General features: G+C 48.1%; 9 protein-coding genes across 15 annotated transcripts; 4 read left to right on the forward strand and 5 right to left on the reverse strand.

Moving 5' to 3' along the window:
- Positions 1 to 22385: 22385 nt before the first annotated feature.
- Positions 22386 to 31514, reverse strand: KCNK18 (potassium two pore domain channel subfamily K member 18). Its single transcript, XM_037059573.1, has 3 exons — positions 31295 to 31514; positions 28987 to 29115; positions 22386 to 23164 (listed from the first exon to the last, which is right to left on the reverse strand). The coding sequence occupies exons 1-3, from the start codon at positions 31512 to 31514 to the stop codon at positions 22386 to 22388; spliced, it is 1128 nt and encodes a 375-aa protein (XP_036915468.1).
- Positions 31515 to 76820: 45306 nt separating this feature from the next.
- VAX1 (ventral anterior homeobox 1) lies at positions 76821 to 81493 on the forward strand. Its single transcript, XM_037059574.1, has 3 exons — positions 76821 to 77439; positions 78532 to 78719; positions 80487 to 81493. The coding sequence occupies exons 1-3, from the start codon at positions 77199 to 77201 to the stop codon at positions 81066 to 81068; spliced, it is 1011 nt and encodes a 336-aa protein (XP_036915469.1). The 5' UTR covers positions 76821 to 77198; the 3' UTR covers positions 81069 to 81493.
- Positions 81494 to 155055: 73562 nt separating this feature from the next.
- Positions 155056 to 250348, forward strand: SHTN1 (shootin 1). Of its 3 annotated transcripts, none has more exons than XM_037059675.1 (17): positions 155056 to 155256; positions 170009 to 170061; positions 180755 to 180815; positions 187177 to 187271; positions 193066 to 193234; positions 195505 to 195602; positions 197792 to 197873; positions 201253 to 201347; positions 205105 to 205251; positions 207682 to 207835; positions 209764 to 209860; positions 214805 to 214887; positions 221545 to 221654; positions 224820 to 224873; positions 229861 to 229984; positions 233984 to 234176; positions 248633 to 250348. In XM_037059675.1, exons 1-17 carry the CDS (start codon positions 155199 to 155201, stop codon positions 248853 to 248855), a joined length of 1896 nt encoding a protein of 631 aa, XP_036915570.1. In that variant the 5' UTR covers positions 155056 to 155198; the 3' UTR covers positions 248856 to 250348. The 3 variants fall into 3 exon arrangements, with proteins under 3 accessions (XP_036915570.1, XP_036915571.1, XP_036915572.1); XM_037059676.1 differs by having other exon boundaries at positions 229861 to 229981; XM_037059677.1 differs by lacking the exons at positions 229861 to 229984; positions 233984 to 234176 and having other exon boundaries at positions 248633 to 248742.
- A 2450-nt stretch (positions 250349 to 252798) lies between these two features.
- ENO4 (enolase 4) lies at positions 252799 to 275074 on the reverse strand. Of its 2 annotated transcripts, XM_037059681.1 has the most exons (14): positions 274774 to 275071; positions 271396 to 271524; positions 270413 to 270603; positions 268820 to 268974; positions 266720 to 266889; positions 266501 to 266632; positions 265511 to 265564; positions 261998 to 262054; positions 260378 to 260545; positions 259180 to 259305; positions 257695 to 257890; positions 256049 to 256116; positions 255447 to 255564; positions 252799 to 253605 (listed from the first exon to the last, which is right to left on the reverse strand). In XM_037059681.1, exons 1-14 carry the CDS (start codon positions 274936 to 274938, stop codon positions 253559 to 253561), a joined length of 1776 nt encoding a protein of 591 aa, XP_036915576.1. In that variant the 5' UTR covers positions 274939 to 275071; the 3' UTR covers positions 252799 to 253558. The 2 variants fall into 2 exon arrangements, with proteins under 2 accessions (XP_036915576.1, XP_036915577.1); XM_037059682.1 differs by lacking the exon at positions 255447 to 255564 and having other exon boundaries at positions 274774 to 275074.
- HSPA12A (heat shock protein family A (Hsp70) member 12A) lies at positions 274863 to 425292 on the forward strand. 4 transcript variants are annotated; one of them, XR_005068464.1, is made up of 15 exons: positions 274863 to 274939; positions 288784 to 288871; positions 385151 to 385236; positions 386700 to 386827; positions 387902 to 388088; positions 390205 to 390309; positions 394643 to 394759; positions 402228 to 402399; positions 406160 to 406246; positions 406821 to 406925; positions 407630 to 407888; positions 409647 to 409750; positions 410624 to 412570; positions 416491 to 416493; positions 425281 to 425292. XR_005068464.1 is itself a non-coding variant. In XM_037059678.1 (13 exons), exons 1-13 carry the CDS (start codon positions 274937 to 274939, stop codon positions 411259 to 411261), a joined length of 2079 nt encoding a protein of 692 aa, XP_036915573.1. In that variant the 5' UTR covers positions 274863 to 274936; the 3' UTR covers positions 411262 to 414754. The 4 variants fall into 4 exon arrangements, 2 of the variants coding, with proteins under 2 accessions (XP_036915573.1, XP_036915574.1); XR_005068465.1 differs by lacking the exon at positions 406160 to 406246; XM_037059678.1 differs by lacking the exons at positions 416491 to 416493; positions 425281 to 425292 and having other exon boundaries at positions 410624 to 414754.
- Positions 417468 to 422899, forward strand: SPMIP5 (sperm microtubule inner protein 5). The gene is made up of 5 exons (XM_037059683.1): positions 417468 to 417578; positions 419796 to 420014; positions 421702 to 421888; positions 422332 to 422432; positions 422554 to 422899. The coding sequence occupies exons 1-5, from the start codon at positions 417524 to 417526 to the stop codon at positions 422691 to 422693; spliced, it is 702 nt and encodes a 233-aa protein (XP_036915578.1). The 5' UTR covers positions 417468 to 417523; the 3' UTR covers positions 422694 to 422899.
- Positions 425293 to 434629: 9337 nt separating the features above from the next.
- On the reverse strand, positions 434630 to 452690 carry LOC118996277 (pancreatic lipase-related protein 2-like). The gene is made up of 12 exons (XM_037059575.1): positions 452627 to 452690; positions 450685 to 450839; positions 449366 to 449491; positions 447214 to 447348; positions 446464 to 446575; positions 445440 to 445559; positions 444032 to 444151; positions 440855 to 440973; positions 440251 to 440380; positions 438522 to 438633; positions 437292 to 437459; positions 434630 to 434767 (listed from the first exon to the last, which is right to left on the reverse strand). Exons 1-12 carry the CDS (start codon positions 452673 to 452675, stop codon positions 434704 to 434706), a joined length of 1410 nt encoding a protein of 469 aa, XP_036915470.1. The 5' UTR covers positions 452676 to 452690; the 3' UTR covers positions 434630 to 434703.
- An 8478-nt stretch (positions 452691 to 461168) lies between these two features.
- Positions 461169 to 475007, reverse strand: LOC118996278 (inactive pancreatic lipase-related protein 1-like). Its single transcript, XM_037059576.1, is given in 14 exon segments — positions 461169 to 461204; positions 462765 to 462930; positions 463727 to 463838; positions 465893 to 466022; positions 466969 to 467087; positions 467338 to 467342; positions 468625 to 468739; positions 468839 to 468958; positions 470472 to 470580; positions 471894 to 472028; positions 473650 to 473775; positions 474252 to 474355; positions 474358 to 474390; positions 474959 to 475007. Coding segments are annotated over 14 exon segments (1359 nt in total).
- Positions 475008 to 481615: 6608 nt separating this feature from the next.
- LOC118996283 (pancreatic triacylglycerol lipase-like) lies at positions 481616 to 490965 on the reverse strand. The gene is made up of 8 exons (XM_037059581.1): positions 490773 to 490965; positions 490537 to 490656; positions 489855 to 489973; positions 486927 to 487059; positions 485760 to 485868; positions 485020 to 485187; positions 484350 to 484352; positions 481616 to 481712 (listed from the first exon to the last, which is right to left on the reverse strand). The coding sequence occupies exons 1-8, from the start codon at positions 490963 to 490965 to the stop codon at positions 481649 to 481651; spliced, it is 909 nt and encodes a 302-aa protein (XP_036915476.1). The 3' UTR covers positions 481616 to 481648.
- Between the last annotated feature and the right edge of the window lie 681 nt (positions 490966 to 491646).

The following is a 491646-nucleotide window of genomic DNA, read 5'->3' on the forward strand; positions in this document are numbered from 1 at the left end:
TTTCCCGGGGAAGCCACTCTGCACCCCCCACCCCACCCCCTTTGGAGCCTGAGGCAGGTGCCACTTGATGTCCCGGAGCCTCTGGGGTTTGGGTGCCCTCAGGCTGGGGGTGTGGAGACGGGAAAGGGCCGGGCAGTTAGTGCAAGAAGATGTGATGCATACTTAAAATGGATACTGCTCAGGACGTGGAAATGATGAAATGTTGCCATTCGTGACAACACGGGCGGATCTCGAGAGTATCATGCTAAGTGAAGTCAGACAGAAAAGGACAAGAGCCAGATGATTTCACGCATATGTGGGATATTCAACCAAAAGCAACAAATGGACAGATTTTTTTTTTAAGAAAATGCAAAATGCACAAACAGAATGGTGGCTACCGGGGGGAAGGGGGTGGGGAGAGGATGAAGAGGGTAGAGGGGGTCAAACACAAGGTTACAGAAGGAGACTAGACTTCAGGTGCTGAGCACACAATGGGATATGCAGGTGATGTATTATAAAGCTGTACGCCTGAAACGTATATGATGCTATTAACCAGCATCACCCCAATAGATTTAATTTTTTTTTAAAGAAAAAGACACAGAAAAACGGTTGGCAGGAAGAATGTTGGGCTTGCCTGGGGCTGACGTGGAGCTGGAATCCTCACTACCAAGAGGTGAGGGTCCACCTTTCACCTCCAAGTCCCTCCACTTTATAAACAGAAGAGAAAGAGACGTCTTCCTGGCGTAGCTGGAGCTTTGGAGGCCCTTCCAGGGGGGGCGGAGGAACAGAAGCTATTTTCTTGGAAAGCCACTTAGAATAAATGTCATCCCGCCGCTGTCTCTTAGCAGTGGAGTCCATGTTTGTTTTACTCGTGCCTGCTGCTGCCAGCTGCAGACTGGCTCCCGTCACCCGGGCGGCAGGACAAGGGGAGCCGCCTCCTCTCCACCGCCTTCCTTCCTTCCAGGCGCCCCTTGTGCTTCCCTTCGCCCCCCCCCACGTGTGAAGGAGATGGTTGGATAAACAAGTAGGTCAGTAACATGGGGCCTCTGGCACGTTCCAGGATGTGTGTAACTTAAACATTAAACAGGGAGGAGAGAGGGAAACCCACTTTGGAGGAAACAGCAGACGGCGGGAGTTGTTTGAGATGGCTGTGAAGGGTATTATGATCCTGGAGTGCCCCAAAGTGCCCGGAGTTCCAGAGCCCAAAGATGCAGGCCCCTGCTCCNCAGGGGGGGCGGAGGAACAGAAGCTATTTTCTTGGAAAGCCACTTAGAATAAATGTCATCCCGCCGCTGTCTCTTAGCAGTGGAGTCCATGTTTGTTTTACTCGTGCCTGCTGCTGCCAGCTGCAGACTGGCTCCCGTCACCCGGGCGGCAGGACAAGGGGAGCCGCCTCCTCTCCACCGCCTTCCTTCCTTCCAGGCGCCCCTTGTGCTTCCCTTCGCCCCCCCTCACGTGTGAAGGAGATGGTTGGATAAACAAGTAGGTCAGTAACATGGGGCCTCTGGCACGTTCCAGGATGTGTGTAACTTAAACATTAAGCAGGGAGGAGAGAGGGAAACCCACTTTGGAGGAAACAGCAGATGGCGGGAGTTGTTTGAGATGGCTGTGAAGGGTATTATGATCCTGGAGTGCCCCAAAGTGCCCGGAGTTCCAGAGCCCAAAGACGCAGGCCCCTGCTCCCATGTCCCTGGGGTGCAGAGGCATCACAGTGAAGGCATCACCCTCCGGTGAGGGTGCCTGGGTCCCAGCCAGCTACTTCCTTGATCAGTGACCTTGAGCAGGTTACGTATCTCCTCCATGCCTTAGTTTCCCCATCTGTGAAGCAGGGTTATCGATCGGACCTATTGTGGTGTTGCAATAGGATTCAATGGGAATGCACAGACACCCCTTAGAGAGTGAGGGCTCTGTGAGTGTCTGCCATTCATTCATTCAGCAAACATCTGCTGAGGACTTACGAGATGCCAGGCACTATTGATTCTGGGGAGACAATAATGGCCCAAAGAGACAAAATCCCGGTCCTCCAGTTGCTCACACGTTCTGGGAGCAACACCATCGAGGTGAACATGAGAAGCCACACCAACGCCAGGCCAGCCAGCTGGAGGAGAAGGGCCCCACCTCCTGACCTCCTGACCTCTGCCACTCGCCCTAGAACACTGAGGTCTGTTACAGGGTCTCAGACGTCTTTGTCCACACGCCTCTAAAAGAATTTTAAAAAACATGTACTCCTCAAACCAACCAAAGGGGAGAACATGTTTGTAAACAACAGCTCCGACAAGGGTTTAATATCCAAAACATTTAAAGAACTCACACAGCTCAACACCATTTAAAAAGTGGGTGGGGGAACCTAAACAGGCACTTCTCCCAAGAACACATACGAATGACCAACGCATATATGAAAAGATGCTCAACTTCACTAGCTCCGAGGGAAATGCAAATCAAAACTCCAATGAGGTGCCACCTCACGCTGGCTAGAGTGGCTGTCATCAACAGGACAGGTAACGACATGAGTTGGAGAGGTTGTGGAGAGAAAGGAGCCCCATTCACTGTTGAGAATGTAAGCCGGTACGGCCACTATGGAAGACAGGATGGAGGTTCCTCAAAGCATTAAGAATAGAGTTACCATCTGACCCAGCAACCCCTCTTCTGGGTATCTGCCCCAAATTTTTAAAAACACTTATTTGCAAAGATATATGCACCCCTCTTCATTACAGCATTATTCATAGTGGCCATGACATGGGAGCCACCAAACTGTCCTTGGATACGTGATCAGACACAGGAAGTGCGGCTGGTACACACACACAATGGAATACTACTCAGCCAAGAAAAGAGGAGACACTGCCATCAGTGACACACGCATGGACCTTGAAAATATCATGCTAAGTAAATTAAGTCAGACAGAAAAAAATCATGAACCAGATGATTTCATCCATATGTGGAAGATAAAACAAACTCACAGGCACAGCGGTGTGGGAGTTACCCGAGGGAAGGGGGGGGCGGGCCAGTAGTTAAGGGGAGAGAGGGCCAAATATATGGCGATGAAAAACGATTTGACGTTAAACTGATCAGTATCGTAGAATTGTACATTTGAAACCTGTATAACCTTGTTAACCAATGTCACCCCAATAAATTTAATTTAAAATAAAATAACATATAAATAAATATGTATGCCTCACACATTTTTAAGTTTGCATCTAAAATAGTTTGTTAATCACAAATTAAAATCATTTGGGGCATATTGTATGTATTGACCTAATATAACCTAACACTTTAAACAAACATGAATTTAAGCGATAGCATCCTGGCTGGGTCCCTTCTACAAGGTATATGACTGTGGGCATGTTGCCAGACTTTCACATGCCTCGGCTTCTCATCTGTCACTCAAGCATGGTGAGAGGCCCCCCCTCTCAGAGTTAAGGGGGTGGAAGGAGGGTGATCCTTCCACAGTGCCTGGCGCATAGCAGATGCTCACACTCATTAGTGTTCTCTGGCACTGGGAAAGTGAAAGTGCCAAGTGTGCGGAAGGTGTAGGTGGTTCACGGGGAATATCTTCAGATGCCCCTCCCCGAGCAGAGAACTTCGATGTAAGGAAAACAGATGTATCCTCTGGGCATGGAAGTGTGAGATGCAAATGATGGGTCGTAGCAGAAATGAACAAAGGCATCCCAAAGAGACACAGCGGTTGCTAGACCAACACAACCTGGCCCACTAGCACGGGGGTAGGGCAAGGAGGTGGGCTGCCCAGTGGAGAGCTGAACACCGAGGACGTATGCTGTTAAGGGGCATGTAGGAGATCGTGGCCACTTAATTCTGAGGTTTGGATTCGAAGACAATAAAAGCCCCAAGTCAAAGATGAATGTTTAAGCCCTTTATTAATCGAGAGCAAAGATAAAAGCAAGAATCAAGATCATACATCGCCAGATGGGAGTTCACCGACACCCGGACACAGACGCTGGGAATCCTGGAGACAGAAGCATTCGGGGTTCGCCTGGGAAAGTTCCGAGTGAAGTGTTCTTCCCTCAGGTGAGATTCCAAAGGCCCACCTTGGGGCTCTGCTTAAATATGTTTTAGACAAAAGTGGCTATGTGCCCAGGGCCTTGTGTGACTTAGCTAACCAACAGGTTCCTGTGGGAGAAGGGCCAGCTCTCCCCAAAGGAAGAGTTAAATATTAAAAGTACTAATCTCCCAGGAAGAAGGGTCAGTTCTCCCTGGGAGACAGCATGCCTATATTTCATTCTTACACCGAAGGTCACAGCTCGGGCATAAACAGGAAGGATTCTCAATGTCCCTTTAACCCGTCAATACGGCCCTAGAATCAGATATGTGTATGGTCCAGCTAGTTCACATCTTGGGGGTCATGGTCAAATACATTTTCCTTATTCAACAATACATGAAAATATTATATACATAGAGCAAAACTGTTATAATAATGCACATTAAAATATTGCATTCCGATACCCAGATACAGATACAGACTTAAACAGGAAATCATACCAACGATGATTAGTATCAGTTACAATAAGGTGGGAAGCTTCAGTCAACTTATTAGCAATCATATGCATTTGTATTCTGTGTTGATTAAGTTCATTCTGATTTTCATCTAATAATTCTTGCATTTGTGTGGAATTCTTGATTAGTTCCATCGAGGGGTGTAAATACATATACACAGATGGAAGAGACGAAGACTTGGGTACTCAGGTGAGAAACACACCATCTACTCAGACATGGGGAAGGTAAAACGCATCACTCTGCCGATGGAGAACCTCTAGTTGCTACAGACACCCAGGGCATGGGGCCTCTGCCCCCAGCATGGCCATCTCTGTCTCCTTATTACTAACCAAGCACATATGTTGTGCTTCTATTTCATGCAATGCTGAATAATTGTTCACGGGAACTAAAGTAGGAATACATAGGTTAGAGCAAGGTTCCATTTGTCTAATGAAGCCATCGCACACCACACCTCGATGGGTAGGAATGCAGTCTTGGAGACTGGACATCACACTTTGCAAATCCATATACGTCCCAGTTCACCGGGGCACAGCAAAAATGTTTCTTAACAGTCAGGGGTGTCACACTCATTCTCACCAGGGACCACATCAGCCTCAAGGTTGCCTTCAAGGGTCTGAATGTAACTTTAGGACTATGTCAATGTAACTACGCCTTAACAGTTAAGCGAGAGCTCGGCGCTGCCGTTGGTAGACACAAGGTGCCGGGCTGGATGAAACAGGGTGGAGGCCAGATGTGGCCCTCGGGCCTTGTGTTTGCCACCTGTGCGGTAGATGATATTGGCAGAATGTTTTAGCATGCTGGGGGTCATAATAGATTATTTCCCCTAGACAGTAGTTTTCAGCAACCGTTGTTGGTCGGGTACATGAAATCGTCTTATTGGCGGGGTTGACTGTGATTTACTCAGAAGAGTCACAGTTTCGATTTAGAACCGGCAAGAAGGATTCTGGGTGTCCAGGCTTCAACCATCCACATCATGCACCATCCAAGGAGAAGCCCCCAAAGACACTGTTATTCCCGTAGGACCAACTGATTAGTGGGTAGAATTTCAATACTGTCCTGCCCTGTGTGGGTGACTGCTAGGGCATGTTAGCTCCTTCAGCAACAGCTTCTGTGGCCCTGGGCTTGTCGTGGGGATGTTTCTTCACCCATGCCTCAGCTCCGGTCTTCGTGTTGGTAGGTCCAAAGCCTCCCACTCCAGTGGTGGCATCAGGGGTCTGGGGAAGTTGTTTCCATTCCCCCTTGTGATAGAGGATAATGACTATTGGGCCTCCCGTTCCTGGGCTTGCAGTGGTGCAGGTTGTGGGATGCATTATGCAGCATTGCTTGTACTTCTCCCACACAGTCTGACTCAGTAACTCCAGCCATAATTTGCAATCCCTTTAAAGCTAGGCCGGATCACTGGAGAGTACGTCCAAAATGTCCTTTTGGGATTTGGACACCTAATCCTGTTGGGACAGTCTGAGTAGGGTTAGGGTTGATCCAGATCTTCCGCAGTGTGCATAGGTCACCTCCTGCTGATCCGAAAGTGCCCGTAAATGGGGGCCTGGGCATGAGGATTGATCACCCACCATTTTAAGGTAGTAGGGCATTGCTGGCTACAAATCTGCAAAGCGGGGAGCCAGCATTCCTGCCAAAGGCATAGAATTGCCTAAAGGCCAATTATTCCATTGTTGCAACGCAAGGAATAAGTGATCTTTCCAGTTTTTATGAGAATTGTTTCCTAACTCCCTCAACTTTTCTTTGAGGAGACCCTTCATTCTTTCAGTCAGGCCCCGCAGCCTGTGGATAACAAGGAATGCGATATACCCATTCTAGATTATACCCATTCTAGGTTATGCCCATTCTAGGTTATACCCACTCTAGATTATACCCATTCTAGATTATGTTGCTGGCAACAAGTCTCCATTTCCTTTCCCTTAAAATGAGAACCACTATCATTCTGAATTTGGAAAGGAGAACCATAATAAATAATGGGCATAACCCATAATAAGGGTTTTGCTTGTATTTTGGGGGGTAGCACGTTGGTATGCACAGGTGACCAACACCCCGAAACAGGTGTCTACACAAGTACAAATAAATTGGCATCCCCGGCTTACCGGAAATGGTCCAATAGAATCTATTTGCCAAATGTGAGCAGGGAGTGTTCCTGTAGCCAATTCCCCCCTCACTATCTTGGGGATGGAGCGTAGAGCATCCTCCTGACAGATTCCACACTCATCCTTTATTTACCTCGAAATGGAGAAAGGGACATCTGTTCCTCGGGCCTGTGCCCACCTGTGCATAGCTCGCGCTCCTCAATGTCCTGTTTCATAGCGTATCCGTCGGGCAAGGGGGTAGTCATCTTCAGAGGTGGTGACCACAGCAACTAGCTTTGCCAGAGCGTCCACAGAGGCATTATATTCACACCAGGTGAATCCTTCCATGTATGTGTGTCTACATGGAAAACAGAGACATTAGCACGCTGAACAGTATCCCAAATCTCTTCCCATAGGGGGTTCCCCCAAGTTCCCATCCGTGAATTTCCCAATTATTACATTTCCAAGTGAGCGTCCGTGTAGTTAATCCATGGCTACTGCCCAGGAGTCAGCAAATACATGATGTTCTCCCCCCTTCTCCCGCACAAGGGCTTGGTGAACCGCTTTCAGCCCAGCCAGTTGGCTGCTGATCTGCATTCTGGTGGTTTCGAGAGTGACTCGAGAATGGGGATTACAGGCACTAGCCTTCCCGTGCCTTTCTTGACCAATGTATGTAGCTGTGCCATCTGTAAACCAAGCATGCTGTTTTGGGGCAGGGGTTAGGGACGTACATCCTGCTCCCCAACAGACGGAGGAACTGAGCTTTTCCTTAGTACGGGGGAGTATAGTTGTCTCCTCTTCCAGTTGTCCTCCACCCATTACCAGTTTGTGGAGACACGCCACCCCTCATTTGCCAGCCCTCACCCTGTTGTGAATATATCATTTCCATGTAATTATACTAGTTTCTTGGGCGTGTCCAATTTAATGGGATGCTGGGGCACTCAAAACCCAATTCATAGTGGGGATTCCAGGTCGTAGTAGGACATCATGCCCCACAGTTAACTGCTCCGTTTCCGTCAAAACCCAGTAGGCAGCATGAAGTTGCTGTTCAAAGGCAGTGTATGACTCCCCGACATTGGGCAATTTTCTGGACCAGAACCCTAGAGGCTCCCGCTTTCCCTCGTGCTGCTGAATGGGACGCGCTCCTAACTGAGGGGGACATTTTGCCCCCCCCTCCAATTCTCTCATCCCAGATGTCTGGGTCCCACTTATCAGGGTCCCAATCAAGTGGGGCAGAAGCAATCGCCGCATGCACTTTCTTTTTGTTCGTCTTCCCCCCGCGCTTCTTACGTTTATGCTGAGTACACGGTACTGCAGCCTTTTCAGCCACTGCCTGGTGGTTTCTGGCTTGATCCCCCCGCATGAAGTTTTGACATTGTAACGTGGAAAGTTTCCCCTGCAATGCCACAAGCTCTCCCTTGAGCTGAAGTTTTTCCTTCAGGATGGGCTCTTCTTTCCTTTCTTGGCACTTTCTACACGCAGTTAGGATAGCCCCCCCACCCCCGGGCGGCAGACGGCGACCATTTCTTTTCCCTTCTCCATGGGCACTCCCCAGGGGCATTCTGCCCACTGCAAAGGTTCCCCAGTCCTCACCTGGCCTCCCCAGTCCTCACAGGGGCCAATTCCCCTGGCCCATTCTTGCACGACCTGGGAGAACGGCAAGTCCTCCCAGCCCTGCACTTCGCAAACCACACATTTCACTTCAGGCTTCCTGAAAAGGGACCTCTTGTCCTCAAATCCGGTTCGTGACACCAATTTATGTGCCATTAAGGGGCAGGTATGAGATTGTGGCNTCCCAATCAAGTGGGGCAGAAGCAATCGCCGCATGCACTTTCTTTTTGTTCGTCTTCCCCCCCGCGCTTCTTACGTTTATGCTGAGTACACGGTACTGCAGCCTTTTCAGCCACTGCCTGGTGGTTTCTGGCTTGATCCCCCCCGCATGAAGTTTTGACATTGTAACGTGGAAAGTTTCCCCTGCAATGCCACAAGCTCTCCCTTGAGCTGAAGTTTTTCCTTCAGGATGGGCTCTTCTTTCCTTTCTTGGCACTTTCTAAACGCAGTTAGGATAGCCCCCCCCCCCGCCCCCGGGCGGCAGACGGCGACCATTTCTTTTCCCTTCTCCATGGGCACTCCCCGGGGGCATTCTGCCCACTGCAATGGTTCCCCAGTCCTCACCTGGCCTCCCCAGTCCTCACAGGGGCCAATTCCCTTGGCCCATTCTTGCACGACCTGGGAGAACGGCAAGTCCTCCCAGCCCTGCACTTCGCAAACCACACATTTCACTTCAGGCTTACTGAAAAGGGACCTCTTGTCCTCAAATCCAGTTCGTGACACCAATTTATGTGCCGTTAAGGGGCAGGTATGAGATGGTGGCCATTCAGTTTGGAGGTTCAGATTCGCAGACAATGAAAACCCCAAGCCAAAGGTAAACAGTTAAGCCCTTTATTAAGCAACAGCAAAGATAAAAGCGAGAACCATGAACATACATCGCCAGATGGGAGTTCACCAACACCCGGACACAGACGCTGGGACTCCTGGAGACAGCAGCATTCAGGGTTGGACTGGGAAAGTTCCAAGTGAAGTGTCCTTCCCTCAGGTGAGATTCCAAAGTCCCACCTTGGGGCTCTGCTTAAATATGTTTTAGACAAAAGTGGATGCGCACCAAGAGCCTTGTGTGGCTTAGCTAACCAACAGGTCCTTCTGGGAGAAGGGCTAGTTGTCCCTGAAAGAACAGTTAAATATTAAAAGTACTAATCTCCCGGGGAGAAGGACCAGGTGCCCCTGGGAGACAGCACGCCCACATTTCATTCTTACACTAAAGGACACAACTCGGGCATAAACAGGGAGGATTCTCAGTGTCCCTCTAACCTGTCAGTGCAATGGGCAGTTCTAGGAGGGGAAGCCCTGGTGCCCACCAAGCCCATGAAGACAGAGACACTCTACCATCCAAATAAAATGAGAGCAGGCTAACGGCACTACATTACGGCAGCAGTAAGGAAGCTGGGTCAATGCCACGTGAAGAGGTAAGGAAGTGGGACCCCTCCCTTGGGGTGGAGCAGGGCCTGTGCAGCCTTTCTGGGAGCGTGGGGAGTACTTGGTGGAACTGAGGGCAGCACGCACCCTCTGGTCCAGCAATCTCTCTCCACATCTAGTCTCAGGGAAAGCCCTGCTCAGGTCCTAAGGGGGCGAGGACAAGGGTAGTCTTTGCGTGGTTGTCTGGGGCAGAGGGGAGCTGGAGGCACCTGGGTTTCCATTACCAGGGAATAAACCAGTGATGTGTGAAGGAGCACCCTGTGGCCGTTAGAAGGAAACACCGATACCCTGATACTGTGTGCAGACTTGACAAAGTCTTGAGCAGGAAAGCAGGAGGGGGAGGGGAGCCAGTTCTGCTGGCCGAGCCCATACTGGGGCATTGGAAGCACAGAGAACCACTCCGTCTTTCAGAGGCTTCACTCCCATTTCAGGGTATGTGTTCACCACAAGGGTGCCCTTGTTGGGGAGGATCCCAGCAGAGGGGATGGGGGACATGGTGGGGAAGTAGAAAGAGTGGAGATAAACCAAGAAACGGGCCTCGTAAGGACCAGTGACGACAGTGTGCTCAGAACTGAGACAGATAATCAGTTCAACCCTCTGTACCTGAGGTGCCCCCCAAAGGGGCTGGGGCTGTGGACAGCAAAGTCTTTGGGGACAGAACTGGCTGTGCCCAGCACAGAGGCCGCACACGGGCGGCGTCTGCCAGGGGCTGGCGGGCTGTGCTCTGTCTGCGCAGATTGACCGGGAATGAGAGCAGAAGGAAACCCAGATCCTCAGAAGAGGGTGGCAAGTGTCCCCAAAGGTAAATGTTGGGCTCGATGCAAAAGACTTGAGGTTTTTGTGTCTGATTTTGGTTTTGGTTTTTTGCCATTTCACCTTTATTTTCTTTATAAAGCTTTAACTATTTAAAACCATGACACTGTCTTGAGGGATTTGTGGCAGGTGTAGATGTGTGACCCAAGACAACTGTACCTTAGAGGATGAGGGTGGTTACAGGGCTGTACTGTGGCCAGGTTTCTATATTCTGTGTGGAGTGTTATGTGGTTATTGTAACTAAGAGCTGGAGTGTGAAAAGTCAGGGATGTGTACTGTAATCTCTCAGGCAATCCCTGCAAAAACAATGCAAGGAAGAATAGGTAAACAGCTAACAGGAAAAATTAAAAGCAAATTTTATAAAGTGGTCTATAAAGTATTTAAATAATTTCAAAAGGCAGGAAAGGAGGAAGCTGTGAGCAAAAAAAGTTTACAGGAATTGAGCAGAGAACAAGAAATAAAATGATAGGTGAAATACATTAAGCATTAATGAATACTACAATTAAAGGAAATTGGATGAATTTCTTTAAATAGTCTAGACTCCGTGCTGTCTATAAAAGACACTCTTTAAAAATAAGTACACAGGTAGGTTGAAAGTAAACAGATGGAAAAAACATACCATGCAAACTGTAAACATGAGAAACCTGAAGTGACTACATTAATATCAGGTAGAATAGATTTACATACAAACTTTAAACAGAGATATACAGAAGGAAGTTTTCACAATGATAAAAAGTGATCAATTCAAAAGGAAGACATAACAATTATAATGTATACGTACCCAATAACAGAGCTTCAAAACAGTGTCTGGCACAAATAATGCCCCCCTTTTTATTACAGACTCTTATACTATAAAATCAGCAGCATGTAACTCTGTAACATAGCAACATCCCACTCAAACACACCATAGGACGCACGCTTGAATTAAAACTATAAATTATTACACCCATGTTATTACCCTCCCAACCACGCTCAAGCAGGCCTTACTTCTGCCGGACCCTGGATATAAAAGAAAGAGAAAAAAAGACAATTTCCCAACCCAAACTTAACACCTCTTTCTCAATGACTGAAAGAACAGCTAGACCAAAAAAAAAGCAGACACAGAAAATCAGAACGATTCCATCAGCTGCATTGGCCTCACTGATATTTATTTCCCCCGAAAGTGGACAGACGTTCACTCTTTTCCAGAGCTCAGCCAGGTCTCAGCCAGGGTCTGCCTCAGCCAAGGGGTGTTTTTCCCCCGAAGCCAGCTCTCTCGGTGGTTTAGCACAAATTTTAAAAAAGGAGCTACAATGAGAGAAAGTACATTTCATTTTCATTCCTGTCGCAGTTCTGCGTACTGTAAAAGAACATTTTCTGTACAGAATGTAACCAAATATACTGTACTGGTTTTAACAGGGACCGGCGAAGCAAAGGTCAATTGGCCTGAAGGATGCGTTACTGGCTGCCAATGAAATTAAGTCATAGATGCTCTAGCCTAGTAATTGAATCACTGCATTAACTGGCTTCATGCGGCATTATCTGGAAAATGCAGGTCTCCAGGTCCGGCCACTATAATAGAATCACTGACCTGTCTGGGGACATCTGCTGTCATTGGAGGCTGCTGTAAGAGGGGCCAGCCCGTGGTGAAGAGCACGTTTCCCCCGTGCTCCACTCTCACCTGGACCAGCGCAGTCGCCGCCCACAGCCTCCAATCGCCAGTGACTCGGTGGGTCTCTGTGGGCTGTTGCTTCCAACGAGGCCCTCTCCAGCTCAAGAGCCTAAGGTGGCTCCCTAGTGCTCCCATCCGAAGCCTTCTGCCTGGCTTTTAGGGTGGTCCTCCACCCCCCTCCCCAGCTCTCGCCCTCTGCTCTGATCCGATGGTCGCTCAGTACCCCAAAAGCAGAGGTTATTGACATTTTCCTCAACCTCCAACTTCCCAAATCCTATTCCTAGCCCCAGACCCCTCCTCAAACTGTCCTTGCACATGGAAGTCAAGCCCGGGATAACCATGGCAGCCCTCCGCGGTTTCTGCCTTCCAGAGCACACAGGTCCCAGGAGCCTGTTCCCCACAGAGGCCTTTAACAGCTCGTACTGCTCCCCAGCAGCTCCATCAGGGCTCATTCTTCCCACCCCGCCCCCAACGGGACCTTCACCTCCTTGACAGCAAAGGAAGAAATTCCTTCCTCGTCTCTCTCCCTGAGTGGCTCGCATGGTGCCACTCACAGAACAGGTCCATAGAACTAGCATCTGTAGGGACCCTGGGGCCAGAGCCGATTCTTCCCCAGCCAGCCGAGCCTCGGTTTCCCCATCTGTACAGACCGTGGGTGGTCAGGTAGACCGCACTGTGTAATCCAGTGGCCACGCCGTGTGAGGCTGTGGAGCGCTTAAAATGCAACTGGGCTGAATTGAGATAGGCTTTAAATAGGAAACACACACTAAAAGTCAAAGGCTTAGTATGAAAAAGGCAAAACATTCCGTTAGTAAGTTTCATATTGTTTGCGAGCTGAAACAATAGTATTTGAGATACATTGGATTAAATAAAATACGTTATTAAAAGTAATTTTGCCAGGCCTGATCCATTCAGCTCAGTGGGTTGGGCCTCGTTCCGTAAAGCGAAGGGTCCCCAGTTGGATTCCAGGTCGGGGCACGTGTCTGGGTTGTGGGTTGGGTCCCCAGTGGGGGCGCGTGCAGAGCCAGTGATCACTGTTTCTCACATCGATGTTTCTATCCTTCCCTGCTCCTCTCTCTAAAAATAAATAAACACAATATTTTAAAAATAATAAGTCTTGCCAGTTTGTTTTTTTACTTTTTTCTTTTAACATGGCTGCCAGAAATTTTTAAATGTCCTGTGTGGCTCACATTTGTGGCTCACGTTTTATTTCTGTGGGACAGTCCTGGGGCAGCATGTCTGTGCTGGAAGGAGCCCCGGAGGTTATTGAGTCTAAGGGCTGCCTTTTCCACAGACAGAAGTGACCTGGACAGGGACAGAGCCTTGCCGGAGGTCACACAGGGGCGAGGTCAGGGCAATGAGGACTGGAACTCCGCCTCCTGGGCAGCGGATGGTCGACACTAAGGGTCCAACTAAGGTACCGGTGGGTGCCCACAGGTGGCCCCCAGCCGCTGAGAGCTCTCAGGACACAGCTCCATGGGAGCTCCCTGCTCCCCTGCTCATGGCCATCTTCACCCACTTGCTATGCCAACCGCACACCCAGACATCTGCTGGGAGGGGGATTCTAGAGGATAATCAATAGTCCAATAGGGTAGGCAGCAAAGGCCCAAACCTAATTATTTTGTTCAGAAACTTGTCTGTAACTAAAAGGCATCTGAAAAATCACTGCCACCACCTGTGAGTCGGGGGGAGAAACCCAGTCATTATGTCCAATTGGATTTCTATCGACTGTTGTCTTGTAGAAGATGCTGTTTCTCTGCAAAGCCCACAGTGTGTGGGTGCCTCAGGGAAACATGCACACACACACACACACACACACACACACACATGAGAGAGAGAGAGAGAGAGAGAGCTCCCTTTCCTAGGAGCCTAGGGAGGATATTCCAGCTGCCCCTTTTCCCACAAGCAGCCTGAGCTGCTGCTGCTCCCGGGACGACCCTCGGGGGACTTATTTGTGAAGTTTCAGGTTTTGCCACCCTAATTCCTCCGAGGAAAGCAGAGGATGAAGACCTTTCGAATGGCAGCACAGAGAGACCGAATGTCTCCTACAACCCCAGGCAGTCGCCACACTCCCCACAGGACAGGAAATACTTAAGGAGGAGAAATCTTTAGAAAAGTAGTTAAGACATTGGAGGTCAAGTCGCTTGCATGACTTCAGAATTGCAGCAGGAAAAATCTGGAAACCTCCTGCGTGTCCGCACGTGGGGGCCTCCTGAAGTCAGGGGTGGTCAGCCTTGCAGTGAGTGACCACGTGCCCACTTCAGAAAATCAGGCAGCGTGCTGTTTGCGGTAGAAACACATCCAAGACGTACAGGGGCCGGCGGACATGAGGCTCGACTGAGTGCAGTTGGTGGGGAACTTGAGTGTCTCAAATGTGATGGACAACGATTTGAACATTTCACCTAAAATGTCACACGGGGTGCTCAAGTGTGATATTGTCACATTACAGAATCACATGCTTTTGATTCTGTAACAAATAAAGAGGCATGATTTGTGCTGGACGCAGTATGATTCTTAAGTGAAACTTAAGCTCACAGGACAGCGTGTCTGCTGTAATCTGATGTAGGAAAACAAGCACGTCATTTAAAAGGCTGTACGGGCACCGGCAAGTGCAAAATGCAAACACATCAGTTCTCGGTGGGTGTTGTCGGGGGACGGGAGTGTGGCGGGGGGAGAGTTTTACTTTCCACTGGTCACTGTATGCCCTTCCATAGTTTTGAAGCGTTCTCTATCTATCACAAGCTTCCATTGCTTCTTTCTCATATTTTAATTATAAGATATAGCACACATATAGAAGAGGTAAAAATATGTGCTTGCAGTGTAAAGAACAATTGTTCAGTGAGTCCCAGGGTGACCCCCACCCAGGCCAAGGTGTAAGCCCCGGCGGAGCCCCTGGGTGCCTCTCCTTGGTCACAGTGACCTCCCTTTCCTTACAAGTGACTGCTCTTGATCATCTTCTCATGGTCTCCTTTGTAACTGTAGCACCTATGGTGTTTCTCTAAATATATCATTGAGGTTTGTCTATTTTTTAAATCTTTTTATAAATGGAATCATTCGGTAGATACTTTTTCTCTCTCTGGTTCCTTTTGTACAATATCACTGGAAAGCTTCATCCATATCACGTATTGCTGAAGTTTGTTCATGTTCTCTGCTGTGTAATATTCCACTCTGTGGCCATATCACAGTTTCTGTGTTCATCCTTTGGATGGACATTGGGGCACCTACCAATTGGAGTTCTCGTTAGCAATACTGCTCTCCCACCACCCAAGGACTTGAACCGAAATCAGTCTGAACCCGTGGCCTTCCCCAGCAGGCTATTCTGCCTCTCCCAGGTAACCTCATGGACTGACGCAGAGACCCGCCTCAATGTCCCTCTTCGTAAAGCCCAAGAGGACAAGGCCAAGTGCCATTAAATGTCATGGCACAAGGTTTGTGCCACCCCCACCCCCCGCCAGAGTTCAGCACAAGGTTTTCTGCACACTGAGTCACACACAATCATTGCCCAGTGGGTTTAATTTGGGTAACAAAGTTCTTTGGTGGCAAACCATCCCAATCACTTTTTTAAAAGGTTTTTATAGTGCTTTTGCCTTACTACAAAAGCAATGTATGTTGACTGCAACCAGGTTCACTTCCAGGGTCCAAGGGCATCCATTGTGTGAACACACAGGCACTGACCTTCGAGCTCTCACTCGAAGGGCGTTTGCACTGTTGGCCCGTGATAAGTAACACCACGGCAAGCAATCCCGACGGCCACACCTTGCCACACCCGTGTAACCACCACCTTCAGGAAGACCCCCAGTTCTGGCATAGCGGGGCCAAACAGCAGGGCGTTTTCCCTTGTGGGTAGATCCCATTTCAAAACCCATTTCCCTGCCTCCCGTGGGTGGGAACTACTCCCTCCTTCGGGGCATCTCCCTGGGCTGTGCGCAGTCGGATGAGAAGGTACAAGGGTGTAAAATGTTTGACAGCCAACCAGCTGGCTTCGGACCTTGACCCCGCCCTTCCCCTCTGTTCCCCACAGCTACATCTCCCTGGAAGAGGAGGACAGGCTGGGGGAGCCCTGGAATCCTAGTGACACTCAACACACATCGCTGGAAGGAAGGGGTCCCCGGGAGCTGCCTGTGACCCTCCACACCCGGCAGCAGACACTCCATCCTCCGGCCTTGACTGCAGGCCCACTGTGCGCACGGACCGTGCACAGCCAAGTCGGAGGCGTGGCCTCAGTGACCCAGGAGTCCCTGGGCTCTGGGAGGACCCATGATGATGAGGCGAGAGAGCGAATTCCAACAGCCTGCTTGGGTGGGCTGTTTTGATCGAAGCCGTCCTGCAATCCAGAACCTCTCTTTCTCTGCGCATCAGCGTGGCCCTCAGGGAGGAAGGTAACGGGCCTGCTAAAGAAGTAAACAGGAGAAGGCTCAGCCTAGGGGTAAAAATATCCGCTTGAACCTCTTGTGCTGTCTGGTTTTGCTGTGTTAATCAAGCTTTCCCGCGGCTCCTCAAGGCAAGAGACAGTCAATCAAATGCCCTGTCCCAGACCGGCTTCCTGCTTTCCTGCCCAGACAGTGTAAATGGCTTTGGGGAAAAACTCAAGTGGCCTTTGTAATCGGGCCTCCCGTCACTCAGTCACCTGCTGAGAAGGAAGAGGGGAGGAGCTTCAAAGGGAGGAGAGGAAGGTGTCAGGCAGAGGACTCTGCTTACCAGGATCTCAGAGCTTGGAGTGGGGACCGGCTGGGGAGGACCTGGGAAGGGCACAGGGTAAGGGGTGGGTCCCTGAAAACTGCAGCGTCAACAGGGACCTGGCACCTCTCCTAAGAACACTTCAACAAACGTCACACTCTGAGACTATTAGCTGGGGGGACAGGACGTTCCCCCTGACATCTATGTGGGGGCCAGAGCTGGCAGAGGTCTCAGAGGAAGGTGCCGTTGTCCTCGAAGACTGTGAGGCTGGGGCTGCGAGAGCGGGTGGACCCAGAGCCTGGGAAGGGCGGAAATCTCAGAAATGATGCCCTGGGTGTGCTCAGTGAGACCTGCAGGACTGCCTCTTCCCATCCCTGGCTGAGCGAAGTTCCTCACTTCACTTAAAATGAAGGTAGGACGTAGGCATGCAGGCCGGGGCACACCCTCCGGCAACGCACCTCCCTCTGCGAATCCGTCTCCATCCAGTCGGCGGAACAGCCCGGAGAATCTGGGGTCGCCCCAGCCACCAGCATCACAGCACACCCCATTTGGAAAAGGCCTTGGGGAGCCCTTGGCCAGCAGTTTTCATTCCCATCTCTCTCTCTCTGTCTCTCTCTCTCATGAAGCTATGGACTTCTTTCTTCAAACAAAATGTTGTAGAATAGCAGACTATGTAAAACAGAGCAAAGTGAATCAACTCAGGCCAAAGTAGGGGCCAGTGACTGGGATCTCTGCCTGGGCATCAGAAAGCACCCCGTGGAGACCCCCGAGCTACCTCAGCCCGATTGTTGTACATTGTGGAAACTGAGGCCTGGACTGGTACTCCTGACCATAAGCTCTGGGAGCCCAGAGACCTGGTCCAACTTGTACCACTCTGAATCCCCTGGGTCCTGGCACGTAGTGGGTCCTGAGGAAATACAGGTGTGGGCAAAAGTAGGTTTACGGTTATTCCTGTAGAAGAAGACATGCAGATCATGATTCCTGCAATAGCTTTAATAACTGTTTCGTGTACACACAACTAGAAACCTACTTTTGCCCACCGCTGTGTTTGTCGGATGGGGACATACAGGGGATGCTGGCCACCTTTGTGCGGTCATGTCTTTTTTCTACACTTGCCATTGCTTTTTGAAGACTCTAAAGGGGAGCTTGAACCTCCAAGAGGCCCCTTAATGGCCTATGCTTTGAATTGATGGCATTTGAAAGGGTTTTGTTCTCTGATCTAAATGGCAAGAACAAAAGCAGAGCAGTAAAGGGCTGAGGGGGATGAAAAGAAGTCACAATTTGTATCTGAGATGGAGGTGCCCTTTGTTGTTATGCGTCCAGGTCGACTTCAAAGTCGCTACACAGATGCACAATGGTCACCCCAGCAACAGCGAGCCACCCAGGCTCTCCGACCCCAGACTGTCCCCTGCCNGGGCCGGGGCCGCGCCCGGGGGGGGGGGGGGGGGGGGGGGGGGGGGGGGGGGGGACAATGACCCCCCTCAGCCTGGCTCCCTCATCACCCGCTGTCTTCTTGGTTCTCTGCCAGGGGGAGAGAGGCCTCTGGATGCCCCTTCACCCGGTAAACATGCGTGAACATCAGCCACGCACCTGCACCTCAGAAGCACCTTCCTTCAGGGCCACACTGCTCATGCCCAGAACACGGTGCTCATTCAGCTGGGGCTTGTGTGTGAGTACGTGAATGAGTAAGCAACAAGAGTCACCTGGGAGCTTCTAAAGTCTACACTCCCCAGGCCCCACCTGAAGCCCGAGAAATCAAACCCTCTGGGAGGCACGCTCAAGACTGGGGGAACTCTTAAAAGCCTCGCAGGGGCTTCTCCAATTCAGAGCAGGAGAGAGAAGAAAGCCCAGTCATGGCAGCCACCCAGGTTGGAAGGATGGGTGGGGGTGAGGCCACCGAACAAGAGTAAAGCCCAGCCTTGGGCAAGCCAGTCGGAGGCACTGGGGCAGCAGTTCTCAGTGTGGAGTCCTGGGAGTGATGTTAATATCCACCAGGGTGGATGAGGCTGGAGGGAGGGAGTGGGGACACGGAAGACATGAAGGGCCACAGGCGGAAGCCCTGGAGACAGAGACAGAAAGAGTCAGGCAAAGCACTGTGTTGGAAGCCAAGGAAGGTGACAAACGGAGGCTGGGGAAGAAGGGTAGAGTCGAGCCATGGAACGCCAGGCCACGAAGTGGGGAGCTGAGGACGAATGCTTCCCCCGGCCCCACCCCACGCGTTCTGGAGTGTTGGCTGTGGAAGGTGCCCTGCCCAGGAGAGAACTGCCCTCACTGCCTGGGCCCACACTATTGAGACCCCCCAGAATCCATGGGGGCTCATTGAGAGGGCTCTGCAAGCTGATGCTGAGTACCCCGTGATCTTGCCTCATCATACCTACCCCCTTTCTCCCAATCGCAGGCAGTGGGAGGCGCCATGTTTGACTCCAAATCACAGTAACGGGGACGGCTGGGACTTTTTCAGGAGCTCCCAAAGCTGGGCGCCGGGCTACAGCCGTTCCTGTGGGTTGTCCTCCTGGATCCGCACAACAACCCTTTGGGGTAGGTGCTGTTTTCATGTTGATTTGACAGGGAAAGAAAACTGCCAAGGCTCCAGGCAGCCTGCCTCCACAGGCGGAGGCCTTCACCACGAAGCCACACGGCCCTTCCCGGTTGGTACTGAGAGGCCCAGGTCAGAGCCATGCAGCCGGCAGCCCACGGGCCAGCGCCCCAGTGGACCAGGCCACTCAGCTCCCCACCCATAGAAACTGCAAACTCCCTTTTCAGAACAAGGCAGCTGGGGAGGTCGGCAGGACCACGGGGGCCTGCCCGAGCCAAGCCTCTCCTCTCTGCAGAGACCTAGAGCAGGACTTCACCGGTCTGGGTCATTCAGCAGGGCAGGACCACAGCAGGGCAGGTGTCCAGCCAGGTCTGTCCCGCAGCCCGCCCAGGGAGCAGGAGGCCCCCAAACCCCTCCCTGTGACAGCCTGTCTGGCCCTGGTCCTCCCAGAAGGCAGCAGTTCTCAGCGCCAACAGGTGAGAGTCACCTGGCAGCTGCAGAAAAAGCAAAACCACAGCCCCATCACCTCAGCCATTCTTGGGGCCACTCTGCCGTGGGGGCTCTGCCATGACAGAGCCTCCCGCCCAGCAGATCTCAGGCGGGACAGGGCATCAGTACTTTGTAGAAGCTTCTGGGTGTCTTTCTCACGAGCTTCAGCGGGTCTACCCACAGGAGTGAGGCTGGTTTATCAGAGAAGGAAGTGACCCATGTGAGGGGAGACTAAGGACCAGACACCATCTAGTGGCTGGGACTCAAGCAGTAACATTCCCGGACCTTAGCTTGGCAGGACATGTAATTTGAAGGACAGGGGACAGCCATGGCGAGGACATGCGTTGGAAGTGCCCCTTCTGAGAGCTGCTGGAGGAGCATGGATGGGGGGCTACTTCCCCCAGTGTCTGCACCCGAGAAGCCTCCTCCTCTGGGACTGGGATGAGGACAGAAGCCGGGGTGTCTCCTCTTAGAGGGCCACAGCCCGAGATACAGCCGCTCCCAGAGGCCGCTTGCTGGAGGCACCGGGTGGTGGCAGAGCCGCTGGGTGGAAACAAGCAGACACGCCACCTGCTGGCCCAGGAGCGCGGGGCCGCATGGTCTGGCGGCTCCACCTGGTGGCCACTCAGGGAAGCGCGGTCTGGTCAGGCCACTTAGGACAGTCCGGCTGCCCTGACACCTTCTCAGTGTTGGGTCAGGAGTGGTTTCTCCCTCAGTTTGCCCACCCCATGAACTTCGAGTCCCGAGACCAAGAGATGCAGGGCCCAGCTGCCCTTCCCTTGACAGTGACCATTATCGAAGCCCCCGTGGTCCCCAGAGATTGGGCCTCCCCGACTTCATTCTCCACCTCCCCACTACCTCTTTAGTGCTCATCTTGAGTTGAACGCCCAAGAACTTCAGTTTCCTCTGTCAAAGATAGTGGAGGAGCTGCTTGCCGGGCTGGCAGGCAACTGGACAGGGCGACCTCCACCAAAGGCTCTGATCTAGGTCCTGGAAGAGCTGCCCTTGGGGTTGGAGACCGGGGGACGGCACTTCTGTGCCCAATGGCACATGTATTCTTAAAGCCATCGGGTGTCCAGGAAAGGCTGAGAACAAATGAATTCACCTTGCCACACTGGAGTGAGAAGTAAACAGGGGGCCGGAATCCGGGGTGCCTGGGACAGAGGGGTGTGAGGGAGGAGCAGGAAGGCCTGCTGAGCCATGTCCTCAGAAGGGCAGAAGATGACCTACCCACTAGCGAGGGATTGTGAGCTGTAATTTGGTAGAGGTCCCTGACAAACTCCATGAGTGCGCTCGAGCGGGACTTCCCGCTGCCTCCAGGAGAGACTGGCCGGGGGATTCGCGTCGCCTGTGACTACCTCCACTCTCTGAGCCCGCAAAGCAGCAAGCACAGCCCTCGGTGTCCGTGTAACTGAACTTTGAAAAGCCTCGGGCTTCCTTTATTTTCAGACTGGGATCTCCTGGAATTTTTCGTTGGTCCTTGCCATTTTTGTGCTATATCCTGAAGCAGGAGTCATCATTTACCTAGGGACTGATTTTGCTGATTCCTGGACACAGGTCAATTCCCATCCCCCCGCCCAGATTCTCTTGAAAAAAACTTTGATTCTCTCCAATCAGACATTTCTCATAACTGACCAGGGAAATAGTAAGACCAGTCACTCTGACTGGTTCCATCCTCTCCCAGGCCGGGGTCCCAGGAGTGACTCTGAGGCCAGGATTTTTGTATGTGTGGGTTATTTAGGGGTGATCTCACAACGAGACAGAGGGGATGAATACAGGCTGTGCTCAGGAGCAGCTGAGGCTCCACTCAGTTGGGGAGGTTGGGAGACTGTGGTGAACATGACCCAGAGTTGTCCTGTGACAGAGGCAAGCGGCTGGATGCCCTCACTCGGCGGCTGAGGGATGTTCCCCAAGAGCCGGGCCCCTTGGATTCCGAGCCTTCCCTGTGAAGGTCCACACCCCAGCGGCCATAGAAAGTTCTCAGGCAAAGGGAGCTGGCGTCCCAGAGCATCTGAGAAGGGCACCTACATCATCTGCCACACAGACCAGCCCATTCCCATGCCACCTCGTTCAGGAGGTGCCCATCACATGCCTCTGAGTAGGACACTGGTCTGCACAGGCTCTGGCAATCAGGAAATCTCCCAGGCCCCTGCAAACACGGGTAGCAGTTCCACTCAGCGGCTGGAATCGGGCTGATCTCGCCCACATTCACGTTGTTGTTTAAGACCAGACGGCTGCCAGAGTAGCTGTGTTTCATCAAGGGGACGCGGGGAGCGGCTCGGGAGGATTTCAATTTAGTGCAAAAGTCCAAACTGCAAAAACAAAGGTCACTTTTTCCTCGTGTTGCGAGACCTGGGTGACTTCCATGAGGTGGTTTCATCTACGTAAGGTGACAGTTTTTAAAAATGAAGACAGGGAAATAAATTGGACTTTGGGGAAGGGTGACCATTTTTGCCTATGTCCTGACCCTCATGCAGGGTCTGTCTCCACGCTGCCAGGTGTCTGATGGCAGGCCCCGATGCCACGTTTTAACAACACTGCCCCAGACGCCAAGGCGAGGAAACCAGCTCCGTGAGCGTGCGTCTCGTGAGAGACGGTGGAGCCTGCGTGTGTTCGCAGCGTCCTAAAACTTCCCTCTGGTGAAGAACAGCATGAGATTCTTGTACATGCGAATCAGCCTGTTCTGCACCAGCTTGAAAGCGATGCACACGATCTCCATCCCGATAATGATGTAAAGCGAGAAAAACAGGAAGAAGTGGGGGTGCTGTAAAGCGATATCGCCGAACCCGATGGTGGTCAGTGTGACGAAGCAGAAGTAGAAGGCGTCCTCGAAGTCCAGGTGCTCCTCCCAGGTGGGGAGGATGGCGGCCGCGCAGGAGATGTAGGCGAAAACGACGAGGGCGATGACGGGCAGGGGCACGTCCAGCTTCTCCACCTGTCGGCCCACCTCATCCAGGTTGCTGATGACGGAGAAGGAGAGTCCCCCCGATGCCAGCTCGGGGCAGGAGGCGCTCCTCTCCACAGCCCGAGAGGGCAGTTGCAGCGTGTTCCGCTTCTCTCCAGCAAGAAGCCTCTGCAGCAGCTCCACGTTGCTGCTCGAGGCTGAGGGACACCTGGGATTGGGGTCCTGGGGCTCTGGGCCATCGATGATGATCCTGGGGACGGTTTGGTCCACGGGCTTGGCGTCACGCCTTCTCCTGGAGAGCAGTCGGGGGCACCATTTGGAAAGGGGAGGGCAGAGGCACGGGAGTCTTCGGAACCGGCTGTAAGACGTGGATAGGATGGTTGCCAGGATGTCACCCGTGTCCGAGAGGACCAGGACCATCAGGGGGATGCCAAAGAGAGCGTAGAGCATGCACACGTACTTGCCGAGCCTGGTGGCAGGGAAGATGTGGCTGTAACCTGAAAGAGAGGACACAGTCGGGGACTGTCTTCTGCTCTTCCCGCCGACCCCCCAAAAGCTTTAAAGAGATCTTCTGCCGTTTCCCCTCTTTGGCATAGCATCTGATACAACACATTGGCAAAGATTCATCTTGAAACATTTGTGCACTTGTCTAACATTAGGCCTGCTTTGGTGGGGGGGGGGCAGGGTAGAGGGTGATACCCAGCGTCTCTTTACGGTATAGAGCAACCCCGTCCAGATCATTGACCTGGAACATCCTCGACAGGGGACAGGCACGTGTTTGGGAGTGAGCAAACTGCCTTTCATTCCGCCATGGCCACCCCTGAGTGTCTGCGTGAGGAAGAGCCAGTCACGTAGAAGGACAGCGTGAGCACAGGTGAGAGGGTGCAGGTGGCTTTGCAATCTTGCCCACCACCTCCCTCATCCTCCAGAAGCCGCCTTCATCCTCCCTGGGATGCCTGGGCCTCTTGATTTGTTTCTACACAGTAGGCAGTTCTTACGTGCCAACGATGTTACACCAGTGTGCGCAGTATTCGGGACAGTGGGAAGTTGGAAAGTGAGTCCAGTACAGTCACTGCCCTCAGAGCCTCTTGTGGTTTAGTGGACCAGACAAACGTGTTGACAAACAACAGGAATCCAGAGTCTTAGCAACCTCAGTTCAAATCCCAGCTCCGCCACTTAGTAGAAAGTTACTTGACTACTCACATCTTCAAGTTTCTTATCTGTAACATGGGGGTGACAGTCCCTACTTTGTCTACTGACTAGCAGGAAGGATTGCATGGGACCAGTGGGCAACTGATGGGTGTTGGTGTCCTCACCCTCAGGAGCGAATAAGTGCTGCCTGCTGAGCACCCATGGGGGGCTGGTGTCAGCCAGCCTTCACGGGTGGGTGGTGTTGTCACCCTTCGTAGATGAGGAAACCGAGGTTCAGAGACACAAAGCAACCTGGCCAAGAGCGCCCGTGTGATGAAGAGTGAAGCTGGGTCCCAAACTCCCAGAGATGCCGGGTCCCAAACCAGGGCCCAGTGTCCAACTGGGTCAGGAGCACTGATGAAGCGGAAACTTCCAACCAGGGAGAACAGGTCATCCAAGCAAAGGGACCAGTGGGCCGAAGCCTCCCTGCTCTCCAGGAGCCCCGCACCTCACCGGGATGGGGCAGGCAGTGGGGCCAGAGCAGGGGGCGGGGCAGGGGGGATGGGGGGGCAGGGGGCGGGGCAGGGGTGGAGCAGGGGCATCACCTCCACAGGACGAGTCATAGGATCTTCTGAATGGGTGCGCCCAATGACTTCAACAGAGGGAGGAAAGCTTTGCATTTAATGCCTGTGTTTAATTTTTGATGTCATGAAGGATGACATGATACAGAAAACTCAGCCCAACTATTTAAATTAACTTTAAGGTAAGCGCTAGGCTGGCTGAGCCCCAGCTCCTCCAGGGCCGCAGCTCGCATGGCGAACCCTCAGGCTCTGCCCTCCGGGAGTGGGACGATGCTCAGGTGGCCATTTCGGCAGGGTTCTGGGAGAAGGCAGTGGCCCCCAATGGGTCTCATCAGTTTGCGCCCATTCCAGGGCCCGCCGTGCCACCGTAACTGATTGCAGAGGTACCATGTGATTGATGGCAGGGCAGTGAACTCTGTATGTCTGGTCGTATTGTGCGTGCATACTGGGTGCTGACTGCACATGCTGGGGCCACCGTGGCCGCCATGGTGAGCAAAGTAAATATGGGGCCGGACCCCACAGAGCTTCTGATTTAGTGGGAGCCAGATAGGAGCCAAACTCCACTTAGTGAGGATGGAATCACAGATGGTGACCGAGGACAGGACATAAAAGAGCAGACTGTTGGGTGAGCAATTAGAGCAAAGGCACCCAGCCTGAATTTCACACTTATTGAGCACCTACTATATGCCAGGCTCTTGTGTACAGGGTTGGGGGTACACAAGGAACAGGCAGAGGTCACGCCCTCTGGGAGCTCCTACTTGAGAGGGAAGGTTGGCCTTGAGCTCAGCTCCCCTCCATTCTAGCAGGATGAGGCAGGGATGCAACAGGCGTATGCTCCAGGGTCAAGAGTGGGGACCACATTAGCTAGGCCTCCAGTCAGCATCCCAGGTTTGTGCCACTGGCGGGACTTGCTGAGAGTGTGCCAACAGTTTCCATGGCCTCTTCCCTTCTCCACCCCCAGCGCCCTCCCCGCCCCCCCCCCACTCCCTGAAGGTCTCCAGCAGCTCCCTCCCCCCGCTCAGGGACAGGAGATCACAGAAGTGGCTCAGGACAGCCTCTCATCCAGGCTTGGAGGCAGGATCTAAGGAAGAAGGTGGATGGGGACTGAGGTGCCTCATGGAGAGAATGGTCAGGTGCCCAGTCTGCTCAGGACCGAAGGGTTTTCCAAAATGCAGTTCTTCTGGTGCTAAAACCAGGGACATCGGGGCAAAAGAGGCAGCTGACCCACTGGCTGTGGAGGAGGGTGTGGAGAGGAGCGAGGAGGGGGCGGAGCCTCTCCCATCTGCATCCTCATCTGGGCAGGAGCTCAGAGGCCCAGCCCTGGGTGTCAGCGATGATCGCTGTGCCCCAGCGTGTCATGGGCCTCATAGAGCCATCAGCCCTTAAGGATGTCAATAGCAGCCATGAAGGTCCCAAAACAGAGGCCGCCCTGTTTCCCAGACAGGGCATAACCCCCCAGTTCTCATGCACCCCTGGGAAAGTCAGGAGACACTTTCCAGTAGGAATCTTCGGTCTCAAGTACGGGGACCCAGGGTCACACCGTTTTGTTTGTTTTCTAAGGAAAGAAGGTCACATTTCTTACAGGATTTATAGAGTAAACTGCCTTTTGGAGTCAAAACTCCTTGCATAGCAAAACCCCTGATGCCAGCAACCCCCATTATTACCACACTTCATGGGCAAGGAAGAGGGAAGTCAGGTGACCTGCCCAGGGGCCCGCAGCCCACCGCCAACGGGGGTGTGCACTCTCCCCCGAAGACCCCCCCAGTGCGCATGCCCAACCCAGTGCTCCCCTCAGGAGAGGCAGGCTTAGGAAATTATAAGCGAAGTCTCTGTGGCTGCCTTCGGGTGGGTTATGTTTACAATCCAGAATATACGCCACATTGCGGAAAATGCATTAAGGAAGCGAGCCTCAGAGAGCACCCAGCCCCAACAAAGGGGCTGCATTAGCTATCCCAATTACCGAATGCTGAAATGCATAATGGCAAATCATACCATTTCTTCTAATGCATTTGTACATTCCACCATGACCAGTCCACTCCATTCCACTTAGGCTGTGAGTATGTAATTGCCCAGGCACTTAACTTTCTAATCCAAGGGGCCAGACCCATCTGGAAATGACTGGTGATTGACCCAGCTCACACCTGTCAGGTGTTCTTTCCCAGCATCCAGGCCAGGTGCATTCCAGGCGACCCAGAGCCACAGGGCAGGAAGCAGCAACGCCAGCACGGCCTCCGAACACCGTTATTGATTACAGGCAGTGCAGAACTTCCCCCACCATCCCCTTCCAGCTGTAATTACTGGACGGCTTGATGTCCTCCTAATGGACTTGGGCCAGGAGTGGTAGCATCACTTTCTCAGGATCGGAACCAAACTAATGCATTTTTTAGGTCAGTGGTTTGCAGCCGGGCTCCCATTGGCACCACCTGGGGGGCCCTCGTGAAAGGCTGATGCCCAGGCCGTCCCTGGAGATCCCAGCTGGAGAGGCAGCGGGTAGGGTCCAGTCAGGGGAGCTAGTGAAAGACATCCGGGCGATTCTAACGTGTAGCTGGGGCTGAGAACACTGGCATCAGGTCCGTGTCTCTCACGTGTCAGCGTGTGTCCCAATTGCCTGGAGAACTTGTTCAAACATACACCGCAGGGCCCCATGTCCACAGTTTCCAACTCAGAAGGCCTAGGATGGGGCCTGAGAATGAGCTTGACCTTCTAACCCATTCTTGGGCGATACACACGCTGCTGGTCCAGGATCCACCCTTCGCTAACCATCACATTAGGTCAGTGGGCCTCAGTGGAAGCAGTCGTGCCCCCCAAAGACATTTGTCAATGCCGGAGACCTTTTTGGCTGTAGTGACTGGTGGTTACAGTGGGGCAAAATGAGTGCATCTGTTGGATACAGGCCAGGGACAGTCCCCCACGGCAAAGAGTCAGTGAGTCCCAGATGCCAATAGGACTGAGGCTTAGAAATGCCGCCTTGGATCAAGTGCCGGAAGTTCTTGAGGAAAAGCAGACACCAAACCCCATACTCTCAGCCCCCTTGCTCATCTCTGGTATCTTCCTTGTAGGTGCTCTTACCCATAACTGCCATTTCCTCGAAGTGTCCCCTCGAGCTGGAGGTTCCCTGAAAAGGCCAGCTGTGGCCAGCCTCTGCCCCACAGGCAATGGCTGCCCTGCCTGAGCCGTAGCCCCCTGCTAAATGGGACAGGAGCGCCGTCTAGCTCAGAGGGTTGCCATGAGAAATGAGTAAGAGAATGCACGTAAAGCACCTTGACGCCATGCCTGGCCCTGGTGAGTGCTCACTAGTGTAATGATTACTGTATTCTTTCTGCCCATGACCGTGACGGGAACGACATTCAGGAGAATGGGGCCAGTGCTGAAAGAAACCACCTGGGGGTGCTGGTCACCCTAAAATCCACCTCCCCACCCTGCCCCTCGCTGGGCACCCCAGTGCTGAGTGTCTCCCCCAGGAGGCACCCCTGGAAGGCCTCAGCCTCCGTGTCCTCAACTATCACCTCCATCCCCAGGCCCAGCATCCTTACCACCAACCCCCAAGGCCACAGAGCCCATCCATCCACCCAACCTAGAGACCTGGGTATCCCCCTCCTCCTCCTCACCCTCCTGTCCACCCACTGCAAACTTTCCTTCGAGTCCTCCTTCGGTCCACCCCTCTTTCCACCCTCATGACCGTTGTCCTAAATCAGGCTACTATCATCATTTGTGGCAGAAACCTCCCTCCTGGTCTCCCTGCTGCTAGCCTTGCTCTCTCTGTCCACCTCCAGGCTGCCGCTGGAGTGGTCTTGCTGGAACGCTGAGCCACCGTGTCCTTACCTTGCTTAAAACTCTCTGGACAGAGCCCCCACTGTCCTGGCATTGAACCCGACCACCTCAGCCCAGGGGCAGGGCCTTCCCCTGGTCCGAGCCTCCCCCCTTACCTCTCTTCATGCCTGACTTCGCCTCCTTACAGTGCCCCTGGGTTTTTGTGCTTTGGGGCCTCTGGCCATGCCATTCTCTCAGCCTGGAGTGCCCTCTTCACGCCCCACCTTCCCCCACCAGATAACTCCCACTCCCCCTCTCTGACTCCTCCTGGCTGTCATCCCCTCCAGGGGGCCCTTAACACGTGCTCCCCACTGACATCCTGCCGCCTGGGCCTTCCCCACCCTGGGGCACCTGCCCCAGCTCTGTGTTCCCACCAAACCCCGATCACATTGCATGCTGACCAAGTGTGGTTGTCCCGAGTCCTTCTGTCTTGCCCCAGAGCCTGGGCTGGCAGGCACTGTTGGCAAACAGGATTTTGTACAAGAGCACCCAGCCAAGGGCCAAGAAGGCGCTAAGTTCTAGCCCACACCTTGCTCACTGAGGTCTACACCCAGGCATGGGCTGCATCCACCTGAACGAAAGGTCGTCTTTCCTAATTTCCACAAAGGCACCTCATGGGCCAGGGGCAGGGACCGCTGTGTCCCTGACCTGGGAGCCATGGCCCCCCCCCCCATGCATAGCGAGCCTAGCACAGGGTAGGCCCTCCACACTGGAAGTGAACCGAACACCCCGGCATCCCCTCCCCAACCCCCTCCCCCAGGTCTTTCTGCCAGGCCCAACCTTGCCCTTGAACTCACCCACGGTGCTAATCACTGTGCAGCAGAAAAAGAGCGAGCTCAGGAAGGACCATTCTGCGGACCTGTCGAACCACTGGCGCTTCACCTTGGGCAGCAGCCTCCTGAGGTCCAGCTCCCTGTCTTCCATAACTCAGGAAAGAGATGACCAGCGTGAGGCACGGGGCTCTGCTCTCCAAGGCAGGTCCCACCCGGGGGAAGGGGGGTCTTCCCCAAGGACCCGCAGGCCCCCTGTCTTGTGGCCCCATCAACACCAAAACTTGGCTCTCGGAGCCCTGCTATTAAATGTCTCTGCAGTTAGGTCCTGCTCCAGCACCCAAGGGAGAAGCCTGGTGGGGGCGGGGGTCAGCCTGACTCAGCCATGAGATCTCTGGGTGGCCTTAGAGGGCTTTCTGGACTTGCTGAGCCTCCGTTTCTCCCACCTTGCCAAGGGCCATATGTACAAACTTCTGCCCTGTCTCTCTCACAGGGTTCTTGTAAACTGACAGCTGCAGCCCACACCCCCTCCTGAAGGTAGTTAAGCCTGGTGGGTTTGCTCATTATCCAGCAATCTGTGGGCACCAGCCACCTGAGGATGCCTGGGACGCATGGCAGAAGCAGGTCTGGGAGCCCTGGCTTTTCAGATGGTTCTTCTGGCTTGGCAGCCAGCGGTTTTGGAGATCCTAGAAGCCACCTGCCAGCCTCTGGCATCGTGGTGAGAGGATGTCACAGAGCAGGAAGTCACTACTCCTTTGAGTGGGCACCAGCCTGGGAACCCAGATACCTGCGTGCTAGACCCAGCTCTGACCCGGACTAGTCCCTATAGCTGCAGGTAGGAAGCCTACTTCTCAGCCTCAGTTTCCCCATTAGGGAGGCAGTATGACATGGTGGTGACTAGCCTTGGCTCTGGAGTCCAAATGCTGGGGGTCAGATCCCTGGACCCATTCCCCAGTGTGTGACCTTGGGCACGCTGCTTAACTCCCAGCACCTCAGCTGCTTAATCTGTCCGAGGGGGACATTCCAAATGCTCCTCGTGGGGTCAGTGTAAGGGCGAGGTGTGCTGATGTGTAAAGAGCATTTGACCCGGGGCCTGCACTCGGCCAGTGCCTACTGGACATTTTAACCTCCACTGACCATCTGCACAAAATGGGGTTGGACCTGCTCTGTGTTTCCATTCCATTCGGTGCCTCAGAAGCACCCGGGAAACTTTTTAAAGATTAGATTCCAACCCAGCCCCAGAAAGCATGATTCAGTCAGTTTGGGGGAGGAGCCTGGGAATGTGCATTGTAGACAAGCTTCCTGGGTGACGCAGACGCCTGGCCAGGTTTGGGAAGCCCTGAACTTGTGGACGGTCTGGACCCAGTGATGCCTCAGAGTGTCGAGGCAGGGGCAGTGGCAGAAGTCATCTCCCAGGCTGGCTGAGCAGGCGTGTGTCTGTCTGGTAGAGACACAGAGAGGAGTAGGGTGGGGGGCGGGGGGGCTCCACAGAAGGGAGACTCTGCCTCCGGTGACCAGCATCTAGTCAGCCCCAGCTGAAAGGACCTGCCTCTCGTAGAAATAATGGACTGAATACAAACGCAATCCGATGGGGACGTATCTAAAAGGCCTTGTGCCTTCCAAGAGGCTTCATGTGTATTATCTCATCTGCTTCCCACAGGGTCCGGTGACTGTGGGCCCCTTTCTGTCCAGCACACTAGGCCCAGACAGGCCAACAGCTCTGCCTGGAACCGCACAGCAAGCTGGGAGAGCAAAGAGACTAGAAGCAGGCCCCAAGGTCTTCTGACAATTCCTCCCCAACCCCGACATTCAGCCACAGAAAATGCTGTTTGAAGTAGAAAGTGGGAGAGTAGAAGGTCAGCCTGCTACCTTGGGGGGCAGGTCCAAGCCCCATTTGGATGGTTCCTTGATCCCCGTAAATTCTGATCCCTGTATAGTGAATCGTGGGGTGAGGCAGGCACAGCTCTGAGGACCAGCCTTGGAACTCCTAGCCCCAGATTCGGTCACCCATGCGCCCGCCCCAGAGCCTGCTGGTCTGTGTGGGGCTGGGAGCTGAGGCGAAGGGAAGGGAGCTGGCTCTCCAGAGCAGCTCCTGGGTGCTCAGTGCTTTTTTCCACTCTTCACAGCAACCCACCTAGGCCATTATTCTCTCTATTCACAAAGGAGAGAACTGAGGCTCAGAGAGGAGAATCCACTGGCCTAAGGTGGCCTAGGAAAGGGAGGCTACATGCAGAGGGCTCCCAGACCCAGCCTTCCTGCAGGAGAGCCCTTGGCTCTCTGGGGTCTGCCCGCACCCATGGAGAAAAGGCCAGCCCGGCCCAGGGGAGCCACCTACCAGTTTTGTTGCATTGCAAGAGGAAGCAGAGTTCCTCCAAGAACTTCTCCAACTCCCCATCACCTGCCCCCAGGTCCTGGCGGCCCTCGATGGCTGAGAACAGCAGGGCCCCCACCAGCGCATAGGTCACCAGGGAACAGAGAAAGCAGAGGCGTGGGAAGAGTTTCTCCAAAGCCTCTTGGTAGCAGCTCCTGGCCAGGGCCGATCCTGCAGCCTCCATCCTCCCAGTAGCTCGCAGGAGATGAAGCGCTGGTGGGAGAAGTAGGAGAACCCAGGCCCCGCCAAGAGGAGACGAGGGGAGAGGTAGGAGGGCCTGGGATTGGCCAGGCTCTGAGCTAAGTGGATGGTGCATGCGTTTCCCCCAAGGACTCAGGAAGAAGCTGACGCTCATGTTCAGTTCATCTGAGATACTCAGGCTGTTTCCTGCCCCCAGTGCCCTGAATTACTATCGATCCACCAGGCAGACGTGCGCCCAGCAGCCTGGCCAGCCCTGGAGCTGCCTGCCCTGCAGGGGCTCTAGGAAGAGGAAGAAGGTGTGGTGGTTGCTTGTGCTCTGGCCTTTCCCATCCTGAAGCTGCAGTTTTGGCTTCCAGGTACTGATCTGGCTTCCGGTTTTTAGTCAAGTGATTGCCCTTCCTGAGAGTTGTCTCTGGTACCCGGTCTCCTGGACAGGTAGTAATAATAGTAATCAGTGTGGCCTTTATCCTTTATGGACCTAATTATTGGTTGCAATTCTTCACTCCCTTGTAGCCTACCCACCTTCGTCGTGGCCTCACTGTGGACAGAGCGGGCTTCCTTGTCCCTTAATGTGGAACTAGCCCAGGTGACTTGCTCCAGCCAATCGGGTTGGTAGCAGACATAACCTAAGTGGGGCCTTGCAATGTGCTTGTGCCCTTGTACTTGCTCCCCTGTGCCCTGCCCCAGCCACAGGCAAAGCGTGCCCCAGAGGGCAGATGTGAAGATGTGTGCGACTTCAGACCGCCTTCAGGAAAGGGCTGTATGGGCAGCTTTGAGGAGCGCAGCTGTCACTGCCCCCAGCTGTGCGTTCTTTCTGGATTTGCCTCAGCTCCACACTCTCTTCTGGGGATGCTCCTGCCAGGCGACTGAGCAAGGCGAGGGTGCTGTTTGGGTGCAGGGTGTTGATGGGGGGTGGGGGGAGGCTGTGCACCTATAGGGCAGGGGGTGTAAGGAACCTCTCTGTACTTCCTGCTCAATTTTTCTGTGAGTCAAAAGCTGCTCTTAAAGTATTGTCTATTTATTTCAAAAAAACAATGTACCTGATGGGTTTAGCTGAAGACTGGGCCCACCAGAAGACAGAATTAGTAAACTCATGTACAGACAATAATCCGTTCAAGAGGAAAAGCCATAAATGTTATTTACCCTCTCTCCAGAAAAGACAAAAAAAGACATGTGGAAAAATGTTTAAAAAAAATAAGAAACTTCCCTGGCTGGTGTGGCTCAGTGTATTGGACACTGGACTGTGAAGCACAGGGTCGCCGGTTCAATTCCCAGTCAGGGCACATGCCTGGGTTGCAGGCCAGGCCCCAGTATGAAGCAGGCGAGGAGCAACCACACGCTGATGTTTCTTTCCTTCTCTTCCCCTCTCTCTAAAAATAAATAAGTAAAATCTTTAAAAGTATATACAAATAAATAAAAGAAAGAAACTGGGTGCCAGGCAACAAAGGACAGTGATCTATAAGGGAGGAGAAACCAAAGAGCGGACGCCTAGGGTTGCTCCAGCTTACCGCCTTCGTGTAGTTTCCAGGCTGTGGCAGAGGGATGCGGGGTCACGGTGGGGCTGTGTGGGTTCTCTGAGCTGAGCAGAATGATCTGAGAGTCTGGGGATGCCAATGCACTTAGAATTACTAGGACAGAGAATACAGGAAGACAGAGAGCTTCACAAGGCGAGGGCCCTGAAGACCCACAAAGGGTGCCCCCCACCCCAAAAGTGTTCAGCAAAGGACTGATCAACACAGGCATGCAAGGAAACGAGCAAAGCCCAGGAAAAGAGCTGTCCGAAGTCCAAGAGGGCGGCACAGAATAATGCCTCGTAATCACATAGGGCTGGAAATAGTGCCTGTTCTCACCAGTCAAAATTTAAAAACTCATTTTTTAAAAGCCTAAAAACTCACAACTCCTAGGGCATTGGGTGGGGCACTCAGAAAGGTCATTCCTTAACAGAGAGAAATGAGGTGCTCCTGAGCACTATTCTGAGTCACCAACACCAGAAAGCAGTGACCTGACAGGGTCAAACCGTGTGCAGGAGACCTAACCGTGTCCTAGAACAAAGCTCAAGAAGACTTACAGGAATGTAAAAATGTCCGGCACCCAGAAAGGTGACCATCACAATCAAAGGTTACCAGGAATGAAAAAAAAAAGCAGAAAAACATGATCTGTAAGAGGAATAGAATCAATCAATCAAATCCAGCCCAGAATAAACATAAATTTTAGCATCCATAGAAAGGCACATTACAACGGTTATTATTATTGTGTGTCATATATGCAAAAGTTAAGTAGGAAAAAGTTGAGATATGGAAGATATTTTGAAAGACCCAAATAAAACTTCTAGAGATGGAAGCTACAATATATAAGATAAAAAATACAATAAATGGGATTAACAGAAAGATAGTACAGAAGAAAATATTAGTGAATCTGAAGACACAGCAATAGAAACTACCTATAAAATGAAATAAGAGTAAAAAAAGTAGAGTCCCAAAAAGGAGAAGGAGACAAAAAATATTTAAAGAAACAATAACTAAATACTTTCTAATCCTGATGAAGCTATAAATCCACAGATCTAAGAAGCTCAATGAACTCCAAGTACAAAAAGAAGAAAAAAACACTAAAAAAACTACACTAAGGTGTTCAAAACCAGCAATAAAGGGAAAATCTCAAAAGCAGCTGGAAAAAAAAAGACACGTTATGTGTATTGCTGCTGTAACAAACCACCACAAGCTTTGAGGCTCAGGAGTCCAAATGAGTCTCGCTGGGTTGAACTAAAGGTGTAGGGGGGGCCTGTGCTCCTTTCTGGAGGTCCAAGGGGGAGGATCCATTTCCCTGCCCTTTCCAGACTCTAGAGCCCCCCCCCCCGGTTCCTGGGGTTACACACACTTCCTCCAACACTAAAAGCATCTCTCTGTGCCTTTCTTCCATTGTAACATCTTCCTCCGACCAACTCTTTTCTTCTTCCTCCTCCCACTTTTAAGGACACTTCCAATTACATTGGGCCCACCCTGATGATCCAGGATAATCTCAAATTTCGGAACTTAATTCCACCTGCAATCTTCATTCTCCTTTGTCATGTATTCTAAGATATGCACAAGTTCTAGGAATTGGGATGCAAATATTTTTGAGGGGCCATTTTTCTGCCTATTGCTTTAGGTAAAGAGGAACTAAAATAAGAATGATGGCAACTTTCTCATCAGAAACAATGCAAGTCAGAGGACAATGGAACAGCATCTTGCACTGAAAGAAAAAATATCAACCTCAAATTCAATATCTAGCAAAAATATCTTATAAAAATGAAATCAAAATAAAGTCTTTTCAGACATATAAAATCTGAAAGAATTCATCACCACCAAGTCTTCATTATAGGAACGTTAGCCCAGGCTGGATGGCTCACTCAGTCGGTTGGAGCATTGCCCTGTACACTAAAAGGTTGAGGGTGCGATCCCCCACTGGGGAGCAAGCAGGAGGTAACTGATCAACGTTGATGTTTCTCTCTCACATTGATGTTTCTCTTTCTCTCTCTCAATCAAATCAATAAACATATCTTTAGGTGAGAGTTAAAAAAAAAGAAAAGAAAGGTTAAAGGAAGTCCTTCAGAAAGAGGGAAAATTGTAGCAGATGGCAATCTGGATCTACACAAAGGCATGAAATGGTCAAGAAATGGCAATTGTGTGGGTAAATATATTATTCTTATCCTCATTATTTAAATGTCTTTAAAGATACTGTATTTTGTTGTGTATAATGTACAGTTTTCCCCCCAAAATTTTTAGGAAAAAATAGGATGTGCATTATACATGGGTTATACTGGCACATAAAATTTCTTGTACCACAGTATGTTAAAAAATAAANTAAAAAAAAAAGAAAAGAAAGGTTAAAGGAAGTCCTTCAGAAAGAGGGAAAATTGTAGCAGATGGCAATCTGGATCTACACAAAGGCATGAAATGGTCAAGAAATGGCAATTGTGTGGGTAAATATATTATTCTTATCCTCATTATTTAAATGTCTTTAAAGATACTGTATTTTATTGTGTATAATGTACAGTTTTTCCCCCCAAAATTTTTAGGAAAAAATAGGATGTGCATTATACATGGGTGGTACTGGCACATAAAATTTCTTGTACCTTGTATCAGTTCTTGTATTTTCTAATTATTTGTCACATAAAATTTCTTGTACCACAGTATGTTAAAAAATAAAAGCTAAAAATCCTTTCTAATACAAAAAAGTATCTAAATATAAACAAATAATTAATTAAAATTTTTAAATGAGAGATTTTTTTTTGAATATTTGGGCCAAAAATGTGGGTGTATATTATTCATGGTGAAATACAGTAATTGACAGTTTAAATAAAACAATACTGCCCTTGCTGGAGTAGCTCAGTGGATTGAGCTAGGGCCTGCGAACCACAGGATCACGGTTCGATTCCCGGTCAGGGCACATGCCTGGGTTGCAGGCCAGTTTCCAGCGGGGGACACACAAGAGGGAACCATGCATTGATGTTTCTCTCCCTCTCTCCTTCCCTTCCCCTCTAAAACTAAATGAATAAAATCTTAAAAAAAAATACCATTGTATATTATGGAGATGTATAACATTGAAATGACTGACATTTGTAACTTCTAAATGTTACAACTTCTAAATGTTATGACAAAAAGTGAAATACAGGACAATAATAGCATAAAGGCCAAGGGGGAAATGGAGACAGGCTGCTTTGATGTTCTTACACCACTTGTGAAGCTGTGTAAGATCACTTGAAGGAACAGTCTAATAAGTTAGAGATGTAGATTATGAGCCTTAAGTCAGCCACTCACATAACAAAAGACTTATGTCTAATAAGCCAACAAAGAGATAAAAAATAATAAAATATTCAATTAATCTAAAATAAAGCATAAAAAGCAGAAAGAGGGAACAAAGAACAGACGAGGCAACTAAAGAATAGATAGCATGATGATCAACTTAAACCTAACCAGAACAATAACCACACGATTAAACATCCCAATTAAATGACATAGATTGTTAGGAGGGAGAAAAAAGCAAGATGCAACCAAATGCCGCCAACTAGAAACACACTTTAAACATAAAGACACAAATAGGCTAGGAGAATGGAGACATGGTCAGTGTTCACGTGGGTCAAAAGGATTACTATTGAAGATCAAATAAAGTAGGTTTCAGAGCAAAGAAGATTACAGGGATAATGAAGGTCATTTCATAATTTTAAGTGCATCAAGTAAACACTAAGACATAAATGGTTTTCCTCCTAAGAACAGAGCTTCAACATATATGAGATAAAAACTAGTAACATTCAAAGGGAAATGAAGAAATCCACAATTATGTTGGAAATGTCCATACATCTCTCTAAATACTTGATACAAGTAGGCAAAAAGTCAATGAGGATATAGTAGATTTAACCCACACTATCGAAAAAGTTGGCTAATTGACATTCGTAGAATGACCCTCCCAACCACTGCGGAATGCAACCTCTCCCCGGGTGCACACGGAATGTTCATGGAGAGCAGTCACAGTCCGGGTCGGAAAACAAGACCCAGTGAATGTGTAAGGAGCCCAGCAATACAAAGAATGTTCTTTGGTCACCACGGTACTAAATCAAAAAAATCAGTAACAGAGAGATATCTGAATAATCCCCAAAGATGAGGAAACTAAATATCATGCTTCCAAAACCCACAAGTCAGGGAAGAAATCACAAGGGAAATTAGGAAGCATCTTGAATGGACTGAAATGAACATACGACAGATCAGTGTTGTTGCGGTGATGCTAAAGTGTTAAGTGTGGCAATGAGCCATTATGGGTTTTAAGCAGAGGAGTGACACACTCGGATTTTTATTTCTAGAAGATCGGTCTAGCAGTGGAGCTTAGGAGGAGACGTGAAGTACTAAAGAGAAAGTAGGAAGCAGGACATGACACCAGGCAAATATTTCATCAATACACATGGAAGGCCGGCTCTGCGCTAAGCACTAAACCGCTGAGGCGGTAACAGTGAACAAGACAGAGTTCCTGCCCTCAAGGAGCTAACACTGGTGAGGGGAGAAAGAGGAATAAATGCACAAGTCAGTATTAAATGTGGCAGAACACTGGCGGGAGGTGAAGGATGGTCAGAGAGGTGGAGAGGCAGCTCTAGCTGGTCTGGAAAAGGCCTCTTGAGGTGACATGTAAGCCAGACCCTAACTGAGGAGAAGGAGCTGACTATGCAAAGATCCAGGATAAGAGCTTTTTAAAAAAAAATTAAGTTGGGTTTTTTAAAATTTATTTTTTATCCTCATATAGACATTCTTTCCATTGCTTTTTAGAGGGGAAGGGTTAGAGAGAGAGCAAGAGAAACGCCAATTGGCTGCCTTCTGAACGCACCTCGACCAGCGATCAGACCCACAACCTAGGTGCATACCCTGACCTGGGATGGAACCCGTAAGCTTTGGTTTACAGATGATGCGCCAACGAACAGAGCCACACTGACCGGGGCCAGAATAAGAGCTTTTGAAACAAACAGAATGGCACATGCAAAAGCTCGAAGTTAGGAATGAGCCTGACGTGGCAGAGAAACATGCCCAGGTTTCTGGGGCACAGCGAACAAGGTGAGACGTGGCGAACAATGAGAATGGAGCATGGGAGGGGCAACCGGGGCCTTGCTGGCTGTCAAATGTATTCCAGGCATAACTGGAAATGTTTGGGGGACTTGCGGAAGTCAGCTGATGTGGTTGGCTTGCTCTCTAGAAAGATCCCTCTGGCTTGCTGGAGGAGGCAAGGAGACCAGGTGTCCAGGCAAGAGAAGGTGGGGCCTGAACTAGGGTCATACTAGGGTTGTAGCAGGGAAGGTACTGAGACGTCATTAGAATCCAGATGCCTTTTGGAGGCAACCTTACCCGTGAATGTGGGCAAGCAGAAGCCTCGGGGAGGAGTAAACGTGAGGTCTGAGGAAGTCCGGGTGGAAGGAGACCTGTGCTAGAAGAATGGTGACAAAGATCGAAATAGATGGATTTAAGATTCTCTATTTCGCTGACCCCACGATTCATATTTTGTCACACTTTTACTTCCATAAAACCAAGGTGTGTTCTTCAATCGGGAACATCTGATCAGTGCTGTCAACCATGAAACAACTGTGAGCTGGTTGCGTGGCAAAAACATTCCATTGACACTTTCTGCCAAGATGAAGAAAGTACCAGCAGCGACACATTTGAGATCGGATAGAATGTGGCTATAATAACGTGTGGATATAATAATGTGTGGGTATGTCTGCAGGCAGAGTTGACAGGAATCAGCGATGGGTTGGGTGAGGAGCAAGACAGAAGGGATCAAATCACAATTCAGGAGACAAAGGTCCCCCGTTCTGTGATGGAAGAGGAGCAGACTTGGAAAGAGAGAGGTCAGCACCCCACTTCTGTTCAAAGTCAGTTTGGGATTCCTGTGAGCCATGCAAATGGAAGTGTCAGGGGGCAGTTTGGTGTTGAGGTTGGCGCTGAGAAGGGAGAAGGAGGCTGGTGGTGCAGGGTTTGGGCGCGTGGTACGTGTGTGATGGAAAGAAGACTTCCTAACGCATATAAAGTGAGCGGAGAAAATGGTCCCTGGCCAAGTTCTGAGAAACTCCGACATACCGGGGCAAGCAGAGGAGACAGCTGCAGGAGTCTCTCAGGTGGGTCAGCCAGAGCAAGAGGTGGAAAACCGTGCGGCTGCTCTCTCAGAAGCCAGGACACCCCAGAGCAGCCGACTCAGTCAGATGGGGCTGATGGGCCAAGTAAGACGCAAACGTGCCTGGGATTGTCCACCACGCAATTATCCCCGATGGCCGGAGTGCAAGGGACTCTTCCTTTCCCTTTTACCTTCTCATGTTATAGAGTTCTGTGATCTAGTGATTCTTTAAAAGGAAAAATAATGGAGCAATTCTGCAGAGCGTATCTACCGTGTTAGTGAAATGTATCCGTGCAATATGAGTTTAGTAAATGTTAGCCTTCCTCGCCCTGAGGTTTTGTGTTCCCACAGGAGTCTTCCACGGAGGCAACGCTCTCGGAAGGGTTTTAGGGGTGGAATGAATTTCTGGTGGCTCAAATGACAGGGAAAACCCTTCTGAACAAAGGACAGGCCCCCTCTCACGCAGAGTCAGGCTGCATCCATGTGCTCACGGCCCCTGACTCTGCAGAAGAAAAGGAAACTCGGGGTCTCCTTGGAATCTCCGCCCGACATGGATTCATTCTTCCCTGAAATCTGAATTTTCAACAGTCAGCAATGCCTGTCCACTCGAAGGCGAGCGGAGGTCCAGACCCTGAAGAGAATGAGCATTCTGTCGGCAATTTCTCCAGCCTGTTGCTCATTTCTGAGACTGTTCCTTAAGGTGAATAATTTAGGCCACTTACCGATTCGCATTCCTTAATGGGCCTGGGTGAAAGGAGCCTGAAGATCTCCACTCAGTGCGAACCCAGCTTCCCCAGAGGCGTTTCCAGCAGACAGGCAGTTTGGCTGCCCTGGCACTGTGGTCTGAGAGTTCCCCAACTACAGACGTTTCACCATGCAAACCCATGTTCATCGAGACCGGTATATCTTTGATAGAACATAAATATGACATAGGAAAAGCAAATTAGGTATTGAAGCCTAGCCCCTTACAAAGACCTAGCAAGACTCATTGGGGATGTTTCCTTACTCGTTGCCTAGGATACCCTGAAACATCCCCAGCCTGTCACGTGACTTTGCAGTGCCTCCCAGTGGAGCTGGTGAGTATTACACCCCCCCTCCATTAAAGCTGAGCTTACCCTGTGACTTTGGCCAATGAAATGGTACTAGATGTGATGCCAGAGGAGGCTTTAAATTTTTTTTAATTTATTGATTTGAGAGAGAGACAGACATCAATCTGGTGTCCCACTTGTGTATGCCTTCGTTGTTTAATTATTGTATGTGCCCTAACCAGGGACTGAACCCATAACCTTGGCATAGAATGATACACTTTAACCAACTGAGCTCCCCAGCCTGGGCCTTTTTAACGTGTTCACCTGGATTGGTTTGGCCTCCTGGGCTGCTGCTATGCACCAAACGAAGGCATACTCTGGGGAGTTGGTCCCACAACCTCCCACCCCGACCCCAAGCAAAGTCACACCAGCCAGCCCACAAATGTGTGGCAGATCCAGAGAAATAAGCAAGGCAATGGTAGGAATTGTTAGATCCTGAAGCCTGTCATCCCCTCCCCACCCCCTCCTAATGACACATCATTCTAAAGACTCGGCTCAGCAAAAAGTTAGATACAGCCCTGGCCGGTGACTCAGGTGAAGTGTTCATTGTCCCCTACACCAAGAGTTTGCAGGTTTGATCCCCAGTCCAGGTGCATATGGAAGGCAACCAACCAATGTTTTTCCTTCTCTTTCTCTACCTTCCTGTCTCCCTCAAGCACTACGTCATACCAGCACTGTTCACAACAGCCAAAAGGTGGGAACAACCCAAACACCCATCAGTGAACAAGCAGATAAACAAAGGGTTGTGCGTATGCTATGGAACATTACTCCGCTGTGAGGAGGAATGGAGTACTGCTTCACGCTGCAGGTGTATGAACCTCAAAAACCTTAGACTGAGTGAAAGAAGCCACACACAAAAGGAAGGCTATTGTGTGGCTCCACTTTTATGGGATATCCCGAATAAGTAAGTCCATAAAGATGGAAAGCAAATTGGTGGTCTCCAGGGGCCAGAGGGGATGAGGACTAAGTACGGGGGTTTGGGGACTTCCTTCCGAGGTGATGGAAGCACTGGGGAGCTGCATGGTTACGTAACGCTGTGAATGCACTAGGGGCTGCAAAACTGTTCACTTTAAAAATAGTCAACTTCCTCTGTTCCCACAGTGCGGTGGTTGTCACGCTCACCTGAAACGGTTGACTTAGGTTACGTACTCGTACATCTTTCCTCGGTACAAAGAAAAGATTGTGTACATACATACCAACAGGATGTTTAGTACTCACGAGTACCAGTGGGCAGAGTGCCCCCTTTAAATTTTGCACCCTGAAATAGGGGCATGCCAGGTCTCAGAAGCTTGCAAGTTGCAGTGAGTCCATTTGTGGTGGATTTAGGTCATCTGGTTGTAAATCTGCTTGAAGATTGCCCCCACATTGCTGCCTTGACATAGCAGCAAGGCATTATGGGGGTGAATGACAAGGCATCTTGTCTAGTTCCAGACATCTGTTCTTCCCAGGGATGAGTAAGGCTTTGGGGACATTACCCACCCACTTTTAAATCCAAGTTTATAAAGCCTTAGCAACTGTAGAATTCCTCACCACTAGCCTTCAAAATTAGATTAGCTGCCACAAGGGGGCAGTGGTGTCCGGGCCAAGGCCTCACCAGTTAGAAGAACACAAAGTAGAAATCTTGTATGTATCTTTGGAGAATATCTCCAGACAGGTTATGTTACACATAGAGATACCGGGCTCAGACTGGTTCAGTGACCAGACCAGAACCCCAGAGGCAGCTCTGGAACCCCGGTTATATTTGGTGCCTTTGCTGCCACAGCCTCCTGCTCTCCGGAGCTTTTCTAGAATGTTAGGCACAAGTCGTGTCTGCATGTTGACATGAGCACTACCCCCTGTTATTTCTCTGGCCCATCGCCCTTACAACCCCACTGCTGCCTCCTAACGCCTACCCCAGCCCTAGTGGAAGAACCCGGAATCCGGGCTGGCGGTCAGAGAGCTGTGACTAGGGACGAGAGTCTATGAGGGGCTGATGAGCTGCCAAAGCCGCGGCCATCTGTCGAGACCTGTAAGAACGCACAGCACAGGCCAGGCGAAGCAGGGGATGTGGTCAGTCACCGGGCACCAGCTTCGGAGGTGCCCTGCAGTTCACCTGGGGACCTGCCCCAGGTCCCCAGTTCCTCCAGGATGCGCTCCAGTCAGCAAAGCCGGCACTACATACCGGAGAGAAGGAGGCATCCTCCAAAGACGGTTACGGTGCCATCTCAGCCCTGGAGAACCTGCCAACTGGGCTGAGAAACTGAGATAAATCTAGGGGAGTGTATAAAACGGCACAGAGCGGACTTCCAAGTCCTTTGCACAAATCATGCATTCCATGACACTCGCATCCATCAGCAAGGCCAGGCATCTGCGGGAAATCCAGCTTTTAAGAATCCGAAAGGATGGCAGCCACCTTGCAGAGGGTGACAGCGGATCCTTTGCCACGCCACTGAGAGGGTACAGTGTCCTTCCGGTGCCTTCCTCCTGAGCACTCAGAAGAGGCCTCTGGGCCACAGACCCCCAGCAAAACCCACAGAGCTGGATCATGTCTGATAATGACCACCAGAGGGAGCTCGAAGAACAAGTCTGACTTGCTTCCTTGGAACTTAATGAAGGAAAGGGGTGATTCTGCTTCCAGCAAGTCCAAAGATCAGTTTCAAAACCCTTTTGTAAAGAACTAATTTTGTAAAGAACTAATTTTTAAAGAGGGGGAATGGAGAGAGGAAGAGAGAGAGAGAGAGAAATATCGATGTGAGAGAAAGAGAAAGAGAGAAAGATGCATAGATCTGGGGACCTGGCCGGCGACCCAGACTTGTGCTCTGACCCGAGAAGAACCCGTGAATTTTTGGTTTTCAGGCTGGCGCTCAATCTACTGAGCCACACTAGCCAGCGCCCAAACCCCTTAAAAATTTTAACTTCACTACTGATTTGTGAAAAAATTCACATGGCAGAATGATGCTGGGCCTGCCCATTTGCAGAATAACTGCCCTCTGTTGTGGTTTCCTGTGACTATTTCAGGCTCAAATGTCCCCAAAGCAGGAGCCCTGCCTTTATACTCTACATGCAGGGCTCGCTCACGAAGATGGGATCCCAGAATTCCCCCTGCCTGGATTCACTCACTGCCTGGGAACTGCTCTGTCAGCCGGAACGAAAGCCAGACTCGGCCTGCAACAACTGCAGCAGAAACAGCCCCACCCCTCGGGCTCCCTCCTCTTCTCCAGGCTGCCAGTGAACATGTGAGAACACAGATGTGACAGGCGGTTAAGCAGGCATTGCAATGAACGTGTAAATGACTTCTGGCCATTAGGTCCCATGTGCCCCCTTTATACTGCGGACCCTCACCTCATTCATGGTTCTGCTGCCCGAACAAGTGACCAGTTTCTTCAGGGAGAAGCAGCAGCCGGCCCCAAGAGTGGACAAATCCCACCTGAGACCCCTGTTGATCACAATAGTTGAAATTCACAAGTTTTGTGTCCTTATTACCCTGTGAGGATGTCACAAACACTTTTCTCCTCTTCTTTGGATTATTTTGCACCTGGAAAACTTTCCTTTTTTATAATGTTTAGAGAAGGAGCTATGAAGAGGATGCTCCCTGGGACAGAACCCCAGGGGGAACCCAACAGGGGAGGCAGAGGGAAATGGGCCTGACCCTGAGGTATTGGGGTTCAGCATAGATCGCTGCTGTGGGCCCCAGACTTGAAGGAGGCCTGCAGGCCAATGGGGAAGTGGCCTCGTCAACATGGCCGTGTGCTCTATTCCTCCACTCAGGGAACATCAGAGGACAGCCTGGCCTCTCAGTAACAGCAGCTGCTCCTGGAGAGGTCTGGAACGGCTTCTGAAGACAGACGTCCCCCAGGCCTCTCCTGGAGGCCTGCTAGGTGACTGAGGCCACCACTCTGAGCTCACCCCTCAGCCACCGATGTGGCCTGCACTGGTCCCTGAGTGACACCTTCCGAGTGCTCGCCAAGTCAGGTGACAGCACCAACAGAGAGCTGCTGCCGCCCTGCCTCCAGTCTCTGGTGCCCAGGCCTCCTGGGATGCTCCAGTCTCCCCCCTGAGGTGGGTGGTGACACCCTCTGGGGTGTCAGGGTTCTAGCTTCACCAATGAACTTGCGTTCCCTTTCTTCTTATGCATGGTCCCAAACTCCGACTCCCTCTGGGGTGGCACACACATGGGACTTGGGGTCAGAGGTGAGCAGCCCCCCTCGACCGTGGTCCTCACCCACAGCAGCTGGTGCTTCACTGGGAATGGCCTAGAGTCTCCGTGCCATTGGCTCTGTGGCCACGAACCCAGCCCCCAGCTTTGCCAGCCACCCTGATAGCCTCAGACTGGTATTTTAGGTTTTGCCAAGAGCTTTCACTTTCATTGTATTATCCCCATTAGACAGATGAAGAAACTAAGAAACTCTCGCCAGCCTCTGAGAGTTTCTGGTAAAGTGGCAACCAGAGTACAAACGGCAGAATCCATAGTCCCCAAACGGAAACTACTCATTTTCCAAGCCTCGCTCATGGAGGAGAGTGTGCTAATCCCAGCACTTCACATTGAGTAAGTAGCTGTGGCTGAACTTGGGGAATCTCCGGAGAACCACCTGGGTCCCAGAACCCACACGACCTGGGGCTGCCACTGCAAAGCGGATGCTCTAAGTAATATCTTGTGGCCAGTTTTGGACCTATGGCAGTCGTCTTGTTTTTGCCACCCGGCACCCACTCCACTTTCTCCTGTCACCGCAGTTTTCCACCAAGGGACCACCCTCCTCACATTCAGTGTGCATGTCTCACCTGCATCAGGGGTGGACATGTGACTCAGTCTTGACCATTCGGAGCATTGCTTTCTCCTGGCCATGGTGATTGCTTGAGGCATGAGCACGTGGCCCAGTCAGAAGCATTGAGATTCCTGCTGTGATCATTAAGAGATGAGCCTTCTCTCTCACAGCATTTGAACCTGGGAGGATGCAGGTCCGGAGTGTCTGGCAGCAATCTTGTCACCATGAGGAACCCAAGAGGCAGGGAGGGGCTATCTGGTACCTCTGGCCTCTGTACATAGCAATGCCTCAATTCAATATCACCCTGAACTTTTCTGTTATGTGACCAAAAAGGCCACAGTTATGAGTCGGCTGTTCAGTGTAACACTCCCCTCCTCTACCACAAACACCAGTTGTCCAGTTATGAAAGCATTCATTCCGTTTCTAGAGAGTGAGCTGTTCCTTGCCTCTGTTCTTCTTGCCAAGCCACGTGAAAGCTCGCTGAGGACACTGGCTACTCATCCATTGGTCAGACATGTCGATTCAGGGAATGAGGGCAGATTACAGCGCCCAGAAGAAAGCAGCCAGGCGCCTTGCTCGATACCTGCGTCTGTCTCCTTCACTCGTTTGTGTAAGGGTGTGTCGTACTGTCGTACTGTCGTACTTTCTTCACAGCAAGGCTTTCGGGTCTCTAGGCTGCAACTGGAGCTTGTTTCCTCATCTAAAGAATGAAGGGGAAGAGCCAGGAGACCTCTAAAAACGCACTCCAAGGCTAGCATTCTGTCATCCATGAATACATCCTTCAGGGAAATAAGAACGGCTTTATCGAGGAAGCCTGGCCCCTGTGGTCAGAGGACTTTGGCCTCTGGGAAAAGCCTGAGATTTCAGGAAAATGTTGATGGAGATGTGCTTGCAGACCCCTCTATCTATGGTAACCAGTGACCTTGGAAATGTCTTGATTTTGGAGAAAATGAGGAGGAACGAGTGGGTATGAGGCGGTTCAGTGTGGAGCATTTTCTTCTTTGTCTAAGGCTTCCAATCTGTGAGCTCACGCCATCCAAAAGGCAGCAGAGGCGGGTCCCTTGCAGGAAAAACATTCTAATCGAACCGAGGTTCCCAGAAAATTGCGTACGGAGAGCTAAGAGGCTTGGCCGCGAGTAATTTGTTTTTTAAATAGCTCTGTTAGTTGGTCCACATTGTGTTTTTCATTCCACCAGAGCCAAAGGTGGTGTTTCTTTTGTTTATAGTATTAGTGTTACATTATTGGTGATCTCATTGTTCTTGTTTGTGACATGTTTACCTCGGTAGGACAGTTATTGTAGGAAGCACGTCGGGGGCCAATCTGCCCACCAAACCTGCAGAACTAAAGAAAAACACGCCAATCTGTCGTGCAGCGCACATATAACTCCTCTCTTGGATTGTTAAAGTCTAATTATAGGCTGTTGGTCCCAGTTAGAACCGTTTTATAAGCCTAAATACTATTCTGGAGTGTCTTTTGCCAACAGATGTTTTTCGTTCTTAGTTTTGTGTAAAACATAACATTTGTGCATTTGGGGGACGAGAGCATGTTAGTGCTCCCTGCGAAAGTCAGACGGAAAAGAAGCCAAATACGACTCACATTGGAATAGGGGAGCGACTGACCTTGGTGTTTATTTATTAGGGATGCCTGAAACCCCAGGATTATGAAGCCCTCCTTACAGATCTCAGCTCAAATGCCACTTCCTCTGGGATGCCCTCCCTGACTGCCACTCTTGGGATGGCAGGTTCTCCCCTTCCTGGCATTTTTCATGTGTCACCTGACTGTAAAGATTACTTTTTGTGTCTCTCCACTACATGGAAGGTGGCCTCGCATGACGCTTAGCACATAGTGGGCTTTTACTATGTGTTGTGTGTAATTTGTGTGTGCTATATCATTTGAGGATATTCAGCCATGCTACAGAAGACAAGGGAAACAAATAGGATAGATTAGACTCAGAAGAAGTGGAGATATACACGGTAAGCAAATCAGTAGACTATGAAATATAAGCAAAAATCATTGGATGTATTTAGTACAAATGATGAGCCACAAGTGCCTTGCAACACACAGGCAGAATTCACATGGATAGCAAGTTGGTGATCCACGTGGCATGTTAAAAATGAATAGAATAAGTGGGATACACGATCAAACAAACCAGAATGCTAGGTAGAGGTAGAAAAAGAAACAGAGACCAAGTCATAAGGCATGATCACGTCACCTTAGGGCTGGCAGCTTTGTCACCCCTAACTCAGACACCCATTAGTGACACCCTTTATGGTCCCAACTGCATTCTGCCCAAGGGCACAGAATAATGGATGAGCTGCTGGGGTCAGGTGAAGTCGAAAGTGTGTTTCATCGACTCTGATCCAGCACCTTCTGTCCGTCTATCGGGTCTCATAACTCACCTGCAGTTCTGGTCCGTATAAGTGCATCATTGAGGGGGAAGTCATATATAAATTCCCCTTAAATATATATACATGTGTGTGTGTGTGCACATACACATGCATACACAGAGAGAGAGAGAATGAGAGCGACGAACACTGAACATCACATAAACCGGGATTCAGGGGGCAGTTCCCCCCCACCTGCTTATACCTTACTATGTTCGTGCTAACCTGCCCCCAATCTCTCTTCCTTCTCACTGTGAGTTTTAAATGTAATCATGAGATTACATTTAAAGATGTAAGATGTAATCTCATGTAACCCACGAGATTCAGGCGTCTGAACTTAGTCTGAGAGCCTTTCTATTCTGTCACTTTACGACCAGCTTGCCTGGGAGTGAGTGCATTGGGAGGAAAATTTTCTTTACAAACATATTAAATGGTGCCTTTTGAATTACCTACTATGACTGCTAATTAGGGTGAGGGTTGAGGCTAAACTCATTCCTGACACTAGATACAAAAAAAAAAAGAGCCATTTGTGGCCATTCACCAACTGTCCCTGGTGTTAAGGGCTGAGGACACTGTGACTAGAAAACACTTGCGACCTGCCCTCCTGGAGCTCACAGCAAAAGACAGACCACCCGATGATCACGAGAACAGACGTGAAGTTTTAACAGTGAGAAGTCCTTGTGGGGAGAAGGCACACGGTCCCCTAACAGCCTACAACAGGGGAATGTGACCCCCTCAGAGAGGGCAGGAGCTAATGAAGCACAAGGAGAAGGTACAAACATCCCAGCAGAGGGCACAACCTGTGTGAGGCCAGAGGATGGGGTGATCAAATCGACCCTTCATCCACTAGGCAGCACTGACCTTCTCTGCAAGAGCGTGGAGGAGAAAGACCAACCCTGACCCGGGACAGGGACAAGGAAACTGGCAGGCCGGTGGAGGGTCCCTGGAAACCCCCGGTGTTCCTACCCCCAGCCCCTTGCTTATTCTCACAGGCGTAGGCTTCTGCCACACCTAAAGCTGACCTTACAACAACAGCTCTGGCTCCAGTCTCATCCTTGAGCTGTTCTGAAACCTTTGATACTCCAGCTCGAACCCAGTTTTCAAACCTGCATTAGCTAAGGTCTCACTGAATTCCAGCCTTAGTTGAAAGAATCAACATATCATATACTGCACCCCAAAAGGGGCCCTTGAGAAAGGGAGCCCAGGGGTGCACATGGATAGGACTGCTGGGGGCCAGACGGACAATACTGGCTTCCCATTTGCACGCTGGGTTCGTGAAGGGTGCTCCCGGGCATTTACCGCCTGATTCTGGTTCCAAGGAGCCCTTTCTCTCCGTCGGGCCTGCCTGGCAGGGTTTCCGAGGGAGAGTAGCTGCTTCGCACAGAGACGTGGGCAGATGGCATCAGGTGACACACGTGTGACTGCAGAGAAGGCTGGGGTAATTTGCCCTTCCAGGTGATAAGACGGGGCGAGGGACGGTGGACACGAGTGAGTACTCATGGTGGTTGGGTGGGGGAATTGCTTTTATAACACCAGATATGTATGGTTGTCTTTTACCTCTGAGCTTGGGTGGGTGTTGTTTGTTTTCTCAACTGCAGCAGAAGGGCCTGGGGCAGCACTGAAGGGCAGAGGGAGGGGGTTTGTCTGGCCCTGGTGGTCTCTACTCAGGGAAGACCAGGCCCCCAGAGCCTAGAGACCATGAGGGCCCTGCGTGTGCTTGGTTGCCTGCCTCCAGGGGGCGCCTCGCCCGGCATGGCCTGAGGCCTGGGGGCAGATGGGGAGCCAGGGCCAGGTCGGCTGTAGTTGAGTGAAGCATGGTCACTGGTGTGACCCAACTAGGTCTGGACAGAGCCGAGCCCAACCCGAATTCTCACCCCTGCCAGCGCCGGGCAGGGGAAGCCCTTAGTTCTGCCCCAGAAGAGGGCCGGGTTAGGACAGAAAGTAGCAGACCTGGGGTAAGGGCCTGGCACCCAGTAGGCGCTCATTGAATATTTGCTGACTGGGGAGCACAGGGACGGCTCTGGGTGCAGCAGCGGGAATCCCAAGGCCAAGTCCACTCGCAGCCTTCTGGGTAGCCATTGGCCTCTTAGTGATGGTGCCTTGTGCCAGGAACCTGCAAGTTACACGCAGTAGCCTTGGTTCCTGTCCTTGCGAGCTTCCGTTTAGGGTGGGGAATGAGGGAGGCCCTGCACTCAGCGTGGACAGCCTGAGGGATCCCACAGTTTACCGGCCCCAGCACTGCTGCCCATCTCCCATCGCCCTCTCACCGGGAGGCCTCAGCTGCAATCTGGAAGGGTAGCTGAGCCTCCAGGGAGGGGACAGCTCTGTTCCCAGGACCTTTGTCCCAGCACCTTGTAGGTAGTGCCCCAGTGAGACAGCCGAGGGACCAGGGACTGAAAGGGGTTCAACCGAAAGGTCTCAGGATTCCCCTGGAACTAGGTTCACTAGTGGAAATGCCTCCAGGGCTTCCACCTCTGCCAGCGCTGACTCGGGGAAGAGAAAAGTGCAGTATAGGGAATGGCGGTGAGTGGGGAACGTTGTGCTTTCTAAGGCCACACAACTCAGTGGTTCCGAGCTCGGCTCTGAAGGAAGACGGGGCTCACATCCATGCTCCATCACTTACCAGCTCTGCTCTAGGGCAAGTTACTTAATCTCTCGGAGCCTGTTTCTTGCTCCATAAACTGGAGGTTTAAAAACTTAACGAACTCCACCCAAACCTGCGTCGTGAAGATGAAACAGGATGGTGACCACACAGCTCCTAGTCCTGGGTCTGGCCCAGGCTGCGGCTGGGTGTGTGACGGCTATTAGGCCCAGTGTCCCCACCACTGTCCCCGCCAGACACAATCAGAATGAGGATGACTAGCTTCCCAGCACTGGGAGCAATGTGCAAAGTGTGCCCAGAGTATAAAGTGCATGTAGAGTGTCGAGTCTGGGTCCTGGCAGAAGAGACCCAGGAACATTCATGGCCACCACAGGCAGCCCTCAGGGATGACTCTGCCTGCATCTTCGCCACCTCAGAGGACCGGAAATCACGATGCCTGGGATTGGGCTGCAGGTGTCCGCTCCAGAGTGCATGGGACTCTCCTGCAGCAAACACCTGCAATCATCAAGGGTAACCTTGACTGAGTACGTGCCTGCATGGCGGTAAGGACATCACCTCAATTAGTTTTCAGAACATCCCTGAGAATCAAACAAGGAAAACGCTGCACAGAGGCCAAGTAACTCATTCAAGGTCAACAGCCAGCAGTGGCCAAGCTAGAACCCCAGTACGATCTGGTCCAGAGCCTGAACTCCTTCTCTATATCCATTGGTCTAAACACCTCCCTCTCCAACAAGGCGAGCCCCCCAATTGTGGGACCAATCGTCCAGTTGGGGTGTGAAGGGCCAGCTGTGTCCTGGTACCGCCCTGCTGCCGGCACCAGGCACTAGACGCCAGGTGCCTGTTGGAGAAGGGGACGGTCTTCCTCAGCACCTTCAGAAGGTCGGACAGAGCCAGCCTCTCTGGTGAGAAGGCGTCCGCTGGGCCAGGGCTCTGAGCCTGCTGGGGCCATACCCCCAAGGATCGCCTTCAGATACTCGCAGTTGGACACCAGGTACCTTGCCCACCTCTCACACTTCGGATGCAAAGAGGAGCCAGGCCCTGCCACTTGCTTCCTTTCATCCCTGGAAAGCCCAGGTGCCAAAGAATAAAGTCCTGGGAGCGGGTGTTTTTTAACGAATAATGCTCCCGGCTCCAAATGAGCCTCTGTGTACAGAAGACTTCCTCATCGCCGCCACCCCGCCCTTCCCCCACCGCACGGGCTTGTAGTGGAGGCCTCCTTGGGCACCCGTATCTCCAGTTCCCTCCTGGTGGAGGTCAGCCCGGACTTGGGTGATGGAGTGGATGCAGGCCACATTGGATGACTGGTTTAGGCGACCGCGCATGCCCTGGGACCTCTCTGGGGAAGGTGAGTGCACGATGAGGTGGAGGAAGGCTTTGAGCTTGGCATCAGGGCTTTCTGGAGGCCCCGGGATCGCTCAGTCCGACTTGTAGCCTGGAAAGAAAAGGTTTTTCCTGGCTGCCGCGGAGCCGGGCAGTTTCGGTGCCAGCTACCAGGGGGCAGTGCTGCGCAGCAAATGCTGCCGGGCCTCCGCATGGCTCCCAGGCCTGCGCAGTGGCCGCTCCCCTCCGGTCTTTCCNATCTCCAGTTCCCTCCTGGTGGAGGTCAGCCCGGACTTGGGTGATGGAGTGGATGCAGGCCACATTGGATGACTGGTTTAGGCGACCGCGCATGCCCTGGGACCTCTCTGGGGAAGGTGAGTGCACGATGAGGTGGAGGAAGGCTTTGAGCTTGGCATCAGGGCTTTCTGGAGGCCCCGGGATCGCTCAGTCCGGACTTGTAGCCTGGAAAGAAAAGGTTTTTCCCGGCTCCCGCGGAGCCGGGCAGTTTCGGTGCCAGCTACCAGGGGGCAGTGCTGCGCAGCAAATGCTGCCGGGCCTCCGCATGGCTCCCAGGCCTGCGCAGTGGCTGCTCCCCTCCGGTCTTTCCATGCACCGCGAAGTTGCTCCTAGAGCTCTCCTGACCCCAACAGGCCCCTTGCCCCCGTAACTCACTAAAGGGGACCCGCTCCTCTCCTTCCACGCACTGAGATCAGCGCAGGCGTCCTGACTGTCTTCGATGAGTAGAGAGCCGCCACTCGATGGGTTTTCCAGGCCAGATTTGGCCTAAAGAATTGCGAGCTGGGGCAGGCCCTGCGCGCAAAGGTGGGGTACCTGGAAAATGGGTTTTGAGGGTACTTAGCCTCTGAAGAGACAGGTGCGGTCTTTGATAGCAGAATACAGCACGAGGTGGGCCGCCGGCTTTCGATCGCCTTCCGGATTTACCTAGAAATCCCTCTGAAGACAGGCCTGATGTAAGGAGTCGGCTTATCTTCCGCCAGATCGCAGCCACCCCAGAAGGGCCGGAGTGGGAGGGCTGACCTTTCCTGCCAGCACCCAGCCCCAGGCCTACCCCCAGTCTCAGTCTGTGTTTGGGAAATGCCTTTCCATTTAGTCTGGAGGAGGCTCGTCTGGGTTCCAAATCCACAAAAGCACTGAGCAGGCAGGACCCGGCTGACCAGCGCGCAGGGCTCTTCCCACCCGGGGAAGCTATGAACCCACAGCCTGTTCCACCCCAGAGGTCAAACCCTCCGGGCACCGGGGCCAAGTGTGAGGCCAGAGCTTGGTGAAATACAAACCGGAGATGGCTCTCTTTGGGCACCGCCTGCTTGAACAGCGATTTTTGTTTTCGTTTTCTCTCTCTCTCTCTCTCTCTTTTTTTTTTTTTGTTGTTTTTACTAATAGCCACTTTGCAATAAATAAAATAAAAAGGCAGCTGCATGTCGGTGTTTGAATGCTTGCGGCTATTTCTTCTTTGAGGAATTCACATTTAGAAATTGCTTTCTGGGAGCCCAGGGGAAGAACGTACAAACCACCGTTACGTAATGTGAAACCATCAGTAACCCCTCTTTCAAGGCCGTCTTCAGTGCAGGACGTCAAAGTGACGGTTCTGTCGCGGTCTGATCCCATCCCCATGCCCAGCGCCCCTTCCCTAGCCTTTCGGAGGTAAGTGAAAGGCATCCATCTGGGACACGTTTTGTGGCCGGTGAACAGTTCAAACTGGTTTTCTAACCCTGTCACAACTACGAAGCTGATAAACAGGACTTCTGGGAAGGAATGAGCAAGTCTGTAAATAGATCATTTGAAGAAGAATGAAAAAAAAAAAACCCGAGCAATTCTGCGTTCCTCTGACAAAAATAAAACACAGGCCCACAGGGCAGTGTGTGTGTGTTGTCACTGCAAAGAAGAGTTACGGAGGACTTGCCGAGAGCTGTTTGTGTCCTGGTTGTCATCATCATCGTCATCATCTCCGGAGAAAGCAAACAAGCTGGGGACCCTCGGATGGAAATCAGTGGCTTGTAGGCCTATACGCTCTGCCTTAGGGTAGGAAATGTCTGCTCTGATCACGGGCAAAGCCGGGCAAAGCCGGGCTCGCGCTGCTCACCTCTTTTGGTGTAAGTGGCACCATCCCAAAACGAAAGTCTGGTTTGATGGCAAGAGTTCTACAGAGGAAAGGATTTCGTTGGGACACTGCAGAGACAACTGGGGGCCGGGAATGAAGGAAGCGAAGGCAAACTGGACACCAACCTGGGGCGACCCAACCACCGTCTCCTGTTCCTCGGTACCACTGAGAAACAGTTACTGGTATTTTTTTATTGAAGCAAAAAGGCAAACTGGACAACTTGAGTGAGACCTTTTAAAATTTTTTAAATTAAGTCTAGGCCCAGTCCTACTGGAAGTTTATTCTCTTTGATGCCGGGGAGTTTCGCTGATGCAACAGAAGCCTCTTACTCCGGGCCTGGCCTGGGGTCGCACACCAGTGCCCACTGCCCCACCCTCCGGGGCCCTGGCGGGTTACCTCTGGGCGCTGGCGCGGCCTCTTAGGCCGAGGGAAGAAGGCAGATACCCTTGAGAAAAGCGAAGGAGAATTTTTAAGTAGGCGTGACACTGTCAAGAGGCCCAGCCTGGCACTTACCCCCTAGAGGCAACAGGGGAGGCGACACCCCCCAGTCCTGGCCAGCCACCGAGGTGCTCCTCTGGCGCGGTGCGCAGGGAAGCTCTGACTGTTGGGTCTCTCCCACCCCTGCCGAGCTCGGGGTTCCGGGAGTAGAGGGTCCCGTGGTGGCGGGGCGGGGGCGGGGGGGTGGGGATGAGAAGGCGCTTCTGGGCTCGGTGAGGGTGAGGCCGGCCGCAGCGGAGCCGGCCCCTGGCCTTTACCCTCGCAGTCCACTGCGGGGCGGGATGCGGAGGTGAGGTCGCGGGCAGGAGGGCCACCAGTCCCGGGCGGGGGCCTCTGCGCTTCCAGCCGTCCACGCGCGGAAAGCCCACACGTGGATCCGCCCCCGGGACCTCGAGGGCGCGCCACTCCAGGCGACTCAGACCCGGGGGTGGGGTGAGGTATCTCCCCTGAGCCAAGGACAGACTGCCGAGGCGGAGGGGACAGGCGAGCCCGCGGATTGCGTTCCGCACTCGGCTGCTGGCAGCGGGAAGCTCACCCTAACCCGGCCCGGCCCGGCCTGGCCCGCGACGCCCGGGGAGTCTGGAACGGCGCCGTCCCCTCCCCTCCTGTGGACGCCACCCGCAGTAAAGCGCGCCCGCCCCATCCAGTCCGTCCAGCCACGCGGCCTGGGGCTTACCCCGCCGCGGCTCCCTCTCTCCTCGGGAGGGTCCCAGGCCGAGGGAGGCGGTGCCTCGGCTCCCGGAGGCGGCCACGCGGGATGGGGTGTAGGGGACAGTGGCCGGCCGCCGGGCGAAAGGGCCAGCTCGGCTGCGGAGCGCACGGCCCAGGGCTCCGAGGGTCTCTCCAACTTAGCCCAGCACAGACGCAGCCCGGGTCCCGCCTACCTCTCCCCATCCCACACCAGGCTGAGCTCTCCGCCTTCGGCTTCTCCTTCCCCTCTTGGGGCTTCCACCCCCCTGCTTGTCTCTCTGAGTCCCCACTCCTTCGCCGACTCCTTTCCGCCCCACCTTGTCTCCCGCCCCCTACTCTTCTGCAGCTTATAGCAGGGAGAGCCCCACACAACCCTTACAAAGCCAATAAACTAAAAACGTGAGCGCTGCCCAGATCCATGTACGTTTCCTGCGGCTTTTAGGAGGCAAATTGACACGGGGTGGATTTGGACCGGCTTCCCCGGAGAGGCCAGGAAGCTTTCAAATACTCTAAGTCAGCAGACAGCTGTCCTCTGAGCAGCTCTGCCGCATCTGAGGACTTCTTCCTTCACCCTCAGACCTCCCAGCCCAGGGGCATCAGCCCATTGCACAGATGCAGAACCGAGGAGCAGGGAGGTAACCCCCACTATTACCAACGCAGTGCCTCTCCTGTGGCGGATTTCAGTCCTCTGCATATGATCTCTACCTCCTGTTTTCCCTCCCCCCTACTTATTTCTTGACGTTTTTTCTTACATGGTGTAAGCAACAGGAGGGAGGAAGACGGGGGAAAGATAGTCCATACCTTTCAACGGAGCGAAACAACGGCCTGGAATTACAGCCTCGTGAAGATCACCAATGACCCTGTGTTTGTGAAAATGCGTAACTCTAGCTATGTGATTTGGAAACAGTCATGAAAAGGGGTATTGCCCCGGGGCGAAAGTGATTTTACAATTGCTTCCATATTTTTAAATATTTTTCAAGATTGTTCAGAGGGGTTTTTTTCCCCCCCTGACTGACAAGGATGAATGTTTCCACTTGGAAACCTCAGTGTGGCCTTAGCCATCAGGAGAGCTACAGTTACCATAAATTGCCTTTGAAGTGTTTATTAAGGTGATTGAAATTTGTTCCCTGTTAAAAAATAGTCTCTGAGGTTGAAAACCTGCCACCCTGACCACGGAGACTTTGCCAAAACTTTCAAATAATCCCCCCCCACGGATTCTGAGAGAAATTTTGCATTAAACATACTGTTTCTGGGACCCTGAAAAAACCAGGAGTTGGAACACCCCCGTCACAACCGTGAATTTCCTCACCAGATTTTTTTAGCTGAGCCTTCCCCTGGTGCATGACCTTCATCTTCCTGAAGCAGAGTCGGTTCTCCAGATGGGAAGTTTGCAGCCCTGAGAGCCCTACGTTCCGGCAAGCCCTGGGGTGATGCAGGTCAGGGCAGCCCACGTCTGCCAGGTCGGTCGGGATTTGGGGTGTGGGATCAGTGGACACGCAGCAGATATTCCAGGCGTGCTGACAAGATGAGGGAAAGGTGAAAATTCCTGGCCAGATTCATGGAGGATGGAGACAAGGTTCCAAAGAGTCCCTCGTTTTCCAGGAGGCACTCCCATATTGAAGAAGAGGAGGCACAGAAATGGGAGTTGTCCAGCGTGTCTGTGGACCTTCATACGGGTTACTCAGGATCCTGCCTTGTCTGTAGCTCGTTCCGTTTGCCCAGCCCTGAGTGCCCAGGGACGAACAGGAAAACTGTTTGCTTCCGTTTCTTCCCCATGTTTGACCCCAGCCTCCCTGACCCAAGTTCTTAGACTTTAATGGTGCTCGTTAGCAACTAAACCTTAAAATTAAAGGTTTCCCCCCATGCCCCGACACAATTTTTACTTTTCCCCCTTTCAAACTGGCTCTCCTTGCTTTTTGCCCTCCCTATTCTTTCTCTTGATCACTGGAAGTTTCTGTGATGGTAATTTGCATTCCTGACCAAATTTCCAAAGCACCTTCAAAATTAACTGATGCTTTTTACCCCCCACTGGAATATCAATTAATCAAGGTGCCCCCACAACTTAAGAAAGATGAGAGAGAAAAACGAAATAATCACACACAGGTAACTAACGGCGTTACATCATGAAGGTGCTGGGGTTTTTTTGTTTTAAAAGTCTTTAAATTAGAAAATCAGAACAGTTACTGTATTACAAATATAAATTGTCACCCTCCAATGGGTACTTGGTCAGCATCCTTTCCTGCTACTGACTTGATGAAACATACATAGGGATCATAAAAAAACATCAAAAAGTTGTGTGTCCAAACCCCCAAAGCCTAATGCCTATTACTAACCATCTGGCCTCCTCCTTTACAGACAAATTTTATCTTAGAGGGAAAAGAAAACGGTGGAGGGGACACCCTGACAGCTGATCCGAAATAATTCTCTTGCTGAGAAGAGTGAAGAGAACCCCAGCGGCACACACCAGTATTCCCATGTCCTTCCGTCAGCCCCAAGGAGAGGGAACTTGGAATGGGAGAGGAAACGAAACTATCCAGCTATCAGGAAATGAGACGCTTGCCCAGAGAATTCTAAGCAAGTCAATCACCAGGTCCAAGCAGGAGTACTTTTTTTTTTTTTAAATATCCACTTCCCATTTGTTTTACCCAATTCAGAAATTATTCCCAAGGGAAAAAAATACGCCTGTAAAATGTCTCATTAACGGCGAAGATGAATTGGGCCTCAAGTTTTGAATGCCAGGCCGCTCTAGGGGGATGACAGAAGTTTGCGGAATGAAAGAACGCCGACTGCCCGCCTACACCCTCGGGCTCGGTTTCATCTGCGTGGGCGTCCGAGCTGCCTGCTCCACAAAAGCCGGGCTCGGCTGGGAGACGGCGCCTGCCCTGCATTTTCATTTATTTTCGTTTCACATATGAAGGGACATGTATTACTTTCTAAGATTTTGAATCCCGTCTCAATGTGGAGCTGGCTTCAATTATGTTTTGAAATGCACAGACAATAGGGGCCCCCTACGTTCCATATCATTTTACGAGGAAGAGGAAAAATTTGGACGGTCCTGACTCTCCGCATCCAGTGAATGGGTTGTTGGTGTTACCCTTCAGGTAGCCCTGGTTAATACTGATAAAATAAAAGTTTTCTCTTTAACCTCAAGGCGGAACCTGACTGATACAAAGTTTGTCAGTGTGCTCAGCAGTTACGCAATTGGGTGGGGCCGGGGCGGGATGTGGAGACAGGCTCTTGTAGGGACTCACTGCAGTGAGGGCGTGTTTTTGGAGAGCCTGTGTTGTCCAGAGGCTGGTCAAATTCAACATGGCCCCCAACGCCCATCTCCAGCAGTTTTTGCAACGGTAGAACCAGGAGCTCAGTGAGCCTCTGTACCCCACCCCGAGTCCAGAGAACTCCCAAATGCAAGATTTTTGTAACAGAATGAAAGTTGCTGGGAGGGGCTCAGTTTTAGGATCCACAGTTTTTGCTTTTCAAAAGGGGTAGCAAGCAGCTCAGCCCCTTGTTTGTTTTTGCTGAATGCCTCGGCTTTGCCTCTGCATTTCCCCACCAGCAGGAAACCGTTGCCCGGGACAATGTTCTATCCCATTGTCATTATCTCCTACGGAACTAAAACAATACTCTGTTTGGCCTCCTAGGCGAGGGGAATTGGTTCTGCTCTTCCTTAAGCGGAGTTTCCGACTGAGTTTCTGACCCAGTCACTCGATATCCAGCAGGGATACCTGGCGACGATTTTTTTGTGTGTTTTGTGTGTTTTGTTTTTAAATCTGCTATCTTGTGTTTTGTAATTTCATTTTCTGAGAAATAGCCCAGAAACTCTATTTTCAATCAAGAAGAATCACACCATGGCTAAAGAGAGAGGGTTTGCTCAAGCTTCATGAGCTTCATTATGTAATCAGCCGGATAGGATTTATTTATAGTTGTCCTATTTTTGTGTGTGTGTTGTATTATTGAATACCAAACCCTAAAAGGTTTTGTAATATTGGGATGTGAAACCCCAAAAGGTTAGAGTCCACAGGATGTCAGGTGTTTTTCACTGGGCCATGGCATTTCTTTTCTATTTACTTCTTTTTAAATACAGAAGTAAATATATACATGTATATATAATATTATGACATGTCAAGATTTTTACCATTCATGAGCAACACAATGAGCATTAACTCTTTGGAGGTTCCATCTTTCTCTTTATACTACACAGGCCGGCTGCCCTAAGTGTTTCCACCTGGAGAATGTTACCTAGCTTAAGGCAGTGCTAATGGCATAAAGACTTGTTTGCTTTGGAGCTAAGGAGTCAGTGGGACACTTAAAACTGTTTTGCCCTTGGACTTGAGGCATGCTAATTGTCAGTCAGCATCACTCCAGTAGCTGCTATCACTTTATCACTCATGTTTAGCTATGAGTAACCTGGGAAGCACAAATGTAACAGCTGCTTATAATAAAAGTGTAATTGGCCAAGACTGGCTACCTGAGGAGATTAAGCCTCATGCTAATGAGGCCAAGGTCACATGCTGATTTGCTTTGCTCTGCGACAGTAATGAGTAGTCCCTGTCTCTAGCAGTCCCAGAGGCCGGATCTGCTCAAACCTAGTAGAGAAACCTCTAGGGCGTCCAAGTGTCATTGAGAACAAGAGGGCACCATCGAGGGCGACGAGGTGGCAGAATGCCTAGTGGCGGGGCATCAGGAGACCCACAGACCTGGGTTTGAATCCTGGCTTCCCTATCTTCTCCCTTGGTGACTGGGCGAGTTACTAGCCCCTCTGCGCTTGTGTCTCCCTATCTGTAAGAATAAAGGAAATAAAAGCGATGGTGCTCTTACTGACAAGGTGTATGTAGAACATTCAGCATTCAACAGGAGTGGTCGTCATGGTTACCTGTGTCTACAATGAGTAGCACCGCCCATCTAAGACCCAATCCTGTGGCTCTTCCTTGCTCTGTCCCCATGACCAGAAAGATGGTTGACTCCGTGAACGTCTCAGTCCAGTGTTTTATTCCCAGGTCACAGGACACTTGTCATCACACACCAGGGAAACTTCATTTAACTGCTCTGCTTGGAAGACACATTTATGGGCACATTCTGCGGATCACAGCGGTCTTCCCAGTCACGATCACTCTTTCCCTATGAAAGCCCGTTGAGAAAGTTTTAAGTCTTAGTTTTGCAGGTAGGAACCCAGAGGCAGGAGTAAGTTGGAGTATCCAAGTGCTCCAGGCAAGACTGCCCGAGAGGCTGAGATGACAGAAGCAATAGATTGGGTTCTTAAAGAAAAGAGACACATGATAAAATCGGTCCAGACTTCATAGGGCCTCCCTGAAACCTGGGAGAACTTTTTTTTTTCAAGTCAGCTCCTCTGTTTCAGGCAACTGGTGGCATGTGAGACGTGCTCATTTCCTTACTGATGTGTCGAGACTCTGAGAAACATATGAACAAAGGAGGTACCCTCGAGTTTGTGGGAGATGATTTTTTAAGTTTATGGTTTTCTTTAATACCCTTTCCTTGAAGTTCCCTAGCCCTTAATTTACTAATTGTTGTGCTTACAGGCCCATGCTTTTTCTGGTTGGTTTGTAATCTGATCCTGTTGCATTTTACTAGACACCTGTTACATTTGCAGGAAATCCAGGATTATGCCAAGTGAACTGGATAACCACTACAGTTACAACTATTCCGAAAACTTCCTAATTTTGCTTTTTATTTTTTTAATTTGTTTTTTAATCCTCCCCCGAGGATATGTTTATTGATACTAGAGAGAGGAAGGGAGAGAGAGAGAAAGAAACATTGATGTGAGAGACATCACTCCGCTGCCTCCAGGACTCACCCCAACCAGGGATTGAACCCGCGACTTTTTGGTTCATGGAACAATACTCCAACCAACTGAGACACCCAGCCAGGGCCCTATTTTTACTTTTTAAATACCAGGGTCTTGGGGTGTAGAAGCAAAATCATGCCTAGTATGCTCTGGCATGAGTTGTGATCGATTAAACACTTTCTTTTTCCTTTTTTTTTTTTTAAGCTTTCTTGATTGCTCTGTCGGGCACCACTTGTCCTGTTCCTCTACTATACTTACTCCTTGTCATGTGTCCCTAGATGTGGGCTGGTCTCCCCTCATCTCCGTTTCTTTGATTGAAGCCTGAGCCTTGAAATCTTACCACTTGGGCACAGGCCCAGGGGCAAGACCCCCGCTCTCGGGAACTTACAGTCCAGTTCGGGGTACACATGTGCATGAAAAGAAAACCAGCAGCAGAAAGCCAGGCAGGAGATGTGATGAACATGGCCCAGATAATACCACTGCAGCGCATCCGCTCTGGGCCTCTCCTTGCTCATCTGAAATCGGGGCTGGTGCGCCAAGGGCAGCCGCTCTCCTAGGGCATCTCGTGAGATGGTCTGCATGGAAGTCTGGTGTCAATCACAAACTTACTGTGCAAAGAAAAGTGAGAAGCATTGTTAAATCAGAAGATGCAGGAAGAATAACAATTATTATTAAACCTTGAAAAGGCACTAGAGATGACAAATGCACCATCAAATAGCCTGGCTCCATCTGGGGTAGGGGGTCGGGGAGAACAGAGGGATCCACGGGGACGGGTGCCCAGAGAGCCCTCCGTGACACTGGTGCGTCCTGTGTCGTGTTGAGGAGGGGGTCAGATGAGTGTTCACGATCTCATTTTTATAAATGTTGGTATATATTAAATACATACAAGTATACATGCATAAAGGACTTTAGTTATTGGGTCTCCACGATTTCATTTAACTGATGAGAAAACTGATGCTTGCCCAGAGTCAAATTGCCACTTAGTAGTTGAACAAGGGTGGCATCTTGCTTCCCAACCTAAAGTGTCGTTTTTCTTTGGTCTGCAAACCTTACTGTCACCCTCGATTCCTCTCTTTCCCTCAACCCCATACGCCATCAACAGCAGGTCCTCAAGGTCCCACCTTCTGACTCTGTCCTGGTGTCCTGAGTCTGTCCACGTCCCTCCGTTACCATTGCCACCGCCTGGCAGCTCTGCATGGATGGTGGAGCAGGGAAGGGCTGGCATGGCTGTGGTCCCGGGCCTCCTGGTGGGGTCCCACCCCAGAGAGTGCCGCGTGTATTCACACGGAAGATGCAAGTCACCATCACACCCATTATGCACACTCCATGAGGCACTCGTGTGGGCTGATACTCTGGGAGTGTGAAGTATTCTTTGTGTTTGCCTAAACAGATAGGGAGGGGGTGTGCAGGCTTCTACGGCGATTGCTGTTTGTAGCAAACAGAGACACTCCCCTGTGTCTCAGCATTTTCTCCAAGTCTGTAATGGAGCGCTCACATCCTGCGGTGTGATCGGTCCTTATGGACCTGCCTCATCCTCCCTGCTAGATGAACATCTCCGGACTGTAAGGGGCAGGTGGCAGTTGTCCCTACATCCGCCAGGGTGCCTGGGGCCCCACAGGGACAAAGCCTGTGCTCCGCTCAATAGTGTTGAACGCACCTTTGGACAGAACTAGCCCACGTCGTTGCTGCGGCTGTTTCCGCCCCACCTTCGTGCCTTTTCTCATATCCCAGGGTGGAGGGCACCCCTTGTCTGTAAGTCCATCCTCTAGTGCCCGTTTGAGTCCCACACTCCCGCTCTCCTCGCCCAGCCCTTCCTTCCTTCCGACTCCTCCCCCACTTGCAGCCTGGGCCACAAAGTCCAGCCCTCGGGAGATGCCTCTACTTATTCAACATTTTAATGGAACACTGGAAGTACCCTGAGCTGGGACCCCCTGTCTCCGTGTCCCCTCCTACAACATAGGAGGCTGTGAGCTGCCTCAGGGTGGGTACCAGCACACTGCCTGGCAGGTAGATGCTCAGTAAATATTTGCTGGGTGAACAAATGAACAGCCNGCCACCGCCTGGCAGCTCTGCATGGATGGTGGAGCAGGGAAGGGCTGGCATGGCTGTGGTCCCAGGCCTCCTGGTGGGGTCCCACCCCAGAGAGTGCCGCGTGTATTCACACGGAAGATGCAAGTCACCATCACACCCGTTATGCACACTCCATGAGGCACTCGTGTGGGCAGATACTCTGGGAGTGTGAAGTATTCTTTGTGTTTGCCTAAACAGATAGGGAGGGGGTGTGCAGGCTTCTACGGCGATTGCTGTTTGTAGCAAACAGAGACACTCCCCTGTGTCTCAGCATTTTCTCCAAGTCTGTAATGGAGCGCTCACATCCTGCGGTGTGATCGGTCCTTATGGACCTGCCTCATCCTCCCTGCTAGATGAACATCTCCGGACTGTAAGGGGCAGGTGGCAGTTGTCCCTACATCCGCCAGGGTGCCTGGGGCCCCACAGGGACAAAGCCTGTGCTCCGCTCAATAGTGTTGAACGCACCTTTGGACAGAACTAACCCACGTCGTTGCTGCGGCTGTTTCCGCCCCACCTTCGTGCCTTTTCTCATATCCCAGGGTGGAGGGCACCCCTTGTCTGTAAGTCCATCCTCCAGTGCCCGTTTGAGTCCCACACTCCCGCTCTCCTCGCCCAGCCCTTCCTTCCTTCCGACTCCTCCCCCACTTGCAGCCTGGGCCACAAAGTTCAGTTCCCAGGGATTTCTTGACTCATGACATTTTAATGGGAGATTGGAAGTCCCCTGAGCTGGGACCCCCTGTCTCCGTGTCCCCTCCTACAACACAGGAGGCTGTGAGCTGCCTCAGGGTGGGTACCAGCACATTGCCTGGCAGGTAGATGCTCAGTAAATATTTGCTGGGTGAACAAATGAACAGCCTCCTTGTGGGGGTCCTGCTCCCGCTCTTAAAGACCCTCACATGACTGGCTGCCCGTTGCTCTTAGGGTAAACATGGAACTCTCTCCCACAGCCTCGGAAGCCTTCTATAGGAAGTCCCCATCCTCCTTGTCCACCCACTCTCCTTCTACGCTCTCCCTGACTGAGCCAGACTAGCCTTCCTCCTGCAGCTGTAGTACATTACACATTCCTGCCTCAGGACCTTTGCACTTGTCTTTCCTCTGCCTGGGAAACCCTTTCCCTGGTTCTGTCCATGCTTGCCCAGAACAGTCCCAGTAACACACCCTATATTGCTCTTTTGTCAGAGCCCTCACCACTGCCTGAAATTATCTAGTTGATTCATGAGGTCGCAGGTCCCCTGACCGATGCCTCTTCTCCCACTGGATTATGGGAGGAAGCTTGCGGCCTAACAGGAAAGGCCCCCATTGCCCGTGTGATCTCTGTGCATAGCCACTCACCAGAGTGCCTGGCAATTAGGTGCTCAATAAATGAGTGAGTTTTTAAAAATCAGATAACACGGCCATGGGCTAGCTGTGCACCGCCCCCCCCCCCATTCATATGTTGAAGGCCTAGCCCCAGTTAGCCTTTAGGGAAGTAATTAGGGTTAAATGAGGTGATTAGTGTGGGGCTCTAATCTAACAGGAGCGATGTCCTTGTAAGAAGAGGAAGAGACGCCAGAATACTCTCTCTCCCTCTCTCTCTGCACAGAGGAAAGGCCATGTCAGGCCACAGAGAAAGAGTGACTGTCTATGGCCAGAAAGAAAGGCTCCACCAGATGCCAACCTTGACTTCACCTTGATCTTGCACTTGTAGCCTCCAGAATTGTGGGAAAGTAGCTTTCTGTTGTCTAAGCCACCCAGCCTGTGACAGTTTGTTACAGCAGCCTGAGCTGACCAACATCCACACTTGTCCCAAGGCTGGCCTTGGGCGAGTCACTTAGCCTTTGAGTGCCTTAGTTGCCTCACCTATAAAATGGGCTGATAACAGTCACCTTCGGGCAGACCTGGGGATTAAATGAGCTAACGTATGCAAGGCTCCTGGGATAGTTTATTAGTGTGAGCTAGCTGTATTAGTAATAACAGGCGCTGTCAATTTAGTGAATGACAGCAATCCTGAAACATTTTAGAACTCCCAAGAAGGACATTGGGAAAGAAAATGCCACTGGAGAAAGAGGTGACTTGAAGAGGCCCGAGGGAAACAGGCAGATGCAAAGCAGCAGAGGAGGTCCAGAAGGTATTTGGGGGAAGGAGGGACAGGCTGGGAGGAGGGGCTCTGTGATGTGTTCCGGGACAACGCACAGGGTAGTGGGGTTTGGGCCGAGAGTCTGGAGGAGAGAGCCCCATTTTTATTTGCACAGGAACACCAGTGTTTTCAAGCCAAGAGAGGAGCCAGCAGACCTTCTGAGCATGGTTTGGATCACCGGTGATTCCGTTCCCTTTCCCAGCCTTCTAGAGCTTGTCAACGGGTCCTGCTTGCCTGCCCAGCATCAGCTGTCTCGCCTCTCCCCCTTGGCGACATGTGCTTTCCATCTCTCCTTACACTGCCCCTCCTGTTCTCCTCCAAACACCACCACCCCCCCGCCCTGAAGGTCCTGATGCAGCAGGGCGTCCCCTCCATTTTCCAGCCGCTGGGCTAGACCGTCCACAGTCCGATATCCTGCCCCTCCCTGCCTTCCTGGCATGCAAAGATTTTGCTCTGTTCATGGAATTTTAACTAGAATATTCAATTTACTCTCCAGTACAGAGATCTGTGTGGACAGCCAGAATCATTTTTTGTTTGGGTTTTATTGTTTTCAATCCTCCTCTCCCACAGAGCTGGAGCAGGGCCAGGGGCTGAACCTTCGGGTCACTCATTGCTTTTATCTTTCTTCTTGGCTCGTCTCGAAGAGCTGAAGCACTGACCTTCGAATCCATGGATACAACCCCCTGTCCTCTCTTTGCTCCCCTTCAGATGGGGAGATCATCATCAGGCTACCGTCTCAGGCACAGACTCACTGGGAGCAGGAACGTTAGGCTGGTCTCCTGCCTCCGTTTCTGCTCCCTAGAGCCTTGTCACTCTGGGGACCCCGAGCCTCAGTTTCCCCATCTGTGTGATGGCTCAAGAGTGGGGAGGACCGGTGGGAGTGCTCCTGCTGACCCATGAGGATGAACGTGGCTGTTCTCATTATCGTCACCAGCTGCCTGCCATTCGCTCTCTGCCGTTCCTCGGCCTCATGGTGGTGGCAGCACGTCTGAATCAGGGAGACAGAAGGGAGGGGCTCAGTCTCCATCAGGGCCCTTCCCCCAACCGAGGAGTTCCCTGCATGACTGTGGTGACTCTGGTGACTCTGGTTCCAAGTGCCCCATTGATGGCACAGACCACAAAGGGCAGTTTTGTGAGATGTTTTTTAGGAACAACAAGCGAGGAGCATGTGAGGCCAACACTGAGGGTGTCCCACTTTGCTAGCTCCTGGTGCCTGGCAGCCAGCCCCCCACCCACTCACTTCCCAGTTTCGTTTCCTTTTTTTTTTTTAAGATTTTATTTAATTATCTTTAGAGGGGAAGGGAAGGAGAGAAGGAGAGAAATATCAATGTATGGTTGCCTCTCGGGAGTCCCCTGCTGGGAACTGGCCTGCAACCCAGGCATGTGCCCTGACTGGGAATCGAACCGCAATCGTGTGGTTCGTAGGCCCAAGCTCAATCCACTGAGCACAAGGTGGGCTCACTCAAATAAGCGTCGCACAGAAAGAATCGTAAGGAGAGGAGACCACAGCCAGCCACAGACGACCAGCTGCTTGTATACAGAGAGCCTCGGAGGTGTCTGCCGCTCGGTCTTCACTCGGTGGTGTCCCGGCGATGGCACAGGTTGCCGTGAACACTTCCTGAGGCTATCAGATGCCATCGCCACACTTTGATATTTAATCTCTCACAAAAGCTGCTTATGGTTCTGGGTGCTCTTCTTCATGAGCCTTGGACCTTACTATTATTGGCTTTTTTTCAGAGAATTCAGAGTCCGGCAGCTCAGTTTTCTGTTCCAGAAGTCACACCGGTTTAATTAGCTAAAGCTTGTAAAGTGCTTTTGAAAATGGAAAGTGCCCTGGAAGTACAGGAGTTATGCAACACACTTTATTAGACCATCTCGGCTTGCAAATGTCAGCTCTTCTATCTCATTGGGCGTGTGTTAGTTCTGACCATTAATTTGTTCCGTGAGGACTGTGTGGCCTCCGCTCCGGATTAGGTTGGCTCCAGGGCCAGGTACAGCCATCTGTGGCCCTGTGACCACAACTCCCTGCCTCTGCTGAGGCGGAAAGTCTTACACAATCTTGAACAAGTATTTCTCACTAATAGTCTTCCCATTTTCTTCCCTCCTTTTGCAGGTACCAATGACTGGCTGCCAGGCCCCAGGCTTAGGCATTCCCTTCCTCTTGGAACCCTTTGCTTGCCTGGGCTAAAGGTTTTGCTGAGTGACCTTGGATGAGTCATTTCATCTGTTTTTATTGATCCCTTTGCCTGTCTTACAAGGGATCTGATACAAAACATCCACGGATATACATGTGCTCACACACAGGTCTGTAAATCTGTGTTAAGTGTCTCGCCTTGGCCAGGAGTGAATCCGGGGAAGTTCACGGTGCTCACTCTGCTCACCTGGGTGTGGTTCTGCCTTTCAACATGGCAGTGACTTCCCCCTCATTGTAAAGGAATAAGGTGTGACACATATGTAATTTTTCTAAGTTTATTTTACATTAAAATGTTTTGCAAAGTTTTACGTGCTTCCCGGCCTTTCTAAACTAAGTGCAATTTAATCTTCCCAGGGTCGTTTCCCTGAATTGCCACCGTCACACGGCATTCGGCTGCTTTCACGACCTCAAGAGCACTGGAGGATGTAGTTACTTGTGTCCAAGCGAACTCACTCCAGGTTGCAATATTTTTTTGAGCGACTCAGTTTGTTTTCTATCTCCCTCTGAGAGTTTTCATTAGCGGACATTCTCACTGTCCTCGGCGTCCCCACCTCCAGCAATGCTTTCTCTTCCCCCTTTGCTGCCTCTAATCTTCTGAAGAGTAGGAAATGGGAATGTTAGGCTTGTTAGAATTGAGTGTAAAATAAGAGTAAATGGGCTTTGAATGAGGGACTGTGAAGGTCTCCTCTGAGCAGAGAAGCCAGGTAGTGATTCACAGACTGTGTTACGCCCACTTTAACTGCTCAGTGGTCTTGTCTCTGCCCTTTGCAGTTCTGGCTCTGCAGATGGGGTGAGGTTTATAGAAGAAGTGACTTCCGGACAAGCGTTCCTGCACATTGAAATGAAAAACACTTTACAGTTCTGCTCAGAGTAGGTATCAGTACCTGCTTGTCGACTAAATGGCTCCAGCAGCTTTTCAGGCAGTCAGAAATTTTAGAAAATGATGGGTTTAAAGATGCTTTGAAACACAAATGTACTCGTGTTAGAAAGACACCAATTTATACACCAGGTTTCCTGGAAAACTTCAAAGTTCTCTGAGACTGGGAAAATGTCGCCGTAAAAGCAACCTTGTTCTTCCTTCTCCCAGAATGCTTCACCCGGAGAATTTCCAAGCAAAACAATCACCTGTTGCGAATTTCTATTCACCACGTTAAGTGTTAACTAACGTGTCTCTCATCGCCTAAAGATGAGAACAGAAAGTGTTCATTCGCATCTTTGTTTTTAAAAGAGAAAGCAATTCAGGGCTCTGTACCCACCTGCCAGTGAGGTGGCCCCATTTGTTTTTCAAGAAATGATGAAAATTTTGGCAAAGATCACCCCTGTTCCATTTCTAGCCCTAACACTTTTTTATTCTCTATGGTTTTATGAGTAACGTGCTGTCTTTTATTAGTCCAGCCTACACTGTATAATGTCTAAAAAAAGACAAAAATACACTTATGAATTAATTTTTAGAACATGGGTATTCTATAGGTTATTCTATATAGTTCATTGGTTAAGATCATGGATTTAGGTATGGGCTGGTTCTGGGTGTCGATCTATGTTGTACCACTTCCTAGCTATGAGGCCAAGGGCAAGTTCAGCCCTGACCAGTGTGGCTCAGTTGGTTGGGTGTTGACCCAAAAAGCAAAAGGTTGCCAGTTTGATTCTTGGTCAGGTCACGTGCCTGGCTGGGTTGCAGGTTTGGTCCCCTGTCTGGGCACATGCAATAGGCTGATCAGTGTTTCTCACGTCCATGTTCCTCGCCTTCTCTTTCTCCCTCTCTCTGTCTCTAAAAAACAAACAAACAAACAAACAAACAAACCCAATTCAGCACAGGGGAAGTAGACTGCATGTCCTAGCCGGAGGAATGGCAAAGAATTTATGGCCATTTATGGCCATCTAACACAATGGGTATACATAATTGTTCTTTTCTCAGAGGGTTGTTATGAGAATTAAATAAGATCATAGGGGTCCCTAATAAACACTTAATAAATACTAGTTTCAATCAATACTAGTTGTTTACTACTGTTATATGGTATTGAGTCAGTATGAAGCCAATCAGCTTTGCCATCCGCTATCTGGACTTGCCAGTTACTCTGTCTGACTCTTGGTTCCTTCTCGATATCTTAGCTTCTAATCCACTGCAAGCCACATGGGAGATGCTTCAAGAAAGGTCCTAACAGTAAATATCTATTGACAGTGTTGACCACATGTCAAGCACTGTTCTAAGCACTTGATTTGTGTTGCATAATAACTGCATAGGTATGAGGACTGACCTCATTTTGCGGACAGACTACCGAGTCCCAGAGAAGCGAAGCAGCCGACCTACAGCCACACGCGAAGTAAGTGCGGAGCTGGGATAGAGACGTATGGATCAGGCAGCCTGGCTGCCTCCAGAACCCTGTCGGTTCATGACGTCACTCTGAGGCCCCTTCCAATTCAAAAGTTGTATGTTGCTTTTATGTACAAGATAGACACAGCGAAGGAAAGACCTTAGCTTCTTGGTACAAAATGCAAAGTTGAGAAATGTTTGCCTGAAATGCAGTCAAAATAATTCAGAGCTCAGTTCTCTGCACACTGGCCAACACTTTCTTTAGCTAAAATGGGGAAGAGGTATTTGGATGGATGGCTGCATTTTCCACATCAGATATTCAGCATCAGTTCCTAAACCGCGTGCTTCTCGGGTGCCCTGACTACCGCCTGTGAAATGGGAACAGTGATAACTGGATGAGATTGAACTCACCACCACACGCAGCTTTGATCGTGATGAAAATCTCTGTGCAAATGCCAGATACTCTGTTTTTAATTAGTCACTATGATTCATCCTTACAGAAACTTAATTTCTGGTTGTATCATTTCCTCTGATGCAGTTTTTTTCTTGTTTCCACTGATAAGGACTTTTTTGCTTTTTTAAATTGTTGTTCAGTTACAGTTGTCCTGCTGTTTTCCCTCTTGCTCACCCAACCCCATCACCCCCACTCCCATCGTCAATCGCCCCCATTGTTCATGCCCATTGATGTTCTTTGCTTGCCCCTTTGCCTTCTTTCTCCCATTCCCCCCCTTCCCCTCCCCTCTGGTCACTGTCAGTCTGTTCTTTATTTCCAAGTCTCTGGTTCTATTTTTCTCATTTGTTTGTTTTGCTGATTAGGTTCCACTTATAGGTAAGATCATGTGGTATTTGTCTTTCACCGCCTACCTTATTTCACTTAGCATAATGTTCTCTAGTTCCACCCATGCTGTCTTTCTTTCAGCTGCGTAGTATTCCATTGTGTAAATGTAACATTTTTTTTGATCCATTCATTTACCGATGGACACTAAAGCTGTTTCCAGCACTTGGCTATTGTAAATAATGCTGCTATGAACGTTGGGTATATATGATCTTTTGAATTAGTGATTCAGGATTCTTAGGGTATAATCCCAGCAGTGGAATTGCTGGGTCAAAAGGCAGGTCCATTTTTAGTTTTCTGAGGAAATCCCATACTGTTTTCCATAGTGGTTGTACCAGTCTGCATTCCCACCAACAGTGCACTAGCGTCCCCCTTTCCCCACAGCCTCTCCAACACTTGTTGTTTGTTGCTTTGTTTATGGTGGCCATTCTGACCGGTGGAAAGTGGCATCTCATTGTGGTTTTAATTTGCATCTCTCTAATGGCTAGTGATATTGAGCATTTTTTCATATTATCTCAGGCCCTCTGTATGTCCTCCTTGGAGAAGTATCTGTTCAGGTCCTTTGCTCATCTTTTAATTGGATTTTTCGTCTTCCCACTGTTGAGTCATATGAGTTCTTTATGTCTTTTGGATATCAAATCCTTGTCCAAGGTACACCATTGGTAGAAATATTTTCCCACGTGGTTGGATTCCTTTTCATTTTGATGATGTTTTCTTTAGCCATTCTGGAGCTTTTTAATTTGATGTGGTCTCATTTGTTTATTTTTTTCTTTATCTCCCTTGCCCTAGGAGATATATTGGTGAAAATATTGTTGTGCGTGATGTCTGAAATTTTACTACCTACGTTTTCTTCTAGGACTTTCATGGTGTCACAACTTATATTTAAGATTTTTATCCATTTTGAGTTTACTCCGGTGTATGGTGTAAGTTAGTTGTCTAGTTTCATTTTTTTGCCTGTACCTGTCTAGATCTCCCAACATCATTTATTGAAGAGGCTATTTTTACTTCATTTTATGCTTCTGCCCCCTTTGTCAAATATTAATTGACCATAGAGACATGGGTTTATTTCTGGGCTCTCTGTTCTGTTCCATTGATCCAAGTGTCTGTTCTGTGTACCTGTACCCGGGTGTTTTGATTATAGTGGCCTTGTACAGTTTGATATTAGGTATTGTAATCTCTCTTGCTTTGTTATTTTTTATCAAGCTTTCTGAGGCTATTCAGGGTTGTTTTTTGTTCCATATAAATTTTTGAAATATTTGTTCTGAGTCCGTGAAATATGCCATTGGTATTTTAATAGGGATTGCATTGAATCTGTAAATTGCTTTGGGTAGTATGGACATTTTAGTGATGTTAATTCTTCCAATCCATGAACACGGTATATGCTTCCATTTATTTGCATCTTCCTTAATTTCTTTTTTCAGTGGTCTGTAGTTCTCCAATATTTCTGAATATTGACTTTGTATCCTGCTATTTTGCCAAATTCACTTATTGTTTGAATAGTTTTTTGGTGGAGACTATAGAATTTTCTGTGTACACTATCATGTCATCTGTGAATAATGACACTTACTTCCTCCTTTCCAATTTGGATGCCTTTTATTTCTTTTTCTTGTCTGATTGTTGTGGCTAGAACTTCCAGTACTATATTGAACAAAAGGGGTGAAAGCCTTGTCTTGTTCCTGATCTTAAGGGGAAAGCTTTTAGTTTCTGCCTGTTGAGTAGGATGTTGGCTGTAGGTTTCTAATATATGACCCTTATTATGTTGAGGTATATTCCCTCTATTCCCAGTTTTCTGAGTGTTTTCCCGATAAAGATGCTGTACTTTATCAAATGCTTTTCAGCATCTATTTATGTTATCATGTGATTTTTGTCTTTCATTTTTCTTTATGTGGTATATTACATTTATTGATTTGCAAATATTGTACCATCCTTGCACCCCTGGAATGAACCCCACTTGATCGTGGTGTATGATCTTTTCAATGTATTGCTGCATCTGAATTGCCAATATTTTGTTGAGGATTTTATCATCTGTGTTCATCAGAGATATTGGTCTATAGTTTTCTTTCTTCGTTGTGTCTTTACCTGGTTTTGGAATTAGGATAATACTGGCCTTGAAAAAAAAGTTTGTGAGTCTTCCCCCTTCTTGGATTTTTTGGAATAGTTTGAGAAGAGTTGGATTTCTTTGAATATTTGGTAAAATTCACGTATGAAACCATCTGGTCCAGGGCTTTTGTGTGCCAGGAGTTTTTTGATTACTGCTTCAATTTCACTAGTTGTTATTGCTCTATTCAGGCTTTCTGCTTCTTTTTGATTCAGTTTTGGAAGCTTGTACGTTTCTGTGATGCAATTCTTTTTAAAATGATGTCTCAGACATGAAGTTACACTGTCCCCCCAGCACTCATAATCTAAGAGCATCTCAGATTTTCTGCCAGCAGGTTCTCCCCTCCTACACCTTTCTGATATTTTTTTTTAAGTGCAGATAGAAAAGGAAAGCACTGTATACTGTCTCAGATCCTGCTTTCTGTTGCAGTGACAGGATGAAGGCAGGAATAAGAAAAACACCCCCAAGGCTCTGACTGTGCTTTAGTTCATTTAGATGACATCACTTCACCCGGCCCCAGAGAAAGCATTCATCTTGTTCAGGTTCTGGGAAGTATGGGTGTTGGTGGGAGGGGGGCTTTAAGTCAGGAGACCAGGGCTGTAGCACAGAACCTCCCCCCCCCCTCCAGCTAGTTGTCTAATCCTTAACAAGTTGCTTTGTCTTTCCAGGCTCATTTTCCTCATCTGTCAAGTCAAATGAAGGTTATGGAATAGATGATCTCTAAAAATCCTTCCAGCTCTCCAGTTCTATTCTGGGTCTGGCTGCACCTGCAGACAGTGACGTGAGGGCCTGGGGAGGGCGGAAGATTTTGTCAAGACTATTAGACGCGTTTACCTGGAGCAGGCCTGTGTCCTCGCGCGCTGTGCAGTGCGGGTTTGTCTCAGATCCGCCAAATAACTGGCCGGGTTCTCCCCTTGCTCCGCCCGCGGACACACGGCTTTTTAGCTTCTCTGGGAACAGCAGCTTCTTTTCTGAAATTTCCAGCCCTGAGTTTCCGTCCTCCACTTTGTCCTCAGAAACCTGGCATGGTTTTTCTGGATGGATGCCCACAGAATTTTAATCCAGTCACCAGGGGGGAAAAAGTACTATGCATAACAAAAAGCAAAACCAGGTTATGGGGCGGCTCTCTCTTGATCGAATCTGGTTACTTCAAGGGCTTGGAACACGGAGGGGCCTTGGTCGGCAGCACCAACCCCGAGCCATGCCGAAGGCGGTGAGTTCGCTGCGTGGAGGGTCCTCGCAGCTGTAGAAAGAAGGCCCATGCGCTTCAGCAGCCACCCTGGGTCCTGGCCCAGGTCCTGATACCTTCGGACTCCTGATAAATGGCTGTTTAATTAAACTGGATGTTTTTTAGTAATATCCCATTTTCTTCCTTTCCCCAATAAGCATTTGTGTTTCCAGTAAGTAGATAAAAAACAAACAAACAAAAAAATGTCCTCTGCCTTCAGGAAGCCTACCCAAGTCCCCTAACAAACCCAGTTTTTAAAGGTGCAGTCCTTCAACTTCTGCGGAAAGGTGGGGGAGGGGCGGGGGGGTGAGTCTGGGAAGGCACGCCCCGCTCCGACATTCACTCAGTAGGTCTGCACCTAGGAAACCGCACTTCCTTCGTTTCGGGCTGATGTAGGAGGGCCATAGACTCCTGGGAAATGCTCGTGGCTGATAATAAACAGCCTTATCAGAAATAAAAATTCTCATTTCCCCTTGCGCTTCATGTTGGTTGGATAAAATTCATGAAAGTCCATGCCTAATAGTCAGGATTTCTCCCATGAACATTGGGGTCATGGCTCTGCGTCTATAATGCACACTGTTGTCACTGGAGATGAGGAAAACTCAGAGCAGGGACAGATTTGGAACTAAAAAACTGGGCAGCATCCTGGGGTGGGGGGCTGAAGAAGGCGAGGGGAGGTTTGAAGTCGGGCAGAACTGGGTTCAAGTTCTGCACGTGCAGCTGTGTGACTCCGGCAAGTTACTGAGTGCCTCTGAACCCCTGTCTTTTCATCTCCAAAGCTGGGATATTACTACCTTCCTGGCAGAGGGCTAAGAAAGTTAAAGGAGATTTGCACCTGGAAGCGCCAGCCCAGTAACAGCTCCCAGTTATAACGAGAGGGTCCCTGACCCACCCTGACCCAACTTCAATTCAGGTTTGGGGGATTCAGTCACAGGTTGGTGTTTCCTGTGACAGGGGCTGGGTGGGAGATGTGGCCCTGGACAGCCTTCGGCCACGACTGCCCACTGCCGGGTCCTTTGTAAAGGCGGTAGTTCAGTCCCTGCAGGGTTCCCCTCACCGACCTAAAAGAAGAGGTGGTAGGTTGGGCATTTTTATTTTGAAAGACTTTCCTCTGGGCCTTTCACCTGGCGCTGCAGGTGTCGGGGTGGGTTTCCGGGGCCAGGTGCTCTGAGCAGAAAGAGGCCATGGAGCAGGGATGCAGCCAGAGACCAAGAGGCACTCCGAGGTGGCCTGGTTCTGGACTGAGGCTACCGTCTGGGACTCTCGGCCCCTGGCAGGTCTCTTGAGGGTGTAAGCGCCCCACCCCCAACACTCCTGTACTGGGGGACCCTGAGCAGCAGGACTGAGGGGGCGGGGCGGGCCAGAGGCAGCATTCCTAGGATAAGACCCTCCCCGACAGGTGGCAAGAAAGGGCCACTGGGCTGGGATTTGGGGCCCCATCGACTCCCTGCGCGTGGACGTCTTAGGAACTGCCTCTGGCAGCTCTGCGGAGAAAGGAGGGCCCCACCCACCACCGGGATCCGCTTCGGGAGGATCGGAATCCCTGGGACCGGCCTAGTTACGTGGTCAGGGGTACCAAGGCCCAGCGGAGGCGCCTCCCGACAGCTCCGCCGGCGTGGGAGCGGAGCCCTCGGGCCTCAGGGCGTCCACCCGAGGGGTTGAGCGTGGCGGAAAGTAACTGGGGAGCTGGCTGGGTTTTCTCTAACCCCCCCTGTAAGTCTTCAGAACAGGGCAGCCGCAAGGCCCCTCCCTGCCTCCACGCCCCCCACCCCGCCACCAACCCACCGGGAGAGCGCGAATAAAAGACATTTTCCACCCGGAGACCCAATTGGCGTCGGGCTTCGAGGGCAGCGTTCACGGCCAATAAGACTGAGGGGCCACCCGTCTGCTCCTGACCCGCTCAGGACAATCACTCTCTCGCGCGCGCTCTCTCTCTCTCTCTCTCTCTCTCTCACACACACACACACACACACACACGCCGATGAATTAAAGCGCTGGCCCAAGGTCTGCTTCCAAGGCCGGAGGCGCCCTCCGGGACCGGACCCAGAGTGGGCTCGCCTTGGGGCCAGGGCCCTGGGGGCGAGGAACAGGCACGGAGAGTGCGGTGGTTCCTCCAGCCCTGGCAGGTTCTCTGGGGTCCGCCGGGGCCGGCAAGAGCGCCGGGCTGTGAACGGGAGCCACTTGGCGCCCCCCCCCCTCCCGCCGGTTTTCTCTCTCTCTCTCTCTCTCTCTCTCTCTCTCATCCCCTCCCTCTCTCCCAACTGCGCTCGCCGCGACCCCCGCCCAGCCCCCTCCCCTCCTCGCCCGCCTCCGCCCCCATTCTCGGGATTGTGTAAAAAAATTCTCTGCCAAACCTCCCACCTACTCCCCCCCCCCGCCACCCCCGCGCCAACTCCCTTTAAAAAACCCCTTTCCTCCCCGGCCCTTGCACTCTTTGTGAATGAGGGCAGGGAGCTCGGCCCTTCCCCCGCCCAGGAGCCACGCCAGACCGCCGCACTCAGAGGACTGTTTGTTAATAGTCCAATTAGATAATTGCCATCTTTCACTCCTTTTGCTCTGCATTTCCCATAAAGGAATGAATGGGGAGAGCGGCGTGGAGAGGGCTTCTGCCCCGGCAAGGTGACGAGAAGGGCTGGAGCATGCTCCTTGCACAAGGCCATGCGCTTGAATTGAATCATTGTAGCCTAATCAATGCTCTTATTGGATTACTGGCTGTTGCTTTTCTCAAAGATATTGTAGCAGAGACAATGAAATAGCTAGGGGAAAACTTTTTTTTTTTTTTGAAGCAGATCTCACAGTTGAGATTTTCTCCGCTCTCTCCCGCTCTCCCCCTCTCTCTCCCGCTGGACGCCGAGCACAAAGCTGCCCTTTGAAAGGGCTGCCTCGGGGCTGCTGGAGGTGCCGGCAGAAAGAACCCACCGGGAGCCCGGCGCCGAGAGGTGGCGGTTTAAGATGGCCGGCAGCGCCGAGGTGTGTTAAGAAGGAGCTGTTTGGGATGAAAGCTTGGCTTTTTAGAGTGCGGGGAGATACTTTTCGGGAAAACTTTTCCTCCTCCCTCCCTTCTTTCCTCCCCACCTCTCTAGAGGCCACTGCTTTCCGCTGCTGCAGGGTGTGTAACGTTTTTTGGTGGGGTCTTTTTTTGTTTTTTTGTTTTTTTTTTGTTTTGGTTTGTTTTGTTTGGCTCCCCCCTCCACGCCTCATTCAACTCTTATCTGTCGAGTGTGGAGAAACCCCCTGTAGCCAGCATGTGAGCAGGAGAGTCCAAGGCAAAGGGAAAGTTTAAAATGCCTGCTAATGGTACTAGCCATTCAGGATGAATCTTGCCAAAAGTTTTTCTGGAAGTGTGGGTCTTTGATTGTGTGTTTCCTGAAAGCAAGACCAATCATTTCCGTTTATTCACTCGCTAAACCCCTACTTGATTGGGGACAAGGACAGAAACCATCCATTACGATCTGATATATTATCCAAACAATTTAGTGTATTCATGAGGTAACCGAAACGTGGGGGCCGCGAAATTACCCGTAATCAATTGCAACAGCGAGCGTGCGTCCCCCCGGGTGTCGGACAACTACAACTCGCCGTCTCAGTACCAGGCGGGAGCCTCGGCGTCTGGGAGCTGCGCGGCTCGCTACCTGATCTCCAGGCTGGGGACACTGGACGTGCTCACGAAGACGCGGGTGCTGACGAGGCGGCCTCGCCGCTGCTCCACCGGGATCTTGGACCAGACCCGCCGCCTCTCGGCGAGCGCGCCACTCGCCGGTCGCCACTGATCCTCCTGCGGCAGCCTCAGCCACCCTCCCGGGACATTCATTCTTGCCTCTTGCCTCTCTCCGGGCCGGGCGTAGGGGCTGTACCGTAGGGGTTTTGTCCCCCACCCTGCCTCTTCTTCTTCTTCTTCTTCTTCTTCTTTCCTTTCCCTTTTTTTTTCTTGCTCTTGCTTCTCCCATGTTCGGGAAACCAGACAAAATGGACGTTCGGTGCCACACGGACGCAGAGGCTGCCCGGGTCTCCAAGAACGCGCACAAGGAGAGCCGGGAGAGCAAGGGCGCGGAGGGGAATCTCCCTGCCGCCTTCCTCAAGGAGCCGCAGGGCGCGTTCTCTGCGTCGGGCGCCACGGAGGATTGCAACAAAAGTAAATCCAATTCCTCGGCAGATCCGGATTACTGCCGCCGGATCCTGGTCCGAGGTAGGAGTGGGCAGGGCTGCGGGGCGCATTCTTTGGGGCTACTACGGGGCCGAGCCGCGCGCCGACCCCGACCGTGGCAGGCGGAAAGGAGGTGCAGGTTGGGACTTCGGAGAAAGTTGCTGGCCTCCTCTCCCCCAGGTCCGGCCGGACGATGGGCACTTGAATCTGGGGCCCGCACTCTCCAGGGATCTTGACTCTCCAAGCCCCGAGGGCCCCGTGGCTGGGCTGCTGGGGAAGCTTAGGGGTTGTACGGGCGGGCCCAAGCTCTAGGCGGCGGCCTTCGACCCGGGAAAGGGGCAGAAAACTCTGGAGAATGTGCGCGCGCTACGGCCCGGAGGACTTGCCAAGAACCCGTTCGAGGACTCTCGCGCCCTGGCGAGTTGAGCTCACCCAAGGGGAGCGGGCATGCAGGAGAGCAGCCACCCATCCGCTCGCTACTGCCCAGCCAGTGGGCGCGCTGGGCCGAGGGACCCGGAGCCGCGCTCTGGGCTGGCCGCCGCCGCCTGGGAAAGCGGCCGGGCTCAGTTGCCGGGCTGCGAAAGATGCCTCGGTGCGTGGCTCGGCCCCGCTCCACTGCGCGGTGCGCGCTCGTCTTGGGCGGCCGCGGTGGTGAGGCCCGGCGCCAACCGGCCAGCGGAGCGCCAGGCCCTGCTGGCCCAGACTCGGTCCCTCCTCCTTCCGCCTCCCGGGCTCCGTAGGGAGAGACCCCGGGGCGGGGGTGGGGACCACCGTAGCGCGGTCTGGTCAAAGCTCTCTAGAGCCGGGGTTTCCACGAACCGGGTCACTGCGGGGACCCTCAGACTACCAGGGACCCACAGCGGGTAGTCAAGGCCCCAAAGCCAGAAGGACCATCAGTCCTCCTCCCCTGTTCGGAGGGCTATACCAAGGCACAGTCCGGTTCTCCCTCTGGTCAACGTGTGGCCGTAGCCCCCTGGGCTCCATACACCCAGTTTTTGCTCCCCGGTTGCGGCCGCCCCCTCACCCCCCACCTCTGAACTTTGGTCTGGGGGCGACTGTTCCCGAAGCCAGCTCCTGCCAGAAAGGTGGAGGGACACAAGAAGGCTCTGGCGGCTGACGTTTCCCCTTCCCTAGATGCCAAGGGGTCCATCCGAGAGATCATCCTGCCCAAGGGCTTGGACCTGGACCGGCCCAAGAGGACGCGCACGTCCTTCACGGCGGAGCAGCTCTACCGGCTGGAGATGGAGTTCCAGCGTTGCCAGTACGTGGTGGGCCGAGAGAGGACCGAGCTTGCCCGGCAGCTCAACCTCTCCGAGACCCAGGTACCCAGCGGCCAGGGCACTCGCAGCTCTGCACCAGCCTCCGTCCCCACCAGCCCCAGCCAAGTCTTCTAAACCACCTAATCTGGCTCTGGACAGAGCCTCCCTGGGGAGGCGGAGGAGATAGGGAGGATGGTGAAGAAAGATCTTTCATAAGCCACCCTTTGACCTTTATACCCTCAGGTATTCCAGGGCCCATGCTCTGCTCTATTGGCCTCGCCCAGGAGGCCACAAATCCTGTCTTTTTGGCTTTCCTTTTGGACCCCAGTCTTGTGGATGCCCTGCTTATCTCTGCTTTGTAAGAAATTGATATGCACCATGTTTTGGCCACCTCATTTTGGCCAGATCCCCAGGCACCCCCCGCTTTGGGGACTCAGACCTTATACAACACCCAGGCCCATTTTGCAATGGGCCAAAAGCCTAAGGCCAGAGCCCCCTGCTCCAGCGCCGTAGGTGACAGCTAGGATTTAGAAAGGTGCCCATTCCTAAGGTCTGCCTCTGCGGACTAGGCTGCCCTGACCTTAAGGCTCCTTCTGCCCCTAAGCTGCCCAATTTCATTCTCAGCCCTGGGCACCCACTCCAGACACCCAGGAGGCCCTGTCTCCTGAGCCAGTGACGTGTGAGGTATGGGATGAGAGGCAAATCTGGGAGCCAGTGTGGCCAACTGTGCTTTATCATGTCTTTGGCTTTACGTGAAATCCATATGATGCTATATGGACTTAACCCAGAGGCATTTCAGGGCCTGGGAGGTTTACCTTGTGGAGGCCCTCTGGGGCCTGGCCAGGGCGAGACACCAGCCTGGCCTAGGTAAGGCAGACATTTTTTTCTGAGGATCAGTGCCTTTGCCTCTGCCCAGCCCCAAAGTAGGTGGGGAGCCTTGTAGGTCTGGAATCTGGGCAGAAAGCTAAGAACTAAGGGCAGAACGTATCTGATGTTCTTTCTGAGTCTGAGTTGGCGTGGTAGCCTTTCCCTAGGCTCTCTGCTAGTTTAGTTTACAAAATCTAGCCAGGATAACCTTTCCTTATATCTGCTCAACTCCATTCTGGGCCACCAGCTGGGCCTGAAGAGGGACAGAGAGAAGAGAGAGAGTGAGAGGGGAGGATGGTGGAGAGAATTAAGTCCAGTGCAGCCTCCTGGCTTTCTCCTGCAATCCCAAAGTTCATGAGGAAGACTGGTGGAGTAAACTGAGTATCACTCAGCCCCTTCAGTCCAGCTGGTAGTGAAAAGTTTGGGGAGAGCTTGGGATAAGGTCCGCTTGCACGAAGCCTTCTGCAGCCAGCTTCCTTGCTTGCTGGTAGTTGATGGTCAAGCCTTAATAAGCAAGAAACAGCTGCCTGTAGCTTTCAATGGTAGTGCTGCTGGGGCTAAATTTGAGCCCCTTTGGCCAGGGGCCTGGGTCCAGAAAGATAGGGTGACACTCTTCCGGGAACAGCATCCTCAGGCCTCAACAGATCAGTGGTCCAGCTGTGGGTATGCGACCACCCAGTGGAATCCCTTGTGGGCTTGCTTTCGAGTTAAGCTCATGGACATTTTATTACTTCATCGGTAATCTTGCCCAGCCCGGCCTGCTTCCATGACCCGGAAGCTCAGCCTAGCAGAGCCGTGTCCTCCACCTGGCCGTCCTGACTTCTATGTCAGCTCCTGGTCTGGGATGGGGCTGGGGCTAGGGCTGGGGCTGCTGGAGGGATCCCCCATCTCTGCCAGCCTGCTCCCGTTGACACCCATCTTCCCCTGCTTTTTTTTCCCGCTTTCTCTGCGCCTGGCACACAGGTGAAGGTCTGGTTCCAGAACCGGCGCACGAAACAGAAGAAGGACCAGGGCAAGGACTCGGAGCTGCGCTCGGTCGTGTCGGAGACGGCGGCCACGTGCAGCGTGCTGCGGCTGCTGGAGCAGGGCCGCCTGCTTTCGCCCCCAGGTTTGCCTGCTTTGCTGCCGCCGTGCGCCACCGGTGCACTGGGCTCCGCGCTACGAGGGCCCAGCCTGCCCGCCCTGGGCGCGGGGGCAGGCGCCGCCTCGGGCTCGGCCGCGGCCGCGGCCGCCGCCACCGCCCCGGGACCGGTCAGCGCAGCGTCCCCACACCCGCCGGCAGTGGGCGGTGCCCCGGGGCCCGGGCCTGCCGGGCCAGGGGGACTGCACGGAGGCGCGCCGGCGGCAGGCCACGGCCTCTTCAGCCTACCCGTGCCCTCGCTGCTCGGCTCGGTTGCTAGCCGCCTATCCACCCCGTTGACAATGGCTGGTTCGCTGGCCGGGAACTTGCAAGAACTCTCCGCCAGGTACCTGAGCTCCTCGGCCTTCGAGCCCTACTCCCGGACCAACAATAAAGAAGGGGCCGAGAAAAAAGCGCTGGACTGATTTTAAGTATTTCCCTGTATTTATATTTATAGTATCTATTGTGGTGATATTTATGGACTCACGGGCGTTAGGGGCCCGGGGCTGCTGCGCTGGGCTCCCCGCGCCCACGAGGCCTGTGACAGCTCTCCTTCCCCACCGGACTCTGCTACCAATTTTATCTCATTTGGGCTATTTTTTTTCTTCCTTCCCTACGCGTTCTCCCTTCCCCCAAACTCCCTCTGAATCCAGGAGAATCCAAAGAATTGGGGCAAAGGCCCTAGTTAGCCAACCTGATGCCCCGACCAATGCCGGGCCCTGGTAGGGAAAAGACAGGTCGGTCCTAAGTCCAGCGCACAGGACACCTGCTCTCCGTCGCCGCTGTCGCCGTGGATTAATCTGACGAATATTTGAAAGAGGAAAGCTGCACACAGACCCCAGGGGCTGAAAAAGCTGGCACGTATTTTTTAAGACAAAAAGGGAGTACCTTCAGGACTTTGGGGAGCCCCTGGTCCCCACTTGGCGGCCCTGTGCGGTGAGCCGGTGCACAGGCAGCTTCCGGGCTGGACAAATTCTACCTTTTTCTTCCCTTTAGAGAAGAAACTCCAATCACAGGCGCCTCCTGGGTTTATTGACCCCAGGAGACAATAAACCACACATCCTGGTAGGCAACGGTGGTAATAAATTTGATCTAATCAGCAATAAAACAAGAGTGATAGCAGCCACATTAAATCAGATGAAGTGGAACCAGTTTTTAAATACCCATAAAAGAGTTTTGGAAGGCCTAAGAAAATTCAGCGTAGAGAATGCGCCACAGGGCAATACACAGAGTTCTGGGTGTTACCATTTTAAAACAGAAATTTGAAAGGGAAAAGCGAAAGGAAAGCCAAGGCAGCGAATGAAAGCAGATTCAGCATCTTCTCCGAGGCTGTTCCGAGTGGCCTTCACGTTCCTTCTGGCAAGAGATTGGCGTGGCTGCGGCGGCTCCCGAACGCCGGCGCTCCTACCCACGGTCTCTCCGATGCGCGGCTTCGGGCGGAATTGGCTGGGTTTAGAAACAAGTCGGCGCCCAGAGCCTCTCCCGCCCCTCACTCCCGGAGTCACAAAACCCTCCCGACACGGAGGAGGCGCCGGGATCCCAGAGCAGTGTTTCTCGAACCGGGAGGCAGGGACGCAGCTGGGGACCGCGAGGCTGCCGGGCCTCCTGTGTCAGGAGTCTGCGCTTCCACACCGGCTCCCTGCGTGGAGAGCAAAGGGCCCCTTCCCTAAAAAAAAAACAAAAACAAAAACAAAAAACCCAGGGTTTCCATGGTCCCAAGTCATAAACCTGGACCTCACCGGCGCGACAATGACAGTCCCCACAGCCACGGCTACCCGCATTTTAACCAAAACCACAGACCCAGGCGGCGAGGCGCCGCAGTGTCTAGAATGTATTCCTCCATCCGAAGCGAGTGTAGAGCATTTTTAAAATAGTAATTTTATTGTAAATTATTTACGTCGGAAACCTTTTTTTTCCTTTTTATTTTTTAGGCAAATTATTTTTAGTGAAGAAAATAATGAACGATTCAAACGCGGGTAGGTGTCTCTGAATCCTGGCTACTAACTTTGTTTCGAATGTTTTGGATATTTGGATGTTTTGTATTTATGTGGTGAGAGTGAAATATATATATCTATGATGATAAATGAGGTGTGTTTTTGTCTTGTATTTGAAGGAGACAAAAAAAAAAACCCAAAAAAACAAAAGAAGAAAGACTCAGCAAATGATGAGCCTCAGCATGGGGACTCTGCAGGCCGAGGGTGACAGCTGTGGCATTCGGGGTGGGGGCTCTGAAGCTGGTACTGTAAGCTTCAGAGATGAGGTCTTTTGGGGGGGGGATGGATTTCAATCAGGGAGACAGAGACTCCAGCTGCCATGGTCCTTGCACTTGTCTGTTCCAGTGGTGTTAGCCCTCAGGACTTACCCCCTCGATATCACACTTCATGTTTCTTGGTTTATTTAGGGACTTGTCTCTGACACCCTTCATTTCCTGCCTCCTAATGCTCCTGGTTTCTAGGGTTTTCCAGCCACGTCTCCACACGGGTGATATTTTGGATTTTGTGCAATCAATCACAGAGTCCTGAACGGGCAGGATTTTCCTTTCTTCTGACTCAAAATAAGTCTCTCTGCTGTCAGAGAGAAACTTTGGAGGCGCAAGAGAACGAAGGAGATAGTTCCTGCAGAGTGGATCCCTGCCAGCTGCCCCAGTGCATAAGCTGCGGTGGCGGGTGTGGGTGTTGCAGACAGAAATCTTGGGGAGCTAGGAGGGCCGGAGAGACTGCTTCAGGGCACCCTCTCCCAACACTTGCTTGTGCCGTCCAGGGTGCACTGTGGGCACCGCGGCTGCAGCCCCATCGTGATGCAAGGAGGGGGTGCCCACACAAACCAGACCCCTCGACCCCCCCCAGGCGTGTACCCCCCCAGGCACAAGTGTTTGGCATCCGAAATGGGATGGCTGCAGAGTGCGGATGGGGGAGTTTCTGACTTGGGTGTGGGTTGGGACGCCACCGGGTTCGGGACCTTGGCCGTAAACTCCGAGTTTGCTGGGAGCAGCCCCCAGACAGTTCACTTTTGTTTCTCGAAGTCACTGCACACCCCTTAGCTTTACTACCTCTGGGCCAGTCCCCTCTTTGCCCTCCCCTTCTTTCTCCTCTTTCACCCCTTTCTTTTCTTCCATCCCCCTGACCCCTGAGCTTGCTCTACGGGTCTCTCTCCCCTGGTGGGCTCTCCATCTCTCCCCACCCCATCTCACCCCTCCTTCTTGGCTCCTTCCCAATTTGCCTCTCTCCTCTCTCATATTCTCCCTCTCCTTCTCTCTCCTCTTTTTCCTTCTCCCTCCCTCACTCCCTTTCTCCCTTTGGATTCCTCTGCCTGCCCGGGTGGCCCCAAGGCCAAGGTGTGGGTGGCTCTGGCTGCAGTTTCAGGGCTGGTGGCCAGCAAGGGGGAGAAGGGACTGAGAAAGGGGCCTAATTTTGTGGAACAAAAGAAAAAATCCCAGCTTCAGGGTCCCCAACAAGCTCAGCCCCCTCCTCCAGGAGCCTCAGCCTGGGGAGTCACCAAGCAGATCCCTTAAGGGCTGCCTCCCCCATCCTTGCCCTTTTTCTCCATTTTGTTTTTTTATCCCTAAAAGGGGAAGGAACCCGTTATTCCATCTCTTCTCTGCTCTGACCACCCTTCCCTCCCTGACTTTGGGAAGAGCTGCTGAGCCCTTCACCTGCCACTCAGGGAGTGTCATTGTTCTTAAAGAGACACTTCTGCATAGAAAAAGAACCACAATTTTAATTTTAAAACTTTTATAGACAACTCATCTAATGTTAGTGCTTGTCTTCTTTTCCCTCCATCCCCAAGGGCCTCCAGCAAACTGCTCTGTTCCCTGGAGGCCTCTGGTGAGGCCTCTGGCTTCCAACTAGTGATTCAGGCCAGGCAGGAGGCAGGTGGCCTCTGTGACAACAGCTGGCCTTGCCTGGGAGAAGGTGGAAGGGGCTCTTGGGGGTCAAGGAGAACAGCTGGAGGTGGGGGACTGCTGGAAGGAAGCTCATGCTCAGGCCTGTACAAAGCAACATCCAACTTAGCTCAGAGCAGAAAAGAAAAAGAAAGAAAACCTTTTTTACCAAATTGCTGTGAATTTGGCGGTCAGGTGTAGGGAAGATGTGGAAAATCACTTAGGGAGCTAAACCGGTACACGTGAGTGCTCACACTCACTCCTGCTGTTGGCCTAACCCTGAGCTGATATAGAGTCATAATAAGTAGCATTTAGCAGCCCTCTAGAGTTTACAAATAGCCTTTCACATACACCGTCTCCATCACCCCTCACTTTCAGAGGTCCAGCCTCATTTTGAAGAGACACACACAGGCTTGCAGCTCTCAGAGGACTTGCCTAAGGCCACACAGCTGCCAGTCAGCGCCACCTGACTGTGTGCGCCCCTCAGGTCAGTGCTCTCTTCTTTCTCCTCTCCCTCCCCTTCCTCTTTCCTTCCCTCCCTCCGCTCCCCCCTTTTCCTTCTTTCCTGCCCTTTGGGTTCAAAGTGCCTGGCTCTGGGTACCTGAACACTTTAGCCCCTTTGCACCCACATCTGCCCACTCCCATTTCCGGCCCTCTTTCTGCTACGCCAGCTGCTGAGAATTTACGTGGTGCCTCATCAAGAGGTCTGCATTGCTTCCCTTCTCCTGGTTTCTTTCCTGCCAGAACCCAACTCCTACCCCCTCCTACCCTCTAGAATGACATCTTTAAAACCTTTAACCTTTTTGCCTTATACTTCCTTAAGATTTTTTAAAATTGAGGCATAGCATTTATATGACAAACACCTATAGAGTAAGGCACAAAAAGCTTAGGTAGATGGTTAATGAGGTTTTTATGCACACCTTGAATTATTCCAGTGAAACACCTTCGACCTCTAACCTTAGGCCACATGATCACACAATGTCTTTCTCCTGCTTGAAAAGAAGCAGTGGCATCTTGGTGTGCTGCCCTGGCACAGAAACCCTTTTTAGGAAGTCTTTTTAAGGCTTCTTAAAGCCATTAGAAATCCTGTATCCCTTCCAAACCCCTGCAGCCCTGAGTTGAACGGACTTAAGCTGACCAGAACTTAAAGTCTCCTAGGTCAGGGTTTCTCAAGATACAATTGAACTGCCACCTGGGGACTGGTTAAAATACAGATTCCTAAACCCCAGTCCTGCCTGACGCATCAGATGCTCTGGGGATGGGGTTCAGGCATGTGCATTATTAACAAGTTTCCCGAGTGATGCTCACCCACGCGAACGTTGGAAAAATACTCCGCTAAATGGCAAACTCCCAACACATTGCAACCTCCGGCATCTGGCCCAGGGCCTGGCGTTTGGTGGGAATACAATGAATGTTTGTTAAACAAATTAATCCACATTTTCTGACACAGTTTAGAGTTTCTTGGATCCCATCATGGTATTGTAATTTAACACCATTTCTACACTGAAAAATCTTTACATTTCAGAGTCGTGTTATGCGAGTAGGTTTTATTCTGATGAAGCAGGAGAGGAAAAGAAACCACTTTTGGTGGTTTCTCAGGTCTCAGGAAGGTCTTTTATAAACCCGACTGGAACCGCCTTGCTGGGCAGCCTGCTCCCCTTCAGACGTGGGAGTTTGGAGAGGGTAGACCTGCTGAAAGACGCACAGATGCACAACTTTCCTGGTTGGGACCGAAGGCTTCTGTTGAGACATCAGAGCTGTAGAAGGAGCAGGGCCACCAGGTCCAGAGGAACCGGCGTCGAATGGGCACGGAAGCTGAAAATTGCTTTGGCATTCTCTGACTGATAGTGGATGGGAAACATTTTCTACAGAGAAGCAGTTTGCTAATCCTCTTACCATGAAAACAGCAAATAAATGTGGTGCTTTATGTGGTAATGCCATATCCATTCTTAGAATTAATAGCAACATGCATACATTCCTCAGTATCTCACAAGGCCTAGGGTGACAGCCTGATTCCCTGTGAAAGAGCGATTCATTTTACTGGTTACCAGTTATGGGGTCTGGAGTCAGAGTGACCCAGGTTCAAATCCTAGATCCACCACTTAATAGCTGTGTAATCTCAGACCAGTTACTCAACTGGCTGCTCTAAGACTGTTTCCATCTATGTAAAATGAGAATAATAATGGCAGCTACCGCACAAAACTTTCATGAGTAATTAATTAGATAAGGCCCATAAAGCATCTGGTGCTATCTAGTATAAACATTCAAATGCTAGTTACTTATCAGAAGACTGTGTCTCTATGGTTAGATGATGATTCGAGACTCTCTCTGGGCCTCAGTTTCCCTGTCGGTGCGGAGAGAGGGGTGGCCTGAAGTCCTTTCCCGAGGAAGGTCATGGAACCGCAGCAGCGCCAAATCCACAGGAGGATTTACTCTTTGGCCTTTAGGTTGCATGCCACAGTTGTTACACAGCACAGCGCTTTTATCAAAAATGATTACCAGTAGCCGTAATAAATGACTGTTTGAATGGCTTGGCAGACAGCCTACAGCGGTGTGTTGTCAGGGAGCCCTCAGCTGAAGAGAGCCACCTTGCCCAAGGTCATGCCCCATGTGTGGCTTCCAGTGACTAATAGTTCAGGTGATGAGCCTGACCTTGCACCCTGACTTGGGATAGCTCCCAAGGGCCATTCCGTCTTCCAGACTTCCCGAGATGCTGGCCGAGGTTGTCAAGACTCCCCTGCAGCTCGACTTCTCCTTCTGTCCGACATTCCTTCCTTCCCATCTCTCCCATGGGTGTCGAACTCAGAGCACTCCCTCACAAACCTCCCACGTGCTGCTCTCCCTGCTCCTGGGGAACCCCGTTGCTTTGAATGTTATGGGAAAGAGCGTGCTGAGTGCTAGAAATGGAGACGAAGTGACGAGGAGCCGAAACACAGGATGACTGGGGCGAGTGATGGGAGAAGAGGCAGAAATGCAGGCGGTATCTGGTATACCATGTTCATGACCTTTGGCCTTGACTGTCCAGTTGACAGCGACCACAGGCAGGTCCTCCCGAGGAGATCGTGAAATCATTGCAGGTCTGCATTTTGAGAAATGTCTTGGGCAGGTTGGGGAGACTCTCAGGGGAGGTGGTGTGCCAATAGGAGCGCAGGGATTGTGAGGCTGAGACCAGCTGGTGAGCTCACTACAATAGGGACCGGAGAGGATGACGGTGGTGGTGGTGGTGTCAGTTGGGACAGTGGCAGCAGAAATGGAGAAGAGTGGATGGAATTAAGACAGTTTCTGAGATAAAATCAACACATCTCAGTAACTGATTGGAGGTGACTGGTGGAGGAATTGACTTCAAGATTGGGTCCAAGTGGAAATTTGAAAACATTTTCCTTAGGCCAAAGAGGGAACGTTGAGGAGTGAGGGGAATTGGGCCAAGTAGGCTCCAAGGCTGGGGAGGCAGCCGTGAGTTCCGGTGTGGACCAGAAGGGCCTAAGCAGGTAACACCACGGAGCATGCGCCTTAAGTGCCCTGTCTCTGAGGCATAAAGGCTGGAAGGGCCGCTGAAGTTTGGCTCTTGCAATGACTGGCCAGGCTGCCTGAGGATGGGGCCGTGTGCCTCGCACCGTGCAGGACTCCTTTCCTGGGACACCTTTGCGGGAGGTGCCTGCTGTGCCTGCCACCAGGAAAACAGAAAGCTGGGCCGTGTTTGAGAGGGCCGCCATGGCGCCCTGGGGCTCAGTGCCAGCGAAGTGGGTTTGTGGAACATGCCCTCTTGGAAGGAAGGCCGGGCTCTGAAGAGGCCAGCGGTGACCCAGGGTGATGGAGCAGGAGAACCACTGCAGAAGATGGAGCCACGGCCACTGGAGGCCCCTGTCCTCAGCCCAGCTTGCTCTATGGAGTTCTCATCCCAGCTGCTCACTCAGCTGGCGAATAAGGAGAGGCAGGCAGCCCAGCCACCTCTTCTCTGTCCTCCAGACCAGCATGGTGGGCCCTGGCCCAGTGACACATGCTGAGCCTGAGTCTTGGGCCCATACAACCCTTGGGAGAAGAGAAGCAGGGATGTGCAGTATGAGGGGCTTGGTAAGGATGCCCAACAGAGAGCGGCCGGGGTTTGTTTTGTTTTCTTCTCATTTGTTAGATGAGATGGCCATCTGTTAGGACAGGGGCTCCATAAGCAATTCAGCCAGTGTATTTTCCTGAGGGTCAGACTTAGTCATTCCAGGGGAGAGCTAAATGAGAGTTTAATTTCCTATCCCAGATGCCAGTTGATGGGACAGAGAGCTGGCCCAGAGGCGTGAGCAGGTACACCTGGCAGGGCTGGGCAGAGACTCTGTAGGGAAGGAGGGTGGGATTCTGAGCCATGGGGGGAAGGTAGTTCAGGCCTCAGCAAGAACAGCCCAGGGAGGAATGAAAGGGGAGAGAGAGGGGCAGGAGATGGGGGTGACACAGTGAGTGGGGGTGAAAGACGAGGACAGAAAAGTAGCCTGATCCAAAAGGTCTTGAATAGAGGCTGAAGATCTTTATTCTGTACGCAGATGCGAGGTTTATGGTGGGGTGGTGATGGGAGAGAAACTTAGTTATTGGATCAGATAGGTGCAGACAGGGGAGAAAGATTAGTCACCCTGGAGGTTAGGTGTTGGAGCCTAGAATTAGGCTAGGGGGTGCGGCGGGCAATGGAAAATAGGGAAGGAGTAGATGGCTTTGATCTCTTCAGTGGTGGGGGCTCAGGGAAATGAAGTTAACACGTGAATACCAACATCCCTTTCTAAACATAGGCGTTATTCCTGTTTAAGATTCTCTTCCTGAGCTTCCTATGAACAGCTCTGTTCAGAGACAGTGAACTCTGTTTAGAGGCAAGAGGAAGGGTGGAAAATAAATTTCAACTGTGGTGCTAAATTGGATTGATTAGTGGTGGAGGCCTGGGGGGCTCAGTCGCAGTGGATTCTGAGGCCTGCCCAGGGATGGAACCCGCAACGTTGGAGGATTAGATGATGCTGTAACCGAGTGAGCTGGCCGGCGAGGGCGGGCCTACTGATAAACTCCGTGTATCTCATTGTATGGATGTATCATAATTTACTCAGCCATTCACTTAACGATGGAAATTTGAAATCCTTCTTGTTTTTTTGCCTTTGCAGACATATTTCTGAGAATGTTCTTGTGCTTTTCTGCACCTACACTAACATCCCTAAAAGTGGAATGACTGCCTCAACCCATAGGTATATTTTTAATTTGTATAGGTTGTGCCAGAGAGTGAATGGCTCTGGATTCCCACCAACAGGTTTTGCAAGTTCGGCTGGGCAGTTTGGTGTCTGCTGCTGCATGTGCTCTGTCTGAGGCTCGTGTGTGAGCCACCCAGTCAGCTGGGTGGTGTTGACACGCATGCAACACAAATCCGCAGAAGTCGCTGCAGAACCACAGTGCTTTCCTTCTCACCTCTGGATTGCTCACTGCTCTTGAGATAATTTAGGACCTCCTTGAAAATTAAACACTTACTCTCAAAGTGATCTAAAGCATCAACATTTCGAGGCTTCGTGCATAAAAGAGCATTTCCTTGCCCTTAGTCAAGAAAAAGCAGCCCAGAACTCATTGCAAATGGGGCGATAGTCAGTCTTACAATTTACCTTCTACATCTCTTAGGAGAAAATAGTCACTTCTTGCTTCCGTTATTTTGACTCTAGTCCAGGCCACCAGTGTCTCAGTGTCTAGACTCCTGTAAAAGTCTCCTAATTTATCCCGAGTTTTTCTTTTTTTTTTAAGTTTTTTTTTTAAAGATTTTATTCATTTATTTATCTTTAGATGGGAAGGAGAGAGGGAGAGAAACATCAATGTATGGTTGCCTTTCGTGCATCCCCTGCTGGGAGTTGGCCTGCAGGGAACCGGCCTGCAACCCAGGCATGTGCCCTGGCTGGGAATCGAACCTCGATCCTCTGGTTCGCAGGCCCGTGCTCAATCCACTGAGCTACACCAGCCAGGGCCTATCCCGAGTTTTTCTTCCCTGCAACGTAGTCTCCGTACCGCAGCCCTAGTGATGGTTCTCAAATACAGAGCTACTCCAAGGTCTTCTGCTGCTTAAATCTCTTCAGTGGCTTCCGTGAATTGGGCAAGAGGATCAAATTCAATTTACTCCGCGTGGCTTACGAGGTCATTCATGACCAGATCTTGCCTTTTCTCACTGTTTCTGTCCTTTTATACCTAATTGTTCAGTCTTACTAGACTTAAACAATTTCTCAGGTTATGTACAAGTTGTCCCCCCCCCATGCCTTGGAGCATGTTTCACTGCCGCCTCCCTCCTCTGTGACTCATCCGCACCCTGTCCATCTGGCTGTATGTGTGTATATGGGAGGAAAAGGAGAAAGATTCAACGAGGAAAAGACAAAGTATGGCCCATTTGAAAGACGTGGGACTTGAGGCATGGAGAATCGGTGTGTCAGCGAAAGGACTGTAAGTCAAACCTTATTCTTCTGAACCTTGAACTTCCGCCTTGAATATCATGTTTAACTCCTGAGTTTGCTTCACTGTGCTCGACCCTCAAGCTTTCTCCCTCAGTTGGGGTCCTTTTCTTTCATTGTCCAAGGCTTGGAGCCAGGACCATAACTGCTGCCTCAGAAGCTCAGCCATCCTTTCTTTCATTTTTTTAAAAAAAAAGATTTCATTTATTTTTGTTTTTAGAAAGGGGAAGGGAGGGAGAAAGAAAGGGAGAGAAACATCGATGTGGGAGAGAAACATCCGTCGGTTCCCTCTCGTCGTACAAGCCCAGACGGAGGACAAACCCACAGTCCAGGCCTGTGCCCTGACCAGGACCCCAGCAGGTGACCTTTCGCTTTGAGATGATGCCCACCCCACTGAGCCACTCTGATCAGGGCAGCAATTCTTTGAAGTCAGTGCTCTGGTGGTACATTCAGAACAGCAGTCAGCCATGAAGAATTTGGTAGAGGTAATTTAGGGTGCAGGAAGATGCTGAACGGCCCCAAACTCAGAGCTCATTTATGTCATTACAGGAGGTTACGGGACACTAATCACTTACTACTCTTTCCTTCTTGTTGAATCAGCTGAACGAGGTGCCAGCTAGGGTCCCAAGTTTAAGTGGCAGCAAGTGACTCCCAAGGTTGTCTCCTGTTTCTCCCCTGGAATTGAACCTGCCCATCCAGGCACGGGAAGAGAAAGGGAGAAAAGGGTGGAAAGTGGACAGTGAGCGCCACCCTTTACAGCACTCGTGCTGGTCCGTGACTGCTGGTGCTTACCGCTCAGGTTAACTTGTCACTTTTCTGTTGGGTTTTGAGAGTGAGAGGGCCAGATACCTGCCCCAGCACTTCCCTGAGTGAGGAGAAACATTGACCGAACTGCCTTTTGAAAAAGTGGGATGAAGTGCTTTAATTATTATTGTTTTAAATGTGATAGCAATCGCCCTGGCTGGTGTAGCTCAGTGGATTGAGCAAGGGCCTGCGAACCACACGATCGCAGTTGGATTCCCAGTCAGGGCACATGCCTGGGTTGCAGGCCAGTTCCCGGTTCCCGGCAGGGGACGCACGAGAGGCAACCATACATTGATATTTCTCTCTCTCTCTCTCCTTCCCTTCCCCTCTAAGATAAATAAATAAATTCTTTAAAAAAATGTGATAGCAATCTTTTGACTGAGAGTTCTCATTGTTTTTTTAATTTAAATATGTTTTCTTTTTTTTAAGATTTTATTTATTTATCTTTAGAAGGGAAGGGAAGGAGAGAGGGAGAGAAATATCGATGTATGGTTGCCTCTCATGAGTCCCCTGCTGGGAACTGGCCTGCAACCCAGGCATGTGCCCTGACTGGGAATCCAACCACGATCGTGTGGTTCGCAGGCCCGCGCTCAATCCACTGAGCTACGCCAGCCAGGGCCCTCATTGTTTTTTTTTTTTTTTAATTTGTTTTAACTGTTAGGATCGCTCTTTCTATGTCTGACACATAGTAGGCACTTTAATATTTGTTGACTGACTGGACTCACAAAGTTAGTTCATTAAGACAGCAGTGTATTTGCGTTCTTGGATTTCATAATTCAGCTCATCAAAATCTTTCCAAAGAAGAACTTTCCAAAAAAGTTCTTTATTGAATGCATTGGGGTGACATTGATTAACAAAATTATATAGATTTCAAGCTTATAATTTTATAATACATTGTGTGTATATTGTATTGTGTATTTATCAACCCAAGGCAAGTCTCTTTCCATGACCATTTACTCCCCCTGTACCCTCGTCTATCTCCATCCACCCTCCTTTCCCTCTGGTAATCACCACACTGTTGTCTGTGTCTATGAGGGTTTTTTTCTTAATCCTTTCACCTTTAAAATAACCTTTTCAGTCCTGGCTGGTGGATCATGGGCTGTGTGAACTAAGGGGTTGCTGGTTCGATTCCCAGTCAGGGCGCATGCCTGGGTTGCGGGCCAGGTCCCCAGTGGAGGCCACGTGAGAGGCAACCACACATGGATGTTTCTGTCCCTCCCTTCCTTCTCTCTAAAAATAAATACATAAAATCTTTAAAAACAAACAAAAACCCGTTTCTTACGTGTTTTATTGCTTTCCCGTTCTCTGTTTCACCACCCATCTGCCTTCCTCTGAGCCATCTGAGAAGAGGTTGCTGCCATCGTGACACTTTTCCCCTGCACACTTCAGAGTGTGTCTCCTGAGAACCTTCTCCCACACAACTACAGGAAAGGAATAATAATTCCAAAATATTATCTCCTATCCACTCTGGATCAAAATTCCCCCTGTTGTCCCAATAGTGTCTGATCATGTTGTTTGTTTGTTTGAATCTCGAGTTCAGTCTGGGTTTATGTATTACATTTGATTATTATGTCATCTTTGAAAGAAATCTAGAACAGTTTTCTGATTTCTTTTTTCTTCCGAGATACTAATGTTTGGGCAGTTCAGGCCAGCTGTTTTGGAGCATGACGTGCATTGTGGATTTGTCTGTTTCCTCATGATGTCTTGTAAGTTGTTTCTCTGCCCCTCATACTCCCTGTGCACTAGGAATAAGACATGTTTGTCCAGCACACTTCACAGGGGCTGTTGCATTGCGACTGCTTCTCGTGGGGTCTGAGGAGGAAAAGACTCCCAGTCTGTGATCATCACACACCTATTGAGCTCCTAGTAGGTAGCGTGTCCTGTGTTGGAGAAAGTGGGAGAATGTAAATAGTGTCTAACACAGTGCCTGGCACGTGACAGATGCTTCGTCAATATTTGTTGACTGCTGAAGTGTAAATATATAAAAAGATACTTGAATTGTAAGGCAATGAATGGCAAGAGTTGAATGAGTTTCTGCATTGAACTATAATTGAATTTAACGACTATTTTGATTTTGACAGACAGAGCTGCTTGTGTGTGCTCCGAGCCAGGTGCTGTAGGCACTGCTGGGTGTTGGAAGTACCCTGCCAAGCCCAGGCTCTGCCTTCGAGGAGTGAATGTCCCAGCATTTAGAAGTAGGAGAGTAAATTAGGTGTGCAGGCAGAATTTGTATGTACTTGTATATATACTTGTCTGTAATTATTTCTCATTCCGACAGCAATATTGCAAAGTAGGTGTTATTCGTGCCACTTTTCCATTTGAAGCTCAAAGGCAGGAGACTTGCCCATGGGGTGGGGGGAGAGAGCTTGAGGGTTCAATCCCAGACCTGTCTGACTTCAAGCCCACACTGGACTGAGGCTGTTTGTTAGTTTAAGCTTTAGCAGTTCCACGAATTTTCTGAAATTGTAGGTGCAATTTTGTGGAGAGGTGGTCACTTAGCAGATTTTTAAGAGAATCTATGACCCCCAAAGAGAAGAACAGTTATCTTAGATGCTCCGAGTTGGAAGGATCCTTAGACGTTAAAGTCCCCTGGCTCTCATTTCAAAGTCGGGCAGACTGAGGCACAGAGTGGGGAGAGAATTTCTTACAGTGACTCAAGTGGCAGAGCCAGCCCTGGAACCTGGTCCCTTTGCCTTTCAGGCTGCTGCTTTTGATATCTCCCTGGAGGGCAGCAGAGGCCTGGTGCAGCTTGGAAGAGCTGTAATGCACTGGGCGGGGTCTCTTTTTCATACCATCTCAGCGGGGGGTCACTTAGACACCTCTGGAGGGAGGTGTGCTGACTCTTCAAGGACCAGGTTCTAATTCAGTGCTAATTGGTAAATTGCCGCTTTATAGGGTACCATTAGTGAGTGACTGCTCTAAAGTGAGCTCTGTAGCATAGAAGAGCAACTCAGCTCTCCAAGGGCCCGCTTCTTGCCTAGTGCATAGTTTTCTCCCTGCGTGCAGGAAACCTTGCCCCCTGGGCTACAGCAGATCAGGCCTCCTTCGAGGAGATCAGAGCAGAAAGGGGAATAGCAGGACAAGCTGCTTTCTGCACCAGCAGAAACCTGGTCTGCGTGCAGAAGCAGCTTTAGTGTAAAGAAGTGCAGTCGGTATTCATATTCCCACCGTATTCTGTCTTCTGGGAGGTCTTGCAGACGGCCTCATCTTCCGCTGAGCCTGAGATCACAGTCCCCTTTTCACTTGCTCTCTATCCTTTTAAGGCTCGTTTTATTCTGCCTATCACCTGGCTTGGTGCCTGGCACTGAGACAGTTTAAGTATTTATTGTGTTAGTATTTATTGACTACATAAATGAAAGAGATTCAACTTGAGCTCAAATCTTGATTCCACCACTTATGAGCTGTGTTATTCTGACAAGTAAGTTAACTTCTCTGGGCAGTAATGCTCAGGGTCACCTGGTAGAGTAGAAGACAGAAGCGATCTCATTGGTGGTCAAGACAGGCCCTCCTGAGACCTGGGGGAGGTGGCAGGAGCCTGGCCTTCTCGGGGACTTGGAGACAGACAGGCAGTACCCTTCCAGCCTGTTTCAGAGGTTGGTCAGAACCCAATTCTGACTCAGAGCCCTGGCCTTGCTTTCGTGAACATCTGGCTCATTCCTCATTCTCAGCCTGTCTCATAACACAGAGGAGCTTGGATGTTTTTTTGCTCCTTTAGCTGCATGGCCTTTCAGCTGTTCTCTCTCTCGGGCAAACCCAGATTTGTGCCAGACTCATTCAAGATGGGTGGTATTTGGTGGAGATTCCTGCCCAAAGAGAGTTAGGAATGGAAGGTTTAGGGTTTTTCCCCCTTAAAAGAAAAAAAATTATTCATATATTTTTAGAGAGGGGGAAGGGAGGGAGAAAGAGAGGGAGAGAAACCAATTGGACCGGTCACCTCTTGTGCATGAACCCCATCTGGGGTCAAACCTGCAACCCCGGCATGTGCGGTGACCAGGAATTGAACTGGCGACCCTTCACTTTGCAGGATGACACCCAACCCACCGAGCCACACCAGTCAGGGCAAGTTTAGGGTTTCTTAAAGAATGGCCCCTTGCAGTCCAGACAAGTTTCTGTTACTTAGCCTTGGCCAGAAAATGGCTGTTGTTTCTAGATAAAGCCTCTGTAGTTTCAGGCGTAATCGTGATGAATATACCAGGAATAAAGTGCCTGTCTGATGTTAGACTAATTGCCTAGAAATCATGACACTTACAAATAGTCATCTCCTTATTTGAATGAAAACAAAGCATTTCAGGGCAGATTAAAAAATATATTATTTTAATTTTTAGAGGAAAAGAAATCTTTCAAAAGAATCGTCAATGATCAAAACTGGTTGGTAAATCACGTATGTAATATGTAATTAAACTTCTCCATTTTCAGAGACCTGCAATTAAGAGTTCTTCGTCTAGTTACCCATAATGACTCATTCTTGTTAGCATGCTGAGGACGAAGGGAGCCTGGAAGAGAAATTTCAATTTGAACTTTTCCCAAATTTGGATGAAGAGACAGTGGAAGCACGCCTAGGCTGGGAGGCGGAAAGCTGGGTTCTAGTCCCATTTCCATTTCTCATTAACTGGGGCTTTAGCTAAATCACTAAGCCTATCTGAGCTTTTGTTTCCTTGGCTATAAAACAGAATAATAATACCAACCTCAGAGTATTGTTATGAAGCCTTAATGAAACTATGGGGGTGATAATGCCTTGTAAATTTTAAAACGCTGTAAGGTCCTAATACATTTAATACTGTGCTTTATTCTCTTACCGTAGCAGGCCCAGGCCCTCTGTCGGCGGTGGGAGGAAAAGGCTTTAATGTGCAACACCAGCCTTTGTGTAGTGAGAAAAGACAGACATTAATGAATGGCTAGGGTGCTTTGTTGAGAGTGTCTGTGATTGACTGGCGGCTCTGCTTCTGGTGATCAGGAATTTGTTATTAGGAAAATTGCTATGTGCTCGGAGAGTGGGGACTCGGTCTGTGCCTCCCCAGCAGCAGAGGGTCACCACACTTGCCCCGGCTGCTGTTGCATTGGTTTTGCCGGGTTCACAGTGGAAGGGAAAAACCTCTCATTCGGACCAAGCGGAAGTCATGGGGGACTGTGACAAGGACATGGAGAATTTTCAGGGTTCAATCCTAAGTCTCAGCGTGGAGCTGTACGCTAAGAATTGGGGTGAGAGTTCAGACGGCTTCTCGGACTTGGACGGTGCCCTACAGACAATTTGCTCTGGTGCTCCTGGCAGTAGCTTCAGTGCCACCAGGGGATGTGTTAGTTAGCAATGCGGTCCTCGGGGCGCCCCCCCAGACTGTTGGAGCAGAAAGCCCGGGGCTGGACTTTGCGGTCTCTGTGTTTAACAGCCTCCAGGTGATTTCGATGCACTCTAAGTTTTGAGAACCAAAGTTCTCATCTAGGCCCACGTTGTAAATGCTGATAAAGTGCTCACCTTAGTTCCTGGGACACAGTAAACAGGGTGAGCCACAAAGACTGAAAAATAATCCCCTGCATAATCATCCTCACCTGCTTTAGGATGGGCTGTGAGGAGGGATGGGCATCTGAAGTGAGCAGAGAGGGATGTGATCACAGGTGGTGGCAGTGCGGCTGGGAGAGGACAGGTTGGAGGAGCAGGGATAGTCCCACCCACACAGTTCCCGGGGACAGCCGGACATGCAGGACTCTCACTGTGGAAGCTCTTTTTTCTTCTTCCCTTTTTTTTTTTAGATTTTATTTATTTATTTACCTTTAGAGGGGAAGGAGATGGGGAAAGAAACATCAATGTAACATGGTTGCCTTTTGTGTGTCCCCTGCTGGGAGTTGGCCTGCAGGGAACTGGCCTGCAACCAAGGCATGTGCCCTGACTGGGAATCGAACCTTGATCCTCTGGTTCACAGGCCCGTGCTCAATCCACTGAGCTACGCCAGCCAGGGCTCTCACTGTGGAAGCTCTTAATGCTGACTAATTTGGAGGATGCTGAGGCCTTCAGTAAATTCCACAGCTGCCTCATTTACTTATCTCAACGACCTGATGAGCTAGGTGTTCTTAGTCCCACCTTATTGATGGGGAAACTGACGCTGGTCAGAACCAGGGGTCAAACCCAGCTTTATCCGGCACCAACAATCTTTACCATTGTTTTGTGCCTTTTCACTTGTTTAGGGGTTTCCTGGGTTTATCTCGGCCCTAAGGTTGGGGTAGGCATTGTTTTACTGCTCTGTAAGGCCCAGTTTAGATACCACCTCTTTCATAGCATCTTCCCTTGGTCCTCCATAGGCACTTTTCTGTCTCAGTGTGCTTAGTCTGTGTCCTCACAACAGCACCCCCGCTGCCTGCACCATGTCTTTCGTCATCTGGGGGAAGAGTGTCTTTCCCCATGCGGCTGTTCCTCCTCCCCATGCAGAGCCAGCCGAGCACTGTTTCTCAGCATAGATGTTGCTGGTAATCGCATTCCAGGCCGGAAGCAGCAGCTCCCAAACCCACAAGCACCAAGGAAAAACCTGGGTGGTGTATTAGCTTCTGTTCCCATCAGGTGAAATATGAACAAGGAAAGAAAACAAAGACCTCCGTTTTTATCATCGTTCTGCCAAAATGGTTCTGAAGAGGCAGGTGAATAAATCCAGTGGCGTGAGGCTTCACCAGGTTCTGGTTTGCAGAGCACCCGTCTCTTTGCCTTTTAAGCAAATAATAGAAATGACTGAAAGGGTAAAGGTGCCGGGCCAATGGCTGTACTGAGTCCATTCTTCCCATTGATGCTTAAAGGATTTATGGAGGGAAGTCCCATTAATGTTAATGGAAGTTACATGTGTAATTCCCCTTTTTCATCACTGAGAGAATAGAGCTTTATATTCCTCGGGTAATTATGGTATTGGCACTGTTAGTTTTTTCAGTTAACTTTTTCACCTGCCTTTCCTGCTTGGATTCTTAAGAAAGGAACCGAATTCTTCTGTTCAAAAAGGAAAACTGCCAAAATATCTGAGGGGTGAAACAAATGTAACTAGATCCACTTGTCTGAGGGGGGGAAGAAAGCAAGCCAACACCAGGACAGGAAGCTGGACGGTGAGCTCCTGCTAATTTTCCGAGCCCAGGAAGCGCAGCGTGGTTCGGATTTTCTAACAATGCAGGGCTTTTCACAGCAGCCCATTTCCTCAGGTATTTGAAGTGAGAGGAACAGAAGTCGCTGAACATTTTGGCTGAATTAATTTTAGCACGTGTAAGATGGGAGTAGCATTGCCTCAGTCTTCGTAGAGACAAATCAAGAGTTCATCTTGACGTCTGTCTAAGACTTACTAAAAGCATTCGAAAGACCTTGGTATCTGAGATCCGGTTTACAGAAATCGAGAGGAAATGTCAGTCCCCTGGCTGATCTGCGGTCACGCTTGGTACTCTGATTGGTGTTCGCAGACAGGTCAACCTGCTCCTTGGGGACCCAGTGGTGCTCGGGGCTTAGCCGGACTCGGGACAAGTCGTCATTCTCGTCTTGCTACATGGACAGGTCATTTTTCAGAAAAGGGTTTCACAGTGAAAAGGGACAAAAAAGTTCAGGCTTTCTACCAAATTTGATTTTTCTTTTTGTAATTGGGAGTGGAAGAAAGGTCTACTCATGCTTGAGTACAACACCACGTTTAGGTTTTGTGGCAACTATGCAATTTCACGTAGGAAGAGACTCTTACAGTCACCTAACTCGGCCAAGTAGCCCCAAAGCATCCAGCAATAGGGAGCCTACTCGAGCACCTAGTATGGCGTCTGCAGTGCCCTTGAGTAAGGGCTTTGAATCAAATTGTCTGGAGCAGGCTATTGTCACTGTGGGCAACTTTATGCTAGAAAGTTCTGCCTAGTTTCCCTTTACCCTTTGGGACCCTATTTTATTTTTTTCACCCCCTTGGCCCCTGTTCTGTCCTCTAGGGCAGGGGTGTCAAACTCATTGTCACCAGGGGCCACATCAGCCGTGGGTTGTCCTCGAAGGGCTGAATGTAACTTGAGGACTGTATACATGTAACTACTCCTTAACAGTTAAGCGAGAGCTCAGTGTTCCTGCTGGGTAGAAACAAGGTGTCAGGCCAGATAAAACAAGGCGGAGGCTGGACTCAGCCCAAGGGTCTTGTGTCTGCCACCTGTGATCCAGGGAGTACAGAAAATTAGTTAGCTTTTTCTGACACCTGAAAATTCCTCACGATGTCTCAGAATTTTGCTGGCCGTTTGTTGGCCTGCCTTTTTATCCTAACTACAATCACATTTCAGGCCACGTTTCTGACTGTTCGTTCTCCAGCTGTTCTCTTATTCCTGGGACAGCTGAACACTGTTTCTCCAAGTTGGCTCATTCCTGAGACTTGTGACCGAAGACCTTTTGTTCATCACCTTGTCCTTTATGTCCTCACATCCAGACTACTGGTCCACACAGCTGCCTATCCCAGGTGTCCCTGCCAGATGGTCTAATCAGAGCTTGAAGAAGGAGATCCAGAGGCAATGTCATGTGAGTTCCTTTCTCCCAAATGGTGTCATGTGGCGAGAGGAAAATTAACTGGGAATTAGGAGACCTGGATTTTAGCCTTTTCTCAGTCATGGAGGCTCCCTATTTCAACTCTTCCCTGTCTATTTATGTAATCAGTATGCAACAGCCAAAGTGATCTTAAAATATAAATTGGATTATGTCACTTAAGATCTTTCAGTGGTTCTTCAACCCACTTGGGTCTTAGCCTCAATTTGAAAATCTTCACTGAGGCCTAAGAGGCCCTCTGTGACGACTCCAGCCTACTCTCCGGCCTCATTTTTGCCATTTTCTGTGTTGCTTCAGCCACCCTGGTCATTCCGCAAGCTTTGTCCTACCTTGGCATCTTGGCATAAGCTGTTTCAACTTCTTCAAGTGCTTATTCCTGCAGTTTTGGCCTAGCTAACGCTTATTCTCTAGATTCCAGCCCAAATGATCATTTCTTCAGGAATCTCTTCCACAACCTGGAAAGAAATGCCCCAGTCCAATTAATGGCGGCCCAGTTGCGTGCCCTGCCCAGAGAAAAGCATCATTCAGCCCTGGAGCAGATTCCTTTGAGTGCGCCCAGCTTTTCTTGCGACTTTTTCCACAGGACAATACAGAGTATATGCAGGTCCTGCCACACGCAGCCTGCATGTGTAGGGTAGGTGTTAACAGTGCGGTGCCTGGGTCTTAAAAGCATTGAAAAAATGTGGTTCACTACAAACTCAGTGAAGGAAAGGAACAGCAAGGAAACATGCATTTATCGATTGCCAAGTTCAGGCTTTGGTAAAGTTTTTTTTTAAAGGGCCAGATAGTAAAATTTTAGGCTTTGTGGGTTATTCAGTCTCTGATGGGCTGAACTCTGCTGTCATTGTCTGAAAGTGACCATAAACAAATACATAAGCAAGTGAGTGTGGCAATGCCTCAATAAAGCTTAAGTTACAAAAACAGGTGGTGGTAGACTCTGGCCGTTGTTTCCCAGGTGCTGACCTGGTGTGTGCCAGATGCTCTACCTCCATTTCCTCTCTAGGACAATCTGTTGGGCACTTATTCATTCATTCCATGGGCTCACAGGAATGCCGTGTTGTCTAAAGCCACCCAGCTTAATATGGGAAGGAATCAGGATTCTAACGTAGGCTTCAAAGATGAGAGAGAGGAAGTGGTCAGTAAAGTTTAATTCCACAAATAGTTATTGACCACCTACCATATTTTTATGGTCGTGCTAGACGTTTAGAAAGACCAGCATCTTTATGTTGCACTTCTCTCTGGCTACCTTGTCAAAGTTTAAAATGATCTGGGGAAGCATTATGATGTGAAGGAAAAGAAAGCGAGTTTTGGAATCTGACGGGACTCAAATTTTAACCTTACTGTTCAACAACTCCGTGAACTGGGGGAAGTTTATTTAAGTTCTGGCCTAAATATTCTGAGACCAAAAACAAGCAAAGTGATGGTGGATGGTAGGCCTCCATGAAACATGTTTTAAATGAGAATTATTGAAAGGGACATTATACCTCTTATTTATACCTCTAATTTGAATTTTTCTGTATTGGGTATATACATTTAAAACCTTTAAAAATAGGGGTGTAAGCCTGGCTGGTGTACCTCGGTGGATTGCGCGCAGGCCTGCAAAACAGGATTGTGGTTCTATTCCCAGTCAGGGCACATGCCTGAGTTGCAGGCCAGTTCCCAGCAGGGGACACACAAGAGGCAACCATACGTTGTTATTTCTCTCCCTCTCTCTTTCCCTTCCCCTCTAAAGATAAATAAATACATTCTTTTAAACAAATTAAAATAGGGGTATAAAGGAGGTGGCCATTCTTTGTCTCCTTGAGGGCTGGTCTTTCTAAGGAGCTGTTCTATGTGATGGAACATCACCTGACTGCCTCCACCAGCAGGAAGAAGCATTTGGAGGAGGTTCAGGAAGGCTGGACACTGAGTTTGAAAGTGAATAACTTTCCAAGTCCTGCATTCTTTCTCCTTTATTTGCTAAGTGACAAGGAATCCTTGGGGGCAGTGACTTGTAAGGTCTCCATCATGGTCGTGCTTGACACATTCAGAATGGACTTTGGTGTGGTTGAGGTTCATTCCGGTTGGGGACCCTTTCAAAGTGGTACAGTGGGAAGAGGTAAGTGGCTTATAGGAGAGGTGTTTATGGCCATGATAGAGCTGCTGTTACCTTGAGGATGGTCTTTAGTGTCCGCTTCCATTATGCAAGCTCCATCTTGATGATTCAGACCTCTCATTCCTTAGGCTAGCTAATCTTGAACTTCAGACTTTTAAAAGTACACCGGATGCCTTCTTCTACTCCTGGGATGACCACGGACTATTTGACAAGCTTTCCATTCCCTTTCTGTGTCCCTTCCATGTCTTTGAGAACATTCTACTCCATTTTACATGGTGACCTTTGCAAATGTTCGCACTGGGGGCAGCCCTCGGCCTCTCTTGTCTGTGTCTGATGTGCTAATGGTAAAAAAAAAAAAACCTTCAAAAGTCAGTGTAGGAGATGAAATGATAAACTAAGTCACGGTTGAGGATTTGGCGTTTGGTGCAATTGTAGTAATTCATAATTTTGATACGTTTCTGCTTTTTTTCAGATGAAAGGCAAACTCCTTTGACCCATGAAGTTGATCTGTGAACTCTGTCAAAAAATTCAAAACCCCACAGTAGTAGATTGTGCATTCCATTAGCATAATTTACCACCCAGGGTGTAAATGTATATTTTCTAAATTGGTACAGAGGGTAGACAGCATTTTACAGTGTGTTAAAGGAAATTGTTTATTCCACACTTAGCAGGGCGAGCTCAAAGTTTGCCATAAGGATTAGCACTTCTTTTCTCTTCACTTTTCGTTCCAGAAATGGCGGGTTGTAATGTGAATTTCAGTGGGGTCACTGAGATGGCTACTACACTTCAACCGAATAGTACATCCCGGCAGAATCTTTGGGTTGCTCGAAAAGAGGGGGAACGATACGATTTCCATGAGCACACCAGTTTGGTAAATTAGGCTGGGAAAAATGATTGCCTCAATTAGATGGGCTCGGTCTTTGAATTTCAGAAAACCAGTTTACAAGCTGAAGGAAACAACGTGGAGAATTTGAGAATCTGAATTTCTTTTTGCCTTCACTCTGGGGCTTCCTACTCTGTGTGTGTGTGTGTGTTGTGTGTGTGTGTGTGTGTTGTGTGTGTGTTGTGTGTGTGTGTGTGTGTGTTGTGTGTGTGTGTAGCTTGGGTGTCTGTAGGACTTACTTCACTGTTATTAAGGCTTTGTGAGATTTCTCTAGGATCTCCATGAGGATGTTCCTCTTTTTTGATTCCTGAAATTAAAATGTGTTGGAATGCTTGACTGCCTTTCACTCCCTCCTCAATGGGCCCTTTAGTTTTTCACACCAAGGTGTCCTTCTTCAGGGTGCCAGGTCAGGCTACCAAAACAGCTTCTAGGAGGGGATTAGGGCCAATTAACATCTTTGCACACAAAAGCTGCTGGCAGCTGAACAGGCAGCCTGGTGGCGGCTCCGGGGCTGCATTTTAAATAGGGGCCTTCTGTACTTGAGTTCAAGTAGGAAGAGGTGGAGAAAGTTTTTATTTATAATTGAAAATGCTGTTTTTGGGGTAAAGTCTAATGAAAAGAGAAGTAGCGTTCAGAAGTATCTCACAAATACCATTTGAACGTTGGTCTATATTGTATGTGAGTCTATCAAGGATGCTCTCACAATGTAGTCTGTTCCTTGGCCCATATTGAGATGAAGTGATGTTTCTCCACATCCCAATTTTGTCCTTGCCTTTCTCTTGTTCTCTGTTTGAAAAAAGTTCAGCTGGATCCCCAGGCACACACAGGAGCTGCTCCAAAGGATATATATCTGTTCCTGCAACTTGAGAGGGGCCCCGTTATTTTTGTTTCGTCATAATCCCAGTAACCAAATGGTTACTTTTCTTATTTTTCACCGTTACATGTTTTCAGTTCAGAAATCTTAGACTTAATAAAGATATTAGAATTAAAGCAATCTTGTGCTGCAGGCAATTGGGAAGCGTCTTAAACAGAGATTCCACTGGCATCTATTAAGAAATACGTTGTTAAAGGTGTCATGGAACCAGTTTCTGCACTTGCGTGATAAAAGTGTTCAAATACATTTTCAAGCTCAAGGGCAAAGAAGGAGTGTTTTCAATCCATTTAACATTGTACCTTCCTGGGTTTCTCAACTGCAAGGCATGTGGCATTCACCGTGATTGAAAATACTAGAAAACAAAATGCTGTTTTCAGAATTGACGGTGGGAACCCATGAGAATTAAGAGACCTGAAAAGGCAATTAACTAGTATATGATAGGTCAAAGGATGGTGCTGATGGGAAATGGACTGAGTCAGGGTGGAAAGTATAAGGGAAAACCTGAGAACCTGAAACTCTATTTCCTGTCCGGTGGTGTATTCAGTTTCCTCCACAAGGAAAGAAACCACGAGGCATTTAATAGGCATTTCTCTTTCCATGGCTCGAAGGGAAAATGTTTCTTAACAACTCAGCCTTTCGGTCCCTCATGAAAATCATGGCCATTTTCAGTTCCCTGGGTTTTACCTATAACTCTAGATTTTCCTTAGCATGAGATTTGCGAAGCCAACCTGCGTATAGTCTCAATGTGCGGCTTTCCCCCCCGGGTTTTGGTTTCAGATGCTGTATTGTGAGTCCCCAGACGTGTCGAGTCCCCCTAACGTTAAATGGTAATTGCCAGAAGTGTAGCCGGGGATGGAAACATTGTTATATTTTGTTCATTTTTCACACTTCAGCAGTTCTCCCTTTTTCTCTCTTGCCCGTATGCTTATTAGGGTATGCAATGCAGGTGTGTGGGAAATGGCTAGCGGACATTGACAGGTTATTTTGTTGGTCACTGCCTAATTAGTGGCATAGTGGATGCACCCTGCTAAGCTTTAGTGTGGGGCCGCAGAGCTGGTCTGTTCTAATTTCCTCACGGCTTTGATATGCGCCAAAAGATTGACGGTCTACACAATAAGCCGAGGCCCGGAGGAGGCCCGTGGAAACAATGAGGCTTCTCGCGTGTAGACACCACAGATGTGAGAGAAAGCTGGCTCCAAACAATCGGCTGACACTGTCTAATTGTCTCCGATGTCAGCGTCATTAATGTTTTCCCATGTAAAACGGAGAAGGCCAAGGTTGTAGCCTCCCTTTGTTTTGAGTCCCATGATTGTGTAACTTACCGAGATTCAGATTAAGTGCTCATTGTATTTGTGCAGTTCAGAAACTGAAGCTACCTTGGGTTGAATGAATATGTGCTTAATTAATGTTGACAGCTTTTATCTTTATTACCTTCAGAATAATCCCTATCAGAATTAACAACATTTTCTTCCGTAATTAAAATCACGACCCATCGAACGAATGTGTCTACGCTTAGGTTTTTGAGTTGAAACCAGCGCAATGGTGACGAACATTGGCTTACCTTCTGGGAAGCTTCCTGTGACTGGGTTAAGCAGTAATTAGAACAAATACTTTGGGACGTCAGCAGAGTTTTCAAATTAGAAAACCGACCCAGCCGATCCGAGGAAACACACGCAAACAGCCAGGGAGCACAGAATGCCAGGGTGAGCCCTGTGAAGCTCCGACCTTGTTTTTACTTATGAGATGGTTTTAAAGATTTTTTCCTAAGGAGGAGAAAACTGGGGAAAGTGAAACCCCTAGGAAGAACTGACAGATTGGACTGAAATTAAACATTTTTTTGCAAGGTAAGGCCTGTAGTTTCCAACAGCGCTGCTGGGGCGCCAACCCAAACTGCACTGTCTCACTGGCCGTCGTAATCAGCAGAGGCTGTCATGCAGTTTGCCCTGTGCAGCACCATCTGTGACCCCAATGTAAGTCAAGGCAGATACTGCAGTGTCTGAGCCTTTTGATATTTTCTAGGTCCTTCTCTGGGCAGTAAGCACCTTGCTTCCCTCTGAGCCTCGGAGCAGTGGCAGTGGAACCGGGTGGGCCCGGGAGACGAGATGTTCCGCCATTCGTTTATCGTCTGTGAAGCTTTCGAACCAAGGGAAACCCACAGAGGAGGGCTCCACGTTGAGTTAGAATTGTATCAGGCGTGATTCCCCAAACAGTGTCTTTGGAAAGTTAGCTTCCCCCCAGAATCCTTTTTCCAGGGCAGCCCCATGTCTTCAGCTGAACCTTGTGTTGTCCAGGTTTGTTTCTGGGGTGCTCAACTGCCATTGCCAGGAAACTTGGAGTCACGTGTGGAAAATTCTATCGCAGAGTTATCTGGCTTCCCTCTGCCCTCTTCACAACAACACCTTGAAGGGCGGTCCACACAGTCGGGGCCCGGGACAGGGGATAGGTCATAGCGCCACTTCCAACCACAGACAGCCTAGTTTGCAAAAAGTGTCATGGCCCCTGGCTGGCGTGGCTCAGTGGATTGCACATGGGCTGTGAACCAAAGGGTGGCCAGTTCGATTCCCAGTCAGGTCACACATCTGGGTTGCAGGCCAGGTCCCCAGTAGGGGCCCGTGAGAGGCAACCACACATTGATGTTTCTCTCCTTCTCTTCCTCCCTCTCTTCCCCTCTCTCTAAAAATAAAGAAATAAAATCTTAAAAAAAAAACCAACAGTGTCTTGGGAAAGCACATAGCCTTTGGGGTCAGGTAGCTCTGAGTTTAAATCTGGACCCTGCGACTTATTCGCTGTGAGACTTGGGCATGAGCTTTCTCAGCCTCGATCTCCTCGTATTTAAAAGGGGTGAAAGTGCCCCTTTGGGTGGGCGTGAAGTGCTTAGCACAGGGTCCCTTGCGGTAGCTGTGCTGTCAGAGGTGGCTGCTGTTATTACTGCAGTAGCACCTTCTGTTCCTAGGGCTCGTCTGCCTCGGGCTCCGTTCCCTCCACCTTCTAACCATGCACACCTGAACGTGTTACCTTACCAGTCTGCACTTAGCGCCTCCCGTGTGACATGGGACAGTGACAGTACCTCCCCGATGGCGTTATTGTGAGGAACGAGAGAGCAGATGGTGTGAGTGCTAATCGTAGCAGACATAATGACCACTTCCAGCATGCATTGAAGGGAGGCTCGGTGTCAGGCGTCGAGCTGCGTTTTTTGTTTTGTTTGTTTCATATCTTATTTAATGCGAATCACAGAGAGCCTGGGACATGGTAGACACTTTATAAATATTAGCGACCGCTGCAGTGTTTATTGCGAAGCTCTCAGAGATGTTGAGTTTCAGCTCCGCTAGACTCTTCACATCTTGTTTTGGGGGGTCCTGGTGCTATAGTTCCTGTGTCAGCCATTTCTTACCCACGAGGTTAAGAAAGTGTGGCACAGGAATCCATCCCCCTTTCTTCTCAGTCCTGTAGTGTCCATCTCTCCCTTACTTAAAAAAAAACAACTCTCTTTTTAAAAGACAGCAACGGTGTGCAGTAAGTTTAAGCTGCTCCAGAATGCGGTATTTGCTGATCTTGACTCATTCTGGTATGTAAGCTGTGAGTTTGCAGCTTTGCTCTCAGCCAGCGGGTGCCGTTGCCCTGAGCCCCGCAGACCCTGGAGTCCTGGTGAGTGTGGTCACACAGGCCTAGAAAGGACCCTCTCCACGTGCCTCCTCCTTTTCTGACTTAGTTTGCTACTAAAGGGGAGAAAGTTTCACAATTTTTAAATACATTGCCTTCACTTGTGTGTGTTGGTTTCTCTATTTGTCATTTAACCCAGTGAGTAGCTTCGCATCAGGTCAGCAAACACTCCCTCAACACCAGTCGTCTGCCAGCTACTGCGCTGCGTGTGGGGAACGCTGATGTGAGTCTGCGGAGTGCTGTGCACTCCAGTGGTCACACGCACTGGCTTTGCTGTGGCCTCTGGGTTTTCTCTTCTTTCTGTTCCTTATTAGCTCAGAGAAGGTACCTGCTCTAAGATTTTTTCCTTCTTGGCAAAGAAGGGTTTGAGAATATCCATATCATAGGGTTGTTTAGGATCAAATGAGATAACGTACGTATGGAAGGCAGCGATTACTCAATAAGTGATAGTCATTAATAAGACACAGCCTCTTCCCTAGCTGGGGGAGACACACGCCAAAAAGAGATGGCATCCATGTAACGCGCTGAGTGTACCGAGGCTCCTGCGGGCAGCATGGGAAGAAGGCGGTCAGGGAAGGCTCCCGGAGAGGACTGCCTTTGACTGAGTCTTGATGGGTGAGGCAGAGCCATCCAGGGAAAGCAGGACATGGGACTGTGTTTTCCCAGGGGGAGGGACATTGTGAGCAATTGCACAGTGAAGAAAGCTTAGTGTAGGCTAGAAACGGCAAGAAATTCAGTGTTGCTAGCGACACAAAGTGCTCAGGTTGGACTTGCCTGCAGGAGAGGCCCCTGGGAAGTGGGCCGGCCCTGTGAAACCTCCCCTTTGTTTCTCTCCCCTCTGGCTAACTTAGCAGGTAACAGCCCCCTTTAGAAAGTGATGTGCTCTGAAGAATTCCAGCTCTTATTTAATTTGGTTCTTATTTAATTTGGTTCTGAAAGAAAAGGTTACTTATGGGGAAAGGTCATGTCTATCATTGAAGAAAAAGTCAAACACGGATTTCCAGAGCTTTCCTTGCAAACTGTGTGACCCTGTGCTATTATTTCACCTGTGTCTCAGATCCCTCATCTATAAAATTAAAATTTGGTGTAATGACAGTATTTACCTCATCTGGGATATTTCAGGAGGAAGTGATATAATACATGTGAAGGGCTTGGAATGGTCTCTGGCACAAAGAAAGAAGCTCAGTCAATGTTAATGTGGGTGTGGCCTCCTCCAGAGCATCTCCATTCAGAAGAAGGGGGTGTTTCACTGAGAGAAACCGTGGACTTGGTCACGTTGCCGTTTGCTGGAAGCAGAGGTCAGTGCAAGAGTTAGAAGAAGGCAACCCAGTTCCCTCACTCTCACCTGCCAGAGGAAAACTGAGTGCCATTGTGTGAAAGGGAAACCCAGATCCTGAACGGTGGTGCCGAGCCACTCAGGGCTGTCCTAGGTCAGTGTTGTTCACGATCACTACTCATCAGGGACATGCGATCAGAACCACAGGGAGATGGCACCTCACACTGGTTAGAATGGATGTTGTAAAAGAGACAAGAAATAACAAGTGTTGCAGAGGCTGTGGAGAAAAGGGGACTCTCATACACTGTGGGTGGGAATTGTGAATTGGTGAGGCTGCTATAGAAAACAGTATGGAGATTCCTCAAAAAATTAAACATAGAACTACCATATGATCCAGCTCTTGTGCTTCTGGGTATGTATCCAAAGAATAGGAAACCACTAATTTGGAAACATACGTGCCCCCCTATGTTTACTGCAGCGCTGTTTACAATGGCCAAGATACATAAGCCACCTAAGTATATGTATATTTTTAAAGATTTTATTTATTTACTTTTAGAAAGAGGGGAAGGGAGGGAGAAAGAGAGGGAGAGAAACAGCAACATGTGGTTGCCTCTCAACATGCCCTGCTACGGGGGGACCTGGCCTGCAACCCAGGCATGTGCCCTGACTGGGATTTGAACCGGCAACCCTTTGGTTTGTAGGCCCATGTTCAATCCACTGAGCTACACCAGCCAGGGCAACCTAAATATCTATTGCTAGTCAAATGAATAAGGAAGATGTGATATAGATACACACACATATGTATGTAGCAAGAAGAAATCTTGCTATTCATGACAAAATAGATGGACCTTGTGAGTATTATGCTCAGTGAAATAAAACCAAAGATGTATGTGGAATCTTAAAAACAACAACAACAACAAAAAGAACAAACAAAAACCTCATAAGGAGAAAGAACAGATTGGTAGTTACCAGAGGAGAAGGGGGTTAGGTGAAATGGGTGAAGGGATCCGTCTGGTGATGGGTGGTAACTGGACGTGTGGTGCTTACTTGCAGCATATACAAATGTCGAATTACAATGTCGTACACCTGAAATCTATGGTATGTCCTGGGAACAAGCTTATCCCGCTGAGCAGAGCCTTTCCCTCCTTTCCCCTCCCTCTCCCCCAGCTCTACTGGCTGCCCTTTCTTACTTCCTCTCTTCCTCCCTCCCTCCCTTATTCTCCTCCTCCCCTTCACCCTTCCTTCTTTACAAATTAGGTATCTTGGCTTGCACAAAAGCGTGGGGTGGATTTCAAAGCTGTGGCTAGGTGCCCCTGTACAAGACAGTTTGTACAGCCATATCCCTTTCTGAATTCTTAACTTTTATTTGAGTCCCGTCGGTAGAGATTGTTCTGTTTTGTTTTGTTTTATTTTTAATTGTGGTACCATACACAGAATAAAATTTATAACCTTAACCATTTTAAGTGTACAATTCAGTCATGTTAAATATATTCATGTTATCGTGCATCCAATTTCCAGAACTTTTTCATCTTGCAAAGCTGAAGCTACACCTGTTAAACAACAATGCTCTGTTTCCCCAGCTCGGCCACTGGCAGCTGTTTTCTGAGTTTTACTGCTCTGGGCTCTGCATGTGAGTGGAGTCACGCAACATTTGTTTTTCTGTGACTGATTTCTTTTACTTGGCATAATGTCATCAGGAAGTGTGAATCCTCCAGTGTTATTCTTTTTCAAGATTCTTTTGGCTGTTTGAGGTACTTTGGTATTCATATGAAATTTATGATTGGTTTTTCTATTTCTGCACAAAAATATGTCGTTGGGATCTTGATAGCGTTGCACTGAATCTGTAGATCACTTTGGGCAGTATTGCTATCTGAACAATATTGTCTGTTTTCCAGTCCATGAAAATGGGATGTGCCTTCTTCCTAGGTCTTATCTGATTTCAGTGCTCTTTCATCGTTGTTGTTGTGATCTTCTTGGTTAACTAAATTCTCCTACGTATTTTATTCTTTTGATACTATTATAAATAACATTGTTTTTGTCATTTCCTTTTCAGATTGTTCACACAGTCTTGCAATGCCACTGATTTGTGGGTCAACTTTGAATTTTGCTACTGCGCCGCATTCATTAGCATTAACTTAAAAAATCTTTAGTGTTCTCTACTCATGAAATTGTATCTGCCAACAGTGATCATTTTACTTCTTTCTGATTTGGATTTATTTTATTTCTTTTTATTTCGTAATTGCTCCGGCTATAACTTTGAGCATGATGCTTACTAGAAAGTGGGCATCCTTGCCTTGTTCTGGCTCTTCGGTGGAAAACTTTCAGCCTGTCACAATTGACTATAATGTTCACTGTGGAATTTTTGTATATGGCTTGCATTACGTTGAGGTGATTTCCTTGTATTCCTAGTTTTTAAAATGTTTTTATCATGATAAGCTGTTGAATTTCATCAAATGGCTTTTTCTATAGCAATTGAGATGGTCACGTGTTTTTCTTCCTTCATTCTGTGAGAGTGGTACATACCACATTGATGAATTTTTGTCTGTTGAACCATCCCTGCACTGCAAGAATAAATCTCTGTGCCGAGAGTCGGGCTGTGTGCACACGGCTGCTTGACATGTGACTAGGGGTGAGAGATGGGTCACTGCTACCCTGCTAGAAGATGAAACTGACTGAAATTAACTTCAATTTACCATCCAGTCTCTCTGCTGGAAGTTCCCTGCCTTCAATAAACACCAGAGCCCCTAAACAGTTATGTTGGATGGATCCTGCCACTGTGATTGTTGTCTGGGTGGAGAAGCAGGTTCTGGGCGCTTCCTAATCCTCCACCTTCCCAGAATCCTCCTCATGTTCTTGGCAGTGTCATTTGAAGAAGAACCTCTTAAAATTTTGATAAAGGCCAATCTATCCATTTTTTTCTCTTACAGCTTGTGGGTTTTGTATTCTATCTAACATTATTGCCCTTCCTAAGATCACATAAATTCTGTGATGTTTTCTTTTAGGAGTCATGTAAATTTAGCTTTTGCGTTTAGATCCATTGTCCATTTTGAGTTATTTTTGTTATATGGCATGAAGGATTGAGAAGTTCTTTTATTTTATTTGTGTAGTTCTTTTTCATATGACTGTCCGATACTCCTGCAACATTTCTTGAAAAGATTTGATCCACTTAATTATCTTTGTATTTTTGTTGAAAATCTGTTTGTGTGTATATGGTCTTTTTCTACACACCCACCCATTTCATTAGTCTGTGTCTGTCCATCCCTAAGCCAGTGCTACACTGTTCTGGTGATTAGCTGTGTATGAAGTTTGAAGTCAGGTAACATAAGCCTTCTCCTTTTGTTTTCTTTTCAGAATTGTACTGGCTCTTCTAGATCCTTTGCATTTCCATGTAAATTTGGGGAGTCTGAGCTCTTTGGATACAGGATGCATATCCAGTCTTTAGTGTTACCCAGCAGTGTCTCCTAAGTAAGGTACTTTGCCATATTTGTTGACTGATTAGTTCATGGGAATTGATGGAATAAGTGGGAATCAAGTCACCGAATCACAGAATTTGGGAGCTGAAAGGGGGTTTACATGGGCACTACGATGAAGATTAAGCCCAATAACCTCATTGAAAAATGGTCAAACTGAGGCCCAGAGAGGTTGCATGACTTGCTTAAGGTCACACTGTGAGTCAGAGCCACTTGGGGCCAGAACTCAGGTTTTTGACTTGCCTACTCCTAATTCAGGCACTGGGCTTGTCTGGGTTGGTGGGCCTGTGAAGCCCTGTTTTGTGCCAGAGGTCGGACTTCGTTTGCCTTTACCACCAGGGCTCACCAACAATGTGCTAGGGATATAGAGAGGAAAGGGACATGGTGCTTACATGTGAAACATTCATGGTCTTTTGGGAGCTACTTTCGGATGTCTCACCGAAGGTGCCCCGAGACTAGGTCCCTGATGCGTGTGTGGTCTAGGAAATGTGCCTAAAAGCAGACCTTAGACATCTGTGTTTTAGTAGCAGACGTACGGCATGTCAGAACCTGACAGAATTTGATCAAAGACTCCTTCCAGAGGCCCAAGCAGCAATGCCAAGGACAAAATTTTTGTAAACAGCCTACAGATTACAGGTCCTGCCATCCGCACACCTGTATTGGAATACTTGCTGAGTGCAGGCATTTTGATTTCTTAATGGATGGCCGTGAAATTGGCAAATTAGGGGGAAGGAAATTACATCTCTGAAAGCTTGTGGTTCATCATTTTGCTGAGAATGACTCAGCTCCTTCCTCCCTTCAAGCTATAATTTTAGTTTCTTTTTCTAATACACACATTGATATTTTTGTGCTTATTTCTAACTCGGTGGCCTACTGAAAATGTCCTTAAAAGGAAATAGAGAAGTTAGAAGTTGTAATTTGAAAAGTTACTTTTATGTGAAGCAACTCCATCAACATTGAGATTTAGTCAATGCCTTATAAAAGAACATTTCTAAACTTTAATCAGCTATGAATAAGTGCTATCGTTTTGCTATGATAAAGGAAAATTTTTATTCCTAAGTGCTTTTATCCATAATTATTAAACAAAAAAACAAATGTTAATTATGTTGGAAACTATTAAAACATGCTATGTTTCCTTTATTGAATAAAATGGTTTTCTAAAGTTTTGTATTTAGACCTTAAGTAAGCAAAATTAGATTAATAATATAATGAATATCTATAAAATTAGGTCAACAACTAGAAATTACTAGGAACATATTTATCACTGTCTATGTGTTATTCCTTATCCCATCTTTCTGCCTTTTATTTGTAGGTAAACACTATCCTAAATTTCGTTTTTATCATTACCTCACTTTTAAGTTGCATCAGACACACGTACAAAGGTCTGTCCAGAAAACATCCAACCATTGTTAATACGATGAGAATGGTTTGCAAGGCATCCATGTAACCTGGCAGCCAAGGAAAGTAGACTGGAATGTGCATGTGTGAACAATGATGACTTCACTGTACTAGTCAGTGGGGGCAGGAGACACAGTTGAGTGGGCATGTGTACTGTGTGGCTGTCACATTCAAGATGACTGAGTGAGTAGAGCAATGAATCTGTGTCAAATTTTGTGCTAAGCTTGAATATTCCTCTGCAGAAACCATTCAGATGATTGAGTAGGCCACAGCTACGAGGAACTGGTGACTGGCAGCTTCATCATGACAAAGTGCCAGCCCATGTGTCATATCTCATGAAGAGGTTTTTTTGTGAAACATCAAATCACCCAGGTGACTCAGCTTCCCTATAGCCCAGATTTGGTGCCCTGCAACTTCTGGCTTCTCCAAAAACTAAAATCATCTTTGAAAGGGAAGAGACTTCAGACCATTGGTGAGATTCAGGAAAATGTGATGGAACAGCTGATGGCAATTGGGAAAATGTGTGAGGTCCCAAGGTATCTACTTTGAAGGGGACTGAGGTGTCATTGTCCTATGTACAGTGTTTCTTGTATCTCATATCTTCTTCAATAAATGTCTTTATTTTTATATTACATGGCTGGATACTTTATGGATAGACCATATATATATGTCACTTTTATGTCACGTCCATAGTCATTTGTGTTGTTTCCAAATTTTACTTCTTACAATATTGATGCTATGCGTATTATGAACATGTTTCCTGGTATTCGGGCTCAGTGCTTTGTTTCAGCTGTACATGCAGGAGTACAATTGTTGAATTATAAGGTATGTCGATGGTCAGCTTGCAAGCGACTGTCACATTATTTTCCAAAGTGATTATGCCAATTTAGAATTATGTTAGCCACATATCATGACTCCATTACCCGTCCATTGGTAATTCTATGACATAACAATGTGTCCTAGGAGTCACTGTGCTGTACAGAATCACCCAACAAAAACCATAGGGCTTATGGGGAAAAATGGGGTGAGGGGGAAAATGCTCAAAAACTTTTTCAGTGGCACATAAAAATGGTGGCGTAATTTTGCACATGAAAAGGTTTAGAAGTGCATGTTACAGATGTGCACCTGTGTACTCTGCGTGTGGATATGTCGTCTCCAGGAGTGGTTCTGACGTAGTTGCTAAAACAGGTCCAAGTGCTTCCCTCTCTGACACGTGTCCAGGGCACTCTTCCTAGTGCCCTGGCCCAGAGGAGAGAGATCAACAGCCACGGTCTTATTTGGGCAGCTTGTTTCAGTAATACTTCTCACTATTCTGCCTCTTAAATGGACTCAATTCATATATATTTCCTGTGGGGCAACCCCTGTTTCTCCCTTAACCCACCACTTGGGTGAGAACATTTGCTTCTAATTTCCAAAGTTTCTTCATAATCCTGAACTCAGACCATAGTGTCCTTGTTTGTTCTCTTCCCGAAATTCTTTGTCTATCTTGACACCCTGCTAACTGCTCCCATTTTGTCAAGGAAGGACCTCAGCCTTGCCCCAATGTTACAGATGCCAAAAATAGATGATAAGATTTAATGGATTCAAGAAAGACAGTTCGTTACGCACAGCAGAACAAACAGCAAGGTACATCAGTCTCCCTCGCCTGTCAGGGGCAACTTAGTGCGTCCCGGTGGCGGCTGTGCATACAGTGGGTTGGGCTGCAGTTGAAGAACTGAAAGCCAAAGGCTCCATGTCTTTTGTATTAAACAGTAAACCAATCGCAGGACGCAATGTGTTGCCTAGTAGTCATGCTGTGGGCCGGTGACCTATTTAATTGCCTATGTGACTGGCTGCAGAAATAGGACTAGACGACCTTGCATTTTGGCACTCAGCGAAGATGTGCAGAGGTGTTCAGGACCCACGGCAGACTGCTTTTACCAACATTTTGTTTGTCTGACAATGTCTTTTTTTCAGGTTTGTTTTTGAAGAGTATTTTTACTGGGTATAGAATTGTGGGGTGGCAGTTATTTTCTCTCCGCACTTTACACATATCATCCGTGGCCTCCCGGTTCCCATTGTTTTGGTTGTGCATCGGCAGTTCCTCAGCAGTGGCTCTCCGCTCAGGCAAAGCCTCCTGCACTGTGGATTCACACCTTCCTTCCACGCCCCCAGCTATGACAAATACCTCACGGGGGAAAGAAGCTGCAGAACGTGAGGTGGCTTCTGCGCAGTTCCCTCCCCTCTGGAATCTTACTGCCTTGGTCCTTGTTTCTAACCTTTGCCTTTTCAGACCTAGGGGTGGTAATGATTTCCCCCATTGCTAGTCCCGGGATGATTCCTGGTACCATATTGCTTGCCTGAACTCTGCCTAAACTTTGTAAACAGTCCTTCATTAAATTTTCTTTAGGTAACCATTTCGGGTGTGACATGTGTTTCCTGATGGAACACATATCAACAGTGTATTTAATATGGGACTTGTGATGTCTTTAAAAAAACTAATGTGGTTTGCAAGTTTTTCAGAAGGACCTTCGACTGTGTATCTCTTTGAGCTTTTCCAGACTGCGTTTCACAGCGCCTTAGAAACAGTGTGACGTGAGTGCGGGCCTGCTGTGAAAGGGCTGGGAGACTTCTTGGAGTCTGTAAACAGAGGTCTAATGAGGGACCCAATGCCTGAGTCTTTTTGTCTGTCTTGCCAGGTTTTCCTCAGAGACATTGCTTTTGTTAGGATTTCAAAGTATAGATTCACGGCCATAGAAGGCCATATAAGAACATGGGCCTTGGTGGGGGGCCTCTTTGTTCTGCTAGTTACTAGCTGTATCACTTCGGTAAATTACATAATGTTTCTGAGCTTGTTTCCTCATCTGTAAAATGGATGTATTTGTATACTTGCTTCTCTCATAGGTCTTTCAGAGGAATTAAAGGAATGAATGCATTTTTCATTTCAGGGGACATAGTAGATACAAAAGAAGTATTGGCTTTTTTCTCTTCCTTCCTATTTTGTTCCCTCCCAAGGATAATCAGCTTAATTTATTTCAGGAACATGTAGTTATAAATTCCCTCTTGCCTTCTTAAGTAGAACTTTAAAGAAAATATGAAATTGTAAAATTACGGATTCATATCTTTTAAGGCTCAATTTTGTGTTTAAAATTTGCTCTTAAAAATCCTGGTTTGGGGTTCATATTGTGCGCTATACTTCTTCCATGTATAACTTATTACATTAACTTTTAAAAAAAATTTATTTATTTACTTATCTTTAGAGGGGAAGGAGAGAGGGAGAGAAACATCAATGTATGGTTGCCTTTCGTGAGTCCCCTGCTGGGAGTTGGCCTGCAGGGAACCCGCTTGCAACCCAGGCATGTGCCCTGACTGGGAATCAAACCGCGATCCTCTGGTTCGCAGGCCTGCGCTCAATCCACTGAGCTACACCAGCCAGGTACATTAACTTTTATTTAGTTAAAAATTAATTTCTAGCTCTGGCTGGTGTTGGCTCTGTGGGTTGATCTCTGAACTGCGAAGCAAAAGGTCAGCGATTTGATTCCTGGTTGGGCACCTGCCTGGGTTGCGGGCCAGGCCCCCTTGGCTGGGGGGTGTGTGAGAAGCAGCCTATAGATCGATGGTTCTCTCCCTCTGTCCCTTCCTCCCACTCCCTCTAAAAATAAGTACATACATACATAGATACATAAAAGCTTTCAAAAGTTAATTTCTATAGCACCAATATTATTTTAGCATATTAGTTTTTTAAAAGTGTTTTAAGTTTAGGGAGAAAATGATTTGAAACTTTATTCTTTTGCAACTTGTTCTTTTCTTCTTGTGGTTCGGTGGTGGTAGCGATCAAAATAAATACAGCTGATAATTCCTCCAAAGAGGAGCCTTGTCCGCCTAAACCATAATTTCAGAGATTTTCACGATTGCTCCACAGTGTCTGGTTGCTCAGAAATTTAGCTGTCCTCCCCGTGAGGGCAGACTTTCTGGTGAAACCCCTGTGTCCCCAGGTGCCCAGAGAGAGTTCTCCACACACACACACCATTGACGGAGTCAGAAATTACACGCCATTCTGAATCTTTTCATTTTAGCTGCCTTGTCTATCGGAATGCAAACTCTTCAGAATCTATATTCTTTAATATCTCTTTCTGATCAGCTATTGGGAAATGCTTAACATACTGCCATGCTTTCTGTTCGGGGAAAATGCTTATGAAACTCGTGAATCATTTTGCCAGTTGAGGAATTCTGTTCTGAGAGGCAACACGTTTTTATCTTTGTAACTGTAAGGACATTTTTATCTTCTTAACCTGTAAGGACTTTTGCACCGGAGGAGCCTTCAAATCTGTCATGAAAAAAGTGAAGTGAGAGGCACTGAGGTGTGAGTATATTTATGAAAGCCCTTAGGAAGTTTCTTCCACTAAAAGTAAAGGAAAAAAGTCAGCACTGAACACAACACCAATGAAATTTTAGACATCTGAAATGAATAATAGTAGATACTACATATTTGCTATTCTTTTCTGTAGAAACTTGTAAATCAGCTCCACTTTCATGCAGATAACATGGAAACTCGGGTTTCTATATGACCTTGGATAAATTAGCAAGAGGCCTTTTTTTTTCTAGCCTCTTTCCAAAAGTTATATGTTTTTCAGACTTTATGATGCAGCATTAACTCTTTTTCCTGGAAGCCCCAACTTTGAGTCAGAGATTCAGAATGACTTTGGATGCTTGAAATGATGAAGTGTCCAGGTGACTTTCAGCTGTCCTACCTAATGCCGCGAAGCACGCTTGGTAGTTTGTCACCCTGTATGGAAATATGGTATTATATATTCTGCACACGTTGGGGGGGCAAGCTTCAGAATTTGTTTCAGTATATTTAACGTGTGTTGGCATTCGCAGATCATGGGTTTGGAAGTGGAATAGGGAGATAAACAAGTGATGGAGGGGATGAGGAGGTTCTTCCTAGAAACTGTTAGGAAAGAGAGAGAGAGAGTTACAGGAAAGAAAACCTGGGCTGTAGATGAGCACTCTGGTGGATGGCAGTAAGGATGTAACTATGTCGAAGAGTAATTCACTTCTCTCTATCCCAGCTGCCGCTTCTCAAAGGAGCATCATTTCCCCTTGTGACTGGTTTCCCTTCCTTCAGTCGTGGCCACCGCCCGCCACGCGGAGTTTAGGCTCCCTTTCAGTGTGCCCCCCGCTAGGACACGCCCATCACACCGGGCATCACGACGTGTGATCAATGCCTCTAATTGTTAGTCCCCCACTAGGCTGGAAATTCCATGAGAGCTAAGGTCAGGCCACGCTTGTCTTGGTTACTATTGTATCCTCAATGCCTAACAGAATGCCTGGCGTGAAGAAGATGCCCATACTTATTTGCCGAATAATTGCATGAATGAAGGAGCTGGGATTTATGTTTTGGACTGACCTGGAGCCTTTACTGCCTCCAATGCACAAGTTGGTCTGTGGTTTGTAACTGGGATCACAGTGGGACCCGGGAGATGGAATGCAGGACAGGAATGGGCAGCTCTGACCCAGTGAATCTGAAACCTGGGGAACCTGCATGCGCTCGGATAAGTGATGACTCGGGATGCAGAATATCCACAGCAAAGCAGAGTTTTAAAACACTGCGTTGAAACTCCGAGGAAAGGAGATCCTAGAACATTTCNTTATGTTTTGGACTGACCTGGAGCCTTTACTGCCTCCAATGCACAAGTTGGTCTGTGGTTTGTAACTGGGATCACAGTGGGACCCGGGAGATGGAATGCAGGACAGGAATGGGCAGCTCTGACCCAGTGAATCTGAAACCTGGGGAACCTCCATGCGCTCGGATAAGTGATGACTCGGTATGCAGAATATCCACAGCAAAGCAAAGCAGAGTTTTAAAACACTGCGTTGAAACTCCGAGGAAAGGAGATCCTAGAACATTTCTACCAAATAAGGAAAAGGTACATGGAAAAAAATGAAACAGTTTCCACTTCTGCTAATTTATTTAAGATGCACAATATTCAGTTAATTATATCTATATTGTGTTATACAAAAGAGTTTTTTGTCTTGATAAGATCTTAATTTTTTTTCAACCCAAATTTCTTGGAGACGTTGAAGAACTGAACCCATGGAGGATATCTTTATTTTTCTTAACTTTATTAAATTTATTGAGGTAACATTGGTTAATAGGGTAACACAGGTTTCGGTGCACATTTCTGTGATACATTGATTTGTACATTGCGTTGTGGGCCCAACTTCTGTATTTCATAATTTGTCCCCTGAGAGCCTTAGCTTTGGCCAGGGTGTCTGGGCTGTCGCCACACTGTTTGCCTGTCCACCCTGCAGATATGAGCGGCAGAGGTGGGGGTGGGGTGGGGTGGGGTGCGGTGGGGGTGTGGGGGGTGGGGGGGTGCCCAAGCAGGCTTATTTTCCCTGGACTTCTTTATCTCTCCTGAGATGTCATGAAAACTCCTGTTCCTGCCCTGCTGACGGCTGCATTTCCTGTTCCTAGTCTCAGTTCCCTATTCTTCTCATTATTCCCAAAAGAAATAGCACAAGTTACTAAAATGGAAAGAACTTACAGTTCTCCAAAACAATACAGAAATAAATTTACACATATCAAAATTGAAGAAGAGAGGAAACTAAGATTTGTGGTAGTACCACTGACATGCAGTAGTCCTTAACCTCTTGAGAATTGCAGATTTTTTTTTGGAGACTCTGGGGAAAGTTGTGGGTCCTTCCCCAGAAAGAGGAACACGCACCCTCACGATTTTGCCTCCAGTTTCAGGGCGTTCATCACCTAAGGTCAAGGACCTCTGCTGGAATGTGTTTACTGAAGAACTCTCCTGCATTCTAGGATTTGGGTACTAGGGGATGAGAAGTATTAGAGGTGCCTACCCCTATAAATTTGTCATTAAAAATGAAACATGCTTCCAAAATGCACATCCAGTCACAGAGTTGTACATGCTTTAATATGTACATTATTAATTTATGGCTATTACAGGTTGCAAAACAGGATCACTAATCAGGGTCCTGTCTTGGTTGTTAGGTGAAATCCTCTGTGTATTTGAACTAAAGCTTTCTTCATTCATTGCCTGGAATTAGGAAATACTGGCTTGGTAGTCACAGGAAATGCACACTGTAGACTTCCCATCAGGAGAAAGGTCTCAGATGTTCATTTCACACAATGACAGTTCCTGGAAAGGCTCTGCATCTTGTTTAAACTAACAGAGCATTGCCTTTCACAGGAAAACCCCCAGGGATGTGAATTTATGTGGGTCTACCAGGTGCTCTCTGCCAGCTCACATATGTTCACAGTAGGACTTACCACAGGGTTGTGTCAGTCTCAGGACAATTCCAAGAGTTTTCTGCAGAATCATGCACAGAGTAGGCAGCTGCCCATGCATATTATATTCCTGCAGGCCCCCAAAGCCTGGCTCCCAGGGCTGACCAGGAGCCAGAACCTCGTGATTTACGTCACTTCAGTTCATCAACGCATGTGGAAGGGTTATGGACGTCAGTGATGCATGGAACAGGGGTCAGTCCTGCCTCTATCACGTATGAGCCAGGTGACCTTGGACCGATTTTTAACTTTCACTTTGCTCCAGTTTCCTCAACTGTATGATGAGATAATAACAGCCGCGGAGGGCGACTACCGTTAGAGGGCCTGGCACAGTTTCTGGCGAACGGTGAGCTTCGTTCCACTCCCTTAGTTCTACAGGAAGTGGAACTATTCTGATGAATAAATCTGATTAGCAAAGTATTTCACCAGTGCAAGGTGTCAAGCATGAACAACCTTCATGATAATTCACAGCAGCAGAACATAGCAAATGACTTTTAAAAGATAATTCCAAGCATTCATTTTGCTTATGTCTGTATAAAATGCCACTTGATTAAATTGCCTTTTTATTCATGGAAGGTAATTGCTGTTTGATTGTTAAAGAAGGCAGGAAGTATAAATACACTATTTTAAAAAGAAACCAAAATTATGTTTTTGTTTGGATTTCTTCAAACTTTGTTCTGGAGAAAAAAATACACCCAAGCTGATTGTGAATCTTGGGTAAACCAACATCTATGAAAACGCTTTTGGTCCCTTTGTCCACGGGCTGGTGAAGACCACACGCTCTTCTCTCCCGAGCTCAGGGCCTCAAGTGGCATCCTCTACTCCACGCTCCTGAAAGCCTGCTCTTACGAAAAGGAGGAGATCTGACATTCACTTCAGTAAACGTGGGGCAGTGAGCTGAGACCCCAGAGGGGCGCCCTGCCTCCGGACGGATCTCCGCCTCCACTCCAGGTGCGACAGCCCATGGGGTCCCAAGGACCTGAGCCGCCTGCTCCCAGCCCAGAGAGAATGTGCCTTCTGCCTGTCAGAAGGTGGAAATCCCCTGTGGGGTTGGGGGTAGCTTTGAAAATACAAATGCCTGTGTTTCTGAGTCTTTGTTGGTTTGTTTGCCCATTTATTGCTTTCAGTTTTATATCTCACATGTGAAGGAAGTCATATGGTTCTTGGCTTTTTCTGTCTGACTTATTTTGCTTAGCATGGTGTTCTCACGGTCCATCCATGTTGTCATGAGTGCCAGTATTTTATATTTCCTTATGGTCGAGTAGTATTCAGTTTTATATATGTACCACTTCTTAATCCAATCATCTGTCAAGGAAAACTGCTTGCTTCCATGGCTTGGCCACTGTGAATTATGCTGCAGTGAACAGAGAGGTGCATATAACTTTGCAAATAAATGTTTTCAAATTTTGGGGGCAGATACCCAGAAGGGGGATTGCTGGATCATATGGTAACTCTGGTCTTAATTTTTTGGAGAGTGTCCATACTGTTTTCCAAGCAATTGTACCAGTTTACATTCCCATAAGCAGTGAATGAGAGTTCCTTTTTCTCCTCTTACTTGTCCTGTTGATAATGGCCATTCCAGCAGGTGTGAAGTGGTATCTCATTTCGTGTTGTTTTGGTTTGCTTTTCTCTAATAGCTAGTGAGGTTGAGCATCTTTTCATGTGTATGTTGGCCATTTGTATGTCTTCTTGGGAGGAGTGTCTGTGCAGGTCCCCTGCCCATCTTGTAATGGATTGTTTGTTTTCAGAGAGAAAGGGGAGTGAAGGAATAGTAAAGGGTAAAGGGGGTCCATTATATGGTGACAGAAGATTTGACTTTGGGTGGGAAACAAACGCAATATATAGATAATGTGCCATAAAATTGTGCCCTTGAAACCTATATAATTTTATTAACCAATGTCATCACAATAAATTTAATTAAAAAAAGAAAATACAAGTGCTTCTTGGAAAAGCAATTCATACTCATGATAAAAAGTTAAGTGACAGAAATTAGTTAACTTCTTGGCAGTGACATTGCTGGGAATACACAAGACGAACGAAAAGGGGATAGAAAATGCAGAGCAAGGTGTGCGGAGAAGGAGAAGCACGTAGAGCAAAAGCAACAGGCAGTTCGCAAGGGTTACTCGGGGGGCTGTGGTTTGAAATGAGAATCTGCAGTTTGGAAATTCTTCAGATCTGACAATAGGCTCTGATTTAAACGAGAAACACAACACACCCGCCAGAAAAGATACAGAAAATGTACCTCCCACATCCATTTAGTGAGGTTTGCAGCCATTTGACCAGCATGTTTGATACTGACCTCAGGGTCCGTTATGGGCATTAACACAGCAGCCTGGGTTTTTTTCTTTTCTTTCTTTTTTTTTTTTGATCGTTAGATTTTCAAGATTTTTCCATGGCTCTTAGTATTATTTTTTTTTTTGGACTCTATTAAGGACTTTAAAAGCAGAGGTCTTTGCTTACATTGAAAGTACTACTTTTTCTAGCATTATGGTTCCATGCTAATGGATTTCTGAATACCGTTTTCATCATTTAATTTTTATAGGACTCTACTTCCTCTGTTATTACATTTGCCTTTGTAATATGTACAATATGTTGGCTACATATTGCTGTGCTTTAAGTAGTTTTTGTTGTTTACCATTAATAAGAAAAAGGCCGTGGATTCATTTGCTTTGAAGAACAAATCACTAACTGCGTCCATACCCAACAGAAAAATGGCGTGTGTTAGCTCCCGATTACCCTCGTTGGCTAGTTTGCTCTACCTGATCTCTCTCTTTCCCTCTACACTAGCGAAGATATAAGGTTGTTTGTGAAGAGGAAACAAGTATCATGGTAAGGCTGCTTGGATTTTATAAATTTAATAGTAATTATTTACCTACTATTGTTAAATAGTAGCATACGTACTACTTGACTGTTTACTGAAGACCTTCACTAATATTATCTTGTTTGAGTCCTAAAAACTTGTCCTATCCTAATTATTACCCAATTTTTGCGATTTTGACCTACACAGGTTCATGACTAGTAAGTCACTGAGGCTACTTCTTTTTCCTTTTGATTTTTTCATTTCTTTTTATTTTAAATATTTTATCTATTGATTTTTACAAAGAGGGACAGAGAAAGAGAGGGAAGGAAACATCGATGTGTGAGAGAAACATCAATCGGTTGTTTCTTGCATGCCCCTGACTAGGGACCTGGCCCACAACCCAGGCATGTGCCCTGACTGGGAATTGAACCGGCAACCTTTCGGTCTGCAGTATGACGCCCAGCCCACTGAGCCACACCACTCAGAGCACCCCTTTCCTTCAAGCTGGGTCAAGTCTTTTCTATCCTAAGACGACAGATCCCTTTCTCAGTCCACATTCTCTTCTAACTACAACTCTCTCCTCCTTCAAGGCTGAGCCACTTTTTCTGCTTCCTCAGGTCCCATTCATCCTTCAGGTCACTGGACCCCAGGTTGCTGTCTGCACTGTACTGGTCCAACCTAGAAAAGGTCATTGCAGTCTTCTGATTGCTAAGTGCAACAAATCCTTTTCAGCCCTCCTTTCCCCCGAGTTCTTGGCTTCCCGGTCATCATCCCCTTGAGTTTTCTTCTTCCTCCTCAGCCATCTTCAGGTCTCATCAGCGACTTCTCTTCCTGTGCATTTTTCTTAAATCATGAGGATCCTCAAAATGCCAGCCCCGGCTCACTTTATGCTGCTTTTCCTTCCCTTTTAGTATTCTCATCCTAGAGCAGTGTCCATTCTTCACAGATTCCTCTATAGGTTGATGACTTTTTAAAAACTATTACAGGTGTTTTTAAACATAAGCAAAACCAGAGATAAGTTTAATTAATGCCCAGGGACCCATCTCTGAGCTGCAACAATTACTGAAATTTCACACATGTTGTCATTTCTCTTGTGAATACTTCAATATACACCTCACAAGGGCTTTTGAAAATCATAACCAACATGCCACTTTTATACCTAAGCAGAAGTAACCATATTTCTCCTTATACTTTTATACCCAGGCAGAAATAACCATAACTACTTAATGACATCTAATACTTCCTAAATTTCTGATTGTCTCCAAGATATCTTTTTATAGGTGCTTTGTTTGAATCCACATTCATACACATTGCTGACCTTTAAGTGGTCGCCCATTTCTAGTCCTGCTAAGCAAGGCCTTTCTTTTGGGCTCCAAACCCAAGTATCCAGCTGACCTTTAGTAGCTTCATTTGAAAGCCTTAAATGTATTTCAGACTCTTTATGTCTCTGACTAAACTTCCTTTGTCCCTAAAGCTGAGCCTCATCTTGACCTTCCTCATTCAGTAAACGGCACTGCTTGCCCCGCTAAGTGTTTATGCCAGAACCCTGGGGTTCCCTTTTGGTGTCTCCATCATATTTACTTCCCCTAGACAGGACCTTATCAAATACTGTCAATTCTTTCTCATAACTATCTTTTCAGTTCATTTTTTCATCCTGCCTGTCACTGTCTTAGTCTAGGCCATGATTTTTTTTCTGGATTCCTGCAACAGCCTCCTAAACGATCCCCTATTTCTATTCTGTCACCCCCAAATATTCTTTGCCTTATAGCCAGGGATCTTTCTAAAGTGAAAATCTTGTCGTATCACTCCTCTCCTGAAAGCTCTTCAGTAGTTCTCCATGGTTTCGGGGTACATTTTAACGTCATAGCAGGCCTTCCAAACCCAGTGTTTGCCAACCGCTCCGGCCGCATTTGCCCCTTTCTCTCCAGGGGCTTCTGCTCTCGCCACACATTCCTCTGTTCTGTGTCCTTTCTACGCTGGGCCTGTGCGTGTTATGTTCCTTCCACCTAGACGCCCCTTTCTGTCTCCTCCTGACTCTTCCTTCGTGATATGAATCTGCCTTGTCATCTCATGGCTGCTTAACACTTTGGGGGAGCCTGTCCTCACTCCCAGGCAGAGTGGGCTGCCGGCTCTCTGGCTGCTTAGGGCATCTGGAGGTACTCAGTTCTGACTCCTTTTGGTACGTTTCTTTGACAGATTTGTGTTGCTCGTTTGATATCTTCTGTCTTATTTATGGTAGTGGTCTAAGTGTCAGGAATAGCATCTGTTATGAGACAAGTGATCAGTAAATATATTTCTAGTACACCACGGTTCCTTAGCGTCGTAGGCATTGTGTGTGATAGGCATTGCTCCGGTGTCTAGGCCTTAGCAAATTCCGTTGAATTTTCAGAAAAATCATTGAAACATGGAAACAGAGTAGAGTAGGGTAAAGTTTGTAAGCTGGTTCCTGTCTTAGGGCCTCTGTATTGATTATTTACTCTCCTTGGGATATTTTCCCCATCTTCACCTACACGGTTCCTTACTGCTGTCAAGATCACCTCCTCAGAAAGGCACTTCCAACCACACAGTCTCATGCAATCACACCGCTGTCATTACTCATCCAGTTTTCATTCTCTGCACTGCACTTGTTGTGTGTCTTTGTTGTTCTTTCGTTCCTGCTTCTCTCCTCAAGGAGTGCAGGGGACCTTGTCCATCCCACCCCTTGCTGTGTAGTAGGTTCTCTACTGAAATGTGTTGAATTAACGAAAAATGAATGGGTGAATGAATGATACAGAAGTTAGGGTAACACACATGTGGGACCGAGGAGGGAAAACGACAAGCTTGTTTCCCAAGGTGGAATGTTTTTCAAAAGTAACAACCCTCTGTAGGTCCTGTTATTAATTAGATATGTGATCTTATATGTACCCTTTTTCTTTTTTTTGTATTTAATTTTTCTTTCTCGTTTTTCTTTTCTTAAGGATATGTGGAGAGCTGTTTGATGGACACTCTCCATTGGACCACCTTGCTTTAGAGAGGTGATAAGCATGTGCCAATATTAGCAGAATCAGAAGAGGAGCAAGCTCTGGGAGAGGTGTAAATGAGTAAGAAAAGTAATTAAGGTGCCTTTTGAAAGGGACTTTTTTAACAAAAGAGAGAGGCAACAGTTTGTCTATGTCAGCTTCAGAAAACCTGTTTCAGAGGCTCATTACAAGGCTAACTGATTTTGCCTGAAGAACAACTAGTAAGGTTCCGTTTAGATCCCTGGCTTTCTTAATACTGCGCAGCTGTGTGGGACTTGGAGCAATAACGGTGGGAGGGGGAGGAGGGAGTATTGTTGGAAAGCCAGTGGGTTGCCTCAAAGTACAATATATTTCTAGTGAAGGCTCTACCCCCAGAGGCAAGACAGAACTGGGTCTCTGAGAGTGGGTGTGAAGAATTGGAGTCAGCTACTTTTACGGGTTCTGTGTTTGAGAATATAGTCCAAAGATGGTCTCGCTCTCTCAGCACCTACTTGGTGGCCACAAGAAACCTACCCGTAAGGCCAACCTTGAACCCAGCCTTGAACCTTCCATAGCTGTCTGAAAATCACCTAAGAGTACATGACTCTTTACCTCCTAGTTTCATGGTTCCTTAATGCCAGCGGTCAGTGCAGGAGGCCTGGGAGCAGGGAGGTGGGTATAGTTTGGGACATTTGAGATTGAGATGTCAGTGATACTGACAAAGAGCTCAGCGATCTGGGATGGAAATGGGTGATTTCTCAGGATAGGTCTCAGGGGACTACCAGATCAAAGGGATCCGGGAGGACACAGAAGTCTTTGAGGAAGACCTGATACCTCTTCAAGGAGCTCCCCATCTCCTGAGGGTCTCCTACTGTTGGTCATCCTTTCTGAATTCCTGTAGCACTTCCTGTTGCACTGTATCTAAACTCCTCAGCCTTTTTTAGCAGAATGCTGAACAATGGAAACACAATGGAAGCCGCAACTGTGAGCCACACATACAGTTTAAACTTTTCTACTAGCAACATTTAAAAAGTAAGAATATTATATATCGACTGTACTTAATAAACAAGTAGAACAAAATTGTAAGTGAACATTATTTCAAAAATATTTTTACTTAATCCAATCAATGAAAGATTACCATTTCAGCATGTAATCAATATACAACTTATTCACGAGCTACTTTGTAATCCCTTTTTTGTCCCAAGTCTTCAAAATCAGTTGCGCATTTTACACTTAATTCACATCTAAACTCCCATCCATATTCAGCCTAGCTCCATTCAGGGGCCCAACCAGAAGTCTGTCTGCTCCAATACGGTGAGATTTGATTTGGATCATTGCAGGCTGAGCGGGCTACAAATTGGCCTCTATCTTCTGGAAACTAGAGCTCATCTTTTTCTCGTACCTGCCTGTTTTATTTCACAAAGCTATTACAAAAATCAAAGGAAGTAATGCTATGAAAGTGTTTTATTTACCATTTTCTAAGGATGCTTGTTATTATTTAACAAATACTTATCGAACATGTATTTTTATTTCATGCACACTAGGCATGGAGCAGAGAACAGACCTGGTTTCTGTTCTTGCGTCCCTTAAAGTGGAGTAAGGCAGGACAAATACTGAGCTAGTAAGTACACGGAGACTGGAGGGATACAATTGCAATAAGTATTATGAAGGAAAAGAAAGTGTGCTTCAAGAATGTAAAATGTGACTTGATTTGTGGCTCTCAAGAAAGACCTTTTTGAGAAAGGGGTGTTTAAATTGAGACCTGAAGGATGAATAAAAGGTGCCGAAGTGAATGGTGTGAGGGATAACGCTTCTGGAAGAAGGAACCCTCTGTGTGAAGACAATGGAGCAAGATGGCGATCAGAATATTTGAGGAAGTAAAAAGGCCCTGGAGTGTCAGGGATGGAGGGTCACTAGATGAGGCTTGGGAAGTGGGTAGGGACAAGGTCTTACAGGTCTTGAGGTCACATTTAAAGTTTTGGACTTTTACTGAAACCTCTCTACAGGTTGTACTTCAAAAGAAGGAATTTAACACCGGAAATTGGTTACACGTGTATCAGAGGGACGAGAGAGCAATGGGTGTCCACTGAGATGACCCGGTATTATTACTGCAGTTGGCAGCTCCCACCCACCAGGCCTGGTGGTGTTAGTAGAACCAGGAGTGCTCAAAGGGACCCTCGTGACAAGTTGTGGGACTGTGGAGTAGGAGGGAGGAGGGGTCTTGGTGTTGGGGCTCAGATCACCAAAGGACAGGGCCTCTTATAAACTTGCTGTCAGAGTAGAGAAAGGGGTAGGGGAGAGGGGGAGAGAGAGCTCCTTTCCCCTTCCTTCTGCCTTCTGTTCTCCTGCCAATGCCTCCTTTTATTAAAGCTAATAGGAAAATGTAATTTACAGACTCTTAGCCACTGGAGCAGAGTAGAAAAGGGTGGGTTAGAGACAATAACAGAATGAGGAAAGAGATAAGAATCCCTGAATTGCAGAAGGACTGACATTGTGTTAGGGACAACTCCCCTGCCCCAGCTTCAGTAAGCCATCTCCCTTCGTGGGCACTATTGCCTAGGGAACTCCCTGGTTGCTTCACTTAAAGCCTGTTGGTCTTACATTCTCTTTTCAGTAGGTACTTGTGTACAGAAGGATCTGGCAATCCATAGTATATATATCATTTACTGAGTAACTGCTATGTTTATGGTACATTACAGTGTCTCATATAATCCACATTAAACCCCTCTAAACTGGGTACTGTTGTCTCCATTTTATTGTAAAGGGGACTGAGACTGAGGGAGGTAAGCCAGTAAGTGGCAGGGAGGATGTGTGGCCTTGGGCTCTCTGACCCCAACCTCGTGCCCCTACTGTGAGAGCACAGCATCTAGCCTAGAATTTAAGAGGAGTGCCCCAATATTAACCTCCTGTGCTAGTTAATTCGTTGACATCCAATTTCTTCTTACTTGTGAGGAGATTTCGAGGGGGAATTCTGTGCTAGCTGAGAGGAGACACAGCACTTTAGTGTCTGCAGCCTTTTTACTAACAATGCTTAAACTTTATGGCAAAGAAAGGGTGGTTTTTTTTTTTTTTACTGTATGGTANAAGGGGACTGAGACTGAGGGAGGTAAGCCAGTAAGTGGCAGGGAGGATGTGTGGCCTTGGGCTCTCTGACCCCAACCTCGTGCCCCTACTGTGAGAGCACAGCATCTAGCCTAGAATTTAAGAGGAGTGCCCCAATATTAACCTTCTGTGCTAGTTAATTCTTTGACGTCCAATTTCTTCTTACTTGTGAGGAGATTTCGAGCGGGAATTCTGTGCTAGCTGAGAGGAGACACAGCACTTTGGTGTCTGCAGCCTTTTTACTAACAATGCTTAAACTTTATGGCAAAGAAAGGGTGTGTTTTTTTTTTTTTTTACTGTATGGTAAATATTGCCACTTTCACCAATAAGTCATATAGCTCTCTTCATAGCAGAGACAGTATAAGCTTTATTATCCCATCCCCCCACCCTATAGGTTTGTTGTAAGGATTAAATAAGGCCTTGGAATGTGCCATAATGTAGCAGGAATTTGACAACTGATACCCAACAAGTGTTGCACTTGTAATCAGCTTGTTTTTGTGAAGAGTACAAAGTTCAGTGAAGAGATAGACCGGTGTGAAACGTTATGCAGGTAATTTGATGAGGCCACAGTGACTGCATGGGAAAGAGTTCTGTAGGGAGAGCTGAAATTCTTAGTCAGGAACTCCCTGACCCTGTTTCTGAGGTTAGTAGCAATGCAAAAGCTAAATAGTGTTTGGAGATCATTTAAACCTGAAGAAAGCCCATAAAATACCATGATACTATATGTTAACATGCATTACATTTTTAAATCAAAAATAGGTATGTATTTTTAAATTACACTTCTTATTTTGAGATAATTATATTGGGTTGGCCCAAAAGCCCATATGGTTTTTCCCATAATATAAAAGACACATTTTTTATTTTCACCAATAACGTCATTGATTTGGCTATTTTGAGTATGTTGGCTATCTCCCACTATTGGCTTCTAGTGGGTAGAGGCCAGGGGTGCTGCTAAACATTTTTCAATGCATAAGATAGCCCCACAGCAAAGAATTATTTGGCCAAAATGTCAACAGTACCAGGGAACTTCACAAACCACTTTTGACATGTTTGATCAGTCATAGCACCTTCTCCATACACTACACAAACCTTTTCTTTTTGCATTCCAGCTGCATTTTTACCTTTCTTGAAATAATAAAGCCTAATACACTGAGAATGTATATTTTCTTCCATTTTCAATATTAAAATGGCTGCACAAAAATTCACCAATTTTGATAAGTTATTTTTAAATGCACGCTGACATGACATATGTCACAGTGCAATATAACAAAGTTATTTTAAATGAAGTTAAAGACAGCTAAGCACTACTAGAGCCATAGTATGAAAAAAAACTAAACAGACTTTTTGGCCAACCCAATAGATTCACATGCAGCTGCAACAAGTAATACTAAGAGAGATCCCATGTACAGTTTACCCAGTTTCCCTCAATGGTACCATTTTGCTCATAAATCATAGTATACTATCACAACTGGATATCGACATGTGTGCAGTGAAGCTACAGAACAGTTCTAGGACCACAGGGATGGCTTCTGTTGCCCTTTTATGTCTGTGTCCCTTTTGCCTTCTGTTGCCCTTTTATGTCTGTGTCCCTCCTCTGCCAACCACCAGTCCCTTGCATCTATTAATCTTTCCATTTCTGTAATTTCGTTTTACAGAAAAATTTCTGTAAAATGACTTCCATTTCCGTAATTTCATCATTTTAAATATGTTATGCAAGTGGAATCATCTGTATGTAACCTTTTAGGATTGGCTGTTCTCAGCATAATTCCCTGCAGATTCACCCAAGTTGTGTGTTATCGAGAGCTGGTTTCCATTGCCGAGCAGCATTCGTGGCATGAATGTACCATCTTATATTGAACCATTCACTTGCTGAAGGACATGCAGATCGTTTCCAGTTTTTAACTATTATGTATGTGGCTGCCATGGACATTTGTGTAAATACATTTTCAGTTCTCTGATAGAAAAATATCAACGAGTATGGTTCCTGGATTGCATGTTCAGTTTTATAAAAAACTGCCAAACTGTTTTCCGGAGTCACTGTGCCATTTTACATTCCCATCATCAATGTATGAGTAATCAGACTTCTCTGCATCCTTGCCAGCACTTAGTGTTGTCACTTTTATTATTATTTTTACTTTTGCATGTGTGGGAGGGAATTTTACCCCAAAGTTGTATTATGTAAAAATACACATGACACAAAACTTACCATTTTAACAGTTTTTAGTGTGCAGTTCAGTGGTATAAATACTGTTATACAACCATCACCATCATCTGTTTCCAGTGTTTGGGATTTTGGTTATTGTAATAGATGTGTAGAGGTATCTCATTGTTTGCATAGCCCTCAGGACATATGACTGATATGATTTAGGAGTTTTATAGATGCTCTTTACCAAGGTTATAAAGTTCCCACTCTGCTTCTAGTTTGCTCAGTTTTTACCACCTGTGGGTATTGGCTTTTTTCCAAGTACTTTTTTCACATCCATTGATGTGATCACATATTTTTTTCTTTAGCCTGTTGATAGGACAATTACATCAAGTGATTTTTGAATGTTAAGCCAGTCTTACACATTTGGGATAAATCCCACTTGGTTGTGGTGTGTAAATCTTCTTATATATTGCTTGATTTAATTTGCTAAAATATTGTTGTGTTGTTGTGGATTTTCACACCTATGTTCATGAGAGATATTGGCATACAGTTTTCTTTTTTTTATATTGTCCTTGTCTGGTCCTGGTATCAGAGTAATACTAACTATAAAATGAGTTAGTGTCCCCCTCTCTTGTGCTCCCCGGAGGACATTGTATATATTTGCGTTCATTCTTCTTGATGTGTTTGGTAGGATTGTTCAGTGCAACTACCTGGGCCTGGAGTCCCTTTTTCAAAACTTTTCAACTACAAATTTCATTTCTTTGATGGCAGTAGGACTATTCAAATCATCAGTTTCATTGTCACTGAATTTTGGTAGCTTGTGGTATTTCGGGAATTGGTCCCTTTCTTCTAAATCATCATATTTGTGAACATAAATTTGTTCACAATAAGAAGGGGACCTAAATATACATTTAACAGCTATGGATAGATCACCCAATCAGAAAATCCATAAGGACACATTGGCCTTAAATAACACTATGGACATAGTTGACACAGTCTTTCACCAATCACAGAACACCAGACTATACATTCTTCTCCAGTGTACATGGAACATTCTGAAGAGTAGACACAGAAAACTGTATTAAACAGCAAGTAAAATAAAAAAAATTAAAAAAGAGTAGTCATATGTTAGGATATGAAACGAGCCTAAACAAATTTAAGAAGATTGAAATCATACCAAGCATATTCTCTGACCACAATGCTTTGAAATTAGAAATCAACTGCAAAAACGAAGGAACCCCTACAAAAAATGGTAATGTTATGTCTGTGTTATGTCCTAAAAAACCCCCAAAACCCCACAAATATGGGACATAAAGCAACATGCTACTAAAAAATGGGTCAAAGAAGAAATAAAAGATGACATCAAAAGCTATATAGAAATAAATGAAAATGATAATATGACATATCAAAACTTTTGGGATATAGCAAAAGCAGTAATAAGAAGGAAGTTTCTATCAATACAGGCTTATCTTAGGAAGAAAAGAAAAATCCCATGTAAACAACCTAACATTACATTTTAAAAAACTAGAAAGAAACCCCAAAACAGTCCAAAGTCAGAAGAAAGGAAATAATAAAAATTAGAGCGGAATGAAATGAAATGGAGAACAAAAAGGCAATACAAAAAATTAATGCAACAAAGAGCTGGTTTTCTGAAAAGATTAATAAAATTGACAAACCTCTGGCTAGATTCACTAAGGAAAACAGAGAAAAGACTCGAACAAAATCTGAAATGAAAGAAATTACCACTAAAACCAAAGGTTCACACAAAAATGCTATGAAGGACTATGTGACACCAACTTCAATAACCTAGACGACATGAACAAGTTCTTAGAAACACATAACCTTCCTAGACTAAAGCACAAAGAACTTCAACAGCGAGGAAACTGAAATAACCATCAAAAATCTCCCAGAAAGTAAAAGTCCAGGACGAGATGACTTCACAAGTAAATTCTACCAAACACTCAAAAGAAGATTTAATTACCTCTCCTTCTCAAGTTCTTCCAAAAAATTGGAGAGAAGGCAATACTTCTAACACATTTTATGAGGCCAACATAACCTTGATGCCCAAACTGGCAAGGATAACACACAAAAAAACCCAACAGACCAATATCTCTGATGAATATTGAGGCAAAAATCCTAAACAAAATGCTGGGAAATTGAATAAAACAATACATTATAAAGATAATACATCATGATCAAGGGGGTTCCTTCCAGGGCACAAGGATGGTTCATTATATGCAAATTGATCAATGTGATATAACACATTAATAAAAAAGGATAAAAACCATTTGTCATATCAATAGATGCAGAAAAAGCATCTGACAAGATACAATATCCATTTATGATTAAAACGCTATATAAAATAGATTATATAAGGAAAACACCTCAACATAATAAAGGCGATATATGACAAACCCTCAGCTAATAACATACTCAATAATGAAAAATTGCAAGCTTTTCCTTTCAGACTAGGAACAAGACAAGGGTGCCCACTCATACCATTGTTATTCAATGTAGTACTGGAAGTCCTAGCTGACCGAGCAATTAGGCAAGGTAAAGAAATAAAAGGCATCCCAACTGGGAATAAAAAGTAATGTCACTTTGTACAGATGACATGATTCTTTATAGGTAGAAAACCCTAAAAACTCCACCAAAAAATTTTAGAAACAATAAACTGATACAATAAAGTTGCAGGATAGAAAACCAATGTTCAAAAATCCACTGCATTCCCATATGCTAACAATTACATTTCAGAAAAAGAAATGAAAAATTCTCCTTGCAATTGCGACAAAAAGAACAAAATATCCAGGAACAAACTTAACAAAGGATATGAAAACTACAAAATACTACTAAAAGAAATTGAAGAAAACACAAAGAAATGGAAAGATAATTCTGTGTTCATGGATTGAAGAATCGACATAGTTAAAATGGGCATACCACCCACAGTTAAATGGGCATACCCAAAGTAATATGCAGATCAAAATCCCAATGGCATTTTTTATTCATTTTTGTTGAGAGAGAGAGAGAGGAAGGGAGGGAGGGAGGTTGTTCTGCTTATATATGCACTCATTGATTGATTCTTGTATGTACCCTGCCTGGGGGGTTGAACCTTCGACCTCGATATACTTGAACGGTGCTCTAACCAACTGAGCTACTCAGCCTGGGCCCCCAATGGCATTTTTTGAAAAAAAACCAGCACAAATATTATCAGATTTGTATAGAATCACAAAAGACCCCCAAATAACCAAACCAATCCTGAGGAAAAAAAAACAAAAGGAGGAAAAACAAAAAAGCCAGATTTCAAATTAAACTGCAAAGTAACAATAATACAAATAGTTTGAAAATAATGAGAATAGGTAGAAAAACAGACACACAGACTGGTAGAAAAGAATTGAGAACCCAGAAATAAGTGTGCATGTACATGAGCAAATAATTTTTTAAAAAGGAGCCAGGAAGATGGAGTGGAGAAAATAAAGCTTCTTCAATAATTGGTGCTGGAAAAATCAGAAAGCCACAGGCAAAATAATGAAACTAGGCTCCTTTTTGTCACCATACACAAAATGTAACTCAAAATGGACCAAAGACTTAAATATAAGACCTGAAACAATAAATTCCATAGAAGAAAAAATAGGTACTAAGCTTATGGACCTCAGTCTTAGAGAGGACTTTCAAATTTGACCTCGAAGGCAAGGAAGGTAAAAGCAAAAAGGAAAAAAAAGTATGAGACTTTATCAAACGAAAAAGCTTCTGCACAGCAACAGAAACCATTCAACAAAATAAAATGGCAACCAACCAAATGGGATAAGATATTTGCAAACTGCACCTCTGATAGGGGGCTAATGTCCAACATATATTAAGAACTCATACAACTTAACAATAAAAACAAATAATTCAGCTGAAAAATGGGCATAGGTCCTGGACAGATACTTCTCTGAAGAAGACTTACAAATGTCCAACAGATATTATGAAAAGATGCTCAGTTTCACTAGCTATTAGAGAAATGCAAATCAAAACCAGATTAAGCTACGACCTCACACCTGTTAAAACGACTGTTATCAACAAGACAAGTAATGGTAAGTGTTAGAGAAAAAGGAACCCTCCTTCACTGCTGGTGGGGATGTACACTGGTAGTCATCATGGAGAACAGTATGGAGGGTCCTCAACATTTAAGAATAAATTACCACACGCCTGTGCAAGGGTAGATACCCTTATTCTGGGTATCTACCTCAAAGTCTGAAAATATTTAATCATAAAGATCTATGCACCCCTATGTTCACTACCACATTATTTATAGAAGCCAAAACATGGCTTCTATAAAGAATTGAAGTGTCCCTTCATACTTTGGATAAAAAAGTGGTATGTACATACAATGGAACACTACTAATCCATAAGAAAAGATGAAGTATTGCCATTTGAGGATCTTGACAATATCATGCTAAGCATAATAAGCCAGATGGAAAAAGTCAAGAACCACATGATTTCACTCATATGTGGAATATAAAACTGAAAGCAACAATTAAAACAAACAAACAATCCAAAGCTCATAGACACAGACCACACAGCGGTGAGCGGTGACCAGAGAGAAAGTGGGAGTTGAGGGGAGGTGGTAGAAAGTAAACACTTTCACTTTTACTTTTTACTACCTCCTGGGCAGTAAAAGTGACCTTCTGGGTCAAACACGTGGTGACGGGAGATTTGACTTTGGGCAGTAAAAACAATGCAATACACAGATGATGCATCACAGAATTGTACACTTGCCCCTTTATAATTTTATTGACCAATGTCACCCCAATGCATTTCATGAAAAAATAAGATTTTAGAACTATGTATGCTAATGAATGTTAAGTAGACTTATTGTGATGATTGTTTTGCAGTATATACAAATGTCAAATTATTATGTTGGATGCCTGAAACTAATATAATGCATATATGTTGTATATTATAACTAATATGATGACATATATATGTCAATTTTATCTCAATAAAAAATCCAGGGCAGTGAACGATCCTGAATAATACCATAATGATGGACATGTAAATATACATTCATCCAAACCTATATAATATATAACACTAAGAGTGAAACATACTGTAAATTAGGGATTTTGGGTGATTATATGTCCATGTATATTGATTAGCTATAACAAATGTACCACTTTGATGGGAGATGTTGCTATCAGGGGAGGCTATGCATAGATAGGGGCAGAGGGTATATGGAAAATCTCTGTACCTTGCTCTCGATTTTGCTGTAAACCTAAAAATGCTCAAAAAAAGTCTTTAAATTTGGAAAAAATTTTAAAGGAATAATCAATATCACTGAACAGTGAGACATTATTAAACACCCACTATGCACCAGGCCTGGTTAGATTTGGGTGATAAGAGAGGAAAATACAATATAGCCTTCACTCTCAATCCAATCTGTTAATGAAAGCGAAGGTAGCAAAAGATAACTGTAATGCAGTATGATGTTGCTGTGGTGGTATTAATGTTCAGATACAACAATGAGATAAAAGAGGCAATCATTAACTCTCTGGTAGAATTAAGACACGCTTCCTTGAGGAATGGAATTTGAAGCCATGTCTTGAAGGGTAAATTGTAGTTTGCAGGGAGGTACAGAGAAAGGAAACTCCAGAAACCGAAAAAGCATGTGCAAATATACGAAGGCAGAAGAGAACTACTAAAAGTCAGCTCTGTAGTGTAACCTTCACCAACCTTCTGAAATCAAATTGAGTTTCCGTCCTTGAATTGGAGGTCATTAAATCAGTGTCAACAAGCTACTGCAGATCAGATTTTTAAGTGTAGAGATCACTTTTGCAGCTTTAAAAGGGGCACAGTCCAGTGAGAGTGAGGGGAACCATACAATCACCCATGCATAAACAAATCCTAATAGTAAACATCATAAATAAGTGCATGACAGTAACTCTTGGAGTATATAATTAACATTATGAACAAGATTGAGTGGATCTGTGCGTTGAGGTGATGCAAATATCCCCATCAACTCAATCAGGCTCAAATAATGACACCAGCACAACTTATCTGGGTAAATAAAGGCTTTTATTGTTTTCATTTTCTGACAACTAACTAATCAACAGTCATTCGTAAAGAGAACATAGCTATGATTAAACATAAATTCCAGATAGAAAAGATTCATTTTACAACTTTCCAAGTTGATTAGACACATCAGCACAGTCTTGTTGCCTACCCCCTTCTCTGAGGCAGACTTTGTCGATCTGGAAAATGAAGGCAGGCCACTGATTGGAAGGCAGACCTGAAAAGGATTAAACACTTAGCATGGCATTCTAAAATACTGTAATTACAGTGCAATTAACCATACTGCATATTAAACGTGCAACTCTGAAATGTGTTCAGACTCCCCAATTATAACTAGTTATTCTTCAAAGAATTTTGCCGCCCACATTGAATCACTCTAGTGCTTCTTTGTTAAAATTCAGGTGTGACAGTCACTAATATATCTGAAAGGACAGTTAATAAGAAGTAGGCATTCTTTACTGTAAACCCAACACATGCATGCCAGGCAATACCCAACCATTACCATTAATAATCCTGTTTCAGACAGGCAGGTCTATTATACAATTGGGCTTTGTCTTCTTTAACACATAGTTAATGGTCAGCTATGAAGAGGCAGTGAGATTGAGGCAAGAGTAAAAGCTTAATTGGAAGTCTAGAAATATGTGTTAGGTCTGTCCAGAAGGTATCCAGCCATGTAATATGAAAAATAGAGACATACATTGAAGAAGACATAAGAAGCATTGTACATAGGACAAAGATGCCTCAGTCCCCTTCCTAGTAGGCACCTTGGGACCTCACACAGTTCTCTCAATCGCCATCAGCTGCCCTGTCATATTTTCCTGAATCTCATCGATGGTCTGAAATTTCTTCCCTTTCAAGGGTGACTTTAGTTTTGGGGAAAGTCAGAAGTTGCAAGATGCCAAAGGTATCATTATTCATGCATGTGCATTTCAGTCCACTCCCCTTGGCTCCCAGGTTACATTGATGTCACACAAAACCATTCTCATTATATTAACAATGGCTGGACAGACAGATTTTGACTTTCTCAGCTAGGCAAGTCTCTTAGCATCTCTGAGTCTCAATTTCCTCATCTGTCAGCTGAGTCTTATATCTGCTCAGGATTTTGACAAAGGTCAAACTGACAGGAGAAATCTTAAAAAGTTGCCTATTTGAAGGCATAGGTAGATACACTTCACCTCCTTGCACAACCAAAAGAAGGATGACAACAAATCTAGAAACTAAAATAACCAGAACTGCCAGAAAATCAAACTGTATGGAAGTCTGACAACCAAGGAGTAAAAAAAGAAACATTCATACAGACTGGTGTGCCGAGATGAAGAAATATGGCCCAAATGACAGAACAGATCAAAGCTCCCAAAAAAGAACTAAGTGATGAAGAGATAGCCAATCTGTCAGATGCAGTGTTTGAAACACTGGGAATCAGGATGCTCACAGAAATGCTTGAGTATGGTCACAAAATAGAGAAAGAAGTAAAAGCTATGCAGAGTGAAATAAAGGAAAATGTACAGGGAACCAACAGTAATGGGAAGGAAACCAGGATTCAAATCAACGATTTGGAGCAGAAGGAAAAAATAAACATTCAACCAGAGTGGAATAAAGAAACAAGAACTCAAAAAAAAAAAAATGAGGAGAGGCTTAGGAACCTCTGGGACAACTTTAAATGCTCCAACATCTGAATCATAGGAATGCCAGAAGAAGAGGAAGAGCAAGATATTGAAAATGTATTTGAAAAAATAATGGAGAACTTCCCTAATCTGGCAAAGGAAATAGACTTCCAGAAAGTCCAGGAAGCTCAGAGAGTTGCAAAGAAGATAGACCCAAGGAAGAACACACCAAGGCACATTGTAATCACACTCCCCAAGATTAAAGATAAGGAGAGAAAAGTAGCGAAAGAAAAGAAGAGAATGACCTACAAAGAAGTTCCCATAAAACTGTCAGCTGATTCCTCAAAAGAAATCTTACAGGCAAGAAGGGGCTGGAAAGAAGTATTACAAGTCATGAAAGGCAAGGACCTACATCCAAGATTGCTCTATCCAACAAATCTTTTATTTAGAATGGAAGGGAAGGTAAAGTGCTTCCATGATAAGGTAAAGCTAAAGGATTTCATCATCACCAAGCCCTTATTATATGAAATGTTAAAGAGACTTAGCTAAGAAAAAGAAGATAACAAATATGAACAGAAGATAACGAAAATGACAACAAACTCACAGCTATCAACAACTGGACCTAAAAACAAAAACAAATAAGCAAACAACTAGAACAGGAACAGAATCACAGAAATGGAGATCACAAGGAGGGTTATTAGTGGGAAGTGTGGGGAGGATAACAGGGGAAAAGGTACAGGGAATAAGAATAAATGGTAGATATGAAATAAACAGGGGAGGTTAAGAATAGTATGGGAAATGGAGAAGCTAAAGAACCTATATGTATGACCCATGGACATGAACTAAGGTGGGGGAATGCTGGTGGGGGCAGTGGTGCAGGGCAGAGGAGAATAAAGGGGACAAAAAATGGGACAACTGTAATAGCATAATCAATAAAGTATATTTAGAAAATTAATTTAAAAGTTGATCATTCCACCTAAATCTGTCTAGGTTGCCACTTTATTACAGGCTCAGATTGCATTCTAAAAAAATAGTCAATGGCGAGAGAGAGACAGAGATGTCTTCAGTCATAGTTCAGGCCAGGGATGATATTTAAAATACTCAGCGCCAGTCCTAACCCATCGGAAAGATCTCGGCTTTAAGCAATTGGTATTACCTCTAGGATGTAGACCAGTTTTAGATCATTCTACTTTAAAACAAGCAGAGAGTTTAGTTTTGAAAATAGGGTGGAAAATGGCAGAACTTATCAGAAAACAAACAAACAAACAGTCCTAACTGGTATGGCTCAGTTAATTGGGTGTCATTCCACATAATGACACAATTTCCAGTTAGGGTACATACCTAGTTTGGGGATTCATCCCAGGTTGGGGTGCATACAAGAGGCAACCAACTGATGTTTTTCTCCCTCTCTTTCTCCCTCCCTTCCCATCTCTCTAAATACATATTTAAAAGCAAAAAAAAATGGCATTTTAACCTACCTTTGTGTTAGTGGCAGTAGAGTTTCTACAGTATAGGAGATAGTAGTCACCCATGAAATTATTTGCTGAATTATTTGTCTTCTCTGCCAGGCAGAACCATGAGAAGAAGCAATATGTCTGTCTTAATCATCTCTATACTCCTAACCAGCACAATGCCCACTGTAGGAATTCAGTAAATGTTTGCTGAATGATTAAACAAAGAAATGAATGAATAAACAAAGGAATGAACAGACATTCCTGCTTTATTTTTCAATGGCCAGACCAATCCAGAATTTAATATTATAGGTACCATAATTTGAGACAGTTATGGATAAAGGCGGGAGGCCACCATTGAGGAATCTAGGGGTCATGAGCCTAAATACTGATCCGTGATATAATAGTTACCTTATAATTTTTTGTATAAAAATACAACTTATCAAACTATGTGGGACACAGCTAAAATAGTACTGACAGGGACATTTATAATGTCAAATGATTACATCAGAAAAAATGTCTCAAATCTAAGTAGCTATCGCAAGAAACTACAGAAATAAGAGGAAGATACATCCAAAGCAAGCAGAAGGAAAAGAGTAATTTCATTAGGAACATAAATAAAGGAAACAGAAAACAAAAACTATAGAGAATATCCCTAAAACAAAAAACCGCTTCACATTAAAATAATCCACTGGATTGTTAAGCCTCTAGCAAGACTGAGAACGATAAAAAAAGAGGAAAAGCATAAATTACCAGCATCGGGAATAAAACAGGATATTACTGCAGCCACTAAAAATGGAATATGAGGTTAAAAACCAATAAGTCAAAAAAGAAATCACAATTGGAACTACTTTGAGATGAATGAAAATACAGTATCACAGAAAGCAAAAGCAGCATTCGGAGGGAACCTTCTAGTTCTCAGGGCCTGCCTTAGAAAAGATCTGAAGTCAGTAACCTACCTGTGCATCTAAAAGAAGTAGAATAAGAAGAGCAAATTAAACGCACAGCTAGCAAAAGCAAGGAAACCATGAAGACTGTAGCAAAGACAGAATACTTTAACATATGATAAAAAGAAATAATAAAACCAAAGTTAATTCTTTGAAAAGAGCACAAAAATTAGCAAACACTAGTTAGAATGACTAAGAAGAGAGAATACTCAATTTCTAAAATCAGAAATTAAAGTGGAGACATTATTATTGAACTTACAGAAATAAAAAGAATTCTACGATGAACTCTATTCTATACCAAAAAAATTAGGTAACCGGAATAAAATGAAAAAATTCCTATAAACACACTAACTCCCAAAACTAACTGAAGAAGAAATAGAAAATCTGAATAAACCTATGCTAACAGATCAAATCAGTAATCACAAATAACAAATAAATGCCCAGGATTGGATGACTTTACTGGTAAACTCTACAAAACTTTTAAAGACAAATCAACACTAATTTTCCTCAAACTCTTAGAAGAAATATAGTATAGTAGACACCTCCTGACTCATTCCATGAAGATGGTATTAGTTCGATACCAAGCTAGACAAAGACATCACAAGAAAAGAAAACTATAGACCAATTTCTGTTATGAATATGGAAGCAAAAATTCCCAACAAAATAGCAGGCTACCAAATACAGCAACATATTAAAATGATTATACACAGTGATGGAATGGGATTTATCTCAGGAATGCAAGAGTGATTCAGCATGAAAATCAAACAGTAATAAGACACCATATTACGGGAATGAGGGGAGAAGGACACAGTAATCACAACAAATAGAGAAAAAATGATTTGAAAAAAATCCAACATCTCTTCGAAATAAGAATAGTTAATACACGAGGAATAGAGGGGAACTTCTTCAACGTGTCAGAAGGCACTGATGAAAAACCTACAACTGACATCATACACAGGGGCCGAAACTTCCCTCTTAGGATCAGAACGCGACAGAGATGAGAGCTTTCACTGCTTCCATTGAACATGACACAGAAAGTCCTGGCCAGAGTAATTAGGCAGAAGAAGAAATAAAATATACCCCAAATGGAAAGAAAAAAGCAAAACTATTCCCAAATGACGTGATCATATATGTGTTGGCACAAAAGGCTTTTTGGGTTGAGGGCTTTTGTCCAACAGCCAAGACATTCTTTTCCCCACGAACAACTTGTTTGGGGCCCAAACTGCTCACCACAGGGGGCGCTGGAGAGCCGAGGTTTGACTGCAATTGTGTTTTTGTCCGTTTCTCCCTTTACTTCTGTTAGTAGTTGCTTTATGTGTTTCGGTGCTCCCTGATTGGGTGCTTGTATGTTTAATTGTCATGCCTTCTTGATATTTTCCCCCTTTTTCATTTAACAATGTCCATCTTCATCTCATTATTTTTTTTAATATCTTGCTATCTATTTTGTCAGACATAAGTATGGCTACACCTGCTTTACTCTGGATGCCATTTGCATGGGAAATAATTTTCTACCCTTAAACTTGAGTCTATGTTTGTCTGTATAGCTGAGATGCTTCCTGAAGGCGGCGTATAAGTGGGTTTTGTTTTTCATCCAGCTCCTGTTTTGTGACTTTAAAAAAAAACNAGAATTTAATATTATAGGTACCATAATTTGAGACAGTTATGGATAAAGGCGGGAGGCCACCATTGAGGAATCTAGGGGTCATGAGCCTAAATACTGATCCGTGATATAATAGTTACCTTATAATTTTTTGTATAAAAATACAACTTATCAAACTATGTGGGACACAGCTAAAATAGTACTGACAGGGACATTTATAATGTCAAATGATTACATTAGAAAAAATGTCTCAAATCTAAGTAGCTATCACAAGAAACAACAGAAATAAGAGGAAGATACATCCAAAGCAAGCAGAAGGAAAAGAGTAGCTGAGATGCTTCCTGAAGGTGGCGTATAAGTGGGTTTTGTTTTTCATCCAGCTCCTTTTTTGTGACTTTAAAAAAAAAACATATTTTATTTATTTATTTTTAGAGAGAGGGGATGGGAAGGAGAAAGAGTGGGAGAGAAACATCAATGTGTGGTTGCCTCTCATGTGTCCGCTACTAGGGACCTGGACTGCAACCCAGGCATGTGCCCTGACTGGGAATCAAACCAGCGACCCTTTGCTTCACAGGCCTGTGCTCAATCCACTGAGTACACCAGCCAGGGCTTTTTTTGTGACTTTTTATTGGTGAGTTTCAGTCCATTTATTTACATTTATGGTGATTATTGATGTATGAGGATTTCCAGTAGCTATTTTTTATTATGTTAGTTCTGTGTCTCCACGCCTCCTTTTCCCTTGTGTTTCTGTCTGTTGTTTCAGTTTGGTGGTATTCTATGATTTTTTTGGTTTCTTCTTTTTTTAATGTTATGTCTCAGTTCTAAACTTTTTTTGTGTGGTTGCCATTAGGTTTATGCAAAAGAAACTTTCACATATGTTGTAGCTTTTTTCCTTCTGGATGCTTCTTAAATCCTTTCTCCTTCGCAAATGTAGACCTTTAATCTTCCCCTTTTGTGTTTTTTTGTCACAAATTATCCATATTTATTCTGTGAATTCATTTCCAAACTGCAGTAGCTATTGTCTGCTTTCCTTTTTAAAAATGGCTTACCTCCTTTAATCTTCCTTTATATTTAGGTGTATAATGCCCTGCTCTAGAAAAGCGTTGTGATACCCTGCTTCTGTCTGTCATCTTACTTATAGTTTTGAATCCTTTTGTCTTTTGTTTCAGGTAGAATAACCCCCTTCAGTGTTTCCCGTATTTCAGAAGTCTTCGGTATTTGAGGGATCTTGTGGTTGTAAGTTCCCTCAGCTTCTATATGTCTGGAAAAGTCTTTATTTTTCTTTCATGTCTAAAGGATAACTTTTCTGGGTATATTACTCTTGGCTGGTAATTTCTTTTAATAGTTTGAATATATGATTCCACTCTTTCCTAGCTTGTAGGGTTTCTGCTGAGAAATCCAATGATAGTCTAGTGGGATTTCTTTTTTAGGTTACTGTCTTCTTATCCCTGGCTGCCTTGAGAATTATGTCTTTGTCATTCATTTTTGACAGTTTTAATATAATATGCCCTGGGGAAGGCCTTTATGGATTGAGATAATTAGGTTTTTTCTTCTTCTTGAGTTTGAGGATGTAGCTCTTTCCATAGGTTTGGGAAGTTCTCATCAATTATTTATTTAAATAGTCTCTCTGTTTTTCTCTCCCTCTTGTGTCCTTTGGTATACCCATTATTCTTATATTGCCCTTTCTTTTGGAATCATACAGTTCTCTTAGAGTTATTTCATATATTTATTTTTTACTCTCAGGTCTTTCTTGTCTTTCATCTGGGTCATTTCCAAATTTCTATCTTCAATATCACAAATTCTTCCCTCCATCTGGTTAGCTTATTTCCGAAGCTCACTAGTTCATTCTCCATCTCTTTTATTGAGTCCTCCAGAATTTTATTTTTTTAAAGTTGTGCTATCTTTGGTGATGTACTCCTTTTGTTTGTTGCTTTTATTTCAGAGTTCATTAAACTACCTATCTGTGTTTTCTTGTTTCTCACTGACTTTATCAGAACTGTAATCTTGAATTCTCTGTCATTTAAACCATATATTTCCATGTCTTTATTTCCTGGAGATTTTAAATTTTCTGAGTTGCCTTGTTGCCTTGGTTATTTGTGACATTTGATGGATTACTTCTCTGCCTAGGTATCTATGGGAATGAAATCAGTTCTTTTGAAGAGTGGCACATGTGTATTTAGTAAATTAAGAAGGAGTCTTTCTTTTTTCCAATAGGTGGCACTGAAGTGCAAGTTTCCACGTTTTTCTTGCTTCTAGGAACTCTGAGGGGTGGTAACAAATGCCCCATATTCTCTGGGGAGGTGGGCATTTCCTCTGTGACCAGATGACCTCGGTCTTAGGGTACCGTCACCATGGGGAAATGTGGGATTTCTAGCGCATGGAATTCCAGTGCTGCCCTCTGTACCAGACCCTGCCTGCACTTCAGCTGCCAAGGGTTGGGGCAGGGTGAGCTTGGAGAGTCTGTCTTGTGCATTTGTAGCTTCGTTCTCCTCCGAGTAATAAGGACTGCCAGACCTCAGTTGCCTCACCTCTGCATCTCCATGCCTCTCACTGGGCTTAGCTTAAGCAAGAGCTTGCCTCTTAGGGAAGAATGCTTCTGTCTCCCCAGTTCTCAGGGCTGCAGGTAATGTACTCTGTAGCCTGACACTCACTGCTACAGATTCTCCTGGGGCTTGCTGCTGGCTCTGGGGGGTGGGGGATCGTGTGGCCAAACACATCACCTCTGTGATTTGTTTGTTTGGGGATTTTTTTTTTGCCTGGCAGTGGTGGTCGCCAGGTAACTGTGGCTGCACCTCTGCACTGTATCTCTGCCCAGGTCCCTGGGTTCAGCCACAGGCTGTACCGACCAGTCAGGCAGGAACACTCACTGTCTCTTTGTGGGTCTCACTGTATCCCGAGACCCACCGCGAGCTTATGCTTCACTTCCGGCACCTGTCTCCGCTCTTCTCCCTTTCCTCCTCCCGCACTCGCCTCAACAGGCCCACCTTCAGGTGTGTTAATGCGTGGATCTCTCAGATGTGTTTGTGTGGTCAGCAGGGAAACTTTGTCGAATCATAGCTGTTCAAATTGTGGCAACTTCGAGGGGAGATGCCAGGGGAACCTCTCATGCTGCCAATTCCTCCGACATCCCATAAAATCTTATTTTTAAAAACGTTCTTTCAGATATAATGTATACATAGCCTAAATCCACTCTTTCAAAGTGCACAATTAAGTGGTTTCTAATACATTCAAAAAGTTGTGCACACGTCACCACTGTCTAATTTCTGTGTATTCTTATCCCCACAGAAAGAAACCTTCTACTCTGTCCTCATTTCCTCCTTTCTGCAGCCCTCGGCAACTGCTGATCTGATTTCTCTCTCTATGGTTTGCCATTTCTGGACATGTCATATACAGGGAATAGGTGTGTGGTATGGCCTCTTTGCATGCATACAGCATGTACCCTACCTTAGTCTGAATAATGACTCCATCGTATGTATATATCACATTTTGTTTGTTTACTTACCAACTGATGGGCACTGGGTTGTTGTCGCTTTTTAACAATATAAATAATGCTGCTACGAACATTCATGTAAAAGTTTTATGTGAACATGTTTTCAGTTATCTTGGGTATATATGAGGTCCAGAAAGAGTCCAGCCATCGTTAATATAACAAGAGCAGTTTATGGGACATTGATGTAACCTGGCAGCCAAGAAGAGTGGACTGGAACGCAGATGTGTGAACAATGACAACTTCACTGTACCAGTCAGTGGGGGCGGTAGACACTGTTGAGTGGGCGTGTGTACGGTGTGGCTGTCACATTCAAAATGACTGAAAGGGTAGAGCAACGAATCTGCATCAGATTTTGCATTAAGTTTGAAGATTCCTCCATGGAAACTACTGGGATGATTTGGAAGGCCACAGCTATGGGCAACTGGTGACTGGCAGGTTTCTCATGGCAAAGTGCTTGCTCATGCATCGAGTCTCATGCAGAGGCCTTTTGGCGAAACATCAAATCACCCAGCTGACTCAGCCCCCCCCTATAGCCCAGATTTGGTGTACTGTGATTTTTGGCTTTTCCCAAAACTAAAATCACCTTTGAAAGGGAAGAGATTTCAGACGGTCGATGAGACTCAGGAAAACACAACGGGGCAGCTGTGGGTGATTAGAACTGTGTGAGGTCCCAAGGTGCCTATTCCGAAGGGGACTGAGGCATCATTGTCCTAGGTTTCTTTTATCTTGTATCTTGTTCAATAAATGTCTCTATTTTTCATATTACATGGCTGGAGACTTTTGGTCAGACCTCATACGTATGAGTGGAATTTCTGGATCAAATAATAACTCCGTGTTTAACTCTTTTAGGAGTTGCCAAATTGTTTTCCCAAACGACTATACCATTGTACATTTCCACTGGCAATGTGTGAGAGTTCCAATTTCCTCTCATTTTCCCCAACACTTGTTATGTCTGTGTAATTGATCTAGCCATCTTAATGGGTGTGAAGTGATACCTCACTGTGGTTTTGATTTGCATTTATCCAATGATTAATGACTAATTAGGAAAGATCAAGAGCAAAGATATATTACTACAGACCAAGGCTAAGTTCATCTGCACCCTCATAGCCCTGATTACCATGTAATGACTTTTATATTTGCCCTTTACCAGAGATGTTTATTTCTTTTTATAGGCTTGAGATACTGTCCAATTCCTTTTGATTTATACCCGAAGGACGCCCTTTAGCATTTCTTGAAGGACCGGGATAGTGGTAACAACTACCTTAAACTTTTGTCTATTTGGAAGTGTCTTCACATCACTACCACCATTACAGGACAGTTTTGCTGGATATAGAATTCATGATTGACAGTTTTTGACTTTCAGGACTTTACCATCCCACTGCCTCATGGTTTCTGATGTGAAACCTGCTGTTATCTCATTGAGGATCTTCATTGGATTTAAATGTGTAAATTCATCTTTAAATCAAATTGGGATCATTTTAGCCATTATTTTATCACTTAATTTTTAAAATTTACCATTGCTTTGTCTTTTTCTGGGTGACCAATTTCATGTGTGTTGAACTTGCTGGTACTGTATTTCATGTCTGCGATGGTAGGTTACCTTTTCAAATTTTTTCCTTGGTATTTCATTTTGAATTGTTTCTATTGCTGTGCTTCAAAATCACTGATTTTTTCCTCCTACATTGTCTAATTGCTGTAAATCCTATAGGTGTGGGTGGGTCTTTTTTCTTTTTTTCTTATCTGACATTGTTTTATCTCTTACAGTACCACTGAAGTATTTTTAAAATAATTCCTGTTTTTCCCCTCTTCTTTTCTATGTTACTCTTTGCATCTTTTACATATACCTTTAGTCATATTTACAAGTCTTACAATGTTGCTTATAAAGTCTTAGTCTGCTAATTTCATTATCTCTGTCATTTCTTATTTCTGTTGAATTATTTTTCTCTTCATATGGTGCCATTTTTCTGCTTCTTTGCTTACTGTAATTTCTGAATGCTGGATATTGTGAATTTTACATTGTTTAATGTTGAATGATGTTGTAATCCTGTAATGATTTCAAGTATTAGGAAGTCTCTTATCACTTTTATTGTTGTTTTTCTGTGCATAATGAGTATTTTTCTTGGGCTGATTTTAAGAGCCAAATGTTATGCTTACTTTTAGCAGATTAACTATGATATGCTTATGCATGGTACTTGTATTCCTGGTGCATTATTTACACAGAGACAAATATTAATAACTCAAATATTAAGGACTTGAGAATGGCTAAATATTCATCAATATAATAGAATAGCATTGAATAAATATGTAGATTATGTTGGTACAAGATAAATTGTATACAGAATGATGTTTAGTAAAAGAACAAACTATTAACTATCCAAATATTTGAAAAATGAAAAAAATGTTTGTATTAGAAACATATATTTAAGTTATATAAGTAGTATATTAAAAGTTTTCTTCTGAAATCTGTTTTTAATACAGTTTTATTGAGATATAATTAACATACCATAAAATTCTCCTATGCAAAGCATACACTTAAAGTGTACAACTCTATGGTTTTTAATATATTTACAGAGTTGTACAATCATCACTGCAATCAATTTTAGAAAAATTGTATCCATCAAGAAATCCCACATCTATTAACAGCCACTGCCCTCCTCCCCCAGTGCCCTCAGTCCTAGATAATCAACCACTAACTTCCTCTCTTTATGGATTTGCCTGCTCTGGGCATTCTACAAAAATGGAATCATACAATATCTGGTGTCTTTTGACTGGCCTTTTTTTTACTTAGCATGTTTTCAAAGTTCATCCATGTTGTAGCATGTATCAATACTTTATTTCTTTTTATTATTAAATTATATTCCAATGTTATAATTTGATTTTATTTTTAAGTATATTTTATTGATTATGCTGTAACAGTTGTCCCAATATTTTCCCCTTTGCCCCCGTCCACCTGGTACCCCCCCTTCCCTCCAGCATTCTCCACTCCCTTAGTTCATGTTCATGGGTTGTGCATGTAAGTTCTTTGGCTTCTCCATTTCCCATACTATTCTTAACCTCCCCTTGTCTATTTTGTACCTACCATTTATGCTGCTTATTCCCTGTACCTTTTCCCCCACTCTCCCCCACCCCTACCCCACTTGAGAACCCTCCAGGTGATCTACATCTCTGTGATTCTGTTCCTGTTCTAATTGTTTGCTTAGTTTGTTTTTGTTTTAGGTTCAGTTGTTAATAGTTGTGAGTCTGTTACTGCTTATATTTTTGGTCATCTTCTTTTTCTTACCTAAGTTCCTTTAACATTTCATGTAATAAGGGCTTGATGATGATGAACTCCTTTAACTTTTAACCTCTGGCATTTTAATTATGATGTGTCTTGGCGTGGTCCTCTTTGAGTCCAACTTGTTTGGGACTTGCTGTACTTCTAGGGCTTGTATGTCTATTTCCTTGATCAAATTAGGGAAACTTTCTTTTATTACTTTTTCAAATAAGTTTTCAATGCCTTGCTCTTCTTCTTCCTATAGCATCCCTGTGATTCAGATGTTGGCACTTTGGGAGATGTCCCAGAGTCTTCTTATTGTCTCCTCATTTTTTTGTATTGTTTCTTCATTTTGGTCTGGTTAACTGCTTATTTCTTCCTTATGTTCCAATTCATTGATTTGAATCCCAGCTTCCTTCCCTTCACTGATCTTTCCCTGTGGATTTTTCTTTATTTCACTTGCTGTAGCTTACGTTCATTCCCTTATGCTTTTGCTGTACTCAGTGAGTTTTCTGAGCATCCTTATCACCAGTGTCTTGAGCTCTGCATCTGATAGGTTGGCCATCTTCATTTCACTCAGTTCTTTCTCTGGGGTTTTGTTCTGTTCTTTCTTTCGAGCCATATTTCTTTGTCTCTTCCATTTGGCAGCCTCGCTATTTGTTTCTGTATATTAGGTAGAGCTGCTTTGATTCCCTGTCTTGGTGCATTTGTTATGTGGTATGGGGTGAAGCTCTACATAATTGCCAGGGTGAGGCAACCTGCTTCACATCTTTGTGGCTCTGTATGTGGGGGAGGGGTAGGAGAGGGACAGTGCCACTGCCTGGCACTTGCCCGGTTTCCAGTCACTTCACCCACTTTCTGTATGTGACTGGCACCCCTGTAGCTGTTGCCCTGGTGATGGTTCCCAGAGTGGGTGGGTTTGCACACATTCTAGGACCTTGAGGACTCTTTGAACTGACTCTCCCGAGAGATGGGCAGTTTCTTCCACCGTCCCACTGGTTCTTGCAGCCAGAAGTTATGAGGCTTTATTTTCCCGGCACTGGGACCCTGGGCTGCACTGTCTGGCCTGTGGCTGGGATCCCTCACTCCCCAGGTGTCCTTCCTGATTTTTATCCACTACACTTGAATGTGGGACCACCGATTTCACTGGCTGCTGCCACCTTCCCCTACCTTGCCACACTGCACGCATCCTCTTCTCCCCAGCTCCCCAGCTCTGCCCCCCGTACCTGCTTGGATGGATGCCTTCTTTAAATCCTTGGTTGTTGGGCTTCCATACAGTTCTATTTCCTGGCAATTCTGGGTGTTTTTTGTTGTGAGGTTAGTTGTGATCCTTATTATGGTTGTGCAAGGGGGTGAAGTGTGTCTGTGTACGCTCCATCTTGACTCCAGGTCTCACCGATGTTACCATTTTATACGTGATTAACATTATAACAAATAGCTCTATACATAAAGCCTTTTAGGATAGATTTCCTAATATGGAATTACTATTATGGAGTCAAAGAAAATGAATTTTTCCTATTGTATTTTGATCATATTAATCTATATACCTCAAAAGATCACAAACATTGATTTTACTTTAATTTCCCGAAAACACAAAGAAATATGACAGATAAAATTTTCCTGACCACTGCTCTTTCCCACTCCAATGCTTGCCTCTCAGGCTTACCTTCTACCCCTAACGGCAGGCAGCCATTACCCCAAGTTTGGTTCGCAGACTTGCAACCATTTTTAAAAAGTCTCTCCTTCCCCTTGCTCTGTATATGTACAAATACATACATCTTTAATGGTTTTTAATTACATGTTATTTGTAGGTTTATAAATCCAGTGTGATGCCTGCAACATAAATCCCTGTGTGCATTATTAAACAGAACAAAAACTAATTATATTGCTACTATCCTTTCCATCAATATTAATATCATAAATAAACCATAGTGTAATGGGAGCTCTGAATCCTAATAATTGACTGTAATAGCCATCCTAATCATTCACTCCATGCCCTCAAGATAATGCCGTATTGTATTTCAGGAGGCTATTTTAATTTCAAGGACAGTAAACAGGATTCATTTCAGTGGGCAGCAGATTCAGTGTGGGGCCAAAGCACTCAGTTCGATTATATATTTGATAATTAATTAACTCATTCTTAAACTCCAAAAATGCTACCTAATTACTATATAATTGAAGTAGACAATTAAATCAGTCATTTAAAATTAGAACTTTGTGAATTAACCCAAAGGGTACTCTGCTCATATTTGGTTGAGTATGAGAGACTATTTTGGATGCTGGGTTTGGAGGAGGCCTCTGGTCATTGATACTCAGGGTGACTGATCAGGTTTAACAGGTTTCCTGGCTGCAGGGCAAAACCTAGGCAACCACAATGTGTTGCTCAAGTCTCTTCATTTTTTTTCTAGAGAGATATTATTTTTCCTAGTACAAAAATTCCTGGTGCTTGAGCATATCATTCATATTTTCATGTAGCTGAGTTGGAATTGCTTCATGTTTGGGGGTCTTTTTAAACTCTGAGGATGAAGAAGTCATCTCAGGGCAAAGGCCATTTGGTTCTTGCCCCTGGATGGTCCCAACTGCCGAGCCACACCTGTCCTAAACCAGCTGGTGAAAAACTAGGGGAAGAATTGAATAGTAAGACCTCCTACAAATTTATTTTCAAAGTTTCAAAATTTTACTTCACTCTAAAAATGCTATACTGCCCCTACCCCCCCTTTTTAAAAAAAAGGACTTTATTTATTTTTAGAGAGAGGGAGAAAGAGGGATAGAGAAATATCAATGGGTGGTTGCCTCTTCTGTGCCTCATACTGGGGACCTGGCTGGCAACTTGGGCATGTGCCCCAACTGGGAATGGAACTGGGTTTGCAGACGGGCACTCAGCCCACTGAGCCACACCAGCCAGGGCTACGCTGCCCTTTTAAATCACTCTCCCACTGAATCACCTATGCTAAATTATATCACCTTTGTCAGAGACAGCAGTGCTATCTTTTTTTCAAGTGTCTTTGAGTTAGAATTTCGTAGGAGTATCAGACACTAGTTACAGCATTTACCTACGTGTCAGCCTCTACCCCATCCATCACTCAGTAAATGAAGCTGGGTATTTGCATAAAATAGCGAGTGAGGAGTGAGCAGAAGCACTGTGCTGATGTAGTACCCACGCTGGGTTCCCAGACAGATGTTCAGTAAGTGTAATTTAAATGGGTTTATTTTGGATGCTTAATGATGAGTGTAAAATGACTCTGCCCATTTTAGCTCATAATTAGCACCGACAACCCCCTTTTCACAGAACTGTACCCTTAAAAAAACCCACCAATTGTATGTCAAATTCTGGATTTGATGATTTTTTGTATATCTTCCTCTTCCTGTTCAATCCTTTCGACTCTTTCTGGAGAGTAGTTATTAAAATTATTCCCATTCTTTCAAGAACTTTCCAAGGGGTCAGTAGGCTGACGAAAGACTAACGATCAGCAGTTGTCACTTGGGGAGCACGCTTGTGAAATCTGCCAAGCCTGCCGCCTCTCTTCCCCGGAGCTGGGTTTAATCAGTGCGGGGGGAGGGGGCGGGGGGGCCGTAGAGTGGGGACACACGGGGGGCTCCACTCCGCCAGGCTGTGCTGCTGGGCACCTGGGTGGCCTTGGACGTTCGTTCTGCAGTGGCAGCCTCGCTGAAGAAGAGAAGGCCCTCCCGTCATGACCCAGGTGATCCCCGAGGACCCGCGAGGACATGTGCTGCGGGGCCCGCGTCCCGAACATTTCTCAACCCCGAGGGGAGGCTGGAGAAAGCTGGCCCTGGCCCTGGGAACTTTGAACTGCCCACCACGCCTCCCTTGCCCACTGCGTGTCCACGGGCCGGCCTGTGTCAGTACCCGTCTGCTTTGCAAGGTGCAAGACGTGCCCCGGTGAGCCTGCCCGGCAGCACCTCGGTTTTCCCACGACGTCCCCAGAGCCCATTGTGTGAGAACCGGGAAGGGGCCCGTTAGGTCCCGGGCGGCTCCCGGGGACCGGCCCTCGGGCAGCGTTCGAAGTGGGGTTCCCACAGACGCTGCAGATGCAAGGCCGCTTTGGTCCTGAATCCACCCCTTGGGCTCCGGGGAGACTGGGGGTGGGGTGGGCGGAGAAAGGTGCTCCGGAGCGAGCCAGGGCGAACACGGACCGGTCCGCGGGTGGCTCGCCCTCCCGCCAGCGCCACCTGCGGCGCGGGCCTCGGCGGAGCGAGCGGCGCCCGGCGGCCTCGGCAGGTCCCTCCCCCACCCACCTCGGGCCCCGGGCGGCCGGAGCGTCCCCGCCCCCTGCGGCGCCCGCCCGCCGCCCGCAGGTGTAGCGGGTCGGGCCGCGGTAGGTGCGCGGGGATGATCTCACCCGTGCGCTCCGCGCCGGGGGGAGGAGGAGGAGGAGGAGGAGGAGGAGGAGGAGGAGGAGGAGCGGGAGCGAATCCCACTTCCGGGTAGTGCAGCCGCACGCCACCGGCATCTTGCTTTTCCTCCCTCCTCCCCCTAGTCTCCCGCGCCTCTCCCTCCTTTCCTTTTCTTCCCGACCCCACCTGCCAACATGAACAGCTCCGACGAGGAGAAGCAGCTGCAGCTCATCACCAACCTAAAGGAGCAAGGTAGGCGGGCGCGCAGCCGCCAGGTGCGGGCCGCCGCGGCCCGTGGGCGGGGACGGCGCCGGGCGCCGCGTTCGGGCTGCGGGAAGCTGGGCTGCAGGCTTTGCGGCCGCGTGGCCACGCGGGCAGCGCCGTCACCGTGGAGAAGCATCCTTCGCGCCCCGCGCGCACTGGGAAGCCCAAGGCCGAGGGTGCGGGTGCCGGGGAGTGTCGGCCCAGCGGTGTGGGAAGTGCTGCGGGCCGGTGGTTCCAGCTGGGGATCTGGAGTGTTGGGGGAAGGGACACGGATTCGGCGCTGACTTGGCCCCTCCGCCTTACCTTCCTGGAGGGATGAGCGGGTGGGGCTGGGTATCTTGGGAGGGGGTGGGGTGGGCGGCTCTGCTGGCCCTGCTCCCTTACTTGGCCCCACCCTTGCCCTTTCGCGCTGGGAGGCCTGCTGCGCTCCACTACTGGCTTCCCAGCTTTTCATTTTGTCTGGTTTGCTCTAGTTCCTCTTTCTTTCCCCAGCTAGGATTTTCAGGACGCGAAGTGTTTTATCACTTCTCATTTTTAGCAAATTATTAGTCATCGAGTCAAAGCGCTGCCTTGTCTCAGGCTTCCTGAATTAAGACTTGGCTGTTTTCCACGGGAAAGCCAGGCCGTGTAGGTGCGTTTCTGCACCGCCTGGTCACGCGAGATTATCCCTTGATAAAGAATTTTTAATCCATCATTGCCATCACTTAACCACACTTGTTAAACAAAGCCAAATTAATGTGAACCAAACACTTTTTAAGTGTATGATGATTGTTACCCTGACCAAAGGTGGCCTGAAAATATGGGTCAAAATAGAGAGGAACCATACAAATTTAGGAAGTAAAAACATGTAGGAAGGAACATGGGCTTTTCTGACTCACTTGCTGACAGAACCACTATGTAGACGGGACACATAGCGCCCTTTCTCCCTGGCTAATCCTCGGCGTTTACCCCCAGCTCTTTCGCTTTTCTTTGATCAACTCACCAACTCTGTGAGTTGGGAAGAGTCGGTATCCACCTGTTCCAGGGTCTTGTGGATTAAGCCTTACCTGACTAAAGGCATAGGCTAGACCAGATCATGTCATGAGGTTCTGCCCAGTGCTGTGAGCCGTTGCCCTTTCAAGATGCGGGCGTGCCATTTGCAAGGGTCTGTGGGTCCCTCTGGAATGCATACTCCAGGAAAGAAATCTGTGTACTGTGTACTATGTGAGCTTGTTTACTGTATGACCATGGGGAGTTCTTTGACCTCACTCAGATGGTCAGACACATTCCTCTGTAATATCTTCTGTCTAGAAAGCACTAGAAAATGTTAATGGATGTTGCCTTCCCAGTGCCCTCAGCTCCCACTGTAATTAGCCCAAGGTCATGAAGTCACAAGCATCAGTGACTCTAGTGGGCACGTAAAATGCCTTTATCTGTAGTTTCTCAAGTGTTTATAGTGAAGGGCTGGATTCTATTGGTATTTTAAAAATTTCTTATAATACTCCCTTAACATAAAGCCTTTTAAATTTAAGTATAGTTGACATGTAACATATTGGTTTCAGGTGTACAGCATAGTGATTTTACGTATATACACCTTATGATGTAATCACAACAGTAAGTCTGATAACTATGTGTCATTCTACAAAGTTACTGTTGACTCCATTTTCCTGTGCTATACATTATATTTCCATGACTTACTTATAATGGAAGTTTGTACCTCTTATTACCCTTAACCTCTTTCATCCATCCCTAAATACTCTTAATTCATATTCTAGACGTTGGAGATTTCATTATTGGTAATATATGCCAATGGATACTAGATCTTTTGATAGGTTATCAGTTTTCAAATAGCGATGATACAAAATTTCATTTCCTTTCGTTCTGTGTATAATTTCAAGGGTAGATTAAGAGTACAGATAATCCACAAGTTTCTATTTGCTTTTGGAATACATTTTCTGTCTCTGTTGGGTTTAAGAGCTGAGAAAAAGGGTTCTCAAGTTTCTGGTTCTTTCTTGTATTACATCAGAAAACAAACAAATCTATGTTATTGGTATTTTTAGAGGATATATTTTCTGGATTACGGACATACCAAATGCAATAGACTAGTTAGAGTTTGAAATTGTGTTTCCTAAAAGTTAATTTTTTAAGGCTATTGGGTCTGGTTACACAGGTGTTGGGGTGTTCTTCGGGCCACAGTCTGGTTTCTACACGTCTCAGAACTGGGGCATTTGTTTGTCTTTGGATCGGAGGGCATGTTAACAAATTCAGGAGTACTTATTGCTGTGTGGCCCATGGAACTAACTGGTAAAAATAGGGATTTGAGGTGGAAAAACAGGCAACTAGGTATTTAGCCTCTTACCAATATTATGATCAATTTGGTAAGATGATGGTGTGTATAATTTATTTTTGAAAATAGACAATTCTTTTTACTACCTGTTCATAACATTTTGAATGACTCCACTACCCCTGTTTAAGGTGAACAGGAACTAAGAATTCACTTAATACCCTGTTTTCCTTTTTAACGGCAAGTAAACATACTCATTTATTCTTTTCACCAATATTTACCAGGTGTCTCCTACCATATCATGTATAAGGCCCAGGTGCTAGGCATGGTGGGGTTGAGATGGTGAACCAGTCTTTGCTCTCATCGAGTTTATTGTCTGGTCGACAGCCATGCATGAAATACTCATATGCATAAGTTTGTATAATTACAAATGTTTTTCTAGGACAGAGTCTTAGCCATGGAATTGTCGGGTTAGAGGGCGTGTACACACCCAGTTGTGCGAGACATCGCAGAAGTACCCCCCAAACAGCTGAGCCAGCCCACATGCCCTAGGCTTGCCCGTGAAACCAACCACACACCCGTGGACTCAGACCAGCAGTGGTCTTTATTAATTTTGGCAGCCTGGCAAGTTTCTTAATTTTGCCAATCTGATGAACAAAACTGGTACCTTAAAGAATTGGCATTACCTGGTTATTAGCGGGGTTTGAAATCTTTCTACATGTTCACTGACCATGGAGGTTTCATGGCATTGTTCCTTCCTTGGTGAGTTTGCAGTCTGAAATTTGAACCCGTTCCCCAGGAGGGAGCTGGGAGAGAAGGCTCCTATCTGCTCTGAATGGCAGGGCCGACAGCAGCCCTGCCCAACGTGAAGCCTCCGTGGCGTGGCCAATGAGGTTGCTTTTGACACAAGTTGTGAAATGTAATGACGGAGTCTGTCATAATATGAACAATCTCTAATTTATACTTACCATTCCCTAAGCTCTATGTCTTATAAATCACACCCACTTCTGAATTACTTCAAAACATTGTATGTTCCCTTCTAGTGAATGGTATAATTAGCTATATTATGTCTTTCTAGAAAGTTATATTATGTCCCTTTAAAAAAAATTAGCCACTGTGCGATTGCTTATGTTCCAGCAGATGTTGAGGTAATGAGGTAATTCTCCTTTTGTCTTTTCGGGGGCTTTATTTTATTGGACTGATTGACATCTCTAATGCGCTGAGAAATGGCAACTTGGGATACTATTTCCAATGCATATTTCCTAGCTACTAAAGTGGACATTTCCCTTACAAAACATCATACAATTTGCTCCCCCTCCAGAATTCTGTTGGGAAATGATAGACTTAGCTTAGCATTTGTTTAAGGTACATGATTTTCATTGTAATTTATTCACCCGCAGGCACTGAATATTCATAGCCAGGCACTGTGCTAGGCATCAGAGATGCACAGATGAACAAAACCCTGTCCCTGCTGGGGAGGAGTTCCTGCTCCAGAGATGGGGCTAGGCGTGCAAATTCCGGGAAGCGTGTTCCTTGGCCCAGATGGGGTCCTGTGGTGAAATCCTTTGGCCAGGGTGGGGCAGGGCACCTTGATTGGCACTCCTACAGAGACCGATGGGCTGGAGCAGTTGTCCGAAAGAGAACGCTGGTCTCTTTCTGGTCGAGTGCCACTGCCAGGAGCGGGATGCAGGCCGTGCAGACACAGAGAAATGTGTCCACTGAGCTGGTCACCACAGTAGTGTCGTGTCCTTTGGAAATCATGGAGGAGGTTTTGAAGAGAGTGATGGTCACTTAACCATAAGGCTGTTCTAACCAAACAACCACACGTGACCCAGAAGTTAATGGCTGTTCTTGAGCTAACACCATTGAACATGGATATCCTGTGGTAAGATAATTGGTTTTAAAGAGAGGCAACTTCCTTTTGCCTTTAATTACTAGTATTTTCCTTCAGATCATTGAGGTGGTGCTTAAGGTTCAAATGGAAATTTAGTCAAGCTTCTTCTTAGAGCTGAGTAAGTAATTACAGGTGTCCAGTGCTCCCATGGCGTCAAGGTTAGGAAGTAGCCGGAGCATTATTTTGACAGAAGGGACTGCAACTGTTGCCTACCACAATGACTGTTTCAGTCTGGAAAGGCTGAGGCATTGTCAGTATCAGATCCATGCAAAGTCGGGAACAGACATTTTCTGTAAGTGACTAGGTAAGGATTTTAGGCCTTGTGGGTTGTATGGTTTTTGGTGCAAACCAGTGTACTTATTAAAAATGCAATTTCCTCCTAAAGTTGGTTAGCCACTGCTGAAGAGACATCAGTTGGGTAATGTGGCTTCTTCTGTCATTCTCCAATGAAAGGAACGAGACTCTGGGGAGAAATGGCTGATTCTAGGGCTGGGGTGACAGGCAGGAAATACACAAGACGAGCCTGGAGCATCTTGTACCAGCAAGGAGGAAGTGCTCCGAGAAAGAAGCCCACAGTAATGGGGATGTGTCAGAGATATACAGGAACCAGCTGAACTTGCAGCAGCCCACAATGGAATGAACCCAAAGTACAAAACAGATATTCACGTGTCCATACTGATCAAAAAAAATGGTTGAATAAACAGGGAGAAGAGACAACTCTTTTAGACGAACAATTTCAGATAGTGTGTATAGATACTCCTGGTCGAAGTGGCAAATGCCCTGTTCCTTCAGGGTGGGCTGCACACAGTGATGTCTTTCCAAAGAAACCTGAACAGAAAGGGAGAGCGAGAGAGCATATTTTCAGAGGGGAAACTTGACAGACGTCACCTCAGCTGGGTGGTCAAGGTCAATGCCAATGGTGATGGAAGTCACGTCGATAGTACGGACCTTTAAAAATTTTTTTTCCCCAGGAGACTAGATCTTTATTTTGTCTCCAGCCTCACTGGGGACGGTCTGCACCTTTGGTAAGAGGTGGTGAAAATGGCACTTTGCCTCAGTGTCTTCCCCCGAAAACCTGGAGCCCCAGTTTGATCATGAGGAAAACATCAGACAAATCACAGTGGAGGGACATTCGGCAGAACACCTGGCCAGTATTCCGCAACACTGTCAGAGTCATCGAAAACAAGGACAATCTGAGAACCTGCCACAGCCAAGAGGTGTCTGAGGAGACGTGACAGCTAAACACATGGTATCTGAATGACGTCCTGGAACAAAAATGGAGCATTGTGTAAAAACTAAGGAAATGTGAATAGAGTATGGACTTCATTCGTAGTAATGGGTCATCGTCGGCCAACTCATTGTGATAAGTGTCCCATACTAATGGGGGATGTTGATAATAGTAGAAACTGGGTAGGGGGTGTGTGGGAACTCTGTGCTATCTTTGCAATTTTGCTGCAAATCTAAAGCTTATAAAATTAAAGTTTTATTGAAGATAATAGTGCTGCTTACATTCTTGTACATATATATATATGTGAAAGGGCAGCTGTAGGAAAAATTNACTCATTGTGATAAGTGTCCCATACTAATGGGGGATATTGATAATAGTAGAAACTGGGTAGGGGGTGTGTGGGAACTCTGTGCTATCTTTGCAATTTTGCTGCAAATCTAAAGCTTATAAAATTAAAGTTTTATTGAAGATAATAGTGCTGCTTACATTCTTGTACATATATATATGTGAAAGGGCAGCTGTAGGAAAAATTCTCAAAAGTGGAAATGTTGGATCCAAAAAATATGTGTGTTTTAAACTTTGCTGTGCTGTGGATGTTCACCCATGAGCTGTAACATGCCAGGCTCTGCTTTAAAATGTAGACAGAACATGGCTTTTATTTTTCTCTGCTTACCATCCACAGTAGCTAAGCATTTTAAGCATTAAAACTCGAGTTCTGCCCTGGCTGGTGTAGCTCAGTGGATTGAGCGGGGGTCTGCGAACCACAGGATTGCAGTTCGATTCCCAGTCAGGGCACATGCCTGGGTTGCAGGCTAGTTCCCAGCAGGGGACGCACCAGAGGCAACCATACACCGATATTTCTCTCCCTCTCTCCTTCCCTTCCCTTCTAAAAGATAAATAAACAAAATCTTAAAAAAAAACACCCTCGAGTTCTGAAATTTCTATAGGGTACAATGAGCAGTAATATATTAGGATCCTTCTAGTTAAAATTCTTTGTGGCACATATCACTGTATGGTTATGATCTATATGTTTGCCTTAAGTAAGACTTTTTAGGCACAGTTTGAGGTTTACAGGAAAATTGAGTGGAACGTCGAGAATGACTACATAGTTCCTTCCTCCCCCTCCACATCTCCCCTATTATCATATTTTGTATCAGTGTGGCACATTCTGTTTTCGACAAATGGATGACCTCACCCTCTATTACATTGTTATGCCACACCATTTCACTGCTCCAAAAATTGCCTCTGTTGTACCTGTTCATCACTTCCTCCTTATGCCTGACATCCTGGCAACCACTGGTCCTTTTATTAGCTCCATAGTTTTGCCTTTTCCAGAATGTCATATAGTTGGGATTGTACAGTATAGAGCCTTTTTAGATGGGCTTTTCCCCCTTAGCGCTATGCCTTTAAGATTCCTCCATGTCTTTTTGCAGCTTGATAGCACATGTATTTTTCTCTTTCCTTGGATAATGCCCCATTGTATGGACGTACCCTAGTTTATCCACGCACCTATTGGTGAACATCGTGGGTGCTTCCAGGTTTTGGCAATTGTGAATGAAGCTGCCACAGACATTCATGTGGTGGTAAGATGGAGGGAGGGGAGTGTGGTACAGTCCTACATCAAGGTCTTGGTCTCACAGCCACCCTGTGTCCCTGGGCTGAGACTTTCACAAGGGCTTCCCGGCTTTGTCTTCTCTTCAGCTGAGATGGGAGTGCTTGAGGGGGTTGGAGTTGGGTTATTACCTTCCCCCAAGTCTGTTAAGCTCTGGTAAAATAGTTTCTCTTGAGGGCAGGCTTGTTAAGAAGGACAGAGAGCTCTGAGTCTATTTCAGAGTAATTACTTCGTCCTCCCTGGCCTGCAGCAGTAGACAAATTTTCTCTGATATTCGCTGTGGGAACCTGCTAGCTCTCCTAGAGGTCAGACTCACAAAAGCGTCGGGGTGGGGGTGGTGGGGGGCGGAGGCTGAGACTGGTCCATCCTCTGAGGCTTTTAACTCTCACACCTGTTAGAACTGAGCTTCCAGCAGTTTGCCAATTACAGTTTAGGTTTTCCTGCCTTGGTGCTGGTTCCTGGGAGGTCGTGCACCTGCTGTTGGTAATGGTTAGAGCAGCCTGGCTTCTGCTCTAATTGAAGTCCTGATCCTTTGTATCTGCTCCATTGTCTCCAATTGGGGGAGTAGCGATTTCCCTGTGACCTCAACTCTGATAGATCTAAGAGTTGTTGACTTTGGGTTTGTTCAGCTTATTTGTTGTTGTGAACATGGCAGTGTCAGTTTCCAAGTGTCTTACATACCGGATGGAAAACCAGGCTTACATATGTGTCTTCAAGTTACTCAGTTTCTTTCCTTTCTGTTGGTTCATTTGAATCATTAATATAGTTTGTTATGAATACTTCTTAAGCATCATTAGTTCATTAACACTGAGCTGTGTGTTCTACCAAGTAATGGGTGGATTTCAGGCTTGGCATAATTTTTTTCAGATGTGAAATCTGGCATCTTTGGTTTTTGGTCAGTTTTTTCCAGCACTGTTTTCCCTGAATTTTTTTTAAACTACTTTAATTAATAAGTGAGGTATAAATGACTTCTCTCCCCCCCCCCCCCCCCCCCGGCTCTGAGAGCAGGACCCACTGGGATGGGTGCAGAAAGGAGCAGGGTCCTAAGTGCACATTATCTGTTAGGACTCACGTCCTCACTCCCCATTAGCAAGAGGTGTTTCAAGGCTCCATGAGCCTCAAAGATGCGGACTCAATGGATGAAGGTCTACATTAGAAGAGCTCATGAGGCAGTGTTTTCTGGTTACATTTGATGGCTATTTAAAGCTTCACTTTTATTAAGTATCCTATTGTAACATAGGGTGTTAACGGACTCTTTCAATATGGGGAAGAGAGTACGTGCTCTTTCATGGCTCGTTCATGTGAGGACTTAGATCCATTCTTATTCCCTCCGTAGTTTAACACACATTTATCAAGTGCCTGCTGGACGTCGGGCACTGTGCCAGATGTGGACATCTGGATGCATAAAGACACAGGCCTCACCCTTGAGGGCCGTTCCTGGTCTGGTGCTGTAGTGCAGTGAGCCTAGTAGTGCTCACTCACGTGTTTTACACGCGTGATGGGGAGTCAGGAGGCTGGTTCTGCCTCCACCGTTCTCACTGTGTGATCCGCCTTCTCAATTCGTCTGTGTCTTCATCTTTAAAATGGGGCTGTTAATATTTTGCTTAATTGCTTGACATCACAGATTGATGTGAACCAGCTGCTCGTTCAACACAGGCAACAGTCCTGCGCTTGGTATTCTGCTGGGTTTAAGTAATGAATCAAGGCGAGAAAAGACAAGAAAGCAGACCTGTACTCAGATAATTTAGAATGTTGTATGTCGGCGCTCTGTCCAGTAGAGACACAAGAACAGCGTGCTCTGGTAACACATTAGAAATACAAGTGCTGACTTTTGCCTAAGGTATGTGAAGAGGGCTTCTTAGAAGAAATGACCGTTGAATTGCTTTCCAAATGAGGAGGTAGGGAAAATGAGGAGAGGAAGACCTTTCAGGAAGAGGGGGAAATACTTCTTTTTTTTTTTTTTTGGCTGGGTACAGTGAACTCTATTGATGGTGCCCGACAAGGGAGGGCCCTGAGATGAGACCTCTTCACAGGGTCTGGGATGGAAACAGGGGGTTAGGGGATGCTCAGTGTGTTGGAAGGTCGACTTGGGGCAAGGACTCCCCCGCACCTGAGGAGTTGCTGCCCCTCTTGCTGTTGCTGGGGCTGGTGATCCAGGGACTTCTTCCTCCTTGGAGGCCACGTGGACCGTAAGGCCCGCCACCCTATTGCTGTAGCCAAATTCATTGCCATACCAGGAAATGAGCTTGACAAAGCAGTCACTGAGGGCAGCGCCAGCCCCAGCATCAAGGGTGGAGGACTGGGTGTCACTGTAAGATCACAGGAGACAACCTGGTCCTCAGTGTAGCCCAGGATGCCCTTGAGGGGGCCCTCTGGCAGCTGCTTCACCACCTGCTTGATGGCATCAATACGTGGCAGCTTTCTCCAGGAGGCAGGTCAGATCCACAACCGACACATTGGGGGAAAATATTTTAAAGGCACCTGGGCATTCGAGCTCTTGGACGGTTCAGGGAAGCCTGGGACTTTAGGAGAGATGGAGTGAATTGTGGTCTCCCAGGCTAAACGGTGGGGGATTGGGGGAAGGAGAGGAGGGTCCTAACATCTTTGGGAGCTTTTAAGTAAGAGTGAAATGACCAGGTTGCATTGTTGCTATGCTGACTTCCTACCTTGTAAAGAATGAACTGGGGATAGAGGGAGGCTGGAGGCTGGGCAAGAAGGTTTTGCCATTATTAAATGTCCAAATTAGAGCAGAGGTACTGGCTGTAGAGGAAGGGCAGACTGGAGAGTCATTTGAAGAGTTCTGATCCTTTGGAGATGGGGGGGGGTCGGGAATCGAGGGTGATCCTGAGGAACCAGCTGGAGGACCAGGTGGGGGATGGCGCCAGGGGAAGGAGACCCTGCGCACAGGAATAGGAGGTCCGATGATGGGAGCTGATGAGCTTGTACTCCAGTGTGCTGAGTTTGAGGACCGAAGTGTCCAGAACAGTGGTGTCTAGTAGCACCTTTTCCTGTGATAGGAATGTTCTAGTTTCCACTATGGTAGCCACTTGTATTGGGTTGGCCAAAAAGTCCTTATGGTTTTTCCCATAAAATAAAAGACACATATTTCATTTTCACCAATAACTTTATTGATTTGGATATTTTGAGTGTACCAGCTATCTCCTGCTATTGGCTTCTAGTGGGTAGAGGCCAGAGGTGCTGCTAAACACCTTCCAATGCACAAGACAGCCTCACAGCAGAGAATCATTTGGCCAAAATGTCAGTGGTGCCAAGAAACTCTGCAAACCGCTTTTGACATGTTCAGTCAGTCACAGCACCTCCTCCATACACTGCACAGATCCATTTTTGCATTTCAGTTGCGTTTTTACCTTTCTTGAAAAAATAAGGCATTACACACTGAAAATGGTGCTTATCTTCTCCCTTCTTCAATACTAAAATGGCTGCACAAAAATTCAGTATTTTGATTAGCTATTTTTAAAATGCACCTTGATATGACAGCTGTCAAAATACAACGTGACAAAATTCTTTTGAATGAAGTTCAAGACAACTGAGCACTCCTAGAGCCATCGTATGGAAAAACTAAACGAACTTTATGGCCAGTCCAGTAGCTGTCGAGCACTTGTGGGCCTGATGCTGCTGAAGGACTGCATTCTCAATTTTATTTATTTTGAAATGATTTGACTGTAAGTAGCGCGTGTGGCGAGTGGCCACCATCCTCCGTGGTGTGGATCTAGAAAGCATTGGCTGGAAGTGCTGACCTAGAGCTAATGCTAGAGGTGGGGTGACTCACCCGCCTGGGACGGAGGTCTCCGGGGACCCTGAGCTCTTCGGAGCTAACGCTGGGAAGGTCCCAGGCGAACTGATTGTCTGTCCCCCTCGCCAGAGGTGTGTTCGGTCTGTAGTCATCAACTTTCGTTGTCTGAAACAACTAAGTGCACTCTGCTGCTTCCTGGCCTGGATCCCTCGTGATTTTCCCGCCTGGAAAGAACTCCCTTTCTTGGAATTCAGGAGTTAGAAAATGGAAAACCAGCGTGATTCTTGAAGCACATGCTCTGCCTGATAGTCTCCTCGTTTTCTCCACATCTTTCTTTTTCTTCCATTCTGTACTCTCAGGTGGTGAGTCCTTGGCTGCACATTGCAACCACCTGGGGTGCTTACTTCTAAGAAAATATGGGTGCCCAAGCGCTACCCTAGACTAGTCAAACTGTGTGGAGAGGGGGCTAGACTTGCGTGTGATTGAAAAGCTCCCCAGGTGAGTCAGATGTGCAGCCCGGATTGAAAAGCGCAGCGGTGGGGCCTCCACTTACTCGCCACACTGCAGTTGATCTGCAGCTCCCTTTCTCCTTTACTGAGGGAGGGACACTCTCTGGGGTTGCAGAGATTTTTCTACTGCGCCATCCTTCGGATCACATGTGACCAAAGCAAGCCCCGGACTGAGGACATGAGAGAGCAGCCTAATCTCGGCATGTGCACGGGACTTGATATGCTTTGCTGTATCAGCGATAATACCCATGGCTAACCTGTACTGAACCCTTCATATGCCTAAGCACTCTTACATGTTAGCTCACTCACTCTTAGGGGCAACACTATGAGATGTGTATAATTATTGTTCCGATTTTCCAGATGAGAAAAATGAGACTCAGATGAGTCAGTTTGCCCAAAGTCTCCTGGCTACCGTGTGCTCGGGCTGGGCTTAGACTGTGCTTTTTTTTTTTTTAAAGATTTTATTTATTTATCTTTAGAGGGGAAGGGAAGGAGAGAAATATCAATGTATGGTTGCCTCTCGTGAGTCCCCCGCTAGGAACTGGCCTGCAACCCAGGCATGTGCCCTGACTGGGAATCAAACCATGATCGTGTGGTTCGCAGGCCCGCGCTCAACGTGCTTAGACTGTGCTTTTTAACTGCTGTGCTGTGTGACCTTGTGGTACAGTGACGTGAACTACACCTGTAAACTAGAGCTCATCTTTTTCTGTGGCAGAGAATTGGTCACATGCACCTTTTGCGTTAGTGAGTTCAAGATCTGGAGGGTCTCTCTCATAGGTCTCTTGGGCTCTGCAACTGATTTAAACTTTCAAATGGCGAGCCAGTTCTAGGACAATAGAATGTGGGGGTCCACCAGGCCGTAGGGGACCAAGGACAGAGTCCCCCACTGTGAAAATGGTGGAGGAACTTAGTTTCTGGTCCCTGGAGCCGGCGGGTATCTTGACATCTTCCGGACCTTCTCGTTCTCAGCCTTGAAGGAAAGAACAAGATCTTGGCATATGCGTCATGTTCCAAGGAAGTGATAGTAATGAGGACACTATTATCTTCGGGCTAATGTTCTCAGGATATGAGAACATCTTGCCCTCTTGATAACTTTCGGGAGTGTACGAACTTTTGTAAAACAACATTGTTCCCATTTCCTCGCGGCCTTGCTTCAGGCCACTGCAGTCTTGTATATAAGACAGTAGCTCCTTGAATAAAGTTGCCATTTGCCAGCAGAGCTTATGGTCGTCTCCATTCTTTTAAGTCCCTCGCCTCACCTCGCGACCACCCTTGCTGCTGCGGGCAGCGGCAATAGAAGGCTTTTCTTGGTGACCCTTTAGTTTTGATTTAAAAAAAGTAGCTGAATAATAAAGGGCACTTCAGTTTTTGCCAGTTTTACTGAGGGTGGTTACGTATGTAATCACTGTGGTGTGTCTGTGTGCGTGAATATTATTGAAAGCAGTGAGCTTGGTGTCTGACTTCAAAGAAGTGAAAACATGAGTAACTGTGTTTCATTCCTTTTGTGTCCTATTCCCCAGGTGCTCCCTTCCCACCACCAAGAGGTTGGATTTCTACCTACCCTTTTCCTTTCCCTGTACTTGACTTTATTATTATTTTTTAACTCGGGAATAATAATCACAATAAATCATCTGTTCTTTGTTCTTCTCCACAAAGATCGATAGGTGAAGGGTTCTTAATAAGCACTGTCTAGAGCAACCCAGTAACTGGGGGTCCACCGTGTTCATCGGGATCCTGTCGGCAATACAAGGGAAGGGTAGTATTGGTATTTTAAAAATGGCTGCAGATAGAAAAAATTTTCTTAATGTCAATATGAGACCATGGTTTTATAAGCCTTTCTTGTTTGTTTTGTACATCTATAGAATTAGGTCATCAAGAAGAGAGAGGCAAATCCCTTTTGGTCTTCAACCTCATCTGTAGATACTTTTAAATGTCAAGTAAGCTAATGCAAAGTCTCTCGATAAAGTATATATTTATTTTTCAAAGCACTATTAGGGGTTCGTGTGGTGGAGGCTGGTGAGGAGCTGGTGTGCAGAGAGCTGCGTTCTGTGGTGAATCAAATCTTTTCTGTTGAAAATGTAATTATTTTTTGAAGAGCTGTATTATGACATGTATACATTCAGCTGTTTTTAGGGCTAATTTTTTCTTTTTTTTTCTTTTAGGGCTAATTTTCAAGGATTCTTTTCGGGGGGTTGGCTTCAGTAAAATTGCCCATTAGTTCTCATGTAGATGGTCATGGAGTGCTAACAAAACTTCTGGGCACCGGTGGTATAATCCTGTAAATATTTGTTCACTTGAACTGGATTTTAAGATATGGGTCCTGCCATCTCAGTATCAGTTCTAACCTCTTTGGGTCCCGATTGGAGGAAATAGAACACGCACTTGGCCGTGTAAATTGTCTGTTTCTGGGGTACCCTTCGATCAGTGGTCAGAATCCTGCGTCCCTGGAACTAGTGACCGGCTGTCTGGGATGTTCTTGAAGCCTCTGGCTTCAGATTTTTTGTTTCTATCTTTAGGTTATTCATAGAACTAGGAAGTTCAATTTGTCTTTTTTTTTTTTTTTTTAGGAAAAACTTTTTGTAGATAAATCCAATTACAGTTTTGGAAAGTAAAAGTTTCAAATTCCCATCTGGTGGAGTTCTGGTGTCTGGCGGCGGTCACGGCGCTGCCGTGGAAGTGGGCCGCGGCTGTGCAAGGCCCACCCTCATTACTGTGCTGATTGTCAGCCCCGGCCGTTCTCTCCCTCCCATCCGTCATGCGCGCTAAATGTAACATTCTCAACTGTAAGGGTATCTAAAAATGGTGCTTTGGCTAAAAGATGAATGTGGAGGTTCAGCTTACTTTTTTTCCAGCAGTAGAGGGTTTTAAGTTAAAAACTGCTGTTTTCCCCAAATAGTTGGAAGTATTTCCAAATAATTCCCATATTTTTCCAGCCTAGTGGAATGAACCTGGCTGGTATCTGCCCAGGGCTTGGTGAACGATGATCTTGCAGTGCCTGAAAGCAGTTGTTCTGAGCTGATTGCTCATACTGTGAACTTTTTGCCTTGTAGATAAAGCAGAGGTATGACCGTGAGTTGAGTGTGTGAACTTCATGTTCTGGCAGCTGATTTGTGAAATAATCCTCCGATTACAGCACCACAGACTCATAGTGCTGGAAGGAACTTCAGGGAACACCTACCTGCCAGGACCAAGTCCTGAGTATCAAAGAGAAGTGACTTGTCATAGGTCATTTTTGACTCATAGGTCTTCCTAATGACCCAGGGAGAACCGAAATTTGGCTTGGTGGACTCACATCTGCTGTGGTCTCTTTTCCTTCCTTCCTCTTAAGAGTAGAGGCCTCCTCCTGTGGCCTCTTCTGCACCCACCCCCAACCTAGAAAATGGGCAGTAGGGTTTAGTTGAGGTCCCAGGTTTTTCTACAGTAAACTGTTGATTGTGTTATAACGTTGCTTTCTTCCTTTCTTTTTTTTTTCTCTTTTAGCAATAGGCGAATATGAAGACCTTAGAGCAGAGAACCAGAAAACAAAGGAGAAGGTTTGTACTTGACTCTTTCTTTCCTTTCTTGTGTAAAAAGCCTAGATGGTGTGGTGCATTGTTCTGCCACCAATTGCAGTTAAATGAATGAGAGTTTGGGGGGTGTTTTTTTCTTCTGTTTGTGTGGTTCAAACTTATATCAACTCCAGGCTCCAGATGGTAAAGAATCGCAGGCAGGCCACGGTGGGCACTGCCCTGGGAGATTAACTACACAGCTAAATGTGCTGCGAGGCACCAGGCCAAGCAGCTCAAGCCACCAAGAATTGTACTTTTCCCCAAGAGTCTGACCTGGGATCTTAGTGATGGCGTGGAAGGCCTAAGACATTTACTTGGGGGTTTAGACACACTGGGTTCTGGAGAGGACTGTTTGGAAGCGATCATTGCTGGTTAGCCCAAACGCCTCCATAGACCTTTCGTGTGTTTACTTCCTCTAAACATATAAATAATATGCTGGAAGTTTAAAAATAACCAGTGTGAATTGAAGATGGGGAAGCCTGGTGAATGTTTTCAGGGACTCTGGATGTTTTATTTTTAAACTGTTAAGTAATTGAAATCTACTTGCATTGACCCAGCACTTACTTTTTTGTCTCTGAACGTGTTTATCTAAGATCTGTGAATATTTGTGTGTGTATATGTATGTACACACACGAATGGAAGGGGAAGGCTAAATTTAAAAAAGTAGAGGGAGTGAATAGAAAATGACAAGTAAGAGAGAGAGCTGAACTATTCACTATTGTTTTTAGGCATAAACAAAATTTACTTTTAGAAATTACTTTGATAGACCAAGTATTTCAAAACAATATCTGTGGTAGAAAATTAATAAAACAGGTCCTTTGTGATTATTAAAGAAGGTGGCCATCATTTTTGTAAATGATGAGACCTCATCTTTACAACTTTGTAATAAGAACTATAAGGAAAATTAGTACTGAGCTAAATTTTTGTAAAACTTGTGGCATATTTGGGAGCATTTGTTGGGCCCTCAGGAATCATATTAAGCTCTTTCACTTATATTAATTCACCACCTATACAGCTATATATAGTATGCTTCGTGATTTCAGTATCATTTTAGTTGAAAGCAGATTATAATGGATTTTTAAATTATTTTTTAAGATTTTATTTATTTATTTTTAGAGAGAGGGGAAGGGAGGGAGAAAGAGAGGAAGAGAAACATCAGTGTGTGGGTTGCCTCTCGCACCCCTTGCCACTGGAGACCTGGCCCGCAACCCAGGCATGTGCCCTAACTGGGAATTGAACTGGCGACCCTTTAGTTTGTAGGCCAGCACTCAATCCACTGAGCCACACCAACCAGGGCAGATTATGATGGATTTTTAGATCATTATTTTCCACCCGGTTTTGAGGCTTCTTTGCTCATTTGTAAATAACTCTTTGGTCCTGTGAAATCTTAAGTTTCTTCTCTTTTATCAGGCGATGCTGGGAATGGTAGGTGGGGGTGATGAATATTTCCATGATGGAATGTGGCTGGTGTATGCATCTCTAATACAGTAAGAAGGTGCCCTGGCTGGTGTGGCTCAGTGGATTGAACTCGGGTTGTGAACCAGGGAGTCGCCAGTTTGATACCCAGCTAGGGCACATGCCTGGGTTGCAGGCCAGGTCCCCAGTGGGGGCCACATGACAGGCAACTACACATTGATGTTTCTCTCCCTCTCTTTTCTCCCTCCTTTCTCCTATCTCTAAAAATAGATGAATAAAATCTTTATAATATGGTAAGAAGGTAACAGAAAATAGTTTGACAAAATTTTTAATTCTATTGCCATAACTGCCAAAAATCACGGGAGTCCTGAAGATGCCAACAGGTGAGGAGTTTGTGCTGAGATCCCGAGTCTCCAGTGCCCTGTAACTTCAAACTGAAGCTAGTGGGCGACAGAGCCAAATAGCTTGAACCTCTTTTTCTAAGATACCCAACTATCTTCCAGCTCTAGGAGGAGAAGCCCAGAAGTTATCAGCCAACTGAATCTCTGTTCATTGGGTGTTCCTGGCCCAAGAAGGGAGGAGCAAAACCAGTGGGAAGGGTTAATGCAGGAGAACTCTGACTTAGCCTCGAAGAGATGAGGAGAGAAAGCAAACAAGTGCTTTCATATGGCAGAGAAGGAAGGACGCAGAAGAAAGTGAACAGCGTAAGAGGAAGAAGAAACTTTGGTTCTTTTTCTTTAATTCTTGCTTGTTAGTAGACCTGGCGTTGCCCTAAACATAGCAGGTGTTTTGCAAACACCTGTTGGTGGTGGTGGTTTTACTGAAAGCAGCGAGGTTTTAAGTGAACCGTCTGTTATGTGGGTGGAATTGCAGGTGAAATGCATTTGGTAAAAGAAGGGTTATAAATTGTCCTAGCCCATTAACTGTTTACAGGTTTCTTTTGTACAGAGTATGGCCTAATACATTCGTAACATCTGTGTGCATTATTGCTCTGCTTCTGTTCTAATTCTTTACAAATAACTATTAACAGATGTGGGGGGAAAGGAAATGAAAGCAATGCGGAGTGCCATGTGGTTGCGTAAAACAAACTAGAGTGGTTTTAAGTTCAGCGCCCTTGGTTTATCTTCTGTTAAAAGACTGGCGGGCTTATTACTGAAGATTTTTCCCCCCAAAGGAGGGCTTTGCTACAAAGGAGGGCGACATATAATAAAAGCCTTGGTAGATAGCAGAGAAGGAGTAAAAGCAGCTTTAGTTTGGGAGGGGGTAAGTGGAGAACACCATTTACTCTGGCAAAGCCCTTCCTGTGCCTGGCTGGGTGAGCTTTCTCTACGCCCCATCAGCAAACACAGGTACATGGCCATTCTTGCCCCATGGCCCTACACCAGCGCACAGCTAAGTCGATCAAGGATAGGAATCTAAAGTAAGACTCCATTTGCCATAGTTAACTTGACGGGAGATTTTGCACGAGTGGAAGGGACCGAAGTCCACGTGAAGTCTAACTATCTTGGTTGCCAGGCCACCAGCCTTATCAGTGGGAGCGATTCCTTTGGGTAAGATCATTTTAAGCCCTGTTTGGAGTCTCCTCTGTTGAGACCTGTGGTAGGACAGGCATCACTGCAGAGCAGACAGTTGCTTAACAGGTGGCGTTCATTTGGAAGTTACTGCAAGTCACGTTCATCCACTTCTCTCCCTTCCTTGTCTGGTGCTTTGCACAGCCCTGGGTCCACGTCCTTTCCCAGAGAACAGGACTCCAGGGTAGCAGACTCCAGGTTTGGACATGGGTCTTCTAACCATAGGTGGTCTCTTTGAAGCAGGTAAACTTAGGGGAGCTAATGAACTCTTTTTCCATGAAGGTCTTGCTTTTATTCACATTCTTTGTTGTTAGCTCATGGATTGTCCACATAAGTTTAATTGCACAGACTCTGTACGGAGTGCACATGTGTGTGGGGATAGTTTCCGACCTACTGCATTCCTGACATACTGCATTCCGCAGGGAAGAGTAGGCGGCGGGGGGCGGGTGGGGTGGGGTGGGGGGGCAAGGTTGTCCTGATCTTTCCCTTTGCATTTTTCCTTTTCAAGAAAAATATAATGTTGGTCATTGTGTGTGTGTGTGTGTGATCAATGACCAGAATTTTTTTGAGGTTAAAGGAAAGCTTTTTGGAGGGAAAACTTTTTGTCAAATGCCCTCTGAGTACGGGGCATAAGAAATACACATGAAGGTCCCACTCTTGAGTAAAACCACTGTAATGAGGGACATAAGTAAGTTGATAAATAACTGTAGTAAATTGTGATGATATAAGTGATTACCTAGAATTTGGGGTGGGATGGGAAAAGCACAAAAAGACAAAGTTCCTAGTCCATTCCATGTGACAAACTCTTGGTACACAGGTGGCAAACACAAGGCTCTCAGGCTGAATCCAGTCTCCACCTTGTTTTTTTTTTTTAAAATAGTTTATTTATTTTTAGAGAGAGGGGATGGGAAGGAGAAAGAGTGGGAGAGAAACATCAGTGTGTGGTTGCCTGTCACGTGTCCCCTACCAGGGACTCGGCCCGCAACCCAGGCATGTGCCCTGACCAGGAACCGAACCAGGGACCTTCTGCTTCACAGGCCCGTGCTCAATCCACTGAGCTACACCAGCCAGGGCCGGTCTCCACCTTGTTTTATCCAGCTTTGCACCTTGTTTCTAACCAGCGGCAGCACTGAGCTCTCACTTAACTGTTAAAGAGTAGTTACATTTACACAGTCCTAAAGTTATATTCGGCCCTTTGAAGGCAACTGTGAGGCTGATGTGGCCCCCAGTGAAAATGAGTTTGACATCCTTGTTAGTAGTAGCTCTTAGTGCTTGGTTTAAATGTCACTTAATGCAGAATTAATTGTTTGCTTCTTTGTAATAAAAATATCTATATATTTCTTAGGCACTTACCACATTTTATCAACAAAAGTTCATTATTATCAAAATATATAGGGTTCAAGTTGTGTGGGTGGATTACAATGTAAAAACTTCAGTTTTCTTTTAAACATCAAGATAAGTGGAGATTATGGAAAGGTGATACTTTTGGGGGTTTTTCTTTGCCAATTTCTAAATAACATTATCAACAGTGTGTTAAGAAAGTAAGAAAGTCTAGCACATTGAAGTCAGCAACCCATCCCCATCTGTGTTTTGGGGAGCGTGAAAAAATGGAGGACTGTTTATTTTGGAGTCAACAAAATAAAACCTCTTGCCTGTGAAGCAGTCATCATATTCGAATGTTAGTGTTGCTTCTGCAGTTGAAGGGCATTCTCCGGTGACTCATTCAGGATCTTGGTCATAATTGGGGGGCAAAGCCTCGCTGAGGTTTTAATGGATTAGTTTTCAACTTTCTGAGGGTGGAGGGGATGTGTGCAGAGTGTGAAAAGAAGGAAATCTGTGTAATGAAAGAAGGTCTGCTTGTAAACAGGCAGTATGTGTGTGTAATATTATGAACTGAGATCAAGTTTTGAAATGAATAAATGTTTAAGTGGCTGATTAGACATCGTTGGGGTGAGCCGCTGTCCCCGTGCGCCGGGCTGCCTGTCAGCGCGCCAGGAACAATGAATGAAAAGGGAATGAGGCGGACTTATGTTTCAAGAAGCAGGGTATATGATACGGTTTGCATCTTGGCTCGGTTGTCTATTGTTAAAATTTCTTCCTCTTGTGTAAATCTCAGAGGTGAAGGTCCCCAAGTATTTTATTTAAAAAAAATCAATAAAGAAGCCATTTTCAAGACCAAGCTATGCACCCATTATGCTAACTGTTCATGCATAATACATCCACATACACGCGGTTTCTTTACAACAGAGTGGCAAGTGGTTGTGCCAGAGAAAAAGTAATTACTTAGCAGTTTGAAAGTGAAAATGAGTCTCTTATTAGCAGCAATCTATCCAGAAACAAAGAGCAAGGGTCTCTGTTCTGATGACATGTGCTTCCTTGAAACACACAACACCTAGAAGTTGGAGAAGGCTGTGAGGCAGCTTCAGAGGCAGCTACTGTTTCATTGCCTGTGAAAATTGGAGGGAAAGAACTTTGCGTTGGAAGAAAAACATGCCACCAAAAGGGAGCGAAAGGAATCCCATCCTGGTGGGAGTGGTGTTAACTTGTGTTCTTCAAGGGGTGAGCACAGCCGAGTTCTGGCCAAACTTAACATAGGTGGGACAATCTGGCTGTTAGTTATTATTAAAAGTGATTTGATGGTCCTTCAGGTACATCGCCAAAGATTGTAAAAGAGGTAAAAATGCACAGTTTTGGTACTTTGCATGCGTAACATTTTAAATTTTGTAACGACATAAAAAGATGGAACTCCAAGGGAAATAAGTAAGAATTGTGTGAGGCCGTGGCCTCCCTAGGCTCGTCACAGCCTCTGCCGTGTGTCCCCACAATGCAGCGTTTCTCCCTTGGAAACTGCTTGTTTCGTTTGTCGATCCTTTTCGTAAATCACGTGTTTTGTGAGAGCAGGTCGTTTATCACGTTTCCTGGTGTATTTCCCCCAGTGCGTAGTGCAGTGCCTTAGCACGTGTCAGTGCTGTGCAAATAATTTGTTCAGGGCTCCAGGGAGGAGATAGAGGCGGTCGGTGAATATAGTAGTAATCTGCTTAGAAGCCTAATTCAGACTGTTGTGTGTGTGCGGTACATGTGCGCTCTGCTTGGGCCCGAGACTGGCCTTTCTGCAGGCTGGCGAGCTGCCCCCCTGCCTTTGCACACCACAGAGGTACCCATGAATGTTGGTGTTAGTAGGAGTTAGACACAATTCAGAACACTGGGATAAAATAGACACACAGCAAAATATAAAGATCTCTTAGGATCTTCATGAGTTATCTGTAGTTTCTGCTGAGCCCTGTTAAGCAGACGCTTTTGTATGAACAGTAAGTCAGATGATACATGTGGGAGAAAGATCAGAACTGTTCGTGTTGGTGGGGGAGGGGGTGATACTGGTTTGCAGTGGAAAGACTTTCGTTTGAGAATCAGTTTGTCAATCAGTCTGTCGGTGCTTTGAAATGCTGATTTAGTTTCAGAAGCCAGGCATCTGCCTGGGTGAGGCTCAAGGAAGAGATCTGGAGAGTAGCCAGGGTTACTAATATTAAGTAAGAGCTTTCAAAACCAGCAAGGCCAACCTCTGCTCAACTCAACACTTCATAAAGAGCCAAAACAGAGGCGCTAGAACAGACACGATGTTATCAAGCTTGCAGAAACCAGCCAGTGCGGGTGCTGCTGCAGGGTTCTACCCCAGCCTTGAGCTACAGAGAATCATGGGGCCTTGTAATTAAGTGATGTGGGCCCACGAACATCTGTTGCTATTGCAGAGTCTTCATGAGCAATTCTCAGACAAAAAGAAGCCATTGCTACAAATAGTGCAGCTGCATGAGCAGGGTAGGGGAAGGGGTAGGGTGGGTGAGGGGCTTCTGTGGGACCTCAAAGTGAAACATTCTTCCAAAAAGGCCCAGAACCCTTGCTGAATTCTCTCTGCGGGTAGAATGAAAGAAAGATAACAAGATATTTTTTTTGTAAGTTCACTTGAATTGATGACATAAGTGGATGTTTGGATTTTTGCTTAGTAAATGCGTCCATCCTTCATATTTTGTTCAGCTCTGGGTGAGAATGAGCTGCCTTTGCCGCCTGTGAGATCCCTCCCCCCAGGCACACACCCCTTTCAGTAATCATAGCAGATGGTGAATTCTATGGCTGCCAGTTCTACCATAATGTGGTTGCAGAAAATAGCAAGCCAGGCACCATGAAGACCCCTGACAGAACACAGCTGGGGTTGGGAGACAGCTTCTCAATCGGCGGGCGATGACTCCGGGCGGTGGAAAGGTACACAGCCAGACTGCAGACACTGGTGCTTGCCTGTTAGAATAACACTGTGATGTGGAGACCTGTTATTAACCAAAGCCTGTCTCCCAGCATCTTAAGAGCAGAGAACGTGGGTATAAAATCTTTGTTTGTGGGGATTGGTGTAAATCTACCTAAAGTTTTCGTGTGTGGTGGACCAGTAAATGGTAGCTGCGTTGTGGCTTATGGGTGATGTCAGTTGCTGTGGCCTTTTTCGGGTCTAAGTAGATAGAGTACCATCCTGTTTAAGAATGCTTATTTCCCTTCTTTGTCAGCCAAAGTCTTGGAAAACTCTGGCCATTTGATTTAAGGGAAAGTGAAATTAACCTTTAATTCTTTCAGGTGAAGCTTCTGGTTTATAGAAGAATCCAAGTGACATTAAGTAAGGAGCAACACTCCCCAGCACCCAGCTCTTAGATAAAGACAGTTTTTCACAGGGCATCTTGTACTTTTCAGAAATGCCACAGTGGAAACATGAAGTTAATCTGAAAGAAAACACCAGATACATTTTGTTGGGCAACCATAACTCAGGAGTCTAATCACAAATAATGTTTCTTTTTGTGCTTTACTGTGCATTGTTGGAGGTGGGGTGGGCAGACTGGCAGGCTGGTGGGGTGTTACAGAGCAGATAGAAGCCATGTTCTAGAAAACAAGGGGAACATTCCTGAGACAACTGGCTGGCAGCGTCATAAAATCAAGTTTCGAACTTAAGTGTACTGCATGCACACTGCAGGATGTAACGAAGCTTATTCGAGAATCCAGATGGATTTTAGAATTTTAGAATTTTAAACACCCCCCCCAAAATACATGCAGTTAATTTGTTAAGTTGAAACTAGAAACTATATTAGACAAACTTTTTTTTTTACAGAGGATCGATTTTCACAAGAAAGCTTCAATAAAAAAATACAGTGCTCCCCCTTACATGCAGGTTTAGTTACCCACAGTCAACCAAGGCCTGCAAATAATAAATGGAAAATTTCAGAAGCAAACAAGTCCTAGCTTTTAAATTGCGTGCCATGCTGAGCAGCGCAGTGCAGTCTTCCCGTGTCCTGCTCCATCCTGCCTGGAGTGTTAGTCAGCCCTTTGTCCAGCATGTGTGCCCCGGGTATGCTACCCACACATTAGTTACTTAGTGGTTTTCTCATCCATCAGATGGGTCATCAGAGATTGTGAGATGGGGAAGTTGGGGGAAGTGCATACTACATTAATACAACTTTTATTACAGTATGTTATTATAGTTCTATATTATTGCTATTGTTGATCTCTTACGGTGCCTAATTTTTAAATTAAACGTTATCACAGGTATCAATGTATAGGAAAAAACACAATTTATATAGGGTTCATTACTATCAGCAGTTTGAGGCATCCCCTGGGGGTCTTGGTGTGTGTCCTCCATGGGTAAGGGGGGACTGCTGGGTGCCTTCTGCTTTGTGATATGGCCCCGCCTGACCCCTCTCATGGGTGGTCTAAGTCAGCATGTAGTAAATAGCTTTGCTAAGTTAGCAACTGTGTACTTGTTTCATACCCTAGAGTCAGAATGGATTTACCCGTGTGGTTTTGTAAAGTTTGAGTTCTTGAGAGACTAGAGAGGAAAACTGAACCATTTGCTTCTCAGTTTTTCCTTTCTTTTAAAAATATTTTAAAGCACAGAAAAGAGCGGAGAGTGATATAAGAAATAAGCAAAATTAACTCATTTTTGTGAAATTTGAAAATAGAAAAGAATACTGTAGAAAAAATGTTGAATATCACCTCTGTCACTCAATCATAGCTCCCTCTCCTCCCTGTTTTTTGTCATAAATTCCGTATGTGTATCCTTCTGTTTCTGTTCCTATATTTTATATATGCCACATGTATCATGAAATATTCATTTACAATGTAAGTAGATCTAATGTGTGTTAAGATATCATTTGGTGTGTTGTATTGTACAACTCTTTTTACTAAACATGGTGGTTTTGAGGTTTACCTGTGTTTATACCCAGAGCTCTAGGTCATTTTCCACTGCCGTTTTGCAGTGCATTTCATGACTATGCCATGATTTGGTATTACGACAGGTACTGAACATATTTGTGTAGATCATTTGTACACATCACTAGAGATTCTAGTAATGGAAGTAGAGCTGCTGAGTCACACGTAGGGTGTGTGCACTTTCAGTTTCGGTGGTTTATTTCCAAAGTACTTATGCCCGTTGCCACCCATCAGCAGTTGGGGGTTACCAGTTCCTGATGTCAGACTGTCTCAGGTTTTGCCAGTCTATCAGATGAGAATATTTCACTCTTTTAATTTGGGTTTTTCAAATCATCCATGGCATCATCATCATTTTTTGGCCATAGAAAGTCAAAAATATCCAAAGGCATGAAATTCTAATGTATTTATCTAGCATAGTAGGATTAAAATACAATTTAAAGTTGTGTTTTCTTCAGAGGGCCCTCTTAATACAGCATTCCTCAAAATTAAGATTTTAATGATCACTCTAATAGCTAAAATCACCTTTTAAAGTTTTATACCTTTTGGATGGAAAATCTTTCTAAAAGTGTTATACTTTCCCATTTTGTATAATTCAGGGTAAATTGAATTCAGTTCTCATAATGCACATTAGGCTTTTAAAAAATTCATTAATACCTTCAGGGCCTGTTGCAGTACTAAACTTGTCTCTATACCAGATATCCTAAAAAGTCCTCACGCTTTAATGGTTCTTTTCTGCCTTGTGTGGTCTTACCTCCAAAAGTCTTTTTTGGTGAGTCCTCTGACCTTTTAAAATGAAAAATCCGTTTATGTAGATGATACCTGCTTATTGCAGAGTATTTTATCTTCTTTCCTTTTAAATTGCTACCTTCTTTTATTTAGAACTGTAAGGATATAAGGATTTTTTGTCCCCTTGAGTAAGAGAGTGTGTGGAGCGTGAGGCAGCACATCGTCCTCCTGTCGTGGTCGCTTCATGTCGTGGTCGCTTCATGTCGTGATCACTTCCTGTCGTGGTCACTTCATGTCATGGTCACTGCCAGTTGCTCACCAGGCAGTGTTCCGGATATTTGAAAGCATCCAGTCTCGGGGAATTTGACCCTAGTGGATGAGTGGGGTATTCACTGTATTTGCCAAATACCTACTTAAAAGGGGCACACGTGTTGTCTTAGTGAATGTATTTTAACTTAAGGATGGTAAATGGGTCTGTTACTGAGGAGAGAATGAGCAGTGAGGTGACTCATTAATTATCTTAGAAGGTCCGAGGAAACTGGGCAGATCCAATGGGACCAATACCAGGCTGGGTGCACAGTACAAATACCATGTGATCAGGAATGCTTTTTCAAAGGTTCTTATTTTTTTGTTTTCTTTCATAATATTGCTGTCGTTTGTAAGTTTGCTCTTTCTTGTCTTCCGAACGTGTGATACGAACTCAGTGCTTTCATTTCTTCTCATTCCAGTGTGACAGAATCAAGCAAGAGCGAGATGAAGCTGTTAGAAAATTGGAGGAATTTCAGAAAAGTATGTATGCATTTCAGGGGATGTTGTAACACACAAAGCTGTGTGTTGGGGTTCTGTGAGTAGACGTGTCCCCGCTTTTTAGTTACTGATGCATCAGGCATGCAAGAAAGCAGGAATTGTCTTTTGTCCCCCACATACGCTGATATTACTGTCATTTTTAAAGAAATGGAATGAGCATTATTGTTTTGTGAGTGTTATTATAAAAGACAGTTTGTACTTGCTATAAGATTTGATTATGCAGAACAACGAAAAGGGAACAAAAATTACTTGTTTTCTTGACTTTTTGAGCAAAGTTGTTAGTATTTTGTAGTCTTTCTTTCCTGGTCTTTTATCTGTAATATGTGTATCTACAAAAAACATATAGTCATACTTTGCACTTAGTTTTGCAGCTTGCTTTTTTGGGTAAACAATGTGCTATGGTCATCTTTGTCAGCAGGGGTATGTCTTAGTTCTCACTGTTGCCCACAGTATTGTGTTATGTGCTAGTGCCATAATTTATCTCACTGTTTCTTCACTGATAGATGGGTTATTTCTGGGTTTTAGTTATTATAAATAATGCCATGGCAAGTGTTGTTATATACACCTTTATAGTGGTCTGCTTAGTTCCTTAATTTACAAAAAAGGAACTTCAGGTTCATAGAACATGCACAGTTTCTGAAGTTTGAATGTTTGAAATAGCCCTCTCTAAAAGTTTTCTAAACTTTTGCTGTGCGTGTTCTTTGTGATGTAAGTTTGTTGATACTCTGTCCCCAAAGATAGGACATATCTGATGACATTCAGAAGGATCACAAGGAACTGTGTCATGGGAAAAGGGCCAGACCTTAGCCGGGAAAGTGACCCACCCCCTTGGAAGCGGGGCCTTTCTGCCCTGTTCTGCAAATGCTATATTAGTCAGGCTGTTTGATTATATCATAAAGTGTTCACTTGGTAACCACACAACAACAGATTTTATTCTTGTTTAAGGTAAACAGCTATAAAAGTGAAGCATTTTTGTTAAATTTCAATAGCCACTTTATTTCACATGCCTGACTGTGATGAAGGAAATCGAAGGGGAACACTGTTGATACTACTTATCTTTGGAGGCCAATACGCTGCGACGGAAGTGTCTCCTGTTTGTGAATGTAGGAATTACAGTCGCGTAGGATCTTCTCTGTCCTCAGTGCAGCAACCACAGGATGTCCTTACACTTGTGCTGACAAGTGTCGGAGTCGCATCTGAGAGGGTGGCACATCGACGTTGTGACCAGTCACCGTGTGGAATTCCTTATTTACAGTGGATGGGCACACTGTGTGCCATGGGAGCAGTTCTAGTGGGGCTTCTTTAGTGGGGACGAAGAAAGCTTTAAGTATTTTTTAAAGAATTCTATCTGTGGTTCACAACCTTCGAACACAGGGTAGACTGTCAGCTTTGGAAGGGAGTGAGGCAGTTATATCTGCTGTGAAAAGCATGTGAGTCCAGGCGGCCCTGAGCAATGCTTGCAATAGGAAATTGCCCTGGACTCATGGGCTGTTCGAGGACTAAAGGAGATAACCCACGTGAGAAGTGCTGATGAACACAGCGCCTGGCATTACTGTTAGCGTTACGTTGGTTGCTGCTGCCACCATCGCATTTCCTGCGCTGTCCAGCGCTCTATGGCCCTCCAGTATGGAGGTCATATTGCTTGCCTTTCGGGAGTTAGTTTCTAGCCACCAGTCTCCACCTTTGGGCAGCTCTCCGGGAAAGGATCTTTCCTGCTAGGCTGAAGTTGGACTCCCCGTAATGTTTGCCTACTGGGAAGAGCATGCTTTTCCCAGCTGGTTTTGCCCAGACAGGGGTGGGCAAAAGTAAGCCTCCAGTTGTTTGTATGGAAAAAGATATGCGGGCTGTGATTATTACAATGGCTTTATTAACTCAAAAGATATTACAGCGGTAAACCTGCATCTGCCCACCGTGTAGTTTCGTGCCATTCTTGGCTCTCTCCCAGCTCCTCCTGAGCCTTTCCCCTGTATTTCTGCACACAAACCACCACATAGCAGAGCCGAGCTCCCTAGAAAGACAAGACTCCTGTGAACGTAGAAGTGGAGAAAGCCCTCAAGGTCTGCACGCCGCAACATTTGACCCTTTGCCCAGTGTGGGAACACCAGTGTTCCCATACCTGCCAGTTTTCGTGGCTGTTTTCTTACTGGGAGGAAAACCTTTCTCTGTAATCTGGTGTTGCAAAAGAACTTCTGATACATTCATCACGCACTCTTTACAGGCATCCTGGCATTGAAGCATTGCTGAGAGTTGGCTGGATGGAGAGGTGTTTCTGCTCAGGAAATAACATCATGGGTGGTGTCACCTTTAAATATGACAAATTGGAAGAGGATGTAGAAATTGGGGTCACTTAGAAATAGTTTGGCTGGGCTTTAACAGTGAGAGCTCTCGTTTGGGGTACGTTACCTAACTCCTCTGGGCCTCAGTGTTCTGAGATACGAAGTCACTGTGAAGATACCTGCCTCCCGGGAGGGCCGGGGGGGTGGGGGCAGTGGGAGAGCACATGTGAGGGGTTCAGCACACGGCCGATCCACAGGGGGGCTCGGTGAATGGTGACGGTGCTGGTTTCCTAAGCCATGCTCCGGACAGAGGACGTATTTGTAAAAAGGTGTCCACGGAGGAACTTAGCCTGACATACCTATTTTCCCAGTCACTCAGACACAGACGTGACAACCGGCTTTGTCTATGGCAGTGTGCTGAGTGCAAGAGATTCAGACATGAGCAAAACGAAGTCTCCGCTCTAATGCTCCCAGTCAGCAGAAGACCAAAACAAACAAACAAAAAACAGCAGCCCAGTTACCCTACATACAGTGCATTGCATTCTGTGATGTCAAGTGTGTGAGTGTTTTGGGGTCACTGAAAGGGAGAGACAAACTTTGCTGTTTCTACTCAACTGATAGAAGCAATAATTGGTATAATTTTAGGCCATACTTTGGCATTCTCAGAGTCATTAAAAAACTTCCATTATGGAAAATTTGAAGCTTATAAAAAATGAGAAGATAGTGTAATGACCATCTTGTACCCAGCATACAGCTTCAACAGTGACCAACTCAAGGCCAATATTCCCCTTCTACACTTCCACACACCCACCCACATGGACCCCACAGTGTTTCCAGCCATCGTATCATTTTTTTGGTAAACGTTTCGGTGTGGCTTTCTGAAATACTAGGGTTGTTAAAGACATGACTGCACTAATAGGGTCATTTTATTTAAAGCTCATCTTTTTTCTTGCTTTAAACCTTCCTGGTATCCAAGGTAGAGGTGTTTTAGATGCACTGGTCATGGCTTGTGGATATTGTGGGACATGCCCGAATTCAGGGCTATGAGAAAATCACTAAATGAACAATTAAAGGGTTTTAAAAGCATTTGTCCTTTGAAAGGTACAAATACATTTGTGTATTTCAAAAATTCTGTTTCATGTCATGTGACCCGACTTTCAGTGTTGGAAATGAGGTCATGCTTCTTTAGGATATAAATGCCCTTTGAAATACGCTCTTCCATGTTGAATCTAGGAAGTCGGTGAGTAAGGTTCTATGATACCAATTTAGCATTGGGGTAATTTTTTAAAGTACTTTATTTATTTATTTTTAGAGAGAGGGGAAGAGAGGGAGAGAAGCATCAAATGTGTGGTTGCTTCTCGCACGCCCCTAACTAGGGATCTGGCTGGAAACCCAGGCATGTGCCCCAACTGGGAATCGAACCGGTGACTCTGGTTTGCAGAACAGCACTCAGTCCACTGAGCCACACCATCCAGGGCTGGGGTAGTTAATTTTTACTAAAAACGAAAGCACAATTTTTAATTGCTACTGTTCCTACTTAGAGGAAGAAATAAAAATCTTACATGATGGGGTATTCCATATCAGAATTGGAGAAAATGTGGGCTAGCGCTACCTAGCTAGGTTTATCAAGTTAAATTATGGGGAAGCTTTTTACAAAATGTTTAGAAAATAAGTGGGTTTTTTCCTCCTTCTGCTGGGCTTAAACCTTACTACTGTGGAATCATTTTTCTTACTTTCCCATGAGCAAGAATGTTATCGAATAAAAAGTCAAATTCCTATGAAAAATGCAGAGTGTTTATGTTTTTGTTATGATAGTGGAAATACCAGATTGTGGCAGAAGGTGTCAAGTAGTTAAGGCTAAAAATTCAAAGTAATATTTGATGTTGTAAAAATTGTATAGGTTTCTTTTCTCTTTTCCTTCACATTTTTGAAGAACCTACCTTGTAAATATAGTGATAAAGTGCCAGGAATATTAGGATTTTAAGGAAATAATAGAGCCTATTATTTAAACTACAATATAAAAGGCAATTATATTGATGAAGAGCTACATGGGCTTTGTGTGTGTGAATAAACTTGGTCTGTGTTCAGCTTCTATTTGTCCTTCTGGCATAAACACATATTGTGTGTGATTCCAGTTTAATGGGGACCCGTTTGTATGCCAAGCAGCTGCATTTTAGGACCTATTGCGTGATTTCATAGCTCTCTGAAAATTGGTTCTATTCAGAACCAGAGATAGAAGAGGAGAAGGGGGGTGGCGTGGAGGGGGGAGGGGGGAGCTTCAGCACACAATCATTTCTTTTCAATTGGAGCCAGAAAGGTTGATGACAACATGACCATTGTGTTATAATGGTAAGACCACTAAGGCATCTGTACCTCTCATCAAGGCTTTCACACAACAGCAGATACAATTTAATTCACTGCTCTGTCAGCAGTGCTGATACCATTATGCCGTCTGTCTCCACAGTTATAATCACTGTCGTCTGAGAAATGCAGTTGAAATGATCTTGAGCAGTCAAAGAAACTCTCAATTAAGGCTGCCACTTCCAATGTGTCAGATTGTGTCTTATGCACTTGGTACAATTTTCACTTCCAATCCTGTTTATTTACAATGTCTACCAGTAATTACGCTTAACGTGTCATTTAGTGAGGGGGGCCCCTGCCAAGCCGATTGCTGGGTGCTGCTGTACCATTGAGTGGGAGTTTCTCGAAGTCAATGCCATCAGCAGCTTTTAGGCCCTGATGGGATGCAGTAGTAATGTTGATAATGCAAGTATCGTGCTCATCAAGTCATAATTAGATGCCACTCAAATGTGCCACTTGTAATAACAGTGTTGGTTCATGTTTTTCTCGGTGACTGCAACTACTAATTAGTTAAGTGGTTTTTGGTTGGCCTGCGTTTGCCGCAGATTATTATTACCCCTGAAAAAATGTCAAGGTTAGAGATGTTTCTGGCCATTTAGTGCTGCTTTATGAATTTGAATATTAACATAATAAGAACTTTGGACAGACTTAGGAAGTAATACATTTTTGTATTTAATTCGGAGAGAAATTTTTTCCCCTGAGTTTAATCATAATTGCAGGTTAATTAAGCTTAAATGAAGCAAAAGTAATCTCTCTTTGTGCTACGTGAGCCCAGTGCTTTTTGCCTAACTTTGCTGGCTTTCACGGTCGGGTATCCTTAATTTTCCTGTATTTTAAGCCCAACAAATGTCAATCACTATACATGTCTACAGTTAAGTAAGTTTGAGATTCTGAACATTTTCTTCTAACTGGAAATATGGGTGAAAGGAATTGGCGTTCTTCTTACTTGATTTACAAAGTTCCAAATTACTTTGTACCTTTACATCTTAATTTATATAAACCAGCCCGCCACCCCCCAAATCTGAAAAATTACTATTTTTCAAGCATTGGTAAAGTATCAGATAAAATTTACTTTTCCTAATCTTCCTGACAGTCTAGGATGCAACTTCTTAGCATCTGTTTTCATCATAAATATAGTACAAAAATCTTGCTGCTGTACTTCTTGGTCCTGAAGTTTTATTAAATAATTAAATTACTATTTTATTAAATAATAGTAAACTCCACTAATGAAGACGACTGTTGCCAAACTCACTGGCTGAGTGGCCACATTGTTGCTGCTGTTTTCTGAGATCACGATTTAGTTTTAAAAATTTCTCTTTAGCTAGTTTTCCATATTAGATCTATCCGTTACATCCTGCTAAACAAAGGACGTCATGTTTGTCACTTTTTTTTGGTGAGAGGTTCTTTTGTTTAATTTAGTGGTCGTCTATACCGCCACATAGAAAATAGACAGAAGTTTTCCTAAATAGCTTTCTTAAAATATGGGTGATGGCCATAAACGTTCTTTGTTGTGTTCTTTTTTTCTTTCTGTTTCAGATATTAGCTAAGATTTAATCAGGGAAGCCTCTGAAACACTTTTTTTCCTGATCACTAAAGGTCTGGCCTGCTGAAGAATGGAGTGTTCCTAATCATGGGATAAATGTGTGGGTTTCTGGAAGAGCTGACTAATCTCTGCATGCTGAGACGTTTTTTTCTCTCATTCCTAGTTTCTCACATGGTTATAGAGGAAGTGAATTTTATGCAGAACCATCTTGAAATTGAGAAGACTTGCCGGGAAAGTGCTGAAGCTTTGGCGACAAAGGTGAGACTCTTCCAAGTAAAGAAATCCAACCTGAGCTTTTACATTTCTACTTGCTTTTCTATACAGTGGATTCTCTCCTTGTTGGCCATTTTAGTTTTCTAGTCTGTCTTCCACTCTGATGATGAGGAAAGAGCTGTAAGGTTTCAGGACTCTGAGACATGATCATGTAAATGTCTGTCTTCGTGCAAGGATTATTTTTACTGTAAAAGGAGCTTTTGTGTGTATCTCAGCATTTGTGCTTTTTGCCTCTGAAAAACAGCCCCAGAGTAATCTGGTGAACTGGACTTTCCCAGTGTCTCAGCATTTGGTTAAAATGCTAAGCAAGTTTTCAGCTAACCTGGTGTGACAGGATAGAACAGTGGGTGTTTTATATTGGAGCCAGATGAAAAAGTGAGCCTCGAGCCTTGCAATTCAGGTGATTATTTGTGAAAGCAAAGTAAGGGCATGCGAAAGGTGACCTCTGGCGCTCGCTGATTGCTTCTAGCTGATGAATTTACCGAGTGTGTAATTTTCTATACTCTGTCTCATCAGAAGTACATTATTATTAAAGAATGTTTTTATCTCCGTCTTCTGTATTTTGGGTTGGGTAAAATGCATCTGAACCATTTCATCAGAAAATGGATTACAGCAATTTTCACCCAAATTTCATTAGTAATGCTGGTTGTTTCTTTACCCACCTCTAAAGTATTCCTTTTCATATGACTGAAATTCTACAAATCTGTCTGTTTATCTATCTATCTATTTTGTATGCATTAACACTATACTCGTTTGCACAATGACACTGCATTAGAATTCGTAAGACATGCAGTCAGAATCTAACTAAGACTATAAATATGTGTATGTAACTTCTCTTCTGTTACTCATTTAAAGAATACACAGCGATGCAGGCCATTGCTTTAAAAACAGTGATAACATGGGCACTCTCATCTCATCTCCACTCTGCTGCACATCACGAGAGTTCACTGGTCCACGGCAATGTGTGGATTCTCTTTTCACTTTCTTCATCTCTTCTTTTGGACCTCGTAGGAAAACACGTATTCCAAACCTCCTAGCAGCTCCAAATGTCATAGTGTCTAAGAATAATCTCTGTATTTCCTCCCGTTACTAGTAAGTATTCCTGTTGCAATCGTACATCTAAACCAGGGGTGTCGAACTCATTTTCGCTGGGGGCCACATCGGCCTTGCAGTTGCCTTCAAAGGGCTGACATTGTTTTAGCTCTGCATAAATGTAACTACTCTTAACTGTTAAGGAGTTGGAATTACATTCAGCTCTTTGAAGGCAACCATGAAGCTGATGTGGCCCCCAGTGACAATGAGTTTGACACCCCTGATCTTAGAGGAAGAATACCGACTACCTCTCAGGCCTGGCAAGGCTATGGAGATGGGTGGTTTGGGAGGCGGCAGATGCGGGTTTTAGTCCTGGTTATGTCATTTTAGCCATATGTGGCTTTGGGCAAGTTCCCTATGACCCATCCTGCTGCCTCGTCCGAAATGACAGGAGGGATCAGAGGTAGCCCTGGAATGAGAATGGGGTGGGCTTTTCTTTTTTCATTATGCACTTTAATCATTGGTCCATTATTTTATTTCCCTTCCCTTCTTTTAAATTTAGCAGGTAACTTTGAATAAGAGAATTCACCTCTGTGAGCTACAGTTGTCTTGTCCTACGTGTCAGGGTAGAGCAGGGTTGGTTTCTTAAGAGTGCCCTAGATGCAGCGACCCTGGGGAAGTGGACCAGGTGTGGGAGGCTGTGTGGAGAAGCTGCCAGAGGACCGTCATAGCCACCCCTGGGTGTGAATCATTGGGTGACTGATCTGTACGGTCACTGTTACCATTGTTTTGACAACAGGATCCTTATGCAGTTTATTATCTGTTCTTTAAGAAGCCTTTTTGAAAATGGGCAAATGGTTGGTTTTTGAGGCTACACTATGAACTCATGGGGATTGGAAGAGAAAAAACACCCAAAATCTACTTAGTCAAACACTGTAGATGTTCTCACTGGATGCAGTAGATGCTGCAGCTTTGAATGCACAGTTTAGAAGCTTCATCACGTGTGATCAGTAGAGTAACATGTCCTGATGTAAGTGTTGTCATTTTGAAAGTAGAGTCAGTTTTCTAAGTAGCAAAGTTTCTTGTTTTTCTGAATTTTTGCTCTCATATTAATGACAAACAGAATGTTTAATTCTTACGACACAGTTTGACCACATAATTTGTACTTTTTAAAAAAAGATTTTGTTTATCTTTAGAAGGGAAGGGAAGGAGAAAGGGAGAGAAATATCAATGTATGGTTGCCTCTTATGCGTCCCCTGCTGGGAACTGGCCTGCAACCCAGGCATGTGCCCTGACTGGGAATCAAACTGTGATCGTGTGGTTTGCAGGCCTGTGCTCAATCCATTAGGCTACACCAGCCAGGACAACTGCCTAGTTTTCTTAAAAGCAAGTATGGACACTTTGCTTTGCCAAAATGTGTAGGTTAAACTGATAAGTGTAAACCAGCTATTTAAGGCCAGATCTGTTTGTTATTTTGTATCTTTAAATGATTGTTAAACTGTGTGCCATATAAAAAACTCCATTTAAATTTGATTATTAATGATTTTGTTACCGTAGGATTATAAAAGATTCATTTTTACCTTGTGATTTAGAATGGCTCCAAAAAAAAGTAGTGTGCTATTAACTTATATAACTTGATGAGTGATAACTTCAGAGAAATAGCCAAAATTTGTGAATTTAGAGTTTTCAAAAATGCTCAGTTAGTGTGGTCATAAAATCTTATGTATATGTCTTATAATGTCTTATATTGTCTATAATGTCTTATAATGTCTATAATGTCTTATATTCCCTCTTTCAAAATATTAAAGTAGTATTTTAGAGAACACTTTTGAAACTTTTTGTCTGGCTTTTTTTTTTTTTTTGAGTTAGTAGCTTGGTTAAATAAAGTAGGTATATTATAGCTGGAGAGTAGCTGGTGGATTTTGGGGCCGGTTTGGTAGAAGCATTACACTCTTTTGAGGGCAGCGCTTCCATCTGTTAGGTTATTATGTATTACTGTGATGGGTGGCCTGGGAAGTAATGAATTCGGCATCAGTTGGAAAAACTTAGTATTTTCATGACAATCCTGGAGGAAGAAAAGTTTAAAAAAACACCTTGGTTGAAGAAAATTAGCTGATAAAAGATTTCCAAAGGAAAATTAGATGCACAAACTAAAACTTTTGTTACTCTTAGTAGCTAAGGCTTACTGAGTTTTTACTATATGTCAGTCACTGTGTTAAATACTTTTTATGTAATATCTCATCCTTTGCCTTCATGTTATGGAATGGAGACCATTTTAATCCTTAGTTTGCTGCTGAGAAAACTGACCCTGAACTATTAGGTTATTCTAGAAGCAGAGACAATTCGGTCGTAGAGCTGGTTCTTGACTCTGCTGTACTGGTTTTGTAGAAGTAAATACAAAGGCGTTGCATCACACCGCATCTGTGATTCTTACTTACTATTGGTGTACATTGGAGTCACCTGGGAAGCTCTGAAAAAGTCCTGTGCTGGGCCTCACAGCCAGAGATTTTGGTCTGGTGAGGAGGGCCCGTGCACTGGGGTTTTTTAAAAAAGCTCAATAGAGATTCCGATATGCCCAGCTGGGAACCATCATATGTTAGGGTGCAGAAGTACAAATAGTGTTTTGTTTTTTTAAACATTCATAAAAGATGGCATTGCTTGAGAATTGACAAGGATCTTTTTTTGAAAAAAGATTTTATTTTTAGAGAGAGGGGAAGGGAGGGAGAAAGAGAGGGAGCGTAACATCGATGTGAGAGAGAAACATTGATTGGTCGCCTCTCACACATGCCCCCACTGGCGATGGAATCTGCAACCTGGACCCTGCATCCCAGCATGGGCCCTGACCGGAACTGACCCGTCCACCTTTCAGTTGGTGGGACGATGCCCAAACCGCTGAGCCACACCAGTTGGGACAGAATTGATGAGGATCTCTGAGTCTCTAGTGCTATATGTGCTGTGGCATTCACGGTTCAGAGACCACTCTGCCCCCCAGTGGTGTTCACCCGAACTTTCTGTTTTAAGGGGGAGGGGTTGGGCAGTCATGGGCCTCTGCATCTTACTCCTGGTCTTCCGTGTAATCTGGGAGCTAGAAACTGGAGGGCTGGGGCATGAAGGGCTGTGTCTCAGCCCTGAAAAGACCTCACCAGGCTCCCTAAGAGGAATCCATGGAAGAATTCAGAGCCATTTCTAGGGGATTCTTCCTGATTCCCCAGCGAGGAAGCACCTCTTGCGCTCTAGAGCAGGCGACTTCGGACATACTTAGATTCAATATCATTGGGTAAGAATTCAGTCTCCCACATTGAAATGGGCTGGGCTTTCCCTGAGAGAACCCCTGAGGGGTTCTAATCATCACAAACGAAGGGCCAGAGCTACACCAGTACAAGGCTAAACTTCTCATTCCGGTGTAAGGCTTACAGTAGGCTCAAGGGCAGTGGGCTTTTCAATGACTTACGTTTCTGTTTGTATTTATTTTCAGTGTCACTTATTAAATTCAGAACTTTTTTGGTAGTGGCCCTTAGTAAAGGAAATACATTTGCATTTCTATATCTTACACTTTATACTTGAAAAATCAAGCTTGTAAATATGTTCATGTACTCAAATAAGAGAAGACTTTTTTTATTTTTTAGTCTTTAGAAGAGAAAACACCAGCAAAACTCTGTTTTTCTCCTGTGGACCTTGGGCCACGTTTAGTCCTTATGTGTGCTTTGTATGAACATTTATATAAACATAAACACGTGAGCTAAAGAAGTTGAGCAACTGAAACAAAAAAACCAACTCATTTCTATGTTAACGAATAACAAATACGTTCATGAATTTGGATTCCTTCTCTCTGCTATGAATTCAAACCCTTTATAGAGATAATGCAAACATATCCTGAACTTTCTTTTATTGGGTGTCGCTAGAACTCTCTGTACAGATAGCAACGCATCTTGAACTAGCTCGAGCCAGAGAAGAAGAAAAGGAGGGCTTTGTTACAGAGGGGTTGGTGAACCCATAGCATCTGTGAGCTAGAAGCGGTTCAGGAACGGGCCGGAGCCCTGTGGGAAACCCTAGCTCCATTGCTTTTCTCCGCTTCTCTCTCCACACCAGCTCCATTGTAGCTTTGCTAGATACAGACTGCCTTCCTCTCTTCCTCAGTTCAGTCGTGGAATGTGGCTGCCAATAGCTTCTGTACATCCAGTGGAAAGAAACTCAGCTCACTGTTCCAGCCTCCAGATCCCCAGAGAAGGGATCCACTTGGCTAAGCCTGGGTCCTGCGCCAAATCCCTGCACTAATTAGCTGTGTTTGGGGGGAGCATGACTGTCCCCACAGGAACAATGAGGAGGCGTGGCAACGTCCAGAACAGAGGGGATCTGGGCAAACAGACCTTTCAGAGGTGTGCACAGCCCAGCAACAAAGACGACATTGGCTTGAAATAAAGTGCCTTCATTAAGACAGTCAAACCAGTGTTTGGTCTAATCTGTGCTGGTGTTTTGTCGTCATTCTCCTTATACTTCTTACCAGTTGGAACCAGTGCTCTCACGTGCCGCTGGCTGTGATCCAGGCATCCGGTCTTCCTTAAAGTGATAACCTTGGTATTAAAAAGTGTAAATCAAACCTTATTTAAGGAATCTTCCCATTGTTATATCATGCTGTGAATGTTGATGGATAGGTAAGACAAAAATACACTTAATTTGTCTGTTGTTTAAAAACCCAAGATACTCATTTGACTGCTGTTAAAATAACTGTTTTTACATCTTGCCTTAGCTAAATAAAGAAAACAAGACATTGAAAAGAATCAGCATGCTATATATGGCCAAGCTGGGACCCGATGTAATCACCGAAGAGATAAACATTGATGAAGAGGACTCAGCTGCAGACCCAGAGACTGCTGCCGAGACCTGTGTCTCAGTGCAGTGTCAGAAGCAGATCAAAGGTGGGGCTTCGGGCTTCATTACTGAGCTTATTTTTGGTCATGTTTATCAACCCTAGCTGCACATTGGAATCACGTGGGAACTTTAAAAAATACCGGTGTCTGGGTTTTATCTTGAAAAAAATCTGATTTCAGTGCCCTAAGGAATAGCGTGGTTGAACATCACGATAGGGTGTCACAGTGATGAGCCGCTTTCTTGTTTGGGACTAGGCGCTTTTGAAAGCATTGTCTTGACAAACAGCCCATTAGTCTATAAACTTCTTAAGGATATGGACTATAAGTTAGGATATTCTCGGTGAAAATAAAATGAAAAGGAAGAAAGAATGAATAAAAATCTATTTAGCCCACAACTTCTGAGTGTGGTTCTCCGTTGGAATCTTTGGGGGAGACTCCTCCCCAAATCACTTAGTGTGTGCCCTCAAAGAGCGTCTCATCTAATTCAGGAAATGAGCTGTAAGTGATAGGCAGCATTGAACAGCTGTGTTGATGAACAAGAAATGGTGTTAGGCAAGATCACATGATATGTTTATTCAGTACACATTCATAAACGTGTGTATGCATTGTGCATGTTAACGATGTAGGAGAGCAGATTTTGTGTCAGTGGCTACTGGGGCATTTTAGCCTAGTGCTCGTGACAAAAGGAATTCCTGTTAGCTTGGTAGACAACATTTCAATTGGAAGCATTAAGAAGAAAGTACAGTCAACCCTTCATATCGGTAGCTTCCACATGCATACATTCAAGCAATGGCAGATAGAAAATATTTGGGGAAAAAAACTTACGTTGCTGACATATACTGTGTTGTTCGACCTAAGATGATTGCATCTGTACTGAACATGTACAGAGTTTTCCTTAAACAATAAAGCATGTGGATCACTTACATAGCATTTACACTGTGTTAGATATTCTATCTAGAGATTATCTAACATACACAGGAGGATGGGCTCAGGTTGTGCGCAGACACTATGGCATTGTATATAAGGAACTTGAGCATTCATGGATTTTGCTGTCAGAGGGGCAAAATAAAATTCACATTGGCGAAGAGGGAGGAAGCCTAAAGGGTTTCCTTCTGTTCACAGTACTCCCTCCCCTTAGGCCTTGAGCAGCATGGTCTCTCGTCCTTCCTTCAGGATTGGCCAGCCAGTAGACAGAGTGATTTTGAAGTAAGTCTCTGAGAACTCCACTTAAGTGGGTTCGTGCAAAAAGTTGGATTTAATTTATAAATCACCACATAGCAGGTTTCTTATTGTCCTCGCAGAAAGGTAAGAAATTAAAAGCAGTTGAGAACTAAGTGGCAAAACCAGAAGCCTGGGCATGAATTCGAGTACTCTGTGTTAATCCATGTATATTTTTCAACATTTGAGTGGGGAAGTAACTTGAATCTCACACCAGAAGCTTTTGCACTTACAGGGGCTAATATTTTCATTTTAATAACACAGTTTTCATTAAATCCCAGTAACCAGAAATATGAAATAAATTAGGAAACAAAACACCCACAACTCCGGAGAGAAAATTACTAGAATTAACCCTTTTTCAAATAGGTTATATTTTTGAGTCAGTTAAAATAATGTTTAAGGGCCATAAATTGGCTGCAAATCAGGATATTTTTCTTCAAATCAAAGTCTCCAAATTATTAACTGCCTGATTGTTTATATTGTATTGTGACAAGAGTCCATGGCCATTATAAAATAGAAAAGAAATTACTACAATGCCTTAATTTGTTTTAAAGCTTAAACAGTTTGTTTCAAAGCTTAAAAATTTTTGCTTCTGCGCTGCCAGATAGTTTTCTTGAACGTGGGTTTGGTAGAATGCAAAGAAAGCCTGATCTGGTGCATTTAATGTAGTGAGTTTGCGTGACTTAAAGTGACAAAAAAGGCTGTTGTTGGAGGGCACAGAAATGACATTTGCATTGTCCTTTGCGTCTTTATTTTTCCTTTAAAAAAATAATTTTATCTGTTTGTTTATTTTTAGAGAAAGGGGAAGGGAAAGAGAAAGAGAGGGAGAGAAACATCCATATGTGGTTGCCTCTCACATGGCTTCCACTGGAGATCTGGCATGTGCCCTGACTGGGAATTGAACCGGCGACCCTTTGGTTCGCAGCCTGCACTCAGTCCACTGAGCACACCTGCCAGGGCCCATTTATCTTCTCATTATTAAATAACCTGACCCTGAGCTGCACGTGGGCTGGCATTTTCCATTCTTTTTGACAAGATTGATTTCTTCTAAAAATACGTTTATTTATATATTTTCCCTTGCTTTTTTTTTTTAAATGCAGAGCTTCGAGATCAAATTGTATCTGTTCAGGAGGAAAAGAAGATGTTAGCCATTGAACTGGAAAACCTCAAGAGCAAACTTGTAGAAGTAATGGAAGAAGTATGTATCTTGGGCTTGACAGGCAAGGCCTTTCATGTTTTCAAGGGGCTCGGGGGCTGGCCACACTGAAAACTTACCTTTGAAAGCTGAGGTCTGACATGGGAACCAAGTACTAGCTTTAATTTTCTCTTCTCCCCACTCTCTCCGACCTGCAGAAAGGTCTAGGAAGTCAGATCCTGACCATTCGTATACCCACTGTTTAGCTTGGGACGGAAGTAGCATCAAAGTGCTCCCTGTTGCCTCTTCTGTTTCACCATAGAAGGCAAATTTGTGCAAATGGCATCTTGAATTTAAGCCATATACCTATTGCTGCTGGGAAAGGAGTATTTCTTGCTTCTTTGGTATGTGGCTGGCCCAACTGGGAAAGGCTGCCCCCGGGTACCCCCAACACAGGCATATGTGATAGATGGTAGAATGGGTTCAAGTAGGTATTTAGACAATCTGTTCCTTTTTACTTTTGAATTGTCTTTAAGAGCAGGAGTGCATAATTGCCTTTCTTTGCACATGGCTTCAAGGATCTGCCTTTGTCGATGGTTCTCAGCCTCTGTAGCCCTGAGCTTGCCGATCGATGTGCCGTAGCACCTTGAGATCCCTCAGATGGCTTACACGAGTGCCAGGTATCATCGATCCTTCAGTGAGCAGCCTCGTCTGATCAGTTCCCATCCACATGCTCTCGTTTCCTCAAGGGCCACAGTGCAAGAGAGCTGGGGAAGCAGTGCCCCCCAGCCTCTTAGCTCCGGTCATTTCTACTTACAGTAGCAAAACATCCCAGTGAATGGGAAGAAGGGTGATGTTTTGGAAATGGCGTTCCTGCTGGGCATTTTATCCCAGTTACTAATTGAAACCAAAACCAAAAGTGGAGGTTGTCCTGAAAGAAGTCAGTTCGGAGACTGCCTGAAGTGTTGGTGGGTTCAGAGTCAGAGTTCTTTTCGGGACCGTTGTCTTAGTTTGTTTCTTGAGTGTAACCAGAGGAGAGAGAGACATTCTGATGCGCTCTCTTCCTCAACGGTCATTATTTATTGATGATTCTCTCCCTCCCACATGGAGGTGTGATTGGAAGCTATTTCAGAAGTTACTTTTGTTATGACTGTTTCAAGCATCTGAAAAGTATAAAAAACAAAATAATGAATATCTGTATGCCCACTGTCTACCTTAATACGTAAAACATTCAGGGCTACATTAATACGTAAAACCAGGGCTATTGAAACCCAGGTTTCTTTCTCTCCTTAATTGCTTTTCCCCAAGCAGCAGTTATTCTGAATTTAAGTTTTATCATTGCAGTACATGTGTTTATATTTGTACTGCAGTGCATAGCATTTTGAGTATTTTTAAACCATATAAACTTAACCTGCTTTTTATATTCTATATAATGCATTTGGGATTTATCCATTTTGATGTGTATAGCTTTGCAGTCTTTTATTTATTTATTTGTTTGTTTATTTATTTATTTTTGGAGAGGAGAAGGGAGGGAGAAAGAGAGAAATATCAGTGTGTGGTTGCATCTCACATGGCCCCCACTGGGGACCTGGTCCACAACCCAGGCATGTGCCCTGATTGGGAATTGAACCAGAAACCCTTTGGTTTGTAGTCCGCACTCAATCCACTGAGCTACACCAGCCAGGGCCATTCTTTTTTTTTAAAACTATGACATTCTCTTCTCCTATTTGATAGATGCCAAAAATTATTTCAGACATTTGAAGTTTTGGGGGAATATTATCATATATATTTTATTTAAACTGAAAGTCATCCAAATTGAAAATATCTTTTAATTTAAAAAATTTATGTATGTTTTACTTAAACCAAATATCATCAAAGTTTAAAATAAACACCAGAATTGGGTATTGCATCTGTAAATGATTCATGTGTTTTCTGAGTGCTTGGTAGTGGGATTTTTGCATTAAAAATATCAATCCTTTACACTGGCCAGTTAGAACACTGCCATGTGTAGAGATCAGATCCAGTGCCATTTGGAATACATAAATCTCTACCTGTTGTGCATCCTGACTTCAATAGCTCCTTTAGGGCTTTAAGAAAAGGTGTAATAAAAGCCTGATGCAGCGAAGCCCAATGCTACTTTAAATTGTTAACTACTTATTGCAAGTTGAACAGCAATTTGAGTATCACACATCAGCATATATCATGTCTTACAACTTTGGATATTTTCTCTCCTCAAAATCTCACGTTTTTAGGTAAATAAAGTTAAGCAAGAAAAAGAGGCTTTAAATTCAGAACTTCTTGATCAGAGAAAAGTCTTAGAAAAATGCAATAGAGGTATGTGTTTCTAGTTTTTTCCCTCAAGTACATATATAACTTACTTTGTTTGTACATATGTATATACTGTGTTTTATAAATGTGTCTAAAGATTCTTGCAGCAAAAATCTCCTGTATTGTGTTTTCCTAACTTAGAGCAACAAGTCTCTCTCATTTCTATTTCATCACTCACCTTAGAGTCTTGGGACATTCACAAGTGCTTGTGCTTAAGAAAGTTGCAACCCATTCATTTTGAAACTTTTGACCTAAATATTTATCTGTCCTACATCTGTGCTGCGACCATGGCCATATTGGCTGTGCCCTCAGTATTTGTATATTTGGCCGGTTTATTTAGTAAACTTCTTTTTAGTCCAGAAGAGATAGGATAGCTACATAATACATGCAATGATAGGAAAGTGTTTTAGATTAAGAGGCTGTGAAAAATGGGACCAAGGGAAGGTGTGAGCACATGCAAGGTGTGCAAGGTGCAGACGCATCCCCGCCTGTGTGCCTGGAACCTGATGCCCAGCTGCCCAGGGGCCAGCACGGGCTCCCCTGACCATCTTGCAAATTCACGGTCATTTATATGAGTCCCATAAAAATAGACCCACTTACCAGGAGAAGTAGACCTAGTCTGCTGGTGAGAAGGACATTTCTTCCAGAGGTGACTTCTGGAGAAAACTGTAGTTTGATCTTATCCTTGTCGTAAAACACAGTGTCACATCTCACAGTGCTGGTTTTTGAGTCCCCTGGTTTAGGACAAGGGAGTGACGCTAACGTGCAGCCCTGCAAACAGCAAACATATTCTAAGACAGAGGATTGGCTCTGGGTCTGTCCTGTTTCCCTTCTTTCCCAGCCCAGGAGCTACAATGCTAGAAGGAATCTTCCTGACCCAGGGCCTTCCCTGTTTTTGATGGTTGTCTCCATCTAGCATCACTCATGTCATGACTTGAGATCTTTGAATAAACAAAGAACCTTGTAGGTAAGTGTGGGAGAGGCACTCAGTTGTAACATTCCCTCAGCTCTTTCTGCCTTTAAGAAGGTCGAACTGGTGTAGAAGATTTCTCAGCCTTGATGCACTGGGCTAGAAACTGAGGGTTCTACGAAGATTGATTGATCTTGCCTTCAGAGATTCCCTACCCCTGGAAGAGGGACAGAGGTTATATAAATAACCACAGAGCTAGGACCAAACTAGTCTCTCTCAGAATCCAGGTACAAGGGGCCAGGACACGCGAACATTCACTTCTTATTACAGTGTTCTGGACGTAGAAAAGAGAGTCAATTATCTTGCCTGGGGCTTCAGATAGTCACAGCATCGTCTTTGTTTTCTTCATGAAATTTCTTTTTCAAATAGCTTTGAAAATAATGTAGCTCTCAGGGACCTGTAATTCACATCACCAACCACCACTTTTATTGCTTTACTTGAGTAAGACTGTTAGTCGTTCCTCTGAGTAGGCAGCAGATTTACAGAGTGTAGAGTTTGAAATTCTATGTCATTACACAGCAAACTAGTCCTTAGTCAGTTAGGACTGAAGGGCCCTGGCGGAGCGGCGTTTGAAAGCAGCCATTAAGAGAGGGTACACAGCAAACTAGTCCTTAGTCAGTTAGGACTGAAGGGCCCTGGCGGAGCGGCGTTTGAAAGCAGCCATTAAGAGAGGGCCTTTTCAGAGACTGCATTGATGTGACTCAGCTCGGAATTGGAAGTGCCTCGCCAGAAGCAGGTGGAGAGAGACTGGAGTGATAGCCACCTGCGCTGCGTCTGGCTTCTAATGGCGTCATCACTCCCTGTCTTGTCTATATCCTTCTTTAACGAAACAGAGCCCTGAGTGTTAGAAGTGATGAGTGGTACATGCGCTTCTTACCTGGCAGGACCTTCCCCTTGAGATTCTGTCCTGTAGTGGCTCTTCAGTTCAAGGCTCTGACTCTGGGCCTGCACGGGTCCGAGACTGTTTCTCTTCTTTGTAAACATGGGGAACACTTCAAAATAACTTAGATCTGTTTTTCTTTTTATTTGGCTAATATACTTTGTTTGGTGGAAAGTATAGATTCATACAAAAAAAAGGAAAAAATATAATCTCAGTCTTTCCAATCCAGAAATAAGCACTATTAACGTGTTAGTATATATTTTCCAATCTTAAAAAGGCTACGTATACGTTAAATTGTTACTTAAAAAATGTTTATAACAGATATGGAAGACAAAGAAGATAATCAGCAAAATGAATGTCTCTTTAACAATTAGTACCTTCCAAGTTCCTGAACATCTTCCTCTATGCATACCCATCCCTTGGGTTTTTATCATGTTTTATTTTTAATTTTGCCAAATATGCTTGTAGTCTTAGACTATAGCACATTGTTTAATTTTGTGTTTTTGAACTTTGTGAAATGCTATAATTTTGCACAGGTACCTCTTCAACTTTGTGTTAGTGAGGTCTGTCAGTGATGAAGCGTTTTGCCGTGGTGTGTTTATTTTCACTGCAGTATCATATTTCATTCCATAGCTACATCAGAATTCTCTTCGCCAGTATCCTATTGGTGGATGCTTGAGTTTTTCTAGTTGTTTGCTATTCTAAGTCATACTGTTATGAAAATTCTTCTTCATGTATCCTGGTGCATACATCTGAGAGTGTTACCAGGGTATACGATAAATGTCTACTTTTATGTTTATTTCAGTACCTAGTGCCAAGTTACTTTTTAAGTAGATTTGTAAGTTTACATTACTGGTAGCTGCGTATTTTCTCCTCTTGCTCTCTATAATCTCCAGACTTGATGTGTTCTTTTAATTTTTGCCAGTTGTGTCTTTGCTGAGTACAGGAAGGTGTCTGTGTTTTTACTTTGCATTTCCTGTTTACTAACAAAGGTATTTTTCCACGTGTTTATGGGCCTTTTACATGTTTCCTCTTCTGTGAAATGCCTTGTTAGTGTGTTGAGCATGTGGCTTTTAAAAAGCAAAAATGAACTCATTTAATATATCACGGATGCCTTTTCATTCAATAAATATGCTTCTGTGATATAACTTTGATGGCAGGATAATATTTCTTGTACATGTTATACTCCGTTGATCCTTTCACGTGAGACCATTACTGTACTGTTTTCAGCCATGATGCAGAGAGCATCCCTGTCACTAAGTCTCTGTGTATGGTCACGAATTATTCTCTTAGGAGAATAAATACATTCCTGAAAGTGGCATTGTTGAGTCAAAGAGTATGAGTAACTTTGGATTTCGATTTACCTTGCCCTCCAAAAGGTTTTATCGGTTTATGTTCCATCCAGCGATGGCGGAGAGTGCTTATGTGCCTGTGTAAAGAACCTTCTTAACACTATTTTCATCCGCGTTCCTGATGATCTGTGTGGCGTGTTGTCCATTTCCCCCACCCCTGCCCTGACCCCTTGTCTTCTTAAGTGTCCATGCTAGCGGTAGAAGAATATGAGGAAATGCAAGTAAACTTGGAACTGGAGAAGGACCTTCGAAAGAAAGCAGAGTCATTTGCCCAAGAGGTGAGTATCTTGTAGAGACCTAGTTTTAAAATGTTATTTCTTAAAACAACTTTGCACATGACACATCAGAGTATTTTCCTTTAGGCTGAGTAAGAACTTACCACTTTGAATTAAGGATCAGCAGACTTAGGCAGGCAGCTGGGGATTACAGTCCAGTTCACTGAACTTGGTATCAGATGTGGGTTCGAATTTTGGCACCTCAGTGAGTTACCACTTGTGTGACTGTATAGCCATCTCTTAGCTCCTCGGGGCTTCGCTTTCACCATCTGTGAGACCGGTGATAACACCCACAGAACCAAGTGGATTTTAAATTCAAATGGCACAACTTCTCAAAGGTATTTTTAAACTCTAAACGGCTACACATGGGGAAAGAAGGTCTATCTAAGGATACTCGTAACCTTTGATGGAAAAGCCCAGCTGGAGGATAGGACTTTTCTATGTGTCCAGTGAGTGGCCTTATGAATCTAGGTTACCTCTCCAGATACTGTCTCCAGTAACAGTATCACGGTATTGGTGTTTCTCTTCGGCCACTCTCCAGTGCTCGCATTATGTGAGTTGACTCTCCTGCGTGCTGCGGAACGTTGCCATGGTGCACACCCACTATCTCAGGCTCTCACCAGAGTAATGATGTTCCTCTCGTGTCAGAGATAAGCTTTGAGCTTCTCGTGTTCCAGCTTACCTTTGTCGACATAGGCATTGGGTATTCCATGGCCCTGGGACTGGCTTCCAGGGAAGTAACGAGGTACCAGTTGGCTGAACCCTAGCAGGTCATGATGGGGAGCTGATATACATGAGAGTTCCATCATGTATAATTATTTCGAATCTGTGTACATACTGAAGGTTGAAGAAAAGCAGCCACGGAAATGTAAAACGTTCTTAGGTGGAAGTATCCACAGTGTAGAAAGAAGACAAAGCATGGGGTTATGTGAGTAACATTTAAAAGTCAGATTATGGCTTTTTGCTTGAATGGAGCTGTGCTAGTCAGGAACTCTATAAAAGGTTTAGCCCAAGAAGATCTGATTTGAAATATTATGATTCATTTTATTCAGAGAGTTTAATGAAAGGTGAGTAAATATTGTCCTCTTATTACTTGGAAGAAAGAAACAAGAACTGGAGTGTCTGAGTTCTTTGGAAAAAGCTGCAGCGCTACAAATAATGGATCTAAGTAAACAGTTGAGGGGGAGGGAGGGTAGAGATAATGCGGCGGCGACGCCTCCGTTGCAAAACTGAAAAGGTTCGCTGATTCTGACCTGAATGCCAGGGTCTCATTCTGAGAGACATTTTCAGTTTTCCGTCCATTGTTTGTAGATGGATGTTAGAATACAAAGCAGCTCCAAGGAAACTTGAAGGCCGTGAGTAGCAGAGAAGATAGATGGGAGAAGCGAGATTCCACCGAGAATGTGAAAATGGGTTTCTGCCCTTCCAGAATGAGGAGCTGGGCGTTGGAGGAGGGAAGCCAAGAGCCGTGGCGCGCGTGCTGCTGGCGGCATAGATACTGGGGAGGGGGCTCAGCGACGCCACGGCGTCTGGACTGGCCAGCACAGTCGCGAGAAGAAAGCTCAAGCTGGCTTGCAGCCAGTGTATCTTCCCTTTTGCATGGTTTACCTATCCGTTTTCAACAGATAGCCACGGCGAAAAAGTGCACGACTTAGTTTAACAAGAGAGGTACCACCTTTCCGGAAGTTTGCTCCTGAGTACATTCAGCAGACGTTGTATTATACCAGAGGCCGCCAGTGGGGACATGATGGGGAAGAAGGCAGATGTGGTCTCTGCCCTCTGGAGCCTTGGAACCTGCTGTCTAGAGACATTGGGATGGATTTTTAAAGTCAGTTTACTTTACGTATTTAATTACAAAAGGAATATATGCCTTGTAAAAGAACGCAAACCATTATCAAATGTATAAAATAAAAAAAATGAGGATGTCTTCCTTCCACCTACTTCTACTTGCCCATGCTGGATCCCACAATTTCCTATCAGGATGACGATGCTTCAGGGATGCTGGCCTCTCCCTGTTTTGGAAGAGTTAGCTCACAGCCTGTGTTCCAGGCACAGAGCCCATTCCCCTGTCTCCCTTGGATCAGTACTGAAGCCTTATCCGCTGTCCTTATCACCCTAGAAGATTTCAGGAACGGAAGTCTCTGAGGGGAGAATAATAGTGGAATAGGGAAACTGGGACAGATAGTTAAATGGCCAAGCAGTGTACAGCTTGGATTCTACCAAATCCTGTCTTCCTGACCCAGGGCACTTAAGAGTGAATGGTTTATATTTCACTTCCTCAGCCAGAGGTTCAATAGCTTACATCACCCTACTCAGGGAACTAGAAAAAAATGCAGTTAGTGCCTTTTGTGCCAACCACACCCAAGGGCCGATGAAGTGAAGGGAATAAATGTTACTTTGGCACATCAGCATAAAGCTGATGAATATTCTGAGATCCTCCTCTAAAATCCCAGCCTTTAAAACCCTCATGACTAAGTACCCAGGGCATTCCTCTCTCTCTCTCTCTCTCTTTCTCTCTTTCTCTCTCTCTCTCTCTCTCTCTCTCTCATGCCCGAGCCTTTCTTCCTTCTCCTTAACTCAGGGACCCCAGGAGACTTACAACCAGGGGAGCAGTGGACAGCGGCGGCTGGTCTGGGGCTAATCCCCTGAAACTGCCCCCTTCTCTCTGCCTTCCTGGGGAGCTAGAGCACCCGACCTCTGCTCATTTCTTTCCTGCAGCATTCCCGGAGAGCCGGGGCAGCCCAGGCACCTGGGCCCTCCTGTTGCCGCTTCTACCCTAAACCCTTCCTGGTTGCAATGTCGCAGCTTTAGTAAACATACCCTCAGCACAAAACATGACCACCCACTGGATAACTTGTGTAGGGCGTTAAGGAGAAGAAATACCAGGTGAATAGAAAATAATGTTTTTAATCGTATGGAGTTGTGACGATTCGATGAGTGATACATGTAAATTGCTTACTAAAGTGCTGGATGAGCAGTGCTGTGCCTCCCCGTTCTCTTCTTTACACACCCACTGCTGACTACCTCATCTCTGGGGAAAAACTGATTGCTTTAGAACAAAGCGTTAGGTCTAGCAAGTGGTAGATGAGATTAGCCAGGTGATTAAGAGCTTGGGTTTGTGAATCAGATAGATCTGAGTTTGAACTCCCGTTTTGCCACTGACGTGAGTCCTTGGGAAGAAAGTTACTTAACCCCTCCAAGGTTCGTTTACCTTATTAGTAAAAATGGATAAAAATAGTATCTACTTGACAGCGTTGTTCTAAGGATTAGATGACAGAATACATGTAAAATGATTAAGTATCCATAGAGTGCAGTAGATTTTAGCTATTCATAGCAGAATCATATAACTTATAGGATTAATGCAAGGATTAAAATAATGCTTATTCAAATAATGATAGGAATAGAATATTTAAATTAAAATGATTAAAATAAATGTTTAGCAGAGTACCTGGCGTAAGATAAGCTCTTCATAAATATTGGCTGCTACTCTTAGCATTAATGGATTTAAAAGATAATACAACATTAAAAACCAAAGCATAGGGCTCTCTTACTGTACCTGGTTGGGGCAAAGGTACAGGTACTGAAGGCCGTACACAAGGTTATGAGTAACAGTCATTACTTGTAAAACTGCTAAATTACAGAATGCAGAAACCGCCTTCACCTTCTTGATGACAACTTCAGGTGCTTTCCCTCTGCTCCAGTTTCAGTGGGGGTCGGTGAGGTTGACGGGCGTCTCCCTTTTCATAATTAACTTTTGCAGATGTTCATTGAACAAAACAAGCTAAAGCGGCAAAGCTGCCTTCTGCTGCAGAGCTCTGCTCCTGATCAACAGCTGCTGAAAGCTTTGGATGAAAACGCCAGGCTCACCCAGCTCCTCGAGGAAGAGAAAATTCAGCATCAACAAAAGGTAACAGGTTTTCTTCCAGGGTCTTAACACGCAGACACACCTTGAGAGCAGTTAGTCTAGTCCCTTGGGGCTCCACGTTTCGCCTAAATTACCAAGTCTGCCTTTTCACCTGTTAGGAAAAAAGAATTTAGTGTCAAACTAAAATGGATAGTGCGTTATGATAGACTTTTAAACTGTCCAAAAGGACAGAAGAAGGGAGGGAAAGAGAGACAGCTTAAGCAGAGCTCGGATAATGCGTCCAGCACCCTGTTCGGACGGAAGCCCGAGGTGACTGCCTTTTCGAGGTGACCCCGTGCAGCAGGAGAGACTTGCTCTGGAAGAGCCTGTGGGAGGGCGTGGGCTTTCTTCAGAGAGGGCCGGAAGGCCTGTGTCGGTAGTCACGGTTTGCTCAGAGGACATTTCTGATTTTGTCAACTTGCACACGTGTGTGTTTAAAGACTTCCAACGTGGTTATTTCTGTTTGTTTGAGCCGTTCCAGGCGGCACGGCCTCCCTGGGTGTGCTGCGCCAAAAGGTTATCCTACACAAGTTATCCAGTGGGTGGTCATGCTTTGATTCCACTTCAGAAAAATCACATCAATATTTGTTCTACTTGCAGTGTACGTAGCTTGTGAAGAAAAGGCCGTTAGCTGCTACTTGTTATCATTTGTGGAAGTCTCTTTAAGGAACAATGTTGACAATTAATCCTTGGAAATTTCTGAAGTTTTTACAAAGTTGGCCATGTGGTAGAGTTGGGTTTTGGTTTTGTTTCCCGCAATAAGAAATGCTGGTATATGCATAGAGGATGGGAGAGAAAGAATCCTCACCCCGCCGTATGCAGGATTATCATTTTAAATAAAGAGAAAATTAAAGAATGCTGTATTTATCTAGCTGTTGTAGAATTGGGGGCTTCTGAAGAGCCCTGCGACTTGCAGGGGACTTGCTTAGTAATAGACGCACACCGAGCACCTGTCGCGTCCGACCGCGCGCGGGGCTAACTTGTTGGGCACGAGCCCATGGTGGCGGGGAGAGGTGCCGAGGGTCAGATACGGGAATTGCGAATGGCGTCACGGCAGTCATTACCTCTCACACTGTTACGTTACACCGAGCAGTTACTCTGGAGGACACTTCATGTCTATGGTAGGTAAAATATATCTCACCTGCCTGTAAGTCCACTTACAGATTGAGCAGTTTTTAAACATGGCCATATTGTTTTTATAAGTACAAAGATAACCAATGCCTTCTAATAAATTTTTTAAATATAGGAAAAGTTAAAGAAGGAAATTAAGATTATCTAAGTATCTCATGTTTTGATGATATCTAAACCTCATGTATATATATATTTCTATAAATACAATTTAAATGGAATCATACCATGCATACTGTTCTATAACCATACTGATTTTTAAAATTAATAATATATTGTCCTGGCTGGTATGGCTCAGTGGATTGAGTGCCGGCCTGCAAACCAAAGGGTCACCGGTTCGATTCCCAGTCAGGGTGCATGCCTGGGTTGCAGGCCAGGTCCCCAGTGTGGGTTGTGTGAGAAGCAACCACACACTGATGTTTCTCTCTCTCTCATTCTCTCTCCCTTCCCTCTAAAAATAAAGAAATGAATAAAATCTTTAAAATTAATATGTCTTCTTTTGTTGGTATATAATGAGATATGTGATTTTTAAATGGTTGCATAGTATTTGATTTAATGAGCGCACTAGCATTTATTAAATCAGTGATATTGGCAAGCATTTAGGTTATTTCCAGTTTTTCCGTGTCATAAAGATTGCTTTAGTGAATATATTTGAACATTTGTCTTATTACTTTTTTAAAACAAATTTTAATAGTAGTATTACTGGGCCCTGGACGGGTAGCTCATTTGGTTACAGCATTGTCCCAGTATACCAAGTTTGTGGGTTCAATCCCTGGTCAGAGCACATATAAGAACTAACCAATGAACACACGAATAACTGGTACAGCAAATCAATGTTTTCGCTCTCTCCCTCTCTTTAAAAATCAATAAATATTTTTAAAGTAGTATTACTAAGTCAAAGGACCTTTCCTTATTTCTTCCCTTTTTTTTTTATGGTTTTTAATGCTTATTACCAAGTGGTCTCCCAAGGGTCTGTTTTAGTATTATCTGAATTTTTCTCTTGAAAACACGTATGAGAGTATTTTTGTTATAAATAAAATTTTAAGGTATGGTATTACTTTTTTGACTCACATTAAAAATTAAATCACCTGGGATATAGGTCTCAAGTACATTTTTATTGAATAAAATAGGCGATAATGATTTTAGGTATTATATGTATCCCAGAATTTTTATAGTTTTAAAGATGCATTGGAATCTCTTTGCTATGAAGTGCAAAGTAAATGGGAAACATTTCTTTTTCCCCTTTATTGCCCTTGACACAGGAAAAACTTTATCATTCAATAAAAGTCTATTTCTTACTTACAGGTCAAAGAATTAGAAGAACAACTAGAAAATGAAACACTCCACAAAGAGATACACAACCTCAAACAGCAACTGGAGCTTCTAGAAGAAGATAAAAAAGAATTGGAATCGAAATATCAGAATTCTGAGGAGAAAGCCAGAAATCTAAAGCATTCTGGTAAGAGCACTGAGTAGGCTTGTATGTGTTCTTGTTAGTCTGCGAGTTTCTCGTGCCCAGTACAAAGCCTGGGGTGCAGTTAGTCCAGACTGTTTACTGAGTGCTATAGAAAAATACTAATATCCGTGTTCAAATTTCTTCCTTTCTCACTATTGCAATTAGTTGAATGGCCCTTGGGATTAAATGATTCACAAACATTTAGACTTTTTTGGACCCAGAGTCTTTGTAAATGCCACATAGAATTAAGAGCTAAAGGTACCATTAATTTGAGAAGACCAAAATCCCAGTGTTTCTCGGGGCTTCAGCGATGAGTGTTCATTAAGTACTTATTTTGTTCATTTTAGGGTATGTTTTTTAAAAGAATTAAACTTTTTAGATTCATACCACCTTCATCTTTGATGTCTAATTATACGCTTGAAATAATACTTAAAAAAATCATACCTAACAATAAAGTGGGCAACAATATATATATTAAATGGAAAACTCTTAAAACAGCAGGGGTCACTTAAATCAGAGGATTTATTCACTCAGTTCTGGAAAGCTTAGCAGGGATGTGTGAGCTGGATTACTGCACGGGGATAAGTGCTAAGTTTCTGCTGGAAGGTAGGTAATTTGAGGAGGCCGGTCGTTCCCTTTATAACACCTTTGAAATTCACTTCAGATATTTTTGGTTAATGTCATACTAGAATTTTGAAATCTGTACAGAAGAACCAAGTTGGCTTTCTTTCTTTAAAATGTATTCAACACTTTGTAGTCCACAGTGAAAATTACAGTTTGTTTTTTAAAAAATCGATCTACAATTAAGAAATATTCCATTCTTTTTCGTGACTGTCGGAGCAGCCTGTAGTGAACGGCATCTGTCTTTCTTATAAAGGAGGGGCAGACGCTAGAGATATTTGCCGTTCAGTTTTGACCACGTTTTCGTTTCTGCCCCGGGTACCCAGCCGTACGCTAGGGTACCATAGAAATATATTAGAAAAGAAACCGTGCCTTTTGTCCTTGAGGAAACTGGACCCCCTCTGCAGAGGTAGTCCCGTGGAATAAGTAGAGGGGTCTTGGTGTCCCAAGCTCACCCACACTGCTTATATGAGTATTGAAAGTAAAAGCAGAGAGCTCGATCATTGCGGCTACAGTCAGTCTGTAGGGTGGAGTGGCCGGGGAGACAGAAAGCCCATGTAGCGCGCAAGCAGCACTGGGCACCTAGAGCCCATTGGGGCCCGTTTTAGTGGCATTGGCCTTAGGGACGGAAATTAAATTCTCCTTGAAGCGAGGAACTATGTCTGGAACAGCACCAATAGGCCCTTTCACTTTTTCGGTGTGAGCAAATACCTGTTTCCTTAATCACTCGAGCGAGCTGAATGGAGACATTACACTGAACGCTCTTCAAAAGAGCACAAAGTCTCTGAGTCACAGACATTTGAGAGTCTGAGTCTGGTTAATACCAAGAACACGCAGGTCTGCAGTTGCTGAAGGAAGCGAAGTGGAGGAGGAAAGCATGCTATTAAAATTCAGTACGAAATGTCATCTTTAAAATTAACTCTTGGTCTATACATTGGAAAAGTCAAGTATTAACAATTTCTTTGTGTTTGAATAGTAAGTTGTTAACGAATATTTCTTCCACCCACTCAGTCCTTACTTCCCACACGTCCAGCCATTGCCTTGACCTTTTCCCTTTCCCACAGTTGTTGGTGCAGTAGAGAGACGGCAACGTTTTCCTGTAACGTACGTGAGGCCTCTTGCATTAGTGACAGTGTAGACTGGATGATAAAAAGTTGAAAAGACTCTGCAGTTTCATACTGGAATTTTTAATATTGCCTTACTAAAAAAGAACTTGGTTTTGAGACAGGTCATGTTTTCTTCTTTAATGAGCACAAAAGGTGTCAAGTTGCCTCTTTCAGCTCTTTTTCTGACTGTGCGCTTCTGTGCAGTGGACGAACTCCAGAAGCGGGTGAACCAGTCTGAGAACTCCGTACCTCCACCACCTCCGCCTCCACCGCCGCTCCCCCCTCCTCCCAACCCCATCCGGTGAGTGCAGCTGGGAAGACTGCTCTTTGTCAGTGCCGCTCCTTGGCACTGAACCTGAACTTTGTGTTCATGGGTTTGTTTGTTTGTTTGTTTGTACTGCCTTAGAGTGCATTGTTAGAGAATGGTAGGGAGTGTGAAAGATACCAGCCAGTGCTTCTCTCAGAGAATTTTCTGAAGACCTGTGTATTTTTTGTACATTTTGTAAAGACCAAGACATTTTGTCCTTTTTTGTAATATATTTAGGAAGTGCTGTAAAAACACCTGAGGAGACTGACAGTGTTCTGTTGGAGATGTTCGGATTCCGTGGGGATGTCCCAAACCACAGGGAGCTGGACAGAGCTTGGTTTGATGCTTCAGTTTTGAATCACAGTCCGATGATGTTGGGATTTCCTTTAAACTGGAACACCGACGATTTTTGAGCTTCTCCAGAATGTTTTCATCCTTTTCTCTTGCTAATTTGAATTTGCAAAGCTCTAGTTTGTTCAATGATTTAAAAAGTAAAAGTGCTAAACAAAAACGTAACAGAACTAATTGTTATAAACTAGTAAACTGAAGGTACACGTTATTTTTGGTCCAATCTTCCTATTTAAACCTTTAATGATGCTGAGAGAGGAACCATCGTACAGAAGAAGAAATTAAATTCTTGTGACGGGAAAACATTCATGGTGATGCAATGGTATTGGGCCCCTGAATTAAGCACAATATACCCTAGGAGGTCTGCAATCAGATTTTGCCTCCATTGTGGTTCTTCATTGCCCCGGGCAGAATTACGTAAGACCATCTACTGGCTGTGGTGGCAGCTTGCTTCCTCCTGTCATGATGTGAGCTGCTTCTCTGTCATTTATTCTTCAACAAGTGGAATTTAAAATTCGCCAGACTTTTACCTTTCATTAACTCATGTGATTTGTTTAATCCTTTCACACAGAGAAGCCATTTATTGGAACGTGGTACCTTTGCTGATCCATCTGAATAGAATGTGTAGCATGTTCCCCCCACGTGGCTATGAAAATGGGACTTTGCCTTTAAAAAAAATTCTCATTAGTTTTCCTTACTGAGTAGGGTATGACAGTCTACTCTAAGCCATTGAAGTAGTTAAACCAAAATAATTTTTACACGTGATCGATCCAAGAGTCAATTGAAAGAATTTCAGGTATTTTAAATTCTTTCTCTCCTGGGTTGCTAAATCTGTAGGAGATGGAGATATTCTGAATTTGACATTTAAAATGGGAAATTCAGCACTTTGATCTTTCTCCTAGGTCTGGAGTTTTGAGCTGATAAGAAAGGTCACTCCTGTCTATGAGGAGGGAGAACTATTAAAAAGTGATTATAGTCGTGCTGTTGGCCTTTAATTTTTGGTCTCAGAAATCTTAAGAGCCCTTCAAATTAAAATATAACCTAAATAGACTGGTTTTCCAAAGAGCCCTTTACAGTTGAGAAAAGAATGTAGGATTCAGACTATATGTCTAAAGCATGAATTCTTTTATAAGGCCCTTTAAAGAAAATTCATTGAATAACATGAATGATTTTTATTTTAAGGTGAATTTAAACAATATAAGATATAATTTCTCAGTGAAAGAGATTCTTTTCTTTTTTTGGTAAGGAGAATGTTCTTGTCAAAGGAATGTATTTGCATGTGTATTGATTTTCAGTGGACTTTGAATCCACTAATCAAGGTTTTCCAACCTTGTTCCTGAGCTATTCACTCTACCCTGATTGGATCATGGGGTAGAAAAGAAAGTGGGGGAAAAAAGGCTTAGGGCCTGTGACAACTTTAAGTGGCTTTATTGCTTTCCTCTTGTCTTCCTGCCCGTTTGACCGGGGGTCAGGGGGGAGACAGAATAGAGAGCAAGAAGGCAGACCTTGGCCATTTGATTGGCAGTAGTGACACCGGGGTAGGTCCTGGGGTGGTGTGGCTCATGGGAAAGGGTGGGTTGTATTGGTGTGTTCGTTGGAGTTCTCTAGAGAAAGAGAACCAATGAGGAGGGGCGGTGTACATCATACATATACATATACATATACATATACATGAAAAGAGTCTTATTATAAAGAATTGGTTCACATTATTATTATGGACACAGACAAGACCTAGGATCTTCTGGGTGAGTGAGCAAGCTGGAGACCAAAGAGAGCCCATGGTATAGTTTCCGTCTGTAGGTCAGCAGGCACAAGACCTGGAAAGAGGCAGTGTTGCAGTCTGGGTCTGAAAGCAGGAGAAAACAGATTTCCCACTTTCAAGGCAGTCAGGAAGGGGGCATTCTTTCTTAGGACTTCAACTGATTGGACAAGGCCCACCCTGTTTAGGGAGGGCAGTCGGCTTTACTGAGACTACCAACTTAAATGTTAATCTCACACAGAATCCTCCCAGAAACACCCAGAATGATGTTTGACTGTGTAGCTGAGTACCCTATGACCCAGTCAAGTTGACTCATAAAATTAAACATCACAGTGGGCATGAGGAACACTTCTTAAAGAATTTCAGGGTGAACATATTCCATTGAACTGTTTCATCTTTGGAGGGCGCTTGCTTGAAGCTTCTATTCATTCAGTGGAAGTGTCTGCGGAGTGGGGAGATTTTAGACAGTGGTTCGGATCCTCGGTCCCGGATACCTCATTCCGGTCCCCTCACGTGTCCTTTGAGACCCATCCTGTCTGTTTTCTGTGTGGTCTAGGCCCCACCTTGATGGATGGTTTTTCCCTAGTATTGCCATGTTTTCCTCTCAGTACCACACTGTTCTCCAACTTAGACTTCAGTTCAGAACATTTAAAGCTGGCACTTTCTCTGCTCAGGTGGTTTACAGTGATGATCATGTATTCTTACTTCATTTATGTGAATTTGTACAAGTATTCTGAGCTGTACCAATAACTCCCTCCTTCGTAATCTTGATGTTCTATAAAACACAGTCTCAGAATTCCCCCTCAGAACTGGAGGTATGGTCATTATCAGGTGTTGTGAGAGGGTAAGGAGAGGCCTCTGATTATTGAGAATGCTCCCCGAACCCCACCCTACGGCAGGCAGACATTGAATACTCCTGCCTCCTGTTGACAGAATGGGAAAAAATGAGCAAATAAAGTTTGCATTATTTCATTCCTCCCAACTTCTGGAATAAAATGGGCTTATTTTAAAGTCCTGTGTAAGTTAGAATTCTAACTTCTGTGAAAATAATTCAATTCCATGTGGGGACCCTATGAGGCCACAGAAAACAAACTAGATCAAGTCAGTTGCCCCAAGACAGATTCCCTTCCAGTTGGTGAGTCCCAGAAATTTCCAGGGGTAGAGCAGGATATAGTGCTTTCTTTCCGCTGTGCTTTGTGGGAGATCGCTCAGTGGGTTGGGGAATTTTAAGGGAAAGAAAGGACAGAATTCAAAAAATTACAGTTATCCAGAAGCATTGTTGTTTGGTCCTCAGCACATGTGACTGTGCGTCCGGTTGCCCCTTTTCCTAGAGGCGACTTGATGCCTTTGCCGTCCTCCGAGCATCCCATTTGTTTTCCATTGCTCGCTCCTAGCGTGTCTCCCCCAGGTCTCTTTGTCAAATCCAGCTCACTGCATAGAACAGATTAATAATGTAGTTAAAAGAATTCAAGAATCATTGATTCATTTGTTTCTGGTAAACTTTTTTGGGTGAATGATGGGATCTATGGAGAAATGTACACACACTTATACATTTATATATTCCTACATAAGATTCACCTGTGTTATTTTGTGTAGCTGAAGTTCATTCCTATTCATTGATACATAATTCATTTCATAAATGTCCCAGAATGTGTTTATCCATTGTGGGTACTGATAGACATTTGAGCTATTACCAGTTCAGGGAAATTATGGAAATTCTATATGAACATTCTTTTTTTTTAACTTATTTGTATTGTTGACACTATTACAGATGTCCCCATTCCCCCCTCCCCCACCCTTGCCCACCTCTACCCAACCCCACTCACCCCCCCTTCCCTCTGGCCACACCACGCTGTTGTCTGTGTGTGTACATGAACATTCTTGTGCGCGTATCCTGGTGCACCGGTGCTGTATTTCTGTAAGAAATAGAGAAGTGGACTCATTGGCTCAGAGGATGTGGGTATATTCAGCTCCACTAGCTCATGCCAATTTTCCAAAGTGGGTCTGTCAGTTCACACGCAGTCTTTAGTGTGAGAATTGCTGTTATTCCACAAACCTGCCAACACTAGCTGTTTTCAGACTTAAAACTTCTTATCTACTTTACAAGTGTGTGGGCTTTATTTGTGTTTTCAAGCAACTAATGAAGTTAAGTGCCTTTTTGATATATGTATTGGTGATTTGGAATTTTTTTATGGAGTTATAAGAGTTTTGTCCATTTTTCTATTATCTGCTTTTTTCCATTGGTTTGTGGATTTTCTTTTTATCCTTTATGGTATCTTTTAATATAGGTTTTAAATTTTTAATGTCAAATTTATCATGATTTACATTTATGCATATTTTAAATTGTGTGCCAATCAAGTACTCTAAATGTATTTTCTCTTTTAAGTGTCTGTTGGTGTCACACCGATCCAGGTCATTTTATGCCTATATTTCACAAGCAGATATTTTCTGAAAATCCCTCCTAATTCTTTCATCCTTGCCTCTCCCTCAAACATGTTACCTCAAGGACATTTTTGAACTTTAGGTATGGACATTGAGGTTTTTTTCATCATGTGCTTCACTTTGTAAATGTCTGTGTATCATAGTAGTAATTATAGCAGTCTTTCAGTGAGTTTGGTTGCACACAAAGTGATGAGACAACTTTCTCGTCCTTGAAGTGATGAAAAAACTTGCTAATTTTTTAAACGTAGGAAGGAGGCTCCTTAAGTTCTACTTGTTTGTTCATGCACCTGAGAGTTGGGGATTTACTGGTTCTCTAGAATCTGTACATGTTGTTTCTTGCATCATGAGGCCTCCAGTAATCTCTTGTCAATCTTTTCTCTCTCCCAAAGATCCCTCATGTCCATGATCCGGAAGCGGTCCCACCCCAGCGGCAGTGGTGCTAAGAAAGAAAAGGCTGCTCAACCAGAAACAAGTAATTCTCTCCTCCCCACTCCCCCTTGCTTCATTTTCAGTGGTTGATCGATGGTGTACAATTTTTTAACAGTACACAAAGTTGTCAGCTTCAGTGACTGTGAACAGATTGTCAGGGGGTTGGGGGGATGTGAACTTGACAGCTATAGGAGCAAACCAGGTAACAGTCACTGCCTTCGTGTATCTCATTGTCAAGAACAGCACCTTCCAACCTTTCTCATCTCACGGCACACAGACGAATCGCTAAAATTCTGTAGCACACCGTTTGAAAATCATTGGCTAGAGCAGATTAGCATGCACACACATCACTGTAAGGTGGAATATACTGAGACACGTGATTAAGGTCCAAAGGTACTTGGGGGCATAAAGGAAAGAGAGGTAGCAATTCCAGATGAGGGACTTGGGGAAAGGCTTTGCAGACTTGATAGCCCTGGACCGGGGCTTTTATCAAGCACGTAGTGTGTGCTCCTCAGTGCTGCACGCTGGAGATGCAAGACATAGAATTTGCCTTTGAGTGGGGGAAACAGGAAGAAAACTAATGATCCAATTAAATGTATAATTGTTCAAGTGTACTTTCTGATCAGAACTGGGGAGGCAGCACACACGTTGCTAGGGGAGTTTTTAGGGGGGCTGCAGGTGTCAGCGATGCTTAAGCTGAGTCACTGGATTTGGAAAGTCAGGGTGAAGTATTTAGGATGAAAGCAGTTCACACAGAGAGGCAGCCGATTCAAAGGTCCAAACCTGGGGAGGAGTTTGGCATATTAGGAAACCGAAAGAAAGGTGATGTTACTAGAACACAGGGGTGCAAGGGAAGAGTTCTGGTGGGTAGGCAAGAGCTACATTCGGGAGCCTATGGTCGAGGTTTTGAAATTTATCCTAAGGGCAGTAGGAGTTTTAGGGAGGGGTGTAGCTTGAGACTTTTTTTAACTCACACCTGCTGTGGTGAGAGGGGAGAGAACAGGCGTGAAGGAATGAGGGAAGACAGCCGCAGTCATTCAGACGGATGTTCGGATGTTCGCGGTGGCTCCCGTCAGGGTGGCAGTGGTAGAGGTGGGGGGAAATGGAGGAATTCAGGGACTATTCGGGGAGGTGAGATTCACAGGACTCTGTGGTTTGCTGGAGAGGGAGATGCTGAAGACAAGAGGAAGAGAAGAGAATGGAGGGAGAAGGGCTTCGCTGTTGAGCAGGGGCCCTGGGCCACCAGAGGCAGAGTCAGTTCCCAGCGCTTTGGGCAGGTTGGTGAGTGGCCACAGTGAGAGCAGAACTTTGAATGCTGAGGCCGGATCTTGGCCTCTGTGCCTGAGAATGGTAGAATCCGGACTAGACTCAACGGTGTTTGCTCAGCGCCTGTCTGTTACACAGCATGGTAGATGTGCCTGGCTCAGAACCAGGCTGGTGCAGACTTCTGGGTTCCCTTTTCCAGCCCGCAGGTTTCACTGCTGCAGTCAAGCATTTTCCTATCATCGGCAGTGTCACAGGTCCCATCCCACTGTCCTTTGTTCTGTGCTTCTCCCCGAATCGGAATAGAATCCAAACTCTGTCAGCGTCTGCTTGTAGATGGGCCTCTGCTTTTACGTCGGCCTCATCTCATTAGCCCTCCCCCATCTGTGGCTGGACCGTTTCCACCAGCCCCCTCTGCACTTGCTCCTGTTACTCTTCGTTCCAGAATTGCCCTCCTGCCCTTCCTTTACTCAGAGCTTTCTCAGGCAGGGTACTCTTCTGATTCCATCTGTCCAGTTAGGTTCCAGGCATATTGTCTGTGTGTTCCAGGCTCTTCCGCCTCTTCCTTTATTCATTAGCATTAGTATTAGTATTGATAATCCAAAATGAATGCCACATCACTCTGTGTTGCTATAGCATTTTGCTTCAGATTTTGTTGTAAAGATTTAATGCTGCAGGCCCCGCTCCTGTGCTTTCTGGTTCCTGCTCTGATGTTCTAGTCGTTTCCACATCTCTGGAGGGTTTACTCCTCTCTGCGACCTCCCACAGTTTTCACGCATACTGAATGATTCCAAGTTTAGATTTCATCTTTTCTTTCTTAGCAAGCACCTCACAACCATCACAGATGAAGCTGTTGGATTTGACGTGTGTGAATTGACTTTCTGTGCCTGATTCCTGTGGCCCTTTGTAGTATATTGCTCTGTGCAGTGATGCTGCCGAAAGGCAAACTCTGCTTTTCACAGGGTGTTGCCGGATTCAGAAAAGTCCTGCCTTTGGTGATTTGCAGGACGGCCCTGCTCCTGGCTTCCTGGCTACACCCCTTTCCTGACACTGAATTAAAATTTTGTTTGTGTTGATCTGCTTTGGGGATAGTTGCCAAGTCTGGGAGGATCAGGGGGGCAGTCAGAACAGAGTAGTTTCCCCTTCTAAGTAAATCACATTATCAGCTTGTCAACCTGGACAGCACCCTTAAATTGAAAAGAAGTATTCTAGAACTTACTATCCCCCAGTGTTAGGGACCATACTTTTCCTTGCGGAAATGATGTTTCATTTACGGCTCATGAAATGTGGCATTTCCACCCTTACCCTCGAGCTGTTGCATTGCACTTCGGGGACCTGAGTGACCAACACAGAAGTCGCTCGTGAGATTTTAAACTGGGGCACCTCTAGACTCATACTGCCTCAAATGATAGGCACCCTGACCACACGTGGCTGGAGCCTCTGTCTGGCGGGGTCGTTATTTATCATGTCTTGTTAATACTTCACACTATAAAATAGTTGTTGAATGAATGCATCAACAGTGATTAAGTGCGTGATGAATGAATGCATAGCATCAAACGCTGGGCTCCTCTGGGACACTTTGGAGTTTGCATTTAAAACGAAGGGAGCAGCCTTGCTCTCACATCATTTCCTGATGTTAGCATGATGCTTACTGTTCAGTGGGTATGGCTTTCAGAGCTTATGAATGGAGAAACTTATTTTTTAGGTTATGTTTCTTAAAAAACTTGATTGTAGGGAGTACCTGTGGACTATTATAATAATTTTAGTTTTAAGTATAAGAAATCATTACAGACTTGGAAGTTAGTGACTAATTTTGTTAAGTATGCAGTTATTGGACACAGTCTGAGATTTTATATAGGTCATTTTATATAGGTCTGAGATTTTAGGTCATTAATTTGTTGATACTTTCTTACCCCAGTTTACCAATCTGTAGAATGGGGGTAATAGTAGTTTTTATTTTACAGGGTTGTTGTGAGAGTTAACAAGTAACATGTAAAGTATTTAGGATAGTACTTAGCACATAGAAAATACCCCAAATGTGCCCTGGTTGGTGTGGCTCAGTGGACTGAGTGCTGGCCTGTGAACCATAGGGTCGCTGGTTCGATTCCCAGCCAGAGCACATGCCTGGGTTGTGGGCCAGGTCCCCAGTAAGGGGTGTGCAAGAGGCAACCACACATTGATGTTTCTCCCTCCTTTCCCCTCTCTAAAAATGAATAAATAAAATCTTAAAAAAAAAAAAGAAAATACTCAGTGTTAGCTAAAAAAAAAAAAAATAGGGAAGGTCCTAACCACCCTTTGAGGGGCAGGTGTCCTCATTTATCAGGTTCTTGTGAGCTTGTGGTTAAGAAAATTTCTTTAACTCTATGACCTTAGGTCAAATTCAGACTTACTTGACCATGATGTATTCTTTAGAAATTTTGTATATCATAGTGGCATAAGATTTTTTTCATGCCGTTTAAAAAATGTTAAAGAGAAAACTAATCCTGTGGCATTCAACATTCATTTTAGTTTTTTCTAGGTAAAAACAAAAGGTTTTGTTGAGCAGCAAGGTGATGGTTTTGTCTGTGGGTCTTTTTCTTTCTTTTTTTTAAGGAATTAACTTATTTTTCAAGTGGATCTTAAAATTTAAGCCTCAATTAATAACATGTAGCTTTCTGATCCAAGACTGACCTTGAAGCACTAACTCAAAGAACATTTGATTTGATTTTCCTGTGGCAGTTCGATAACATTAGACCTGTTGTCTTCATTTGTCCCTTCTCTTTAATCTCCAGCATCCTGCATATTTCTATTGTCCCCCTGATTACATGCTTTTGTGAGACAATTACCAGCTGCACGAATGCAGAAAGAATTACAAAACATGCCATGAGCTCTCCGTGGGTGACCCTTGCAGATTTATTAGAACTACTTAATAGTTTAGAAGTCCGTATAGATTGCTTTTTGCTGGTTCAAAAACAGGGTCGGCGAGAAAGAAAGCTGGTGGAGCTAAGCTCGTGTTGCCCTCTGTTGTGCCTGAGTAGGGAATCTGATAAGAGTGATTTTTTTCCCTTAAGACCAATTAAGCCTTTACATTGGAAAAAGACTGAGAAATTAAAGGCTGGTTAAAATCTGTACGCAGGACTGATGGTGGCACTTCTCTGAATTATCACTGTGATTCTGGCAAGCAAAAATTAAAAAAAAACCCTATTTTAAATTCCTGCTATGTTAGACGCTGCAGCAGATTTGAATGGTGCAGACCATAATTCTCCATCTGTCCGCCTTAAGTAGTTTTGTGTGGAGCATTTAATTGGGTCTCAGTCGTTCCTTGGAGCGCTAATCTGTTTGTAGGCTCTGTTCCTGTTGCTATGCAGCTCTTCCCAAGTCTCACTCAAGATGGCAGCCTTTTTGAACATCAGATGGGGTGGGGGTTTTTTTGGAAGATTTTAAATTCCTGGGGAGAAATTCCACACCCAGACCAGGTGCTTGTATGACGGGTCCAGATTTTATCTCCTTTGGTTTTGAATAGGGCGGCAAAAGCACTGTGCAGTGCATTATTTAGGTGTTCAGGTATTTAGGGAGGGAGGGAGTGAATGAATGAATGAATTTCTGTCCGTAGTAATTTTGTCTGTCCCCGTGTTGATGTTTGTGGGCCATCAACAGAAACTGCCCAGGAAAATGGCACTTAATGGCACATAGTGGATCAACCCACAGTTTTGTTCTTTTCATTTTCTGACTTTGCTGCCATTTTTCCCATGTTGCTTGGCAAAAAGTACTTCTTCTTTTTTTGTGTGTGTGTGACTTCTGGGCATGAAAAGTGCTGTCTGGATATTTTAATTCCCAGCTTTTCAGTGGCTTGTGAGGATGACAGAATACATTTGAAGTCGGGACTGTATGAGAAAGTCCAGGTTGTGCAGTGGATGTAGCAGGGGCCCCATTGGGGTGGTGCTTGCAGAGGCGAGGTGCTGGCACCGTGTGGGCTCTCTGAGCGGCAACCCCGGGCATGGATATTGGCGGAATAACTACCCAGGGCCAGTGGGTACCAGCCACGGAGCAGAAAAGGGAGCCATCTCGTAGGCCTTCTCAGGGCAAAGCCTGCCTCAACGAGAATTGGCTTGGGGATGTAGTTGTAATTCCTCCATTTAGAAGTCATCCTTTTGGGGCTTAGTTATTTCTGCTCAAATAATAAAAACATCCATAGCCACTTAAAGCCAGAACTTTACAAGCCTGTCAGTAGGTAGATACTGGTTGAGTGGCCGCAGTGCGCCTCATCGTGTGGAGTCTTATTAAAGGTGCTACCCGGAAGGTATTTATGAGATATTTAAACCGAAATATATTGGCTGTAGTGAGTTACATGGACAGAAACACAAGGTCTAGAACTGCGTTAGTAGTTCTAGATACGTCTTCCAAAAATGATTCACTGCTTTTGGTCAAGCTGTTCTGCAGAAGAGACCAGTCTCCGCGTTCTGAACAGCAGGTTGGTGCTCAGCGCAGCGGCGTTCCTCTGGCTGACACATATTTCAACAGCTTGCTTGTTTCAGAAGCAAAGTAGTGCACAGTTAGACAATAGAACGTTGAAATTTTTAAATCAAACTTAATTACTTCCTGGCAGTTATCTCTAGATGTATGTTTTCTTTTAACACGGACAATTTTAAAAGACTTGAAAAAGGTTTGCTTAAATGTTTCCTTCCCATGTGCTCCCTAAACAAAGATAGTTTAAACATGGATTTTACCCATTTGCTGCTCATCTTTTGACTTAATTTCTTTCAATAAGTAAAAGACTCTTTTTTGATCTTTTATTTTCAGATGGGCTTTTTGGTACGTATTCCTTCTTTGGGCTAATTTCTTTGACATATGATGTACTATAACTTCTAAAATACTTTTCAGATAAATATGAATGATTATTTGGGGCTAGTTACAAATTTATGTTTTTGTTTTTATTTTTAATTTTATTTATTTTTAAATTGATTTTAGAGAGATAGAGAGCAATATCAACTTGTCATTCCACCCATCTATGCATTCATTGGTTGCTCCTTGTATGTGCCGTGACTGGGGATTGAACCCACAACCTTGGCATATTGGGACGAAGCTCTAACCAGATGAGCTACCTGGCCACGGCGAAAATTGGGTTTTTGAAAACCTGTATAAATTCATTCTGCTGACAAAGGGAACAAAATCCACTTTGATTGTTTAACATAGATGAGCCAGTATTGGTTTCCAGGCTCTAAATTAGACCTTAAAATTTATAATTCTTATGTTTCAAGGCAGATCATTTATTAAAAGATTTTTATGAAAAATATGTTGGTACCTTGTAGCTATTAACCTTAAATTGTTGGTGTTTTGTGACTTTGTCTGAAAAGTGACTGTGGTTAATTACATAGTAAAATCTTTTTAAGTCACCAAAAATAGGAAGTAACTATTCTCTTGTAGTGTAAGCTGACCTATATGTATGTTCCCCGAATAGCTGAAGAAGTCACAGATCTGAAGAGGCAAGCGGTTGAAGAGATGATGGATAGGATTAAAAAGGGGGTGCACCTCAGACCCGTCAACCCGGCACCTAGACCCAAGGCACAGGTATGGAACGACTAAATGCTTTTTCTCTTCCTTGGTGTTTCTTTTTTCAAATGTGAAATTTCGAAACATAATGCCAGCTATATTGGGATTAACCGTCGAATGTTAGGATAAGGCTAATGTGCCATAAAAGCCTTTGTTTCCATAAGCGTGTTTCCGGAAGACTCTGCTCGGCCCACAGTGGACCTAAATCACCATGGAAACTGGGTCCTGCTGTGGCGGGTACTGGCTGGCGTCAGCCTGACGGAGACACCGATAGGAACTGGTGTACTCAGCAAATCACAGTTGCTACATGGTTTCTTTTCTTTGATTACTGGTTGTTTTGTATAATTTAACAAATATTTATTGAGTATCTACTAAGTGCCAAGTACTGTTTTAGGGACTGAGGATTAAAGTAGGAAACAGGAGAGATGCAAGTTCTTGCCTTTCTCAGGCTTCTGTTTTTGTCTGTGTGTTTTGCGGGGGTGGCAGGGGCCTGGGGGTAAGGAGTCACATAATAATGCCAGAACAGACCTAAGACAGTTTTTGAGAAATAATTAGAGGTATATGATCATTTTCACTTGATTTCACAAACTTTTTCCAGGTCACTTCAAGGAGAAAATTTTGTGAAGGGGAAAAATATATTTATATACACACACACATATATATTTATACATCCATCTAAATAAAATCATCAATTTTAAGACCCCCGTGAGCACTGGGACCTATCGAAGCACTTAGAGTCTAGTTCAGTACTTCTTCTTTTCCCTTTGTATGTTGGTCGCATTTCAGGAGATCCAGTAATAGACATTTTGATACTTTTCTTGAAAAATAGTTTTCTCTTTTCATTTTAGTGAGGGATCAACAGATTGGTTCTCTTTCTTCTACTTTTAAAACAAACTTTTTTTTTTTTTTACTCTCAAAGATGCCCCTCTCCAGCTGCTCCATGTCCCCAAGTATCAAAACTGTTCAGTACAAATTCTGCTGGGCTTTGAAAGTTGCCACTTTGTCACAGGCAGACGAGATGGCCAGGCCAGGCCAGAATGGGCGTGGTGTGGGCTCTCCATGGTGCGGGAAAGGGGGTCCGGAGGGTGGAAGGAATACTCAGCTGCAGCGTAGATTGGCATCTAGTGAATGGAAGCTTTGGCCAACCATGAAGAGAAGACCAGCCACAATTTGATCTTGTGCTAGTGCTATGAAAGCAGTAAGTTGAGCAGAATGTAGAGCCCGAAGAGAAGCTGAGGGCGGAGCCAGTGTGGCACAGCCGTCTCAAGGCTGGTGTCTGGGGACTGAGTGCTGGGCACTGTCGCTGGAGTTGGGGCTTCACACTCTGCCCACTGCCCCTGCTGGGTTCTCCCGCAGCACCTACCCTGCCCGACTCACAGGGTTGTTTTCCCCATGGAACGGACTATGGTGTGAAAACGCTGTAAGATGCAGGGTCCAAGTGGAACCTTGGAAAAGAACACATTCTTGGAACTTTTGTGTCACAACTCTATTGGAAAGAAGAAGCGAAACCATGCCATTGCTAAAAAAAAAAAAAAAAAAAAAAAAAAGCAGAGTAATTCAGAAGCAAAATTAGTTTAGAAGGGAAAAAAATGTTGAAAACTTCTTAATTCCTAAGTAATCAGTGTTCCATATGTACTCTTCCAACAGTTACACATTATTTAATGTCAGTTCAAAATCTCGAAGACACCTGCACAAGGATCAGTGGACGAGTGGGGTTTTCGCTGGTAATCATTAATCTATGGAGAGGTAGTGCCGAATGACCTGGTCAGTCACCTTTCAAACAAGCAGTCACTGCGTGCCCGAGTACAGACTTGTTGCTGCAGTAACATTGGGGCTTTCCTGGACTGTCCCAAGTATGAGAGCATGCGGCCTGGGCTGCACAGCCTTCTGCAGCTAGAGGTGCAGCTTGCGTGGCATGGCGGCACTTTGGAGTATGCCTTTAACCACATCATTCGTTCAAAAGTCACGGCTTGTCCCCTGCAGAAGTCAAGCCTGCCTTGAGAATACTAATTTCCCTGCGAATTTTCAAGGCTCCTCGATGTTGTTGGCAGTGCTGGTGTGGCTCAGATTAATGTATGAGAGCTTTAGATGCACCCGGGTGGCATGTATATTTCACAGCAAACCTAGGCTGAGAAAGTTGAATGCCGTGGTCTAATCTGTCCACGAGCAGCAAGCCTCTCTCTCCTGTTATTGTCCATTTTTAAAAATTGGAGGGGCATCTTATTCTTTATTATCTTCTGAGAGGAAAAAATTGTAGGTTGCTATGAATCACCCCCCCCCCCCCCCCATTTCTTGATGAGAGAGGAATTAACCTTAACCCTTCCCGGAGTGCGAGAGCCTTGGGGGTCCTTTCACTGTCTTGCAGGCTTCCCTTCATCTCTATCCTTGATCTTTTTTCATGAGGTCCTCATGCTAAATTTTCCATCCCTTAAATTACCTGGGGGATCGATCCAGAGACTGTTACAGGGCCAGTAAATATCACCCAGAACTTTCCGGTTGTTTCTTTCATGGTGTAGCCAGAAGAGAACCAGGCTTGTAATCGAGACACTGACTCAAGTATGCTCTTCCTCAAGGTGTTACTTTCCTCATGGACCACACACCCTCTGAGGCCTTTTACTGTTTGCTAGCCAGGGATGCTAACGTTCTCCCGCAGCCCGTTCTTCGCTGGTCCCTGCTCCCGACTCAGTCCTGTTGTGAAATTCCTGAAACAGGACGTGCCTGTCCTCTGTGCCTGGCTTTCGCCCGGAGCTCATGGAGCCGAGAGAGGTTTTCTGCCCTGTCGCTTGTCCTCTTCTCTGCAGCCTTCCTCGTCCTCACTTGCTGGCAGGGGTCCTGCAATGTGAGTGGGGAAGCTTAGTGTAAAAAAATTAGAAATAATTAGAAATTAAGTCTTTGAAATCTGGTGCTTACCTGTTTTTTTTCTGTGTATGATAGCAGATAAGAAACACAATGATATTTAGAACATGGTGGCGTGGGTCCTTTTGCTTGGAATATTATTACTTCTAATTTTCTGTTTAACTGCCACTTGGGAGCACTAACCCAGTCTAATATTTTTTCCTAACAGTAAGACATAGACCTAATTAAAAGAAATAGTGAATATAAGGTATAAGCACTTTGTCATGTGAAATGTTTGTTGAGTATATTAAAAATGAATTACTCAGTCAATTGTTTTTTTAATTGTAGCCAGAATCTTCCAAAGGCTCTGAAAGTGCAGTGAATGAATTAAAAGGAATACTGGTAAGAATAGAACTCAGTTTATTATTCACTTAATGGGGAAATGGAAAGAGAATGTTTTTGAAGTCAATTGTTATGAATAATTGGTTTGATATGTTTTTTTTCCATGTCCAGTCACCTCATTCCTTTTGATAGTTTGCTCGATTGGGCTCTGGCCCCCCCCGTCAGCTGTGTTATTAAAGGTATCCATACTCTGCTGTCTCTGTTCTAAAAGAATGGTTACGCTCTCACCAAAGTCATGGTTTCTTGTCCTTGCCCTCCGGGCCTTGCATTGCAGCTTGAAGGGAACATGTCTGGCCAGATGTGAAGAGCTGGTCCGTGCTTATTAATACCGGAAATCCAGTAGAGTCCCTTACATCAGTAGTGCTTACCTTTGGGGTGTGAAAGTGGAATTCTTGGCACCTGAATGTCAACCTGAGCCCCTGCCCAAATAATGTCCCCAACAGGATCAGTCTGCTTTTTCTCAGTTTCTAAGATTTGATGATCAATTGGAGAATAAACTAAAAGCCCCCTTCTTCCCGTCACTAGTTTTGTTTTCTAAAAGCTATTCCTATCCATTGGAGAACACGTTTGATGCCCACCTCCAGCTATATTTGTCCTTTCCAAAGTAATGAGCTTTGCCAACCGAGTAAATGAGTACTGCCCTGTCCAACAGTTGCTCTCAGAGACAAACGCCTCACTTAGGAAATGTTTCAGATACTTAGCGCTCTGTTCTCTGATCCTGTGAGAGTCTCAACACCAGTCATTATGCACAGTAAGTCAGCAAACCCGGGGGCGGGGGCGGGGCTTCGGGACTAGTATTCCCATGTTTGTTGCTACTATGCTAATTATGCATTGCATGTAGACATCCCCGTAATTGTGGTAAACAGAATTATTTTCATCAAGCACGAAACAGTACACTTAACTCAGAATGGCTTAATTAGTTAGCTTTAGTTTTTGGCGAGTGAAATTAGTACGAGAGAGGTGTAGCCGTGGCTAACAGTACTGGTCTGCCTACAGAGTCGAGTAAAACTGCTGAAAAACTAGGTGGCTCTTACCTAAGGGAGCCAGCAAATGTCACCCACAGCTTCGCTTCTGGGTTGCTCTTGGAAGAGCGACTTTTGTCACCCAGTGTACTGTTGAGAACTCTCTCTGCAGTCTCTTCTTTTTCTTTCCTTTATTTTTTTTTTTGTTTCTGCATTACAATGCTAATTCCTGTTCAAGAAAATGTCGCCCAGGGCATCATGAGATTCTAGAGTAGAGTTCTGATCAACAGTGAAAGAGTCAACTATACCGAGTGTGACTTTTTAAAAATTAGGTTGATTTGAAAAATCAGATATCTACACGAGATGCGTGTGAAATGTGACTGGCCAGGATGTGCCGCGTCCTAGGATGCTGGTGGCAGCGAGCTTCCTGAGGTGGCATTGCTCAGAGAGATCGCAGTCACTGCGTAATCCCGCTCCCCATCATCTGGCGCCACTTCAGGGAGAGACATTTTTGAAAAAGATTTTTGTGAAATAATTGACAACTTATAAAAATTGCCAAAACATCTTTTGTCCCCTGCAGATTGCCCCTGTTCTCCTTGTCTGGATTTGTCATTAGATTTTTCTACCTTATCTGGCATTGACCTATCTGGTGTTGTCGTCAGCGTAACTGTTATTCTGATGACATTATTTCTTTGCATTAAGTGGGTTTTGTTTTTTTTTTAAGAGAAACTCACAGTGTCCACCCCTACTTGTCTTTACCAAACAGCAACTCTCTGCTTCCTCCATAGAAGTCCCTTTGTGGGGATACATGACTTGTCACCTGGTGCCAAGAAGCCATACAACTTCTTGAAAAAGAGAGAAAAAGGAAGCCCTTATCAAATGGGCTCTATTAGTGTCTTTTGCTAGAGTTCAGACTATTAGGATTCTCAAAGTTAGTACCCAGCAAAAGACACCAGCCTCACAGTTGTGACATGTGAGAAGCACACATGAAAAGCCCACAGACTGTACCCTGAGATGGGAAGTGAGCATCTGTACCCAGAGATGCCAGGAAACCAGGACACAGCCTGGTCAGCTCCGTTATGGAGCAGCAAGCAGGAGGAGGCTCGGTGGGGAGCGTGCTTGCTGCAGTGAGCGGCGGTGCGAACCGAGCTATAAGGAACTCCCGGGACTTAGGGATCGGGCCCATCCCTGGAAGTCAGCACCCGAATAGGAAAAAAGCCCTGGCTGGGAAAACTTCACTGTATTTTGAGGTGTAAAGCTTTCAAGCCAATTTTTTCTCAGCCTATTTTTACTTAATTAAAAAAAACCCAACTGTGTATTATAAATTAAAAAATATATAGTTCATGTCTGTAGTCACCCAAGGATTTTGAGGTATTAGAAACCTCTTGAGTCTTCCCAGTCATTTAGAAGTCACTCGCAGTGGAAGTGGCAGTTTCTGGAGAATAGATCAATACAGATTAATCTAAAAGTCTCTTTTAAAATTCAGTTTGCCCCTAAATCAAAGAAACAAAAGTAGCATTCGAAAAAATTCTCTTACAGGTCTTTCTCACACATCTTCAGTTTTTCAAAGTACCCAAAAAATTGTCGAAGAGTTCATTTTGCCACTGACAATTAGATTACTCAGTATTATGAACATTTAACTAACATGGAGACTAATATTGTTGAATGATCAAAGTGGTCTGAAATAGGCATAGAGTATTGGTTTGGGAATTTGAAGAGCCAAGTTCAAAGTCTAGCCCTGAGGCCCTTTTCTCTGTAAGGTGAAAGAATTGTATGTACCACATGGCCCCTAAATTAACTTCTGGTTCTCCAATTCTATGATTATAATATAAATAGATGATGAAAATAATCTTGGTACTTTATTAGCTGAGCTGCTTTATCATTTTGGTTGAGAGTCATGCGGAAACCTTTCTTTCATAACTGCCTCCATATTTAAAGTTTACTTACAAATTAGCTGAATCAACTGTATCAGTCAGCGAGTGGAGAAAAATGATGGGATTCAAGGATTTGAACCCGGTGGGAAGAGAGGGTCATTTGCCCCACAGTCGGGAATTTGGGAAAATAATGCTCTTGTCCGAATGAAAAATGGAGAATATTGTGAAAGATAAATTCTTCAATAAAAGATACTCGTTGACTCCAGCCACTGGGAGAATCACACAGAATGTCCTTGATATTTAAACAATGTAGTACTAGTTTCATGAGTTGTTTTAATAAAAATGGCCACACCTTTTAAAAAGATCTGTTTACATATGATGCAGCTGGTAAGTTTTAAAAAATTATAAACAAATGATTTGAAAATAGTTTTTCTAATACGTCATGAAAAATTAATCTAAATTGGCTTTAGTTCTGTTTCATCTTATCAGTGTTTATCCTGATCTTATCTTGGAACTTTTAGATGAATAGACACAGATCTGCTTGTTAACGGTTAAATAAACCAAATAATTTTAAAATGATAAAATGAGCCGTTATTAGTGTTACATATAATGTCGTTTTCGTTTGAGTACATTGTATAAATATGTGCAATAAAAGGAAAGCAGGTGTATTGCAGGGTGGGGTGAGGAGCGGATGCGTGCTTGATTACTTTATGAGCCCCATGTAAGCACTTTGCACCTCGGTTTTGGCCGGGCACCTGGCAGGGAAAGGATGTAATCTCCTAATCTTGTTAGGCGAGTTCCTCCCGGACGTCAGGCTGCTGTTCCGTGACTGTGCTGGTAGGAGGAAAACACCCTCCTGAATAAAACAGCACAATAGCCTGTGTTGCAGGAGACTCGTAATTACCTGAGTTTACAAACCTTTTTGTTTTATAGGCTAAAGAAGAAACACGAGTTATCATGTTTAGCCCACTAGAATTCTCAGAATCCTCGGGAAGTTAGCAGGGACCAAAGTGCAGGGGTAAGACGGGCCTGTGCTGCGCTCGGAAAGGCCCCAGGCTGGCCGAGGTGCCCAAAAGCTGCCTTCTTACTCTGGTACAGAGTCGGGCGAGCTGTACCAGATGTGGGGTTCTGATTTGCTCTGATGGAAATACTCTGGTTCTCCTGCTTTGTGTGTCCCCAAGTCTGTGGCACAGGTGGGGAGGACTATTTCAAAGAAATGGTGTAGGTTTCTTAGGAAAGAAAATGGACCACTCGTAGTGGTGGAGTGCCAGACCCTTACACATGAGAAGCACCTCAGCTGGTGTTCTGTTCAGACACATGGTAACGGAGGTGGAAAGCCACGCCCCTCCCCCCAGTGCGTACTTCCTAGAGCCGCCAGGGCAGGGAACCACCGCCTGGGCCTTTCTCTGCCGTCTTGAAGGTCAGCACCAGTTTCAGCAGGAGCGCAGCTTTATGGCATCTCTTGTCTCCTTCGGCATCTCCTGGGTCCTGAATAACATATCCACTGCCTGCACTACTGTTAGGATTCTGGAGTTCCCGTGCCGGGCCCTTCCTGGCCCCCCTGCCGGAGTCTAACGTTTCCTCTTTCACAAGGAAGCCACGCTGTACCCAGTGCAGCACGTCTTCGGGTAGGCCACGGAGAGCCTTGTGTGCCTCCTTTGGCAGCCACAACACCATTGTCACCCGTGGTGCAGGCAAGGTCATTCTCTCCGAAGAATCAGCCACACATTTCTCAGTGTCCCAGGGGTTTCAGCTCTGTAGCTTGTGGCTGTCACATCAAGATAACCTTCTAAGGTGAGTTCAGCGTGTCGGTTCTCTCGTCCACATGGCGGAACAGCACACGTCAGATCTTAACCAGTGATGCGCAGGTGGCTGCCCGCCCCTGAACTTCGTACAGTTAACTTGGCAAGGCTGTTCTTGTACTGTTCTTTCCGTACGGGAGCCAACATCTTGCTTCGTCGGTAGCATCTTCTTCAGTGATCCACTGAGTGTTGAAGTTCGCACATGAACAATATATACATACATGTAAAGTGTATTTTATTTTCTAATTCCATTCAAATTCTGGTAATGCTTTGGTGGTTTGATTTTTATATTCTTTTGCGTATTGTATTAAGCCATTAACCTTTTTGTTTTTGTTTTGTTTCACTTTAGGGGACACTTAACAAATCCACTAGCTCAAGAAGCGTAAAATCCCTTGACCACCCTGAGAGCAGTGAGACTGAGTTAGAGAGGATTTTGCGCCGCAGAAAGGTGACGGCAGAAGCAGACAGCAGTAGTAAGCTGGTTTGACTTCTCCGCGGCTCTCCCCTTCCTCTCTGAAGCACCTTCCTTTACATCCCTTTTTTAACATGAAGTTATCTTTTTAAATGATTATGAACAAGTTTTAATGTGAATGAGAAGTATTGGATGGTCAAAGGCACTTATGGCTGTCTCATAAGAATGCTGATGTTATTTTTTTTTAAATTTATTGGCATGTTTACTTGTTTATTTGTAGGTACTGAGGGTTTTATAGATCTGGTTTTGGTTAATGCAAGATGCCCTTTCATTAAGCAAAGGCATTCAGGATGGGCTTTGGGAACAATGTAGCATTGAGTACAGGCTCTGGAACCAGACGGTGTAAGTTCGAATCCTGGCTCTGCCATTTACTGACTGCTTCCCCTTACACAAGTCACCTACCTCTTTGGGCCTCAGTTTCTTCATCTACAAAGTTAGGTTACTAAAAGCACTACCCCACAGGATCATTCTAAGAATTAAGTCATTCACTCTATGGAAAGTGCTTAGCACTGTGCCTGGTGAAAAGTCAGTATGTGACAACCAGTAGTAATAGTAGAAATTACACATCAGTTACAAATGCAGAGAAATCATCTCAGTTCTTCATATCCAGCTAGTTTAGTGGCTCTGCCTGTGAATGAGAAATTCCAGCTCTGACACCAAACTGTGGCCATCTGAGCGAGTCTTGCACTCACAGTTGGTATTTGTGTCCCGATACACATGTATTAGACATCAAAATTGGTTCCCAAACTAACTTTGTGTGTCCATTTTTCCCCATCCACTTAATCATGGGAATTAGCAGAAACCTTTCTGAGTTTTTTTTCTTGTGGCCGGGAGGCTGGCTTTGAAAAACTGGAGTAAAATTAATCAGCAACTGCAGGTAATAGGCCGCCTCATTTAGACTCTGTTCCGTCAGGTCCAGTTCGTTTAGCCCATGGTAACAGCTTCACTTGCACTGCCCCCGTATTTACATCAAGTTCAAGTTGCTAGAATATTAAGGAATTGGGTGTTTGGTAATCACGCTCTAGTTTTCACATAGGGACTTAAACAATCAAGTTAACCTAGAATCATCATCATACCAGCCAAACCTTTGTTATAAAAAGATGAAGCTTTTGTTTTCTTCTTTAAAAAAAATAATCAGGTTTTAGTTTGGTCTGGAAATGATGCTGCCGCTATTCTATCAGAACCCCCCTTCCCAGCCTCTCAGGAAAGCTAAGGGGTGCCGTGAGCGCGATCTTGTTCCTTAGGATTGGTTTCCCAGCACTCAGCAGCCTCTGTAATGAGCATTCATTTTGCGACTTAATCAGTACTGTGGCTTTTCCAGCATTTCATCTTTAGTGTCCTCATGTAGCCGCTATTGATTGTGAGGTCTTTGTAGATGTCACTGTCGTGCTCGGCCGTGTGCATGTTTTACTTTGTCGCTGACCTTTTTGCTCCTCCAAGAGCATTCTTACCTCCAACATAACCTTGGTCAAACATGAAGCACTCACTATTTCAGAGTTAGTTTTCTGTGGGAGAAATCAGGAAACATTTTCCTTTTAGTCAGTATGCAAGTTTGAATATGTCAAAGTATGGAAGAAGGTCGGGACATGTTTTATAGGCATGGCTGGACTCTTATTTTATTGGTTATATTCCAATATATAGACATTTAATAAATCATTTGAGGGAAGTAAAAATAAGATATCTACTCAGTAGAATCACTATTTAGATAGAGAGATGATAGCTGTGTAATTGGCAGGATAGAGAGGGGAGTAACTTGTAATTGAGCAGAAATTTTATTTGGAGCTCCCTAATAGCCAAAGCAAAAAAAAAAGGGGGAGGGGGACAAACCTACAAACTATTCTATAATCTAGTAAAAGAAATACCTTTATAAAAATATGGTATGGATGTTTTCCTAGCCTCAAACTGAAAGAGGTATTTACTATGTAAATCTTCTAAAGGCCATGGAATGACAAAGTGAAAATTCTAGGACAGAGCGGGTGGGTTAGGAAGCTTGAGCAGCCAGCTGCGCGGTGAGAACAAATGGCAGAGATGAGTTCGACACATTTGTGCCTCAGGTACACTTGAATCTCTGGGATGTTTTTTCTACCACACAGAGGTTTGTGGGAAGGCTAAGCGTGAGGTCGCAAAGCAGAGAAAGCAGGCATCTAAGAGAAGCAGAGGCAGCCTGAGGTTTGCAGAGCTCAGGTCCCAGGTTAGTTGGTATCTGCCCCAGAGGCCAGTGAAGCACATTTTTCTTCAGAATTTTTCTTATGGATCTAACGGGTACTCCCTCTTTTCACGTAGACTTGTGGCTGACCAAACTGACATTTCAAAGAGCAGTGAGGGCCTTTTGGAAAACACTGGGCAGCTTAAACAGGATGCAACGATAATAATAATCTTACCCATTATGCATTTTTCTTTATTTCTTTTTGTCTGTAGGAAAAATAAGAGCTCTAGCCCAGCTCACCCACTCCCCTTTGTAATTGGCTTCAGTTGCAGAGCAAGCAGTGGGCGGTGGTGCATTCAGGAGCAGATCTCACTTTCCTACAAGGACAGATTGTTCAGAGCTGTCCAGTGTTGTAGTCAGCAGTCATCCAGGGGCAGAACAGAGCTGCGCTGAAGCTATTCTTGAAGTCAGCCTCGTATTTATATCTTCAGGATCTTTCTTTTTTGCTCTCTATGCCCTTCTCTCTCCACGCCCACATCTCTGCAGCATGAGGCATCTCTACGTAACGTAGGTGGGCGGGAAAGGCCTTTGCAGCCAGAACACCCAGCGTCCCCAGGTTGTCTGCCCAGATGCTGCAGATGAAATAAATGAGGAAGAACATGCCCTGGTGCTTTGTGAGCTGAGGCTTCCGACTGGACCCGAGCGGGTCTGTAGCTCCCCCATGGAGATAGGAGTGAGGAGTGAGGCCAAAGGAGGCGCCACAGCAGAGTGGCCCAACGGTTTAAGTTAGAACTTCCTGTTTGTGGTTGACTGTTAGACTGTTGTAATGATCAGCCACGTTCCTATACAAATGAAAGAACAGAATTCCAGAGCTTTGTATCGATGAGGGATTAGCCAGCGTTTCTGGATTGCACCCACGTTGTACCAGTTTCTTTTGTAGGAGACGGTCTAACATTTCCCAAGGTTCATCCCAATTTTGTCCTTTTTCCATCAGCACTTTTCCAAATTGTCCTCGGGTTTCATTTTTAGAAGTTCTGGTTTTAGTTGTACATTTGTGACTTACTTGGTAAATCTCTTTGTTTTGAAAGGATTCCTTTTGAAGTGTCAAGACATACTAGAATCTTGTTTTTTTTAAAGGTCCAGGATAGTATCTTTCAAAAGACAGAAAACGAGTCACGATGGAGCTTAGCTCCATCACCACAATTTCTAGGTTGATATGCCAATAATTTCAGTCATCAGCCCTGTTACGGTTTTGTAAAACCCAAGGAGCCGAAAAGTCTAACAGGTGAACAGCCAAACTCTTTGCCACTAAGTTTTCTCGATCCTGTGTCTGTATATTAACAGGAAATAAATCCACTTACTTCTCAATCACATTAAAATGAAAATGTTCATAAAAGCCGTTTAACACTCAGGAAGCCTTCCTGGGCCTTTTATAAAGAGCCTTTTGACTTTGTTCCATTTGGAGTTTAAAATGCAGAGCTGACTTTGGGGAGAAATTAACTCTGAAGAGTCCACATGGTTCAAGCAGGGCTGTCAGAAAACCATACTTAGGAGGAGGAAAGAGTTTTCACAACTGCAGTATTTTTAAGGACTCTGGTCAGTGAAGGAACCATGGCCCGGGGGTTTGTGGTTTCTTAAAAGTCTGTACACAGTTTGCCAGCACGGCCCCAGGGCATTGAGCAGTGCCCCAAAGCAGAGCAAACTTCTACTAGGAACGTTTTCCAGCATGCTCTTGAAATTGTAGCAAAACTTGGCCTTTTCACTTCCCGAGGGATTTCCAGCTAATCTGTTTTTCAGTCCCATAATCAGCATCACGCAGAATTATTAAACTTGAGGTCTGTGTTTGGTTTTAAGGTCCAACCGGAATATTAGCCACCTCAGAGTCCAAATCCATGCCTGTGTTGGGTTCTGTATCCAGTGTAGCAAAAACAGCCTTGAACAAGAAAACTCTGGAGGCAGAATTCAACAGCCCATCCCGCCCAGCACCTGAGCCGGGTGACGGGCCGTGTAAATTGGAAGGCGGCACACGTTCCAAGGTTACATTTCAGTAAGTAATGATGCTCCTTACTAAACGGTGTGTGGAAGAATCTGTGATAACTAACTCGGGGGTTACTCTGCTTGATTTCTCTTTAGAGAGGTTTTGACTTGGCTAGCCAATAAGTATTCTTCCTTCCTTCCTTCATGAGCCAACTTTTGATTCCAGGCTCTTAGCTCTGAGATCTTCTTCCCATCCAAAGCAGATATGTGTGAAGACAATTTGTGCCCCTCAACTGGTTTGGTAACCTGGTGCTGCTTCTGCGTGAAGGTTGACTTGGGTAATAATTATTCAGCATCAGAAGACAATCCTTCTTTCAAGATTAAGTGCTTACATCATCCCTCTTAATGGTTCACGAGCAGCTGAAGAAGATACTAGCTCTTTGGGAAGAACTAGATCCTCAAACATACTTTGAAGGGTACCTTATTTTCTGGTCCTCACTGAAAGGTGAGCCTTCATATTTCTCTGTCCCGAGAATGAAAACGTGCCGTGTAAAGGTTTGTCTCTATAGACTTGCTTGAAAGGGACACTTTGCCACAGAGTTAATCCTGCTATTGAGTGTGTTTCTGACAGAGCTGGTGGAGGATCGGTTTGTTTTATAACAATGGCAGGCTCTTTTTTGAAATTAGTCTAGTTTTGCTTTAGTTCCCTTGCCAGAATGTCAGGAGGTTTGTCACCTGAAGAAAAGGAAGAGGTGAGACACATCAGATCAGCCGATGGTAATTGTAATCACAGTTAATTAAACCTCTGATTTCCTGTTCTATCGGGAGAGAAAGAACCCTTCTTTGTACCTCTACCTGTCTTCGTTTAAAAGGTGAAACCTGGACGAATGAAGTTGAAATTCAATTTAGATCTATTTTTGCCAACTGGTATTTTCTTCCATTCTTGCATTTCTCATCGGTACTATTAACTACCCCCCCCCTTTGGAATGAATGGCCTTCTTATCTGATTTACAGTTTTATCTAATTCCATTGTGTTTAAAAGGCACACTTCCTCCTGCAGTCACATGTTTCTTTTCACTACAGCCACTCAAACAGTCCTGACAGAAAGATGATCTATATTCATTCTTCATCTTTCCTGTTAGATTTGTTTAACATCTAATTGGACGTCAGCAATCGGGCTGCATTGGAACCAATATCCAGGCACAAAAGCAATTTGGCTGAGACAAGTTCGTTTCTGAGAGATGCTTCACTGTGTGTGTATAGATTTTTTTTTCCTTTACCATTTTCCACAGATAATCTTAATCAGAAAATACTGCAACTCCTTCTTCCTTTTGTCTGCCTTTTATTCTCCAAAAGTAAGTGGAAATTACATTCCCAAGAAAGGAAATGAAATAATTGCAGGCCCAAGGTCTGCAGAATGTGTTGAATCGACAGTGAAAAGGATCCGTGTGCTGACAGACGCAGTTGTTAGAATCCATAAAGGCCTCTGTGAGGCTTAATTTATTTCTCATCTTGCTTGTTCAATGACTGCTCAAGAGACACATTTCAATTTAATTTATCTACTTAAAGCACTAATACAAATACTCTGTACTGCTGTGTTAACTTTCAAACTTTGAAACCTAATGCTTGATTATTCCGTTCTTGACATTCTGCAGCTGAAATAGCCAATGCCATGCATTTTCACAGAAGAAAGCCATTTAACAAAGACGAGTGCCTTTCTGAAAAATCGGTTTAAGGACCATTAGACTCTCCAGATGAATCCGAGTATTTTGTGTACGTGCATGGTAATTATTCACTTCGTTCGTGGTTAAACCTGGCTTCTCAACGAGGAGAAGAAGTTTAACATAATTTAGTTATATGTAAGCTGTGAAAGTAAAAACTCACGTGATGTATCAGGATTGCCTGAAACCAGTCTCACTGCCAGGAATGAAAAGGATTATTTTCAGGGCTGTTTCTGACTGTCGATAACTAGTAAGTTTATTCCATTTTACAAACTGTAAGGTGGAGGCAAACCACATTGTCTTGTCTCATAGACCTGAGTTGTCCAACACTTGGAAGTTGGGTCAGCAGTTAAAAGTGAAATGTTTCCTTTGCTTTTTAAAACAGTCTTTGCACTCTAGTAATTGCATCTTTATATTGATCTGTAGAGAGACTACCGAATTGTTTTAGGTGAGTGGCACTGTTGGCTCTCGACAGGGAATCAAGGTCAAGGAGTTAATTACAGTACCCTCTAGTACTTACATTATTACACACACACACCCCAGTCCCTTCTAATCTTACCCTCTCCTCCTCCCTCCACTCTGGCCTCTCCGTCCAGGTTTGGATCCACTCTTCCCTTTACCTTTGCTGCCCCCTCTGCCCGGAATGTCTTTTCCCCAAGTTACATGACCTCCTATCTCAACCTCCATCATTTCTTTGCTCAATGTCATCTTTTAAATGAGGCCAACCCCTACCCCAATATTCAAAATGATAACTCGTCTTCCTCTAAACTTTGGTTCCTCCTTAACCTGCTCCGTTCTTCCCCCACAGTTGTTATCTTCCAATGTACTATGTGCTTCATTTATTATACCTAATGCTTATTCTCTCTGTCCCTGCTAGGATGTAAGCTCCATGAGGGTAGGGATTTTTTTGTGTTTTGTTCCCAGGCATATCTCAAATACCTGGAAAAAGTTCTTGCATTATGGTCGGCTCTCAGTAAACATTTGTTGAATAAATGAACAGCATGAGTACATTTTTAGTATCCACAAAGCAGCAGAGCATCAATTAAAGTACTCAGTTACCCAGCATCCGCCATGATTCAGCAGTTATGCAGATTCATAAGCCGAATGTTAGAGACTTTTGTTTGTTGGTTTTGTTTGGCTTGTCTGGTTTTTCGAACATTTTTTAAGTGCCTAGGAGTCATTTCGATCCAGCTCAGTCTTGCATATCTTCTGCATCTTCGTACTGAAACAAGATAAAGTTATCAACGGCAACAGAATGCCCCTTTGTAGAAGAAAGATTCAGGTATGCTCATTTGATTGGCCTCAGGTAGGCCAGGAAAGTGTGCTAATTTACTAAAAAATGTTTTAAAATCAGAGTAGAAGCAAGGTTTGCTGCATAAGATCTTTGCTTAACCAAAAAATTAGTTAACATCAAGCTATTCCTAAAAACTTTTATTTTAATAAATTCCTAAAATCGACATATATGTGTGTGGTCCAAATAATTGAGTTAACTTCTGTCTGGTAAATTGTAGAGCCAGAGATACATACAATATATGGGTTTATTTCCTAGGGACTTGGGAGAAGGCAGGAGACACCATTAATACTTAATTACAAGGATTAATTAAAATGAACATTTTTGTCACCAGCCTAAACAAAGCAAGGTGCTTTTTGAAGACAAAGAAGAAAAAGATAGGACTTGGAAAAGCGTCATTGTTTCTATTTTGATAATAGTGTTAGAAGTATCTATGTGCTGTTAATTATTTCTAATAACTATATACTATCTAGTAACAATTTCTTAAATGGAGCAGTGAATCTGAATTTTGGTGGGTTATAATTCAGACAAGAATTAAGCTCGCAAACTCCCTTGATGCTGTGAGAGGTAAGGACCTGGCCAGAGCAGACGAGCAGCAGGAACCTGGCTTTGCTTTCACACTCCCTCCTGTGGGTCTAGAATAATCCAGCAGTTTCAGTGTAATGAGACTCACTGATTCAAGCTAATCTCAATGGGTGGGATGTTGAATATAAAGTAGAGAACATTCCAGACTGTAGAATTGTTTTAAAGGTAACTATTTTCTTACTTTTGGACAGCTGCAGTACCTGGACACAGGCTGCATGTTGCACAGGGTCAGAAAAACTGGAATAGTGTGAGTTTCCACCAGTAAAAGCCTGTAGACTGGACAGGGCAGTGACAACGATGGGCAGTGACAACGATGGGCAGTGCGATTCATTTTCTAAACCCACACCTGTCCCTAGCACACAGTGTGGCAAGTGGATGGGGCTATTTCCAGAACTGAATTCTATAGTCAGGTAGCCGAGGTGGAATTCTGACCTTGGGGTTGCCATTTAGTGTCTCTGTGACCTTGAGAGAGTTATTTCATCCATGGCTCTGTTTCCTGATCTGTACAATGAGGGTGATAACGCCTACCTTGTAGGGTTGTCTTGTAAGTTAAATAACATCTGAAATGTATTGCAATGAACTCCCCTTCTACCTCATGTTAAGAGTATATTGCTGAGCCGTTACTGTGTAATCAGGGACTAAAGTTAGAGTTGAAAGCTTAGATACTGGACCCCTGGGTTATAAACTTGGCCAGTTTCCTTGGGGAAGTCACGTAACGTCTCTGTTTTGTTTTTTTGTGGTGTTTTTTTCTAGCCTAAAATTGAGGCGTGTAGGTTAGGTACTCTCCAGATTCCCTTTCAGCTCTAGAACCCCCATAATTCCTCACTAATGTGGTGGCTTCGTTAAAAAAAAGTTTACGGTTAAGGTAAGGAACAAGAAGAGTTAAGTGTATGTTCTACCTACAACATGTCTCTCCATACATTAAAACACTCAAACCTAGAAATGTAAAATACCTCATTTTAAATGGCATCATCAGAACTTATAAACCCCAATCAAAGTGACTGTGACCCTTCAGAGTGCTACTCACTCATTCCAGCCCTGTCACTGTCGCCCCAGGGGCCTTGATACCTGGTCACAGATGGGGCAAGTGGGTGAAACGTGGAGTGGTATAAGGGCCACTCCGCCGGCTGTGTAATTGTGAGAGCTAGTGTCCGTATTTATTGTGGTCAAACAATGACATGGCTCATTTTATAATCCCCACTGCGTGTCCAACATGCGCGTATGTTTCCAAATGACTTAGGCTTTTGAACATGGATGCAGTTTTGGGAAATAGCCATGCGTTTCCCAACCGCAGGTGCAGAAAAGTGCCGGGTGGGTTCAGCCAGGTCAGAGCTCGGGGCTATTCAGACCAGTGCCCAGCCTTTGTTCTTTCCCTCCAGTGGGCTTGGCTAGTGTCAGAGTCACGCCTTCTGGGCCGTGGATGGATGGGTAACTAGGAAGTGTGTACTTTAGAGACAACACGAGTTGAGCCGTAAGTGACAAGTGCAGTGCACCTACATCTGAGTAACATCGTCTTCCGTTTTAATCCTCGCAACACGTTAGCTCTGTCGGCAGTGGAATGCAGCGAATGTGTTCCTGATGTAGGTGGAGTAAACTGGGGACCCATTTTGAGGGTACAAGCCGACATTGTATTATACGTGTTTGCTCTTTTTTAGTTAGTGTTTCCTGTTACTCTTCATCAGTATTTATTTATGTATATCCGTAGGTGATACCACACATCGTGCTTGAGTTGTGGGCGGCAGGGCGTCTGTGTTGGTTGGAGATGGAGGCCGTGGGTAATGGAACCAGTGTCTGGTTTGGAAGTTCAGGATTTTGGAATTTGCTTTTGTGATGTTAGGTAGTGCGGTCCACTATTATTTATGAAAGCCAGGTACTTCCCTGAATAGTTTTAATTCTCCCAAATGTACAGAATGGACATATCTCCATTTTAAAGATAGAAAACTGAGGCTCTGTGAGGCAAACAATTTGCCCACAATTCTATTCCTAATCAATAGTTGGGTCAGATTTTATTTGAACCTGTTCACTCTATCTCCAGAGCCCATGCTTTTGAAATATAGCATACTGCATTGAGTGTACTAAAACTTGAGGAATGGAGGGAAGACAGTGACCTTGAGGTTTCTTCTACGGAAAGCACGATGCCCCAGTGAAATCCCTCCATCAGCCCTGTGGTGCTCACACCTGGCCCCGCCCACCCTGGTAACCCGACAGGCGCTGCCTTCCTGTCTCTCTCCCTCTTCCTAAGGTCAACCCGAGCATCTAAAATTTCTCTTGCCAAGGGAAGGAAGTGTTGCCTAGTGAAACAAAGAATTCTGAAAGGAGAGCCAGTCTGAATTAACACAAAGATTTAGAGTACTCAGACAGAAATTATTTTACTGTTTTTCATGTCAGACATCCAACAAAGGGCCAATGCTTTACAAGTAAACTTTGGAAATTACCATATCAGGATACCAGCCTAAGCTACTTTAGTCTTTGGCATAAATTTAATTTACACATTTTTTAATTTAATGATATTTCAGAATACTGAAGAATAATTTATTCCCAGAAGTCGATCACCTTTACAAAAATATCTGACTCTATCATTGGATGATATAATACAATGTAGGGCGGAATCACTGCTAATCCTGTTGTTTCATACACTCTACAGCCCACATATATATAAATGTTATTGTTGTATTCACTTTATGCTGTGCCTCTTTGAGGCGGCTCCTTCTTTGGTTGCTTACCAGCCAGCTCCTTGACATTTTCCTTAGTGTCCATGGGTCATCTTATGTGGTAGGACATCTCTGTTACAAATAGGGCAGGACGAGTGGGCCTTCGGCGTGGAGGAAGAGGCGAGCGGATCTTAAGAGTTCTGTGTTACAATCAGGCACAGGTCCGAGAGTGTCATATCTTCTTGTCCTCTGGCTTTTTTGACTCTTAATATCTGGATGCAGCCCTACTTGTCAGTAATGAGCTTTAATCATCCAGGGGCACTTTTTTTCATTGGTTACTTTCTGGAAGCTGAATGTCTCCCTGACAGTTTCAACTAAGCAAAGCAGCCAACCTCAAAGATGATTTTTCCATTCCATCCAGTTATCGTAGTTCTGTGAAACTTTGCTCCGAAGGTGGGAATCCCTTTGAACGGGAGCTCAGGTTCCGCTGTAATGGGTGCGATCTGAGTGATTTCATAGCCGTGTCCTCATCCTCAAAGAGGCTTTTGAGCCCCGACTGCCACAGGCCCACCCGGTCACTGCTTCCCTAGTTCGTCCTGCTGCCCTTCAGTCCCAGATCCCCTCAGAACTCTCTGCTTTAGCAAGCTCTTTTCAGTTTCCCTTTTAACTACCAGATAGGCAGCTAGCTTGCCTTTTTTTTGTTTAGGAGGTCAAAACAGGTCACATTGTGTCCTGAAAGAATTTAGAAAACAACAAAAAAACCATGTAGCAATTACAGGGCTTCCATTTCAATAGAAAACTGTCCATTTCCAATGAAACAATTTTTGTTTTAATTTGCATTTAATTTCTAGTTATAGCATCTCTAAATACATGTGACTTTTGGCCCCACAGAGATTTATTTTTGTAGAGTTCATCTCGTTTGAGCCATTAACTGAATACCAAGGGTAGCTGATAAAAGAGAAATTTTAGATGTCTCTGGGTTAGTGCGATTAGTCAAACATTTCTGTGAAGGAAAATAATGGAATTGCCTTTCAGAGGGTTTTGAATTAAAAGTAAGATTGATTTCATCACTGTTTGACCTCTGACTGGTCTCTTCAGTTTTGCTTCATTATTTCCAGTGTGAAACTAATGTGGAAAAATGAAATTGGAAAGCACTGCTCCTTTGGATTGGAGCTAGAAAATCTGCACCTTTGATGTGTGTTACCAAGTAGCAGTTGAGATTCTTAACTTACTTTTAGGGAAACTCGGCTTAAATTATCCTCTCAAATATTGATCTCAGCTAGAAACTCACTTGGCAGGTCATGTAACAAACTGTTCCTGGAGAGAAGTTTGGTTCAACAGTCAGAGAACAGAAGAGTTCTTTCAGCCCCCACGATGGAAAAGGGTGCGTTTTCTTTCAGCAGCCCCACCGCCAGCACTTCCCCACCCCCACCTCTCCTTTTCTGTGTGAGTGTGCGTGAGTGTGCGTGCGTGTGTGCACGGTGCAAAGGGGGGAATGGAGGGCACCTTCCCGGTACTTAGTAGACATTTGTTTCTGACAAGAGACTGCTAGCTAGCAGAATGGACTGTGTGGAAGTTACCGCTTAATCTGGTGCTCTTACACAATTAAAGGATTTTGTCTGCTCTCAACGGTAATCTCAGTGCTGCTGAATTGGGGACTGACAGTGCAGGAAACGGCTCCGCGCGGCCAAGCGCCACCACAAAGCCGCTCCCCGTGCGCCTGCACACGGACCATTAGGTTTTAACAACAAAATTAGCAGACAACTGGATGTTCTGGAAGTTGAGATCCCCCTCACTTAGTCTTTTCTTCCTACCCCCCAAGGAGTTACCCTGTGGACTGCCCGGAAGATCTGCCGGGCACTTTTGTGCCCCCCCCCCCATGTTCTGAGCTGCTGCAGGGACAGCAGCGTCTTCCAGGTCAATTGTGGAGGCTGCGTCACACCTGGTGTTGAAATGCTGCTGCAGAGAAAGTCTCAGTTCTCTCCAGCAATTAGTTGCCTTCTACCCTGTGCCTCTGGTGGCAAATACCTGTGATGTTAAGGGACTCGGCGTAAAATATGTCACTTCTCCATGGAGGAGCAAGTAGCTTTTGGTGTTTTGTAAGATTTTAAGAAACATCAGTAGCCTCTGCAGGGCTCGTGTTCCCTTGCGTTTGTATATAGTGGAGTATTTATTCAAGCAGAAGTAGCTGACTAAAGCTTAAATACAACTTCAGACTCAAGGACATGCTGACCTAAGTCCTAACACCTCATCAACACATTTCATTTGAAACATACTTTGTCATATAACTCTGTGAAGCAGCACACCAAATTCTTTGTGACGTCCCACCTCAAAAGAGAGCTCAAAGTGAGAGGAAATTTAGAGAAAAATCTTTACCAACTTAAAAATACTGTTCTGAAACTTAGAACGAAACTGGCAAGCATTCAGTGCATAGCCCCCTTTCTGAGGAGCCCGTGTTCCGTGTGGTCATTTTGTGGAGGACTTCATGTCTCTGAAAGTACTTCTCTTCCACAACAGTCCCTTTCACTAGCTGGGATCTGACTGGATTTTTCATGGTGACGGAAAGTTGTGCAAAATCACAAAAAGCCTGGAAAGTGGCCCCCAAGATGTTCTAACACGTTTCAGAATCTTTGCCTGACCTAAAACCAAATGAGTTCATGCGCCATCTGCATTGATTTTGCTGGTGAGACTGGTCCCGTTCGCTGCACCTGCATGGGCCAGTGTCGTGGGCATCTGTCAGTGTCCACAGCCCAGCCCCCACCACAGGAATAAAGACCTGGGACCAGGCTTGGCCGCGTGGTCTGCCGTGTCACCCTGTGCAGAGATGCCCGGGCTGCCATTACCGCCCCGTGAGGATGCAGAGGGCCGTGCCCACCACAGTCGCCTGTTAGAAAGGAATTCTCGTCCACCTTGAGGGCAGACCCCCGTCCAGAAGCTGCTGCCGGGTTTTCAGCCACGGCAGCCTCCTGTCGTTTCCCAGTTCTTTGTCAGAAAGTAAAATTACATCTGGTTTCCCCCTCGCACAGAAGCTGACCCACATGGGCGAACTCATTTATTCTTGGAGCTCAAATGGAGTTTCAGAAAGTACCCAAAGCCAAAAGAAATTAGCTTTGTTCTACCCGGATTCAATTTAAAAGTGTTACAATTGGTAATAATATAGGAAATGTCCTTTTATGCTTTGAAAGTCTATTTGGGGAAATTTTGGACAAGTGTTATTAAAATCTCCTGAAAAGTAGGGTGTCTGAGAGAAACACCAAAAACGACCTCCGTGGCAAAGCCACCCCCGTTGGCCACTGTTGTGACCAGATGAAGGGCTGGGGGTGGGGGCAGGTGGAGTAAGACTTATTTTTGCACAAGGGAAAATGGAGTGTGGACTTCCTTTTTGGAGTTTTCCCAGGAAACTACTTTATAAAGACAAATTGGAATCTTTCCGTTTTCTGTCCTTGAAGGTGGTAAATGTGATTGCAGCCTTACCCATTTTCGTTGTAAATGAAACGGAGTGCAGACCGTCCGGCTGTGCGTCACACTTGGACAGCTGCCACCGACTAATGCAGACGTCCCACTGGGAGACCGGGGAAGGACTATACTTTGATTCACCAGATTGTGTTAAATAGTCCAGCTGTTGCGATTTGAAAGATAGTTACCTCAGAAGTGAAATAGAAATGAACTTGGCATTTATGCCTCAAGCCATTTTTATACTGTTTGGCAATCAGCTTTTCAGAGGTAGCATTTTATAAAATAACTCACCGCTTAAAAGTTTCATTCACTGTAATGTTCAAAATGTCCCACCTTTATATTATCAGTAAAATTAAGCTTGAGTGATATGCAGAATTTGCATGAAATAAGCATTTCCCCCTCATTTCATGAGCTTTGATTGCATTCAATTGAGCTCAGAACCACATCGATTAGGGCTCTTTGGGGCATTAGTTAATTTGAATTGCAGCCACAATGTTAGCTAGAATGTTGTTGAACATAATTGGAACGTGGAAAGTTGATTTTGAAAGGAATTTCATTGAATGCAAACAATGATGTGCTTTTGAAAAAAGTAGAATGCTACATTTTCTCCTGATAATGCAGTCTGAGAAATCACCGAGTCCTTCAGAAAGTTCAGCTTGGGCGGTACTGTTTGTGATGGTTACGATTCTTCTGGTACCAGTGTAGTTCGGAGTCAGGTCTTTCCTTCTCTGGGCCTCACCTGTCCCGGGCCCACACTCTGGCAGGTTGGGAGATGTCGCTGCTCCCCGAAAGGGCACCCAGCTCGTGCCTGCACAGCCAGGCTTCTTCGTAGAGCAGCATATGTTGGCACATCGTCTCCTAGCTTTTATTTTTGTTTACGCCTTTTCTCTTTGTCTTGAAATAGCCCTTGGGCAGAGGATCTAAAATGACCTGTGAAAATATCTATGTGAATAGATTATAAATGACTACTGGTACATGGTGGTAAGAAAAAAATATCAGACAGGACATCGAGACTCCACAATTTTAGTCCTGTTGTCTGCTATTAACAAGTTGTATGCCCTAGGACATCGTTTCACGCACGTCTTTGGTGTCTTCATTTGACAGTGAAAAGGGATCAGAGATCCCTGTCACCATCCCATGATGTTAGTCTTACACTACCTCACCTGTAAAATCCAAGGTTACCTGGAGGTTTTGCAGGGTGCAGGTCTGCTGTACTTTTCGTGAGTGCTGAATTTTAATTCTTTGTTTGTGGTCATTGCCTTTAGCTGAAGAATCCAAGTAGAAAAATTGACCAGAATACTGTGCCTATCGGATTCCTATTGGATTATTGCATTTGAGTGCCTGGAATTTTTACGCTGGGGGAGTTAAGCTTCCGATTTAACCTCCTAAAAGCCACCACTGCGGTTGCCGAGAGCAGGAGCCTGGGTCCCTGGCAGTGTTACTGATGGGGCTTTCTGGCCCTTCCTTCCCATAGCAGGCAATGGAGCTGGTATGAAGCCTAGGAGGAAGGCTCCTTATTCCAGAGGGCACCCTGGGCTGCTACCCATGGGAACCAGGAATGGACCTGATTTCAACCCAGGAGGAACCCCTGATACAGGTCACAGAGGGGGAAAATAAAATAAAACAAAAAGCAAGGGTAGCTTGAAGAGATGGTCTTTATGTCTACTTATCTGAAAGATGCCTCCAAAATCAGGGATTCAGAAAGAAATTATTAAACCTGCCAAAATTAGCCTGTGGCATCATCATTTTTTAGGAGAAGATGCCTTTGGCAAACAGCATGGTGCTGTGGAAAAGCAGGTGCACGGCGTCGGAGCTCCTGATTGTCACTGAGGCTCTGCTGCTGCTGCTGAGCTGTGAACTCAGGCCAGACCTTTCCCCTCTCCAAACGTCATTTTCCTCACCTGTAAAAGGATAGGTTGGGCCAGATGGTCACCTCGGTCCCTTTTAGTGTTAACCCAAGTCAGTGCTCCCCAACCTTGAGAAGCTCATTACTCTCACTCGCAGTGCACAGATTCAGAGAAAGCACCCACTGTGCCAAGTTCAGTGCTGACCAACAAAGGAGCTCTCAACTGCAGCCTCAGGTGATTTAACAGTAGATTAATCTGCAGTTGAGAAGCTTACTTCAAGAAAGAGGAAGAATTCTTTGGACCAAGCCAATTCCAGGACAATTTCAGCCCGACAATACAAGGTTTCTGAGTTTTCAGTTCAATCAGCATTCATTTGTTGCTGTTGTGAAGCCCTGAGAGCACTTCCTGGAAGTGTTCGGCCTCCAACTGATGAAGAAAGCTTTCTTAGGACGTGTTCAGCACCCCTTCACCTGCAGACACACATGGGCATGGAAACATCCACACTAGTTCCGCAGAGGTGGTAAAGGTCGGTATGGGTTGATGGAATTCGCTCAGCTAGAATGAGATAAATACTCCTTTGCATGCTTAGGGCAGGTTGGCTGGCTTATGTACAGTGAGCTCAAACCCAGGATGGTGGAGACAAACTGGTGGCTTGAGCTGCAGGCTTTGTGGCTCTGACTGTAACTACCTAGCTAGGCTGGAGCTTCACTGCCTAGAATTCCCTTGTCCATTTCTGCTTCTCCGTTAGGGAAGCCGCACGAGAAATTTGCATGAGATTGAGGAGGCACAAGTCACATAGTGGTAGCCTTTTATTTTAATGATCTGAAGGTTCATGCTGTTCCAGTTCATGCATGTTGTCACCTAATTGGCATGTGGCAGCAGCTGGCCCTTGGTTTCTCCAGCTTCTTCAGCCCCAGGCCAGGTGCATGCGCATTTCTGAGAGGAAGGACCCTGGCTTATCCAGCAGGTGCTCTGCATATCGGATGTGGAGACTCTGAGAGAGCCCTGGCTCGTCTGCAGCTCTTGCCGCTTTCCGGTCTGCCAGAACTGCTGACTTCACGCCCAGCATCAGATGCAGAGGCAGCAAACTGGACCAGCCCCCCCCCCCCCCCCCCCCCCGCCATAGCTCCCTCCACTGCCTGCGGTCTGACTCCTGTTGTTAATCCCTCTGTCAGTTGCAGGGGTGGGCGTCTCTGACCACACCCCAATAGGTAAGGTCTTTGAGGTGCTGCCTGGTTCAGAGAAAGTCAAGCCAGGGAAACTATAGCCCATTCTGATTCCCAGAGTAGGGTAACAGACATCGTGAGAAGTGGATCCTCAGCCAAGGCAGATGAGCAGCACCTTGGTGATTTCTAATGGCAAGGGCATTGCCAAATCAAGAATCTGTCCTTACAGTAGCCTAGCCTGGTCACCCTTTTGCTTTACCATCTCCAAGGAAGACAGAGTTCTGCTCCCATCACTTAGCGATGTGAGCACGTCATGCAGCATAACCTGATAGCCAGACGGAGTGGCTTTCCCAGTTCGGATGACTCTCATAGCCCTGGTTGAACAGCAACCCAGCTGTGGTCACTGGGGCTGAGGGTTTCATACCTGTGGTGGGCTGTGCAGGCTGTTTCCTCTTAGTAGTTGCTCATTTGTCCTATTGTTCTTGTCATGTAAGAGAGACTTCCAGACCTACTCACACCAAAGCCTTGGTTCCTGCCCATTCGTCATGAGCCTTTCACACATTTAATCGGCATTCGCTCATTCACTAACTCCACAAGTGGGTCTGTGCTAGGTGTCAGCTGGTGTATACCTGTGAACAAAGCTGAACAGTCTGGTTTCGGGGTTGCTTGCACTGTACTTGCACAGTATTTACTTAGAACTGTAATAAGTCCAACAGTAAGGGACAGTGAGGAGTATTGAGTGGTACAAGAGTGTCTGGCCGCAGATCTGACCTTCTCCAAGAGTCAGGGAGTAGTAGTAGAAATCAGCGCCAGGTAAGGGGCTGGTAGAACCGTGGGCAGAGCCTGGCATCCAGAGGTGGGCGGGGGTGTGCTGGCGCACGGTGGACGTCCCAGCATTTACCAAGAAGACCAGGTAAGCCTGAATGGCCTTGCCCTGCCCACTTCCCACCCCTCGACCCTCAGGCACCAGGTCAGCAGCCCGGTACCTTCGGGGGGGCTCCCGACCGCAGTTCAGAGAGGAGGGGTGCCAGCTGCCTCATACCCTGACGCACGGCAGACGTGTTCCAGGACAGCCCCTTCCGTGAGGAAGCCGCCACCCCCTCAGCTTGCGAAGCAGCAGCTTCTGCATCGGAAGAGAGGAAAGGAAAGCTTCGGTGGGAAAAGAAACAGCATCTGCAAGTCAGTCAGAGATTTCTCCAGAAACATGATTCTTTTTAGAAAAAGGTTATGGTAATTTAGCATTTTAGCCGGTTCTCTGGGTTCTCCCATCAGCCTTTGTTCCTCCCCTCGGCCCCATTTCTGGAAGTCTCCCCCCAGATTTCTCCTCGTGTCTCAGTCGTCCATCAGTGGTGAGGGTGATGTGCTTCCCTTGTCTAGGCAGTCCCCTCAGGGCTAAGCTGCAACCACACGTGCCCAGGGACTCGAGGCAGGGGGTTCACTGGCCCCTGCCGGCTAAGTGAAGGCGGGACAGGAGTCCGGCCTCAGGCAGTGGGGAGGTCGGGCCGTGTCTGTGAGCTTGGCACTTCCTGCAAGGAGCATGTCATTAAGCAGGTAGGTGCATTGGGCTTTTTAACGCTCCTGTAGTGAACTGCTCTTGACTTTTTCTGCCTTCTTTTTTCTGGCCTTGTGCTCCTGATATGTAATCTAATAGCTTCAGTTTTTGAAATGGCTGGCACCTCAAAGACCACTTTGTGCATGTTGCTTAGACTGAGAACGGTTTTGGGTTTTTTGTTCGTCTGAATTCAGGCATACGAAAGAAGTGTTTTCTCTCTCTGCTTTTAATTTTTTGTTTACCTGCTCATCCCCTAGGCCTCCCAGTAGCACTGGATGGAGGAGACAGCATGTCAGCCGTGAGAAACAAGCTAAACCGGTTGTAGTTTTAGATCCTGTTTCCACACGTGAACCCCAAACCAAAGACCAGGTTGCTGCACAAGATCCAACTCAACGTGAGGATGGTGACGGCGAAATGAAACCAGAACACAAAGAAGACGGCGCTGAAAAACTAAGAGACGCAGACAGCTCCAACTGCTGACCCGTAACCCAGGAGGCTGGCGCATTGAGAAGCCCTCTCCAGTACGCACAGGAGTAGTTTCGGTGTATTGGCGAGGGCTCAAGACTTTCTGTTCTTATCACTGTATTCAGAATAGAGGTTCTTTCCTGACGTCACTTTTATAAGTAGTTCACCTATACAAATAAGTAAGCTGTTTAGCAAATTGCACATGCTATGTAGTTTTCTTAAATATTTATAGGGATAAGGTTTTTTTCTAATTATTGTGACTTTTTTTAGAAGGTTACAAACACTTCAGATGTTGCTATTTTTTTTGTTAATGTGCATACCACTATTGAAATGTAATGCTGAAAGTTTGCAGTGTTGTAGATACTTCGATAAACAGGATGAGTATCTTAAGATGATTCTAAAAGCCCCCAAATAAGCTTTTTTTTTTTTTTTATCTGATCCTCTTGATGGAGAAACTGTGTTAGCATGGGCATTGCGAAGCACTGTGGCAGACAAATTATTCTCTAGGATATACCGAGATAAACTTAAAATTCAGAGGCTGGCATCAAACCAGTAGTCCCATCGTCGGTGCGCACGTTGTTACCGGTGGGATGAAAACTACCTGCTACTGACTGGGTCCCGAGCCTCTGGAGGGCTTTGGTGGGAGTGCTCTGCTGGCCTGAATGCACCATGGAGGTGACAGTGCAGTACTTGACTTCAAGAGGGTGCTGTGCGCTGTGTGCTCGGTTCAGTGTTTTCTCGTGTACTGATGTGGCACAAGCACCGTATTTTCTCACAGGGCTTTATTTTCTCGCTTCACTGCTGTTCCACATGACACAGGTTTGTTGTTAGGTTTTGTTTTGTTTTGTTTCTGGTAAGAAATTAAGTGGTAGTTAGTCTCTAAAAATACAATGTTTTAGCCTACCACAGTGAATAAATAGAAATGTAATCAGGGATTTAAAAAAGAAAAAACAACTTACGCAGCGTTGCAAAGTTGATTGTTTCAAAATTGACGTTTATTTCAAATAAGTGGTAATGTGCTTGAATGCATTTTTTTATGACAGTGATTCAGTAACGGTAATTTTACTATTAAAGAAAGTGAAAGGTTTAGTTTTGTTGGCAGAGCTCAGCATGTAGCTGTCAGGTGTTTCTCAGTGAAGGGCAAAAGAAAATGATAGTAACAATTGCAATAGGTGTGCTGTGCTTTATTTTTGCACGTGTGCTAAGCATAGGCTTAAAGAGGTGGGCAGGCAGGTGAATGTACTTCCTAAGTTTGGAGATAATTATCTTTCTGTAGGTTTGTTATGCTTGACTGTTTCCATGTTCTCCCTATGACGGTTTGCCAGTTACCGGTTTACTCCTGGGAAATTAAAATGTAATGTTTTCAACTGTAACTTCCCCTAACTGAATAATACTGCCCTATGATACTCTACCTACCAACTGCATTAATTCACTTAAACAAGTTTTGTTATGCTGTGATTTGAAGTCTCCTCACCAGGCTTATTAAAAAAAAAAAAACACATCAACAGCATCTCATTAAAGGCCACTGTGGTTATTGACATTTTTGGTTGAGGTCCCCAAATTCAACATTCTTTTTAAAAAATGATGTGAGCGTTGATAGCCTGAGTGGCGTTTTTTATTGTTGTGCAAGTACCGTTGTCTCCATTTTCCCCTCACCACTGCCTCCCCCCGCATCCATCCCCACCTCCCACCCTCCATCCTATTCCCTTTGGCTTTGTCTGTGTGTCCTTCACACGTGCTCCTTGACGACCCAGCTTTAGTGATTTTTAATCATCCACAGAGTGGTTTCTTTTGAGGAATTTTACTCCTTGTTTCTTCATGCCCTTCCCCTTCCGGTGCCCATCCTCAGTCCACTGAGATGTATTGCGCACATTTAGGAATAGACGGATATATACCCTTACTCCCTGTCTCATCGTGCACTGAACAGACTAGTGCTGTTGGGAGAGCGTCGTCTCCAGGCTGAGGAGCGAGCCACGTGGGGAGGGATGTTAGCGAGGCCAGGCCAGGTTAGTGACCGGCAGTTGGAGTGTTCTCTGAGCGGTGTGCTTTCTTCCACTGTGACCACGTCATTTAAAACTAATCTGTTACCAGGGTGTTTGACGTAGGATTTCCCTTGCCTTTTTCTTCCTAGTTTCCCCCTCCTTCACATCAGTTTTTGGGAAGTTTTGCCCTTGCTGGGGTGCCGTAGTCAACAAGCAGGCTGGGACGGGGAGGCCTGGGGAGACCAGTGCTTGTATCTCCCAGGTGGGTTCTTAGCTCTTGGTGTAAAATTGTAGGCACCCTACTTACACTATTTTCAAGTTGGAAGGGACTGCCTTCCAGAAATTAGTCTCATTCTCAAAAATTGTTTACTCTGCCTTCTGTTTTAGAAACATGAATTATGTCCCATTTGCTGCAGAGTCATGTAATGCACATCGATGCGTTTTTATAGCCAGAGTGAGGCTCAGGGAGATTGGTGTTCTTGCTGATAAAAAAAAAGATAATGCCTCCCCTCTTCTGAAAGAAAACGAATTTTATGAAAACCCTAGCACTTCCACGTCTGAGCTAGTCTCCCACCCTCACCCAGCGTCAGCAGTCTGTGGAGACGGGGGTTGGCCGAGGTCCCCAGGGCTCTAACCGCCCCAGCTGTTTGGTCTGGGTAAAAGGACGGGTGTTCTGTTCCTGGCTGCTCACCAGTAAGTCCTCCTCCCTTCCCTGCTTTCAGTTACCAGCGAGACATTGGAAATGAGTGGTACAGGTAGGAATCATTGTTAATTATCTTTCCAGACCATTTTTAGGTTGGTATTCCAGATAGCAGAGTCTTGAAAAAACAGTTTGGACGATTTTTCCAAGTGCACTGCACATTCGACATGTCCCATCGCTTTTATCCTGGAGCAACTCTGGCTTACATGGAGTAGGTCGTGAGAGAGACAGTGGGTGCTCGTCCGTCATCGGCACTGACCTTGGAGGATCACCCGGCAGTCCTCACTCAGGGGCTGCCGTCTCCGAAAACAGAGTACCGCTAGTTTCTCGCATCTCGTTCATAGCTCATATCTTACATACGATATGTATGTTTTGTGTCCATCGTGTATTATGTAACAGAGAGAGAAAACAGAAACAGTACTTTTTATCACTTAAAAATTTAACTTAAGATGCTACCTGCCCATTGGTGACCCCACACCTCGAGTGAGGTACAGGCGAGTAGGCTGTGCTCTGGGTTGAAATTAAAGTGCTGATCTTGCTGAGGTCATGAATTACCTCCTCCATTAATTTAACGTAGCTCCTTATTTAGCTGCTCATTTTTTCCCTCTGGTCTCATTCCCTGAATTGTAACTTGTGTCCCATTTCTAGGGTGTACTCTCATAGGACCTCCCATGTTTCGTGTGTGCGTGTGCATACATGTATACCTGCAAAGGCTGTGTGAACACCCAGTCTGCCCCTCCTGCCTTTAAAACGGATTTTCCTTCCAGATGCTCTGAGCTCCAGGAGAGGCAGCAGCAACCATAAACAACATCGCTTTCCCAGCAGGGAGTGAGACCGCGCTATGCCCTGAGGGACTCAGCCCCTGAGCCGGTTTTAAGTCACTGCTCTGAGGGTAAGGCCTCGGCTGTACCATAAGACTGTTACATTTCCCTGTTAGGACTCTTCAAAAGGACAGGTCCTCCGTTATGTTTGGTAAAAACGTGGAGAATATATCAAAACTCTAAATCAAGCCAACTCTCCAACTCGCCCATAGTCACTAGACAGAAATTTATATAAATTTTGGGAAAAGCAAATTATCACTTGGTTTTAGCAGAGAATCTGAACATACAGAGCAGCTGAGCATTACGTCATCTATAGGTGTGGGACTGCGTTCATCCCTGTTCCTCCCCTGCTGTGGCCTCGGTCCCCTTACGGAGGAGGCAGTTGTGTCAGCCTGTATGTCACATGGCCGTCAATCGCCTGTTAGGTACTGTGATAGAAATAATGGAGCATTTGGTTCCTTTAAGAATACCTGTCTGTCCATGCAGGTGTTTATTCACTTATACTGACTCCTGTTCCAAAAAGGACCGAAGGAGAACCACAGGGATACAAATAACATAAGAAAAACAAGAAGTGAGAAAGAGGAGGGCATCGGGGAGAAGGGCACTCAGGGCAGGGAAGCACGAGGGAGCTGCCTGGCTGTGCAAAGAACAGCGAGGCACGCTCACCCCTGCATGAGGTGGGCTACGAAACCACCTGTGCTTTCTAGCTCGGGGGTGTGAGGTACACACAGATGCGCACCTGTCTGGAGATGGGCACGGAGAGCTCCTCATGCAAAGAGTTTTGTCTTCAGAGACGTCTTCGTTTGTCATGTGTGAGGCATTTGAGCTGAGTGTGGAGTTAGTGACTAAAGCACTGGACCCTGTTCCTAGGAAACCCCCTGTCCCCCCTTCCCCTGTTTGGGGACAGCAGAGCTGGCATGCAAACACAACCTCCATGGAAAGGTGATGGCTGTTAAGACAGAGTCCACGGGGGCAATTTCAGGCAGAAATACTATCTGTGTATTTTACCAAACGGTGAAAGAAAAACAGCAGACCAGTTAGCGACATTTAGAACGCCACCAGTGAGAAGAGGACATGCTTCAGACCAGTCTCGTGATGTGGCTGCAAAGAGGGACGCACAGAGCCGTGTGCCGAGGGCACTCACGTTGTGGCGGGTTCCTGCGCAGCCTCTGTGGGGAAGATGGGCCTGGGCAGCCCGCCAGCCTCGGCGGCCTTCTAGTCTTCCTTGTTCAGGTGAGAAAAAATGAGTTCTTCGTTGAAACCTGCCCCAAACAACAACAGTTTGATGTTATTTGACGTAAAGAAGATCATCCTCATTTCACCATGGAGGTGTCATTTCACCATGAGAAAGGACTCTACAACCATTTAAAACTGGGCCTGTTTTGGTTACACATCAATGTCCAATAGTTGTTTTTTCAGTTTGCATTGCCCCCTTATGCAGCCTTCTGGAGCGTTGGGTGTGCAGTGGACTTTGGGCAGTGGTTTGGCTGAAAAGGCCAAGAGGAAGAAGGGGAATTAGAGGAACGGCCAGGACTCCATGTGAATATAAACCGTTGTCTACTAACTCTGCCCAGGTAAATGACAGCCGGCTTAGACTGTCCCAGTCAGGTCCCTGTAGGCAGTGACAGTGTTTTATTAGCTCAGCTTTTTCCAAGATTTCTACTCCGTCTCGGTGGAGAGATCTGTTTTTCCAGTTTGGGGTCCCCTTAGCATTTATTGACCCCTGCCCATGTCAGAGAAGTTCTCATCCAACCATCCATCCGTCCCAGAATGCTCATGGCTGGAAATGTGGGGAGTCATTTAAGGGACCTGAGGTTTCCACACGTCAGTGTGGCATGAAAAAATCACCGGGCGATGTGTAGGAAGAATATAATTGTGCTTGTTTGAAAAAACAAGCCTGTGTCACACACCAAACAACGCAGAGTCACTTTTGACTACCATTACGTGGCTTGTGTGGCTTAGAAAGTCTCCCAATGATATCTTTATTTTCTGTGAATCTGGGAGTGTTTCAAGATCATTACATGTGTTAAATGTAACAAATTTTTTAGTCATAGTTTCTCCTGGTTTCACTTTTCCCCCCATTGCATGTGTTAAGTTGTAAAGTTGGACTGCTTCCTCTCATTTCGTTACATCTGTAATACATCCATCTCATTCCGTGGATTTTAGCATCCAAGGAAATTCCCTGTTTTAATTACCAGCACTTCTTAAATAACATACACTGTTTTTCTATCTTAAATCATTTGTTCTATCTTAAAATACAAAATAGGCCCTGGCTGGTGTGGCTTAATGCATTGAGGGCTGGCCTGCAAACCAAAAGGTCGCCAGTTCAATTTCCAGTCAGGGCTCATGCCTGGGTTGCCAGCCAGGTCCCCAGTTGGGGGCGTGCGAGAGGCAACTGTTTCTCCCTCGCACAATGATTTTTCTCTCCCTCTCTTTGTCCTTCTCTTCCCCTCTCTCTAAAAATAAATCTTTTAAAAAATTAAAATACAAAACCATTTTAGAATTACAGAAATAATAACAATTGCTTTTATGTCTCTGCATGCTCCACACCTACTTTTGGCCATCCCCATCAGTGACAGAAAAAGTGAAAAGGCGTGTCTGGGTGTTTTCTCCAGCCAGCCGGTACACAAGGCAGCTCGACCCCCATGCAAACTTAACAGAGGTTTGAGGTCAGAAGTGATTGGCCATAGCCTTCCCAAAGTACAACATGGACATGAACAGGCTGCCTACTCGTCTTAAGTAAAAGGAGATGTTTCCAAGCACCAGCAGGAAAAATCTGCCTTTAACTTCCACCGGCTGTGCACAGAAACTTGAGCTACAATTTGGGCCATAACAAAAGGTAGGCTTGGAGATTCCAATCAATTAGTTCTATTGAAAAGCATCACGCAGCCTGTTTATCAAGAAGAACAGCAACAGTTTTAAACATTCAGGTAAATAGATAATCCATTAAGGAAACAATATGCATTGTGGCAAATGCCATCGTAGTTTGTCAGCACTTATTTGTAGTCTTTAGAGCCCTCCGCCCTCCTGCTGAGGGACTTCTATTCGCCCTCTTCCCATCTTTGTTCTTGTATTCAAGGCCAAGCAAGCAAACTGCACATACCCAGAGTTCCGCTCTGGACGAGTTCCTCCTCTATAGTGAAAATGCGGTTGTACTTAGTCACCCGCTCGCCACGAGAAAGACCTCCCAACTTGATAAACCGGACACCCAGTCCCACAGCCTTAAGAGGGGAAAACAACTTATCAGTGGAAGAGTCACATTTTGCCAAAAGAAACTGTCACTGTGTGCTGTTTTGGTGTTTCTCTTAAATTTAGTGCCTTGTCTTCACATGGGTAAAGTGGCCTGCTCAAAGCTGAGGGTGTCAGAGGGTAGAGAGGTGGAGTGGGTCTACATCAAACCCTTTCCTAGCCACGCAGGCATGCTGATCCCATCTAAGAACATTCTGGCCTTACTCCCTTCAATTTGGGAGGTGAGGTTGCAGGTGCACACCCCAGTCATTTAAGGGTGCTCATCATTTTTCCCAGGACTTCAATTTTTCTGTTTTTTTAGAAGTCCAAAGATTAGCTCTTTGCAAAACGGAGCTGTCTGGAAGGAAGCAAGCCTGTTTCATAAAAGGTTGCATAACTTTCTCTGCCAAAGACTGCATTTCTCTGAAATACTGGTTCGTGATAAATGCGGTGTTTTGGCGACTCTTCAGCACTCACCAAATCGACGATGCTGTCGTCAAGGCACTCCCTCTCTGTGCTTCCGAACACGGTGACGTGCCTCGTACCTACAAGCAGGGGATTCTTTTCAGGTTTCAGTGGCCCAGAAACCAGTGGCGTATATATGAGCCTCTGAGTCAAAATTTAAAATGTCCAGAGATTTAAAACTTCCCCGTGAGGAGTCAATTATTTGACCAGCTAAGAATTCTAACCCAAACATTTGCATTTTTTATTACCCTGGTTTTATTACCCTGGGTTAGCCCTTTCCATGAGCGGAGATGCTGAATACTACATGAATGCCACATTTTGTCAAATTTAAGATACTATAAATTGTAAGATTCAACACTATTACCACCAACGGGGGAACATGCTCAGATCAGATCGACATATTTTTAGGACCCACAGCTATAAGACACAATTCAATTCCTTCCACGTTCAATGTAGAAAAATGCACCTTTGCATAGGTGCAAGGGGAGTGTGAAGGAGGCGAGGTGGTGTCCCTAAGTAGTGGCTTCATAATTTATTGTGTGGAATTTCACTCAAAGGAACCTGCTGTTCTGAATGTTTACCTATTAGAGGAGCAGCATTGGAAATATTTAATCATTTGAGGATCACAGAACCTCCTGAGATTTACGAGCCTACAAAGAGTGTGAGCCAGAGTTCTTCCCGGAGTGCCCGTGTCTGTGTGAGCGGCAGGAGCTAGAGCCGAGACCTGGAGTGAAGGACAGAGTGATTGCTGAGCGCTGGCCCCCACCCCCACCCCCTGACCTGGGCAGCCCGCAGGCTTGGGGACCACGGGCATTCATTCCATCCCCTGGCACCAGCTCTGAGCCCTGCTCCACGTCTGAGACTAGCCTTCTGTCTAGTTCCCAATACTAACGTATCTGCACTGTGCGTACATGAACAAGGCTCCCACGAACTTGTGGAAACTTACAGCCTAGAGAGAGATAGCAGGCAGTAAATAATTATACAAGTGTGGCCAGTACTGCAAAGAGAAAATATAAGCTGCTATGAGAAAGGTTCAGAGCAACCAACTGGTCAGGGGTAGAGGAAGTCAGGAAAGGCATGGACAAGGTGGGACAAAAGGAGGTTTACAGTTATTTGCATGGAAAATAGTAACAAGAATAAACTCTGTGTTTCATGTACTCACAACTGTAAACCTATTTTTGTCCCACCCTCTATATCTGAAGAAGTTCCATTTGAGGCAAGAAGACCTGAAGGATCAGGAGTAGTTAGCCAAGTAAACAGCACAGGGCAAAGCATTCTAGACTGAAGGAACAGTACATTGAAAGACCTGAAGGCAGTAACAAGTCTGAAACTTTTGAGGAATTAAAGAGGCAGTGTGGGCACGTGGGGTCACTGCTGTGTGGTGTGAGGGGCACAGGGCAGTGGCCGTAGCCACACCTTGGTGGCAGCCCCCACGAAAAGAGCCGACTGCCTGGACTGGGACTGATGCCGTGATGTCGTGAAGTGAATAGGCCGCGTTGTGTCTCCCAGCACCAAATCACACAGGGTGGGGTGGGGTGGGGTTTTTCTTTCCTTCCAAGGTTTATTCTGGGCTTTGTATTAACTGACATACTGCATATTGTGGGCTTCTTGCACAACCAAGTTCACTGTGCGTCTGTCAGGTCTCTGCTCTTACTCACTGTGGATGAGCTTGGTTATCTCCACCAAGTCCGACACCGTAGTTTGGTTTGTGTGCTTTACGATCAGCCCGCTGGACTTGGGGGTGCTGATGCTCCCATCCTCCAGAAGCTGAGAGATGCTTTTGGAGGCGCTTCCTGCAATGATGTAACACCTGGAACCAACAGCATTGTAGAGGCCGTCCCACTGTTCGGAGTCCTGGGCAAACGCGTAAGAATTGATCATTATAATGTCACAGACAACACAAATCGCACAGCACACAATCAAAGTTACGTGCCTTTCGGAGATAACACAAAACAGTCTTCTTTTACATCTGCAGCCTGTACCACAGCCACACAAATTAACAAGCTTCTGAGAACCAAAACTTAAAATGAATTTCAGGCTGAAGTTTTAGTGAATAAAGGGTTTAGACCCATTAGATGCGATTCTCCACATCGACTCTGGAGTTCTTCAAACCCAGGCTTTCCTCACCCGTAACGCTGCTCAAGATTGGCTGGGTAGATTTTACTGTTACTTGTGGTAAATAGAAAACAAAAAGAACTAAGCCTACAAGGGCTCTAGGCCGCCATTCTCAACACCCTTATCTTTTATTGGTGAGACCCCTGTATGAAGCGAAATGCTTCCTATTGAAGAAGAATAACATTCAGAGTCTTCCCAGCCATTCAGCAGGTTGCAACCAAGACCGAGTTAGAACAGATCACACAGATGTAGCTCGTCACCCTCGGGGGCTGCAGTCAGAGCCTCGGGCCGGCACTAGAAGGCGTGTCCGGCCAGGTGAGAGGACCAGGCTCAGTCCCTGTCTCCCGAAAGTGCTGGGATAGAGCCAGGCTGTGCAGGGAGAGATGGGACCGAGATCCTGGGGCTCCCAACCAGATCCAGCACTCTCCTTGTCCCCCCAAATTCAAACTGTTATCTCAGAGGAGGGGTCTCTTCGGTGAATCTAATGGTTCTCGAATTCATAAAATCGAGACTTTAAGTTTTGCTGTTTAAATGGGTTAGGAAGAGAAGTGGTTTTCTGTGGCAAATAAACAACCCTTGTTGGGCATTAGTTTGACTAGATTTAAAAAAAAACTCAAACCTTTTAAAAATACGGCTTTGTTACTTTTCTGCATATGCAGTAAGTGGGTTTAGGTTGAAAAACATTTGGTCTTGCTGAGATCCTGTCCCACAAGCACTTGACCGTGATTAGCCTGTTGAAGCACCTGCTAGCACCCCCTGCTAGGGGCTGGGCTTCCATCAGTGAAGGTGCTTACAGACATACAGGTAACTCCTAAAATGCTTGGAATAGCTTGATTCGTGCTGTGGACAGGCACACTTGTAGGTAATTGTGTTTCTGACATTCGTTTACTTAGGAAGTGCCTTTTCTCAAATGCTGAAGTAAAGCAACTCAGGCCCAGCCCAAATTACCACACATTTCAAATGAAAGGTCCAAGAGAATGAGGTTTTATTCTGTGTCGTATTATCACATTCCAGGTGAATCCTGTTACCTCTTTCCTGAAGGGATCAATTAAGGCGATAATTGAAGGGAACTTGTTAATCAGATCCACATACAGGTCAACCATCTCTGCGGCATTCTTGTATGTTCCCGTCACCACTTCATACTTCCCTCTATTCTGGGGAGTGTAAGGAAGATATTAGAGGATACATGAGGCATTCCTCAGTGTTAAAAATGCGATTCAAGACCATTTTCATTCATTTTGTACAGAAGATTGTAACTAGAATGTTTCTAGGCCACATTCACATGGTAAATCTATGCATTTAACTTTTTTTTAAGATTTTGATTTATTTATAGACAGAGGGGAAGGGAGGGAGAATGAGAGAGAAATATCAATATGTGGTTGCCTCTCACACACCCCTCAATTGGTGCCTGACCCTCAACCCAGGCATGCCCCCGACTGGGAATCGAACCGGCAACTCTCTGAATTGCAGCCCAGTACTCACTTCACTGTGCCATACCAGCCAGGGCTGCATTTCACTTTTAACATCTGCTACTTGTTGACCAGGGGAAATTCAGTCACCATTCCCCTTTTCCCCATAGAGCTCTTCCCACCGACTTCGGATGAAGTTCTCTGCACAAAAGCGTTGAGTACAGAGTAGGAGAGGAATAATTTCTTCCTTAGGTTATTGGCGTGGGGCCAGACACCTGGCTGCTTAAGTAGATGGGCAATAATACAAGTTCATAAAACAACCAACAGCAATGCAAACCTGCCTACATGCTAGAACCCACCATCTTCCAGCTCACAATGAACAAGTAGCTTGTTTCTTCCACAGTGAATATCCTAAAATTGGAAAGCAGGGCTAGGCTTTTGAGACACTAACAAGCAAGACTGAGAGGTAAAGTGGTTTATGGGAAGGCATTCTTTCCCCAGGTAGCATGCAAGTTCTCCCAGGGACAGTCCTGTCTTGACGGAAGTCTAGTGCAACCCCCTTTCTCTAAAGTCTGGCCCGCCTCAAAGGCTTTGAGTGTAGAAGCAAGCACTCAATTTCCAAAATTGTGTCCACAGTTACATTATTCTCTAGGAATTAACTAACTTGGCTTTCTAAACTCCACTTATATTTTGACACCCCGAAAACGTAACAAGAAAATAGGATCTGTTTGGAAAATATACAGACACGCTCTTGAGTTCTCATTTAAAAATGATAGACTTCAATACCACAAGTCAGTGTTCTGGAGCAGAGACTCACATAGTCCATCAGGTCCTGTGCAGCACAGTTGATGGCCAGATGCAGGTTCATGCCCATTTTTAGCCCCAGGTTCTCACAGATTCCCTGTATTAGGAGCAGGGGCTGCTCTATGGTGTCAGAAGTGATGGTCAAGCAGCCGAGATGGGACATCTTGCCTGTGATCAGCTGCTGCAGGATCAAAGGGAGATGGTGAGTGGGAGCACAGCACATTGCCGTCCTTGGAGTTCCTGGGTTCGGTGCATTTTAGAACCAGACACAGCTCCCCAAGGATGTGTTCCTCTGTCTGATTCTTCATTAATCCTGCATCCCAGTGCCACTCAGCTCTGCATGGCCTTTGGCATAGGATTGCCCTGCGGTGTCTGGGAGCAATTTTCCTATTTTCTTTTACTTGACAAGGTTTTCGAGCTTGGCCTGGAGAACACCCTGGTCTGTCTTCAGTGTGCTGATGTTGTCTCTTTACCGTATGTGGGGCTAGCCTGAGCCACCACCACCAGGTTGGTGCATCTCCAAGCTGCCCCTGCAAATGCTTGTCCTGCCTGTCCCTAACTCTGTCCTCTTTCTTCAAACCTGCTCTTCCCTGTGTTCCATTTTCCTTTAGCAGAATATAACTTGTAACTTTAAAAGGCAACCCTCCTTCAGGAAGTTCTTATTTTGAAAGGGATTGAAGCCTTCAGCTAAAAGGATGCATCACTGAGGATGAATTTCAGTGGAAGATTTGAGGACTCAACTGACCTCAGGAAAAGGCAGCCATACGCTTCTCTTCCAAGGTCAGCCTCAATGTGCCTTTGCCATAAAGTGCCACTATGCAGTTATGACAAGTTGAAGCAACACCAGTGATGCTGAGGGCTTGTGTGTGTGTGTGTGTGTGTGTGTGTAGTGGCGTCAAGATCAAATGTGAACCTAGATACAAATGTCCCCTTTTTACTGGAGATAACACTAGTTAATTATAAGAACTATCCAACATTTTTAATGTCAATGAGAGGGATCACCATTCAACAACAGAAGAGTTGGGGAAATTTTTGTGTTCGGAGGACCCACAATCACCAAAATGACCTACTGATCAAGTTCAGCTGGTCTCCCAAGGCTCTTTCAGGCAGCGAGGCCATTTGTCACAAGAACTGTGTGCCTGACTCTCCTGGCAAAATCTGAGGTCTGGCAACGTTTCATGGGAAATGGTGCATCAGTGCCTTTGGAGACCAGATGTAAGGAGTGGCTGTCTTTTTGTGCCTTTTCTTTCTCTCTTCAGCAGGGTAAAATTAAAATCGAAAACATCCTATATGCCTTTCATATAGTTAGCAGGGAGACTCAAACTTCCCCAACACTTTACCAAAGGGTTTCAAATGCAATCTTATTGCTCATGAATGCTTCTCCAAGCCCTCTGAGAGTTCAGTTGGCCAGACAACTACAGGCAGAGATGGCCGGGTAGCCTGTTGGCAGACAGGCAGGGGCTGACTGCTATTCCAACACTCGAGCTGCCTGGTTTAGTGCCGTTGGAGCAGAGTCCCCACTTGGGGTAGCGCTGGTCCTAGAACCAAATGACTACAGGAGAGACAAAGGGGCGGGGAATATACAAATGAATTGTGTCATATACAAGCGTGGTAAACAAATTCATGTACTTACTTGACCTCTTTTGCCTCCATTATGCCCTTTCTTTGGCTCTGCTTTTTGAGCAGGAGGCTGTGGGACAGAAAACAGAGACACTTGGAATGTTCATACACGTCTGTGAGCAGCAAGCAAAGCTCAGGTCCTTGGGCCTGCCCACTGCTCTAGCATGTACACACACACACACACACACACACACACACGGATCATGCCAGCCGCCCCTACTTTTATAAACCCTGAGCCCTTTCTCCAATTCAGGCCCCTGACCCCATTAGTTCGCCCTTACCGTCTGCCTTCATACATATATATGGGGTATGTATATACATGTTCACGCATTGCTAGTCACATAAATAAAATATTCTTCACTCACACAGAGTCCCTTCCTTAGCCTTAAGGGATAAGACTACTGTGAGATTTGCTTTCAGAGGTTCAACACATTGTTTTGGATATTCTCAGGGTACAGACGCTTTCGCCAGCGGGGTGGATTTAACTTTTGGAAACAGCCAAAGGTCATTACATCTGGTGAATCTGGTGAGTGCAAAGTCACTTGAGATTAAAAGCAAAGACACTTCCCAAAGAGCTGTCCCCACAATTTGGGGGTATTGATAAGGATGCACTTTTATGCCCAGCACTGACTGGCCCTATAAGCTGGGTCATGTGTGTCAGGAATCGGCATGGTTCCCACTCAAGCAAATACAGTTGTCCTGCCCCTTCCACTGTGGAGTCAGGGGAGCTTCCTGTCCTGTGCCCAAAATGACACAGGGCGCCTCTGTGTGCCGGGCAGCGGGGATTCCACAGTAAACAAGGCTCATGCCAAGTCAGGGATCTGAGGTCTAGGGGGGCAGCCCTGGTGCGACTCAGGTCACAAGCAGGGAAGATGAGGCCGGAAGGGGAGTGCAGAGCAGGGAGACAGCAGTGTATACAAGTCAGGGAAGGAGACTCTGAGAAGCTGGCACTTGCAGGGCACACGGGAGTGCTGAACTCTCTGGGTAAAGAGAAGTGTGTGCAGGGCCCAGAAGCCAAGGAAGTGTGGGCTTAGAAGCCCGAGAGCCACAGCGATGGCCTTCGGGAGGGGTTTCCAGCCTCTGCCCTAGGGATCCTCCGGGCTGGTGACCCGTTGTTCTGGGGGCTCGCCTAGTGCACTGCCCATGTTTAGCAGCATTCTTGGCCTTGGCTTCCAAGGTGCCAGGAGAGCCCTCGCTGCAGGCTGGGACGACACAAAACGTCTCCAGGCATTGTCAAATGTCCCTCCAGCAAAGTCACTCCCCGTTGAGAACCACTGCCCTACCAGAACACACGGATACATTTTACTCTGTCAAAATTTACAAAGAAAAAAATCCCTGTGGCTCCATAACATGCAGTTAAGAGTCAGGCAGCACGAGAGAGGAACTTATGTGTAACGGAAGTGAAGCCTTTATTACACAGTACAAACAATTCCCAGATGTCAGTAAAAGATGAACCTTCAATAGAAAGGGCCAAGAAAGCAATTTGCAGTGATTTGTGCCAAATTTTTATATTACTTTAAACACAAAAACACTGTGTATGAGGGGGGACTAAAAAAACTTGGAATTTATTTATAAAAACTGTGTATTATTACATGTTTAAACTTCAGTCACCTTCAAAGGTGACTCCATCTGAAGCAATGCACCTACTGAGACCTTTTTTGTTTCAAAACAGTTTTGAACTCATTGATTCAAGCGCTGCTGCCATTTTTTGGTTTCGTCTCCATCACATCAGCAGAAGGATTCCCTTAGAGGACTTCTTTCACCCAGGAAAACAAAAGTCACATGGGGGGAGATCAGGGGACTAGGGAGGTTGGGGCATGACAGTCATACCATTTTTTGGTTAAAAACTGCTGAACACTCAGTGCACTGTGGTCAGGTGTGTGCATAAATCACCCATCATGAAATGGGCAAATGCATTGGAAGCATCTTCAAAAAAATTCACTGAAGCAGAACGCAGCCTCTCACAACAACACCAGTTGGTACACTGATACAGATGGGTTCCCAGAACACTTGTCTAGTGGGTGAAGCCTGTACTACAAGGGGCTCGCCCTCCAGAAAATAATCCCTTTTTTTTGCGTCCCCTCTCATATATTTGTGTGTGTATCTGTCTGTTTAGGTGTATAAAGAAAAAAGAAAAAAAAGGCTGGAAGGCCATGCACTAAATTTTTAAGGTGCTCACCTCTAGCAAAGGGACTCAGGGACTGAAGGTGGTAGCTGGTAGGGATCGGGGACCTGGTGGCAGGGGTGGCTACCTGTACCGGCATTTGAATTTTCACAAGAACATTCATGAGCTACTTGTATAATCAAAAAGCAATAAAATATTTGAAAGTCAGGATGATGGCAGAAAGCTCACATACCCTGAATTCCCTCGTATTCCAAGCTGGGTCTCCTCCACCCACTCTGACAATGCCCAGCATTAGTCCCGCTCACTGTTTTGCCGGCTCCTTCTCTGAGCACACGGCTTGTATTCAACCCGCTCGCTCACTCCTCGCACTCTTCCTATGAGATGGGTATTTGTCATACCCATTTAATACATGAGGACCCCGAGGCAGAGAGATTATGCAATTGGCCCAGGGTCACACAGCTGATGAGGGGCAGAGCAGAGTGCAAGGTCAGGGTTAACTTGTTCAAAACTAGGTCTCTGCAGGCTGGTCACCAATAAAGAACTTGGCCTCTTGAAAAGTGCCACAGACACGGGCTCCAGGCGGTGCTTGGAGCGAGTCTGATCAACCGTGTGGCCTGCCCGCTCCACCATTCTATGGGACCTCGGCTGGCGCTTCCAAAAGCCGCACACTACACTACACACACACTACATGCACACTACACATTGGGATCCTGGGTTAGGTCCTGGCACGGGGAGAGAGCATTAGTGGGAAAACCAGTGAAATCTGAATATGATCTAGAGTTCAGTTAATAGTAACGTACATTTTGGTTTCATGGTTTTGACAAACATACTATGGTAGTGTGTCAGGTTAACGCTGGGGGAAACTGGGTGGAGGGGTATTTGGGACGATACAACATTGAGAGAGATTGGGTCCCGCGCCTGGCCTCAGCCCTGCTATGTCACTGTGCACGGCCTCAGGCAGAACACCACGGGACAGCTGGTGACTCTCCAGGCTGCCTTGTTCTGCCTCTGGGACTCCCCCTCAAGGGCTACTTGGCCAGGGACACTGGTTTCCCCAACACCAGGTTCTAAGCAGACACAGGAGTCTGTGCCTCACCCATTGTACCAAACTGCCGCTCACATGTCAGGGTCCGAATCTTTTCTCTGTGAATCCGAAGGGATGACCTTTGCATAGAGCCAGCTGCCTCCAAAATCAAATTGAGATCATTGAGCACCATGAGAAGCTGGATCCGCCGCCAATGTGGGAATGTCCAAGCTTGGCTCATATGGGAAACCCAGAGCAAATCAACACATTTTCCACACCAACAACACTATTGATTCAATTCTGTAACCAAGTATAATTTGGGTTCTAGAAATTATGGAAGTGTCAGCCATCAGATACCATAGATTCTCTTTACATACCATTTCAATCATTTTGTTAATTTGTTTCTGGATTTCCATAAGCATCTCCACGCCCTGTAGGTAAAATAAACATGATCTTCCACAACTGCAGCCTCGAAGTTTCACAACAAAAACTTACACCACACATGGCTATTTCTAACTCAGAATATCGGTAAGGTCCCTGGCAAGGTCTCCAAAATCAGAAGATTAAATGCTAATCTTTAGCCCTCCATCCTCATTTGGTGAAACATGACCGAGAGACCCTTCCGCCTCAGGAATTCTCTTCACTGTTCAGAACCCACTGGTTCAGCCTGTTGGATCTAGCTCACTTCATTCTGTCACGGTCTCTTGACGGACCTTCTTGACAGACTGTCTCTAGACACTGCAGGTCACAAAGGGATTCTGCCTGATCGTGTTTGACTTGGTATAAACCCACTGTCGCTTGAAAAGTAGAAAAGTGTCTTCTGATGATGGTGGCATCTGCACACGCAGACAGATGCAGCACGGCGTGCCCAGCGCGCCGGTACCCACGCAGCACAACGTAGCTTCACTATAGGAAAGATCCTGGTGCCAGGATCCGAACTTGACCTGACAGACATAAATCCTGGTCTTCTATGACTGATAGACTGGGAGGTAATGGTTATTCTTTTCAAAAAAGAATTCTGGGCCCTGGCTAGTGTAGCTCAGTGGATTGAGTGCGGGCCTGTGAACCAAAGGATCGCGGTTCGATTCCCAGCCAGGGCACACGCCTGGGCTGCAGGCCAGTTCCCAGCAGGGGACGCATGAGAGGCAACCATACATTGATATTTCCCTTCCTCTCTCCTTCCCTTCCCCCTTTTGTTTGAGGTCTTGCTTTCCTACCATCTCCCTGATGTCCTAAAATACTTCGTCTCATGCTATATCTAATTCCCTCTCTCTTGGTGTCACAAGCCTTGGGGACCCACCCTGAAAACTCATGGACAGTGGGGTAAATATTTTTTAGAAAAAGCAGTGGGAGAGAATGCAAGGTACTTGTTTCGCCGTTAGTCCAGAATGGGGTATACAGATCACTTCTTTCATTAAGTTCAGCTTCCCTGGCGATGACTTCCCACAGCTGACCAGAGAGACCATCAGCAGGGGAATGGTCAGCTTGGTTGCCTGTTCCTGAAAGAGGCGAGAGGAAAGGGGAAATGTGGTCATTCACACCCACATACTCGTGGGTCCTGGCGGTGGAAGACAACGGGCGCTGACCTGGTGGTGCTTCAGTAGAGCGATACTGGAGTACAGAGGGTTACTGCTCAGGGTGGCACTGGTTTTGGCCACCGCTAGTGACACAGCCCCGATGGCCATGCTGCCACAGAGTACAGGTTCAGCAGGCTCTGGAGGTAAAACAGGTTTGTCTGTGAAAGAAGTCTTCGTACCTGGAGGGGGACATGTCGATAACAGATTCCTTTTAGGAGGTTTGACTCTAAGAAAATTGTATTTTTTTAATGTTTTACTTACAGATACGAAGGCCCAGCACAAAGGTTGAACACTGAGGTTGGGAAGAATATGTTTTCCGCCTTGACCTTCAATAAGTTTTCTGTTTGATTTCATTTACCACTCCCCAGTGCTCAAATAACCCTTAGAAAGACACGGGGTTTTCCTAAGAAATTGTTACAACACTCAGCATTGACTTCTTCAGTCACATGGCAGATATCGTTACCCCACACCCATCTATAGCTAAACGAGATCTTACAGACGTTGAAGGAGCTGCCCAATATCTCTCTGAAAGTGAACAGAGAGAGGATCTGGACAGCCTTTGGGTTCCAAATCCTTTGTTTCTCTCCATCCCATCAGCATTCTTGCATACTGAACTTGATGCCGAACACCTCTCCATAGACACATCTGACTATATTTTCTTGCCAGACGCCAACCAATGCCTCTTTTTCTTTTAGAAATGCCTTCCACATCCAGCCATCCACTCAGAATCCTTTCTCATCTTTCACTCACCTACGTTCCCAGCCACCCAGTCTGCTCGGGTACCAGAGCCCATTCCCCATCACCAGTGCCCCTCTTGTCCTCCTCTTCCCCACAGCCGTTGGCCCGAGTCGAGTAAGTGGGATAAGTGGGAAAAGATATAAACGCCTAGCACATAGTAGGTGTTGAGCAAATTACTGTGCCCTCTTTCTCCCTTCTCTTGTGCTCCAAGTTGTATCAGTCAAAAGCAACACCCATTGCATATCCATTGGCGGTTTCTACATGTAATTCAGTAGTGGCTGTCCTCACCCTCCCAAGAGACTGGTCTAACGTAATCCTTTTGCTTTAGGCAACTCTCCTCCCCATCCCAGGCCTCAGTATCTAAATCTATGAGGTCAGAGACTGTCTCCATGGTCTCTTTGGTCCCTGTTGGGTTCTGGTACTTTCTTACTCAATGGAACCCACATGGAGTAGGTATTTACTTGGCCCCTGGCCTCGTGGTAGGCACTGGCGATGCTAAATTGAACAAGACACAATTCATGCCCCTAAGGGGTGTGTTCTAGTTGGACAGACATACAGAACACTGTCGCAACACTAGCAGCAACTCCAGAATTAACACGCCAGAGGGACTGAGGTGAGCAGTCTGTTGGAAGGCACAGAGCAAAGGGCCATGATAGGTAACTTTGATTATCTGCTTTAAAATAGCGACATTTTTCAAATATTTTTTATTAATATGTTACATTGGACTAAGAAAATACTGGTTATCTTTAAATACAGAGTGGCCTTTTGATGAACTGGTAGAGATTTTGAGGGACAGTAAAAGGTCCCCCACACCACCCTCCCCTTCCTCCTCCCCTGTCTCTGGCATTGCCACCATGAGTGCACTTTGTTTATTTAGTAAGTGCTCACTTCTGGGTAAGAAGAGTTTTTATCTTACAAAAACAGTGGAGGGTGGGCCCTGACTGGTGGGGCGCTGTGGGTTGGGTACCATCCTGCAAACCAAGAGGCGGCCAGTTCAATTCTTGGCTAGGGCATGTGGCTGGGTTGTGGGCCAGGTCCCTGGTTAGAGGCGTGCAAGAGGCAACTGATGGATGTTTCTTTCCCATATTGACGTTTCTCTCCCTCTCTTTCTCCCTCTCTTCCTCTCTCTCCAAAAATAAATAAATAAAATCTTTAAAGGAAACAGAGGGTGGGATGAGGCAAAACCCTGACAACCCAACACAGAAGCTTCAAGCAAGGAAGTGGCGTGGAGGATGGATGGCACCTGGTAGGAGCTCCGCCCCCAGGTCTACTGCAGAGAGATTCGGACTCAACAAAGCAGTCTGAGCCTCAGCCTTTTTTCCCCTCACACGTTTGTTACTGAAGGTTTTGCAAAGATGATAAGCCACCAACCTTGCTTTTGTCCTTTTTTTTTGGCTGGAGGTAGAGAAGGAGGAGGTGCTGGTGCTGGTATCAAAGGTGAGGGTGTGGGCTCTGCTGAGTCTTCCAGGCCCTTTTCCAGTTCTTTTCTCTCCTTATCTTCTAGTACTTTATTTTCAAAGAATGTCCTTAAAGGCAAGAAAATATAGCTGTACAGTAGCATATTTAGGAGTACCACTCGTAATTTGGGTCTTGTTTTAGACAATGAAATACATCGTGCTAAGTGAAAGATTTCTCTCTCTCTCTTTTTTTTTTTTTTGAGGATGGGGCTTCAAGTGAATAGTTAAAATATTGGGAAGTCTCACTTTGGTGCAGCTACATAAAATCTCAGCCACTCAGAATAAAAAGAGAAAAAAAAGGCTCCATAGGCCAAAAAACCCAAAAATAATAACAACAAAAAAAAACCAAGCCAACAAAGATGTGGGAGTCTGCCTTAGGGTTAGTAATAACCCAGACGGCCATGGGGCAGCGATGTTCAAGTACCGAGAGAAGTTCATTTTAAATGAGAATTCTATACTCAGCTAAACCGTCCACCGAGGGAGCCAAGTGCTGACATTTATACACGTGGAAGAACTGAAAAACTTTGCATTCCTTTCTCATCCTTACTTTAAAAGGATGTGACCCAGCAAGTTAAGGAGGAAGATATGGGATGCAGGCAACAGGAGAACAAGAAAGGGATGTGTTATGGCATCTCTGCACTAGGCCTAAGGAAGAGCCTGTCCAGAGCGGGGTTGGGGAGGGGCAGCGCCAGAGAGAACGGAATGTACAGAATAGAAAGTACGGCAGAGATCTTGGGCGGGGGGTGGACTAAGGATATGATAATAGCAGAAAAGATACACACACACACACACACACACACACACACAAGGAGTAAGTGCAATAGCATTCAGACGGCAAAACGATTCAGAAACGGTTTTTACAAAGTTCATGCTCCAACTCTGAAGCAAGCTAAGATGTGATGTTAGGCACAGTTAAGCCAATGATGAAGCTTAGAGAAAGAGAATCCAGTTGACCTTCGTTTGGCCAAGAGGGTTGTGGCCCTGGACCTGCACAAAAGGAAAAGGAACGCTAACCTCTGCTTAGCTGGGCACTGAACAGTACTCACAAAGCCCCAGGAAACAGGTCCTTGGCTTTCACATTTTAGACTCAACCTACGGGCAAGACGTGGGAGACCTGGCTGTGTCTGGAGGACAGAAGACAAGTGTCGTGCACTCACAGTGACGGAATAAAAGGCCACAAGACACTCAACCCGGGGCCATGAGGAGGTGGGAAGAGGGAGGGGACATCATCTCCATTCTTAATTCTATTTCTGAGAAACTTTTTACTGAATTTAAAGAAACTCTATGCATGAAAAGAGGTTGGAAATCCTTATACAGCAACATTTTGATAATGGTTTTCAGAAGAAACACATTTTATGCTAAATTTTGCTGCTTTAGCATATGCTTCTTAACCAACTAACCGACTATATCCAAGGACATGCCAGACCTGATTTACTGGCAGGTGAAATGGAAAGAGAACAGATAGTGATTTATACTGGACACTTGCATTTCAAAGTGGAAGACTTGCCTGAGCACCTGGTCCACCTCGGCCTGGCTGGAGGGCGCTAGGCCCTGCAGCTCCTGGGTGATGGTCTCGTTGACCCACTGCATGGCCGTGCTGACCGCATCAAACCTTTCTGCTTCCTCCCCCTCAGCCAGCTCGGGGAAAGCGTTCTCCTGCACCTCGAAGTCAGTCGCCATCACCACAGAACAGATGCTCTGAAAATCACACGAATCTGTTCTACATTTTCTCTACCTCTCGCAGCGAGTGGGAAATCAAATGTATCCAGCTTTTAACATGCATGATATTTTATCACCCATTTCAAAGGGAAAATGAGAATATATAATTTTCCTTGAGGTATTTTTATAGCTATTGAAACACTGTGAAACCCAGCTCCAAGGAGCATTTAAAATTATTACCTTGTTAGAATCCCCTTAGAAAAACCTTACATTGAAGTTCATTTTTATCACTATTTCTCCAATAAATAGCTAAAAGGATACACACTCACAATTATCTTCCTCCCAGAGACTGTAGCAAAATGATTTCTAACAACAAATACGTAGCAATTAAGATGAATTATTAAAATTATGAAAAATGCATTTTTCTTTATGTAATTCAGTCTTTGAATTACATAAAGAAAAAAAGAGTCTTTTCTTTATGTAATTCAGATATCTTGAAATTTATGTGAGTATAAATACAAATATATCGATCTATAAACCTGTATAGATTTATGGAACCCACCACATTAATAATGTCAGGATTTTAAAGCTATTTTGGCCCCATTTCCTTTTTCCTTCTTGGATTATCTTCAAGTTAGCATGTCATATCTGTACCGTATTACACTTAAACATAATAAAGCCATCACGCTCTATGTCCATGTCTACTGACAAATTGTACGTGTGTGTCAGTTTCACAGACACTGAATTTCAAAACATTCATTTTCCACAATGAAGACGACAGATGCAGTGGGGCGAGGACAGAGTGAAGAATGCCTTTAAGCTGCCTCGTACCTTGGGAAAATTCTGAACGGTGCAGAATATCTCCACTTGCAGGGTGGGAAGCCCCAGGCCATCCAGCACATTCTTCCCCACCACTTTGCATATGGTTGGAGGCTTTGCAAGTTTAGAAAAGCAGTTTGCCTTCAACACAGAAAAAAAAAAAATCAGAATACCACATCCAATGTATCTTTAAAGGTCATTCACATTTATTCTCGTTTCCACTAACTTTCTCCCCAAGTGGCTTCCTTGGGCCAGGATTGGTCTAGCAGCTCTGTGGGACGTACTTGCCCTCACTCACTGAGATTTGCTTGTAGTGTGATGCTGAGTCTCTGATACATGGGGTGATTTGTCTTTTAAACTCTCAGCAGAAACTCACATGTATTTTTTCATTTCAAGGCCCTGTGTCACTAGCCCTGCCCTTCTGTGCAAAATACCGAAATCAACTGGTCTCTAGAACACTGATGCATTCGAACTTAAGAAATCTTAAGTGGGCCCATTTTTATCCCTCCCAGCAAGGCATCTGATGTTCTGATGGCGAAGAGTTATGCAGAGGCTGTAGTGCACTGACCATCAGTTCACACCTAGAATTGTGTTCTGAGAGGATTGTGGGAACCTTACTCATAGCAGTGTCACTGATGTGCAAAAGCAGAAGCCACACTGCTTGGATCACTTGGAAGTGATCCAAGAAAGAGACTGAAGCTGAGGTAGAAAGCCCACTCAGGGAGTCTGAACAAAAAAATGTAAGGTAGTGTAAGAAGGAAGAAGAAGTGAAGGCCCACCCTCCTCATCCACTCTATCACCAGATGGTATTGGGCCCTTTAGGAAGCAAAGCAGGCTCATGACTCTGCAATCTGGGCTGGGCTCAACTGGGCAAATAATTCTTTGACTGGGGTCTCACGGATTCAGTCATCTGGAGACTCAACGGGCTCCAGAGTACCCAAGATGGTTCCACTCTGTGTCTCAGCCAAGATGGTTGGAACAGCGGGCTATCCTAGAGGGCCCACAACAGCCATGGTCTCTCGATACACTACCTCTTTCCCTCCAGCAGGGGAACCGGATGTCCTCACACACAGCAGCATCATGACTGAATTCTAAGGAGTGTTCCAAGACTACAAGCCTTGATATGCCAGCACTTAACCAAGCCTCTGCATCATGTTTGCCAATGTGCTGTTGATAAAAACAAGTCACAAGGCCATGTTCGAAATCGAGGGTAGAAGGGACTTACATAAGTCCATTTACACTGGCAGTATGGTTCACTGGGGACCATCACTATAACAGGCGATTATAGCTACTGAAAGGCAGGGCTAAGCATCAAACCCAGATCTGACCGATTCCCAGTCTCAAACTCGTTCACTTATGAGTTTTATAATGAAGGCATAAAGAGCATTGCTATTGGCCACAGGATCTGAATCCTCTAATATGTAAGAGAAGAACAGAAGAAATGGCACTTGAGCTGATTGCTGGTGGAGGTGCAGTATTCCAACAGGCAGACAAGGGGGAGAAGTCAGTCCAGTGCAGATACTTCCAGTAGAGGGACTAGAATAAGCAAAGGGGAGGGAGGTCGGAAACCTCAGGCTGTAAAGAAAAGTGGGCCTGTATGGAGGAGCAGTGGAGGGAGTGGGGGTGTTCCCAGAGGTAGAGGAGAACAACTATAATTCCCACACGGGCAGGTGTTTGAGCTCACTCAGAGTGCAATCGGGAGCCACAAGAGGTTTTTAAGTAAGCAAAAAGAGCATGGTCAGATTTAGGATTTGGAACACTGCCTGGCGGCACTGTGCGGGACACGGACTCAACAGGAGGAGAGGCCAGGTGAGAATAAGGCAGGCCCAAACTAGGGCAGTGATAGGGAATGAAAAGGAGGTTGCCTTTTTGCCAACTCAAATTCCTTAACACCCTTCAAAGTCCTAGGCAAAACTTTCCCAGATGCTACAGCCTACAGGGATCTCTCCCATCCCTGAATCCTTGAATAAACATAAGTGACCTATCCCTCGGGCTATATCGTCTTATATATATATATATATCAGTGGCTTTGGTCCCTAACCAAAATATAAACTCTCAAAAGGAGAGTTTGAGAGTTTATAAACTCTCAAACTCTAATCTCAAAATGAGGTTAGACTGGTTAACTTTCAAGAATGCTTCCAGCAGAAAATTGTGGAAAGAGAGTGGACTTGCATTCACTCTTTCCTTCCACAAATAGTATTGAAGTGTCCCATGTACCATGCACTATGCTAGGTCCTAGGGACCTGTTTTGATTTCTCACTGTTGTTCACTGTGCCCCTTGGGAAAATAATTTAAGTTCACTGGGCCAGTTTCTTATTTGTAAAATGGGAATCATAATTTTTACTTCCCAGGGGTCCTAAGGATTAAGTGAAATAACATAAAGCACATAGCCCAAGGAGTTCAATAAACAGTTCCATCCATCCCATCCCCAACGTTGACATACAGGCCACAACAGAGAAAAATAAACATTCATGAAGCATCCTCTGGGTCTCCTGTCTCCACAAGATGTGCTTTTGAACCCTGTAAACACACCAGGCTTCTCTGCAGCATTTACGCACTGTGCTTGGTGGTGTCAGGCTGCCTCACCATAGTGCAATTTCCTACCAGTCCCAAGCACATTGCCTTCCAGAAGCTAGGTGTTGGCTCATACCTATGGATCTGGAAGTGAGAAAATGCTTGCCTATGTTTCAACTGCTCATTGCTTAAGGCTAAGGTTTGTGCCAGAAATCGCACTGGGCACAGAAACGAGGAAGGTGATATGAAAAGGCGCCAGCTCTCCACAGGAGCTCACAATGCATGTAGAGAAAATGCTACAGGAACTAGGAAAGCAGGATGATTAGCCCAGGGCACAGCGGTCAGGACTTGATCTGAACTGCAAGTTTAGGTAAGAGCTAGTCAGGTGGGGACAGGCATCCAGGCTTGATTTGAGTGAAACTTGGAAGCAGTGGGAGCGGGCTGGGTTTCAGTCCCCGGGTAGGCAGAGGGCAAGCGTAGCGAATGCCAAGGCGTTCACCCCGTGGTCAAGAGGAGGCCACTGAAGATTGGTAAACTAAGCTACGCCGTGTTATGGTCTTTGTTTAAAAGAACAACTGGCCGCCGGGACAGGCCAACCCAAAGGTAGCGAGAAAGCCCGTTTGGCCAGAACCGTCGCCATAGGCACAAATCCCCCTCGAGCCCACAGTCCCCGAGCTCTCCTTGCCCGAACTTCCTTGCCCCCAGGTGGCCGCTTTGCCTCTCCACTTCGGGATCATCCCTTCGCATCACCAAGAACCCAACCCCTGCGGCAGCGGCGCGCGTGCGCGACTCTGAGGCGCAGGCGCACCGTGTTGCCGCAGCGCTGGGCGGGGGGACGGGGTCTGGAGGGAAGAGGGTGCTGTCCCAGGTCCCTACCAGGTGCCCGTAGACGTCGGCAGGCTGGAGGTAGAAGGTGGAGTTGAGCAGCTCTTCCAGCCTGCGTGGAACGTCGTTCTCCCGGTAGTACTCCAGAGCCTGCTGCTTCAGCTTCTGCAGCTCCCTAGTGGTCTCACTGTTGCTGCGGCTGCGTTCTTCCCCCATGGTAGGAGATTTAAGGCTACTGCGGGGGTTAGGCTGGGGGCCTGCGAGCGTCCTTCCCGTCGCTAGGCAACACAACGAGAGTCCGACCCCAGTTCTCGCGAGGTTTCCTATCTCTGAACCCTCCGCACCCCGGTGGCGGGAGCCGAGAGTGGACCCCCCCCCCCCAGCCCTCCTCCTTCATCCTTCTGGAGGGATTTGCCTCTTCTGCTAGTGCTATGCTGGCGTCGTTTTTCACCACCTTTCCTCGATGTTTCCCAGATAGGGAAATAGTTAACGATCTCATGGAGCGCTTTTTGTAGAAGTGTGGAAAGGTTTGCCTCGGCTTCCAACCGGGGACACGAGCCTGGGGTGGCGCGCTGGTTCCCGTGGCCACCGGCCTGCGCCACCCTCCCCTTCGTTCCTTGGGGCCCAGAGCTCCTCCAGATGGCGAGGGCGGCCCGTACCGGCCTGCGCTCCTGGGGAGGAATGTAAGAACTCAGGATATGCTCACGAAGCTGTGCAGGTCCCGGCAATTTATTCATCCGGCTTATATTGAACTAGCTGCTCTGAACTGAGCAGAGTTCTTCTGGCTGGGCGTCTCACGCGCCCTCCCTCTGGAGGTTGGGGGGATAAAATCAGTGGAAGGAAAAAACTGTGGGCCGAAAGATTTGGGGTGAACCTTAAGGGATGGTTATGGTTCAGATAGACTTAGAGGAGGGGTGTTACCGGCAAGCCTTGAAAAGAGGGGAGGAAAGACTGTCACAGGGGTCCCGTTCCCTCTCCAGAACCTTCCGAGGTTGCCTGCGTCCTGCCCCTTTAAATTCAAGCTGCCTGCTCAGCGGCAGTGCACTGGCCAGGTGTCACAGACAATTCCAAGACTTCCCGTGCCCATCCACTGCTCCGTCCTCTTGCTGCAGAAACGGGTGGAGATGCACGAGGTGTTCACGTTCTCCTGCCTTTTGTGTTTCTGACCCAGACTGATGACTTAAACCTCCCACGCCGCACATTGCGCATCTGGAAAACACGGCTTACCTTCTCTGCCGAATTGACTTAGGATAAAAGGAAAAAGGGAGTGAGAAAACACTTTTGAAACAAGATAAGTTATTTTCAATAGGTACCTATACATGTATAAAAACTTTTGATTCCATAAATACTGTAATGAGGACCCAGATATGCACCTCCTTGTGAACTTCCCTGATGTTTTTCTCCAAACCTCGGAATGGAATGTCTCACTTTCGGGGGTGTGATAGATCATCACGGACTTGCCTTTTCTTCCTTGCTGCGTGAACATCCCTCTATGGTAGGAACCAAGTGTGAGTCATCCCCACAGCCGCATAGCTCCTGGGGCCCCGCAGGGGCGGAGCGTGTGTTCTCAATAATGTTGAATGCGACTTTGGACAGAATTAGTCCACGTCGTTGCTGCTGCTGTTTCCGCCCCACCTTTGTGCCTTTTCTCATATCCCAGGGTGGAGGGCACCCCTTGTTTGTAAGTCCATCCTCCAGTGCCCGTTTGAGTCCCACACTCCAGCTCTCCTCGCCCAGCCCTTCCTTCCTTCCGACTCCTCCCCCACTTGCAGCCTGGGCCACAAAGTTCAGTTCCCAGGGATTTCTTGACTCATGACATTTTAATGGGAGATTGGAAGTACCGTGAGCTGGGACCCCTCTGTCTCAGAATCCCCTCATTCCTCTCTCAGTCCCCTGGGGGCAGGGACTTGGTGTGCCTTGTTCACCTTTGCGTTCCCAGCATCAGTACCTTACCTGATGAAATAGAGGCTCCGTAAATATTTGTTGAATGAATGAATGGATTTTACACATAATAAATGCTTAATAAATACCTAATTCACAATTAAATGTTTTGGAGCTGGGTGTGTACTGAGAACACCAGGCTGGCTGGAGCAAGGGGTTTATTTTTAAGAATAATGAGAACTAAGGATGGAAAAGTGGTCTGAGGTGAGATTGTGAAGGAGCTGGAATACCATTCTGTACGACTGCAAAGCCATCTCAAATTTATGAATATCGAATAGGCAAGATGCAAGTGGCATTTTAGGAAGTTAACTGGCAACAGCGGGTAACCTTGATGGGCATCCAGTTATACAAAAAGCAGGGGCCCCGGGCAGAAAATAAGATCGATGTAAGGGTCTAAACAATCATAGTAGCAACGGGAAGAGAAGGATGAGAGAAATAACAGGAAGAAAGGACGAAAGTCACTTTGGGTGGGGCTGGGGAACCAAAGATGACTCCATTGAGGATAGCCTGTAGAATTTTGTTACAGTTGACAAAAATGGGATAGATGAAAGTGAGCTGGTTTTGTTGGAGCAGGGTGCTTTTAGTTTTTGACATGTAGGGTGCTGGCATCCCAGAAGAGAGGAAAGACTGAAGCTGAAGATGTAAGATACCCACAAGGGATTTAAAGTTGAGTAAGAATAGATGAATCTTCTGGAAGGAAAAGGGGAGAAATCCTTTTGAACTAAGGATCTAAATTTTGGGGAAGGCATACATTTAGGACATAGGAAAAGGGTAAGGAGCTATCCTAGGAGACAAACAAAAAGGGCTTAGGGAACAAAGAAAAACTCCATGGATCGTAGGACAGAGAGTATTGGGAATATATCAAATGTGTGCGTGCGCGCATGTGCACAGGTTACAGACCGAAAGGCTGTTGTGAGCATGCTAACTTGGGTGTCATCCTTGGGTGACAGGATCATAGGGAACATCTGTTTTTTCTTTTAAAATATTGGTAGTATTGGATTTACCTAAAATGAGTGTATTAGTTGTATTATTTTGAAGAACTACATTAAAAATATTTGAGGGAAAGATGTTAAGTCAAATGTTACAGGAGAATCGAAGACTGAAAAGGTTATTAGGGGCTCAGCTCCTCCCTTGGAGACCATTGTATCTTCTCAAATAAAGAGAAAACTATGTGTAGGCTAAATAAGGAATAAATAAACTTGTTATTCCTGTTTATTTCTGCCATTCACTCAACCAACAAATGTTAGTTGAATGCCTACTGTGTGCCAGGTACTGTTTTAGATCTTGAGGGGAAGAGCTATGAGTAAAATAGATAACATTTCTTCTCATTATGGCATTTAAGTTCTTTTTTCTTTTTTAATTGAATTGCTCACTCATCAGAAACTACATTTTTTAAATAAAGGTTTTATTTATTTATTTTTAGAGAGGAAAGGAGGGAGAAGGAGAGGGAGAGAAACATCACTGTGTGGGTGCCTCTCACGTACCCGCTATTGGGGACCTGGCCTGCAACCCAGATATGTGCCCTGACTGGGAATCAGACCAGCAATGCACTTAAGTTCCATCTGTACTCCAGTAGCACTTACATTCCAGTAAATAATTGAGACAATAAACTGAAGTAATAGATGTGAAAGCACTTTAAGAAGTTGGGATGCTATGGGCTTGAGAGTCTGTTAGTGCTGACAGATTCATGAATATCCCAATTTTCTGTAGATACAGAGAAGTGCTGTGGTTTTAGCTGTAAAATACATCCATGCATACGTGCATTTTCCACATACTTAACACATTCCTTATTTAGTACCTTCATATTGAGATAAATGTCCAAGGCCCCTTACTGAGCCTCAGAGCTTGAAAGGGGTGGAGTCCCGCCAACCCAAAGGTATAAACTGGGGAGTTGAGGGAAAGAAAGAGAAGGAAAGAGAAAGGAAAGATTCGGGATGTATAGACAATTCTGGAACATATCCAGAAAGCGAGGGTAGGACTATACTCTCTTCTTTCTTTTTTTATTAGAAACAGGACACAGCCATGATTGCTGCCTTCCCTTTGGAGGGGGCCTGTGATGGGGGACAAAGACCATTTGGGAATTAGAAATCCTAGGCTGGAGTCGCAGCTGCCTTCGAGATTGCCGATGACCATTCACTACAACAAGGGGGCTGCACTAGACCAGTGTTTCCCAGCCTTTTTGGTGAATTCCTTTTTAACAACAAAAAACTGAGGACTCCCCTCCCGGTGTAGTAGTGGTTATATATAGTGACTCTGCATTCAGTAGTATGTCTAGAGGCATTTGTATTTCATTCATGGAAACTTTGTACATATGACCAAGATGATGTTTATAGGCAAGCCACTCTTCAGTGCTAGAGATGAGTTGGGTGTGCATTTGAAGTCGTGGGACCCTTGCCCACACTCCACGGGCTTCTTGTGGATCTTGAGAACCAACGGATTGGGTCTCCCCATCCTAAGATGATCTCTTCTACTTTGTAGCTCTGATTCAAACTAAACTATCAGGGCATGTTGGTGTATTCCTATCTGCTAATGGAAGACCCCTCAGAGAGGAAATTAACCATTATTCTGTCTGCATTTCAAATAGAATTTCTAAGCTCTGCCAGACATTTCCTAAATGAGTGAGAATAAAGAAAAATGTGTTTGTTCATTTCTCCTTAATCCTCTCTGACACCTTTACATAAATGGGAACTTGTTTGCCACGACTTTAATGTTCAGAAGTGATTATTTAGATGTTATTTGGGGGTTGCTATCGAGTGCTCGCTAATTCTCCTTTCCTGCCTTTGCCATCTGGGCTGAATATTATTTTTCATAGGGAACTAATGAACATGATTGCAGGTGCCTTTCATCATGGAGTCATAGAAACTGGAGACAGAATAGATGGAACCGTTGTCTTTGCCTCATCTAGAAAACAAGCGTAATAATGTTACCCTTACCCACCCAGTTGTCAGGAATGAGAAATATGATTGCCAGGCTAATTGCAATATAAATAGCTGCAAATTAAATGCTAAGTAATAAAAGTAGGAATTATTTGAGTAATAAAAATGTGGGGTTTCTTGTCATTGTATTTATTTTTTATTCCCAATGCCTCCCGGCAGTAGTCATTACCACTGTAGTAATGATAACAACAAAAACCACAGCAGCAACCACCATTGATGGAGCACTCTCATGGGCCTGGGGCTTTCCTCTGTCATCCCATTGAATCTGCAACACAGCCACAAAAGGCTAGTGATTGGCCCAGGGTTACACGGTTGATAAATAGTGGAGATGGCATTTGAACTCGGGTCTGCCTGACCCCACGCAGTTCCCATTGTGCTCCACTGCTTGTCAGATCTGGAACTCCTTGAGTTCGATTCTCCTGTCCCGTGTCAGCCATTGCTGGACCCTTGCCCGTGTGGTCACTCATTCTCACTCTGGGCCACACATTAGGATCTCCTAGGGATCCTACTGGACTCTTCTAGAATCTAAGCACTGTCAAAATTTAAACATCATGAAGAGAAAGATTATTTATTTTGTGCACTGCTACAGTCTTGAAAAATGCTGGTGGCTGGCCCCTACCTTAGACCTATTCAATCAGAATCCCCAGGGGTGGGGCCCAAGCATAAGTACTTTTTGATATGTGATATTAAAAATGTTCAGCCAAGGTTGAAATCATACTTTAACAGATTTCTTCATGGGTCATGTCAGAATCAGAATGGCTCAGGTTTCTCCCAGGAATGGTTGGATAATGGAGGCCGCCGGGATGGCCTGCAAGTAGTGGGTCTTGAAATCAGACCTCATGGGTTCAAGTCCTTGTTCTTTCCGTTCCCAGCTGTGTGACCTTGTACAAGTTACTAAATCTCTCTGAGCCCGTTTTTCCATTGCTAGTGTTTTCAATTTCATAGGATTGCTATGAGATTAAATTTAAAAATCCACATGAGCTTCTTCCCAATGTGCCCAACACACAGCAAATGGTGCCATTATTACCAAGAAATTGAGGAAAAGGAACATGTAGCACTTTTTAGCACTTTTGCAGTATTTGCCTGAAATCCTTTATTGACCTTGGTACAGAAATTTGGATGGAGTTGTATTAAATGATAAGGGGGACTTCCCCCTTCTCTTTTAAAACAGTATTTGTGACCCTTCGGGGCAAGCAAACCTGTTCATCTTTCACTTTTATTTTAACCTTTCCCATTTGCGCAAATGACGAAGTTGATGGGGTGTTTCTCTCTCGCTTACCAAAGACACTGCAAAGCCAGAGCCACAGTGCTAAGGCGAGTGCTCCCAGCCGGCAGTGCTGTCAAAGGCTGCTTTGGATTTCGCCTCCCGGTCATTTGTTCAAAAGGCTTTGACACTGAAGACGCAAAGATCCTCTTGGAGATGCTACTGCTGGCAGGTTAATTGGTATTTTTCAGGGCGCAGACGCAGAGTTTCTGTACAGGCGGAATGAAACTGGAAGCAGAGTGATTACCCAGCGAGTTCGGACAGGAAAGAGAAAAGGGAAAAAATCAGCCAAAAGAAATCCTTTGAGCAAGCTATTCTGCCATTTTTAAATAGATAATTTTTTAACTTTCAAGAAGTAGATACAACTTAAGAGTATTTTTGTGACATAATTATGGAGCTCATAAAGCAAATATGTCTAACATATCCCAGAAAAGCCAGGTTTTCTAATTTGTACTTCTTTTCTTAGTAGCAAAGTAGCAAAATAAGAAGTCATTGAGTTTGCTGTGAATGAAGAAACTGTTAGCTGTATTTTCCACACAGGGGGCAGCAAAAAAGGAAGAGAGGAAGAACCCCAGTGAAGTAGATCATTTAGATGTTTTATCAAGTTATGGCTAAAAATGTTTTCTTTCTTCCAGGGGCAAATATTGATTTGGTTTGTCTCCCGGCCCCTGAGAGTTGTGTGCCCACCTATTCTGTTGTTGCACTTCAGTGAGAGCTAATAAATTGTTTCACTTTTGTAATGAAACATGAGACCCTGATTGAAGGGGATTTCAGCTTCCCTGAAAATGTATGCTAAATTAATCTGTTTACAAGGAATTATCTGTCTCTTGGTAGCAAAATGGAAAGACTGTCTCCGCCTTTATAACTGATGGTTTCTGTAGGTCACCCTTCAAAAGGGTAACTTTCAAAAAAAATTTTTGTGGGCGTTAAAAAATTCATCTGTCATGAATTGAAGTCTTGACTCTTTGCATTTGTTATCGGCAGACTGTAGGGTTGTATTTTGTTGTTGTTATTGCTTTTCTCTTGTTCTTCCTTGATTTGCCAATTTCATTTTTTGGTCCTGTTTAAGAAGTTGGAGGACTTTCATTACTTGAATATTTTTTTTAGAATGCTAGTTGCAGACACAGATGAGAATTATTTCCTGAAAAATTCTGATTTTAGAGGAGTAAATTCTTAGTATTTTTTAGAGAATGGAATAATTTTAGACCAATTTCTCAATATTGATTTGATTTGGCTGCATCTCTTTCTTCTGTGATAGTCACATAAAATGATCATTGAAGCCCTGTGTACTTTCAGATTTATTTAAGGTGGCGCTTGTGGATGAATCTCTAAGCCATCTAATGTGTTAGATGAAATTTGTGTACAATTTTTAGAAAAATACACAGAATTGTATCTCATGTTAACAGGGGATAACGAATCCTGTTTTCAGTTAAGTAATATACGATACAGCTATTATATTCTGTGACTGTGCGTTCAGCACATTAGGTGGAGTTACAGAAATCAAAGTAATACTGATCAGGGTCAGTTTCTCAGAAAAATAAATAATGTTTCCACTAGTACTTGAAAGAGGGACTTAGTAAGGAGGAAAGACTAGAATGTTATTTCTACAATGGACCTCATTTTAATAGTTTACTAAAGATGCCTGTCTTTGGCTTGGGCACTGAGCAGCAAACTGTGTTTTCAGTGTTGTGGTCTGGCGACAGGAAGGAAAAGGAGGGTGTAGGGGACTCTGACACAGTCGCACTCAGACAGACGTGGTGATCGTTCAGGGGTGGGCAAAACGTAGGTTTATCGTTGTGAGTACGCGAAAGAGTGTTCTCGTATTATTCTTTATTAATTATATTTTTCCATACGAACAGCTGTAAACCTACTTTCCCCACCCCTTCATGTGAGGGTGATTTTGTGCGACGGCACTGCCTTCCCTCGAAGTGAATCATTGAAGCAAAAGTGCAGTTTGCAGTGGAAGTGCCTGGGTGCTTGCCATGATCTCCGTTTCTTTTTGTGTGCGTGGAGACAGGGCCCACCCCGGCCACCGCGATGTCGGAACACGCACAACTCCTCCCCTCAGGCGCTCCTCTCGTGCCACAGCTGCCGTTAGGCTGTCGTAGAGGTTTGAATCCACTTTTGAACAACTGAGCGATTTCGAAATATCCCGGAGCCATTGTAGGTTCTCTTTCCCAAAGTTCATGGCCAAATATTTGCACTCATAGCCTTACCATCTTTATGAAAAGATGTGTTTTGAAAACACAGAAGATTGTGAACCAAACTCACAGGCAGGGTGTTTTGTAGAGAAAAGATGTCTCAGTTAACCTTCCATACCCGAACTTTCTGAAGAATTGTTCTGCCTCTAAAATTTTAAATGAAGACTTCCTGTTTGAGAGACCTGGTACCACATTTCCTTTCGATGTAAAATCATTCCATGCTAACACTTGCTGGGATTTTTAGTAACGCGTAGCCCTGACCTGGACTTCGGTCCCTAGTCATGGAGGCCGTCTTTTCTTCGTAGCCAGGCTGACCGAACACACGGGAACAATAAACTTCCTGTGCTGATATTAAGAGTACAAAATCCAAGACTGTCTTTTGTGGGGTAAGGATCAAAGACTGTTCTTTGTGTAGTGAGAACAAAAATGTAACTTTTATTAATATATGGCATTTGAAAGAAAAAATGTATGTTTACCCATTTGTAAGCTTTAGAATGAATAGTGTCTTATATATCATTTATTGCTTTTCTGAAAATATGGCCATTTTGAATTTTAACTAAGACCATTGCAAGAAAAGTATTGTCTGTTTAATTGAGAATGTTTTCTGTATATTTATTCTAAGCCTATTATTGGAAAATTAGTTGACTTTTTTTAGGCAATTATAAATCCGCAAAAGCAGGAAATGCAAGCAAAAATAATTCAAAATTATAAGATCTCTTTGAATTTATATTTGCAACAGACTATCTCCAAGCATTGTTTGTTATGTGAGAACAAAAGGAATCACCATGAGTGTTCTTTTTTTTTTTAAACTAAGAAGAGCCATTTTTACCTTCCCCTGTGTATGTTGTCTGGGTTTGACTCTTAACTCACTAGGGGCATGCCTTGAACTTTTCACACTTTCTTTTCAAGCTTTAATGCTAAGAGAAAAGTACTATGCTACTTGGCACAAGACGAGACCCTGGCTAGTGGCTCAGAGAGCGTCACTCACGCTTCTGTGCCCTCTGGGGTTTAGGGTCCAGTGTCACCTCAGCATCAGGCAGACGATTACTGTGTTTACGACTCGCCTCATTCTCTAAATTTAGGCTCTAGGACTATACACCTCATGTCATCCTTTCTCATCTATTTTTGACAAAATGTAGGTAAATTTTCAGGGTTTTTTTTAATGGTAGGATCAGTCATACATGCACTGGTTACTAAAGGGCATCTCTCTCAGCCAGATATTTTAAATAAGGGGTTGTGATCCTGTATCAAACAAACGAGAAGAACAGCCTGGGGAAACTCCATCAGCTCTTGAGTGCTTTCTGACTTTAGAAAGAACAGAAACTTCGCAGCACGTGACTCCAGGGAGATTGCAAGAGACAAAAAAGTAGAACCAGGCTCTTCCCGGGGCGTGAGGGGCGTGAAGTCTGGGCTTGTATAGCTTCCATCGCGTCTGACTTCGTCCTAGGAGCTGCAGCTGAAGAGGTCTTTCAGCACGGTCCTGGGCATTCCCCAGAGACATAAGACAGAAGATCTGTTTCTTCCCTTAGCTAGTGGTTCTGTATTAAGGAGTGGTAAAGCAAAGTTCAAATTCACACCATTTTCAAGCTGGAAAGTAAGGACTTATATATGGAATACAGACGTTTCGACAGGTATTGTTGTCCATCAGCCTAAAGATAACTTTTTATTTAAGTGTAAACAATCTTAACATTTCTGTGTGTTAACTGAGACACATGCTGGTAACAAGAGTAAACACTTAGTAAATAAAGGGCTCAGACTGAAATATCTGTGCCTCACTGGTCAGGAAATTTACAAATCCGACTGTGAGGCGCCAGTAGTAGCGGGTCTCCTTCGGAAGGATCACATGGTACACAGGTGTACTTCTTCTCACCACTCTGTGCGTGTTTCATCAGTCAGCTGTGCACGGTCATAGGGATGATGCAGCGTTTTAAAATGCACTCTTTTATTTTTAAACAGACACTCAGCATCTTGACAAACCCTATTTAGTATGAAGTTTGAGTTCATGTTAATTCAGGGGGAATTTCCACCGCTTGACCTCAGGTGGTTTAAAATGTGCTACCAAGATCCATGAGGACTAAGACTCTGGTGCTCCAGTTTGTTGCCTCTGAACTTTGGGGTTCTGTTTAGACCTCTTGCACCGGGTGCAAACAAACCAAAGAGGATGCAAACACGGAACCCGTCCCGTGCCTGCTGTCAGACTGACGTCTCTTCCACTGGCAGTGTGCTTGTTTGGCTTGTTTTTCCCTCTTCACATGTTCTCCCCTACCCCTCCAGAAATATGGTGAGTGGTGTTAACACCGTCCACTCACGCTTTCACTGGGGGGGGGGGGGGTTCACGCAGAAGACAAGTGGCCTGGTCACCAGCAGCAGGCCAGGCGACCCTCCCGTGCAAGTGCAGCCCTCCCTGCGCCCTCCTGCTTCTCTACGGGGGTGGGGGGGGGGGCTGGGGATTCCAGCCAAGGTGGGCCACGCTCTCCTCTCCCGGCGGCCGTAGCATAGCTCAGTCCACTGTTACTCTGAATTGACTGCCTAGCTCATAGGCAAAACCGAGGCCATATTCACCGCTCATCCGTTTGCCATGATAGAAATCATTTTCATAGATAAGGAAACCAGTCGTACAGCCAGGCAGAACTTCGGGGGTCATTTAATGCCACACCCTCATTTTATAAACCAAAAAATAAAGATGTCATATGAGCTGTAGAAGCACAGACTTCACCTCTTCCTACTGAGACAAATAAAATAAAATAAAACAAAATCCTCCAATTGTTCGTGAAAGGCTCCAACATAATTCTTCATATTCAGGAATTAATGGGTTTAAATGTAAGGAATTTAAGAAATTCCCTTTATGATGAGGGTAGGTAAAGGAAAAACACCTTTTATTACATACGGCGTATTTTCGTGTAACACATGCAATGTTTTAACTGAGTGTCTATCCATTCTGGCAGTATTACAGGATTTAAAAGTCTAAAATCTAAAACTTCTAAATCCCAAGAAGAAAGCCTCTTCGTCCACTTACAAGTCAGGACAGTTGTACCAGGGCTTCCCACAGTGTTTCGGTGTAAAAAGTTCCACAGCTCGCTTCAGATCTGTCATTTCAAACAGCTTTTTATTCCCGAATGCTCTACATTCGCTCTTGTTTGTCAGCTAAGCAGGCGGATGTTTTTGCCTTTTAAAGCAGCAGGGTGATGAGTGCACGCACTGCCTCCTCCCTCAGCTATGGCAAATACTCAATGCAAATACTCAATACTCGTGGCTCATTCTGTTGGGAGGTGACTCACCTGAAGCTTAGTTCCCAGATTAGTAACCTGGCAGCATCCCACTTAGCAAGTGGTGCTTCCCACCAATTACACGGAAAAAGTCTCTCTCTCCTTCAGACACAGACTTAGGCTTTCACCTGTCAGAGGGAAATGAAACCATCGCTAACAGCTGTTTATTTTGCTGGCAGGTTCATGCCTACGACACAGTGATTTTTTTCCTCCAGCGAATTACACCCTGCCATTGGTGTGGCAGCGACTAATCGAGTATTTATGGAAACTCCTTCAGTGCGCAGTCCCTGTCCCCGCAGTGTGCTGCTGCCGCCACCAAGTGGCAGGTCTGAAGCAGCAGCAGATGTTCCACAACGAGTGTCAGCCCTTCCCTAAACCAAGGCCCCTGCCGCCTCCTGCGTAAAGCTACTGTCTTCTTGTGTGAGGAGAGGGAAGGCACCCCCTAAATCGCCCTCGACCCGCGGGGGCCTCCCTCTGAATCCATGGCTCCCCAGGAAAGAATGGCATGGGCCATTAGGACAAGAATGTCTTTCCCCGCACTCTCTGATTCCGGGGCTGGGGGAGTTTTTAGTGTGGCTGGTTTTCCACATCCTCACACAAAATCACACTGTGCTAGAGGAAGGGAGACTCTTAAAAATGCGTCTGTCACACCCAAAACTTGTGCCTCTGAGCGCACAAGTACTGGGGGACAGGTGCAGGGAGTGTTCCCGTGAGCAGCCTCGTTCTTGAACTGGGCTAAGAGCTTTTCAATTGCTGTGACATTTTCAGCCAGGGAAGTAGTCGTCGTCACAGGGCAGTGTTTTACAGGCAATTACTTCACATGATCAATGGAGCAATTCCCCTCCCAGAAAGGAAGGTTCTCTTGAGCAACCTCATTCTTGAACTGGGCTAAGAGCTTTTCCGTTTGCTGTGACATTTTCAGCCAGGGAAGAAGTCGTCATCACAGGGCAGTGTTTTACAGGCAATTTATATGATCAATGGAGCAATTCCCCTTCCAGAAAGGAACCAAAGCGATCAAGTTAAATCATTAAAGAGAGAAAGAGAGAGTGGGAGAAAGGATTCATCTCATTAGCAGGTGCTGGTGCCGCGGGCTCCACGGCTCCACGGAGGCACACAATGTCACTGGCCCTTTAAGACAATGGCTGCGCTCCCTCCAGCACCACCTCCCCCTCCCCTGAAGCTGTTGACAGGTCTAAACCTCCCTAGCAGCCCATTGTGGCCGCAGTAGGAGGCACCTGCAGAAAATGTGCCAAAACCAGGCAGGGAGCAAGAGCTTTTCAATAAGCTCCGCAGCTGGAGAGGAGAGGCAACACTAAACAAGCAGGCGTGGACCAAGCATGTGATGGGAAAAGGGGTCAAAGCCAGACACCTCCTATCGGCGTTCTGAGCACTGTTCGCTTCAATTTGCTGACATCTTCTAGCTGGCTTTTCTCTATTTGCTTAATATGCTGAGGTATTTAGCTTAAAAGCACTAAATGCTCCATCATGATGAGCTGCCCTCTCTCTCTTCCCCATTTACTGTTATTAAAGACATTTTCCAGTACTTTTCCCCCCCTTGCTTTCTGCCCCAAACTAAGATTGTTGTCTTTTCCTTCTCTCTCACGACTAGTCCCAGGCCCTGTCTACCACATGCCGCCCGCTCGACTTCACTCATTTTTAATGCAGGGACAAGGACACCTGTCCAAATTCAGGATGTGCCTGCCTCCCGAAAGCGCACGTTCTGAGTATTCTCAGCGTGGGTCTGGAAGGCACGTTGCTTTTCAACTCAGTAAACCTCGTGCACCTACTGTGTGCCCACCAGTGTTCTGAGGGCTTCCAGAAATCTGGAGATGGACAAGACATGCTTCCCCTCACGCTGCATAGGATCCAGCAGAGAAGCTCAATAACTCATATGATCGTGGGGTTCAGGAATTTGTTTTGTACCCCCACGCTTTCCTTTGTGGTGTCCACAGTTCTTTTGAGAATGAGCAGGCGTGGAGGGGGCTGCAGGGGGGATCCCCTGGTGGTGCGGTGGCTTTGCCCAGAGGGCACCAGGAAGCAAGAGGACAGAGTCCCAACTTCGGCTCCCCAAGATCAATGATATATTGAGAACTCATCATAGCTTCTCACTTTTGGCATCTCCTATTGGTCTCCTTAGCTTTATATGCTTTCCAGTTAACATGAGACTTGTTTTTTTCTCACGTGCGGTAGTTTAAGGCGTTAATTATCTCAAGAAAACATCTGAGACGCAGGGCAAACCACCCTGCCCAGAGCCAGGAGGCAAGTAGGTAGGTGGTTAAGTACAAAGGCCTATCAGGCCCCAGCCCCTCGGGGCCACCCACCTGAACCTTTCTGCCTTCTACCCCCAGCTGCCTCTTCAGCCATCAACTGCAGGGGCGCACGATTTGAGAGCAGCGCGGAAACAGACAGACCAAGTGACATTTTCACAGTGAAACTCTTTCCCCCTCCTACAGATGGAGAGTGTTGGCGTGTACGGATTCTGTGGGTGCACAGCAAAGAACAAAATGAAGTGTGACTCCAGGGGGGAAATGACTGCTGCAGGTAGGAAATGAACTAACTTGTGTGTCAAACCAGCGTGGGCAATGGTTACCGCTAGAACGTCAGGCCTTTACCGAGGGCCTGGGCGCCTTTGAAACGGGTGCGTGGAGGCTTCAGCACACACAAGACAGCGGCTAAACAGCTGGAGAACATCAGTTTGTTCCCAATGCCGACAAGTGGGTGGAGGCGGGAGTGAAAGGTATTTCAGAGGCACCAGAGTCAGGAAATGAAGTAGTTTCCCCATAGATACCAAGCCCAGGACGTTGCAGTCCCTGGGCCGGGAGGTGACCTGGCATGGGTGTGGCCTGCTGGGCTCGTCCTTCCCCGCTGCTCTGCTCCGTTTGGGCCTTACTGAGGCAGGGAGAGGTGGTCTCTCGCTCCTTTGAGCTTGTCTGTGCTTTAGCCTGTCTGTCCCCTCAGGCGACTGGTCCTCTTCTTCTTCCTCAGCGCCCCCCTCCGTTTCTGGAGACAACAAGCGGACTATTCATGGAAAAAGAGAGTGAGCAGGGAGGCGGGGGAGATACCACCGACAAACTGCATTGAAAGCCCTGGCTGTTCATTTGCATTCACACTTTTAAAAAATGTTAACTAATGATGTTAAATGGTTTGCCAAAGGTCCTGTCAGGTCAGTTGTAGAAGTGTCATTTCTGCCTAATTAGGGCTCTTGTGGCTGCCCGGGGCCTCCCAGTGCGACTGGTGACAAGCCGAGAGCTGACAGCTTCAATTGGTGCCAATAGGAAGGTTGGACCAGTCGTGTTTTCCAACTCAGCCAGGTGTTTGGTGAGTGGGGGAGGGGCGCGGGGAGGTTTGAGCGCCTCTAGGATCCTTGTTCTTGTGCAGCTCCCTCCCAAGTCCTTCCCCTTCGCCTGTCTTGTCTGCTGTCAAGGTCAAGAATGGGCTTTGCTAAATCAGCGATTTCGGTGACCTCTGGGAGGTCATTAGCAGTCCCCAGCCCAGACATTTCAAGTGGTCTCAGCCCCAGAGGCTAGACTTTTTTTCTCCCTAAAAATGAGAGAATAGGGAAAGAAAAGAACATTTTAGGTGGAAAAAAAAAACCAATCGTAGGAAGAAAACAAAACAAAACAAAAAGGCCCAGAAAATTCTGCGGAGCCACCAAAGTGTTAAACTTCTGAAGATACTCATAATAAAATTTTTTAAAAAAACATATTTTATTGATTATACCATTACAGTTCTATTCCCCCCTTCCTTCCCCTCCACCCTGCACACCCCCTCCCCCTTCCCCCCTTTAGTTTATGACCACATGTCTCAAGTTCTTTAGATTCTATATTTCCCCTACTATTCTTGCCCTCCCCCCCTATCTATTTTTTTTTATCTACCGTCTATGCTACTTATTTTCTGTATTTTCTCCCCTCTTCTCCTCCTCCCACTCCCCTGTTGCTAACCCTCCATGTGTTCTTCATTACCATGGTTCCTCTCCTGATCTAGCTGTCCTCTTGGTTTGCTTTTGTTTTAGGTGTGGTTGTTAGTAACTGTGAGTTTGCTGTCCTTTCACTGTTCATATTTTTCATCTTCTTTTTCTTAGATAAGTCCCTTTAACATTTCATATAATAAGGGCTTGGTGATGATGAACTCCTTGAATTTGATCTTATCTGAGAAGCACTTTATCTGCCCTTCCATTCTAAATGAAAGCTTTGCTGCATAAAGCAATCTTGGATGTAGGTCCTAGCCTTTCATGACTTGGAATACTTCTTTCCAGCCCCTTCTTGCCTGTAAGGTCTCTTTTGAGAAATTCGCTGACAATCTGATGGGGAGTCCTTTGTAGGTGACTGTCCCCTTATCTTGCTGCTTCTAGGATTCTCTCCTTCATTTTAATCTTGGCTAGTGTAATTATGATGTGCCTTGGTGTGCTCCTTCTTGGGTTCACCTTCTTTGGGACTCTGAGCTTCCTGGATTTCCTGGAAGTCTGTTTCCTTTGCCAGACTGGGGAAGTTCTCCTTTATTATTTGTTCAAATAAGTTTTCCATTCGTGGGTGTTTCTTTTCCCCTTCTGGTACCCCTATAATTCGGATGTTGGAATGTTTAAAGATGTCCTGGAGGTTCCTAAGCCTCTTCCTCACTTTTTTGAATTCTTGTAACTTCACTTTTTCCTGTTTGGTCATTTCTTCCTTCCTTCTGGTCCACCCCCTTGATTTGAGTCCCAGTTTCCTTTCCATCAGTATTGGTTTCCTGTGCATTTGCCTTCATTTCAATTAGTTTAGGCTTCATATGTTCCTCTAATTTGTGGCTAAAATCAACCAGTTCTGTGAGCATTCTGATCACCAGTGTCTTGAATTGTGCATCTGAGAGGTTCGCTATTTCCTGGTTGCTTAGAGTTATTGGCTCTGGGGCTTTGAGTTCTTCTTGAGCCATATTTTTGACTGTTCATGCCTGTTACGTACGAGGAGCAGAACCCTAGGTGTTCACCAGGGCCAGGCCACTCAGTCACTGGGTTGCGACGCTGTATGTGGGGGCGGGGTCAAAGGAAAGCAATGGCGGGCACCCTTTGCTGCCTCCCGCCGCCACCGAGGGCGCGCGATCCATCCCAATGCGCTTGAATGTGCGACCATGGTCAGCCCGCTGCTGGGTTCTGGGTTCGTTGCTGGGGGCTGCGCAGTCTGTCTCACTGCTCACTTCCCTGCTGGTCTCGCGAATGTGTGACTGCAGCCAGCCCCCAACCTCGAGCCCTCACTGGGTCAGCCCCACTCAGGGCTGCCTGCGCACTGGGTCGGGGGATCTTTCTTGCCTGTTCCCGCTCTGCTGCTGGCTCCGCCCCTCTTACCGGTCCGGTAGAACGGTTCATTGTTGTCGGACTTCCCTATAGTTCAATTTTGTGTTCTTTGGCTGCATCTTTGTTCTTCAAACCTTTGTTGTATTCAAACTTGGTTGTGGGAGAAGGCACAGTGTTTCCACCTATGCCTCCATCTTGGTGGAAGTCCTCATAATAAAACTTCTTGAAGAGAAAACAGCTACAGCATCTTGATGAATGTCTTAAATATTTTAAAGAATAAGCAACAATAATGAAAACAAATCTTATAACATTCGATGGGCGTTAGACTACCTGTTACATAGTAGGTGCTCAATAAGTGATGTATTGTTTGATTTGATTTTTTTTCAAAGAAAAGCTAATTCANTTGTGTTCTTTGGCTGCATCTTTGTTCTTCAAACCTTTGTTGTATTCAAACTTGGTTGTGGGAGAAGGCACAGTGTTTCCACCTATGCCTCCATCTTGGTGGAAGTTCTCATAATAAAACTTCTTGAAGAGAAAACAGCTACAGCATCTCGATGAATGTCTTAAATATTTTAAAGAATAAGCAACAATAATGAAAACAAATCTTATAACATTTGATGGGTGTTAGACTACCTGTTACATAGTAGGTGCTCAATAAGTGATGTATTGTTTGATTTGATTTTTTTTCAAAGAAAAGCTAATTCACTGAGAAACAGAGAGTGGTTGTTAGAAATCCTGCTCATTTTCATGCTTTTGGTGTTCATACAACGTGCTTTGAATCGCTCAGTTGCCCATAAAACACATGCTAAGTTTGAACACCACACGATGGGTTGCTGTGTTAGCTTACTCTTTATTTTTATTTGTTCTACCTTTCTTTGTTTTTGTTTTTTAACAACTTAAGCAGAATGGCACTGGTGGTCAGCAGCCCCAGGCCCCAGCAACTGCCACACAGAGAGGCACCCCCACAGTGGTGACAGGACATCTGTGTCCAGAATTCGGGTTTGACCCACTGGCAGGTCCTGCCTGGGTGATGGCACTGCCTTTGTGCCCGAGCCGAGCACACACACATGTGCACGCACACGCTGAGCGTGTTGCTGGGTCTGTTAGACATGGAATGACGAGGGTTAGTACACGGGCATTTAGGGGCCATGCTGTGTTACAAGGACAAGGTGGTCTGAAGAAAGCAACGTTTGCTTTCCGACAAATCTAAGACCAGACCTAAGGATTACAGTTCTGCAAAGAAGGAGGGAGGTGCAAGCAGTGGACGTCTGAAACTATGTTTTTCCCTTCCTTGTCCTTCCTTACCCAGCAACCCCTTCCCCCCCTGCCGCCTGTGTCTTCTCTCATATGGGACGGTGGAAACTGGGCCAGAGAAATAGACTGCTCGTATCGACAGAAGTGGTTTGACCAAAGGAGTGTTGGGAAGGTTAAATCAGGAGGCAGCATGTAGAAACACACCCTGGGCCATATCCAGCGGGTGGATATCCATATCCAGCGGTGGATCCCCTTGCTGCTGCCCCGAGTCCTTCCTGGGTGGAGGGCACACACTGTTCTGTGGTCATTTTTCACTACCCAGGACATTGATGAACAAGGAGAATGAACAGAATCGGCCAGTAGGCTGACCTCGTGAGTGACTAAGTGAACAGAGATGAACCTACACTTAAGGGAACTCCTTGGTCATTTAATTTCCTCAAAAGATGCACTTTGTGATTTTGCCCCTCCCTTTTGGACCACACCACACGCTCCTTTTCTTCTTCTTCAGGGACCCTTTTTCTTATGCTCATGCTGCTGTTATTCTGAGACACACTTCGCTTCCAGTTTTCCTACCTTGGCTCCGCCTCCCACATCTTGCCTTGTCCCCCCCAGTCCCCATCCACATAGGGTGCTGTGTGTGTACCCAGAGGGTGGGCGATTGCTGGCTGGCTCTTAGGGATGCTAATACGTGGCCCCTGACAACTCTCCCGGTTAGGAAGACGGTGCTGAAAAACCATTCTGGAGAATAGTAATGGTAAATAAAACCTGCAGCAACTGAGCCAGTGTTGACAATGAAGCCAATTAGTTATTAAAACTCAAACGAACAAAAACGTTTGAAGACTCGTAAACAGGCAGGAACTGTGAGTTGCAGTAAGTCTTCTGCTTTGTGGCATTCATCTACTCCAGTGCTGTGCAGTTGGACGTTACCTAAACCTTTCTGAGAGACTAATCTGATCTCGTTTTTTCATTGCTCAGTGGGTCTTCGGTGGGTCTTTCAGCTCTGACTCGGGCATCTCTTTGGCCTTGTACTTCTACTCCCGTCGTGCCGTCTGCTGGCAGCTCTCTGGGCTTGCCAAGATGTTTCATACTTCAGGGCCTTTGAACGAACTCTTTTTTATCCTTGGGATGCTCTTTCTCCCTGTGGTTCTCCTGACAAGCACCTATTCATTAGCCGCCTCCTCTCCCAAGCTCTCCTGACACCACCCAGGTCACATTGATCTTTCTGTCTTTTGTGCCCTCTACAGAACCTCACCTTCTTCCCCATGACAGTAGTAATTGCAATAATAAAAGTCCCTTCCTACTGAGTGCCCTCTGTGTGCCAGGGAGGGTGAGAGTGCTCTCACTTGTTACGTCCTCGAACCCTCGCCACCTTGTGAAGAGGGCACAATTGTAGATACCCCATTACCAATGAGGGTTTGGGGTCTCAACTTGCGTATTTAAGGTCAAACAGTTTGAGAGCAGTGGGGGGTGACCTGCGTGGCTCGAGTGTGCATCTTAACCACCGTCAAGCTCTGCTGCCTTTCAGGCATCCATATAATAAAATAATAAGAATGATACATCTGCCTGGCTGGGTAGTTCAGTTGGTTAGAGCGTCATCCTGATGCTCCAGGGTTGCAGGTTCAATCCCCAGTTAGGGCACATACAAGAATCAACCAATGAATGCATCAACAAGTGGAACAACAAATCAATGTTTTTCTCTCCTTGCCTCTCTCTCTCTGAAATCAATCAATAGAGTTTAAAAAATTAAGCATGATATATCTGAAAACAGGGCTGAAAGGGAAATAGGGCAAAGCCAAGGGCCAGGTGACTTCACAAATGCATACACGTGGTTTTGTGAATATTGGAAGATGAGCCTCGGCTGTGTCTGTCTGCCTCCTCGTAGCAGGAGGAAGACGTGTGGCCCGCTGCCAGCAGGCAGGAGGGGACAGGTGCTGTGGCAAGCAGTCCCAGCTTGGCCTCCACTGCCTCTTGTGGACTTAGGGAGGCCTTGGGCGAGTTGGTTGGGCTTTCCAGGAACCTGCTTGCATGAGGGACTGAGTCTCTTCCCAGGAAATGCTCGGGGAGTCCAGAGCGAAGCTTCATTGGGAGGAGAAGGTAATTTTCAGTACTTCCTGTTGTCCTGTCACTCAGTCTGCCCCTCTGTGGGGGCGTGAGCAAGCAAAGACAAAAGCTCCTAGCTCCCGCACTTGCCTCCCGACTCTGAGAGTGTGGTGGGAGCCAGGCTAGCTTCCCAGGGTGTTGACTTGGGCACTAGGTAGCTCCAGGGATGTGGCAGCAGCAGCAGAAGGGGAGAGCCTGGTGTTGGCGGTGTTGGTGGCACTTGCACCACACTCCCCACCCCCACCCAGCAGTGGATTTGCTCTCCCAGAGCCAGAGACAGAGTGAACAGAGACCAGCCTGTCTCTGAACTTGACAGCATCAGGAGAGGCTCCGCTAAGATTGCTGTAGGTGGCTGTGTTCGGGTTAGTGCTCAGCACCTTCTTTCCTATTGTCTCCGTAACACTATTATTTTGATCAAGCCAGACGACTCTGTAGCCAGGGTTCATTCGCTACAGACAAAGCCCCTGTTAGAAAAACTGAGATCTCAGAAGCTTCTAGAGAGACAGGGAAAATCACACACCACCAGCAATAAATGTTTCCATTCCAGATTCTTAGGCAAAAAAAAAAACACCCCAAAACAATGAAATATGAAATGAACAAATCTGGATGGGGGTTGAGGGAATGGCCTGCTGTAATTACTGGTCCTTGTGACTCTGGAATACAGTAGCGTTATCAGTTCAGATGATTCTGGCAAACTGTGGATTTCATTTTTAACATGCAGTGGTGTAGTTGATGTGTGTAAGGGGGGGAGATACTAAACAGGGGTGTCAGGACTTGAATTGCTGAAACAGTGTTTCAGTTCTGCTTTCATTAGGTGAATGTATCCCCCCCCCCCGACGGGTTTGGGAATTGTTTTAAAACAGTCCAAGGGCTGATTTTCCCATCCAAAAAATAAACTCAGCTGCAATAAAATAGCTGAGCAAATGGGTAGTTGGAAGCAATTTGTAACCTTCGTCATCCAAAAGAGTTTTTTAATCTGTGTACCCCAAACTCGATGATTTGAGGACCTTAGACTTGGCATTTCTTATTGGAAAGACTTGCATCACTCCGAAAAGAAGGAAAACCCCTGCTTACTGTGAGAGGCAGATTTTCCGGGAGCCCAAGGCCATGCAGGTCATTTGAATTCGACTTCAGTGCTGTCTCATGTGAGCAAGATGGCACCTTTTGTGCTGGCTCCTTCAGTGAAGTGATTTGGTCGCTGTGAAGTCGGGGGTTGGTGCGATTGAACACTCTGGGGCCTCTGAGAAAAGGTTGAGAGTGCATGGTTCCAACTATAATTCAGAACATCGTTTGGCCTGGCACATGGCCAACATTTCTGCTCTGTGTGTGGGGCTGCCAGAGACTGGGCCCAGCGCCCCTGCCTCCGGAGATGCCGGCTGAACAGGGAGAACAATGGTTCCGGGGATTTGGACAGTGAGTTGTTCCCCTGTCGGGGCCCAGATGGCACAGCTGTTTCAGGAAAAATAGATGATTGGAGCTGGAGGGGGCTTCAGGGGTCATCCAGGGAGGGGAAAGCAATGGCGTTAGCAGGAGGGCCGTGCAGTTGAGTTCGGACGTGCCACTCCCTGGGTCTGTGCCTGGCACACAGGTCACTCAACCTCCCCAAGCCTCTCTTGCCTCTTTCATGAAATGAAGAACTGATATACACTCAAGAGGATAGTTAAGAGGCTTGACTGGGATGATACTTATAAAGAGCTCAGCACAATGTCTGGCACACAGTAAGTGCTCAGTAAATGTTCGTTGGTATAAATAGTCCAACTGCTCCCTCTTGGGGCACGGAAGTGGACAGTCAGCAGCAACATGAATCCGACAGAGAGAGCGCTTTTGCCTGGCAGGCACTGTGCTTCGGAGGACAGTCCTTCCAACAATAAGCTTCCCCGTTTTTCGAGTTGTCCCATGAGGTGGTGAGCAGTAGGCAGAGCCCACCCACTGCAGAGTTGAAGTTGGTAACTCGCTGCTCCAGGTGGAAGTCTGGGGTGAGCAGCCTGAAGGAAAATGGCTGGCTCCTGACTCTGCTCACGTTACCTGGGCCGATCCACTCAACGTGTGTCAAACGGGGCACTTTATCTCCCAGTTCCTTCCCCGGGTTTTTTTGTTTGTTTGTCTGCTTTTTTTTTTTTTTTTTGCATTTTGGATCCAAAGCAGAAGTCCACCACTCCAGCCAGATTTACAGGTGACCCAGAGTTGGAGAGGATACCTGATGCACAGAAACCTCAAAAGTCTGAAAAGGGGTGAAACTGCTCCTTCAGAAATGGGTTAGGGGTATGTTTAAAGTCCTGCAAAAGTCAACTGCAAAATTGCAAGACAAGGGGACTATGTGAAAAGAATTTAGGGTTTGTTCTGGTTTATTTGAAAAGGTAGGACCATCCCTTCTGACAGGTTTTAGGAAATTAAACCCTAGCTGTGGATGAGGCTGATTTAATCTCCTTTTTCTATGACAGACTGTATTCTCAAGAAGCAATTTTATAACCCAATCACCCTTTCTCAGTAAAGAATAGGAGGATTCTTAGCTTTTAACAGGAAGCCAATGGCGGTAATAGATAGGATACCGATTTAACAGTGTTTTATGGTGCTCCCAAATGTCCCTATCTGGTGGCAGCCCAGCTGGTCCCAGAAGTGTCCTTCTCCTCTTGGCACTAACCAGCCACCCTGACACCCATCTGGCTCTTCCACTGGGACATAGCTAGATAAGGGGTCATCAGGGTGGGGGTGATGTCTCTGCCAGCAGAGAAGCCCCAGTTTTGACAAGTTAGCAACATTTTTAAACCCATTATTGGCTGAGTTCTGTACAAAGCCAAGTGGGGGGGGGCAATTTTATCTTTATTTGCAGGTAGCTATAGAAAGCAAACGTGGCCTTTATCTTGTGGGGAGTGCCACAAGTGACGCAAAGACATGGGCAATACGAGGAGTTAAGGCTCCGTGCCTGGTGTATAAACTCTCACCAGCAGGCAGCCTCCTCCGATTTCGGGATCTCCATTTACTGGTACACATTAGATCTTTTCATGTATGACCATGTGTCTCTGTTTTTACCCCCCAGTATTTTCCCCCTCTGTGCCTCTATCTGAATATTTCTATTGACATGTCTTCAAACTCACCGATCCTCTCTTCTGCTGGGTCCAATCTGCCATTAAAACCATCTACTGACATCTTAGTTTGGGTTACTATATATTTCATTTCTACAATTTCCATTTAATTTTTTAAAAATGGGTTTCAATCCTTTGGTTAAATTCTCCATCTTTTCCTCTGTGTTCTTGAACATACCTATCATCGTTATTTTAAAGTCCTTGTCTTCTAATCCCAGTGTCTGGATTACCCAAGGGTTTGCTTCTGTTGTCTTTTCTTTCGATCACTTATTCTAATCATAGAACTGGTGTCTAGTAATTTTTAATCGAATGTCAGACATTGTGTATCAAAGAGTGAAGGAGCTCATGATTTGCTTTGTGGCAGATAAAGTGGGAACTGGTCATCGTAGTCCTGTCAGGGCCTTGGCTCTGTTCGCCTGTTGGAAGATGAGCCTACCAGGTGCTCCCGACGAACCCAGGGTGTTCTCCAGGACCCATTTCTCTGGCGTGGCCTTGACTTCAGTCGTGATTTTCTTAGTATTGCAAGACTGTTGGAAACACCACAGTGCTTTTCAAAAGCTTCCTGCTGTCCCGCATAGTTTCAGAACCTGGCAAATATCTCAAGGGGGAAAATGGGAAGTGCATTGGGCTAACTTCTCAGTGTTCCCTTATCAGAGGAACCCCAGCCCCCACAACCCCTTAATTAATGGTCTCTCCCATGAGACTGCCTGAAGCTCTGCTTGTTTCCTTGCCTCTTTGTGTCAGTTCACTGTCTAGGTCCTTTACCAGACCCTCAGTCACTTGCTTCATGCCCAGAATTAGCAAATTCCCTGCAGTAAAAAGTTACAGCAAAGTGTCAGCCCACCTCACCATCCAATTCCCTCTTCTCTGAGATTTCCCCCCACCCGGCCCTGGTCCGTCTCTGCAGCTGTCCACTGATGTCATAGAGAGGGCTTTTGTATTTCATCTCAGCCATCCTTTCAAGTCCTAGTGGGAGAGGTGGTCTGCCACAGCCACACCCTCATCCGTAGAAGCAGAAACTACTCCCCTGTTCCTGGTACTGGGGGACACAGTCAGGTTTCCTGATGGTCACGTGGGTTCTCTTCTTTACTAAGACTATGGGCCAATATACAGAAAGCGCGCTTACATCACAGGTGTAGGGCCTAAGGACAAAGACGCACTTTCCCCCTGAATGCAGCGACAAACCTTCTCTGTCTCCCACTGAGACTCTGGTTTTGCACCAGAAGGCAAATGGCCAGATTGGGAGGGCATAGCCCCACTGCATTCTGGCCTGGCCATGTAGGGGTGACTGCGGACCACTGGCACCATCCAGCAAGGGACAGCAGAGTGGCGCAGTGAGTGGAAGGCAGGCCTCACGAAGAGCTACAGGAGCAGCTGCCCCTCACTGCGTTCATACTGAACCCTGTGCGTGCTTTATGTCCTGTAGCATCACAACACACCTACCCGGTATTGTGCTCATTCTACATACGGGGAAACTGAGGCACAGAGGTCATTTGAATGCAAGCACATTCATCCGGGAGCTGCCGCCCTGCACCATAACAGATGCTTATTCTGGACAAAGAGGAGAATGAGGGGCAGGGAGAGTGAGGCTGACCACTTCTTTAAACGCCCAGAGGAAAAAGGAATCAGAGTTGGACTCTATATAAAGAAAGAGCAGTGAGAACTTCCCAGAGCTGGACAAGCTGCCTTGCTTCAGGTGTGAGGGAGGGCATGGGCTCCTCGGTCCTGGAGGACCCAAGCTGTGGCTGGACTAGGTGACTCAGGTCTGAGACCTCTTCCAGCAGGTGGAGGAGGAATGCAGATAGCAGGGGAAGGAAGCCCGTGGTGGTGGCCCGAGGGTCAGGAGCGCTAGTGTGACTTGTGGGACCTGGGCGTGAGGCCCCTGAGTAGCCTCACCCTCTTCTCTTCTCTCTTGTCTTGCCTTAGCCACTATGTTCGGGTTCTAGCCATGCCAGCCTTTCTGTTTCTGGACGAGGCCACGGGCTTTCTTACTCCAAGGTCTTTTTGGCATGAGGTGTGGCCTCCACCCTCTGTTGATCACACAGCCAGCTCCTGTGTGTCCTTTAGATCCAGCTCAAATGTCACCCCCTTCGGGAAACCTCCCCCGGCCATCTCATCCCAGGTGGCTCCTCCCTAATTCATCTCAGTCTTATACTCATGTTGGTTTAGCTCGTGGCACTAACCACAGTCTGGGGTTATCTCCCTTGTTTTTTCTTTGCAGAAAGTAAATTCTGTGGAGGCAGGGCCACGTCTGTCTTTTTCATATGTATCCCAAATCCCTAGCACAGAGTGGAATACTTGTTGAACGAGTAAGTGAATGGCCTCGACCAAATTACCATGGGCCTCAGTTTTCTAATCTGTTAAATGGGGAGCAGCTATCGAGGGAATTTCATTAGTGCGGTGGCTCTCAACCTTGAGCACGCATCAGAATTGTCTGGAAGACTTATAAAGACAGATTGCTGGCCTCACCCCCAGCGTGTCAGTGGGTCTGGGATGCATTTGTAATGCTGCTTCTGCTGCTGGTGGGAAGGGGCCACACTTTGAGAACCGGAGGATTTGTCCATCTGCAGGTGCCCTGGGGCACGCGTCTTTAATTTCTCCAAACGGAGTGACTGTGAAATGCTGTGCTTACAAGAGCAGTGTCTATAAATGCAGGAGATGTCTGGAAACATAACTTTACCTTCCAAAGCGACAGGGGAGTGGGGGTGGTGGAAGGAAAGGAAAGGAAAAAATGTCTTTCTAAACCCGGAGGGATGAGCGCCTACCAGTGGGGTTTGTAATGTTTCTCATGACAAAAGGTCAGTTAAAGGGAAGGGCTGTGGACCAGGGAGAAGGGCTGAGCGGGTTCCTGGGAAGACGCTTGAACGTGCGGTGGTGGCTCTTGCCTCGCGGTTACAAGGGTGGGTCCCGCCAGCTCAGCATTTCATCTCCACCTCAGAGGGTAAAACTGGAGAATCACAATTAAGGAGGGAAGCGAGAGTCCAAATCAGGGGGGGGAGAAGAAACTCCTTGTTTCTGACACCAAAACACCTCACGGCTGGAGATTGGCCTTCGTGCACCTGATGGTTGTGTTTGCTAAGTCCTCGCTGCTCAGAGAGCACATTTTTCCTCCCCTGGTGGTATTCAGGTGCTTCCACCTCTCTCATGCACTCCAGCCTACCTGTGTCCCTGCCCAGGAGTCCTCCGCAGTTAGACTCGAAGGTTCCTGCCATGGAGGCTTTCAGGTGGCTGCGCGTTGTCTCTCTGGAGGTCGCCCTTCTCCAGTTCTTCTCCCAGTTCTGTTTATGCCCAAGGTGGGGCAGCAGGCAGGGCCTGTGCCTCCACCCCATTCCTTCCCAATCCCCTTCCCGCAGGAGAGAGGACCTCCAGAGCAGAGGCAGTGGCTGAGCCAGGCCTGGAGGGGCGCTAGAGAGCTCCCGCCTTTTAGACTGCAGCACGGGGAATCTGTGAACAAGACCCCTCCGGCATCCCAGCACGGGCAGTGCCCTGTACTGCTGAAATGGGTGCTGTGACCATGACCAAAATTGTCGTGGTCATGGCTATCATCATCACGAACGTCAGCCCAGCACTTAGCACGTGCCAGGCAATGGGCTATGCCTGCTGCTGGGCTTGTCCATTTAATTTTCATCTTACCCCAAGAGCACAGATGCCATTGTCATCCCAATTTTTATAATACAGGAACTGAGGTTTAGAAAGTTGACCGAACTCATACTAGAACAAGGTAGATCTGGCCTTGAATCCAGGCATGCCTGACCTCGGAGCTTTTATCTTAGTGAGGATGCAGGGTAGGTCCCTCAGCGTAAGGAGGGGTCATGGAACCCCATGCACAGGGAGCTGCAATTATGAGTAGGCCCAGTGGTGGTTTGTGCCGGTGTCTGCTCCCCTGAAACTAACTAACCACCCCTCCTGACCCGCCTCCCCCTTTGCACCAGCTGCTGGGTGGCCACCACTCAACCGGTGGGTGGCACCACTGTGCCCTTACCCTGTGCCACTGCAGGGAAGTTTGAACGTGACACACGAGGGACGGTGGAGGCGACCCAGAAATACTTCACGGGAGAGTGAGCTGCTGGCTCTCAAGTGTGCCTGGGCTTGAAAGGCCATCTGTCCTCCACAGGAGGGACTCTTAAGCCAATGGTTAGAATAAGGAAAGATGGGTGGCAGAATAATCATCGTCTCGTCAAAACGGCACATGAAACTGTTCTATGGAACAGGATGTCCGTGGACATCACATTTGAACCGTGGAAACAGGTTCTGGAAATAGACAGGTTTAGGGGAGTGCCATCGGTCTCCTGGAGGCCACCCGACCTGCCAGTGCCTCTCATGTGTTTGCCGGGGTCACTGGACTGTCCAGCGTGGAAGTCAGCCTCATGCCATGTTACGTCCCAAAGCACACACATCAGACCTCCAAAGAATTGCAGTTACGTGGTTTGTACTGAAGCTTTCTGGGGGTGACCAACAGCGGAGGGAGTTACATTGCCTTGTTTCCATCTGAATGTCCTGAAAACCCACTGCGGTTTCCCAGCTGCTCCACTTTCCCAGCCCCACCCCCACCTCCCCCAGTAGCAGTGGACACAGCTCTGCCCTCCCCTAGACAGGCTGACCCTCCCCAGCCTCTGCCCTCACCAGCAAGACTGGAGGCTCCTTGACCCAACTCTAAAAAACCTGTTGCTCCTTGTAGGCTGGGAGGACCTCAAATAGTTCGCAAACTTGCCCTCTCTTCCCACAGAAAAAGATACTGTCTCATGGCTTTGGAACCCACTTTAGGAAGTTGGGAGCCTGCTTTAGGAAATTCTGTCTTCCCAGCAGCCATGGGGATTGCAGCCCGGGGTATAGGAGAACCTATAGACCAGCAGGAAGAGCACACGGGCTCGCCCACAATGGCAGGTTCTGTGGCGTTGTGGCAAGATCTCGGGACAAAGCCTAGACTCCGTGTGAAGGAGTGTCACGCCTGGCTAGTGAGGTCTGCATGGCAGTGACTGAGGGGACACTGGCCGCCCAAGGACATGGTCCTGCCACCCTGGCCTTACAGCTGAGGAAAGAGCTGGAAATGGGGCACGAGAGGTGCACTGGGACCCTCGCTCTGTTCCAGACGTGCAGCATACCAAGCCGAGATTCAGTTCACCACCCNCGTGGTTTTTACTGAAGCTTTCTGGGGGTGACCAACAGCGGAGGGAGTTACATTGCCTTGTTTCCATCTGAATGTCCTGAAAACCCACTGCGGTTTCCCAGCTGCTCCACTTTCCCAGCCCCACCCCCATCTCCCCCAGTAGCAGTGGACACAGCTCTGCCCTCCCCTAGACAGGCTGACCCTCCCCAGCCTCTGCCCTCACCAGCAAGACTGGAGGCTCCTTGACCCAACTCTAAAAAACCTGTTGCTCCTTGTAGGCTGGGAGGACCTCAAATAGTTCGCAAACTTGCTCTCTCTTCCCACAGAAAAAGATACTGTCTCATGGCTTTGGAACCCACTTTAGGAAGTTGGGAGCCTGCTTTAGGAAATTCTGTCTTCCCAGCAGCCATGGGGATTGCAGCCCGGGGTATAGGAGAACCTATAGACCAGCAGGAAGAGCACACGGGCTCGCCCACAATGGCAGGTTCTGTGGCGTTGTGGCAAGATCTCGGGACAAAGCCTAGACTCCGTGTGAAGGAGTGTCACGCCTGGCTAGTGAGGTCTGCATGGCAGTGACTGAGGGGACACTGGCCGCCCGAGGACATGGTCCTGCCACCCTGGCCTTACAGCTGAGGAAAGAGCTGGAAATGGGGCACGAGAGGTGCACTGGGACCCTCGCTCTGTTCCAGACATGCAGCATACCAGGCCGAGATTCAGTTCACCACCCTGAGCTTCCTTCCCTTCCCTCGAGGGCGAAGTGGCAAAGTCACACCCACCACCCCTAAGTCGCAGAGAAATAGCGAGGACCCCCTGACCTGCTGGGAATAGAGGAGGCTGTCGAAGAATCACTGCTTCAGTGAACCAGACACATCTGGGTTTGGGCAGCATGCACAGGGCATGCACAACTTAATCAACTCGAGGGTGATTTGGTAAACAGGGAGGTGTGGGCAGGGTTTTAGGTAGGACCAAGGCTAGGTCGGAACAGCAGGGCTGATACAGCCCTGTGCCTGGCCCAGGTGAGAAGAAAGAGCCGGCACTGAGACCCAGAAGCAGAGAGTCCCCTGGGGAGGGCTGCCCCGAGAGGAGCTGTGACCATAAGGTTGAGGGTCGCAGCCAGAAATTTCTTATCTCACCTCTGTGTCCATCCTCTCCCCGTTCCTCCACTTCCTGCACTGAGTCCAGCCGGAAGCCAGAGTTGCCCACTGATGTGGTGTGTCCGGCTAGCCTCTGTCTTAGCTGGGTCTGCTATATCCAAGTACAAGAGAACTGAGTGGCTTACCAGCAGCAGAAACCTATTTCTCGGCCTTCTGGTGGCTGGAAAGCACAGGTCATCTTGGCTGAGCTCTGGTGAGCATCCTTCTCTGGGTTGGAAACTGCCTGCTCCTCACTGTGTCCTCACAGGGCAGAAAGAGAGAGCTCTGGTCTCATCTCCTTACGGTGCCCCCAAACCCATCACGGATGCTCCACTCTCATGACTCCTCCCACTGCCCGCCTTCAAGTACCATCACACTGGGGGGCTGGGGATTCAGTGTGGGGGCTTCTGGACACAAGCTTTCGGTCTGTAACAGCCGCCCCGAGCAGGGAGCGCAGCAGGCAGTTGGCCCCTGCATTTTGCCAGTTGGGTTGGTTTTCAGTGGCTGCTGTAACGAATACCCATGCACTGGGTGGCTTAGTGCAACAGAAACTTACTCTCTCTCAGTTCTGGTGGCCAGAAGTTCACAATCAAGGTGTGGGCAGGGCCACAGTTCCCTCGGGGCTCCAGGAGAAATTCTTCCTTGCCTCTCCCGGCTTCCTGTGGCTCCTGGGATGCCTTAGCTTCTGTCTACCTCCCTCCAGGCTCTGCCTGTCTCTTCCCATCATCTTTTCTGTGTGTGTGTGTGTGTGTGTGTGTGTGTGTCTCTGTGTCTCTGTCTCCTGAAGTGTGTCTCCATAAATACACTTGTCAGTGGATTTAGGATCCACCTGGGTAACTCAGGATGACCTCCTCGTCATCCTTAAGGATCCTTAACTTCATTACATCGGCAAAGACCCTTCTTCCAGATGTGCTCACGCTCCTAGGTTCCAGGGATTTGATGTGAATGGATCTTTTGGGGGGAGGGGTTTCCACAGCTGACCTTTGTTACTGGGGTGTTCCGATGGATCAGAGCCATCCTTCCTGAAGGCCACCCTTAGCCTGTGAGCTCACATGCCTTTGCGTATCTGCTCGAACTAGATAACCATCCTCAAGTTGGGGGCAGTGGGTGTGCACATTTTGCCTTGTCTGAGAAAACGACTAACATTATGGCCTTTGGCAAATCATGTATGTTCCGCAAGCCCCCGATTTACATCTCTAAAATGACGCAGAGAGATAGTCCATGCTACCTCTGGAATTGCCTGATCCCACTGCGGCCCTTCACACTGTAACTAATACCAGGACAAGGTAGGTGCCTCTCTAGCACTCATGTGCCCACCACTTCTGGCCCATTGCACGCTCGCTGGCAAAGTGGGGGTCAAGGTCAGAGCCACAGACATCTCCAAGCTCCCTAGGCTGCCCTGGGTTTTCCTCTGCTGCCTTCAGTAGGCCACCAAGTGCCCCCAGACCAGGATAATGGTCTGTGCGTGTCACGCAGGGCCCACCTGGGTTCCCTCCCTGGTGGTCTGACGTGTCGTTTAAGCGCAGGAGTCTTGGGGGTGCTCTGGTTTCCAGCCAAGCGATTCTTGAATCTTTTCAGGCGGCAGAGAGTAACAGTGATACCGTGACACCTTTTCTGATTGTCTTTTAATTGAAAAGGCTAGATTTGACTATAGAAGCCTGCACGGTGGTTGAAGGGCTTGTTAAAACATGTATTAAACCCCAAAGATTGCAATGCTTTGCTGTATAATTATGTAAACAGTCACATAAATGGAGCCGTTTGCAGTCAGCAGGAATGCATTTGCAGCCGCACGGTAGCAAACTGGCATCGTTGATCGGTGACAGGTGGATTTATTTTTTCAAGGACGAACCCAAGTTGGTGTCCCCCTCGACATCAGCTGGGCCAGCCTTTTCATTTTCTCCCCTTGGGTACATTTTCCTTGAAATCCGTTGTGATTTTAAATAATGTCTCTGTGTCCTCGGGTGTGCATGAATTTCCCAACATGGTTCAGGCAAATAAAACGGGCCTCGTCTCTGCTATGTTTCGATGTCTCAGCGGCAGAAGCGATCCTGGCATTAAAAAAAGAACTCCCTGGCTGCAGTTTTAAAATAGGGGTAGAACTACCTGAACATTCCCTGCAGTTTTAATGAAAGCATCCCTTGAATTTACGAAGGAGAAAGGAGTAATTTACCTTGAAACACGCTCTCCCAGCCTTCCCCAAAGAATCTACGATGCTCACCTATCTCTGTTGAGCTGGGAAGTAGATGAAGCATTGATCAGAGCTGTCATTGACACATAACTCCCTCTCGTCCATCACCTGCTCAGCCCTGGCCTCTCCGAAGGAAACGGGCTCCGCAATCACAATTTCCTCCAGGCCCCCAGGAAAATAGAAGGCACAAATGGGCTGGGAATTATGTGCTTCTAGTGGTTTTGAAGGGAAGCATTTACTGAGGGAGAAAATTGTTTTAATCTTATAACAACCAAGGAGGAGAGTTTGTAAAACACACAACACCTACACATGCACTTGATTTCGTTGCGTAGGAACACACGGGAACATTGCTTCTCTCCAGTGCACCTGATGCCTGCGTGGAGGGAGCTTGCTACAGCCTGGGCAGGATGAAGGCGGGGTGGGGGGTGTGGGGCACCGGGAGGGGAGGGGAGGCTTCGGGGTTGGTGGTATTGAGACCACACTGAATCGGCTGTGAATGCCAGGGACTCAGGGAAGGCGACTCCGGTTCAGGAGGAAGGCTCCCCGGCCCCCTCTGGAAACGTGGGACCTGCGGGGACACCCCAAGCTTTGCTCTCTCAAGGCCCAACCCCTCAAGTCATAGAACAGAGGAGGACAGCTCCACCTTTGCCCAAGGCCCCCTTTAATAACCTCCTGCAAACCCAGCCTCGGTCCTTCTTACCGCAGACACCCCTGGCGGAACTCAGGTACAGGGGGTAATTTAGGAGTTTAGCCTCCATAGTAGCCAAAACCAACAAACACACAAGCCAATAAATTCAAATCTTCAAGGAACTGGTTCTAGGAAGGGCTAGGAGAAGAAAGCAAGAATAGTTACTGGCTTAAAAGGAAAACGCATGCTTCCCAATTCTGGAAGGAAGAGGCGAGAATGCAGGGAAAGGGGGAGGAAGAAAAACGAGCCATACTGGTACCCAAGTGCAGGGCTCCCCTCCGTGCAGCCAGAGCCCAGCGCGGCAGCAGCAGGAGAGCCTGCACAAGCCACTGGGGAGAGGCCAAGGAGCTGGAGAGAGAGGCCTTAGTGTCACGCTCAGTGTTCTTATGGGTGTGAGTCCTTCACCAGGGGACCTGGTCATAGCTTACAGGTGTCCCTTTCAAAGAGGGGTTGGGGAAGATCTTTAAAAGAAATGCCCAGATTTGGAAGGGAAAATGGCAAGTAGCCTGTGTGTCTGAAGCAGATTAGGAATGAACAACAGCAACACAAGGGAAGAAGAGGCAAAGGGCAGACTGGGCACTTACACTCGCCATCAAGCCCACACCCTTTGTTGCCCTCAGAGAATGCACTTTGCACAAATAAGTGTCTCGTTCAGAAGGGAAACAGCCGGTTTCCAGAAACACAGTCCACATTCCCGTCATTTCCAGGAGACACAGAGCATGCCGTCGAGGAGGCCTTTCTGCAGGACAGACCCTGCGTGTCCCCGTCACAGGAGGCGCCGTACAGACCCCCTCGGCGGTGGGCATTTTCCTGGAGCCTCCGATTTAAAGGGGAGGTGATTAAACTGTTAGTGATTTTTTTTGTGCTTTAATAGAAGGGCCTGGTTCAACTCAGTACGGGCATGGGGGCGTTGGGTGCTGGTGCAGAAGGGTGCGTTGGGGACTCAGTCTTTAGGGTCCCCCCCTGCTCTTTCCCACCTCCTTGCATTCCCACCTTCAGGCTTTTCTCACTGCACTGCCCTGGGAACTTCAAGTGAGCATATGTGTGTTTCTGTGTCTGTGAGTGTTATTTCCCCAGAGAGACGCTATTGTAGATGGAGGAAGGTGTGTTTTTCCCTTCTATCCTCCTAGATTCTCAGACCAGGACCCTGCAAAGTTAAACTCACATTCTCTCCGCCCAACCCTGTTGCCCCTGACTCAAACCTAGGTTCTTCACATGGTAAACCCTCAGTGAATGCTCACCAGCTCCTCCTCAGTCCCCTCAATGCTTTTACTGGTGTCTCTTTGCTCACCTGTTGGCTTTTATAGAGGAAGGCTATTGCACAAACATCCCCCCATATCAGGGGCTTATGTCACCTCGGCTTATTCATCACCCCTGTTACTGTTGGTTGCCGGTTGGCTGAGGCTCTGTGTGTCTTTTTGTTCTGAGATCCAGCCTGAAGGAGCAGCTATTGCCAGGACATAGAGAGGCGACCAAGCGACCGGGCTGGTGGGGCCACAGCACGGGGCTCAGAGCTCAGAACCTCTGCTCAACTTTGCAAGTGTCTTATTTGCTCATATCCCATTGGCTGAAGCAAGTCACATGGCCAAGCTTAAGCAGGAAACAGGGAAGGCTGTTTCTCCTATGGGAAGGCCCTGGTATCCCGTGGCAAAAGATGGGATGTTCACATATCACAGGGAGGGCAGTGATCGGTGGTGGGGGCAGCCTGCCTGTAGTGCCCGGGCCACTTCAACGAAGCCACCACCACCTTGTGGCTTGGTCATTCAGCCTCTCCTAGATTCCCGAGTCTCCAAGGTCTTTTGCCTTACCCCATTTTTTCTTTTCTTTTCTTTTCTTTTCTTTTCTTTTCTTTTCTTTTCTTTTCTTTTCTTTTCTCTCTTCTCTTCTCTTCTCTTCTCTTCTCTTCTCTTCTCTTCTCTCCTCTTCTCTTTTCTTTTCTTTTTTGCCTTCCTGCCTTCCTTCTTTCATATTTCTATTGTTCTAACTCTAAAAGCGACACATTTTCACCACAATGTATTTCAAGCGAGGTGAAAGTGACACTTTATCACACGCCTGCTAAGAACTTTTCATCCCAGAAGCAATCACTGTGAACTGCTTAGGGCGTATCATTCCAGATGTTTCCATGCTCACACTGCTACGTAGAATGTATGCACATATATAAATTTATATGCACACATATAAATACAATTGTAGGGAAATCGGCTCTCCCTAGCCGTGTACACATTATTTTGTGAGCTCATTTTGTCCTTAGCAGCGCATCACAGACATGTTCATGCCGAGCCGCCCTGTTCTTTTCCTGGTGGCATCATGCTTCCTGGCACAGGCATTGCACACGGCCTTACGATCTCCCTGCTCCCGAATACTGAGCTTGTTTCCATTTTTTTCTGTTACAACAGTGCTGCAGGGAACATTCTGTGGGCACGTGGACAAGCAGTTTTGAAAGCTGGTCCCCCAGGAGAGGGACTTTACCTTTTGATGGAGGCTGTCAGATTGTTCTGAGTGGCCGGGTCGGTTTGAGCCCTCACCAGTGTGGCTGCGTTTCCGTGGCCCAGCCCTCCATGTTTTTTATTTTTTCTTTTCTTTTTTTTTAGCCTTTCATTTTGAAATAATTTTAGACTCAGAAAGAGCAAATGTACACTTTTTGTTCCCAAAGGTTATATAATCAGTGTGCCCTTCCTTGAGCTCCACCCCCCCCACCTCCCCACTAGCCTCTTATATAACCACGGTACAGTTATCAACACCAAGAACTTGGCATTGGTATGATGCTCTTAATGAAGCTGTATTTAGATGTTGCCAATCTTTACATGCACTCTTCTTTTTTCTTCTGGTAAGCAGTTCTGTGACCTTTTTATCACATGTGTAAATTCACTGCAAACCTTTTAAGCATACAGCGGTTAGGTGTGTCTATAAGAAATAGCCCCTTTTCTCTGTGCAGTTTATATCTGTGGTCGCCACATCCTTCTGCGTTACCGTGACGGTGGGAATGTTTGAATTTACCTTCAGTGCATGGCAGCTGTTTCCCACTCTGTGGCCACCAGATGCTGAGAATTCACTGTTCCCAGCTTTCCCTCCAGCCCCCCTAGGACAGGGATTCTAGCACCCCGGACACCCCCCTCCACCTGGGTTTCTGCTGCCTGTGCAAGCAAAAGGCCCCCAGTGAGTTTTCCCTTTGTGTCGAGATGGTTCAGACCTGAAACCCTAGGAGGATGCCTGAAAACTTTATGGGAAATCAGTTTCTGGGAAGTAAAGCACAGCGTCTCATTTTATTTAAAAAAGGGTGAAAATTGACATGAGTGCCTGTGCTTCCTATGTATTTATACGGAGTCCATTCACCTGGAATCGAGCCATTATGAGTGTATTCGCTCCCGACAAAAGGAACCCAGCATTAGACCGGAAATAGGACGTGTCCAAACCAATTGGGTGTCAACCACATCAAGTCTTTCTAAAATTGTAGGGTTTTTAAAACTTTAAAACACGGCTTGTTTATTTGGTAGAACTTGACTGTGATGTGTATTTCTCTGAAATAGACAAAAAGGCAGAGAGTCAGCGCGAACTGCAGGTGGGCGGTGTCCCAGCAAGGAAAGTGGTTTCTGAAGCACCCCTGCCTGCTCTGGTGCGCCCCCCCCACCCCCCCACCTCCAGAAGGGTGAGAGTTTTCAAGGCTGCGTGTTTGGGTGGCACTCTTGCTTCATGAATCCAGACGGGTCTTTCACGAGGGCTTCCGTTTGAATGGATGAAGCCATGCTGCAGGTACGAGACCTGTTTAGGTGATGGACACTACCTAGCCCGGGGGGGCCTGGAGTGGGGCGCGAGGTGCTGTGTGCCATGTAAATTACCTCTGCAAATTACCCCGCCTCCTCCGGCTAAGAAATCAGTTCTGGAGGGGGATACAAGGCACCCTGGAGTTTCTTAGTGTTGGCGTTCATGCAATAAAAGGACAGAAGGGGGAATGCTCTGGGGCACCCCGTGGGGGCAGCCAGGGTTGTCGCAAAGCTGGGCAGTACTAAGAAGTTGATAATCCCCTCTCCCCTCAAAGCCACACTCAGTTCCCAAGAGTGAGTGCCAGGGATCTTAGGAGCTGGATAGGACCACAGAGCTGGGTTTAACCCTTTTGTGGAGGCCTGGAACTGGGTGACGTCCCCTCAAGGCTTTATGAGCTGCCCCATGGTGGAGCAGGTCTGGGATGGAGGCTGACAGCTCTCCGTGAGAGTGGTGAGTGGATGGGGGCTTTGGTTTCCACATAAAACTTTTGTCTCCCTTCCACGCCAACCTGTGGGTCGCGGAATGTACTTGGCTGGCACCGAGCCATCACGCTACCCTGGAACCCTCTGCCAGCAGAAATCCCACTTCCCACGGCTATCCGCTTCCTTCGCACTCATTTTCTGGGGGAAGCGGGTTTCTGTTTCATTCTCTTCCATCGTGGGTATTAGGAAGGACAGATGGAATTAGTGGAGGAGGAAGTGTATTTCCTAATGGATACGGGGGGGAAAAACAAACCAACAAAACCACAGCAACCAAAAACCTTCACCCTCCCACTCACCCACTTATCCAGAAACACTATGTAGGGACGGATTTTTGTGTCTTCTGTTCACGGCTTTACTTCTGGCACCTGGAACACTGCCTGGCCCATAATAAGATCTCACTAAATATTTCGGAATGAGTCGTTCGTTAAAACGCGCTGAGCACTTTCTCCACGCTTGGCACTTGGAGGCAGCCGCACAGGGTCAGTCCTTGTCCTCCCGGCATTTTCAGCCCAGAGGAGAGACGGACACCCCTGTGTAGGAGTGGGCTCAGCAGGGGCACCCCCGGAGGCCAGGGAAGCACAGTCTGAGGTGTCTGGAGGCAAAGACAGTTGCTATGTTCTCCATGCGTAACTTCGAGCCCCCTTTCTGTTGGGACGGGCCGTGTAAAAGCAGAGGGGGAACCTCCCGTGCGCACGCCTGTGTGCTCAGACCACTCAGCGTTTCATGGTAGGCTAGAATCTGAACTCACAGCTGCCCCCCAGGGCTGTGTTCCCATCTGCAGCCTGGGCCTCAGACATGCCGTCTAGCAGAGCAGGTGACAGAAGCCTCAGTTCCCAGTACAAGCCCTGGACGGGATGAGAGTTTCCTGAGGAGTTGCAGCCTGTGCTGGGAACGATGCCCCTGGCTCCCTGGGGGCAGTGAGAGGTGGTCAAGGCTCAGAGGTGCACAGAGTCTGGGATGGAGGCTCCAGGCAAACCTATCTGAGGCCATGGCCAGGAGGGGCAGATGCCAGCAAAGTGGACAGTGAAGCATCCCAGAGACTCCTAGACACTCCGGGGGTAGCGTGAGAATGGGGCAGGAGACAGAGCTTGGTTGAGAGGTGGGGGGATACCAGCCAGGCTGCGGGGAGGGGCCGTCAGGCCCCCAAAGCAGCACGAGGCTCAGTGGGTGTCAGTGGAGAGTGGGCGTCTCTCCCGCTGGCGTGGTCTGCCCACTCCCTGCCGATGGCCCTGGCCCGGCCGTCCACGCCGGTCCTCTGGGAAGCATGCCCAGTGTTCAGGCCTCAGAGGGAGGAACAGTTTTCGCTCCTTAGGGCCTGGGCTGCGTGGCACTGTCATGGCACACATCTGCTGGGCGATCCTGTGGAAGCCACGTGTCTGACTCCTGTCCCCGGGTCCTTCCACCACCCAAGTCAGACTGATTCCCTTGGGGTCAAGGCCTATGACCTACAACCCACAAGGCCCACATGAGGAAGCAGCCCTCAGCGAAGTGCTGCCAGCCCTGTGTGCCAGCCACGAAGGATTTACACAAGCGCGTCCCGTGTGTGTTTATCAGTGTCCAACCAGCCACTCGGCTTATCAAAGGACCAGGAATACCAGACACCGGTCTTGGGGCTCCAAAGAGAAAGCTGGAGCTCCCCCTAGTGGCCCCAGAAAGTGAGTGCTGTCAGCCAGCTCCTCTGTGGGAAAAGGGACTGACTGGTGCGCAGGTGGGTTTCACTTCTGCGGGTTTCCTCCCAGGACCTCAAAACCAGACCCCACGGAGTAGGATCAACCGTTCAGGGGACACAAAATCGCCACAGTGGAGAAGCCCCCAAGTACCTCGGCTAATCGTCTTTGAAGAGGGAGGGAAATGACAGTTATTTGAAACTTTCTGGTGCGAAAGCCCTCAAGCACCCAAAAATGGTCACTCTTGTCACAGATCATGAAGGCCAGTTGCCCTTGGGCGTGGGACTGCGTTCTCCACCCCAGCGGAGGGTTGGCTGGGCTCAAGGTGTTCCATCTGGGTGATGCCCTAGAATGGGGTTTGGGGGGTGGTGCTCTGGTGGGGGTGGTGGCTCCCCTTCCCTCTCCCCCCAGAGTCTGTCCCATGCCTCAGTCAAGATGCAGCAAAGGCCACACCCAGAGGGTTCTTTTTTGGTGGAAAAGGCTTTTGCCTCCTCTAGTGAACGCTCCGGGAAGAGGAGACATTCGGAGCCTCATCAGCTGGGCTCCCTGTATGAATGTTGTTGGCATGTGCCGAGGGGACGCGAATGCAGGAATGCAGAGCAGCCACAGAGAGGGGCCCACGTCTCCTGCGGCAAACCCTACGGGGGGGGGGGAGGGGGCACGTGGAAGGGGCTGGGGCCCTTCCGCCCCACACTGTGTGTTGTTGGTCTCAAGTTCGCCTTTGGAGCTCAGTTGGACTTATCTTCCAGTTTTCCTCATTCAAATCCTAATACTCTGGAATAACTAACGTTGACTGAGTGGTTAAGTACCAGGGGCTGTTCAGATGCCTTTCAAGTGATACATTAATTCATGAAGTATTATTTTTATGCGGTCTGTAACTTACTTAATGCTCATAACAGTGTGGAAGACAGGAACTGTCATTCCCATGTTAGCAATGAGATTTTTTTTTTTGCAAAATAATGTTATTCTACTATTTCTTTAGTATTTTAATATTTACTACATAAATATATTTTTAAGAGAAGCCTCATGTTCCTACTATAAATGGAAAACCACATTGCCTGTCTTCAGTAGGAGGAAACTATTTTTAAAATCCACTGAAATAACGGTACGCCTGGGTACCATCCAAATCATCACCTTCTAGAACACGGGCAGACAGACTCGTGTGTTTGGGGAAACACGGCTGTGCCCTCGGAAGGGCCCCGCGGGGAGTGGGAGGGAGCCCTCCAGGCGGCCAAAGGTCGTTCTTCATCTTTGATTTGAGGGTGGACTGTGCTTCCTAGAGACTTGCTGTAAGCATGTTTGGGTTCAGTCTGTTTTTCTCTGTCCAGCTTTTAAGATGGGTGCTTAGCTCATGAATCTTCAACCTTTCTTGTTTTTTACTTTTATTTTTAAATATAAGCAAGTAAGGCTATCACTTTCTCTCTAGTGCTTCAGCATAACTTCAGCATAGCAGTGTCCCATAACTTTTGACATGGGGCATTTTCTTTATTGTTTAGTTCTCAGCATTTTCTGAATGCCGATTATCATTTGCTCTTGACCAACAGGTTGTTTACATGTATGCTTCTTTATTCCAAATGGGTACATTTAAAATATAGTTAGGTCTCTATGATTGATTTCTATGAATTGTGATGAGAGAATGTGACCTGTGTGTTTTCAGTCCTTTGAAACGTGCTGGGGTTTCCTTGATGGCCCAAGATACAGTCATTTTTGTTAATGTTCTATTTGTTACCCTTTCTACTTTTTCTTACTTCTTTACTTCCCACCTTTCTATATCCTTAAGTTTTTGCTGCGGTTCTTATAAACAGCAAATAGTTTCATTTTAAAAATCTTACCTAATTACCTAATCTTTCATTACGAGTACATGGTCTTTTTATATGTGTGATCGCTGTTATGTTAGAGTTAGTGCCTACCATTTCGCTTTATGCTTTTTTTTCCCTCTTTTTCTTGTTTTGGATTGATTATTTTTGTCATTTTCCCTTTTCCTTTTCTAAGTTATATACGGTTTCCATTAGTGTATTGGTTACAGTAGATACCACAGTATTTTCACTTAATTTATCAAAATCTGAAGATAGTGGATACCTTTACTTCCTTCCACACAACACAAGGGTTTCCAAATGCTTCCATTTCACTCTCCTTTTCCTGATTTGCATGGTGTTGTCATGGTGTCTTTTCATCCAGGCTGGTTTTCTTTCACTCCACAGACATCATCACTGTCGTGTGATACAGTCTGTGGTCGTTTCAGTGTCTGTGCGTTTTGTACATCTTAGATCTTCAAACTGGACTTACTTTCCTTCCATGTGATGCTCACCCTTTGGAGTTTCATGTACTGAGTTTTGCTGGTGGCAGATTCTCCTGTGTTTTTTTTTGTTGTTGGTTTGAAAATGTCTGTATTTTATCTTGGTCTTGAAATATATTTCCCGTGGGCGCAGAATTTCGGCGGACAGTCCTTTTCCTCTCAGCACGTTAAATAGAGCATTTCATTCTTCTAACTTTCATTCTTTTTTAAAAATTGTTTTTATTCTTCCTAACTTTCATTCTTGCTGATAAGAAGTCAGCAGTCAGTCTGTTCTGTTGAAAACCTGTCTTTTCTTCCTGACTGCGTTTTGTCTTTAGTGTTGAGCAGTTCAGCTGTGATATGTCCGGGCATGGGTTTCTTTGAACTTTACTTGCTTTGGATTTATCGGGCTTTTTGCATCTGGAGTTTGGTAGTTTTCACCAATTCTGGAAGGTTCTCTGCCCTTCTCTCTTCCTACGTGGCCCCGGACATCCCCTCTCTTTCCCTTACAGGGCTTCGTCCTCCCTTGTCTCGTAACCTCCTTGCCTGTTTTCCAGTTCTTGTCTCTTGATGGATGATTTCCTAGGGTCTATATTCTGGATAGGTAACTTGTTCAGATTTCTTTTTCATTGCTAAGTCCCTCGTCCAGGAGGTTTCAGCTTTAATAATTACACTTTGCTGTTGCAGACATTCTGTTTGGTTCTTTTTCGGTCTGTTTGGTCTTTCTTTTAGTTTCTTGTTTCCTGCACGCATCCCCAAGCTAGTGAACGTAGTTGACTGATGTTCTGTGACTGTTAGTTCCAGAAAACATGGCCATTCCCAAGCTCCGTTTATCCGAAGCGTCTTTACCGCATGATGAGAGGAAACACAGGCGCCCACATCACCACAGCACCGGGCTCTGCCGCTCCTGCCCCGGGGACAACCCTGAAAACAGTGTCGTTTCCTAGGGCAGCGTTCCTGCCACCCAGCAAGACCGCACCAGGGCTGACATTCTGGCTCGGTGTGCATTTTGCACATTCTCACCCAGGTCTCTAGGACAAGGAGCTAGGCAGAGTGGGGTTTCAATCGCACACAGACCCGCCAAAAGGGAGGGGCGTGCTCTGAAGCCTTCCTAGGCGCCTGGGAGCCCCTTGCGATGGGCCGATAGGACGGTGAGCAGCGGAGCAGTTTACCCAGGTGGGGGATGAGAAATAACTCCCCGTGGCCCCCCTCTCCCCCCCAGGCTGTGTAACTGCAGAACAGGGGCTGGGTAGGGGTCGGCCCACTCATTTGTTTAGACAACCAATGCACATGGACATGCATAGGTTCATGTGGCTTAAAATCTTGCAAGTAAAATTCATTAGCACAGGGCCTGAAGCATAAAAATGTCCAAAAAGTCTTTGCAGCCGTCATCATTATTATTGTTTCTATTATGGTTACACTCCCAGGAAATACTGATCTGTTAACACGTCCAAGGTGCCAAGTTGTGGGTCTTTCCAAAAGAACAAGGTCCCCTGAGCAGGAAGAATTTGCATCTCTTGCTCACCTAATAAGCTCGGAGGAACAGTGCCTGGGGCTGTGGGAGATGTCCAGAGCCACTGGGGTGTGGGCGGGGCCCGAGTGCAGCCTGTTTGCCCAGGCAGCAGAGATCTCAGGCAGGGAAACTGCTGGCCCAGGAAGAGGAGAGCTGACCCCGGGTTGTGTGTGTGTGTGTGTGTGTGTGTGTGTGTGGGGGCGGTGGTGGCTGACGGGGGTTGGACGTGGGAGGTAATGAATAGGAGATGCCAACCTTCCCTCCACAATTTTGTTACATCTTGGGGGAAACGGGGGCTGAGGAGGGCCCTATGATGACAGCCTGAATTGGGTAAAATTTAAGGATAAGGAATTACTAATTAGTAATAAGGTGGAATACTTAAGTGCAGGAAATGAATAATATGTAGCTAAAAAAAATAATGATATAGCACTAGGCACTTGAGACATGTGGACGCCAAGCAATTAACCTCTATTCTTCTTCTGAATCACAGTTGTGCTAATTGGTTCCTTTGCTCTGATGGGGCCGTATTAACTTTTGTCTTTTTTTCTAAAGGAGCAAGTACGTGGGGTAGATGTGCTGCTCTGGTTTGGAGGAAAGAAATTTTCCTGAATAATAACCCATTTGCAGTTTTCCTCCCAAATTGTTACACTACAAACGTTGTATCAGATTTTCCTGGTAAAGCTCCACAGTGATAGAAAAGATGACTTTTAAACACATCCGGCCTATTTCTGGAGCAGTTGAGAGAAATGGCACACGTAGGCTCCTTGGGCTTCGGACATCCATGTGGTCCCAGCTTCTCATTCATTTGAGCGACACGTCCTCCCGGAAGGCCGCATGTGCAGGGTGCTGGGGACACAGCACTACCCTTCCTGCTTTCGGGGAGCTTACGACTTAGTGAGGGAGGAACATCGGAGGCAGGTGAACCTACTACCACCTCAGGGCGAGGAATAAAAGGGGACCTGGGTAAAAAGACAGTGTCTGGGAAAGAAGAGGTGCCTTTTAAAGCAGGGTGGTCCTATGGGCTCCTCTGGGAGACAGCACTTGAGCTGAGACATACATGAAGTGAGGGAAAGAGACTTGTAGTTATTCAGAAGATTGGTCCAATGGGCAGAAGGAGCAGCAAGTGCAAAGGCCCTGGGGCGGGTGTTGGCCTGGAGCATCAGGCAGAGCAGGCTGGCCAGTGTGATCATTCTGAGCGAGGGTAGGGAGAGGGAGAAGTCAGGAGGTTGGAAGGGCCCGGGGAGGGGGGGGGCGTGCACGCAGAGCCCTGGGATGTTGGTGAGGACCCTGGGTTGATTTCCAGTGTAGAATGAAGTCGCTGGTGGGGTGTGAGCAGGGTCTGACAGGAAAGGCTGGCCCTGGCTGCTGTGGGGAGAAGAGACTGAGGGGGAAAAGGATGACAACGGGTGGAGAGGCGTTACGTTGAATGGAATCAAGACAAGATGAGGGACGTCTGGGCGTGAAAGAGCCGGCGAATCCGACCCATATTCTGGAGAAGGGGNACCCTGGGTTGATTTCCAGTGTAGAATGAAGTCGCTGGTGGGGTGTGAGCAGGGTCTGACAGGAAAGGCTGGCCCTGGCTGCTGTGGGGAGAAGAGACTGAGGGGGAAAAGGATGACAACGGGTGGAGAGGCGTTACGTTGAATGGAATCAAGACATGAAGAGGGACGTCTGGGCGTGAAAGAGCCGGCGAATCCGACCCATATTCTGGAGAAGGGGAGTCTCCCCAGGCACAAGGCATGCACAGAGGCCATGCCCTCTGCCCCTGCAAACAGACATTAGGCATCTGAGGACCCACCTGAGCAGAGAACAGCCATGTCAGATTCACTCTGCCACGCGGTGACACTGAATGTCACAGACAGTGCACATTCAAAACCCGACCCAGCAGCTCCACGCCCAGAACTTCACCAGGGAGATAACCCAGCAAGGGCACCCTAAATAACTTGTGTGGGGGGTGGTCCCAGCAGCAAAATGTCAGCCGACATGTTTGTCACTGGGGGATTAATTAAGTGATTCGTGGAGCATTCAGGCTTCAGGATGGTATCCTCACGATGGTAATGCGTTTTAAATCATACAGTTCAGAAGAGAAAAAGTAGAAGGTAGACTTGCACATACGGCTTCCCTCAATCATATTTTCTAAGAGATTAGAAAATCTTGAGTACCCTTGAGTACCGTTCAAGCAACATCATCTTTTCTTCTCAGATACAGGCATCTGTATGTCCTAAGAGAGGATGATTCTATCAGTGTTATTTTGCACGTAAAGTTACTGCGTTACGTGAGATGTCTCCAACACAGCCCCACAGTGCCCGTGCAGCTGGGTAATGCTGTGTGGTATTCCTCTGGCCCCACACCAGAACTGTCTCAGTCAGTCCAGTCTTAATGGGCATTTTCGTGTATCTTTTCCATGGGTGTTACTTTGTGGGTATATTTTCCCAAGCATAACTTTTACAATTTAAAACAATAAAAATGATGGGGGAGCATTTATTTATTGTGCAAACATCCACCGTGTATTATGGAGAGAGAAAAATCAGGCTACCGAAGAGTGTGTGTGGTGTGGTCCTCTTGATAAAAGTTTGGGTACATCTGTGTGTGTGTGTTTATAGGGTGTCTGGAGGGACGCTCACCACGATGCTGGCTGGCGTTGTTGGTCACAACCCAGTGATTATGGGTGTTGCCTTTCCTCAGTGCTTTTCATTATTGTTATCATTATTTAGAATTTGAATATAGGTATTTGGGGGGAAACAAGCTATTTTATATCTGGGGAAGAGTTCATTGGAAGGTGGTTCGTGCATTACACTTAAAATACGAACTTTGCATTTGAATCCGATTTGAGTACTTGTGAATTTCGTACTGAGTACTTCAGAATTAAATTGTACTTTTTTTCTGCTCTGGTTTCAAACACAGTAGCAGCAGGATTGTGGACTTGAGTGCAGTTCACCAGTTTCACCACAAGAGAGCAGTGTTTGCAAGCTATTGTGCTAACAACGTTCTGCTCTTGGCCAGGGTCTTAGAATTTTGCAGGGTGTTGGGGCGCCAAAGCAGAGAGGAGATGTTATGTGGCTTCCAGTTTGTGCCCTGACGCCTATCTTTCCTTCAGCGGAGCTGAGTGGAGGTGGCACGAGGGAGGGCTATGCCTGCAGCACCCCCTCCCTCCTGCTCCAGGCTGTCCCCCCAGCCCTACTACCCCATCAAGCTAGGTCACGGCACCCTTGCATCCACCCTCCGCCCACCCGATTCCTGCGAACAGGGCTCTACATGGGCCCTGGGTTTGGGTGGGAGTGGGGATTTAGAGTGTCCCTCCACACCCCCTTTAGACACTGGAGCTGATTTGGTTCCTCCCAGCCACATTCTGACCCAGGCCCTCTGAGTCCTAAACCCTGGGGCCAGGTAGCTGCCTGGTCTTCTCCTGCCTCTTTCTCCTCTTCTTTTCCCTTTCACCTTCTTAATTTTAGGGGGAAAGGCAATAACCTGAGAGCCATTCAAACAGCACAAAAGGGGAAGCTAAGGAAACCCAAGTCTCCCCTCCTCCCTCCCGTGCTAGCTTCCCAGTTTTCTCCCCTAAGGCAGGACCTGCTCAGAGGTTTAGCTGTACATATCCCTCCAGAGACCCGTGGGTGCTACACAAATGTAGAAGTGCCACTCTGTGCTCAGAAACCACAGCCTTCTGCTTGGCTCCTGGCTTGGGTTTACCGGCGATGGTGGGGACCCTTCCCCATCAGTTCACAGAGCGCCTGGGTGCTGTTCCCGGCTGTGGCCCCGGAGCATTCTGTCCTGTGGACAAACCACACTGGGTTTAAGCATCCCTGGTGGGGAACTCTTTCCAGTCTTGTGCTCTCAGGGGCAGAGGGTGGTGACAGTTTTGTCTGCACAGGCGTAAGATCAGCTGCAGACTAGATTCTCAGAATGGAAATGGCTGGTCCAGGATGCTGAGACTTCTAAGGTTTGCATTCCTTGCTCAGCTGCTCTCCAAAGGCCTCTTGAGCCAGTCCGCACTCTCGTCCAAGGCATGAGGCACAGTCCCAGCAGGAGTGCCCGTTGCCAGTCCTGACCGAGGTCAGAATTACCTGGGGAGCTTCGTACAAATGCCAGTGCTGGGATTGCCGGTGCCACATCCCGTATCCAGACAGAGTCCATCAAATCAGACTTTTGTTCTGGGCAGAAAGGGGGCTTGGGAGGGCGGGAGGCTAGGCATTGGCATTTTTTAAAAATTTCCCCAGAATATGCTAATGAGCAAGTAGGGATAAAGACCAGTGTGATAGGTGGAAAATATCTCATTGATTTCAATGTGCATTTCTTTATTTATGAATGAGGGTGGGCATTCTTGCTTGAGAACAGTGATTTAGATGGTTCTTAGATCACAGATGCCTTTGAGAGTCTGACAAAAGCATCAGTCTTCTGTCCCCCTGGACCTCCTCCTTGGGCTGTCACAGGTGGGCACAGGTAACCAGGTTCTTGGTGATCTCAGACAAAGAATTGAACCAAACACACAGAGTTTATAGCATAAAGAGGGAGAGCAGACTGATTAAGCCATAGCACATTCCCCAGAACACAGGAGCGGGCCAGCTCCAAGCAGAGATTGACATCAGGGGCTGGAGGGATTCTGTTCTTACCGGGCGGGTATTTCCTGGCTAGTTTTGGTGGGCTTTTATCACACGTGTACACGTAGTGGTATTTTAAAGCTACTGCGCAGGTGGTCTTCTGTGATTTTCTTTGATCGGCCACCAGAGAAGGGGGGTTGCACCATGTTAATTCATTATAACGCTGTTATAACGAAGCAGGGGTCGTGTAGCATCTTCTGCGCAGGTGCATTCATGATTCACTGTGACTCAGCACTTTTCCAAAAAGCAGCAACAACTGGTCTTAGAACAGGGTCTCTGTCCTGTATGGATGTCCTTTGTCTTGGCCCTGGGGCACCTCCGGAGTTTCCTCCTTCTTGACTGTCTCCTGCCTCAAGTCTCCTAGGGACCATGAGCCCCAGCTTAAGGACTGGGCCCAGAATTGTTCTGCAAGGCCTTTCCCAGCCTCCCCTGCTGTGCCCCACGCCCTGGTGTCCTCCCTGAGGCCCTGCCTGGGCCCAAGCCTCGTGTCCCACCTGCTGAGATCTGCCACAAGCCTCTGCTCCAGAATCCCCTCTGTCCCCCTGCAGAGGAACCCGGGTCCTCTGAGTGGGGCTTCCCGGGGCCACCTCTGAGGTGAACCTTGTGGGCTGCCAAGATTTGCCGCCCACGGTGCCTGCCCTCAGACAGCTCACAGCAGATGCTTCCTCTGCCGTGTGACAACGGGCGTGGGGGGGAGCTGTGGAAATGGGGGTAACACAGCACAGAGGGGGTACAGTTCACTCAGGTGGGGACACAGACTGAGGGACGAGTGGCAGGGGCCTTCCCAGGGGCAGACCTGAGCTGAGCCTCAGGGATGAGCAGAAGCCTGCAGGGATGAGCCGGGTTGGGGAGGTGCTGTCCTCTCCAGAGGTAGGAGCCTGGAAGGATGAACAGAGAACAAAGGCGCGTGGCCCCCTCTGGGGGCTGCCCCTAGGTTGGACCTGGGGCTCAGGGGAAGGTGGGCAAGGAGGGAGATCAGGAAAGGCCTCCGGACCGGCAAATGGATGCCAGCGGGGGAGGGGTGTGCTGCTGGACTGGGTGCTCTGCCGGTTGGGGGGGGGGGTACCTGGGCAGGGAGGTGGGGGTGGGAGGGGGTGGGAAAGGCTGGCCCTGGGATGTTAGGGCAGTGGGGACACCATGCCACAATGTATTTGTCCACTCTTAAGGGAAATCTTCGTCCTTTCTGGGTTGTATGTTACAAGCTGTGGTACTGCCAGGCTCCTCAAGTGAGGGGCCAGGTGCGCAGGTTCGCAGGTGTACGGGCAGGCTGAGAGTGGAACCGCTGAGTCACAGTTCCCGTACCTTCAACTTTTTTCCGGTCACCGGCTTTCTCCAAGTGGCTGACCCAGTCGCCCTCTTAGGCACAGAGGGCCCCTAGGGCTCACTCACATGTTCACGGGGGCTCGCAAGGCGGCAGTCTGTTTCTGGTGTTTGCCAGTCTGGCGGTCGGCACAGTGTTGCCTCTGGCTACGGCCTCACTTTGCATTTTCCTGGTCACGACTGAGCTTGAGCATCTCCGCAAATGTCCCTCCACACTTCGTGTGGCTTCATCTGAGAAGGGCCCGGCCCCCATTATTCTCCATGTTTTGGAATGCACTGTCTCGTTACAACTGATTTGTAGGCATTTTTATTCATTCTGGACACCAGTCCTTTGTCAGAGTGGAATATCATCTTTTATTCTGATGCTTTATTTTTTCTGCCTTTTAATGAACTTATGTTCTTAATTTTAACATCATATACTATGGTAATTCTTTTACGGTTTGCATGTTTTGAGGCTTGTTTTAAGAAATCCTTTCTGTGTTGGATTGGATTTGGTGACTGGACCCCAGGGCCCAAGGGCAGGCCTCGTACAGACCGCTGAGGGGACCCCAGAGGGGCAGAGCCCCAAGCAGCCCCTGGGGCTCTGGGTGTGGCTGACAGCTGGGAGATGGATGGAAAACTGGGATGAAGTGAGAGGAAGGCATAGGAGAGAGGCCAAGTGCTTTGAATGCGATTCATTTTAGCAGCAATTAAGCAGTTGCCATGGACAGGCAGAGGAAGAGCCTTGCCGAGAACAAGACCCAGGAGGAAGGAGAGGTGCCCTTGGCCTCACCTTGGTCCCCCAGCCACGTGGTTCCTGCTGCTGCCCCATCAGCCTCCACTGAGACATTTCCGGCTACGAGCGTCTGCTCCCCGGGAAGGGGAGAGTGTGGAGCGGCAGGAGGGCCTCGGAGCGCGTGCGCGTGGAGTCACTCAGGGCTGTCTGGGCAGCGTTCACAGTGACCACAGGCGACGGGGACCCTGAGGTGCTGATTGAGCAGTGACCGAGCGAGCCTCGGGGCAGCCCAGAGCAGGAGTGTCTGACGGGGCTAGCAGTCAGGGTCGGTGAACTTGGATCAGAAAAAATGTATGTCCTTATTTTCACTAACCTCTGGTTGAAATGTAGCGTTTCCTTTGATTATGAATGTAGACAAACCAATCGGGGTTAGCAATGCCTGTGACTTGTCACTCACAGAAGTCACAGATATTTTTAGATCACATCGCTTTTTTGGTAGATATTTTGAAACATCTACTTTAAAATAACAGTTATTATGTGTCCACCAGATCTCTGGTGTTTAATGTCAATGAAGAAGCACATATATTACTATATCACAATGTTTAAAAGTATTTTGATAATCATGTTGACAAATGTTCAATTCCTTGGTAATTCTGTATATTTTATGCATTTAAAAACATTATCCTGAGGGGGGATCCCTAGGTTTACCCAGATGACCAAAGGGTCCAGGAAACAGGGCGGGTTGAGAATGGGACACTGGAGCGAAGACCCTCCACCCTGGAGAAGCTGTGCGTCCTCAAACCAGCTGCGCGTGGGGGTGGGGGCGGGGCTGGAGGAGGGGAGGGGGCAGTACTGTGCTCCCAGCAGAGAGGCTGGCTCTGTGCATCCCTAACCTGCGGGTGAGACCGAGCTGGCTCCAGAGCAGCCCGCTCTGCTTACTGCCCTCTCTACCTACTGGTCCGGCTCCTCTCAGGAGGCTCTAAGCTCCTTGAGGGCAGACGTGCACCACCCGTGTCCTCGGGGACTGGGCTGTTGCAGTCACCTCGGTGTGTGGCGGGGATGGGAGCGGGGTGCTGTGACAGCGCCATGCTCACAGCCCTCTGGAGAGTCCGTTGCTGCCCACCTTCCTGCGGGGCCTCTGCCTCCTCCTGTCCCCTCCTCCCACGCACCACCCTCTTCCCCAGCCACGTGGGGCTCTGGGCAGGTCTCCACAAGTGCCCAGCACTGTCCAACTTCAGGACGTTGCTCCCGCTCTCCCACCTGCTCGCAGGTCAGTCAAGGTGGACTAAACAAAGCCTTGGAAACAAACAGTCCCGATTCCCTCGTGCACTGGGCATGGCTCTGCTCCAGGTCATCTTCATTTGGGGACTGAGGCTGACAGAGCGGCCTCTCCCTGGAAGCTTCCAGCCTCCTGGTGAGGGAAGCAAGGGCATGGCCCTTGGTGCTGAGTATCTCTTCTCCTCACATCTCATTGACACAGCGAGTCACACGGCCACACCCAAGTTCAGGGAGAGGAACGTAATTCTATTGGAGGGAGGGGAACCCAGCCCGGAGGTGCCCCAACCCATCCTCTGAGTTCCCCCCGCCCTGCCTTGGTGTCCTCAGAGGGAGTTTGTCCTGCCCTCACCCTCTCCTGTGTGCTCTGGTCAGCCCCAGAAGTCCCTCGGTGACTTGGTGAATGTCCTATTTCGAAGAGAAGCACGCCTGATGAAGGCCCTTCGAGCCCAACTGAGAGTGATGGGGGTTGGGTCAAGGGTTTTAAGAAGGGGGTTTTGCCGCCTGACTTGAGAGGAGTGAACGACCTACTTCAGCCCTCAAGGCCTTTGTGGCCCAAGGGCAGATGGCCCTTGTGCTCCGGGTGGATGAAGCCGGGCTGGGGTATAGGGATTCTGGTCAAGAAGGGGGAGTCTCTTGGCTGGGTTTTTACGGACAGCACAGAGCTTCAGTCAGCGGGACTCTTCTGGCTGCTCAAGGGCACGGGGCCTGCTTTGTACAACTGGCTGCTTCTTTGTGCCTTAGAAAGTCTGCGGTTAGAGCCCCACCCCGAGGATGGGTCGAGACCCCACCATGCCCCGCCATCCTTTCCTGAGTTAACTGCAGGGCACAAGACTAAGTGTGTTTGCAGGATGGGAGGGCCGGGGGGTGGGGTGGGGGGGCTGCTGTGTGTCGGCAAAATCAGGTGCACGTTTAAGGAAATGGAAATGTGTGGAAATGTCAGATAACACAATGCTGTGTCTCGGCAGGGGCATGCCCTTCCCCTTTCCAACCTGCTGGGGCCTCCGGGCATGCCCAGTGATGAGGTGCCACGGGCTTGTAGCAGCTCCTGGGGGCCGACTGACACGGTTTCCGGAATGTTGTGAGCTAGTTGTCAAACATAACCATTGTAAAAATTAAATGATAGACTATTACAATTGAGTAAATTCTATTGCAACCAAAGGTGGAGCCAGAAACTCGGCCCTTTCGCACTGTATCACCCGTGTGCTCCAGGTTATTCACACCTGTCTGTGTCTGTCGGACAGAAACACTACGTACTGACATGCATCTCTGTGCAAGCCCGCACTGAGGATGTGGATTTGGGGGACAGAGGGGAGGAAAGGGCAGGCAGCCCCACTGCATTCTGTCCACCAAGGACTGCTTCTAAAGTTTGCAAGCTAGAGTTTGGAAAAGAAAGACCAGAGTTAGTCCAAAACAAGTTATTTCTAATTACTTCTTTTATCGTTATTTGTTTGGCCACCTGCCACAGTGGCAGGCTGTTCCTGAGCTGCCCTGGAAAGTTCCTGGGGGGGGGGGGTGTTATAGGACAGGGACCGGCCCGGAGAGGGTCTGCCTTGGTCAGCTTGTAGCAGGCAGGACCTTGAGTTGGTGCAGGAGAGACTTCCTGACTCGAGTCCTGGCGATTTGGAGAGCATGTTTGTTGAAGCTGGGGACAGTGAAATGAGGAAGGGCCTGAGTCAGAGAAGCAACTGGAGAGCCCAGGCACGGCTGCTGCCAGCTCACTGGAGTCAGAGAGAAGGGGGCCTTGGAAAATCAGGTTCAGGGCGTGAGCCTGGGATGAGCTGCCACTGCCCACTGCCCCCCTGATTGCAAGTCTCGTGGGGTCCCTTGGAGTGTAGGAGATGCACACCTGCGGGGGAAGAAGGGACAGGGTGCTGCTGGGAGGGAGAGTGCTTCATCGGGGCCTCCTTTGACAGATTTGAAGGCTGGGAGTTTGGAGGAGGTCTTCGGGGAAGATCTCCATAGAATATTCATCACCTTTATGCTGATGAGCCAGAATGAGATTTATTCCTTTAACTTCATCCGTCCTTGGGTGTGGTTGGAAAATGGAACTAATTGGATGTCTGCCGTTTATCTCCCTGAGTAGGCGATTTAATTTTTTTAGCCTCTGGTTGGGGAGAAGTGTAAACCACTTACTCTAAAGTGTCCTTGGTTAGGGAAGGTAGGAGTTTGCAATTTACCAGATGGCTGTAAACCGCTTGGCCGTAAACCGCTTGGCCCTTCATCTGGGTCAGTTTCCTTATTCCGCATGTCCTGGCCACTAGCCCGTCTCCAGGACTCGAGTGGAGAAGACTGCAGTGTAGGCCCCGGATGTGGCGAGTGGCACACTGCCAAGGCCGGAATGGAAGGCCCGTGTCTCAGCTCTGAGCCCCTCTCTCCCGGCCCGGCTGGCGTCTCCCACCACCGGGTGTCAGACCACCGACTAGGGAAGCACAGACTCCCTGTCCACCCCGAGGCTCTCCTGGCCTCGCCTCTTTGGTGCTGTCGGAGTAAATCAAATTAAAAGCGAACTTGAACTGAGTCCAAGTTGTCCATATCTCCCATTCTTGAACCCAGTCCAGGTTCCTGTTAAAGTCATCAAGCAATTTATACCATGCATTGCATCCCTAAGTTGTCATACTGTGTCATACTTTTTTAAAGAGACCGTTAAAAACCTATGTTCCTAAATGTCGATTATAATTCAGACTAATAAGATTACAGTAAGTCCATGTCACCCAAGATGGTGGAGTTTTGAGCGTCATGTATGGAGATGATTCTGAAGAGTAAAATGGATGTGTTTTTAATTGCCCTGCAGTCTTGCTGCTCTGTGGCATCCTTTGGATCAATGGGTTTAAGTGCTTCGGGGATGGGTAGGTTTCTGCCAGAATAATAAATTTATTGCTTAGCTTTGGCAATCAAATAGACTTTTTATTTTGTCTCCTTGGCAAAATAATAGTCTTGGAAGCTGGGCTTTGTTAAAAGAGAGAAGTTTTCTAAATACCCAAGCTCCCCTCTAAATAGGAAGTGTCAGTACCTCTTAGAATATAGAGTTTTACTGGAAGCCGTCAAAGAGAGAGTTCAGGGTGCTTCTGATGGAAGCCAAGCTCCCAGGAGGCAGGCAGGTGAAGGAGAAAGCACCCCACCCTGTCTGGGAGGGGCTGGGGATGAGACCAGCATGAGGACCTGGCCAAGTGCCTGGGTGCGGGGCGGGTTGTGGGGGGAGCAAGACCACAGACGCTCTGGGAGAAACCAGAGGCGAGGGTGTCCAGGGGGGTCCAAGGAGACCCCAGGGCTGTGCTCTCAGGTGTGCACACATGAGACCAGGTGTCTCTACAGAAGGCCCAGGAGTTGGTGGCATCTCCCAAGGGACAGAGGTGCTGTGTGGACAGCTGCCTGGGAACCAGGAGAGCCAGCAGGGTCTGAAGCTGGTGGCTGGGGGTGCTGGGGCACACACAAGCCAGTGGGTCCTGGGTGCCCAGCTCAGCAGGGCAGAGAGGAGCGCAAGGGGACACCTAGCTGGAGGCCAGGGAGGGTCCCAAGGACAGCAAGTACACTCTGAGCCCTCCCCTGCACCGCCCTCAGGCCACATTCACTTCCTTTAGGGCACTCAGCTGCCCCCCTCCTAGTCTGTGGTGGGTCCCCAGCATGGCTCTGTTCCAGGCCTTGGGAGGGGACCACAGTAGAAGCCATAGCAGAAGGCAAGCACGCACCCCAGGAGCCCCCCCCCCACACACAGTGGGGAGGCTCGGCCATTGTGAGAAGGTAACTGGCCCGAGGGGCCACAGACAGCGGGGCCACAGGAGCTGCAGGGGCAGGCCAGGCCCTGCCCTCCATGCAGGATGGGCAAGTAGGGCAGATAGAGGCACAACTCTGAACTGTTGACGCAAGACATGTCTGCGTCTGCACCTGTAAAGAATTTTTGTGAGCTGATTTGAGCCAAACTGACGACAGTTGCTGGCACGCAAAATGTCAACGGGCTGAGAAAATGCTCTGAAGAATGGCAGTTTTGCAGCTTATTTTATGCACTAAAATTAAAGGAGGGGGGGGTGGCTTTTTTTGTGGCTTTGCCCTTGTCTAGGGCCTGGGCCCAGTCAAAGCTCAGTAACTGTTGGCTGAGTTGAGTCCCTTCTTGGGGCCGGTCAGTGAGAATGACTCTCTCAGACTGTAACTGGTGACTGTTGGCAGAGACACTCCAAGGGCTTGGTGGGTGGGCCAGGGCATAAGGAGGTGGATGAGAGGCTGGCTGGTTTGTTTCCTTATTTATTGTAAGTAGGGCAGGGGGTACAGGTGAGGTATAGAGGGAAGAGCACCCTGGCCATGCCACCTTTTGGAAACCTGCAGGGAGCAGGGACAGCAATTTGTGCCCAGCAGGCTGGCTCTGAATGGGGCCGGCTCCCAGGCCTCCCCTGCCGTTGCCTGTCCCATGGTCCTGGCCAGAGCAGAGCCTCTGTGCAGTAGAACTCAGTTTGCGGTTTGTGGAAGGGCCTGCTTTTGTCCCACTGCAGCTGCTCAGCTGAGTGAGCTCCTGAGCCTTCGAAGGGCCTTGGGTCAGGCCAGCCGGAGGTGAGCCCACGTGGGCCTGCGTTGTCTTGCTGGACCCTTGGCTGCTCTGCAGAGAAAAAGGAGCAGAGGTGAGGAGGTTGCGGAGGAGGCCGGCTTATCCCTCATGAGTCCAAGGGGGCCGCTGGGGCTGCAAGTACTTGGGGCCTTGGCCCACCCATTCTCCTAATCCAGATGGGGCCTTGACAGCTTCCTTCTCCACCTGAGTCGGCTCAGGCTGCGTAACAAAGATACCACGGCCCAGGGGGCACAGTGGTTAAACCACAGACATTTACTCCCCACAGTTCTGGAGGCTGGGGGTTGGAGCTGAGGGTGTGGCACGTTCGTGCCCTGGTGAGGACCCTCTGCCTGGCTTGCAGACAGCCGTCTTCTTATCATGTCCTCACACAGCGGGGAGTAGAGAGAGGAAGCAAGCTGTCTCCTGTCTCCTCTTCTGAGGGCACTGACCCCACCTGAGGGCTCCACCCTCATGACCTCACCTTCTCCCAGAGGCCCCACCTCCTAATACCACCCTGATGTGGATTAGGGTTTCTTTTTTAAAAAAATTTATTTAATTCTTATTCAAGTACAGTTTTCTGTTTTATATTCCCTGCCCTGCCCCCCACCCCCGTGCTCCCCACCTCCCTCCCATTTCCGCCCCCCACCTTAATTATTGTCCATGTGTCCTTTATACTTATTCATGTGAGTCCCTCCCCTTTTCCCCTATGATTCTCTCCCCTCTCCTCTCTGGACCCTGTCAGCCTGTTCCGTATTTGAGTATCATTGGTCATATTTTGCTTGCTTGTTTGTTTTGTTGTTTAGATTCCTGTTAAAGGTGAGATCATATGGTATTTGTCTTTCACCGCCTGGCTTATTTCGCTCAACATAATGCTCTCCAGTTCCACCCATGATGCAAAAGGTAGGAGCTCCTTCTTCCTTTCTGCAGCATAGAATTCCATTGTGTAAATGTACCATAGCTTTTTGATCCAGTCATTTACCGATGGGCATCTTGGTTGCTTCCAACTCTTGGCTATTGTAAATTGTGCTGCTATGAACATTGGGGTGCATAGGTTCTTTTGGATTGGTGTTTCAGGGTTCTTAGGATATACTCCTAATAATGGAATTGCTGGGTCAAAAGGCACGTTCATTTTTAGTTTTCTTAGAAAGTTCCATACTGTTTTCCATATTGGTTGTACCAGTTTGCAATTCCAACAACAGTGAACTAGGATCTCCTTTTCCCCACAACCTCTCCAGCACTTGTTGTTTGTTTCTTTGTTTATGATAGCCATTCTGACTTGTGTAAAGTGGTATCTCNCCATTGGAACTTTAATAGGTATTGCATTGAATCTGTAAATTGCTTTGGGTAGTATGGACATTTTGATGATGTTAATTCTTCCAATCCATGAGCATGGTATATGTTTCCATTTGTTTGTGTCTTCCTTGATTTCTTTCTTCAGTGTTGTATAGTTTTCTGCGTACAGGTCTTTAACCTCCTTGGTTAGGTTTATTCCCAGATATTTTATTTTTGTTTTTGCTATATCGAATGGGATTTTTTCCTGATTTCTGCTTTTTCTGTTTCATTGTTGGTATACAAAAATGCCTTTGATTTCTGGATATTGACTTTGTATCCCACTGTTTTGCCAAATTCATTTATTAGTTCAAGCAGTTTTTTGGTAGAGTCTATAGGCTTCTCCATGTACACTATCATGTCATCTGCAAACAATGCCAGTTTTTTTCCTCCACTCTGATTTGGATGCCTTCTATTTCCTTTTCTTGTCTGATTGCTGTGGCTACAACTTCTAATACTATATTGAATAGAAGTGGTGAAAGTGGGCAACCTTGTCTTGTTCCTGATCTTAGTGGAAAAGCTTTTAGTTTTTGCTCATTGAGTATAATGTTGGCTGTAGGTCTTTCATATATGGCCTTTATTATATTGAGGATTGTTCCCTCTATTCCCCTTTTTCTGAGTACCTTTATCATAAATGGGTGTTGTACCTTATCAAAAGCTTTTTCTGCATCTATTGATATGATCATGTGGTTTTTGTCTTTGCTTTTGTTTATGTGATGTATTACATTTACTGATTTACGAATACTGAACCATCCTTGCATCCCTGGGATGAATCCTACTTGGTCGTGGTGTATGATCTTTTTGATGTATTGTTGGATGTGATTTGCCAATATTTTGCTGAGGATTTTAGCATCTATGTTCATCAGCGATATTGGCCTGAAGTTTTCTTTCCTTGTTGTGTCTCTATCTGGCTTTGGAATTAGGATGATGCCGCCGGCTTCATAAAAAGAGTTGGGGAGTTTTCCCTCCTTTTGGATTTTTTGGAATAGTCTGTGAAGAATAGTTGTTAGCTCTTCCTTAAAAGCTTTGTAGAATTCTCTTGTGAAACTGTCTGGTCCAGGGCTTTTGTGTGATGGGAGTTTTTTGATGACTTCTTCAATTTCATCTGCTTTTATTGGCTGTTCAGATTTTCTGCTTCTTTTTCATTGAGTTTTGGAAGATTATATTTTTCTAGAAATTTGTCCCTTTCACCTAGGGTTTCAAATTTCTTGGCATACAGTTCTTCATAGTAATTCCTTACAATCCCTTCTATTTCTGTAGTATCAGTTGTGATCACTCCTCTTTCATTTCTGATTGTGTTTATTTGGGTCCTCTCTCTCCTTTTCTTGATGAGCCTACTTAAAGGTTTGTCTATTTTGTTTATCTTTTCAAAAAACCAACTCCTAGATTCATTGATCCTTAGAATTGTGCTTTTAGTCCTCTAATTTGTGACTATAATCAACCAGTTCTGTGAGCATCCTGATGACCAGTGTTTTGAACTGTGCATCCGAGAGGCTGGCTATTTCCTGGTCACTTAGAGTTATCAGCTCTGGGGCTTTGAGTTCTTCTTGAGCCATCTTTTGGACTGTTCGTGCCTGTTACGTATGAGGAGCAGAGCCCTAGGTGTTCACCAGAGCAGGGCAACTCAGTCGCTGGGTTGTGACGCTCTACGTGGGGGCAGGGTCAGAGAGGAGCAATGGCGGTCTTGTCTGCCGCCTCCACTGCTGCCTCCACAGCTGCCACCGTCACCGGGACCCACTCATTCTTTCCTGCCTGACCCTGCTCCGCCGCTGGCTCCGCCCCTCTTACCAGTCCCGGTCGAACAGTTCGTTGTTGTAGGACTTCCATATAGTTCAATTTTCTGTTCTTTGGCTGTGTCTTTGTTCTCCAAACCTTTGTTGTATTCAAACTTGGTTGTGAGAGAAGGCACAGTGTTTCCACCTATGCCTCCATCTTGGCAGAAGTCTCTCTGGATTAGGGTTTCCACAGATGAATTTTGGGGGGCCACAAGCATTCAGTCCCTAGCAGGCTCTGTCTGCTGTCCTGCCTTCTGGATTTCATTTCTGAGACCTCTCTGGGTCTCAGTGCCAACATCTGCACAAGAGCCCAGCAAACGCCCCTGAACACCCCTGCATGCGGACGAAGCGCCGAGTCTGGGCCTGGCGGGTAGCTTGTTCTCTGTAAACGCGCATCTGCGGTGCGTGCCAGCAGAGCCAGTGCTGCTGGTCCCCACGGTCCCACTGTTGGGCCTCCGGAGCAAGTGGGGTGGACGCTGAGGGCCTCTAACTCTGTCCCCTGAGGCTGTCCTGGGCCCTCCTCTTTCCTCCAGGCTCACCTCCTCCACCCCAGGCTTCATGATCCCTTCTCTCTGTCCATGCAGCGATGGTCCCCAGAATCATGTGCACCACCCTTGTCTGGACATCTCTACTTGGATGTCCCAGGGACACCCTGAGGTAGCTTGTCCTAAGGTGGAATGACTGTCGCCATTACTGTCCCCCATCCCTGGCTCCTGCCCTGCACCCCCCACTTGCCCAGGCATAGACCCTGGCCAGCAGAGCCCGTCACTCAGTTCCTGGAGTGTGGCTAACCTGGACAATTCGAGGCACGGGGGAGGTGTGGCCATGGCTGGGAGGCTGCGGCCCCCCCGGAACAGCTGCCTGGACTGGAGTTGCCATCAGTGTGGACCAGAGGGTACGATCACCCCCCTGGGCCTCCTAGCTCTGTGTTTCTCAGCAGCAGCATCTCTTCCCCTCCATCTCCCTCCCCAATGCAGCCCTGGAGCCGCACCCCCCGGGGCAGCTCCCTGACTGGATGCGAAACTGTGAATCTGCGGCTGCTTCTCCACCTCCCTTCCTTCCCAGGGGTCGCTGATGATCGTGCCGGGATCCCCCATGGTGGGAGTTTGAAATTACAGTCCCATCCCTTTGGATTTACTCATTCTGGAAACGTCCTCTGGGGCCGGCTGTCCAGGCCCTGGAGATGACTCAGACCCCTCTTGGCCGGGCTCCTCCTCAAACCCTTCCTCTCCGTCAGGTCCCATTTCTGCTGCAGGAGGAGGTTTGCACCTGCCAGGCCTGACACTGACCTCCTTGCAGGGCCCACGCCTGACGTTTCTGCTTTGGCCCATGTCCCAAATGGCCATCAGTGCTTCTGTCCGCCCCTCCCGCACCTGGCCTCACAGCTGTGCGAGCTGACAGCTAGCTGTCAGAGTGAGCTCCCCTCTTTTATTTCTTTGAGTGTGACTGTTGGCCGTGTGGCAGTGGGGTGGCTCATCCAGGTCCCCTGTGTGGGGGCGGGACAAAAGCACCGGCCTTGGAGCTATAGAAATGGGGCATGTCTAGGACATCTCAGCCTGGGGCAGCCTCTGCATTTACATACCCCTCCCTACCCACTTCCAGGGGCCTCAGCACCAGGTTTGCAGACTGAGGCCCCCCTGCCTGCCTTTTGCTGCCCCCCCCACACACACAGAGCCTGAGGCAAAGAGAGGTGGTTCTTTCCTTTAAAAAAGAAAAATCTCGCCCTGGAGAGATTTGTGAGCATCCTTAGAAAAGGCTTTCAGGCAGAAAAAGCTCTTATATTCTAAGCAAATTCAGAAAAGGTCGGTGAGGGGGGCTGGTGCTGAGTAGTGAGAAGTGCTCCTTGTTCTCAAGAAGCGAGAGGGCTGCTGGGGACGGCAGGGGTGGGGGGCCCTGGGAGCAGAGAGAAGAGATTCTGCTGGCAACCAGGCAGCCAGGTGGGCCTCTAGGAACCTGGGGCTCTCCCTGCCACCTGCTTCCTCCTACCTGGCCTCAGGCACCCTCTCACAGCCCACCCCCCACACCTTGCCTTGAGGGATCTACTGCCCACAGCCCACTCCACACCTACCCACCCTCACGCCTTGTGGCTTTGAGTCATTTTGACTCTTCCATGAGGTCACAACCCAGGGAGGGCATCTGATTGGGCCGGCCAGGGGGCCTGGCTGTCCCTGGCTGTCCCTGGCTGTCCCTGGCTGTCCCTGGCGTACCAGGGTGGCCTCTGGATGGGGACCTCCCCATGGCTGCACCTCCTCTGCTGGTGGAGACGGTTCCGCAGGAAGCCCACCATCTGAGGACTGGCCCTGAGCTTCGGTAGGAGGGCGCGCAGGGGTCCCATAAGCCACACTCTTTGAGAATTCAGTGAGAGCCGAGGTTCCTGCTCTGCTTTTGGCAACTGTGTGACCAAGGACAAGTCACTGACTTCTCTGAGCCTCGGTTTCCTCATCCACAGAACTGAGGTCCCTCCACACCTCTATGACAGGCTCTTTGGAAGGTGACTGAGATACAGCCTGTGACGTGCTTGGCGCCCAGACAGAGGCACTCCCGAGGCAGAGGGGAGTGATTGCGCAGCTGCCCTGAGCTGAGCAAGTCGGGGGCTGGAGGGAGAGGCTGCACAGATCTTACCCACAGCGTCATCCCGAGTGAAAGGAGCAGCTGGACACGTCGACGTGGCTCCCAGCGCAAGTTCCTGGTGTTCTCACTGCCCTAAGCCCGGCCCTCCAAATGGAGACCCTTCACCCCAAGCCCCAGTCCCCCAAATGTAACACCACAAGGGTCTGTGTTGGAGACCCCACTCTGCCTCATGGCATAGCTGGGTGACTCTCTTTTCTCTAAGTCTCCATCTCCTTCATTGGAGCAAGGCGCTGAGGACAACACCAGAGCAGGGGAGGGACAAAAAGGCCTTCTGTAAGATATGACCACGGGGGCAACACTGAGGCTCTTTGGATTGTAAGGAGGAGGCTCAAAGGTCCAGCCCAGAGAATTTTCCCTGCAGGAGGGTTGGTGACTGGAGAAAGGGGAGGCCAGGGGGCAGCTGGTCAGAGAGGGGACCCTGCTTGTGGCTGGGCCAAGGGGCACCCAAGGACAGAGATGTTGAATCATCTGATTTATGTCTCAGTGTGTTATGCTGCATGTCACCCCCTGTTCGCTCCAAGTTTGTCCCAAAAGACTGCTCCCCCAAAGCAGGGGTACTTGGGGCAGGGAAGAATCCGGCAAGCCCCCATAGGTCGGGCCAGTGCCGACCAGAGTGTGCCCTTGGGAAGCAGAGGGCAGTACAGGGAGTTCATTATTTTTTTTTAAGATTTTATTTATTTACTTTTAGAGAGTGGAAGGGAGGGAGAAAGAGAGGGAGAGAAACATCAGTGTGTGGTTGCCTCTTGTGCACTCCCTGCTGGGGACCTGGCCTGCAACTCAGGCATGTGCCCTGACTGGGAATCAAACCCTGGACCCTCTGGTTTGCAGGCCAGCACCCAATCCACTGAGCCACACCAGCCAGGGCAGTACCAGGACTTTAAAGATGATTTAGAAGCAAAAGCTTTCTGGGAATGCAGTGCTGTGCTGGGGTCAAAGTCAGGGTGACCCCAGTGGAATGCTTTAAAAAAAATTAGACATAATTAACATAACATAAAATTTGCCAATTTAAAGTACACTCACCACATTCTGCAGCCATCACCGCTAACTCCGGAACGTTTCCGTCACCCCCAGAAGAAGCCCTGTCCTCATTAGCGGTCACCCTGTTCTCCCTCTGCCCAGCCCCTAGCAACCACTGGTCTGTCTTCTGTCTCCGTGGGTTTGCCTCCTCTGGACGTGATATAAATGGAATCACACAATATTTGTCCTTCGGTGTCTGGCTGCTTCCATGTAGCGTGGTGTTTTCTGGGTTCACCCATGTCGTAGCCCGTGTCAGAACCTCATTTCTTTTTACTGCAGGATAACGTTCCATTGTATGGACAAACCACATCCTGGTTATCTGATCGTCAGCTGACGGACTTTGGGTTGTGCCCCCTTTTTGGCCTCTGTGCGCAGGGCTGCTCTGAACGCTCTCGAGCTAGTTCTTGGGTGAAGACAGCGTTCCAGTTTTCTCACTAGTGCCTGGGAATGGGATGGCTGGGCCGTCTGATGGCTCTGTTCATCTTTTTGTGGATCTGCCTAACTGTTTCCATGGTCTGCTTTTGTAGCATGGAGTGTGAGATGTTAGGAAGCACAACAGATTTTAAGAGGTAGCCACTCACTTTTCAAAGGGTGTGTATTTAGGGAATATACTCACACAGCTGAGAGAGGCTGCCCCAGGGCAGGGAGAACCCAGGGCTGGCTGAGAGCCCCTTATTAACAGCGTTGAGCCCCAGCTGAGACAGAGCCGTAGGTGGTAAAGGGTGGACAGGAGAAGCAGTGCCTGCTTTTGTCTGCCTTGCTTTGGGGACAGAGCTCTGCCAGAACAGGGCTTACAGTCTCCCTCCCCATCCCCGCTACCAACCCCCCAGTCACTGGTCGGAGGGGCGGGGAGGGGGGCTACAAGGTGAGGGAAGGTGGTCTGGAACCAAGGGAGAGGAATCAGCGTATCAGCCTTCTTCCATGCAGCCCTCTTGCCCCTTCCGGCCTGTGTGGCCCAGCCAGTCCCAGGCCTGCCTCCAGCCCCAGAGGAGGCCCCCATCCCCCACTCCCCCCCAACCTAGTCCATCTCAGGGTCAGAGCTGGGGACAGACCACAGCAGGTGTCCCCTCCTCCAGCCCCCAGGGCTCTGCAGCTCTCTGCTCCCCACCAGGACGGGGTTGGCTGTCAGCCTGATGGATCTCTCTGGGGATGACTTGTGGACGCCCAGATGCACCAGCGTTAGCTGTTTTCTTGTAAAAGCTCTGGCACATTATTCAAGGGAAGTCTCTCAACAAAATGGTTAGCACGTTAGACAGGATAGAGTGGGTGAGGGATCATTTGGAACAGAGGCCCTGCCTGATACCCCCTGCGTGTTTCCAGGCCTTCGGAACCTCTGGGGGAGGTTTGGCCTGGCTTGTGCGAGGATATCAGGCCCCATGGCGAGGGGTCCAGGGCTGGGGCAGCCTTGTTTGAAGATGCAGACAGGCAGGAAGTGCCCCTTACTCAGAGGCCGTCAGACGCAGGGATCTGGGCCGAGGTGTCTGGAGGAGCTTTCTGGAGGGGAGGGCATCCGTAACCCTGGAGCACATTTTGGTTCTTCTCCAGGCCAGCAGCCAATTTGCTCTCAGGGGAAGTGACCAACCCTCCCCGTTTACCCAGGACAGAGGGAGTTCTTGGAATGCAAACTTTTTAGTTCTTAAACCAGGACCATCCCAGGCAAAGTGTGGTGAGTTAGTTTAACATCTGCTAACCCTGACTATAGGCAATTGGGAGATGTTATGTTGTAAACCCTCCCCAGGGGGCGCTGTCACCCCATTGGGAACAGCTGGCCCGGGGGCTCTCCTGGCCCACTTCTGGGCATTGTGCTGGTAGGGCCTTCCCTATGGTCATGTTTCTTTCTCCCGTCAACTTTTGAAAATGTGAATATTTCACCCCTAGCTGTATGGACATATAATATTGGTTAAGTTTAAGGTGTACAATGTGATGACTTGATACATGTATACATTGCAAAAGGATTACCATAACTTGGTTAATTAACACATCTATCACCAGACATTGATATTTTCTGTAGCGATCCCTTCGGCTTTTAATCTTGAAAATTCTAAACCTCACAGAGAAACTACAAGAATAATAAACACCAGTAAGTGCTTTTAAAGTCCTTTCCCTTCTTTTCTTTTTCTATAAACGTCTTTTAGTTTTAAAAATATTATTATATATTCCTAGAGCTATTTTTAAAATTTGATGTTTTGTAATACATTACCATCATTGCTTCTTCTTTAAACGTTTTGCTCAAATTGTCTCAGGTTTGGCCAGCGGGAACTCCACCAACAGCTGACCTACCACATTCACTTCACGGTGTCTTTGTAGTCCTCTTTCTCATAAGAAAGTGTCATACTAAAGACATGCAGTAAGGGTGCCATGCTCAGAGTTACTTGAATTAATGATTTTTCCTGTGCAATTACGTCATACCTGCCGCTCATAGGACATACAGTAAGGTTCGTTTGCTTCTGTTTATGTCAAACTTGGGGTTTGCTTTTTAAAATCCATTGGATTTAATTTTGTTTGGGATACATAAAACACTCCAGATGAAAACTGCGTAAAAAGGCAAATTCATAGCCGTCCCACTGCCCCCCTCTTCGCCATGTCCCCCCATGTTTATTAGTTCCCAGTTCATTGTTTCTGTATTTCTTTTTGCAAAACTAAGCATACAGGTATATGGATAGTCCCCCTTACACAACCTGTAGAATTCACTTTATAGTCTGTTGTGTTTGGCTTGTGTTACTTAATAATATACGAGGGGGATGCCCCCCAAACTGGAATTACCTTCTGGAGGCTTCCCCCACTAGGCGAGTGTTCTAGGAACCCATCTGTATCAGTGTACCTACTGGCATTGTTGTGAGAGGCTGCGTTTGGCTTCAGTGAATTTTTTCTGAAGGCTCAAATTGTTTGCCCATTTCATGATGGGTGATTTACAAACACCTGCCCACACTGCACTGAGGCTTCAGCAGTTTATGACCGAAAAGTGGCGTGATCCCTGTACCCAACCCTCTCTATTCACCTGATCTTACCCTAAGCGACTCTTTTTTGGGGTTTCCCTGGATGAAAAAAGCCCTTAAAGGGAAACATTTTGCTAACATGGAAGAGGTTAAACAAAAAATGGCAGAAGCACTAAAAGGATGAAAATCAATGAGTTCAAAACTGTTCTGAATGGTGGAAAAATGTCTTGATAGGTGTATTGCATCAAACAGAGAGGACTTTGAAGGGGTCTGGAGTTTGGGGTTTTTTTAATATATATTTTGTAAGTATTTGGTTTTTTTAAAGATTTTTATTTATTCATCTTTAGAGGGGAAAGGAGGGAGAGAGGGAGAGAAATATCAATGTATGGTTGCCTCTCGTGAGTCCCCTGCTGGGAACTGACCTGCAACCCAGGCATGTGCCCTGACTGGGAATCGAACCGCAATCGTGTGGTTCGCAGGCCCACGCTCAGCCCACTGAGCTACAACAGCCAGGGCTGAAGGGGTCTGAAGTTTAAACACAATTTTAAATAAATAAATTCCAGGGTTTTGGGGGGGTCCCTTCTCCTATATCCTGGAAACCGTTCCATGAGAATTCATAGGGATTTTCTTCAGTCTGCGGCTGCAAGAATTTCCTTAAATAGATATACCATCATTTATATTCAAGTCGTCTATGAGGATTATTTGTTTTTTCCAATGTTATGCAATCTCAAATGATCCCACCTTTTGCATTGTGACTTCATATTTGTAGGTAGATTCCTAGATGTGGGATCACAGTCAGAGTATAAATCCGTATGTAGTTATGTCTTGCATAGGATAGTGCCAACTGATGAACTTTCCCTAGAGTGGGTCACGAGGGAATTCCGCAGTTCCTCGGCAGCCGTAACAGAGGCCCCCCGTGGGTCCTGTGGGCCATGGCCCTGACACTGGCAAGTCCTGACACTAACTCACCTTGTCCTCCAGACACAGATTACCCATGAGAGATGCCCCGCTGGGGGATACAGGCAAGAGAGGGTGCCACTGCTGAGCCCCGCCCCTGCTTCATCGGTCCTCTCAGAGTCTTCAATAGTCTTCTCAGCATCTAGCTTGTACCCACGCTTTTTCCTTTCTCCACAAAAGCCTGCTGTTCCCCAGCTTCCACCCAGTGGCCTTCACAATTCATGATTATTTTGGACAAAAATAAAGCTTCAGTCTGTGTCTTTACATCTGACTTTCTTGGGAAACCTCAGATGATCTTTTCCGATTGAGTTGAATCTCATACCCCAGAAAAAACTCCCAGTCCGGGGCACACTTTGTATACGAGAGAAAGAAAAATGACCCCTTTGTGTTTGCCCGGAGAGGGCCCTGAACTGGGACTGGGGCCAGTTGCGTCCTTGCCCGGGGCCACAGCCCCAGTTGGAGGGTCCCCTGGCTCCACCCTGCTGAGGGCAGTTCCGGCCAGATTCTGGGAAGCCGGGGCCCTGCGGGCTGGAGACACGACCCTGTCTCACCGCACAGACCGATGTGGTGTGTGTGAAAGAGAGTTCTACAGCGGCCACTGTCAGAATGCCAGCAGTTACCTCTGGGTGGCGTGTTCCCGTGTTTATTGTTATGTTGTCATTGTTTGAAAACAGTCATTTAAAAAATTTTTATTTTAAGATATTAGTTAAAAGGTCATTGAGTTCTCCTGGCTTGCATGTGCTGTGAGACAGAAAAAATAGATGCGTTCAGCAGCCTCACATTTCCACCAGGCGTAATTTCAAGTTGAATCACTAAGTTGATAACAGGATGTCGCTTTTGGTCCCCTGTCAACTCTGTCACCACCAAGAACAGAACTCCTGTGTCCATCCACCCTGTGCCTGGAGCTGCGCTAGGTGTGACTGTGACACGTTGTTGTCCCTAAGACGGTGGCAGTGGAGTAGCAGGGGCAGCCGTGCACAAATCCCCACTGAGCATAAAGAGGTGGACGACCCAGAGGGGAAGGGACACGCTGTGTCTGAGCTGGGGGCGAGGAGGACCGTTGGCAGGGAAGGCTCCTGGGGAGTGATGCCCAGCTGAGTCTGAAAGCCGTGGTGGGTTCTCCAGGCTCTGTGCAAATGTGGGAGTGCGGGATGCCCAGCTGCCACGGGTGAGGCCAGACCCAGACCCTGGAGGCCTTGTCTGAGACCGGAGGCACTGTGACTTCCTCCTGCTGGGGTTTTCCTAACTGACGCAGAAAGCCTATGGACAGAAGGGCAGGCTTACCCCTCGTTATTCCAGAGGTGGGAACTGAAACTGAGGGGTGACATTAGGGAGAAGACATTTGACCTATGAGGGGGAGGGGCTTGCTGACATCACTGGGAGGTGGGGCAAGTACTGTCTCTTTAAGTACTTGGTTCCAGTGCAGGGAGGCGGTCAAACAAGCTGGCTGTCCGGGGTTTCTGCGTGGAGGAGAAGGTTCAACAAGCTCACCACCCAAGTTCCCTCCGAACATGTTCCCTCTGAACACCGGATGTTCCCTCTGAACATCCAGTGCTCTGTGGGGAGGAAGAGGGATCTGGGATCAGCCTGGGCCTTCCTCCCAGACGCAGGGTCAGGCGTTTCCGTTTTCTACTCATCTGAGTCCATCCTCTTAATTTTTTGACTTGAGATTCAGTTTCTCTGATTCTTTGAAAAACTCAAGTAAGCTCCATATGTTGCTCTCTATTCTTAGAGTCTGAAAAATATTTTATAAATATAGTTTCTCCCCCTCCCTCCCTCTCTCTCTCTCCTTTCTCTCACTCACGCAAGCACACTACACACAGTTAACACCAAAATTATGCACAAGAATGATTATAATTAGAAAGTAGAAACTTCTCCACCTGGCCTCCCACCATCTTCCCGTAACCCCAGACTTCTGCTCTGCATTGTGGAGCCCCGGGCAAGTCATCTGCTCTCTCTGGACCTGATCTAAGAGACCGCCTGGTAAAGTAGCTGTCTCAGGGCTGGGCACACAGTAGGTGGGTCATAACTGGCAACTGAAGTTGTGCGGCATTGCCTTGGGGCAGCCTGGGCATGGGCAGAGAAAAGGACCAAGGGTGGGTGGAGAATGGGTGGAATCAGCGATGTTCTCGGAAGATGGGACACAGGCATTGATTTGCAGGGTGGCTTGGAGGTTTCCAAAGAGACTGTGATTCACAAGTCCAGGTTCCCCCTCCCTTGAATGGCCCTAGACACCCAGCTTTGAGACATGCCTTCCTAATCCCGTCCTCCGTTCCTAAACCACACGTTCCACTTCTGTTGATTCGTTTTATGGATTCCTCTACTGATCGTATTCTGATTATAAAAGAAAATCATACAGGATGGGGGGGGAAGTAGGTTTACAGTTCTGAGTGTGTGAAACACAGTGTTTATTCTTGTGTTATTATTTGTTAGGTATTATTTTTCCATACAATGAACAGTTGTGAACCTACCTTTGCCCCACCCTGTATATGTTCAAATTGGGGGGAGGGGGGTAATGAAGAACATCACTGAGTCTTCCTGTGCAGAGGTCACCCCCGTTACTGTGTTGGTGTCTTCCCTTCCAGGCTTTTCCGTGCACGTATAGCTGTTGCAGAGAGACAGAGGCAGCTCTATGAGTTGCGTCTATCTGGATTCGTGAATATTAACATGACCAGTCAGCCTACAATCAGTGGCGTCTGACATTTGTTGGTACTTCTCTGTGCCAGCCACTGTTCTCCACAGGCGTGTCAACTCCTGTAATCTTCCTAACACTCCTGTGAAGTAGGTGCAGTTGTCAGCCCCATATTACAGGGGTAGAAACGGAGGCACCAAACGTGCCAAAGTCACCCGGCAAGATCTCGAACCTGGGCCTGTGCTGTAACGGGGACCTCTCCCTGCTGCCTTTCTTCCTTCCTGGTTTGAGCCTAGAAGGCACGTTGTCTCTTAATGGACCTTGGATGCGTGCACCTGGCACTCCGGAAGCCTCCCTGTTACCCTTTGTGTTGATGGGAGGGGGTGTGTGGAAGGAGGCCAGGTGCCCCAGAGGAGGAGCCCGGCTGTTCACACAGGTGCACTCAGTGTGTCCCTGAGTGGGCAGCGCCCCCTCGGGGGCCTGATCCTCTGCTCTGCCCCACTCAGAACCCAGGAGGGTCAGCCCACAGGAGGGCTGCTCCCCCCTGGGAGCCTCCTGCTATTAACCCAGCTCAGGGGACACAGGTACAATCCCAAACACCAAAGTACCCGTCCACACGGAGAGCCGGGGAGACCTGTGGGCCTCCTCCCATTTGCGCATCAGCCCCTTCCACCTCCGAGTGAGCCACTCTGTGACAGACGGCTTGGTCACCAGCCTGAGTGCTGGTCAGGGTCTCAGCCTCACACTTCTTTGCTGATTAGCCTTGACAGAGTGACTGCGTTTCTTCTGTCCCTCGGTTTCCTCATCTGTAATAAGATGGTACTCGCACCTTCCCCTAAGGATGCTGGGAAATGAAGTGAATGAATGTGACTCAGTAATCCATCCTGAGTTGTGTGCTCCTTGGAGAGGGCCTAGAAACGTGCCTGGCATCTAGTAAGTGCTCAGTCAATACTAGCCTTTGATTCTGGCGCTTTACCCTTGGACCAGCCCAGGCACAAGTCCCTGGAAGCTATAGTTTCTTGCTTTCTGTCTATTCCCCGGGAAGTGTGCTCTCCTTCAGGGCGGGGACCGGGTTTTCCCACCATGGTGTTTACCCTGCTGGCCCGTCAGTGTGTGAGTGAGCCCTGAGCACATGCTTATTTCAGTGTGTAAATAAGTGAATGAATGAACGCACTCCCACCACCTGGGTCTAGGAGCTCCTCAGAATGTTGGCAAATTCTGAGCATCGATCAGATTTCCAAAGGGGCCCGTGATCCTGAACAGGCTCAGGGGTGGCCACAGGCCCTGGGACAGAGCCAGTTAGCCGGCCATGGCAGGTAAGCTCAGGGAAGGGCAGTGGTTCTAAGCTCACTCTTGGCTCCTCAGAGGGCCTTTTGTAGGGCCTGGCATTTTGTGTCCCCATGTGAAATTCCTTGGCCCCAGCACATAGTCGAATGCATTTGCTGTAATGGATTATTTGCTGGAAGTTGCTTGCCTTCTGATCCTCGCTCACACGCCAACCTGCTTGTTTTGACAGCTGAGGTTTTGAGAAACATCCATACAGTTTAGTGACCAAATCAAACTGCCAGTTGGAAGCAGTGGTGGAGGCAAGACACGGCTCCCCACCCTTCCCAGGAGGGGAGGGGCCATCTCCCGCCCCACTCTCCCTTTGCTTCCCAGGGCTCTGATTTCCTGCTCTCCGCCATCAGCCCTTGTGCCGGCAGGGGCCAGTGCTCCTTCGGCGCGCAGGCTCCCTTGTCTCCTCGCTTAGCAGGATGAGTTTCCCAGGCCGCTACTCGGCCTTTGTATTGTGTTTGTAACTTTACTTGGTTGTACACCTTGCATAAAAAAGTCACATGAAAAAATACGTGACACACGTGGCCACTTTCCTCCGACATCGAGTAATTTCTTAGGGAAGCAAGCATTGGTTGGTCAACGTGTTTTTAACGCTGCCCTGCTATTTGCCGAACTGGGGATCTACTTTGTGGTGGCGCTCGTTGTGTATGGGTACGAAAGTGAAAATTTTAACACAGGTGCAGCATCAGAAAGTGTCGTTTCGTTGTTTTATAATTTATCGCGTGTTTATTAGTAAGTGTTTAGCTGTATATGTGTACATATGAACTGCTGATGAGATTAACGACTTCCCACGTGCTTGTTTACCTATTAGTTTCTTCTTGGTGATATTTCTTTGTGGCTTTTGCATACTTAGCTTGGACTCTGAGAAACAGGTGTGTGCCCACGCACTCACATGCCGGTTTGATTGTGTCACGCCACTGGTGTGTTCATCCATGTTCCTTCTTAGCCTCAGTTTGCTCTGATTCTAAAAACCAGAAACTGAACTTTTTTAAGTTCAGTGTTGTGATTAAAAAAAAATCTTGCTCAGGCTGGTGTAGCTCAGTGGATTGAGCACGGGCCTGTGAACCAAAGGATTGTGCTTCGATTCCCAGTCAGGGCACATGCCTGGGTTGCAGGCCAGTTCCCAGCAGGGGACACACGAGAGGCAACCATACATTGATATTTCTCTCCCTCTCTCCTTCCCTTCCCCTCTAAAGATAAATAAGTAAAATATTTTTAAAAAATCTCCTCTTGTTTCAACCTTAGACCTTCATGAGGACACTAGACAAAGTAGGAACTGAAGAAAGTGACAAATCTTTGGGGGCCTAAGATAAATAACACCCTCTTTCCTTTTCTTAGACCTCAGCCCTTCCCATGCTCTGAGCCAGGGCCTCAGAACAGTGTGTTTTCTTCCCCACTTTACAGGTGAAGACTGTCCAGGCTTATTATGGGAGGAGCCAGCTTCCCCTTCCTCCTCCCCCTCCCACCCCCCTGCCAGCAGGCCTTTGTGGAGCAGTTTTGGGGCGCCACCTAGCTGTGTAGCCATTGGCGACGATATTGCCAGCAGCGGACCCCCCATCAGGGTGGGGCATGGAGAGAGAGCCTGGCTCGTGGGCCCACCGTGCCGCCCAGAAGTGCCGCTCCCCGTCCTATTGGAAAGGGGAAATGAGGGGCCCCGAGTCAAGAGCTTGCCTCACTGTGCAGCATGAAATAAGCAAACACAGAAAGGACCTATGACAATGGTGGTCGTGGTGGTGGTGACGGTGCTTGTCATTCTCTACCACAGACCCTCCATTCGCTGTCACTTAGCTGTCACTTAGCTGTCACTGTGTGCCAGGCCGTGAGCCAAGCATTCCACACATTTTGTCATCACAGCCACGCTGGGAGGTGGGTGCGATATTTATTCCCACTTCACAGGTGAGGAAAGTGAGGCTGAGAATAATTAAGGTCACAAATTAGGAAGTGGCAAAGCTGGGATCCCATGCCAGATCTGTGGCAGGCGGGGCGAGGCAGGAGGAATAAATATGACTTTTATCTGCATTGTACCAGTGGGCAGACCCCGTGTCGGAGAGCTCTGCGGCCTGCCCAAGGCCACACCGCAACATGGGACAGGGCCTGGTCTTGGGTCCAGGGCTCCCGAGTCCCGTGCTTGTCCCACCACCGACAGAGCGATAACCACTATTAACAGAGTGCACACCGTGTGCCTGGTGTCCTTCTGGGGCCTCCCTGGTCCTCAATGACTTGGGAGCAGGTCCTAGATAGAGGTTGGTGGGACCAGGGCTATCCGAGCCCGAACCTTTTGCTCTGGCCTCGCCAGCCCGGCTGCCCCAGGGGTTTGCCTGGATCACAGAACCTGTGCCAGCCCAGGGCTGGGGAACAACGGGGCATCTTTGTCCTCGCTCCACTGACCACCAGATTGTCTTCTCACACATGGCTGACCGCCCTTGGGCAGCTGCGTCAGGAAGGCTGCGAAGGTTTATTTTTTATTTTACTTATTTTCCAAATTCACAGACTTCCCCAGGAGAGGTTGGTTAAGGAAAAGATCCCACTGTGAAATGGGGACACTCTTTTGCAAAGCTTCTGCCTCACGCAGGCAGGATGGGATTCGGGACTGAGAGCTGGTTGTGAGCAATGGCCAGTTGTAATGACCAGCCTGGACGGAAAGCTTCCTTTGTTGCAGAAACTGGTCTAAGCATTAATGAGTGCTTTATCGACCCACTTCTGCAAGTGAATCACAGAGCTTAGGTGACTTGCCCTAGACCACACAGCTAGGAAGGGGCGGAGCTGGGATTCCAACCCCAGTGTAATCCAGTTCCCAAACACCACTCCTTAGCCCCTGTGCTTCCTTCCTCTTTCCTTCCAAGGCCCTGCTTCCTGCTGGAGGAGACAGACCTGGGTGAGGCCCAGAGCATTTTTCTTACAAATGTTGCATTTGGGGGCTGGGTCAGGGTCTGCCTTGAATCATTGTTGTACCTCTGTTTCTCTGGTTTCCACTGAGGCTGGGGGGCGCCTTCAGGGCTGGGTCATGGCAGGCTGGCCTTAGTATGCCAGCACAGAGGGAGGCCCTCGCACATCTGATAGAATGAGAGAGTGGATGAGAATGAATGAGGGAGGGGTGAACGCATGACCGACGTCTTGGCTGAACCAGAGCGGGATGCTTCTGCAAACAGTGCAACTTTAATGCAAACTTCACGTGTAAAAGAAAGAGGCACGGGCCCATTTCCTTGACTTGTTTTAGAGCATATACCTCCCCTGCTGGGGAGTAAGCTGGCCAGCTCTCCGTGACGCCTGGCTCTGCCCCTTCCGGCACCAAGACGCCCAGCAAGTGGCTGGACCTCACCACCTTTCGTGTCCCCATCTGAAATATAGCCCAATATCAGTGTGCACCTCTTTCACGGAGCACCAATGACAGCTGCTGTGGTTTCTTCCTGGGAGAGTCGATGCCGCTGAAAGAGTTGGTTTTTAAAAATTAAATCGCCTGGGTAATGGGTACCCGAGGGTTCATTATGTCGCTCCCTTTACTTTTGTGGGTGCTTAAAATTGTCCACAAGACATTTTAAAAAACAACTAATAGGAATTTACCATGTTAGTTTTGTTTAGAATAAAACCCTGCAGGTACCTCGTGGGTTAGAATGCAAAATGTACATGCAACTTTAAAGCAGAACACAAGCTTTGAAAGAACTGAATAGCTTGAAGCTGGTGCTTAGAATTACAACCTTGGGCCAAGGATGCACGTGGTCTCACCAGGCCTTCAATGTCCTCATCTGAGAAAAGTCGGGAGGGGCGATGCCTTCATCCTGGTGCGCCATGATTCGTGTGAGAGCAGAGATGTGAGGGTGCTCTGTGATCTGGAAGCACACCTTCCGATTAGATGGTTCCTCTCATTCATTCAGCATGTTTCCTGAGGCCCCACCATGTGCTGGTGTAGGAACCAGGACCTGTTCCTGCACAACTGTCCATGGGGGCAGGACAGACCTGGGCGCTCTACTGAGACCAGGCTGCCCAGGCACAGACTCTGCCTCTGCCACTTCCTTCTTGGGCAAACACGGTGGGTCTCAGTTTTCTTGTCTGTGAAATGGGGACAATAATGATACGGTTCCTTCTGCACGACTGTGAAGATCGAATGGACAATAGATATAGTGTCTGGAGCAATGTCTAGCACCCTAAACAAATGGTAATTATTACTGTGCCCACGGGAAGTTACAGCCTAGTGGGGGAGGCTCACAGAAACAAGTTAGCCAGATGGATTTAAAACATTGCTCTGGAGAAATGGGGGTGACGTGATGGGACTCGGAACAACAGGTGAGTTGTTCCAAGGAAGGCTCCTCCAAAGAGCTGACCTTTGGGGTGAGTCTGTCAGATGGCTTAAAGCAGGGGGCAGAGGTCAGCAGAGGGTGAGGGGGAAGCGCTGGACCTGCTAAAGGATCAAAGAAGGCAGCGTAGCATCAGGGCACTTGGGCAGTTGGTCAGGCTGTGAACCGCTCAGCCCTGGGGGTACGTCAGACATTGGATCTGCAGGGTTTATTTACTTCCATTTCCTGGGTGATGAAATGGGTGTGTGATTTCAGGACGTTACACTGGTTTTCCAGCGTTTGGAAGTAAAGTGTCTTGAGAAAGAGACTCCTTGTTCTAATTGTTGTAAACGTGTCCTATGAGCTAGCGGAGGCCAAGGACTGGGGGGATGGGACAAGGGTGTGACCGGATGAGACTGGCAGGGTGAACGGGGCCACGTCCTCATGGACCTGGGAAACAGGTATGGGTTTGACTGTAATTCCGGGGAAGTCTAGGGGGTCCGACAGAGGGAGGTGGACCTCTGTGCACTTCCCAGCCAACCCTGAGGCAGTCAGGAGGCTGGACTGCAGGGGGCGCAAGAGTAGCTGCTGGAAGGTCGGAGGGGAGGCAGGAGCTGATGGGACCAGAAAGAGACCGGCTGTGCTGGTAAGATGGGGGTTCCCCGGGGAAGAGAGGTGAGGCTCACCACCCACCTGCTAATGACGAAGAAAGCCAGGGGAAAGTGAGAACCAGAGGGAGATGTGGAGGAAATGACAGGACTTTGAAGATGTTTCATAGCCCCTGGCATCTTTTTACCCTGATTCCCAAAAGCCCTCCAAGAGCTCCCACCCCTCCACCTCCTCACTTCAATCAAAATGTCTGCTCTTGGTTCCGAGACAGTCTGGAGCATCGTCCAGATTGCAGACCCATCTCCAGCACGTGGACCCGCGGTTTCCTAATGAAGGGAGTGAGGATAAGCAAACCTCTGAGGCCGGGCCCGGAGGAGGGTGCAGGCAGAGGGCCAGGCAGGGGGGCCAGCCCGGGTGCAGGGGCTCGGCCTGTGTCCGCCCTGCTGCCCTCTGGGAGCGCTGGCTCTGAGCCAGGCCCAGTTAGCGCACCGCACCTGCACTGCCCCGGCTGACCCGACCACTCTCCGTATCAGGCCTGTGAGGTGGCTGACATCACTACCCCCCTTTTACAGGGAGAGGCAGAGGCTCTGGGGGTCCAGGGTCACCCAAGCCTGCCTGACGCCAGAGCCCTTTCCTGCCCCTGCCATTCATAAGCTGCTTCTTGACGGGGTCTGGCTTCCTCTGCCCAGTGCTTTCCTGGCACCCGGCAGAAAAGCTGCCATTTTGTTTGGTGTCTTTGGAAGTTGCTTCTTAATCTGGGGCCTGGGGGTCCTTGGCTGGGCCTGGGCACCCTGAGACCCCAGAACGGTTCAGTGGGGGAGTATAATTCTGCACATGGTTCGAGGGAGAAGAGCCACAGCACTCGGTTTCCCAAAAGGGTTTATGACACCCTCTCTTCCCCTACCCAATAACATTAGAGTCTTGCTGGCCAAGAGGATACAGTTTGGCTGTTCTATTTCTTACAGGCTTAGAACACTGCCTGGTACATAGTAAAACATCTGTATACGGAGTAAACAAATCTCATGATTCAGGACCTTATCCAGTTGTTCTCTCTGAAGGACACCTTCCCATGGGCTCTTAGGGAACCCCTCTACAGGTGACAAGACTGAGGCCCAGGGATAAGCTCCTAGGGCAGAGCTCAGAGCCTGGTGACTCAAAGACGGATCTCCCTGCCCTCGGCCCAACGCTGCTGCCTGCATCTCTTCTCAGGGAAACACCGCGATGTGGGCCTGCCACCAAGAGGAAACCCATACCTGTGCAGAGCAAGGGGGCACACACCTGCCTCTATCTAGGACATACCCATGTTAGGCAGTTAGCTCTGGGGTTGCAGGGAATGAGGCAAAACCGTGATCATGGGACATTGGAGTTTTCAAGGGCTTTTGCTGGCGTTCGAGGTTGCAGGTGGCTGGATCCACTAAGAGTGGTCTTTGCAGAGTGCAGAATGTTCTCTTCCCCTTACACAATTCTAGAAAGTTAGAGAGCCCGGATTCTGGAAGCCGAGGGGTTACAGCATGGATGCCACGGTCCACACGCCAGGGGACAGACGTGGGTAGCCCTCACGGCACTCATTCCCACAGAACTAGAAGGGGTCTGAGTGCCTGCCTTCTCCAGTGGCCTGGCCATGCCCCATCAGTCACAGTCAGATACGGCCCTTGCCTGCTGGGCCTTTTGTAGAGAGGACACCGAGGACTGGGCTGAGCCAGGAGGCCAGCGGCTGGAGTTGGGCCCCAGCTCTGTCATGGACTGTGTGCCTATGACAAGAGGTTTAGCTTCTCTGGGCCCCAGGTTTTGCTCCACTATTTATTTACTTGGCCATTCATTCATTTCTTCAGCAAATATTTATTGTGCGCCTGTTGCGAGCCAGGCACTGGGCTGTGAGCTGGAAAGGGGGGAGATGTTTTTCTCTGCCACATGAAACCTCTGGGTTCAAACGGTGTGCGGTTTGCTGTAGCCATTTCGGAAGTTCTGCTGTCTCTGGGATCATCTCCGTTTTCCTTCTCTGAGCCTTCTCTCGCTTCGCAAGGTCCTCCTCGAGCTGTGGCTTCGAGAACACCCCATCTCACTATGAACCCGGGCCTGCGGGGCCAGGGGCCGAGCAGTTCCCGGAATGCCGGCAAGAGAGTGACCATAGATGTTGGCTCTGCTGTTTGAAATACATACAAAAATATTTTGATAACCCCTCCATCACCTGCGGAGGTATTTCTGAAGTTTACATGCAGGCCTGAGTGGTTGTGATGTTCTGAGAAATAGTTTTCCTCTGGCCCTTGGATTCTTCCCTTGGAAAGAGATCATGTTGTATATGCCCCGTGTGTTTCGGAATGTTAATGGAGGGGCTGATTCACACCAGATGGGGTGGAAATACATCGGAAAGGGGTGCATTGTATACACCGACACTGCCATTTGGCTCCGAGGCTGGGTTTTTAAATGTAGTAAAGATCAGAGGTCAAGGGCTCCGGCTCCTGCCCGGGCTTTCTCGGAGAGTTTCTTAGCTCATCTGCGTCTGTCTTGCTCCTGGTGTGGAGGGGCCGGTTTGGTGCCACCCCGTTTACAGTGGGACTGTTGACCAGGGTGATGTTGAATGGCCAGTGTGAGCGTTCTGGTGGCGTAAGGTCAAGTATAGTTTGTCGGAAGGACCCCACGTAAGAGCTCAGATTCAGATGTGTGTCGGTTCTCAAATTTAAAAATAAATTTTAAAAAGAAAAACGTTAAAGAAAAAAGTCGCTTGTCCCTGTATCTTCTGTGTTTCTTTGACAACTAAGAAAATTTGCCTAGATCCATTCTATAATTTATAATTCACAAGAAATAGGCTTTTTTTTGGGGGGGGGGGGTCAAACAAATTTATTAGGCACATTTGCAAATGGAATAGAAGTCCTGCTTCCTGCAGTGGTTCTACAGGAAAGAGCCACAGTTTCCTGCAGTAGCCCGGCTTCATGCTGAGTATTTTACACGTATTATCTCTCACCATTGTCCTTCGTACCATTATCAACCCCTTTTACAGGTGGGGAACAGACCCAGGGATGTGTACCCCAGGCCAGCTGAAGGGGCAGAGAGTGGCTCAGCCCCCAGATTTCAACCCAGGTCTGGTCAACCCCATGTGACCTGACACTGCCCTCCTCTCTGCTTTTTGCTATCGTACTTTTCCTGTCCTGGTCCCCATGTGCCCCCAGGCTCAGCCCCCTCTGCAAACATTTTGCAGTTTCATCTGTGCTGACGACTGGAGGACTCGGCCACTCTTCCTGCCACCCACGGGCCACCTTGTCCAGCACATCCAGCCTTTCACGTGGGTGGGTGGTGCAGGGGACAGTGTGTCCTGGCTGGGTCAGCCTCTGGGCTGTAGCATCTATTTGCAAGAACTGATATTGGAAGCAGTGGGGTGGGGGATCTGTCTTTGTTTGGTTGAAGAACAAAGAGGGCTGTTGGCAGGTAGGTGTCCGTGGGCCGGTGGGTGAAGAGATCCTGGAGGTGAGGAGCAAGTGAGGGCCCGAAGCTGAGGGGCTGTTGCCCTTCAGTATTGAACCTGCTGTGCCCGGCCGTGTGCTAGAGTCTGGGGCTGCAGCCATGTGCATGGCCGACCCGCCATTGGCAAGCTTGCAGCTCGAAGGGGAGCTGAGCACACTGAAGTTGGAAAGGCCTGAGTTCTAAGAGCTCACTCAGGTCTTAGATGCTATCAATTCTGCAGCTTCTTAGCTGGGTGACCTTCCCGGGCCTTGATTTTGTCCTCTGTGCAGTGGGTCAGTGATTGTGTGTCCTACCCCCAGAGTTGTTGTGGCAAGTGCTGTGATAGGAGCGCATGGGGAGTCAGGTGTGGAGGGCGGGGTTGGGGGCCTGTGTGCTGTCTCAGAGGGCAGCATGGTTTCCTGGAAGAAGTGACACCTAAGCTGGGACCTTGAGGAGGACAGGGGTCTACCCCGCAAAACAGATGGAGAATGGGTTCTCAGTGGAGGCATCACTGTCTGGGGACCTGAGGACAGGCCCATGTGGCTGGAATGACCAGTGTGAGGGGGCTGGAAGGTGGTGACTTGGCTCTGGCCTGGGCCTCTTTTTGCAACTCAGGTGTCCAACTGAGATCCCTCATTGGTGCTGGGGAGGGTGGACATTTAGGCTGCCACTACCACAGGCCACAGTGTGGGCCCAATGGCCTGGAGGGTGGAGGAGAGATTGTGTGGTGGGTGCAGTAGCCAGTCCATGGGGACACTGGGAGGAGGAGTCTTTGGGGGGGGGGACTGGAGAGGACTTGTCCAGCAACCTCCCACAAACCTGGGCACACTCTGAAATGGCAGGGGAGGCCCCAGGAGTCAGTATAATGTTCCTGTGGCAGGCTTGCTCATCCCAGCCTGTCGTGTTCCTGTGTTGCTTTAAGAGGCAGTCCGTCCACCATCAAGTGTTTATTGAGTGCCCGCTGTGTGCTAGGCGCTGTCTTAGACCCTGGGCCTACAGAAGGGAGTGACACGGTCCAGGACTCTACTGTTGTGGAGCTGACTTCCGAGGGCGGGTGGGGCAGCAGTCTGAGCTGGAGCCATCTGGGAAGGTGACGATTCCTGGAGTCAGAGAGCAAGCCACGTGATTTTCTTGGGGGAATGTGTTCCAGGCAGGGCGACCAAGTAGAGCAGAGGCCCTGAGATGGGACCAGATTGGGCATGTTCAGGTGGGTGACGTGTGTGTGTTTTGGCTTGGAAGGATGGCAGCATGGAAGGAGCAAGAGTCAGGAGACGTCAGGAGGCCAATTCATGTAGGACTTGGCAGCCGAAAAGTGGCCTGATCTCACTCTGGCTTCTGTTGGGGGAGAGACTGCAGGTGTCAAGGGTGGGAGCCCTTCCCTAATGTCTAGTGATGGGAGAAGGGCCTCGCCCGAATCCCAGCCCCACCTCTGCCAATGGCCAGAGGGGAGCCCAAGCAGGGCCTCAACCCTCCTATGTTCCCTTTGGCATCCTCTCCTGTGAAGTAGTGAGGGTCCCGCGAAGCAGGTGCTCACCAGGGCAGTTCTTAGTTACCGTGGTGATTATTAAAGCCACAAGGTCAAGCTCATTGCCTTTCATGTGTCTTGAGAATCAAAACTGTCTGATCTCTGCCCACAGCACGGGGCATGCCTGTCATTGCCCATCCTCCTAAGTGCCCCATGTCACTGTGGCTCGGCTTGGTGGACAGGGCAGATGGCACTCAGGGCCTTTCCACCGTAGCCAGCAAAAGGGCAGGGGTGGGGGTGGGGGCCGCTGCAGGGTTTTTGCTGGTTCTTCTGACAGGCTCTCAAGGTCAGTGTCTTAACACCAGGAATCAGGACCCTGATGGGGAAGGACAGGGTGCTATGAGGACACTGAGGAGGGACACCTAGGCCAGAATGGGGTGCAGGGAAGGCTTCCAGGCCCATGCTAAGCTCTCCAGGTTGCTGGTGGTGGCAGGAACAGGAAAGGAGTGGTCCAGACATCAAACACACTGTAAGGCATTTGAAATCAGCAGTTAGTCGAGGTGGATGGGAGCAACTGAAAGAAGTCATGGGGAAGAGGTGGAGCTGGAGAGGGGGGCAGAGGCAGACCAGATTCACAAAGAATGGCCTGGGGAAGTGGGGGGTATGGGTGGGACAGGAGCCAGGAGACTGGTGAGAGGGCCCCTGAAGACTCGTAGGCAGTGAGGGATGCTGGGGTCTGGACAGGATGGTGGCAGTGAGGATGCGGATATCCAAGGTCAGTTGGGCAGCCCTTGACTTGGAGATTGACTGAACTTGGGGAGACATAGAGAGAGAAGGGAGAGCTGATGCCCAGGTGTGTGGCTCTGTGGCTGGTGGGTGGGGTTCCCTTTACAGAGATCCTGAGACCAGGATGGCAGGCAGGAGAGGATAAGCTGGGCTTTGACTGAGCAGGAAGGGCTGGGAAGACACCCCGGGAGATTCTCAGGAGCCCTGGACCCCTGGGGGAAGGTCCAGACCTGGGGGTGAGGCAGGATTCCCTGGAGATGGACAGAAGAGCCTCCTGGTTGCCAAGCTGCTTGGGTGGCAGAGGGTAGCAGGAGAAAAAATAAAGAGAGGTGTTAGGTGTGTAGAATACCACGAGAGCCTGGCTGTGGGGGCAGCGTCCTGGGTTTCCCTGGGCTGCTGGCCTTGGACTGGGGCCCTGAAAGAGGCCTGGATGTGAGCAGGCAGAGGAGGGAAGTGAGGAGGTGCCAAACCTGGAGACAGAAGGAGCTTAGAACTATGGCTGAGCAAGGCTGGTGGAGGGAGGGCTCCCCGAGGGTCTCCGCCGGAAAGGGGAGTTGGGGTTCACTGTTGGCCGAGGCTTGAACGTCTCACTAAGAGTTTGGGACAGGAAGGAGGCTTGGCTTGGTTTCGAGCACAAGAGGAACTCTTTTGGCCTCACTTCCCAGATGCATGTCCATGTGACACTGGTGCTCCGTGGCCAGAGTGCTAGTGGCTGTCCCTGCCCTCTCATGTCCCAGTCCAGGCAGCCGCAGCCTGGCCAGCTTCATTCCATGGAGATATATGAGCATAAGTGGGCAGGCGGCTATAGGGTTGACTCGGGGCCTGGCCCAGCACGTCCCCTCTCCATCCTGGGCCTGCCCCGCCAGGCCTTCGTCATCCGGACGACTGCCTTAACCCTTCTCCTGCTTACCTTCAGCTGCCACACACTCATGGTTGCCAGGCCGTCTCTCGGAGCTGCCTGAGATGGTGGGGTGTTGTCTCAGCAAGCAAGTAGCTTTGGTAGGGAGAGGGCACTCTGTGGGAAAATACTGTTCCCCACTCCGAGAGTGCCCCCCACCGGGTGCCCCCACTGCCCTGCACACCTGGCCATTGCCCTCTATTAAAAAGGTGTCTGTGACTGAATCATACCCAGTACTTTCTGGACCGATCATTACCATGTGCCAGACCCCAAGCAAGGCATGTTGCATGCACCCTCTCGTCTAATCCTCTGCAGCATTGTGGTGTGGGGTCTCCTGTTGCACCCATTTCACGGATGACAGTACTGAGGTTCAGAGGCATTAAGTAACTTGTCTGAGGTCTCCCACACAGCCCCAGACTGTACATTTGGGATTTTTACTACAGGCAGATAGAAGACAAGATTGTCCTTTTAACTCATCAGTCTGCAATCACTTTCTGAGAAACTGGTCCCTGGCTTTGCCAGCAGCCCTCCCTCCCATCCTCCCTGCCCCCGCCTGCAGCCCCATCCAGCTGCAAAGAAGCCTCCCCTAGCTACCCCCCGGGGAGCTGTGGCCCATCTCAGGACATCAGGGTGGTTATGACTTGGGTGGAGATTTCAGTTTAGTCAGTTACTAGCTGTGTGTGTCCTGGGGATCATTACTTATCTCCCTCAAACCTCAATTTCCCTATCTGCAAAATGGGGACCACTAGTCCCCACTTGTTAGTTATGCAGAGGAAACAAGAAGACTTTTAAGCACTTAGCATGGTGCCCGGCTCACTGGAAGAACCCAGTAATGGTGTCATAGATTCTTCCTTATCTCTGCCCTCATTGCCTTGTGGTTGCCTTGTCCTTGCACAGCTGACCCAGAAGCCACCTGGCCAGGCTTAAACAGGTGCCAGTGGCCCATGTGTGCAGCGGAGCCCCAGGACAGGGAAGATGTGTCATTGACCCCGAAGCTCTGCATTATTAATGTCGTTATTCTCAGATTTTTAACGAGGGCTCTGGGGAGAGCCCATATATGGAAGACTGGTGGCCGCCTCCGCAGCCAGCGCTTAGGGGCTCCCGAGTTGCCATGGAGTCCCGGAGGCAGCGGGGGGGGGTGGACGCCCCTGGTGGTGCCCTGAGCACCGCTCTGCAGCCCGAGAACTGGCCTCGTTGGGTTCCCCTTTTTGCACGGCCCTTGACCGTTCCTTTGGGACTCTTGCGTGGGAATGGGGCCGGCGGGGAGAAACAAACTGGTGGGGATTGGAGCGGGCCTCCTCAGGAGTGGGGTGTTTCTGCGGTGCCTTCTGCGGGGCTTCAGCCCCCTGCGATTTCAAAGAGCGGGCGTGTAGAGGAGCTGAGGGGCCGTGAAACCGAGCCCCACTGCTCCCCGAGCCGTGCGTCCTGCGGGCACTTACATTCGGCGGGGAGCCAGGGAGCCCCGGCCAGGCCCCTCCCCCGGAGAGGAGGGGCCCGGCCTCGGCTGGACAGGCTAGGGTGGATGGGCGAGCAGATTCCACAGTCTCCAGCCAGGCCCTAGGACGTGCCTGCCTCTCCAGCATTCCACGACCTACCACGGCTCCACCGAGCGGGGTGGGGCGGGGCGCAGGGCGGGCAGGGAGGAGCCCGGGGAGGAGCCTGGGCTGCAGCGGCAGCAGCGTCAGACCCGGCCTGAGCGCCGTGGAGGACGCGGACTCAGACCTGCACGGGGTGCGGGCGCAGCAGCTCCGAAAGCTTCTCTCGCAGGAGGGGTTGTGTGACCATGGCGGACAAGGAAGCTGTCAGCAGCGACCCGGGGCCCCGAGGTAAGTGCAGAGCACAGGTCCTGTGGCTGCTGCGGTGTGGTCCCAGGAGGGATGAGGCGTGTTCGGCCCTGTGCCGAGGTGCTTTCTCAGGGGCCGCGGGAAAGTGGGAGCCCCTACCCCATCCCGCCCAATTGATGGGAGCAGGGTCAGCGCCACAGCAGGGTTAGGTGTCTGGGGGTACCGAGGCTGCCCACCGGTTATGTGCTTTGCTCCCGGCAGGGGTGCGGACACTGCCGTGGGACCGCAGCCCCCTCCTGGGTGCCCTGGCCATCCTCGCCACCAGGTGGTGCCTCCGGCGAGGCCCGGTTCGAGAACGAGAGAGAACTGCCCACTGTGTCCGTCCCCAGCGCGCCATGCGGGGACACCCGCGTTTACACGGTGAAGGGCTGGCCACGGGGTGGTCCTGAGTCTCTAGCAGCTCCTTTCCGTGACTCAGCGAGGCGGGGTGGGTGCCCCTGGGAAATGGAGCGTTCGGACCTCTCCCCTCCCTCACCCCGCTGAGATCAGTCCTGCTCTCCTGGAGAGGGGGCTGCAGTTTCGGGCCGAACTGATCCCACGCCCCTCCCCACCCTTCCTCGGGGATTCCGTGGGCTGAGGAGCACAGCGGCGGGGCTCCACTGTTCCCGCTTTGCCCTCTCTGCCCCGGTGGGGGTGGGGAGGAAGACAGTTACCGATGCACCGGAGGGACGCTCACATTTTGCAGATGTGCCAGGGCCGCCTTCTTTAACCATGGAGCTTCCTAAGCCGGGAGCGTGGTTAGGGCTCAGATTGAGGGGAGGATAAGGAGCAAGAGGAGGAGGAGGGAACAGCTTTTGGAGCCCCAGCCTACAAATCACGGCCTAACCAGCAGAGCTGACGGGCTGGCCAGGATTGTGGGTCCCAAGTGGGGAAAGTTGGGCGATGGGAGGTGCTGCGCGTGCCTGACGTGCAGAGCTGTGGCAGGAGCAACCATTGGTGCGGAGAGTGGCCGGCGGCTTCTCCCATAGTAACAGGACAAACCTAGACTAAGGGGAATTCATTCATCCAGGAAAGGAGCGTCTGGCTCTGCAGGGACCCCAAAGCTGGGGAAACTGAGTCAGGCGGCAGCACAGCCACGGCGGTTGGTATGATCGCAGTCTGGCGATCGTGGTCGTGGCCCCCGCCCTTTGCTAGCTCCCGAGGCAGGGCCCCCTCCCCGGCCCATTGTTCCTGCGGATCTGGGAGGTGCCTCCCAGCACGGCAATGCAGTGGTGGGGAAGGGCGGGGGGAGGGGGGATCCCGACTTGGTTCCCTCCTGGGAGGAACCGTGGAGATCCCAGGCCCAGAGACCCCGCAGTACTTTAACACACATCCCAAACCTGTCCCTCTCCTTGCCCTTCCCCAGCTGTCAAACACCAGGCAGGGGACTGGAGGCTGTCTTTGTCTGAACATCACTCAGCAACTGGATTGACTCATTTTTTTCCACCCTTTTCTTTAAGTAGGAAAAAATTAAAATCTAGATAGGGAGGGGCATCTAAACTGCCAAGAATTGCTAGAGCTTAGTTAGCGGCCCAGTTTCTTGCCTCTCGTGCTGGCATAGATAGTGAGCGGCCACGTCGAATGCAAGGTTGGCTGTAGGGTTTGTCTCATCAGGAGTGTGAGCAGGGGTGTGCACCCTCGCACACCCTTTTGTCTTGCGAAATTGATTCAGCACCACCATTGTACAGGCATGTACACACACGGGGCACTCGCTGTCTGGTTGTCCTTAAGGCTGGGAGAGCCCACCAGCCAGGATGGGGCCACCCACTGGGTGTGGTCGGCCACCTGCCACTGCTCGCCTGTCTCTCTCATCTAGAGTTTCTTCATTTCCAGGGATCATAGCTGAAGGCAGGCTGTGCTGACTCCCAGCACGTGGACGTGGGACCGAGGGCAGACTCTCTCTGGCAACTCGCTGCTTCTCTTTGGGCTTCCATCCCCTCACCCGTAACATGGGAGGTATTCAGAGTATCTCAGATGAGCAGAGCCTGCTCCCCCAGTGTTCTATCGACACATCTATTTCTAAGGTTTCCTCGCTGCATATTCTGTGCTGGACAAGTAGACATGTGATTGTTTATTTTTCCAAAGCCTCACAACCAACCTGTTACTAGTATTCCCCTTTTACCCGGTAGGAAATTTAAACACAGGCTGAATGACCTGTCGAAGGTCACACATGTAGGAGGTATTGATTCAGACCCAGGCCATCTGATTCCAGGGCCCTGGCCCTTCATCACCGTCCTGTATGACCCCATGGCTGTGGCCAGTGATCGCCATTCTATTAGGGACATGAAAATGGTTGTTCTTCTGGGATTATTATTTCAAGGAAGCTCTCAGTGCAGATGGATATGTACCACAGGTATCGAACTATGTTAGGACACGTGAGCGGTGGGAGCCCTGAGTACTGGGGTGTGCCAGAAAGGCTGGCCCTAAAAGTTTCCCTAACAGATCGAGTGGTGGTAGGGTGGGCAGTGGCTGGAGATACCCCCCAAACAAGAACGGTAGGATATTGGTAGTTGTTGAAGCTGCATTGTCTGTATAAGGCACTTCATCACTGTTCCATTTGTTTTGTGTATGCTTGTAAATTGCTTTAATAGAATGTTTATATTAGTTAATTTGCTGCATCAGGAGGGCCCCCATTTTAATCTCTGGAGCTTTGACCAGCAGAGGCCGAAACGACCTTCATTCCTGCCCCCACCAAGACTGGGGTTGGCTGACACAGAGAGCCCTGGAAGGATGAGATGCATTGGGGGTGGGGTGGGTGATGGATGGTTCCCTTTGGTCTGGCTTCTAAGGTGGGGAGTAAGGGCTAGGTGTGGGCAGTAGAAACCTGGTAATTTGCTCCCGGGCCAGGGTAAGGTGAGGGACAGGAGGCAGGGGCTTTGCCTCGGTTGGGGGTGCCTCCAAGCATTGCTTTTTGTACTTGGGAGCTGGGATTCTTACCGTCCTGGCCGTTAACCATAATACAACTAAGCATTTATGCTAAAGTCTGAGAACAGTAAATAATTACCCATGTAGCCCTGACCACATTTGTTAATGAATGAATGACTCTATGAGGGGGGTCTGTTACCCCATTTCACCAGGCCAGAAAGCTGCCAGGCATAACCGGAAATGGGCTGAGTGAGGGTTAGGAAGTGGCCAGGCCTCTCCCGGCACACGTCTGGCATGCTGTGAGCCCTCAGAGAACCTCACTGAAGGTCCGAATGAATGGGTACGTGACTAACAGAGAATGCACCTGCCCGACTTCCCTGAGGTCACCAAACTACAGGTGGGAGTGGATGGGTGCTGGGTGTGGCTCCCAAATGGTGCAGGGAGAAGTCAGAGTGATACTCTGGGTATCACGGGTTGGGGCTCTGGCCAAGAGATCCACTCCATGTCCAGACCTGCCTCTGCAGCTGGGTCCCCTGCTACTGAAGATCCTATGTAGCCCCTGTACCTGCTTCCTACACAGGGTCTTGTGTTTCTCAGAGCCCTGTGATCTCCTTTAGCCCTCATGTAGTTCCCCCTGTGAGGAACACCCCCCCTTTCTGTAGCAAACTCCTACTCATCCTTCAAAACCCAGTTCCGGTATCACTTCCTGGGAAGCCTTCTTGAACTCCTCCGTCTGGGAGAGATTCCGCCGGTGTGGTTCCAGAGCCATTGGTACTGCCTGTTGGCAATCCTAGCCAGCGTTCACTGAGGGCCCAGTGTTTCAGGTTTATATGCGTGAACCCCACTGACTCCTTCAACAAGCCCATGACGTTGGTGCTGTTAGCCCATCTTCCTGATGAAGTAGTTGAGGCCTTGAGAAATTGCCCAACCAAACAATCAAATCACCCAGCTGATGAATGTTCGAGTTGGTATGTGAATCATTCATGGAGCGTAAAAGCTTCTGCTCCTTCTCTCAATGCCTTTGCTCTCAACAAGGGAGATTCACTGTGTCTTTCCTGGCCATCCTCTTAGTAAGGGCACTTAGCAGGTGCTCAATAAACGTGCTGTTGTGTGTTGACTGAATATCAGCTGGCCAGCCATGAGGGAACAGAGCAGCGGGGAGTGACAGCCACATCCTACGCACTCCACAGTGGTTTGAGAAGCCTGGATGCTCGGAGAAGTGGGAAGCAGCTGGTGGGGGTATGGGTGGGGTTCAGTCAGTCCCCGAAGAGATTCGTCTTTGATTCCATCAAGGCCTTGAGTGATGACTCAATCTTATGGGGGCGAAACGCTCTCTCAGTGCATAAATAGGCCTCTTTGGTGAGGGAAAAAGCTTTTTTATTGTCGCTGTGCATAATTTGAATGGCAGGGAGAAACCCAGGCCTTAATGAATGAACAGCATGTGGCGGGGGGGCGGGGGGGGGTGAGCACCTCCCTCCTGCAGGCTGGTAGGGTCTGGGCAGAGCCAGGGGAGCCGGGAGAGCCAAGGACTGACCAAGAAGTCCTGCTTTAGGTCGGCCAGGTGGGGAGGGAGGATGTTCTAGTGGGATTTCACAGGGCAGTCAGCTTGGATTCTAGTCCTGGCTTTACCACTTACCACCCATGGGATTCTGGGCCAGGTGTCCGTCCCCCCACACCTCAGTTTCCTCAGCTGTAAAGTGGGGATAATCACAGTACCCATCTCAGAGGGGATTTGATTCACTCCCATAATGCCTGCTAGGTGCTGAGTACACTTCCCAGTTGATGTGCTATTACCTGCTGCTATTATTTACTATTATGGATCCGGTGGACCTAGGTAAGGCAGTTGTCAGTGGCTGCATTTCATCCAGGAGACTCACAGGGGAGAAGGGCTGGGCTGTGATCCCACAGCTGAGAACGACCAGGTCTCAGTCTGAGCCTCAGGCCACGTGGCCTCTCGTCCTGCAGGCCCAGAACTTTGGAGGAGAGCTGGTGTCTCAGGCTGTTGGCCCCGCTGACTCCCAGTTGGCCCTTGGCCAAGGCTCTGAGGTCCTGCTGGGTTTCCTGGCTGGGGCACCAGTGAGTTTCAAGGTCTCTTTGCGTCCCTGGACTCTATCCAGGGCCTTCGGCCTGTTGCCCTCAGATGGACTCTCGGTCCACCACCAGACAGGCTCCGCCCTATGTGCTGAGACCCCAGATCCAGAGCTCTGTCCGTGCTGCTCTGCGCCCTGGCAGGACCACCCCGCTTCTTCCAGCCTGGACCATGACCAGGCAGATGTAAGGTGAGGTGGGGCTGATGACTGCTCCACAGCACCCCTGCTGGGGAGCCCTGGGCTGCAGAGTGTGGGCCTCGGTTTAGTCCCCTTATTGGTAGGGTGGCCCATGCATCCTGGTTTGCTGGGATGGTTGGGGTCTATGCCCCTCGTCCCAGTGAAATTATTAATAGAGACTCCTTCTACTTGCTCAGTATGCCAGTTGGGAAGATGAATTAGTGGTTGCACTACTTATCTCTGTCCTCTCCTCAGCGATGGGGCCTCTTACGGGGTGAGGAAGGCGGTAGGGGGTGTGGTTACACTTTGGGCTCGACGCTTCTGCGTTCAGATGTGTTTAACCTCTGGGTGTAACGTTGCTGTGCCTCATTTCTTCTGCCGTGAACAAGGATGGTTAGTCATCCTGGTCCATTAGGGGATGGTGAGAAAGAAGTGTGGGAATGTGTGTCAAGCACGAGCCATGAGCCTGGCAGCCAGAGGGTGCCCAGTTAGTGGCTGTGATTTGGGGAGAGGTAGGGTTACACCTGGGATCTGGAGTCAGACTCCCCGGGTCCAACTCCAGGCTGCGTTGTTTTCTTGCTCTATGGCCCCGACAATTTACTTTGCCTCTTCAAGGCTCAGTTTTCTCATCTGTAAACTATGGATTATAATAGTCTTCTTCATGTGTGTTTTTTTTTGTGAGGATTAAATGAATTTATACAAGAAAAGCACTTAGAATAGGGTGGGCCACCCTGAATTAATGTTAGCTGTTATTGTTAGTATGAATAAAGCCTGAAGCTACATTCTTGAAAGCAGGAGGAATTTTCCAGCGAATGGGGTTCCTACTGCCGTCATAAAAATTGCCACAAACTCAGCAGCGGAAGACAACACAAAGTTATCATCATGTAGCCTGGAGGCTGGGGTTAAGTCCACAGAGGGTCTGAGTGAGCTGACTCCAAGGTGTTGGCAGAGTCTTGTCTCCTCTGGAAACTCACATTCCCCAGCTTCTAGGGGCCCCCACCTTCCTTGGCTCGTGGCCCCATCTTCGTCTCCAGAGCTCATCACTGCAACCACTGCTTCCCTTGTCAGTCCTGTCTGACTCTGTCCTTCTGCCCCCGTCTTGTAGGGGCTCTTATGTAAGGACCTCTTATGAGGCCCTCCTGGATAATCAGAACTAGCTCCCCGTCTCAAGATCCTTAATTTAATCAGAGCTGAAAAATCCCTTTTGTCATGTAAGATAGCATATTTCTAGGTTCCAGGAATTAAGACCTGGGCATATTTGGGCAACCACTATTCAGCCTATTATAGCCAGAAAGATTGGGATCCTGCCTAGATTTAGGAGGCTAATTAGAGAGTCTTTGGTCTCTCCCAGGAACAGTTTGAATGTTGCAAATTGGTCCCCCTCCGTGTTTTACATCTCTGAGTTCCCCTTGAACCTGCTGCATGACAGCTTTCCAGAGTTTGTTTTGGTCAGCCCTTGACTTTTATTCAATCCCAGTAGGGTCCTTGGGGACACTGCCACTTTCAGGGTGGCTTAGTCCCTTCTCAGGAGCCCATGGAATCACTAAAACATGAGTACAAGGTTTATTGGCTCCCAAGTGGGGAATACTATATGATTTTTTAAAGAATCAGTGAAATGTCTGCAAATTTTCACATCATATTTGCTTTTGCTATGTAGCCAACCATCCCAAAACTTAATGGCTTAAGACGGTAGCAGTCATATTTACTCATGATTCTGTGAGCAGGGCTCTGCTGGCGGTTCTTCTGCTATTTGCCTGAAGTCACTCAAGTGACTGCAGTGTGATGCTGGGCTGGACTGGAGAGCCCAGGTAGCCTTACCCAGGGCTCTGGGCCTGGTGCTGGCTGTCGGTGGGCTTTCCTCATCCACATAGTCCTTTGTCCTCAGGGAGGCTACCTTGGGCTTCTGCATGTGCTGACCCCAGAGCAGCAAGAGGAGGATAGGGGAGGCTGGCTGCAAGGCCCCTGACACTTCCCTGAGAATCCACCGGATGTCACTTCTTCTGCTTCCTTGTGGACACATGGAAGTTGTGTTGGCTCATTGGCAAGCTTTTTCAGTGTGTTTATCCTTTGATAGGTCGGGACACGCTTCCTCCAGGTTAAAGTGCATTATGTGAGGAACTGAGAAAAGAGCTGAAAGTCTACAGGCGCACCTTTCCCTTTAAGCTCTTTGGTGAAACTGAGAGGCAGATGAAGGAGCCAAAGGCATTGACCCTGTGAGAAAGGGGGTGCCGATGACACCCCGGGTGGGGCTTCTAATTTTCATCAGGATGGTCTCCGTAAGAAGCGAGGCCCCTCAACTCAGAGCAGGACCACCTGCCAACAACTTGGTCACTGTGGCTTTAGGTCCAGGGGCCAGGTAGGGCTTCCTGTGCCTGGATATTACTAGAGCTGATACTGTTTTTGGAAGGGCTCGGGTGACAAGATTCTGCAGCTGTTGAGTGATATGCACCAACACTGTTTTTCCCATGAATCCTAGTGGATTTTTCATGTGCACTTTTGCAGAATGTGAAGACTTCTGGGAACACATACCGCACTGTAGCAGGCACACTTTGTTTCCATTTGCTGTAGGGAGAGTGTCCGTTTAAAATTATTTGGGCTGTTCCGGGGGGTGGAGCTCAGATGCCAGCTGCTAGGAAGAGCCTCTGCTCACTTACCTGCTCTTCACCTCATTTTCCTGAATGTGCATTAACTGAACGTTCGAGACTGTTTTACTTCCCAGATGTGCATGTTTTGAGGGTACTTTTGCTGACCACCTCCCAGTTTTACTGTCAGAAACACCCCCTTGGCCCACAGAATCTTGGAGGGAAGTGGGTTTTGCTGGTCCTTCGTTTCCCGTAACTGGCAGAGGAAGTCTCTCCTTTGTGTTTCCTGCAAATCAGGCCCCGGGACTTGCTGGTTCCACTGTGATTGGGAGCAGCCCTTTCTGTACCCAGACCCCTCGTTCCTGTGTGGGACCCAGACGATGGGGAGGTTGGGCCGGCCTCTCTCTGTCTCCCAGGTTTCCATGGGCTCAAGGCTGAATGCCTCTAGTCACTTCCTTCCTTTCTTGTCCTTTTCACATCGTCCTTGAGGGGCCTCTTCTGCCAGTCGGGACAGGAAGCTGTTTACAGGGGGAGTGGCAGGAGCCCCGTCCCAGAGGAGAGATGGAAATTGCCCGGAAAACAGGGCTCCCAGTGGTACCTACCGCCCGGCGGGGCCTGTGCTGTGGAAGGTCTAGGCCAGGCCCACCCCCTCATTGCACAGATGGGCAGTGGAGGTCAGGGAAGGAAAGAGACTGCCCCCAAGCCCCTGGCAAAGCCAGGATGGGAGTCAAGGTTCAGAGATTCCCTCCACGTGCTTCCCGCCTGAACCCAGAAACGGCCTCGGCGTCCTACTCACCATGGCACTTTCGCCGGCCCCTCTGAATCGGCCAGAGCTGGCCTGTGGACCCAAGCCTCTTTGACCTTAACGAATTAATGACTTGCCCTCACATTTTAACAGAGTGTTTGAAGAAGTAATGCTTAACTCAGAGGAATAAGGAGCCAAAGCGAACTGCTGTGAATAAGAGAATCCTTAACAGCGGATGCAGACACAGCCTCTTCTACCTTCTTGCACATTCCTTCGAGTGGTCGTGGTTCACCTGCTGAGCTCTCGCCCTTGGCAGATGCTTGTTTTTAAAAAGCCTGAGGCAGAACTTTTGGTCGCAGGTAACCATACCTTTTCTAGCTAAAGGAAGCCAAAAGGAGGTTTTATCGTGAGGACCTGGGTGGCTTCTGACACGTAGGCCTCCTGTCAGGTCTAGGAGGGAGAGCCTGGGACCCTGGAGTTCTCTCTGCTCCACGCTCCTCTTCCCCCATCTCTTATTCTTGCTGGTGAGGCCACAAAAGAGGGGAGCTGCAGCCCCCCAGGCAGCAGCCCAGGCGAGCATCAGACAAGTGGGAGAGGCCATCGCAGACCACGCAGCCCCCGCCTGGTCTTCACAGGACTGTCGCTGTGTGCATTGACTCCGGGGAAGAGCCCAAACTGCAGAGTTCTGTGCAAACAACTGGTTGTTAAGCCACTAAATCTTGGAGTCAGTTTTTTTTTTTCTTAAACCAGTAGATTATCCATACGGTCCTATTTTCCGTTCTTTAATGAATTGAATATACTTTGTGATAGAGTTAATGAAAATGTTTCAGTGTCTGCCTTTGGCAAAATAAAAGCTTGACTGCACTGTGTCAGGCCCCCAGTTTGTGGGATCTTACTGCCTGGTGAACTGAGGCACAGTGCAACCTTGAACTGGTGGAGATCTGAGGGAGGAGTTGCCGCGTGGAGTGGACCTGTAGCTGCCCTGAGTGCTCAGTGTGACTCACTGTGACCTCACTGAGCAGAGTGAGAAATGGTGGAGGCTCTAGGGGGAAGGCGGGGCTTTCAGTGTTCTGTGAACCAGTGTGATGAAGAAACAGAACCCTAGAAAGTTGCAGGGACCTCGAGAGCTCACGGTGACCCTGTGGCAGGGTAGGGCCATGCTACCTCCCGGGCCGAGCTCTCGGACCTTGCCTGTCTGGTTGGGATCCTGGATGGGGAGTCTGAGGACAGGCGCACTGGGGTGCAGCACCCAGCCTGGCCTGCTGGTTTCAGGGGCCCCCTGCAGGAGCTTGAGAAGCAGGTATTGTCTGCCCTAGGGTGCCAGGCTCTGGCGGGGGGGCACTCCTAAGGGGAGGGGTGAGCAGAGCAGACCCAGCAAAGACTGCTAGTGTGCATGTGTGTGCATGCACGTGTGTGCAAAGAGGGAGAGGAAGCTACAGGGATGCAGGGGAGGGAGGCACACCGAGACAGGCAGAGGAAGGGAGAGACTGAGAGAATTAGATGCTCCGGTGAGTCTTCCCTTGAGGTTCAGACAGGGACCGCAAGGACTTGGCTGGTTTCTGACATTGACTCTGCCCCAATGTTGCATGCAGTCCTCAGCCCTTCCCTGAACACCAATGGTGAGATCCCTGAGTGCTGCGTGCTGAGGGCCAGGGCCGAGTTTCTCAGGAAGGAAGACGAGGCAGCAGGACGAGGTTTTTATCACGCAGCAGTAGGAATGTCAGCGTGCACTTTGTCCTACTTACTTTCTGCATCTCCGCCTTGGGTGTTGAATGAAAAACAGACTCTTACCAAGCGATACTTGAAACGAGCGTGGGTTCCTGTGTGGAGAGAAGACCGCCCCTTGAACTTGGTGGTGTGCAGCTGGCACCGTGGAAGGTGGGGCCGCTTTCCCATGAAACATCAGCGATGAGGCCTAACTGAGCTGCAAACCCCAAACTCGATGGCTGCCGCAGCGGGATGGCCCGGCTCCTCCTGGGACTCCCAGGGGAGTAGTCCGGACTCCTGTGTCCCCAGATAGCAGCCCCTCACCTCCTCCTGCCAGCACAGCCCCTCCCTCATCCCACTCCTCCATGCCCCACGCCCACAAGCAGTCTCTCTCTCAGAGAGGCCTGGTAAATCGGCTGCCATCTGTGAACACACTTACAGCTCTCAGCCCACCTCCCCGAACCCTTTGGGCTAGAGCCCATCACGGCCCCGTGGCCAGCACACGGCCACCCTGGGCTTGTTCCCGCATCAGGCAGCTGAGCACCAGGCCTCTGTCATCACGCCTGTAATGATGGGCGTGATTACAGATGAGGACGGCACCAGTTGGTTGAAAGGTTGGAGCCCAGCAATGCAGCCAGGTCCAAGGGCCCAGGGTGAGGCCTGGGATGCAAGCAGAGCAGCCTCCATCTCGGGCAGGGGACATTTGGGAACACTTTGAGGGGGTTGAGTACCGAAACCAGAAGGCACACCCCAAAAGTATAGCTCCTTTCTTGGGCCTGGAGGAAGCTAAGAACCCAAGACATTCTGAGACCCCCTTCTAGGTGGGTCCCTGAGCTTTTCGCTCCATCTGGGAGGCAGCATGGTATTGTGGGATAAACTCTAGTCCTGGGTTCAAGTCTCAGCTCCGTGGTGTGCTCGCTGTGAGGCCCTGGGCAGGCCTGGATACCTCCCTGGGCTTCTGTCTCCTCATCTACAGGGTGGTGCTGAGAACTAAAGCCCACTGGGTCACTGGGGAGAATCGCTGGGCAGAGAGTCGGCCCCCAGAGTGTGGCAGCCATGTGATCACTGGGGGCTGACAGACACCGGGGGCCCAGGTGCCGGAATCAGGAGCAGGTGAGCACCTAGGGCAGGAGCAGCACTGTGGTCAGGCAGCAGGGCGCCTGGTGAGGCCGTGGGAGGTGATGGGTGAAAGCCAGCCCTACCCCTGCTGCCCGGGGCAGGTACTAGCCCAAAACAAAGGTAACTGTGGTTCTCATGATGGGAGTGTCTCATGTTCATTGTGGAAAATACACTCCAAAGGGAGACAGCAGGGAACAGCCAGGACCCCTCACTCAGAGCAGCCCCTGCTCACCCCGGTGTTCAGCCTTCCGGACTTGCTGGGGGTGTGGGGCGTGGTCAGGGGGCCTCAGGTGGGCACAGGCAAGACTGCAGGTGGGCCTGGAAGTGCCAGGCCCTCTCTGTGGAGCTGCCTTGGTTGTGGGAGTGGCCGGCATCCAAGGAGCAGGGCCTCCGGTCCCATCTGGAACGTGTGCCCACAGCGTGCAGGAGGCCTCATTATAGCTGCCTGGGCATCTCCCCTCAGGAGCCGTGGGGTCCCTCCTCACAGGCACAGCCCTGCTTCCCTCTAGGAGGTTCACCACCCGTGCCCCATGCCCTGCAGAGAGCCGAGCCAGGGTTCTGCTGGGGCCTGGCACGGTGGGGGGGAGGGGGAGTGAGGGGTGCATGAGGTGGCAAGCTGGGGGCCTGCAGACAAATACTTGCCCATCCATTTGATTTCATCGCCTATAATTACAGCAAATGAGAGAGTTCACATCGAAGTCTGGATTTCTGGCTCCTCTGTTGGGCGGAGCCTGAGACTCGTTGCCCCTGTAGACAGGGCGTGTGGGGACTCCAGTTTACACGGTCTCTTGTCACCTCACCGTCTCGGCCTCGGCTTTTCCGTTCTCATCCTGACCGTGCCGTTGCTTTCCTTGGAACAGATAAAAGCGGGGTACCAAAAGAAACCCCTCTGCTCTGTGCACCTTCCTGACCCCTGTAGTGGGGGTCACCAGAGGGTAGCCTTGGGGCGCAGGCAGGACACTGGCTTGGGAGTCAAATTGATTCAGATTAGCTAGCTGCGAGGGAGGGAGTTTCTGTAAAATAGGGTGACGGTGCAGGGCGGGATTGAACCGAAAGGGTGGGCGCCGGCAGAGCCTGCCTGGGACGTGACACCCACTGTCCAGATTACAGGAGCCCTCCTTAGGGGTGTGAAGTGAACAGCTCGGTGGGGTTTTGTGCACGTGCGATAGGCTGAATAATGGCCCTCTAAAGACATCCGTGTCCTACTGCCCTGAAACATTCTCAACATGGTGCCTTGCATGGCAAAGGGGACTTCGTAGATGCGGTTCAATTCAGGATCTTGAGATGGGGAGATTGCCCTGGACTGTCTGGGTGGATCCAGTGTGATCCCGAAGTCCTTACATGTGAAAGAAGGAGGCAGGAGCGTCAGAGTCAGAGACTGGAGGGTGCTGTGCGGCTGGCGTTCGAGGTGGAGGAAGGTGACGCGCTGCTGAGCAGTGTAGGTGGCCTCTAGAAGCTAGAGAAGGCACAGAGGTGGATTTTCCAAACCCGGTGCCCCCAGAAGGAACATGACACTGGCAACACCTTGGTTTTAGGCCACGTGCGGCTTCCGACTTCCAGAACTGTGTAAGAAATGTGTCTGGTTTGAAGTCACTACTAGAGTGTTATTAAGTTTGTAATACTTTGTTGCTGCAGCAGTAGGAAGCTGATACACTGTGATCACCACACCAGGCAAGATGATGGGGCATTTTTGTCACTCCAGAAAGTTCCCTCATGCCCCTTCCCAGTCTGTATGTACCTGCCCCAGCGGTAACCATTGCTCTGACCTCTTTAACCTCCCTTCGATGTGCCTTGAACTTCACATAAGTGGAGTCACAGAGTATTAACTCTTTCGTGTCCAGGGTCTTTTACTCAACACAGGGCTTTTGAAGTTCATTCACGTTGTAGGGTGTATGGTATTCTGTCCGCTTTCTGTTGCTGAGTATTTCATTGTACATCTGTACCACACTTTGTTTACCCATTCTCCTGTTGACGGTGTGGGGTTGTTTCCAGTTTTTGGTGATTATGAAAAAAGCTGCTAGAACTTTCTGAAACAAATATTTTTGTGGACACGTACACTTATCTCTCTTGGGTAGAATCCTAGGTGCTGGGACACAGTTTAAGGGGCCGTGAAGTGCAAGCCCGAGACAGCCTGGTGGGCCTCGCGGACTGCAGGCTGATGGCCGCCCTGCCCCCCACGGTGGTTTCGGGGGCGCACACATGGTGGTGGGGGCCTGCTTCGGCCCAGGGCAGCAGACCGCGGGGCCCTCAGGTGGAGGTCCAGGTGAACAAGCTCAGGCAGCACGTGCGCACTCTGGTCTTAAAGCAGCAGGCTCCTGCTTCTATGCCCAGCTCTGTACTGGAGTTTCTTATACGTCTTCCCGAGGTCTCCACGCAGCCCTGTGACAGGGAGCAGTTGTAGCTCATTCTGCAGCTGTGGAAACGGGCCCGCACAGAGTTGTGTGTGGGGGTGGAACCGTGTGTTCCCCCAGAGCCCAGCGAACTGTGGGTCCTCAGTCCCATCCCCCAGCCCTGGAAGAGTGGTTCAGGGCTGTGCCTGTTTGGATGGGGGCCATGAGGGTCAGCCCCCCTCCCCCCCCAGGAAGGACAGGGGCCTCTTCTCCCTGCAGACTAGTGCAGGGGACAGGCCTAGGGGATGGCAGATGGCCTCCCAGATGGCAGAGAACGCAGCCCAGCTGGTGCGGTGCAGCGGTGAGGGGCTGATGCCGCTGTCGGAGTCGTTAGAGGGTTAGATCGGATGCGGAGGGCAGCAGAGAACCACAGTAGGTGCTTAAGGCTGGAAGTAACCGGAGGAAATGGGTGGTTGTGGGCAGCAGAGAACCACAGTAGGTGCTTAAGGCTGGAAGTAACCGGAGGAAATGGGTGGTTGTGGCATCATCTGGGCGGGGCAGCCAGGAGTGCAAGGCCCTCTGGGAAGCCCTCCATGCTGCCCTGCCTTTGCTCACACTGCTCCCCTGCCTGCTGTTCCCTCACCGCCTTGTTCACTCGGCAGGCTTGCCCTTCAAGGTGCCAGCCAAGCACCCCCGCCTGGGGGAGCCCCCCTCTGGTGGCACTTACCACTGTGGGTAAGAGAGAGTGTGGAATAGAAATTTACAGTGTTCTTAATTACAGTATTTAAATTGACACGACTTAATTGACACTGCTTGCTCTGTTTTGGCCTGAGAACTCTGTCGGATTCCTGCGAATTACACACACACACACACACACACACGGTGTGTGTCTATTACACAAGGCTAATGGCAGCCCAATGGGGGTGGGGCAGAGGAGGGTGCAACCAGACACATGGGGCAGGGGGGGGCACTGTTCACATGGGTGTGCATTGCAGGTAATGGAATGTGAGTGTCCCTCCCCAGTGAGTGTCCTCCTTCCCACTGTGTGGCTAGCTTCCCAGGAGCCTTCTTGGTCACCAACCCAGAAGGTCCCCAGAGTTGTGAGCACACCACCAGGACCTTCCTAGGTCTGTATGGAGAGAGAGAGAGGCAGGGATGCAAGGGCAGGGAGCACGGGCCTGTGTGGACGTCCCTGTGACCAGCTCCCACTTTTCCCCGTCTGCGGCATTCCTGTGGACACCTCCCAGACGTCACCTCTGGGGGGAGGGCAGGTCACCGCCCACACTCCTGACATTCCAGGCTCCGTGGGGGTGGGCCTGAGGGAGTCAGGCCGGTCACTCTGCCTCTGGAGCCTTCTGCTCCGCAGAGGAGATGGCCACTGATTAACTGAGTTCCAGATGGAGCTGTTAACGATGACAGTGAGTCACAGAATTGGTCTCCGCACATGTCGGTCTTAATGAAGCAGGAGGGCCTGCACGCTGGGAGGGTCGGGCCTGCGGGATGGCAGTGATACAAAGCCACAGGCAGACCACCTGGGCCGAAAGATGCCCCAGACATCCCTCCCAAGTCCAAGCTTGGCTGGCTGGCCAGCTGGCCATCTGTGGATGGTGGTGAGGGCGCAATGTCCCATGCCCTGGACCTCAGTTCTTGCCCACCCTGGCACTGCAGGGACTGGAACAGGGGTCCTAGAGCCGAGTATCCTGAAGCCCACCCATGGACAGCACCTGTGCATGCACCAGGGTGTGGGGCACCCGCAACAAACCTGAATATTCTGGCAGCCGGGGCCTCCCTGTGGTCTCTAACATAGAATGTGTATTATTTCCTGGGATTCGTATAGTGTGTCAGGTGGGGATAAGGGGCTCTGCTGGGCTCATCACCCTGCTTGGCCGTAGGTGGCCCAGGGGACACTCGGGGAGCCCTGTGGGTCCCCAGGCTCAGAGTTTCCACCCCAGCTCCGTGGAGTAGCTTGAGGAAGTAAACCACATTCCTCAGAAAGTCCATTTGTGTTTCTTGGGGAAAGACTTGGAGCACATTGGTTCCTCAGGGGAATTGTTTGTTGATTTTCTTTCTTTGTCTCTCTCTCTACGGGGCTGGAAGCAGATACTGTGTATTTCAGTTCACTTCAGGGGAAATCACTCTTCAAATTTTGCCGGATGTACTTAGCAAAGTCTAAAGTTAGTATTTTAACCTAGTTTACCAATGCTTTCTTTGTACGAATGTCAGTCCATCATTGAAGGTTTTGTATAAAAATAGTAAGAATATGGGATTTTGAACTTAAGAAGTCTTAAAATGTCTTGAAAGACTTTTCCTTCCTGCTGGCATGGAAGTCCTTGCCCAGCGTGAGAGAGGTGTCCTGTACGCAGGTGCCAGGGCCCCTGTGCCGAGAGGGCATCGGGCTCCCAGTGGCCAGCCTCCCGGGCGGCTGGCTCCCCAAGGTGTCGCCCTGCAGCACCTCTCCTCTGGGCTGCAGCGGACGGCCCACACTTGGTCTCCCCAGGGCCCTTTCAAGCCTCTTGTGGCATCTGCCTTCTCTTTCCGTTGCTCTTCTGGGAGCAGCATGTTCTCAGGCAGGTTCCCAAACACCCCCCTGCCCCAGGACCCTGGCTCAGCCCTGGCTCGGCCGCAGCTCACAGGCAAACAGTGACACAGAAGGGCGTTTTAATGCAGATGTGGTTTGCCCCCCTGACAAGACAGGGCTGTGACTCCCACGCAGGGGGCTGCAGGTGATTAGGCCGCTCCCACCCCTCATTCTGCAACACCTCGCAACTGCTTATCTGTAGGGGGAGCACTGGCGAGTTCTCCGCCCACAGCTGTCCATCGGGGCGGAGCTTGGCGTTAGGGCCTGTGGCCAGCTGGCCAGCATCCAGGGGAAAAGTGGAAATACAGCTGGTGACTGGGACACGGTCCCTGCTCTGTGCCTGCATTCTCGTGTTGTCAGAGCGCAGGGTTTCTGGGGAAAGGCCAGTGCTGGCTGTCGCCTCTGGCCCGATCAGAGAGTCTGGGGATGGCAGCCAGCTTCATTCACCACGGGACGAGTCCTAGGGACCTGCTGCAGGACAGAGGTCAGCCTCAGCCAGAGGAGGGCAGGGGGTGGGGAGCTCCTCAGGGTTGGGGGACAGGGAAGAGTTTTCCTTACAAGGCTGTTTTCTGTAGCCCTTCGGTGCTTTTACACTGAGATAGAATTCATATATAAAATTTACCATTTTAAAATGTACAAGTCACGGGTCTTTAGTGTACTCATAAGGTTGCACCACCATTACCACGGTCAAATTCCAGAAAATTTCATCACCGTAAAAAGACACCCTACGCCCATTAGCAGACACTCCCGATGTCCACTCCCCCCTCCCCGCCCCCCCCCAGGCTGTGGTTTTCCCCTGCTCTGAGCCACCAGGTGCAGTGACACCCGCGCAGGCCAGGGGCAGAGTCCTGGGGCCTCAGGGCTGGAGCGTGGGAGAGGGAAGGGCCTTGGGCGACAGAGACAGACATGGGTGGTGTGACTTCAGGAAGATGTTCTGCCTCTCTCTGCCGTGGTTTTGTGTTTAAATGAAGCACGCGGCCATTTTCGTAACGGTAGTTGGACTGATTTGATGACGATGGCGGTGGTGGTGGTGGTGATGATACTAAATAAAATTTATTGTTTTTATAAAAAATTTATGGAGTGTGGCCACGCACCGGGCTTTGTAGATCGTATTCCATTTATTTGCGCATTATCTTCTAGCAGTCCTGTGACCTGTCTCACTCACCACCGCCATCATGATCCCCCCCCACCCGTTTCCCAGGTGGGGAGCAGGCCCTGAGAGGCCACGCCGCCCCCCTGGGCCCAGCGCCTGGGAAGTGGCCATGCCAGGATGCAAGCCCAGGCTTTGCTGACTCTGAGGCTCTGTGTTGTCAGCAGCTCCTTCCTCCCCCGACCTTTGAATTTGAAGAATCTCAGCTTTGGAAATGGAGAGCCCAGGTCAGCTTCAGAGCCCAGGAAAAAAGCCACTCAATCCTCTGAGTTTGGAGGCAGAAGCAGCTGTGACCTCCTGACCTCCTGACTTCCTGCACACTCTCTGCTCAGCTGTGAACTGGGGAGTTATGAGAACATGGCTTTGTAGGCTCATCTTTCAGAGATATGTACCTGTGTGGGACCTGGCGTGGGGTCTAGTGGAAGAGTGTGGGCTCGGCATTGGAGGGCTCCACGTCCAGCGGGGCGGCTCCTGACAGGGGGGCTTCTGTCTTCACCTTCTAGGCTTTACATTTCTCATTGGTAGGATGGGAATAACAACGGTGCCTCCCGGCCCCCTGACGCGGCAGGGCTTCACGCACTACACTCGTAAAGCTCTTAGCTTGGTGTGAAGTTCACATTCAGTGAGTGCCGGCCACGATAGCTTTCCCGGTCAGTTTCCTGGTTTGTACATTTCTGATCATTTCATATTAATAATTTGAGTTTGAATAAACATGCAAAAGAGCCTGAAGTAAAATAGGGACATAAACACTTGATCCCATGAAGGAGTTTAGCAAGTAGTGGGTGGGGCCGTTGTTAATTTATTTATGCATTACCTCCTTGGTTCATTGGAACACGGTGATAGAGGCCCTGGGAACACGGACTCCCACCTCCCAGAGGGGGAAGGTGGCCCCGGGAGAGGTGACGTAGCTTCTCCAGGCTCCTGAGGGTCCACACCTCTGGCATCGTCTACCTGCCACTCCCATGTCCTGCTCTGTCATCAGGAACCATTGTACTTCCTTACTTTCCTCTGAGAACAACAGCCGAAGAGCCAACTTGGGCTCTGCTTCTGTTCTGAACTGCCCCGGTTCTGAGGAGACATGCCCTTGACCCTCTGGCCCAAGCTGGCTGCCCCGCCTGAACGTGGGGTGCTGTGCCCTCAACCTGGGCCCCCACAGGAAAGCACTCCCCACCCCCAGACCCAGCGCTTGTGCTTTTAGCACGAAAAGTCACAGGGTGGCAGCTGGTCTTTTGGCCCCAGGAGGGAAGATGCCAAGGCCTCCCCTGAGGGTTCTTGCCCCCCGCCTCATAGGGCCTTGGAAGCTTTTGCGTGTAACAATGTAAAACGGATGTGTCCTGGTGCTTAAAGGGACCCCGCTTCTCTGCAGGGCCAGGCTCTGGTTTCTCAGAACAAGGAGGGGCCCAGCCAAGGTGGTGGAGGAGGGGGTACAGCCCCCTCCTCCACCCCCACTGCAGCCCAGGATTTTCCCCGGGGAAAGTCTAGGCTGGGCTGGACCTCTCCTCAGAGTGGGAGCCAGTGGGGGGCCGGGGGCCCTCTCTGCTGTCTGCAAGGGGGCCGGACAGAGCCAGCAAAGTTCGGAGTCCTTCCAGGGCTGTTTAGATCCACCCCAACACCTCAGCCCCAGGAAAGCCTGCTGGACCTGAACCCCTTCTCCCTGGAGACCCAGGTCTGGAAAATTCCCAAGGTTTCAAAAGTCCAAACTGTATGGGTTTAGTTCTTATTGGTTTGATCACTCCTTTGATAAATATGTCTGGAGGGTCTGACCTGTGCTCCGAGTGAGAAAAATACAGTCAAACCTCAGTACTCGTCGGCTTCAGAACTTGTCAAGCCCTGTCCGTACTTGTCGCATTTTGACGAGAAAAAGGTTTCAGCACTGGCACTTGCCTGGGTCTCCTTGCACTTTCTAGGGCTTGTGTGTGTCACGGTGCTGCCCCACAAGAGAAGGTGTTTGGGCGCTCGTGGCTCGGCTTGCTGCAGACTCGTGGTTTTCGGCACTCGACGTGAGTTCCGGAACGAGTGACCATCGTCGAGTACCGAGGTACCACTGTATTGTCTTGCCCCCCTGAAGCTAGGAAGCTGGACATGTAACTGGTACATTGAAAGAGCAGCTCCTTTACTATGGAAACTTTAAATCCTTTAGAAGTAGGGCAGAGAAAGTATTGGGCTCCTAGGACTTTTCACCACTTTCAATCCTTACCAATTTGCCAGCAGTCTTGTTTAATCTCTGTCCCTCCTCTCCTGTATTATTTTGATGCGAATCCCAGGCATCATTGTTCTTTTTAAAAAGAATTTTCTTTATTGTGTTTTTTATTACCATTTAGTCCCCTACATACCACCCCCTGCAGTCACCACACTGTTGTCCACGTCCGTAGGTCCTTTGTCCTCAGTCCCTCCACTTCCAGCCCCCACCCCTTACCTGTCACCCTGCTCTCTGTGAGTCTGTCTCCATTTTGCTTGTGAGTTCAGTTTGTTCGTTAGAGTCCACATATGAGTGAAATCATGTCGTATTTGCCTTTCTCTGCCTGGCTCATTTCACTTAGCACAGTGTTCTCCAGGTCCATCCATGCTGTTGCAAAGAGTAAGATTTTTTCTTTTTTTTTTTTTTTTACAGCTGGGTAGTATTCCACTGTGTGAATGTCCCATAGTGGTTTTACCCACTCATCTACTGATGGGCACTCGGGCTGCTTCCATGTCTTGGTGACTGTACATAACGCTGCAGTGAACATGGGGGTGCTGATGTTCTTTCGAATTAATGTTTTGGGTTCCTTCAGGTATATTCCCAGAAGTGGGATCACTGGGCAAAAGGCAGATCCAGTTTTAATTTTTTGAAGTTTCTCCACACTGTTTTCCACAGTGGCTGCACCAACTGCATTGCCACCAACATTTTCAAAGGGTTCCCCTTCTCCACATCCTCACCAGCACTCGTTTGTTGATTTATTGATGATGACCATCCTGACAGGTGTGAGATACTTCATTGTGGTTTTAATTTGCATCTCTCTGATAGTTAGTGACATTGAGCATCTTCTCATATGTCTATTGGCCATCTGTATTTTCTCTTTGGAGATGTGTCTATTCAGGTCCTTTGCCCATTTTTTAATTGGGCGTTTGGTTTTTTTCATTGAGTTTTGTAAGTCCTTTATAAATGTTGGATATTAACCCCTTACCAGGTCATGTTGTTTTCATCTGTAAATATTTCAGAATGTACGTCTAGAGAATGACTCTTAAAAACTTCGTAACTGCACTATTAACAACAATTCCTTAATATTGTCAGTAGCTGGTCAGTGTTTATACTTCCGGTGGTCTCATAAATGCAGTTTTTCCTGGTCATTTGAACCGGGATTTGGTAGAGGTCCATGCACTGCCATGGCTGCAGGCCTTCCGTGCTGTAAGCTATGGCCCTGTCTCAGGGCAATCTAGGTGGCCTGGGAGCTGATTAGCAATGCAAATTTTCTGCTGTCCCAGACCAATTGGAGAAGAAACTTTGGGGGTGGGGCCAGCAATCCAATTTAACAAGTGCTCTGGGTGATCCTGATGCAGGTTAACATTTGAGAACCTCTAATCTATAGTTGCCCCTCTGTCTTCTCCGTATTCTGTGCGTGTGTGTATATACATGTATACATATATATTTTGTTGTTGTTGTTGTTAAGTTTTTTTTGAGCGTTGCCTCCAGTCTGGGTTCTGCCACTTGATCCCAGCACAGATGAACAAGGCCCTCTCTTCTCTGTTGCAGGGAAGCAGGCAAGGCGCTCCTCCCCTCAGAGAGGGCTGACTTTTTGGAGGTGCATTCCCTGGAGGAGAAGGCAGACAAGGGTCCCCTCCAGGCAGTGAAGGCCTGGAGGCTGGGTCAGGTGCAGATGTTCCAGAGTCTGTGAAACGATTTGGTCTGGCCAGGGCTTCGGGGAGTGGAGAGAGATGCGGGTGCAGAGGGAGGCATGCTGGACTTCTCGGGGCCTAGGCCCCCGCAGTGTGCTGGGCTTCCTCCTATGGGGGATGGGAGTCGAAGGCCCTAGCGAGGCTGAGTAATATGAGCAGACTTCACTTTGACCAGATGGCTCTGACTGTGGTGGAGCATGGCTGGGAGAGGGGCAGGGAGCCTGAGGGAGGAAGCTGTGCATGAGCCCAGGTAAGGGTCCGCAGGATCTGAGCTTGCAGAAGGTGGGGGAGGCGTGTATGAAGACACGCTAGGAATCTCTTTGAGGAAGAACAGGACTTGGGGATGCAGTGAGAAAGGAAGGAGGGAGAAATGGAGAAAATCTCCTGTCTGGGAGCCTCGGTGGTTGCCCTGAGCAAAGGGGCTACACTGACCAAAGGAGACAGACCTCTGAGGAGAGAGGCAGCTCTCAGTGATTGGAGAGCTGATCCCGCATTGTTGGAGGGAGCTCAGCACGTGTACTACTGATACACCAACTCATTTTGAATATGCTGCCTCAGGTGGGAAAGACCTCAGAGCCCTTCAAGTCTGGCTATTTAATTACTGAGTCCACTTTGGGGCACACGTAAACACATCTACCCATTTATCCACCCACCCATCCATTCATCCACTCACATAACCATCAGCCCACCCCCCACCCATCTATCCACGCACCCATGCATCCATCCTTCCTTCTGTGTGTCCATTTATCCACCCAACATTTATTGAGTGCCTGTGACCTGTCAGGAGCTGAGGAATCAAAGATGAAGGAAGAAGACACTACCCTGGGTCCATACAGACTCCATGGAAGAGAAGCCAGGTGGACAGAAGTATCTCAGTGCTCTGTGTAGGGTGAGCTGGTGAAGCCCCTCCAAATGCTGGGTGCACTTGGTCAGGGGCTTCCAGTTTGCTGAATATAATTCATGAAAATTAGCAGGAAGACCTGTGGACACCATTTTCTCACCTCCCCCAACGGTTGCCTGGACACGCACGTGCATGCGAAGCTGTGGTTAAGACAGACTGTGAATTGCCCGCCTCACCGTCTAGGATGGTAGGGGCTCGGGGATCTCACGGCCTCTGGGGAACCCCAGCGGCCCCAGCTCTCTCACTGGGGCATCTCATCTCCTAAGCCATCTGGGGAGGGTGGTAATTGGAAGATGCTGCCCAGGGTCAGGGTGGGCCAGGCACCGCCCCCACTCTGGCCCCTTGCAAAAGCTCATTTCCATAATTATTATTTAGCCTTTGGAGAGCAGCTGCTTCACACTCAGCGTTCTCTGTAGCCAGGAGGGTCTCCCAGTTCATGCAATAAAATTTCCATTTACTCTCAACCACGATGATTAAAAAAAATCCATAAATTATTTACTGAAATGGAAGTTCAGCTTACAGTAATAATGCATTAGTTCAGCTAGCCATGCCGCCTGTTAGAGGGCAATAAAATTTTTTTATTTTCCTTTTTAAAAGGTACTTGCCAGTAACCTGCACATGACCTTGAGCTGATCAATTTTCAAAAAACGGCACTGTAGGGAGGGCACATAAGGAGAGAGAAATGGAGAGCTTTTCTCAGTGAGCCTGGTTTTAGGCAGTGTCAGCAAATACCGGTCATCTCAGAGCCAGAAGGAGGGAAGGAATGAAAATGTATTTTGCATTTTTTTAAAGCGTAGGCACCAGACCTTAGAAATGCTTCTGAGACCGGGCATTTATTTGGTAGACGCATACATCCAAGAGGTAGCAAGGAGGCCTGCTTGGACAAGCTGGGGTGTCACCACGGTTGAGGCCACCTGTCATTTCACATGGGCCTGGAGCCTTGAACAACAAAGGCAGGCCAGTGGTTCTGTCTTCATCCTTTAAAATGTTATGTTTGTGGAAAAAGATCGATTGTATGTACCTCAGAAAGTCGGTGATTCTGCTCATGGCCATTTGCTGACTAATGTCTCCAGCAGAGAAGAGCAACAAGCGAGTTCCTGAATTATGGCCATCTTTCATAGACTCTTGTCAAGACTGTTTTTTATTTTGAGAACATTTGCTTTGATTAAAGCCAGTTGAGCCCGTAGCAGATAAAATGTGACTCGAGTTTTACATGTTTCACACTTTATAGCAGGAGCCCAGCTGAAATCTGCCTTGGTTCTTGTGTGGCAGAAGCAAGTGATGGGTTTTACCTGACGAGTTAGACTAGTTCCTCCTCGGCTACCTGGTGTGGGGCTCTAAAAAAAAAATCCCAGGGCAAGAGACTTACACTTGTACGCATTTATATCCTCTACTTGGCTGCAAAAATATTCCTTTATTTCTGTGCCCCCTTTGCTGCAAAAATTATTTAAAAAATGATGTACTGGGGGGGAGTGGGTGGGTCCCAAGTTAAGAGTCAACCTAGAAACAGCCTAATCAACTCATTTCTGTATACATTAAACTGAAAAAGATGGCACGGTGAATATCCAAGGCAGAACTGATGTTAAATTAGCTAAAATTAATAGCGAAAGAGACCTGACAAATATCTTCTGTTGGCTGATCAGAAAGCATCAGGGTCTCTCTTCCCCATGTCACCCTGGTTGTTCGCATTCTTCGAATGGTCAGCGTTTTTCCAGTTTTCTGGTGTGACATCATCAAATCCCTCTATGTCACTGCGTGTCAGGGTAACTTAGTCCTTGACAGGTGAGATGCTCTGAGAGTCTGTCTGATCTCATGGAAGCAGGCCAGTATTTCTTTAAAAACGCCCAGATTTTTTTGGCTTTGCCCTCGACTATGCTCCCTGGTAAAAGCATTTTCCTTTAATCTCCCGTTTTTCCAGTCTCTTCTCCCACCTCTACAGACGGGTCTCAGTTTCTTTCCACCAGTTTCCTTTTTGTCCTCCAAGCCTGTGCTCTAAAAACCTTTGTTCTCGCAGGCTTTTATTTTGCCTTTCTCTCCTCCCCCACTCCCATGTGCCCCAGTCAGCCTGTGAGCACTGACCTGGAATGTCACGTAGCTGGGAGCCGTCACGGGGCAGATGCCATTGTACTGGCTTTGCAGAGAAGTGTGCTCAGGGCCACAGCTAATGGCAGTCCAAACTGCTTACAGTGGGCGATGGCCTCTGTAAGGCCTGGACACACAGCACGTCCTTTGTGCGTCCATGCACTTCACGTATCAGCTCTCTCCTGTTGTCTCTCAGCACAGATCTGACACATCTTCTGAGACCAACATAATATTATGTTTATTTCTCATCACTTACTTATTGAATGGAAGCTCTCAGGCTTGGCTGGGGCTATCAGCCCACCAAAAAGCTTTCTGTACTCATCAGGGGCCAAAGCAGGTTTTTTTCGTATTCTTTTCCCCAAGAATTTTTGAGCGCCACTTTAATTAAATAAAGAAATACTTGCTTGAGAACAAAGTTGTCACTCGAGGCTCTGTGTATTCCTGTGATGGACTGATGTACAAGAAGTGGTGAGTTATCTTGATTTGGGATATACAGAGCTATGGATGTGGGTGTGGGTGATATTCATGTATCTATAAAAGTGTTACTCTGTACCTTCTCTGCAGATCAGTTTTACATCGTTGCACAGCGTGGCTACATTTTAATTTCTGATGGAAGAAGTCCATGGAGTTCGGTTGCCCCTAGGCCTGGTTAAGTGATCAGCAAGTCAAATGATTTATTTCATGCTGAACAGAGACAGACGGGGAGGGGAGCACAGGGAGAGCCCCGAAGATCCTTGGTTCTTGCCCTCACGTGTCCTGGAGTCCTCGGGGCCCCAGGCCTGTGTGGCCCAACACATGCTGTTTTGCAAGTCAGTGGGCCATGCCCTGAGAGGGCTGAGTGATGGGATAATGAGAACCAAGCAGACAGCGGGGTGGATGGTTTGTCTGCAGATAATAGCTTGTTTGCTAATTGCCAACACCAGATTTTCTGGGCAATTAGACATTTGGTTTCTTCCAAGACCTTCTGTGCAAATGTGGACACATGGCCGTAGGCCTTCCAGGTAGCAGGTGGAGAGAAGGTGGCTCCCAGGACAGAATGGCATCTCCCTGCTGGCTGCCCCAGGGCCCACAGGCAGGGCAGACTTCTCCCCCAACAGGTGGAAAGGACCATCTCGCTGGGCCCCCTAGTGGAGAGGCTGGTGCCCCTTGCTTTCGTGGGAGTGGGTGCCCTTGTGCTAGGAGATTAGCAGAGAAGGAGTTCAGCAGGCTGGTCCAGGAGCTCTGCTTATAGCTCCATTCTGCTTTCAGGAGCACTGAGCTGTGGGTGCTAATGTTCAATGGGGATTGAAACTTGCTTCCCCTCTCAGATGTGCACATTGATTTTTCTTAATAAAAATATTTGTTGTGGTAAAGTAAAAAGTATATGTTATATATAAAATGTAGAATTTGCCATTTTTAACCGTTTTAATTGTACAAATTAGTGGAATTAATTACAGGCAGTATTGTGCAACCATTACCACTATCTATTTCCAAAATTTTTTCATTGCCCAGAACAGAAATTTTGCACACCTCGTTCCGCCCTCCCCCTAGCCCGTGGTAACCTCTAATGTACTTTCTGTCTCTGTGAATTTGCCTATTATAGATATTTTGTGTCAGTGGAATTATGAAATATTTGTCCTTTTGTATCTAGTTGTTTTGCTTAGCATAATGTGTTCTGGATTCATCCATGTTGTGACACATATGAGAATTTTATTTCTTTTTATAGTTGAACAATATTCTATGGTGTGAATACACTACATTTTGTTTATCCATTCATCTACCGATGGGTGCTCGGGTTGCTTCTACTTTTTGGTTACTGTGAATGCAGTGACATTCACATACAAGTATCTGTTTGAATCCCTGTTTTTTTTCTCTGAAAGATTTTGTTTATTTTTAGAGAGAGGGGAAGGGAGGCAGAGAGGGAGAGAAATATCAGTGTATGAGAGATACATCCACCAGTTGCCTCTCACACGCCCCCAACTGGGGACCTGGCCCACAACCCAGGCATGCGCCCTGACTGGGAATCAAACCCGTGACCCCTTGGCTCCCAGGCCGACATTCTATCCACTGAGCCACATTAGTCCGGGCTGAATCCCCATTTTCAATTATTTTGGGTAGATCACTAGGAGTGGAATTGCTAGGTGATATGGTAATTGTACAAATGACTTTCTGAGGAGCCACCAGACCCTTCCCCGGTGGCTGTGCCATTTTGCACCCCACCGGATACTTGCACCCCACCAGATACACACACGGTGCCAGTCTGTCCACATCCTTGCCAATGTTTGCCATTTCTATTTTTTCTTATGACAGCCACGCAGGTGGGTGTCAGACAGTGTCTCATTGTGTTTTTGATTTGCATTTCTGTAGTGATGGCTGATGTTAAACATCTTTTCACATGCTTGTTTTCTTCGGGGAAATGCCTGTTTGAGTCCTTTGCCCAGCGAGTTGGTTTTTTTGCCTCTGCACCTTTCTCCCTGAGGTCGGAATTGAGCCTCATCCGGGGGGACTATACGCCTACAGAGAGGGGAGGCGGCTGTGCAGAACTGGAGCATCACGCTCACTCTCTCGTGATTCATTTCAGCCCCTCAGCCCGCCGAGTTCTCACCAAGCAGGAGAAAGGAATCAGTAAGCGTATGGGAGTAACCCAGCTGATGGGCGGCAGAGGCAGCGGGGGTCACTCCCAGTCTCCTCTAGAAGCAGACAGGCCTTTCTCAGAAACCTCACACCCTCTGCGTGTCCTTGACCGTATGTTTTGTTTTAGCGGATTACCCATTGTTTTCCTCCCAGCTGCTGGGTCTGTGTACTGAATGGAGCAGCATTTGCAGGTGCCCAGGGTCTCCGCAGTGGGAGCCCACAGTTCCTGATGTGCAGGCCCTTCCAGTCCTGGGCAGTGGGCAGGGACACCAGCGTGGAGCATGCAGGACTGACCAGGGACAGTGTGACTTCTCCGTGGGTGCCCCCCCGGGGGAGAACCAGAGGGCTGTGTCTAGGTTTCAGAACAAATGTCCGGGCCTGAATAACAGCAGGAACGAACGGCAGGGCGGTCGGCAGGATGATGTTGGTGCTTCTTAGCTGTTGGCCCTTCTCTGGTTTGATCTTGAATCTGTTGTGGGACCCCACCTTCAGGGGCCAGGAATGCCAGCCTACCCGTCTTTGTGCTGTGGGTTTTCTTACAGGGTCATTGGAGAGGATGAGGCCTGTGTTTTGGCGGGGCCTCGTGCTGGAGAGAGGGAGGAGGCCATGCCTCCACTAAGCAAGGAAGTGCCTTCTGGAAGATGCACTTGTGTCCTGCATTTCTACAATAGCGGTGGTTGATTTTGTGGGGGTGAGGTCCCACACCCCTTTGGGAACCTGAGGGCTGTGGATACTCTTCTAGAAAATGCACGTAAAGGTTTGCACATCCTCCCTGGGGGCTACGGCACCCCTGCTCCATAGTGGAGGCTGGGTTAAGAGCTGGCCCTAGAGAGGGCAGGAGCTGGAAGGAGAGGTGATTTGGGGACTGGGCAGCGTTTCTGGTAAGTGGGAGTTGGGTGGCACAGAGTGAAAGGTCTGTTGGTCCCTGGGAGGAAAAAAAAGGTCTTTGATCAAGTTTCCATCCTAAATGCAAGGGGATACGGACAGCTTCCCTTCATGGCTGGGATCAGCCTTGCCCACCACGTCAGCCGGCGTTGCAGAGGCAACCTCGGCCGTAGGAGCAAAGCCACGCAGCCCCCGTGCCTGCTCCCCGGGCCAGCCCCTGCCTCCTCTGAGGAGTGCATCTTGTCTTTCTTTTTCCAGAGACGGCCCCCACGTCTGCATACTCATCTCCAGCACGAAGTCTTGGGGACACAGGGATCACGCCTCTGTCCCCTTCCCATATCGTGGTAAGAAATGTGTACCTGTGTGGGAGTGTGTGCGGATCACCTGTGGCTTTCTGGGTCTGCTCTCATGAGGCTACTGAGCAGCCCCTCATGTTCATGGGTGGCGATGAAATGGTGTTGACACCAGCCATTGCACCCTCCCCAGTCCTTTTCCCACCCTGGGCCTGGTGTGGCTGGGCCTGGGCTTTCCCACCATGGGCCTGGGTGGGCAGCAGGAGCGGGCCCGTGGGAACAGCCCTTTAACGATGCGGTGCTCAGAGGGTGCGAGACATCTCCTTGGAAGGAAGCAGCCACATCCGGCTGGTGAGTCAGTGAGAGCCAGTGGCTTTGTCGACTGCAGTTCACTGCCATGCTCGAGAGCCTGTGGCTGTGTAATCACTTCTGCAGCAGCTAGTTTGGGAGAGGGGGCCTGTGTAGGCACGTGCCTGCAGTGAGGGGGCTGGGGCTGGGCTGTGGCTCCTGCCCTACCCCACCCCGAAGGGGTAGGTAGTGTAGGCAGTCATGCAAGGGACTTACATGGACCCAACCAGAAAAAAAGGGCCAGAAGCACAGGGAGGCTTTGTATGAGCTGTTCAGATCCAGCAGGACCCCTCTGAGAAGGACGACGGAGCCCCCCAGGGAGGGACGCCGGCTCATCCTGGTTTTCCCAGAACTGCCTTGTGTTGCGTGGGAAGTCTTGCCTCTTCACTCCTGGGAAGACTGAGAGGCCTGGTCACCAGTGGCCAGTCCTGGGCACCCTGAACGTTCCCTGTAAGAGCTCCAGGGTCACCTTGGGCATGTGGCAATGGGGGGCAGAATGAGGAGAGGCCAGATGGGGGGCTCTCACCCCTGCTCTAACCAATGTACTCAGAATCCCAAATTGCTTGCTGTGATCATTTTTAGTTCTATGCTGAAACAAAAAGTCTACAGTGCTTTAAAAAAACAGGTAGGAAACCTGGAATGGTCAGGCCCAGTTCCTTGACAGACGAAGAATGGCTCAGGGCCCTGAGGGACAGGACCCACCAGAGTCCTGTGTGGTTATGATAAACCAGCAGGGTCCCTGGTAAGAGGAGCCCTGCTCCTGGGCATGACACACCCTGGCAGGTGGAGCTGTCACCTGGGAGGTGCCCAGGGCATGGCTGGTAAAGCCCTCAGCCAGTGGCAGGACATCTGCACAGGGCCTTGGGGGGACAGTGAGAGGAAGGTCATGTCATTCAGGGAGCCCCCAGGCTTCCAGCCCTGATGGTGGAGCTCACGTACAGTTAATAAAGGGAGCAGAGACGAGCTGAAGGCAGGTGCCCTTGCTCAGTGGGCACGGTCCTTCACTTAGGGGCACTTGCCTGTGCTGAGGCTGGCCTGCTCTCTCCCCAGGGATTGAGCTAGAATGTGGACTGTCCTCTGTGGCATCTGGGCAGGCCGGGACCGCCTGGGGTATCTTCCTGAAGGCCAGGTGTGCCCCCCCCTTATCTTATTTGATATATCTGCAGAATGATGCCGACTCCAATGTGTCAGAGCAGCCAACGTTTCTCGTGGTGGTGGCCATCGACTTTGGGACCACATCTAGTGGCTACGCCTACAGCTTCACCAAGGAGCCAGAGTGCATTCACGTGATGAGGTGAGGGCTGCGGACCAGGAGGGGCCACTGCACCTGGGAGACTTGGTGGGGGGACAGGGGATAGGGAGATGGATTAGTTCAAGGAGCACGTGAATGGCACTTTGGTGGCTTCTGGATTCTGGCCCAACTCAGCCCAAGCTCACTGTGCCACTTCGGGCAAGCCACTTTTGACCTCCGGGTTCCAAATCTGTGGTCTGTAAAAGTGTCGGTTTAATTCCGACTTAGTTGGTCTGGGGAGGGGCGTGAGTGGCATGTTTGAAACCTGTCCCGGGCGCTGTCAGCCTGCAGCCTGGAGGAGAGGTGCCCCACTTAACAGGGTGTCTGTGGTGGACACGTACTGTGACCTTGAGCAATTGCTAAACCTTCCAAACCTCAGTTTCCTCACCTGTGGAATGGGGGTGATGACAATCCTGCCAGGCAGGGTGCTTGTGCAAAGTGCAAATGAAGTGAAGTTTTCGGTCAAGTGCTGAACACAGGGTGAATACAAGCAGGGAAGGTGCCAGTTCTTCCAAGCGATGGCAGTGGCTGCAGCAGAAAGCATCGTGCCTGAGAAAAAGCCAGTGAACCCCGAAGGTCCCCCTGGCGTTGCCCTGAGCCTCCTGGGGCACGATCTGCGCTGAGGACGCTCCCTGTCCCACCCCGTGCACACAGCAGCCCAGCAAGCCCTCCCATCCACCCTGTCCACACATGGCCAACTGCCTATGAAGATTCTGGTCTGTCCAGTGCCAATACCAGCTCCCTGCATCCAACCATGGCCTCTTCCTGCAGAGTCTTTGGCTCCCACCACCTTCCCAAACTCGTTTCTCACACTTCCTATGTGTAGATACAATCTTCTCATGTGCGCTCTTATTGTTTAACCCGCACACTCATGCCCCGTGCTTGCCCACCTCTGAGCAGCCTGTGGTGTCCTTGCCTCCTTCAAGTCCAATTGTCTGTCACCCCCCCAAGTCCATCTTGAGCCCGACATTGTTCTCCCTGCCCCACCAGCTGGCACCTCTGCCTTCTCTGGCCCTGGGGCATGTCCCTGGGATTCCAAAAGAAGGTGCCATACCCTCTGTCTTCCCTTGGTGGCAGGCGATGGGAAGGAGGTGACCCTGGGGTGTCCAACCAGAAGACCCCGACCACCATCTTGCTGACCCCTGAGAGGAAGTTCCACAGCTTCGGGTACGCCGCCAGGGACTTCTACCACGACCTGGATCCCAACGAGGCCAAGCAGTGGCTGTACCTGGAGAGGTTCAAGATGAAGCTGCACACCACTGGGGTAAGCAAGCCTCTCCCTGCCCCGGGGTCCCCTGCAGTGGACAGCCGGGACTCCTCCAGGCTTGTGAGGGCGGGTCCTTCCAACCCAGGGCACCCTCCGCTCCTTCCCAAGCAGAAATCCATGTCCATTAACCTTGATTTCAGCAACAACCGGGAGCACCCAGCACTTCCGTGGACCACGTAGCCCTTCTGATGTGCCCGCGGGCGGGCGGGGGGATGCTCAGCACATTTAACACTGGTTTGCCTTGGAAACTGACCAGTCAGAGTGGATGCTGGCTGGGGCACAGGCCTGAGGCCTGGGGCCTGCAGACTCTATGCCAGGGGATCCTTCTTCAGTTGCTGGATTTTGGGGAGATCAGGGAACCCTGAAGGAGGGACTTAGGGATGGGGACATTTGGAGGGTAAGGGCAGTGGCTGTTACCTAGCCAGTTCAGAAGTAATGACTGGCCCATCAACCCCCAGCCTGGGAAAGGGGGAAGCTCAGGAAGTCAGTTGCTCAATAACTGGAGGCCCTACACCCCTGCCCCTCCCAGCAGATCTGCCCCCAGCATGTCCAATCTCTGTGAGATGTCTAGGGCAGCTAGGGCTTCTCCTTCAAGCTTTGTGGATATTTTCCTTAATTCTCAGTACTTAGAGATTCAGGGTGGTGATAGTGTTTAAGACCAGGACTCTGGGACAGGCATCCTGGGTTTAAATTCTGCCTCTGCCACTGTCCAGACACTTAATCCAAGTCACTAAGCTGTCCATGCCTCATTTTGCCTCATCTGTGAAATGGGCACACTGATGGTGCCTCTTTCATGGGGGTTTGGAAGGATGGAAGGAACCAAAATACACTGAGCTCTAGAACCGTGCTGGTACTGCCTCAGTTCTGGTCGATCGCCAGCTCCTATTGCTGTTGCTTTCACGTGTCGACGCTCCATGCTTGCAGATGACAAAACAAATATTAGGGGGGAACCCAGCAACAGAGCCCCCCACTTTCCAGGGCTCTGTGCTCGTGGTGTGGTTGTCACTCTGCGAAGCAAACTGGCTTCTGCTGGAGAGGCACCCTTCCCACTTCACCCTGATGGGACTCAGGGCTGAATTTCAGCTTGCATGGGTGGATGCACAGGAATTTTTTCAGTTTGAATTTTTAAAATTCTGAGCCTGTGGCTTCCAGGTGCTCGGCCACATTTCTGAGCCTGGGAGCCACTGTCCAAAAACTGGGGTGTCTCTACTGAGCATCAGGGGCAGGAAGTGGCCGGCTGGGAGGAGGGAGCTTGTGCAAATCAATCAGGATGACTGGCAGGCTTCCCAGGGCTGGGTTAGCAGCAGCTTGGTGCACCCTCGCACTCCCAAGGGCAAAGCCTGGTCACCCAACCAGGATCCATTTGGAGGCCTCACTGATTCTTTTTTCTTTGGTGGTAATGAGCCTGTTGGTTCTGGGGTGCTTGGGGGCTTCCTCTGCCCATCCCCACTCTGCGGGGACGTTTCTTGTCATTTTTTAATGACTTCAGTCCATACAGCATTTCGCAGAGCATCCTCTACCCCAAGGACTCTGGGCGCTCAGCCTCTGGTGAAGGAAGGGAGGCAGGGGTGCTGGGCTCCCAGCCGATCAGGCAGCAGAAGCCTTAAAATAGGAGCTCTTCTATTTTGGTGACTTGGCCAGCAGCTCATTGGGGAACGAAAGCTTCAGGTCTGTTTGGCATCGTGCATGTTAGTGAGTTGACATGATTATGTAAGCCTCTGCTGGGGCGCTCCTGAGGGCGACCCTGTGTGTCCATGAGTGGAAATAGTGTGCGAATTGCACTGGCCATGGTGTCTGCTGCCTTTCTCAGTTCCTGGGCTCTGTCACTGCCCTGAAACCTCACTCCCAGAGGATTTGAGGTGGGGGTGGGGAGAGAGAAAGGAGGGAGAAGTGGAGGCGGGGCTGAAGGGAACAGCCAGGGCCTCCTACCCAGTACAAGGGTATACCTCCAGGCCTGTGTTGGGAGGACACCCCATCCTAGTCTGCCCCTCCAACAGTGGGAAACACAGATACGGTTTACCAGCTTCCCCATAATTCTGTGTAGCCATTTTTAAAGCTAGAAAGTGTGTCTCTCTTTTGCCTTCTTACTGTTTCATTCCTCTCTTCCTGGCAGGACCTCACCTTGGATACAGACCTGACAGCAGCAAATGGCAAGAAAATCAAAGCCCTGGAAATCTTCGCTTACGCCCTGCAGTACTTCAAGGAGCAGGCGCTGAAGGTAGAACACGTGGCAGCGCCTGTGGTGGGCGGTGCACTTGCTCCCGAGGGTGCCTGCAGGGAGACAGGGTGGGCTGTGCCTTCAGAAAGCAGGATGCGTCCTCTTAACTGCTGGGGGGGGAGGGGCAGGGGGAGGGCGGAAATGGTGCTGCCACCGAGGAAACAGTTTGGCATGTCCTCAAAAGCTTAAACAGGGTCATCGCAGGAGACCTGACAATTCCGCTCCTTGGTGTGTACCCAAGAGAAACGGAAACACTTATTCACGCAAACACTCGTACGTGAATGTTCGTAGCATAACTACGCGTAGTAACTAAAAAGTGGAAACAACCCACATGTCCATCAGTGGAGGAATGGGCAACTGAATGGGGTCGAGCCACACAGTGGAATATTACTCAGCCACGAAAAGGAAGGAAGTATTGGTCCGGCCCAGCATGATGCACCTTGAAATCGTCATGCTAAGTGGAAGAAGCCAGACCCAAAAGGTCACATACTGCTTGATCCTTTTATACTCCACATCCAGAATAAGCAACTCCATGGAGACAAAAAAGTAGATAGTGGTTGCCGGGGTGGGGGGAGAGGGATCAGGGAGTGGCTGATAAAGGGTGTAGGTGATGGAATTAAGTAGGGGCGCTATTTGCACAAACCAAGAGAATATTCTAAAACTCACTGAATTGTATGCTTTATAAGGGTGAATTATTATGGTATTTTAAACACATCTCAGTTTTAAAAAATGAGAGGAAAGACAAGAGACACATGTAGCACCTGTGTGATCTTGGGTGAGGTGCTCAGTGTCTCCAGTACCCACAGCCCTAACCTGAAGGCAGAGGCAGGTAACTGCGCCTCGGGGTCATCGGATAGAAAATGAAACAATAGCCCTGAAGTGCCTTCCTCAGACCCGGCACAGAGCAAACACTTGGCATAAACGATTGCCGCTGTCCCTCCTTCTCCCCCTCCTCCACTCCCCACCGCCACCCCAGAACCATGGAAGAAGCTGGCTGTGTGAGTAGCCCCCTGGGACCGCCCTGACAAGGCTTGTGTGGCGATGGCCCAGAACACGGAAAGTGGCTGATTTCTAAGTGGAATATAGCTGTCCACTCAGCGTCCCCTCCTGTGGGCATGGCACTGAGTGAGTGCAAATCGGGTGATTAAAGAGCCTTGTGTATTGAGCTTTATTCAAAACCGATTGGGAACTTCAGAAGCATTTGGTATTTTGTGATCATTAGAAGAAACCTAGTGAATTCTAGAAATGGAATGGGATGGAATAGAATAGAATTAGAGTAGAATTCTAGAAATAGGGCTAGAAGGAGACAAAGACGTAGGAACATGATACTGCTTTCATTTATTCAAGTACTTTTTTTGGGGGGGTACTTTTGAGGTGCCAAATCCTGTGCATTTTCCGGCAGTGTAGAAATAAACACAGTGTGAAGGAGCATGCAGTTAATAGTCAATGGCTTGGTGTTGTGAGGGGTAACTGAGATTTCAGTGTTGGGAGCAGCAGGGAAGGCTTCCTGGAGGAGGCGGATTGGGGGGCCTCTCTCAGGTGCAGCTGGAAGGCCAGGTGTTTCAGGCTGGTGGAAGAGCACAAAAACAGTTCAGGGGAAAGAAAATGTAGCAAACAGCCATGGGAAGCAGGTAGTTTGGGGTTGGCGAAGGGCAAGGCTGGGGATGCAGCGGGGCTGTGAGTGAGGTTGGGACGAGACTGTGCAGAGCCTCGAATACCAAGCCAAGGAACTTCTGGGTAGTAGGGAGCCATCAAAGGATTTCTAGCAGAGGCGTGGACACCTTGGCCACAGGGTGGGTACTAGAGGGATGGAGACCACAGTGGTCCCGAGGCTGACCCGAGGCGGGGGACAGCCCTGTGGAAGCAGCCGATGCAGACCCTGCTGCAGGTTTGTTTGAGGCCTGAGGGTAAGGCCCTGAGTGAGACCCGGGGAACTGTGGGGTCATTTGGAGAATGTGAAAATACAGAAGAAAGAGTGGGTTGGGGGAAGGGATGAAGTGGGTCTTGGAAGAAAATTCTACAAGAAAGGGAGAGGGGAGAGAGAAAGAAAGGACGCAGGAGAGAGACGGGAAGGCAGGGGCAAGGTGCAGCACTGGGACCTGGAGAGGGGATAGTGCCCTCATGCCCAGGGGCAGCAGAGCAGACCAGGAGGGGCACTGAGAGGGGGACCACTGTCATCCTGAAGGGCACAGATCCCAGAGGGGAGGGCGCAGTGCCAGGTGGCCCAGGTGGCCACGTGGGGGCCTGTCTGCCTGACCACAGGTGGCAAGACTGAGAAAGTTGAAGGAGCAGAGGGAGGCAGAATGCTCAGAGGCCCTGGATTTAGAGGAGGAGCCACAGGGAAAATTTAGGGCTTGAGAAAATCCATGACCCTGGGCCAAGTTGACCGAGAAGGAAGGAATGCAGGGCTCATCTCAGAAGGGAGGAGGCAGAAGGTCAAGCAGGGCCCTGTGGTGGGTGGTTGCGGACTTGGCAGCTCAGCCTATGGCTCAGGGACAGCTAGCGCCTTCTCCCTGCAGGGAACGTGAGAAGAAACTCTGTGAGGAAAAGCCGTTTGGGGAGATGTACAGGAGCTAGGCCCTCCACAAGAGGGCTGACAAGTGGATTCGGGGGGACTGTTGTGTGTTGGGCCGGAGTAAGCAAATTTAGATCTTGAAAATCCCATGTACAGCGTAGCCTCATTCATGAAGGAAAGCAAGTGGAAGGGCCTGACAGTGAGACCTCCAGTTCACATCAGGTTCCTTATTCTCCGAGCTGTTCTCTGCCTGACTGCTTATCCAAACGGCTCTCTGTAAAGTGAGGGCAGCCGTCACTCAGGGTTCGAGCCTCTTCCTGTTTGTTGTCGAGATAGTCTGCACGGTACTGGGCGGCCTGCCCTCCTTCCCAGCACACGCCTGGTGCTTGCCTGCTTTTGGAGGCCAGGCCAGACCTGCAAGGAAAGAGCACATGATAAAAAAGAAGATAAAACAGAAACAAAAACAAAAAAATGGCTGCTTCACATTGGCCCAAAGCAGAGATGTTTTTGATGGACATTTTTTAAAAAGCATGTTGAATATACGTACTATCACCAAACTGTGCACTTACAAATAGTACATTTTCTGTGTGTTTTGTCATAATTAAAAATGAAAAAAATTTTGAAGGCAGGAAAAAATAAAGTTTATTGATGGAAGAGGAAGTGAGTTCAGAGAAAGGGTGGGTCAGTCCAAAGATAACTGTTTGAAACAATGGGGAAAGTGTGACACCCATCAGGAAAAAAGCCCCAGCAGCCTGTTCATCCGAACCACGTGCAGAAGCACATTAGTGCGTGTTCAGTTTGGTTTCAGGTTTGTCCCGTGACTGTGGCAGCAGGAGGGGAGGGGCCGGGAAGGAGCCAGTGATTGTCAGAGGTCTCCTCTGGGGCAGACGCTCCACGTGCATTCTCATTTAATTTTGCCGCTCATGCTATGGGTTAGTTCTGCTCTCCCCACGTCACAGATGGAAATACCGAGTCAGAACTGGGCCAGAGACATGCCTTGTCTACGGGGACCTGGTGGAAACCCTGAGGCTTTTGCTCATCCTGTTTATCCACATGCTCTAACCTTAACCCGCAGTTAAGAACAACATGTTTCAGTCATGTCTCTCCCGTCCTTCCCTTCCTGCTGGGAAAACTCCCCTGATGTGCTGGGCTTGAGGGGAGGTAGGTGACCCTGACAACCGTGACAACTGCCACCGCAGTTAGGCATTATTGTGGGCCAGACACGGTTCTAGACAGGAGACCACGTGTCGCAGTTAAGACACTGGCCTTTTGAGTCAACGCCTGAGTCCAGATTTTGGCTCTGCACTTTCTCTCTGTGTAAGACAACGTAGTGAGGCCTTCGTTTGCCATCTGTGGGAAAGGGGCAGAGTTATAATCCCTCCCTAACAGGATTTGTGGCTGGATTAATGGAGACAAAGTACGCCAAGTACCTACGACTGACACAGAGCAAACTCCCCCTGAGTAGAGCTCTCAGAAAAGTGTCAGTCCCTCTAACAACCATAGGAGCGAGGCGTTATTACCTGTGTTGTACAGATAAGGAACCTGAGGCCCGAGAGGTTGTCACTTTTTCCTCAGTCACATGGCTAGGAAGTGGCCAGGGGCCTCCGATCTGCCCGCCTCTCGCCTGCGCTCATGTTCAGTGAGTAAAGGAGCTGGGAGCTCCCTGCTCACTGAGAAGACAGAAAACAGCCCCTTGTTCCCTGGTAAACTCTGGACGCCGTGGAAGTTCAGTTCATAGCCAGGAAGCCTGGGTTCTCAGCGAAGCCGCCAGAGGAACAGCTGTGTCCTCTTGACCTGTGGCACTTTGCTTGGCTTTAGGAGCTGAGCGACCAGGCGGGTGCAGAGTTCGAGAACTCCGATGTCAGATGGGTCATCACAGTGCCTGCCATCTGGAAGCAGCCTGCCAAGCAGTTCATGAGACAAGCTGCCTACCAGGTGAGTGCAGGGGTGGAGCGGACAAGGGCCGGGATGCCCATGGTGGCGACTGCCCAGGATGCCGCAGGTGTCCCCCAGTACGCGCAGGCTTCTTCCTGGGGGAGGGGTGGGGTTTGGACTGACCAGGGGGAGGGGCCGGGCTGTTTTCTTTCCGGCTCCAGGCATTTCCAGGTCCCATGGCCACTGCAGAGTCCCTGGGGCTAGGGGTTCAAACTGCGGATCAGAGACATTTCTTCATGGGAGACTGCGATTGAGAATTTCAAGTAAAAGGCTTGGAAAACAAGACCATTTGAATAAGGAAGGAATCAGGAAGGAATCGAGACAAGGCCCTGGGTATGGGCCAGGCAAATCAGCTTGGCGCTGAGGCGGAAAGCTGAACAAATGCAGCCGGGAAATAAAGGAAATCCGGTTTTCCTCCGCTTGTTTCACCTGTGCACGCCCCGGAGCATGAGGGCTGTCACACCTGTCTGGTGGCAGACCCTGGGGGGGCCGTGGCACAGTAGGGAGGGTGCAGTCAGCACAGCGCCATGAAGATGGAGCTTTCGGGGCTGATGGCCAGCCCGTCCCTCGTGGGCACCTCGGCACCACAAACCATCACAGCCACCAACCCGCACACAGTTTGCAGACAGCTTGAGCCACAGCAGGGTTTGCGTGAGGGCCTGACTCCCTGGCAAGACGGGCTGGTGGCACTGACCTGCTGTTTGGATTCTGGGATGGCGCTGGCTCCTGTGTACTTGCTTACTTGGTCCCTTCGGTTAATGAATGCCCACCCGGGGGCCTGGGTCAACTCTGAGTCCTAAAAATCCATGTGCAGAGCCATCGATCTGAGCCAGGCTAGGGAAAAGTCAGCAAGGTAATAGATGTCCTGTGCCCACCACCACACCTCTCAGGAGACAGCCAGCTTTCCCAGGGGACACACCTCGGACGCTGAGTTTGTGGCCACGTATAGGAACCTTTCTTTTTAAAACACCCACCAAACCCACCCTGAGTGTGGGAATGTAGTACAGTGGGCACCTCAGTGTCGTGAATTGTAGTCAACACTTAAGGCTTCACTCCAGGTGGCAGGTGGAGTCCAAGGGAGGGGCAGGTCCCCTCCTTTCCCGGTCTCTTTCTTCCTTCCCCTGCCCCAGGCCGTCTCCTCTGCTCTCCCCTTCCTCCGTTCAGCGTGAGAATCTGGCTCAGTCTATGAAGCTGCCAAAAATAGACTTGTTTTCATAGGGATGAAGGAAAAGGGTGGGAGTTCTAAAAGGGGCAACTTCTTTAAAAAGAAAGAAAGCACAGACGCTTCAGCTGCCCACAGAAGCCCCAGCGTCCCAGACCTTTCCCGTGGTCCCGGCCTCGCAGGTCGTGCCCACAGACAGGACCCTGGGACGCGGTCTGGGGAGACGCGCCCGGGGAGACGCGCCCCAGTGTCTGAGCTTTTCCCAGGAAGGAGACTCAAGATTCATGGTTTTGACCCTCGTTTTCCAGCCCACAGGAAGACCTCAGCAATGAACGTGTGACCCGGAAAAGGGTCAGTTCTTATTTTTAGCTTGAAAAAGAAAGAGGTGCAGTGACCAGTAGATTTGTCAGGGCTGTTCAAAGTCCGGGCCAGCTCTTCCAAGGACAGCAGCTCTGAAACAGTGGGGGTTGGGGTGGCCTCTTAGCATAGGGGCTGTCGAGGAGGCGGAGACTGGGCGTGGCCTTCTCCCAGGGTCATGGCCTTCTCTGGGGTTTGGCCGAATCAAAACTGGAACCATCATAGCACCTCGGAGAGAGGGGTCAGCGGGTCCTGAGCAGGGCCAGTGTGTCAGCATTTATGGAGGCAGGGACTTCGCTTTCCGAAGCCCAAAGAGACTCTGCAAGCAGGCCTGTCTTCTCAGTCCTGGGTGACTTCTGTTGGGTGCCATGACCATGCAGCTTAGTTTTTGACCTTTTGTGACTCTGGTTTGATACTTGTGTTTCATTTACAGTCACTGGATGGATTCCGGGATGGCAGGGACCGTTCAGTCACTGTTTGCTCACTCATTCATTTATTCATTCAACAGGCCTGTGCTCAGGGTGTTCCGTGTGCCGGGGCCCGTGTAGGCACTGGGTTCATATCCCCTTCTCCAGCTGCTTGCTGCGGAGTGGTTCACTGAAGTCTTTCGTACTTCCGGGAGGGGGCAGAGGGCACGTGAGGGGCACAGTTGCTTTGCTGGCTTTTCTGTGGTCTCTTGACGACAGAGTCCCCGTGGCAGAATGGAAATGAAGCTTGCCAGTTTGTGACCAAAATTAGCATCTCTCCCACTCTCCCTCTTCACCCCATTTATTATATAAAATAAGGAAGATGTATGCCTGTGATGGTTAGTTTTACATGTAAACTTGACTGAGCTGAGGGGTATGCAGATATTCGGTCAAACATCATTCTCAGTGTGGCTGTGAGGGTGTTTGGGGGTGAGAGGAACATTTAAATCAGTTGCCTAGGTAAAGCAGATTGCTCTCCCTAGTGTGGGTGGGCCTCGACTAATCCGCTGAAGGCATGAGGACAAAAGGTAGAACTTCCCTAGAATAAGATGGAATTCTGCCTGCCTGCCTGCCTGCCTCCAAACTGGGGCCTTGGTTGTTTTGTGTTTGTTTGTTTGTTTGTTTTGCCTTTGGACTTGAACTGAAATGGCTGCTCTTCCTGGGTCTTGAACCTGCCGACAAGGGAACTACACCATCATTGGCTGCCCTGGTCCTCCAGCTTGCTGACTGCACATCTCCGGGCTTGTCCGTCTTCATACTCATGTGAGCCAGTTCCTCACCATAAATCTCTTTCTAGACATACATGCACCCTGCTGGTTCAGTTTCTCCGGGGAAACCTAACGTAGAACCTAAACAAAAAGCAGTTTGGTCCATCCAGCTCCTGAGCCCCAAGAGTGCCCATCAACCCTTCCAGTCAAAGCGCCACCCATCGGCCTGGCTTCGGGTGGAAGAGCAGGAAGGAGAGGGTAGGATGGATGGTCAGGGAAACTGGTTGCGTCCAACCTGCTTGTGTGTCAAAATGGAGCCTCTCCTTCTGGGCCTGTTGGAGGTTCCCAGGGCCCAAGTTCACGGCACAGTTCTGTGCTGCAACTCAGCTCCCCCTTCCACCGGCCTGGTGGAGGAGGAAGAGGCCTAGCCCCAGAGCAGGGGATGAGGCCCCAGGCAGCATCTCCCAGGGGAGAGGCAGGCCTGGAGCGGGGGCAGGGCGGGGGGGGGGGGCGGCTCTGGGGCGGGGCTCAAGGCTCCAGGACTCACTGCTTCATCTGTGAACAGTTTCATCTGTGAAACTGCCAGATCTCCGCTTGTGTCAAGTGCTGTGGAAAAAGTAGGTTAGGTCTCTTTCTTGTATGATCCGAGGCCTCAGGGTGCCTTTAGACCCCTGCGGAGCATCAGCAAAAAGCAGAAACAACAGCAGATCCCCCTTCTAAGGTCTTCAGAAGAGACCTGGAGTGGGAGGTAGTTCCACCGAGTCCTGAAGGGCTTCCTGGAGGAAACAGTCCAGGTTATTTCTAGAGGCATTTTGCCTAAAATATGTAACTCCTGTTAGGTTCCAGAAACCCATTAAATAAACGATGTTTCCCTACATAGGGTGATTTCATCTAGCACGGGTTTGCAGCTTGCTTTTGCCTCCCTCTCTGAACAAATGGCAGTGAAAAATAATCATACCAGGAAAAAAAAAAAAAAACATGAAAAACAACCCCGTGACACTCAGAGCCGAGGCAGCTGAAGCCCTTTGAGTGGGACGCTGGGCCAGCAGAGCACTCAGCCATCTGGTCGCTTTTCTCAGCTGTAAACACAGCCCTGCTGGATTTTTCTAGCTGACTGCAGGGCGGAGGAGTAGTGTAGTCAGTGTAGACGCCCACGGCCTTGGCCTCCCTGAAGTCACCCACCTGCTGCTTCTCCCCACTGTCCCAGATACATGGAGGGGTCATATGGGGTAGCATGCTCTTGGTTCAGACACTTTGTGTTTGCAGAGTCCCCAGGTCATGCTGGTGGAATGCTCACTCTGGTTCAGGTTTGCAGAGGGGAGTGCCAGGAGACTGCAGAACTGGATCCTGGCTGGAGGGATGCTCGGTCCATTCATTTAACAGCTCCTCCCTGAGCCCCCGCTGAGTGCAATGGGGCAGGGCGACTTGTTTGCTGCCCCTAGACAATGTAGCATCTTGCAAGGGGAGGCCAGACATGTCCACGGAGGCCCCAGTGGAGGGAGAGCTCACACCAGCATGGTAGCCGTGAGACTTTAGCTCCAGAGGCAGAACTGGCAGAAGCAAAGAGAGTGCTCTTCTGCCTCGGGTGCCCCTGGCCTGATCCCAGGCAGATGGCCCCCAGGTCTCCTGATGGCTGTTGGGCTGGCCAGAGGGCTTCTGCTGAGAAGCCTGCAAGGTTGATGCAGAAACAGAGCCCACACTTCCAGGCACTAGACCCTTCTGCCCGGAGATCAAGGCAGCTGAGTTTTTGAGTCTGGCGGATTCTCTTGTATTTCCTCTTCTTGGAGTCCACAAGCAGCCCTGGGACTCCTCCCTGGGGAGGCGGAACCTGCCCAGCGCCAGCTGCATCCTTCCTCTTGCCTCCCCTCAGCTTTTCACTGTGGCCACCATGGGGCCTGCTGAGACTTGACTCTCAGCGGGGAGAATGGCTGGCTCAAACAAGCGAGGGGCTTCCTCTGTCGCGGGTCTCTCAGACACTGCCTGGCCCCGCTCTGACCTGGTCTTCTTCCACTCTCCGCTTTGGGGTCCTCTTCACCTCCATTCCCCATCTGCTTCTGCTCCCGGGGTCGTGGGGAACCCCCTGTGAGAATAGGTGGAAGCTTCTGCTGTCGAGCTGGGGCCAGCCCAGCCAGGGAGACAGATGGAAGGCCTCCCCACCGGGTGCCGCCACACTGGGGTCCTGGGGGTCTTTTACGTCTTCAGGATGCCAAACCACCCTCCCGGGGAGCTGTCTCAGCCACACACCAGGCACACTCAGACTCGTCCAGCCGAGTGACTTTACTCAGGGCTCTTCACGCCTCTGGTCTCTTTGATGTGATTTTTCTGCGTAGATATTTCCCACCTAAATCCACGTTCCTGCTCAGAATTTCAGACGAGGCGTGGAAAGGAGCGACTGTTATTTTCTGCCCTCCCATCCTTGCCCTGCTGCCAGGCCCAGGCCTGGGGCTCTTCCTGGCCACACGAGGGCTGCCTGGCAGGTTGCCATCCCAGTGGGCCGTGGTGGCCATGTGTGCCTTTTGAGTGGACAGGGCCTTTGCTTCTCCTCCTTCACTCTGAGTCCCCGGGCACCACTCTGGCTTTCTGCTGGTCCCACCTCGCCCCCAAGTTTGTTTTCCATCCTGAACTTGGAGGAGAGTGTGATGCATGTGGGTGTGGCTGGTCTTTCCTTCCTCGCCCTGTGCTTTGGAAGCCAGGCCTGGTGGCTGCCGTTCTAGGAGTTCTTTGACTTTGCAAATCCACGAAGATGGGAGAGTGAACCTGCGAGGGCTGTCCCTTTAGGGAGGGCTCCTCTTGGTTTTATTTTGGGTTTTCTCTTCTGGAATCCTGCAGATGGAGGTTCAGAGGTCTCACCGTTTCTGGCGGCACTTCCGGTGGGTAACCCAGGTCCTCTTTCACTGGATACTGTGACCTCGGCTATTTTTGTGCCAAGGGTGTCTGATGTGACCCTGTGAGAAAGTGGGCTGGGACAGGGGACTTTTAATCCTTGAATAGGGAGCAGGGGGGAAGTCTTGTCACGCATCTGTGTCTGTGGTTCGTTGACCTGTGTCAGCAAAGGTCAGACCCCATTTCTTCAAACCAGGGACTGAGCTGATGGGCCACAGCCCAGGGTACAAGGCACTGAGGAGGCAGGGTTCTCGTGGATGGGGTGGGATGTGCGTGCGGCTCCATCTGGTTTTGTGAAGTCATTCTTCCCAAAGTTGTGCCACCTGCTTTGGGCATTTGGTATTGGCAGAGTGGAGATGTTTACTCCCCTGCCTGCTCATGGTTTCTCGGGGAGACATAATTTATGGGTTCCTCTTGGAGATGGTGTGGGCAAGTCCAGGCAGTGTGTCACCAGGTGCTGTCCCAGAGTGAAGGGGTCCAGATTGCACCTCGAAGCCTGTGGAGGGGGGAGTGGTAGATGCACCGGGGAACTTTGTCCAAGTCCTCCCGCAGGCCTGGGTCCCACCCTGGTGACTGGACTCTCTGAGACCGGGACAGCTGGGAAGCAAGTGAAGAGCCATCTGCAAGGCAAGAGATCTGGGCCTGAGCCCATTGTACCACTACTGGTTGGGTACCTTTGAGCTTCAGGGATGCGGAAGCCCATGTTCCAGGACACCCGGGACAGTTGGTCACCCTACCTCTCCGAGCCTTGGTTTCTGCGGAAAGTGAAGGAGTTGGATGAAGGTCCTGAAGGTCCTTTGCATTTCTTACATTATAACCTGCGCCCCCCCCAACAGTTGTACGTCCTTAGCTCCTTCCACCCGGTGACTGCAGGCCGGCTCCTCCCGGGGAGAGGCCACTGTGCATGTGTGACATCAGGAAGACCTTCCACCCCCGGCCTACAGGGTGAGGCCACTGAACCTCAGGAGCAGGGTGCAGAGCTGGGGGCTTTCCCCCAAGTGGGTGTGGCACCAGGACAGCCTCCCGAGGTTCCCTAGGAAACGGGACCAAAGACAACAAACACTGCGATGACGGGAACCCAGCATGCCTCTGTTTTCCATTGTGCTGGCAGCCAAAGAAACCCCATGTGCTTGACCAGCTTCAACAAGCAAGCGGGACCTGGTGCTCAAGTTCAAGGCCATGAGAGGTGGGCAGGGACCTGGTAGGGGCTATGCCAAACTTGTTTTTCTGAGCACCCTTGGCAGGGCAATCCCAGAGCCTTCCGGACTGGCCCTCTGGAGGTCCGGAGGAATGTGACTGGAACAAGCCAGATGTCACAGCAGACGCAATGCCACTATTCAAGGGATAAGATGATGGCCAGCTGCCTTTGCACCCACCCTCCAGGAAAGGGTGTGCCATTGGATTCCAGGGGGCTGACTTCTGGAGAGCTGGTGCCCCCTGGTCAGATTCCCACATAGCAAAGTTTGGCGCCAGCTGATGACTGGTGATGAGCCACTGTGTCCTAGGCCAGTGAAGACTAGGGCTTGTTCTGACTCAGTTGGACTGTTTGGCTTATTATAAGCAAAAACAGATCATATGCCTTCCCCCCTATAACGGTTTTCCAAATTTTGGGGCCTTTCCCCCTCATGCTTCTCAGTTCTTGGCTAAGCAAGCCCCAGATGCAAGAGGCCCCGTGGCTCAGAGTCTGGCATTTCCCAAGGGTGCTTATGTTTTCTTCAGCCAGTGCTTGGGTACCTGGCATAGGGCCCAGCACATGGTCACTGCCAGTTCTAAGCTCTGCAGAGGCCTATGGAGGGAATCTCCCAAACCAGTAGAGCACGAGCGTCCCTTCCTTGGGTGTGGGCAGTCCCACCCAGGGAGCCCGGGTCCCAGCCTCGGCTTCTGTCTTCCAGGCAGGCCTGGCCTCCCCCGAGAACTCGGAGCAGCTCATCATCGCCTTGGAGCCCGAGGCAGCCTCCATCTACTGCCGGAAGCTGCGCCTGCACCAGATGATTGAGCTGAGCAGCAAGGCCGCCGTCAATGGGTACAGCTCCAGAGACACAGTAGGAGCTGGGTTTGCACAGGGTACTCTGCTCTCTCTCTCCCCCTCCCCGCTCTCTCCCCTCCCGCCCCTGCATGTGCCCTGGCCTCTATTATTTAAGCGCACTTAGTGCTGTGACCGAGAATCAAGATGCTCCCAGAGAGGCTGGCGTTAAGCATCTCTGTGCTCAGCCCCTCTTCACCTGGCCCCTCCAAGGGGCCCCCATAAACTTGGCAGTGGGTACCCTGGTTCATCACCCACCCATGTGCCTTAAGGGGGGGAGGGCACTTATTTCCAGAAACTTGAGGGGGCCCTGAGAGCAGTCCTTGGCCTTGCGCTTTACTTCTCTTAATCTTTCCTGTCTGTTAACTGATTCTTAATCTAATGCCATTTGCCTGTTATTAATTCCTCCATTAAGACTGTTGATTTATTGCTGACTCACTCATTGAGGCCACTTTGTGTGTGATGAGCTCATCATGTGTCTTCGCTATAAACCTGGCGGGAGTTAAATCTATGGATGAAAAGGGCCGATTTTTCCTGGCCTGGCTGATTCATTCAGCTATGGAAAAGGTCACCTGCCTAGAGAGACTCAGGAACTTCAGGGGACTCTTAAGGAACTTTTTCATACTTATCTGTATGTAAGGGGGGGTCACAGTCTTGGTCCCCAGAACTGTTCTCCCTGGTACCCAGGGCTCCATGGGTCTGTTCAAGGCCACAGAGTTTGCAGACACCTGAGGTCAGGGTCAAAGCCAGCACTGTGACTTGGAAAGCTAATCAGAATTCTACGGGGTGGCGCACAGCTCTGAGCTCTGTCCTCAGGTGAGGGCCTTGGGGGCAAAAACCTACCTGTCACCCACTCAAGTAGGCCAAGCCCAGGAGGAGAGGGGTGACATGTGCCAGGACTGTCACAAACTGTTCCCCCTATGGCCTTGTCCCCAGGTTTTCCTTGGTCCCCCAACCCGAGGCATACTTGAGACCCTGGGACCCAGGCTCACCCTTAGCAGGCGCACATTTCTGCCTGGAAGGTACCAGGCCATCTCCTCCCGGCCTCTCCTGTTCCTCTTCACAGTCTAGTGCTGCCCCTGAGGCCACCACTGTGCATTGCCACCCACAACTGGGGAGTCTGTGAGCCTCGGCCCCAAGACAGCGGCACAGAGTTCTCTGTCACCGTGCTGCTGCCTCAGCCTGCCAGGGCTGTGGGTTCGCACCTCAGATCTGATGCACCTGGAATGTGTGGAAACAGGCTTCTCTTTAAATATTTTATTAATTTATGTTCAGAGACAGGAGAAGGGAAGGATAAAGAGAGGGAGAGAAACATCAGTGTATGGTTGCCTCTTGTGTGCCCCCTACTGGGAGCCTGACCTGGCTCGCAATCCAGGCAGTGCCCCGACTGGGAACTGAACCAGCAATCCTTTGGTTTGCAGGCTGGCTCTCAATCCACTGAGCCACACCAGCCAGGGCAAAACAGGTTTCCCCTTAAATCTCAGGGCTTGACTTGCCTTTTCCTAGCAGTGCTTGGCCTCAGCACATGCTGAGGTTAACCTTACTGCTAAGTCAACTGTGTTGTTCTAAATCCTCAGGATGACATAGTTATTTAAATTTCCACCTTCATTGTTTTAACCGAAAAAAAAAAAGAGGAATGGTGGCTTTTTGTCTTACTTGCTGGTTCTTACTTAGTTGTTCAGAAAAAGAAATGCCTAAGAATTAGCCAATTCGAGTTAGCTCTTTTTACCACTTCCTAGTTATAACCCAGTGGAGGGAAGAACAGCTTTGGTGTGCTCGCCTTCCCCGAGAGCTCCGTTTTCAGTGTCCTTTCCTTTCACACGCCCTGTCCACCCCACACCGCTCCGTGCCTGTGTCCTGTGCCTTGTGGACTTTGCTGTTGTCTCCTGTGCTCAGAGCATCTTTAGTTTTAAATCTTCAGATTGTTGGCAGAGACAGGGTTTCGTCCCAAACCTTGGGCTGCCGTTAAGGCTTCTCTCCAGAAGGACGGGGTGCTGCCTGGGGGGCCTGGTGGGGCACTTAGAAGCACCTGGGGTGTGTTGGCACCCTGAGACCCCCCCCTGCAGGCTGTCCCCTGCCTGGAGGCCCCTTGTGGTGGACTCCCAGGGGACACCACGGTGGAGAATGGGCCCACAGTGCCTCAGGGTTGGCTGTTGATCATTTAGTTTACTCCAGGAGGATTTAATGACATCAGTAAAGAGATACATTTTTCACAAAATGGGCTTAATTTGCCTGAAAAAAATGGGGTAATTTTTTGAGCGCTCAGAACATGTTTTGTTAGCTTCGCTTGGCCGTTTTTTGTGCAGGCCATTGTGTCAGCCATCTGCGTTGTTTTAGGGAACCAGGTGCCCGTTACAATAGAAATTCGTCTGGAGCCGGTGCTGGGAACGGCAGAGAAGCCCCGCACCAGGGGATGGCCTCTCCACCATGAACGAGGGAGGACCCGAGGAACTCAGAGCTGGCCCAGCCTGTGCCGTCCTAGTCCCCAGAGAAGATGCTTTTTTTTTGTGGACACTGCTCCTTGATGGGGGGCTGGAGGGTCCAGGGTCCTCTCCTGGATGAACAGCGGCCGGCGGATTTGCAGGGCAGTTCCAAGTCTGCAGCCCCCGGTTTAGGGACTAACGAAAGGGGTGTGGGCAAAGGCGGGGGAGGGGCAGCAGAGTTGGGCACAGAGCCCAGATCAGTGAAGTTAGCTGGCTGCCCCAAGTTGTGCGTGGTGGCGAGCATGTGTCGGGCACCGGGTCCCGGACTTGGCGCTGTGCCTTCATTGTCCCCTACTGCGAGCCAGGGGTCACACTGGCTGCTTAGGACAAATCAGAGAGCCCGTCCCCGCTCTGCCTGTGAGGAACTTAGGCCAAGTCTGATTACCCCTATTTCATGGATGAGGAAACTGAGGCCAGGGGCGACTGAGTTGCCCAGATTCCCTCCTCGGCTGTGCCCTGCTGCCTCCCAGGTACCCTGTCACCGCACCTTTCCAACTTCTGCACATGCACTCTGCTTTTTCAGACTTCGCTGTAGATTGTGACCTCTCAGAGGCGTGCGGGTCCTTGGTCGCAGGGTTAATTTCGGGCTCCAAGACAGTGTGGGAAGTGTAAGTCCCTCACCTCCCTGGCCTGCTTTCCTCATCTTAACACGGGACCGTGAGTCGCTCCCCGTCTGCCTCCCCAGGCTGTCAGGAGGCCAGCGGGAAATGAATCCCCCATGCATGGTGGCATCCCTGCCACTAAGTACCGGCAGCCACAGCCAGTGTCCCTCAGTGCTCAGGGAGAAGGTAGTGCTGTGCTTTGCTAGTGTCAAACGCGCCACCTTGTGGCCAGCGAGCATACTGGCTCCAGGCAGTGGCTCCCGTCCAGTTCTTTCTGGATCCAAGTGAGGGATACATGCCCCACTTCCCTTGCATCCGAGTTGCTTAATGTGACATTATTTAACCAAGTGCACTGAAGGCTGCTTGGCAGGAAGCTTCATCCCTGGGACAGCAAAGCGAGGAAATTGGCATTTTGTTAACCCATTCCTCCCAACGTGTTGCTGAAGGATGGGGCTCTCATCCAGGGGGGCTTTGCAGCAGGGCCCAGCCTAAAGCCCATGTATAGACGAATGTATGGAGGCTTGTGGCAGCAGCCACTGGCCTGGAAGAGCTAGTTTTATAATTCCTGGTTCTGTCGTTCTGTAACTGTTCTCATCGCCTTGCACTAAACGTTCTGTCCCTAAGCCTCCTCATGTTGCCTCCACTGACTGCCGATGACTGACTGCCCGCTTTTTCATGCTCTTACCCGACATCGTTTTCTTTCTGTCGGCCACTAGCTAAGGAACACGTTCGGCGTAACCGGCAGAGTCGGACCTTTTTGGTGGAGAATGTCATAGGAGAGATCTGGTCCGAGCTGGAGGAAGGTAGCGTCCTTGAATGTCCTTTGCCTGTGCTGGATTTGTGTGTGCGTGCGCTGCTGGCAAAAACGCTTTCCTACTTGTTCGTTTTGCACTTTCGGAAAATGCCCCAAATCAGTCGGGTTTAAACACGGCTCACCTGGGGGGGACTCTTTCTGGGGCTGTAATTTTTGCATGTTTTAAAACCATATAGATGCTTCCGAAGAAAGGTAGGCACTGAAACTCACCAGTTCCAGGACAAAGTCTTCTGTTAAACAGCAGGTCATTTACGGGGCTGTTCCGTTGGCAGGAAGCTGCCCACTTGGACACACAAGGTATGCAGCAGCATTCGACGTGAATGCTCAGTTTGAGGGATTCGCGCCCCTGGGCTCTCTGTCATCTGTACTAGAGACACTCTGGCGGACAGCACCGCATTCTCTTCAGTCACGAGTGACATGCTGTGCAGCTCCCTGGCAAACCCACTGTACTCGTGAGGAGTGTGGGGCGAACAGGTCATCGCCCCCCAGCTTGCTTTAGGATGGCTTGACAAGTCATCTGTGTAAAGGACGGCTGTTTTGTTTGTTTGTTTGTTTTTTACCAGGTGACAAATATGTGGTCGTGGACAGTGGCGGTGGCACCGTAGACCTGACAGTGCATCAGATACGGTTACCGGAGGGACACCTTAAAGAACTGTATAAAGCAACAGGTGAGCCCCCGAACGCTGACTGCCTCCTTCCCAGGCCAGTTCACTCCTTTTGGATTCCTCTCAGTGTCTCATTGTCTCCGTGCCCCCGGCACGCGGGAGAGCAGGCAGGAGAGGCTGCCATCCTGCGGCTTATTTAAGATCAGGAAGCTGAGTGCAGTTAAATCTTCTCTAACACGCACACCACCACAACTGGGCCCTTGGCATGAAGTGAGCCTGTTTCAGCTCCTGGGTGAGAATGTTTCTATCAGAAGGGTGTGGGAGGGTGTGAGCGAATGTGGGTGTCACTTAGGATGTAGCACCATGGCTCTGCTTTCTAGGAAGGTCCCAGGACACCTGGACTTGGATCCAGACTGCCAAAGCAAAGGACAGGCTCCTTCCCACGGTTGGGCTGGGGGTTGGGGGGGGGGGCGACGAGTAATGAGTAGACACCAGGACTGAGCGAGGCCTGCTTGTGGAAACCACGGTGCTCCTGGTTCCTTCGGCGTGTCGCTTTTATTTAAAGAGTAGTTGATTTTAAGATTCCTCCACGGGCCTGAGAAGAACCTGAGTAAAATCACCACCGCAGGCTCCTGCTCAGGGGGCCCCGAGACTGCTCCTCTGTGTTCCAGGGGAGAACCGGGCGGGCAGGCAGGCTGGCTCTCAGCGCGTGAGCTCCGTTTCCCGCCGACCGTGACGCGCTGGGCTCCGTTTTGTTCCTGCCGCAGGTGGGCCCTACGGATCCTTAGGAGTGGACTATGAATTCGAAAAGCTCCTGTGTAAAATATTCGGAGAGGACTTTATCGAGCAGTTCAAAATTAAGCGTCCTGCGGCCTGGGTGGACTTGATGATCGCGTTTGAGTCCCGCAAGAGGGCGGCTGCCCCAGACCGGACCAACCCGCTGAACATCACCCTGCCCTTCTCCTTCATCGATTACTACAAGAAGTTCCGCGGGCACAGCGTGGAGCACGCCTTGAGGAAGAGCAAGTGAGTGGGGCTTGCCCTCGGCTCAGGACGCCCCGGGGAGCGGAGTGGAGGGAGGCTTTGCCGCCGTGGTGTGGTTGCCCCGAAGTGTAGTTCAGTGGGAAAGGCCGGTGCTGGGTGCTTTCTTTCCATCCATAAGATTTTTGGTTTTTTTTTAAAGGCTTTATTTATTAGAGAAATGGGGGATGGAGAAAGAGAGGGAGTGAGTGAAACATCAATGTGTGGTTGCCTCTAGCACACCCCACACTGGGAATACGGCCTGCAACCCAGGCATGTGCCCTGACTGGGACTCAAACCAGTCCATCTATAAAATTTTTGCTTAAAAAAGTGTTGATTTCATAGCATGCTCCAAAGCGACAAAGGGATTCTTTTTTTAATTATTGTTGGCGGAGGTGCAAGGAGAGTATCACTAAGAATCCATGGATTTGAGCATATCCGATGTGTTGTAAACTGTGCAGTTATACCCCTAGCGATGCTCGAGTTGTGCCATCTTGGCCCATGGGAGCCTCTTCGGGTTGGCTCCCGCGTCATTGGCAAGACCTTTGTGGTCTCTGACCGTCTGCACCTTGTGGTCAGTGAAGATGCCCTGACTCAGCTCGTACATGCCCCACCTGTCCTGTCATTGGTTGTTTCTCTGAGAAGCCCTGGTTCCTATTCATGGGGAACAAAGCAGATTCGACTCCAAGTCTTCGTGCCCTTGGAGCAGGGTACTAGCCTGACCTTACTAGGCTAACATTTCCTCTGCCCCAGGTCCCCTGCAGAAGGCACCTGCTTCTGGCTGACTCCCAGGTCCCGCCTGCCTGGTGCTGGGGCCTGCCAGCCCTCCCTGGGGAGACTGGGCGCAGCCAGCCACTGGGTCACACCACACCCTACCACATTGTCCTTTGGCCTAGACCTCGGAAAGGATTCCTAGTCTGTGACGCACGGCAGCATCTAAATGCAATGTGGGGAGGCAGCTGGGGTGTGCTTTGCCTCAGGGACAGAGATGCCATTTGTTCGGTCCATTTAAACTTGAGCATAGGCAGGGGTACACCCTGCACCCAACAGCCCAGGCTTTCCAAAATGTTTTCACAGATGGAACATTCACCTTGATCTCCACAACCACCCCTGTGAGGGAGGCAAGGCAGGTGGCATTATCCTTGGTTTGCAGATGAAAAGCCAGGGCTCAGAGCAAATCCTTGCCCAAAGTCCTGCAGCAGCTAAGTGGTGGGGGCAGGACTGGAGCCCAGCCACCTCGACTCCCTGTCCGGTGCTCTTTCAGCCCCACACCGCTGCTTCGGACATGCTGCTCCTTCAACAGATGGTCAGGGACGCCCATAGGGTCAGGCTTCTCACTCATGGGCAGGTGCCTGCAGGGCTGCACCTGAACACACGGTCGCCTTGTGTAGGAGCAGGTGCACACATCGCTGGAGCCTTTGATGGACTCACATCCAACTCTCATTGAATCAAGACACGGTCATTGAAAGAGACAGGTCCCTTTATCTCCTTGTGCTCTGCACTAGACGCTGGCCTCCACTCTCCCAGGGGAAGGTCGGCCACAGTGGGAGGCAAAGAGGAGCAGAAGAGGCTGCACCTGAGCCCTGGAGCTTATTCTAAGGGCTGAGGTCCTGGCAGTTTCGAGTGTTTCCAGGGACTAGAAAACCCCTTTTCCGCCCTTGGATATGGCAGCTGTCCTGCCAGGGCCCACGCCTCTGCCCGTCTGCATCTCTGGGCGCAGTTTATACCCTCACCGCCTGTTTCTCTCTGTGCCCTGGCCCACAGCGTGGATTTTGTGAAGTGGTCCTCGCAGGGCATGCTGAGGATGAGTCCGGATGCCATGAACGCCCTTTTCAAGCCAACCATCGACAGCATCATCGAGCACCTCCGTAAGTCTCAGCCAGGGCTCGGCCACTCGGGCAGAGCCGAGAGTGGGGACTGACTTTTCCGGCATCTCCGACCATGCATGTGAAGGCAGGTGGGCAGATGGCCGGGGCCGGGAGCATGTCCGTGGGCAGAGGCTGGGCACAGGCTCCAGACCCCTGCTTTCTAGGGACTGAAAGCAGCGGAGAGCCCGCCCTCACCTGGGCTTCCCTGTGGCCCCAGCAGGCAGAGAGCTTCGAGCTCCATAGCTTGTCACCCTCCTCCAGCCACAGGCCCTGGGCGATGTACAGTCTCTGCCCGATGAGGAAAACTCAGGAGCCCCAACCCTTGCAGGGGAGAAGGAGCTGTCCTGTGAACCAAAGACAGGTCCCTGCAGGAGGGGAGACCGAGGCTGGCTGTGCGGCTGGCTGCTGTCTGTGGCCTGGTCCAGGGGCACACAAGAGATTAGTATCCCCTTTTTTAGTATCCAGTATCCAGGCCCCCACCCACTTCCCCCCACCCCCCACCTTCCAAATCACAAGCCCTAGGGGCGGGTTGGCATTTCTATGAAAACCAGAGAGCCTGACTTACCTAACAGAACTGCAGGTTTGCAAGTGTTAGGAGTTTTCTGTGGGTGTAACAGTGGCTACTTAACGTGACCACTGTCTACTGTGAAAATGGGTTGCTGCTCAGCAGTAGCTGCGCTCTTTATTCCTGAGCAGGTTGGTGTGCAAACCCCTTTCTCTGAAAGACCAGCTCCACAAAGATTCAGGTCAAACTAAGCCTGCCCTCCAGCTGGCCCACATGGTTGTGTCCACTCCCCATGTTCTCAGGCCACCCAGTCCCCCTTGGCTGCTGGCTTCGGTGACAGGATGTCTTCCTGCCCTCTTGCCTTTCAGGGGATCTGTTTCAGAAGCCCGAGGTGTCCACGGTCAAGTTCCTCTTCCTGGTGGGTGGCTTCGCCGAGGCCCCCCTCCTGCAGCAGGCTGTCCAGGCCGCCTTCGGGGACAAGTGCCGCATCATCATCCCCCAGGACGTGGGCCTCACCATCCTCAAGGGCGCGGTCCTTTTCGGCCTGGACCCCGCCGTCATCAAGGTGCGCCGGTCCCCGCTCACCTACGGGGTGGGCGTGCTGAACCGCTACGTGGAGGGCAAGCACCCGCCCGAGAAGCTGCTGGTGAAGGACGGCACCCGCTGGTGCACCGACGTCTTCGACAAGTTCATCTCTGCCGACCAGTCCGTGGCCCTGGGCGAGCTGGTCAAGCGCAGCTACACCCCCGCCAAGCCCTCGCAGCTCGTCATCGTCATCCACATCTACAGCTCGGAGCGCGACAGCGTGAGCTTCATCACCGACCCCGGGGTGAAGAAGTGCGGCACGCTCCGCCTGGATCTCACAGGGACCAGCGGCACTGCCGTGCCCGCCCGGAGGGAGATCCAGACTCTCATGCAGTTTGGGGACACCGAGATCAAGGCCACAGCCATCGATATAGCCACCTCAAAGAGTGTCAAGGTTGGGATAGACTTCCTAAATTACTGACTGGCCCTCCCCGTCGCCCGCCCCCTTGGACTCAGCTCACCTGCATCTGCTGACCTCAGCCCTGACTGTTCTGTCCTTGCCCTTGACCCGTGACACTGCCCCCCGTGAATTTCAACAGGGAAGATGAGACCAGGGCTAGAAATTATTAGGGATTTTCGAGGGCACACTGGAGTCAGAGAAGCTGTCGGGAAGTTAAGGGTGAGGTTTGGGAACGGGAAGCGCAAGGACCCCAAAAGAGCGGCAGGGAGCCTGTGTGTGTCTGCCCAGAGGAGGCGGCCGCTTTGCTCCTCGTTGGGTAGAATTCGGGATACTCTGCGCCGACCTTCTGGATTCCCAGCGAGAGCCTTGAGCCAGCAGGAGGCTTTGCTTTTTACTTTTTTTTTTGGATGGCAGTCAATATAAAATGCCAACCAGCTGCAGTTCATTGCTTTTCCTCATCACTTGATTAGAAGTGGAGATTCAGTGGAAAGTTGGAGCATTTTTAGCTGGTGGGAGAGGACTGCCTACGCTGGGCACTATTTTAGGTTCTCATAACTTAAATTCCAAATGGGTTCCGTGAAGAATAACTGCGGCCTGGCTCGTCCACGAGGATTTGTGTGAGGGGAAGGGCCAGCACCTCAACTTTTCAGCTGGCGAAGACTCGCTTCGGTGGAAACGGATGCTAAACAGCCACTCCTGGCCCGAATGGCATGCTGGGAGATTTTAGGTGTCAGAATGCCGAATTCTGATTTCTGAATTTATAAGTAATTCTAGTTCATCTCGGAGGGATTTTTTTTCTTTTTTTGAGAAGAAAATGAGGTGCATTTTGACTTGTTCTCATCACCAAGCCCAGGAATCAGGAACAACCCCTCACCTTGGAAGATGTGCATATTTTAAATCGACTCCCTCCTCCCAGCTTACCCTCAGCTCCCTGAAAGTGTTGGCCGTTTATTCCCACATTTTCAATGAAATGCATCGTCAGCACACAGGCAATGAATCTGTTCCATGAAATGTTGCGTTAAAATTGGTAGTTTTTAAATTTTGTCCCAAAGGAATTCCTACATCTATACTTCATGAATAAGCCAGGGCTTTTTTTCCCAAAGCAGATATGTGGGTTACCCACTGGAGGGTGTTGGTTAAAGCAGGTTCCTGGAAGTGTCAGATCGCTGCATTGTACCCAGAGACTGTTATAATGTAGTGTTCTCTACCGGCTGCACTTAAATGAGAGCAAACAGACAGGTTCTTGGACCCGACCCCTTATACAGACAGAAGTCACGTCTTGGAGAAGGGGACCAGGGTCCACAGGTTTCAGTAGATGCTGTGGGAGACTGTGCTCTGTTAGGGCTGTGTGGGGAGCCAAGGCACGGACCGGGGTGTGCAGGCTCCCATCTTCCCAGTTTACACAAGGAGCAATGATTCCACACTTGTCCTCTTGTGAATGGGGCTGGAGTCCCAGCTGGCTTGGGAATGGTGCTTCTAACCCTCCCAGGAAGGTTAGAAAATAGGAAGAAAGGTGCCCCAAGAAAGGGACCAACTGAGGTGCCAACGGGTGGGGCCTGCGTTCCTCACTGCCAAAGACAATCTTCCTCTCCACGATCCAGGAGCCAAGTGAGGATCAAGAACCAAACACCTGACTCGCAGCCCATGTGATCCGTTCAGAGCTGCCCCACCTGCTGGAGTTCCCTTCCGTTTTGAATCCTGGGGCATGCTCAGTGAACGAAGGAAGGGCGAACACATAGCTCCGAGCGCACGTCGGGTTCACAAGCCCATCCTCACCGCCCGTCTGCAGATCTGCGATAGCATTTCTAATGTCATTTTAACGTGTCTCCCTTGTCACCTCGCCTGCTGCAGAAGTCCCTACTAGAATGTGAAACACAGCAACCACAGAACTGGGGGATGCTCATCACACAGCCATCACTGGGCCTCTTGCCTGGGCACACAGGTGTGCTCGCCGGGGCTCGCTTGCTGCCTGCTCTGCTCCAAAAGCTACATGCTATGGGTCTCTGGTGTCGCCAGCCATACTCTTCGAATAAGACTTTTCTATTTAGTTATAAGTAATATAATTTTATGTACATACAGTATTAGAAGATTGTACAGATTCTTTATTTCTATAATATGCTTTTCTGGTTTAAAAAAAAGGAACATGCTGAATTTTGTTGCTGCCTTTAATTTTTCATGGCTTCATTTCTCAAGTAGGCTTACTACTCCTCGATCCATTCCAATCGTAAGCTGTGGACATTGTGCACAAGACCAAGCAGCTGACGGGTGCCGAACAGATGGGCCACCTGGTCAACAGCTTTGTCAGACCTTCCTACACACACATCCTTTCCACAGGGTCACAGTGCGTGTTTGAAGGAACATAAAAATGTATTGATTCTCCTGTCCAGTCTTGGAGAGCTGAACATTCTGGTTCTGTAAGCAAAGTGGCCGTGTGCAGAAAAACCTAGGGAAACTCTTGTGGGGCAGGGCAGGGGCTCCGAGGGCAAAGTGCAGTCCAGGGCCCATGAGGCTTCCGGTGCACCAGGGACAAAGGGAGGGACCGGCTGGGGCGCAGACCCAGCGTCTCCACTACATTAAATGTAAGTGCAGGTAAAAGAGTCAAGTCCCTCTTTTTTGGCTAATGGAAGGCCGTTCCCACCTTGCATTAAGGATGTCTCCTTGTCTACTATGTATTTCTCTGAAAATGAGCTGATTGAAGTCTAGAGTTGGCAGATAGAGGGTGGAGGGGGTGTGATACTCTTACTGGACTTTCTTCTGGTCCCAAAGTTGCAGATGGTGGAACTCCTTAAGGGGACTCCTCAGACCCATGCCTCCTCCCCTCCCCCACGGAAGTCAGTGGAGTAAGAGCACTGGATGAGTACGCTTGGACACATTGTCTAATCCTGGAAAATTTCTAACAGGCCTGTCGTCTTGACACCGTATCACTTGTCCCTGGCGTATTATCTGATGTTCGCCTTTCTTGGAGGCAGGACTGTCGAAGGATCTCCCTTATAACTGCCCCTTATGTACACAGCAGGCCTTGATAAATCGTGAATGGCAGGCAAGTTACAAACAGATAAGGGGAGGAGACATACAAGCAAAGTTTTTGCAAAGTGATGTCTAAGATTCGTCCAGATGGCAGAGCCTGCCCTGCGCTTAGAATGATACTTAGATCAAGTTTAGCTTTTAGAGCCCAGGTCTGGTTAGTCACCAGGGTGGCAAAGAATCGCATGCACCAATATAAACAGGAGTCAAAATGCATTATTAGTCGACGATCGAACTTCACGTAGAGACGAAATAGCTGTGATTAAGCTGCATATTTATGCTGGGAAATGGCCTAAACTGGATGACTACTATAAAAAGTTGTTGGCCTTTATGTTATACCTCTCATCTGCTTGGAATAAGGAACTATATTCTAAATGGGGTCGTGTTCAAACGTCACAGAACCCTGCAGCAGTTCACGACTTGACAAGGTCGCGTCTGCAAACTCTGTCTTCGCAGATGTCTAATAAAACGAAACTCTGGATCTCATGTGGCCCAGACTTTTTCTTGCCTGCTCTGAACGTGTAAATGGAATTGTAGGTGCGTCGTTACGGACCTCCTCCTGCCTCCCATCTCGGGGAGATAGATTTTTCAGGTGCTGCGAAGCTCTGTCCACTTTCACTGCAACCAGACTGGCCGCTTTGTTCGCTGGGAAGTAAGGCCCCCTTGCCGTCTATGCAGACCCCTTTCCCTCCAAGCTGGATCAGGGTGGTCCAACCAGAGGAAGAGCAGGTAAGGCGGGGTGGCCACTGACCATGCCACTGAGCCCATTGAAGGCTGTTAAAATAAAAAATTTAAATAAAAGGCACAAGGTCCAGGTTGGTGCCTTGCCCTCTGACATCCTGGCAGGCACACCAAACTGGCTGCTGCATCTAGGGTCTTGGGTTTATTCCAGGCTCTATGTCTGGGTCTCCCTCCAGAGTTGGCTCTGGAAACTTCTGGATAGTGTGAGGTAGGGAAGGCTGGGAGGCACATAAACAAACAAACGAGTCTTAGAAAACAGTGTCACCAAGCAGTCTGGCCTGCACTTCCTTCTCGGTACCGGGAGGGGCCAGGACCCCAGCTCCGGGCAGGCCACGCCTCCCATTGTGCCCTCTGAGTCACACCGCGCAATTCGAAGAGCTGAAGGCCCAGGCCCGCAACCCACCTTGGTGCCCGCAAGATGGGGTTGGATTGAAAGGACTATAGCTGCAGTCCCGTCATCTCTTCATTTAGGTGCATCGCCCCTTACTGCCCTGGTACCTGCCCAGCCAGCTGGAAATCCATCTTTCCTAATAGCTTCGAGGCAGGGGGCTTGTGGGAGAAACCCACGGGGAGCACCTGCATCTGAAAGCCGCCAAGGACAGGGGCCTCCTCTCCTCGGCTGCTTCCTGCACTGGCTAGCCTTTCACAGGGCGCCAAGTTTGGGCCTCGACTGGGCACAAAGGAGGGAAGTCTGTGCCTGCCGACCCTCTTCCTTCCACCAGACCTCTGGCTCCAACCTAGGCAGCCCCCGTGTTCACATCACTAAAAGGCGGTTTGACCTAGGTCCCTTTGTGCGCCCTACCTCAAATTCCAGGACCCAGAGGGCCCCGGCTGGGGAAGACTGAGAACAGAGATCGGCTTGGGAGACCAGGTATTTGTGGCGCTACTCCTGAGCGAGGCACACCCCCCTGCCCCGCGCCCCTGCCCATCCACTCGGGCTCCCCTGCTCCCCTGCCCCTGAGTGGGGTTGCGGGAGGGTGAGGAAGAGGGAAGGCGCAAACTGGGGAGCCCGACGCAGCCCTCTCCCCGTCCCTTTCCGGGGTGTGGGCGGGGCTGATGGTGAGCACACAAAGGCGGGGCAGGAGGGGGCGGGGCGGAGGCCGGCTAGGCTGGAAGCTTGGCTCCGCCGAAATTCTGGCCAGCGCAGGTGAGCGACTCAGGAAGGGGTGGGGAAAAGGAGGGGCGCTGGTACCTGCGCTTCCAGAACTCATTGCCCGGCACCTAATCCCCTATCCAGTACATCTCCTATCCAAGCTCCTCCTTTCCACCTCCTCCAGGCAGGCTCCCAGCAGGTCCACTGCTGCCCAGCCAGCCACCACCTCGCCCGGTGATGCCCCCTCCCCAGCGGCTCACGGTGGGGCAACGAAGTCCTGCCGCTCAGAGTTGGGAGGTAGTCCGTTCACTTCTCCTTGGACATGACAACCCTCAAACAAGTTACTTAACCTCTGTATTTTTTCCTCAATAAAATGGGGAACTAACCCTGAGGGTGTCCCTGAGGATTTAACAAGAATGCAGCCTGGCAGGCAGCCATGTCCCCCCGCAGCAAGCAGTCTATAAATGTCTCAACTGCTTTAAAAACTCCCAGCATTGTCTACTGACCCTGACTGTGGCCCTCCCCTCACCCCCGAGGCCCCTGATCTGGCAGGAGAACATCACTTTTAGGAGATGAGCTGGCTGGCCCCACCAGCACCCTGAGATGCTGCCCCTGGCCCATCCGGGGAGGGGACCACAGGCTTTCCCCCGGATAGGGGAGGGTTCTGGCTCTCTGGAGAGAGCTGATGTTACAGCCCACCCCCTCTCACCTTGGAATCCATGCCAGCCTGCCCCAACTTCTGATCCCTTTAGCCGGAACTCACTTTCATTCCTTGAGGAGGGACAGCCCTGTGCTTTGCAGGATCCTGAGTGGCATCCTTGGCCTCTGTTCACTGGGCCCCAGTAGCACCCTATCCCCAAGTCTCAACCACCCTGGATATCTCCAGACCCTGCCAGGTGTCCTGGGAGGGGTGGTGGTGGGCAGCAAAAGCCACCACTGAGGCCTGACTCCCCCTGAATGAAAGAGGCTCTGGGGTGAGGGTGCCTCAACTTTCCCCTTCCCCAAAGTTCTGAAGTCTCACCTGGGGGCTCCTGGGTCTTGCTCATCTTTTGATTCCTAACCTCGGTCGCAGTTGGTGGCCAGAGTGTGTGTACAGTTCAGGATGTCCGATGGAGGTCCAATGGGAGGTTGACCAAGAAGGTGGGGTGTGGGGAGGCCCCCCAGGGCAGTGGGGACCCCAGGGACTGGTGATCTGCACACCTGATATCTGAGTTCACATACAAGGTGAAGGCCCCTGGGTGTTGTGACGGAAACCAACAACCTCTCCCCGTTTATGTGGGCTGGTGAAACTGCCCCTCTGTCCCAGCCCCCTGGCAAGGTCACTCGACTCCCACGGGCTCTAGCTCACTTGAAGTGAGTTCTTAAAACAGGAACCTATGACGAGAAGCTCATTCCCTCTTCCCTTTGTTAGCAGAGAGCAAAATCATGGAGTCTTCCAAGCCCTTCATGAGACAGCCACCGATCACACCAGGCTACAGTGGTGAGTAGCACTGTGCCCTGCAGAGATGGGCCTGCCCCGAGAGCCATAGCCCTGGTTACTGTCCCTGCTCTGGCCCACTGCCTGTGTCTGTCTGGCCGACTGGGCAGTACAGGCGCTTCAGCTTTTAAGATACTTGTTAAGCGTGTCCCATTGCTGACGATGGCTGATGGAGAGAGGGAACTTGGGCCAAGTCCCCCAGGCACCACCGGGTAAGCAGGAAGTGCCGAGCAGATGGCGGTTGAATGCATTTGGACCGGGACAGACACCGCGCCGTGGGTAGAGCTAAGGCCTGCCCTTCTTCCCAAGTGGGGCTTTCTCCAGTTTTACAACAGATCTGTCCTTGTGGTCCCATTCCCTCTGTGTCCCTTAGTGGGGAGACTGCCCTGGTTCGCCCAAGATGCTCCCAGTTTTACAGAAAGTTCCAACTAATGCCCAAGTCCTTGGCACCCAGAACATTTGCTTCCGGCTGCTCCTAAGAACTCACTGAGACACCTCCGTGACAAACCCAGTGACCCTGATCGGCCCTCACATGCCGGGGCCATATTCCGAGGTGGCCCGGCCTTCCCCAGTCCCGCTGGTGGACTGAGAGAGCGAGCTCTGGGTTCTAACACATTGAGCTTCCTGTTTCGGCCTGGCCGCCGTCTGAAGTTACTTACCTCCCTGTGGTAAGTGAACATTTTTATAAAGTGGGCGTGTCCATCATCGCACGGCTCTGGAGGCTGGAAGTCTGACATCAAGGTGTGGGCAGGGCCAGGCTCCCTCTGGGGGCTCCTGGGGAGGGCCTCACCTCTCCCAGCCTCAGGTGGCCCGGCACCCCTCGCCTCGTGGGAGCATCCCTGCAGTCTCCGCCCCCATCTCTGCCACATGGCTCTTCCTGGCTCTTCCTGTGGCCTTTCCCCTGTGTCATCGGTGTCTCCAATCTCTGTCTTTACCTTTAATAAGGGCACCAGGCATTGGATTTAGGGCTCCCCCTGAATCCAGGATGATCTTAATCCCCAGATCTTTAATGGCATCAGCAGAGACCCTGTTTCCAGATCAGGCCACACTCATGGGTACCAGGGGTGAGAGCTTGTACAAGTGTATTTGAGGGACCCAGTTCCAACAACTGCATGGGGTAGTGATGGATTTTTATATAAGACTGTGGTGAGGATCACAGGAGCCAGTGTACCCAACCTATTGAAAACGTCTCAGCCCTTGGCAAGACTCCTTAAAGGCAGCTTGTATTCCTGGGTGTGGACATCTGTGTGGTTTTGTAAAGTAGGCCCTGGTGGAGGAAAGGCCACAGCAGCAAGGCCCCTGGCTGTCTACCGTCTCCTCCATGACATCGGGTGTGTTTTAATGGCCCAAGGCCCTGGGGAGACAGGGTAGTGGGTGGAGAACTTCAAGATCAGTCTACTAATTAGGTTCTTCTCAGAGGTGGCTTCCTGCAGGGTGCAGGGAGTGGGGGGGGGGCTGCTTTCAAGCCTGAAACCAGGTGCCCCTGACCTGGGGACAAAGGCAAAACTGTTGGGCTTCTGTCCTGAGAGTTAATGTATTTATTCTTGCAGTTTAAAAGCAAGTTCTTAACCAGTTTTTCCTCATTTGTCCTTTCTTTTACACGTGGTTTCATTGTGACGATATTATAGCACTTAGGATTTCAGCATCCAGTTTAAGTAAATAGTTGTGCTTTATCCACACTAATGGTAATGATTATCTGTTATTTTGTTGGGAAATGGTGAAAAATTGTTCTAGGGGTGGGTCTCGCAGATAATGAATTTACCTTTTTGTGTAATAGGTCTCTGCTTTTAATAAGCCCGCAATTTCCCGATGGTCGGACAAGAAAGATCCCAAATTGCCTTTGGGAAGTGTCAAGGAAAATAAGCTTTCTCTCTAAAAAAGATGAATAATTTCAATTACCCCTCAGTCTATCATTTTGGCCCATTACACGCTTTCCCCATTTACTGTCCGGGCCGACATCAGGGGCTTTGCTATCAAAGAATATTACTGTCATCGTCTTTGTTGAAACGGGCCTTCCCTCCCCGGCTCCAAGGTCATTTCTTCCCGCAGCCTTGGCAGGGCCCAGCCACGGCGGAAACAACAGCCCTGCCTGCGTGAATGGCCTTTGGAAAAAGGCAGCGTTGGTGGCCAGAGAACTGCCAGGTTATGGGCTGAGATTCGGGGGCGTTTGGGCAGATTCTCCATCCTTGCTGAGGGCGGTGATTCTGTCGCCTCTCGCAGGCTTCATCCCGTACCTGAGCTGCGAGGGAACCTCCGCCGAGGACCACATGGCCCAGTGTCTGCAGGCCTTCCAGGAGAAGACTCGGCGCTACAAGGACCAGCTGGAGGAATTACGCTGCTCAGTGGCCACTGCCCCGAGGCTGAAGCCCATCTGCTCGGAGGAGACCGTCCTGCGGGCGCTGCACCAGTACTATCGGCAGCACCACCCCCTCAGTCTGGGTACCGGCTCCCCAAAAGCAGCCCCCTTCACCCCAGGGCCCAAGTGCAGGGCCGGGCAGCGCCCCCACCCCCCGGAGCTGCCACAGAGAACTCAGAATGCAGCACTGTCCCAAATCCCCTGGGGGCAGTGAAAATGGAAAGGCCCAATGTCTTCAAATGAGAAACGTTTCCAGGGGGCGAGGGACCCAGGACAGAGGACAGGGAGCTGGGAACTGAGAGCCCCTGGGGAAGTCGCCATGAGTTCAGACCGGGGCTGTCTCCGCTTCCTCTGGGCCGGCCACCATCCTCAATTTGTCAGCGGCTCACAACAGCCCTGTGAGGTCGCTGCTGTCATTCCCATTTTAGAGACGGAGAATGAGGCTTCGGGTGGGAAGGTCCCTTGTCTGAGGTCCTAGGTTTGAACCCAGCTCCTCCAGGTACTACCTGGGTGCGACCAGGTTTTACACTGAGTAACAACCACAAAAACAACTGACAGTGTGATCATATAATGTTAAAACCACAACAGTGATATGCTCTGGACTGTTTGCAGGTCTAAAGGCTTATAGGAAGGGTAATGGGCCAATTGACTTCATTGTTATTGCTATAATTGTTTGGGGACTCTCAAGAACACATTTCTTATGGTTTAACATTTTCCAAGACATTGCAAGGAATATTTGCCTAAGACTTTGGGATCGAGCCCAGCTCAGCAAGTACTTGCTGTGTGACCCAGGACCGGTTGCTCCCCCTCTCTGGGCTCTAGTTCCTTCACCCAGGGCAGGGGAGGATGGCCTCGATGCTCCCTAGGCAGCCTTCCAGCTCTGGGGTTATGGGGCTCAGTGGCCTAATGTGATTTTTACAGCAACTGGAGGAGGCAGATGGGGCAGTAATCTTCCACCTCGTAAATGTGAAATTGCCCAAGGCCCGCCAGGTGGGCAGAGTCATTCATGACCCGCAGGCAGCTTCCCAGGGTTTCCTCCTGATCTGGATGCTTCTCTCTCTCTCTCTCAGTTTTTTGGTGTTGTTGTTTGTTTGTTTGTTTTCATTTTGTTTTTAGAGAGAGAGGAGAGAAAGGGGGAGAAAGGGGGAGAGAAAGAGAGGGAGAGAAACATTGGTGTGAGAGAGAAACATCAATCAGTTGCCTCTCACACGTGTCCTGTTTAGGGAGCAAACCCACAATCCAGGTATGTGCCCTGACTAGGAATCGAACCGGTGACCCTTTGCTTTGTGGGATGATGCCTAGCCCACTGAGCCATGCTGGTAAGGGTGGATGCTTCCCTTGATTCCCTTTTGTAAATTGTCAAAGAGCCATGTCTGAAGCTTTTCATCTGAGAAAGCAGCAGGACCTGTTTCAGGGCAAGGACTTGGGGATCAGTCGGACATGGGTTTGAATCTTGGCACTGCCACTTCCTTGCTGTGTGACCTCAGCCAAGTCTCTCTTCGCCTCCTTAAAGTCTCAGCCTCCTCCTCTCTAAAATGGAGGTAATAATAGCACCAACTTCTAACAGTTTGTAAGAGAATGAAATAAGCGACTATATGTACAGCCTCTGCCTCGGCGCCTGCCACGGAGAGTCATCCAGCCAGTGGCAGCCGCGGTCAGGACATCCGCAGGCGCAGGGCTTCACCCGGGCTCCCTGTTGGGGTGCCGGCCGACTTGGGAGCACTGCCCGTGGTGCTCAAAGCCCCCAGGCAGCATGGTATCTCTTTACAGAAAGCAAAGTCATGAAGAAACCTCTCCAGGAGCCCCCAATCCCTGGCTGGGCGGGCTACCTGCCGAGAGCCAGGGTCACTGAGTTAGGCTGCGCCACACGGTACACTGTCATGGCCAGAAACTGCTACAAGGACTTCCTGGACATCCTGGAGCAAGCCAAGAGAGCACCTCTGAAACCATACGAGGAGTGAGTGTGGCTGGGGGTACATACAACCACAGGCAGCAAGGAGAAGAAGGGGCAGGTCTGGCCCCGGGGTCCCAAGGGCTGTGTCTGGTTTGCTTCACTTGGGCCCTCGCTTGTCATCACAGAACCTGACTAGCAGCCAGCCCCCCACGCTCCCTACCTTGCCCAGCGTTCTCCCGGGGCCTGCTTGTGGTCTTTGCTGGCAGGAAAACCACCAGGGCCACCATCCTCGGAGCAACCTAAGGCCCTAGGGCGCTGCACAGGGCGGCTTGTGCGGCCTCAGCTTTCCCTTCTGTAAAATGGAGATGATAATCCTTACCTTTCGGATAAGTGGTAGGAATTAGAACTAAACATACCATGCTCACCCAGGACCTGCGTAGATTACATTTGTTCTTTTTAAAAATTATTAATAAAAGGAGTAACTATGACTTATGTTCTTACATTAGAATATATGGAGTTAGGTCCACGCAACCTCCTCCTGCTCCTCCTTCAAGAGTTTTGCACCGTGAAGGGTTGCTGCCAAAATACCCAGACTTTTCTCTTCCAGGTAAGACAGGACCCTCTCCTTCCTTCCCACTATTTTTATAGAGGGGAGAAAGAGTTTGCACCGGCCTCCCTACATCACCAGACCACCTGACTGTAGCTCACAGAGATGGTTTCTCTTCCAGATGGAAGCTGTCCCGTTCTTGCAAAACCCCTGAGAGAGGACCCCAGACTCCTGGCGCCGTCTGGCAGTGTCCAGACGCCATGCAGCAGCGGGAAGGTTTATCTGGAGCCACTGTCCTCTGCCAAGGATGCAGAAGGCTAATGCGGAGAGCCTCCTAAGAAGCTGACCTCTAGGGGGCGCTCCAAAGCTTGCCATTCTTACGAGAGCATCAGCCCGTCACCCCTGCCCCAAGAGGCACTTAGGGACATTTCCTAACTTAAGAATTTTTTTTTTCACAGACACCAGCACCCTAGCTGGTTAGCAATAGCATGCCATGAACAAAGAAGACCTTTTATTGTCCTGTGGGAATAAAGAGGATAATTCTCAGCTTGCTCAGGGCTATTGTGGGTTTTTTTTTTCCTGGGGTTCTGTTAACCTGGAGAAGAGCCAGGGTGGGGCCCATCTCTTGCTAACCTTGAGGTAACGTCGTGCCCCTGGACCAGGTTGTTAGGGAAGCCTCGCCCAGCCTTCTCACCTGGCCATCCCCATCAGCCGTCTTGGGCCCAGACCCCGTGGCCCCCACCCCACACCTCACAGATGCCGAGCCCACCCCACCCCTGGTTTGTCAGAATCCCAGTCCCCAGGAGACACCCGCTGGCAGACACCAGCCGCTGTACTTTTCTAGGGCTGCTCTAACGAGTACCACAAACTGGGTGGCCTAGGACAGCAAACATTTTGGGAAGCCCCCAAACTCCGGGGAGTTAGCAGGGCCATGCTCCCTATACAACCTTAGGGGATGATCTTTCCTCCTGTCTTCCCAGCTCCTGGGGCTTTACCTGCAATCCTTGGTGTTCCGTGGTGCACAGCTGCAGCCTGTCTTGTCCATCACATGGCTCCCCTCTGTGTCTTTGTATCTTTGCGTGGCTGTCTTCTTAAAAGGACACTGGTTACATTAGATTAGGGTCCCCCCTTCTCCAGTATGACCTCATCTAAACTTAGCCAGTTACCTCCACAATGATCCTGTTTCCAAATGAGCCACATTCTGAGGTACCAGGGGTTAGGACAACATCATATCTTTCTGGGAGGACACAATTCAACCCACCCCACTGGCTAACTTCCTCTTGCCACTGACAGGCACTGTCTCTGACCTCTCTGGGGGGCCGCTGACACTTGGAAGAAATCAGAGCACTGCTGGGCAGTGAGGAAAGGGGGCCATCCTGGGGCTCTGGCCGAGGTGGGGACTCTCACCCCGGCTCCCCAGACCCGCAGGGTTCCATGGGTAGAAATCAGGAGTCATAGCTTGACTTTGATGAGAAAAAAAAGTTACATCATTGTTTTCACTAACCTCCAGTGAAACTTAATATTGCCTTTTCTTATGAATGTAGGAGACACTGTAGCCCTACCCGAGACCTTAGCCCCACAGTTTTCCACCCATTGTGCCACAAGAGTTTTTAAAACATGTAACACCTGACTATCGTCAGGGGCACTGACCTCTCTTCTCTTAGATTGTCAAGTAAAAAATAACAAAATAACAACAACAACAACAGCCAACACAACAATAGCCGTCCGGTGTAAATGAATCAAAATTACACCTTTTTTTGGTCAGATTGGCAAAAAAGTATGATTTTGTTGGTGTGCCACAGAATGTTAGTAATTAGCTGTGTGTGCCATGAGATGAAAAAGGTTGAAAATCGCTGCCTTGGCCCAATAGAAATCACAGTTCTTTTCATATCTTACAACATTTGTTACAGACAGCCGGAAACCATGTCACTGTGGATCATAGGAATGACTCTGTCATTCCTACAGTTGTTAGAGCCACTATCCTTGCTAACATTGTTATTCAATACATGCGTAAAGAAACACTCTGTTCACAAATCTGTTCTTTCGAATATTTTGATACTATTTCAGTATAATTAATTTTCTCTATATTCTCCTGTGTTTTACTTTACATTTATTATTTTTAAAGATTATTTTTAGAGAGAGGGGAAGGGAGGGAGACAGAGGGAGAGAAACATCGATGTGTGAGAGAGACATCAATTGGTTGCCTCTCAAACATCTTCCAATGCCTGTCCCCCACTGGGGACCGAGTCCACAACCCAGGCATGTGCCCTGCCCAGGAATTGAACCGGCAACCTTTCCAACTGCAGGACGATGCTCAACCCACCAAGCCACACCAGCCAGGGCTTCACTTTACATTTAAAGACATTATTCTGAGAAGAGGCCCACAGGTTTCACCAGATAGCCAGCGGGCCCCGGCACCGAAATGGTCCAGGGAAATCACCAAGGATGTGTGTAAAGAGTGAGGGCCACACAAAACAGAACAACACCCCAAGCCCCATGGGACCTGGGATTACAGTGATTCCGATTATTCTAAAATAATGTAATGGGAGAATACTGTTGTGGAAAAACATTTGCTATAATACATGCAAAAAAAAAGAGAAAAAAACAAAACCCAGGTGTAATAACAGCAAACCTTGTGTACACACATGCACACTAAAATCCCACTGTTTGTAAAGAGGGACGCAAGCAGAGGGAGCTAACCCATAATGCTAACAGTGGTTATTTACATGACGGTGCTATTGGTCATTTTTATTTTCCTCTTTGTGCTTTTTCTCCCAGTTTTCCACAGGCAACAGCTATTGTAATCAGGAAGAGATTTTATTCCAAGAATCCTATTTAAATGGGTTAGAAGACACGTTAATCTTTTAGAGACTGTACGTTAGGGATTGTACATCTCACTGCAAGGGAGCTGGCTGGCATTCTTTTTATAAGGCTCAGAGAACAGCTGGGATTTTTCCGGTTCTTGTGAAGCCCTGGAGAGTGACCCCAGCACGTCCCAGAAAGGAAATCAAGGGATAGATCCTTCACCCACCTGGGCCGGAGGGGTCCAGCCCATGTCATCTCTTGCTGGTCCCTCAGAAATGAACCACATGGGAGGGGTAGCTGGCTGGTCCCCCCTCCAAAACCACCGAGTTCGTGGGTGTCTACTCTGGGCTCAAGGTCACTGAGATCTTTGCCCGTGAAATTAAGGGGAGCGGCGACCAAAAAGGCCCCTGGAAATGTGTCTCCTCATGGCCCCACTCTTGGGGTAACATCACACATCCAAATTTAAGTCACCGACGAAGTCACTTGGCACCAACCTTAAAAAAACAACTTGAACTGTAAAACACTAACAACAAACCACCACCCAGTGACAGAGGGAACAGAACTGAATAAAGGCAATTTAAAACACTGTTTAATAGTACCTAATTCTTCTGCAGCTTCAAGATTGAGATCACCAGCTCCACGGTGCAAATCTGTAATTCCTTTTGTGGAAGGCGTTCTGCATCACAGTCCTTAATCTTTATCCTTTCTGTTTCTCCCCAGCCTGTAATTTCTAGAGCGTCGTTCTGTCGGGGGAGGTAGAGAGGTGATTTTGCTGCACAGCAAATTATCATTATTAACACAAGCGGCATCCTTAATGAGATCATTCTTGCCACTGAAAACAATTCCATTACCTGATCAGACAAAACTTCCCGGGTCGGGAAGGGCTGAAAAATCAGAGGGTGTGGACTTGAATGCTTGCCTTTGCTATCAGGGCCTCTTGTGGGGGAGTCTGACTTCCACGGCGGATGTGGGGAGGGGATGCACGGCTGTCCTTCCTGTCCTCGCTCCCATGCAGGAGGGGTGACAGGCTGGTTCCACCCAGGCTCTCAGTCTCAGCTCTCGTGTGAGGCCAGCACCAGCTGTGAAGCCTGTGGCCAGGAGACAGATTCCTGAGTTCAGATCTCAGCGCTTGCTTTTGCATGGCTGTGTGCCTCTGGACGCTTTCCTTAATTTCTCTGAGCCTCAGATTTTAGTTTGTTAAAAGAAGACGACAAAAGAGCCTACCCAGGAGTGAGGGTAGGAAGATCAAGAGATTGGGCAGGTAAATCTAGCCCCTGCAAGCTCAGTAAATTTTATTACCAATTACCATTGGGGTAAAGAGACCCGGAAAGATTGCTGTAGCGGACCTGGGCTGGGGTGGGGACTGTTAGCAGAGACGGGTTCAGAACCTGGGGCTCCTGGCCCCTAACAAAGTGCACGTTGCACCCCCGATCTTTTCTCCCCAGGACTCCACCCCCATCGTGAGGCAGGCAGAGCAGGTTCGATTGGCAAACCATAAAAACGGCAGTTTGCTAGTGTCAGCCTCTGGCCTAAGCCCTTACCTGGAATGGTTTATATATAATTAGTATAAATATTTGAACTTTGCAGGTGAGCAAACCGAGGCACATAGAGGTTAAGTAATTTGTTCAGGGCTGCACGGGCCATAGGTAGCAAAGCCAGGATTTGAACCCGGGCAGTCGGAGGCCAGAATCTGCACTCTTAACCAGCACACTACCCTGCCATGACCCACGGACCTCCTCTGTGGTCACTGCAGCAGGAACACAAACCACTCCAAAATCAGTCACGGTTTCAACGTCGCGCCGATTCAAGGAAGAAAAGAGATGAGAGAACAAAGGGGAAACACCAAAGCACAAGGAATGCGACAAAGCCAGCGTAAGGCCGTCCACTGGGCCTTGGGGTTCGTCCCACGGGTTTGTGCCGCGCACTTGCCGAGCCATCCTGCTGTGAGGTGGGCATTCCAAGCCTTACTACACCCCCCTCCTGAGGTCGTCTGGGAGGATTAAACGGGGCAACTCGCACAAAGAGGCTGGCTCAGCATTTTGCTAACAAAAAACTCACAGGCCTTCTGCTTCCTTGTGAGCACAGCTAACAGCATGAGAAAGGAACAATAAAAAGGTACAAAGTATCTCCCACCCCCGCCCCCCCCAGCACCCCCTACCCCTGGGAAAAGGTAAAAAGTAAGACTCAAGACTGAACCCCTACACCTCTCTGCCCTGCCCCTCAGCCTCGCTCACCAATCAGACCCCAACCCAACCCCAGAATTTCAAGAGTTGGGGTCTTGATGTCCTCTTTCCTGGAAGGCCTATGGGTTCCCTGCCCAAATTACTCTCTCTTCGCTAAATGTCCAAAGATTCCCCTGGTGCCTGGCCTGGAGGGAGCATTCTACAAGTGTGAGCTGTCCCTGGGGAAGGTGGAGCCCCCATCTGTCTCCTTGACAGCTGACTGGCCTGCGTTTGAGGGAAGAGTGGGATACACTGGTCTTCAAAAGTCAGAAAAAATACAGGTGGCCCCCGAGAGGAGGCTGTACGTTCCCATGACGATAGTTAGATGCAAACAGGGTTTGTCTGGATTCTCCAAAGGCTGAGAGGCAGTGTCCTCCCCATCCTTCCTGACCAGCCTGGGGCACCACCGGGAAGGGGCACCACCGGGAAGGGGCACCAGGCATTCTGTGGCCTAGAGGAGCCGGGCACCCAGGTCCTACTGGCCTTGTTTCTGGTATGCGCTCCTGTGAGCACCACACCCAGGGCACCTCTCCCCAGGCCTCTCCATCCACCTGTGTCACTCCCTGCCCCACAGTCCCAGACCCCAGGGCCCAGTGATCTAAAATCATTTATGTGCTTAAATGAGACCCACTTTGGGGAGTGATTCAACTATGTTTAAACCTGTTTGTCTAAGGACATTTCTGACAAAATTCGTGTACACGTGTATCATGCCTGCAGCTTTGCGAGTGTTGGGATGGCTTTCATTGTCCCCTTTCCCTCACTTTATCTGCTTGTAAACATTTTGAGGGCCTTCTGGCAATGTGTCTAGAGAGGCTTTTTATTAGATTTATTGTGGTAGATGCAGCTGGATGAGTGTCACTCCAGGCCCCTGCTCTGCGAGTGACAACCCTTTCGCTAGAACATCAGTTAGGAGGGCTCCACCTTCTAAATCAGGGTTGGGAACTTTTTCTGCAAAGAGCCAGGTAGCAAATATTTCAGGCTTTGTGGCCCAGATGGTCTCGGTGGCAGCTACTCAATTCTCCAGGTTTCCCAGGAAAGCAGCCATGGACAATATGGAAAGGAATGAGTATGGCTGTGTCCCAATAAAACCTTATTTATGGGTGCTGAAATTTTAATTTCATACCATTTTCATGGATCCTAAAATACTGCTTTTACTATTTTTCAAGAACCAGTTAAAAATGTGAAAGCCGTGCCTAGCCAGAGGGCTGCCCAAACCAGGAAGCCCACTGGACCTAAATGCACCAATCTGCACCAAATCACACATGAGCCCAAGGCAATGAAGCTAGCAGCTACTATCTGGTCGTAACTGACTTTGTAAGCAGTAGGAGTCGAGCAGGTGCCTTCTTGAAAGACACCCCTTTGGAGGGGCTGCGAAACAGAACCCCCAGGCGCCCAGGACACGGAGCCCGCAGTCCAAACCCAGGGCTGAGAGAGAGGGACAGGGGTGACGTTGAGCTCAGCCTGGTGGAGAAAAAGCCTGCAATTGCTCAAGAGAAAAGGTAGAAACAAAAGCTTGGTAGAGGCTTTTCACGCCCTGCATTGGAGTTGAAATCTAATTTAGATGAAAATAGGCACATAGAAATGAAAGGTGCGTGGAGGCCCTAGTCCTTCTGCCGCGCGCCCCATCACGATAGCTTTACCAAATCGATTCCCTCGGCTTGAAAAGAAAGATGCTTTTTGAAATTTGATTTTGTTGTTTTACAAATTGTTTTAGCTTTGCCAATGGTACAAACTCCGCTTCTGATCTGCCTCCAACAAAAACAGAGCATTAAAGTGCTTAAGATTCAATCAAAGGCTTGCTGTGAGCGGCACCATATTACAATAACAGAAAAATCAATTCGATTTTTATTTTGAACACGATTTGTCATAAATAGCATTCTAATAGATAACGCTGATTATATGGTAGCAGATGTAATTTATATATACCGAGCGCTACACCTTTGTCAGAGTCATCATTAAGGAATTGGACACGAATGCAGGAGAATAATAAATGTCAACTGAAATGTACGCCAGCGAGATGCAAATGGGCGGCCAAAGTGGGGGATGCGGGCACATGCTGTACTTATAAGTGATAACATGCCGTCCGAAGGAGCTTGCGATTTTAACTGGAGCTCTTTTTAGGTTGTCATTTAAAATATCTCATATTCCTGAAGGTCAGGAATAAACGGCACTATTAGCATTTCAAGCCAGTAAAAGGAAACGTAATTTGTTGTTCATTTAACATAGCGTTTTATGGAATGGCTTTGTAAAGTGTTCATTATTTGTTCCCCATGGGAGGCCGAGGAGGCAGGGTAGAGGCGTCTGGTTTTCAACCCAGGGCTTTGGGTCACGCCCACGTTGCTGCTAATGTCCTGACTCTGTGAGATACTGTGGAATTACGTGGTTTGCACGTGGGCAGGGAGAATGCTAAGATGTGAGGCTGTCCACAAACGTGGAGGCCCAGCTGACTCCAGCCAGGGGCTGCTCGGGTCCTGAGTGGTGCCACTGGGTATAGAAAAGACAGCATGACAAGGGGCAAGGCTGGCAGAGACTGAAGATGAAGGTCTGTGGTGAAGGGTCTGACACAGGTCCCCAAGAGAAGGAGGGAGGCTCTTGCCGTGTGTCCGGGAACACTGGCCAATAAATCAGGTTTGAATCCAAATACAGACATGAGAGCATCTTGGTGTCAGAGGTACTCAGTCACCTTCCTCCGGCAATCCTTCCCACCAGCCACAGGTCCTGAATCCAGGGCAGGGTGAACCTCTAGCTCTTGCCTTTTCCTCTTAAATTTGTGCAAACAACTAACACACCATAAAAATAACGTTGACAAACCCCACTGTATCCCACAGATGTTTTTGTAATGAAAAATATAAAACGCCCCTGATAAAGGGTTCTACATGTCTATGTCCTGATGTTTTATACCACATATGCAGCGAGTTGGAGTATTTCATGAATAAAAATGCATGCAGATGGTATCTTCTGACTCTTGCTTTTCTCCTGAACAGGACACTTGGGGGATTTGCTCACACCAGGGACCTTTGGTCATGTTTTTTTCATCGCTGAAGTTACATTTCGGACAATCCAAAGGGTGTGAATGTCATGTTGCTGTTTTTTGCATATATTCCCCCGATTACTAGAGAAGGTGAATCTCTAACATTCATTATTCACTTTTCTCTTTGTGCCTTGCCTGCCCACGTCCCGTTGCCCATTTTTCTATAAGGCTATTCTTTCTTTTACGTGCTTTGAGCACTAATCCTTGGTCAAGTCGACTTCAAGCACCTTCTCTGAGACTGCACTCGTCTCTAATCATGGTTGCCAGTGACTCTGTTACTTTGGCCCGTCTGTCCTTCCTGCTTTACGTCGGGGCCCTGTGACATTTCCCAGACACTGCACTAAGTGCTTTGCAGGTTTTATCTGATTTAATCAGCACAGCCTCCCTTATTCTGGGGTAGGTGAGGTTGGAGAAGTGAAGTGGCCAGCCCTGGTAATACCAGCAGAAAGAGAGGACGCTGGGACTCAAGGCCAGCCTTGCCCCCCGTGGAGCCCTTCAGCACATAATGGAAATTAGTAAGAGTTAAGATTAGAAAGTGTCATTTAGTGGCCAAGACGGAGGCGTAGGTGGAAACACTGTGCCTCCTCGCACAACCAAGTTTAAAGACAACAAAGTTTTAGTCACAAAAGTGCAACCAAAAAAAAAAAACCAGAAAATTGAACTGTATGAAAGTCCAACAACAACAAACCATTCAGTCAGACCAGTAAGCGGGGCGAAATCAGCGGCAGGCGGAGCAGGTTAGGCAGGAAGGATCCGCTGGGCCGACCCAGGCGTGCAGGTGGCGGTTGACGGATCCCAGGTGTGGGGTTGCAACGGGCGAACCCGGTGAGGGAGTAAGGCAGCTGGCTGACCACGGTCACACATTCGAGCGCACATAAACCAGGCGAAGGAGCGAGCAGTGAGACAGACCGCGCAAACTAGGGCCCCAGCGACAGGAATTAAAGCCTAAAAGCACCAACTGGAAAAACTTTTGGGGTCAAGGTGTGGGGAGAAGCTCCCAGGCTCACAGAGAGTTTGTTGGAGAGACCCACAGGGTCCTGGAGGGTGCACAGGCCCACACTCCCGAGAGCTGGCACCAGAGGAGCCCGGTTTGCTTGCAGGAAGCAGCAGAGGGAACTGAAATCCGAGAGAGAACGGAACTAACGCCATTGCCCCTCTCTGACCCCGCCCCCCCACACAGCATCACAACTCAGCGACTGGTGAACATCTAAGGCTCCGCCCCTCATATGTAACAGGTGCGAACAGATCAAAACATTATGGCTCAAGAAGAACAGCTCAAAGCCCCAGAGCCAATACTTCTAAGCGACCAAGAGATGGCCAACCTTTCAGATGCACAGTTCAAAATACTGGTGATCAGGATGCTCACAGAATTAGTTGATTTTAGTCACAAATTAGAGGAACAAATGAAGGCTAAACTAATTGAAATGAAGGGAAATGCACAGGAAACCGATAGTGATGGAAAGGAAACTGGGCCTCAAATCAAGGGAGTGGACCAGAAGGAAGAAAAAGATGACCAAACAGAAAAGAATGAAGAAACAAGAATTCAAAAAATAAGGAGAGGCTTTGGAACCTCCAGGACATCTTTAAACATTCCAACATCCTAATTATAGGGGCATCAGAAGGGTAAGAGGAAGAGCAACAAGTGGAAAATTTATTTGAACAAATAATAAAGGAGAACTTCCCCAGTCTGGCAAAGGAAATAGATTTCTAGGAAATCCAGGAAGCTCAGAGAGTCCCAAAGAAGGTGGACCCAAGAAGGAACACATCAAGGCACATCATAATTACATTAGCCAAGACTGAAATGAAGGAGAGGATCCTAGAAGCAGCAAGAGATAAGGGGACAGTCACCTACAAAGGAGTACCCATCAGACTGTCCCCTGACTTCTCAAAAGAGACCTTACAGGCAAGAAGGGGGCTGGAAAGAAGTATTCCACATCATGAAATCCAAAGACCTACAACCAAGATTTCTTTATCCAGCAAAGCTTTCATTTAGAATGGAAGGGCAGATAAAGTGCTTCTCAGATAAGGTCAAATTCAAGGAGTTGATCATCACCAAGCCCTTATTATATGAAATGTTAAAGGGACTTATCTAAGAAAAAGAAGATAAAAAAATTGAACAGTGAAAGGACAGCAAACTCACAGTTATTAACAACCACACCTAAAACAAAAGCAAACTAAGAGGACAGCTAGATCAGGAGTGGAACCATAGAAATGGAGATCACATGGAGGGTTAGCAACAGGGGAGTAGGAGGAGAAGGGGGGAGAAGGTACAGAGAATAAGTAGCATAGACAGTTGGTAGAAAATAGACAGGGGGAGGGCAAGAATAGTAGGGGAAATATAGAATCTAAAGAACTTGAGACATGTGGACATAAACTAAAGTGGGGAATGGTGGGGGAGGGGGTGAACTGGATGGAGGGGAATGAAGGGGGGAAATAGGACAACTGTAATGGCACAATCAATAAAATACATTTTTTTAAAAAATAAAGTGTCACTTAAACTCTTAGAAAGAAACACACATGTTGGTTCTCAACCCTGACTGTACACCTCCCATAGATTTCTTAAAAATACTGGTGCTGGGCCCTGCCCCACCTCCCCCGACAAAATTCTGACTGGTCCAGGGTACAGCCTGGACATGGGCGTTTCTTTGAAAGCTGGGCCCCGCTCGATGCTATTAGGCAGCTAGGGCTGAGAACCTCCATTCTATAATAGGCAGTTTTATTGAGATCTAGGAAGTCTTGGAATTCTCAGATGAGGACCTATTCACTGCACCAGGCCAAGATTTTAAATGCCCACACAGCACTTTAGGAAAAAGAATTTTGGAAAACACGAGACAAAAAGGAAAATGAAAGAAAAATCCCAAGGTCCTGAGCTCCAGCTCTTCATTCTGCTAGGAAGGAGAGGCACCCTGGGAAGGAAGGGGAGCTCCTCCTGCCCTCGTTCTCGGAATCTCAGTGGGCGAGTCATCCCCGCCCCCGCCCTCACCCGGCACCAGCCACAGCTGTCACAGCACCTTTCACCGAATTGCTAAATGGAGCCATTTCTGGATTCTAGGAATTAAACAGGGAATGCTCCCACCCCTGCCCAGCAGGCAAACCCTCCTCCACCATCCTCCAGCCCTGAAAGTGACTCTCTCTACCTGGCCCCAGCCTACTTACTCACTGGGCCCCCAGGAACGAGGGGGCAGGCTGGCCGGGGTTCATGGGAAGCCATGCTTGGGCGGAGGCCAGGCTAGGTGGCCCGCATTCCACATGTACCCTAAAAGGACATTCGATGCATGTGTATTTGCACTAGGAAAGTGCGGGAGACCACTTCTGCGCCCATCAGCAGGGACGAGCGCAGCCTCTGCACTCTGCAGAGCCCTCTGAAGAAAGAAGAAGCTCTCTCTGTATGACTAGAGGATAGTATCCAGTTTGCTGATAGTGTGAAAAGAGGGCTGAGGATGGTGCGTGTTGCGGGCTACCGCTTGTTTAAAAAGGGGTGGGGCGGGGCTGAGGTGTATGAGATAGATACATGTGTGTAGAATATATATGAGAAAAAAGTTGTCCTGGGAGAGGAACGGAGGGACTTGGGGGCCAGGACGGAAGACGACAAACCTCGTGTGAGAATACCCTTCTGGGTCATTGGCGTTTTGTGCTGTGTGTGTATTAACGTCGTTTTTAAGCCATTGTTCCTCCACGGCGCAGGCCGGTGCAACGTAAATAACAAGGGCTCAGAGGTGCGCACACCACACCAGCTGCTTTCCCGCAGGGTCAGCTCCCTTCCCCAGGACGCTAAAAGCTGGGCAGGCAACACGAGGAGGTAGTGATGAGCTGTTCGAACAGGACAGAACTTCCTGGTCCGCATTAGAACAGGCCGCACACAGCGTCCTGAGGGAGGTTGTGGCAAGGGATGGCGGTGGGAGGTTCCGGGCTTGGCCTGTAGCCACCTGGGCTCCAGTCCCCAAAATTACTCCCGAATGTGGCTGCAGTGCATGGAGCATGTCACACTCACCCCTTGGTGTCAACCCAAGGGCATGAAACATTGTTAGCATGAAGATCCGGGGGCGGGGGGAACCAAACTTCTTTTAAATCACCTTTTTTTTAAAGATCTTATGTATTTATTTTTAGAGAGAGGGGAAGGGAAGGGAGGAAGAGAGGGAGAGAAACATCAGTGTGTGGTTGCCTCTTGCACGCCCCCTACTGGGGGCCTGGCTCCACAGCCCAGGCATGTGCCCTTCGGTTCCCAGGATGGCACGCAATCCACTGAGCCACAGCAGCCAGGGCGAGGGCATTTTTAACAAGGGTAAAGAGACTGTAAAACGTCTTCTTTCACGGTGTCACCACTACAAAAACGATACCTGCAGAAGGGAACATGTTCAGGGTGAGGCTTGGGGAAACGTGAGCTCAGACAAGTAAACGGCATTTAGCCAACCCCTGAAATTCTTTTTGACCGAAAGGCTCTGCTGTGCCAGGCAGAGTCCACGTGATTCTCACTAAGCAAAACCCTGTAAGGAACTCCCTCCCCTCCCATGGCCCATTAACAAGAGCACCAATGAGCTATGTCACACCAAGGATTTACAAAACCAAAGGGGTCTCCAGGGAGCCTGCAGCTTTGGGCCTGGCCATGAACTCAGGGGCCAGGAGCACCTCAGCCTGTCCAGAGGAGACTTTCCCAAGAGTTAAAATCCTGCCGCATTTTCGGATACTACTGGGCTTGGAAAGCGTGGCAGCTGCTTGGGAAAACAGCTGGGCAGTTCTTCTAATCACATAACCCAGCAATTCCGCTCCTAGGCACACACCCAAGAAAACTGAGGACATATGTCCACAGAAAAAGGTGAAAAAGGTGAACATGAAGGTTTGCAAGAGCATTATTCCTAATAGCCCCAGAGTGGAAACAACCCTCATGTTTGGAAAATGGGCAAATAAAGTGTGGTATAGCCACATAATAGCATATTATTAGACAATCAATAGAAAGTACTGATACATGATACAACACAGATGAATCTAGAAAACATTTTGCTATGAGAAAGAAGCCAGTCAGAAAGGACTACACATCATGTGACTCCATTATATGAAGTGTCCAGAACAGGAAAATAAATCTAGAGAGACAGAAAACAGGTTGCCTGGAGTTGCAGAAAAGGGATGGGGGATTATGGGGTGCTGGCTGATGGGTGTGGGACTTGGGGAAGGAGGCAATGAAATGCTCTAAAATTGATTGTAGAAGTAATTACACAACACTGTAAATATACTCAAAGTCAGCAAAGTACCCACTTTAAACAAGTGAACACGTGGTATAAAAACTGTATCTCAATAACGATGTTGGGGTGAGGGTGTGGACTGCTCACAAAGGGATGCCACTCCTGAAGAGGGCGGAGCCTCTCAGGTGGGGCAGCCAACCAGCCATGAGATGCAGGGCACTCTGGCCCCTCCCTTTCCTGCAGGCGTCTTTGGCTGCAAGGGGATGGTTAACCCAGCAAGCCTCCCTCAGGGCTCAGCTTCAGAAGCAGCTCCTTGACCAGGAAGCCCTCTTCTGGAGGGAGGACTTTGGTATTTGGGATAGACAGCGTGTAAACTGTACTGCATGTGGAAACAGTAACTCCACCCTCACCCCTGCCTAGAGACAGTGGGGTTGGACAGTGCAGTCCACAGCCAGGCCTCATGGGCTCCTCAATGCCGCACCAGCTGTGTGGGCTGGACGGTCTAACTTAATGTGAGAGTTATTATGTAAATTAGTGTAAAATCAGAATCTAATTCTACAGCACAGTTATGCATTCATCCAACACATTTTTACCAAGCGGCTCACACGTCCAGCAAAAGCTAGGAGCTGAGGCAGTCACAGTGACAAGACGCTGGCCCCAGACTTCACGTGCAGTGGGAGGAGGGTGTGTGTTGGACAGTAGGAAGAGGGCTGCATTGGAGGTCCGAGGACTGGGGTTCAAGTCCCGGCTGCGCCCCATGTCTCAACCTCTGCTCTAGAGTCTACTCAGTAACGGCACAGCCTTGGTGACATCTGATCCCACCGACGACACGCCTGGGAATAAGCAACAGGACTGTGTACCGTCAGCAGCGTTTGGTCACGCAGCTGAGCAAGAGCTTGGCGTGTGTTTTTTGAAAACAATTTGAAGCCCAATATTCTTCCTCCTAGCTTTCCTATGTGGCCTTAGACAAGTCACTTGACTCCGAATCTCACTCGCCTCATCTTCAAGTGAGAGCATTTGAAAGGGGATCCCTAAGTTTCCTTCCGATGCTAACATCCCGCTATTTTCTCCTATCTTCCTTTGAGGTTGCCTTTCATAGCCTTTCTTTCCATATTTTAAACACTGTTATGTTTTTCCCCAGCTCTTGCCAAGTGAGATTCTCTTCCGTCAGAAAGAGAAGAGCTTGCCACACTGAGCCGGATCTGAACACAGTCTATTCCATACTCCTGCCACGTCAGAGTCTCCAAACCAAACAATGTGTATTAATAAACACACTCCGACTGATGTTAACTCAGAGGTTCCCTACTACTACTGCCCAGGTGATTTCCTTACTGTGCAAGGAAAACAGCCCTACATTTTCCTGTTGCTTCCATCTATGCCTTAGAACTAATGCGTTGCTCCTGCCCAGTTGAATTTGGCTCTAAGAAAATGATGTCTGACTTTTCAAAGTAAATCAGATGGCCAGATGGAGAGCTGAGATGAATAGCTGGGTAGATGAACGGCTGGAGGGGTAAGTGGATAGATAGGTGGTTAAATGGAAGGGCAGAAAGGGATGAATGAAGGCCTGGAGAGATGGATGCATAGAAGGGCGGCTGGGTGATTCAACGTGTGCATGTATATCTGTGTGGATGGACAGACAGGTAAATACAGAAATGAGACTTAGGTGGGGAAAAAAGATACGTACTCAGTCCCGTCTTCGCCACATTGCACTGTGATCTGGGAAGCCCCCAGTTTGTGCTGGAAGATACTTATCATGTGCTTGTTCCAGAGGAACTTCACCTTCTGGATTTTTCCAACACTGAAGTTCACATCAATGTCACGTGCATGGCTGGCATCCGGTTTGAGGGACCCTCTGAAAGCAGAGACACAAAATGTTCCACCAGCTGGAGAGACACGCACCTGCAATGTCAGCCACCTACTATTTCTCCAAATTATGGCTGCTGGTGCGGGTGTTCTGCAAATACCTTCAATGACTTCACCACACCCAGGGACTGCTAAAACACAAATGTATTTGTGGAGAACACACCTTTAAGAAATACTGGACTCTACGTTTCCACTGTTTTAATTGGTACCCAGAGGGAAGTTGAATATTTGGGGTGGGATATTAACTCTCTAAGTTCACCACAGGACTCCTTACGTCTTATGTTTAAAGATGCATGCGGTTCAGCAGAGGTCATCTGTAGGCATCTCACATGGAGCATAGGAAGTTGTTAGAGAACTCTAACTTAATGTGAGAATTATTATGTAAAGTTAGTGCAAAATCAGAATCTAATTTTGCAGCACAGTTATACATTCATCCAAGATATTTTTACTGAGCAGCTCACATGCCCAGCAAAAGCTAGGTGCTGAGGCAGTCACAGCGACAAGACTCTGGCAGTGTGAGGAGGGTGTGTGTTGACAGAAAGGAGTTGCCTTATAAATGTGCCTTGTCTAAGGAGAATGCGCCATTCCCAAAACCCAAGCAGGAAGGAAGCAGTGATTGACAATCAAAAGGCGTCAGCATTTAACATAGCAAACTCTGGCCCTGGCGGAGTAGCTCAGTTGGTTAGAGCATCGTCTTGATACAGCAAGGTTGCAGGTTCGATCCCCAGTCAGGGCACATGTAAGAACCAACCAATAAATGCATAAAATAAGTAGACCAACAAATCAATGTCTCTCTCTCTCTCTCCTTCCTTCCTCTCTGAAAATCAATGAATAAAAAATTTTTAAAGATAGTGAGTTCTTCCTCTCTGGGCATCACTCTTCTCATCTGGCGTGACTGAACTAGATGCTAAGACTTCCTTCTGGCTCTGCATTCCAGGATTCCATGGCTCTGCGTAATAGGTGGCTGGATTTATAAAGCAGTTGATGTCCGGTATTTTACAAATAATCTGTTGGGGAAAGCATGGCCATTTCACTTTACTCTCAAACTTACTTGAAAATCTCATATTGCTTTGAGTTTCCGTTGCTTCCGTAGAGAGCGATCCGGATGTACCCACTCACTTTCTCTTTCCCAGCCAGAGTGACTGAGACCCTGTATCTCCAACCTGTGCAAAGAAAGGAATGAACCCGTTCAACGAACTCATCCCGTTGGAAAAAGTGACCCTGTGGAGGCACTGTCATTCCCAGCTCTGAATCCCTGAGAGTGTGAGTGAAGGGACAATGTGACTAATGGTTACCTTCAGTGAAGCCAGGCCCCCAGGCCTCCGGATTCTGGGCGGGGGAGAGGGACTCGGGCATGGAAGTGTTACGGTCCAGCACGGTCTCTTGCCAGTCCAGCCGCGTGGCGGGCTGCTCTGCCCGTGTGCCTGTGCTGCACGTCGCCGCACCAGCCAGTCCCCAGGCTGAGGGGGTGTCTGGGGCTCTGACATTTGGATACATCGCTTACTGTTCTCTTTTTTTATTTTTGTTATTTTGCCATGCAATGGACATATTCTCCACGGAAAACCACCCAGATAAATTAAAGAAATAACAAGGGGACGCCTTCATCAGTCTCCCATCTACCTGCCCTCCATCTCAGGTGCTTCCTGGAAGTCACCAGTCTGGTCTCTACACTTAGGAAGTCCAGGGGTGACTTTGCTTCTCGAGAAGGACATTTGGCTCTGTCTGGAGACATTGCGGATCGTCACACCAAGGGAGTGGGGTGGGTGGGTGGTGGGGGCGACTGGTATCTCCCTGGTAGAGGCCATGGATTTGCTGAACACGCTACAATGCACAGGACAGCCCCCTGGCCCCCAATAACAAATTATCCAAACCCCAATGTCAACAGAGCCAAGGTTGAGATCCCCCAATCTAGAGCTTTCTATGAGCATTTACACACACATGTATGAATATACAAAACTATAGGCTTCTCCCCCCTTCCGTAAATAGCATGCACCATTATACTCTGTTCTCTCCACCCATCCCCACACCAGACAATCCACGGCCCTTCTCTGTCCTGTCCTGCCCTCCAAATTAACCTCTCCTGGAACCCGTGCCACGGGCTCTCTGTTGGGATCAGCCCATGAGGGGTTTGCACAGGAGGGCGGAAGGCGGGAGGGGGGAGACGGAGGTATTTGCTCCTGTGTACCCTGCTTGCTCTAGCGCCAGGTGTCTGGCAGTAACTGGCTTCCTCTCTGAGGCCACCCCATTCCAGGGGCCCCGCGGCCACTAGATTCTGGGAGCCTCGGCATCCCTGGTTTGTTCCCTTACCCTCCTCCACACCTCCAAAAGCAGGCCCTTCAATGAGGTCTCCTCACATGAAACACCTGGGTGAGTTCCGTTTCCTGCAGGGACCCTGGCTCATCCATGGCACATTACATGTTGTTTTGCTATTTGCTTTGTCACTTAACCTGCCTGAGAGGTTTCTTATCTCCTTTTTTGAATGGCTATGTATATTTGGTTGTGTATCAATTACACAAGGTTGACACAGGGTTGGGGGGACATGCGACCCAGGCTGGGCCACTCACCGCACCTCTTCTACTGATTGGGATTATTGGTTACAGGGGAGAACAGGAGATCCCAGACAAGTGCCACTCCACTGTCCCTCTAGCATAAGCAGGTTACAGTGGGGTTTCTCTCCGTTGCTACCCAGGGTCCTAATGAGTAAGGTCGATCCACCTTTTAACATTATTTGCAACTTCAAATTTATTTGCAAGTTTTAAATGGGCAAAGTGGAAACTTACTAGTGAAGTTGCCACTCTCTTCTGTGTTCAGGAAAAACGTCTGTCCCACGGCTCTGGTTTTCCCCGGAAACTGGTCCGCATAGTGTCCCATGCTGGGGCATCCTCCGGCTGGACAAGGGAAACAGTCGCTCTAATGGAAAAAAATAATTTGTCTGTGAGTGGTTGGCTTTTGTCTCAACCACTCAATTACTCAATGGATTAGTTCCTCTTCCCATCCACCCTGCCACCTCCCACCCCCCATCCCTCATCCATTCTCTCATCTACCTAACCATTTTTCCATTCATCTATCCATTCTACCCCCCACCCACTGATGACTGTATGCATGCATTCATTTTTCCCATGCCATCCATGCACCCTTCGAGAATTTTTCAGAAGGAAAAGTTGAGGGTCTGGGGATGGCCCAGCCCAGGCAAGCCTCTGCCATCCACCTCCCGCCCACCCTGCCCCTGGAAGGAATGTGCAAGCCTTTGCAAGGCTCAGCATTACCAGTAGCTGCTCTTATTAGTCATGCAGTTACATTTCTGTGCTGTTCCAAGCCACAAGGACAAAACCAACAACAATGGAGCCACCAGCAACACCTTCCCCGGGCGCTGGGGTGACCCACCTCCTGAAACTGCTCGTAGGATGGACAGGGGTAGCCCAGGAAGCCACTGGGGTTGAGGATGCTGCTTGCGTAATACTTGTAGCTCCTCAGGTGATTGCAAGCTGCAAAGTTTCGGGTTCCTGAGGAAGTAAAAGCCACCAGAGCTCATGAGAGCATGTCACGTGAGAAGCTTGACCCTTTCTGACCGAGTAAGAAATTGCCACCACATTTCACAGGTGGGTGTCAGCATTCCTGAATGCCTGGGTCACCATTTAAAGTTTCTGTCACTGACTTTGACATACTTAGGGACAAGCGGGAAATCTGAGGACTCGTTTAACACTGGTGTTTGGCTAGAGTTGCTTTACTATCCTACCATGCTTACATTTGCTGAGGGGGACCTACTCGGGCTTGGGCAAGGGCTGGACAGTGACAAGTTCTAAAAAGGCCTGTTTGTCCAAGCCTCCAGGGGCCAGGCATTGGACATAAATGAACAATGAGGGCTAGGGGCATGAGGGTGAGGTGGGGTGAAAAAATATAGAGAGAGAAGAGAGAGAGAGGGAGGAAGAGAGAGAACAGCGATCAGTTTAAAAAGAACTCTTCCATAGGTCAGCCATTGTCGAGTGTTAGGGCCCAGATTCCTTGGTCTTCCAATCTTTCATCAGAAACCAGCATCTTGACTTTCACATAAAAACATGCTCATGCTTTAATAATTGCAATGCATTCCCATTGAATAACCTGTCACCCCGAAGGCTAACTGCAGCTGTGGGAGGTGGCCTTCCGCCCGAGGGCCACAGTTTGAAAACTCCGGGCCTCACCAGACAGGCCTTTTGAAGGAACCCAGCCTTTCTGCGCTTATGGCCTGGGGCTGAGAAATTCCTCCTCCTCACTATTCCAGGCACAAGGTCAAAAAGCTCGGGAGACCAAGGGCACCATGGCCATCTGGCCACTCTTCCACTGCATTTTATTTACTATTTTTTTCTTTAAATCAAAGTCCTCTTGTTCACAAAATCATTTGTTTGGTCTCTCCAGCTACTTGGTACAGAACTTCCCATGGCGTGACCCACAGTGACCTCAGACATACCTGGGGACCACTTCTTGGGGGGTCTGGTGGGCTTCATCCACCACCCATGGAGAAAAGACAGGTCCCCTTTGTGCCAGGGGATTAGCTCACCACAGCCTGCGGCTCTGCCTGCCCACGGCCCAGTGACTTCCAGCCAAGCCGGTTAGTGCCCCAAACCAATGCTCATTACCAGACGACACAACCTATTTCAAACTTAATTGTTTCTTTCATCCAAAATTGCTGCCCAGGGATCCCCTAATAGAGGAGCAAGGGGATTTCATTGTTCCTCCTCGCCCAGCGCCGGGTGACTCGGAGGCCCACACAATAGAGGCACACTCCAGTGTGCATGGGCTTGTTCGTGCTAAATTGCCTCTTTAATTAAACCTGGGCTCCTTTCTATTATGTGTGCCCTGTTCAGTCACTTCTGGGAGGGGGCAGCCCTCATTGTGACTCTGCTGTTCCTTCGGGGGGTGGAGCAGTCATGTCTTCCCCGGAGTTACCTGGCGCTGAGCAGAGAGGAGGTCAAAGGCTGCACTCACAGCTGGCGGGTGCAGGCTGTGGCTTTGTACACTCTACTCTTTCACATTCAGCACATGGGATATTAAAAGGCCACGAAGGCTGCTCAGCTCAGTGGAATGAACTGCACTGAGCGCTTGCCTTTGGTCAGACCCTGAGCAGGGTTCTGGGGTGTCTGGGATGCACAGGACACAGTCCCTGGCTTTGGGAAATGCCCAGCTCAGAACATCAAATGCTCAGATGAAATGACCACAGACTCAAAGGCCCCATTTCCAGGGAGGAGATGAAGTTGGGGCTCACGGGAGAAGCAACAGGAACAGAGCAAAGGCCAGGCTAGGGCAGCTAATGGAGAGGGTGCTGCAAGTCACCTGAAATTAGGGGGACAGAGCCTGCTCGGATATATGGAGACACACCTGTGATGACAAAGGGGCCATCCACTAAACCTGACAAGCTCAGGAGAGACTTGCATGGTGGCCTTATAAACTCAGACACCAAAAGTTACCACATGGGATGGTCTGAACGTAAAACTTCCTTCCTAAAAGCAGGTCATGGTGGTAGTCCCGTCCCGGGCCTGTAGTTTCCTTCACTGAACCTATTTTCTTTTTGCAACTAGGGTAACATGCACTTAAAATGCCAGAATAATCTTTTCTAGACCCCGCAGAGCATCCCCCACCACCAGAGCACCAGACCACAGAACCCCTCACTGTTATCCTGCTCCCCCAATACCACCCCTGTTTGCTGTGACTGCTGAGCATCAACTCTTCTGCACCCGCCAAATGTAAAAGAAGTATGTGCTTCTCTGTTTTACTTTTTATGTGATTCCATAGTTTTCCCAGTTTGCTTTATCTCTCCCCCTTAATCTACCAACAGGTTTCATGTGACCCCCTTAGGTCCCCTTCTTTGATTCCAATGTATAAAAAAGGCTGCAAAACTGCCCTTCTCCAGAGCATTTTCTCAGTCCCTTGAGACTTTACTTCCCAGCAGTTTTTGTCAGTTTGGCTCAAATAAACTCATACAAATTTTCTACAGGTTTGGATGTTTCTGACATCAACATACACGAGGCTCGTCCGCCCCAGACAGCCAGGCCTCCCCCTCCACGCATGTGCTTCCTGAACCCACAGAGCACACCCCGACTTGGTCTTCTTACCAGCTCAGTCCACATCCAGTCCTAGCACCTGACAGCAGCCAAGGGAGAGAAAAATCAAAGCCCTCTAAGTCTTTGCATGTACCCTTTAAGAAGCAAGCAGTACAGGTAGGATGGGGGAGGGGGCGCAAGGCTGGGGCTGGGTATTTGTCAGTGAGCCTGTTCAGCTCATATCTCTGCCTCCAGGTAAGGGGGGAGATGACCCAGGCTGGGATATGAGGTCAGGTCTTTGCAACAAGAAACTGGGCTTCAAAATAAGGGGGTCTTGGGCAAGTTCTATACCTTTTCTGATCCAGTTTCTTCATCTGAAAAATGGGGGCAGGCAGAGGAACAATCTCAGGGCCCTGTTCTGAAAATGCCTGGAACAGAACGAGTACCCTGCAGGCGTGGCGAACTCGGTACCATGAGGGCCAGACCACGAATTCTGCTTTCCCCCTGGAGCAGGGCAGCTGCTGTCTTGCTTTTCGAGTGTACATACCTTCCCATAGTCCGTCTATATCAATGATGGTGGAAAGGATATTTTTCTGACATCCAGGCATTTCCTTTCCTCCATTTGGAAAGAAATCCAGATGGCCCACCTTTTGGCTCATTCCAAAACCTGAAACATTGGAAGCCGAGGTGAGCAGAGCAGAAAGCAGTCCCAAGGCGAGGCCATGGCCCCAGAGATTGTCCAACTCCTTCCACCCAGTGCAAGAGTGTTCACGAATCCCCCCTCAGCATAGCCGCCCTGTCTGGCTTTGCTAAACATTCTCAAAGATGAGCACTTGGGAAGACAAGGAGGAAGGAGGTAGGAGGGAAGGGAGCATGCGCACCTGTGTATCTGCATGTGTCTCTGTCTGTCTGTCTGTCTGTGTGGGAGGCCCTGGAGAATTCTGATACACCCTGATGCCATTATGCATCAGCAGACACGTATTGGGACTGGTACAATTTCTGTGACCTCATTCATTTAAAAAGTTTGATTTCTAGTTACACTGCTGTGTTGAGACCACCTACCACTACACTGTTATGCTGAGAGCCCCGCACAATGGCTGGGTGCGTTGGCCTTTTTAAGCACCCAGACCTGTGACCACATCCAGGTCCTATTTACACACTCCACGATCTTGGGTAATTACTGGAGCTTTCTGAGCCTCCGTTTCCTCAGCTCGGAAATAATAACAATGCTCACTTTTCGGGGTTGTTACTATAGTTAATGAGCTACTGTGTACAAATGTTGGAGGCAGCTCATGGTAATTATCGTCATTATTAAAAACATATCCTTTATTGGCATATTTCATGACCTGTTGCATAAGAAAATAGTTATATAGAAAAAGAACATGGATTTTATTTATTATTTATTCTTTACATAACTTTATTTAGTTATTTTAAAATTTTAATTTATTTAAACTAAAAAAACAAAAACAATCCCCCCATTTGGTTTTAGAGGAATTAAATAAAGGAATATATTTAATTTCCAACAGCACAGACTATAACCAAAGCTTTCACAAAAGTAGTAAGCAAAACATTCAAAGGTTAACTTTGCATTTTGCAACTACAGGTCAGGCATCAACAATACACACATCTGCCTCTCTGGATAGTGGCAGGCCAGGGAAGAGTGAGGGGTTTGAAGACTGAGCAACAAGCTTCCATAGGCTAGAAAAGTGGGTTTTTGGGGTGGGGGGTAGGGTCCATCTGTGGCCATACCAGGCCGGCACTGGCTGTTTACTTGTGGCTGGCACCCACTCTAAGTGGCGAGTGTCTAAGTTATTCCTGTAGTTAACCATTTTCTTGTGTACCACCCCTACAGTGTATGTGTGTGTGGGGATGTGGGGGGGGTGTGTGGGGGGGTTACTGGATCTACTCTTACCAGTTACAGCCCAGGTCACTGAGAGATGCAGCAAGGAACTCACCTAGGAAAGGGATGAGGGGCAAAGAATTTGTGTGGATCACATCTACAAACAGGGCGTCAGATGGGTCCAGCCGGACTTCCTCAGGTGTGCCCTGGAAGCATGGCCCTGCTGGGTCCAGTCCTGAAAGGGGGGGCAGGGTGGACAGTGAGGCCATATTCTATGACAAAGCAGGTTCTAACCGCTGTACCTACAGAATCCATGAGGACTTTTGCTGGAAGCAGGGGCTGTGCCCGCTCATCTTCAAAGAGATGCAGACAGTGGAGGGATCATGGTACACAGGCCGCAGTGACCTACATTCTAGCCCAGGTTTGCTCAAGTTCAAGCGTCTGTCCTCCCTGAGCTTCAGTTTCCTCATCCAGAAAGTGGGAGTAACAGCAACCTACCTCACAGGGTTATTGTGAAAACCCCGTGCAAAGGGGTAAGAGAAAGAACTTTGCAAACAGAAAAATTCTCCTTAAACATAACTGTTAATCCCCTTAACCTTCACCCAATGCCTAGTACAGTGCCCAGAGCAAAGAGGATATTCATTAAACTGGAAAATTAAATACAAACTTGGCTAATTCTTGTGTGCCTTCATTTTGTCTAGTGATTCACTCCTTCATTCCTTCATTCCTTCATTCTTAGTATTTTCTGAGTGCCTTCTAAGGCAGGTCTCAGCTAGGCCCTTCGATTTTCTGCTTGTGTTTGACACAGCAAAGACAATCAGTATGTATTTGTGTTAAAAAGGAAAAAAACATTTCACTTTTTAAAAGTCTGCCACACTCTAGCAATAATAATCCCAAAGTCAAGGGTTTCATGTGCTAGTTATATTTTTCTTTTTTTTATAAACGTGTTTTCATTTATAATCATATACACATATTTTGTAATTCACATGAAAATACATGGGCAATTATATTTTACTCGCCCGGGCAGCTTCTAAAATCAGTTCCCAGAGGGCCAGTAGGGGCGCCCTTGGCCGTGGGAAGTGCAAATGCCTGGGCTTCCACCGCCCACAGGCGGCAGGACCCGTGCGTGTGTCCCCTACCTGTGATCCTGCCCACGAGGCCCCCCAGCCTCCTGCCCGCCTCCGCAGCTGCATGTGCGCCCAGGCTGTGGCCGATGAGGTGCACGTTCTCGAGGCTGTAATCCATCTCGGTCTGCGGAAGGATGGTGTGTCAGCCCCGTCAGGCTACCTCGAGGATGCTCCCGGGCTCAGGGAACGGGATGGGGGCAGGTCTCGAGAGGAACGACCCAGGGGCTCCAGGACCGCCTAGGACAGCGCGACCTTTGCCCCGGGCTGACACAGTCTCCGGGTCTTCGGCGCAGGCTGGTGCGCGGGCCAACAGTGCTGACCAGCAGCCCTGGAGTCAACTGCAGGCCGCCTGGGCAGAGCGAAGCCGCTTCCATCCGCACCCACCGCGGGCCTTCCTCCCGTCCCCGCAGGGTTTGGGCCTGTCTGCTCTGGGGAGCTCCGGGATAGGCCTGCCAGGAGCCTGCCAGGGGTTTTCCCTCATCTGAGGATGAGGACTCATTTTATGCACTGAGAACTGTTGGACAGCCCAGCCTGCTCTAGAATCCCCAGAGCAGCCTGCAAGGAAAGATGGTTTCATAGCGGGAAACTGAGAGGGAGGGCGGAAGGTTGCAGCTTCATTTTAGGAAAAGCCCCTCTGTGCTTCCAGGCTTCTGGGCCCAGCCCCTGCCCACTGGTCCCCAGGCTGCCTCTGGCTGCACCCCGGAGCTTGCCTGCCCCCTCTCGGCCCCTCCCCCACCGGATGCGGCCCAGGCAAGGTTTTACCGACAGTCCTTGTATTAGGTAAGCTGTCTCCGCCCCCACAACTCGAGTGTTGTGCACAGCTTGGATGTATCCTGTCCTGGACCCGTGTCTCCAATCCACGCAGATGCAGTTCACCTCCTCCACTTTAAACATTTTCTGGGGGACAGAAACAAGAGGGAGAAACCAATGTGTTAAGAGGCACGGGTTGCACATCCCGGAGACAGGACTTCACACCCATCAAGCACCTGGTTGGTGTCAGAGCCTTAATGTCCCCCCACTTGTCCTCTCTCTCACGGCGTCACTAGGACCCGGGTCTCTTGCCCCCACCGAACTGATGTGGGCCCGGAGGCCTGGAATGGAGGGAGTGACTCGTCTAAAGTCTCCCAGGTCGTTATTGACACAGCCAGGTCAATAGTAGATCAGGGCTTAGCAAACTACTACCAGAGGGCCAAACCTGCCTGCTCCTATAAATAAAGTTTTATTGGAACACAGCCAAACCCATCTGTTTACATAGGCTCTATCTCTGTTTCTCAACTACAGCACAGTGGAGCTGAAACCTTAAGACCTGCAAATGCTAACAGATTTACTACCCGGCCCTTTATAGAAAGTCGGCTAGCTCTTGTACTAGGTGGTTAAAGCCACAGGGGAGCTGCTTGCGTGTTCCCAGCAGGAAGGAGGTCTCAGGCCCAGAGGGACAAGATGAAATTTAGACTGCGATAGGCTGTGCCGCTCCTGGATGCAGGCGCCTTTTATGTTCTGTGGTGGGACCACAGTGTGCTGCCCAAGCACAGACACTGGTCCCTTGGAGGGACCAAATAAATGTCCCAAAGGGCCCCTGACATCCTGTGTTCACTTGGGGATGGCCCAGAATGCAGCTAGGACTGAGGCAGAGAGGGGTTGGCTGAGAGTCACATTCCCCTGACTCTCCCAGGTCCAGGTTGACGTGGTAACTGGGGGACACACATGCAAACACCCTAACCTCAAGAAGAGCAGAGGAGCCATGGGAAGAAGCTGCCTGAGGTCTACCCCAGTGCAGACTAAGGTAGAAGTCACGCCCGTGGGCACCTCCCACAGAGGAACTCTGTAGACACACGGATTGTGGCGTCTTACAGACAGAAGACCTGATGTTGCATTTCAGCTCTGGATTCAGCTTCGGGCGAGTACTGAACTCTTCCTGCCTCGATCTCCTCCTCTAGGAAATGGGAACAATCACTATACCTTCCTCACAAATTTGCTGGGAGAATTAGATGGGACAAAGACTGACGCTGATTGTCGGTGTTCAGCTCATAGTAAGTCCTCCAGAAGTGGACATTATGAATAATAATTCATTACTAATATTCGTGATAACTTTAGAACTGCACTGTGCAATACTGTGGCCACTAGCCACATGTGGTTATTTAAAATTAATTAATGTTGATGAAATGTAAAATTCAGTTCTTTGGTCACACTCGCCACATTTCAAGTGCTCAGTAAGCACACAGGTGGCTAGTGGCCTCTGATCTGGACAGAGAAGGCATAAAACGGTTCCACCGTCACAGAAAGTTCTATGGGATAGCAGGACTTCAGAGGGTAAGGTTAAAGGGTTTAGGGTTTTTTTTAAATGTCATATAGAGGTTTCTATACACCACTGGAGACAAATGCCAGGTAATTTGTAGTCTCCACTTCTGGAACTTTTTAATTAAACCTTTACCTGAGTATATGTTTATTGATTTTAGAGAGAGAGGAAGGGAGGAATTTGAGAGGCGGGGAAGAAGAGAGAGAGACCAATATGAGAGAGAAACATCAATCAGCTGCTTCTCGAATGTGCCTCAACCGGGGATCCAGTCCTCAACCTAGGTATGTGCCCTAACAGGGAATCCAACCTGCAACCTTTTGGTGCATGGTATCTTCCACCGACTGAGCTGTGCAGTCAGGCCTTCTGGGGTTTTTTGCTTGGACTCTGGATCTCTTCAGCCTCAAGAGGAGATGGCTGGCTAGAAGTTGGTAGGCTGGGAGAACTTGACAATGGATGGTCCTGAGAACCCAGGGTTCCCTTGGGGTTTTAAGGAAGGGTCCTTCTGTCCCTGGAGTATCTCCTTTCCCAATCTCAGGGGAATGAAGCTGCCATGTTTGAGCCTGTATGCTGGGTGCTGGTCTCACAGGGAGTGGCCCGGTGAGGCGGGTGGGCCCCTACCTGGCACAAGTCCAGCAGCCAGCTCTCCTCCCCCTTGTCTATGAAGCCGTGGATGATGAAGCGCGTCTTCCGGTCCAGTCGGAAGCCAGAAGCCTTGACGGTGGCTAGGTCGGTGGGGGAGATCCGCTGGTTAAAGCAGAAAAAAAGGGATTTGGATGTTGGCCTTTCCAAGCCATAGACCTGTTAGAGCCATTTCTAGCAAGACTGAGCTCGCAGGTTCAGCTCCCATGAAGTTGGGGGGTTAAAACAGGAGTGCCCAACCTGGGGTTCAAGGGTAGGATTCAGAAAGTCCAAGTTCATGGACCTCTTAGCATTTCTGCTAATTATAAAATTGGAAAACTAGGCACAGTTGTCATAGCAACATTGTCACCAATAAAAGATATTTTCATGTCACATTACCACTGTTGCAGACATCCCCCAAAATCATGTATTTTCTTTACTATTTCAAGGGATAGTAATCATTAGATCAACCCTTAGATCTTGTTATTTAGTGAGATAACAATAAAGCAGCACATATATGACTATATCACATAGATATCTTTTTAATGTTCCGATACCCGTTTTTCAATACAGTTGGTTTCCTTTGTAATCCAACGTATTTTATGTTATGCAGGTAAACACATCACCCTGAGAAGGGGCCCTCATGGAGGAAGAGGCCCCAGAGCAAAAAAGGTGAAGGGCCCCTGGGCCAGAAGCACCAGGTGGGGAGGGAGCCCCACTCAGTGGAGCTGTGAGGAGCGTAGAGAACCTAAAGGACCTGGAAACTGACACCCACATGCCAGGAGTCTGTTCAGGCCCCTTTGCCAGCCAGGTCACTTCCTCCTCACCTGGAGGAAGCCTGTCCTGTGCCCACCTGGCAGGCCTTCTGGGGACTAAAAGTTACTCCCTGAGTCCCTACCTTTTCACTCTTGTGGTTAAATGTCCCCTTTCCTCCACCTGTCTTCTAGCTCCTCAGGAAGGATTTCCATCCCCCAGCCCCCACATTCCCCAAGAGGCTTCTCTCCTTCCACTGCCAAGTGCAGGAAGAAGACAGACCCACCAAGCCTGGATTTCCTCCTGGATAAGTGCTGCCCATACCCCCTTCTTCCCAGGATCAGGAAGTTCTGAGCACAAGAGTGGGAAACATGTGAGTTTCTGGGTTGCACAGCCATAGACCTCATCGGAGGTTTCTGATCCTGAGAGCCAGGTAGCAGACACTGGGGACGGGACACCACCTGGAACACCCCACGGCAGCACAGTGCTCTTTAGACAGCTGTGTCAGGGCTCCAGGGCAGGTGTCCCCCACCCCCACCCCACAGTCGCTTCCTGACCGCTCTTACTTGGAAGTTGTTCGGATTCTCATTTGTGAACAGAAGAAACTGGGTGTCGATGTCCTTGGGGGGCCAGGGAAATAACTTCAAAGGCCGCTGAATGATCCCAGTCCATGGCGGCTCATCAGAGAAGCAGCCGAAAGGGCTGTAGCAGATGTCCTTTCCTGGGGCACAAAGAGCAACACACAGACACTCTCAAGGTTCTGGAAAGGAGCTTTGTCACCTCAGCCCTCCAGGGCGATGTGTCATGGTGCGGCCAGGGCCAGCTGAGACCCCCACTCGTGCTTCCCTTGCTTTCAGTGTTCCCCAAGTTCCATGGGGACACGAATCACCCGGTGGCTGGGGTGAATGGGTGTGTCACACATACACATTCCCAGCCCCTCCCTCAGAGATTCTGAGTCAGAGGGTCTGGGGGAAAGGGGCTGGAAACCTCATAATGAGGTTTAAGCCTTACCGTCAGGCCAGTGGGGGAATGGCTGGGAGCCCCTGGGAATCTTCTACCTTAAAACTGCCTCTTCCAGGAAGCCCCGATGGCCCTTTGCATGTATTCATCCAGCATCGAGTGTTTATTCGGTCCCTGTGATGCTGCTTAATGTGTCCTGACGTCTGCACTGTGCCCGGCACAGCCCACATGCACAGCAGCCGTTCATGGCTGTGGTCCAATTCGCATGTCTTCACACCATCCTTTTACTCACATTGTCCCCCAAGTCATTCTCTGTCATTTCAGGTTTTCCCTGTTGTTTTCTGAAGAGGTAAATTTCTCAAGACCAGGGATGGTTTATTTCTGCATCGCTCTGTATATGGTAGGGCCTCAAAACTTGCGACGGACAACCCCAATAACCACATCTACACCTGCGGGTCCTTTCTCTAGTCTACAGCACAAACATTTTCACAGGAAGTGGTCACCGCAGGGGGACATGATCCAATCTGGAGGCTTCCTCACCTCCTAAACTGATGGTGCCCGTGTTGGCCATTCGCTCAAAAACTGGTCATAGTTAACACTTGTTTATTCTGTACCAGGTACCCCCTGGTGCTTTACCAGTATTTTCCCCTTTAAGTCTCCAAGCTGCCCATGAATGAGGAATTACATCCATTTCACGGATGGAAAAACCAAGGCACAGAGAGACAGAGTAAGCTGCCCAAGATCTCAGCCCATGGCAGAGTCAGGATTTGAACCGGGGACATTTAATTGGGGAGTTTCCTAAACACGGAGATGCTAAGACAGATCAGGTACAAGCCCTGCCCTAAATGATGGGGAATCTAACAGGGAAGGAATCGAGATGACCTTGACTGACAAATGCAGGGGCTTGAAGGCCAGGTGCAGGGGCCTGGGCTGTTAGGTGGATAGTGGGGAGGTGCTGGACGGTGCCGAGCTGGTGAGTAGGGTGGGGACTCATGTTCCATGCAGGTGTTTTGGGAAGCCAAGTCTGGGTGACTCAGAGACAGGAGAGCCTGGGAGAGGTGGGGATCGGGGTGGGCAGTGCAGGGGTGGCGGACCTTCGAGGTAACACGTGTTGTAATCCTGGATGACAGTGGACATGCAGGGAAAGGTGGGGAGATGGCGGTAAGGAATGGAGCCTAAGCCTGGGCAAGTGACTCTGAGGCATGGTGGGCAGTCCTGGCAGGGGCTGCCTGGACACTCAGGGGTGGGATGCGGCAGAGGCCGGGCAAAGGGGAAGCTCAGAGGAAAAGAAGGATGAGGAAAGTGCCTGGGAGCGACCTGGGGGGATGCCCACCGTTAGGGCAGGCAGAGGCCGTAGATGAGCAAAGTATTGCCCTGTTTGGCACCACGTCAACACTCTGAACGGTGGTGACTGTGTTTTTCTTGAGATAATGCTCATGCCATTAACTATTATGACAGTAATAATCACGATGCCACTAACTGCGTCACCCAAAGGCCAGCCCAGGCTCGGTCACTGTCTCCCCAAAGGGACAGTGACAGCATCCTCACCTCTGACTGTGGCCAGGAGGATGAGGCCGATGGTCCAGGAGAGCAGCATCTACAAGGAGGAGAACACAGACACACAGACAATGAGGACAGCCCCTGAGCCCGGGCAGGGCAGGTGGCCCAGAACACACCAGGGATGGTGAGAGGAACAGAAGCTCAGTGCTGGGGCCCTGGTGGGCGCTCCCCAAAGGCTGGGACACTGGGGCTGAGGCCTTCCCCACACACAGAGAGTGGGGCAGCACCTCTTCAGGACCCAGACTCAGGGTCTCCCCAGTGCAGTGGCTTCGTGGGCAGCCCCGGACCCTGCCACGCTCCCTGCCTGCCCAGGGCCGTGAATTACCGTGCGATGTCGGGGCTCCACTCAGCCCACCGGCTGCCCGTGGCCTTTTATAACCAGGCTTTATCCTTTGGACTCCTTGTAGGAAAGGACACGGAGGAGAGATAAGTGTGCTTTGGCCCAAGGTTATCATAAACACATACAGCCGGCTGAGTCTGGGAGCAGGGCCGTTTACAGAGTGCTATTTGGGGAAAGAAAAATGGACTTTGGGGGTAGGAAAGGCCCCTGCTGGTCTGAAGTTACAGGTTCAGCTGTCAAAGGATCACATTCCGCAGGTGACGACAGGTGACGACAGCGAGGCATCAAGCCCCCTGTTCCAAACCCCTTCAGAAACTCGAGCCCTCCTTGTTGCCCGACGTTCGGGGCAGACACGGGCCGTCTGCAGGCGTGCTGCCCCTGGGACGTGCCTGTTTGGGATGACACACACGTCTCCTCTACTTTGGAGGTGGGGTGGGTGGAGAGCAGCCCTCCTAAGAACCCACACAGAGGATAAACACAAAGGCAACCCTGTTGCCCGAGGGAGAATGGAACAAACACTGCTTGAATATAGCTTTGTTTAGAAAAAAAAAATAGTCTGCTTTCAAAGCGTGTCTGAGCCGCACCCTTGGCCCAGAGATAAGAAGGTGGAGGTGGGTGGATTCTTTCCTTCGCTGTGGAGAGGAGGGCAGGCCTGGGTTCTGAACCACCAGCTGCCGCTCGGCCATTTTTCAATCGACAGGTACTTTAGACACGCCAGAGTGCATGGGTCTTATTAAACTTCAGTGCGGTTGAATGAGCTCTGACAAATGTGTACTCCTTTCTATATGCTCCAGGTCAGGATATAACGCATTCCCAGCATCCAGAAGTCTCTCTCATGGTCCTTCTAACCCCTCCCCCGCCCCATGACAGTGCTCTGGTATCTTGCACCATAGATTAGTTTGGTCTGTTCTAGAATTGCCTATAAATGGAATCATTAGTCAGGATTTTGAGATTCACCGTGTTGTTACTTGTGTCGGTAGCGGCTTCCTTCTCGTTGCTGCGCCGAGTTGATGTATTTCTGTGCGAAGGGATCACAGCTGGTTTACCCGTGTGGGCTCTGTTTCGTTTGGGACAATTATGAGTGACGCTGCTAGGAACGTTCTAGTCTAGCACACGTTTTTGGTACACACGTGCATGCCTTTGCTCAGGTTTGTCCCCAGGAGTGGAACTGCCCGGGTCCTGGGGTGGGTGCCTGCTGAACACTTTTCCTAAGGGGCTGCACCTGCGTCGACTCCCACCGGCAGCTCGGGGAGCGTTCCTGTTGCCACTCATTCACCCCCCGCCCTCTGATCAACCCTGGGCACACTCCAGTCACCGGCAGTTTCCCGAGGGTTTCAATGATAGAAAAATGGCCTCGTCAAGGTTTGTGGAAATGGTAAAGGGACGAGGAAGCCTGAATGGGGTCACCTGTACCTGAATACCCAAGCCTAATGTTGTCACCCTGCTGCCCCCAGAGGTGTGGGATTGAGCAGCTTGGGATTGAGTCAAAGGCATGTAAAGGACCCCACTGAGGAGGCCGTTATGGCGGCATTAGGCTGAATGGAAGCCCTAGACCCAAGACACGGGGCCAGCGGTGCCCATCACTGTAAGGCAGAGATTCGGGGTCGTGCGGCACGTGCTCCTTGGTGTCCTGCTTCTTTCACACGACAGGCCTCTGAGACTCACCCACACTGTTACACGTGTCCGTGCTGAGTGCCAGGGTCACAGAAATGACTACAAACCTCGGTCCTTCCACCAAGGCAAGGTCTAAACCACTGATCACGGAAATATAATTACCAACCGAGACCTGCTGCATGGGAGACAAGGAAGGAATGTGATAGGGATGTAAAGGAAGATCTGGTCCCACTCTGGCCCCGAGGAGGGCTTCTGGGAGGATACGACATTTAGGCAGAGCCTTGGGGGATAACTTTGACTTAGGTAGGGACAGAGTAGGCGTAGTGTGTTTCCGGAAGACGGCGCAGAACACGTGCTTCCCCAAAACTATGCAAGGCCAGCCCGGCCGGTGCACCTGGAGGTCAGTGAGCAAGGGAGAGAGGCTGGGGGGAGGAGGGAAGGAGGCCAAGTCTGGTAACACTGCACCCCAAAGGGCGTGGTAAAGAGTTAGGGTTCGTGGGTTGGCTAACTTTCAGATCTCTCCCGCCTTTTCCTCCCGGCCCCATGTCCTGGAGGACACTCCTGTGGTCTCTGCACTGCTTGCCCTTGGCCTTCTGGTTGGGTTCAGCCCATGGAAGGCACCTCCAGGAGATGCCTGGAGGTGGGAAGGGAGAGGTTAGAGCAGGGGTGTCAAACTCATTTTTACCGGGGCTACATCAGCCTTGCAGTTGCCTTCAAAGGGCCGAAGGTAATTCCGATGCCTTACCAGTTAAGGAGCAGTTACTTTATTCAGCCCTAAAATTATGTCGGCCCTTTGAAGGCAACCAAGGGGCTGATATGGCCCCCACTGAAAATGAGTTTGACACCCCTCGGTTAGAGTGTTTCTGCTCAGACGCCCTCCCTTCTGTGTGCTCAGGAAATGTCTGCACTTGACACATCCCCAGGTCATGAGAAACAAGCTGAACAAACAAGCCTCTGGGGAATGTGATCTCAAGGGCAGGTGCTGGCCATGAGAGAGAGCTGAGCATCGGAAAGGAATCAGGTGGTGTGCAGGTCAAAAGCCGTCCTGGAAGGAAACGACAGCGGTCAATCCAGAGCTCTCAGAGCTGTGAGATACTCAACAAACAGAGCACATTGTTTATTCCCATTTTACAGCCAAGACCAATGGGGCTCTGAAAGATTCAGGGGTTTAGTTCAAGGGCAAGTGGAAGAGCAGGCCTTGACCTCAGGGCTCCACCTCCTGTTCTGGTGCTAATGCTCTCTTATAGGTCTCAGTTTGATGACCTGTGACCTGGGTGGAATCTAGGCCACTGATTTAGGAACAATGTCCCTGCGTCACGCTGGGCCCCCAGGAGGGCTGGGCACCCCTCCCACGGTCACCAGTCCGAAGCAGCTCTGAGCCTGCCTGGCTCTTTGGCAAGATGGCCCACTGCAGGCCAGTGGGGCTCCAGGCTGTCTCCCATTTGTCCACCCGTGACAGGGCCAGCTCAGCATTCCCCTCCTTTCTGGTGGCCCAAAGTTCTGAGATTCCGCCAGCTGTGTGCCCTGGGAAGCCAGGGAAGGCCAGCACCTGTGGGAAAAGTCATTCACATGTCCTCAGGTGGCAGGGCCAGCGTCTGGGGGCAGCCTGGGCAGCGGGGGTGGCTAACCCTGAGGCCGGTTGGAAGTGTGTTCCTCTTCTTCAACACCTCTTCTTTGATGCATCTTCTCCCCTCCAATCTCCTGCCCTGTCCCTTCTGGGCCATTCTGCCCCACAGCTCCCTCCTGGCTTTAACCCTGTGGGTGGCTCCCTGATGTCCTCAGATGCACCTTTCATGTGTTCGTTGGCTCATTCAGGTCTATTTCTATGTGGCTGCACCGTGTGTGCGGGATGTTCTTCCGGCCTTGAGGGTACTGCAGACACCCTCCCGTCCAATCCTCATGTGGCTGATGGTCCCACAGGGCACAGACACTCATTGCCTACAAATAACTACATAATTGCAGACAAAGAAAAAGCACCGGAGGGAGGGCTTGTACCCAGGCTCTGTCGTTCCGGCTTTATCTGGAGAGAATAACTTGGGGGTACTGGGTGGAAAGGGGTCCAAATTTAGGTGGAACCCAAGCTCCTGAACCAGGCAGACAAAGTTGGCCCCTGTTATGGGTTGAATTATGTTCCCTCCAAATGATATGTTGGGAGTCTGAATCCCTGGGACCTCAGATATGACCTTATTTGGAGACAGGGTCTTTATACAGGAAAAGGGAGGGCAAGAGTATGCTTCCCAATTCAACCTGACCAGTGTCCTCATGGAGAAGGTAAATTTGGACACAGAGCCAGGCACACAGGGACACCGTCGAGTGACCATGAAGGGAGAGAGCTGGGCGAGACTTCTCGAAGCCGAGGCGTGGCGGGGGTAGCCAGCGACCCCCAGAAGGAGAGTGGCGTGAACAGGTTCCTCCTCACGGCCTCCGAAGGAACCAGGCCTGCCAACCCTGGTCTTGGACTTCCCAGCCTCCAGAGCTGTGAGAGAATAAATTCTTGTTTGACTCATCCAGTTGGTGGCACTTTGTTCTGGCAGCCCGAGCTGACCAACACTGCCACCCTGTGGCCTCTGCCCAGCTTCACCTCTGCCTCACGATCACAGAAGTGGAAGGCTCATTGTTCTGGAATGGACCCCTCTCTCCCGGTCCCTGCCAGGAACTAGGCTGCACCTCCACCCCCCCCTGAGGACCCTGCCCCCGAAGCCCCCCTCCCAGGTCCCCCCCTCCACAGGCTCAATCTCCTCCATCCCTCCCTCTCCTCCATGTTTGCTTCTCCATTCCAGGTGCCAGAGCCAACCCTCTGCTCTCAAAGCCTGTGACCCTGGGCTAAGGACTCTCACCACCCCTGGGACTCGTGCTCACCTCGCCTTACGTCCCACGAACCAGGAAACAAATGTCTTGTTGCGAAGGACCATGGGGAAAAGAGAGCTTCGTCTCTAGTTGGTTAGCCAGTGGATTGTCGTGAAAGCAAAAACACGAAATGAATGAATTCCCCAAGGAGAGCACGTCTGCAGCCCTGGGAGCTGGGCTCCTGTTCGAGTTCTTCTGGGACACTGTGTTCCAGCAGGGCTGTGGGGAATCACCTGCAGGCTCATTCTGAATCCGTCAGCCTGGGGCCTGGGATGGCCCCATCCCCTTTTTCCCCTTTAAGCTCCCAGGTGATTCTGTTAGGATGGAACATGCTTCTGCTGGTCCCTGAGCCTGGGGATGTCCCAGAGGGCAGGGCCAGCCTCGTGTAGCTTGAGGTGAGTATGCAGGTCCTGGGTTGGGTGGGCACAAAGCCCACCTTAATTAATAAGCATGGCTTTGGGCCCAGGGACCCAATATTCTACCTCTAAGAAGAGGCCTACAGCCTCTTCTTACCTTTGGGTCTGGTGCCAGAGTGTGGCCACACTCTTTGGGTTGCCTCACTCACCTTAAGACTCACTGACTGTTTCCACGGTGCCACTGATTCTTTTGTTAGAGCCTTAAGCCCACAATACCAGCAAGACAGGGCTGGACTGTTGACTCCATTTTACAGATGAGAAAGCTGAGGCCCAGAGAGGTGGAAACCATTGCCCAAGGTCACCTGGGTAGGCTAGCCTCCTGACTTCCAACTCAAGGCCTTTTTCTATTGTTTTCAACCAAACTCCAGGTCCTTTAAGCTTTAGGTTAATAAACTGAATAGAAAGGTGGCTTATTTCCATTGCTCCAAAGGCTGCATCCGTATGCATTCTGAACAATGTCCTACCTTTGGTATTTAGAGAAACAGGACGAAACCAAAGCCCAATCAAAGTGGCCCCATGTAGCCCCTGAAATCTGGAAATCTGACCAGATTGGGCTAAGCTGCATGGACACCGCAGGTGTACCCCAGAGTAACCACAGAGAGCCCCAAACTCCCCACCTCCCAGGGCGGTGCGTTAGGGTTGTGGACGCAGGGGCTGAGCCCGGCCTCTCCAGTGGCGGTGGGCAGTGGAGGCTCCACAGCCACGCCGATAAGTAGCCCAGGTCCACGGCACTGATTTCAGAACCTGCCGTTCCCTGCTCTCCTGGCAGTTTGCTCCAGCTGCACACCTGATAACAGGACTAACACCCAGTCAAGCAAAGGGATGCGGGAGGAGAGCAGACCCTGGCCCCAGTCCAGCTGCCTCCCCCGTCCCAGAGCACATGGCCACCACTGTACCTGCAGTCGAGACCCGGGTCCCCCAAGTCACCCAAGGCTCAGGGCAATGCTTGCACTGAGTGCTTACGGTGTGGCCCGCAGCCTTGGGGAGCCTCCCCCAGGTGGCTTCCTCCTCTCCTGCACATTCCTCTCAGTTTCCTCCCTCTTTTAAAATTGTTTTCCTTGCCTTGGCTAGTGTGGCTCAGTGGATTGGGCATTGTCCCACAAACCAAAAGGTCACCGGTTCGATTCCTGGTTGGGGCACATGTCTGGATTGTGGGCCCAGTCCTGGTCAGGGCATGTGTGAGAAGCAACTGATCGACGTTTCCCTCTCACACTGATGTTTCTCTCCCTCCTTTCCCCCTTTCTCTAAACATAAATAAATGAAATCTTAATAAAAATAAGTGTATAAAATTGTTTACTCCAAGTCATCATCGGCCATATCAGTTCGTCTGGACAGCAGGGGAGACACGCTGTCCTTGACCGGGGAGAAGGGCTCTCGCCCGTGGCCAACCTGTCCCACCCCCTTCATTATGCCTCCCTTTTTCTCTCTGCCCCCATACAGTCCTCTCTCCTCTTGTTTGGCAGGGGCCTCCTCCTCTTAGCTGGACTCCCAGCCTGCAGTTTTCATGTAAGTCTCAGCCTAGCACAAATGGCACAGCAGAGCCTTGCTCGTCTTGCTCCTCCGTCTTCTGGGCCACCCGGTTCCATGCTTGTCGCACTGGGCAGGCAGCATGGGGCGTGGATTCAGGTGCCAGGCTCCCCCTACTGTGTGTGACTGAATCAATGATGACAACTGCTTTCCTCTCCAGAGCCAGCACAGAGCTATGGTTCGGTAGCGCCGGCAGGTCTGCGTTCCATTGACTGAGCTCTAGGCCAATGTGGTGCTGCCCTGGCCAGGGTGCGGGCTCACGGCCAGGGCCGGGGGGCAGAACTGTGACAATGGGACCCCTACCCCCACCCTGACCCTTGTCATTACCACTGTTCATTGAGCATTCACCTTGTGCCCTTCACTATGGGGCCCTTACTAGAGTCGCTCTTTTAGTCCTCACAACATCTGCCTCAGGAACAGTCTGGAGCTCATTCACACTCAAGTTCAAAGTGCAGTGACATCCATGGTCAGGAACAGAGGCTGGGCACTGAGACTGCCACGTGGGACGGGAGGCCTGGTGGCCAAGAGGGAACACTCTGGGGAAGGAGGTGACTTTCACGGACCTGCAGAGCCCCCTGAGGACGATGGTGGGATAGGCTGGGCCACCCTGAAGAATACCCCTATGGTGGGGCCCTGGCGAGGTCTGCCTGGCCAAGCGTTCCGTGGTGGCTTCAGACCACAGAATGACAGAGAAATCTCCATCCTTCCTCAGTGCTGAGCCGTGTTTTGGGTTGCACCTGCCGGCAGCAGCCCCAGCCAGGGTGAGTCAGGGCTGGAGCCTGTCCAAGCTCTGCGATGTGCCCAGCACCATCTCTGGACACCCTGGCACTCAAGACCTCACCAAGAGCCAGCCACCAAGTGGTCCCATCTCCACCAGAGTTACTGCATCAACAAGGCCACATCATAGCACGGTCTTCCCATGACCCCTCAAGGTGGGGGCGGAGTCAGGGAGGAGCCCTAGTGTCGGGGTCAGGGGCCCGATCCTCAGTCTTGCTCGGACAGTGACTCCCCCTGTGTGTGCTTGAACAGTAAGCTCCCTCTGTCTGAGCCTCAGTGTCCTCACCTGTAAGGTGAGAGGCTCTGCCGAGGCACATGCACCGCCCCTAGTTCTGCAGTTCGCTGAGCCCCTCGGGTGAGGAGGAAACAGTGTCCGTGAGGACCAAGGAAGGCGGGGGAAAGGTGTGTGATCCAAATTCACGGCCAGAGACCCAGATCTATGCACATGCTCAGGATGCTTGAACATTTTAAAATGCTCGATTCCCAGATGCCCCTGCAGGGGGCAGCTGGCGTCAGAGACAGACTGAGTAGGGAGATGCATGACGGATTTTATTTACTTTAACACAGTGACCAAATTGTGCTTGGAGTTTAACAGGGCATGTGAGTGAGCAGGACGTCTTCTCTCGGTATCTTGGCTACAGAAGCTGTACCTGTGGAGAAAAATGAATCGTTTTTAAGTGTTAGACATTCTTACCTGGTGATTGGGGTTGGTACGCAGAGGAATTTACAGATTTACAATTCACAAGCCATGGGGTTACAGGTTCAGCCAATGACTGGGGAACTGACTGCCTCTGAAGCTGCCAGTGTGACAGGCAGCTGGGCCCTAGGACAGGCCAGCTGTTGCTCAGAAGTGGCCCTGGTCTCTGGGTCCCCGGTCTATCTGGACAGGGGTAGTGACGGGACCGCTCATGCTCTCTGTCTCCCTAGGCACATGCTGGTCTTTCACAAACACTGGGGTACACACTGGCACACAGAAGGACTGACTCTGGGCTTGGCTGCCCTGGGGACTTCACTGCACAGTGTCATAGCTACAATACACTGAGCTCTTCCTAGCTGCAGACACTGACAGTAACTGGTATTACTACAGCCTTACATCACAGGAGAGGGAACTGAGGCCCAGACACCTCTCAGTTAGCAAGCGGAAGAACCCAGAAGCAAACATCTGATGCCACAGTCCGCATTTTCCGTGACCTTGCCTTCCAGGATTGCCTTTGTCCCTGGGCTCTCCCCTCCCAGCCTTCCAGCAGTGACACAGGGCTGGCTACTTGCATCTCCAGCATTGGTCTCCATGGACAGAAGTGGGCATTGCTCCAGAGATCCCGGGTCAGTAACACGGCATCTCATGACCATACATGTAAAATGACTCTGAAGGAATGAAAACGACCCAGACCTAAGTGGTTGTTATCACGGCTCTTCTAAGAACCACAACATGTCTCAGGCCTTTGAACCCTGAGGCCTCGGGCCATCTATGAGCCCTGAGGCCTTTGTCCAGTTTCCTGACCCCTCTCTGGCCTTCTACACTTTGTCCTTTGCATTTTGTTTGTCTTTCCTGGGAGCTGCCACTGTCACCTCCAAGCATTTCCCTGGTTCCCTGCACCCTGGGTCCCTTGACAGCAGGCTGGCCTTCCCCACCACTCACACACTGAGCCCATCATCCCGGCTGGTGTCCTTCCAGTGGAAATCCCTCAGCCCAAGAGATGCCCCGTGCCCTGTGCCCTGCCCACCTTGGTATCTGCCTGCCCTGGGCCCTCTGCTTTCTCCTCGGCCACTGTCTCTGGGACCCTCACGGCAAGTTTTTCTATCCATCATTTCACCTTCCACGGGAATGAACCACAACTTTTTTTATGGTTCGAACCACTAGTTTTTACACGGTAAATTCCTTGTGAGCAAACACCGTCTTTGTGTCCCCAACTCTTTGCCAGTGAGGCACACAATAGGTGCTCAGTAAAGTCAGGGAGGCATGATGGGAGGTGGGTAAAGATGGAGAGAGCCACATTTCTCTTAATACCACGTCGTAGAAGGGAATTCTAGCCAGCATGTTCCTTCGTAGGATGTGAAACCCCAAAGAAGTGACTGAAATAATCTGAGGGGGATCTGAGAAGAGGGTGGAACATAATTTGATTTTCTTCAGCCTCCTAATGATGGTGATGGTGATTTTTAAAATTGTTACTTACTGGCTGTTTTCATGACAGCAATATTATTGGAGTAACTGGAAGCATTCAGCTGCTTCACTCCCCAAACTGTCGCCGTGAGGCAGGGAGGGCAAAGGGGCTGGTGCAGCAGGTGGTCTCGCTGCAGGAGTCCCTTGCAGCTACAGCGGGGCACTGATGAGGCCGTGGGGAGCCCCGTGCAGGCTGGGGCTGAGGAGGGCATCGTGTCTGCTGCACCCCCACAGGCAGTGCTGAGAACCCTTGGAAAAGTGCCCCTAGCAGAGCCATTCTGTGCTCCCTTTTAGCTACTCATCGGCTGGGGGAAAAGGGCCCCAGAGGAGTAGACATTCTTGGCTTTCTGGCTGACCCATAACCTGACCCGCTGGGATGAGTTTTCCTTACAAACAGGAATCGCTGCGAACGCCCTGAGGCGCGGGCCCGAAAGATACGTCCACTGCCTTCCCCTCTGCCTGCCCCACGGTGATCTTGGACACGCCCACTTTGGGGAGCGGTGGGTTTACCACCTGGTTACTCCAAAGGGACTTGACTTTCTGAATTGTTCCAACATCCAGCTCTGCATCAAACTCATTGGAATGGGTGGAGCCTGGCTTGATAACCCCCCTTGAAACAGAAATAGGAACATTTTCATTCACAGAAGCAACTTCCAAGGATTGTATAAGGCTGTTCCACTCTTTGCTACTCTGAATTAATGAGACTACTTTTTCAAAGTAATTCCCAAGTAAAAAATGGAGAAATGGAAAAGCCAGAAATCAAACTGTTACTTAAATATTGGTTACTCCCTCTTAGGTTAATTTCTCTGTAAAACTTTCTTATAGAAAATTATATAACTGCTTCTCATTATTTTTTTCTGAAATAATTATTTGTATAATAACACATTATTTATCTGGTTTAGCATAACAAGCACATGCTACTATGCAAATTATAAAACATGATATCTAGGTAATAATTAGATTTATTTTTTTTAAAGATTTTATTTATTTATTTATCTTTAGAGGGGAAGGGAAGGAGAGAAGGAGAGAAATATCAATGTATGGTTGCCTCTTGTGAGTCCCCTGCTGGGAACTGGCCTGCAACCCAGGCATGTGCCCTGACTGGGAATCGAACCTCGATCGTGTGGTTTGCAGGCCCCTGCTCAATCCTCTGACCAGCCCTATACCAGCCAGGGCAATTAGATTTATTTTTTAAAAAATACGATCTATGAGTGAGAAAGAATGAAATGCCTAGATTTATAACAGAGAAAAGAAAGTTGTTAGCAGAAATCTGAAGTCAACTTCAGCACATAAAGGGAAGAATTTAAAATCCACCCATAGATAAAGAAATAATGAGCCCTTGAATGCATGGATTGAAGGCTGTGTATACCACCACATGAGATGTGGCACTGAAATAGGACATTCACCTGAAGATGTCAAACTGGTGGGTATTTCCCTTATTTCCAAACAAAGAAACTTTGACCTGACCAGTGACCATTTTCCCCAACATCATCATGACAGACATGCCGTATCGCCAGCCTGCACAGAAGGGGGAAAACGGCTCAGTTCACTCACGCACGAAACACTTGACCGCATCTTAGGTTCCGGTCTCCGTCCCTCACAGTGAGGCTCCCGAGTGTGAGACAGTCTACGGGCCGGTCCACAACTCCAACCGGACCACGTGGGGAAGTGCGTACAGGGCAGCGTCTTCCTCCCGACCCGTACTGCCCAGCAAAGGGGCCACTCGCCGCGTGTGGCTGCTCACGCTTAAATCCAAATTAGGTGAATCAAACTAGAAATTTAGTTCAGCCGTTTCACTAGCCCCATTTTGAGTGCTCAATGGCCACATGGAGTTCATGACGACTGTAATGGACAGCACAGACATTTCTACCATTGCAGAAAGTTCTTCAGGAGAGTTCTGTTCTGGAAGGACTGTACAATGGCTTAAGGTGAAAAGAGAGAGAACAGGGGGCCTCCCCTCACTTGGGACTGTAGCTCAGGAATGTGGCCCTGTGACCCCCCCCCAAGGATAGGTTCTGTGTCTAATCTCTGTACCCCCAGGCCCTGAGCAGGGTCCGGCAGAATGGGGCTCAGTTGCCTCCCAGATTTATACCTGGAGAGCTGTCTCGGTGCCCACACATACATACACATGAAATCTGTGCACACATGACCACACAGTAACACGTACACCCATACATATATGTACGTGAACACACATATATCATGTATCCTTTGTATAAACACACACATCCTTTGCTTCATTCCCACTTGTCTTTCACGTCCTCAGAGAAGTCACCCTGCACCTCCCTCTGGCTGGGTCAGGCCCTCTGGCCCACAGAGCCACAGCGGCCACAGTCCAGGTCCAACACTCTGACTGCTGCTGGCTCAGTTTCCGTCTCCTCTGCTGTGCTGCACGGTCTATGCACAGCACGCCTTGCTCCCCGGACCCCCAGTGTCCAGCATCGCCTGTGGCCCACAAATAAATCTTGGCTGGGGAATGAGTATATAGCTGTTAAATGTTTAATTTGCTGATAGAATATAGGCAAGTCCTTCATGCATCACTGCACCAGTGGAAAGACTGATTAACCAAGGTCTTTAAAAACATTTTATAATGATGAAGATGCTCCACATCTTAATTGTGGGGTGGTCACATGATTATTCATTTGTCAAAACCCATGGAACTATCCACTAGAAAGGGTAAATTCTGCTGTACAAAAATTATACCTTGATAAACCTGGCTTGACTATATAAAACATATATTATATGTATATATTTATACAATACAGTCTCTTTTTTATAGTGAGACATCTCAGGGAACCATCATGGACAGGATGGCACCAGGTGACCTAAACATGCCTTGTTTTTACCCTAGGACCTTGTCTATCCAGCAGATTTTTGAGAGAAATCACCCCTTCTTGGTTCCTGCCCACCTTCCACCAGAGGGGTAGCCCCCTGGGCACCAGGCACATGTGGATTGGGGGTGCTGAGGGGGATGTGGAGATTGGAATTGAGCTTCTTAAGGGGCCCAGCCCAGTGAAGAGCTGGTACCAAATAAATGTTTGTTGAATGAATACAAGAACAGGTGCATGTGATACCATCTTAGGGGCAAAGGGGGTCAAATATGTGGTGATGGAAGAAGGCCTGACTGTGGGTGGTATGCATGCAATGCAACATACAGATCATGCATCATAAAATCACACAATTGTACACTTGAAACCTCCATAATCTTACTAACCAATGACACCCCAATAATTTTAATTTAAAAAAAAATGAAAATAGAAAGGGGATCATGAACTATGGAGCAGTAAAAATTCCGGGTAGCTGGCCGCAGAGACAGGCAAACTGCTGTTATCGTATTAGTTAGACTGTTTGCTTCTACTCATTTCATGCCATGGAGATACAGGGAAGAAATGCAGACTCTTTCTAAATCCCCTGCTGAGCCTTAAATGGGACAATTTGGGGTGGCGGTGTGTGTCCTTTTTCTAAGATGATAAAAACGTGTCCACAAATATTTCAGGTCAGAGACAAGCCCTTCATTTCCAACAGGAATGAAACTTTCTATACCTGGAAGGGAAAGTCTAAGTGCAACTTACGTGCAAAATCGCTGGAGTCACCTGTGTTCAGGAAGAATTTCTGCTGCTTCTCACTTGTCTTGCTGGCGAATTTGTCAGCATAGTGGCCCATCTGTGGGCACCCTTCGTCTGGACAGGGGAAGCACTTGTTCTGATGACAAGAGATAGATCGGGCTGGGAGGGGCGAATTTGTCTTTCTAAGATCCATACGATGGGGGAGCAATTTTCCTACAGTCTGAGCTTCCTCGTTGGTAACCAGAAGGGGAACAGGTAGCGTCTAAATTACCTTCCCGAGCCTGATGTGCATCACATTGGAATTGTTTGGGGAGCTTTAGAAAACCTGGTTGCCCATATTGAGAAAATACTGGGCCCCAGATTTGATACAATTATACCTTGTATCAAATGATGTGTTGGTGAATGATTAACAGCCAACTCTGGGGCCAAAAAAAGTCCCTGATTGTAGTGTTTGCCAATTTCCACGGTGTTAACACTCTGACTGTGGCTGTTTTCAGGCTCCCAACCTGCTGTCACTGAACGCGGAGTTGGGACGAGATCGCTCCCACTGGCTCTCGCACTCAGAACGGGCAGGCTCCAGTTCTGAGCATCTCCAGAGTGCCACTCCCTCCATCCCTCCCTCATTGCTGCCGGCTGCACAGGCACGAAGTCCAGCCTGGCATGGGAAGCCCAGCAGCCGCCTTTCCTCCTGTCTGGTGTCTGAGCTCATCTTTCATACGTCCTCCCATTCTTGCTCCGCCCTGGCCAGACACCTGCACTCCTTCTCTTCCTTCAAAACCCAATGATTTTACAAACCAGATTCAAACATTGCCTCTTACAGGAAGCCTTTCTAGATTGTTGTATTAACGGTCCTTTTCTCTGCTTTTCCAGGGTCTTCCTCATCCTCATGACTCATCTAGAATTCTAGCCGCTGCCTACCTAAAGTTTGGTTTCCCTCCCCTCCACAGGACCATGAAACTCTGAGGGGCCATCTAAAACAAGCAGCGGACGAGCGGATAAAGGTGAGCAGGTACTGCAAATTCCAAACACAGCTGGACAGCAGTGCCACAGTGGGGCTCGCTCAGAGCGGAACAAGAGCTTACAGACTCAAAGTTCTTGTAGGGAGCGCAGGGGTACGCAGCGAACCCGTTGGGATGGAGGATGCTGTCTGAGTGATACTTGTAGCTTCTCAGGTGATTGCAAGCCACAAAGTCCCTGGTTCCTGGGGAAACAAATAAAGAAGTTGACACAGGTGGTCAGGGAGCTGTGATGACTTCCTGCCTCTTCAAGTAGGATGGATGCAAGGTAGATGGATGCTAACCACCTCAGAGTCCATTTTCAGAGATTTAAGGTAAGCCCGAAATCCAGATGCATTCGTGCAGGTAACATACAGTTCGGGCAACGTGCTGAGAGCTTGACGTCTACTGTCCAAGTCATCCACCAAGAAGTACTCACCAAAGTATATCCCACGCCATCCCTAATAACAGAAGGATAGAGACTCCAGACTCAGATGTCAGATTACAGCTAGTAAATGGCAAAGCTGGGAAGTAAAGCTAGCCCATTCGGTTCGTGAATCCCTGCCTCTACCCTCCGCCAGCCTGTGCTCCAGGCACCAACCTGGAGGTCCTTGAAGACAACAACCAATGTCTTGACCTGGAGGTCCAACCAGATCTGACACTGACCTCGAAGACATGATAAAACCAGGGTGACAACACTTTCATGCAAATAAAAAGGAGGGTTGAGCCGTTTGGGTGGCTTTATGTGAGTATCACTCTCATTGCATCTCACTCCTTATCAGGTTCCTTGGCTTCCATAACTCCTGCCAAGTAACATTCAGAACTTGCAGGCCTGGCCTGACCTTGGTTGGCCATTACTGATGCAGAGATTCACCCCCCCCCTCCATGCGAACCCTCACACGGCTATAAAAGACAACCCTACAGTCTTGTCCTTAACATTTGCTTCAATAGCGTCCACACTTACCAAGTCATTTTGACTGAATCCAATAAAAATCTCTACCCAGCAGACTTGCTCAGATCACTGAGGGTTTTGACCTGTGTGGTGGCAAATGATGAGTCTGGCCAGAGACACTCACTTGTCCATTGTACTCGTGACATTATTCAACACAGAGTCAGAGCTGTGTCTGAAGGGTGCCCTTTACTCTGGTGCACTTGATCAAGGATAAAGACTAACCACCTTGAAGAGCATAGTCTTCACTCTAACCTCCTTCAAGTGTGATGGCTCTCATTCTGGCCCCAGCACCGAGGAATGGTGACTCTGGTGGTGCTGATGCTTTGCCATGGAAATGCCGGGAATGTTCTTATTTGGCTACTGAAATGAAGCCAGTGCACAAGCTTGAAGCATATCACTGACTCCCACGGGAGAAACTGGCAGACACCTCCTGTTAGAGCCGGGGTGTTTACTTTTATGGTTTTTCCATACTTTGCTATGTGTACCTACCCACTTATTGTTCCAGCCATAGCTTTGAGCAACGGCTTGGTGATTCTTTGCTACCACAACAAAGGATTGTGGTAACAAATTCTTGTACACTCCAGACACCACAACAACGTTGTGAGGAAGTACACAATCGGGAGAGCTCAGATATGACAAATGACATACAGCGATAGTTTTCAGAACTAGGTCTGGGAGGGGGGATTTCATATTTTTAAAGAGTAGGTTGTTTTTATTTTTTAAGGTTTGTTTCAGGAAGGCGCTGCTCCCCCTGGGAAGCGATGCCCCACTCCGCTCTGGCTTTATCTGACCAGATGCCGTCTAGGTCCACAATCTGAGACAAGGCGTTCCTTTTGTACCCCGGCATCTCTTCCCCTCCATTGGGGAAGAAGTCAAGGTGACCCATCAGCTGGTTCAATCCAAAACCTGAAATGTTTGGAACAGCCATGAGCGTTTGATAGTGCCAGGCAATCCTGGGCAAAACCCTACTGCGTGTGCTCAGGGCTGGAGCACCATCGGCCTCACCCAGGGAGGGGATCAGAGGGGCCGCATCCGTGTGAATCACGTCCACAAAGGTGGCATCGGAGGGATCGAGTCAAACCTCTTCAGAAGCACCCTGAAAACTTGCTTCTACAGGATCCAACCCTAGAAGACATGGGCAGTGCTGTAAACAGTAGGCCTGGCTGAGGGTGCCTGCAGGACCAAGGTGTATAGCTGCTCAGCTGTGCTCTAACTGAAGAGCTGCCACAACCTGGAGGTGTCGGTGCCAGGGCCCTGGGGTTGAGTATGGGACTGCAGAAGAGTTCCCATTGAGTTCCCACTGAAGAGTCTCAATGTGGCTTGTTATGGGAGGGCTCTGGTGGCGTGGTAGGGAAGGGCGGATGAACAAAGAAATTTAGACGGTTTTTGGAGCAAGGATTTTTTTCTACATCCGATGCTCCCCTTTACTTATGTATCGTTCTTCTTCCTTCAATATTCTTTTCACTTCCCAAATTTGAAGAAGAAAGGAACAAAGCAATATGGTACCATAGGTAAGAACAAGATTCCGGGACTGGGTTGCATGGCTCCAGCTACTTCTTAGGCAAGTTGCATGACCTTGGGTGAATCGTTTGATCTTTACTGTGCCTCTGTTTCTCCATCTATGAAATGGGGTTAATAATGGCATCTCTATTATATGGCTGCTATACAATTAAATGAGTTAATATATGTAGCCTTTAGCATAGTGCCTGGAATGTCACCATGGGCGGGTCAGTAAAATGTTAATTATTATTATTTCTTCCTGGCTACATTTCCTTCTTGGAGGGGCTCCTGGATTTGTCAACAGTTTTTGGAAGGTTTGGTCAGAGCAACCAAAAAGTCATGAACATCACTGCCCCCCCGAGTATAAAAGGGAGAGTTCTTGTGCAGGGAGAGACTTATTTGAGACAAATGACAACAAAGCTGGGTTGGAATCTCAGTTCCACCACTAGTCAGTAATGTGACCTTGACCTTGGACAAGCTACTCAATTCCTTGAGCCTGTTTCTTTGGTTCTGAGGATTAAATGAGAAAATGTAATGCACTTTGTGCAGTATTTGGGATAATTGGGCTCATAAATTATGCTTATTATAGCAATTATATTAGCATTGTATCATCAAGGTGTATTTTGTGGCTATTGTTACAATGTGAAGGACTTGCTTGGGCTACCAGGATGCTTCTGGCCATGAGCCTGGCTAGGTTTCTTCTACCAGCAGAGGCAACGGAAGCATACTTTCCATCTTCTATTCTGCCCTTGACTTCAAAGAGCAGGGGAAAGAGGAATGACAATGTGGATCCTTCTTAACTGTGCTTGCTCATGTTCATATGAACCTTACTTGGCATTTTCCCGGGTGCCCAGGCCTGCTGAGCAACCCACACTGCCAGAATACCTGCATCTCGAGAGAAGAGACAGGGACAGAGGTGGAAGAAGCAAAGGGAAACAGAGGAATAAAGCTGCTACCCCTCTTCCACACAGATGAGTTTCTTGGGCTGTTCTCTGCTGGACTGTTCTCTGCTGACTCCTACCGCCCCAAGGCCAAGGGGTCTGTCTCCTTTGGGCCAGTTCTGAGCTGGGCTGGAGTCTTGTACCATTTTGTGGGGTTGCTGGAGACAAAACCTAGGACCCCGCCCCTTGGTCCATACCTGTAATCCTGCTCAGGCCTGGAGTCCTGCTCCCTGCCTCTCCAGCCACGTGGGCTCCCAGGCTGTGGCCAATGAGGTGAACTTGGGAAGGTGAGTAGCTGTAGTTTGTCTGGAGGGGGAAGATGGTACTTTAAGGACATTTCTGTGCTGTGGTTTTTTTGACGTGCAAGCCTGATACCATCCCTCCACTGCTGAGGCTTCCCATGGCTCCCAATCCCCCTAGGATCAAGGCCAAACTCACTACCAGGTCCTCAGAACTTTTCTGACTCAACACATGTTTTTCTAGACTCTTCTCTAGCAAACGCTCTGTGGACCTTGCAGGCTCTTAAATATGTCAAATTCTTTGATCTCTGGGCCTGGTTTGGAATGCTCTTCCTGTGGTTGTTCATCTCACTGACCATTTGCTCAGCTCACACCAACACCGCTCACATCGGCCCCACCCCCACCCCATCTGGATCCGCCCCACCCACCCCCACGCTTCCAGAAAGCCCTGTACTCTCCCCATCAGAATCCTGACCATGCTCTATTGCCAAGTCTTCACTGTAAGTACCTCCATGTTCTGGGACCTCGTCCATCCCTTTCACCACTTAGCACAGCGTCTGACACTGCACCCCCCGAATATCAGGTGAACACACAGAAAACCTAGAGTTAGGAGATGTTTGCTCATATTGGCCTCGCTGCTGTTCGCCCAGATCTGCTCGTTCCTGGTCTGCAGCGCCTGTAGTGAAGACACCCCGGGTTTGGGTTCTGCAGGGCTGCAGCAGCAGTGAGAGCCGATTGGTTCTTTTATAGACCCTCGAAACTTAAGGAAGGAATGCCTGGGGACTTTACCTGGTAGAGAAATGCACCACCAGAAATTAGTGACTTAACTGAAAGAATGAAAGACTTAAAGAGTTAGTGAAAAGGGAAGACCAGGGCAGGAGGACTCAGCTGACTTGACGGTTCCAGAAGAGATTCCCCAAGATCAACGGGAGCGGCTGCAGCAGCCAGCAGAGCTGGCACACGCCCACTGTGTGCCCCACCCTTTGGCTCCGCTGGCTCTCCCTGGAATTGTGTTTCCCCCCAAACATAGTCTACCTGGTATAGTGGGGACCCCTGGGACTAGATGCTTTGGGAGCCAAAGACAAATCATATTCGCCTGCTCTATGAATTTTGGGGGGTAAGCTAGTTAAGCTTCCTAGGCTTTAGTGTTCTTCCCTCTCAATTGAAGGCGATAATAAAAGTCCCCACCTTCTAAGTGTTAGCGCTTATCGTTTACTTCCACAGGTGTGAAATTCAGAGTTTCAGAAATAAGACCCTAGGAGAAATATCAGTTCTTCCTAGCCCTTCTTTAAATATATAATCCAGAGGCACCCTACCCAACCGAGACCCGGGGGCCCCGCCTGCCCTCTCGGCAGCCCGACCATCCAGCCGTCCACTCACCGAGAGCACGTGGATCACCTGGGCCACCTGGGCACCCACCACGCGCACGTTGCCGGCGGCCTGCGTGTAGGTGGTTTGGGAGCCTTTCTTCCAGTCCACGCAGATGCAGTTCACCTCCTCCACCTCGAGCATGTTCTGGTGTTGGAAAGACATCGGCTGTTACCACAGGGGCACACAGAACCGCATGCAGCCGGGGCTCAGCGGTGCTCGCTGACAGTTACTCCTGGCTGTGCTATCGTCCTGTCCGCGCTGGGGCGCTGAGAGCCACCAGACTTTAGGGACTCCTGCTGTCAGGTAGGAGTCACCCCCAAGGTGAATGCAGATTCCCTCTCTGGCTTGTATGAGAACTAACAGCTGGCCACCATCTGGTTTTCTCTGGCCAAATTCGACAAGGTTGATGAGGTGGGGAAACAACTGCCTCCTCACAGGAGCCCCATTTTGAAAAGGAAAAGCCTTGAGTGCAATCTCCCAGGGCCAGTGTCTAAATGACTTTGTGGATTTGACCACCAGGGGGCCTTCGGCCCCTTAGCAACGCTGCTGCCAATTACCAGGCTTGCTCTCAGCCCAGCCTGCCAGGCAGCGACGAAGTTTGACGGTAGAGGGAAGCATTACTGTTTTTAGAGTCAGAAAAGCATCCAGTTTTGTGGAGAAAACATGCCTTGCAGGTATTTGAAGAATAAAACTGCACTGGTTTAAAAGAGATTGAAGAATTCTGCAGGGAAAACTTCTTCCTGAGTGTTAAAGGGACTGATATATCCTTAGAAGCCCCTCCAGGCGTTTCCGCGTGGCCAGCGTAAATTTGAAATGGCACTACAAGTGTGAAATCCGCTCTGAGTCTTTCCACCTACACACCAATACGTGTGACCACACGCACAAAGATTCCAAGAGGCAGTTCCTCAGGACTGTTATGTTTAAAGCAACCATGAGGTATCTCTTACAACCTGGAAAATGTGGGCACAAACAGTATCTTACAGTTTATACATTAAAGTGCTTGTTACTGGTGACACAGAGAGGTACCAGGAATTACATGCTGGTAAACCAAGGCCAAGTGCAGAACAACTTTAATTTTTTGGGTTTGTAACTTTTCCTGTCACCATTATAGGTCAGAGTTATTAATGTGTGTGCTGGGGCGAATTCTTGGGTGTCAAAAAAAAAAGACTAAACCAGTGTACATGTCAAAAGAAAGAATACTGGTATATTCTCTGTGTATTTGTGTATACCTGTGCAGATCCCTGCACATGGGGCTCATGGGCATGTACGTGTGTGCACATGTATGGGTTCCTCTGTTGTCTATTCTTCTGACCGACAGGTGCCATGTTACCTACAATTCTGTCACTTTCTATGCTGCCTTGTAAGTCACCTGGTCGCTCTTAGCTCTCCATGCTCACGTCAGTGGTCACCGCCATACATCTCTGACTCTCACGGATGAGGGAAATATTGGGAATGAAAGAACCCAATTCCCCCTTCTCAGGAATCCCAAGCACCCTCACTGCAAATGGGGACAGACAGTATTTAACCTTGACTTAACCAGCGTGAGGAGGCGTTGTTTCGCATAACAAACATCACCTTTTCGGGCTACAGGTGCAGTCTAGGAACGTGGAAAGGAATTTTTACTTTCTTAAAAGAGAAGCACTTAATTGCATTTTGAGCTCATCTACTGTGATTGCTTACAGGGAGCGGAGCCAGGGATGCTACAGGACGCAGTGGCAGCGGTGACAATCCCCAAGCAGGCCACGGGGACCAGTGCAGTCCCTACCTTGCACACGTCCCGCAGCCAGCTCTCATCACCCTTGTCTATGAAGCCGTGGATGATGAAGCACATCTTCCTGTCTGTTTGAAAATTTGATGCCTCAACCGTTGATGGATCAGAGAGAAGGAGATTCTGTGGCAAATGCAGAAGGATTATAGATTTTCACAGTCCAGCCACTCAGAGATGTTCCATCACCTCTCTCTTTCCTTTTTCTAGTCCTTCCAATGCAAAAAAAAAAAGCCACCTCTTCCATGAAGCTTGCCCTGACCTTTCTTCTCCTCCCTTTTTTCATGTCAGGGATCACTGCCTCCACTGAGTCTGAATTGTGGCTCAAGGTCTTATACCTTTCCTAGGGTTCTTCAGAAAGCCCCTCGCCCCAGACCAGAATCTCATAACCAGCTAAAGGTCCTGGCAAATATGAGACATTCATTCACCGAGGCCACCTTTTTTACTGAAGACCACTCTGTTCAGGCCTTGGGGTGCAGCTGGAGGAGTGGGGTGCACTGAGTATATAGGAGAAGATGGTACAGAGAAAAGAAACTCCTGGCCTTCAGGGTGGGCCCACCCCTCACCCAGTGCCAGGGATTCTAAAATGACAGAGGTCCCACCTGAGAGGTGTTTGGGTTCTCATTGGTATAGAGCAGGAAGTGGGTGCCGATCTTCTTGGGGCTCCAGGGCAGGACTTTCAGGGGCCTGATTACAGTCCCCGCCCCCAGCAGCCGAGCTGACCATAGCAAATTTCTTTTCCTGCAGAGAAAGGACGGCTTGCTCAAGGATTAACGCTTGAGCTGGGATGTGGGAAGTCACTGTTGCTCAGGCCCGGTCACTCCCTGTCCTGGGGACAGTCTGCACACTGTGAAGACACCCACCTCTGCCCCACCCATGTTTTCTTGCCCCCAGCACCCACCTTTGGGCCTGGAACCAGTCCCACTGAGTCCTGTACAGAAATACTACCTTCTAAGCTTCCGAGGTCTGCATCCCGTCCCAGCTCCTCTGGTATACACTTTTCGACCAATGTGAAAATGGGCATTGATAAGTTACTATGTTAACTCAGGCTGGTGTTTAATGCTTTACCTAGAAAAGTCTGGCCCAGAGTGCCCTGGGCATGAAGGCAAGATGCTGGGGAGAGGCTGGGAAGCAGGGCCCCCGCAAACTGTCCCTGCTCCCAGACAGAGTGTCCGCCCCACCCGCCTCTTTCCGGTGGGGAACGAGTTGTCCCCAGGTGCTGGCAGCCCAGTCACGTCCATGGCCTTCTGTGGTAGCACCCAGAGGTTGGCTTTCAGTTCTCCCAAGGGTTGAGCTTGCTCTTTCTCACCTTGGACAGCTCCCAGCAGGAGGAGGGCGATGGTCCAGATGCTCACCATCTACAACAGATTCAGATGTTTTCAGTCTCAGCAGGCGTTGCCAGAGCACAGAGCAGACTCGGGGGGAATCCAAGGCTCTCCGCCTGACCTCTCCTCCCCAGCTGGTGGGAGGTGGGCGCTGGTGACATACCTCGTGGGTTGCTGCAGGCTCGCTCTCCCCCTTTGCGTCCCGGGCCCAGGCTTCGATTTACACTCCAGCTTTATCATTTGGACGCTGCTGCAAGGACACAGCAGGTGAAGATAAAACACACGGTGTGCACCTAATGTTTTAATCTACACAAATACACAAAACGAGATTAATGATTCATCTTTCCAGGACCCTGGGAAGATGAAAGGATATTGATTAAAAGGGGGTAAAAAGCCCCAGACTCGTCCCTTCCTATCTGTGCCCCTAACTGTGAGCCAAGTAGGCCCCACTTTCCAGTTTTTTATTTCATCACCAAATTCCAGTAAGGTCACAGCAGCAAACTGTACTAGCAGAAGGTAGCGTTTCCCACTTAGAATTGATGGAGGTGCCCGCATGTACATGGAAGTAGGGAAAAATGTCTGATTGAGGAAAACTGCCACTATCAGCCTCTGGCTCTGGCTCTGGCTCTGGCTCTGGCAGTCTAGTAATATCCAAGGACACGAACTTTGGACCCGGATTCCACAGCCCCCTCAGTAGCCTCTGACCACAATCCCCCGTGACCACCTGTCCCAGGTATCCACTGCTCTGTAACGAACCAACTCAAAGCTTAATGGTTTACGTATTCTATTATCCCAGTATAGTTATGAATAGCTGGGTTCAGGAGCCTCTAAAAGCCCATGCCACCAGAGTGTCACATCTGGTGAGTTTCCCCAGGGCGTCTGAAGGTTGCACACCTGTCCCGTGAGACTCGGCCCCTGCGAAGCCGTCATGAAATACCCACAGATGTGCATCTGTGAGCAGCCGGGCCAGTTCACACAGCAGGCAGATAAGCCCTCAGTGGCTTACACTGTGGGTGCCCTACACCACCTCCAAGTTAAATCGGCCTCGCTGTCAAAATTCACACTCCTCCAGAGCAGCCAAAACACTGGAGGACAGTTGGGAGGGCTCCCCTGTTAAGAAAACAGAAAGGGCTTCCCCCAGAATAACAAAGACTCATCACCAACAGTTATTAAGACGTGGAGTGTGCAGTCAAGCATTTTGCATGTATTACCTAATTTATGTCTCACAGCAGCCCCATGACGGAGGCACCATTATTTTCTTCCCTTTGCATATGTGGACTCTGAGGCACAGAGAGATGAATATATTGTCTCCAAAGTCATGTAGATAATGAGTGATAAGGTGGCCTTTGAATCACGTCTGCCGAGTGAAATGGGGGTTGTTGAATACTCAGTTATTCTGAGCAAGTTGTCAATTAGATTTGCTGAGTGCAAACCACACAGAGGAAGAATATTATTTACACAGAATAAGTTGAAAAAGAAAATAAAGTTCTTGCTAAGCTTCCAGACTTGAGCCACCTGATTGCCTAAGTGATGGACTAGCTAAGCTGGGAGGTCCACTCGGGTGTAGGGAGGTGCTGGAGCACGTCCCGCAGACTGGGGATGTCGAAGACCTCAGAGTTTCCACTGGCACTGCGGTGCTGACCCTGGAGGAGCCTCGTGACAGTCTGTCAGTAAGTAACTAGGGAAATGTGTCTCTGGGAGGCAGCAGGTGGCCCTGACGCCTTGTGGGCCTCTTTCCTCCCTGCTTTCCATTTTGGCCTCTGCACATGGCCACACTGGCCTCCATGCAGCACACCTAGTCCTTTGCCACTCGGGGCCTCTGTTCTTCACTCTTCCCATGTCCTGAAACTCTCTCCCCTAGACCCGCATTGGGCTGGCTCCTTCTTATCACTCAACAATTCGCTTTAATGTCATTGCTTCACCGAGGCCACCTCTGACCACCCCCGAAATCTCTCCGCTGCCAGCCTCCCCACTCGACTCCAGGTCCCACAGTACCCCACGCCTTGTTTGTTTTTTTCAGCTCTCTTGCGACAAGTTATAATTACCTATCTTATGTGCCCGTCTATTTGTTGCAATGCTTCTCCCACCTAGAATGCAACTCCACAAGGACAGAGACTGCATCTGTTTTGGCCATCACGGTGTCTCAGCTGCTGGAACTGTGCCTGGCACTGACGTGGTTATGAGTTAGTGAAGGAATGGATGCACCATGAGTGGAGTTCATGGGCATTTGACCCCTATTCTCAGTGAATTTCAGGGTGGAGAAAGGTGGGAGGGCACAGTTTCAGTTTAGGAGAAATAACGATGCGTGGCCTGTCACAGTTTGCCCATGGGTAAGGCCCCTCTGCCTGTTTCCTTTTTAGCTCACTTCACTGCCAAGTTCACCTGTGGGCTCCATGCCCACCTAGAGGGAAATTCCCTACCTGGGGTGTCAGAGGCAGAAAGCACCTAAAGGCGACCAGGGCTGGTGTGTCCTCTACTGATGAACACTTGGTTTCAACATTTTACTATTAAAAACAATGGCTCAGGGAATATTCGTATACCTGGGTCCCTTCCCGCATGTGTGGTGTGTCTGTGGGACCAATCCCTAAAGCTGAGTTTCACAGACAAGAGCTCTGTACCTTTAACATATGTCTGTATCTGAGACTATTTTCCTCGTCCTCATTCCCTGACACAACAGGCAAGTAGAGACATTAGCTATCTCAGCAGGTGAGTTTTTGGAGAAATGTTATGGTTCTATTGGTAGTACGCAACAGAAATCAATTCTGGTCAGTTAGCTACATTTTTAAAAAGCAGAGATTTATTGAAAGAATATTGGGGCATCTCATGGAATCCATGAAATTGTTGAACCACTAGACCCGGGGAGGCCCAAGAAATGGGACCACCCCCGAGACCACAGTCGTCCTCAGATGCCATCTGCCTTGGACCTGATTCTGCTGCAGGAACCCCTGGCTGTGTGCATCTCAGCTCAGAGTTCTTCATTACCAGGTGATTGGCCTGGTTGGGTTGGGCGCTGACCCTTTATTAGTAGCAATGGGGAGTGGCTCCTACCCCTCTGCCTCCAAACATGGAGCCTACATTGTGGGCGGGGTGGGCACTGTAAGAGGCGTGTGGCTCCACGGTAAGAAAATAGCACTTCTAAGTCAGCTGGCTCTGCTAAATTCATACTAAGGTGCAGAGCTGGTGGCTCAGTGCTGGTGGGGAGGGGATTTCTTTAAAAGTATAATTTTTATCACACTTCAAAATAAGAGGTGATTTGCATGACTTATCAAGACGAATGATACTGAGAATACCATGCTAAGCGAAATAAGTCAGATGGAAAAAGTCAAGAACCGTATGATTTCACTTATATGTGGGATATAAAACTGCAAGCAATAAATGAACAAACAAGATAAACAAAAAGTCATAGGCACAGACAACAGTATGGCGGCTATCAGAGGGAAAGGGGGGTGGAGGGCAGGTAGAAGGGGGTAAAAGAGGTCAAATACATGGCTACAGAAGGGGACTTGACTTTGGGTGGTGAACACACAACGCACTAGGCAGATGAGGTGTTATAGAAATGTACACTTGCAATCTGCGTAATTTTATTAACCAATGTCACCCTAATAAATTTAATAAATTTGTTGCTGTTATTAAAGAGTGAATAATGACTGTGAAGACTGAATTTCCTGATCAGCATATCTGATCAGGACTGTTGTGTTGTCTTGCTTTTNGTTCATTCCTTTCAGGAAAGCACTCGGTATTTTATTTTAATAGCCCATAGAACTAGTTTATTTCTCAGTAATAACATGGAGAAAAGCACAAATGAACTGACAAAAGGAATTGAAGTTACTTCTAAGAACATAATGGTGAAACCAGTGATCCCTGCCATCAAACGAAATTATGAATAGGAGAGAAAAAATAAAATTCAACTTGAAAGAAATGGTTTGGGAAACATAATCTGAAGGAGAAGTATTTGGTAGAAAAGAACTGGGATATTTTCAGTTGGTGACAGATGGCTTAAAATACATTTTAAAGGATGGCAATGGCACAGCCTAATTTTTAAGAGGTTGTTGCCATTTAGCCTGACAGCTTCACACATGCAGACTAAGTCACTTGAAGTTGCCACAATTGTAGGTCAAATAATTCAGTTCTCTGGCAAAGTTTATGGCTGCAGAAAAAAGCGATAAAATTGTTTGTATATAAGGAAAGTTTCTCATGGAGAAAGTCAGAAGTGAGCGAATGGAGAAGATGCCCTCACTGCTGATGAGAACAGTGAGGAAAAGGCATTATCAGGCCAGAGACTGGAGCCTGACCAGACCCGTCCCTGTGAAAACCCTTCCAACACCTGAGCTGTTTCTTCCTCAGCCCCAGGCTTCCCCGGGAGGGAGAAACAGGTTAGAGATGGTGCTATAGGGATAGTGGTCACAGTTCTTTACACTCCCCCCAGACATCTGTGCCCTTTGCAGTGTGATCTTGCAGCTCTTTTCATCAAGACTTGAAGTCTATTTCCCCATCCTTTCGGGTAGATGTGTGACTCGCTTTGGTCATTAACTGCATTGGGAGTAACCACTTGGTCCAGCTCAAAGCCAGTTGACCCCCAAGTATTTGAGACACCCGGCCAAGATTAACAGCACTGCTGAGTCAACGTGCCCTGACCACAGACGCATGAGTGAACCCAGCCAAGACCAGAAGCACCCAACTGACCCAGAGATTACTAACACAATGCCACTGAGTTTGGTGATGGTTCGTCCTGCAGTGGTAGCTAACTAATACAGAAGAGGTCAGCCAGCCCCGGGATTCAGAACGAGCAGCTGGCATTGCGTTCACTGCCGCCATTCTTGGGCACACCCCATCGGCTAAGCATGTTTTCTTTCTGCATTTTGTCAATATGCACTGTACTTTACTACACTCGCTCCTGTTAAACGCCCTGGGGGACATAACTGGACTAAGCCCCTAGCAAGACTGGGGTCTAAACTGTATCTCCTTTACAGCCTCCTAGACCAAGGAATCCATTTCACTCCAGATGGAAAGATTTCTAGATGAGGCTTTCAAACAATAACAATTAAAATATGCTGCATGAACTTGTATCTTGCTCAGCTTCAGAAACTTAAGGTAGGATTCGTTTTTATACAAATCTGTGGATCTCTTTTGAAACTATGATTTCATTTGCAGCAGACACCTCTCCTGTCTTCCAAATGTACAACTCCTGGAAGGTCCCAAAGATAAAGATGAGGTCTCTAGCTATCACCCGCCCTATCTGCACATCCAGCTGGAGCCGAATCACTGCTTTCCTCCAGCCAATCAGCTCTGTCTGTGCTTCCTCCTTCAATTTCAAGTTCAGAATGTTCAGATAGCTTGCCACTTTCAAAAAAATTTCATCTATTTTTAGAGAGAGGAGTAGGGAACAAGAAAAAGAGGAAGAGAAACATCAATGTGTGGTTGTCTCTCACGTGTCCCCCAGCAGTGATGTGGCCCACAACCCAGGCATGCGCCCTGATGTGCCCTGTACCCTGGGAATCAAACAGTAACCCTTTGGTTTGCAGGCTCATGCTCAATCCACTGGGCTATACCAGCCAGGGCAGACAGAGAAACATCTTATAAATTCTGGGGGAAGAATAGGGTTGATTCCAGCTGGGTTCTCAGAGCCCCTTAATTCCAAAGGAGTGTTTGTTCTGAGAAAGCTGTTTTCTGAATCTTTCCCACGGCCTAGGCACTCATCTGCATCCCATTGAACCAGGCACATACAACATGCAAACTCCTTAAGGAATTTACACATGGGACATACAGGCAAGTAAGCAAGAAACTATGATATTGAGAGAGAAGCACTGAGATGGAAGAAGTCCTGGGTACAGTGGGAATGTAGTGAGGTGGCCTCTATTCCAGTCTTAAGGGGTGTGGGTAATGGAGGTGAAGAACATCTCCCTGGAAGAAGCGATGTCCACACAGACAGGAAGTTAATCAGTAGGAGTTAAATAGACAGGAAGACAGGGGAAGAAACATCCTTGGGAAAGGAAGAGTTTGCACAAAGGTCCAGTGGCATCTGAGGTCAAGGCCCTTTTAGGAGATAGTGCCAGAATGGAGAGTTGCAGAAGGAATGTGGGGAGAGGTGTGGGTGGGGTCCTAGGTGGAAATTGGCCCAAGAGGGCCCTCACAAGGCTCCCTAAGCCATGTGGGTTCCATCATGGCAACCTTCGCGAGGATCTTTGATTTGTGTACTAGAAAAATCTATGAGGCTGCAGAGAGGAGGAGGGTGTGAGGGAGCCCCAGTGGGGGCAGGTAGGAAGCATCAGAAATGCCCTGGCCTCACCTCCTTATGTCTCATCTCCCCTGAGTAGGAGCAGGCAGGGGAACAAGCAGCAAAGGTGGGTACTCCCCACGTGTGCCCACCAAGAAAGGGTCATTTGGGGCCTGGACACTGGCCTTAAGTCGTCAGACTGCCAGCAGCGGTAGTAGTAATGGCCATGCTGCCAGCCAGCATCAAATAAACGGTATCCCTAAGCTCAATGCTGCATGATATGTAGCAAAATTCAAGTCATCTGTGGTTCTTCAGACTAAGCCCAAGTTTTGGATTTTAGTCACTGCATCCAAAGGTTTCATTGGAAAAATGGACTAATGATGACAAAGACAGGAACGTTTTTGCTTCACCAGTAGATTTTATTAACAATCAGATCCAGAGGTCACCTGTGAGCAGGCTCCTAACACGGAGTGAGGGTGAGCAGCACGTTGTCCCTCACAGTTGACTGGCTGCAGAAGTTGTACCTGCGGAGAGAAGGCAAGAGCGGCGAGTCAGCTCCTGAGGCCACAGGAGGCCAGGCTCCACGTCCCTCCAGCTGAGCAGGGAGCGCCCCCTGTGCCCTAGACCTTGCTTCCTCGGGCCAGACTGGGCTGTGCTTGCCGATGCTGTTTCATGGCCGTGGAGATGGCAGAGAGAGGTGGCCCTGGACACCTCAAAGGACAGGCAAGACTCCTTTGTCACATTTGAAAAGCACCTACTGAACACTTGGCAATTTTTTTAAATTTTCGCTGTTTAAATAAGCGTATGATGGTATTGCATTGTGGTTTGAATTTGAATTTCCTTAATAACTAGTGTTATATCTTTTTCTCTCCTTTCACTTTGAATATATTTGTGTTTTTATATTTAAAGTACACTTCACATAAGCAGCATAGAATTACTTATTGATTTTTTTAAAAGAATCCAATTGTAATCCCTGTTTTTCAATCATTGTAGTTAGACCATTTACATTTAATACAGTGATTAATATGGTTAGGTTCGAGTCTATTATCTTTCTATTTGTCACCTATATCCTTTGTCTTGTTTTCCTCTTTTTATGCCTTATTTTTTAAAGAATCGTTTTATCTCCTTTGTGGGCTTATGAGCTAGAGTTTTCATTTTATTCCTTTAGTAGATGCTTTAGAATTTATACCACATATTTTTAATTTATCACATTTTACCTTCAAGGGATATGTTAACTCACATTTGGTATAAAGTCATTACAATAGGATATTTCCATTTCTCTCTCCTACCCTTTATGGTTCTGTTATCATAAAATTTACACATACATGTATTATAACTCTCCCAAATACTGCCATCACCTTAGTCAGTTATTTTTAAAGACTTAAGTAATAATATTTAATGACCTCCTGTGTTTTTCGATGTAGTTTTTTTTAGTCTATTAGGTTTTTTTTGCAGATTATTTTCACCTAGTATAATTTCCCTCTCCCTGAAGATCTTCCTTTAACATTTCTCATTATGTAGACACATGCTGGTGATAAATTCTTTCAGCTTTGGAATATATGAAAAGTCTTTATTTCATTTTCATCTTTGAAATATATATTTTTGGGTATAGAACTCTAAGTTGACAGTTTTTTTTCCTTTCAGTACTTTAAGAATGCTATTTCACTGTCTTCTCACTTGCATTGTTTCTGATGAGAAATTTGCTGTCATTATTGTCCTTATTTCTCTGTATGTAATGTATATTTTTTCTCTGGCTGGTTTCAAGATTTTCTCTTTATAACTAGTTTTGAGCAATTTGATTTTGATGTGTGTTGGTTTTCTTCTCTTTTCTCGTTATACCACTTAGATTAGTTGGTTTATAGTTTTCACCAAGTTTGAACATTTTGGAGTCATTATTTCTTCAAACATATTTTCTGTTTCCTCTTTTAGGGTCCTCAGTAAGAACTCTAATACACTTTGTGAAGTTATTTCGATGTTCATTGATGCTCTTCCCATTTTAAGAATCTTGTTCTCTGCATGTCTATTTTGGATAGTTTCTGTTATGCCTTCAAGTTTACTAATCTTTCTTCTGTAATGTCTAATCTGCTGTTTATTGTATCCAGTGCAGGGGGGAGTAGGTTTACAGTTGTTTGTATAGAAAAATAATTCAATAATTAATAAATAACAGTACAAGGATAAACTGTGTTTTACAAACTCACAACTGTAAACAACTAGTTTTACCCCACCCTGTTTTTTTTAATTTCAAATATTATAGTTGTAGAAATTCAACTTGGGTCTTCTTTCACATATGCCATGCCTCTAACAACCTTCTGAACAAATGGAATACAAGTTTAATAACTGTTTTAACGTTAGTGTCTGCTATTATAATATTTGTATCAGTTCTGGTTTGGTTTCCTCTGATTGATTATTATCTTCCTCAAAGGTTGTAGTGTCCTGACTTTTTTGTATACCTGAGAAACTTCTTTAATGTCATAAGGTGTGGGCTGTAGCCTGTTTGCTGCTGGGTACTTTTGTATTCCTATAAATTTTCTTAAGCTCCATTTTGGGTTTCAATTCAGTTATTTGGAAACAATTTGAAAACCTCCAGGTCTTGTTCAGTCTAGGCTAATTGTTTCCTGCAGCTGGGGGAAGATCTTCCTAAATAATCTATGGAATGTTTCTTGACTTGTGACCTTTTCCAGCTTGGTTAGTGGAAACAGGTTCTCATCCCATCTCTAAAGATTACTGGGCACTGTCCCCTCTAATCCTTTCAGATGGGTATTTCACTGGCTTTGGTTAGTTTCCTCACCCATCAGTGCTCTGCTAAATATTCAAGGGAACTTTCAGGTTTCTGAGATTCTCTCTGTAGCTCTCTTTCTCTCTGGTACTCAGTCCTCTGAAATCTAGTTGCCTTGGGTTTTCTGGATTCTTAGCTCTGTCTCCTTAACTCAGGGAGCCCACTGGCCTCTGTCTGAAATCTCCCTTTTCATGGGACATCCTGAAAACACTCTCCTGGCAGTAAGCTGGAACAAGTACAAGACTCGACCTTCTCTGTTTCTTATTTTTCAGGGATGGCTTTCCTGTGTTGCCTAATGTTCAGTGCTTAGAAACTGTTATTTTATATACTTTTGGTCTGAATTTCAGTTGTTTTGATTGGGAATGTAAGTTCAATCACTGTTAACTCCCTGTTTGCCAGAAGCAAGAGCCCCTCCTTGGGCCTTTCTGAGGACAGAACAACTGAATGATGACGAAAGAGGCATAACACTATGCATCAGAATTTGGCTTTATATTCAGAACACCGGGCCCATATCGGTTCTGTTATAGTTATCACCAGCAGCAGCAGACTTTTTATGGTGGCTCACCATGGTAAATGTCTTTGGCTCATACATACGTCACTCTTGGTTGGAACCAGAGGTTGACCTTTGTCTTCATTAAGAAAGCCAACGATCTAGAACAGTCTATTTGAACTTCTTGATAAGGTGTTTGCCTCATAATTTTAGTGGCAATTTGGTGAACTCAGGACATTGGGAGAAGGCGAACATATGAAGTATGCACACAGCAAAAGACACAGCTGCTAAGTGAAATCATTCTTTGCGCCTGAGGTCGTGAAACCAGAGTGCCATTCTATCACCACTTGTATTAGATAATGTAGCACTCATCTACAGATCTATCACAGAGGTGTTCCTAAAGTTCTGCACGTTCTCCCAAAGAGACAGAAAGTATGAGGAAGTACCTGTGGGTGGGATGTAGGAGAACGTTGGAGGAGATTTTACCTAAAGTCAACTTTCAGTGGGACTGGAACTATAAATGGTGATTCAACATGTCAAATCTCTTTGGAGTTTTATTACTTACGTTTTTCCATCGTTTCTCTCCACTGTGATCTGGGATGCTCCCACTTCGGGTCGAGTTAGGCTGATGATGAGACTCTTATGCCAAAGAAATTCAACCTTCTGCAAATCTCCAACATCCACATCTGAGTCAATGTCACTGGAGTGAACACTTTCTGGTTGGAGAACGCCACTTGGGAATTAAAAAGTTAATAAAAACATGCATGAACATATGTACATATACATATAAACACATATGTTTCTAAAACCAGCTTACAATGCATCTCTAGGTTGATGATTAATAGTACATTTGTCATTGTAATGTATTAAATAAATGTAGACATGTATGCTAACTCAGTGGTAGTTTGCCGGCCATTCATAACTCATATTGCTTTAAACTCATCCTTGCTTTCACAAAACTTCAAACATGTTTTAGTCCCATCTTACCTATATTTAATAAATGATGATGTCATATACATCATCTTTTCCCAGTTGTTTTGAACAGAATAATTATTTATCGATTACAAATCAGATGCCACCCATCAAAGTAAACGTTGGGGATTTCTCAGGAAGTAGCAGAGAGAAAATTAGAAGCAAAATCCTGAAATGTAATTAGGTGCGAGGGTCAAATAATCTGTTCTTTTTGATGATTGGTGGTGGTACCATACGCTCACATAGCAAGGAATAAACTCTTACGTCCACAACATACATCGAATGTGTGGGTTATTCCAACACGGAAGAGGCTTAGAGTTATATTTTACTCACTGGAAAACTTCATACTGCTCAGAGTTTCCTTGATCTCCAAACAAAGAGACTAGCACGTGTCCTCTAACCTTCTTTCCGGACAGAGTAACAGTCACCCTGTACCTCCAACCTGCGTGAGGGGTTGGGGAAGGTTTGCAGAACGTCAGTTTGCAGAGAAGATACTGAAGGCAAGCTACCTGGAAGTCCACTACTGCTGAATTCTGAATAATTTATCACCTGAGTTGGTAGTTCTAATAGTCATAGACATTCCTTTTATCTCAATATTCAGAGGACAGGCATTGGGGGAAGACAAGTAAAAAAGTCATCTATTTGGCTCTCAATTTTTCAACCCAACAGTTTATTCTTAAATGTTAAAAGAACTTTATGTTAAAATGTAAGTAGAAAAAGTAGACTATGACGTTGTGATCCATTCACTTCACTTTCACAGATCATCACATTTTAGAGTAAGCTTGTCTTTGTCTAAATAGTCTGCCTTTATTTTAAAATGTGACCATTGAACTTTCTATTGCCTTTGGGAATGTACCAATTTGTGGTAACCAATCTATGGCACTAGTCAATAGTAAATGACCAGTTTTGGTTTTGTTTTTGTTTTTTTTGCCCTATTGAGCTAGTGTGGCTTATTGAGGGCGAGGATACAATTTCACTTTAGTTTTTGCAATGCAACTGACTCATTGACTCCCAAACAGTTTCTTTCCTCTATTAGCTGGAAAAGAGACCTGGAGTCAGTCCTGTGATCCACCATCCACACACCCTCTCATCCGCAGCACCCACAGTCTGCAATCTGAAATAGCCCTTGGATCTGTCAACTCCTTTCCATTCCCACATCCTCCACCATCTCTCTCCTGGGTGACTTTTCTGTTTGCATGAAACTCCAGAATTTTGCTCACTGGAACTTTTGACCCAATATGAAGAAGCTGGAGTAGAAGAAGCCTCCTGAATTCAGCATGAGAATCAAATAGGAAGAGGCTTATTTTTGTTTTATTTATAATTCAGTCCCTACACCCTGCATAACATCCAAATTAGCTGAGCACAGCATCTGGGTATTTTTCCACATTGGGGTGGGGTGTTTAAAAAGGTTTTGTACAGAAGAGGAATTTCACACATTTTTCCTGGGCATGATAAAATTCATAGCATGCAGAATTAAAAGCCAATCAAATAGAGACTTACGGGAAAAATCGCCGACGGTTGCCCCAGTGTTCAGGTAGAACGTCTGTCCCACTTCCCTTGTTTTCCCAGGAAATCTGTCAGCATAGTGACCCATCTGTGGGCAGCCTCCACTGGGACAGGGGTAGCACGTGTTCTAGGGCAGACAAACAGGTGACGAGTGATGACGCTGCTTCTTATAAAAGCGCATCATCTCTTTTTTCACGTGTTGTTACAACTCGGATATTCTGACGCCAATGCTGTCCTGATGGTAAAAGAGGGCGTAACAGTGTCTCCGCAAAGGTTAAAAATGCATCTCATTATTTTACACCGATGAATCAATGGTGAATTATCAGGGAACAATTATTCACTGTTAAATAACACAATACTAACAAAAATGTTATAAAAATCACACAAAGAGTATTCATATAAATATATATATACACACACACACACATATTTGAAACTTTCCTCTTTTACCCCAGTTTCCCCTACACATCTATCTGCCTGCAGGTGGTTAGAATTTATTTCAGAAAGTGCAAGACACAGAGCAGCAAGTGATGATCAGCTGTCGATCGTGGAACAGGACCCAGGAGGAGGATGACAGGCTCAAAAGTCAGGTTTTTCTCAATTTCTTTAGCTCCCACTGAGTGTATCAAAGTCTAAAAATTTCAGATCTCAGAATTCTCTCAGTGTTGAGAGAAAATGTCCCAGCTGGTTGCTAAGGTTTAGCCCTGAGGTTGGGTCTAGAAAAGATGGATATCATGCAGGACCCGTGGGCCAAGGAAGTGTGGGGAGAAGAGAGGGAAAAGGAGGAACAGAGTGGGAAGGACAAACCTAGCCACGCCCACTAGGGAAGGGCGAGGCTGTGCCACCTGGATGGATGAACCAGATGGGGGCTGGGCTGAGAAGCAGGTCTGCATGGAACAGAAGCTAAAGAGAGACAGAGCCAGCCTGGAAGAATGCTCACAGCTCTCTGAGGGCATCGCCTGAGCAGGAACTCATCAGCAGACATTTGCCATGGCCCATCAGTAAGGTAGCCCCCATGTTCTCCCTCTGCCGGATACATGCCAACCACCACTGTGATCTCCTGGTCCAATGCCAGCCTGGAAAGGAGGCTGAGAAATCTGCCAGATGGAGAATTTTTCTTATAAAAGTGCCTGAGCAACTCCTAAAAGGACTGTTTGTATTATTGAGTCAGATTACATTTGAACTGAATGAAACCTGAAGCTTCTCTGTTTGTTTGTTTTCCCCATTACCTAGAGAATAGGAAGGGCTATGGGGAAAAGAGAAAAATAAAGTTAGACCAAAGAAAGGGGATATTCTGGTTATATATGCAAGCTGTATACTGGGAATAAAATATACAAAGCACCTTCCCCAAATACACACATAGTAGCTCACAGCTATTGAATGCTAATTACCATATTTTAGGTTCTGGGCTAAGCAATTAACATGTCCTCTCATTAAATCCTCCTGCCAAATCTATGAAGTCTACCATTATTATTTGCATTTGGAAATGAAGAAATTGCTTTAGGGAAGTTAAGTATTTTGCCCCAAATCATTCAGCATTTTAACGGTAAAACCCAGATTCATATTCTGTTTTTATCACTAAGGTGTATGTCCTCAGTAATTATGACTTCACCTGGCATGCTACTTGAAATTTTACTCATTAAATGACACAGAGTACACATTTTCATTAAAAAAAAAACACGCTTTAAGGAAAAGCAATTAAAAGTAAACAGGAAACAGATATGTCATATTCAAGATCACATTTAAAAATCTTTACTTAGCTCTGAGTGGTGTGGCTGGTGTAGCTCAGTGGATTGAGCGAACCAAAGCATCACTGGTTTGATCCCCAGTCAGGGCACAGGCCTGGGTTTCAGGCCATATCCCCAGTATGGGATGTGGTAGAGGCAACCACACGCTGATGTTTCACCCCCTTTCTTTCTCCCTCCCTTCCCCATCTCTCTAATTTATTTAAAATAAATAAATAAAATCTTTTATTATTATTATTATTTTTAAAGATTTTATTTATTTATCTTTACAGGGGAAGGGAAGGAGAGAGGGAGAGAAACATCAATGTATGGTTGCCTTTCATGCGTCTCCAGCTGGGAGTTGGCCTGCAGGGAACTGGCCTGCAACCCAGGCATATGCCCTGACTGGGAATCGAACAGTGATCCTCTGTTCCACAGGCCCCCGCTCAATCCACTGAGCTACACCAGCCAGGGCATAAATAAATAAAATCTTTTTTTTAAACATTTATTTTTTTAAATATTTTATTTATTTATCTTTAGAGAAGGAGGGAAGAAGAGAGGAAGAGAAACATCAATGTATGGTTGCTTCTTGTGCGTCCCCTGCTGGGAACTGGCCCCTGCCGGGAACTGGCCTGCAACCCAGGCATGTGCCCTGACTGGGAATCTAATCGCGATGGTCTGGTTCGCAGGCTCCCGCTCAATCCACTGAGCTACGCCAGCCAGGGCAATAAAATCTTTAAAAAATAAAATAAAAATCTTTACTTAGCTCTCTAGAAAATACCAAGCAAGATGAAAAACTCAGGAAAAAAATCTTGGCAAGTATGAGATCACAGAGAAATAACCACGTGCCCCTTAGTATATAGTTTTTTAAGGTCAGCATTTAAGACAAGGGTTCCACATACATTAGTGTCCTATCTGAGCACAGCTCAGATTTCCATAGATTATTTTTTCACTTAGAATTGTTTCCCAAACAAGATGGGACTTTTACCTGATACACACAGAAGCAAGAGAACAAGACAGATATGAGACATTTCAGGAGACAAGCCCATTTCTTGGAAATTGTCCATTATCTTATCACTATTAAAATAAATCTGTATGACCAAAAGTGTTCAGACGTGGGAGNGCCCCCCCCCCCCCCCCCGAGCCATGAGAGATCATGGTCACCAAATTCCGCAGGGGCCAGGTGGAGTCTCCTTACCTCGCTGAAGGCATTGTACGAGGCACAGGGGAATCCAGCAAAGCCTTCGGGGTGGAGGATGCTATGGTTGTAATACTCGTAGCTTCTCAGGTGGTTGCAGGCGACAAAGTGACAAATGCCTTTGAAAACAGGCACGATTCCCCGTCAGCCAGAGATTTTGAGTTTTCCACGTTCATGTCATGATCAGGTTAAAGTTCAGTTGGTGAACAGATTTCTCTAATTAGCGTGAACTCATGAGGGTCAAAGGACAAAGTCATTTATGAGCTGTATGTATCACTCCTGATGAAATTACAAGTTAAGTACTGTTTCAGATGGCAAGAGTGATACCACAGCTAAAGGAAAAGAGCATTTCTTTTGAAATATAAAAAGAGCTCTTTTTTGAAATGGAACTTCAAAAAAAGGTCCGAATAACCCCAGAAGGAAAAGATTGGTTCATCCAGATGCAACTATCCCCTCAGTAATGCATTCCCTGAATTCGATCATTGCACTGCAGATACACTTTCTTTCTTACAGTCTCTTCATGCCTGCCTCCCCCAGTGAAAAGCCCAGAGCTTGGGGACACAATTAAAAAGCGCTTTGTTATAGAAAATGTGAGACCTGAACAATACCAAAATATTCAAAGTTTTGCAAAACAACACACAAACTTTCCCCCAAGAAAAATCTCTGCACATGATGGTTTCACCTTCCCAGATCCCGTCTACGCTCACGAGCTGAGAGAAAGTGTTCCTCTTGCACCCGGGCATGTGTATTCCTCCATTTGGAAAGAAATCCAGGTGTCCTGAAATCTGGCTCGTTCCAAACCCTGAAGAATTTTAAAATATGGGAATGATGCCATTAATGCATAGACTAAGAAGCCTCTAAAATACTTGAATGAATAGACTCACAGCACATTCCAGGAGAATGAATTGAGAAACTCACCCATGTTGGGGATCAGGGGGGCAATGTCTGTGTGAATTACATCCACAAACTGGGCATCGCTGGCATCCAGTCGGACTAATTCGGGTGTCCCCTCAAAGCAAGGTTCAGCTGGGTCCAACCCTAGAGTGACAAGTTGCATTGTGTCACTGTCTATCAGTGTGCCTGCACATTCACCTGTCTTCATGACAGTCATCGCGAGTTAGACAGGAAAGAGTTGAGCTGGTTCTTCCCAATCTTACCACCTTCTGAAGGGAAATCTGCACCCAATTCCCGATTTGCATTAAAGGGACTTATCCTCCATTCGTGGAATTCTGCTTGACTTATGGATACTTACATCACTGGGACAATCCCAAACACGGGCAGCAGTTGCAGGGAGAGAACCAGATTCTGGGATACACGGCCCATTTAAAAGCTGTTCAGGCTAAAAGAGTGCTCGCTATACTCTAACTTCCCTCGAGAGCAAGGACCTTGGCTTGCGCGGCTTCGAATAGCGCCTGGCTGTCCTGGCGCTCATACACATTTACGGACTGTGGGAAAGAATGCTCTCTCCAGCAAATTAATGCTAGACATTCCAGATGCCTCCACCAATCCAAATGTAACCAACTTATTCAAGTTGGGAAGTGTTAAAAGTATTAAAGTATTAATCTTTTTTAAAAAGGATTAATACTTTTTAATACAAAGTATTAAAAAGAAAATTAGAGCTGGAGGATAGAAGAGGAAAGCGGTTGTTTTCTGAGCTACTTCTCGGATGGAGGGTAGCAACGTCTTTCTTATAAATGCACAGGGATATTTTAGGAACCAAGCAGCCAGGGTTGGCCAAACGTAAGTAGTCTGAGATTTGTAAAATAATACATTTTATCTACTCCATCATGCA

Source organism: Sturnira hondurensis, unplaced genomic scaffold (genome assembly GCF_014824575.4).
Source record: "Sturnira hondurensis isolate 20B ecotype Veracruz unplaced genomic scaffold, ASM1482457v3 Scaffold0011253, whole genome shotgun sequence".
In the NCBI taxonomy this organism is placed as follows: Eukaryota; Metazoa; Chordata; class Mammalia; order Chiroptera; family Phyllostomidae; genus Sturnira; species Sturnira hondurensis.

Coding starts and splice junctions, on each gene's coding strand:
- KCNK18 (XM_037059573.1), bottom strand. CDS start 31,514: ATGGAGGCTGCAGGATCGGCCCTGGCCAGGAGCTGCTACCAAGAGGCT. Junction 29,116..31,294: donor CTTGCAATGCAACAAAACTG/GTAGGTGGCTCC, acceptor CTCTTTCCTGAG/TTATGGAAGACAGGGAGCTG. Junction 23,165..28,986: donor CACAGTGATTAGCACCGTGG/GTGAGTTCAAGG, acceptor CCTCTCTTTCAG/GTTACAGCCACATCTTCCCT.
- VAX1 (XM_037059574.1), top strand. CDS start 77,199: ATGTTCGGGAAACCAGACAAAATGGACGTTCGGTGCCACACGGACGCA. Junction 77,440..78,531: donor CCGCCGGATCCTGGTCCGAG/GTAGGAGTGGGC, acceptor CCCCTTCCCTAG/ATGCCAAGGGGTCCATCCGA. Junction 78,720..80,486: donor TCAACCTCTCCGAGACCCAG/GTACCCAGCGGC, acceptor CCTGGCACACAG/GTGAAGGTCTGGTTCCAGAA.
- SHTN1 (XM_037059675.1), top strand. CDS start 155,199: ATGAACAGCTCCGACGAGGAGAAGCAGCTGCAGCTCATCACCAACCTA. Junction 201,348..205,104: donor CAGAGTCATTTGCCCAAGAG/GTGAGTATCTTG, acceptor TAACTTTTGCAG/ATGTTCATTGAACAAAACAA. Junction 214,888..221,544: donor GGCTGCTCAACCAGAAACAA/GTAATTCTCTCC, acceptor TTCCCCGAATAG/CTGAAGAAGTCACAGATCTG.
- HSPA12A (XM_037059678.1), top strand. Junction 385,237..386,699: donor TGTCCCCTTCCCATATCGTG/GTAAGAAATGTG, acceptor ATATATCTGCAG/AATGATGCCGACTCCAATGT. Junction 390,310..394,642: donor TCAAGGAGCAGGCGCTGAAG/GTAGAACACGTG, acceptor GCTTGGCTTTAG/GAGCTGAGCGACCAGGCGGG.
- ENO4 (XM_037059681.1), bottom strand. CDS start 274,938: ATGGGGGAAGAACGCAGCCGCAGCAACAGTGAGACCACTAGGGAGCTG. Junction 266,633..266,719: donor CTCTACTGAAGCACCACCAG/GTCAGCGCCCGT, acceptor CGCCTCTTTCAG/GAACAGGCAACCAAGCTGAC. Junction 253,606..255,446: donor CGTCCAGAGCGGAACTCTGG/GTATGTGCAGTT, acceptor TGTTTGGGGCAG/GTTTCAACGAAGAACTCATT.
- SPMIP5 (XM_037059683.1), top strand. CDS start 417,524: ATGGAGTCTTCCAAGCCCTTCATGAGACAGCCACCGATCACACCAGGC. Junction 417,579..419,795: donor GATCACACCAGGCTACAGTG/GTGAGTAGCACT, acceptor CGCCTCTCGCAG/GCTTCATCCCGTACCTGAGC. Junction 422,433..422,553: donor CCCAGACTTTTCTCTTCCAG/GTAAGACAGGAC, acceptor TTTCTCTTCCAG/ATGGAAGCTGTCCCGTTCTT.
- LOC118996277 (XM_037059575.1), bottom strand. CDS start 452,675: ATGCTGCTCTCCTGGACCATCGGCCTCATCCTCCTGGCCACAGTCAGA. Junction 445,560..446,463: donor CCTCGTGGGCAGGATCACAG/GTAGGGGACACA, acceptor CCCCCCTTTCAG/GACTGGACCCAGCAGGGCCA. Junction 434,768..437,291: donor TGTGGCGAAGACGGGACTGA/GTACGTATCTTT, acceptor TCCCTTCTGCAG/GTATCGTTTTTGTAGTGGTG.
- LOC118996283 (XM_037059581.1), bottom strand. CDS start 490,965: ATGACTGTCATGAAGACAGGTGAATGTGCAGGCACACTGATAGACAGT. Junction 489,974..490,536: donor CGTAGACGGGATCTGGGAAG/GTGAAACCATCA, acceptor CTGTTTTCAAAG/GCATTTGTCACTTTGTCGCC. Junction 485,869..486,926: donor AACCGTCGGCGATTTTTCCC/GTAAGTCTCTAT, acceptor CCCCTCACGCAG/GTTGGAGGTACAGGGTGACT.